The sequence below is a fragment of the Sus scrofa genome, chromosome 1 (assembly GCF_054392235.1).
Source record: "Sus scrofa isolate SSC_HxYL_T2T_F1_AM1 chromosome 1, Sscrofa_HxYL_maternal_Yorkshire_Landrace_v2.0, whole genome shotgun sequence".
Taxonomy (NCBI): domain Eukaryota; kingdom Metazoa; phylum Chordata; class Mammalia; order Artiodactyla; family Suidae; genus Sus; species Sus scrofa.
The window spans coordinates 128,448,272-129,024,987 of record NC_139383.1 but is presented as its reverse complement, the minus strand read 5'-3'; the positions used below and the strand labels follow the sequence as shown (position 1 = coordinate 129,024,987).

General features: G+C 40.8%; 5 protein-coding genes, 1 long non-coding RNA gene and 2 pseudogenes across 15 annotated transcripts; 2 read left to right on the top strand and 6 right to left on the bottom strand.

Annotated features, from left to right (window-relative positions):
• Window positions 1–68,534: 68,534 nt before the first annotated feature.
• LOC146406359 (uncharacterized) lies at window positions 68,535–107,504 on the top strand. Of its 2 annotated transcripts, none has more exons than XR_014811247.1 (2): window positions 68,535–68,644; window positions 104,906–107,504. It is a non-coding gene; the product is annotated as an uncharacterized LOC146406359 (long non-coding RNA). The 2 variants fall into 2 exon arrangements; XR_014811256.1 differs by lacking the exon at window positions 68,535–68,644 and adding an exon at window positions 104,222–104,812.
• Window positions 97,120–101,255, bottom strand: LOC146406360 (T-complex protein 1 subunit delta-like; annotated as a pseudogene).
• On the bottom strand, window positions 102,063–105,233 carry BCL2L10 (BCL2 like 10). The gene is made up of 2 exons (XM_084969960.1): window positions 104,788–105,233; window positions 102,063–102,747 (listed from the first exon to the last, which is right to left on the bottom strand). Exons 1-2 carry the CDS (start codon window positions 105,217–105,219, stop codon window positions 102,625–102,627), a joined length of 555 nt encoding a protein of 184 aa, XP_084826086.1. The 5' UTR covers window positions 105,220–105,233; the 3' UTR covers window positions 102,063–102,624.
• A 4,898-nt stretch (window positions 107,505–112,402) lies between the features above and the next one.
• On the bottom strand, window positions 112,403–156,058 carry GNB5 (G protein subunit beta 5). The gene is made up of 11 exons (XM_001924730.5): window positions 155,816–156,058; window positions 143,233–143,369; window positions 138,930–138,971; window positions 136,827–136,903; window positions 131,249–131,381; window positions 124,880–125,023; window positions 122,883–122,974; window positions 120,180–120,228; window positions 117,471–117,567; window positions 116,288–116,454; window positions 112,403–114,865 (listed from the first exon to the last, which is right to left on the bottom strand). The coding sequence occupies exons 1-11, from the start codon at window positions 155,925–155,927 to the stop codon at window positions 114,854–114,856; spliced, it is 1,062 nt and encodes a 353-aa protein (XP_001924765.1). The 5' UTR covers window positions 155,928–156,058; the 3' UTR covers window positions 112,403–114,853.
• Window positions 156,059–165,357: 9,299 nt separating this feature from the next.
• MYO5C (myosin VC) lies at window positions 165,358–294,500 on the bottom strand. Of its 2 annotated transcripts, none has more exons than XM_005659597.4 (41): window positions 294,316–294,500; window positions 277,128–277,238; window positions 273,273–273,438; window positions 272,259–272,403; window positions 268,380–268,536; window positions 252,397–252,540; window positions 251,139–251,220; window positions 249,616–249,723; window positions 236,144–236,250; window positions 232,854–233,119; window positions 229,875–229,956; window positions 227,638–227,778; window positions 225,968–226,093; window positions 222,471–222,554; window positions 219,894–220,028; window positions 219,364–219,461; window positions 218,431–218,517; window positions 217,851–217,962; window positions 216,904–217,115; window positions 214,838–215,003; window positions 214,101–214,247; window positions 211,889–212,053; window positions 210,272–210,365; window positions 206,843–206,906; window positions 203,784–203,964; window positions 201,773–201,866; window positions 201,402–201,465; window positions 201,237–201,317; window positions 199,889–200,069; window positions 196,230–196,323; window positions 195,688–195,751; window positions 193,697–193,865; window positions 189,927–190,014; window positions 185,539–185,637; window positions 183,883–184,037; window positions 181,815–181,904; window positions 177,314–177,464; window positions 176,389–176,671; window positions 168,736–168,910; window positions 168,150–168,230; window positions 165,358–166,941 (listed from the first exon to the last, which is right to left on the bottom strand). In XM_005659597.4, exons 1-41 carry the CDS (start codon window positions 294,340–294,342, stop codon window positions 166,789–166,791), a joined length of 5,229 nt encoding a protein of 1,742 aa, XP_005659654.2. In that variant the 5' UTR covers window positions 294,343–294,500; the 3' UTR covers window positions 165,358–166,788. The 2 variants fall into 2 exon arrangements, with proteins under 2 accessions (XP_005659654.2, XP_020950942.2); XM_021095283.2 differs by having other exon boundaries at window positions 236,150–236,250.
• An 8,753-nt stretch (window positions 294,501–303,253) lies between these two features.
• Window positions 303,254–535,957, bottom strand: MYO5A (myosin VA). 5 transcript variants are annotated; one of them, XM_013992979.3, is made up of 41 exons: window positions 535,903–535,957; window positions 455,587–455,697; window positions 450,917–451,088; window positions 448,899–449,043; window positions 431,627–431,783; window positions 426,535–426,678; window positions 424,171–424,252; window positions 423,176–423,283; window positions 420,829–420,935; window positions 414,613–414,878; window positions 413,917–413,998; window positions 407,436–407,576; window positions 404,624–404,749; window positions 403,223–403,306; window positions 390,239–390,400; window positions 389,011–389,108; window positions 385,604–385,690; window positions 385,405–385,513; window positions 382,721–382,932; window positions 381,678–381,834; window positions 377,433–377,672; window positions 376,188–376,436; window positions 373,429–373,522; window positions 370,573–370,721; window positions 365,352–365,465; window positions 355,534–355,677; window positions 355,222–355,275; window positions 349,865–350,092; window positions 345,207–345,307; window positions 342,029–342,109; window positions 339,846–340,044; window positions 337,214–337,288; window positions 335,356–335,449; window positions 328,973–329,119; window positions 325,977–326,131; window positions 323,401–323,490; window positions 321,433–321,583; window positions 318,804–319,086; window positions 317,121–317,295; window positions 309,612–309,692; window positions 303,254–309,308 (listed from the first exon to the last, which is right to left on the bottom strand). In XM_013992979.3, the coding sequence occupies exons 1-41, from the start codon at window positions 535,927–535,929 to the stop codon at window positions 309,156–309,158; spliced, it is 5,634 nt and encodes a 1,877-aa protein (XP_013848433.1). In that variant the 5' UTR covers window positions 535,930–535,957; the 3' UTR covers window positions 303,254–309,155. The 5 variants fall into 5 exon arrangements, 4 of the variants coding, with proteins under 4 accessions (XP_013848433.1, XP_013848436.1, XP_020950916.1 ...); XM_013992982.3 differs by lacking the exon at window positions 337,214–337,288; XM_021095257.2 differs by lacking the exon at window positions 342,029–342,109.
• On the top strand, window positions 489,983–495,916 carry LOC106508991 (large ribosomal subunit protein P1 pseudogene; annotated as a pseudogene).
• Window positions 535,958–546,640: 10,683 nt separating the features above from the next.
• On the bottom strand, window positions 546,641–567,037 carry ARPP19 (cAMP regulated phosphoprotein 19). Of its 4 annotated transcripts, none has more exons than XM_005659588.4 (4): window positions 566,986–567,037; window positions 566,689–566,743; window positions 552,547–552,669; window positions 546,641–549,542 (listed from the first exon to the last, which is right to left on the bottom strand). In XM_005659588.4, exons 2-4 carry the CDS (start codon window positions 566,731–566,733, stop codon window positions 549,372–549,374), a joined length of 339 nt encoding a protein of 112 aa, XP_005659645.1. In that variant the 5' UTR covers window positions 566,734–566,743; window positions 566,986–567,037; the 3' UTR covers window positions 546,641–549,371.
• Window positions 567,038–576,716: the final 9,679 nt, after the last annotated feature.

Genomic DNA, 576,716 nt, shown 5'->3' with positions numbered 1-576,716 from the left:
TAGGCCGGTGGCTACAGCTCCAATTGGACCCCTAGCCTGGGAACCTCCATATGCCGATGGAGCGGCCCCAGAAAAGGCAAAAAGACACACACACCAAAAAAAAAAAAAAAAAAAAAAAGAGATTCTTTACTAATTGCGCACCTAAAGCCTAAATTTCTTTGTCATGTCAATTCCTCACAAACTTACTGTTTCTTTGTCTAAAAAGTATAAAAGCTGCCTGCTTTGGTCACTTCTTGGGTACCATTTCTAAGAGACTGTTAACTGAAAAACTGGGTTTGCCTATTCATGTGTGTTGAGCCAGAAGACACAACCAAGCCAAAGATCTGGGGAAGGAAGGATTTATTATTACTTTCAGTAAATAAGGAGAATACCTGGGGATCTTTCCCAAGGCAGTATTTCCTCAACAGCAAAACTAGGGAAATTTTAAGGTAAGGGTATATTGACTGGAAAAAAAAAAAAAAAGCACAACCTAAAAGTTGAAAATCTGGTTTTATTTGGTGGACAAACCTGAGGACTCTTAGGTTTGCTGAGGGAGGAACACACAAGGCCTGTTGGTAAAGCAAAAGAGATTTATTAAGGCATCAGAGGGGCACGGGCTGAGCTTAAGATGGCCCCAGCTCTGACTGTGAGGAGGTGCTAAGCTTATAAAGGATCTGTGGTGGGAATCTGTGGCTGGATTTCATGGCAGAAAGGTTTGGCAGGAACAACGAAGAAGGAGGAGGGGAAGGTCAAGGGAGGGGTAGGTGGAGTCCCCCTGTGGCAGAAGGTTAATCTATGCTCCACATTCTGGGAAAGGATATAGCTCTTGTGCTGGGCTGTACCCTTGTCTGCATCAGGTCTCCAAGGTCAACAGTCACATTGGTGGGGGGGGGTCGTCTGTCTCCATTGTCCTGGGAACCTATCAAGGACTTAAGCCTGGGACTCTGAGAGACTGTTCCAAAGAGGCAAGGGGGAAGCCAAGATCTATAGGTGTGTTTTTGCAACAAAGACCAGTACATCAAAGGATTACTGTTGATTAAAGAAAATCAGATATTTCAGGCTAAGGAATTTAGCACTTTTCCATGTATGGGAAGATCTAAGAGTCTGGGCTCACTGACATTCCTTTGATACACACCTCAGCTGTCTGGGGCCAGTGTCCCATGTTTTCTCATCCTCGGTCTCCGAAGGGTACACTCCTGGGGGTGGCTGCAGCAGCTGAGTGCTACACAGGGCAGGCATCCTGTTTCCATACTGAGTCTCTTCAGGGCTCACTGAAGGGGCTTGATGGCTACAACATCCTTTGTTTACTGATATGGCAAACAATATTGTTTGTTCACAGACCCATGTGTATTCATGAACCGGCTTGAGTAGAGGAGAATTCAGCATAGAATTAGGGCAAACGTTGACAGAGTTCAAACTTTAGTTGATTGAAATTAGAAAAAGTCAACATTGGTGTTCCCTGGTGGCTCAGTGGTTAAGGATCCAGTGTTGTCACTGCTGTGACTCTGGTCACTGCTGTGGTGTGGGTTCAACCCCTGTGTGCTTTGGGCCTGGCCAAAAAAAAAAGAAAAAGAAAATAAGAGAGAAAAATTGAACATCACCATTTCATCCTCCACCTGGGTGGAGATCTTATTTCCTCCAGAACTCAAAGTATCAGATTGTTATGTACCTCCCTTGAAGAGGAACTGGAAGCTGGTTTATGGTTTGGCACTCTGAGCTATTCTTTCTTGACTGCTTTTCCTTTTTCTTGCATTCCCTCACTTAATTACAGTCACTAATTACTGACACTTGTTCAAGAACAAGTCCTGTGGCCAAACTTAGATCACAAAATGGCTTAGACCAAAAATGGTTTCTCAGGAGTTCCCTTTGTGGCTCAGTGGGTTTCAAATAAGATCCTACATTGCTATAAGCTGCAGTATAGTTTACGGACATTGCTCGGATTCTGTGTGGCTCTGGCTGGCAGCTGCGGCTCCAATTCGACTCCTAGCCTGGGAATTCCATATACTGCAGTTGCGACCCTAAAAAGCAAAAAAAAAAAGCTTCTCTTGTGTTGAGAAAGCCATGCCTGGTTCTTTCCCTGGGGACTCCCTAACCTATCTGCTTATACAACCTCCTTGAGCATGAATTAAAATTTGTTTCTTTTTCTTGTGTTTATCTTTCTTGCGTTAACTATATTATTACTGGTCCTGCCACAAAACTCATAAGAGGTAGAGGCGAAGCTTTCCCTTTAACATTAGAACTCTCTGGAGATTTGGCTTTGCAACCATGAAATTGTTTGTATAAAACAAATTAAAAAAATAAATCCCTAACAATTAAAACAACATGAACTTTGTATCAAGTTATAGCTCCGTAGGGGAGGAAACCTTGCCACCTAAAATATGTCTCTGGCATGTTAAGTTAGTTATTTATGTGAGACAACAGACGTGGAAAAGGCTCTGAAAAATAGAGTAGGAATTGCCCTTATGTAAGAAATATTTGCATTTGTAAGGGGAATCTCCATTTGTAAAGGTGTTACTCTTGCCATACCAGATCTGTAGAAATCTTATCAGTGGAGAAGGACCGGACTTAAATGTCTATGCCGGAGTTCCCGTTGTGGCTCAGTGCTTAATGAATTGGACTAGGAACCGTGAGGTTGAGGGTTCGATCCCTGGCCTCGCTCAGTGGGTTGAGAATCCGGCGTTGCCATGAGCTGTGGTGTGGATCGCAGAAGAGGCTCCAATCCCGAGTTGCTGTGGCTCTGGCGTAGACTGGCGTCTACAGCTCCGATTCGACCCTTAGCCTGGGAAACTCCATATGCCTCCAGAAGCCGCCCTAGAAAAGGCAAAAAGACAAAAAAAAAAGAAAAAGAAAAAGAAAAAGAAAGTCTATGCCAATTACCCTTATTTACTGTGCTCTTCCCGGTAACCTCCCATATCTTAGTCTTTGGCTGAGAATGGTATTTAAGGTGTGGGTTTCAGTCATTTTGCTGAGCTACTCAGTTTTCCTCTTTTTTTAATCCCCATGCATACATGTGAATAAGTTTTGATTTTCTCTTATTAATCTTTCTCATGTCAGTTTAATTCTTAGACCAGCCAGAAGAAACTTAGAAGGGTAGAGGAAAATTTCTTCCTTCAAGACAGTTCTTTATAACTATGTACAAATACTTCCTAGTGACTTTATTTATTTATTTATTTGTTTTTGTCTTTTTGCTCTTTCTTGGGCCACTCCCGCGGCATATGAAGGTTCCCAGGCTAGGGGTCCAATCGAAGCTGTAGCCACCAGCCTATGCCACAGCCACAGCAACGTGGGATCCGAGCCGTGTCTGCAACCTACACCACAGCTCACGGCAACGCCGGATCGTTAACCCACTGAGCAAGGGCAGTGATGGAACCCGAAACCTCATGGTTCCTAGTCAGATTCGTTAACCACTGCGCCACGACGGGAACTCCCCCTAGTGACTTTAAAATGGAGTTATTTGATTGTACATCCCTAGAGACAACAAGAACTGCAAAAATAACCTAAACTGTTCTGATAATCATATCATTAATGACAGCATCAATATTCTTTTTTTTTTGGCCACACCATGGCATATGGAGCTCCTGGGCCAGGGATCAGTTTCCTGAGAACTAAGCCACAGCAACTCAGGTCCACTATGCTGGGCCAGGGAATGAACCCACATCCCTGCACTCCCAAACCACTGCCAACCCTGTTGTGCCACAGACAGACTCCATATTCTTTTTTTTCTTTCTTCTTTTTTTGGCCAGTCCCACATGTGCCAGTTCCCTGGCTAGGGATCGAACCGCACCACAGCAGCCACCCCAGCTGCTGCAGTGGCAACATTGTATGCGTAACCTGCTGCACCACAGGAGAACTCCCATAGCACTGATATTTTATTCTCATGTCTGTTGGATGTGTGTTGTGGGAAAAAGTAAATGAGTGTGTGTTGAGAATGGGATTTTCAGCATAGAAGAAAGGAGATAGAGATGAAGATCAATAAAGTTAAAGACAGGAGTTCCCATCATGGCTCAGTGGTTAGCGACTCCGACTAGAAACCATGAGGTTTGCGGGTTCTATCCCTGGCCTTGCTCAGTGGGTTAAGGATTCGGCATTGCCGTGAGCTGTGGTGTAGGCTGCAGATGCGTCTCGGATCCCGCATTGCTGTGGCTCTGGCTTAGGCCGGCGGCTGCAGCTCTGATTGGACCCCTAGCCTGGGAACCTCCATGTGCCGCGGGAGTGGCCCTAGAAATGGCAAAAAGACAAAAAGAAAAAAATTGTAATAATAAAGACAAACCTTATGATACTGCATTGAAATTGGAAGTAACAGTATGAACTCATAATGCGTTTCATTTATTTATGGCTATCAGTCTCTATATGAATCATATCTATCCATATATCTATTTATCTATGATATTGTGACTTATAACCAAAAATATGTATTTGGTCTTCATCTCTGTTTCTGGCACAAGCTCTTAGGACCCCTGAAATTTCCTAAGTGATGAGAGCAGTAAGGATGTCTTTTGATATGTTAATGAGTTGACTTTTTGCACTGCACCTAAGGATGGGGGCTGGTAGCCAGGAGAGTCAGCCACACCCTTTGCCCCAGAGAGAGGAGAGGGGCTGGCAGTTGAATCAATTACCAGTGGGCAATGATTCAATCAATCATGCCTCTAATCAAAGATGCCTCCATACAACCTGAAAACAGCAGGATTCTGAGCGCTTCCTGGTTGGTGAACATGTGGAAAGGTGGGGAAAGTGGTGTGCTCAGACAGCATGGAAGCTCTGGGCCCCTTCCTTGTGCACCTCTTCCATCTGGCTGTTCTGAGTTATATCCTTTATAATAAACCAGTGATCTAATAAGTAAAATATTACTTTGAGTTCTATGAGCTGCTCTAGCAAATTAACTGAATCCAAGGAGGAGATCATTGAAACCTCTGATCTATAACTCGTTGGTCAGAAGCACAGGTGATATAACCTGGACTAGCCCATGGCATCTGAAGGTGTGTGTGTTTTGGGGGAGGGAGGGTTAATTTTGTAGTCTGAGTTCTTAACCTGTTGGATTGTTGTTGAACCCAAGTTTGTGTGCCTAATGCACAGTGAGGCCAAACAAACTGAAAAGTCAGAGTTTGGGGCAGAGAAAGATTTGCTGCAACAGTCAAGTAAGGAGTGTTACAGGTAGCTTGTGCTCCAAAGATCCAAATTCCCTGATGGTCTTCGGGGAAGAGTTTTTATTTTATTTTTAATTAATTAATCAATTAATTTGCTTTTTAGGGCTGCAACTGTGGCCTATGGAAGTTCCCAGGCTGCGGGTTGAATCAGATCTGCAGCTGCTGGCTTACACTGCCGCCACAGCAAAGGGGATCCAAGTCACATCTGTGACCTACATTGAAGCACACAGCAATGCTGGATCCCTAACCCACTGAGCAGGGCCAGGGATTGAACCTGCATTCTCATGGATACTAGTTGGGTGCCTTACTGCTGGGCCACAACAGTAACTCCCAGGGGAGAGTTTGTAAAGAAAAATTTGTGGGATGGGCAGCACGATACATGACTTTCTTCATGATGGTTTGGTGGTGAGGTAATAGGTGGTGTTTCAGGAATCTCAGTCATCAACCTTCTGGTTCCAACCAGTCTGGGGTCTATGTGCTTATGCTCAGCCTGACATTACCATCTTCTACTTGTGTGGCAGCTTTAGTTCCTGTAGAAGAATTCGAAGGTAAGTATCAGCTTGTTACCTGTAGCCCATGAGGAGGAACTAGGACTCTGCTTTATTGCTGCACTATGGTTTCTTGACTGCTTTTCCTTTGTTTCTGCATTCTCTCACTCCCTAATTAGTAACTCTTTGAATATGCCCTTTGGAACTCAGGGAAGATCTAGGGAACTGAAGCCTTTTTCTTTCTTTTTTTTTTTCTTTTCCTTTCTCTTTTTTTGGCTACTGATGGCATATGTATTCCTGGGCCAGGGATCAGATCCAAGCCACAGTTGCGACTTTTGCCACAGCTGCAACAATGCCCAGATCCTTTAACCCACAGTGTGGGGGATTGAACCTGCATCCTGGGGCTGCAGAGATGCCACCCATCCTGTTGCCAGAGTGGGAACTCCTGAAGCCCTTTCTTACAAACAAAAAATGGGGGACACAAAAAGGCTTTTGTACCTGGGAGGGCCCCACAGGGTTCTGCTTGGTTTCAGGATCAGACAATATTTTCAGGTAGACAGTGTTAGAGTTAAGTTGAATCGTAGGACACTCATTTGGTGTGGTAGAGAATTGCTTGGTGTGAGGAGAAACCCCATGTATTTGGTGACCAAAATTGTCAAAAGTGAAGTGTTTTTTTTTTTTTTTTTTTTTTTTTTTGTTTTGTGAGCAGTGAAGACACACAGGAAAGACAGACATAGTAAGGAAGCACTGAGTTTTTCCCTCCTCAGGTGGAAAACTGTTTTTCCTTTATCATCTATCATCTGTCTTTCCTGGCTCTGACCACTGAAAAGGCCTCTCTATATAAAGGACTTCAAAAAAAATCATCTCTCGTTCTCCTTGGAGTTTACTTTTTATAGCTCTTTTCTGAAAATCTGATGAAGGTGGAATGTCAGCTGGGTTACTAGGCAACATTGCTTGTGGTAAAAATGACCCACTGCATCTGGACAGCGAGGACAGTGAATGGATTAGAAAGACCTGGTGGAAAGCTGTGGTTTCCTGAGAATTATGACTCTTGGAATGGGACATGTCCCTTGAGGGGACATGGAAGCAAGCTAGTCCCATAAAGATATTACTAATATTGGGATATTTGTTTCTAACTGGGATACGAGGCTTATATGCATCATTTTTCTGAAATTCAGGTTTAACTGGTCATCCTGTAGTTTATCTGGCAACACACAGGGGGAGGTGGTGTCGGCTTGCAAACTGGTGCTCCATACGTGGAGGGCAAGGAGAAACCAAAGAAAGAGGCAGACCACTCCCAATTAGTAGGCAGTGGGTTTTAATAAATAAGGAAATTTATTTATTCACACCGGGCTTGTCTTGGGATGTTGAAAGATGAATAGATCTCTGTACCGCCTGCCAGAAACTTAAAACTTTATACAGTTGTCCCTCAGTATCAGTGGGATTAGTTCCAGATCCATATTGATTCTGATACCAAAATCCTAGGATGCTCGAGTCCCTAATACATAACTGCATAGTACTTGCATTTAATGTGTGTGCAGAGCCTCCCTTATGCTTTCAATCAATTTTAGATTACTTAAAGTACCTAATACAATGCAAATGCCATGTAAGTGGTCATAAATACAATGCGAGTGCTATGTAAATAGTTGCTGGCCCAGCAGCAAATACAGGTTTTGCTTTTTGGAATTTCCTGAATTTTTTTTTTCCTGAATATTTTCAATCTGAGGTTGGTTGAATCCAAGGATGTGGAACTTGCAGATACAGAGGGCTGACTGCCCTAACTGTGTTCAGTCATGCATACTGTTCAGATGGTCTCAACATCAATCTTACTTTCTCAAGGCTGTGTCCTTGGAACACCTCCCACTATGGGAAAAGTAGGAAGAGCATACATTCCAAGGACAGGGAGGGGATGCGGAACCTCTGATTGCCTGGGTCTTTTTTTTTTTTTTTTTTTTTAAGGCCGCGCCCACAAATGGAAGTTTTCAGGCCGGGGGTTGAGTCAGAGCTGCAGCTGCCTACCTATGCCATAGCAACTCAGGATCTAAACCATGCCTGAGATCTGCACTGCAGCTCACAGTAACACCAGATTCTTAACCCGCTGATCGAGGCCAAGGATTGAACCCACGTCTTCATGGATATTAGTTGGGTTTGTCACCAGTGAGCCACCACAGAAACTCCTCAGTCCTGTTCTTCTGATGACCTCCAAGGGCTAGGGGGTGGGGCTGCCTAGAGAAATGGCCTCCACAGCCCCACCGGGGTGGGGGTGGGGGGTTTCCTGTCCTTGTATCCTTATTCTAGGTGAGGTCAGTGCCAAGTATGGCCTTTGTAGTTGTGTGAGTCCACAGGTTTTCTAAAGCCTACAGAGAATGCCAAGGTGGGCATTGTATCCTAGAAACGGTGATCAGCTCAGATGCAACAGCACTCTGAGAACTCAGACTGTGTTCTCTAAAAACAATTTCTTATTTAAAGGAAATGGCTGATCCACTGAGACAGCAAAGGTACAGGAAGAACCTGGAACATCCTGTTATACTGGAAAGCAGGACCACTTGAAGACCATTATGTGCAAGCTAAGGAACTCAGGACTTTGCATGGAGTGGCTGGGATTTGCTTATATGAAGCAATGGGTTGTAAGGGAGGGTACACATAAAAAAAGACTGGTTGTGAGTTGATCACTGTTCAAGCTGGATTTTGGATAAGTGAGAATTCATTATGTTTTTTCCTCTAAATTTGTATTTTTGAAATTGTTCACAGTGGAAATATAAAAATCACAAAGTAAAAAGTGGCCATGCCACACAAAAAGGACCAAATTGTAAAACAGTTGCAAGGGCCTAATTGTACATAAAGTTAAATGAATACATAATTTAAAAGTCTAGCTTCTGGGAATTCCCATTGCGGTTCAGCAGTAACGAACCTGACTAGTAACCATGAGGACACAGGTTCGATCCCTGGCCTTGCTCATTGGGTTAAGGATCCAGTATTGCCATGAGCTGTGATGTGGCTTGGATCTGGCCTTGCTGTGGCTGTGGTGTGCTGAAGTTATAGCTCTGATTCGACCCCTTGCTTGGGAACTTCCATATGCCAAGGGTGCAGCCCTAAAAAGACTAAATAAATAAAGTTTAGCTTCTGGAAGTTCCCTTGTGGCACAGCGGCTTAAGGATCTGGTGTTGCTGCAGCTGTGGTTCTGGTTAGGGCTATGACACGGGTTTGACTCCCTGGTGTGGGAATTTCTACATACCATGGGTATGACCAAAAAAATAAAATCTAGCTTCAAAAGGTGAAGAGCTAAGGTTGAGGGAGAATTTCATTCTCTGCAAAAGAAGATAAACTACAGCAAGCACACTGGCAGCTGTGGGATGCATGAGTCCCAGGAGGTTAGAGGCAAAAGCAACCTTCCTGGTTCTGCATATCTGGGGCCCAAGACATCATAGGGTGAGTTAACCTATGCCCAAGTAAGAAAGGGCCCATGGTTAGTAAACATTACTGTTCAAGGACCTCTTTTCATCCCTCCAGTGCCCACGAACGAAGTCATGTGGGGAGACGAGCAGACAGCAAGGCTGTATCCAAATGCCCCCACAGGCAGTGTCGATGCTGGCTCGCCCCACCCTGTGGCTCAGTCATCTTGAGGTCACCCGCTGCCCTTAGCCCACCACATGCCCTCTCCCTCCCTCACTACAATGCCATTTGCTATCTTCTGGCCCCTTCTTTTGTAAGCACCCCCCACCCCCACTTCCATCTCCTTATAGAGCAAGCCCTGGGCCTCAGCAAAAGGGTCTCTGCGGTCACTGGCCTCCCAGGACAGTTGCCAACCCTGAGGGTTACTCACAGTTACTGGAAAGCAGCTTTAAAAATAGCTGTGGTAAAGACCAGTCAGAAGTGTCAAACCACAGTAAATCCAACTTCTCTTTCCTGAAAACTAATTTCTGAGAAGTAGTCCTCTCCTTTTGGATAGCTAATTTATCTCCAGCTGTGGGGGAAACTCCAATTCCCAGAAGCACACGGGATCCTGTGGTGGATGATGGTCCTGGATCCCCTTTATCTGACCCTGCCTGACATCTCAATTGTCAATTTTATAGCCAAACGGAGCCGTTTCTGGCTGTGCAGTTGGTGTTTAACACATATCTTTCAAGTCAGATTTACTCTTGCTTCAGCAGCTTGGCTTTTTTAGGTGATAGAAACATACAATTACAAGTAGGCCTAAATGCAGTTGTTTCTAAAAAGCTTCAAGATCTGGTTTTTAGAATGAAAAAATCTTTATTTCTTATGGCATTCTTATGCTCCTGTTAATTGATTCTAGGATGGTCTACCTTGGGAGCACAGATTACAGTGTAATTATTATTTTGGTTCAATATATATAACAGGCAAGAAGCACAAATGGATGTGCCAGTGTATTAGAGAAAAACCTAGTGTTCCTTTGCCAGAGCTTTTAGGTCATTTTCCTCTCTTGCTACTTTAAGAAATGCGGGGCGTTCCCATTGTGGCTCAGTGGGTTAAGGACCCAACACAGTGTCTGTGAGGATGCAGGTTTGATCCCTGGCCTTTTGGGTTAAGGATCCCGCATTGCTGCAAGCTGCGGTGTAAGTCACAGATGAGGCTTGGGTGCAGTGTTGCTGTGACTGTGGTGTAGGCTGGCAGCTGCAGCTCCCATTGGACCACTAGCCTGGGAACTAATATATACCATGGATGCAGCTATAAAAAGAAAAAAAAGAAATGCCACCCCTACTGCCCAAATATTTTAGTTCTCTAAGCTTGTGAAGTGAGTGCAGTGGAGTTTTATATGCTTTCTCATAGCCACGACAATGAACTCTTCTTGCTTCCCCCAAGCACCTTCAGTATATTTGCCTACTTTGATCAAGTTCCTCTTTTCTACAGAGGTTTTTGAAGACACCAAGACAGATGTGGGCACTTTTTTTTTTTTCTCTTGGAGAAGACGCAATTTCACGTGTGACATCTGTGAGCTCAAATTTTTCATCCCCTAGTAGATCAACTATACTTTAATACAATTTTTAAAAAACTGATTATATGTTGAAATGGTAATATATTGGCTATAAATTTAAATATAATTAAATTTTAAAAAATCTTTCATCCCCTCTGTAGAATTCAGCCAAACAAATATTTACCAAGCATCTACTGTCAGTAGGAATCTATCAGTTAGGAATAAATTTGGCTTCAAGTAACAGCAAAACCAGCCTGCAGAGTTTAAAAAAATAGAGGTTCATTTTTCTCATGTAACAAAAATTCAGAAGACATGCAGCTCCTGGTATTGGTTCAATGGTTAAAAAAAAAAGATCAGGGCTAACATCTGTGATTATTTTGCCTTTCCCTCATGGGTTTGCGATAACCATTACAGCTCAGTTATCCATATGGATCCATATTCAAGGCAAGGAGAAGGAAGAAGGAGCCATGCTAGCACCATCTGTGCCTCAAGATTAGAAAAGCAAAAGATTTCGCAGAACCTCCTGAGAGACTTTTGCTAATACCTTTTTGGTCAGACCATGTCACATGAACACTGCTAGCTGCAAAGCAAGCTGAGAAAGCAACTTCCAGGACTGAAGGACCCAAGTTTCCAGATTGAAAGGGCTCACCTAAGTGCCCAGCACAATGGATGAAAATACATCCATGTGTCAATGTGATATTTTAGGACCTCAGGGCCATAGAGAAGATCCTCCAGGCTTCTGGGGAGAAAAAAATGGGCCACCAAAAAAGGATTAGGAATCAACACTGCAAGCTAAAGGAACATAGAAGAATGCCTTTAACACTGGAAGCTACAAGAAAATGGAGAAATGCCTCTAAAATTCTGAGGGAAAATAATTTACAATCTGGAATACTATACCCAAAGTATGAATCAACTGTGAAGGTAGAACTAAGACATCTTCAGATATGCATGGCTTCAACTTTTTTTAACCTCTCATATGCTCTTTCTCAGAAAGTTACTGGGGTATGTATTTCAGCAAAAGAAGGGAGTAAACCAAGAAAGAGAAAAGGCAGGGATCCAGAAAAAGGAGCTCTAACAGGTGAGAAAAGCTAAGGGAATCCCAACATGATGACACTGAAGGGAGATTGCAAGGTGACAGTTGTGCACCCAGTACAGAGGACAACCAGCCCAGATTTGAGCAGGTGAGAAAGCTCTGGGAGACAGAGTTCCTTTCATCTTCAGGAAGGTGAAATTTACAAAGTACCTGATGTGAATAAATGTCTTGTGAAGATATTTTAACAACTGGTAGAGACTTTAAAGATGGATTCCTGAAAAGTTCATAGAAAGCCAATAAAAAACTAATCAAGCTAATGGAGTTTCTGCTGTAGCGGAATGGGATGGATGGTGTCTTGGGAGTGCTGGTATGAAGGTTTGATCCCTAGCCTGGCACAGTGGGTTAAAGGACCTGGCATTGCCATAGTGCAGTGTAGGTTGCAACTGGGGCTCAGATCTGATCCCTGGCCTAGGAACTCTATATGCTACAAAAGAAGAAAAAAGGAAAAAAAAAACTAATCAAGTGAAAAATTAAGGCAAATATTAACTCGAGGAAATAAAATAAATGTACAGGAAATAACTAATCATAGTTGTTATATGCCTCAGCTCTGAATGGCATACAAAAATTATAAAATATGAATATTGATTTAAGCAAAATTATTATACAACTATATTGGGTAGGGGTAGGGGGACAAGAATCTGTATGTGGCAGGAGATGTGGGGAATGAAAGAGACGAATCACTTCATTATCATGGTGTGAAGATAATGGATAATATTCCAAACTGAAAATCAAGAAATAGTAATCCAAGATTTCTGTTTAAAGCTATAGAGGCAAATTCCAAGAGAATTAGCTAGAAGAGTCAAAAGGAGTTGTCTCTGGGGCTGGGAATGTCAGGAGGGGGCACTAGGAACTGCAGTTTTTCTGAACAGATCCACTAAACTATTAGATTCTTTCAGTTATAACTAAGTATAACATCAAAGAAAAGTTAAAAAAAAAGAAAAGTGGACACTAATCAAGTAGACATCCTTATTTTAAGTATCTTAAGATTTAATTGAAATCTTAACTTGGTCAATTAACTTGATTGAACTCAAATGGAACAGACTATCACGAAAGGTTAACCATGAGGTCCTCGCTTAATGAGGTGGTTCTCAATCCTGGCTGTACAACTCTGGTTACACATTAGAGTCACCTGGGAGAGAGTTTCCTTGTGGCACAGCAAGTTAAGGATCTGGAGTGACTGCCATGGTTACTGCTGTGGTGAGGGTTCTATCCCTGGCCTGGGAACTTTTACAGGCTGGCAGGCACAGCAAAAAAAAAGAATCACCTGGGAAATTTTTGGACTTGCTCAAGCCGTGCCCCACCTAAGTCAATCAAATCCAGTCTCCAGAGCTGACAGAAGCATCCCTAGGGTTGTTTTTTGTTTTTGTTTTTGTTTTTGTTTTGTCTCTGTCCACAGCATGTGAAAGTTCTTGGGTCAGGGATCAAACTCCATAGCAGTGACAATGCTGGGTCCTTGGATCCTTAATCTTCTGAGCCAACAGAGAACTCTGAGGCATCCCAGAGTTTTAAGAGTGCTTTAGGGGATTCTGATGTGTATCAAGATCGAGACCCACTGGTCTAATAACAATTTGAGAAACATAGTTAAAATTTTACTCTATTTTCCTTAAATGCAGCTCATTGGATACTTAATTGGCGGTGCAGAATCGAATCAGGAGTTTGGCCCTATTTCCAGAAGCAGGAAGTTATGTGGAAGATGTAAGTGAAGGCTGACATACAGACCCAGCATAGAGGCGGGCCCGGACCAGGGTATCTAAGCTGTGTGGAGAAGTCAAGGTCAGTGTCACTATAATCCTACATTCAGGAAAGCAGTGACCTCCATGGTCCCAACAGGATAAAGATGCAGATCACAGATTTATTTACTTTATCCTTTCTTTTTGAATTTTCAACTCCTGAAAACCAAATGCTGAAAGTTTTCCTCTTCATCAGGTGATCAGAACTCAAGTCAGCCAGTGACTGCTGAAAACACACATAAAATCAAGCTCTCAAAAGGAGTATTTTTGGAGTTCCCGTCGTGGCGCAGTGGTTAACGAATCCGACTAGGAACCATGAGGTTTCGGGTTCGGTCCCTGCCCTTGCTCAGTGGGTTAACGATCCGGCATTGCCGTGAGCTGTGGTGTAGGTTGCAGACGCGGCTCGGATCCCGAGTTGCTGTGGCTCTGGCGTAGGCCGGTGGCTACAGCTCCGATTCGACCCCTAGCCTGGGAACCTCCATATGCTGCGGGAGTGGTCCTAGAAATAGCAAAAAGACAAAAAGAAAAAAATTGTAATAATAAAGACAAACCTTATGATACTGCATTGAAATTGGAAGTAACAGTATGAACTCATAATGCGGCCCAAGAAATAGCAACAACAACAAAAGACAAAAAAAAAAAAAAAAAAAAAAAAAAAAAGGAGTATTTTTAGCAGATGTTAAGTGCAAACTGATGACCCCTTTATGATCCTGCACCTCCCTTTGGGCTGCCAGACCATCTTTTCTTTGTTTTGAGGCAGGATGACATCAATTCCTTGGGTATGCATACTATTTTTAAAAACACATTTTATGGAGTTCCTGTTGTGGCTCAGCAGGTTACAAATCTGACTAGTATTCATGCGGATGCAGGTTCGATCCCTGGCCTTGCACAGTGGATTAAGGATCCAGTGTTGCAGTGAGCTGTGGGGTAGGTTGCAGATGAGGCTCGGATCAGGCGTGACTGTGGCTGTGGCTCTGGCGTAGGCCAGCAGCATACTCTGATTCCGCCCCTAGCCTGGGAACCTCCATATGCCATGGGTGTGGCTCTAGAAAGCAAAAAAAATCCCCATATTTTATGGACAAGCTTGAGGTCAGCAGAAACGTCCTCCCCACTTGGCAGTCTTTATAAACAGAATGCAGAAAACACTTGGAAACAAGCCTGTGCCAGGACATCCAGGACCCTATCAGGAAATCAAGGTCACCATCATTACAATCCAAGTATAGAGCAATGGCCTCACTGTGTCTTACCTCTTAGGATGTAGTTTCGGCTGTTCCAGAGTTCCCTTATCTGATCCCTGAAGCATAACCTCCCACTCCTTCTCCAATTCCCTCTAGGCATTGTTAGACCTCTCTGAGGCTGGCTGGATCACGAATGAAGATATAATAGCAGTGTTCTAAGTGCTTTGTGCATATTATCATTGCTGAGGTGTTTGTGTGAAGGACTTTAGGTAGTTACAAGTAGGAATCGGAATTCAAGGTAGAAGGCTCAAGTTTGGGTTAAATAGCCTCAGGGCAAGAGGTACTTCAGAAAAGCCAGGAGGGTTGCTGGGAGGCGGCAGCAGGTAGAGATGATGCTGCTGCCAAATGGGCCCCGCTTCATGGCTTCTCTTTCCTTCTTCATTTAACCCTCCCATCCCAGCTCATGTCTCCTGCTCACCCTCTCATTCTCTCCTTGGAGAAAACGCGGGGCCAAGTAGGGCCTGTAGTGCTCCAGCGTGAGCACATACCTCTGGCCTGACATGTTTGGCTGTCTCAGTAGCAGGAGGCACATGCTGCCCACCTGGTGCTGAGGGCCATAGGGCAGCTGACTGGAAAGAAGAGCATGCCTGGGTTGGAGGCAAAGCACATGCATTGAGGTGCACCCATGGTGGTTGCTTTGCAAAGCCTTTGGCCTGCATGGGAACTCGGGAAGGATGTGAAAATGCACCAGTGTTGTAGAGGAAGGCACTGGATCTGTGTGTTCAAACTCGGGGTACCTTATTGATGACCCAACTTGGATAGCTGTAGCCAGTAAATCATAAGCATATCCCTGAGGGTGTGCCTAGAGAAATGGGGGCAGCAGTGCCTTGCCTCAGGGCTGGAATCAACTATGGTTGCTTGCATTCTCAGCTCCTTTGAATTTCAAATGATATTAGGAGAAATAGGGCTGTGAAATGTAACTGACACACTTTGATAGCTCTTTGAGCAGAACTTAGAACAACAGTTGAATGGCAGACAAATTGGGATGGAGGGATAGGAGTGGAAGTGGGTGAGTGTTACAGGTTAACAGAAATAGCTTTTGCTCTGCACAGGGCAGAGGGAGGATTCAGTGGCTGACCTCTGACCTTGTCTATGAGAGGTGCCTTGTCCTTGGGGTTGGCGAGTCAGGATAGGTGGCTGTGTGGCACTGGAAAAGTCAGGGGGCTGGGGGCACAGGACGTTGGTCCTCTTTGTATTTTAAATGCACAAGCTGCATTTTCCTTGGATTGTCCCCAGGCAGCTCTTTCCCTTTCCCCTTAGAAATCTTGAGGTTTAAAAGCTAAAGAAGTTGGAACTCTGATATGCTGCTGATGGAAATGTTTAATAGTACGACGGCCAACATTGGCAGATGCTCACAATGTTAAACTTATGACCCAGTAATTCCACTCTTAGGAATATACCTTGAAAATATATGTCCACACAAATGCCTTGCAGAAGAATGTTCATAGCATATTATTCATAACATCCCACAAGTGCAAACAACGCAAATGTCCATCAGTGATGAACGGATAAACAAAGTGTGGTATGGCCACACAATGGAGGATTACTCAGCCATTAAAAAGGAATACATGCTGATAAATGATACATAAACCTTGATAAACCTTTAAAACATCATGCTGAATGAAAGAAGTCAGACTCTAAAAGTCACCTGTTATATGATTCCGTTTATTTGAAATGTCAAGAATAAGCAAATCCATAGAGACAAAAAAAAAAAGCAAATCCATTATTAGTTGCCAGTGGCTGAAGGAGGGAGAATTGGGAGTGTCTGCTTAGTGGATATGGGGTTTCTTTTTGAGGAAATGGAAATGTCTGGAATTAGATAATGGTGGTGATTTCACAACATTGTAAATACACTGAATTGTACACTTTACAATGTTTAAAATGGTGGATTTTCTCTAAAAATTGCAAAAAAAAAGTGGAAGTAATGTTGGCAAATTTATGTCAGTAAATATTTTTAATTTCCAAGAAATTTTACTGCAGGGAGATTTTTTAAATGGCTCCTAAATCTAAGATATTATTGTTTACTTCAGTGTTGTATTCTATGTTCTGCTTTGCTGTTGCTCCCTTGGGAATATTCTTTCTGCCCTGTTTGTTACTCCTGCCATGTAGTTGGAATTTTCTTTCAATGTTTGGTGAAACTTGGGGGTTAGTTAATAATTACTGATGCGGGTCTAGATGGAGTCTAATGCTGGCTGCTGATTAGAATCACTTGGGGCTGCGGTGGTTGACATATAGACCAACCACATCAGAATTTCGGGGCAGGAGGGAGATGCCCTGGGCATTGGTGTAAAGCTCCCTCAAATGATTCTATGTGGGCCTGGAGTTGAGAGTTACTGTTCTAGATTAACTGATGTGTTGGCTCCAGCCAGCTCTGAGCCCCTCTTTCCTGGTAGAAACTTTTACCTTAGGTAATAGGTTTTCCCGGCCCAGGAAGCTCTGCCTAAATTGATTGTGGGGGCGGGGGCATGAAAACTCTCATCACAGGTGAGTGTGGGTGAAGACATCCGTAATTTATGTGATTGTTGAGGAGCTGGGAATCTATCTCGACTGTGAGGCCAGATTCCTCTACAATAGATTACTGTTGGGGCCCAGGTAACTCTGCAATAGGTGATTGTGGTCCCAGGAAAATGGGCCTTAGGTGATTTTGAGGGCCAGGGAAACTACTTTAGGTGATTATGGTTCCAAGGAAAGTACCTTGGCTAATTGTACCTTAGCTAGAAAACCTAGGGGGGCCATGGAAGTCTAACTTGGGTGACTGTGGAGCTTGGAGGACTGTACCTTAAATGATTGTGGGAGATTAGGTAATCTACTCAGTTCACTGTCAGGGACATAATTCTATGTTAGTGTCATAGGGGTCCAGAAAATTCTACCTTAGATTATTTCAGGGGCCCAGGAAACTCTGAAGTAGGTCACTGTGGCCCCAACTCTACCTGGATGTGGTGGGCTACTGGGCTCTCCCTTAGGTGATTGTTAGGGCCCAAGAACTTGCAGCTTAGGTGATTGTAGGGGCTTATGAAACAACCTTGAGTGATTGTGAGTCCAAGAAACCCTACCTTAGGGGATTTGGGGGCCTGTGAACTCTACCTTAGGTGGTTTTGATACCCAGAAAACCTACCTTAGAATATTTTTGGGGTCCAGGAAACTCTACATAAGGGGATAAGTGGTTTTTAGGCACCAGGAAATGCAACCTTAGGCAATTGCAGGGAGACAGGAAAATGTAGTTTGTGATTGTGAGGGCTAGGAAAATCTACCTTATGTGGTTTGACTCTAGGAAACTCTACCTCAGTTGATCATGGAACCAGAAAACTTGAACTTAGGGGATCGTAGGTGCCCAGGAATCTACCTTAGTTCCTTGTTGGGGACATGATACTAAACTCTAGAGATTTGGGGTCCCAGGAAATTCTACCTGAGGTAATATTTATGACCTTGAAAGTGCTACCTTAGGTGATTTTTGGGACTTGGGACCCCAAGAAAACTCAGGGATTTGGAAGGAGCAGGAAACAATAACTTAGTTCATTGTAGGCACCAGGAAACTATATACTAGTGACTGGGGTCCCCCAAACCTACTTTAGGTGATTTTTGAGGCAAGGAAACTCTAGACATTAGTTGATTTTGGGGGGTGGGTACAGGAAATCCTACCCAGGAAACACTACAGTAGGTCATCATGGCCCAGAACTCCACATTATATAATTGTCATGGGCCATAAATCTCTACCTTAGGTGATGTTAGGTCTAGGAAACCCTGCCTGAGGTGATTTTGCAGGGGCGGGGGGTGGGGGTGTCTTAAAAACTGTAGGAGATTATGGACACCCAGTAAACTCTCTTAGGTTATTGTGGGCCCAGGAAACTCAACCTTAAGTGATTCTAGGAACAGGACATTCTGCTTTAGTTCATTGTGGGGACCATGAAACTGTACTCATGATTTTGGTGCCCCAAGAAATTTTATCTCAGGTGGTCAAGGAAACCTAGCTTATGTGCTTGCAGGGGGCTCATGATACCACATGTTTGGCAATTGTGGGGGCTCAGGAAACCTTAGTTGAGGTGATTGTGGAAATTCTAGCTTAGGTGAGAGTGGGAGGCCTCAGAAACTTGAGTTTAGGTGACAGTGGGTAACCTCCCTGGAAGCTCTACCTTAAGTGATTGTGGGGAAAGAATAGCTACCTTTGTTGATTTGGGGCCCAGGAAAATCTACTTTAAGGTGATTGTGAGGGCCTAAGAATCTCTATTTTAGGTGACTTTGGGGGCCCAGGAATCTCTAGCTTAAGTGCTTTTGGCCTCAGGAAACTCTACCTTTGGTGATTGTGGGGGTCCAGGAAAGCCTACCTTAAGTGATGTTGATGGCCCTGGAACTTCTACCATAAGTGATGGTGGGGATCCAGAAATCTCTACCTTAGGTAACTGTGGGGCCAAAAGCTCTGACTTAGGTGATGGTGGGCTCAGGAGACACTATTTTAGGTGATTCTGGGGCTCCAGGGGACTGAAGCTTAGGTGTGTGATCCAAGCAAACTATGCTGTAATTAATGTGAAGATCCAGGAAACTCTAAGGTGATTGGGGGGGGGGGGGCAGAAAAATCCAGCTTAAGTGATGTGGTGGCCCAGGAACTCTTCTTTTGGTAGGGGGGAGGGGTGGGCAGGAAACTCTAGCTTAGGTGATTGTGGGTACTGAGGAAAATCAACCTTAGTTCATTGTGGGGCCCAAAAATCTTACCTTAGTGATTGTAGGGGCCCAGAAAGTTCTACCTGAGGTTTTTGTGGGGGCTCTGGAAATGCTGAAGTAGGTGATTATGGCCCAAACCCTGCCTAGATGGATGTGGTAGGCCAAAAACCTACTTTAGGTGGTCGTAGTCCTGAGAATCTCTAGCTTAAAGGAGCCTCTACCTAGGTGATTGTGGGGCCAGGTAACTTTACCATGGGTGATAGTGAGTGCCCAGGAAACTATGCCTCAGGTGAAAGTGGTCCCTGGAAACTCTTACCTCAGGTGATTTCAAAGGGGGCAGGGGCAGGAATCTTTACCTTCAGTGACTGTGAGCCTAGGAAACTCTGGCTCCGGCAGTTGTGGACCTAGGAAATTCTACTTTTGATCCTGAGGACAAGGACAGGTGACTGTGGGAACCCTAGAAAATCTACTGTGGTGGTCCAGGAACCTTGACCATAAGTGATGTGAGTACATAGGAATCCCTACTTTATGTGATTGTGGGGGCCAGAGACTATTACTTTAGGTAATTGTGAGGGGGCCCAGGAACTCTACCTTTTAGTGATGATGGGGCCAGAGCACTCTTTCTTAGGTGATTGTCAGTACCCAAGAAACTCTACCTTATGTGAGTGTGGAGGGCCAGGAAATCCTACGTTAAGTGATTGTGGGGGACCAGGATATCATGTAATTTTGTGGGGTCAAAAACTATTAACTTAAAAAAAAAAAGAAAAGAAACGAACAACAAAAATGATTAATTTAGGTCATTGTGGTCTCAGGAAAATCTAGCTATGGTGATTGGAAACTCTACCTAGGATATTTGGGGGCCTTGGAATTCTATGTAAATGATTGTGGGGGCCTAGTAAAATCTACCTTAGGGCATGGTGGGGCCCTGGAAACTCTACCTTAGAGGTGAGTTGACTTGAGTTCAGGAAACTCTACCTTAGGTGATGAGGATGGGTGAGGAAATTCTCTGTAGGTGGTTGTGGGGGACCAGGAGAAGTTAGCTGAGTTGATTGTGGAGCCAGGATACTCTGCCTATAGGTGATTGTGGGGGCTTAGAAAACTCTACCGTAGGTGTTGAGGACCTCAGAAGTTCTATAGCAGGTGATAGTGGGGTTTCAGGAAATCCTACCTTAGAGTTCCCAAGGAACTCTACATTTGGTCATGTTGGGAGCATAGGAACCCTAGATTAGAGTTTCTGTTTCTCCAAATCACCTATCTTAGGTGATTGTTAGAGCCTAGGAAACTAGTATGTGTTTGTGGGGGGCCAAGAGACTCCACTAGGTGATTTTTTTCAGACCCAGATCTCTAACTTAGGGAATTTTGGAGGCCCAAGAAATAAATCTTAGGTGGTTTTGGGGGCCTAGGTAACTACATTATGTGATTGTGGGTGCCAAATAAACTATACCATAGGTAATTATGGGGGCCCTGGACACTCTACCTTCAGTGTTTGTAGAGGTTCAGGAAATTGTCTTAGTTGAACTGGGGGGCCTAGGAATCTCTACTTTAAATGATTATGGTGTTTGCCTTAGGAGATTTGGGGGCCCATGAAACTATTGTGGGTCCAGAAAACTCTGCCTTAGGTGAATGTTGGGGCCCATGAAACTCTAATTTAGGTGATTGTAAGGGGGTAAGGAAACTACCTTAGGTGGTTTTGAGGCCAGAAAACTCTATAGAAGTGATGTGGTGTTCCAATAAACTCTACCTTAGTTGATCATGGGTCAGGGAAACTGCATTAGATAATTATAGGTGCCTAGGAAACTCAACTGTAGGTAGTTGTGAGACCCAAGAAACTTGGCTTCACTTGATTGTGGGGGCCTGGATTACTCAACCTTAGGTATTTTTCAGTCCAGGGAATGCTAACTTAGGTGATTGTGGGGGCCCTGAAAAGTCCGTTAGGTGATTGTGGGGTTCAGAAAACTCCACATTAGGTGTTTTGTGGGGGAGCATGCATACTGACTGTGAGAGGCCAGGATGTCTATTTTAGTTAATTTTAAGGGGGTCAGAAAAATCTGTCATAGATGATTATGGGGCCCAGAATTCTCGACTTTATGTAACTGTGGAGCAGAGAATGGCTAGAAAATTCTATCTTGGTGTTTGTGAAGGTATAGGAAACACTATCTTTAAGTGACTGTGGGGCTCAAGAAACTCTACTTTACATGACTGTGGGGGTCCATGAAATCAAGCTTAGAAGATGGTGGGAGCTTGAGAAAATCTACCCAGATTGTGAGGTCCTGGGAAATTCAAACTTAAGTGATTGTGGGACCCATGAAACTCAACTTTTAGTGATGGAGGCGGTCCAGGAGACTCTTCCTTGGTGATTGTGGGGATGCTGAACATTTGACTATAGGTGATTGTGAGAATCCAGGGATCTCTACTTAGGAGATTGTTAGCCTGGGAAACTATCTTACATGTTTATGGGTTCCTCAGAAACTTGACCTTAGGTCAATATGAGCCTGGGAAACTCTGTCTTAGGAGAATGTGGTAGCCTAAGAGATTGTGGAGGCCCAGAAACTCTTTCTTGGTGATTATGGGGACCCTGGAAACTTGACTTTGGGTAATTGTAGGGAAATAGGTATTTATTTTAGGTTATTGTTGGAGGACAGGAAACCTGAGCTTAGTTTATTGTGGGGCACCAGTAAGTTCTGCCATAGGTGATGTGAGACCCGTGAATCTTGACCTTAGAGATTGTGGGGACCCAGGACACAGGACCTTAGATGATTGTCCAGGATAGTGTAACTTTGTTGATTTGTGGTGGCATTGAATTCTACCTTAGTTGATTTTGGGGATCCAGGAAACTCTAGGTGATGGGAATCCAGAAAAATTTAACTTACTATGGGGGCCCAAGAAACACTAGCTAGGTGATAGTGCTTCTTTGTACAACCTGTCTTAATTCATTGTGGGGTGCCTAGAAATTCTTACCTATGAGAATTTTGGGGGCCCCAAACCATTACTTTAGGTGATTGTAAACCCAGGAATACTCATCTTAGGTGATTGTGGCCCTATGGCACTCAACCTCATGTGATTGTGTGGGCCCACGAAGGCCACCTTAGATGACTGTAGGGAGCCCATGAAACTGTACCTTAGATGACTGTGGGGTTTCAGGAACTTTAGCTTAGGCGATTGTGGGGACAGGAAATTCTACCTTAATTGCTTGTGATGTCCCAGGAAACTCTCTTTTAATTGATTGAGGGTGCCCATGAACCATCTGCTATCCTAGATGATTATCAGGGGAAGCATACTCTACCTTTTGTGATTGTGGGCTTAGGTAATCTACCTTAGATGATTGTAAGGGTGCAAGAAATTCTACTTTAGAAGATTATGGGTGGCAAGGGAATTCTTCCTTATGTGATTCTGGATGGCCCCAAATTATTACTTTACATGATGGTGAGCCCATGAACATCTACCTAAGATGATTGTAGGGGCCCATGGAATTTTAACTTTAGGGATTTGGTCGGGGGGCAGGAAACTCTACTTTAGTTGATTTGGTAGGGGGGGCATGAAAATCTATATAAGTGATTGTGGGAGCCCAATACACTCTATCTTAGGTGATGGTAGATGCCCAGGAAACCTATCTTAGGAGACTTTGGGGATGCAAGCAACTCTATTTAGGTGAATATTGGGGGACAGGAAACCCTACTTTTCAGACAATTGTAGGGGTCCAGGAACTATGTTAGGTAATGTGGGAGGCCCAGAAAATTCTACTCATGTGATTATAGGGGATCAGGAAACTCTAGCTGAGGTATTGTGAGGCCTGGAAGGCAGTTAGGTGATCATGGAGGGCCATGATATTCTACCTTAGGTGACTGTGGAGCCTTAGAATATTCTGTGCTGGGTGATTTTGGGGGGCTGGAAATTCTACTTTGGGAGACTATGAGTCCAGGGATTCTACATTAGATGAATGCTGGGGTTCAGGAAACTCTAGCTTAAATGAACATGTGTTCAAACACACTATCTCAAGTAGTTGTGGTGGGCATGGAGATAGATTGCTTCCTTATTTGATTTTGGAGGTCAAGATGATTACTTTAGTTGATTGTAAGCCCAGGAAATCTATTTCACATGATTGAGGACTCATGCACTATTACCTTGGGCAACACTCAAAAGACTGGCTTTGGTGATTCTAGGGCCCCAGGAAACTGTTTTGGTTATTGTTGGGGGCCTGTGAAACAGTACCCCAGATGATTATGGGGGCAGTTGAGAACTCTACATTAGAAGATTGTGGGGGCCCAGGATACTCTGGCAATAGGGGTAGGAAGTAGGGGGCCAGGCAACTCATAGAGATTGTGGGGGGCAGAGAGACCCTGGCTTAGTGATGTGGGAGTCTGGAAAGTTCTTCCTAAGATGATTGAGGGGCCAGGAAAGTCTACCTTAGATAATTGTGGGAGCCCAGGAAATTCTAGGAGAGTGCAGAGACCCTAAAACTCTAATTTAGGTGGTGGTGGTTAGTCAGGAACTATATCCTATTTGATCTCAGGGCCAAGACACCTAACTTAGGTGATTTTGGGGGTTTCCGAAAACTCAGGCTCGGCTCACTAGAGGGGAACCAGTGAATTGTCCTTACGATATTTTGGAGGACCTAAAACTATTACTTAAGGCTATTGTGGGCCAAGGGAAAAATCTATCTTTGGTGACTGTAGGCCCAGGAAATTCACCTTTAGGTGATTGTGGGGCCCTAGGAAACTCTACCTTAGGTGATTATTGCTGTCCAGGCAATTGTACCTTTTGGTAATTACTGGGTACTGGGAAACTCTAGATGATTGTGTGGGTCCAGGAAAGCCCTGCTTAGGTGATGGTGATGCCAGGAAACTCATCCTCAGGTGATTGTGGATGTTAAGGAAATCCTACCTTAGGTAGCTGTGTGTTTTATCACAATCTAACTTAATTTTGGGTGGCCTGAAATTCTTCCTTATTTAATTTTGGGGGTTTGAAAATTATATTTTAGGTTATTGTGAGCCCAGAAAATCTCTTTTAGGTAGTTGTGGCCTCATGGAAAACTACCTTAGGTAATGTGGGGGACCCAGCAAAATGTAGCTTAGGTGATTGCAAGGGCCCAGGAAACTATGCCTGAGGAAATTTGGGGCCCTAGGAAATTCTACCTCTGGTGATTGGGGGGCACATGAAACTATACCTTATGTGATTTTTGAGGCCTATGAAACTACTGTAGGATATTTTGGGGACCCAGCAAACTGCTAGGGGATTGTGGGGTTCAAAGAAATTCTGCCTTTGATGGTTGTGGGGGCCTGAGAAATTTTCCTTATGTGATTCTGAGGGACCCTAGAACTTTTACTTTAGGTGATGGGCGCCCAGGAAGATCTACCTAAGGTGATTGTTGGGGACCAGGAAAATCTAGCTTAAGTCATTGCTGGAGTCCTGGAGACATTAGCTTAAGTGATGGTGGAGGGCTGGAAAAGCATCCTTAGGTGACTGTGGAGGTCCAGGGAACACACTTTATGGTATTTTGAGAGCTGAAGAAACTATACTAAGAGGATTATGGGGGCCCAGGATATTCTTAGTTGATTGTAGGTCCCAGAAGCTCTATTGTAGGTGATTGTGGGGGCACTGGAAACTTAAAGAGATTTGGGGCCCCAGGAAACTGGCTTCTGTGAATGTTGTGGGGCCCTTGAAACTCTTATTCTTGGGGGGACCCTTGAAACTCTAGCTTAGGTGACTGTGGATGCCTAGGAACCTCTAGCCGAGATGATTGGGTAGGCCCAGGAATAGCTATGTGATTGTCGGAGCCAGTAAACTCTAGTTTACCTGACTGGCAGTGGCAGGGTGGGAATGGGCAGAAAACTCTTATCTTGGGGAAATGTGGTAGCCCAGCAAAATCTGCCTTAGGTGATTATGGGGGGCCCAGAATTGTCTATTGTGTGTCATTATTGGGACCCAGGAAATTATACCTTGGGTGATTGTGAGAGGCCAGAAAACATAATCTTAGGTGTTTGTGGGGTTCCAGGAGATGCTTCTTTGGGTGACTGAGTTCCCAGGAAACTCTGCCTTATATCATTGTGGAGGCCAAGAAACTATACTTTAGCGAATTCAGGGGGCCCCAGGAAATTGTACCTGAGGTGATTGAGGGCTGTACATTATGTGATTTTTTGAGGCCTGGGAAATTTTATCTAAGGATCTTTTGGGGCCCAGGAAACTGTTAGGTGATTGTGGGAGGTCAAAGTAACTCTATGTTAGCTGATGGGGGGGGATCAGGAAATTTTTTCTTAAGTGATTCTGGGAAGCCCAAAACTACTACTTGAGGTGATGTGGGCCCAAAAATTTACCCAAGGTGATTATGGAGGCCCTGGAAGTGACCTTGGTGTATTGTGAGGGCGAGGGAAACTCTACATGATTGTGTGTCCAGGGAAATATCTTAGGTTACTGCAGGTGCCCAGGAAACAATGCAGTAGGTGACTGTGGTCCAAACTCTACCTCAGGTGATTGTGACTATGAAGGCCTGGGATCTATATCTTAATGAGTTTTGGATCCCCCCAAAATTCTGTCTTAGAAGTTTCTGCCATGGCAGAGTGGGTTAACAGTCTGACTGCAGTGGCTGGGGTCGCTGTGGAGGTGGGGGTTAGATCCCTGGTCCAGCTCAGTGGGTTAAAGGATCTCGGGTAGCCAGAGCTGTGGCTTAGGTCACAGCTGCAGCTTAGATTCAGTCCCTGGCTCAGGTATTTCCATATGCTGCTGATGTGGCCATAAAAAGAAAAAAAAAATTCTATCTTAAGTTTTGCTGAGGTCAGAAAACTCTACCTTAAGTGATTTTGGGGCCCTAGTAAACTTAGTCTACCTTATGTGATTTCGGGGGCCCAGGAAAATCTAGCTTAGGTGATGTTAGGAAGCAGAAAAATCTACGTTACATGATTATGGGTCCAGGAAAATTTAGCTTAGGTAATCATAGAGTGGCAGGAAGCTCTTCCTTAAAAGATTGTGGAGAAATTCTACCTAGTAATTGTTGGTGCCAAGGAAAATGTATCTTAGGTGATGGAGTGTGGGGGGCTCTAGAACTGTATGTTAGGTGATTTAGGTCTAGGAAACTCTACCATAGTTCATTGTGGGGGACAGGAATCTAACCTTTAGTGATTTGGGGGCCCCTGGAAAATCTACCTTAAGGAATGACTGGGGGCCCCAGAAACTCTACATTAGGTTATTTTGGGGGCCTAGGTAACTTGCTATTGGGCAATTTGGGGCTCGGGAAACTACCTTAGGTGAGTGGAGGGGTCTGTTGAAGAAATTCCAATAGGTTAATGTGGGGGGCTAGGAAAATTTTCCACATGTGATTCTGAGGGGCCCCAAACTATTACTTTAGATGAGTTTGTTTCCAAGAAAGTCTACCTAAGGTGATTGTGGGGGCCCAAGAAACTACCTTAGTTGACCAGAGGGCCAGAAAACTATATGGTAATTGCTGGGGCCCAGGAAATCAGGCTAATCATGAGGGGACTAGGAAAGTCTACCTTAGTGATGGGGGTGAGGAGGCAGGAAATTGCATCCTGGGTTATTGTGGGGGTCCACAAACTCTACATTTTGGTAATATAGAACTAAAATGGACTCAGTTATTTCTTCGGCAGAGGATAGGTTTATTGGGGATTTTCAGAGAATTAAAACTCGGGGTCTGCAAACCACATGGAGCTACTTGCATGTCCCCACACAGCAAGGCAAGGAGAACTATAGAGAAAAGGAAGCTGGGAGGGCTCCAGTAAACAGAGCCCATGGCTTTTCATTGGCTAAGTTTTTGCCAGGGAAGAAGAGGAGTCTGTTTTTCTCTGTTGCTCTCTGCTGTCATCACAGGACCTGAGAGCTCTCCCTTCCAATTTCCCCACTTTATTTGAGGTTTCTCTTGATTTTTTCAGTATTGACAGGGCCAGGATACTCAGCCTTAGGTGAGGCGTGGGTCTAGGAAACTCCACCTTAGGGGGCTGTGGGGCCCCAAGAAATTCCTCCTTGGTGATTGTTGGGGCCCTAGAAACTCAAGCTTTGGTGAATGTAGGGGCACTGGAAACTCCACCTTAGGAGATTGTGGGGGCCAGGAAACTCTACCTTAGGTCATTTCAGGGTCCAGGTAATTACATCTTAGGTGTTGGGGAGGGTGGTGTTGAGAGAGCAACCACATGAGGGGGTCAGGTGGCCATCTGCACATGTAGGTGGGACCCCAGCTCTGCTGCTTCTCTGGCTTCAGTTCTCACTGTGGGTGGCTCCCTTGCCAGAACTTTATTTCAGGAAGCTTTAAGTGTGCTTTTATGGACTGAAGAATAAGCTAGAGCCAGGTGTTGGGTGTTGGAGACTGGTCATAGTGCTTCATTCTTCAATGCTCAGCCAGCTGCCAGGTACTACTCTCTCTTTTGCTGCCTTTCCTATTTCTCCTCTTGTTATTATTCCATAGTTTTATGAGGGAAAAATTTCACATTTTGGAGATCACCTTTATTGCCTGAAGCAGGCCAAAAATCTCTCAGCTTGGAGTTCCCTTGTGGCTCAGTGGGTTAAGGACCCAGTGTTGTCACTGTTGTGGCTTCGTCTTTGATTCCTGGCCCAGGAACTTCCACATGCCACAGGCATGGCATCCCCACCCCCACACCAAATTTCTCAGCTCAGTTGTGTTCTACCGTCAATTTGTTCCCGTTGACATTAATCAGGAAATTCCATACTGCTGATGACACCCTCCCAATTTTCTAATGCTTTTTTAAAAAATTAATTTTATTGGAGTATAGTTGACTTAAAATGTTGTGTTAGTTTCAGATGTACAGTAAAGTGATTCAGTTTTATATGTGTGTGTGTGTATACATACATATTCTTTATCAGATTCTTTCCCTATATAGGCTATCACAGAGTATTGAATAGATTTCCCTGTGCTATACAGTAGGTCCTTGTTACTTACTGATTTCGTATATAGTAATGTGTGTATGTCAATCCCATTGTCCCAATTTATCCCTCCCTTGGCAACATTTCCCATTAGGTAACCATAAGTTTGGTTTTGAAATATTTGATTTTGTTTCTGTTTTGTGAATGAGTTCTTTTGTATTTTTTTTTTAATTGGAGTCCATCCATGTTGTTGCAAATGGCATTATTTCATTTTTTTTTTTAGCTGAGTAATATTCCATTGCATACATACACCACATTTTTTTTATCTACTCATCTGCTGATGGACATTTAGGCTGCTTCCATGTCTTGGCTATTGTAAATAATGCTGCAGTGAACATGGGGAAACTACCTTAGGAGAGTGGGGAGTGAAGAAATTCCACTAGGTTAATGTGGGGGGCTAGGAAAATTTTCCGTATGTGATTCTGAGCGGCCCCAAACTATTGGGGGGCATATATATGTATGTATGTGTGTGTGTGTGTATGTATGTATGTGTGTGTGTGTGTATATATATATACATTTTTTTTTCTTTTTTGATCCCCACCTCCTGCCCCGGCATATGAGGTATTATCTCACACTAGACAGAATGGCCAACAAAAAGTCTACCAACAATAAATGCTGGAGAGGGTGTGGAGAAAAGAGAAACCTCCTATACCATTGGTGAGAATGTAAGTTTGTGCAACCACTGTGGTGAACAATATGGAGGTTCCTATAAAAAACTAAAAATAAAACTACCATATGATCCAGCAACCCCATGCCTAGGCATATACCCAGAGAAAACTATAATTCCAAAATAAACAGGAGTTCTCATTATGGCACAACAGGATTGGCAGTGCCTTGGGAGTACTGGGACACGGATTCAAACCCTGGCTTGGCACAGTGGGTTAAGAATCCAGCATTTCTACAGCTGCAATCTGGATCACAACTCTGGCTCGGATCTGATTCCTGGCCCAGGAACTCCATATGCTGGGGGATATCTATTTCCCATTGTATATTCATGATTCCTTTGTTATAGATTATTTGACCATAGGTGTGTAGGAATATTTCTGGGATTCTCATTCTGTTCCATTGATCTATGTTTCTGTTTTTTGTGCCAGTACCATACTATTTTGATTATCTTTGTAGTACAGTCTGAAGTCAGGGAGCCTGATTCCTCCAGCTTCATTTTTCTTTCTTAAGATTGCTTTGGCTACTCAGGGTCTTTTGTGTTTTCAAATTAAAACCTTTTCTTAGTTCCATGAAAAATGCCATTGGTAGTATGATAGGGATTGCACTAAATCTGTAAAGTACCTTGGGTAGTAGAGTCATTTTGACAATGCTGATTCTTCCAATCCAAGAGCATATTTCTTTCCATGTGTTTGTGTCATCTTTGATTTCATTCATCAGTGTCTTGTAGTTTTCTGAGTACAGGTCTTTTGCCTCTTTAGGAAGGTTTATTCCTTGGTATTTTATTCTCTTTGATCTAATGGTAAATACAACTATTTCCTTAATTTCTCTTTCTGATCTTTTATTGTTAGTGTATAGAAATGCAACAGCTTTCTGTGTATTAATTTTGTATCCTTCAACTTTACCTAATTCATTGATGAACTTTAGGATTTTCTGGTAGAATCTTTAGGATCTTATGTGTATAATATCCTGCCACCTGCAAACAATGACAATTTTACATCTTTTCCAGTTTGGGTTCCTTTTATCTCTCTTCTGATTGCCATGGCTATGTCTTCCAAAATTACGTTTAATAAAGTGATGAGGGTGAACATCCTTGCCTTGTTCCTGATGTTAGAGGAAATGCTTTCAGCTTTTCACCCCTGAGTATGATGTTAGCTGTGGGTTGCTATATATGGCTTTGGTTATGTTTAGGTAGGTTCCCTGTATTCCTACTTTCTGGAGAGATTTTTTTTTTTTAATAAAAAATGGGTGGTGAATTTTGTCAAAAGCTTTTTCTGCATCTATTGAGATGAACATATGGTTTTTATTCTTCAGTTTGTTAATGTGGTATATCACACTGATTGATTTGCAGTTATTGAAGAATCCTTGCAACCCTGGGATAAATCACACTTGATCATGATGTATGATCCTTTTAAGGTAACGTTGGTTTCAGCTTGCTAATACTTTGTTGAGGACTATATTCATTAATGTTACTGGTCTGAAATTATCTCTTTTTTATGGTATTTTGTCTAGTTTGGTGTCAAGGTGAAGGCGGTCTCATAGAATGAGCTTGGGAGTATCGCTTCTCAATAGTTTTTTGAAGTTTCAGAAGGACAGGTGTTTGATAGAATTCACCTGTGAAACCATCTAGTCCTGGACCTTTTTTCTTTGAAAGTTTTAAAATCACATTTTCGACTTTAGAACTTGTGATTTGTCTATTCATATTTTCTATTTCCTCATGGTTCAGTCTTGCAAGGTTGTACCTGTCTAAGAATTTGTCCATTTTGTCTATATTGTCCATTTTAAGGCATACAGTTGTTTGTAGTAGTCTCTTGTGATCCTTTGTATTTCTGTGGTGTCAATTGTAATTTGTCATTTTTTATTTCTAGTTATTTAGATTTAAGCCATCTCCTTTTTGTTCTTGATGAGTCTGGCTAATGGTTTAACAATTTTGTTGATCTTTTCAAAGAACCAGCTTTTAGTTTCATTGGTCTTTTCTATTGTTTTCTTCATCTCTATCTCATTTATTTCTGCCTTGAACTTTATGATTTCCTTCCTTCTATTAACTTTGGGTTTGTTATTTCCTTCCTTCTACTAACTTTGGGTTGGTATGTTCTTTCTCTAGTTGCTTTAGGTGTAAAGTTAGAATCTTTATTTAAAAATTTTCCTTTTTCCACGAGTTCCTGTTGTGGCTCAGGGGAAATGAATCTGACTAGTATTCACAAGGATGCAGGTTTGATCCCTGGCCTCACTCAGTGGGTTAAGGATCCAGTGTTGCAGTGAGCTGTAGTGTAGGTTGCAGACATGGCTCACATCTGGTTTTGATGTGGCTGTGGCTAGGGGAACCTCCATATGCCCTGGGTATGGCCCTAAAAAGACAAGAAAAAATTTTTTTTCCTTTTCCTGAAGTGTGATTGCATTGTCGTAAACTTCCCTCTTAGAACACAAGTTTTGGATCATCATGTCTTCATTGTCATTTGTCTCTGGGTACTTGTTGATTTTTCTCTTTGATTTCTTCAGTGATCCATTTGTTGTTTGGTAGCATATTGCTTAACCTACATATGTTGCTGGTTTTTTGAAGTTGTTTTCTTGTGCTTGATTTCTAGTCTCGTAGTGTTGTGGTTAGGAAAAATACTTGATATGACCTCAATATTCTTAAATTTACTGAGGCTTGATTTGTGGCCCAAGATGGGATTGATCCTGGATAATGAATGTTCCACTTTGGTATTCTGCTACTTTCAGATGAAATACTCTATACATAACAATTAAGTCTATCTTATATAATGTGTCCTTTAAGACCTGTGTTTCTTTATTGATTTTCTGTGTGGATGATCTGTCCATTGCTGAAAGCGGGGTGTTAAGTTCCTCATTATTACTATGTTATTGTCAATTACTCCCTTTATGGCTGTTACCAGTTGTCTTATATATTGAGGTGCTCCTCTTCTGGGATATATATGTGTGTGTATGTATGTGTATATATATATATTTACATATATTTATTTATATTTATATATATATTTACAATTGTTATATTTTCTTCTTGAATTGATCCCTTGATCATTAGGTAGTGCCTTTCTTTGTCCCTTGTAACATTCTTTATTTTAAAGTGTATTATGTCTGATGTAAATATTGCTACTCCAGCTTTCTTTTGATTTCCATTTCCTTTTTCCATCCCCTCACTTTCAGTATGTGTATGTCTCTTGTAGACAGCCTGTATATAGGTCTTGTTTTTGTATCCATTCAGCCAGTTTGTCTTTTGGAGCGTGTAATCCATATTTAAAGTAATTATCAATGTGTATGTACTTAGTGCCATTTTCTTAATTGATTTGGATTTGTTATTGTTAGACTTTTTCTCCCCTTCCTCTTGAGTTCTATTGTGATTCAATGACTATTTTTGGTGTTATATTTGAATTATGTTTTCTTTTTTATTAGTGTGTCTATTGTAGTTTTTTTTTTTTTTTTTGCTATTTCTTGGGCTGCTCCCGCGGCATATGGAGGTTCCCAGGCTAGGGGTCGAATGGGAGCTGCAACCACCCGCCTACACCAGAGCCACAGCAATGTGGGATCCGAGCCACGTCTGCAACCTACACCACAGCTCACGGCAACGCCGGATCGTTAACCCACTGAGCAAGGGCAGGGACCGAACCCACAACCTCATGGTTTCTAGTTGGATTCGTTAACTACTGTGCCACGATGGGAACTCCCTCTATTGTAGTTTTTTGGTTTGTTGTTCCCACAAAGTTTTGATACAGCGTTCTATTTATATACAAAATTGTTTTAAGTTGCTGGTCTCTTAATTTTCAATATTCTGTATTCATCCTCTCCTCACAATTGCTGGGTTTGATAGCATATTTACTTTTCTGTGGATGATTTCCTTCTTTTAGTTTATGTTAGACCTTACTGGTGAGCTTTCTCGTTTATAATTTTCTTGTTTCTAGTCATGGCCTTTTCTTTACAACCTAGAGAAATTCCTTTAGCATATGTTGTAAAGCTGGTTTGGTAGTGTTGAATTCTTTTAACTTTTGCTTGTCAGTAAATTTTTTGATTTCTCCAACAATTCTGAATGAGAGCCTTGCTGGGTAGAGTGTTCTTGGTTGAAAGTTTTCCTTTTCATCACTTTATGTCATGCTACTCCTTTCTGTCCTGTAGAGTTTCTGCTAAAAAAAAAAAAAAAAAAAATCAGCTGACCATTTTATGGGGGTTCCCTTGTATTATTTGTTGTTTTTTTCTTTGTTGCTTTTAATGTTTATGCTTTTTATTTAATTTTGTCAATTTGATTAGTATTTCGCAATATTTCTCCTTGGGTTTATCTTGTATGTGATTTTCTGTGCATCCTCAATTTTAGTGAATGTTTTCTTCATATTAGAAAAGTTTTTGGCCATAAACTTCAAATATTTGCTCAGGCCCTTTCTGTCTCCTCCCTCTGGGACCTCTATGATGCTAATGTTGGTATATTTAATGTTGTCCCAGAGGTCTCTTAGTCTGTTCTCATTTCTTATTTATTTATTTATATATATATTTATTTATTTATTTTTGCCATTTTTTGGGCCGTTCCTGCGGCATATGGGATGTTCCCAGGCTAGGGGTCGAATCAGAGCTGTAGCTGCCAGCCTATGCCAGAGCCACAGCAACGCAGGATCCGAGCCGCATCTGCAACCTACACCACAGCTCACGGCAACGCCAGATCCTTAACCCACTGAGCAAGGGCAGGGACCGAACCCGCAACCTCATGGTTCCTAGTTGGATTCGTTAACCACTGCGCCACGACAGGAACTCCTGTTCTCATTTCTTTTCATACTTATGTGGTAGTGATTTCCACTACTATGTCTTCCACCTCACTTCTTCATTTTTTTCTGCTGTTGATTTTTTTTTTCTGGTGTATTTTTCATTTCAAATAATGTATTGTTCATCTTTGTTTGCTTGCTCTTTAAATCTTTGAGCTCTTTGTTAAATATTTCTTATAACTTTATCTGTGCATCCATTCTTCTTCGGAGATCTTGGATCATCCTTACTGTCGTTTCTGTGAATTCTTCTTTTCAGATATACTGTCTATCTCCTCTTCCTTTGGTTGTTTTTGTGGGTTTTTACTTTTGTTCTTTTGTCTGAAACATATTTCTCTGTCATCTCATTTTATCTAACTCTCTATGTTTGTGGTCTCTTTCTACAGGACGCAGTTTTTAATTTCCTCTTGATTCTGGTGTCTGCCCTCTGGTGGGTAAGGTTGGCCCAGGGGTTTGTGCAGGTTTCCTGGTTGACAGGACTGGAGTCTTTCCACTGGTATGTGGAGCTGGGTCTTATCATTCTGGTGGTCAAGGCCATGTCAAGGGGTGTATGTAAAGGTGGCTATCAATTGAGTATTATTATTTTTTACACCAAGGGCTGTTTGAATACTTGCCACCTTTTCCCTTAGCATGTGCCAGCCTTTATCCCCCTGAAAGGAGGTATGATTGATGTTGTGGTGACTTGAGCCTGTGGTGGATATTGACTGGGGCTTCCTGTTTGCTCTGTGGTTGTCACTGCCCTGTGAGGGGCAGGGTCTACTCCCTACTTGATGGAGTAGGAGCCCCCAGATATGTTTCTGAACTGTAATTCTGATCTGAAGTGTGAGGTAGGTGGGTCTGTAGCACTCCCACTGGGAGGGGAGCCACTAAGTATTCCTTTTCTGGAGCTGTTCACCTGTGAATGCACTCTGTTGTGTCACCTTTTCATCATGGTGTGGGCTCACAGAGTACCCTGTTGTTGGTTCTGCTCCTTGCCCTACCTTAACCATGGATATGTCTATAATTGGCCCTGAGGTCTTTCAGGTGTTTGTTTTCACTAGGTCACCAGTGCAGATCCATTGAAAGCAGGACTCAAGATTGCAGTGTTCTTGTGCCTGGGCCCACTGTGGGATCTATGGAGGCAGCTCAGACTCTGGCTTGGTCCAACCCTTGCATGTACATGCTCACAAGCCCACAGCTGCTATAGACAGAACCAGTTCAGGTGTTAGAGCATGCGTTATCTGTTTGGATGTTCCATCAGCACTGAATTTATAAGGCTTGCAGCAGAGGTGTAAATTGGAGATTTGAACATTTGGGAGGAGAGATCTTAGCCATGCACTTGGAGTAATATGTCCGGAACACTACTGATGCTTTAAAATAAAACTTAAGTACACAGTCAATTAAATGCTAATACTTTTTAAAAACCTTGCAGGTTGAGTTTCTATCCTCAAAGTTTACACTAAATTAATTTGTGATAAAAATGATAGTAGAGGAGTTCCCTTTGTGGTTCCATGGTAATGAAACCAACTAGCATCCATGAGGATGAGGGTTTGATCCCTGGCCTTGCTTAGTGGGTTAAGGATCTGGCATTGCTGTGAGCTGTGGTGCAGGCATGGCTCAAATCTGGCATAGCTGTGATAGTGGCATAGGCTGGTGGCTACAGCTCTGATTTGACTCCCAGCCTGGGAACTTCCATAGTCCATAGGCTAAGCCCTTAAAAAAAAAAAAGATAGAAGAACATAAAAAGATAAAAAGATAAGTTTCAGCCCATCAAACCTAGTCTTGCTACCAAATAAAATTTTTTTCCTTGTCTTTTTAGGGCCATCCCTGTGGTATAGGGAAGTTCCTGGACTAGGGGTTGACTTAGAGCTGCAGTTGCCAGCCTATGCCACAGCCACAGCAACAATGGATCCGAGCCACATCTTTGACCTACAGTGCAGCTGGTGGCAACACCAGATCCTTAACCTACTGAGCAAGGCCAGGGGTCATGGACACTATGTCAGGTTCTTAACCCACTGAGCCATATCAGGAATTCCTTGTAGACTTTTTTAATGATGGCCATTCTGACTGGTGTGAGGTAGTATCTCATCGTAGTTTTGATTTGCATTTCTCTAATAATTAGCAATGTTAAGCAAATTTTCATGTGCCTATTGGCAGCTATATGTCTTTGAAGAAATGTCTATTTAGGTAATCTGCCCATTTTTTTGGTTGGGTTGTTTGTTTTCTTTGTTGTTGTGTTGTATGAGCTGTTGGTATATTTTGGAAATTAAGCCCTAGTCAGTCACATCATTTGCAAATATTTTCTCTCATTCTGTAGGATGTCTTTTCATTTTGTTTGTGTTTTCCTTTGCTTTGGAAAAGTTCGTAAGTTTGGTTAGGTCCCATTTGTTTGTTTTTGTTTGTTTCTTTTTGGCCACATCCCTGGCATGTGGACATTCCCAGGCCAGGGATTGAACACCAGCCACAGCAGTGACAATGATGGATGCTTAACCACTGGTCACCAGGGAACTCCTGCTTATTTTTGTTTTTATTTCTATTGCCTTGGGAGACTAACCTAAGAAAATATTGGTACAATTTATGTCAGAGAATGTTTTCCCTATCATGTCTTCTAGGATTTGTATGGTGTGACATCTTAAATTTAAGTCTTTAAGTCATTTTGAGTTTATTTAAGTGCATGGTGTGAGGGTGTGTTCAAAGTTCATTGATTTAAATGCAGCTATCTAATTTTCCCAGCACCACTTGAAGAGACTGTCTTCTTCCCACTGTATATTCTGGCTTCCTTTGTTGAAGATTAATTGACCACAGGTATGTTGGTTTATCTCTGGGCTCTCTATTCTGTTGCATTGATCCATGTCTGTTTTAATGCCAATACCACACCTTTTTGATTACTATAGTTTGGTAGTATTTTCTGAAGTCTGGGAGGGTTATGCCTCCTGCTTTGTTCTTTTTCCTCAGCATTTCTGTGGCAATTCTGAGTCTTTTATGGTTCCACATACATTTTAGGATTATTTGTTTTAGTACGGTGAAAAATCATTGGTAATTTGATAGGGATAGCACCAAAGCTGCAGATTGCTTTGGGTAGTATGGCCATTTCAACATTAATTCTTCTAATGCAAGAGCATGGGATATTTTTCCATTTCTTTGAATCAGCTTTAACTTCATTTATTAATGTTTCATAGTTCTCAGCATATAAAAATTTCCCCTCCTTGGTCAGATTTATCCCTAAGTTTTATTTTTGTGTGTGCAGTTTTAAAAGTTTTCTTTTTTTTTTTTTAACAGTCCTTTTTGATACTTGAATTTCTGGGGAGTTCCCATTGTGGCTCAGTGGTTAACGAACCCAACTAGCATCCATGAAGATGTGGGTTTGATCCCTGGCTTGCTCAGTGGGTTAAGGATCTGAAATTGCTGTGAGCTGTGGTGTAGGTCGCAGACCTGGCTCAGATCCCGAGTTGCTGTGGCTCTGCCTTGGGCGTAGGCTGGCAGCCACAGCTCTGATTGGACCCCTAGCTTGGGAACCCCCATATTTCAAGGGGGCAGCCCTAAAAAAAAAGACAAATAAAAAAAAAGAAATGCAACCAATTTCTGTATGTTAATCTTGTATCCTGCTACCCTGATAAATTCATATTTCAGTTCCAGTAGTTTTTGCATAGAGTCTTTAGGGTTATCTATATCTAGTATCATAACATCTGCATATAGTGACAATTTTACCTCTTCCCTTACATTTTGGATATCATTTATTTCTTAACTGCTGTGGCTTGGAATTCCAGTACTATGTTGAATAAAAGTGGTGAAATGGACATCCTCGTTTTGTTTGAGATATTAGCAGGAATGCTTTCAGCTTTTCACTATTGAGTATTATATTTGCTGTGGGTTCCCTGTATACCCACTATGGTAAGTGTTTTTATCATGAAGTTCCTGTTGTGGCTCATTGGTAATGAACCCAACTAGTATCCATTAGGATGTGGCTTTAATCCCTGGCCTCCATCAGTGGGTTAAAGGATACAGTGTTGCCATGAGCTTTGGTGTCGATCACAGACTAGGCTTGGATCCTGTGTGGCTGTGGCATAGGCCAGCAGCTGCAGCTCCGATTCTACCCCTAGCCTGGGAACTTTCATATGCCACAGGTGTGGCCCTAAAAAGGAAAAAACAACAACAAAAAGACTCAGGCTAAGAAACAGATGCTTTTTCTGCATGTGGTTTTTGTCTTTTCTTTGTTGATGTGGTGTATCACATTGATTTGTGTATGCTGAACCATCCTTGTGATCTTGGGCTGAATACTACTTGGTCATGGTGTATGATTTTTTTTTTAATGTATTGCTGAATTCAGCTTGCTAATATTTTGTTTAAGACCTTTGCATCTGTATTCATCAAAGTCATTGGTCTGTAATTTTCTTTTTGGCAGTATCTTTCTCTGGTTTTAGGATCAGTGATGGTTTTCTCTGATGGAAGCTTCATAGAATGTCTTGGGGAGTGTTGCTTCCTTTTGAAACTTTTGGAAGAATTTGAGAAGGACTGGTAAAATGTTTTCTTTGTATGTTTGGTAGAATTTGTCTATGAAGCCATCTGGTCCTGGATTTTTGTTTGTAGGGAGTTTGGCTTTGTTTACAGATTCTATTTCACCTCTACTGATCAGTCTTTATTTGATCAAGAATAAATTATTTATTCTTGATCAAATTTTGGTGGGCTCTATGTTTCTGGAAAGTTGTCCATATCTTTTAGGTTGTGGAATTTGTTGGCATATAATTGTTCATAGAGCTTTGGTGGTGTTGTTGTTGCTGTTGCTGTTTTTTGGATTTCAATAGTACTGGTTATTTCTACTTTTTCTTTTCTTTTAATTTTATTGAAAAAAATTTTTGGCTATATGCTTAGCATGTGGACTTTCCCAGGCCAGGGAATGAACCTATGCCACAGGACTGACCTGAGCCAGAAGAGTAATAAGTGATAACACTAGCTCCTTAACTGCTTAACTGCCTCTCCTTTTTCACTTATTTTGTTATTTGGGTTCTCTATTTTGTTGTTGTTGAGACTGGCCAAAAGTTTTGTCAATTTTGTTTACCCTTTCAAAGAACCAGCTCTTGGTTTTATTTATTGATTTATTGGCCACACCTGTGGCATGCAGAGGTTGAACCTAAGCCACAGCAATTACTCAAACTGCAGCAGTTACTCAAGCTACAGAGGTGACAACACCAGAACCTTAACCCACTGAGGCACAAGGGGAATTTATTGTTTTTAAATCACTATTTCCTCTTCTGATCTTTATCATTTCCTTTCTGCTGCTGACTTTGTTTTGTTTGTTCTTCTTTTTCTAATTCTTTTAGGTGGTAGGATAGGTTATTTCTTTTTCTTTTTTCTTTTTTTTCTTTTTGGTCTTTTTGGCATTTTTTGGGCTGCTCCCGAGGCATATGGAGGTTCCCAGGCTAGGGGTCTAATCAGAGCCGCAGCTGCCAGCCTACACCGAAGCCACAGCAACGCAGGATCCGAGCTGCGTCTGCAACCTACACCACAGCTCACGGCAACGCCAGATGGTTAACCCACTGAGCAAGGGCAGGGATCGAACCCTCAACCTCATGGTTCCTAGTCAGATTCGTTAACCACTGTGCCATGACGGGCACAGGATAGGTTATTTCTAAAAATATTTGTAATTTAAAAATATTTTTTTTATTTTCGTGTGGTCCACAGTCGGAAATGAGCACTGACAAAAATAGAATACCATGCTGCAGTCCCAAATAAATAGGCAGATAACATCTCCCTAAAAAAATGCAGTCACTGAAAGGAAGGAGAAACGACTTTCTTTTTTTTTTTTAATTTTTATAATGTTTTTTATTTTTTCCATTATAGCTGGTTTTCAATGTTCTGCCAATTTTCTACTGTACAGCAAGGTGACCCAGTCACACACACACATATACATTCTTTTTTCTCACATAATCATGCTCCATCAAAAGTGACTATATAGAGTTCCCAGTGCTATACAGCAGGATCTCATTGCTTATCACTCCAAATGCATCTACTAACCCCAGACTCCCAGTCCATCCCACTTCCTCCCCCTCCCCCTTCTCCATGTCCATGATTTTCTTTTCTGTGGAAAGGTTCATTTGTGCTATATATTAGATTCTGGATATGTGATATCATATGGTATTTGTCTTTCTGACTTACTTCACTCAGTATGAGAGTCTATAGTTCCATCCATGTTGCTGAAAATGGCATTATTTTGTTCTTTTTATGGCTGAGTAGTATTCCATTGTGTATATATACCACATACCACATCTTCTTAATCCAATCATCTGTCAATAGACATTTAGGTTGTTTCCATGTTTTGGCTATTGTGAACAGTGATGCAATGAATGTGCGGGTGCATGTGTCTTTTTCAAGGAAAGTTTTGTCCAGATAGATGTCCAAGAGTGGGGTTGCTGGGTCATATGGTAGTTCTATGTTTAGTTTTCTCAGGTACCTCCATACTGATTTCCATAGTGGCTGTACCAGTTTACATTCCCACCAACAGTGCAGGAGGGTTCGCTTTTCTCCACACCCCCTCCAGCACTTGCTATTTATGGGCTTATTAATGATGGCCATTCTGACTGATGTGAGGTGGAACCTCATAGTAGTTTTGATTTGTATTTCTCTAATAATCAGGGATGTTGAGCATTTTTTCATGTGCTTGTTGGCCATCTGTATATCTTCTTTGGAGAAATGTCTATTCAGGTCTTTTGCCCATTTTTCAATTGGGTTTTTGTTTGTTTTTTGCTGTTGAGTTGTGTGTGTTGTGTGTATATTTCAGAGATTAAGCCCTTGTCAGTTGCATTATTTGAAACTATTTTCTCCCATTCTGTAAGCTGTCTTTTTGTTTTCTGTTTGGTTTCCTTTGCTGTGCAAAAGCTCATCAGTTTGATTAGGTCTCATTGGTTTATTTTTGCTTTTATTTCTGTTGCTTTGGGAGACTGACCTGAGAAAACGGTTAATATTAGAGAATGTTTTGCCTATCTTCTCTGGGAGGAGTTTGATGGTGTCTTAAGTTTAAGCCTGTAAGCCATTTTGAGTTTATTGTGCATGGTGTGAGGGTGTGTTCTAATTTCACTGATTTGCATGCAGCTGTCCATTTTTCTCAGCACTATGTCTTGAAAAGACTTTTTCTCATTTTATATTCTTGCCTCCTTTGTCAAAGATTAATTGGCTGTAGGTGTCTGGGTTTATTTCTGGGTTCTCTATTCTGTTCCATTGCTCTGTATGTCTGTTTTGGTACCAGTGCCACACTGTCTTGATTACTGTGACTCTGTAATATTGCCTGAAGTCTTGGAGAGTTATGCCTTCTGCTTGGTTTTTGTTCCTCAGAATTGCTTTGGCAATTCTGGGCCTTTTGTGGTTCCATATAAATTTTTGAATGGTTCGTTCTAGTCTGTGAAAAATGTCATGGGTAATTTGATAGGGATTGCATTGAATCTGTCGATTGCTTTGGGTAGTATGGCCATTTTTACAATATTAATTTTTCCAAGCCAGGAGCATGGAATATCTTTCCATTTCTTTGAATACTCTTTAATTTCCTTGATTAATGTTTTATAGTTCTCAGCATATGTCTTTCACCTCCTTGGTCAGGTTTAATCCCAGTTTTAAAATATAATGTATTTTTGTATTCCTTTTTTAATATTTCATTGTCAGTATACAGAAATGCAACTGATTTCTGAATGTTAATCATATATCCTGCTACTTTGCTGAATTCGTTGATCAGTTCAAGTAGTTTTTGTGTGGAGTGCTTATGGGGTTCTATATATAGTATCATGTTATCTGCATAGAGTGACAGTTTTACCTGTTCTCTTCCAATTTGGATACATTTTATTTCTTCTGTTTGTCTGATTGCTGTGGCTAGGACTTCCAGTACTATGTTGAATAACAGTGGTGAGAGTGGGCATCCCTGTCTTGTTCCAGATTTTAGTGGAAAGGCTTTCAGCTTTTCTTCACTGAGTATTGTATTTGCTGTGGGTCTGTCATAATTGGCTTTTATTATGTTAAGGTATGTTCCCTCTGTACCCACTTTGGTAAGAGTTTTGATCATGAATGGATGTTGGACTTTGTCAAATGCTTTTTCTGTGTCTATTGAGGTGATCATGTGGTTTTTGATTTTTCTTTTGTTAATGTGGTGTATAATGTTGATTGATTTGCATATGTTGTACCATCCTTGTGAACCTGGGATGAATCCCACTTGGTCGTGGTATATGATCTTTTTTATATGACGTTGGATTCAGTTGGCTAAAATTTTGTTGAGAATTTTTGAGTGTATGTTGATTAAAGATACTGGTCTATAGTTTTCTTTTTTTGGTGGTATCTTTGTCTTTGGGAGTGTTCCTTCTTCAACCTTTTGGAAAAGTTTAAGAAGGATGGGTATAAGTTCCTCTTTGTATGTTTGTTAGAATCTGCCTGTGAAGCCATCTGGTCCTAGACTTTTATTTGTAAGGAGTGTTTTTATGACATATTCAATTTCATTTCTAGTGATTGGTCTGTTCAGTTGATCTATTTCTTCTGGATTCAGTTTTAGCAGGCTGTAAGTCTCTAGAAAGTTGTCTGTTACTTCTAGGTTATCAAATTTGTTGGCATACAATTGTTCATAGAATTCTCTTATGTGGTTTTTTTTTTGTATTTCTGCAGTATCCATTGTGATTTATCCTTTTTAATTTCTTCTTTTGTTTATATGGGTTTTTCCTCTCCTCTTCTTGGTGACTCTGGCCAGAGGTTTGTCAATTTTATTTACCTTTTCAAAGAACCAGCTCTCAGTTTTATTGATTTTTCTTCTGCTGTTTTTTGAATCTCTATTTTATTCCTTTCTGATCTTCAAAATTTCCTTCCTTCTGTTGACTTTAGGTTTTGTTTGTTCTTCTTTTTCTAATTTATTTAGATGATGGGTTACATTGTCAATTTGAGACTTTTCTTCTTTTTTGAGGAGGGCCTGTATCACTATGAATTTCCCTCTGAGCACTGCTTTTACAGGATCCCATAGATTTTTGAGTGGTTGTGTCTTCATTATCATTTGTCTGAAGGTATTTTTAAATTTCCCTTTTGAGTTCCTCATTGACCCATTGGTTTATTAGTAGCATGTTTTTTTTTTTTTTTTTTTTTTTTTTGTCTTTTTGCTATTTCTTGGGTCGCTCCCACGGCATATGGAGGTTCCCAGGCTAGGGGTCCAATCGGAGCTGTAGACACCGGCTTACACCAGAGCCACAGCAACGCGGGATCCGAGCCACATCTGCAATCTACACCACAGCTCATGGCAACGCCGGATCGTTAACCCACTGAGCAAGGGCAGGGACCGAACCCGCAACCTCATGGTTCCTAGTCGGATTCGTTAACCACTGCACCACGACGGGAACTCCAGTAGCATGTTGTTTAGTCTCCATGTAGTCAGTTTTTTCTCATTTCTTTTCCTGTGGTTGATTTCTACTTTTCATGTCATTGTGGTCAGAGAAGATACTTGAAATAATTTCTATACTTTTAAAGTTGTTGAGGTTAGCTTTGTGCCCCAGTATGTGATTGATTCTTGAGAATATTCCATGTGCACTTGAGAAGAATGTATATTCTGATTTTTTTGGATGCAATGTCCTGAAAATGTCGATTAAGTCTAACCTTTCTGTTGTGCCATTTAGGATCTCTGTTGCCTAATTGATTTACTGTCTAGAGGATCTGTCTATGGATGTGAGTGGGGTTTTAAAGTCTCCTACTATTATTGTATTCTCATCAATTTCTCCCTTTATGTCTGTTAGTCTTTGTTGTATGTATCTAGGTGCTCCTATATAGGGACATATGTATTGATGATTGTTATATCCTCTTTTTGAACAGATCCTTTTACCATTAAATAGTGTCCTTCTTTTTCTCTATGGCCTTTATTTTAAAGTCTATTTTGTCTGATATGAGTATAGAAACTTCTGCTTTCCTGTCTTGCCCACTGGCATGAAATATCTTTTCCTATCCCCTCACTTTGAATCTATATGTGTCCTTTGCCCTAAGGTGAGTCTCTTGTGGACAGCAGATGCTATGTTTTTGCTTTTTTATCCAATCTGCCACTCTGTGTCTTTTGATTGAAGCATTCATTCCATTGACATTTAAGGTAATTGTTGATAAATATGTATTTATTGCCTTTTTTTTTTTTGTCTTTTTTTTTGTCGTTGTTGCTATTTCTTGGGCCGCTTCCGTGGCATATGGAGGTTCCCAGGCTAGGGGTTGAATCGGAGCTGTAGCCACCAGCCTACGCCAGAGCCACAGCAACGCGGGATCCGAGCCGCGTCTGCAACCTACACCACAGCTCACGGCAACGCCGGATCGTTAACCCACTGAGCAAGGGCAGGGACCGAACCCGCAACCTCATGGTTCCTAGTCGGATTCGTTAACCACTGCGCCACGACGGGAACTCCTTATTGCCATTTTAAACCTTGTTTTCCAGGTGGCTGTATGTTTCTCCTTTCAGTTTTTTGGTTTGATGATTGCCATTTATTTTATGCTTGAGTTCTTTTCCTTTTAGTTTATGTGAATGTAATATTTGGTTTTGATTTGTGGTCACCCTGTTTTTTAAGTATGTTAACCCCTTTCTGTATCTGCTTGCTTTAGCCTTATAGTCATATAGGCTCAAACACATTAAAAAAAAAAAGCTATATTTTCTTACTTTCCTTCCCCACATTCTATGATTTTTGAAGTCCTGGTTAAACATATTTATGTTTGTTCTTTTGCTGTTCCTTGTGTTTATCATTGCTTCTACAGTAGGTGTTTTTTTTTTGTTTTGTTTTGTTTTTTCTCTTTTGATCTGTATGCTGGCTTATTTAAGTGATTGCTTTCCATTTGTGGTTTACTACATCCTATTTCTTTTTACTTCTTTTTTAAAGAAGCCCTTTCAGTATTTCTTTTAAAATGGGTTTTGTATTGCTGTACTCTTCTAAGTTTTGTTTGTTGGAGAAATTCTTTATTTTCCCTTCTATTTTAAATGATATTCTTACTGGATAGAGTATTCTAGGTTGCAAATATTTTCCTGTCAGAACTTTTTTTATTATTATTTTTGATTATTATTATTATTATTATTTTTTGTCTTTTGGCCTTTTCTAGGGCTAATCCCGAGACATATGGAGGTTCCCAGACTAGGGGTCTATCATCAGAACTGTAGCCACTGGCCTACGCCACAGCCACAGCAATGCCAGATCTGAGCCGTGTCTGCAACCTACACACACAGCTCACAGCAATGCCAGATCCTTAACCCACCGAGCAAGGCCAAGGACTGAACCCGCAACCTCATGGTTCCTAGTTGGATTTGTTAACCACTGAGCCACAACAGGAACTCTGCTGTCAGAACTTATCTTGCCACTCACTTCTGGCCTGTAGTGTTTCTGTAGAGAAATCAGCTAATAGCCTTTTGGGGGTTCCCTTATAATTCTTTGTTTTTCTCTTGCTGCCTTTAGAGTCCTCTCTTTATCTTTAATTTTTCCATTTTTATTATGGTGTGGTCCTATTTGGGTTCAGTTTGGGCCCCTCTGTGCTTCCTGTATCTTGATAGCAGTTTCCTTCAGATTTGGAAAGTTTTCAGACATAATTTCTTCAGATATATTTTCAATGCCCTTTGCTATTTCTTCTCCTTCTGGAATTCCTATTATTTGTAGATTGGCCCACTTTATATTATCCCATAGATCTGTTATATTGTCTTTGTGTTTTTCATTTGGTTTTCTGTCTGCTGTCCTGATTGGGTGATTTCCATTATTCTAGTTTCCAATTCACTAATTCATTCCTCTGCATTATTCATTCTACTCTTTAGTGCCTTTAGCTCAGTTTGCATCTCTGCAAATGAATTTTCTAATTTTTCTATTTTCCTCCTTATATTTTCTAGTTCCTTTCTAAAGGAAACTGCATTACTGTTCATATCTGCTCTTAATTCTTTGCTATTTGGCTTTAAATCCTTCAGTATTTTCACTATCTCCCTTTTGAACTCAATGTCTGTCAGACTGCAGAGGTCTGTTTCTTTGTTTGCTGCTTCATGTGAATTCTATTCCTTTAACTGGGAATGGTTTCTGAGCTTCTTTGCTTCTTCATCTTGCTTATGTTTTTCTTTTGCTGTGAGTTTAGGGAAGGCGAACTGTAGTCTTGGAGGGCTACTCCTCTGCAAGAGCACCTGTTTGTATTTTATGGAGGGTTACTATTTATTTTTGTCATGGTGGTTTGCATATTTGTTGCCTCTTTCTTCTGTTTGAGCAGGCCGTTATCCCCAGGGTGCTGAGTGTGTTTTCAGGGAGAAGGAGGCAATGGGTAGGGCTAGTAGTCAGTGCCTGGTTGCTGAGATCTTAACAGTAGCAAGGACATGCAGGAAGGTGGCACTGGCTGCTCCTGGTTCCAGGGCCATGGGAAGTGATAATGAGTCTTTGGCAGATTTACAAGGTGCCCAGAGCATTTGGCAGTTGCAGCAGCAGGGTGTATGAGTTCCCAGGGGAGTGAGAGCAATAATAGCTTGTGTTCGATTGCAATGGCCTCCTCTGAGGTGATTGGAACCGCAGGTGGTGCCTGTTCAGGAAACCCTAGTGGTAGCAGGCCACACCCACCTCTGGAGTCAGAGATAACTGCAGTGGTTTGCCCCTGCCACCTCGAGATGATGAAAGCACCCCATCTCATTTAACCCACACAGGAGGTGCTGCATATGCTGCTCTTAGTTGCGGGATCTTGGAAAGTGACAGAGATCAAGTGTGTGGGCACTGCCCGGAGTGTTTGGCAGTGGAAGCATCAGGGCCCGTGTGCTCCCAGGGGTGCGAGAATACCAACAGGTGGTGTTTGGTCACAGTGCCCCCCTCTGTGGTGCCCTTGAGGTGATTGGGGCCACAAGTGGTGCCTGTTCACAGACCCCTAGTGGTGGCAGGCCATGCCCACCTCTGGAGTCAGAGATGACTGCAGTGGTTTGCCCCCGCCAAGTGCAAGCCATGCAAGAAGCACCCGCTCCTGATTAGCCCATGCAGGAGGTACTGCACCAGCTGCTCCTAGTTGTAGGGTCTTGGAAAGGACAGTGATCAAATGTCCAGGTGCTGCCCAGAGCATTTAGCAGTGGCAGCTCCAGGGTGGGTGTGTTCCCTGGGGGTGTGAGAGCAATAATGTGTAGTGCGTGGTTGCCGGGCCCTTTTTTTTTTTTTTTCTGACTTCTGAGATGACTGGGGTCTCAGTGGAGCCCACTCACAGGCCCCCAGTGGTGGCAGGCCATGTCTCCCTCTGGCCTCCAAGGCGACTGCTATGGTCCATCCCTGCCTCCTGCAGATCATGAAAGAGGCACCATATTGCATTTAGCCCCCCGACTGCCCTTAGCCCACACAAGAGGTGCCTGGCCACCTATAGCTTGCACAAGAAGCACCCAGTCTCCCCGTAGCCCGAGCAAGTGACTTCTTACCACCTGTAGCCTGCACCAGAGGCACCCTGCCCTCTGAGAGCCCAAGCGTGTGTGTGAGGGCAGATTCCTATCACTGTTCACCCCTCCTACTCTCCTCTCCCCAATAATGGCATCTTGCTTTTCCTGCGGTGCTGGGGTCCAGCCCCAGCAGCCAGGAGATGACAAACAGGAAGAGGGGCTACAAACAGGCACGGAAAGAATTGGAGCCAACTCCCTCAGCAAGTGCTGCAGATGACCCAATTTATTAAATGAAAAGCATCAGTTTTTATACCCTATCACAATCAGGTTTCATGTAAGATTTGACGTTAACATTTGATTTAAAGCCCTTTTGTTCCCTCCACCTGAGATACAAAAAAAAAAAAAAGGTTAGTTAAAACATGTTCCTTTCAACTTTAGATTTTCCTTCAAGATTACAAACTTAAAGTTTCACACCATATTTTTCTTAAAAGGTCAACAACAGTAGCTATTCTATTCTATATTAAGAACAAAGCTTTAATAAGTAATAAACTATGATACCTAACATTCTTTAACTAAAGGTGTATGTAGTTAACAAAACGCATGAAAGCCTTGGGCTCATGACATTCTTAAAACTACGATTTATTTGGCGCCAGCAAGCTAAGCATTTAACCTATTGTGCTGATTTACGTAAGTTCCAAACCACCAATTTCAATAGAAAGGAGTATTATACCCAAAAATTAACAAATGCCCCCACAAGGGATGAAAGTTACAGGTGACACTGTTATTTGATAAAAAATATATCTATTATAGAAAATAGCAATTTATAGGCCAAACAACATTTTTCCCAGCCCCAAACTTCTTTTTAAGTAAAGGGACTGAAATCATAAGTTTCCCCTGTATACTCTCACAAAATAGGTGCCATAAATTGTTACTCCAAAACAAAGGCTTTTTCCATTACATTGTTTAAATAACTTCACTCTGTTTTGGTTCAAGTGTTTTACGTACCCAGGGCAAATCTTTAGCAGTAAGAAAGCTGTGAATAGGAGATAGAAAAAGAAGGATAAACACAGAAAAATAGATTAACATATTTTTTAGGGGATATCATTTTTATTTTCCTGGAGCCAATGTCTTTCAAGGGATTGATTGCTCTGCAATCCTTCTTCTTTCTTCAGCTTGTCTGTAGCTCTGCTAACCAGACAAGCCTCATGCAGGTGCCGACTGTGGCTTTGCTTTCTTTACTGGAGCAGCCTTATGGCTCCCGACACTGCGGGCCCACACCTTCTCCCTGGTTCCATCTGCCATGGCATTCCACTCCCCAGCCTGTAGCACACTGCTCCCCTGCCCATGGCACACCTCTCCTTAACCCCTCAGGCTGTCCCCACACAGCCAACCCCAGTCTTCTCCCCAGGATTGACCTCTGGAACCTAAGTCTCAGTGCCCAGCCACCAGCCCTGCCTGAGCATCTCAGGCTGTGGTGTCCGAGGAGGTGGTGCAGATGGTCTGCATGGCTCTCTACTTTGCCCTCCTCAGTCCAGCTGCTGGGCTTTTCTTGGCAACTTTGAGGTCCCTCCATTTCAGCTGATCTCCCCATCAGTTAGGTGACTTCCCATGATGTAGGTTCCTTTTCCCCTTCACAGCTCCCTCTTGGGAATGCTAGTCCCATCCTGATTCCTTCTCTCTCTCTCTTTTGTTCTACCCAGTTATGTCAAGAGTTTCTTGCCCTTTTTGCAGGTTTAAGTTCTTCTGCCAGCATTCAGTAGATGTTCTGTGTGAGTCATTTTACATGCAGATTTTTTTTTTTTAAATGTGTTTGTGGGAGGTGAGCACGACATCTTACTTCTCTACCATCTGGATCCACCACTTTTTTTTTTAATTTTTATTTTTTGTCTTTTTAGTACTGCACCCATGGCATATGGAGGTTCCCAGGGTAGGGGTTGAATCAGAACTACAGCTGCCAGCCTATACCACAGCCACAGCAATGTAGGTTCCAAGCTGCGTCTGTAACCTACACCACAGCTCATGGCAAGGCCGGATCCTTAACCCACTGAGCAAGGCAAGGGATGGAACCTGCATCTCATGGATGCTAGTCAGATTTCTTTCCATGAAGCCATGATGGGAACTCCAGAAATGACTTTTATAAGATGGTCAGAAAAAAGGGAACTTGAGTGTTCTCATAATTGATCATTCTAACAGGGCAAAACCAGGAACATGATCATCCAGGGTATACCTTACTTTGTACATTGATTCCCAAAGCTCTTTCAAAGCTGTTTAGGGGAGTGAAAAATGATATTCACAGGTGTGAAGTCATTTGCCCAAAGCTGATGAGTGATGAGAACAATATTTTAAAGTAACAGTTAATCCTTCTGTGCCAGGCTCTGTGTTGAGTATCTTAAATATTTCATATTATTAAATCCTCAAAACATTATGTTGTAAATCTATTAATAGGTATTTTTCTCCGCAAATGAGGTAGCAGCTATTATGAAGCTAAATAATGTGCCCAATTTCATGTAATTAAAAAGTAGAGCTGGAGATCTCAGGTGGGGGGCTCAATAGTTAAGGATCCAGTGTTGTCACTGCCGTAACTTGATCCCTGGCCCAGAAACTGCTGCATGCCACAGGTGCAGCCAAAAAAAAAAAAAAAAAAAAAAAAAAGGCAGAGCTGAGATTAGAGCAAGCAGAGAGGGTCGGGAATCTAGCACAGCATGTCAGTGTGCTAACAACTGTGGGGGAACCTCTGGGTGATAACCAGGTGGGTGTAGAATTGCGGCTGACACAGATGTCTTGGAAGTCACATTATTTTTGTTCAAAAATCGGTTCCTTATCAGTTATGTGTCTTCATGCAAGTCATTCAACCTCTCAAAGTCTGTTTCCTCAAATGGGCACAAAGCATAGAGTTAATGCTGAATAAATGTTAAGTAACCATTATAATTCCAGACAGCTGTGAAAGGAGGCATCCGTGAGTATATAAAGGAGAGCTTAGATAAAGGAAACATCATAATATACTTTAAATAATTTTTTAAAATGGAAGGTGGGGACAACACCAGTTTCTTTTTCTTGCTCAGAATTCTTTGAGTTCTATAATGACCACCTCATTAGGCCTTGAAATGGATCACTCATTGAGTCTTCAAAACTAGAATGTCCAGTGACCTGGCATTCAGATTTCTTTGGACAGAAAAATAAATTCCTCAACCTGGAAATGAAGTTTTGCTTTTGCACCAGTTATTTCAGATGTTCCATTTTGTCAATGAAAAATGAGTCAGTCAATCTAAGAAAGAATTGCAAAATTTTATTTGGGCCAAATTTGAGGATTATAACCTGGGAAAAAAATGCAGAAAGCTCTGAGAACTCTTCTGCTGGTTAGAAATCAAGCCACAGTCATGTAAGTTTTTTGAGACAGAGGGCTGTACATCAAATAACCTATTATTGAAGTTTATAGAATTCAGATCCAAGCATCATCGTGGTGAGTCATATGACCCCTACAAGATCAAGACAAAATGTTTATCTTTTAAGGAGTTATCTTGTTGATGCTTGGAGAATGTTGCTACTTAAGGTGGAGCAGGTGCTCCTGCTAATGGGGGAGGACTGGTGGAGGCATAATGCAGATACACAATGCACAGTGCGGGGAGAGGGGACGTCAAAGGGCAGATTTTTAAATGAAATTTTTGTCTTGCATAAAACTGGGATTTTACTTCACAATGACCCTCTATTGATCATTAATATTTCAATAGAAAGCATGAAGTGATCAAATATTTGGTCCCTTGAAGGTAGTTTGTCTAGCCCAGTGTCTATCAGGTCCCTCAATGCTGGGTCAAGTCCTCTCTTTTTGGGGATTATACTAACAAAATGCTTGGCAAGAACTGACAGCCAATTCTAGGTTTCCCAATAAGGGACTTAAACCAATTTCCCTCATGTGTGCATTGTGTATGACTATTATTTTATAGAGAACTATAGAAGTGATCGATAGTTTCAAGTCATTACACATCATTAGTTTAGTAAAAGGTGAGACAGCACGAAACAGAAAACTATCACCCCTTATATGTTCCACAAATTTATTTTTGGGTATTTAAAATTTTTTCCTTGCTTTATTTTTAAATTTTTTTTGTTGAAGTATAGTTGAATTATGATGTTAGTTTCACATGTACAGCAAAGTGACTCATTTATACTTTTTTTTTTTTTTTTTTTTTTTGCTTTTTGCTTTTTAGGACCACACTCATGGCATATGGAGGTTCCCAGGCTAGGGGTCCAATCAGAGCTACAGCTGCTGGCCTACACCACAGCCACATCAGATCTGAGCCATATCTACACCACAGCTCATGGCAATGCTGGATCCTTAACCCACAAAGCAAGGCCAGGGATCGAACCTGCGACCTCATGGTTCCTAGTCAGATTCGTTTCCACTGCGCAATGATGGGAACTCCCATGTACATATTCTTTTTCAGATTATTTTCCATTATTCTTACTGAATATTGAGTAGTATTTCCTGTGCTATACAGTATGTCCTTTGTGATTAAAATAGATAATCTTAAACTCCTAATTTATTCCTCCTCTTCTCTCCCCATTGGTAACCTTTTTTTCTATGTGGTTCTATTTCTGTTTTGTATATAAGTTCATTTGTATAATTTTTTTTAGATTCCACATATAAGTGATGTCATGTGATATTTGTCTTTCTCAGTCTGACCTCATTGAGTATATGATAATCTCTAGTTGCATCCATGTTGCTGCGAATGGCATTATTTCATTCTTTATGGCTGAGCATTATTCCACTATATATATACATCACATCTTTTTTAATCCATTCATCTGTTGATGGACATTTAGGTTGCTTCCATATCTTGTGAATAGTGCTGCAGTGAACATTGGGGTACATGTGTCTTTCTGAATTGTTTTTTTCTGAATAGATGCCCAGCAGTGGGATTGAAAGATCATATACCAGCTCTATTTCTAGTTTTTTTTAAGGAATGTACATAGTGGCTGTACCATTTTACATTCCCGCCAACAGTTTATGGGGAGCTCCCTTTTCCCCACACCCTCTCTAGTATTTATTTGTAGACATTTTGATATGGCCATTCTGATACAAAGTGATACCTCACTATAGTTTTGATAGGCATTTCTTTAATAATTAGCAATGCTGAGCATTTTTTCATGTGTTTTTTGGCCCTCTATATGTCTTCTTTGGAGAAAGGTCTATTTAGTCTCTGCCCATTTTTTGATTTTTTTTTATGTATTTTTTTCCACTGTACAGCAAGGGGAACAAGTTATCCTTACATGTATACATTTTTTTCCCCACCCTTTGTTCTGTTGCAATATGAGTATCTAGACATAGTTCTTATTTTTTTTTATGTTTGTCTTTTTCCTTGGTGAGGTACTAACTAAACTTTTATTTTTTATTTTTTTGTTTTTTTATTATTTTTTTTGTCTTTTTGCCATTTCTTGGGCCACTCCCGCGGCATATGGAGGTTCCCAGGCTAGGGATCGAATCGGAACTATAGCTGCCAGCCTACGCCAGAGCCACAGCAACGTGGGATCCAAGCCGCATCTGCGACCTACACCACAGCTCACGGCAATGCCGGATCGTTAACCCACTGAGCAAGGGCAGGGACTGAACCCGCAACCTCATGGTTCCTAGTCGGATTCCTTAACCACTGCACCACTATGGGAACTCCTAGACATAGTTCTCAATGCTACTCAGCAGGATCTCCTTGTAAATCTATTCTAAGGTGTATCTGATAACCCCAAGCTCCAGATTCCTCCCATTCCCTCCCTCTCCCATCAGGCAGCCACAAGTCTATTCTCCAAGTCCATGATTTTCTTTTCTGTGGAGATGTTCATTTGTGCTGGATATAAGATTCCAGTTATAAGTGATATCATGTGGTATTTGTCTTTTTCTGACTCATTTCACTCAATATGAGATTCTCTAGTTCCATCCATGTTGCTGCAAATGGCATTATTTTGTTCTTTTTTATGGCTGAGTAGTGTTCCATTGTGTATATATACCATATCTTCCTAATCCAATCATCTGTTGATGGACATTTGGGTTGTTTCCATGTCCTGGCTATTGTGAATAGTGCTGCAATGAACATGCGGGTGCATGTGTCTCTTTTAAGTAGAGTTTTGTCCAGATAGATGCCCAAGAGTGGGATTGCGAGGTCATATGGAAGTTCTATGTATAGATTTCTAAGGTATCTCCATAGTGGCTGTACCAGTTTACATTCCCACCAACAGTGCAGGAGGGTTCCCTTTTCTCCATAACCCCTCTGGCACTTGTTATTTGTGGACTTATTAATGAGGGCCATTCTGACTGGTGTGAGGTGGTATCTCATGGTAGTTTTGATTTGCATTTCTCTTATAATCAGTGATGTTGAGCATTTTTTCATGTGTTTGCTGGCCATTTGTACATCTTCCTTGGAGAAATGTCTATTCAGGTCTTTTGCCCATTTTTCCATTGGTTGATAGGCTTTTTTGCTGTTGAGTTGTTTAAGTTGCTTATATATTCTAGAGATTAAGCCCTTGTCGGTTGCATCATTTGAAACTGTTTTCTCCCATTCTGAAAGTTGTCTTTTTGTTTTCTTTTGGGTTTCCTTTGCTGTGCAAAAGCTTTTCAGTTTGATTAGGTCCCATGGGTTTATTTTTGCTCTAATTTCTATTGCTTTGGGAGACTGACCTGAGAAAATATTCATGATGTTGATGTCAGAGAGTGTTTTGCCTATGTTCTCTTTTAGGAGTTTGATGGTGTCTTGTCGTATATTTAAGTCTTTCAGCCATTTTGAGTTTATTTTTGTGCATGGTGTGAGGGTGTGTTCTGGTTTCATTGCTTTGCATGCAGCTGTCCAGGTTTCCCAGCAATGCTTGCTGAATAGACTTTGTTTTTTCCATATTATGCTCTTGCCTCCTTTGTCAAAGATTAATTGCCCATAGGTGTCAGGGTTTATTTCCGGATTCTCTATTCTGTTCCATTGGTCTGTCTGTCTGTTTTGATACCAGTACCACACTGTTTTGATGACTGTGGCTTTGTAGTATTTCTTGAAGTCTGGGAGAGTTATGCCTCCTGCTTGGTTTTTGTTTCTCAGGATTGCTTTGGCAATTCTGGGTCTTTTGTGGTTCCATATAAATGTTTGGATTGTTTGTTCTAGTTCTGTGAAAAATGTCATGGGTCATTTGATAGGGATTGCATTGAATCTGTAGATTGCTTTGGGTAGTATGGCCATTTTCACAATATTGATTTTTCCAATCCAGGAACATGGAATATCTTTCCATTTCTTTACATCTTCTTTGATTTCTTTGATTAAGGTTTTATAGTTCTCGGCATATAGGTCCTTTACCTCCTTGGTCAGGTGTATTCCGAGGTATTTGATTTTGTGAGGTGCAATTTTAAAAGGTATTGTATTTTTGTATTCCTTTTCTAATATTTCATTGTTGGTATACAGATATGCAACTGACTTCTGAATGTTAATCTTATATCCTGCTACTCTGCTGGATTTATTAATCAGTTCAAGTAGTTTTTGGGTTGAGTCGTTAGGGTTTTCTATGTATAGTATCATGTCATCTGCATACAGTGACAGTTTGATCTCTTCTCTTCCTATATGGATGCCTTTTATTTCTTTTGTTTGCCTAATTGCTGTGGCTAGGACTTCTAAAACTATGTTGAATAGTGGTGGTGAGAGAGGGCATCCCTGTCTTGTTCCAGATTTGAGTGAGAAGGCTTTCAGTTTTTCCCCATTGAGTATTATATTTGCCGTGGGTTTATCATAAATGGCTTTGATTATGTTCAGGAATGTTCCCTCTGTACCCACTTTGGCGAGGGTCTTGATCATGAATGGATGTTGAACTTTGTCAAATGCTTTTTCTGCGTCTATTGATATGATCATATGATTTTTGACGTTTCTTTTGTTAATGTGGTGTATGACGTTGATTGATTTGCATATGTTGAACCATCCTTGTGAACCTGGGATGAACCCTACCTGGTCATGGTGTATGATTTTTTTGATATGTTGTTGGATTCGGTTGGCTAAGATTTTGTTGAGAATTTTTGCATCTATATTCATCAAAGATATTGGCCGATAGTTTTCTTTTTTGGTGTTATCTCTGTCTGGTTTTGGAATGAGGGTGATGGTGGCATCATAGAATGTCTTTGGGAGTATTCCTTCTTCTTCAACCTTTTGAAAGAGTTTAAGGAGGATGGGCACCAGTTCCTCTTTATATGTTTGATAGAATTCGCCTGTGAAGCCATCTGGTCCTGGACTTTTATTTGTAGGGAGTGTTTTTATGACATTCAATTTCATTTCTAGTGATTGGTCTGTTCAGTTGGTCTGTTTCTTCTTGATTCAGTTTTGGCAGGCTGTAAGATTCTAGAAAATTATCCATTTCTTTAAGATTGTCAAACTTGTTGCCATATAGTTGTTCATAGTATTCTCTTATGGTTTTTTGTATTTCTGCAGTATCCTTTGAGATTTCTCCTTTTTCATTTATAATTTTGGTTATTTGAGTTCTTTCTCTCCTCTTTTTAGTGAGTCTGGCCAGGGGTTTGTCAATTTTGTTCACCTTTTTAAAGAACCAGCTCTTAGTTTTGTTAATTTTCTCTATTGTTTTTTGAGTCTCTATTTTATTGATTTCTTCTTTGATCTTTATAATTTCCTTCCTTCTGCTGACTTTAGGTCTTTTTTCTTCTTCTTTTTCCAATTCGTTTAGGTGGAGGGTTGAGTTGTCTATTTGGGATCTTTCTGCTTTTTTGAGAAAGGCCTGTATTGCTATAAATTTCCCTCTGAGCACTGCTTTTGCAGCATCCCATAGATTTTGAGGGGTTGTGTCTTCATTATCATTTGTTTCAAGGTAGTTTTTAATTTCCTCATTGACCCATTGGTTTTTTAGTAGCATGTTGTTTAGTAGTAGGTTTTTTCTCATTTCTTTTCCTGCAGTTGATTTCTACTTTAATGTCATTGTGGTCAGAGAAGATACTTGAGATAATTTCTATGCTCCTAAATTTGTTGAGGTTAGCCTTGTGTCCCAATATGTGGTCAATTCTTGAGAATGTTCCATGTACATTTGAGAAGAATGTGTATTCTGATTTTTTTGGATGTAGTGTCCTGAAGATATCAATTAAGTCTAACTTTTCTATTGTTTCCTTAAAGATCTCTGTTGCTTTATTGGTTTTCTGTCTAGAGGCTCTGTCCATTGGTGTGAGTGGGGTATTAAAGTCTCCTACTATGATTGTATTCCCATCAATTTCTCCCTTTATGTCTGTCAATATTTGTTGTATGTATCTGGGTGCTCCTGTATTTGGGGCATATATGTTGATGATAGTAACACCCTCTCTCCTTGGCTGGATCCCTTAAAAATTAAATAGTGTCCTTCTTTGTCTTTCTTTATGTCTTTTGTTTTAAAGTCTATTTTGTCTGATAGGAGTATTGCAACTCCTGCTTTCCTGTCATGTCTATTGGCATGAAATATTTTTTCCCACCCCTTCACTTTCAATCTATATGTGTCCTTTGTCCTGAGGTGGGTTTCTTGTAGGCAGCAGATTGAAGGTTTTTTCTTTTTTATCCACTCAGCCACTCTGTGTCGTTTGATTGGAGCATTCAGTCCATTGACATTTAAGGTGATAATTGATAGATAATTATTTATGGCCATTTTAAACCTCATTTTCCAGTTTATTCTATGGTTCTCCATTCTTCCTTTGTTTTTTTGGTTGGATGGTCTCTGGTTATTTTCTGCTTGAGTGTTAATTAAAAAATACCTAGAAGCAAATGACAACAAAGATACGACACTCCAAGACCTATGGGATGCAGCAAAAGCTGTTCTAAGAGGAATGTTTATAGCAATACAAGCCCACCTCTGGAAATAAGAAAAAGCTCAAATAAACAAGCTAACTTTACCTCTAAAGCAGCTAGAGAGAGAAGAACAGACAAGATCTAAAGTAAGTAGAAGGAAAGAAATCATAAAGATCAGAGCAAAAATCAATGAAATAGAAATGAAGAAAACCATAAAAAAGATCCACGAAACAAAAATCTGGTTCTTTGAAAAGATCAACAAAATTGATAAACTCTTAGGCAGACTTACCAAGAAAAAAAGAGAGAAGACTCAAATCAATAAAATTAGAAATGAAAAAGGAGAAGTAACAACGGACATCACAGAAATACAAAGGATCTTAAGAGACTACTTCATGCAACTATATGCCAATAAAATGGAAAACCTAGAAGAAATGGACAAAGTCTTAGGTACAATCTTCCAAGACTAAACCAAGATGACATAGAAAAGATGAACGGACCAATCACAAATACTGAAATTGAAATAGTGATTAAAAAACTTCCAACAAACAAAAGTCCAGGATCAGATGGCTTCACAGGCGAATTCCATCAATCATTTAGAGAAGAGCTAACACATCTCCTTCTGAAACTATTTCAAAAAATTGCAGAGGAAGGGATACTCCCAAATTCATTCTATGAGGCCACCATCTCCCTAATACCAAAACCAGACAAAGATACCACAAAAAAAACCACAGGCCAATTTAACTGATGAACATTGATGCAAAAATCCTCAACCAACTACTAGCAAACCACATCCAACAATACATTAAAAGGATTGTACATCATGATCAAGTGGGATTTATCCCAGGCATGTAAGAATTCTTCAATATCCACAAATCCATCAGTGTGATACACCACATTAACAAACTGAAGAATAAAAACCATTTGATTCTCTCAATAGATGGAGAAAAAGCCTTTGACAAAATCCAACACCCATTTCTGATAAAAACCCTTCAAAAGTGGGCACAGAGGGAACCTACCTCAACATAATAAAAGCCACATAAGACAAACCCATAGCTAACCATCATTCTCAATGGTGAAAAGCTGAAAGAATTCCTGCTGAGATCAGGAACAAGCCAAGGATGTCCCCTCTCACCACTACTATTCAACATAGTTTTGAAGTCCTAGCTATAGCAATCATCAAAGTAAAAGAAATAAAAGGAATCCAAATTGGAAAGGAAGAAGTAAAACTATTACTATTTGCAGATGCATGATACTATACCTAGAGAATCCCAAAGACTCTACCAGAAAACTGTTAGAGGTCATCCATGAATTTGGCAATGTCACGGGATACAAAATTAATACATAGAAATCAATGGCATTTCTATACACTAACAATGAAAGATCAGAAAGAGAAATTAGGGAAGCAATCCCATTTACCATCGCATCCAAAAGACTAAAATACCTAGGAGTATACCTACCTAAAAAGATGAAAGACCTGTACTCTGAAAACTCTAAGACACTGATGAAAGAAATGAAAGATGACACAAATACATGGAAAGACATACCATGTTCTTGGATTGGAAGAGTCAATATTATCAAAATGACTGTACTATACAAAGTAATCTACAGATTCCATGCAATCCCTATCAAATTACCAAGGACATTTTTCACAGAACTTGAACAAAATATTTTAAAATTTGTTTGGAAGCACAACAGACCCAGAATAGCCAAAGACATCCTGAAAAAGAAAAATGGAGCTGAGGAATCAGGCTCCCTGGCTTCAGACTATACTACAAAGCAACAATCATCAAAACCATATAGTACTGGCACAAAGACAGACATATAAATCAATGGAACAGGATAGAAAGCCCAGAATTGAACTCATGCACCTACAGTCAACTAATCTATGACAAAGGAGGCAAGAATATACAATGGAGAAAAGATAGCCTCTTCAATAAGTGGTGCTGGGTAAACTTGATAGTCACATGGAAAAGAATGAAATTAGAATACTCCCTAACACCATACACAAAAGTAAACTTGAAATGGATTAAAGACCTAGATATAAGGCCAGATGCTATAAAACTCTTAGAGGAAAACATAGGCCAAACACTCTCTGACATAAACGACAGCAACATCTTCTCAGATCCACCTCTTAGAGTCATGACAGTAAAAACAAAAATAAGCAAATGAGACCTAATTAAACTTCAGAGTTTCTGCTCAGCAAATGAAACCCTAAACAATACGAAAAGACAGCCCACAGAATGGGAGAAAATCTTTGTAAATGAATCTACTGACAAAGGAATAATCTCCAAAATTTATAAACACCTCCTACTGCTCAATACCAAAAAAATAAAGAACCCCATCAAAAAATGGGCAGAAGATCTAAATAGATGATTCTCCAAAAAAGACATACAGATGGCCAAAAAACACATGAAAAGATGTTCAACATCACTCATTATTAGAGAAATGCAAATCAAAACCACTGTGAGGTACCACCATACACCGGCCAGAATGACCATCATCCAAAAGTCTACAAACAATAAGTGCTGGAGAGAGTGTGGAGAAAGGGTAACCCTATCACACTGTTGGTGGGATTGTAAATTGGTGCAACCACTGTGGAAAACAGTATGGAGATATCTCAGAAAACTAAAAACAGAATTACCATTTGATCCAGCAATCCCACTCTTGGGCATCTATCCAGAGAAAACCATGCCTCGCAAAGGCACATGTAGTCCGATGTTCATTGCAGCACTATTTGCAATAGCCACAATGTCCATCGACAGAGAGGTGGATCCAGAAGATGTGGTACATATGCACAATAGAGTATTACTCAGCCATTAAAAGGAACAAAATACCGGCATTTTTAAGCAACATGGATGGACCTAGAAATTATCATGCTAAGTGAAGTCAGCCACACAATGAGACACCATCAAATGCTTTCACTGACATGTGGAATCTGAGAAAAGGACAGAATGAACTTCTTTGCAGAACAGATACTGACACACATACTTGAAAAACTTATGGTTTCCAAAAGAGACAGTTCGGGGGTTGGGGGCATGCTTTAGGGTAGTGGGATGGAAATCCTATACAATTGGATTGTGATGATCATTGTACAACTACCAATGTAATAAATTTATTGTGTAATAAAAATTTTTTTAAATGTGAAAAAAGCTAAAAAAAATAAAAATGTTACATACTTAAATTATCAGAGGTGAAATAGTAATTCTTTAAAATACTTCCATCTGGGAGTTCCTGTCATGGCTCAGTGGTTATCAAATCCAACTAGGAACCATGAGGTTGCAGGTTCAACCCCTGGCCTTGCTCAGTGGGTTAGAGATCTGGCATTGCTGTGAGCTGTGGTGTAGGTTGCAGACACAGCTCAGATCTGGCATTTCTGTGGATGTGGCATAGGCTGGTGGCTACATCTCCAATGAGACCCCTAGACTAGGAGTCTCCATATGCTGTGGGTGCAGCCCCAGAAGAGACAAAAAATAAAAATAAAAAAATAAAAAAATAAAAAAATACTTTCATCAAAAATGGGTATGGTTATAGATGAGACAAGATTGTCAAAATATCAATAGTTGGTGAGACTGGATAACGAGTAGATATAGGTCCATTTCACTTTTCTCTCTATTCTTATGTATGCTTGAAAATATACATAGATAGGATAAATTAAAAAATCATCTCAATTCCACTTCCTCTCCAGCTAGTACATTATTTCCCTTTATGGCAATACTCTTTCAAACAGTATATGCCCTGTCTCACTGACTGTGACTTTTTTCCCTCCTATTCTCTCTTTAAACTTCTTCATTCAGGCTTTTTTCCCCTTACCATTTCAGCAGTTTTTTTTTTCTTTTTGGCCATGCCCACAGAGTGCAGAAGTTTCTAGGGCCAGGGATCAAACCCATGTCACAGCAGTAACCAGAGCCACAGCACCAACACCACCAGAAACTTATCCCATTGAGCCACTAGGGAATGCCCCAAAATTCCTTTTATTTCGACCACTAATTACCTCTACATTGTTAAATCCAATGGTCATTTCTCAGTCTTCATCCTACATGACCCATTAAGCACAATTTGACAATTAATCACTCCCTCCTCCTCGAAACATTTTCTCCATCTTATTTCCAAGGCTGCAGCCTGTGAAGAAATACAATACTCAATAGTACTGATATTCTTACCTTTTTAACTCCACCGAGTAAAAACAACTTCTGAAATACATTTGATTTCCATCTCATGTTAATTATATACAAGGAAACGATGTGTTCCCAGGCACAATGCCAATGTTGGCAGTTGGTCCCAGGAGTGCAGCTGGGAGTGAAAGCAGTATCATGGTGGTAGGAGTTGTTCCTTTTTTCTCTCCCATTCCACTTAAAACTAATTAGGCATCTGTAACAAAAGTGCCTCTACACACACACCAAGACGCCTGGGAGATCCATCCATCCATCAGTGCATCTGAAAGTAGGTGGACTGGATCCTGGAGGAGGCCACAGATTCAAGGGAGTTGGGGTGGTGGTGGCAGCAGCAGTGGCAGCAGTCTCTCTGGCAGAGGAGGTGGAAAGTGAAAAGGGTAAGTGAAAATCTTCCAGGTGATGTGGATGGCAGCTGGAGGGTTCACTTGTTCCTCAGCAATACCCCGCTTCCTAAAAAGAGATCTATGTAACTGGAGGGATGGAAAGGAAAGAAGGGTAACTTAAGGTATGAGTTTTCTGCTGTTTCAGAATTCCATCAAGAAGTACCCCCACAGACTGCTGCAGCCCCCCAATGGAGGATCCCTTACTGGACCATAGGCACACCCAAAGTGCTTAGTCACCCCTACTCTATCACTAGACTTTTTTTTTTTTTTTAACATTGGCTTTTTAAAATGCACATGCTCCCCATAGCTCCAATAAGAGAGAGAGAGAGAAAAACAAACAAACAAAAAAAGTATGCTATGATGCCACCTTCTGGAAAGCAATAGAAAACTTCTTATTGCCAGCCTGTTGAATTGTTAAAATCAATGTAAACAAGGCCTTACCTAAGGAAGGAGGGTGTTTGTAACTTCAAATGAAAATATGCAGAAATACATTTCATCAAACATGAAAAATCATGGCAATATAGTATTCCCAAAAGAAGGTGACAATTTTTAGCAACTAAACACAAAGACATAAATGCCATGATCTACCTGATAAAGAATTCAAGAGTCATCATAAAGTCCAGTGAGCTGTAAGAAAACTTGGGCAATTTAATGAACTGAGGCATGAAATCAATAAACAGAAGAAATACTTTCCAAGAGATTGAAATTCTAAAGAACCAAACAAATTCTTGATCTGAAGAACTCAAGAAATGAGATGAAGTATGCATTTGAAACATTGGAAGTAGAGCAGATCAGATGGAAGAGAGAATTAGCAAGCTGGAGGAAAGGAATTTAGAAATGATTCAAGTGAGAGGCTTGGTCAAGATAGCAGAGTAAAAAGACTCTGAGCTCACCTCTCTGTAGAGGCACACCAAAATCACAACTATTTGCAGAGCAACCCCTGGTGAAAAAGACCAGAAAACCTACTAGAAAAGATCTTCTACAACTAAAGATATAAAGAAGGAATCAAAACAGGTAGGAAGAGCAAAGTTGCACTACAGTCAAATCCCATACCTTTGGGTGGGCAATGCTGAAGTGGAGAATAATTGTAATTGCAGAGGTTCTCCCAAATCAGTGAGAGGTCTGAGCCCCATGTTGGTCTCCCTGGCCTGGTGGTTCTGCACCAGGAATATGAGCCCTCAGAGTATTTGGCTTTAAAGGCCAGCAGTGATTACTTTCAGGAGTCCAAGAGGGCTGGAGAAAAGAGACATCAGTCTTAAGGGATGAACACAAAATATCATATACTCTATGACCTAAAGAGAAGCTGTAACATGATAGGATTGGACCTACCTGCTGACCTTGGAGAGTCTCCTGCAGAGGCAGGAAGCAACTGCAACTCATCCTGTAGACACTGATGTAAACCATTTTGGGGAGTTCTTTCCACTATGTGGACACTGTTGCTGGCAAGTATGAATCTGGAATCCCCCGTTTAGCTTATTAGCCCCAGGACCCTGCCTTGACCTGGCCCCAGTGGTCTATAGGCACCTGTTCTGGAATGCCTCAGACAAACTAACTGGGTACAACACAGCACCACTCACTATGTGACAGACTGCCTTAAGGCCATTTGATCCTACAGCTACTTCTGGACACAGCCCTGCCCACCAGATGGCCCAGAACCTAGCCCTCCACACCAGTGCCCAGGTACCAGACCCAAGAATCTCAGGGATCTCTGGTCAGAGACCCCAACACCCAGCCTTACTCACCAGGGAGTATACATCAGATGCAAGAAAACCACAGCCCTATAGCCTGCAGACCTGGCCCACCCACCAACAGGACAGATCCTGCCCTGGAACCAGCTGGGCCCTAGCACCACCCACTAGCAGGCTAATACGTGCTTCAAAGTGCCCTAGGCCCCACAGCAAATTGAATCACAAACTAGCCATACCCACCAGAGATCTTTAACAGCTCTGGGAAATCAAGGCCCTGCAATGAGACCCCAGGACACAGCTTTGCCAGCCAGGAGGCCAGCTTTAGCCCTAGATCATGGCTTCATGCATGTGGGTAGACAAGAACCTTGTCTCTTCTGGACTTTTAACTCTGCCCACCAGTAACCCAGCACTATCTTAGGGAACCCTCAGGGCTCCACAGTTAGCCACCCTGTGACACAGTCCTTGCAAGCAGCAGTTGGCGGCCTCTACACAAGGTGGAACCTGTCATCCAACCAGACAAGGGGGACAACCAGGCCTACCAGACCACCCACATAGCCCTGATGCAGAAACCCCTAGAGCATATAGCTCTGGTGACAAGATGGGAGTGTGCTGCTGGGATTCAGAGGCTATCTCCTACAAAAGGCCACTTCTGTAAGGCCACAAAATGTAAATAACCTACCAGATCCATAAAAATAAAAACAGCAAATTAGGCAAAATAAGGTGACAGAGAAATATGTTTCAAAACAAAAGAACAAGAAAAAAAAAATTCCAGAAGAACTAAGTGAAGTGGAGATAGGCAATCTACCTTAGAAAAAGTTCAAGGCTGTGATTGTAAAGATGATCAAAGAACTTGGGAGAAGAATGGATGCACAAAACAAGAAATAAATTTTAAACAAAAAGCAGATATAAAGAAGAACCACAGAGATGAAGAATACAATAACTGAAGTGAAAAATACACTAGAAGGACTAAACAGTAGATGAAATGATACAGAGGAACTTATCAGTGAGCTGGAAGACAGTAGTAGAAATACTGAAACTTAAATACTGAAAAACAGAATGAAAAGAAAGACAGTTTAAGAGACCACTGGGACAACTTAAGGGCACTAATGTTCACATTATAGGGGTCCTGTGGAGAGAAGAATGAAAAAGGGGCTGAGACCATAGCTGAAGGCATATTAGCTGAAAACTTCTTTAACCTGGCAAAGGAAACATACATCTAAGTCCAGGAAGCTCACAGAGTCTCATACAGGGGCACATGACCCAACGAGGAACACGTCAAGACACACAGTAATTACAATGGCAAAAATTAAAGATAAAAGAATATTAAAAGCAACAAGGGGAAAACAATAGGTTACATACAAGGGAACTCCCATAAAGAGTTTCTGACTCTTCAGCATAAACTCTGCAGGTCAGAAGGAAATGGCATATATATTTAAATTGATGAAATGAAAAAACCTACACCCAAGAATATTCTACCCAGCAAGGCTCTTGTTCAGATTTGACAGAGAGCTCAAAAGCTTTAATGACATGTAACAGCTAAAACCGGCTTTAGAAGAAACGTTGAAGTAACTTCTCTAAAAGAAAAGGCCACAACTAGAAACATGAAAATTATGAAAGGTAAAAGCTTATCAATAAAGGCAAACATATAGTGAAGTTAGGAAATCAGCCACACACCAACTAGTAGGGAGGTTAGAAGACAATAGTAGTAAAATCATTTATATTCACAATAAGTTAAGGGATACAAAAAAAAAATCAGATTTAAAAGTATGGTATCAAAAAAGTGATTATGAGGGGAGGAGAATACAAGTGCAAGATTGCTAAAATTCATGTGAAATCAAGAAATCAGCAACTTAATCATCCAGAGATAAGATAGCTAGATTGGTATATGTGTACCTCATAATAACCACAAATAAAAAAATCTATAATAGATATACACAAAAAAAAGAAAAGGTAATCACATAACACTAAAGATAGTCATCAGATCACAAGGGAAGATAACAAGAGAAGATGCAAAAAAGATCTATAAAAACAACCCTGAAACAATTAACAAAATGTCAGTAAGAACATACATATACGGGAGTTTCCCTGGTGGTCTAGTGGTTAGGATTTGGCACTTTCACCATTGAGGCCCAGTTTCATTCCCTGGTCTGGGAACTGAGATCTGACATCAAGCTGGCTACATGCTGTGGTTGAAATGCAAAAAACAAAACAATACAACAAAAATAGAACATACATATCAATAATCATTTTCAAATGTAAATGGACTAAATCCAATACAAAGACACATAGTGGCTGAATGATACAAAAACAAGATCCTGAACTATAAGAAACTCACTTTAGATATAAAGACACACACATACAAAGCAACAGGATAGAAAAAAGTATTCCTCACAAATGGAAATCAAAAGAAAGCTTGGTGTCAATACTTTTTTCATACAAAATACATCTTAAAATAAAAACTGTTATAAAAAACAAAGAAGGGTATTACATAATGACCAAGGGATCAATGCAAGAAAAGATATAACAATTGTAAATATGCACCCAACAAAGGAGCACCTAAATACATAAAGGAAATATTAACAGACATAAAAGGAGAAATCAGCAATAACATAATAATAGTGGGGGAGTTTAATGATCTACTTACATCAATGGACAAACCATGCAGATAGAAAATCAATAAGGAAACACAGACTTTAAAAGACACATTAGGTCAGGTGGATTTAATAGAGATACATGGAACATTCCATCCCAAAGCAGCAGAATACACATTCTTTTCAAGAGTATATGGAACATTCTCCAGGATAGATCACATCCTATGCCACAAAACAAGCCTCAGTAAATTTAAGAAAATTGAAATCCTACCAAGCATCTTTTCTGACCACAAAACAATGAGACTAGAAATCAACTATAATTTTTTAAAAAACTACAAAAACACTAATACGTGGAGGCTGAACAATATGCTACCACACAATCAATGGCTCACTGAACAAATCAAAGAGAAAATTAAAAAATACTTGGAGACAAATGAAAACAAAACCACAATGATCTATAAGCTATGGGACACAGCAAAAACAGTTCTAAGAATGACATTTATAGCAATACAAGCCCTCCTCAGGAAATAAGAAAAATCTCAAAGAAACAACTTAATTTGATAACCAAAGGATCTAGAAAAAGAAAAACAAACCAAACTCAATGTTAGCAGAAGGAAAGAAATAAAGATCAGAGCAGAAATAAATGAAATAAAGACAAAAAACAGAAAAAGTCAATGAAACTAAGAGCTGTTTTTTTAAAAAAAAATTTGAAAAATTGATAAGCCTTTAGCTAGATTCATCAAGAAAAAGAGAGATGGACCAAATAAAATTATAAATAAAAAAATGAGACAACAGACACTACAGAAACACAAAGGATCATAAGAGATTACTATGAGTAACTGCATGCCAATAAAGTGGACAACCTAGAAAAATGGGCAAACTCTAGAAATGTATAATCTCCCAAGATTGAACCAGGAAGAAAAAGAAAATGTGAAAAGACTAATTACCAGAAATAAAATTGAATCAGTAATTAAAAACACTTTTTTTTTCTTTTTAGGGCCACACCTGAGGCATATGGAAGTTCCCAGGGTAGGGACCAAATCAGAGCTGCAGGGACAGACCTACACCACAGCCACAGCAACTCCAGATCCAAGCCACATTTGTGACCTACACAGATGTGCGTATGCCAGATCTGGAACCCACTGAGCGAGAACAGTGACTAAATCCAAACTCATGGATGCTAGTTGGGTTCTTAACCTGCTGAGCTACAAAAGGAACTCTCAGTAATTAAAAACACTCTTAACAAAAGTCCAGGAACAGATGGCTTCACAGGTGAAGTCTACCGAACATTTAAAGAGTTAACACCTATCCTTTTCAAACCAGTCCAAAAAACTTGCAGAGAATGAATAATTCTAAACTCATTCTACATAGCCAGCATTACTGTGATACCAAAACCAGACAAAGATGTCACAGAAAAAAGAAAATTACAAGCCAATATCATTGAATGAACATAGATGCAAAAATGCTCAACAAAATATGAGCACACTGAATCCAATACATCCAAAGGATCACACAGCATGGTCAAGTGGGATTTATCCCAGGGATGCGAGGAATTTTTAATATCTGCAAATTGATCAATGTGATATACCATATTAACAAAATGAAGAATACAAACCATATCATCCTCTCAATAGATGCACAAAAAACTTTTGAGAAAATTCAACATCCATTTGCAGTAAAAACTCTCCAGAATGTGAGCATATGGAGTTCCCGTCGTGGTGCAGTGGTTAAGGAATCCGACTAGGAACCATGAGGTTGCGGGTTTGGTCCCTGCCCTTGCTCAGTGGGTTAATGATCCGGCGTTGCCGTGAGCTGTGGTGTAGGTTGCAGACGCGGCTCGGATCCCGCGTTGCTGTGGCTCTGGCGTAGGCCAGTAGCTACAGCTCCGATTAGACCCCTAGCCTGGGAACCTCCATATGCCGCGGGAGCGGCCCAAAGAAATAGCAAAAAGACAAAAAAAAAAAAAAAAAGAATGTGAGCATAGAAGGAAAATATCTCAATATAATAAAGGTCAGATATGACAAACCCAGAGGTAACATCACACTCAACAATGAAAAGTGGAAAGCATTTCCTTTAAGATCAGGAACAAGACATGGATGCCCACTCTTGCCACTTTACTCAACATAGTATTGGAAGTCCTAACTACAGCCATCAGACAAGAAAAAGAAATAAAAGGAATCCATATTGAAAAGAAAGAAGTAAAACCACCACTGTTTGCCAATGACATGTAAATCCTAAAGATGCCACCAGAAAACTATTAAAGCTCATCAATGAATTTGGTAAAATTGCAGGATACAAAATTAAAATACAAAAATCTGTTGCATTTCTATACATTATAAATAGACTCTCAGAAAGAGAAATTAAAGAAACAACCCCATTTATAATTGCATCAAAAAAATACCTAGGAATAAAACTAAGGAAGTAAAAGATCTGTACTTGGAAAACAATAATTCACTGATGAAAGAAATTGAAGACAACAACAGATGGCAAGATATACTATGTTTATGGATTGGAAGAATTAGTACTGTTAAAATGACCAAGATTATCTATAGAGTAAATGTAATCCCTATCAAAATACTAGAACAAATAATTTTAAAATTCATATGGAAACATAAAAGACACTGAATAGTCAAAACAACCTTGAAAAAGAAGAAAACAACTTGAGGAATCATAGTCCCTGACTTCAGACCTTACCACAAAGCAACAATCATTAAAACAGTATGATACTGGCACAAAAAGAGACACATAGATCAATGGAACAGAATACAGTCCACGAACAAGCACATGCACTTATGGTCAATCTACAACAAAGGAAGTAAGAATATACAGTGGAGAAAAGACAGTCTTCAATAAGTGGTGCTGGGAAAGCTGAACAGTTACATGTAAAAGAATGAAATTAGAACATTTTCTAAAACCATATAAAAATAAATTCAAAACAGGTTAAAGGCCTAAATGTAAGAACTGAAACCATTCAACTTCTAGGAGAAAACATAGGTGGATTGCTATTTGACATAAATCATAGCAATATTTTTTGACTCTGTCTTCTACAGCAAAGAAAATGAGAGTAAAAACAAGCATGTGGGACCACATTGACAGACTTACAAGCTTTGGCACGGCAAAGGAAACAATCAACAAAATGAAAAAACAGCCTACCGAAGGTGAGAAAATATTTGCAAATAATATGACCGATATGGGGTTTATATACAAAATATATAAGTAGCTCATATGACACAACATTAAATAAAAGCAACACAATTTAAAAAATGGGCAGGGAGTTCCTATTGTGGCTCAATAGGTTAAGGACCTGACATGGTCTCCATAAGGATGTGGGTTCAATCCCTGGCCTCACTTAGTGGGTTAAGGATCTGGCATTGTTGTAAGCTGCAGTGTAGTTTGCAGATGTGGCTCAGATCTGGTGTTGCTGTGGCTGTGGTGTAGGCCTGCCTCTGTAGCTTTGATTTGGCCCCTAGCCCAGGAATTTCCATATGCTGCAGATGCGGCCATAAAAAAAAGAAAAGAAAAAAAAATGGGCAGAAAACCTGAACAGATATTCTTCCAAAGAAGTCACACAGATGGCAAACAGGCATATGAAAAGCTGCTCAACATCATTAATCATCAGAGAAATGTGAATTAAAATCACAGGAGCTATCACCTCACACATGTCAAAATGGCTATTATTAAAAAGAACACTAATAACAAATGTTAGTGAGGATGTGGAGTAAAGGGAAAATTCGCACATTGCTGGTGGGACTGTAAACTGGTATAGCTATTCTAGAAAACAGTACACAGTTACAGTATACAAATAACTAAAAACAGAACTACTCTATGATGAGCAGTTCCACTCCTGGGTATATATCTGAAGAAAAAACCCCACTAATCAGATATATACATGCAATGTTCATAGCAGCATTATTTATAATTGCCATAGATGGAAGCAACCTAAGTGTCCATCAACAGGTGAAAGGATAAATTATAATTAGACATTGTTTATATACATAATGGAATACTAACTCAGCCATACAAAGAAAATTTTGCAATTTGCAACAACATGGATGGACTTGGAGGGTATTATGCTAAGTGAAATAAGTCAGACAGAAAGACAGATAATGTATGTTATTTGTTTGTGGAATCCAAAAAAATAAAACAAACTAGTGAATATAATAAAAAAGGAAGAGACTCATAGATTACAGATAACAAACTAGTTGTTCCGGTGGGGACAGGGAAGGGACAAGATATGGGTAGGTGATTAAGAGATACAAACTCCTATGTATAAGACAAATAGGCTACAAGGATACACTGGGATATAGAAAGTATTTTATAATAATTATAAATGAAATTAACCTTTAAAAATTGTGAATCAAGGAGTTTCCATTGTGGCACAGCAGGTTAAGAATCTTACTAATATCCGTGAGAATGCGAGTTTGATACCTGGCCTCACTGGGTTAAGGATCCAGCATTGCCATGAGCTGTGGTGTAGGTTGCAGATATGGCTTGGATCTCGAGTTGCTGTGGCTGTGGTGTAGGCCAGCAGCTGCAGCTCTGATCTGACTGCTAGCCTGGGAACTTACATATGTCACAGAGGCAGCCATATAAAAGGAAAAAAAATTGTGAATCAATATATTGTACACCCAAAACTTGTATAATGTTATACATTAACTATATGTCAAAAAACTCATGGAAATAAATGCCCAGTGGAGTTCCCGTCATGGCTCAGTGGTTAATGAATCCAACTAGGAACCATGAGGTTGCGGGTTCTATCCCTAGCCTTGCTCAGTGGGTTAAGGATCCGGCGTTGCCATGAGCTGTGGTGTAGATTGCAGATGCAGCTCGGATCCCGCGTTGCTGTGGCTCTGGCGTAGGCCGGTGGCTACAGCTCTAATTAGACCCCTAGCCTAGGAACCTCCATATGCCACGGGAGCGGCCCAAGAAATGGCAAAAAGACAATAAACAAACAAACAAATAAATAAATAAATACCCAGCAATATTGAAATGGTTAAAGAAAATGTGATACACACTCACACATACACACACACACACAAGAAATGATTTAGATGAAAGAGGGGAGAGAACTAAGGTTTTTTAAAAGTGTGAATTATGAGTTCCCTCATGGCTTAGCAAGTTAAGGATTCAGTGTTATCATTACTATGGCTCTGGTTACAGCTGTGGCATGGGTTCGATACCTGGCCCAGGAACTTCCACATGCCATGGTTGTGACCAAAAACAGTGTGAACAATGAGAATTATCAGATTCCATTAGAAAAGCCAACATAAGATGAATGGGTAACCAGAAAAAGAAGAGAGGGGCAGAGAGTTTATTTAAAGAGATAATAGCTGAGGAAAACAATATAGAGGTTGGACAAAAAAATTAAAAATAGAACTACCATATGATCCAGCAAATCCTCTCCTGTGTGTTTAACTTAAGAAAACAAAACCATTCATTAGGAAAGATATTTGCACCCCTATGTTCACTGTAGCATTATGAATAATAGCCAATATATGTAAGCAACCAAAAGGTCCATCAATAGATGAACAGATAAAGATATGGTATACAGACACACACAGAGTGGAATATTAACCTGCCAAAAAAGAATGAAATCTTGTCTTATGCAACAACATGAATGGACCTGGATGGTATTGTGCTAAGTGAATAAGTCAGAAAGACAAACATTGTATGATTTCACTCATAAGTGGAATCTAAAATGCAAATGAACAAACCTAACATAACAGATACAGAGAACAAACATGTAGTCACTCAAGGGGCAGGAGAGGAAAAAATAGATGATGGAGATTAAGAGGTACACATTCCCAGTTACAAAATAAATGAGTCACAGGGATGAAATATACAGTGTGGGGGATATAGTCTATAATTATGTAATATCTATATATGGTGATGTATTGTAACTAGACTTGTGGTCATTATGAAATGTATAGAAACACTAAACCATTATGTTGTGTAAAAGGAACATAGTGTTTTAGGTCAATTCTACTTTAAAACCAAGCAAACTCAAAGAGAGATCAAATGTATGTTTACCACTTAACTTGCAGGGGATAAGTGGAAGGGAAAATAAGAGAAGGCAGTCAAACATTTGTAAGATAAATAAGCACTAGAGATGGAATGTACAACATGATAAATAACACTGCCATGTGTTATATGTGAAAGTTGAGTAAATCCTGGAATTCTTTTGTGGCTTGGGTTTGATCCCTGCCCTAGGAACTTTCACATGCTGTGGGTGCAGCCAAAAAAAAAAAGAGAGAGAGAGAACATCTTAAAATTTCTTACCACAAGGAAGATTTTTAAAAAATTCCTTTTATTTTGTAGTTATATGAGATGATGAATATTCACTAAACTTACTGTGATAATCATTTCATGATTTATATAAGCCAAATCATTATGCTATATACCTTAAACTTATAGAGTGCCTTATGTAAATTATATCTCAATAAAACCAGAAGAGGCAAAAAATTTGAAATAATAGCTGAGAACTTCCTAAAATCTGGGAAAGAAACTGGATACACGTGTCCACAAAGCTAACTGTCTCAATGTAAAAAGACCTTTAAGGAGTTTCCGTCATGGCTCAGTGGTAACAAACCCAACTAGTATCCATGAGGACACAGGTTTGATCTCTGGCTTCACTTGGTGGATTTTGGATCTAGCATTGCTGTGGCTGTGGCATAGGCTGGTAGCTGCAGCTGCAGTTCAACTCCTAGCTTGGGAACTTCCATATGCTGCAGGTATGGCCCTAAAAAGACAAAAACAAATAAAAAAACCCCCAAACCTTTAGGGTAGATTATAATGAAACTGTCAAAAGTCAATGATGAATTTTAAATGCAAGCAGGGAGAAAAAAGTGATAGTAATATATAAAAAAACTTCCACCAAACCTCCAACCCATTACTATCAGCAAATTTCCCAACAGAAACTGTACAGACCCAGAGAGAGTACAATGACATATTTAACTAGTGAAGGATAAAAATTGCTAGCCAGGAATATTTTATCTGACAAAATTATCCTTTAGATTTGAAGGTGAAATAAAGGCTTTCCTAGATAAAGAAAGGCTGAGGGCATTTCACCATCACTACTCCTGCCTTACAAGAAAAGTTGAAAGAAACTGAAACAAAAAGAAGAAAGTATGCAAAACTCTAATTAAGGTGATACATAGAATTAGAAAAGTGTAACACTATTTTAAAATTGAAAACAATTATAGCACAAATATTAGATGAAAAAAGCATTGAAAGTAACTATAGGAGTTCCCGTTGTGGCTCAGTGGTTAACGAATCCAACTAGGAACCATGAGGTTGCGGGTTCGATCCCTGGCCTTGCTCAGTGGGTTAACCATCTGGCGTTGCCGTGAGCTGTGGTGTAGGTTGCAGACGCAGCTCAGATCCCGAGTTGCTGTGACTCTGGTGTAGGCCGGTGGCTACAGTTCCGATTGGACCCCTAGCCTGGGAACCTCCATATGCCGTGGGAGCAGCCCAAGAAACGGCAAAAAGACAAAAAAAGAAAAAAAAAAAAAAAGAAAGAAAAAGAAAGTAACTATAGATACTACAATTTGGTAACAGATCCACAGCATAAAAAGATAAATTGTGACAACAAAAATGTAATATGGGAAGAGTAAAAGAATGGAACCTTTTATAAGCCAATGAAGATAAAATAGTCCATTTTCTGCTAATAACAATGCATCTATGATATGTTCTATATATACTTCCCAGTGATCATTAAGCAAAAATCTAGGTCAGAGACATGAAGCATAAAAAAGTGGAAAATGAGTAAATCACCATGAAAAACCAGTAAGTTAACAAAGGTAGACAGAAACAGAAGGAAAAAAAGAAAACAATTGAGAGACAAAATAACCAGAAGGCAAAAGATAAAATGGCAGTAGTAAGTTACTACATATCAGTAGTCACCCTAAATATAAATGGACTGAACTCACAAAACAAAAGGCGCAGAGTGGTTGGATGGATTAAAAAAAAAAATACCCAAATATATGCTGCCTAAGGAGACTCATTTCAGCTCTAACAGTCTGAGACTGAAAGTAAAGGGGCAGAAGGTAATATTCCAAGCAAGCAGAAGCAAAAAGAAAGTGGGTGTAGCCATCTATTTATATCAAAATAGACTTCAAAGAAAAAATGGTAACAAGAAAAAATAAAAAAAGGAGTTCCCTTATGACTCAGTGGGTTAAGGATCTGGCACTGTCACTGCTGTGGCTTGGATGGCTGCTGTGGCATAGGTTCGATCCCTGGCCTGGGAACTTCTACATGCCACAGTCATGGCCAAAAAGTTTTTAAAAATTAAAAAAATAGGAGTTCCAATACGTAAAGTAAGCCAGAAAGAGAAAGACAAACACCATATGATATCACTTATATCTGTAATCTAATATATGGCACAAATGAAACTGTCCACAGAAAAGGAAATCATGGACTTGGAGAACAGACTTGTGGTTGCCGAGGGAGAGGGAGAGGGAGTGGGAGGGACTGAGAATTTGGGGTTAATAGATGCAAACTATTGCCTTTGGAATGAATAAGCAATGAGATCCTGCTGTTTAGCACTGAGAACTGTATCTAGTCACTTATGATGGAGCATGATAATGTGAAAAAAAGAATGTATATATGTATGTGTGACCGGGTCACCTTGCTATACAGTAGAAAACTACAGAGCACTGTAAACCAGCTATGATGGAAAAAATAAAAATCATTAAAAAAAAAAGATCCAAGGAAAACAGAAAAAAAAAATAGGAGTTTCCATTGTGGCTCAGCAGAAATGAATCTGACTAGCATCCATGAGGACACTAGTTCGATCCCTGGCCTTACTCAGTGGGTTAAGGATTTGGCATTGTCATGAGCTGTGGTAGAGGTCACAGGTATGGCTTGGATCCCACACTGCTGTGGCAGAGGCCAGCAGCAACAACTCTGATTTGGCCCCTAGCCTGGGAACCTCCATATTCTATGGGTGAGGCCCTAAAAAGACAAAAAAAAAAAAAAAAAATTTAAAAATAAAAATGGTAACCAGAGAAAAAGAAAGTCATTATATAATGACAAAGGAGTCTATTCCAAGATGATATAAAAATTGTAAATATATACGCACCCAAGCTAGGAACACCTAAATACATAAAAGAAATGTTAACAGATATAAAGGGAGAGAGTGACAGTAACACAGTAATAGTAGGGGACTGTAATACCCCCATTTACATCAATAGACAGATCATCCAGACAGAAAATCAACAAGGAAACACTGGCTTTAAAAAAACATTAGATAAGATGGACATAATAAATATATATAGAATGTCCCATCCAAAAGCAGCTAAATACACATCCTTTTTTTTTTTATTAGTGCCAAACACACAGCATATGGAAGTTCCCAGACTAGGGGTCTAATCATAGCTATGACTGCCGGCCTACACCACAGCCACCACATCACCATATCCGAGCTGCATCTGCAACCTACAGCATAGCTCACAGCAACGCTGGATCCTTAACCCACTGAGCAAGGCCAAGGATTGAACCTGCAACCTCATGGTTCCTAGTCAGATTCACTTCCACTGTGCCATGATGGGAACTCCTGAATACACATTCTAAGTGCACATGGAACATTCTCCAGTATATATCATAGGACAGGACACAAAACAAATCTTAGCAAATCTAAAAAGATTAAAATCACACTAGCTATCTTTTCTGACCACAATAGTGCAAAACTAGCAATCTAGATCTAGAGGAAAAGATATACAAGCATGTGGAAATTAAACAATACACTGCTAAACAATGGGTCAAGAAAGAAACTGCAACTGAAATAAAAAATTATTAAAATAAAAATGTAAATACAACATATCAGATCATGTGGGATACAGCCAAAGAAGTTCTGAGAGAAAAGTTTATAGCAGCAAATATATATATATATATTTGGTCTAGTTATCTTTATAAGAACCAGTTCTTTATTTTATTTTTTTTCACACCTGCAGGCCTCATCAAAGCTGTAGCTGCTGGTCTAGAGCTACAGCAATGCCAGATCTGAGCCATGTCTGTGAACCACATACCACAGCTTACAGCAACATTGGATTCTTAACCCACAGATTGAGGCCAGGGATTGAACATGCATCCTAATGGATACTAGTAGGGTTCATTACCCCTAAGCCATGATGGGAACTCCCATAAGAACTAGTTCTTAGTTTTGTCGATCTTTTTTCTATTTTTCTCTGGTCTCCATTTCTTTCACTATGATCTTTATTTCCTTCCTTCAGCTAACTATGGGCTTAATTTGTTTTTTTCTAGTTCTTTTTGAGGTGACCATTAGCAAAACAGAATGAGACTATCATGGAGTTCCCGTCGTGGCGCAGTGGTTAACGAATCCGACCAGGAACCATGAGGTTGTGGGTTCAGTCCCTGCCCTTGCTCAGTGGGTTAACGATCCAGCGTTGCCGTGAGCTGTGGTGTAGGTTGCAGACGCGGCTCGGATCCTGAGTTGCTGTGGCTCTGGCGTAGGCCGGGGGCTACAGCTCCGATTCGACCCCTAGCCTGGGAACCTCCATATGCCGTGGGAGCAGCCCAAAGAAATAGCAAAAAAGACAAAAAAAAAAAAAAAGAATGAGACTATCTGATTCATATGAAATTAGTTCCATAGATTTCTTCATCTATGTCATTCCAGGCACTGTGTGAGGTGCTGGGAATACAAATGGAATAAATAGGACACGGTCCCTGCCTTCAAGGAAGTTATGGGTCAGATGGGGTGAAACAAGCTAAGAACAACTACCATATATATGCACACAAGATAAGATGTTGTACAGAAGAGGAGACAGTTGAGCTGAGTCCTAAACAGCAAGTAAGATTCAGCTGCAAAAAGGATATAGATAGGAGAGCAGATGGAAGCCTACAGGATAAAACCTGAAGTTGGCAAGTTATAATCACATAAAGAAGGAACACAGTGGAGAATGGGAGGAAAACGCAGAGCATGGGGGTGGGATGGTTTGTACATAGCAGGATTTAAGGCCAGAGAGTTGAGCAAGATGCCAATGGCTTAGAGTCTTATGGATTAATTTAGACAGTCTAAACTGTACCTGAAAGCTGGGAATCTTAACACTGGTAGGCTGGCTTTTTAAGAAAGAGCTTTCTGGATGTCACATGGCAGACTGTTAGAAGGGTTGAGAGGCTAGGGTTGTACTTCAAAGGGGATGAGGAATTGACAATTGTTATGGACTAAATTGTGTGGCTCCCACAAAATTGGTATGTTGAAATCCTAACACCCGATGTAACTGTATTTAAGGTAGGACCTTTAAAGAGGTAATTGGTGGTAAATGAGGTAATAAGACTGGGGCTTTAATCCAATAAGACTGGTGTCATTATAAGAAGAGAGATACCAGAGATGTCTGTGCAGAGAGAAGTCCATATGAGAACATGAGGAGATGGCCATCTCTAAGCTGAGGAGAGAAGCTTCAGGAGAAACCAATGCTGTCAACACATTGATCATGGATTCATAGCCTCCAGAACTGTGAGAAATCAATTTCTGTTGTTTAAACCACTCAGTCTATAGTAGTTTGTTATGGTAGCCCAAGAAGACTGATACAAATGTTCACTCTAAGTTTTAAAGGTTGTAAACAGTGGTCATGGACATAGCCCACAGTCCATGAAGGCTGAGCATACTAATCTATGAGTATTAGATAACTGACACATTGAAAACATGTACAATCAGTCATATGTAGGGGCATCAATGAAGATGGTGGAGTAAAAAAGATGTGGACTTCACCTCTCACAAACACATCAAATTTATACCTGCATATGGAAAAATTCTCACTGAAAATTCACTGTAAACTGGCAGAAAGACTCCTATACAACCAAGGATGTAAGACAGATACATGTAACTAGGTAGGAAGGGAAGAAAAACAATTGTATAGGAATATATGTCCCTGGGAGGGGACTCAGAAGAAAAGGGAGATTCAATGGGAGGACACTTACCCTGGGAAGTGAGTGGTGAGAATCACAGTTTGAAAATTCTACATGGGGGAGAAGAGCCACCTTGGCTGGCTGGAGGACCACTGAGACTAACAGAAGGGCTGTGGGAAACCTGGACTGAACCTGAGAAGAGCACACTTGTGTTGGCTTGCCCTTAAGGCAGGGCTGAGAGGTATGCTCTAGCAGTTGCTGGACTTCCCATAACCATGGGGCTGTGCACCCCAGACTGAGCCAAGTGAACAGTCAGATTCTGCTCACTCCATGCCGTAGTGCAGCATTGAATCTGGGATGGGCATCACCAGGGAGAAGACTTGACTGTGGGATACAGAGATGACTTGATCCTAGGGTGGTGCCTGGGTAGGGCAGCAGTGTCCCATTGTTGATGCTTACTCAAGAAGTATACTAGATGCAGCGCAGATATTTTGTTTTGTTTTGTTTTTTGTTCTTTGCTTTTTAGGGCTGCACCTGTGGCAGGTAGAAGTTCCCCAGCTAGGGGTTGAATCGGAGCTGCAGCTGCAGGCCCACACCACAGCCACAGCAATGTAGGATCTGAGCTGTGTCTGTGACCTATACCACAGCTCACAGCAATGCCAGATCCTTAACCTACTGAGCAAGACCAGGGATTAAACCCACATCCTCATGGATACTAGTCAGGTTTATAACCCACTGAACCACAACAGGAAATCCCAGCTCAGATTTTTCTTTCTTTTCTTTTTTTCTTTTTTTTTTTTTTTTTTTTTTGCCACACCTGCAGCTTGCAGAAGTTCTTGGGCCAAAGATTAAAGGCACATCACAGCAGTGACCCAAGCCTCAGCAGTGACAATGCCAGATTTTTAACCCACTATTCCACAAGGGAACTCTAAGCCTAGATTTTTGATGGTGCTGCTTCTCCACAGCTAACCGCCCTACACATGCTCAGAGTCCATGTGGGCCCCTCCTGCCCTGTGGTGTGTCTCCACAACAGGGCATGGATGGCGGAGGCTGGGGGTAGTGATTGGCTGTGAGGGACAAAGGAGACTTGTATCTGAGGCTACATCTGAGTGGAGTGAAGGAAAAAAACTGCAGGTGCGTACACAGACAGCTCAGTAGAGACGGCTTGGGCCTCTGTCTATATCTGACACAAGCTGAAAGTCCACATGGGCCCCACTTGCTTCAGGACTCCCTTGATCTGGTGCAAGAGTCCAGGTCTGGGGAGAAGGGAAAACATACTTAAAAGGAATAGACCCAACTCAGCCCAACCCTCAGGGCTTCTGCAACAGCAACCTGGGATCAGACACTGCCCTGATACAGTGATGATGGTCACTGAACAGAGCAGGGCAGGGGCGGGGGGTCCAGCCTCACATTCAGCTCCAGCTCTAGTCCCTCCATCTCCAGCCCCAGTCCTTATCAAGGTGATGGCTGCCAGCAACCCTGAAGAAAGACGTGGCATGCATCCATGTCAAAGCCAGCTCTCCCATCAAAGGCATTGGACACACACACAGTCTGTATTGGAACACTCTCACATAACACCCCATTCGAGTTCACAATATGTAACTTTCACCTAAATTCATAGATGCATTGAAAATTTCTTTTGGTCATGCCTGTGGCACGTGGAAGTCCCCAAGCCAGGGACTGAACCCACAACACAGCAGTGACCCAGGCCACTGCAGAGACAATGCTGGATCTTTAACCCACTGTGCCACAAGAGAATTCCATAGATTCATTGAAATTTAAATAAAATGGAAGGGCAGTGGAACTGCTCTTAATTGAAAGAGCAAAAGAAAAACCCTGAAAAAATAAATAACGAAACAGAAATAAACTATTTACCAGACAAAGAAGTCAAAGCATTGGTAATAAAAATATAACTTAATTAGGGAAAAGAATAGTATACACAGTGAAAATTTTAACAAAGAACAAGAAATGTAAAAAACGCCCAATCAGAAATGAAGAATTCAATAACTGAAATAAAAAACATACTAGAAGGAATGGATAGCAGACTAAGTCATACAGAAGTATGCATAAGTGATCTAGAAGAGAGAATAATGGAAGTCACCCAATCAGAACAACATAAAGAACATTTTTTTTTGGTCTTTTTGCCTTTTCTAGGGCCACACCCATGGCATATGGAGGTTCCCAGGCTAGGGGTCTAATTGGAGCTGTAGCTGCCAGCCTACACCACAGCCACAGCAATGTGGGATCTGAGCCACATCTGTGACCTACACCACAGCTCATGGCAAAACCAGAGACTTAACCCACTGAGTGACGCCAGGGATCAAACCCACATCCTCATGGATGCCAGTCAGGTTCATTAACCACTAAGCCATAATGGGAACTCCCATTGTTTTTCCATTTTTTTAAACACTTGTTAACAGTATCAAACAAAAAATATTACAAGATTTAGATCCTTAACCCACTGAGCAAGGTCAGGGATCAAACCCACAGCCTCATGGTTCCTAGTAGGATTCGTTAACCACTGAGGCACAACGGGAACTCCAAAATTTTTTTAAAAAGATAAAAAACTGAAGTGAACACAATAAAAAAAAAAACCAAGAAAACAGGGGTAGAAATACTTATATCAGACAAAATAGATTTTAAAACAAAGGGCATTATATAATGATAAAGAGATCAATACAAGAAGAGGACATTGCATTCATGAATATATATGCACCCAATACAGGAGCACCTAAATATATATAGCAAATACTAACAGACATAAAAAGAGAAATTGACAATAATACAATAATAGCAGAAGACTTTAACCTCTCATTAACATCAATAGACACACCACCCAGAGAGAAAACCATGAAGGCAATAGTGGTCTTAAATGACACAACAGACCAGTTGGACTTAATAGATATCTATAAGACATTCCATCCCAAACAAGAGAATACACATTCTTTTCAAGTACAGATGGAATATTCTCCAGGATAGAGCACATGCTAGGCCACCAAACAATTCCCAACAAATATTAGAGGCTAGAAATTATATCAACTAATTTTGGGGGAAACAAAAGCGTATGAAATTAGAAATAAATTACAGAAAGGAAAGTTGGGAAAGAACAAACACAAGGAGACTAAACAACATGCTACTAAAAAAGCCAATGTATCAATGAAGAAGTCAAAGAGGAAATCAGAAAAATACCTCGAGATAAAGGAAAATGAAAAACAACACTCCAAATCTAAGGGATGCAGTAAAAACAGTTCTAATAAGGAAGTTTATAGTGATACAAGTCTTCCTCAAGAAGTGAACAACAAAAACAACAACCAAAAAAACCCTCAAATAAACAAGCTAACCTACCACCTAAAGGAATTAGAAAAAGAACAAAACCCAAAAGCAATAGAAGGAAGGACATAATAAAAACGAGAAAAGAAATTAAAAAATTGAGACAAAAGACAATAAAGGAGTTCCCATGTGGCTTAGTGGGTTAAGGATCCAGTGTTGTCACTGTAGTTGCTCAAGTTGCTGCTGTGGCTTGGGTTTGATCTCTGGCCTGGGAAGTTCTGCATGTGACAGGTGTGGCAAAAAAAAAAAAACAATAGAAAAAATTGTGAAACCAAGAGTTGGTTTATTGAAAAAATATACAAAATTGATAAATCTTTAGCCACGCTTACCAAGAAGAAAAGACAGAGGGCCTAAATAAATAAAATAAGAAATGAAAAAGGAGAAATAACCAATACCACAGAGACAAAAATCATAAGCAAATACTATGAACAACTATATTCCAACAAATTGGACAACCTAGGAGAAATGGACAAATTTCTAGAAACATACAACCTGCCAAGACTGAATCAAAAAGAAACATAACACTCTGAACAGACCAATCACTAACTGAAGTTGAATTTGTAATTAAAAACAAACTCCCAGTAAATAAAATTTCAGTACCAGATGGAATCACAGGGGAATTCTACCAAACATATAAGGAATAACTAATATCTACCCTTCTCAAATGATTCCAAAAAATTGAAGAAGACAGAATTCTCTCAAATTCATTCTATGAGGACACCATTACCCTGATACCAAAACCAAACACAGACACTACAAAAAAAAAAAAAAAGAGAAAATTGCAGGCCAGTATCTTCAATGAATATAGATGCAAAAATTCTCAACAAAGTATTAGCAAACTGAATCCAACGGTATATCAAAAAGATCATATGTCAAAGCTGGATTTATTCCAGGGGTGCAAGGATAGTTCAATATTTGTAAATCAACCAATGGATACTCATATTAACAAAAGGATAAAATCACTTGATCCTCTCAATATACACAGAAAAAGCATTTGACAAAAGTCAACATCCATTCATGATAAAAACTCACCAAAGCAGACTATAGAGGGAACATATCACAGCATAATCAAGTCCACTTATGACGAACACACAGATAACATTATATTCAACAGTGAATAGCTGAAAGTCTTTGCTCTAATTTCAGGAACAAGACAATGATGCCAACTCTCACCACTTTTATTTAATATAGTATCAGAAGTCCTAGCCATAGCAATCAGACAAGAAAAAGAAATTAATTGTATCCAAATCTCAAGGGAAGAAGTTAAAATGTTATATTTGCAGATAACATGATACTTTGTATAGAAAACCCTGAAGTATCCAGCCCCAAACTATTAGAATAAATGAATTCAGCAAAGTTGCAGGGTACAAGATTAATATACAGAAATCTATTGCTTTCCTGTACATTAATAAAGAACCAACAGAAAGTTTAAAAAAAATCCCACTTAAAATTGTATCAGAAATAATAATATACCTAGGAATAAACAATCAAGGAGGCGCAAGAACTGTACTTTGAAAATTATGAAACACTGATGAAGGAAACTGAAGATGATACAAAGAAATGGAAAGTTATCCCACACTCTTTGATTGGAAGAATGAATATATATATATATAATTTTTTTTTGGTCTTTTTGCCATTTCTTGGGCTGCTCCTGCAGCATATGGAGGTTCCCAGGCTAGGGGCTGAATCAGAGCTGAAGCTGCCGGCCTACGCCAGAGCCACAGCAACGCAGGATCTAAGCCGCATCTGCAACCTACACCACAGCTCACGGCAATGCCAGATCCTTAACCCACCGAGCAAGGGCAGGGATCAAACCCACAACCTCATGGTTCCTAGTCGGATTTGTTAACCACTGTGCCACAACGGGAACTCCAAGAATTAATATTGTTAAAATGGCCATGCTACACAAAGCAATCTACAGATTTAATGCAACCCCTATCAAAATACCCACGACATTCTTCACAGAACTAGAACAAATAATCCTAAATTTTATATGGACCCATAAGACCCCAAATTGCCATTGAAGTAATCTTGAGAACAAAGCTTGAGATTGCAACCTCCCAGACTTCAGACTATACTACAGAGCTATAGTAATTGAAACAGCATGGTACTGGCACAAAACAGGAACACTGACCAATGGAACAGAATAGAGAACCCAGAAACACACCCACATACTTATGGTCAATTAAATTTTTTTTTTGTTTTTTTGTCTTTTTGTCTTTTCTAGGGCTGCTCCTGCAGCATATGGAGGTTCCCAGGCTAGGGGTCAAATCAGAGCCATAGCCGTCAGCCTACGTCAGAGCCATAGCAACACGAGACCCAAGCTGTGTCTGTGACCCACAGCTCACGGCAACACCAGATCCTTAACCCACTGAGCAAGGCCAGGGATTGAACCTGCAACCTCACGGTTCCCAGTCAGATTCATTAACCACTGTGCCACGACAGGAACTCCTGGTCAATTAATTTAAAGCAAAGGAAACAAGAATACACAATAGAGAAAATATAGTCTCTTCAATAAATGGTACTGGGAAAACTGGACAGTCACATGAAAAAACAATGGGATTAGAACATTTCGTTATAACTTATACAAAAATGGTCATCAAAAAGACAAGAGATAACAGAAAAGAGGATATGGAAAAAAGGGACCCCTTGTGCACTGTTGGTATAGCCACTGTAGAAAACAGTAAGGAGAATCCTCAAAAATTAACATCCTGGCACTCAGCATGCTAAGGATCCAGCATTGTCATTGCTGTGGTACAGGTTCCATCCCTGGCCTAGGAACTTCCACATGCCTCAGGTATGGCTTAAAAAAAAAGAATGTAACTATCATACAATTTAGCAATTTGACTTCTAGGAATATATCCAAAGGAAATGAAAACACTGACTCAAAAAAGTATATGTACTCCCATATTAACAGCAGCATTATTTGCAATACCCAAGACATAGAAACAACCTAAGTGTTTGTCAATGAATAAATTTAAAAAGTGGTGTAGGTATGTTAGTTCATTATTAGTATATAGAAAAGCAACAGATTTCTGTATATTAATCTTGTATCCTGCAACTTTGCTGAATTCATTTATTAGTTCTAGTAGTTTTTGAATGGAGACTTCAGGGCCTTCTACACACACACACACACACACACACACACACACACACACACACACACACAAATATTATTCAGCCATAAAAAAAAACAATGAAGGAATCCTGACATTGGCAACAACATGGATGGGACTTGAAGACATTATATGAAGTAAAACAAATCATACAAAGACATACAGTATGATCTCACATACATGTGAAACCTAAAAAACAGAATAAACAAACAAACCCATAAAAAAGAGACCTTATTTATGGAAACCAGAGGTACGGGTTGGATGAGGAAGAATTGGATCAAGGTAGTCAAAAGGTACAAAATCCCAGTTACAAGATAAATAAGTGCTAGGGATATAATGTACATGATGGCTATAGTTAACACTGCTGTAGGATATATGCAGGGAGCCGAGAAAATACAAGGAGCTGAGGAAGGGCGCTTGCCTGAATGGTACAGCTCCAAGGGCTAGCTCCTGATCAGGATAAAGGCCTGTCTGAATGCTGCAATTCCGAGGGCAGGTTCCTGAACAAGGAAAATGCCTGCCTGTATGGAGCAATTCCAAGGACAGGCCCTAGAAGACAATAAGGCTCACCTGCTGACCTAACAACAACAAAACGAAGGGGCTGCTTAGCAGCGCAAGAATGGAAACTATTTCTTGGATAATTCAGTCTTTCCTGTTATTTGTTGGTTATTTTTATTTTCCTACATTGATTTGTGACTCAATAAACTGGAACAATGAAGAATAGTAAGAATTTCACCCTGGTAGAATTCCCATTCAAATCTAATTTAGTTAAAGTAAGAAATTATGTTCATTAGTTTGTTATAAGTAACAATAGGTCTTAGAGTTAGGTATTTTGGAGTACACAGTAGGTCAAAAATAGGTTAGGTATGTATTATTCATGGTAAAAAACATAATAATAATAAATCTTGTTTTTAATTTCCTGGGAAGCTTTTTAAGTTTTAATAAATTGGTTGATTTAGAAATAAAAATAATTTCTTATTCTGTCCCCTTGCCATAATACTTTGAAGTTTTTACCCTAGGTTTTAATCTAAAAATGAACTTTGTTAATGTCAGATTCTTATGTCTGTCACATTTCTGACTGTTAATGATTAACTTAACATAATAATAGGTAGTAACCACAAGATGCTTTGCACCAAATCTCCTTGTTTTCACATGATGTTTTTTCCACATAATGTTTTGTATGCATTTACACATGATGTTTTGTGCCCATTAATTTTGGTTTGTTAAAAAATTTTTAGAACATAATGTATATCTATTGTACCATAAAATCTGGAAACTATGATGTAATCTACAACTAAACTGTATAAATAATCACCTATGCCAATAAAATTCGAGCAGTTCAGTGCCCCGAAAGAAGGGACAAAGAGGCTGTCTCCATGTGCATCTGCCAGCACCGTCCATCCCCGACAGGGTGTGCACTCCCTGGCTGCTGGAGCTGGACTCTGGCAGATATATAGGAAAGTTGTTAAGAGAGCAGACCCTGAGTTCTCATTATAGGAATTTTTTTTCTTTTTCTTTTTATTGTAGTAACAATTTAATAATATATGTAGGTCAAATCATTATGCTGTATACCTTAAATTTATACAGTGATGTATATCAACTATCTCTGAAAAAATAAAATACTGTGACCTTCTCCTCCACCCTCATCCTCCCAAAAATCCAGAGGTAGAAGAATGATGACCTCCAATCCAGGCAGGAGCCATGTGGGTCAATCAGAAAGCAATGTGCTACAGGTCTGTCATGTTAGGTTAGGAGTCCTGACTTCTTTAAGTGCCACCTCCTCTTGATTTCTGTCGCATCCCTAGTTTCCTCCTTTTCTCTCTATTCTCTCGCCTTTCCTCAGTGTTCTCCACTATTTCCGGGATTTAAAGACCACCTACACAGGTCTTTCTGGAATCCTCATTCTAAGTCACGACACTCAGAGTATGGCATTTTTGTAGTTTTAAGCGCTTACAAAAGGAAAAGTTTGGGAAAGATCAAAGAGCTAGATGTTTATAATGTGTGGATTTGTTTGTGCTTCTTATTTCATGAAAAATAAGCAGTCCATGCAGACATGGATCAATTATGAGTATGTCATGAACTAATGATTATGACTGATGTGATTCTGTGCACCTGAGGGCCATTTAAAAAAAACTAATGAAGGGCCACTATTAAGTATTTTGAACTCTTTATGTGTTTAGCTTTCTACTGATAATAAATTGAGGGTAGTAGAAGTCAGAGATTTATGCTTTTGTTAGTAACTTACAGCCCATTTGATGGAGGTGAAACTCCATCAAATGGGCTGTAAATTACTAAAGAAAGGAAGGGGTGTGATAAGGCTGCAAGAAGGGAAGGGGAGTGGTAAGAAAGGTAAGTAAGAATGAAAATATCAAAGTGGCAATTTAAGCCAAAGAGGACTCAACAGTAAGAGGGAGACATTCCTTGAAACTTCACTGAAGAGATAAAGTTTAATATGAGTACTGAAGAATTTCAGGAAGTAATGGATGGGAAAGAGTGCTATGGTTGAGGAAATGGCATGGACACAAATTGGTTCAAAGACAGGACAAACAACACGAATCCAGGAGACAGCAGGACAGACTGGCAGGAATATGAGGCAGGAACAAAGGGAAAGCTGGTCTCAGGGATCTGCACTGTTTCCACCATAGGTCACGAGGAACTAATAAAGATCTTTGAGTAAGGATGTATCTTTGAGAAGTGTTTAACTGGTTGTTCTAGGCAGCAGAGTTGCAGAAGGATGTGTTGTATATAAGGATGAAAATTGGTTAAAGAGAGCTGGAAAGAAGGTTCTTAGGATATAATAGAATGTGGGGATAGGGAAGGGCTTCTAGAGGAAGACTAGAGAACATCTGATTAATAGAGAGAAAGAAAACAAACATCCTGAAGATAAGAAAACTTTTAGTTTTGCAAGTTTGCAAGACAAGGTTAACTGAAAAAAATGGGTGAATTTGAATCTGAAATAAACAGAATTTACCTAGAAGTACCCAATTAGAAGCCAGAAATACAGGAAGAACTTGCAAGAAGATAATATCAAACAGATTATCCTTCCAAGTGTACAAGGGATAGGGTATCAGACAAAACAGAGGGACCTAATGCTTACAGGCTGATGGGTAAGAATTGCTAGGAAATGCACTCCAATCTGGCACCCCAAGAGTACTTTGAACTGTCACATTAATCAGTGCAGCATCATGCTCATCATATTCCTCCTATGAGCTCAGAATACTTAGCTTGTGGAACAAGCATCTACATGCTAAGAAAAGTGACAATATTACTACATGGAAAAAATATTTCTTCCTCTTGTGGCTAGATATTCCAGTCAAAAACCCTTCTGAAAACTGGAATGCTTCATCATTCAGCACTATCATAGCTGTTAAATAAGATATGCTTTTGCTTTGTTTTGTTTTGTTTTACCATAGAGAACTGAGATCATAGGTTAAATTATGGTCTAAACAATGACTCTAAAACTCCTCCCTCCTAAAATGGAAAAAAATAAATGCTGGAAAAAAAGAAGCCATCAATAGACCAGAAATCAAGGGAATTTTTGCTACGTAGAAATCAACTATCATCATCACTCACTAATTTATTAACTAAGAAAAAGAAAGTGAGGTATAAATTAGGTAGAACTAATGAGAGTTTAAAATAGCCAGATTTAGAACCCACGCTGTTTCTTTTTATGACAGCCATAACTAAATAACAAATGTTAACAGGGAAAAATTGATTCAGTGACTCAACAATGAATTGAGTTTTCACTTGCAACAAAAATCAGCTTAAACAGAAAAAGAAGAGAGCATGATAAAGATGGCAGAGTAGGAGTTCCTGTCGTGGTGTAGTGGGGTTAACAAATCTGGCTAGGAACCATGAGGTTGCAGGTTCGATCCTTGGCCTTGCTCAGTGGGTTAAGGATCCGGCGTTGCCGTGAGCTGTGGTGTAGGTTGCAGACGTGGCTCAGATCCCGAGTTGCTGTGGCTGTGGTGTAGGCTGGCAGCTACAGCTCTGATTCAACCCCTAGCCTGGGAACCTCTATATGCTGTGGGAGCAGCCCTAGAAAAGGCAAAAAGACAAAAAAAAAAAGAAAAGAAAAGAAAAAAGACGGCAGAGTAGAAGATAGTAGAGTTCAACTCCTCCTATAAATACATCGAAAATATATCTACATGTGGATAAATTATTACAGAATACCTACTGAATGGTACAGAAGATCTGACTTCTGAAAGGGCAAGAAGAATCTCCACATAATCAAGTGGGACAAAAGAAAAAAGGGGGGGGGGTAATTGGGATAGGACCTACACCCCTGGGAAGGAGCTGTGAAAGAGGAAATGTTCCCACACCCTGGGGAGCCCCCTCACTCGCAGGGAGATGAGCCAGGATGGAGGATAGCATAGCAGCTGGTTTGCAGAATGGAGAGAGACTTGCACAGACAGTCTGTGCTGCTGCTCTGCACTTCCCAGACTGACATATGTGTCTACTGATTCAGGCAGGGGTTGGGTCTGAAGCTTGGGCTTTAGAAGTCAGACCCAGGCAGAGAACTGGGGTTGATTGCATCGAGACAGCCTGAAGGGGCTGGAGTGTGGTGCAGCTACAACTGGGGAGAGGTGACGTTGGAGGGCACATGATGGGAGGGGTGAGGCCACAGTAACAGCCTCTTGCTCTGCGCACATGATCTCAGCCAACAGAGTACCACCTCCATGGGTGCTGTGAGCTGGTGCAAGCAACTACTGCTGCCACTGCCATGAGTTCTGACAACAGGTATAAGCAGCCAGTGCTACCACTGCCACCATGGTTCCAGCAGCTAGCACCAGCCTCCTCGTCTGCACTCTCCCTATCAAGCGGATGGTGGCCAGCACATGCTAAAGAAAGTGGCGGCAGGCATCCATACTAAAAACAGCCCTTGTACCGAAAATATTAAACCCACACAAGCTATACAGGGATGCTGTCACATAAAAATAGCCCTCCAAGACCACAGTAGATAATCATTTCTTCTGAACTAGAAGCAAAAAGAAGAAGCATGGAAACCATTCCCAGTTAAAAGACCAAGAGAATTCCCCTGAAAGAACAAAAAATAAAACAGACGTCTTCAGCCTAATTAATAGACACCACATTCAAAAAGTAGATAATGAAAACACTGAAGGAATTAAGAAAGGCTATCAATATAAATGCAGATTATTGTAAAAAGGAACTAAAAATTACAAGGAAGAGCTAAGAAAAACTAGAAAATTCATTTGCAGAGATGAAAGCTGAGCAAAGGCAATGGATAGCAGAATAAATAATACAGAAGAATAAATAAGCAGTGTAGAAGACAGAATAATGGAAATCACCCAATTAGAATAGCAGACAGCCATGTACGTGTTTTCTAGACAGAGAATCAATAAGGTGACAGAGATCGTAAATAATACAATAGAATAGTTAGACTTAATTGATATTTTTAGGACATTACATCCAAAAAGAAATGCACATTCTTTTCAAGTGCACATGGAATATTCTCTAGACATGACCACTACTTGGGCACAGAGCAAGCCTTAACAAATGTAAGAGTATAGAAACTATTTCAAGCATATTTTCTGACTATAATAGTATGAAACTAGAAGTCCACAACAGAAAAAGAAATGAGAAAAACTGAATACATGGAGACTAAACAACATGCTACTAAAAAACCAGTGGGTCAATGATGAAATCAAAAAACACCTTGAGGGAGTTCCTGTCATGGCTCAGCAAAAACAAATCCAACTAGGAACCATGAGGTTGTGGGTTCGATCCCTGGCCTCACTCAGTTGGTTAAGGATCTGGCATTGCTGTGAGCTGTGGAGTAGGTCACAAATGCAGCTCAGATCTGGCATTGCTGTGGCTCTGGCATTGCTGTGGCTCTGGCGTAGGCCGGTGGCAACAGCTCCAATTTAGACTCCTAACCTTGGAAACTTCATATGCCATGGGTGCAGCTCTAAAAAGACAAAAAACAAACAAACAAACAAACAAAAACAACAACAACAACAAAAAAACAAAACTGAAAACCAAAACAAACAAACAACAACAACAACAAAAAACCACCTTGAGAGTACGGCAGTACTAAACACATTCTAAACAAAATGTGAAAGGGCTCCTCCAAGTAAAAAATAAGCAAGAAGAAATGGAATAAAGAAAATTCACAATTGGAAAGAAATCACTTAAATAAGCCAGTATATATATCTAAGAGGAAAAAAATAAAACCTATTATAAAAGTGACAATAAACACAAGGAACAGCAAAAGGACAAATATGAAGATGCTAAAAAAAGACTTCAAAATCATATAATGTGGGAAAACAAAGTAAGAAAATCTAGACTCTTTTTTAGAATGTGCTTGAGCCTGTATGACTACCAGGCCCAAGAAAGCAGATATAGGAAGGGGTTAACATACTGGAAAAACAGGGAAACCACAAATCAAAAACAAACAGTACATTCACAAAAACTAAAAAGAAGAGGACATAAACATAAAATAAAATGAAATCATCCAATCAAAAAAAGAAAGGAACAAAGGAGAAACATAGAATCAACTGGAAAACAAGGTTTAAAATGGCAATAAATACACATTTATCAGAAATTACCTTAAATGCTAAGGGACTGAATGCTCCAATCAAAACACATAGAGTGGCAGATTGGATAAAAAGGCAAGAGCCTACAATATGCTGTCTACAATAGACTCACCTTAGAGCAAGGACACATATAAATTAAAAGTGAGGGGACAGAAAAAGATATTTTGTGTGAATGGAAAAGACAGGAAAGCAGAAGTTGCAATACTCTTATCAGACAAAATAGACTTTAAAATGAAGGCCATAAAGAAAGACAAAGAAGGACACTCTTAAATGATAAAAGGATCCATTCAAGAAGAGGATATTACAATCATCAATATATATGCCCCTAATATAGGAGCACCCAGATACATGCAACAAATACTAACAGACATAAAAGGAGAAATTGATGGGAATATAATAATAGTAGGAGACTTTAACTCCCCACTTACATCAATGGACAGATCCTCCAGACAGAAAATCAATAAAGAAGCAGAGATCCTAAATGACATAATAGAAAAGTTAGACTTCATTGATATTTTCAGGACATTACATCTAAAAAAAATCAGAATATATATTCTTTGCAAGTGTACATGGAACATTCTCAAGGATTGATCATATTACACTGGGGTTACAAAACTAACCTCAACAAATTTAACAGTATAGAAATTATTTCAAGCATCTTCTCTGACCACAATGGCATAAAACTAGAAATCAACCACAGGAAAAGAAATGAGAAAAAACTGACTGCATGGAGACTAAAGAAAAAAACCAATGGGTCAATGAGGAAATCAAAAGGGAAATTAAAAAATACCTCAAGACAAATGATAATGAAAACACAACCATTCAAAATCCATGGGATGCCACAAAAGCAGTGCTTAGAGGGAAGTTCATAGCAATAGAGGCCTTCCTCAAAAAAGAAGACAAATCTCAAATCAACAACTTAACCCACCCATTAGGAGTTTTCTAATTTCTAAAAGAATTAGAAATAGAAGAGCAAACCTAAAGTCAGCGGAAGGAAGGAAATCATAAGGATCATAAAGGAAATCAATACAATAGAGATTCAAAAAACAATAGAAAAAGTCAATAAAACCAAAGTTCTTTGAAAGGGTAAACAAAATTGACAAACTTCTGGCCAGACACACCAAGAAGAGGAAAGAACTCAAATAAACAAAACAAGAAATGAAAAAGAGAAATCTTAACAGATACTGCAGAAATACAAAAAAAAAAAAAAAACAAAAAACAAAAAACAAAAAAAACAAACCCCATAACAGAATACTATGAACAATTATATGCTGACAAATTTGACAACCTAGAAGAAATGGACAACATTCTAGAGACTTACAGCCTGCCAAAACTGAATCCAGAAGAAGTAGATCAATTGAAGAGACCAATCACTAGAAATGAAACTGAGTATGTAACAAAAACACTCCCTACGAACAAAAGTCCAGGACCAAATGGCTTCACAGGCAAATTCTAACAAACATACAAAGAAGAACTTAAACCCATCCTCCTTAAACTTTCCAAAAGGTTGAAGAAGAAGAAACACTCCCAAAGACAGCCTAATACCAAAACAAGACAAAGATACTACCAAAAAGGAAAATTAAAGGCCAATATCTTCGATGAATACAGATGCAAAAATTCTCAATAAAATTTTAGCCAACTGAATCCAGCAACATATAAAAAAGATCATATACTACAACCAAGTGGGATTCATCCCAGGTTCACCAGGATTGTTCAACATCTGCAAATCAATCAACATCATATACCACATTAACAAAAGGAAATTCAAAAACCACATGATCATCTCAATAGATGCAGAAAAAGCATTTGACAAAGTCCAACATCCATTCATGACAAAAACTCTTACCAAAGTGGGTATAGAGGGAACATACCTTAACATAATAAGAGCCATTTATGACAAACCCACAGCCAATATAATACTCAATGGAGAAAAGCTGAAAACCTTCCTGCTAAAATCTGGAACAAGACAAGGATGCCCAATCTCACCACTTTTATTCAACAAAGTATTGGAAGTCCTAGCCACAGCAATCAGACAAACAAAAGAAATAAAAGGTATCCAAATTGGAAGAGGTTAAATTGTCACTCTATGCAGATGACATGATACTATATATAGAACACACTAAGGACTCCACACAAAAACTACTCGAACTGATCAATGAATTCAGCAAAGTAGGAGGATACAAGTTCCAGTATACTAACAATGAAATATTAGAAAAGGAACATAAAAATACAATACCTTTTAAAACTACACCCCAAAAAAATCAAATACCTAGGAATAAACCTGACCAAATAGGTGAAAGATTTATGAGAACTATAAAGCATTAATCAAAGAAATTAATAAGTATTCAAAGAAATGGAAAGATATTCCATACTCCTGGATTGGAAGAATCAATATTGTTAAAATGGCCATACTACCCAAAGCAATCTATGATTCAATGCAATCCCTATCAAATTACCCCCAACGGGAGTTCCCATTGTGGCTCAATAGTTAGTGAACCTGACTAGAATCCATGAGAACACAGATTCAATCCCTGGCCTCACTCAGTGGGTTAAGGATCCAGCATTGATGTGAGCTGTGGTGTAGGTCACAGATGTGGCTCAGATTCTGCATTTCTGTGGCTCTGGCATAGGCCGGAAGCTAAAGCTCCAATTGGACCCCTGGCCTGGGAACCTCCATATGCCGCAGGTGTGGCCCTAAAAAAAAAAAAAAGACAAAAAGATCAAAAAAAAAAATTCAAATTACCCACAACATTTTTCACAGAACTAGAACAAATAATCTGAAAATTTATATGGAACCATAAAAGACCCGGAATTGCCAAAGCAATCCTAAGGAAAAAAAAAAAAAAAAAAACAAGAAGGCGGCATAACTCTCCCAGACTTCAGACAATATTACAGAGCCTCAGTAATCAAGACAGTATGGTACTGGTACAAAAACAGACAGATAGACCAACGGAATAGAATAGAGAACTCAGAAATAAACCCAGACACCTATGGTTAATTAATATTCAACAAAGGAGGCAAGAATATAAAATGGGGAAAAGACAGTCTCTTCAGCAAGTGATGCTGGGAAAAATGGACAGCTGCACATAAATCAACGAAACTAGAACATACCCTTACGCCACACACAAAAACAAACCCCAAATGGCTTAAAGACTTAGATGTAGGACAAGACACCATCAAACTCCTAGAGGAGAACCGCGGCAAAACATACTCTAACATCAACCATACAAATGTTTTCTTAAATCAGTCTCCCAAGGCAATGGAAATAAAAGCAGAAATAAACAAATAGGACCTAATCAAACTTACAAGCTTTTGCACAGCAAAGGAAACCATAAACAAACCGAAAAGACAACCTCCAGAATGGGAGAAAATATTTGCAAATGATGCATCTGACAAGGGCTTAATCTCCAAAATATACCAACAGTTCATACAAGTCAACAAAAAAGCCAAACAGCCCAATCAAAAAATGGGCAGGAGAACTAGCTAGACATTTCTCCAAAGAAGATATACCGATGGATAACAGGTACATGCAAAGATGCTCAACATCACTAATTATAGGGAAGTGAAAATCAAAACTACAATGATGTGCCATTTCACACCAGCCAGAATGGCCATCATCAAAAAAATCTAGAAACAATAAAGCTGGAGAAGGTATGCAGGAAAGCAAATACTCCTGCATTGTTGGTGCAGCCGCTATGGAAAACAGTATGGAAGTTCCCCAAAAAGCTAAAAATAGAATTGTCACATGACCCAGCAATCCCACTCCTGGGCAAATATCCAGAGACAACTCTAGTTTGAAAAGATACATGCACCCCTATATTCACAGCAGCACTATTCACAATAGCCAAGACATGGAACAACCTAAATATCCATCAACAGATGAATGGATAAAGAAGTTAGACAGTGAAAAACAAACATCATATGCTATCACTTAAATGCAGAATCTAAAATATGGTACAAATGAACCTATCTACAAAACAGAAATAGATTCACAGACATAGAGAACAGACTTGTGGTTGCCGAGGGGGATGAGAGTGGTATGAATTAAGACACCGGGGTTGGCAGATGCAAGCTATTATATATAGAATGGACAACAACAAAATTCTGCTGCATAGAACAGGGAACTATATTCAATATCCTGTGATAAACCATAATGGAAAAGAATATTTTAACAGATGAATTGTGTATATAACTGAATCATTTTTGCTATAAAGCAGTAATTAAAACAACACTGTAAATCAACTATACTTCAATTAAAAAAAAACAGAAAATTTATTGAGTCCCAAGTAGCTTTAGGCACAGCCACACTGTGAGATTTCAGTCATACCATCAGAACTGTTTCTCCACATTCCACTCATCTCAAATCTGACTCAGTCCTTCTGTGAGCTCTTCTCTTCTGGGCAGGCTCTCTCTGGGAAGGCAAAACATCCTCTCCAGATTCTATTCTCAAAGTAACAGAACCCAAAGAGTTGGAATACACCTGGCAAGAACATAGGACCTGAAAAAAATAAGACCATAGGAAACCTAAATAAGTGGAAGAAGAATTCATGTTCTTAGAAGGGAAGACACAATATTGTAAAGTACTACTTATTTCCAAATTGATGTATAATCCAATGCCATTCTATTCAAAATTGTATAGCCATATCTTAACGAAATCTTTACATACAGGATTTATCTTAATTTACAAAAATAGCCAAGGATTTAAAAAGGCAGTAGGGTTGGAGTTCCCATCATGGCTCAGTGGTTAACGAATCCGACTAGGAACCATGAGGTTGCAGGTTCGATCCCTGGCCTTGCTCAGTGGGTTAAGGATCTGGCGTTGAGGTGAGCTGTGGTGTAGGTGGCAGACGCAGCTCGGATCCCATGTTGCTGTGGCTCTGGCGCAGGCCTGCGGCTACAGCTCCGATTCAACCCCTAGCCTGGGAACCTCCATGTGCCGCAGGAGCAGCCCAAGAAATGGCAAAAAGACAAAAAATAAAAAAAATTAAAAAATAAAAAAAAAAGGCAGTGGGGGGTGGATGGAGTTCTCTGGTAGTGATCCAGTGTTACCACTGCTGTGGCTTGCGTTGGATCCCTGGCCTGGGAACTTCTACATGCCACAGGTCAGGCCAAAAAAAAAAAAAAAAGCCAAGAATTAAAAAAAAAAAAAAATAGAATGGTGGGAGGAGGAAATTAGATTACAACACACATGTGTAAACATGCCATAAACATACAGTAATTAGGATGGAGTGTTATTAGTAGAGGAAAATATAAATCAACATAATAGAGAATACATTCAAAGCGGCTGAGGAAAAAATAGACCATCTATAAACAATGCTAAAATACCCACCCTAACCCTTCTTTTCGACGAAGTGAGTCCTACTTCATAGTACTTTAAAAGAATTCTAGAATGGATCAGTGACTGAGGACATAGAATACTTTCCTCATGATCTTGGGACAAGGGTGACCTTCCTAGGGAAGACTGAAACACCGTAAGCCATAAAGGCAAAATTGTAGGACGATTTAACACTGGCAAGAGAGTTAAGAGGTAGGCATTCTCTACCTTGGTATAAGTTTGGACAGTAGAACCTATTTTGAATAGTAATTTGGTAGTAGCCAAATTTTAACACATATAAACTCTGACTCAGAATTTCTTTCTAGGATTCTTCCCTCAGACATAATCATGCAGGGCTATGCACAAAAAAATTCCATGCAACATTGTTTCCAATAGCCCATGTGAGGAGAAACACCCTAAAACACACTTAATTGAAGGTTAAATCAGCTTATCCTGCCATACTGCAGAATGCACTGTAACAGAACAGCAAGCATGTTTTAAAGAGTGAAGTTTCATAAAGATGACAAAAAGCAGGTTCAGCTGTTTACAAAATACAAGTATAGTAATGGCCAGGAAGGTGTAGAGGGACATTGCATTTTAAATTTTGCAACCAAATATTTAATATTGTCATTGTGTCAATACAATTTCAAGCAAATGCCAAATGGAAGACCAAGCCCAGAAATTTAAAGATGAAACAATCTTATAAACAAAAAGTGACACCAAGGCAGTCTTCCACTCCAGCCACACTATCAGTGGCCGTGATGGTGCCAGCTAGCCAATGTCATATATATCACCCAGCATTTATCACATCATCAATTTGCAGAATGCTCCAGATGTTTCAGTTGCTAGAGTCAGGACACTGACTGAAACCAACAAAGAAATAACCAGTTCCTCCTAAAAGTTCTAATACCTCCCTTTTGGACGTTAATCCCTACAGTTTTTCTCCTTGGGCTTCTTCTGAGTTCTGTTACTATAGAAATAAGATTCAGGCCAGCAGTTTCAGCTAGTGTAGGAGGAATGACCTCCATAACATCTACCTCGGCCAGAAGGCAGTAGGATTTCATACATTCAATGTTTGTGAATATCCAGTTAACCACAGGGCCCACTCTATTAGCTCTACCTTAATAGAGCGTGAATAACACACAGGGCATCATGAACCAAGTTCTCAGCTTCTTCAATCACTAATTTGTTAGCACCAGGAACAATAATTTTAACTTTTTCCTGGGTTTATTTGACCTGTAATCTTTTTTTTTTTTTTCTCATTTTAAGGCAGCACCCACAGCATATGACAGTTCCCAGGCTAGAAGTCGAATCAGAGCTACAGCAGCTGGCCTATGCCACAGCCATACGGTACCTGGGCTGTGTTTGCGAACTACACCACAGCTCACAGCAACGCCAGATCCTTAACCCACTGAACGAGGCCAGGGATCGAACCTGCATCCTCATGAATATTAGTCCGATTCATTTTCACTGCGCCACAATGGGAACCAGTCTATAATCTTGAGCAGTTTGCCAGAACCATAGAAATTGACCTCCCTCAGCTCACTCAGCCAAACCCAGCAAGTCAGCAGTGAATTGCTCAATATTAGCAAGTGGCTTGATTCTGGTATCTTTTCTTTCAGTATCCTTAACCACCACAATCTTTGTTTTGTTCAGGAAATTGAGTACAAGATCACTAGGGGCATGTCTTAAGGATAGACTTCTGAATGAGAAGGACATTGATCGGTTTTTAAAATTTGCTTTGCTAGATTTAGAATATAGGCAGTCCTCTCTCAGGGCTAGGTACAGCAGAAGCTACTGTTTCATTATCCTGATCTGTTTTGGGATCAGATAAGCAAAACTGAATGAGCCCAATCTGAGCCATTTCAACTTCTGGTGATGTCAAAATTTGCTACCTTTTGAATGAGAACCAGCCCTCCTACCTCACAGTCATCAATTGTCCCACAACGTTTCCTTTTTCTGTTTTTTTTTTTTTTTAATGACAGTTTAAACCAAAAACAAAAATAAACAAGAACTGTTTACCCATTTTTCCCACCCTCCACCATCCACCTCTGGCAACCACCAATCTGTTTTATCTATGGGCTTACGTTTTTTGCTTGTTTGTTTAAGATTCTACCTGTAAGAGATCACAGAGTTTTGACTTTCTGTCCAGCTTATTTCACTTAGCATTATACACTTGAGGGCATTAGCAAGTTTCTTAACTATTCTAACATCTCTAAGATCTATACCAGTCCCTGTAGCTTGGTCAATCACTTTCCTCACTGCATTTATACTCATATAAGGAAAGCAGAGTTGATTACTGAGAGACGACCGTTGAGTTCAATGAAGTGGTTGCACTGCTTAACAAATTTTCTCTGTCAATCAGTTCACAAGTCAAGACATGCCAAGATTTCAATACTCAGAGCTCTTGTTGTGGCTCAGTGGTAATGAACCCAACTAGTATCCATGAGGATGGAGGTTTGATCCCTGGCCTCACTCAGTGGGTTAAGGATCCAGTGTTGCCATGAGCTGTGGTACAGTTCGTAGATGTGGCTCAGATCCACATTGCTGTGGCTGTGGCATAGGCTGACAGCTGTAGCTCCGATTTGACCCCTAGTCAGGGAACTTCCAGAACTTCCATATGCTGAAGGCGTGGCCCTAAAAAGAAAAAAAAAAAATCTCAATACTCTTTTCTTTTCTAAATCTTTCTAGAATAACTTGGAAATGATGACTCCCTTTCTGAAAAAACTTGGTATAGGAGTGTAAGAGAGAACCAGCAACTATGACCACTAATGTGGTACAACTTCCTACTTCCTTATCTTCAGCATTTTGGCTGTTGGATGTCACACTTGCACTTGTCTCAGAATGAGAGCACTATTAAAGCCATTTATGATAAACCCACAGCAAATATAATACTCAATGGAGAAAAACTGAAAGCCTTCTCACTCAAATCTGGAACAAGACAGGGATGCCCACTCTCACCACTGCTCTTCAACATCGTTTTGGAAGTCTTAGCCACAGCAATTAGACAAACAAAAGAAATAAAAGGCATCCATATAGGAAGAGAAGAGATCAAACTGTCACTGTATGCAGATGACATGATTCTACACCTAGAAAACCCTAAAGACTCAACCCCAAAACTCCTTGAACTGATTAATAAATTCAGCAAAGTGGCAGGATATAAGATTAACATTCAGAAGTCAGTTGCATTTCTGTATACCAGCAATGAAACATTAGAAAAGGAATACAAAAATACGATACCTTTTAAAATTGTACCACACAAAATCAAATACCTCGGAATACACCTGACCAAGGAGGTAAAGGACCTATATGCCGAGAACTATAAAACCTTAATCAAAGAAATCAAAGAAGATGTAAAGAAATGGAAAGATATTCCATGTTCCTGGATTGGAAAAATCAATATTGTGAAAATGGCCATACTACCCAAAGCAATCTACAGATTCAATGCAATCCCTATCAAATGACCCATGACATTTTTCACAGAACTAGAACAAACAATCCAAACATTTATATGGAACCACAAAAGACCCAGAATCGCCAAAGCAATCCTGAGAAACAAAAACCAAGCAGGAGGCATAACTCTCCCAGACTTCAAGAAATACTACAAAGCCACAGTCATCAAAACAGTGTGGTACTGGTATCAAAACAGACAGACAGACCAATGGAACAGAATAGAGAACCTGGAAATAAACCCTGACACCTATGGTCAATTAATCTTTGACAAGGGAGGCAAGAACATAAAATGGGAAAAGGAAAGTCTATTCAGCAAGCATTGCTGGGAAACCTGGACAGCTGCATGCAAAGCAATGAGACTAGAACACACCCTCACACCATGCACAAAAATAAACTCAAAATGGCTGAAAGACCTAAATATACAACAGGACACCATCAAACTCCTAGAAGAAAACATAGGCAAAACACTCTCTGACATCAACATCATGAATATTTTCTCAGGTCAGTCTCCCAAAGCAATAGAAATTAGAGCAAAAATAAACCCATGGGACCTCATCAAACTGAAAAGCTTCTGCACAGAAAAGGAAACCAAAAAGAAAACAAAAAGACAACTTACAGAATGGGAGAAAATAGTTTCAAATGATGCAACTGACAAGGGCTTAATCTCTAGAATATATAAACAACTTATACAACTCAACAGCAAAAAAACCAATCAATCAATGGAAAAATGGGCAAAAGACCTGAATAGACATTTCTCCAAAGAAGATATACAGATGGCCAACAAACACATGAAAAAATGCTCAACATCGCTGATCATAAGAGAAATGCAAATCAAAACTACCATGAGATATCACCTCACACCAGTCAGAATGGCCATCATTAATAAATCCACAAATGGCAAGTGCTGGAGGGGCTGTGGAGAAAAGGGAACCCTCCTGCACTGCTGGTGGGAATGTAAACTGGTACAGCCACTATGGAGAACAGTTTGGAGATACCTTAGAAATCTATACATAGAACTTCCATATGACCTCGCAATCCCACTCTTGGGCATCTATCCGGACAAAACTCTACTTAAAAGAGACACATGCACCCGCATGTTCATTGCAGCACTATTCACAAGAGCCAGGATGTGGAAACAATCCAAATGTCCATCAACAGATGATTGGATTCGGAAGAGGTGGTATATATACACAATGGAATACTACTCAGCCATAAAAAAGGATGACATAATGCCATTTGCAGCAACATGGATGGAACTAGAGAATGTCATACTGAGTGAAATGAGCCAGAAAGACAAAGACAAATACCATCTGATATCACTTATAACTGGAATCTAATATCCAGCACAAATGAACATCTCCTCAGAAAAGAAAATCATGGACTTGGAGAAGAGACTTGTGGCTGCCTGATGGGAGAGGGAGGGAGTGGGAGGGATCGGGAGCTTGGGCTTATCAGGCACAACCTAGAATAGATTTACAAGGAGATCCCGCTGAATAGCATTAAGAACTATGTCTAGATACTCATGTTGCAACAGAAGAAAGGGTGGGGGAAAAACTGTAATTGCAATGTATACATGTAAGGATAACCTGACCCCCTTGCTGTACAGTGGGAAAATAAAAAAAAAAAAAAAAAAAAAAAAAAAGAATGAGAGCACTATTTATAATGGTCACATTGCTTCTTCCATCTTTTTTTGTCTTTTGCCTTTTTAGGGCTGCACCCACAGCATATGGAGGTTCCCAGGCTAGAAGTTGATTTGGAGCTACAGCTGCCTGCCTATGCCACAGACATAGCAATACAGGATGCAAGCCATGTCTGTGACCTCCACCACAGCTCACAACAACAGTGGATCCTTAACCCACTGAGCAAGTCCAGGGATTGAACCTTCATGTTCATGGATACTAGTCGAGTTCGTTAACCACTGGGCCACAGTGGGAACTACTGCTCTTCCATCTTGAATCATTTTATTCATTCCTTTTGGTCCAAGGCTTGTTCTAGTAGCATCAGCAACAACTTTGGCCATGAAGATGTTGCTGAAGCAGATCTGGGCCGGTTTGTCGTCCTCATGGACGCTTTTTCCACAGCTGCTGGCAAGCTTGGCTGGGTCTGTGTGGGCTCCAAAAGGATAGACGGACATTGATTCTAGCAGGCAGCAGATAACCGGTGTTCACTGTTAGGCACTGAAGAGGATCAGAACATGTTACCCCCCAATATTCCACTTTGGCATATTGATTATTTTGAGCTGGAGGCAACTCAGAAATAACATATAGGAAGAGTTTTCTGGCCTCCTCCCTTTTCGCTGAAAACAGGCCATAAATTTCCTGTGAGAAAGGTGCCTTCTTGTACCAGGAAGGGGTGAACACTCATTGCCGGTGAAGAGAGTTAACACCAGTATGAATCTGCATAAAAATTTTACCAAAAAATTCCTCATCTTCCATTAGCTCCTCACATGTATTTTCTAGTCACTGTCCCATAATATACCACCCCTAAAAGCACAAACCCCTTTTCTTTGTTTAGTCAGTTGGCCACAATTTATCACCCTTTATTAAAATGGTATATAAACCCTGAGTCTAACTGCTTGAGTTTCACTTTTTTTCTAGAAATGAAGTCCCCTGTAAAAAAAAAAAGTAACATCAAATAGAACTTGTATATTTTTTTCCTGTTTATCTTTTGTCTTCTAAATTCACAGGCCTTGGGTACAGAATATAAGAGTGTAAAGTTTTCTCTCTCCATCAACTTCAAGTGATGGGCTGACTGCAGGACGAAGAGCGAAAGAGAAGGACTTTTTATATGTTTGTGAATTAGTTAAGTGTTTAAAATAATTATATGTGTTGTATTTAAAGAGACAGTAAAAAGGAAATTATTATTAATCAAGTTACTCCTACAAATAAAGTCTTAGTGAATACCAAGGAAAATCAACTACTTTTTAAAAAAAGATGCATAATTTATTAAAACTTTAAAGACATAATAATTTATTGAGGTCAGAAAAATAAAAATTTAATATATTAACTCTAGAAACCTTTAAGTCCCAGAAATTCGATTTCAAAGGATTTAGAAAGAATTCCTTATAAAAAGACTTAATATTACACTCTTTGTTAAACTGTGACTCAATGGACTTTAGTATCATTTTACACCCCTAACATATTGCCTTAATAAATTACTCAGCAGCAGCATATGAAATCATGAGATGAGAAGCACATATTCACTCTTATCCAAATGTAGCAAATAGCACCATTTTCTATTTAACGGGAGGTAGTTTCTTCCATAATTCTTTAGAGCAATAAGCATTTAGGACCCCGTGTCCCTCATTTAAAGTCATTTGTGTATTTGTCCTTATACCTCTGAGCACTTGTCAGGAGTTAAAATGCTGGCTGAATTACTGTAGGACTCATATGAATGCAGATAAAAAAGGTCTCAGAAGGTGGTTTACTCTTGTCTGTTCCTTCACACCTCAAATTCACTTGGCTGGTCACAGGCAGGTAGAAATCAGTTAAGAATTTTAGAACTCACAATAATTTTCTCCACAAGTAGAGTAAGACCACTGCTGTACAGTATGACACAAAAACCCAGACCATGTGTCTTGTCCAAGTTTGTTGCAATGAGCCTTGGAAGAAGAGACAAAATCCATCCTATGAAGGGGGAGGGAGAAGAGAATTAGATTGTGTCCCCAAACTCAAAACCTGACTTCAAAAAAACACACAAGAGGTTCTAGATTAAACAGTAAGACAAATATGGGATTTAAAAAGTTAAAAAAAAAAAAAAAGGAAATCCTAACCAATAAGCCATTTGTAATGAGGAACCTTTGAGTTATACTTTTTAAGAAGTAATCTAACAGGATAGAAGGACATAGGAGACACTTGGTCACTTAAAGCAGGAGTACTCATCTTTTCACCCCTTTCAAAAGTTGAGAGGAAGGTAGAATACTCTATCATGTTCTTTTCTGAGCAAAGAACAAATGCCATTTGGGAAACCATCAAATCACTAAATTGAAATTTATTGCCTGAGACAATAAAGCAAGCAGTTCCATTCAGAAAAATGGGTAAGAAGCGTTTTTTGTTTTTTGTTTTTTTTTCTTTTGTCTTTTTAGGCCTGCACCCTTGGCAAATGGAAGTTCCCAGGCTAGAGGTTGAACTGGAGCTACAGCTGCCAACCTTCACCATAGCAACACCAGATCCAAGCCTCGTCTGCAACCTACACCACAGCTCACAGCAAAGCCGGATCCTTAACCCACCAGGGAGGCCAAGGATTGAACCCTCCTTCTCATGGATACTTGTGGGGTTCGTTACTGCTTGGCCACAATGGGAACTCCAGAAAGAAGAGACTTGAAATCCTGACTGCTGTATTTTAACTGCAAGTGAGAGGGGTATAGGCATGCCCTGTTTATTCAATTGGAGAATTTCTGCTTCTTGATGTTAAAGATTATTCCTTAGTGATGACTGGACAACAGACGAAAACAAAACCAATAGTTCCCTCCCATCCCCTGCCATCAATCTCCTGTTTAGTGTGGAGGGCCCTTTGGGGCTAAAGGCCTTGTTAAGACAAATGGCACAGGTGAGGTTTTGAGAGTTCACAAGCCTGGGTAGTTGAAGACCTTGTCCCCTCCCCCCGCCCTACCCATTCCCCAATACACACACCCACACCACTGCACCCACAAGAATGGAGTTAACGCTAACACCTCAAACTGTTTAAGGTCAAGGTTCTGATTCAGATACTACCTTGCCTCCATAAATGGAACCCAATTCATCACTATAGGTCTTCAAGAAACAGTGAAACTGAAGGCTAAATTTCCTAAGGTCAGTCTTTCCTAGATTTGCAGTTTTTTTTTTTTGTTTGTTTTGTTTTGTTTTTTAAATGCTGGTTTAAATAGTTTGGCTATATTTCTTCTCTAACCTGGGTCACAATGCTCATTGATTCAACTCCAGTAAGGAAGAGTAGAAAGAAGCAGGGGTCTAGCTCAGAACCCAAAAGGCATTCTCCTCTCTTCCTGAGTTTGGCCAGACTCTCCTTGGTCATCAGCTGGGTTTAGGACCTGCAGTGCAGGGGCCTGCCAATCTAGCCTAGACCACTGAGATCAATGATTTACAGCTGAGAGGGAAGGCACCTGGCCATCCCAGTTGAGGGCTGGGTGCAAATGATTAGAAGTTAAGGAACCTGGGGTCTGTACCACCACTAGTTGTGGGGGTACACCCCTTAATAGCTCTACTTCAGCCCTTTCTTAGAGATGTGGAGCAGGACAAGGGCTGCCTTTTCATCCTAAAGTTTTTAGGCTGGTGTGCTCCAACCTGCAGAGCTGCGGAGTCAAGTGGAAAGGTGTACCTAATAGCATTGAAGAAAGAATCCACCTGGCTCAGGCCACCCTGCTGCTGACTTCACCATTTTGGGAATCTCTGCCTGAGCAAAGCATCCAGACCTAACATGGGCACATCCTAAAACACCAGGGCCGGTCAAGGGCAAGGCCAAAGTGTGCAAACCGTTCATTGCTGCAACTTCATGCATTGCTCTTTCAAAGGGTTTGTATGAGAGCCGTCTAGTTAGGCCGGTTTTGACAACTGACTGCCAGGAGAAGAGAAAGCTGGACCTCACACCGAATACCCCCACGGGGTCCCTCCAGGTACCAGCCACGTCGGTGCGTCCTGAGCTGCCCACCAGCCCCCAGTCCCCACGCTCACCCAGCCGCCGTTCGCCAATAGCCAGGTGCGATGCTGCCCTGAGAGCTGAGCGCACAGCAAAGCCACCAGGAGTCGGCAGTCCCTGCTAACGTTGCCCTCCTTCTTCTTCCGCCCACAGGCCTCCCGAGGATGTCTTTCCAGCAGCATCCCTGCGAAGGTCAAGAGTGATGCCACGCGGTACCAGTTGGGGCCACGTGGGCTTGCGAGTTTTTTCTGTGCCATCCAGGCCACCAATTCGACACGGTTCCAGCGGAAGCCGCGGTAGACAGACAAGGTGCGCACGTTGTACTCCCGTATCTGGGCAGCCACGCAACGCAGCACTGCGGCCTCGGGCGAGGACGGCTGCCGCGCGGCGGTGCCGGGCTCCCGGGCGCAGTACTCCAGGTAGTCGGTCAGAAGCCGGGCTGTGCGCTCCCTGAACGCGTCCGCCATAGCTCGACCTCTGCGGTGGGTCAGACTCGGGCGGGTTTTCTAAGCCCGCCCTGCCCCGCCCTACCTCGCCCCGCCTCACCTCGGCTAGTCTGAGCCTGGTCCCACCCGGCCTGTTCCCTGGCAGATGCTTTGTCAGGTCAGGAGAGTAGTCTTTGCTGGGAATCCCGCCTACACCTGTTATTGGCGGGGCCCAGCGGGGCCCAGCGGTGTGCACGTATTCACGTAGCAATCAGGACAGAGTGAGACTCTTTTTTTGGGGGGTGTGTGTTTAGCTCTTACCTTGGGGACTAAGAACTTAGAGGCAGTCTGGGAAGTTGGGCTAGACTTTTGCCTCTTCTTGAGGCATACACCCCTCCACTGGCGGCTCCTTTGAAAGGATTACCAGCATCTTCTCATTGGACCGAAGCATCCAGGTGTGTGTTGGAGACACCTTTCTTTGGGTCTGGCTTATGTGGCAGGAAAGAGGACAATTCTCTTGCAGGCTGCTAGAGTGCCAATATTGGCTGCATTCATTCATTCATTTGTTAACTTGTTTACTCCTAGTCTTTGGGGTGCTAAGTGTCCCCCTTAGCTCTGGAGATATAATGGGAGACAAGGCATGTGGTCCCTACTCGCAAGGACCTTACAGTCCAGTGATGGTACAAAGACACAGTCACAGTAGAGTTGAATTATTACTATAACAGAAGTGGAGAGAGTACCCAACTCTCAGCTGCTGCAGATAGCTACCATCTCTATATTGCTTAGAATTCTCCACTTTTTATTGGCCAATCCCTCATTACTCCAATCTCCTATTATAGTTACTATTTCTTCTGCTCATCTTTCTCTGTTCCTGTTACTTTATGGCCTCTTCCTCCTGATTGGAAGCATCACAGAATTAGTACCAACAGTGAAATCTAGGAGCATTTTGAAATACTCCTCCCCACCACCACCATGCAGGGTGAAAGACGAATTGCTACATCTTGTATGGCCTGCAAGAAGAAAGACACAACTCCTAGTAGGTCACTTTGGAAGCAACATACATATTTGCGGGTGCAACCTCGACCCATCTATAGGCTGGTAGATTGGGGAGCAGAACAAGAGAAGGCACTACAGCTGCTTAGGGTCTGTTAAGCCAATTAAGAACACTTGAGTCTTATGATCCAACAGATCCAATGACGCTTGAAGTGTCAAATAAGGAAGCTGTATGGAGCCTCTAGCAAGCACCAGTAGCACTACAGTGCAGTCCTCTAGGATTGTGAAGCAAATCTATGTCCTCTTCTGCAGATAACTATTCTCCTTTGGAGAAGCAGTTTCTGGCTTGCTACTACTAGGTATTGGTAGAGGCTGAATGAGATGTCCATGCAGCTTGAGCTCTCTCCATAATATAGATGTTATCTGACTTACTTACCTTGTTACAAGGTTAGGTGTGCACAGCAGCAGTCTGTTATCAAGTGGTGTATGGGAGACTGAACTCAGGCAGGTCCATTAGGTACAAGTAAATTGCATGAGCAGATGGTTCAAACTCCTGCAACAAGTCCTTGAGCTTCCATGCCTATGGCCTCCAGGGGATTGCTGGTGACTAGTTGACTGAGGGAGAAAACCTCAGCCATGGATTACAGATGGGACTGTATGATATGCTGGTACCACATGAAAGTGGACAGAAGGAGCATTACAGGTCCACTCTGGGGAGATTGTGAAGACAGTGATGAAGGAAAATCCTCCTCCTGGGAAGAAATTCAAGCAGGATATTTAACTATATACTACGTCTGGGGTGAGAGATGGCTAGAGTACAGATCCCCACTGATTCATGGGCAGTTGTTGATGGTTTGGCTGGATGGTAAGGGCCTTGAAAGGAATAGGACTGGAAGACTGGTGACAAGGAAACCTTGGAAAAGACATATGTGGCTGGATCCCTCTGAACAGGTATATACTGAAGATATTTGTGTCCTGTGTCACTGCCTTCAAAGGGCAGCCACTGCAGAGGAGACTCTTAATAATCAAGTAGACAAAATTCTGTGCTCTGTGATGTCAAATGAGCTTCTTTACACAGCAGCACAGTGCTTGCTCTATGGGCCCATGAATGAAGAGGCCATGTACCAGGGAGAGAGGATGAGGCAACAGAATTCCCCCTACAAAGGCTGAGCTGGCTAACCTGTTTGCTACTGGCCAGTGCCGGTGATTCCTCTATGGTGAGCCAAACGAATTCTGTCAGAAGGGAATATAAATCTCTGTACATCAAACTGAGCTGGTAGTAAATCTTATGAGTTCCCTTACTAATAACTTAAATAAACATTTTGATATATGTTCATGTTTTATCTTCAAGGGAGTCATGATTTTATCTTTCTGAACGTTACATTTCAGCAGCAGGCAAGCAGGTTTTGTTTTCTTAGATTTGGAGTAGCTTAGAGGTTAGTGGTAAATTCTCTGACCCTGCCATTGGTTACCTCTAATAATTGTCAGCTGAAATTAAACAACAAATGAATAAATTATTCTTCACACAGAACTTCCTATGCAGTTTGCAGTCAGACTTGGTTACAATTCTGGCTCTGCCACTTAGAAGCTGTGTGACCGTGAGCAAGTTATTCAGCTCTCTCAGCCTTAATTTCCCCACCTAAGAAATAGAGGTGAAGTTCCCATTGTGGCTTAGCAGTTGGAGAACCCAGCTGGTATCCATGAGGATGCGAGTTTGATCCCTGGCCTTGCTCAGTGGGTTAAGGACCTGTGGTATATATAGTTCATAGACATGACTCCAGCTTTGCTGTGGTTTTGGTGTTGGCTGGCAGCTATGGTTCTGATTTGACCCCTAGACTGGAAACAGCCATGTGCCACATGTGCAACCCTAAAAAGAAAAAAAAAAAAGAAGAAGAAAGAAAATAGAGATAAGAAGCCATCCACATCATAGCCTGTTACAAGGGTTACATGAGTTCTATGTGCAAAGGCCTTAGCATAGTGCCTGGAACAGAGTAAAACCTCTTTACAGAGGAGGTTTTATTATTTTATGAACTGACCAAGGTTATTAGGCTCAAACCACTTTTAACCAAAAAACCAAGATGTGACATTTTGGTGAGCTGTACCTATGTGGTTTGTGGGGTTTTGTGTGTGTGTGTGTGTGTGTGTGTGTGTGTGTGTGTGTGTTTAATACTGTAAACAACTAGAAACCACCTACTATTTTTCCGTATACATTTTAAAAAGCTTTGTTGTATGGAGTTCCTATTGTGGCTGAATGGGTTAAGAACCCCACTAGTATCCATGAGGATGTGGGTTTGATCCCTGGCCTTGGTCAGTGGGTTAAGGATCTGACACTGCCATGCGCTATGGTGTAGGTTGCACATGCAGCTCAGATCTGGCATTGCTGTGGCTGTGGTGTAGGCTGGCAACTGCAGCTCAGATTGACCCCTAGTCTGGGAACTTGCATATGCTGCAGGTGTGGCCCTAAAAAGAAAAATAAATAAATAAAGCTTTATTGTGAAATAATTCATAACACCATAAAACTCATTCTTAAAGTATCTATTTCAGTGGATTTTAGTATATTCAAAGTAGTGCAACCATCACAGCTATTTAATTTCATTATCTCAAAGGAAATCCAATCCCCTACCCCTAAGTAAACACCAATCTACTTTGTGATGCTATGGATCTGCCTATTCTGGACATTTCATGAAATGGAATCATATACTGTGTGGCCCTTTGTACCTGGCTTCTTTCACTTGGTATAATGTTTTCAAGGTTTATCCATGTTGTAGCATGAATCAGTACTTCATTCATTTTTAAAAATTTATTTTTATTAAATGATAGTTGATTTACAATGTTGTACCAGTTTCTGCTGTACAACAAAGTGACCCAGTCATACATATTTGTACGTATTTCCTTTCTTATATTCTCTTCATCATAATCTATCCCAAGAGACTGGATATAGTCCCTGTGCTGTACAGTAGGACCTCACTGCTTATCCACTGCAAATTTAATAGCTTGAATATACTAACCCCAAACTCCCAGTCCATCCTAACCTCCCCCAACTTGGCAACCACAAGTCTGTTCTCCATGTCTAAGAGCCTATTTCTGTTCTGTAGGTAGGTTCTTTTATACCATATTTTACATTCCACATATAAGCATTATCATATGGTATGTCTTTCTTCTTCTGACTTACTCCACTTAGTATGAGAATCTCTAGTTGCATCCATGTTGCTGCAGATGGCATTATTTTGTTCTTTTTATGGTGGAGTAGTATTCCATTGTATATATGTACCACATCTTCTTAATTCACTCATCTGTCAATGGACATTTAGGTTGCTTCCTTGTTTTGGCTATTACGAGTAGTGCTGCAATGAACACAGGGGTATACGTATCTTTTTGAATCATAGTTTTGTCTGGATATATGCCCAGAAGTGGGATTGCTGGATCACCTGAGGAAACTCCATACTGATTTCCATAGTGGTTGTACCAATTTACATTCCCACCAACAATGTAGAAGGGTCCCCTTTTCTCTACACCCTTTCCAGCATTTGTTATTTAGTACTCCATTCCTTTTTACTGCCAAGTAATATTCCACTTCATGGATATACCACATTTGTTCATCCATTCATCAGCTGTTAGACACTGGAGTTGTTTCACTTTGAGCTGCTATCAACAGTTGTGTTCAAGTTTGTGTGTGGACATGTCTTCATTTCTCTTGGTACAGACCTAGGAATGGGAGGCCACCTATTACTGGGAAGAACAGATAGGTTTGAAACATTGACTTCTGGTTCCTGGTTTATTTTATTTTGTCTTTTTGCCTTTTCTAGGGCCTCTCCCTCAGCACATGGAAGTTCCCAGGCTAGGGGTCCAATCAGAGCTGCAGATGCCAGCCCACGCCAGAGCCACAGCAATGCCAGATCCGAGCCACATCTGCAACCTACACCACAGCCCATGGCAATGCCTGATCCCCAACCCACTGAGTGAGGCCAGGGATCGAACCCGCAACCCCATGGTTCCCAGTCAGACTTGTTAACCACTGCACCACGATGGGAACTCCTGGTTCCTGGTTTATGACAAAGTTAAATGTTCCCTAGAGGTGTGTTAGTTAGATAACCTTGGGTTCAAAAGTAGGCATTTCCTGTTGTCACAGTCTTTGCATAATGTTCATATCATACATACATTTAGTTTTTCTTACTTACGTGATTAAATTAACCAGCACATTGTTTCTGAAGGCATCTCCTCACCAGAGGGTCTCCATCCTTTTTACAATGACAGAAACATATTAATTTCATTTTGTTCACCAGAATACTGTGAGTCAGTCCACTGTGGAGACTATCCTGAAGGCCAGCCTAGCTCCAGCCAAGTCCAGGCTGGAGAATGAGGGGTCTGTGGATGCCCTGCAGAGTGACCTGATTCTCTTCTCTTATCCATGAGGGAGGGAGTGGTTTAGCCTCACGTACCCTCAAAGGATCCACAGAGATAGGAAGGTTCACTGAGAGCTCTCTCCAACTTTCTGAGTCCCCTCCTCAGAATTCCTGGCCCACCTCAGGCCTGCCCCATCTCAATGTCCAGGGGAGAGACCTTAGTATTTTTAACCTGCTTTTGAGCCAGCAGGCAAGTTTGGGAAAAGCAGATTTACAAATCCCTGTTCGGTCAGTGCTCTTGGGCTTATAGAGCTCTGGCCCCAACCCCAGTACCAGATAATATAACTTGTTACCTGAGCTTATCCCCAGAACCCCCAGAGGCTTCCTATGAAAAGACTGTCAATGGTTCACAAGCTCCTATTGGTTTATAGCCTCTTCCACTGCCTCTCTTGGACCTGTGGTCACCCCAAAGCCTCTCCTGAGGGCCTCTCCTAGAAGCCCCCACCTCAGTTACCCTGGCTTCCTCCCCCTTTCTGGGGATCCTACAGTACAAGGGCCTGATGGGCCAGGGGAGGTCTCCCATAGAGGGGCTGGAAAAGGGCTCGGTAGCCCAGAGAAGCTGTTTCCAAAGTAGGTCTGACCCTGGGAGTCCTTAACAGGAGTTCTCCAGGTCAAAAATATTTTCATAATAACACTATCTCTTTTTCATATGTGTGGCTTTTAAAACCCTTTCGCAGGAGTTTTCCAGAGACTACTGTTGTGGGGTGAAAGCATCACCACTGGAATGTATGCTTCTGTATTGGGACAGAAGAGAGAGGAGAGGCAGTTCCCATCGTGGCTCCGTGGAAACAAACCCAACAAGTATCTGTGAGGATGCAGGTTTGATCCCTGGCCTTGCTCAGTGGGTTAAGGATCCAGCATTGCCATGAGCTGTGGTGTACGTTGCAGACTTGACTCACATCCCGCCTTGCTGTGGCTGTGGTGTACGCTGGCAGCTATAGCTCCGATTTGACCCCTAGACTGGGAACTTCCACATGCTGAGGATGTGGCCCTAAAACAAAACAAAAAAAAGACAAAAAAAAAAAAAAAAAGAGAGAGAGAGAGAGAGAGAGGAGGAAGGATATGGGGGCAGGGGAGAAGGAGAGAGAAGGGAGAGGAGGAGTGGGAAGGGAGAGAAAGGGAACAGGAAAGGGAGGAAGAAGGGAACTAACCCTTGTTGAATATGCACCAAAGGCTGAGGTGGGTCCTTTACATACTTTACAGCCGTCCCATTTCCTAGATGAGGAAACTAAGGCTGAGTGAAACTTCGGTATGATATAGCCTGTAAAGGTGGTAGAGCTGGGTCTGAACCTAGGTCTCCATCCTTTGTCCCCTGCTGTCCCCTCCTACAGATGAGTGTCAGCAGGACCACCTTCCAGCCAGAGGGCCAAGCAACTTCAGGAGCCCACGATACAAAGGCCTTTTATAGCATGTGCTCCCCTTAAGCCACTTATAATCCAAGGAAGGATGTGGAGGAGGTCAGGGGTGGGAAGAAGGAAGTGGATATGGAGAGCTGCTCTGGCTTCCAGCTTATTCCAGAACAGGACTGGCAGCCAGGCCCCACTTCTGGGAGGCTGACCATCCACTCCTTCTAAAGCCTCTGTCTTGGTTTTCCGCCCACAGGTATTTCCCACAAACACTCATCGCCACACACCTCCTTGTCTGACCACCCGCTTCCTGCTTGACCCTTTTCTGGCTGGGAGGGGGGTCCAAACATCTGTTTGGCCCCTTCACTGCAACTGGTTTGGTAGGTTTGCCACCAGGTCCTCTAAAAAGGAAAAAAAAAAAAAAAAAAACAAAAAAAAACCAGAAAGAAAAAAAAACTGATTCAAAAACTCCACTCAGTATTATTTTCAATATGCAAAATACAATTTATTACCTGGGAGTTTACCCTTGAGTTTCCACATGGTACAGTACATTCCCAACCAAGTAGTTCATCAATAAATACTAAACAGCACCCACTGCGAGATTAAATACTTACAGGGGAGGTGGCTTACTGCCCAAGGAGGGTGAGTACAGGAGAGGGCACTTTCACGGGGCCCTTAAAGTCACTGTTTGGATTGGAAAGTGAGGGGTGATTTTGCGTGTACACTGCAGATGCCCCCACCTGTCCAAACATAGAAACTTGAATTTGCTTCACCTGAGTCTGTATGACTTTTCCTTGGCCCTGTCTTTCTCCTCTTCTGGGAGGCCCAGGTCAGAGTGCAGATACACAAAAAGGTATGTGAAGGCGGGGGAAGGGGATGCCATAACTAGGAGCTCAGGAACAAACTCTGGAACATTCTGGGAGCAGAGCTTGGGAATTTCATGGGCCTGTCCCTTCAGCAGCTGGCAGTAGACCCTGTGCCCACTTCCTTGAGCCCCTGCCCAGGCTAGAACCCACTAGGGAGAGAAGGTGGCTGACAAGTTGTTCTGGACTATGTTCCCTGTCCCCTTACCCTCTGGGCTCTCAAGGTGTGTGTGGGTGGGTGGCAGGGGTGTATGTGTGAGCGAGCAGGAGCCTTTCATATTTTTCTGTCTCTACCCCAGGCCCTGTTGTAGAGTCTTGTAGTGTTGTATAACCACTATGTTTATTTTAAAAGAGTTGATGGCAAAGCTGGCCTGGGTGATTTTTGACTGACTGGCCCATTACGATACCTCAACAAGTAGTTTTGCCTGGCACACCCTCTGAGGTTTACAAGAGCTCCAGCTCTGGAAGGACCTCTTCAAGCAACAGAGCCTGGGGCTGGGCCTGCAAAGCCAGAACTACCACTAGGAGAAGGTCCAGGCTGGAGAAGGAACAAGAGAGGGGACTGAGGACCCAGGGGACTCAGCACACACAGCCCTCGGGCAGCACTGGGACCTGGCCCATCAGACCCCAGATCACCTACAGGAATGGTTTTTTTTCCTCACCCAGGAATGGTTTTTGGCCTGAGGTGATGACCTTTTATTTCCCTAAGTGATGCATGCCATCTTTATGAACAAGGAGTTTTCTAAAGCAAAGAATAAGTCTCTACACCTTGAAACCAAACAGAAAATAAAGGATCCTGTAACTAAAGCACTAGTTATCTTCCAGAAGGAACAGGTGAATTTCAAATGACCAGATTTTTTTTTTTTTTCACTTTTTAGGGCTACACCCGTGGCATATGGAGGTTCCTGGGCTAGGGGTACAACTGGAGCTACAGCTGCCTGCCTACACCACAGCAGATCAGAGCTGCATCCGTCACCTACACCACAGCTCATGGCAACACTGGATCCTTAACCCACTGAGTGAGGCCAGGGATTGAACCCGCAACCTCATGGTTCCTAGTTGGATTGTTTCCACTGTGCTACAACGGGAACTCCAAGATATTTTTTTACATTACTTTTTCTCAATATAAGTGAAGCCAAGACATTATCATCTGAGACCTATCAATTAATTTGTATGTAATTACACTTGCAATGCAATAAATATGAGTGTAATTGGTACAGACAAGATTCACTTTAGCCTGGTGGGATGCTACTTACTGATCCTGATACATCTAACACTACAAATAGGTTTTAAAATAAGTTTACTGTCTTCTGTGTCACAAGCAGCACTCAGCTCTTCCTTCAAATGAAAGAAATTGTCCTGTCCACGTGATACAATGATCACTCACACCATCATAAGATTCACAAATCAAACCTTCTGTCCATTTTACCATTTTATACACATCTCTGCTTAATTTATAACTGTTCACATACATGGAAAAAAATGTTTTATCTGAAAAAAAGACAACTGGATGCAAGGCTGAAAAAGATACTTTCACAATAAAAACACATTTAAAAAGGTGATGTTGTCTAATTACATTTGGAATTGGAATTTTCTTCTCTCAAAGACCAAGTAACACAGTCCCTCTCACACAGTCCATTAAAATCAACCCTTCCAGTGGAAGGTTCCAAAAATCACAGTGCACACTGAGAAAAAAATCAGCTTTTAAAGTGCTCTGAAAAATAAATCTGATTCAAGGAAACAATATGGAATATAGTAAATGCTGAATTCTACTGGTAAGAGAATGAGTTGAGAATAGTATACTTCAGAATAACCTTAAAAACATACATTTTAAAAAGTGTTCAAAATGAAAAACACTGTACTTGAAGGTGTTCTCGGAGTGCTGAAGACTCACACTGGGATCTTTCTAGGATGGTGGTTTTAATGGTAATATTGGAGACACGTGGTGAACTTTCAGATATGGAGCTGCTCCCTTAAGCTAAGTTGCATTCAACTCTCAGACCCTCTAAAAGCAAGATTTACACATGATGATTTCAAATTCTATCCTCAGGTACCTATGAGTTCACTGTGATTAAGCCCAGACCTGCAAAGACATAAACAGAGAATTTTTAATCTGTTTCCAGTTAATGACCTGTAAAACCTGAATTTAAGAGAGAAAATCAGTCTGCTACACACAAACATACGCCCTACATCCAAAACAGCACTCACGAGTCTTGGAAGGATAGCCCTTACTCCTAGCAACTCAAAGGTGCTTCCGTGGCCCTGGCTCCCCATCTCCTACTCGTCTGAAGGTCATCAGTGGCCTCCTTTCTAGGGAAGGTAACTCTTAGACTGACAACTGGAACCCTCTGTACCCACTCTGCTCACTGGGGACACAGACACTTTACAAATTTAGGAAACTCTTGCCCAGGACAATGAAGTCACAACAAACTTTATTGTTTGTTTCAGGAACTTTGCAAAAATCCTTTTATGTATTTACCCTAAGATTAGACCACTCAATTACCCTCTTGAAAAAAGGCACTCAGCTCTAAGGACAATAGAGAGCATCAGATGACTGGCTACTTTTTTTTCTTTTTATGGTTGCACCCAGGGCATATGGAAGTTCCCAGGCTAGGGGTCCATTGGAGCTGCAGCTGCTGGCCTACGCCAGAGCCACAGCAATGCCAGATCCAAGTCACATCTGCAACTTAAACTACACTCATGGACTGAGTGAGTCCAGGGATCAAACCTGCATTCTCATGGATATTAGTCGGGTTCTTAACCTGCTGAGCCATAATGGCAACTCCAAGATGTGTTTTTCAAGTAATTTTTAAAGACGGTCTTTGAAATTCTCTCTCTCCCCCAACTCTATGTCTATCAATCTTAAAATATGCCATAAATTTGTCCAGTCCTAATGAAGTCCCTCCATCAAAAGACTTGCCTTAAACCAGACCCCTAAAAACCTCATAAATATCTGCCTTTGCTCTCCCCTTCTGAAGTGCTAATAAGACTGTCAAGTGTGCCATCTGCTATAGCGAGGTAAGCTTTGTTTGATGAACAGGTTATCTTGGTATTATTTCTGAGTAGTCAACATCTGACAAAGTCCTGGAGCTCTTTGAGAATGTAATGAAAGCCATGAAGACATTTTTTTTTTTGAAAAATGCACACACATACACAATTTGGCATATGACTACAAGGGCTTCATAGGTCTCTGAAAGCCCCTCTGTGGGCTTCACAGTGGTCTGTGACCACAGAATAAGAACCCTGCACCACTGGGAGGTGAGAATGATAATCTAATTTGTCAAAGGTGAGAATCAGTCTTATGGGGTATCTATGCTTAAATACCTGCATTGATGGGGAACTCACTACCCACCCAGTCAAATCATTCCTCTGGGGCTATCAGAGTTGAAATCAGAGCTCTATTTGGCTGCCTAGGTCAAACAGACCTCTCTGCTTTCAGGAAGGCCAATCCTGCTTTCACTCCTGCTTTCACACACAGGGTAAAGTAGTAAAACATGTCTCTTACCCTGAGTGTATGATCCCATGATCCTGAGCAAAAAGCAGTCCCATCAGGGGAAACTCGTAGAGTACTAACACGGTTTTCATGTCCGAACAGGATGGAGACTCGGGATCCCTTGAGGACATCCCAGACATTGATGGTATAATCATTGTATCCAGCAAACAGCAGGCGACCTTAAAGCAGGAGGATATGATGGTTATGAAGCCAGTTCCCTCTTGTTTTTCTTTTCATGACTCTCACTCATGTGCTCGCTCATTCATTCATTCACTATTCAGTAAATAGTGATTTAGTGCCTACTATGTACCAGGCATTGTGCTTCACCCTGGGAATTCAAAGAGGAGAAAGGAGACCTGCTGGCCCCTGTGGAGGATGGTGATGGCCCAGGCTCACTCATAAATCATTGCAGCAGCAGGTAGTCAGGGCTGTAGTGGAAGTGCTCAGCTGTATGTAAAGTGCTATGTGATCACAGAGGAAGAGGAGGGATCTAGGAGGGCACTGCAGGGGAAGTGACATCTGAGCTGGCCTTTGAGGGCTGAATAAAAGTTTGCCATGCAGAGAAGGGAGGGAAAAGATGTTCCAGACAGTGGTCACAGCATGCATGCACAAAGGCATGGTTGCACAACAGGAGGGTATCCAGGAGAACTGAATGGTCCAGTGACCTAGCGTATCAGTGTGGCCCTAACTTTCATTGGCAGCCACCCCAGCTATAAAGGCAGAGGTACCATGAGCTTCAGGGCATTAAGAAACTAGCACAATACTATAATTCAAGAATTGTTTAATGAATAAAATTTTTAAAAAAGAGAGACAAAGGGACTCTTGCTTCACCCCTGCCACCTCTGAAAAAAATCCTTTTTCAGGTGTGAAGGGAAAAATGGAAGGCTGGGCAGGAAAAGCCTAAAGGTCCTGCAGATGGAGTTTTGATGCATCATTGTATCAAAAGAAGATACAATCAGTCTTCAAAAGAAGTTTGTCTTGAAGAAGAGCATCAGATGGGCCCAGCCTTCATTTCCTGGGGTTGTGAACTGGGCTGGGGAAGCTACTTCAGGCAGGGTGAAGCAGGGCATCAAAAATGCAGTGGAGGAAAACCGGCACAAAAGACTCTTTGGCACATGGCCAAAGAGGTCTAGCTGAGGGGAAACTTGAGAGAGCCTGGTTTCACTGAGGGAAAATTTCTGAGGCAAAATCTTACCGCTGAGGGAGAAGTCCACACTGGAAGCTCCAAAGATGATACTCTCCTTGGAATAGATGGCAACCTCCCTGTCTGCCCGGAGGTCGTAGAGGCGACACTGGGATGACAAAGAAGACAAAGAAGCACCTGTTTCTGGATCCTGTTTGGTGCACCAATGACCAGAGAGCTACAGACAGGTGCTGGAGGCTTGTGTGGTTTGAGGGATAAGTAGAACATCACTTTCATTTTTTCTCCTGGTGTTTTCTCCCTCAAACCAGATTCCTATTAATTTCTATGGATCATTAGAGATTCAAAGGAATAGCAAATACAGATTGCTCTGTGTACAAAAACAAAAATGAAAGCCCTCTTTTTCTTTTTTCTGATAAAGAATATGTGTTCACTGTAAAAAAAAAAATTCAAAAAAACTCAGAAATGCATTAAAGGAAATAAAAGTTACCTTAAATCCTAGAGGTATTTATTACTACCTGGGCTATTTTCTTCAGTCTTCTCCTATTTTTTTTGGTGTATTTTTCAGTGAGGTGGATGTTTCCTTATTGCTTCCATTAGCATTACATTATGAGCATTTTCTCATATCATTAAATAATCTTCAAAAAACCAAAATTACTGCTCAGCATGAAGCGGCTACAGAAGATGAGACCTTCACCCAAATGCCAAAGATGTGGCATTGTCCATCTGTTGGGGATAATGTGGGAGCCATTCTAAATAACAAAAGCCTCTTTGGTAACCTCCAATTGACCAATAAGCAGCCCAAACAGCCATGTTTTAATCCCTTATTTGCCTGGTAGGAATGGAGAGAGAGCTGTCTGAAGCCAGTTCTCTTACAAAAAGAGCCCAAACCACTACCCCAGGGCAGATGAATTCTCTCGTCCTGCCTTCCCACAGCTTCCCTTAGCAGTGTATTCAATAAATCTCTTCTAATCTAAAACAAAACCAAACCAAACCATGATTAACATGGTTGTTCCATTCCCATGTGGATATATCAGAATCTAGACAGCCGTACCCTGCTAAGTGTTTTGACTGTGTCTAATTTTTCTCTTTAATAAATAAAACTATGGGGAAGCCATGATCATTCTTCTATAAAAATCTTTATCTGCATTGCTTATATTTTCCTTATAATACCTAAGGAATAGAATCCTTAGAATAGAAATGTTTCCAAGGAAAAGCATGGTCAGATCAAAGGATAGGGAAGTTTTGAAAGCTCCTGATCCCCATCACAAAACTGCCCTGCAGAAGGCAGTTACCCAGGGGCCTTACCGAGGCTCACCCAAGGCTCCTTCACTGCCCCACCTCCACCCCTGAGCATTTCTCAGCTAATCCAAGGGGCAAGTAAGCATCTGATCACTTAAACTTGCATTTCTGGAGTTCCTATTGTGGCTCAGCGGTAATGAACTCAACTAGTACCCGTGAGGACACGGTTTGATCCTTGGCCTCACTCAGTGGGTTAAGGATCTGGCGTTGCTGTGAGCTGTGGTGTAGGTTGCAGATGCGACTCAGATCTGGCACTGCTCTGGCTGTGGTGTAGGCCGGTGGCTGCAGCTCCAATTTGACCCCTAGCCTGGAAATTCCATATGCTGCAGGTACAGCCCTAAAGAGACAAAGAAAACAAAACAAAAACCCTTGCATTTCTTGGATTACAAGTAACTTTGGAAACATTTTCAGATGTTAACCATTGATTTACTGCTTTGTAAACAGTCTGCATTTTATCTTCTTTTTAATGGGAGTGTTTATCTTATTGAGTATGCAACCCCATTCATATCTAAAGAGTTCCAACTCAGTCTGTCATATATATATATATATATATATATATATATATATATATATGAGATGAATTTTCCCAAAATGTGATGCCCTTATATTTTGTTATATATATTCTGACATACAGAAATTTAAAATTTTCATTATTATCAAAGCTCTCAATTTATTCCTTTGTAATTTCTTCCTTAGTAGCAAATTAGGAAGAAACTCATCTTTTAATAAGATATTTGATATTTTGAGGGCACAGAAGGTATTTTTTTCTTTTGAAAAGTAGGTCAACACAATTAGATAATTAGTATTAAAAGCCTTAAAACCAAACTGAGTTTTGAGTCAGCAAGTTCATGTCTGAGAATTAATTCTAAGGAAATAGTAAGAGAGATACTCAAAACATTTGCTTATAGTAGTGTTTTTAACAGGAAATAAAAATGAAAAAAACCCTAAATATCCAAAAATTGAAGAGTGGTTAAGTGAATGATGGCAGGTCCATAACAAGGAAAACTATTCAATCATTAAGAACATGTAATGCAGGAAAATATTTATTGACATGAGAAAATGTTCACCATCTATTGCTAAATGAAAACAGCAAATTATAAAGCATTTTGTTTAAAAAGTAAAAACACATGTTCTCTTGTGGCACAGTGGGTTGAGGATCTGGCATTGTCACTGCAGCGGCTTAGGTTGCTGCTGTGGAATGAGTTTGATCCCGACCCAAGAACTTCCACATGCTGCAGGAATGGCCAAAAAAGTAAAAAGTAAAAAGACAGAAAGGAATTCATCGAAATGTAACTTTTCTTGAGTAGAAAGGTTAAGGTAATTTAGTTTTCTCCCCCAAGTTTTCTTTACTGAAGTCATAGCATTTCCGTAATTCAGAGAAAAGGTATTTTTGAAAAATAAAACTAAGTTTGAACATCTCTCCTTTGAATAGGAAAAGCTCTCAGTAACTCAGAAACATACCGTAGCATCATCTGATCCCGAAGCAAAGGCATCTCCACTCGGATAGTATCTGCAGAGAGAAAGCATGAGGACAAAGTGCTTTTACTTAGAGTGGGGATTCCTGATCCCTGGATGCCCACTGGAGCTGTCTCTGCTCCAATGTCCTGTGCTGGGCCCTCGGAATCACAGGCTCCTCTTCCAGGGCCCAAGGACCACCGTTACAGAGGCCAGGAAGGGAGGCTCAACTGGAGTGCCCACTGGCCTCTAGTTTTCTTCTCTGTAAACAGAGGACAGTGACATTGGCCTTGCAGAGTTATGGTGAGGAGTAAATGAGATAATATGTATATTTCATAAGACACTGAGCACAGGGCAGGTCCCCTGTTTCTTTAGTTTTCCTTGATCACATACGCCATTGGCAAGACCTGGCTAGAGTTCAGGGTCATAAACACAGACCCTGCAATCAGAGACACAGAGCAACTGGCAGCTCTCTGCACTGACCACTCAATTACACACGATACCTTTGGCCAGTGACGTCACTTTGCCCAGGCTGGGTTTTCTCATCTGAAAAGTGAGGAGGACAATGCACATGCCTTGTTGGAAAGACTGAATAAGACAGTATATACAGAGAGTATGGAATGGCGCCAAATAAAAAGCAGGCAATAAATGATGACTATTACTGTTACAGCCACTCTCTCCCTAATAATCAGGCTGTCTTGAGAGAAGGAAGCCTCAGGTGAGACCTGACGGACATGAAAAGAAGGATCTGGGTTGAGGGAACAGCATAGGTGAGAGAATGTGCATTGTAAGCTGTTATTTCATGAATATGTACGGGTTTAATTTATTTTTGTGGCTTTATATTCTAGCCTGTATCTTAATAACTTCATTTACTATCTGTAGTAATTCTTTGATTTCCTTGGATTTTATAGGTAATTACTGTGCATTTGCAAAAAGTGAGTTTCCTTTTTCCTTCCTTACATTTGAGCTCAGAGAGGTAGAAAATTCTCATCAACATTACTTAATACTAAAGTAAGTATTCTTACTATGTTCTGGCTTTTAAGGGGAAAAAGTCTAGTGCTTTCCTTGATGTAGAAATGAAGATTCTTGGAGTTCCCTTCGTGGCTCAGTGGTTAACGAATCCGACTAGGAACTGTGAGGTTGTGGGTTCGATCCCTGGCCTTGCTCAGTGAGTTAAGGATCTGGCATTGCCATGAGCTGTGGTGTAGGTCGCAGAAGTGGCTGGGATCCCGCGTTGCTGTGGCTCTGGTGTAGGCGGATAGCTACAGCTCCTATTAGACCCCTAGCCTGGGAACCTCCATATGTGGTAGGAGCAGCTCTAGAAAAGGCAAAAAGACAAAAAAGATTCTCAAGTGATTACACTTTAAATACTCTCCTGCCAGTGTTATCTTCCAACTTTACCTGTCAAGGCCCAACCTCTCTCTTGAGATCCAGGTCACAGATCCTGCTACCTACTTGTCATCTCCCCTTGGGTGTATAATAGGCATCTCAAACTTAACTAGTCCAAAACAGAGCTCCAGAATCCATGTGCAACCACGAACTCCTCCCTGCACTGCCTCCAACCCTCCCTGTCTTAGCAAATGGATCAGTACTTACTGTCCCTTATAAAAGATTCGAGTTCCCTGAGCTCAGGGCTTTTCTCTTGTAATGCAACTCTTTTCATGCGCAGGTGTCATTTGGCCCTTTTCATGTCATCCTGTGGAACTGGGGCTTAGGTAACCAGCACAAAAATGCTGATTCCCTGGCTACCACCATTGCTAAGAGTAATCCACTGTCCTTCATCTCTAACCCGGGAGTCTCATGTCTTCGACCAGCATCCACACATTGGGGCTGTTGTTTGTTCCCTGAGTAGAGTTTAACTTTGCAGAATGCACCTCCCAGAAGCTAGTTTTGTGCCGTTTCTGAGATTGGCAGCCTTACTCGATGGCTTGTAAAATCTCAAATCCTTCCTAATTTTGGACATTTCTGTCCTCACTGTGTCTTCTTTAGTTTCCACCACCATCATTTCTTTCCTGAACTCACACAACAACCTTCTAACTGGCTGCCATACCTCCACCCTTGTTCCCCTAAAATCTACTTTGCATACAGAAGCCAGGCAAAACACGGACCATGGTAGCCACCTCTCCAGCTCAGGACTCTCCAATGGCCACCTGGCCTTTTGTCGGGTCCCTGAACATCTCACCTCCCTGTTCTTGTCCCCAGTTTTTTGTGAGATTGGCTCCTTCATTATCCTGGTGTCAATTTTAACATCAGTTTCTCAGAGAGGCCTGAACACTCAAAGAAACAACCCATCTCATCACAGTTCCATATTTTCTTTTTAAATAGCACTTATCAATATCTTAAGCTGCACATTTATTTGTGCTTTGTCTTGTCTGTCTCCTAAGAGAGTGGGGACCTTGTTTACCTTGTTCAGAACTGCATTACTAGTTCCTGGAATAACATTAGTGTGTACGTGCTTAATAAATATCTGCTGAATGAATGAATGAGAAATATTGGCTTGATGAAGACAGGATAATATCCATCGCTCCTAGTGCAATTATATTAAAATTCTCCGAGAAATCTAGAGTGCCATTCAATCCCACCACAAATTAGTCACTTTTGCTGGAAAGGCCTTTCTCAGTCAAGTAACTGAGCTTGGAGGCTAAGCACTAGCCCAGGGTGGGGAATACCGGAGAAGAGAGAAGCAACATGAACATTCTACTCACTGACCGGACACTGTTGATGTCAGATTCGTGTGTTTCAAAGGCCTGAATGCACTGGCCGGAGCGCATGTCCCACACCATGGCTTTCTTGTCACATCCCTACAAAAGCAAAGTTACCCAGAGTTATGGCCATGGCAAGGACTGTCTACAGATAGGCCTGGGTCCTGGTTATGTCACAGAGATTGTTTAGTCCCCAATAGTAAATGGCTGACAACATGCTCTTCTGAGATTAACCTTACCCAGAGCCACTTTCCCCAGCTGGTAAGCCCTGAGAAGACCAGAGCTAGGTCCTGGGGGGGGGGAAGCAAGGGAAGGCATCCAGCTGCCTTTTGCAGCATGTTTTCTTCTCTCCCACCTTTCTAAATGGGTACAAACTCTCCAGGGCTCCTTCTCACCTTTATCCTGGGCATTTCCCTTCAAGCTTCCCTTTCTCTCCTGCCCCTGACCTATCCCTCCGCTTCTATAAGCCCAGAGGGGAAGGCAGGTGGGTGGTGGCTGCAGCGGGGGCTCCCAGCTTTGCCTCAGGTGTATGGGGCAGCCTGAGCACAGGTGAGCACCCCAGCAGCCCAGTCAGGGTACTGCCAGCAGTCAGCTGCATGGCTCAGGCAAGTCACCTCCCTGGGTTTCCACCTCGACACCTGTAAAGTGAACCCTCTCCGGGTTGTTAACATGACCCAGAGAATCATAAACACAAGGCTTTCACATACTCTACTGCTTCTAAGAGCATTTTGCTAAATTCCTACAGAGCAGTCCCATGATCAAGCATGGGCAGCATAATTAGACCTTCAAAGGTCAAACGGAAGAAGTAATGGGTTAATGTTCATGTCTAAGTTTTTGGTTTCAACTCAGAGGACAGACTGGAAGAGGTACCATAATTGAGGTCTCAGAAAGACCTGCTGTGGGGGGGTCAGCACTCCAAGCATCTTTACTAGAACGTGGACAAAGGAATCAGAGGTGTTCTTTAAATCTTTAAAGAGGACGCTACATCAGATTTTTAAATATTCTGAAAGAGACAATGTAATCTACAACAATATCAACAATTTGGAAAAACAGCGTAGCTGAGCAGTGATAAATACAGTTATACAAAGACACAGGAATAAAACATACACAGATGGGGCTAAATATCCAAGAAGAAAATTAAGTATCCTGCCAATTAGAGGCTTCACAGCCCTCACCTAAGAGCCAGGACTACGAGGTGGGCAGCTCAGAGCAAAGGGCCTTTATGTCTTCCAGCTGCAAAAGTCACTGAATGGCGTTTGTACCTTTGTCCTCTCTCACCATCTCCTGACCAAGGAGAGATAGGACCAGGGGTGGGGTTAGCCAGCTCATCTCATTCTTATTCCTGGGTGTCCACAGAAACATTTTCCTCTTCTGCTTATATAACACACTGCAAACTCTTCCCTCTACTGCTCATAATGTCCTAGGGATGGTGGGAGAATAAATGTTACAGTGCCTTATGCCCCATGTGCAGAGGATGAAATGCAGAGTCAGGTAGCAAAGGTGGGCCCAGGTGATCCAACTCCTCGTCTGGTGCTGCTCTGCCAGGGTGGCCTATCTGCTGCCTCAGAGCCTTCGAATACACTGTTCCCTGGGAGAGGGTGGGGACTGGAGGGGGTGGGGCAGGAGAGTGTCCCACTGGTGCCAAAGCCCTGATCACACCAGGGCTGCCTCACCTCAGCTGCCACCTGAGCTGCCTGGCACCCTTGGAGCTGTTTCTCATGCTCACAGACACAAACTCTCTGCTATTTATGAAGACCGATAGGTTTAAATGTGGCAGCAATCACACTGGGAGAACATTCCCGACCCTTTGGTTGACCACTGCATGCCAGTGGCAGAACAGGAGCCCCTCACACCTCAGTGCTGTGATGCCCACCAAGCACAGCCACCATGGCAGGAACTGAGGGTGCAGCAGAGGCTGCCAGTTTCTCAGCCCCGTCTAGGGAATTGCAGGAACACCCCCATAAGCCTCCCAAGTGGACCAAGAGCTCTTCCTTGGGTCCTTACCCCAGACACAAAGGTGTTCCCGGTCTCTGAGGGGGCCAGGTCCAAGCAAAGCACGTCGGCCCCGTGGCCATGGAAGCTCTGCAGCAGCTGCCCACTCTCCACGTCCCACAGGGCGCATGTGCCATCGCCGCTGGCCGTCAGGATCTGCCGCAGGAAGGGTGTGGCTGTCATTAGCGCTGTCAGGGGAGGTGAGCCAGAGGCTTACAGCTCCACAGGGGACAAAGCTCCACACACATACATGCACCATGCACACCTGCTAAATCTAGACCCAAGCACAGAACTCCTTCTCCCATGGTGAGAAAGAAATAGTCCCTTGTTGTCCCCCTCGCTGTCCCTGAGCTGTGTGTTTATGTGCCTGTCCTTCTGCCAAGTACAGCATCCAGAGGCCTCCCTGTGGTACACACCGGCCTGGCACATAGGAAGTGCTCTGTGAACGTTTGCTAAACAGAACCTCGAGTGGCTCCCACAAGCAGTCAAACCCACTGTTGTGCTTCCCAGACATTAAGCTGCACTCCCTTCCCCCCGTTACTTGTTTTTCTAGAGTCTGTTTTGCGGTCTGAGATTCTGTATTTTACAGACTTCCAGGTGATGCCGGCCCTGCCCGCTGGGCCTCACCTGGAGCAGCATTTTTCTAAACACATTCTCCTAGTGCTGCATCCCACAGAGGCTCCCTGGGCCACCGAGCGGTGCTGACACGCACATGCAGGGTCAGCAGCATCTGCTGACTAAGTCCAGGTGCTCTGCTAGGCATCAGGGTTTGCAGAAAGACCATCTTGGAGCTCAGTTAACAGGATTGGCAGGAAAAACTGAAACCCACCTTCCTCCCTACATTCATCAGATCCAGGACCAGGTACACTGGCCTGGTGCTGTGTTAGACAACACTGAGACCAAGGAAAAATAACCTGGCTGCCTGCTCCAGGAAATACCTGCTCCTGCAAAATCAGACTGTGAACCCATTAAACAACTCACTTATCAAGACTAATAGCTTTGTAAAAAATTAATGAAACAGACACCTCAATTAAATAGAGTTAGAGACCAGAAGGGAGAGCTCTCACATCCTGTGATGACAGTAGAGCCCAACAGAAAGAAGACTCCTATTCTTTCCTTGCAAGGGCTCAGCCAATGAAAAGCCGGGGACTCTTGAGGACCCCCCCCCACTTCCTTTTCCCCTCTATAAAAGAGTTCTCCTCCTATTGCTGTGTGAGGACTTGCACATGCCCTGCTGTGGCTGCAGACCCTGAACTGCAGTTCTTCCCTGATCCTGAAAAAACCCATCTTTGCCACATAAATATCCACCAGTCTATTTATTTCAAGTCAGGAGCTTACTCACCAAGACTTGCTTTAAGATCCTTATCTCGCTGAGCTCACCATTCCAAAGCTATTATGTCATAACCCAGTTCCCACCTTGAAAGACCCACCTTAAAATTACTCACCCTAGACCCCGGAACCCTCTAAGGACCCTTCTCTAATTTCTCCATTCTGAGACACTACAATAATTCCATCAAGCTGGGCTTCTCCCTTGCTGCAGTGGGTAGAATAAACATAGCATTGCTGGTTGGCAGGTGTTGCTGATGGTCTGGGCAAACAAGACAATGATCACTTATGACAGATAAAGTACAAAGATCCAGACAGGCCTGTGCGAGGGGCATCAAACCTACTCTGGCTACATCTGAGCTTATCTAAGAAGAAGAGAGAGAGCTGGCCAGGGGAGGGGAAGCGAGGGCGGGGGAGGGTGCTGCAGGTGAACAGCCTACCTCTGCCCTGAATGAAAGGTGTGCCTGGGGATAGAGTGAGGACTTTATCCTGCTGGGGGGTGGGAACCATGGAAAGCTTCTGAGCAGAATGATAAAATGAAGGTTCTATTTTAGGAAAATCTGAGGTCGGTGCAGCTGCCCCTCAAGCAGCCTCTGTATAGCTTCCAAGCACAAAGGCTGGCCCATGCACGGAGAAGAACGCTGGGGTGCCTGGGGAAAGGCATGGAAGGCAGAACTAAGAACTAGGGTTTTAGATTCTGTCGCTGCCCGTGTGTGTGAGGCTTGGGCTCTGGTTCATCTGGGAGAAAGGCAGTGGCGTCCAGGACTCATGGCCTCACAGACCCAGCTGACAGCGTCACAGAGTTCTGGTACCAGCTTGATTCTGAGCAGCCATGGGGGGAGTCATAGGGTTAAACCCTGGATAGCAGAGCATCCCTACACCCCATTTTCCTGTTGCTCACAGGGACTGGATGCTGTGATAAGACAGACCAAGAAGTGGCTCTTGCAGTAAGTGCCCACCACAGAGCCCTCTGTGGGTGCAGATTACATGGCTGAGGAAGGAACACAGGAAGTGGGTCTTAAAGGACTGCTGAAATTCAGTGCACCCACGGACCACGCTGCACCTCCAATTCCATGTCCATCCTCTCCCTCCTTCCCCTTCTCTTCCCTTCTCTCTCACATGGTAGGCCTAGCACTTACACAACAATCTCTTTTTTTCTGCAGGGAGGGAACACCTTGCCACCCTGGCCTTGTACACGCTGGCTGCACCACCTTAGAGCAGGTTCCTACCAGCAGTCTAGGAGGCCTAGGATCTCCGTGCAGCCAGGAGAGGCCCCTCTGAGGAGAAAGAGCTGGTACATTCTGCAGCTCTCAGGCTTCTTGGGTGTGGCCCCCAAGGCCTTCCTCAAAGCCCCCACTTGCAGGCAGCTCTCAAATTTGGTAGGACTCCTTCCTACCTCGACTTCTTTTTTTTTTGTCTTTTTAGGGCTACACTTATATATATGGAAGGTCCAAGGCTAGGGGCTGAATTGGAGCTGTAGCTGCCAGCCTATGCCACAGCCACAGCAATGCCAGACTGGAGCCATGTCTGCAACCTACACCACAGTTCATGGCAACGCTGGATCCCCAGCCCACTAAGGGAGGCCAGGGATTAAACCTGTGTCCTCATGGATACTAGTCGGGTTCCTTACCGCTGAGCCAGCAATTTCTTTTAAGATGCCTGTGTACATCTGACGAGATGACCCAGGCTGGGAGAAGTAGCTTAGGAACACACAAGACTTGGACTCTGTCTTAATTTGGGTACTTGTATTTCGTAAGATGCTACAATTCCCTCCAGTCTCTGTTGGCCCACACCCACTAGCAGAGGCAGCACCCCACTGCTGTCCTAACACTTGCAAAGAAAGGGGCAAGTGATCTCCAATCTTTTTGGGGACATCAGGTCCAAACAAATGACTGCCTTAAATGATTCCCTCATTCTAGTCCTTTAACGGGAATTTTCCATACCATACTCTTCAATCAAAGAAATGAATAGTTTTTAAAAGTTAAATGTAAATTCTTAATATTTAAAAAAATATTTTAAAGGCATATGAAAAAATGCCCAACATCGCTAATTATTAGAGAAATGCAAATCAAAACTACAATGAGGTACCACCTCACACCAGTCAGAATGGCTATCATTAACAAGTCTACAAATAACAAATGCCAGAGAGGGTGGAGAGAAAAGGGACCCCCCCCTACACTGTTCATGGGAATAAACTGGCACAACTACTATGGAAAACAGTATGGCGGTTCCTTAGAAAACTAAAAATACAACTACCATATGACCCAACAAAAAATTCCCACTTTTGGGAATATATCTGGACAAAACTCTAATTCAAAAAGATACATGCACCCCTATGCTTATAGCAACACTATTCATAATAGCCAAAACATAGAAATAACCTAAATGCCCATTGACAGATGAATGGATTAGGAAGATGTGGTACATATATACAATGGAATATTATTCAGCCATAAAAAAGAATGAAATAATGCCAGTTGTAGCAACATGGATGGACCCAGAGATTATCATACTAAGACAGAAAAAGACAAAAACCATATGGTATCACTTATATGTAGAATCTAAAATAAGGCACAAATGAACCTATCTATGAAACAGAAACAGACTCATAGACATAGGGAACAGACTTGTGGATACCAAGGGGGAGGGTCAGGGGAGAGGGATGAACTGGGAGTTTGGGGTTAGTAGATGCAAGATATTACATCTGGCATAGGATAAACAACAAGATCCTACTATATACCACAGGGAACTATACCAAATCAATGATGGAAAAGAATATAAAATAAGAGAGTGTATATATATATATGTGTGACTGGGTCACTTTGCTATACATAAGAAATTGGCACAACATTGTAAATCAACTATACTTCAACAAAAAATTTAATATTTTGTGATCTTCATTACAATGTAAATACATTTGGGGGGGGGCGGTGACTGCACCCACAGCATATGGAAGTTCCTAGGCTAGGGGCTGAATAGGAGCTGTGGCTGCCGGCTTACGCCACACCCACAGCAACACCAAATCCAAGCTGCATCTGTGACCTACACTGCAGCTCATGGCCATGCCAGATCCTTAACCCACTGAGCAAGCCCAGGGATCGAACTGGAGTCCTCATGGATCCTAGATGGGTTTGTTAGTGCTGAGCCGCAATGGGAAATCCCAATAAAAATAAATTTTAAAACCAAACATTTATTACAATAAATGCACTAAACTAAACTAAATAAATGCTCTAGCTCATTGTCTCTTATTCTGGAATGTAGAGCATCTGTAGGTCTTATAACCAGCCTCTTCAGGTTTCCATTTTTTATTTTTATTTTTTTATTTACTCATTTGGCTTTTTTGTCTTTTTAGAGCTGCACCTGCAACATATGGAGGTTCCCAGGCTAGGAGTCTAACCAGAGCTGTAGCCACTGGCCTACAACACAGCCACATCAGCGTGGCATCTGAGCCACATCAATGTGGCATCTGAGCCACATCTGCAACCTACAACACAATTCACGGCAACGCCGGATCCTTAACCCACTGAGCAAGACCAGGGATAGAATCCACAACCTCATGGTTCCTAGTTGGATTTGTTTCCACTGAGCCATGACAGGAACTCCCATTTTTCATTTTTAGATTGCAGAGGTAGGAGGAAACTTAAGGTTCATGAGTTCAGGGATACCCAAACCGGGCGATGCATCTGGATCACCCATGAAACTTTGTATTAATATTAATAGTAATAAAATAATAAGAGCTAATATTTATTGATATACAGCAGGGACTACATTAAGTATTTTAATAGGATTCTTCTAATCCTCAGAAGTTAATCCAATAAGGACACATTCAATCCGCAGAAAATCTTCTAAGGAAGCAATTTACTACCCTCCACACATGCAAGTGAGAAAAACAAAACACAGAGAATAACAAAACCTTGTTTAGGATGGGCCAGCTAGAACACCAGGCTAATCATCCTCTGTTGCTTCGCCTGCTCCTCAGGCCCAAGGACATCTGGTGTGGTCCCTGCAGCAGCCAGGGCCATAGCGCTCCCTAATGCTCAGGCCTGCAAGAGCCCTGGACCCAACAGGTGTAAGCACTGCCCTCCAAAATCTGAACAGCCCCTGGATCAGCAACGCAACAACTATCCATCACCGGGTCTCCCTGCCGCTACCCTTGCCTCTCCTCCCGATGTTAGTCAGCTGAAGCCGGTGTAGGCTTTAATCTGACTTGCTCTCCTCCTTCAAGCAAGCCAATCTGCCCAGCCCCTGCCATGGCTCTCTGCCATCTGTAGGGTCAGCCCGGCCATTCAGGGCACCCTGTGATCTGGCCCTGCCCATCTTTCAGGCTGCCTGCCTCCCACAGTGCTCCCATCACATGACTGGCAACACACTTGTCCTCCAAGGCAGCTTCTCAAAGAGAGTTTGCAACCCCCGACTCCTGCTCCAAGCTCCCAGCCTCTCCACTGTTCAGTCACCCCTGGTATCTGGCAATGTGGGTGGTGGCACCTATGAAGGTTTGCTGGAGAGATGTGACCAAGAAACTACAGGACGCTTTATGACTTGTGAAAGAAAACATAGCCAATATGTTGAAACTGTATTATCTTCACTTTGTGGTTTATTCAAAATAAGGCACAGATTTTGCATGTGTTAAACCAGGAATATAACAGAGGTACAATGAAGTGTGTCAAGGGCACAACTCCGGAACTCAGGACCCATTGAAGTTTTACATACAGAAGCACCTTGGCACCACTTCTCAAACCTGGACAGGAATCCCCACCACCCCAGTAAGGTCCCTGAGCCACTCGCACCCCCACCAAGTCAATTAGAGGAGGATGTTCAATATGGCACGGAATTCATCTCAACACGACAAACAGTCAACCGCCCTGACTTTCCCCATTTCTGACTTTAATAATAATACAACCAATGAGACACCACAGGAGCTTCCTCCTAGAGCCCAGGGCCAGAGCGCCACAGCTTCCTACAAAGAGAGATCTCCCTGCAGGCCCGCTTTAGTTCTCTACCACTGACCCTGCTCTCCGGCAGGCTGGCCCATCATCTCGCAGGCCCCTTATTTACCTGCATGTCAGAGTTGGTGAAGCTGCAGGCTGACAGGTAGTTGGTGTGCATAGCAACGGACTTCTTTTTGGCGGCCATGTTTTCATTTTTGTCAAACGTCAGTGGGTACACAGAACACTTGTTATCCAAACCACTAGCATGGGAAGACAGAAGTGTCAAATGTTAATACCAGGCAACAGACTACGTGGACACTTTCTCATTCACACAAACTTTTCAAAATGTTTTCCTCTGGAATTTTCATATGTTGGAATCTTTCTCCCAATTTTTACTTTGAAGATTTTCAAACGAATACCCAGATCCCTTCACAAAAGTCCACTAACTTAACATTCTGCCATATTTGTGGGAGCAAATTCTGAACCATTTGAATTCAAGTTGCAGACCTATTACATTTAAATACGTCAATCTGCAAATCTGCATCTCCAAAAAATAACATTCTTCTATTATCACTAACTCATGATCACATCTGAGAAAACTAACAAATATTCCATAACACCATGTAATAAACCATCCATATTCAATCTTTCCCAACTGTCTCCAGGATCCAGGGCCCAATTAGATCCACACACTGCAGTTTTTACATCTTTTAAATATCTTCTTTTGGAGAAGAGACACTTACGTTTGTTGTTCTTGATGAGAGATCTTAGATGGGCTGTCTTTTAGAATGTCACACACTCTGGATTTGTCACATGGTTTCTTAATGTTTATATTCAAGTATAACATTTTTAGCAATGATACAAATGTGATATATACAGGTGATATTGTGTACTTCTTTCTTACTGCTTTACTTTAGGAGGCTTGTAATGCCTCTTGTCCCAAGACTGGTGATGCCAACTTTGATGGCTTTGAAGGGGTTCAAGACTTCAGTGGAGGAAGGAATGGCCGATGTGGCAAAAATGGCAAGAGAACTAACTAGAATTGAAGTCGAGTCTGAAGATGTGACCGAACTGCTGCAATGTCATGATAAAACTAATAGATGAGGAGTTGCTTCTTATGGATGAGCAAAGAAAGTGGTTTCCTAAGATGGAATCTACTCTTGCTAAAGATGCTGTGAAAGTGGCTGAAATGACAACAAAGGATTTAGAACATGATATAGACTTAGCTGATAGAGCAGTGACAGATTTTGAGAGGATGGATGCTGATTTTGAAAGAAGTTCTACTGTAGCTAAAACGCTCAGAAATAGTACTGCACGTGACAGAAATTGTGAAAGGAAGAGTCAATCAATCGATATGACAAACTTCATTGTTGTCTTACGTTAAGAAATATCCACAGCCACCCCAGCCTCTAGCAACCACCACCCTGATTGGTCAGTAGCCAACACTGAGGCAAGACCCTCCACCAGCAAAATGACTATGACTTGCTAAAGACTCTGATGATGGTCTTTTAGCAATAAAGTATTTTTAAATTAAGGTATGTATATTGGTTTTTTAGACATAATGCTATCACATACTTAACAGAATATAGTGTAGTGTAAACATAACTTTTATGTGCACTGGGAAACCAAAAAATTTGTGTGAATCACGTTACCCTGATACTCACTTTATTGCATGGTCTGGAACCAAACCCACAGTATTTCCAAGGTATGCCTGTTGTAATAACCTGTGATGTGACACTTTTAGGTCACGTGAATATCTTGTTCCCAATAACCATCATACAATGGCTTTAGCATGACTATCCTTGTTTGAATAAAATATTACTTCATAGGTATAAGGTAGTGACCTTCTAATATAATAATTCCTTCTGTGTTTATTAGCTAACACTTTTCTGTAAAGACAAATTCCTCCCTGCCCCCCACAGTGTCACCAAACACCCATGGATCCTATTATTTTCCTCTTCAATTGTGTTATGATCAATTACTCTCATTACTCCATGTGATGCTGAAATTGTCCCAAATTTGGACAGTAGGGACCTCTTCAAGTAGCTCTTGTTTCCAGTTGATATGACTCTGCTGATTTGACTTGAAGGTTTCCATACTTTCTGGCACAAGAAAATAGGCTCACTTTATTCTTTTCCTGTCCTAGACTGACAAGCAGTCTGACCACAAGGAGCCCTGCTTCCATTTAGTGTGGAACAACATTTAGGGAGGGCCTGGGGGAGCTGGGGGATCCCTTTGCTTGGAGGTGCAAGTGCAGATGTGGTTATCTATTATCCATAATTAGCTTTGGCAAGCTTGTTTATAGGTCGTGTGGGTGAGCATGGTTTGCACTTGGCTGTGATAATGAACTAGCAGGTTTCAGACTGTCAGCTTCCTTAACCCTCGAGATGAAACATACTCTCCTACTGCGAAGCTTCAGAGTGAATTCTCAGTCAGTTGGACACTCACACTTGGGGTTTGCATTTCTACAAGAAGCAGGAAAGTACTGTGATGTGATGCATTTGGAATTGAATCTTTGTTTTAGTACCTAACTCATCCTGTGATCCTGGTTACGTTTTTAAGCATTCCTGAGCCTCAATGTCCTTAACTATAAAATGGAGTGGATCCCACCCCCCTATCATAAGGGGCTGCTGTGAAGATTACAGAGTTCAGAATGGATCTTGACACATGAAAAGGCTCAGTAAGTGGTCATTATTATTCTTACGTCTTGCTTTGGAGGCAGGTACTATGTTATATTCACCTTTGAATTCCCCTAGGGTACTCAGGCCAGTGCCTTGCACACAGGGGCTTGCTCATAATAAATGCATAACCTGAAGGAAGGCTTCTTGGGAATATGTCTTCCAATAAAAAATACATATGTATATAAAATCAACTGATACATTTTTTGAGAAGGAGATTATGTGAATAAATACTGGTGGAGTTTTATTCTTTCAAGTTTGGAACCAACTAAGATATGGACTCAGCAGTCAGGCAGATAAAAATAAAAATACCCCTGTCGTTACCTTTAAAGACATTTGGGGAACGTGGCACGGGTGTGGGTCTGTGTAGTTACAAAGATGTCACAAAGCCACAGCTGGGAAACACTACGATAGATTATCATAAGAAACTCAAACTAATCACAGATGCTCTTAGCAGTTCTAGGAAAGGTCTGAGTAGGGCAGGTGGTGCTATTATCTAAGGTCAGGGTTCAGTCTTTCTCAGTTTAGTGTTTGGTGCTCTCTCCTCATCTACTGGACTCCCCATATTTTAAAAAGGGCTTTCACAAATTTTCACACCTTGAACTTCTACTACGGTTTTAAAAATCAACCCACAAGGCAGCCAGTGCAGGTTTCGACCATCGGCCACATGGCAGGGCCTGGGAAGAAGAGATGACGGAAATTAAGGCACCAGCCACCCCTCCACTATGAGCTCTCTCTACCCCAGGGTGTCACCAGAAAGCTATCTACCTGGGCTTGGTAAAATTATTCTCATCCCTGACCATCCCCTGCCTTCACGGAAATTCTTCCACTGCATTTCATTTAGTGAGGTTTAAAATAAGACACTGCTTATGGGATCATTTTCTAAACTAGTGTGGAAGACACTGTGCATGATGTTATCATATTCACTGAATACAGCAGAAGGCTCTAACCAATATGTTCTTTTTTAGTTTGGAAGTAGAGAGCTGATATCTTAATATCAAATACCGAGAAACCTCTATAGCCCATCCAACTCTTTGTATTTGCTAGAATTAATGCCCAATGAGAAACATACTACCCTAGGGTTTTTGTTTTTCAAATGTAGAGTACTTATCATTCTTACTGAGTAGTGAAGAACTTACTTAATGAGAGGCCTGGCCTTTGCCCTTGGCTATTGGGACCTCTAAACCCCTGGAAGGTCTCATCTGTTGGGAGTGTCTTTGTTTGCCTGGGGCTTTGATCCCTAGACAGTCTAACATTGTAATCTGTGATGGGAGCTTTGGGACACGTTCTGAGTTGTGACCCCGCCCGAGAAAGGAGACTAAAAGTATTAGCCTGACCTAAAGGTATTGGAGACCGAAGGTCAGCCCTATGGGCGGTATGTGATTGAGCCCCAGGAAAAACCCTGGACCCCAAGGGCTCTGGTGAGTTTCCCCCATTGGCAATACTCTGAGCTTGGCCAGGAGGAAGTAATGCCATCTGTGACTTCACAGTGAGGGGACGACTGGGCTCTCCACATTCAGACCCCGCCAGACCCCTCCTGGACTCTGCCCCGTGCAATCTCTTCCTTTGGCTGCCTCTAATTTATACCCTTTCACTGTAATAAAACTGTGAGCATTAAGTACAGCACTCTCCTGAGTTCTGTGTGCTGCTCTAGTTAATTCCTGAGCCTGATGGTGACTGCGGGCTTGCCACGCAAACTGTGGCCAGTGTCTGAAGGGAGGGACATCTTGTGCGGGCTGTGCTCTGTACCCGTACAGGTGGCCAAACTCCTTTACACTACCTTCTAACTCGGCATATGTAAATAAATGTGTCACGCGAGTGTGCATTCACACCCACATCTGTATGTATATCTATATCCGGGTCTTTTATTGTGGTCAGGTCATATCCCTTTAGGAAGTAGATGGAGATAAACTTTATATAAATATTGCCATTCAAAGATAATCTACTTTCAAGTTTTTTTAAAAATTTGAAAATATGAAATACATGTATGTAAGTGGGGTCTCCAAAGGGACACAGGATCTCAGCAAGTGGAGAGAATGGGAAATTTCCCCCAAAGCAGCCATTCAAAGGGAGTGGACACCAGGGATGATGGTTGGTGTGACTCTAGCTAAAGAAGGCTTTTGCTTGGAGGCCCAAGGTTTTCATATTTGAAATAAAACTCATTTCTCATGATTATAAAAATAATATATGCTTCTTTTAAAAACTGAAAATAGACAAGCTTATGACAAAGCGAAAAACACCCACAATCCCATCATCCAGAAGGAACCACTGCTGCATTTTTGGTATAGTTCATCACAGCCTTTCTACTGATGCCTCTTCTCTAAACATGGCTGAGGTTCTACCAGAGCAGTATTTTGAATGGTCCCAGAATTGTTTAACATGAGGACAGGGAATTATGGTGGCTGCATTTCACACTGCCAATTCTGTTAAACTGAGCTCCAGGAGAACAGAGATGAAGGCATAATCTTCCTAGTAATCTCGATGCTCTTTTCACTTATGTAATTAAGAATTTCCCTTTTTAATGGCCATATGATATTCCACTCAGTTCATGTACCACAATTCCCTTAACAATTTCCTTCAATGGACATATTGTTTCCCTTTATTCCTTTACTTTAAATACCGGTACAATAAATGTTATTGTTTATATGATTTTTCTATATTTTGGATCACTGCTTTCAAATAAGTTCTTAGATGTGGAATCACCAGATCAAAGGTTGCAAATGTTTTAGGGCTCTTGATACACATTTACCAACATGCTTTCCAAAGTGTTTGCTTGAATTTACAGTCCCCACCAATAGCATTTAAAGTGGAGGGGATAGGTTCGAGATTTACACTAATGTCAGACTGTAATGAAAAAGATTTGGGACGTTTTTGTAGCTTTTCCTTTGATAAAGTTTAGGGAGGAATACACACTGCTTACATAAACAACAAAAATCATAGATCCCTATCTGTTAGCTTGTTCTGGCCCACAGTACAGTATTTTAAGGCTAATAGGACATGTGAACCACTGCCATCACCCTGACTTACCCACATGCAATGGCACATCCTGATGGAGCGTACGCACATGCCATCACCCACGTGCAGGGCATGGTGACCGCGTGTTCCTGCAACACAGCACACACCATGCACTGAATGTACGACGTCATGTTTTACAAAGAAAAGCACTGGAGTGTCCACTAAATTACGGTCTAGTGTCAAAGGGCAGTGGCATGGAGTCAAGATCAGCTTGATGAGGGAACTCAGCCCCCCTACAATCAACCAAACTTTATCATATATTCTGAAAGTTAAAAATCTTAACTGGCAAGACATACCCTCAATGTTTTACTTCTTTCTTAACCTTATACTCCTCTCATTGTTCTGAATGAATATTGGGGGTTGTTTTCTTGGAAAGATCTGTCCAAATTTCATTCTAGATACATATATACTTTACCTTATTTACTCAGATTCCCTCCATTCACAAAACATATTCTTTTTGTTTTCGGCCTTGCCCATGGCATGTGAAAGTTCCTGGGCCAGGGATCGAACCCAAGCTGCTGCGGTGACAAGGTCAGATCCTTAACCCATCGTACCACCGGAGAACGCCTCAAAACATATTCTTGAAGGACTTTTTACACATATATAGTAACTCTGTTTCCTTGTGAGTGAGTATACAGAGCCTCTGTCCCCCATGGGTCCTAAATCACTCTTGGGCAGGGAGGGGAGGGTGACCGGAATTGTGCTTAGGGATAAAAAGGATTCCCTAAAATGGAAGCATTAAGAGAGAGGTGGCTGCTGGCTAAGGTCTGAGTCACCTGTAATCTCCTGCATGCATACAAGCAAACAGCAAAAGCACAATTCAAAAACAGTTCTGTGTGTGTGGCCTTATCTCCATGGGAGACTTGGGCCCTGGTCCTGGTCCCAACACCAGTGAGATGTGCAGCCTCACACAGACTGACCGTTTGTCCTACCTCAGTCCCCTTCTCCATCAGGGAAGGGAGGGGGTGGGACGAGATGGTTCCTAAAGTACATTCAGGTGCTGATCTTTCCTGTTATGATTCTCTGCGGTTTTTATGTGGAAACATGGGTCCTGATACCACCTGTCAAAATTATGCTGTCACTCATTGTTTAGCAGCCCTTCAGACACCATGAATAACCTACTGGCATGAATGGGTTGAGGTGGCCACTCTTGGCACAAGTCATCCTGGCTCCTCTGATTACAAGTAATGACTATGTTCCCTGTCAGGGCCCTCCCGAGAAATCAGGCAGTGTGTGCTCTATGCCAGGCTAAGGCGTAAACAGAAGCAATGACACCTCCCCACCTACCCTGGCCTTGGTGAAGATGCCAAGGAGTGATGGGAAAACCACAGTGACTCTAGGAAAGCCCTCTGAAAACTGTCACTTTTGTTAACTGCCAGAGGTCTGACCATTGGGGACTCTGCTCTACTAGGCTACTCTGGGCCCCCCGATCAGGTGTCTGCTATGGCATTGAAAACACTCAATGTGGAATAAGGATGCTGTTCAACTTAAGACATATATAGGTTTCCTTTTATATACATAGTGAAAAGGAAGACTTTCTAAGCCAATACTGGAGTCCACATTTAACACATAGTACCTGTTATTGTAAATGCCAATACGATGCAGGCAGCAAGTGCACCTTCACAGATCCTGGCTTCTATGTTTACTTAAGAGTCTAAATTTAGGTCTAAGTTGGAGCTGTGCACGTCCACACCAGACCTGCAAGGGGCTCAGATCCCACCTACCGTTTGCTCAAGTCCATGTACTATGGTGTCGAGGGGAGGACAGAGAAAAGAGAGAAACCTGGGGATTTAGCAGCTCTTATCATCAGAAGAAAAGTCATAAATGCAGAGGCAAGTGTGAGTATGACAAGTGTCCAAGCCATACCCTTTCCCATTTTTGTGTCAGTGCCCTCTAGGTTAGCCCTACGTGTTCTCTGGGCGAGGGGTTCAGCCTGAGACAGGAACAAACGCTGCTGCGGGCTCCGGAGCCGTCGGAACATGCACGGGCTTTCATGGGGTTTTCACCCTGAGACAGGCTCCTAAAGGGTAAGGTGGCCATAAGAGGGGGTTGGGGGGGTGGGGAAAGCAGGGCTGGGTTCTGAGGTGCCTCAGGCCACCAGGGACAAGGCCTTACCTTGTTGGTGGTGAAGGAATCCCACACGATCACCTTCCCATCCTGGAGGGAGAAGAGTAAACAGTTCAACAAATGAAGAGTTACACTGGGGAGAGGGAAGGGGGAGGGGCAATATGGGGGGAGGGGATTAAGCGGAACAAACTGTTGGGTATAAGACAGGCTACAGGGATATATCTTCTAACACAGGGAATACAGCCCATATTTTATAATAACCACAAACGGAGGATAACCTTTAAAAAATATGCATCACTATAATGTATGCCTGTAACTTAAATAATATTGTTACATTAACTATACTTCAATTTTTAAAAGAAGGGGAAAAAAAGAGTAAACAGTTGAAGAATTGTCAACAAGTCCTAACAGGTAATGGCTAAACACTGTTCGGAAGCGATGTCCAGCTGGGCAGTGCCAGGTGGAAAGCCAGACCAGGTATCTGGACAGTGAAGACCATCCAACCTGTCCTTGAAGAGACGGGAGTAGTGGGAACAGCAAGTCCCAGTCTGATGCAAGGCTCAGTTCTCAACCTTGAATCCCTTGTATGGACACAACAACAGAAAGCAATGCTCAGACACTTCTTTTATCCCATTTATAAACCAAGCACAAATGGGTGGTAAATGGGCATCACACCCATATCTCAGAGGTCAGTAAGTTATAGAGCAAGTTATAAGATAAACTGAAGTTATCTTCTGATGCCCGATGGTAACTAATGCTCTCTTCTTCCTCACCATCCCCACCAGCCAGTCCTCTCTACCATTCGCCTTTTGAGTCCATCTTTCCTGCAGAGCCGTGTAAGAGCCTCATCCCCTTCCTGGCCCCCCTCTTTGTGTGGAAGCTGTGGAGGGGGTCGGGTGGGCCTGAGATCAGTCTGTAGGTGCTCAAGGACATCGAAGCCCCCACCCTGACATTTCACACCTCCCACATCGATGCTGCAGACATGGGACTCACACCTCTGTTGGTGGGACCCCCATGGACAGCTGTTCAGGAAACAAAGAGCACATGCCCTGTTGAGGGTGAGCTCTGGGCTGGCGATGCCAGAGACAATGCTGCCACTTTCACTGCAACCTTGGCTACAGCAGCCATAAGGAGCATGGGGAAGGGCTCTGAGGTCTTCTACTTGCAATACCAACCCACCAGAGAGAAACCCACATGAGCCCCAGTCCCTATAGTGTAGCCATCTGCCCAGAATGTGGTGTTTGAATTGTCTGGGGCCCTAGGCTCTGGCCGGCAGTGGAAGAGGATGGCTAAGCTGATTTCCATTAGCATGGGAGTACCCCACCACCACCCTCCCCGACCCCACACACACCCTTAGAGAGGAAGAATCCAAAGTCTCTGTGGCAGGCTTGATTTTTTCATCACTTAAGCCATTTGGAGCCAGATCTGGTGAGTGAGGTAGATGAGGTAGGGGCAACAGCAAGGTCTGTTTATCTAAAGTGACATAGCTGCTGCTGCCCCTAATCTGATGGAAGATGTCCATATTCATACAGTGTGGGGCTGAGAGGCCATGATCAAGGTCAGAGCTGGCAGTCTGAGGCCTTTTCAAGACTCCCTAAGTGCATTGGTTCTTCTAATTTCTCTGACTAAACAGGCAAACACAATGTGGGGGTGGATTAGATAACAGAACAGAGAAGAGAGCTGGGGCAGTGAAGGGCACAGACTTAGCACATCGCCCAGGTCAGCGTTCCCATCAGAGGCTTCCTCCACTGCACAGCCTGCCTGCCTGGCCCTGCTGCCCACTCACTGTGCACTCTGGAGAGAAAAAGGTACCCAGGAGGCTCAAGTCAGTCCCATAACTAAATGTGGTCCTTCCATGAGCACAGACATATACACCAGGGACCCGTGTACCTGGAGAGACTATGCCTCCACCCCGAACACTAACCCACACTGTTAGGTGGATTATTCTCCTGCCTTTTAAGGGAGAAAGGTTGCTCTGAGTTAAAATCTGTTCCAGAACCCTTCTGCTGTTTTCCACCTTCCTCCACACCCCACCCACCTCTCTGATTCTCTCTGCAGGAGAGGTGGATGGAGTGAGTCAGCAGTGCTGAAGCAAACCTTCCCCCTCCCTACCCCCACCCCCAGTAAGAGCAGTACATGAGTGACAGAAAAATCCAACATATAGTGGTCTTTGAGCGATAAAACGAGTCTAAAAGGCTTGGCAGGGAGTTCTCCCTATAGCACAGAGGGTTAAGGATTTGGCATTGCTGCAGCTCTGGTGTAGGTTGCAGCTGTGGCTCGGATTTGAACCCTGGCCCGGGAACCTCCATATGCTGTAGGGGTGGCCAAAAAAGAAAAAAAAAAAAAAAAAAAGGCCTGGCAGTAGCAGGTACATCTCAATTACCACTTTGTAAAAATGAGCATTTGAAAAAAAAAAAGTCTAGAAAGAAATGCCCTAAAATGATGGTGACAGAGTGGTAGGCGTAAAAGCCTTTTCTTTGTTCCCTTTTCCAGTAAAACATGTCACTAATAAATTTTTTATGAATATATATAAAAAAAGCGAGTACAATGTGACCCACCAGATTTGTAGGTAATACAGGAGACTAATAAGACTTTCCTATCGAACAGTGCTGACACAGACATTAGAATTTATGGATTATTTAGACTATATACAGTTTTTATACTTAAAACAGTTATACATGAAAAACGAATTTTCTTTTGAAAAAACAGGACTAAAGGCAGAGGCAGGGTCTAGGGCTAAAGTGATCATAAAAGTATATGACTTCAGTTTTTGGTTTTATGTTCAATGCATGTAACATCAAAATGGACACAAAAAGCACAAAGCAGTGTGGTAACCAGCCTCCTGACATACATGTTCTTGTCCAGACCCCTTCCTCATTATGTCAGGGTTGGTCTGTGTGACCTGTGGAGCAATAGCAGAAGGGAGGGCATGTCACTTGAGGCCAGGTCACCACAGAGAGCACAGCTTCTGCCTCTTTCTTCCTCTTTTGCTCTGGGGGAGGCCAGCCACCATGTTTTGAGCAGCCTGGTGTAAAGGTCCACAGGGGACGAGCTAAGGCTCCAGCCAAGAGCCATGTGAGTGAGCCATGCCGGAAGTGCATTTCCTCCTTAGCCAAGCTGTCAGATGACTGCATCCCCGACCATCATCTTGACTGCAACCTTGTAAAGAACCCTAAGCCAGAACCTCCAGCTGAGCTGCTCCAATGCCTGACTCTCAGAAACCATGTAAGATATTAAATATTCGTTGTTTTAAGTTGCTAAATTTGCAGGTAATTTGTTATGCAGCTGTAGACGACTAATACATGAATGTTAAACAATGTCAACCATATAAAATGGATGAAAAAATTATACTTCACAAAATAACTATCTTAAATTTGTTCTTTAAGGCATAAAAACTGCTGAACTCTTACAATGAAAGAAGCCACAATGGCATTTCAACAACTTATGCTCTCAATTTTGGGGGGAAAACCCCTGCTATTTATTTTACTTTCTATTGATTTATTTCTTGGTTGCACTATGGCATATGGAAGTTCCCCAGCCAGAGACTGAATCTGAGCCACAGCTGCCACCTACACCACAGATGCAGCAAGGCTGGACTCTAAGCATTGTGCCACAGTGGGAACTCCTAAAATCCTGCTATTTTATTTTATTGTCTTTTTGTCTTTTCTAGGGCCGCACCCACGGCATATGGAGGTTCCCAGGCTAGGGGTCTAATTGGAGCTGTAGCAGCAGCCTACACCACAGCCACAGCAACGTGGGATCCGAGCCGCGTCTGCAACCTACACCACAGCTCACGGCAATGCCAGATCCTTAACCCACTGAGCAAGGCCAGGGATTGAACCCGCAACCTCATGGTTCCTAGTGGGATTGGTTTCTATTGCGCCACGACGGGAACTACAAGTATTCCAGAGAATTCTTGATGAGGCTAACTCGTGTCCTTTGGAGACTAGGCAGAGTCATAACGTTCAGAGAAGGGTTTTTTGTTTTGTTTTTTGGGTTTTGTTTTTTTGTTTTTTGTTTTTGTCTTTTAGGGCTGCATCCATGACAAATGGAAGTTCCCAGGCTAGGGGTCGAATCAGAGCTGTAGCCACTGGCCTACACCACAGCCAAAGCAACAGAAAAGCAGGATCCAAGCCGCATCTGAGACCTAACCACAACTCACAGCAATGCCAGATCCTTAACCCTCTGAGCAAGGCCAGGGATCGCTCCCACGCCTTCGTGGATACTAGTTGGGTTTGTTACCTCTGAGCTACAACAGGAAGTCCAAATTTTTTTTTTTTTTAAGATGGCTCCTTCCCCTCAGCTTTATGACCAGAAAGGTGTCCCCCATCACCCAACAGGTGTGCCATACCTGCGAGGAGCTCACGATCCTCCTCTTATCCTTGCACCAGTCCATGCACAGAACCTTGTTCCCGTGGCCTTTGAGGGTCCTCCTGGTCTTCATGACAAACTGCCCCAGGGCCTCCACACGCTCTGCCACCTGGTGCACTGGAAGGACAAGCACATCAATCCCATGCCAAGGACCAGGTCTTGAGCCACAAGCTGGCCCAGGTGAGACATCGCTGCTTCATTCTCCTGTGTGCCACCCTATGTCCTTGCAGCACTCTCTCTTCCAAGTTCATACTGTCACTCTCTCAGTGTTTAAGACCCTAATGTAAAACTTATATGATATTGCATATCAACTATACTTCAATAAAAAAAAGGCACTATGGTTTTTTTTTTTTGTTGTTGTTGTTGTTGTTTGTCTTTTTGCCTTTTCTAGGGCTGTTCCCGCAGCATATGGAGGTTCCCAGGCTAGGGGTTGAATCAGAGCTGTAGCCGCCGGCCTACACCACAGCCACAGCAACGCGGGATCTGAGCCGCGTCTGCAACCTACACCGCAGCTCATGGCAATGCCGGATCCTTTAACCCACTGAGCAAGGCCAAGGATTGAACCCGCAACCTCATGGTTCCTAGTCGTATTCGTTAACCACTGTGCCACAACGGGAACCCCTCTGAAAAAGGCACTATGTTTTGCAGAGCACTTCCATACATGCATGCTGAGGGACTAAGGGCAGGACGGCCTGATATCTGTAAAGCTCTATGCAGAATTCTCCCACCAAAGGCCCAGGGCTCTATGAGCGGGGTGGTAGATGAGATGGTCATTCCCACTGAATGGGCAACAAGCCTGGGGCTCACACAAGTCCATACAACTAACTGGGAGCAAAGTGGGGCTTCTGGGTTTTTTACCTACTTCTTTTCAGTTACAAGAAAAAGTGACTTTACAGAAACTGCCCCATCAGATGCCAGGATGAGCAACCATATGCTCAACAGCAGGTCCTGAGTGTGCTCACTGTGCCCCCCACACACTGTGCCTGGCACAGGCTTGGGCCATGGCAGGTGCCCCAGCTACATGCTGCAGGAAAAAAACAGATGCGTGACCCACCCAACAGCATCCTGTGGATTTACTGAAAACTTAGTGTCAGTAGAGATCAATGCCACATTCCTGTCTGAACACGTGGTCTGCAGAAGGTATCTATAGCAGGAAGGTTCTCCCAAGTCACTCTCTCGGGGGCTGGGACCACAACCTCTTTCCTGGGGCTGAGAGAACTTACAAGGGGCTTTTAGAGAGGTTCCACCAATGAGTCTCAGAAGGGAACAAGTTCACCCCAAGCAGCAGAAAGGCCCCTAGAAACTAATCCATCTTGTCATTGAGCAGGTGAGGAAACTGAGGTAGCGGATCCCCCTGTGCAGCGCCACCTTCTCTCAGGTTAGAGGCTGTGCCCCAGCTCCTAACCCCACCTCTGCTCTTTCTTCCACCAACCTCTCAGCTGGGCCTTTGTTTGGGAGTTAAGGCAAACGGAAGGGGACATTCTAGACAAGGGGACAGCCCCAGGAAAGGTGTGGTGTCCTGGTACAGGCTGAGCATCAAGGTGGAGAGAAGCAAGGCACCGGCCCTGCCTTTCCCTCTCTCATTTCAAGCCTGGGCTGAGGGGCTGACTCTGTGCTTTAAGCCTTGTGACAATAATGCCCCTTCTCAGAAATCCTTCCTTCCTTCTTCCCTTCCCTCCTCCTTTCCTTCTCTCTAAACATTTCAGTGTGTGTTTTCTAAAAACAAGGAACTGTCTTCCATAACCACAGTATAATGATCAAAGTCAGAGAGCAGACACTGAAACAATGCTGTGTCTGGTCTCTAGACCTTGTTGAGACACCCTCCATCATCCCAACAATACCTTTAGAGCAAAACAAAATCCAAGATGACACATTGTGTTCAGTGGTCATTTTCTTTCATCTCCAGTTATTTTGTTCCCCAATCCTGGCTTGTCTGCTGCTTCCTTCAGATTATCTTTGGGTAACACTCGTTTGGCAGAAACACCAGACTAGTACTGAGGTCCTGCCCCACACACCTGTCCTTTCAGGAGGCTCCTGCTGTCTGCTAGTCCCATCACTAGCAATGTTGACTCTGATCATTCGGTTCAGGTGGTGCCTGCCAGCGCACTCCACTGCACAGTTACCATTCTGCTTTGTGTCATGAAAAAGTATTTTGTGGGGCTGTACTTTGAGAGTACATATGTATCTTGTTACTCCTCAATCTTGAATAGCCTACTTTTAATATCCATTCCTGATTCTTGCCTGAAACGATAATGATGATAGTTGGCAAGTCGTGACTATTTTTTTTTTAGGTTTTTATTTTTTCTATTACATTTGGCTTATACTGTTCTGTCAACCCCTCCTAAGTGGTGACTGTTCTAACTCCATCACTCCTTCTGCAGTTTTTAGTTGGCTTTCTCATATAAAGAGAAATATCCCCTCTTCCCTAACATATTTACTCATTCATTTACATAAGTAGGGAATCACAGATTCTCTCTTTATTCAAGAAGTTATAAATAACTTATAAGTTATAATAACTATAATAACTTTAAATAACTTATAAGTTATTAATAACTAATAACTTATAGTAATTTATGATTAACTTATAAATATAAGTAAATAATATTTACCATTATTTATTTTGATGCCCAACTCATCGCTGATTTGCTCAGTTGGGAGCCCCATCAGGCAGGCTCTTGAGACCTCCCGACACGTGCCCATCATCCTTTGAGCACTTCTTACTGAGAGCTTATGTTCCCTCCCTGCCCTAGCCCTGGAAGCAGCCACTTCTCCAAGAAGTCTCAGTTTCTTTGTGTGTGTGTGTGTGGGGGGGGGGTTGCTTTTTAGGACCACACCCACAGCATGGAAGTTCCCAGGCGAGGGGTTGAATCAGAGCTATGGCTGCTGGCCTACACCATAGCCACGGCAACACAGGATCTGAGCTGCATCTGTGACCTACACCACAGCTACATCAATGCCGGATCCCTAATCCACTGAGTGAGGCCAGGGACCAAACTTGCGTCCTCGTGGCTACTGGTCATTTCCATTGCACCACAACAGGAACTCCCTACTTGCCCCATTTCTTTGTGATAAAAGAACAAATGAGTAAACAGGATAAAAGTATTTGTGGAAACCCAAGCTGTAAAAAAGTACTTGCTAAACTCTATGTGCTACGTGAATGTGCAATTATTATACCATTGCTTCTGCTAAAACACTGTGTTCTTTATTGCCACAAATAGCACATTTCTTTTACAGATATGTTCTTCACAAAAACATATTGAATCAAATTTAAAAACATACTGAACTTTTCTAATTTCTTCTTTCTTTTTTTTTCTTTTTTTCTTTTTCGTTTCTTAGGGCTGCACCCACAGTATATGGAGGTTCCCAGGCTAGGGGGTCAAATCCGAGCTATAACTGCCAGCCTACACCACAGCCACAGCCATGCAGAATCCGAGCCGCATCTAAAACCTACGCCACAGCTCATGGCAATGCCAGATCCTTAACCCACTGAGCAAGGCCAGGGATCGAACCTGCAACCTCATGGTTCCTAGTTGGATTCGTTTCCACTGTGCCATGATGGGAACTCCCAAACTTTTCTAATTTCTTAGGGGCCTTTTAGACAAGCCTATATTAGTCTAGAGCTGTGAGCATATTCTAGCCATTGTTTTACTTTGAAACTTCATATTAATATTAGCGTTGTTTCTGCCAATTGAGTAGTAGGATAGTTATAGCCATTTAATATCTCTCTTACAAAGAAAAAAAAAAGAGATGATTCACTAACCAAAATAGAGCCTCTTTATGTAATGTGAATTTGAACACATTCCAACTATCAATTATTTTTTCTCACTGCACTGTTTCTTCCCACATACAGACTTACTTCTAACCCACTCTCTCCTACTTCTATCTGCCAAATCTCACATCACTTAATTAAAGAGTTTTTTAAAAAATTTAAATACCAGGAAGTAAAAACAAAAACAAAAACCTGGAAACAAGCTGATGATGTTCTGTAAGCCATCTGTGGGAGCTTGGTTCAGGGCAGATGTGGTTTCTCCTTTGCTTTCTGATGAAACGCCCCTGAGGGCTTAGCTTTTTCTTATTTTAAAAAGGCAATGATGAACACAACCAGCTGATTTCTATAATAAGAACTTCCTAGAATATAATGATAACCTCTTAAGAAATTCCCCTAGAAGGTAAGTGGCAGGAGGACAGGGTGCTGTCTTGCTGGATCTCCTTGGAGCATCCACAGGAGAGAGGAGAGGGTCAGGAGCCTGGGCTGGGGACACAGCTGCACAGCCGCACTCCAGTGGTGCATCCCCTTCCTGCTGCCTCGCTTCCCTCATGGGGCTGTCGGGACCCCTATCTATCTGAACCTGGCGCAAAGGGAGCCTTTGATGAGTGTTAGCTATTCTTCTCCAGCTTGGCACACAGTGGGTACCCGGTAAATACTTGAAGGATAAAGGAAATGCTCAGTGATTATTAAATTTCAGTCAACTGCAGCAACTGACTGAAGCAGCAGGGTTTGGTGGGCTATCGTAACCTAAGAAGCCCTTTTCCCTTCTTTTTTCTCTACCTCTTCCTACTCTCAACCCACCATCTCTGATTCAGCTGCCAATTAATTCCTAAATTCATCAGTGCTAACTTGCTAGCACTGACAGTGAGAGCCTCGCCTGTTTCCTGAACCAAGGAGTCAGAATCCGTGGGGTGGTGCGAGGATGCTGCATTTCCACAAGCTCCACAGGTGAGTTACACCCACTAAAGGTGGAGGTGGGGCGGCACTGAGAAAGTTCAGAAAGGCAGCTTCTTGGACAAGGAGCGGTGGGCCAGAGAAGGGGGGAGTTCTGGAGTCTGCAGTCGAAAACACAGAAATGTCCCAAATCTAAACAGACAATTCACAAAGGAGCTGGCTGGGAATTAAGATGCTAAGTGCTCCTTCTGAAGAATGATGTGCAGGTGGGCTAGTTGGTAGAAACTGAAGGCCATGGCTGGAACTCAAGAGGAGGGACAGAACTGGAAGTATAGGCCAGTAACTATCTACTGCTCGAATGATGTTTCCAGAACCTCTCCTATGTGCCAGAAACTTGGGGACAGAAAAGACAAAAGTGGGCCCCGATCTTACTGGGCTCACAGTCTGCAGGGGACAGGTGGGCCAGCACATAGGTAACTACTGAGTGAAGGTAGCTATCAGAGGTGTGGGCAAGCTGAGGGCAACATGGCTAACTCTGCTGCAGGTGTGGCCATGGGAGACAATGTCACACAAACCAGGTTTTGAAGGATGCATAGAAGTTGGAGGTAGGGAGAGAAGAGGCAGGAAACTAGCTTCTTACTGTCATCCTTTGTTTGCTATTCAGTAAAATGGAAGACATGACCTAATCCACGGGGTGTTCTATGGTTTAATCTGGCAGGCAAATTAGAATGCCGAATGATATTTGGTAGGTCAGGAATAAAAAATGAACAGATGGGGACTAGGGGCTGAGGACTAAAACAGTGGAAACAACATGACTTGGAGGAAAGAGGACTGGTGAAATGGAAGAGCTGTAAGAACTGAAGATTGCGTTTAGGATTAGAGAATGGGAGGGTGAAAGAGGAGGTTACGGAAGAGGGTTGGTTCTTGATTTCTTTCACATAATTATATAAGTAAATGCATGTGCACTGAAAATAATCAGAAAATAGAAACATATGATTTATGTTTATAATTTATAATTCTGTGTAGCCGACCATTCTTAACATGTGATATATTCACTTAGACCATTTGTGAATGTGTGCACATGTGTATCTGTGTGTCAGCAGATTACACTCCACACACAATTTGGGGGATCTTTTTTTTCCCCCCTGATATATTTATGGATGCCTTTCCATGACACATGTCATCATCTGTCATTTTTAATGACTGCAGAACATTCCACTGTATGGATGTATCATTATCTAAAAATTCCCTACCATGGACACTTTGCTCCAGGGTTCCTGTGTTACCCTTGTATTGCATTACTCCTTAGATAAATTCATATTCATGGCATGGCATTGCTGAGTCAAAGAGAAAGCATACTTTTTAAGGCTTTCAATGCATATTGCCACTATCCACCATTTACTAGATGTTTCCCGGGTGACAGGCCTTGGGCTGAGAGCTTCACACGCAGCCTCAGATCACAGGCTTTATCTCCATTTCTACAGAAAAGGAAACAAGCTCAGAGAGGCTAAGGACCTTATGCACACACACCCAGGCCCCTAAGAACAGATAAACACCTCCATTGGTGGAATAGACTCTGGGCAGGTGGAAGTGATTCTTTAGAAAATTAAGGACTAGGTGAGGCAGTGACAATGGACTCCTGATTTAGAAGACACCTCAACCTTGGATCCCCCACACTTCCTGCTGCAGCCAGAGTCATGGGTCAACCAGACTAGGAATCAAGCAACCTGAACTTGACCTGGCTTGGCCACCACTGGATTAGAGACGGGTGCAAGGTTAGAGCCAGAAGAGACCTTAGTGACTCAACAAGCAGGGCCGTCTGGGCACCCTATGTGGGGCTGAACCCCCATGCTCAGGGCCTGGGGTCAAGCAGTCATGTGGAGCAGTGGTTTTTAAACTTCTATTTGAGTTGTACAAGTCCCCTCCCCTGCCCTCTTCCACTTTGTCTCACAGGTAAAATCTTACTAGAAGCTCAATCTAAAGCCAGACAGAGAACAGCCAAGCTGGTGAAGGGTTGAGAGAGGGGCTGGGTCAGAAGCGAATATGCTCAGCATGCCTGGCACCCAGGGGCCCCCACAGTCCAAAGAGCAAGTGCACAGGCCAGCACAGGGCACCAGCCCCATCATGTCTCAGAAAAGGACAATGAGGCCTGATGGGAGGGTATGACATAAATTAGTAGGAAACAAATGTCTCCTCTGATCCTGTGCCCTCCTTTGTAAAACAAGAGTGTGAAGTTCACCTATTGGTCCTTGGAAACACTCTATTTCTGGCTTTAAGCAAAGATGAACTTTTCGTCAAGATGTGGCTTCCTCTCAACTTTCAAGGAATAGTGTTGCTATTTATTTTATAATCAATGCACACAGGAATCTGAAGTAAAATGTAGAATGTACAGGTCAACACAAGAATTTAAGCCATGCAAATTCATAAAATGAAAATAAGCAATAGCATTGTTCCTGTTGCTCTACAGGGCCGTGGAAAAATGACCCGAACATGAACATGCTCTTGAATTTCCCTGAAAATGAACTTCGTGAAATCGACTGTAAACACAGAACACAAGTTCAAAGACCAAGTGAGAGGTCTTGAATAAGAAAATAGAACTATTATTTATTTATTTTTTAGAACTATTTTTTAAATGATCCTGAATAACTTCCTAAATTTTGCACCACTATACAGTCTTGTGATGGTCACTATTTGGTAGAAGATCAAAGGCATCAAAGAGGAAAAATTATCCAAAGCTAATTTTTAAAAAATTATTCTGATTCTACCTGCAGACAGAACAGGTGGGATGTATGCAAAAGTCTCCAGCACTTGCCTGGGAAACATTTTCAATCACATACCTCGCTTGTACTTGTCAGAAATTTTTGAACTGCCCCAAATCATACATTAGCTGTAAACAAAAATCCTACCCTGATTTCTCCAATTAGAAGTTGGAAGGGGACGCTGCATAATCTCAACAGATGCAGAAAAAGTGGAGTAAATTTCAACTCTATTCATGACAAAAACTCTTAGACACCTAGAAGGAGAAGAAATATTTATTTCACCTAAGAAGTAGTAGCTATAGAAACCCTACTGCAAATGTCATAAGGTGTGAGGAGTGATTTAAAAACATTCCCTTTAAAATCAAATGTAAGACAAAGATGCCTGCTAATGCCACTCCTTGTCAGTATTGTATTGGAAGTCCCAGGTAGCATGGTAAGAAGACAATATAAATTTTTCTTAGAAGTTTTCATTGTGGCTCAGTGGAAACAAATCCAACTAGGAACCATGAGGTTGTGGGTTTGATCCCTGGCCTCGCTCATGGGGTTAAGGATCTAGCGTTGCCATGAGCTATGATGTAGGTCGCAGAAGCTGCTCAGATCCTGCATTGCTATGGCTCTGGCATAGGCCAGCAGCTGTAGCTCTGACAGACCCCTAGCCTGGGAACCTCCATGTGCTGTGGGTGTGGCCCTAAAAAGCATAAAAAAATTTTTTTTAAAAGATTAAAGGATATAAATATTGGAAAGAAAAAATAATAACAACTTGCAAATGATGTGACTGTTTCATGGACAACACCAAAAATTCATGAATATAGTATTAGGCTTAACAAGAGAACTTAGCAAGGCTGCCAGATATAAAATCAAGACAGAAAAGATTCCATCATGCTCAGAGTTCCCATCATGGCTCAGTGGTTATTGAATCCGACTAGGAACCACGAGGTTGTGGGTTTGATCCCTGGCCTTGCTCAGTGGGTTAAGGATCCGGTGTTGCCAGGAGGTGTGGTATAGGTTTCGGACGCTCTGATTAGACCCCTAGCCTGTGAACCTCTGTATGCCGCGGGAGCAGCCCTAGAAAAGGCAAAAAAAAAAAAAGAAAAAAAAATACACAGATGGGTATAAAGTGAGAAGTCCCTCTATATCCACCCTATTCTGCTCCCCAGAGATGACAAGTTTCCTGTGTATCCTGTAGCAAACACGTATACAAGCATTTCTTGCTTAAGCTAATGAGATCAAGTTAGGCACACCACTGGGCACCTTTTGGGTTTTTTTTTTGTTAAAACTTAATATTAACACCTTTTCACACACACACAGAGTTAGTTTGAGAGAGAGAGATCTAGGATTTTTTTCTTTTCAATGTGAATCTCAGCTTTCTGAGAGATAGCCCAGCATGGTGAGACAGAGAGCTGTCCTAGGAGGCTGGCATCTACTCGTTGACTCGTTGCATAACCTTTGGGAAGTCCCTTAACCCTTCCCTGGATCTCAGCTGCTTCCTCATCCATAAGGAAAAGAGATGGAACTGTAGGGAAGAGAAGAAAAACTCTGTGCCTGAAGACTGGGGCTGAAGCAGGTGACTCCTCTAGTTTTAAGAGATGTGTGACAGGCCCCCATGATGTCCACATCCTAATTGCCAGAACCTGTGAATATGTTACCTTATGTGGTAAAAGGGGCTTTGCAGATGTGGTGAAGTTAGGCATCTTGAGAGGGAAGGAGTGTCCTGGATTGTACAGGTGGGCCTGGTATAATTCATTACAAGAGTCCTTTTAAGAGGGAGGCAAGGGGATCAAAGTCAAAGAAAGAGATATGATGACAGAGATGAGGTTGGAGTGATGTGGGGCCATGAGCCAAGGAAAGCAGGCAACCGCTAGAAGCTGGAAAAGGCAAGGAATGGACTCTCCCATGAAGCCTCCAGGAAGAAGGCAGCCCTCCCGACCCACTTTAGATTTCTGCCCTCCAGAAGTGTCACAGAATAAATTTACGTTATTTTAAGCCACCACGTTTGTGGAGATTTGTACAACAGCAATAGGAAACTAATATGATCTGTCACCTCACAGTTCTAAAATGCCCGAGAAGCAAGCAGGGAGCACCTACTCATGGTGGAAGGTTAGCAGAAGGTGATGAGGAGAAACATGGGAAGAAGGAAGCCCTGGAGAAGGAAAGGGAAAGGCAGGGAAGCGGCACAGGGCTGGGAGTCTGATGTGGGCTGGCTTCCCCTTAGGCCACCCATAAAAGCCACTTCCTAATGTTGACCCAGAAACTGACTAGGGGATTAGGGTCCAGCAGAATGGACACTGGTCTGAGGATCCAAAGGGTTAGGCACTGAAGACATGAGAGTCCAGAGTTCAGTTAACTTCACTTTCCTCCAAGTTCATGCTCTGTAATTTTGTCATGGTGACTTTAAGGCAAGAATCTGGGCAAGTCAGAGCCAAGAGAAGGCTAACCAACCGCCTAGGATGGAGGGACCCAGCAATGCAAGGCTTTTAAGACTGAGAGTCCCAGGTGCACCAGGATGACTTGGTCACCTTAGCTTATAGCCTACAGAGGTTTGTCCAACCAGGATAGGAGCTACACCTGTGACATAACACCACCAAAATGTAAAAAGGCACGCACTCAGGAAGAGGCTGAGAGGCTGGAAGAGAGACAAGCCCCGTGATCCGAGATGGTGGAGGTCCCCATGGGAGACTTCGGTCAGAGGATAAGGAGCAGTGCTGAGTGCTGGCCAGATCCCAGGGCTGTGATGGAGCCACAGGCCAGGGTCTTAAGAAGCTCACCCTTTTGGACCATGAAGACATCAGAGATGGGACAGGGCTTAGGGTCAAAAGGAAGGCTCAGGCCGTGTGCCCAAGTCCTTAAGAAATGAGGGAGCCTGGCTAGGGAGTCAGAAGTCAGCAGCGTGGAGGGGAGAGGAGGGAGGTCAGTTGAATGGTCAGAGCCTCAAAGGAGCAAGGGCTTTACAAGGGAGTGGAAGAGAAGCAGTCTGGAAGATGAAGAGGGAATAAAGAGGACCATGATCACATGACTTCTGATCTTTCCAAATGAAAAAATTCTGGCATATGCAGGTGGGGATAAATCCTTTCACTGTGGGTTCAAATTTTGGCCCTGGCCTCTGAGGTCCCTGCACTCTCGGCAGGACAAGTGTTCCCTGTTGAAAAGCTGTGCCTTGACTATCTTTCTGCCTTAAGACAATTTACCAATTCACAGAGAAGACTGAAAAATATCCTAATGGGCAGCCTATACTGTTGAGTAAGAGATTTTTCTGGAGAAGGCCCTCTGCCTTGAGCACTAAGGGGTTTGGCAAAAAAGGTGAAGTGAGGCTGGGCTGGAGCTCTGGCTGGCGGGGCTGGAATCCTTGTTCCACTACTTCCTAGCTGGGATCCTTCACCAAGTCCTTTCACCTCTGTTGCTTCAGTTTCCTCATCTGTAAAATGGACAAATCAGAGAAGCTACCTCAAGACCATGCTTGCAGTATAGGCATTATTGTCTTCAGAGGGTAGGGGTTTGCAAAGGGAAATGGGGCAGACCCATTATCCATTCCCTACTACTCCCTACTTTGTTGGGTGCCCAGCTCACTTCTCCCTTTCTCAGCCTCTTCTGCTGTAGCCATGTGACCTAGTTTTGGCCAGTGGAGTGCAAACAAATCTGTTAGGGAGAAAGGAGGTTAATGGGGGGGGGGGGGGTTCTGAACAGGAGAAACAGGCAGGTGCTCACATTCCCTCTTCTTACAGTCCTGGAGGCAGAGGTAATATTTGGCGCTGTGGCAGTTATACTATAATCATGGGGCAAATGCCAGTGCTCTCAGGCAGTGGAGAAAAGAGAAGTTCCTCATGGCACACTGGGTAACTGAACCAAAGCTGGTGATGGCTAACCCTTGTTTCTTGTTAAGCAAGCTGGGAAATTTTTTTCCTAACTACTTTACTTGGGGGTTATAACTAATTGTAGCTGAACACATTTCTAAGTGATATAGGGGTTGAATCTGCCTCCTATTTAAAGGAGTCTCCTATAAAAGCACAGCACACTTGAGATTCAGGTCACCTGCTTCTATTAAGTGATTTTTCAAAGAAAGGAATCAGGTGCTAAAGGACCTAGCATGAACCCCATTTTTCTTTCCAAAACAGAATATAGAGGGGTGGTACCAAACAGGAAAGCAAAAAACATAATGTATAAGTGTGACTGAGGGCACCACAGGGAGGCCATGCTCAGTAAAGGGGATCTGCCTCTTTCAGGGCTGAAAAGGAAGCAGATAAAGCCACCCCCTCCCCAAACCTGGCCTAAGCCAGAGCTCTGCTGAGGATGAACCATCCCCACACAGTACAAGGAAGCTGATCCCACCGAGTCATGTAACCTGGCTATTTAATTGCTCACTCATAAAAAAATCACAGAGCCTGTTCTGAATTACGGTCTTGGTCAGTAATGCACATTTATTTAAGATTGCTACTGCTTTTTTATGCCAACCACACCACATCCATCCATCCAAAAGCTTTTTAAACAGCCTTAAACGAACTAAATGTTTCTCTTTCCCTATCTGGCCCTCCATTCTCAAGGAGAGGGAGCAGATTGAAAAAGTGAGCTTTTAAATCAGAGTCTGGTTTCTTGCAAAAGCAAAACTGAGAAATGACGGAGAAAGCCAAATGATTATAAAACAAAACAGTAGTTGACCCTAGGCCGCGTCCGCAAGGGCTCACTGTGCATGCCTCCAATGAAAACCCCCTCCACCCTGTTCCGCTTGAGAAGGGCATGAATGCAACCAGTTTTCATCTTCCAGGCAGGTGATGACGGAAACTGGTCCTACGATCCTTGGCAGGAGGGCAGCGGCCAGAGGCTGCTGCCACCCGGCTCCCCCTGCCCACAGGCGGGCTGGTCTCCGCTAGCGGTCTGGGGCTCTAGGAGGTGCCCAGGGCCTGCGAGGGTCGGGCTCGAGCCCCCTACCGGCGCGTCCCAGCGCTGGGCCGCTACCCAAGCCTATTCTGATGCTCCGGCACTGGGGCCCTCATCCAGGCCATGGCGCGGGCCTGGCTCCAGCCCGGGGCCCAGGCCGCCACCCTCCATCCTCTTCCTCACCAACTCCCCATCCCCCGAGGGAGCCGGAGCCAGTCTTGTTTCCTCCGCCCGCCCCTCGGCGCGCAGCCCCCGCCCCGGCCCGCACTCACGCTCCACGTCGTGCAGCTTGGCCCGCTCCTCCTCCAGTTTGCCCTTGAGGCTCTCGGCCTCGCTCTTGAGCGACGCCAGCGTCTCGTTCTCATGCAGCCCGTCGGTTGCCATCTTCGCGCGGGGACGCGGCGGGCAGGGAAACCGGGATGCGAGTTAGCGGGCGACGGAGGCCCGTGCGGCGAGCGGGCGCCGAGCCGCCAGCGGCGCAGCTCCAGCCGCCTCCCGGAGCGCGCCCCGCCCTCCCGCGCTGACGCTGGCAGCTGCGAGCCGGGCGGCGGCGGCGGCAGGTCGCCCTCCCGCCTCACCTTCGCCTGCCGCGCTAGCGGGCCCTTGTGCTCCCTCCGCGCCCCGGGTCCCCGGCCGCGCGCCCCTGCGCGTTGCCCCGGAGAGGCTCGCTTGATGCGCACTTAGGGCCAAGCTGGGATTTAAACCAGGGACTGCCCGGCCTTTGGGAGTTTGGCGAAGTCGCAGGAACACAGCCCTTCCAACACCCCTTTCCCTCACTCGCCGCCCAGATCTCCTCTCCTTGGGACTTTAGACGCTGCCCAGTGGCTTCGTATGGCAGAGAGCGGACGGGAGAGGAGAGGACGAGGGGCCCTGGCTCTCACCATTGGTACCCTGTCTGAACCTCGGTAGCTCTGATGCTCCCCCTACAACAAACCGTAAACTTTCCTTTTTTGTTGGCTTAAATATACAAAGATAAAGCTAATTCTGGCTTCTGAGAAGCTCTGGAGTCTTTGCCCCTTCTTGCTTTTGCTTTTCCTTTTTTCACCCGTGAATTAAGTCCCTGGCCTGGGGGCTCATGAGGACGTGGTGTTGGGGGCAGGGACACACAGGGCCCAGACTCAAGGCTTCTGAGCACCGTGTCCAGTGATCTCAGGTCACTTCTGAGGCAGCACCTCACCTTACAATGAAGGGTTGCTACGATTCCCTCGAGGAAGTAAATGAGTGACTTTGTGGCAAAAAGAGTATGTGCTCTTTCCAATTCCTTATAATAGCAGGCACTGTTCAGGTGCTTTACGTGAATAACTCACAATAGCCACCCTGAATGGGCACTATTATCACCCCCATTTTATAAATGAAAAAGATTAAATGATTTGCCTGCCTCACACTCTTAGAAACAGTTTCAGAGTTCTTAGAAAAAGTTAAACACACAGGCTTTGTCTAGATCAGACTGCCTGTGAGTAAATCCTGGTTGTGCTGTGTGGCCTTGAGCGGCTTACTTGACTTTTCTGTGTCTCAGGCTCCTCCTCTGTAAATCGGGATAACATCTTCCTCAGAGGGTTTTCATTCAGAGGGGATGCATGGCACACAGTATATGCTCCTGGTTATTAAGGCTGCCTGGTACACTTGAGCAATTTCACAGGAAGTAATTTAAATGAGACACTAGGTCATGGGGGACACTTCTCACAAGGGTCATCTCAAAAGGCCTGGGAAAAGCAGCATCCTCTCATCACCTCCTCAGGCTGGTGCTCCGTGGACCACCATGGTATGTGTGTGCCTTGCCTGAGGGTCTGCCTGTTTATGAGGACCTGGGGTGGGTGGAGCTTCATACTGGTGTGTGCCATCCTCTGAAGAGTCTCTGTTTAAGATAACCCCCAAATATCCTCCAACCTGGAGAGTTTGCCATCCAGAGACAAGGCCATGTAACTTTTTTTAATGGCTGGCAAAGCTTGTGAAGTGCCTTTCTGTACTTTGGTGTTCACTGTTTTTACAAGTGAGACAGCTGAAAGTCAGAAAAGTTGAATCTACATATCAGTAGTGGTGGAGTTATAGGGTTGCCACCATGCATAAAAAGTGTCCACTGGGGGCTGTCTACAAAACTCCAAACACCTGGATTAAAAATTTAGCTGCCAGCCATTTGGATGTTTCTGCAGCCAGAGGAATCTGTCCAAGTATTTGGGAGCATCAAGTGCTTGCAGTGGTGCAGCATCAAGTGCTGGCAACAGTCTCAAAGGAACATCTCCATCCAGGGTTCTGACCTGGAAAGAATCTGTGAAGCTGCAGAGGACCTGACATCTGGGAATCTGGGCTTCTTCTGTCCATAGAGGAAGTTGTTTAAAAAGAGAAGAGCTGGATTAATAAATAACATTGCTCTAGGATGGCAGAGCCATTACAAAGCAGGTTTATTTTAAGAACTGGATGTCCTCAGTTTGCAATTTGCAGATCCAAGTTTAGAACATATGTAGATGCCTGTTACACTGAGCCTGAATCCTGTGACATCAGGATTTCTAGGCTGTACCAAAATCTGTGTACTACCTGAAGCTGCTTACTTGCCATTTGCTTTACAGGAATAATCTTTTTTTTAATGTGATCACTGTCTGGGGTTAGAGTGGAACCAGAAGGATGAATATGGTCATTCCTCTTCAGTTGGATAAGATATAAATGTTACCTTTCCTCCCTTTGGTTTGTGATTTTTTTGTTTTTTAATTGTGTTGATAATGACAAATATCTGGATGAGCTTGTTGGAAAGAGTGCTCTACCACTTGTGACCAGGTGGGGGCTCCTCTCAGACATACCACTGCTCACAGATTTGCAAATCCTCTGAGACAGGATTCCTTCCTAGAGCCTCAGCCATGCTGTGGACATTTCTACTGTAAGATCTGAAGCCTGTGCAAAGCCATCTCTGGTGAGGACTGATTTGTGTTCAGTCCCTACTCTCGCTTAAGGCTTAGGTCCAAGGAGCACTCTTCCTTGAGCTTGATTTTGCTCACGACTGAGTCCTGTATGGTTCTGTCTTTGACAAAGCTGTTCCCTTTGGGAAGGTGCTCCCAGGCTATTTGTTTATTTAACAGAGTCCCTTTTAGTTTGGTTTCTTGCCAAACAGACTAGGAGAAGACAGAAGAAAAAAGCAGTAGCTCTAAAAAAAAATAATAAGCCAAAACATTTATCGAGTACTTCCTCTGCTGTGACTTTATCAAGTAACACTTTACCAAATAAACTTATTTTTGTTCCTCCCCAAACCCTGAGATAGATGCCGTTATTGTTTTATGTTTTGTTTTGCTTTGTTTTTACAGATGGGAAGACAGACCTCTTGGGAGAGGTGAGATCCATTGTCACAAGGCCCCCCGAGGAACATAACTGGGAGTTGAACCCAGGATGTCAGAGTCCAGAGTCCATATCCTAAACCTCCACACTATACTTTCTCACTCAGCCTGGGTGTGCTGCAAATGTCTGTGTATGTTAACTGATTCTATGGTAACTTATCTGTCACAAAATCCATACATTAGACATTGTTTAAAGATAGGTAACAACTTAAATTTTTAAAAAGTAGTACTTACAATTTCTGCACATACTGAACAATAGCTGAGCTGTTGAGATTTCTTGAAAACTGGTCTTAGAGCCCGTTGTTTGAAACATTTGTCACAGGAGCCAAATACATTAACTAGAAAGGTCTGATCACACATCTTTTACTTAGGGTGAAGCTGAAAAAGAGAGCAAAAAGGGATGTATGTGTGTGTGTTTATGAGAAAAACCAAGAGAAATAGCTTAAAAAAAAAAACCCTCATCTCCCTTTTATTATGGTTGTTGCTCAGACCTCTACATGCAGAATAAAGTCTATGCAGTTAATTTGTAACTTTTGATTTATTACAACATGATGGGTCAACACCAGCTGATTATTTAATCAGTAAGAAAATGTCAAACAGTAGGTTTTCTGAATTGGCATGTAGTTTAACCATTTCACCGTAGTTTGCAGATATGGACACAATTAATCTTTGTAGCACAGTATTAATCCCATGGGGCCTCAAAATGAAAACGTAGTTGTAATGTATTCTATAATTAAAAACTTCAGGAGTTCCCCTTGTGGCTCAGAGGTAACAAACCTGACTAGCATTCTTTTGGGTTCAATCCCTGGCCTTGCTCAGTGGGTTAAGGATCTGGTGTTGCTGTAAGTTGTGGTGTACGTTGCAGACATGGCTCGGATCCCACGTTGCTGTGGGGTAGGCTGGCAGCTGCAGCTCCAATTCGACCGCTAGTCTGGGCATATGCTACAGGTGTGGCCCTAAAAAGACAAAAAAATATCCAACCGCAGCAGTCAGGGTTGCTGCAGAGGCATGGACTTGATCCCCAGCCTGGTGGCATAGGTCACAGCTGCACCTTGGATTCAATTCCTGACCTGGGAACTTCCATACTCCAAGAGTGGGGCCATAAAAAATTCCTCCTCTTGGGGTGAACTTTTGGAGCAAAGGCAAAAATCAGAAAATGGCAGAGCCTGACCCCAATCAATGCCATGAGGCCAATCAAGTGTGGTGTTGGTTCCCTGCAAGGAACACATCTCACCTATGAAATATTTGACAGTCACAGACCTAGCAGTCACTACATGTCCACCCGGAAGTCAACAGACAGGCCCAGACCACTGAAGGGAGAGCAACCTTGAGGAAACAAAATCATCCAGTGCTAAGGGTGGGGCTCTGGCTGATGGGATGCTGCCCCCCACTACTTAGGCAAGTTACTTGACCTCTGTGAATCTTTGTTAGCCAATCTGTCAAATGTGGATCTTAAAATCTCCTATTGTAGGATGGTAGGGAATTAGGAGAGTTGTATAGGAAGCATTTCCCTCAAAGCTGGAATATAGTGAGTGCTCTTCCTCAGAAGTTATGCTGCCCTGAGAGTGGCTGCAATAGCTGTAGCAGCAGGGGGAGGGAGAGGGTACTGAGGCTAGAGATGAGGAAAGTACAGAGAGGAGCTTATGGCCACAGTTTAGATGCAAGGAAGGCCTGAACTAAGTAATGCTGTGGGATGGATTTGGACCATGCTTACAAAAGTGGAGCAGGACTTTGTGACATGTGGGGATAAGGAGAGGGAGATGTCCCAGATGTCTCCTAGGTTTCTGTTTGGGAGGCTGAGAGCTCATGGTAGCACTGCTGGAAGACAAGGATCTGAAGGTGTGTGCAGGGGGAAACAGACATCATAGCCATGCCACTTGGATAGGTGTTCCAAAGCATGGGCCACGTCAGGTTTCAAGAAGTCCCCCCCCCCCCCCCCAGCATAAAGATATTTTGGCACACTGATCTGAACATTTGAGCAGAGCCAAAATTGAGCTCTGTGGTGTAGGTGGTAATGGAGACACCCCTGAGGGGGGCTGTCTACCATGTAGATGTCATCATGGGGCTGGGGAGAGAAAGGAGAACTCAGAGTTGGGTTGTGCTCCTATAGCCAAGGGGCGGCTGGCATAGTTCTTGAGATCTCTAAGTAGCAAAGGACTAAAGGGCAGTCCCCTAAGGATGAGAGATCAGGAGGGAACCAACTACCAGAGACTACTGGCCTCTCACAGCTATCCTGGGAGGGAGGTAGGACATCTGTGTGACTGCTGAGGAAATACTAAAGAATTATATGAGGTCAAGGTCAGTGATGGAGCCTGAATATGTATGTAGTGGGACTCCACAACACTTAGCATGGATCAAGCTGCTCAGCCTTGTCATGGAAAGCAAGTTAAAGAATGCAAAAGGGCCCACCCATTAGATACTGGCCCGTGGTGAGGGCCCAGTAATGTCACCCCCATGGGCAAGCCTGCCAAGGCGGCCAGTCACAAGGTCATGCTGAGGACTCCAAGTAATAGCATTAGGAGGGTGAGCCACGGGTTTTTCAGCAAGGGAGTGATGTCATCAAGTGGATTATTCCAGCATTTGTGCTTCCAGAAGTAGGTCAGAGAGAGAATGTACAGCAGCAAAGTCAACTAGGTTAAGAGACTGTTATCATGCTCTGGGGAAGAGGAAAAGAGCTCTGGACAGAACAGCAGCTGCAAGAATGGAAAGCAAGAGAAACCCTAGGGACCAAGTGGAGAAAGAATAGAGGATGGCTAGGAATTATGGGAGATCAACTCCCACAAAAAGAGAAGTAGAAAAAATTGCCAGTATTCCAAATCTAGATAATGTTTTTCTTCAAATTATAAGAGCTATACATGTTCATTATAAATAATTGGAAACAGAAGGACATGAAGAATGAAAATCAATCACCTACATTTCCTGTCCTAACAAATTACTGACCTCTACTAGCATTTTGTTTTTCTGTAGTATCTTCATAAGCATCTATGTGTATACATTTTTTAAAAATTGGATTTATATGCCATAAGCAATTTTGAACTTTAATTTTTTGTTTACTAGTGTTTTAGTCTTCACATGTCATTGCATATTCTTGGAAAGCACCAATTTTTAAATGAAGACCACAAGCTTTGAGTCATCAACTTTAAATCATATTACATTTTAGATCTGCCTGGTTGAACATGGGCAAGCTATAAACTAAACTTCAAAGGTTACAGTATTTTAAAACTATAAATATTATACATGGTCATTGTAGAAAGTCTGGAAAAATCAAAACGGTGTAAGGAAGAAAACAATCACCTATAATCCTACTGCCCAGAGAGACTCCTTTTCACATTTTGGTGAAACATTTGGTGTATACCCAAATGTGAAAAGGAATCCCCAAGGGACTCATTGAGGAGTTTTAGGAGTTCTCCAGGGACTCACTGAGTTAAGGATCTGGCATTGTCACTGCTGTGTTGGGGGTTCGATCCCTGGCCCGGGAACTCCACATGCCATGGATATGGCCCCAAAAAAAAAACCCCACAAAATAACCAACCAACAAACGGATTTTTAGGACCATTGGGGTTATACTGCTCATGCATACTGTCTCTATTTTTACATCTTGATGTTTTTCATTTAGTATTTATAGTAAGAGCTAAATAATTTTAGAACATTCTGTGGTACTTACATCAACAACCTTTTTTTTTATGATGAGGGAACTTTTTACAGCTAGAGCAAATGCTTCAATGGGTATTTTGACCAAAAAAAAAAAAAAAAAAAAAGACAAAAATGCCCCATTTTATCAAGTTTTGATGTGAATTTGCTCGTAGTAGGAGTTGCCTAGTCCTAAACAAAGAACAAAATTTCTCTGAAAAATTTCACTTAAATGTATGGTTCAAAAATCACTAAAATCCTCACTAGTCCATTATTATTTTTAAGAGTCAGTGCCAAAGATGGAAAGTCAAAGGGAAAGTCCCCATTACCTGCCTTACACTCAATCCCCTGAGTTTGGTGCATATTCTTCCAGACTTTTCTGACGCCTGAGATAAAGCTTTGTTAGTTATAAAAGAGGCTGTTAGCTACTTGCTTTTAGAATTTAAAAAATGCAAGTAAAAACCACACTGTGAATCCACTATTCACCCACCGGAATACCTAATATTAAAAAGATCGACGTTGTAGTGTCGCTAAGAGTGTAGAGAGCTGGACCTCTTTTGTTAGTAGGAGGATAAAATGCTACAACCGCAATGGAAAACTGGTGGATAGGACCTACTAAAGCTATCCTACTCCTGGATATATACTCAACAGAAATGAATACGTATATCCTCAAAAATAAAACATAAGTGCCACAGCAGCTTTATTCATAATAGCCCTAAACTGGAAAAATCCATATGTTTATCAATGCAGACTAGATACATTAATTGGGATATGTCCATGTGATAAAAAGGAATAAACTGCTGATACACATGACAGTGTGGATATATCTCACAGATTTATGAAAACCATGTCATGTTTAGTGTCAAAAGCCTCTATTAAGCTGCACTCTGAGGTTTATGTTGATATGTGAAGTGTTACCTGGATCAATTTTTAAAACAGATTGAATGACTGTAAAGATGCTTAGTTTTTTTCCCTGATACCAATACTAAATATATTTTGAAAAGAGCACGCCTATTTCAAAAGAAATGCATGTGAACTGTGGAAAGATGAAAACATATAGATTAACTACCACCACCCCTCACTTGTGCTCCCACCACACAGAAAGACCAGTCAACATCTTGGTACATACACACCTGGATGCTTTTCTGAGCATTTAAGAAAGCTTGAGTATTCTGGAGTTCCCGTCGTGGCACAGTGGAAACGAATCCGACTAGGAACCATGAGGTTGTGGATTTGATCCCTGCCCTTGCTCAGTGGGTTAATGATCCGGCATTGCCATGAGCTGTGGTGTGGGTCGCAGACGTGGCTCGGATCCCGCATTGCTGTGGCTCTGACGTAGGCCGGTGGCTACAGCTCCGATTAGACCCCTAGCCTGGGAACCTCCATATGCCTCAGGAGTAGCCCAAGAAATGGCAAAAAGACAAAAAAAAAAAAAAAAAAAAAAAGCTTGAGTATTCTAACTTAATGTTAACACATACATACCTTCCAGAGAGTCAACACTTGGAGCGGATGAGCAGAAAGGAAAGAAGTTAGGGCTGCAGCTCCAAGGGGCTTAAATAACTGCAGCCCATCTGACTAATCTCCTTATCCAGGCCTTAGAGCTCAGCTGCTCCCTTCCTTCCCACCTGCAGCTCAATGTTCAGGGCTGGGGTACTCACTGCAGTTTGCATTCCTCCCTCACCCCTGAATCTTCTGACCATCCATGCTGTCAGGTGCTCTCAGCCCCGTTGACCAGTTCTCCATCCTCTGCAGGAAGCAGAGTTCAGCAGGTTTGACTCCTGTGGATTCAGATCCTGTTTCACTGAGCAACCCTGACATTCACCTGCTGAAGGTTATCAGCAGCTCCTACATCCTCACAGTCTCACCCCATGGGCACCTTATTCTTTTGGCCATCCTTCCCACCTTGGGCTTTGCAGAACTTATCAGGATTGTGGTGCAAGCACTCCCCTGCCCCTTTCTCCAAGCCTGCACTTCTCAGCCTCTGCAGGGCCCCTCATTTTGTCTCCGAGCAAGAGCTACTTCCCAAGGCTGACTCCCCATAAACCCTGCCACTTCTGGGAGAACTCTGCTCCTGCAGTTCTGCTCACTGGCATCAGAATGACACAGAGATGAGCAAGATGTGGACCTGCTCTCTAGAAGCTCACAGGGCAGCAGAGGGAATGGCCAACATTCCTGGCTTTTAGCCCAGGGTACATGCTGTTAAAACGGGAAGGAGGAGTTCCCATCGTGGCGCAGTGGTCAACGAATCTGACTAGGAACCATGAGGTTGCGGGTTCAGTCCCTGCCCTTGCTCAGTGGGTTAACGATCCAGCATTGCCGTGAGCTGTGGTGTAGGTCGCAGACTCGGCTTGGATCCCGTGTTACTGTGGCTCTGGCGTAGGCTGGTGGCTATGGCTCCGATTCGACCCCTAGCCTGGGAACCTCCATATGCCACAGGGGCGGCCCAAGAAATAGCAAAAAGACAAAAAAAAAAAAAACAACAAACCCAAAAAACAAAAAAGCAAAACAAAACAAAAAAAACAGGAAGGAACCCTGAGCCATGGAAGCCGAAAAGGAAGAGTTATGGGTTCTTCATGATGCAAGGGAGACTTTGGAGTGGCACAGAGAAGGCCATGATTTTGAAGCAAAACCCAGCCAACTCTCCACCAAGTAGCCCCTCATTCTGGCACAGTCTCGGAGCTTCAGACACAGCCTGAGCCAACATTTACAGCATATTTACTTCCTGTCTAAAAATTTTTATGTTTTATGAAGTATTATGAATCTATAAAGATTCCAGCATCTCTAAGTGACTCTTAAAGTAAGGCATAAAACTTAGGCACTTGAGAAAAATGTTATGTCCTAGCAATTAAAAGAATCTGACCCAATTCATTTGATAATTTATTTTATTGGTTAAATGTTACAGGGACACACAGTTTTTGAAGGCACGAGCCTGCTGTGGTACCCTTTGACTGGCAAAGCAATAAAGCTATTCTTTTCTCCTTCACCCCCACCCCCCTCTAAAGAGAGCAGTTCTCCAGTGTTCCCTGACCCTGCTGCTCTCTGCCCAAGCACCCCTTCCCAATGAAGTCTTTTGCTTTGTCAAAAAAAGAATGTTACAAAGTTCTATTTCTCTTTTCTTCATATACAATGTATCTAAATGAACTAAATTAAACATTTATAATAGAAAAGACATTATTACATATTAGTAGGACAATGTTGCTTCTTCATAATCATGTATTATTTCCACCCCTGAGATATATGTCCATGTAACAGAATCACAACTATGGCCTATGACTTTGGGATGAAGCAGAACAGCGCTGGGTCCACAGGCCATGGGGTCAGAAGTGCTTATCAAATGATGTTTTATGCTCTGAAAGGAAGAAAGGAGAACGCTTATGGGAACAAGGAATAATCAATCCCCACAAAACTTGAGAAACAGGTTTCTCAAAGGGAGCAACTGACATAATTCATTTATTTTTATGAGAAAAATTTTAAACATATTTAAGTGCTGATAAGGTAGAGAAAATCATTTAGGTTGCCTTTTAAACTTAGGTTTTTAAGTTATTGTATGAAAGATGTTAAACATGAAAAATTATGGCAAATATATTGACAGATAAAATTTAAAGAAATGTTGTATTGGAGGATGAGAGGATAAATGGTGTGGCAATTAAGCTCGAATGATATATTAGTTTTAAATAGATGTATACATAAAAATACTTCATATGATTCATTTTAGATTGAACATTCTCCTAAAAATTAGAGGGGTCTGAAATAAATATTTTTAATGCAAGAGCATTTTGAGTAAAATGACTTAGTGAAACCCCTCATGGCCCTCAAACAGGCATGAGGTGAGAGGATCCCATGGTCAAATGGGATTATCTGGAAGATTCAGCCCTGGAACCCATTTGTGGCTTCATAAGTGTATCTGGGCTTCATATGAACCTTAGAAAACTTGGGAAAAATTGTGTCCCCAGGTCTCACTCCCTCTGGGTGGACTCCTGTCACAAGACAGATCAGTCAAGAGGCATCTGGCAGAAAACATGAGCCTTGCAGGAATTTTAGGAAAAGGTGGCTGAGATTTCATAGCTAGACATGTCCTTTCCAACCTCAGTTGGTGTGTGTTCATGGTTATAAGAGGACAGCAGCAGCACCATCACCACGAGCAAGAGAAGATGCAGCCTATTTGGAAGAACTCTAATTTTCTTCCTTCAGTCACATTCCCAGGCATTTCCAGTTCCAATTAAAATAAGCCACATCCCTCATATTTGACCTTCAGTTAGCTTTTGAGGGAAAACTATTTATTCTCTTGTCTCCTGCTATAATCTATTGAGAAAGCCTAGCTTGAAACTGCTGGGGATCTGGATCATTTCCAGAGCATGTGGAGAGGGGGTAAAAGGAAATGTGACTTGAAAGAGATATTTGGTATCCAACATCAGGTGTGATGAATCCTCTCTGCTATTTAGGAGAGCCTGAAATGAGAAGCAGAGGAAAAAATGAATAAGGAAACCAGTGCACTCTGCTTTATTGTTGTCTAAAAGTCACGAGTAAGGAAAACACAACAACCCTATATCCAGTGAAAAACTTCTTTCAAAATCACATGAGATCACACACAAAAGGGCTTTTTAACAGCACAGCTCCAAGGTGAAATGGTCTATCCAGGTCTTGCATATCAGCTCTCATGAATACTTACTTGCTCTGTTTCACTTCACAAGTTAATTTCCCACAGGATGGACTAACTGTAAATCGAGCTGTTTTCTATTCTTACCTATTCTCATGGCATAATTCTAAGCCCAAACATGAGCAGATCTCAGTATTACATTTTCTTTGCATTCATATTTCTTTTTAGCTCAGTGGTTTGCAAACTTTTTCTTGGTCCCAGGACTCCTTTGTACTCTTAAATTATGAGGACCCCAAACAGCTTTTGTGTGGGGGGTATACCTATTGATAACTATCATATTAGTAATTATAATAATTTTAAATATTAGTTCATTAAAATAACAAGAACAAACCCAATACATGTTAACATATTTTTTTTGAAAAATCACTATATTTTTGAAAACAAACTAGTGGAAAGCAGTACTGTTTTATAGTTTTGTGAATCTTTTTAATGTCTGACTTAATATGATAGGTGGCATCTCCTATTTGCTTTTGCATTTACCTACTGTGATATGCTATTTTGGTTAAAGTGTATAAAGAAAAATCTGCCTCACATAGGTAAGTATTTGGAAAAAGGAAGACTTTGTGGACTTCATGAAATCAGCTCCAGCATCTGTCCAAGGTCCTTGAACCAGACTTTGAGAACTGCTGCCTTAGTTCATTGAAGAAGAAACTTCAGGGATTAAAATACGAAAAAAAAAAAAAAATGGGTACACAGGTTCTCTGTTTCCCTTCAGCCTTTGCTCCCTTGTATATGCTCAAAGACTGATGAGATACAAGACGTGCTGAAGGAGCATAGCATGGGAGTCACCATTTTGGTGTTTTCATTCCCCTCTGGCTAGAGCTAAAATGAGTTCTGAAAATAGGAGGTGAGGTGGATTGGACCGGGGAAATCCCTGCTTCTTTTGCTGGGTGCCTTTTGTTTGTATATTTGGTACATGTACTTTAACCCTGAATTTCTACAATGTTAATTAAATATCACTTACACTAAAAATTAAAAGATACACCCTTAAGATCTCACCTGTACTTTGCGCACGAAGGATGGAGTCACTCTTTTCTCAAAGTCATCTATAGGTGTGTATGAATTAAGGATCTTTATGATCTGCAAATAGTACATAAGATATGGTTGTTACACCACGAGAAAGGACAACTCTGTCCCATGAAATAATGGTTCTGGTGGTAGGGGAACAGTCAGGAACCCCAGGTGGCCCTTTTAAACTGTAATTTGGTTCTAAGAACTATATGTTGTTTTTCTCAAAGAAAAGAGAAAACAAGCTGAGAAGAGCACAGAAGTGAGCAAAGACATCATAGAATTAGATGACAGTAAGAGAATTCCCCATTTCTAGCCTTTTTCCCCATTCCCTCTACCCCAAACATACACATTCCCCTGAGGGAATGTGTAACATGCACTTTTCTGTTTTTAAGGTCTAGAGTTAGTATTTAATAAATGTTTGTTAGGTAAGGGGGTGGGCCATGGGAGATACGTATGCTCCCCAAAGAACACACAGAGATGCATATGCGCCCCACGGCTGGCTAAGCCAGGAGAGGTGATGCCAACTACATGAACTATTGGCAAGGTTTGGAAGACACTCAGCAAGTCTGGTCACCTGCACAGCAGACAGGGAGGTGCAGCGCTCATAGATCTCCTTGGCATCACTGTCTGTGGTCTTCTTGACCTGAAGCAACCAGGCTGCCTGAGAGAGAGGTTCCAAAGTTTCCTTGGCCAAGCTGTTCTGCAAGTTCTTATCTTTAAGCCATTCTTCTAAGTAGCTGATGTTGCACCTGGAGTAAAAGCCAGAGGATCAGAGAGCAGTGGGCCATCCCTGTAGAACACTTCAGGAGAGGTTGCCGAATCCCCTAATAGGTCCCAACATGGTACTGGAGTTCACTGAGAGACTTAGGACCACAGTCAAGCAGTTTCTTCATTTATAACAAGACAGGGTTGGACCAGATGATCAGCTCTCATAATTGATGGTTCTAAGGATCATGATGGTCTATGGTGAGGGGTCATAACAGCAATAAACTTCAGTGAAAACCAGAGCAAAGAACAGCAGCTACCATCATTTATAAAGTAATCTATTGAAGTACCCTTAATAATAGACTTGAAAAGATATTAAAGGAAAAACATAATGATATTTGAAGAGAAGGCTTATTTTGGTATAAAAATTGTTTGATTTCTTCAATTGGCATAAAGTTTTTAATTGGTAGAAAGATTTCTTTCAGTCCACTGAAGTTTTGATTCTAGTTTTTGTCACTGATTATCATAGGATTATGAGTTAAAGAGACATGGGTTTTAGTCCCACCAATCTATGGAGTGAGGCTGGAAAGTTACTCAACCTCTCTGGGTAAATCAGAGTGTTGGGAACACTTGTACATGGCTAGTGGGAATGGAAGAGGTATAGTAGCTAAGGAAAATATTGGGCAGTTCCTCAAAATGTTGAACACAGAACTAGCATCTGACCCAGCAATTCACTTCTAGATACTTAACTAACAAGAATTGAAAACATGTCCACACATAAAAATCATGAACACAAATGTTTATAGCAGTATTCATTAGAGTCAAAAAACAAAAAGCCAAATGTCCACCAGCTGAAGGAACTGTGGTATAGTCATGCAATGGGATCTTAGTCAGCAATAAAATGGAATGAGGTACTGACACATGCCACCACATGGATACACTATGAAAACATTATGCTAAGTGAAAGAAGTCAGTCACAAAAGACAACATATTTTATGATTCCATTTATTTTAAAAATGGAGTAGGCAAATCTATAGAGAAAGAAAACATACTTGTTGCTGTTTAGGCTGTAAGGTACTCCCCAGTGGGATGTGGGTAGGGGATAAGAGTGGCTGCTACTGGGTGTAAGGTTTCTTTTCTTTTTTTTTTAAAGGCCACACCCGCAGCATATGGAGGTTCCCAGGTTAGCAGTTGAATAGGAGCTGTAGCCACCAGCCTAGACCACAGCAACGCCAGACCAAGCCATGTCTGTGACCTACACCACAGTTCATGACAATGCCAGATCCTTAACCCACTGAGTGAGGCCAGAAATCGAACCTGAGTCCTCATGGATGCTAGTCAGATTCATTTCCGCTGAGCCACAACGGGAACTACAGTTTCTTTTCAGAGTGATGAAAATGTTCTAAGATAACATCATGGTGATAGCTGCATAACTCTGTCAATACACCAAACTCCACTGAACTATATACTTCAAACAAGTGAACTGTATGGCATATAAATTACATATTAATGAAATCGTTTTTAAAAACTGAATGTTGAACGAGGTGACATCTAAGGTCAATTCTAGCTCTGACCTTCCAGATTAGCAATTCCCCATGGGAGGGGAGGGGGTCCTCTCTTTGGTTATAACTTTGGGACAATAATGCCAAATTAATGTGTAATGAATGTGAAATAACATCTCTTGCACTGGTACCCCTCTTTTTTTGCATTGTCAGTTTTGTCCCACTAATTTAAATTCTTATTACAGTAGATTCCTAATGGGGCTCCCATCTCACCCCTTTTAATCTATCCTATTCAAATTCTGCCACAGTCTTTCTAAATCTGAATTTTGAGCATGTTAATCCTCCCACTCAAAAATCTGTGAGTCCTGGTGCTTGGTAAGATGTAGTGAGCACTGTTTTTTCTCTCTCCCACTGAAAGAAGCTAAAAAACCTGGATGGAATGCCTAGAACAGCTATTTGAGGACTCTACAAAGCAAATAGTAACAGATGGATTAGGGAAGATGACCAAAATTTGAAGTATTTCCAAATCAATAGTGAATTTACCAGTATCTTTCCCTATGCTTTTCATTGGCCTGAGCTCAAAGCAGCCTGAAACTCAATAGGAGGAGCCCTCTGGTTCTGGCTTGAGGTGCTGCAAAGGAGTGTCCTAATGCTCTGAGAGAGGGTGGAAGTTATCTTTTTCTTTTTTCCCCTCTTTCCTTTCTTTGTCTTTATCCTCTCATGTGCAAGCCTCAAACAATCCTATAGTAGTGGCAACAGGGTCTGGTAGGAAGCTAAAACTCTAAAAGAGGGTAACTTTCTTCAACTGGAGCTGTGGCTCAAGAAAGCGAGGTGAACTCTCCTGACTTTACTTCCCACTACTTGGCCCTGGATGGGGACATGTGCAGGAAGTATGCCACATAGAAAGTTAAAGCTCCAATATTCTGTCCAGAGGACCAAAGAGGGGATCCCCATGGGTCTGAAAAGTAGCAGAGGTATTATGGAAAGTGTCCCTTAAAGTTGTTTATGAACTCCTAGGCACACCTGTGAATCCATGCATGGATCTGACCTTCAACAGCACGCATAAATTTTGAAGAGTAAACTATGGAACTGAGCACCACTAAAGTTTCAGACTGGCCAAGTTTCAGCCACAAGACAGGATGAAATTGCATTATAAAGGTTTCGAAAACTGAACTGACACAGGAACCACAACCCCTAGAGGATGGTCAGAACTTGCAGCCTGAACCCAAGTAGGTTGATTATCTGATAAAAATATCAACATTCTCCATAGAATTTAAAAACTCAGTGTCTCATAATATAATAATAAAAGTGTCCAGAATACAATTCAAATTTACTTGGCATATGAAAACCAAGAAGGAGTTCCCGTTATGGCTCAGCAGAAAAGAATCTGACTAGCATCCATGAGGATGCAGGTTCAGTCGCTGCTCTCATTCAATGGGTTAAGGATCTGGTGTTGCCAGCTATGATGTAGGCTGTAGATGTGGCTCGGATATGGCATTGCTGTGGCTGTGGCATAGGCCAGTGGCTACAGCTCTGATTTGATCCCCTAGCCTGGGAACTTGCATATATGGCAGATTTGGCCCTAGAAAGACAAAAAAAGAAAAAGAAAAGAAAAGCAAGAAAATCTTAAGTCACACTAAACAAGACAATCAACAGAAGTCAACTGAGATGACACAGATGTTGAAATCATCTAACAAAGATGTTAAAGAAGCTATCACAAAAATGCTCCAAAAATTAAAGACAAACTATCTTGAAATAAATGGAAAGAAAGTCTCAGAAAAGAATTAGAAGATGTTAAAAAAAAAAGGAAATTTTAGAACTTAAAAATACAATAACCTCACTGAATGGGCTCAGTAGCAGAATAGAGATGGCAGAGAAAAGAGCCAGTGAACTTCAAGGTAGCAATAGAGATTATCCAATCTAAAAAATAGGGAGAGAAAAAAAGAAAAAAAAAAAGAGCGTTGGGAGCATTAGGGGTAACAAAATAGTGAGAGGTCTAACATTTGAGTCATTAAAGTTCCAGAGGAAAGGAAAAAGTATGATGCAGACAAAATATTTGAAGAAATGGCTGAAAATGTCCCAAATTTGGTGAGATCCACAAACCAACAGATTTAAGAAGTTCAGGGAATGCCAAAGAGGTTATACCCAGAGAAATTCACATCCAGACACATCATAATCAAATTGTGGTAAACCAAACACACACAAAAAATCTGGAAGTCAATCAGAGAAAAACTATGCATTATTTGTTGGGAAATAATAATTCAAGTAACCGTGCATTTCTCATCAGAAACTGTGGAAGCCAGAAAGAGTGAAACATTTTTAAACTGATGAAAAAAAGGACTGTCAACCAAGATATTGGTATCTTACAAAAATATACTATAGGATTAAAGGTGAAATGATGAAAGAAAGCTAAGAGAATTTATTGCCACTGAACCTGCTCTAAAAAGTCTATTAGGAGTCCTCACGTAGCTTAGCAGGTTAAGGACATGGCATTGTCACTGCAGTGGCTCGCGTCACTGCTATGGCCTGGGATCAGTCCCTGGCCTGAGAACTTCCACATATTGTGGGCATGGCCAAATCAATCAATAAGGCCTACTGAAATGATTTCCTCAGGCAGAAGGGAAATGATACCAAAATGAGATGTAAGGGAAAATGAGACTTGAAACATTAGAAATGAGAGAATAATAGAAATGGTAAATATCTGGGTAAATATAGTAGACTATTCTTTTTATATAAGTTCTTTAAAATACGTTGGATGTTTAAAACAAAAATTATAACATTGTCTGGTAGAGTTTTTGATGTATGTAGGTGTAATACACGAGATAACCACAACCTAAGCAGAGAGGAGAAAGGGGCCTTTGTGATGGTAAAGTTTCCACATTCCACTTAATGTGATAAGATCCTGATTCTAAAAAGAATGAAAAAGCTAAGTATGTATACTGTAATTCCAAGAGCAATCATTTAAAAAGATACAAAGAGATATAGTGAAAACAGTAGATAAATTTTAAAAAGGTACCAAATGAGTTCCCATTGTGGCTCAGTGGTACTGAACTTGACTAGTATCCATGAGGACACGGGTTCAATCCCTGGTCTCGTTCAGTGGGTTAAGGATCTGGTACTTCTGTGAGCTGCAGTGTAGGTCACAGATGGGGCTCGGATCTGGCGTTGCTATTGCTGTGGCATGGGCTGGCAGTTGCAGCTCTGATTCAACCCCTAGTCTGTGAACTAGGCTATGCCACAGGTGTGGCCCTAAAAAGACAAATAAAATAAAAATAAATAAAAAGGTACCAAAAATGTTGAAAGAACTAAAAAGAAGACAGGAACAGAAAATGAGAGAAATAAAAATCAGAAAGGACAAATAGAAAATAACAAAATGGAGTTCCCGTCGTGGCGCAGTGGTTAACGAATCCAACTAGGAACCATGAGGTTGCAAGTTCGATCCCTGCCCTTGCTCAGTGGGTTAACGATTCGGCATTGCCGTGAGCTGTGGTGTAGGTTGCAGACTCGGCTCGGATCCCGCATTGCTGTGGCTCTGGCATAGGCTGGCAGCTATAGCTCCGATTAGACCCCTAGCCTGGGAACCTCCATATGCCATGGGAGCAGCCCAAGAATTGGCAAAAAGACAAAAAAAAAAAAAAAAAAAAAGAAAAAAGAAAATAACAAAATGGTAGACTTAAATGTAAATATATCAGTAATTATATTAAAATAGGCTAAACACCCCAATTAAGAAGCGTAGATCATCAGACTGGATGAGAAAAAAACAAAAAGGACCCAAATATATGCTGTCTACAAGAAACTCACTTCAAATGTGATACAGGTAAGTTAAAAGTAAAAGTTAAAAATATGAATGAAAAAAGATATACTAAGAAAACACTGATCCAAACAGAAAGAAGACTTTTCAGACAAAGTAGACTCTTTAAAGCAGAGAAAATTACAAGGGAAGGATAAAGAGAGACCCTACATGGTGTTAGGAGGGTCAACTCACCAAAAAGACATAGTAATTTTTAATGTGCATGCACCTAAAAACAGAGCTTCAAATATATAAGCAAAACCTGACAGACTGAAAGAAGAAACAGATAAATCCATAATTATAGTTGGAAATTTCCACACTCCTCTCAGTGGTCAATTTAACTGAAAGAAAATCAGCAAGGCTGCAGAACTGAAAAACATCATCAGTAAACTGGTTCTAACTGACATTTATAGAACATTCTACCCAACAACCACAGAATATACATTCTTTTCAACTGTATGTGGAACATTCACACAAATAGACCATATTCTGGGTCACAAATGCAAATATCAACACACTTAAAAATAATTGAGGTCACACAAAATTTGTTTTTTTACATGTAAAAACATTTATAAGTTTGTATTTTAAAAATAAACCTGGGAAAGTCCTCATGCAAAGCAGGGTGGGTGGTATCTCTAGTATCATAATGTATGGGATATTTTAACCTGTATGTACTTTGAAATTTTTAAAAAATTGTGGCAGAAAACACATAAAATTACCATCTTAACCACTTAAAGTGTACAGTATAGTGGAGTTAACTATATGTACCAAATTTGTAAAACAGAGTCCCAGAATATTTTCACTTTGTAAAACTGAAACTCTATATCCACTGAACAAACAATAACTCCCCTTTTCTCTCTTTCCTTAGCCCCAGGCAACCACCCTTCTACCTTCTAAGTTTGACTGACATAGTATGTTCTTTGACTACGATGAAATTAAACTAAAAATCAATGACAGAAGGGTAACAAGAAAATCTCTGAACACTTGGAAATTAAACAACATACTTCTAAATAATCCATAGGTCAAGAGTAAGACTCAAGGGAAATCAGAAAATATTTTCAACATAACAAAAAATGAAAATACAACATATCGAAATTTGCGGAATAGAGTTAAAGCAGTGCTTAGAGAGAAATGTATAGCATTAAATGCTTATGTTAGAAAAGAAAGGTCTGAGTCAATAATCCAAGGCTCTATTTTAGGAAACTAGAAGAAGAGAAAAATAAACACAAAGTAGGCAGAAGAAATGAAATCATGAAGACAGCAACAGAAATCAATTTAAAAAATAAGACAATGGAACTAAAAACTGCTTCTTTGAAAAGAACATAAAATTGATACAGCTCTAGCAAGACTGACCAAGGAAAAGAGAAGACATATCTTACCCACAGAAGAGTGGAGGAGGGGGGTATTACTATAAATTCTGCAGAAATGACAATAATAAGGAAATATTCCAAAGCGCTCTACATACAGAAACTTAACTTTGATTAACTGGACAAATTCAATGAAAGCCAAAAACTACCAAATTTCACCTAAGATGAAATCTATAACCAGAACAGTCCTACAACTATTAAAGAATTTGAGGAGTTCCTGTTGTGGTGCAGCGAAAATGAATCCAACTAGGAACCATGAGGTAGAGGGTTTGATCTCTGGCCTTGCTCAGTGGGTTAAGGATCTGGTATTGCCGTGAGCTGTGGTATAGGTTGCAGACCCGGCTCGGATCTTGCATTCCTCTGTTTATGATGTAGGCCGGCAGATGTAGCTCCCATTTGACCCCTAGCCTGGGAACCTCCATATTCCATGGTTGTGGCCTTAAAAAAAAAAAAAAAATTAGAGCAGAAATAAATGAAATACAAATGAAGAAAACCAATCTCAATGTCAGGGATTAAATTGCCCTCTCCTTTGTTTTCTGCGTCACCCACCAGCAGTGCTAGTCAGAGATGGTGGTCAATACACACTGGCTGAGTATATGATAACCACCACAGAACGTTAAGATACACATTTTTTAGTTGTTAATGGAAGCCACTCTGCTGGAGCATCAAGTTAGCACTGCAGAGAGTGCTGGGAGGCGGGGCCGGCATCAGAGCTCCAGCATCTCCAAGGTTCTCAAAGTTATCTCACACACCCTCCAGCAGTGCAGCTCTTGTGGAGGGAAGGGCAGACTGTATGGCTTCAGACTCCAAGAGCATCCCTTCTGGCCAGCCTCTTGGGGCTAGTGGTGGTTTATGGGTCTTACCTTATCTGCATCCCTTTCCTGCAGGAGCACATGTCCTTGCGCAGGAAGAGGCTGTTCAGGGTAACCGCCCCGATCAAGAAGAAGAGCTGCTTCACTGCCTGCCTCACGATTTCGGGGTCAAGGCCATTCTGGCACATGGTGCTGTAGAAGTAGCTCAGCTGCTGCAGGATGGAGGTCATTGTGTAGGCATCCGTGTCATCTATGCTGGACGACCGCTTCCGGAAGCCCGTGGGCTTCAGGCCAGAAATGCCCTGCAGACTCTCATACTCCAGCATGCCCGGCACTACATAGACAAACGGAAGCTTTTCTTGCATGCAGTGGGGACACCCAGAGAACATTTCCACTGCTCCTGTGTGTGTTTCAGGAGATGGGACATTTTCTACAGGAATTAGTGTGTATGGAGTTGTGGTACAGAAAGCTGAAGAGTGGAGGGTTGGGGAGCCCAAGAGTGTAAGGAATGGAGGTGCACGGCTGTCTGCTGCAGAGCAGCACCTCCTCCTCTTTCAATTTCACAGGAGAGAGCAGGTTAGCATGACAACTCATGGTCTGGAAATAGTTAAAGCCTACTATATTTAAATTTCAGGAAATTTAAGAAAGAATACAAGAATTGAGTGGAGCTTTCAGATTTAAAAAGTACTTGGCTAAGAGCCAGAATGGATTAGCCACATAAATAATTGGCAGTTCTCCAAAGTCTTTCCCTTCAGGATGAAGCCCCCCACCCCCACGCCATTACAGAAGGAAAACTGTGACCCATATACTTTACATACATAATCATATGTAAGCAATCACAGAATTAAAAAGTGGACATTTTTACCACTAAAGCTTGTTTTAAAATTATGTTCTTTGTAATCGCACATTCCAGTACATCAGATTTATTAAGTATCAATGTTAATAAATATTTCTTGGTCATCAATTCTTTTCTTACCTATTATTGGTTGAATGTTATTTTCCATTACAATAATGAACTGATGATATATTCGTATAGCCACATCACTAAGAATCTGTCTGTATTCTGAAAGGTCAAAATTGTTCAAGCAGTTTTTATTCTGATGTGGACTATTATGCTTCATGAATTCCTGAAAGTAAAGTTGAACATACAAATATTAGAATAAAATTAATATATTAAAGATATCATAATCAGCTACTACTATAACTGCTATACTTTGAAATTTGATGTCTGGTTTGTATTAAATGAGTTCTGAATGTTGGGGTAGTGTTTATTTTCTACAACTAACTACAGTTAACCCTTGAATGACCCAGGTTTGAACTGCATGGATCCACTTTTTTTTTTTTTTTTGGCTGCACCCTCAGCATATGTAAGTTCCTACGCCAGGATTTGAACCTGTGCCACAGCAGTGACCTGAGCCATATCAGTGACAACACGAGATCCTTAACCTGCTAGGCTACCAAGGAATTCCTGCATGGATTCACTTACATGTGGATTTTTTTTCACAATACATACTACAGTATAACAAATCTATAATTGGTTGAAGCTGAGGGTATGGATCTGTGGATATGGAGAACTGAAAGTAAAGTCATACATTGAGGGCAGTTGCCCCTAACCTCCACATTGTTCAAGGGTCAACTGAATATTACTATGCTGTTTACTTTTACATTGGAAACCTATTCTCATGGAGTCTCACAGAAAAAACTGCAAAGCACCCAAGAAAACAAACTGGTCTAAGAAGTCAGTAGATGCGGAGTTCCTGTTGTAGCTCAGCAGTAATGAACCTGACTAGTATCCATGAGGACTCAGGTTCTATCCATGTCACTCAGTGGGATAAGGATCTGGTGTTGCTGTGAGCTGTGCTGTGGGTTGCAGATGCAGCTCAGATCCCAGGTTGCTATGGCTGTGCTGTCGGCTGGCAGGTACAGCTCTGATTCCACCCCTAGCCTAGGAACTTCCATATGCTGCAGGTGCAGCCCCCCAAAAAAGTCAGTAGATGCAATAAATGAGATTTATAAATTTATAATTACAGAGTATAGACCAGTCTGAAATATTATTTTTTTTCTGCTATTTCTTGGGCCGCTCCCGCGGAATATGGAGATTCCCAGGCTAGGGGTTGAATCGGAGCTGTAGCCACCAACCTAGGCCAGAGCCACAGCAACGTTGGATCCGAGCCACGTCTGCAACCTACACCACAGCTCATGGCAACGCCAGATCCTTAACCCACTGAGCAAGGGCAGGGACCGAACCCACAACCTCATGGTTCCTAGTCGGATTCGTTAACCACTGCGCCATGACGGGAACTCCTGAAATATTTTTATTTTTATTTTTTATTTTTTTGTCTTTTGTCTTTTGTTGTTGTTGTTGTTGTTGCTATTTCTTGGGCCGCTCCCGCGGCATATGGAGATTCCCAGGCTAGGGGTTGAATCGGAGCTGTAGCCACCGGCCTACGCCAGAGCCACAGCAACGCGGGATCCAAGCCGCGTCTGCAACCTACACCACAGCTCACGGCAACGCCGGATCGTTAACCCACTGAGCAAGGGCAGGGACCGAACCTGCAACCTCATGGTTCCTAGTGGGATTCGTTAACCACTGCGCCACGACGGGAACTCCCCTGAAATATTGTTAAATGTGTGCTATGGACTGGGTATTTGTGTCCTCCACTCCCCTGCAAGTGTGTCTGTTGAATCCTTACCCTCCAGTTTGGCTATAATTTGGGGATGGGGCCTCCAAGGAAGTAATTAAAGTTAAGCAGGGTCATAAGAGTAGGGTCCTGATCTGATAGGATTAGTGTCCTTATAAAAGGAGATACTAGGGAGCTCAATCTCTTTCTTTCTATACCATGCACTGAGGAAAGGCCATATGAGGGCCGCAGTGAGAAGGTGGCCGAAAGCCAAGAAATGAGCTCTCACCAGGGACACAACCATGGTGGTATCTTGAACTTCTGTTGTTTAGGCCACCCAGTCTGTGCTATTTTTGATACAGCATCCCAAGCAGATACAATAGGTTGAACATGTTTGAAGAGAGAAAAGAAAAAGAAAACTGATAGGTTCCCAGGAGAATGGAGACAGACCCCCCCCCCCAAAAATGTGGCTGTTCACCTTGGAGACCTGCTTGGGACATGGGTAGGGCCCAGCACAAGATCTATACCCTCTCCCAGAATGTGGAGGCTCCAGTTGGGCAGAAGAAACAATGGCCTGCAGAAAACAACTGCCCACATAGATTAACCACCTATAAGGATTAACTGCCCTCAGTCAAGGGAATGACCCCCATCCCTTCCTTTACCTTCCCCTCCTCCTTCTTCATTGTTCCTGCCACAAGTTCCTGCCATGAACTCCAGACACAGATTCCGGCCACAGATCTTTTAAAAGCCTGGCACCTCCTCACACTCAGAGCTGGTGCCATCTTGAGCTCAGCCCATCCCCCTCTGATGCCTTAATAAATCTCTCTTGCTTTACCAACTTGGCCTTGTGTGTTCCTCTACTGGCAAACCTAACAACAACATTATGACATTATAATAGGAGGCAGAGGTGAAACAAGAACTGTTCAGTTTTAGAAATTAAAATATAATGATTGAAAAAAACACATAGGGACAAAGGCCAAAGGGGGCAAAGCAAAGATAAAAGAAATAAATGGTGTTGAATAGTATTCTGTTCCATGAATGCCCCACAAATGCCAGTTTGTCTTCAATGGATTGGCCTGTGCCCCCACTTCGGTATTTCTTCTAGTGAGAGGTTAGATTTTCTTTACTTACTTCTCTTTTTGTTCTATGAGCTGGAGTAGGATTACTTTTGTATTTTATTTTACTTTCTCTCCATTAGGACAATTGGCTACCCATGTGGAAGGAGATATAGGATCCTTACTTCACACCTCCATTGGGGATAGGTAAATAATCACACCAATTTTGAATAAAAGCATAACTGTGAACTCTAGATTTGAATAATAAGTTTAGGTGAAAGAGAATAATTTCCTGAACTCAGGGCAGGGAAAAATTTGAGTAAGACACTAACCCACAGATGGTAAAAGGACAGAACTGATAGATTTTAGTACATCAAAATGCAAAAATTGTGTATGACGAAGGACTCCATGAAGAGAATTAGAAGCCACAATCTATCCATAACATGTAAAGATATCCTACAAATCAACGAGAAAAATAATCATCCCTGAGAAAAATGAAGACTAGATACTGAATACACAATTTAAAAGAATAGTAATCAAATGAAATGATGCTTGACCGCACTAGTGGCCAACTAAATGCAATTTAAGTCAACAAAGTATTGTTTTATGTCCATGAGATTGATAATAACAAAATGTCTGTCAATACCTAGTGTTGGTAAGGGTCTGAGACACAAGCCGTTGTATACTGTTGGTGGGAATATTAAATGGTATAAGCATTTTAGGGATCAGTGAAAACCATAAAAACCATTTGCTATTTTAGGCCAGTGAAATTTTGCTCTGTGAGTACTTGAAGGCGGAGAACTTCTTTATAACATCAGTCTCTTGAAAGCAGAGTCAGGATGGCAAAGGATTTACAGATTATGGAGGAACAATCAGAATCTTGCAGGGAGAATAGCTATGAGGAAACAGGCATGTTGAACTAAAGGCTGTATTTGAGAGTCCTAATATTAAAAACTTTAGAATTCTACAACCAGAAGAAAACTTAAATGGTTGTTGAATCTGGAGTTCCCATTATGGCTCAGTGGAAACGAATCCAACTAGGAACCATAAGGAAGCAGGTTTGATTCCTGCCCTCGCTAAGCAGCTTAAGGATCCAGCGTTGCCATGAGCTGTGTAGTTCACAGATGCAGCTCGGATCTGGAATTGCTGTGCTGTGGTGTAGGCCAGCGGCTACAGCTCCGATTTGACCCCCTAGCCTGGGAACTTCCATATGCTTAGGGTGTGGCCCTAAAAAGACAAAAAAAAAAAAATGTATTTTAAATCAAGGAAACTGAGGCCTAGTACCATGCCCAAGGGTTAAGCATCCTCCCACCCTCCTCCCTTATTTCCTTCTGCTCTTTCTTTTTTGCTGTTATTATCATTATCTTTATTGTTATACTCTTGGGTATGTTACAGAAGACCTCTGCTTTCCAGATTTCTCTTCTCTCAAATGGGCTGACAACACCATCCATACTCCAGGATGATTTAAAGTCAAATAAAACAGGTGGCACAGTTTCTAAGGCATTAGCCTGCTGTGACTCTCCTTTACCTGGCAAAATGATAAAGCTGTTTATTTTCCTTCGTCTCCCACCCCCTAAAAAGTCAAATAAAATAGTTCTAAAATAATTTCAGAATTTAAGTGTCTTTCTTGAAGTCTTTTGCCTGTGACTTCTATCTAGCCAACTATATGGATGTGGCCTCCTGGGTGGGGAGGAAGCCTGAGGGCCAGTTGAAGCAGAGGCTGTCCTTCGAACTGGGGAGCTCCATTCTTAACCCCTATGATGAGAGTGGCAGTCAGCACAGAGCAGGGAAGCATCCCTACCTCTTCTCCACTGTACTGCTTCAGGCAATTGAGGAAATGACAGGTATTGGAAAGCCAAAAGGACAGCAGCTCAAAGTCTTCTAAATGTTCCTTAAAAAAAAAAAGAAAAAGAAAAAGAAAAGATAAAGTTGGATTTGGTACTTACCGATGACTCTGAACCAAGAACATACATATTTTACCTATTTGGTTAGCTAGTAGCTTTTGGTCAAAATGAATGCCTCTTTCATTCACTAGAGCCTTTATTGAATTTATACTGTCTGTATGTGTGTGTGTTTGTGTGTGTGTGTGTGTGTGTGCATATATATATATATATATATATATACATATATATAAGCTCTTATGTTTATTTAGAAGCTTACAGTTTGCAAAGTATTTCTGTACAGGTTATGTCACTTGCTCCGATGCTTGAAACAGGCACTGCAGGAATGCCTGAGAAATGTCTTGGTCCTGCCAAGACATTCTGACAGAAGTTCACATTCTGACTGGAAAGACAGACATGACATATACATAGGACACAGTTAAATACTGCCTCCATGACTGGGAACCAGGGCACCTCAGAAAACCTCAGCAGAGAAGCAGGAAGAAACAGAGGCTGTCCTTAGAGCTTCCTTCTTGAAGGAAAGGGGTAGACAGACAAGAGCTCAGGATCAAGGATTCTGTTACCCAAAACACCTTCACGTAGGTGGGAAGGAGGAAAAGGAACGAGCAAAGGAAGCAAGGGTACAGTGACCACAGAGGGAAGAGGAAAACTAGGAAAATTATGGGATTTGAAAAACAAGGTCAGAGGGTTTCAAAGAAATGGTGCTACTGCTTCAATCCATTTAAAGAGAATAAAACTTAAAAAAATACCATTGGATTTACCAAGAGGAATTACTGGTGAGCCTTCTGTGGAGCGATAGGGGTAGAAGCCAGATTGTAAGGAGTGAAAAATAATTGGTGGAGATGATAATTTTAAGCATATTGGCAGCCAGGGCGGGTAGGGCAAAAAGGTAGAGTGGCCAAGGTTGTATGTGGGCCAAGTGAGGGTTATTTTAATGTGGAGGGAGGCGGGCAGGGAGCCACTGAAGAAGTTGAGATGGAAGATGATAGCAAGAAAAGATTTATGTTCCTATGCCATGTATCATTGATTCAGCAGCAAGATGGTACAAATACTGTGCATCTATAACCTGGAAAACAATACAAGTGTATCATGAGAAAATCCAATTTATGAAAATATGGACAGGGAAAACATCAATTTATGGAAGTCTGTCCTAAGAACATGCTGGTAGCTCTTGTGAAGACAGTGCCTGTAAAGCAGCCAGCATCAAATCAATGCTAGTTTTCTATTCCTAACTCCTAATGAACAATGAATTCTTGGCATAAAAATTTGGGGGAGGTGAGGGGGAAAGAATTACCCATACCCTGACTTATCATGAACTCACTGTTTTTGTTTTTCCCTTTTCCTAGAATATTTAAAATATAATTAACTCATGACTCTTTTTGCACAAATTATTTTACTAAAAGTGAAATAGGACTTCCCCAACTAAAAAATTCAAATATGTATCAAAATAGAAAATAATGCTTCTCATTTGGAAGGGGAATGAAAAATAATGGATCTGCATTTTACTGCTCCCTTACAGCTTATTTTCATTTCTGGGCTAGGAATTAAAGTGCATACTATGGTTTTATAAGGAGAATTATAGAAGTGTCAAGAAGAGATGAATAATTTTCAGTCCTTCCCATTCTTTCGCATTCACACGTTGTTAGATAGACACATACTCCTTGCAGCCAGAAATCTCATACCCTAAGGGGACAGAAGTGATGGGGTAGTGGCTACCAGGCTGTAATCTTGCAAGTAAGGATTTGAGGTACATTGGAAGATCCCTACCCTTTGGGCTCTCTGGCCTAAATTGTCTTTTCCTAACAGCTTGGCTTCTTTCACAGATTGGGGCTCAGATGGGTTTGAGGAATCACATGGTTGACCAAAGACTGGAAATGAAGGGTCGGAAAAACATGGGCATGTGGGCATTTCTGCAAGTAGTCCTAAAGTAGCCATAATACCAAGGGCAACATCAAAAGTAGTTCCTACCTTAACCACCTGCTTGATGCCATTAATTGCACTGTTCATGAGAGATTTGAGCATGTTGGCATCATTTAGAGAGTCTGCATAGCGAACACACATGAACAGGATGTGAGCCGGCAGCCCGGGGATCATGTTCACCACCACACCGCGGGGCTTCAGGTCTGGAGCAGAGAGAGTCAGTGAGAATTACAGCTGATGGTCAGCTCTCCCATTAAGCAATCTGTGATGATGGGGCAGGGGTTGTCTGCTTTTCTATACTTGATGCAGTGTCTGAATGCACAGGGATATCTTTTCTCTTTGAGGAATTCAGTCTGGCTCTTTTCTCGGCAAAAAATATACATACAGGGGCCACCTTTACCTCTTACTTCTCATTTGCAAAATACTTTCTCTTTTTGTAAGATTGAATAAAACACAGAATTTGTACTTCTCCCAGGTGTGAAGATCCTGGATTTCAGATCTCTAAGGTAAGAGAGGGTGTTCCATGCAGTCCCACGTCACCTCTCTGATGAGGATGGAATACGATCTCAGTGATCACATGCACCTGCCTTGGAATAGTACACAACAGTCCTGCAGAGAAGGACCAGCTGGCCTTGAGGAGAAGGGAATGGCTGGGAGACAAGAGTAGGGATGAAGGGAAGAGAGAAACTTTATAGAACAAGCAAAGATAAGCAAACAAGGACCTCCCAATGTCTGCATTAAGACAGGTGAACAAAGAGGCCCCACAGTACCAGTGAGGGTGGAAAGGCAAGGGTGGGGGTGCTTGTGTGCTCTGAGGGGGTCACTCAGGGGAAGAGGAATAAGGCTACACATGGGCTCTCTGCTCTGACATATTGGAATCAGCTGATAGGGAGGCAGCTTTTCTCCTTCTCCCTGGAAAATCTTGAGCTTTTCATGGTGAAGACAGTCTAGAGAGATTGTTTTGAAGTCTACCAACCCTAGGGCATGCACACTAGGAAATTCCTGTAACTGAGCAAGGGAGCCACAATTACTCCTCCCATGGCTCCTGTGCCAAGACACAAAGAGAAGATGTGTCTTCTACCCTCGCCATGTGATTAGTCTTGGGAAGAGGTTAGGGCAGTGCTTCTCAACTGAAGGCAAGGTACCCCCAGAGGGCATTTGGCAATGTCTGGAGGCCTTTTTTTCTTTCTTTCTTTCTTTCTTTTTTTTTTTTTTTTTGCTTTTTAGGGCTGCGCCTGTGGAAGTTCCCAGGCTAGGGATAGAATCAGAGCTGCAGCTGCTGGCCTACACCACAGCCACAGGAACTCTGAATCTGAGCCACATCAGCAACCTACACCAGAGCTCAAGGCAACGTCAGATCCTTAACCCACTGAGCATGGCCAGGGACTGAACCCACATCCTCATGGATACTAGTTGGGTTTGTAACCTGCTGAGCCACAAGGGGAACTCCCTGGAGGCATTTTTTTATTGTCATGACTAACAATTGCTACTGGCTTCTAGAGAACAGAAGCCAATGATGCAGCACACTATCCTATAGTGCAGAGCTCCCAAACAAAGAATTATCTGGTCAACAGTGCTGAGGCTGAGAAGCTCTGCCCAAGCAGTGGAGGAAGAAGAGGGACAACCCCACCCAGGACTGTGGCAATGACTGATACTCAAGTTCTCAAAGATAAAGCAAAAATTCAGAGTTCTGGGTTTCAGTACCAAGAATGAGGTTTTGGATGAGCTTGGCTTCATCTTCTCTTTTGTATTCCAGCATTCCTAGGTATTCCTTGGGTCCTGATGACAAGCGCACATCATTGGCTGTAGACAGAGGCAAACAATTAGCTAAACACAGCTTGCATAGACTTTATCATGAGACTACTCTGTCTTGCCACCCCATTCTGGCTGATTTGCATATGAACTCCTGTGGCTTTCTGATAAATGCAAATTTTATTGAACCCTGAAAAACTTGTTCTGGTAGTGATTCTTATCTGTGAGTATAGCAATGAGTATAGCTGCTGCTAACAAGGCTGAGTTACCCTTGACAGAATCCTTATGAGCACCTGGTATCTACAGAGCAGTGGGGATAAGAAAGCAATCTAAGATGCTGCTCTTGCCTTCAGGATGCTGACGCTTGCCTTCAGGATGCTGATGCTACAGAAATGAGGTTCACGAAACATCTGGTGTGAAATGCACCAAACTGCATGATCCCAAGGGGGTTGGACTTGGTTCCCAAGTGCTATAACAAGGTGCCATAAACTCGGCGGCATAGAACACAATTTTTTTTAAACTTACATCTTGGGAAGTCATAAGAGTGATAGAGATCTCACAGCACTAAAAATATCAAAGTATCAGTAGAGCTGTCTTTCTTTTGGAGGCTCATGGGGAGAACTAATTTCTTGCCTCTAGCTTTTAGCAGCTGCTCACATCTCTTGGCTTGTGGCCATTAGCTCTGACCTCTGCTTCTATCACCACACCTTTCTCTCTGCTTCCACTTTCACACCACCTTGTCTCATTCTGTCATTCCTGGCTCTTTCTTATAAGAGCTCTTGTCATTACATTGGATCTACCTGGATAATCCAGGATACTCTCCCCATCTCAAGAGCCTTCACTTAAACCCATCTGCAACCCCTTTGGCCACATAAGGTAACATATTCACAGATTCTGGGGGTTGGGATGTGGACATCTTTGGGTGGGCCACAGCCTGCCCTCTAGTCACCAGAGATTCATGTCCATACCGCAAGAAGGAGATGTGATAACAGAAGCATAGGTTAGAGAGGCAAAGATATTGAAGATGCTATGCTGCTGAATTTGAAAATGGTGGAAGATGTCCACAAGTCATCTCGTGGATTAGTGGATAGCCCCTATAAGTTGGAAAAGGCAAGGGAACAGAAACCGCCCCCCCCCCCGAAGCCTCCAGAAGCCCTGCTGACATGTTGATTTTAATCCAGTGAAAACCATTCTGAACTTCTGACCTCCAGAATTGTAAGATATACTAAGTCACTAATTTTATGGTGATCTGTTAGGCAGCCATAGGAAATTAATATAAGGGACATAAGAATTTATAAAGGGGTAGGTTGGAACTGTTGAGAAAATGGTTTCTGAAGGAAGAAGCACTCCAGCTGGGCCAAGAAAACTGAAGGGTGAAAAAGAAGATACTGCAGGTAAAGAGTTAACAGAACTCTCTTCTATAGCATCAGAGTTCGTTCTGTTGATTTACTAGCTCTGTTTCCTTGGAGACTGATAAAGGCAGAATGTTAGCTGTTTTACTAAGCAACCTGTTTATGATAAGAATGACCTCTGACTGGCAAACTGCATCTGGACCAGGAAGAACAATAAATGAAGCAGAAACACCTGATAAGAATATCATACTTTGGGTATTCCTAAGTGTGGCGACTTGTATCTGATCATGTTCTTTGGGAGCTAGTGCCACCTACTGAGTGTCCAGGAGGCACTGGCTGCCTGACAAGAGCCTCGTGAATGAGCCTGGAAACAGGCATTCCAGCCCCAGGGAAGCTTTCAGATAATGGCATCCCTGTGATGAATGATTTGACTGCAACTCCAGCCAGAACCACCCAGCTAAGCCACTTCTGGATTCCTGACCTTCAGAAACTGTGTTGTTAAGTGTGTGTGTTTTAAGTTGCTAAATTTGTGGGCAGTTTGTTGTATGACAATAGGTGACTAATACAGGAAGGGAAGCTGATGTGTTCCCCTTTAGACACATTAGGTTGGAGGTAATGATAGAAAGGTGAAGGAGTAGTCTTCGGGGCAAAAGGGGACTGGGAGTCAGGAAAAGTGAGGATGGCAGGTGGATTTTAGAAGTCCTTATGTAGAGATGGCAGTTCATTCATCCATTCCAACAATGAGGACATCACGGGGCAACTGGAAGGAAAGACATGGTCTCTGCCTTCATGACTGACCTTAATCATTAATTACTAAAGGGGAAATATCCTCGTTTTGGTTTTGGACATTTTAAATGTGAGGTCAGAGTTGAATAAATAACAAGAAAGGAACTCTTCAAAGAAATGAACATAGAAAAAGCAAGAGAGTTGAAAATAGAGACTTACATCAAAACAGTGTGGTACTGGTATCAAAACAGACAGACAGACCAATGGAACAGAATAGAGAATCCGGAAATAAACCCTGACACCTATGGGCAATTAATCTTTGACAAGGGAGGCAAGAACATAAAATGGGAAAAGGAAAGTCTATTCAGCAAGCATTGCTGGGAACCCTGGACAGCAACATGCAAAGCAATGAAACTAGAACACACCCTCACACCATGCACAAAAATAAACTCAAAATGGCTGAAAGAATTAAATATACGACAGGACACCATCAAACTCCTAGAAGAAAACATAGGCAAAACACTCTCTGACATCAACATCATGAATATTTTCTCAGGTCAGTCTCCCAAAGCAATAGAAATTAGAGCAAAAATAAACCCATAGGACCTCATCAAACTGAAAAGCTTCTGCACAGAAAAGGAAACCAAAAATAAAACAAAAAGACAACTTACAGAATGGGAGAAAATAGTTTCAAATGATGCAACTGACAAGGGCTTAATCTCTAGAATATATAAGCAACTTATACAACTCAACAGCAAAAAAACCAATCAATCAATGGAAAAATGGGCAAAAGACCTGAATAGACATTTCTCCAAAGAAGATATACAGATGGCCAACAAACACATGAAAAAATGCTCAACATCGCTGATTATAAGAGAAATGCAAATCAAAACTACCATGAGATACCACCTCACACCAGTCAGAATGGCCATCATTAATAAATCCACAAATAACAAGTGCTGGAGGGGCTGTGGAGAAAAGGGAACCCTCCTGCACTGCTGGTGGGAATGTCAACTGGTACAGCCACTATGGAGAACAGTTTGGAGATACCTTAGAAATCTATACATAGAACTTCCATATGACCCTGCAATCCCACTCTTGGGCATCTATCCAGACAAAGCTCTACTTAAAAGAGACACATGCACCCGCATGTTCATTGCAGCACTATTCACAAGAGCCAGGACATGGAAACAACCCAAATGTCCATCGACAGATGACTGGATTCGGAAGAGGTGGTATATATACACAATGGAATACTACTCAGCCATAAAAAGGATGACATAATGCCATTTGTAGCAACATGGATGGAACTAGAGAATCTTATACTGAGTGAAATGAGCCAGAAAGACAAAGACAAATACCATCTGATATCACTTATAACTGGAATCTAATATCCAGCACAAATGAACATCTCCTCAGAAAAGAAAATCATGGACTTGGAGATGAGACTTGTGGTTGCCTGATGGGAGGGGGAGGGAGTGGGAGGGATCGGGAGCTTGGGCTTATCAGACACAAGTTAGAATAGATTTACAAGGAGATCCTGCTGAATAGCATTGAGAACTTTGTCTAGATACTCATGTTGCAACAGAAGAAAGGGTGGGGGAAAAAACTGTAATTGCAATGTATACATCTAAGGATAACCTGACCCCCTTGCTGTACAGTGGGAAACTAAAAAAAAAAAAAAAGAAAATAGAGACTTAGTGATAAAGGTTGGGGGGAAGAAACACTATTGAACAAAAGAGTAAAGAGAATTAGAAGGCAGAAGTCATTGAAGTCCAATGATACAGAAGCAGGCAAAGGAAAGATAGGTGCATGGTCTTTTTCCCAGGAGCTCCTGATGATGCTCAGTGTAAAGTTCAGTCTGTCTTCAAGACTACTGTCTGGTCTCTTAGTTGTGTACTTATTTTTTTCCAAGAGAAACTAGGATATTGACCCCACATACTGAGAGAGGAAGTAAATTTTAAAGCAATTAAATTTGAAACTTTTTCACAGTATCATTTTTGCAAGGAGAGAACTAATAGAGAAAGGGTTAAAAGTATTCATTACCAGAACATATCTGATATTATCTGAAAAACAGTGATTATCACCCTGTCTTGAAAGGTCTTTCCATTAGCCCATCACTAAGCCCCAAACCTGCCAGCTGAGACTCATTCCTTTGGTTTTCAAAGAATTTAGATCACATCAGAGAGTAACAGTATCAATACATTTTGACTTTAGCTGAAAGTTTGAAAAAATAGAAAAGTGAATTGCTATTTTTCCTACTTTTTTCAATCGTCTTGGTTAGAGTCTTCACTTGATCTTGCAACTTTTTAATCACTCTGTCCTTCATGTCCAACTCTTCTTCAAGATCCTACAGAAATCAAAAGAAATGAGAACATTAGAAGCATCTTAATTTTTTTTTTTTTTTTTTTGTCTTTTGTCTTTTTGTCTTTTGTTGTTGTTGTTGTTGCTATTTCTTGGGCCGCTCCTGCGGCATATGGAGGTTCCCAGGCTAGGGGTTGAATCAGAGCTGTAGCCACCGGCCTACGCCAGAGCCACAGCAACGCAGGATCCAAGCCGCGTCTGCAACCTACACCACAGCTCACGGCAACGCCGGATCGTTAACCCACTGAGCAAGGGCAGGGACCGAACCCGCAACCTCATGGTTCCTAGTCGGATTCGTTAACCACTGTGCCACGACGGGAACTCCAGTATTTTTTGTAATAGTTTTATTGAGCTATAATTCACATACCACACAGTTCACCCATTTAAATTATACAATCAATGATTTCTTAGTATAGTCAGTTGTACAATCACCACCACTATCTAATTCCAAAATATTATCATCACATCAAAAAGATACATACAACTTTTAATTAACACCCCTTTGTTACCCTATTCCCTTCCAGCCCTTGGCAACTACTAATCTACTTTTTATCTCTACATATTTTCCTATTCTGGACATTTCATATAAGTGGAATCACATAATATGTGGCCTTTTATGTCTAGCTTCTTCCACTGAATGTGGTATTTTCAAGTACATCCATGCTGTAGCTTGTAACTTCATTCTTTTTGTGGCTAATATCCTATGATGTGGATATACCACATTTATCTTGATCTAATTTTCCCTTAATAAGGTAATGCCCATTGTATAAAATTTTAAAATATGCAGGTGTGAAAATAGGTTCTCTGAATGTCAGAAGCTGGAGGTAGAGAAACTGCAAAGATTTGGGTCCTAACTTTGTCTCTCTTTTCCGATAAGGGGGTGGCCCTGCCCATGCTGATTTGGCTCAATAACCAGAAGAGTCCTAACTATCTATAAGTATTTCTTATAAAGGGCAGAGAGTGTTTGGGTACTTCCTGAATTTAAGGGCTTTGACATAGAAAGGATTCAGGCTATTCCAATCCATCAATGCCCACCATGTAGTCAGTCCCTGAAGCCGTGGGCCCTCGTGGACTCTCGGGGCCAAGGGAAGTGGCACTATTTCTACTCAGTGGTCATCTCTCTCTGCAACAGTTAAAGACATTAGGAACTTTATCTGGCCTTACAAGTGGGGATGTGGGTACAGTTTCTTCCCTCCTATTTGAGCCTATTTTATGATACATCCAGTAATAATAATTAAAAAAGGCACCCATGAATCCAGAACCTAGAGGAAATTACTGCTTACATTTTGATTTATTTCATTTTATTTCTAATACGGCACATATGTATTTTACAAAACTGGGTCATACTGCACGCAAAATTTTAAACTATCTAATTCCCCATTATATTGTATTGCAGGTACTCATTATATTGCAGGTACTTTCCCCCTGTCATTGGTAATATACCCAGCTGTCATTGTAATGGCTAAGTCATATGATATATAATAATTTAAATCTACCCACTATTGCTGAAATCTTTTTTTTTTTCTGTGACTAATAACACTTGGCTGACCACTCTGAAAAATGGTCAAAAAATACTTGTCCACATATCTGATGGCTTACTTAGAACAGAAGTTGCTTTACTCAGTCAAAGGGAATGCACCTCCAGATGTTCCTGATGATTTACCTCCAAACCATCCCTGACAAAGTTGCCACAAGTGTCTATCCCTGGAAACCGCATGTGAAAGGCCTCAGGGTGTTCTCACTAGCACCATAAGATCTCTATTATTTGAGAGGGGAAAAATGCCTGGTTTTAATTTTGAATCTCTTTTATAGACAGTAAAACAATCACTTAAAGTGTTTTTTCTTTTTTTTTAATAGAGATTTTCTTTGACTCAAAGGATAGCAAAGCGGGTTAAACAGTGTCCCCTCAAAATCATGTCCATTTAGAACTCCAGAATGTGACCTTAATTGTAAATAAGGTCTTTGCAGTCACAATAAAACTAAGGATTAATGTGAGATCATACTGGATCAGAAAGGGTCCTAAATCCAATGAGATATATAACAGTCAAAAAAGGACATACATATGAAGAAATAGGCAGAGAGTGGAATTGTGCTGCCACAAACCAAGGAATGCCAGGAGCTCTAAGAAGCTCTAAGAAGTGAGATAAAATTCTTTAGAGACCATGGAGGAGTGCAGCCCTCCGGACACCCTGAATTTGGACTTCTGGCCTCCACACTGTGAGAGAACAGTGTTTGTTGTTTTAAACCACCTGGTTTGGGGTATTTCGTTGCAGTAGTTCTAGAAGACTAACACTGTCTCATTTGTGCATAAAATCACCACCTAAGATGTAGAAATTATATCCTTTTGTGGCATATTCACTATTCATTTGTAACACACTGAGGCAATTGGTTCAGGAACTGTGAACAGGTAGCTATGATTGGCCCCAAGCTCAGTGCCCTGCAGAAGAAGCAGGCCTGGCCCTTTCCTTCCTGGGAGCAGCACCACACACATGGGGGAGAGGGGTTTTGAGAAGGGACACTAAGTGGGACCTCACTGCTCCCAAAGCATCAGAAACAAACTCACACATACCCCACCCACCTCAGGGATTGACAACACCCAGAGCTACATGCACTTATCTGGGACTGAAGGCTCCCACAGGACAGGAAGTGAAACACACACGACCACTCGCCCATCCTCTCCCTCACCACAGGCTCCAGATGAGATCCCAGGGACACATCGCAGTTCATAGCAGCAGAAGGCAGGGGCAGCCTCTCACACACATTCAGTGTACTGTTGCTTATCTGGTGTAATGTGAGAAATCTATTCTCTCAGAACGTTATACCCCCCATAAGAAAAGATGGCTATCATCCAGATGCCCCGATGGGAATCTGTTAGTTCCTGTTAAGTGTTAAACTCTCTGGATTCCTCTTTTAATATATAATGATTCTTCAAAGTTAAATCCTGGCACTGCAACTACAGGATTTACTCTATCGTGTTCTTCCTGTGAGATAGGAAATAGGGGCACTGATGATGGGGAGCAGGGCCTGTGGGCATGTCTAGGCTGGCCACTACCCTGAGGAGCACACCCTAGTCACAGTTTTGGAGGCTGTCAGGAAGGGGCCTGAGACTGTCCACTTCCCAGGAAATCACCCTACCTACTACTTTGTTGCTTGTCCTCCTTGTGGGCTTCACAAATCAGTAAACATTCCAAAGGAATTTCTGAGAGCTGACAAAGTTGCCCAATCTTATTCTGACAAGGGCATTGAGAATTTGAGGAAGACCTTCACAGTTTAAAAGTTAGCCATCTACTATCACGATCATTTCATAGAAGAATATTTTGACTCTGAAAACTGTAGGCAGCACACACACTCCAGAAGCAAGCATGGGCCTTTAATGGGGTCAGCCTGCAATCCTCAATGTGCTCTGGGCCAGGGCACGCCATCGCAGACAGGTAACACCCATGGGACAGTGCTCAGGACTTTGCCCCCTCTCCTCTCTCAGCGTATGTAAATCACCAGTCTCCTCTGCAGTGGCTCTAACCTCAGAGACCACTCATCTTTGGAGATAAGGAAACAGATTGCTCTGACAGAGGATGGAGCTGCTCAGGGATGCTTTAGGTGGTGTGTCCCTCCTTTCAGTGATACCTACACACAGGCAATCATTTATCAACAAATGAGAAACTTCTCACCCTGTTTTCCATAGTGAGACGAGATGCTTCCTGCCGGAAACTACTCTTCACTTCACTTTCAGTCTCAAATTGTTTCTTCAAGTGCTCGCTGGCCTCCTGCATTTCTTGAATCTTATCCATCAGCTTCTCTCTCTCTTTGGTATGTATTTCATTTTGGGCTTCTATGGTCCTGAGAAAAGGTTTGAGGAAATGTCAGTATCAGTTTGACCATCATGGAGAAGTCAAGCATCATTAAAGCAAATGCTGATATTTCCAAAGATGGAAAAATACTTTAGCCAATTTATGTGTGAAGCAAATAGTAGCTGAATAGGGGAGTGCTTGAAGTGTGGGGACAAGACCAGGGTTAGCTGGGACATAAACCTATCCATGGCTGCTCCAGTCTCCTTAGCCTGATGAGATGTTCTTGTCTCCACCTGCCTACACCCCTTGACTTCTCTCACAGGACATCCCTACCCATTCACACCCTTATGACCAAAAGCCCAGTGATCATCTCCTCTGGGAATCAGATACTCAAAAAGCCAGGGATCATACAAAAAAAGGGAACCCATCCAAAAAGTTTCCAAATGATGCCCATCACTTTCCTACTGTTTTGGGCCCTCCTTTATCCCAATTCTGCCAATGAAGTCACATGACAAAAAAATGTTCTCTGGGAAATGGAATGTCCATTTATTGTTCTTGAAAATTAAGTACCTCGAGGATTTTTCAATTGGAATGGAATACTGATAAGTTTGACTTCTATTCCTCTGATGATTTAAATAATAAATGGGTGGAGTTCCCGTCATGGCTCAATGGTTAACGAATCCGACTAGGAGCCATGAGGTTGTGGGTTCGATCCCTGCCCTTGCTCAGTGGGTTAAGACTCTGATGTTGCTGTGAGCTGTGGTATAGGTTGCAGACACGGCTCAGATCCCGCATTGCTGTGGCTCTCGCATAGGCCGGCGGCTACAGCTCCGATTCAACCCCTAGCCTGAGAACCTCCATATGCCGCAGGAGCGGCCCAAGAAATGGCAAAAAGACAAAAATAAATAAATAAATAGGAATCAAACTTAATGTAATTAGGATCACTTAGAAATGGTTGTGCATAAAATTCACAGTGAAGAAGTCAGGGTAACTGGCTTTCCTGAAAATTATAAAGTTTTACAAAATATTTTTAACATGCAAAAGCACAATCTAATTTATAAAAAAATATTATTTGATATGAGTGATGTTTTTTGATATGGGGAAACACTAGGATACAAAATGATACCTTATTAATGAATGTGAAATTCTAAAATTGTAATTCTAATTTGAGTTATGTATAAATAACTAAATCTATATTTTATTACAAAAGAATTGAAAGCTTCAAAAACATTTTTTTAAAAAAGTATCTCAACAAGTTGGCAGCAAACATTTTCTTTATGAAGCTCCACCAGGGCCTCTATTGGTTAGGATGTAATTTGGGGCGATTGTCAATGAAGACTTTTTTTCTTTTTTTGGCTGGGCCCATGGCATGTGGAGGTTTCTGGGCCAGGGATCAAACCCAAACCACAGCAGTGATAAGGCTGGGTCCCTAACCTGCTGAGCCACAGAGGAATTCCTAAAGATTCTTCTTCAACAGCGATTTTAAGCCTTACCCTAGGTGGTCTGCTGAGAGCAAAACTGTTCTCTCTCATACAATCTTACCAGTTTTTTTGAAGAATTATCAATTATTTTTTGATAATTCCTGCATATGACATAGCATCTTAAGAGAATAAAGGGGGTACATGAAAAGTAAGTCTCCACCCTGTGCACCAGCCATCCAGTTGCTCTCCTTGCAGGCAACCAGTGTTGTCTGTTTTGTTTCTCATATATATTCCCAGAGAAGGGTATGTATGTATACACAAGTATTTCTCCACATTTGAATGCTAACACCTTTCTTTTTTAACTTAGTAACTATCTTGGTATCTGGCAGTTTCAGAAAAGAAAAGCATTATATGAGCATAGACTTGAGATACATACATGTTAACACTTACTTTCTTTGTGTTCCTTCCTCTTCTCGATTGCGATTCAATTGATTAGACAATTCTTCTAGTTTTCCTATGATGATGAAACAACTGTCACTACTTTGGGGGCCATATCACTGCATTCTGATTTGGGTTTTGTTATATTTTCATATTTTCAGTTATCAGGAATGATGTAAGCTGTATCCAGCTAGAGATTAGTTTTTTTTGTTCTGAACAACACTTTAAAACTTTTCAAGCCATTATTTTTAAATTGTGATATTTTACATAAAAATTTGAATTTCTTGTTTTTCTTTAAAAAATAGGAATACCAAGCAATACTGGGGCCCAAATTCCTATTTGGCAACAATTAATGGAACGTGGAGGTTGTTGCCACCTTGAAATATCCATGCACCACACTGTACCATCCACCTAGCTGACTCCTCACATTTATTATACCTGTTTGGCCACAGGAAGAATCGGAGTTTAAGACTCCTGGGTACAATGACTTTTCTATCATTCCCTGGGTACAGAAAACCATTTTCTAGAAGCAGGTTCATAAGGGTTCCAATTACCTTTCATGTTTTCAGTTTGTTCATTCAGGCGGATTTCAAGATCTTGCTTCTGTTTCTCCAGTTCTGAAATTTGCTGTTTAAAGTCTGGTATCATCTTTAGAGGAGGAGTAGAGATATTAGAATATAAAATACTTTCATGTATAAACTTTAAAATCCCAGAGTGACTCAGAAGCAAACTAGCTGTTTAACCCCATGGAGCCTGTGCTTAATGCAGTTGTATAAGAGGGCTAGCCAAAGCATTGGACTGGATGGATGTCATTGTTTTTATCTCAGGACCTATCTAGTCACAACAAATACCAGCATGCTCAGAGTGAGTGGCTCTCACACAGCTATGACCCTCCACATCACTGAGGTCTCCTGGAGAGAAGGAGGTATCCTATCTGGGAGCGCATACAGGAACACCCTGCCAAGTGGAGGGAGGATGATGTGTAGAAATGGCAGCCAGTCTCTTTGGTCCAGGCCTAGAGACATAATCTCATCTAGAAACAGGAGCATCTTCTCAAAAGGGTCCCCCTGTGCCCTTTGAATTCCAGGCTGTGCACTGTTCTGTTAGCCAAGGTCTGGAATGATCCATCATGTTACATAATTCTCTTTGTCTAGCTATATATATATCTACAAATGTTCATCATTTCTAATCCTCAGTCCGCTATGGAGTTTATAAAAACACCCATGCCTCTGAAGTCCAAATGAAGAATACTTGTTTGGGAGTTCCTATCGTGGCTCAGTGGTTAATGAACCTGACTAGTATCCATGAGGCCATGGGCTCGATCCCTGGCCTTGCTCAGTGGGTTAAGGATCTGGCGTTGCTATGAGCTATGGTATAGGTCGCAGATGTGGCTCAGATTCCACATTGCTGTGGCTATGGCATAGGCTGGCAGCTACAGCTCCGATTTGACCCCTAGCCTGGGTACCTCCATATGCTGCAGGTGCAGCCCTAAAAAGATTAAAAAAAAAAAAAACACACTTGTTTGATGGTGCAGTTGGATCTCACTGCAAATTTCTCATTAAAGTCTCACCCAAGGACAATAAAGATGTGCAATCATTAACTGTGCTGCAGGTCTGCTATGCCTGGGGTAACATCTCTTCACGTGCTGACACAGCCCTGACATTTCCTAAAGTTTCCAGGCTAGGCACAGGAGGACATGCCAGTAAAGAAGTTGAGAAGGAGCAGCCATTGAGGCAGGATGAGAAGCCTGTGAGTGTGTGGTGTCCTGGAAGCCAACAGAACAGTAAGAAGGGAGAGGGATGCCTGCTCTCACCACTTTTATTCAACATAGGTTTTGGAAGTCCTAGTCAGAGCAATCAGACAAACAAAAGAAATAAAAGGCATCTAAAATGGAAGAGAAGAGGTAAAATTGTCACTGTATGCAGATGACATGATGCAATATATAGATAACCCTAAGGACTCCACATGAAAACTACTCAAACTGATCAACAAATTCAGCAAAATAGTAGGATATAAGATTAACATTCAGAAATCAGTCACATTTCTGTATACTAACAATGAAATATTAGAAAAGGGATACAAAAATACAATACCTTTTAAAATCTCACCCCCCAAAATTAAATACCTGGGAATAAACCCAATCAAGGAGGTGAAAGACTTATATGCTGAGAACCATAAAGCATTAATCAGGGAAATTAAAGAGGATGCAAAGAAATGGAAAGATATTCCATGCTTCTAGCTTGGAAAAATTAATACCTTAAAAATGGCCATAATACCCAAAGCAATCCACAGATTCAATGCAATCCCTGTCAAATTACCCATGATATTTTTCACATAACTTGAACAAACTATCCAAAAATATATATGGAACCATAAGAGACCCAGAATTGCCAAAGCAATCCTGAGGAACACAAACCAAGCAGGGGGCATACCTCTCTCAGACTTCAGACAATATTACAAAGCCACAGTCATCAAGACAGTGTGGTACTGGTACCAAAAGAGAAATACAGACCAATGGAACAGAATAGAGAACCCAGAAATAAACCCAGACACCTATGGTCAATCTTCGACAAAGGAGGAAAGAATACAAAATGGGAAAAAGACAAGTCTTTTCAGCAAGTGGTGCTAGGAAAACTGGACAACCGCATGTAAATCAATGAAACTGAAACACACCCTCACAGCATACATGAAAATAAACTCAAAATGGTTTAAAGACTTAAACGTAAGACAAGATACCACTAAACTCCTAGAGAGAACATACGCAAAGCATGTTGATATCAACCTTACAAATGTTTTCTTAGGTCAGTCTCCCAAGGCAACAGAAATAAAAGCAAAAATAAACCAATGTGACCTAATTAAACTGACAGGCTCTTGCACAGCAAAGGAAACCATTAAAAAAAAAAATAGAAAGACAACCTATGGAATGGGAGAAAGTAGTTTCAAATGATGCAACTGACAAGAGCTTAATCTCTAAAAACTACAAACAACTTATACATCTCAACAGCAAAAAAAGCCAACAACCCAATTGAAAAATTGGCAAAAGAACTGAATAGACATTTCTCTTAAGAAGATAAACAGATGGCCAATGAGGACATGAAAAAATGCTCAACATCACTGATTATTAGAGAAATGCAAATCAAAGCTACTATGAGGTACCACCTCACACATGTCAGAATGGCCATCATTAACAAGTCCACAAATAACAAATGCTGGACAGGGTGTGGAGAAAAGGGAGCCCTCCTACACTGTTGGTGGGAATGTAAATTGATACAACCACTATGGCAAACAGTATGGAGGGATCTCAGAAAACGAAATATAGAACTACCATGTGACCCAGCAATCCCACTCTTGGACATATGTCTGGACAAAACCCTCCTTGAAAAAGACACATGCACCCATATTTTCATTGCAGCACCATTCCCAATAGCCAAGACATGGAAACAACTTAAATGTCCATCGACAGATGAATGGATTAAGATGTGGTACATAAACACAATGGAATACTACTCAACCATAAAAAAGAACAAAATAATGCCATTATTTTGGATGGAACTAGCAACTCTCATACTAAGTGAAGTCAGAAAGAGAAAGACAAATATGATATGATAGGATATCACTTACATCTGGGATCTAATATATATAGCACAATTGAAACTTTCCACAGAAAAGAAACCCACGGACTTGGAGAACTGACTTGTAGTTGCCAAGGGTGGAGGGAGAGGGAGTGGGATGGAACTGGGAGTTTGGGGTTAATAGATGCAAGGGGTGGATAACTAATGAGATCCTGTTGTATGGCACAGGCAACTATATCTAGTCACTTGTGATGGAACACGATGAAGGATAGTGTGAGAAAAAGGAGATATATATATATATATATATATATATATATATATATATATATATATATATATATATATATGACTGGGTCATTTTGCTGTAGAGTAGAAATTGACAGAACACTGTAAATCAACTATAATAGAAAAAATTTAAAAAAAGAAAACACACACACAGAGAATTTGGACCCTTCCTATGGTAAACACTCCTAAAATGCTTTCCAGCCTGGAGTTATAGTATGGTTTTATCTTCTGAACCAGTTACTTCTATCCTGGAAAATGTAATTCATGTTACACCTTGAGCAACTCAATTGCACTCAACTAATGCATAACATCTCTAGAATAATGGCCACGACTAGGGCCCACGGCTGAGACTATACCATGTTTTCTGACGTTAGCCTGGTAACTTCATGACGGATACTTTCATTGATGTCATTCTCCTCTCTAAATAATTTCTGCAGGTGGTTGATTTCTTGACTTAGATGCACCACTTTGAAGTTCAGAGCTTCAATCTCCTTTTCATAGCAGTCCTTCTGGGACTGGAAATGGCTCTCCAAAACACTGTTAGAGGAAGGATCAAGAAGTTAACCACACGGTCTTTATCCTGCTGTGCTGATGACTCTGAGCCTGTACTGGTACAGCAGTGATAAAAACCCACAATTAGAGTGAGGCACTAAGCACAGAGTTTACTTATACATGCGTGGCTACAGGCTATGGAATTAGGAATATACAACCTTCTAGAGAGTTAGGAAGTGTTATGTGGTGTTAATATGCAGTTAATGATAAGAAATTTTATCTTAGATATTATTAAAATTACATTTTTAATATTTAAAAAACATGTTCTGTATGATACAACGATGATAAAGATATACATTATTACACATTTTTCAAAAGCCATAGAATATATAACCCCAGTGTGAACACTGACCCTAGGTGATAACGACATCAATGTAGGTTCATCAGTTTTAACAGATGTACCCTCTGGTGAGAGATGTTGATCACGGCTGTGTGTGTGTGCCTGGGGGTAGGGAATATGTGAGAGATCTTTGTACTTTCCACTCGATTTTGCTGTGAACCTAAAACTGTTCCAAAAAAGTTTATAAATTTAAAAAGAAAACACCTAAAATGTAAACATAGCTATATAACTATAGCAACACTGACTAACTTATTTGATATAATCACTCTTCAGATGTACAGATTATGGGTTTTATTACTTGGCCATTTATCCCACAAAGAGACTGTTCTTTATTTTTATTTTATTTTATTTTATTTTTTGTCTTTTGTCTTTTGTTGTTGTTGTTGTTGTTGCTATTTCTTGGGCCGCTGCCGCGGCATATGGAGGTTCCCAGGCTAGGGGTCCAATCGGAGCTGTAGCCACCGGCCTACGCCAGAGCCACAGCAACGCGGGATCCGAGCCGCATCTGCAACCTACACCACAGCTCACGGCAACGCCGGATCGTTAACCCACTGAGCAAGGGCAGGGACCGAACCCACAACCTCATGGTTCCTAGTCGGATTCGTTAACCACTGCGCCACGACGGGAACTCCGAGACTGTTCTTCATATTAAAGTAATGACTCAATCCTTGAAGAAATATTTCTAGGAATTATCAGACCATTCTAATGTAAGGAATTTACTTTGTCTATCAAATCTGTGTAAAATAAACCTAATTATCCAGTAGTACATTATCTTGGAAAAATCACAAAGAACGCTGAGAGAAGTTTCTTACCGTGTTGCTTTCTTTAGTCCTTCATAAGCAAACCAAAGTTCTCCATCCTCATTTAAATGTTCCAAATCTTCCACAGAGAGCCTGCAACATGAGGAGGGTAAGAAAATCATCTTGCTCATGTGTTACATCTTTCTAAATGCTTGGTAACACACACAAAAAAATTACCTGCTTCTTACATCTTCAACATCATAGCTCTCAAGAAGCTGTTTGGTGATTTCTGACATCTTTTCTGAGAGGAAAAGGCAGAGCTGGTATAAATTACATTTTTGCATAACTTTTTTCTCATTTCCTTTTTTGGGCCCACTTGCCTAGCTCCACAGACTCTCCAGCTAACTATCCCATCAGCTGACCAATTTATCAGCTATCCAACCAACCTACCAGCTATGAAACAAACCAGCTATTCAACCTACCTTATTTTCAACTAGCCGGCTAACCAACCAACCTCAGACCAGTCAAAGGACACGTTGCCTTAGCGCTAACACCTATGATAAATTCAGCCTGCACCCCATGGACTCAATGACTCATATTTTTGTTACCTCTCATTTCTCGTTTCTGGGACTGCACATGTTTTTCCACGTCTATCTTCTGTGTCTGAAGTAGCTCTATCTCCTTTTCAAACTCAGAGATTGTCTGGATTCCAGCAATCATGGAACCAAGTGAAGAGAAAAACAGCTATTATGACTTATATCAGACAAAGAGAACACTACTATAGTATTTTGTTTCTGTGCCAGTTATTTTTATGGCAGTTTCTTAGTTAAAATCTTGTTAAGTCATCATTGCCCATAAAACTTGGCCTCAAAACAATAACGTCTCAAAATACTGTTATTTCCCCAGATATACTTGACTGTCTGAGTAGAATTAGCTTCCTTATGCTATAAAGGGAAAAAATAAGTACTTACCACAAGCTTTAGGTGGGGAGGGGGCGGTGAGGGAGCTGAGAGAAGTAGTCACAGGGCCTAAGTTCTTTCACTGTATCATGAAAACTTGGATGCAAGCAAGTGGGCAAAGTCACCACCTTTGTAACTGTGGATTTGGGTCCTGGCTGCGTTTCTATGTGGCCCAGTGGCAAGGCCAGGGTACACCTTGGAGGTCTGGGAGTTGGTGGTGGTGGCATGACTGGGGTCCACCTCGGGCAGCTCTGGTTGTGGGGAAGAGGCTGTATTCTGCCTATATTCACCTGTGAGCTCAGTAGGTACCCCAGGTTTGTGCTTATGTATCTGTGGGAGCTATGCAGAAGTGAACAACAACCCCTCCTGCGTATTTTCTCAGTTAGCCTAAGTGTTTAAAGGTCACAGCTCTTGTTTCCACAGGGGATAAGAAGGGAGATCAAACTAACATTTACTGATCATTTTACACACACGACCTTATCCTTGTAATGGGCCTATAAGGTGAGTTGAATGATCTTTTTTAGGTTAGAAAACTGAAGCTGCACAAAGGCAAATGGCATGTTCAGGGTCACATGAAGAGCTGACAGGGACCCAGGACTGTCCATCCTCAAGCCCTGCTCTTTGTAATGTTTCAGTAAATGTTTCAAGTCACGCTTGTATTTACTTGAGAGGCTGATTATAACATGTGTAATGATGATAATGGGTTTATTTTCTTTAAAAGTCAGACCATTGTCCTTAATGTTCCACACTAGACAGTCTAGGCCATAGTTTTAGGTACCAGAGAGGAAGTGAGGGATTAATTTTGTGTCTCACTCCAGGGGCCACAGCATGACTTCTCAAGATACAGACTGTAGCCAGACGACATGACATCACAGACTGACCTCAGTTTTACACGTCAGTTAAGAATGCAGCACTCGTAGGCATACGTGGTCCTTCCTGATTCCACAGTCCAATCTACTATTTTTAAACAAGAGGCCAGGGCCCAGGGAATACAGACAGTTCTGCTAAGAAATTCAGAAGCGACCCAGGTGTGATTCCGTGACACACCTTCCAAACCATGCATGGCTATTCCATGGTGCTAACACAAGATAGCTGTGTGATCTTAATTCTCCTACTAACTTGTGTTTCATGCATTTGGAGGCTTAAAAGCTTTCCAAACTTACACTGAAATGGTTTGCACTGAAGAACAGAGGGACACACAGGTGCGTGTTTTCTGGCAGGGAGGGAATTCAGTTAAGCCTTGATTGTCCAAGTATGGAACATTGCTTATGTGGATTTTCTAATAACCCTTTAAAATAGAAGATTCTGATAAGGTAATTTAATTTTTATACAGTTATTTACAGATACATAACAACAGGATTGATTATCTAATGGGGGGGTCACATCAATCTATCATTTCACTTGCAATTATTCTCTAGGTCTACATATTTGAACGATTTTATGTAAATGTAATTTTTAAAAAGTTAGAAAGCTAACTTTTAAAACATGAAAATCAGCATTGTTAAGTCAAAGGCACCGGAGGTGGGGGAGGAGGTCCACATTTGGAAGAACTGAAGGGATCCAGGTCCTCTGGCCTTTCCCCGGCACTTGGGCACTTCCTCTCATTTAAGTCAGAGGAGCCAGCCAAAGAGCTCATGGAAAAGTCAGGAACAGCTCCCACCTTTGCCTGCTTGCTCAGCCGGGCCACCTCTCCCTTGAGGCCCTCAGACATGGCCTGTTCTTCCTCCAGCTGATGCTGCAGGTGCAGTTTTTCATCCTTGAGAACTTTAATTTCTTCTTTCAAGGTCTGGATCTGCTCCTCATAGTCTCGTGTTTTCAGTTCAAAACTTTTTTCAAGAAGTCTGAGCAGCAAGAGAAAATGTTGGATTGTTTCTCAAGTTTTTACCTTGAACTAGAACAACATATCATTTTGAAAATAAGAGAAGACTCAGATAGGAGGAGCTAAGTTAAGACCCGTAGGGAGGATAATGGTCTTATTTTTAGCACACTGATTTCTGTCCCCTTAGGTTAAGGTATTTTTTTACCTTACCTAAACAGAGAAGTGTGGCTCTGTGTGATCACATACTACAAACACAAGAGAGGGAGACTGAACTTAAAAAACTCTGTGGTTGTTGGGGTCCTATATCCCCTAAGCCATCCTGATTCCATGAGGTCCCCTACAGGGACCACTTCCCTCAGCAAAGACCTTCACACATCCTGCCAAGTCCTGTCCCCTGTCCAGAGCCAAGGATCCTAGAGTGGTTTGACTTAATCCTAAATAAGTTAATGTAGCCATTTAATATGTCACAGGGTCCAGCCCATTAATCGTTTAGTTTTATTTATTTAGTCTTTTCAGGGCTGCACTGTGGCATATGGAGGTTCCCAGGCTAGGGGTCCAATCAGAGCTGTAGCCACTGGCCACAGCCATGGCAATGCCAGATGTAAGCTGCATCTGCAATACTCCACAGCTCATGGCAAGTTAAGTGGATCCTTAACCCACTGAGCGAGGCCAGGGATTGAAACCATGCCCCTGGTCGGATTCATTTCCACCGAGCCATGAGGGAACTCCTGGTCAAACATTTAGAACAAACTTCAGCAAACGGTGCCCCAAAGGCCACAGAAAGCTAATTCCTTATGATTGCTTAATTAAATATGAGATAACTGACCAAGAAAATAACCGAAGGGAGATACAGAACCTAGACCAGCCCAGCAGGGCCCACAGGGCCCAGTCAGAACTGAAGCCATTCTAGGAGCTTTGTGAGTTAATTAAGTCATCTTTCCACTTGCTGGGCTGTCAACTTAGTCTATTTTATGACTTGCTTTTATAGCACAAAGGGGAAAACCAAGCAAGAGCATCATCTTCCCAATAGGTTTTTGTCTCATTTCTTTTTATAGGTTTTAACAAACTTTGAAACTTTCTTCTCAAGTTTTTATAGAAGCTACAGTGCTCCTAAGAGACTAGGAAAAATACATCTAAAGAAGCCAATTGCAACCAGAAATCTTATGTAAAGAGAATCTTAAGCGTGTAGCCTAAACTGACCAGGAGTGTGCCCACTGCTTGCGAGATCTTTGAGCCTCTCAAGGGTTGCAATAGGGCCCAGTAGTCCCCAGTCAGATGACCAGGATCAGCCTGAGCTTGGGCGAGTGCTGATGAGGACTGCAAAGAACTCAAAGTGACCTGGCCTCAGGCTGGCTCTCCAAGGCCCTGCTGGAAATGATCACTCCTTAGTGGCCCTCACTCCTAAGTGGCCCCAGAATATCATGAAATATCAACAACTGAGCCCTTCTCCTAGAGTTAAGAGTTCACAGAAAAACACACTTTTCAAGGTTAAAAGTTAACTATCTCTATTTAAAAACTGACGTAGGTATGATCCAGAAATTCCACTGCTGGATTATGTATCTGAAGAAAATTAAAACACTAATTAAAAAAGATACATGCACCCCAGTGCTCAGAGCAGCACTATTTACAGTAGTCAAAACATGGACGCAACCCAAGTGTCCATCAAAGGTGAATGGATAAAGAAGATGTGGCATATATATGCAATGGAATATTACTTAGCCATAAAAATGAATGAAGTTTTTCCATCAGCAACAACATGGATCAAAGTGGGATGGTGGGTATTATGCTCAGTGAAGTAAGTCAGAGAAAGACAAATGCTGTCTTAACACTTATATGTGGAATCTTAAAAATAAAATGAATGAACAAAACAAAAACAGACTCATAGAGAACAAATTAGTGGTTACCAGTGGGAAGGAGGGACAAAACAGGGGTAGGGGATTAAGAGGTACAAACTGCTATGTATAAAACAAATAAGCTACAAGGATATATTATAAAACATAGCAAATATAGCTAACATTTCATAATAACTATAAATGGAGTATAACATATAAAATTTTTGAATTACTATGCTGTAAACCTGAAACTAATATAATATTCTAAATCAACTACACATTAAAAAACTAATATAAAATCATGAAACACTTTACTTGTTGGTTAACACTTAGAGCTCTTTAGTGACACTCCCTCTAACTTCCTGGCATCCTACCCCTCCTCACCCAGACCCAGGCTCTCCTGCTAACTAACTTCACAGGGAAGTTGTATACCCTGCCACTTTAAGCATTCCTGTGCCTTCTAGCCCCTGATAGAGACACACCAAGAATGTTCCATCTCTCCCCAGCATCTTGCCATGCATCCCAACCTGGAAATCTAAAAACCTATGAGTTGACTTCTTAAGAGCGGGGAGTGCAGGCTGGAGCCCTCGGCCCTTAACAAAAGGTTTGATATTGAGACAGGAAAGGTGGGGCTGGTTCAGTACAAGGTCGTGGGGACCTGCCTTAATTTCTGTGAGGTAGGTTATGTCCCTTAGTGTCTAGGACAAGGTTCAAGTTTACAGATACAACAGTGGGCTGGGGAAAGGGAGAGGTGTATTTAAGACGCAATAATCTTCATTCATGGACTTGAAAGAAGCTGAAAGAAGTGGCAGTCTCTGAACTTCTGCTTGGCAATAATGGGAAAGCAAGAAATTCCCAGTGGTCCACTGTGCCCATGACTCCAGAATCTGTGCAGAGTCTGAAAGGTACACAATGGGGGCTAAGCTCTCCAAAGGTGTCTCTCACTTTCTAAAAATATTCACACCCTGCTCTCCTGTCTGTGATCTGCTACCTGCAAGCTGAGAGGCAAAAGAGAAAACAGCAGAGAGAGAAGGGAGCAGTAGCTTTGAGACAAACTAGATTTCATACATTCTTTGTCGTTCTTCTTTCTGCACATCTTCGAAGAGCTGCTTGGTGAGGTCATCCAGTTTTTCTGGGAAAAGAGAATGTTCTTTGAAATATGTCTACAAAGCACTAATCTTGATTGTTTCACACTACATTTAAGAAAGCAAGAATGTCAAATGAACCTTTCCACAGGAAAGAAAATCATGGACATGGAGAACAGACTTGTGGTTGCCGAGGGGGAGGGGGAGGGAGTGGGGTGGATTGGGAGTTTCAGGTTAATGGATGCAAACTATTGCCTCTGGAATGGATTAGCAATGAGATCCTGCTATGTAGCACTGGGAACTATGTCTAGTCACTTATGATGGAGCATGATAATGTGAGAAAAAAGAATGTATACATGTATGTGTGACTGGGTCACCTTGCTGTACAGGAGGAAATTGACAGAACATTGTAAACCAGCTATAATGGAAAAAAATAACACCATTATAAAAACAAAACAAACAACAACAACAAAAAGAAAGTGAGAATGTAAGAACTATCGTTTGTTATTTATTATTAATGGAACTTATGAGAGTGTAACTGTCATTTTTTTACAAATTAGAAAAGATAAGGAGTTTTCAAAATAATAATTCTTACAAATTTGTTGTGTTGGAGTCTATAGTTTCATTGGTCTAAATAAATTTTTTTTAATTAAAATAAGGATGATGGCTTTGAGGCAAGAAATATTATTATTAAAAGTAAACAGAAAGCCTTTGGAAGAAAATGATACATTTATGATAGAGGTTCTCAATCTCAGCACTACTAGCACTTCGGGCTAGATGATTGGTGGCTGTGGAGGGGGGATGTCCTGTACATTGTAGGATACTGAACAGCATCCCTGGCTTCTACCCACGGGAAGCCAGTAGCCCTCTGCTCTTGTTATGACACCACACTAAAAATGTCTCCAGCACTGCTAAATGTCCCCTGGAGGGGGAGGGGAGGGGAAACAAAAGTGCCTTAGTGGAGAACCTCGAATTCATGACAACCAAGAGAGAAATGAAGTGTCTGTCTTCAGCTGGGGAAGGGAAAGTATAAAAAGTTGCTGTTGCATTTGAATACAAGAATCTAACAAGAAGTATAGGTGGAGTGGGCACTTGACCACCAGGAAACAACCACTGAGCTGCAGGACAGTCTGTGGTTGGAACAGCTCCATGTGCCCAGTGTGTCCACACACAACAGGTGCCCTTCAGTACAGGAGCAGAATGACAGATGCAGGCCATTAAAGCTTAGCTGACACCTCATCCTTGAACTCGTCCTCATTTACGAGTCCTTCCCCAGAGAGGAGTCCAGGATGACGTGACAATAACAATCCTCCAAATTGCTTTAAAAAAAAAAAAAGCCCCCCAAAATTTGTCTAATATGAGTTCCCTTGTGGCACAGCAGGCTAAGGATCCTGTATCATCATTGCTGTGGCTCCAGTCACTGCTGTGGCAGGGGTTCGATCTGGCCTGGAAACTGCCACATGCCATGGGCATGGCCAAAAGAAAAAAAAAAGAAAAAAAGTTTAATAGCTTGTCTAATGCAAACAAAATGTCCCTGAATCAAAATGATTGCTTCAGAACATCAGGGTCAGCCAGAAAACACCAGGGAAAATGCTTAAACTTTAACTTAGAAGCCACCATATTTGATATACTTTCAAATTTCAATTCTTTCACAGAATTGACTTAAATTCTGGTGTTTACCATCTTGGGCCGTTTGCAAATGGACTAAAGAGGCTGTCCAAATGGAAATTTCTTTGCCAAAGCAATGAGACTTTGGCCAAATTGGAATCTGAAGAAGGGGAAACAGCATTTGTTAACATCCCTTAGTCACATGTCACAAGGCTAAGTGGAGGTTGGTGCTTTCATAAAACTGCTTGCCATGTGTAGGGAACCCAGAGGATATACAGTTTATAAACATGGGCTATGAAGGTTCTCAGGCACTTTTTTTTTTCTCTTTTGGCTGCACTTGCAGCCCATGGAGGTTCCTGGGTCAGGGACTGAATCTGAGCCAGAGCTGTGACCTATACCACAGCTGCAGTGATGCAGGATCTTTAACCCACTGCACCAGGCTGGGGATCAAACTGGTGCCTCTGCAAAGACAAGCCAGATCATTAACGTACTGTGCCACAGAGGGAACACTTTTCAGGCACTTTTTAGGAGATATAAAATTATCCATGGCAACATGTCAATGCTATCAAATAGATAATGTTTAGGACATACTTGTGGAAATTTAAAATTTTTTGTGAGAAATTCCAATTAAGGTAGAAAAAAGTTACAATACATTCAAGAGGAATGTATTGAAATAAAAAGGTAGAGGTGGGTGAGCCCTTCCCTAATTCGGATTCAAGGTTTACTCACAGATTCTGGCCTCCTCCTGCCCTTCACTGCTAAGTACACAGATGCCAGCGCTTATATCGTCAGCCCTTAGAGAGAGGGTACAGGGCACGCAGTACCTGGTGCAGGAGTCACGCCCTTCCTTAGCATAACCTGAATGCCCTTCCTGCTTGACTGGCCTGGACTCAGGATATATATTTCCTCCTCTGACAGGTGCTTCTCCAGCACTCTGACCTGTACTCTGTGCTGCACCAGATCCTGACCCATCTAACCCATGGTTGGGCCTGAGGAGTGTGCTCCTGCTGCCCACATTGGAGCTTAAGGAACAGATCCTGGACAAGATAGATAATCCAATGAGGTGATCTAAATTATCTGGTTGGAAACCAACAGGCTCATGTTCCTGCTGCCTTTTCCAAATTTAGCAAATGCCTGAAATAGAATTTGAGTTGGACAAGTGCAGATGGACAGAGCTAAGTCAAGGGTGACCGCTCCCCACTCCAAGGCAAAGTGATTCTCCTGCTCCCAAGGGTCTGCATCTGACAGACCAGGGCTGATATGGCTCAGGGCTAAGCAGGGCCCTTTGTTCAAGGCCAGGACAGTGGCAGAGGGCCTGGGTACTACCTAGAATAAGTAACTTGGACAGAGTTGAAATTTGAGTGCAAATCCTTGGCAAGCCACAAACATTACCCCAACCTTGCCTTGACAATGCATCAGGATGACTACAACATTTTTAAAAAATACCAAGGGGTGGTCTGAACAACCCCTGCCACCACTGCCTACAGATGCACATCCCATTTTCTGATATAACAGCTCCAGGCTTATGGCCACCCATAGGTACTTTGCAAATGGCCCAGGAGGTTCTGAGGCACAGACAGGGATTGCTGTGCTCTGTCAAAAGAAAGATGGAAATAAACGAGGTGAATGTGTAGTGTACAGATGCCACAATTTAAATAAAGTTATTCTCTGTAGAGAAGAAGTTTTCTCATCATACCAGACTTCCTGGTTCAGTCTGAAACTCAGTTCCCACCCAGTACCTATTTCCCAAATGGCTGGACTCGTGAACAGATGAATGTACATGTCAGGTCAGCTTGGGCTTTACCTTTCAACTCTTCAGTCTTCTCCTGGAGCTTCAGCTGTATTTGCTCCTTTTGCATTTCCAATTCTGAATTATGCTTCTGAAGCTTTGCCAATTTCTATCAAAGGGAAAAAAAATGCTTTTTCGAAAAACTTGCTTTGAGTTTTATCATCGTCTTTCTTAGAGAAGAGCTGTATATTTTTCAACTAGCATTTTTTGGTCTTAGCTCCTATCCATAGGTAACAGCTGGCACCAGCCCACTGCAAAACACAGTGTTTAATTCTACATGTAAGGTCTCCGTGTGACTTCAACGGACACTAGTTCTCAACCTGGCACACCAACGGCTGAAATCAAGAGGAAAAGAACCAAATTTGAGGCCACCCCAAGGTCAAAGAAATTCCTTTGTCTTTTTCTTGGCTATAAATAGAGTATTTATATATTTAATACAAGTAATTTATGATATAAATTGGATTCAGACCTTGAAAGTGTCTGCCTCAGAGAACATGATAGAAGTTCTTTTAGTAAAATGCCTGCTGGGCTGGCAGCTGGGGGCTCTTTGGTGCAGATGGCTGGTGACTGGCAATGCAGGAAATCCTGGCAGCTCTGTTGGTACAGCTGGGCACCTGGTTGTGGGGAAGGTAAAAGAATGCCTGGGGCTCCAGACTGCACAACCCTAGGACTTTAGAAGGTGCAAAACAGATGGTAATAAAGACCACCTGCTTAGAAAATATTAGTTCATGCTTGTGCAGGGCTCCATGACAGCCACTTACCTAAATTATTTCATCTGACAATTTATCCTCCTAACAACTCTCTTGATCCCTTTTTGTTAGTCCTGTTTTACATATGAGGAAACCGAAATTCAGAGAGGGGAAGTGACTTGTCCAAGGTTGCCCAGAGAGGTGGCAGCAAAGACAGGATTTGAACTTGGGGCATCTGGGCATCTGATTTTTATGCCTACTGTTCTTTTTACTACACCACAGAGATGAAAATCTGCCCATGCTCTGCACTGCTGCTCTGGGGAAGATGCTTCCAGGCCACACCAGATGAACAAGTTGACAGGGGACAAAGATCATGCTGGAAGAGAGGAAAGCATCTGGATAGAGCTCCTCTCAGGCCTTTCAGCACTTTACAGAAGTTGAAAGGAAAAGGAAACCTTATGCTGTACTTCTTGAAGCATTAGCTTTATCGTCTTCCCCAGACTCTAGGCTTCAGATCTTCCCTCCCCTGAAATGCAGGCATTTTTTGCTAATGGAAGCCAAGAGTAAAATCTGACTTGCTCTGCAGATTTTTTTTGTGTGTGTGTGTGTCTTTTTTAGGGCCACACTCGTGGCATATGCAGGTTTCCAGGCTAGGGGTCTAATTGGAGCTGTTGCCACTGGCCTACGCCACAACCACAGCAACGTCAGATCTGAGCCATGTCTGTGACCTACACCACAGCTCACAGCAGCACTGGATCCTTAACCCACTGTGTGAGGCCAGGGATCGAACCCAAAACCTCATGGTTTCTAGTCGGATTCATTTCCTCTGTGCCATGACGGGAACTCCGCTCTGCAGAAATTTACATTGTGGGGGAAAGCTGTGCTATGTTGTCTCCCACAGGAAGACTCACAACCTAGGTCCATCGTCACACCCAGCACAGACCTCTTCCATGGAAGCTTTGTATCTCTTCCCCTTCTCCTCATAATTCTGCCTGTGGGTGGCTGCTCTGTCTAGTTCTGATTCCAGTTTCTGAATCTTCTCCATGTCACTGGCCCGAAGAGCAGCCAGGCTGGTCAGCTTCTCCACCAGCCCATGGTTCTCTTTGTTCTAGGGGAAAGAAATACCAGATACTTAGGGGTTCATCCAAAATAAAGAATCTATTCCATTTGCTTCCCTCAACCTCTAGCCTAATCTATCAGAGGTGTATTTATATGGATTACACTGATTATTATAACGGCATGTATGAGCATCTTTACCCCACTGAAACAAGGGAGGCAGAGTTGGTCCGGCAAATGCCTTCCTGAGCTGAAGGCTCATTTAGTCCAATCCTGGAACTCCAGGATGACCCTAATGTTATGGGATGAACTGTGTCTCCCACCATCCCCCAAAATTCACATGTTGAAGTCCTAATCCTCAGTACCTCAGAATACTAGAAATTGGGTCTTTAAAGATGTAATTAATGTAAAACAAGGTCACACAGGTAGACCCTAATCCAGTAGGACTGGTGCCCTTAGAAAAAGAGGTTAGGACCCAGACACACACAGAGGGAAGATGATGTGAAGACGGAGGGAGAAGAAGGCCATGTGCAAGCAAAGAAAGACACCTCAGAAGAAACCAATGTTGCTAACACCTTGATCTTGGACTTTCAGCCTCCAGAACTATGAGAAGATATATGTCTGTTATTTAAGCCTCCCTTTCTGTGCTGGCTTGTTATGCCAGCACTAGCACATGAAGACCTAGAATGGACCTCAGGGAAAGTGGGGACCTCCACGGGACCTGGCGTCCCTTGGCCATGGTTGTTTTTCAGTACTGTTCTACACATGCTACCTAACATGCAGGCTTGTTGCACAACATCACAAGAGGGGAACTGCAGCCAAACCTCAAGCTTCTTGTTGCACATTCATCTATTCACCAAGGACCTCTATAGTATAGCTTAGGGCTGTTTAAAGTCTGTTGTAGGAGAATCTCAGTATTATTTGAGACAGATGCTGGAGCGAGCATTATAGATCTGGACACTGCATGTTCCTTGCCCTCCCCCACTGACTGAGGATATGGGAGTTGCTTTCTACCCATGGGAATGGTATGGGGAGTCTTCCCAAACTTGGCAGGGCTGCAGCTAGACCACAAAGATCTTGGGGAAAATTAGAAAATGGCAACTCCACTGGGCTAACACAGCTCTGAGGGAGCATGGCTTGGCAGGGAGTTAGCATAGTTGTGCAAGTTAGAAAAAGGCACCTATGACTCCAGGCAGTACAGCTTTATGCCATGACACATGGGCTGGCAAATGAAGTCAAACTGGATTTCAGCTTCATTTGCTTTCTTGGGCAGGTGCCCTTGTGCAGTATGCAACCTACACAACCATAGGTATTAGTCCTTTAGAGTGTGCTCCTGTCTCATAGCTCAGGTGGTCCATGTAAGCTGTTTGAACCTCCTAACATGGCCATAAATCTTAACAATGTTAATGAAAAAATTAATCAATGGTCAATCTGAAAAAGAGAATTTTATTCAAGCCAACCTGAGGAATATTACCTAAGAGACAGTCTTTCAAAAAGCTGAGGATTGTTCTACCAGTCAGAGGTCAAAGCACAGCTGCATAAGTTTTTGAGACAGAGTGCTACATCAAAGTAATATATTGACAGTTTACGTAGTTCAACAAGGCAAGTAGTGGGTCACCGTGACCTCTCATAGGATCAAGGAAGGAATGTAATCTCTTAAAGAGCAACCTTTACTGGCACCGTGAGGAAATTGCTTTTTTCTTGGGTAGGAGGTGGGATGAGTAGATATTCCTGCGTCTTCTAAGGGGATTTAGTTTATGTACAATGTGGATGCACAATGCACACCAAAGGGGTTAGGGTTGTGGCTTAAATAGCAGAGAAAATTTCATGTTAAGTTTTTCTGGTCCTCCCTTAAAATTATTTTTATTTATTTATTTATGGCCACACCCATGGCATGTGGAAGTTCCTGGGCCAGGGATTGAACCCATGCCACAACAGCAACCAAAGCTGCTGCAATGACAACATTGAACCCTTAACCTGCTGTGCCTCAAAGGAACTCCTGAAATAATTTTCTTTCATCAACAGCATAGCTAAGGAACTGACCCAAAACAAGACAAATCTGTTAGAAAAAATATGAAAGATGCGCTATGAACACCTACCTGATCTTCTAGTTTTTTCTGCAAACGCTGGACTCTATAAGTAAGCTGAATGTTGAGCACAAATCGTCGTATATTCTGGAATCTGCGTCTGGCCAGCCACGCACGGGCATATTTCTGAAGGATCACAGCCTTGTGTTCCTCCAGTATCTTTAAAACAAAAGTTTGTGAAATGCAAACTGGACCTTTCTCATCAACTCCTCCAATGTTGGGAGATGCAGCTACTAAAATATTCCTGGAGTTCCCGTCGTGGCGCAGTGGTTAACGAATCCGACTAGGAACCATGAGGTTGCGGGTTGGGTCCCTGCCCTTGCTCAGTGGGTTAACGATCTGGCGTTGCCGTGAGCTGTGGTGTAGGTTGCAGACGCGGCTCGGATCCCGCGTTGCTGTGGCTCTGGCGTAGGCCGGTGGCTACAGCTCCGATTGGACCCCTAGCCTGGGAACCTCCATATGCCGCAGGAGCGGCCCAAGAAATAGCAAAAAGACAAAAAAAATGAAAAAATAAAATATTCCTACAAGGTAAAATATGAATTTCTTGTAATCAACCCACAGAGCCCTATTACCTAGACTGGAAACAATAAGCACATCTCACCCAGAGCAGACATGTACGAACAGACATTCACATCCCAGAGGATGAATCCCTGTTCTCTAGGAAAGTCTTCATGCAGAAAAACCATCAGAACTACTATTGGCAAAAAATAACATGAGCCCTGGGAAACCTGCGTCCAGGAAAGCCGCACCTTTCGATACCTCCTCCTTGCTAGGAATCCTCGGGTGTAGGCCTGGATGGTGATGGTGGCCACACGAATCAGCTGGTACAGATTGCGAACAAGGTACCCACGACAGTGCTTTTGGATGATTATGGCTGCCCACGCTTCTTTTAAGGCTGTGGCCGTCACAGCTTTCCTTGGTTAAAAAGAACATAGAGTCAATCTGTTATCCACGGGGCACTGACTTCTACTCCAGAGAGGAAAGCTCATGTCACACTTCTTAATTCAGACACAATCAAATGTTTTGCAAATCTATACCTGAAATGCTGTAGGTGGCATATGCTTATTTCTACTCAAGATTAGTGACATTACCTCTCCTTTCCATCCTGATCAGGACAGGGACCTGCTCCAAGCACAAGACAACACATGGGAACATACACTCTCTTCACCTTTGGTCAATCAACCCATCATCACTACCCCCAGAGAAGGTGACAATGCAGCTGTGCTTTGACAGTGCACTTGCTCATTCACCTAGTCATTCATTCTTGTGAGAAATCATGCTGGAGGCTCTTGATCAGGGGTTGGAAAACCACAGCGTGGGGACCAAATCTGCAGCCTCCTACTTATTCTTGTCCAGTTTTATAGGAATACAGGTGTGCCTACTATTTGCATATGGCCCACGGCTGACTTCATGCTACAAAGGCAAAGCTGAACACTTGTGAGAGCAACTGCATGATCCCCCGCACCGGCTCCAAACTCAAAGTAGTTGGTCTTTAGAGAAAAAGTCTGTCAACTCCTATTTAAAGGACTGGAGATGAAGACAAAGTTCTTACTTTCAGAGTGTATAACTATGAAACCAACAGACTTGGAAATGGCCAAGTGGGATAAGAGGAAAAATATAAAATCTGTAAGAAAAAACTCACTGAACTATAATTCTGCTTGGGAAGGGCTGACATGTCAACCAGCCTTAATGGAAAAGTGGGATTTCTGTAGAAATTTTCCAGTGAAGGCTGATAAATTTCAGGCTGAGGGACCAGGGAAGGCATTGAGGCCTTGCAGTCTTGAGATGCTCAGAAAAAGAGAATTTGTCTGGAATTGTTAGACTATAAGACACATAGAGAAAACTCATCCAGGGCAGGGGTGCAGGAACCTAACAAATGAGACAAGACCCAAGGGGCCAGCAGGGAGCAGACTGCCAAGCCATGGTGATTCCCAAATAGAAAGGGAGCATGAGTTTGGGGAAGAGGACTGGATTCTGCTGCTATTAATGCAAACCAGAGGCACAGGAGGACAAGGCTGGCTGTGTGTGTATGTCAGACAGTCTCCTGGGGAAGTCAGGGGTGTGGGGGTAGAATGGCCAGTCCAGTTTGGGACATGCTGAGATGGTGCATCAGAGCCATGGAGAAGCCCGGATGCTGGTGGAGGGCGGGTTCAAGCTCAGGAAGAGGGATGCTGATCAACACAGCCTGACCCTTAAGTACTCTCATAGCTAGTGAAGGAGGGAGGCAGGGCAGACCCAGAAAGGCACATAGTGCTACCCAGGAAGGATTCCCGTTGTGCTGGCCAGCCCAGCATGGCCTCTTGGGAGCCCCAGGGAGGGTGGGATGGGTATGGCCAGTGAAATTGCCCGCCACCCATGCAGTCCCCTCTCTCAGGGGGTCAGTGAGTGCGAGCAGACAGAGCCTTGTCATGGGCCCCTTGGGCAAGGTCTGCCCCCCCCATCACTGCCATCTGCAGGTTAGGCTGGTCGATGGTATCTTTTCTTTATGCAGAGGCTTAACTAGGACCCTGATCATCTTAGGTGTTTTCAGTTCCCATGAAACAGCAGCCTAGCCCCTCCACTTGGCCTTACCAGGAACTTTGACCCTCTTCAGCAGCACCCTGATTGGTGCTTCCTCTCCTCAAAGTCCTGGTTATCACCTCTGCCACATGTGGACAGCAGGCAGAGTCAGCACCACCTGCCCCCATCTCACCTTGAGGCTCAGGGCCATCTTGGGGGTCCCATGCACATGTCTGAGCCAGAGTTTGGGGAGAAAGGAGCCCCGCCCCTGGAGGTGATCAGAATACAAAGCCCTAAATCCTTGGTTCCAACCTACCTCACAGTTTGCTGACCCCGGAAGTACTGCTGAATGATCAGAGCTGCTCGTCTCTCTCGGAGGAATTTTTTTCTCTGGAGCCAGCCTCGGATGTGCTTTTGTATCACAACACAACCCTGCCTTAATTTATCCAACCGGAGTTTCTCTAAATAAGCCACTTGCCCTGCTCTGAAGAAAATTTTGGTTTTACCAAACTGGTACTGATTAGAATCCTGAAAGAGAAAGATGACACAATCAGAAACAAAATATTTCAGATTTTCTATAGTATTTGGAAAAGATGTTTAGAGATCAAAATATGCTGACACTGCTATTTTCATGTATCTGTTCTTTGACATAAAGCAGAGAAGTTCTGATCATGACCTAGGAGTTGATGTTTTGCCTTGTTTCCTTAAAGCCTCTTTGGGGGAGGAAATGGACTTGAGGGTGAGGTGTCCTCTGTGGAGTGGGAAGGGGCATGTACATTGTTGGTGATTCTCTTCTGGGCTACTAGAGAGCTCTAGCCTCTTGAAGGTGGTTTCCAAGGAGCATAGGAGCCTGGAAAGGCTTGGTTTCTGCCTTCATTTGGCTTCTCCTAGCCAGCCCTTTCCCAGCCATCATAACTGTTTCCGCACCTCCTTTCTGACAAAATTCATGGCTTGAACAATACTCTAAATCCACACTGAGGGCCATGTCTGGAAGCCCTGGCTTAGTGACCATCTAGCCGACTATGTAACATAAGCCAGGCGCACGGAAACTCCCTAGGTTGTGGGAGAACACAGCAGAATCCAAGGTCTGAATTTGGGTCCCTCAAGTGAACTCCTGTCAGGAAATGATGCTCCAGGGGGGAGTCTGCTCTGATTCTCTGACACTCAATCACACGGGGCATGTTTCTGGCCTCCCAGGCACTCAGAAGGGAAGCTGAGGAAAGTATTTGAGAGCCCATGATTCCAGGAGGGAGCACGACTGACCTGGATGAGCCTGTGTAAAACCACTTTGCACACCTCCTTTTTATCACTGAATGAGAGCTCCTGCTTGGTCATGAGGATCCCGTAGCGACTGTAAAACTCGATGTATGTCCACCTGGAAAGTCAAGGCAACCCTCAAGAGGTGGGCTGGAGGACACGCATGCTGTCTGCAGACCTTGGGGCTTACCTGCACTGTGGTGGTGGGGGGTCTGTTTTGGGGGCAGTGGCCCTAACCTTTGGCCCACTGCCTACCCCAGGATGCCACCCAAGCCTCACCTGAGCATACTTGTGTGCTCCCTGGACAGATTTTGTTACCACTTGGCTCCAATAGTTGTCTGCCCTTCCCCTACCCTCTCCCCCAGCTCCCAGGAGCACTGGAGAGGGAACATGCGACCTTTTTAGTGCAGAGATGGGGGTGGGACGGTGGCCTCTGTTCCACACACTGCTTGTTTACCACCCTCTCTGGCCTTCCCACAGCACAGTGGGACAATGTATGAAAGTACTGGACAGAAAGCAAGGCAGCCCTCCCTTGGCTCTCAGCATAGACCTCAAGTTGGGCCCAAAGCAAGGACTGAAAACATACCTAGAAGGATAGCTCTGGGCACTAATGCGAATCGTTTCCAAAACTCCGCAGGCTCGCAGCTGCTGAACAATTCTTTTGGAGTCAAATCTTGAAGGCAATTTAATGACATGTTAAGCCATCACAGTTGATAAATAGGCTCATAAACAGTGTAGCAGACCTGCCCCAACTGTGAGCTCCCGGGGTACAGAATCCACTGTGTAATTACAACACCTGGCAAATACTTAATAAATAGGCATGAGGTGTCGAATGGAGACAGCACCCCTGTGAATGGATTCAGAAAACTACACTGAAGACACAAGGAAAGAAGCAGCTGATGCTGATCAAGGCAGCAGAGAGAAAGAATCCTTGTGGGGAAATGGTCTTTGGGGTGAGCTTTGAAAGAGTGGGAGAAATGTCCAAGCTCACACGTCCCAGCGCCCACTTGATACCAAGTCCCCCTTACAAGACACCCTACAGGTGGCGCTATGGCTTAGGTCTGACCCTCTGAGGACCCACAGACACAGTCACCACCCCCAGGACAGAGCATCCCCTTAGACACCTCTCAGCTGAGAGACTCTCTGTAACTTCCACTTCCTTGGGTCCCCAAAGAACAAGTCTAAGGCCTCATGCCATGTTTGAGGGCAAAACTTTTGGCCTCTCTACAGCTTTCCTCCTACAAACACAGACAAATTCTCACCAAGAAAATGTTCTGGCTTTCTCTGTTTGCACAAGATTTAACTGTAGAATAATTCTTTCAAACCTAGCCCCTTCGCTTAACTCTGGAGATAAGATGGTTTAGCCAGAGGGGTTAATGATATAGAGGGCAGGATTGTTTTGAATCATTAAAATACCCAAGAATGGTAAAGTTCAAGACCATGATAAACAAATTCTCCAACATCACACCAGAAATGGCTCCCTCAGGGTGTCCCCTCTCTGCTGCAGAAGAACACTTACTCAAAGGGCAATTTCTCATCATTTGGCTTGATGCACCGAACATAGTGGGGCGTGGTGGCATTGAGGGTCTCCATGAGCAAGTACAGAGAGCTGCGAAACTAGAAAACAAAGTCAGGTAATAAATGTCGTGCTGAAATGTAATGCTTAGATCAAGGTTAAAAGGGGAAAAAAGGTCCAACCTGGATAAGTTGCTCAAGAGGAAAAACTAACTTCATGCATAAACATCTATTACGAAAGGTTTTAGTCTGTGACTAGGTTTACCAGCATGACCTGCTGGTGTGGACAGAGCAGTTCTCCGTCCAGTGCTCCCAAATGGCAAAGGACTTAGTGAATCAGGTTACTATTAAAATACATGGTTTGCTCAGCCTCATAGGTTAAAGCACTATGATGATGAACTACCACTTTTCTTTACATGTGCATTTATATTAATCTGAAGAAGCCCAGTGCCTATGTCCCACCCAGAATGGGTCCCACCCGTGCCTGGCTCCCCACCCTCAGCCTAGCTGAGCCCTCTGACATTTTCTCAGTACCTTGCTCCCCACTGTGCTCCGGAAATGCTTATTGTTTGGCTTGATGACTGGCTTTGCAGATTTAACTGTGATTGCTGAACCAAAAGGGGAAGAAAGAACCGGATTTTCTTGAAAAAAGTTGGCACAGAGATGAAACTGGAAAGAACAGAAAGGATTTTAATGTCAAAAGTATTCGCCCACAGCCCTAAGCTGGTGCAATCAAGGAGACTGTCACAACCACCCCTCCCCCCATCTAAATCAATGGGGGGAAAAGCGATGATCTTGGCCAAATCTCAGTTCCATGAGGGGGTCCTCCTCACTTGAGATGGCTCCTGGCTTCTTTCCCAGGAATGGGAGAAGGAAACCATTGAATGTCTGCATGTAAGTATTACCTCAAGTGTCAGAAAAGTAGAAACATTTACTCCCACTTCTATGCCTTTGCTCATGTTGCTTTTGCAATTGCAATGCCCACCCTCCTAACCCCACATTCTTATCCTCAAAGATTCAAAGCCTACCCATTATTCAAGGTTCTACTATAATACTTTCCAGACCTCCCTTCACAATACCTTCCCTATGTCCCAGCATGAATTAATCCCAACTTCTTCTGAATTATCTTTTTTTTTTTTTTTTTTTTTTTTGTGCTATTTCTTTGGGCCGCTCCCACGGCATATGGAGATTCCCAGGCTAGGGGTCAAATCGGAGCTGTAGCCACTGGCCTACACTAGAGCCACAGCAACGCTGGATCCAAGCCGCATCTGCAACCTACACCACAGCTCACGGCAACGCCGGATCGTTAACCCACTGAGCAAGGGCAGGGACCGAACCTGCAACCTCAGGGTTCCTAGTTGGATTCGCTAACCACTGTGCCACGACGGGAACTCCTGAATTATCTTAATCTTGAATTTGCACCTCTTTTAAGACACTCATTACTTTCCATCTTGCATCAGTTATTTCTTTATTTTTTTTATTTTTCTTTTTTCTTTTTATGGCCGCACATGGCGTATGGAAGTTAGCTGCCAGCCTGCACCACAGCTACTGCAAGGGAGGATCCAAGCTGCATCTGTGACCTACACCACAGCTCATGGCAACACCAGATCCTTAACCCACAGAGCGAGGCCAGGGATCAAACGTACAACCTCATGGATACTAGTTGGGTTTGTTACCACTGAGCCACAACGGGAACTCCATCAGTTATTTCTTTAAATGTCCTATCCTCTCTTCTGGAGAAGCCCTCGTATTTTCTTCTTTTAAATCAGACATTGAGAATCTCCTTCAGGGGAGAATTCCTGCCTGATGCATCCTGTATCACCTGCGGAACAAGTGAACCTGAAATCCCCAGGCCTCTGACAGCCTGTGGGCTCAGTGGCCTCACCAGCAACTGTGTTCCTCCTCCATACTGAACCCCAGGTAAGCCCGGGGTGAGTCAGCAATTGGTGAGTTAACTCACTAATTTTGTCTGAAAAATACAGGCCATTTTTACATTGACTTCTCTGTTATAAATGAACTTTAATAATTGAAGTTGCCATTGCCTGTGCTTTATTTATTTATTCCATTAGTGGAAGTGTTCAGGTACATGTGGGAAGGGGTCAAAATACTTGACCATCAGGAAAGGATTTGGGGGGAGTACCCATTGTGGCTCATTGAGATAAGAACTCAACATAGTATCCATGAGGATGCAGGTTCGATCCCTGGCCTTGCTCAATAAGTTAAGGATCCATAAGCTACAGCATAGGTTGTGGATGCAGCTCAGATGTGGCCTTGCTGTGGCTGTGGAGCAGGCCAGAAGCTGTAGCTCTGATTCGACCCCTAGCCCACCGGTGTGGCCCTGAAGACAAAAACAACAACAACAAAAAATAAACACACACACACACACAAAATGACTGGGGATCTTTTAAAAGTAAGAAAATAAAGAGGATAACCCAGTCTGCACAAAAATGAAAGTTTGTGTGTGAACTGTTCTTATTTTCAAATTTTAAGAGTTTGAATTCTTAAAATTCTAAAATTGAAAGAAATGCTTAAAAAGGAAAAGAAAAAGTCAGTAATCACTCTTACGGTGATACCTCATCACAGAACCGTAGATTTTTGGAGCTCACGCACCCAGAGTGGCACTTCCTCTTCCTTTGGTTTTCCTTGAGCACTTGCTTAGCGCTACCTACCACTGCTGGCTTGCATGTTTAAGGTCTGTCACTCCCTCTGGGAATGTGAGCTCCATGAGGGCAGGAACCTTGTCTGCCTTATTCACTGCTGTATCCCCAGGATCTAGGACAGTACTTGGCACGTGCTAGGTGTTGTATAAGCATTTGAGAGTGAATGAATAAAATGTGAATTCTGATTCTTTAAAGATCATACTAGCTGTCCTTCCTCTCATCTGCACATTTGGTCTCTGATTTTGCACATAGTGAACATTGGCATGCTTTCAGAAGCCAGAAACATTTTAGTGCCAAGTCTAAAACAGTCATATTTTTGTATGTAGCAGCTATAATTTGCTACTACAAGACATTTAACATGCACACACTTCTCCCTCTTTCCTGATACATGTGTAGCTCCATGTCAAGTACATAAAGGATAAACTTAATTACCCCTTAGGACTTTACAAACCTTGCTTGCTCTCAGGATTTCAACCAACATGTCATAGACAGTGTCTCTGTTTTTCTCAAGGAAACCTTCACATTTATACTCTACCTATGCAAAGAAAAGAATTAATTATTTACAAAGAGACAAAAGCAGACAGCATCTAAATACCATGAATTTCTTTTCTTTTTAAAGAAAGAATATTGAAGGGGCTACACAGGCAATGTTTTAAAGAGATCAGGTTTCTGTTTACCAAAGCAACCTCATTATAGAAAAAGCTGGGAATATGTCATATGCTGGAAAATGCCAGGCTCTTCCATTGCTTGGACTTTTCACTGGATACTGACAACACTGCACATACCTGTTAGTTCCCTCTGGCCACAAGTGACTGGTCATTCCCCGTAACATGTGCAATTAATACAAGAAGACCTGGCTTAGGGCTTCCTTTGCCTTGGAAGCCCAGTGGTCACCTTTGGGTTTAAACAGAAATGTCTTCCTAAATTGGCATGAATGAGGTAGAAAGGAAAGGAAAACTGACTAGCTGACCACAAAACTTTCCAAGGCCATAAAACCCTTACAATCAGGTTGAGAGTGGGGCACTGTTTGAATCTGGCTTAGGAAAACCCTCAAGGCAGCCCTTTCTGATTCGTAAGACTCCTTGAATCCCTCAGAAAACAACACATCCAGGGTGGCTGCTTAAACATTCAAATCTCAGGTTAGGTACAAAGCTACAGTCATCAAAACAGTATGGCACTGGCACAAAACAGACACATAGATCAACGGAACAGGTTAGAGAGCCCAGAAATGAACCTATACTTTTGTGACAATTAATCTCTGAAAAAGGAGGTAAGAGCATACTTCCCGTGTTTTCTTAAAATTTCTAAAAGAAAACATAGGTAGTATGCTCGTTGATATCAGTCTTAATAATACCTTTTCAGATATGTCTCTCAGGCAAGGGGAACAAAAGCAAAAATAAACAAATGGCACTACATCAAACCAAAAAGCTTTTGCATAGTGAAGCAAACTATCAACAGAACAAAAAGGCCACCTACTGAATGGAAGAAGTTATTTGCAAGTGACATATCTTATCAGATTAATATCCAGAATATATTAAGAACTCATACAACTCAATCTCAAACAAATAATCCTATTAAAAACTGGGCAGAGGATCTGAATAGACATTTTTCTGAAGAAGACACACAGATGGCCAACATGCATGTGCAAAGATGCTCAACATCACAGTCATCAGGGAAAGGCAAATCAAAACCTCAGTGAGGTATCACCTCACACCTGTCAGAATAGCTATCATCAAGAAGACAACCAATTAAAAGTGTTGGCAAGGATGTGGAGAAAAGGGACCTCTCTTACACTGTTGGTGGGAATATAAAGTGATGCAGCCACTATGAAAAACAATACAGAGATTCCTCAAAAAATTAAAAATAGAACTACCATGTGATGGAGCAATGGTACTCCTGGGTATATATCTGAAGAAAACAAAAACATTAATTTAAAAATATTTATGTACTTTTATGTTCATTGAAGCTTTCTTTGTAATAGCCAGGTCTCTGGAGTATATATTTCAATATGTGATATATAGTCTTCATAAATAAAACAATAAAAATTTAAAAACAGGCTTTCACGGGTGCTGGAACCTGGAGGCAGAGAGGGTATGCAGGGACCCTGGGCAAAGACTCTGCTTTGTCCCCTGCATAGGAAAGTGTCCTTACTGGTGCAGAGTTCAGGTTAAGAACCAGGAACACTAGCTGTCTGTAAACACACCCTTGTGAATCAAACACATGGATGGTGGTATAAACTCTTCTGGGCTAGTGTGTGAACCACTAGTATAAATGAGCAAAGGCATAACAAACACAGAACTGGGAGACTATTTGCAGGAGCAGTGTCACAGGCAGCTGAGTGCTTCTCTTGGAGGCTATGGAGATCTAGGCAAAGTGCACTGATTTGCTGAATCTAAGTGAAGCTGCCTTGATTTCAGAACAATTTTATTTCCTTGGCTAATTAAATTGAGAACTTAAGCTAACCTTATAGCATGTGTGGTTTCTTCCCACCAATCCACGATCCACACAAAACGCTGCATTGTTTGTTCTTTTAAGAGGGTCTTCTTACAAGTACCAAATGACAAGAATTAAATATAAAGAAACCATGTACTATTGAGACCATCTCTTAAAGTAAATCCCATATGTGCTTTACATGAAGTCTGATCCCCACCCACCACCATGGGATCAGAACTGTGAAATTACAAAGGACAACTAGGAAACATAACTTGATATAACATGATTCATTTCATGTGAATCTTTTCAAGAACCTATCTGCAAGTCTCTAAGCACTAAAAGGCAATCAGGTTTAATAGAGTTCCTCCAGATCTCCAAGGTTATTACAGATATCCCCTCTCTTGCTCCCTGGGCACCAGGTATGACGACCAGCAGACGACCCACAGCACTGGCCTCTAGGACAGGGAAGCACAGACTGTCCCCACAATCCCCAGGTACCAGCCAGGCCACTGGAGTAACACCCAACTGGGCACTAACAGAGAGGGCAGGAGAATCCTTAAGGAAGGAAAGCAAGATAAGAAAGCATGCTTAGGACAGGTGGTTTTGGAGAATTTTCTTTTTTCCTTCCGTTTCCTAAGTTTTCTGTAATTTACTTTTAAAATAATTTTTTATTAAAATAACTTTTTTTTTCATAAGAAATAGGAGACATATAAAGTAGAAAATAGGATTTCCCGTTGTGGCTCAGTGGTAATGAACCCAACTAATATCCATGAAGACACTGGTTCAGTCCCTGGCCTCACTCAGTGGGTTAAGGATCTGGCATTGCCTTGAGCTGTGGCGTAGGTCACAGTCATGGCTCGGATCTGGCATTGCTGTGGCTGTGGTGTAGGCTGGCAGCTACCGCTCTCATTTGACCCCTAGCCTGGGAAATTCCATATGCTGTGGGTGTGGCCCTAAAAAGACAATAAAGAAATTAATTAATTAATGTATAAAATAAAGATCACATAGAAAATCCATCATCTTGAGTCAATAAAAAAGGAGAGCGTTGAAAAAAGACATAGCTTTCAATGTAGGAAACAACCATGCTGTCTTTTTTTTTTTTCTGGTCATGGAGCATGGGGAAATTCCTGGGCCAGGGACTGACCTTAAGCCACAGCAGTGGCAATATCAGATCCTTTAACCACTAGGCCACTGAGGAAGGCCAACTATGCTGTCTTGATTATAACAATTTCATAAAGAAAATAAACTGATAAAAGGTTAATGAATTCATAATAAGCCCAAATCATAAGTGAGATCCAATGGAAACATGTTTATCTTTCAAGTAAAACAATCAAACTTTATATATTTTGAGGTAAAGACAAATTCAGAATTGTTACACACATGTACACACAGGTATCCTGCATCAAAGCTACATGCTAAGTGTGATGGATCCAGTCATTAAAGTCCCTGGCCTGCCTGTCCCCCAGGAGACAGGGTGGGCTGGGGGCAGACAGCACTGTCAGACTATCACTGTACCTTATCAGCAAAGTGTTGGATGATGAAAGATGTGTTTGACATTCTCGGTTTTTCAAACAAAGAGTTCTTGTTGATAAAATTATTATACAGCTTTTGAAGCCAGTTTTCATCAGTCCCATGTGGTAACTGGAAGAGAAAAGCAAGCCAACTAGTAAGTAAGAACACTAGAGATGAAAGGTTAACAGAGGTACAGAAAAGTGCTAACTCGAAGACACCAAGATGAGTTAGCACCTCAGAGTGACCTACTCCAGATCCAAGATTCCTATTTCAAATGCAACTCCAGGCAGAAATCTATCCTTGATCTTAACATTCTTTAGAGTGATATTTAAAGGGACACATCAATGCCCTTTTAGAAGAACAAAGTGTTATCGACAAAAAGGAAATGGTCCTATAATGACATAAGAATGAAGGATTTTATTTCTGCAAAATTGGCAGTATTTTAGTATTTTTTTTTTTTCCTCAAAGATTTCCAAAGGTCCAGGAAAAAGCACCATGGGTTCCATTAGGTGAGCGTGATTTTTATTTTTAGTTGAAAGGGAGAAGTTCCTCACCCCAAAGTAATCCTCCCCGTCTCCTGCTTCAGGAAGAGTCTTTCTTTTGTTTTACTGCTTAGTTAGTCCTTTTAGTTAGTTCTTTTGTTTTACTGCTTAGTCAGTCCTCCAACTAAGCTCTTACCTACTCAAACTAAGCTAGTTGCAAAACTTGTTCCTGATACTGGTGATTTTGAAGCCATCCATTATACTTACGCTGAATCTAATACCCCATCATGTCAAAATGACTCCTTCATGCTTCTTTGACATTGTCACCTAGGGAGTGTCTCTGTAGAGTGGGCAAAATATTTCCTAGAGACTACCTTGACCTATGCACCCTGCCCCCAGTAGATTATTCCAGAATGTTTGGCCTTGATGCGTGCTTTTTAATCTCACATCACTGCTGGGGTTAAAGCACAAGTTGTACCAGAAAGGATCATCTGTGAGAAGAACCACGGAATTGGGAATTCCAGGGAGAAAATACCAGTAAGTCTTTAACAATATACTCATTTGGCGGAGCACAAATAAACCTTTGGAAAAGAAACAGACGTATGTTTAAACATCAAACTACAACATTTAAACCCAAACATGAATACTGTCCTGTAGATTATTTTTTCTATGGCTCCATGAGGAACAATGCTAGGCTGACTCACTATCAACATGTTCCTCCCAGAGGGTAATAATAATAATAATAGGAAAATTCCCAGAGACTCTTCCCTCAATTGTATGATGTTGATTTTTCAGTTGCACCTCCCAATGGGTGACTCATAGAATCAGGAAGTAAAAGAAAACTCAATTCTTGTAGTCATTAACAACTGGTGTGTGGTCACTTGCTGTGTCCATGTCCACTGGATATATATACCCAGGGACAGCTTCAGAGGGCTCCTCCCTAATGGACATGACCTAGAGGTTGTGTTACCCAAGGGTGGGCTACACATATTGAGGGTGGGAAGTCCTCCCTGCCCTCTGGGATTCCTGCTCTTGACTGCTGTCCCAGCAGTAACATCCAACCAGTTGTTAATACATCAGGAATGAAATACATACATGTGAATGAAAACACACACACACACACACCCAATTTTGCAATATGCTCATCTATTACTACTCAGAAGTTGAAAACAAGTTATTTTTAAAAGTTACCAAGCATTCTTCATCCAGTAACTCCAAAATGCCCATTTTTGCTTCAATCAGGTCGATAACTGGTTGGTTGTCATAAAAATCTATCAGAGTCCAAGGAATATCTTCCTTCATATATTCTTCTTGTTCAAGTTTAAAGACATGCTGGGAATCCAGAAGTTAATACAGAAAGTAAAAGAGAATATCACGATGTGTGTCTGAAGAACAGGAGGTAAACATGTGCAAAATGTAGATTCATGACAGATTGGTAACGTTTATGGAAGACCCTGAGATTTATGCAGCTCCCCATATCTATGCTCAATGCTGCTGAAGTCCTATCATGGGCTAGCTGTCATCTTCCCTCCCAGTCTAAGTGGGTCCCCACATCCTGGGGTGTAAGGCCTGGGCCCGCCTGCCACTTTCAGCACTCAGGGTGGTCCTGGAGCCCCTTCCCTCTCACAGCCACTGCTGCTGTCCAAGGCAGACCCAGCCTCTTTGGCTGGGTGGAAGCCAGCCTACCCAAAAATGCTGGCTGTGGGGCCAGTGTGAGAAGCCAACAACTTAGAGAGCTTTGTTCATTATTTGTTTGGGCTATGAGGATATCAAGAAGGCCCCCCAGAGGGCTGGCTCAGGCTCATCCTGGCTGCAGGAGGAGGAAGGGGGAGAGGCTATGAGGAGCAAGGCCCCCTCAGGAGAATCCCACTGGGAACTGCACAGAAGCCCAACAGGTGGTTGAGAAGCAGACAGGCCACAAGGGCCAGACAGGGCAACAATGAAAGTGCCAGGGGGCAGATGGGGTGGGACTGCAAAGGACAGCAGAGGGGAGAACATACCAGCCCCCTGTGAACTGCCCCCAGAGAATCTCAGTCCTGTGACATTTTCCTAGAGGCAGTGAGGACTCACAGTTCATGATGAGCTCTACATTCTGGAAAGACACCTCAGTTTAGGGGTAGGGATGGCTTTGAAGAAGACAGGACTGGAGGCAGAGAGCCCAGTCAGGACCCAGCCCAGGTTCTGTGGAGGCTGGTCACTGGGAGGAAAGTGAGGGAGAAGGAAGGAGTTGGGATGAACATGAAGCTCAGGATACTGGAGCTTTAACCACAAAAGGGAGCATGGAGGGTGAGGAGGCCAAGAGAGGAAGGTGGCAGGTTCATTTTTTCACTGCTGAGCTCCCTGAGGCCACCCATGTGCAGCAGTCAAACAGTGGGCAGATTTATGGGACATGAGCTAGGGGGCTCACTAGCGTTTTTATGCTGATATTTAAAGTATTACCTCTCCCAGGAGGATCTGCCCATTGGTAGATGATGCTACAACAACAACAACAACAGCAACAACAAAAGGAGGACAAAATAGAAGAGGAGGAAAAGTAGAATAAAAAAGGAAAAAATGGAATTGCAGCCTCTGATTGCTATTTTCAGGGGATGTCTTGTACATGCATCATTCTGGGGTTGGGGCAAATGTGTGTGTTGGGAATAAGGTGGCACTGGAGTTTTGGGAGAGACAGGATCTGTTTTGTCTTCAGGTGAGCTGTGCTGCACATTCACTTGGAATAAACATGAGTTCAGTCACTAAATGCTAAACTTCCAGAGAATCTTTGAGAATGCTAACAGAATACAAATTTGCAATGGGTTGAAATCTAATGCATATACCTGGACTAATTCTGGGGCAAGGAATAGGAAAACAAAGAAATGTTTACCAAATATGAGTCAATGTAGGGTCTTTGCACAAGAACATCAGAGAGCCCAAGGTCCCAGAGGAAGGAGGTGGTAGAGGTGAGATTCAAACCCAGTTTAGTTTGAGCAAAAGCCCATGCCCTCCATGATGTCACACATGATGTCTTCTCAGGGGTTGTCAGGGAGAAGCTGAATTTCAAAAGAAAAGCAAGAGTTCTCCAGGTAAAGAAGAAGGGATGGGGAAAGAACAGGAGTAGGTGGATTGTGGCAGAGAGAGCAGCAGGTGCACAAGGGCTGGAGCCTTCAGGAAACTAGGTTGTTTTGCCTGGCTACAGGGGAATCTGGCCAAGAAAGGCTGCTCCAAAAAAGATGAAGTAGGATGGGAAGGTGCAGCTTTAAGATATGGCCACAAGATGGGGCAGTGACACAGCATGTGACCCCTTTAACAATAGGAAGATTTGAAGCAGGAAGGAGCCAGAGGGAGTTTCTGTGTTTTCTCCCTCCCTCTCACGCCTGCTTTTTCTCTCTCCTTCCCCCCACCCCACACAAATGCATGCCTGCACACATGCATGCACGAAAATCACCTACCAGGTTAAACTGCTGTTGCAGCTTTTCGTTAGCATAATTGATGCAAAACTGTTCAAAGCTGTTCACATCAAAGGTTTCAAAACTGAAATAAAGTTTAAACAAGTTAAGATGTAACTTGAAAGACATACACATTCATTCATAGGTTTTTTTTTTTTTGTCAAACTTTATAGCTGAAAAGTTGTCTGTGTTTTCGGCAAGTTTTAAATATGCTTCAAAGCTTCTGGTTTAAACATCCTGGCAGTCAGTTTATAAATCATCTTTTTCTAGGCTGCCCCAGGAAAGAATCTGGTCTGTTACAAAACACCTACCTGAGGCTGGCATTAAAACACTCACATCACATGACGTATGGCGTATCATTTAATCCACATAACAACACTGACATCAGCCTTATTATCCTCACTTTATGATAAGGAAATAAGACTGAGAAGCTAGGGAACTTGCCTTAGGTCACACAGCCAGGGTCAGACCCAGCTGGGTGCCCACTCAACTGTAACACCTTTGCTTTCAGTGAAAAAGCAATAGTTTCCTGTTGCCACACTCTGTGTTGAAGGAAGAGGCAGCACAGTTTTGCTTTCCCAAGGTATAATTTCACAGTCCTTGGAGGAAAAGAGCAAGGGCATCTAATATCCAGAGACCAGTAGACCCATCAGGTCCAAGGCAGACACAGCCCCACCTCCATCTTCAGACCCTGAGTGGCTGTCTCTGGAGCTGCAACTCATCATGAGGTCAGCAAGAAACAGAATGGGGAGCAGGCTGGAACTGTGCAGGGGCTGTGATAACCAGGACTGCCCTGCATGGCAGCTGCTACTCAGCACCAGCCAGCTGTGGCTATGGATGAATACAGGTCAGGACATCAGGTCGCCTGATTCTCAAGAGAATCGAGAAACCTGGACTCCTATGCGCATTATCCTGCTCTATGAAACATGATGTGGGCTGAACAAAACTGGGGCACCAGTTTCACCATATGGCCAGATGAGCGCCCGTGCCAGGAAGAAGCTGAGTGCTTATAGCTATTAGCACTGTCGCTCGTCACCTCACTTAAGACCGCTCTTGGTGGAGGGCTGCCGTGACCCGACCGTTACACAAGAGGGTCAGAAAAGACGGTGACCATCACAGAGTGGTGACGGACACACAATTTGACCCCAGCTCTTGGTGCCTCTAAAGCTTTGGTTCTTTCTTTTTTTTTCTTTTTTGGCTGCCCATGCATGTCCATCCACTTACTCCATTCCCAGGAATCACCCTGATCTCAAGTTATCTGCCTGCCTCCTTCACTAAAATTTAGGTCTCAAGAGGGCAGGGGCCATATGCCTATTCTGTTAACTGATCGCACCCAATAGTTCCTGGCACATGAGTATTTGTTCCTGAATGAAATAATATCTTAAAACAAAGGGCTACATATTTCAAAGGCATTTTAAAAACACAGGAAAGAATAGAGAATAATACAACAATCATTTATTTTCACCACAATGAAAGAGACTATTGTCTAGCAAGACTATTCCCTTTTAAGTGATTACAGGGTACTCAAATCCGTTTTTTAGAAGAGACAAGGTCAATAATTCACTTGACTACTCCAGCGATGTATCACTATTTTATAACCATTGACATATGCTATTAACTGGAAGTCATAGGTATTAACTTAGAACCTAAGTTAAACAAAATAACTCCCTTGAGGCACAGTCCCACATTCAATAGCTATGGAAAGGCTGATTCTCTGTAAAATTTCAAGGCCCCTTCCATCTGACCCCTCTCCAGCAGGCAGCAGCAGGCCAGTAGAGCAGCTTTTCTCACTGTCTGGGGAGGTGAGGGTGAGCTGGCCTTCCCAGGATGTTGGGGATCGTCCCCATCCAGGTGGATACTCTGTGATGCCTCCCCTGGGACAAGCTGACCCTCCTCCCCCTCTCCCAGGGCTGGTCCTGGGAGAGGGAAGGGTTGGGCACCTGTGGCCAGTGGCTATCAAACAAGACCTATCTCCTGTCAAGGCCCGCCTCCACTCAGGTCTGGCCTCAGGCACTCTCTCTGGCTCTTTTTTTTTTTTTTTTTTTAATTTTGTTCTTTTTATAGCTACACCTGGAACATATGGAAGTTCCCAGGCCAGGAGTCAAACTGGAGCTGCAGCTGCCAGCCTACACCACAGCCACAGCAACAGGGGATACTTAACCCACTGAGTGAGGGCCAGAATTGAATTCACATCCTCACAGAGTCATCAGGTTCTGAACCTACTGAGCCACAATGGGAACCCCCTCTCTGGCTGTTCTGCAAGTGTCTTTAGCATGAGTCTGACCCTGGATTTAGAAAAGCAGGACTGGGCAAAGAAGCAAGGAAAAAATTCCAATGTGGGAATGTGGTCTCCCAAGTATATTAGAGTTCTTGGAGAATGGGGCAAACACACAACCCTTATTGTCCAAGAATGGAAGAGGATTAGGTATGAGGAGGCTGGTTGGTAAAAGCTCTGAGTTTGAGTCCACTCCGGCCCTGGGAGTGTGGACAAGTTGCAGGACTGCTGTGATTTCCTCCCTATGAAACGGGAGAGGTATGTTAAAGCTCCACACCTCACAGGGCCTCTGTAGGGAAGCTGAAGTTGGTGAGATCCTCATACAGTGCTGGCTTCTAGCATCAGCAGAGCAACCGTGAATGAGTCTTCCTGCATCTTAGTTGTTTCATCTATAAAACGTGGGTAATTATAAGGTTGTCTAACAAAGTGCACAGAAACCACGTAGCACAGTAGCTGGCATATGGCTCTTGATGTTGGTCATTATCAAATTAGAATTTATTTAATACAGCCTTTTATCTGGGTAAAGAGGATATTAAATAAAGCACAGCCTAGGGGACTGTACTTAGCACCCATATGTTAAAAAAACAAAGAACATCATCTTTCTGATCATATGAAACATCAAAGCACAACCAGAATAAAATAATCTAAAAATAACAGGCATTTGACATTTAAATGAGGAAAGACAGGTTCACTGAAGAGAATCTTACCCATAAATGTCCAAAACACCAATAAAAGTGTGCTGCTTGCCTGAAAACTGCAAGGCTTGATTAATTCTCTCCACTATGAAGTCAAACAGGTGCGCATAGATCTTTTTGGCCAGTGCATCCCTGGCATTGGTGGCCTGGGGCCTGGTCATGGGCTTCACCACCGTCTCAGAGGTCGTGATGATCTTGCGATTGCATAGCCACTGAGCCACTTTGCCGCTCTCCAGGCCCAGGAGCTCACAGAACACCTTCAAGTGACTGTCGTCCTCCTTCAAAAGTGAAAAGCCCAAGCCCTGTCAGGTCATCTAAACCAGCACCAGCCCACCCAGCCAGGCCCCTGGGTCTCTGCTCAGGCCTGCCAGAAAGAGGAGGATGAGCTGGGCTGAGAAGGACCATGCCCATTAGGCAGAGCCCCGTCTGGGGGTGAAGCAGAAGAGCCTGAAGTGGCACTGAGCCTGCACCTGACCTTTGGCAGGGCACCACTGTGGTAATGCCAGGTGGTCCTGGGCTGTGTTCTACCTGGATGTTATTTCTGGCCAAAGAATGTCAGTAGTGATTAGGCTACAGAAGCAATGCTTCCCCCTCTCCTGTGCACTGTGCATGTTTGAGGCCTCTCTTCCCTCTGCCTCACACCCAGGCCCCCTGTCAGAGCCTGAACTTGCCCTGTCCTTCCATGTGTGTGGTCAGGTTTTGCCAGAGGAGTGGGTAGGAGGATGTGTCTGGCCCAGGAGGTACCTAGGTGTCATTGTCAGAGAGAACATGGGGGCTCTCTGGACTAAAGCAGCTTTCCAGCCAAGATAAGACTAGTGGCGGAGGACTCCTGGATGTACAAAGTGAACCTTGTTTCTCTCGCAAGCCTGGGCATGAGAGCTGCCCCACTGGCCAGCAGACAAGGAGTGGTCTGCTCCCATTTGTCTTTAGACCACACGGACAAGGGTTCCTTGTCACTAAGCAAGGCGATATGACCCCGTGTGACTGAGTACTACCCGTCTCCTTGGGCAGGGGAACTTGCAGAGGCAGGTTAATCTGTTGACACCATCTCAGCCAACTGGGAAAACCATGACTGTAATTAAAAACCATCAGATTACAGAGAGTCCTGCCACCTCTCCACTACCCACCCACATGGCTTCTGACCAAGTTCACAATGATGTGAGTGTGTCTTTGATGTTCCTGACCCCTTCACTGGGGAGAGGACAGGCAGGCCCATTGGTTTCCTTCCAACTAAGCAGGAACCAAAACTTCCGAGTCACAAACCTTCAGCTGTAGGGGAAATGCAAAGGGGCAGCAATTTTTAAAAAATACAGTGGCTTCATCCATATTGAATTTGGCCAATATTTGATGCAAATAAATGAAAATTATAGGACTAGTAATTTTCTGCAATGATTTGACTTTTTTTTAAAATAAAATCTGTCTCCTAAAATTGTGAGACAAAGGATTTCTAGTCTACCAATTTTAACTATTTAAAATACTATCTTCACAACAAATTTCAGAGGATGGAGTTCAAAGCAAGGGCATTTGCTGGGTGGACATCTTATTTTTACTCTATGGGAGTTTGAGAAGGAAAAGTGCAGAAGCTCATCTCTGGCAAAGAACTAGAGGGAGAACTATAGACACTCCATGCTCCTATCCAAGGTCAGGAGCCCTCACCAAACTTCCCAGTCCTTTGTGAAATTACTGACCCTAGGAGGGCTGGATATAGGGGGAGGGGGATGCTTATTGTAAGAATTTGAAGAGAGGAAGGAGAATTACTTCTTGGTCATAGGGCAACAGGATTGAAGCACTAGGTCAAGAAAAGTATATGCTCCACTCTTGGTGTTCTTTCCCCTTAAATGGCAGGTGCCAGAGATGAGAAACTGCCGTATATATAAAATAACAACTGTTCCCATCACATGTTATGGGGACATGAAAATAGACATAGTTATAGACTGAATGTTTGTTTCAGTTATATGAAAAATTCATACGTTGAACCCCTAACCCCTGATGTGATGGTATTTGGAAGTGGGGCCTTTGGGAGGTTTATATGAGATCCTGTGGATGGAGCCCCTAGATGGGATTACTGTCCTTCTAAGAAAATAAACTAGAGCTTGCTTTCTCTCTGCCATGTGAGGACAGAGCTAGAAGGCAGCTGTATGCAAGCCAGGAAGAAGGCCCTCACCCAGAAATCAACCAGGCAATCACCGTGACCTTAGACCGCCAGCCTCCAGGTCTGTGAGAAAATAAATTTCTATTGCTAAGCCACCCTGCATGTGGTACTTTGTTATGGCAACCAGAGTTGACTAAGACACATGTGTTAATACAAAGCTTTAATAGTAAGGGGATGTTGCATTTCACAGAAACTTTTTAAAACTGTGTAATAGTTCTCTTTACATGGATATTGTTGAGAATAACCCAACACACACCTCATTCTAAGAATCACCACTCCTGACATCTGTTGCCAAAGAGACACACATAAGCTTATCTTGTGTCCAATAAGTAATGATATCTGTCACAAAACTTACATGGGAATCTATTTCTAGAGAGGAAGGCAGAAACACTGGTGTTTGATTAAGAGAGTGTCAGGAGGTAGGAGGCATCCTTTCTGCTTAAAACTGTCCAATGCTCTTAAGGCCATCCATGATCTGTACCACCCCCTCCACCCTCAACATTTTCTGGCCTGGTCTACCACCCCTCCTTTCATGTGTTTTCTTTTTCGCATTTACCAACCTTATGGCTATTTTTGCAATAATACTTCCTGCCTGCCTGAGGGCCTTGCACTCACTGTTCCCTCTACTTCAAACACTCTTCCCCCAGATATAGGCACAAATCACATCTTTACCAAATCGGAAAGGCTTTCTCTGAATACGCTGTACAAAAGGCATAGCCCACCCCTTCTCTGCTTTATTTTCCTTTTTAATGGCCATCCCCAGCTGCCAGAGCCTATAAATGTTTGTCATGTCTCATCCCCTCCACCTTCCTCTGCCAGATCATATGCTTCGTGAAGACCTGCTGATTTTGGTTTGTTCGTTGCTGTTTCTCCAGAGCCTGCAACAGTGTCCGGCACACTGTAAGCACTCAGTCAAAATGTGTTGAATAAAAGAAGAACAGAGAATGCATTCCCTGCCCCCGTCCCTACTGTTGCAAGGGAAAGAAGCTTTACACTTTGAAAGCAATCCATGGAAAGTCCTGCTTCCTTGTTCCTGTTAAACTGGTCTCCCCAGTAGTGCCTGGTGTTAAAATCTAAAACTGAATTACAGTGAGAGGTTCTACTGATGATCCTTCCAATACAGGAAGGTTAAAAGGAACACATATCTTACACTGACCGCCGATCTCTCGTTGCCCACTGCTATGATCTCCACGTTGCCCAGATGTAGGATGGCTGCAAGGATTTTAAAAACATCCATCTGAAAATCTTCTTTGAAACCTGAAAACAAAAATTTCCCCAAATTAGGAATACTGCATTTCTTCTCTTGCTTAATCACTAGTAAGATAAGCAGCTGAATTCATTTAGGACACTCTGGTACCATCAGTGCCAAGAGCTGGAACAGGGAACAGGGAGTGGGCCCCATTTTCTGTCTTTCTAGTTTGATATGTGCAGGCACACAGCACGACCTCTACAACCCACCAGGTTTCCCTTTTGCAGTGGCTTCTAGGAATTTCAACACAAAAACTAGTATCTGAGTGACTATTTCACATCAGGCTCCTGGGAGAATCAGTTCTCATTCATTCTGTATGCTGTGCTTTCTTGATTGTTAATTTTTTTTTTTCTTTTTTGCTCATAAATTCCCTTTTTTCTTTTTATGGAGGGTGCCGGAAGGATTGCATTTGCCCTTCCAGCTCTGCACCCTGCTCTCTGCCCCAGGAAACTTGCCTGTTTGGACCAAGGCAATGGGCTCTCATGCCCTCTGGCCAGTGGAGACCCTGGCAGGGATCAGAGAGCAGGAGACAGGTGCTGAGATGTCTCCCCATCTCTTCCCCTGCAAAGGTGCCTCAGGCAGGCTGTTTTGCCAACTGACAGAAAAGGTCACTGTTCCTGGTCTAGCACTGACTTTCCCTGACCCTCCTCCTTTCAGGATCCAATAACACCCCTATTCTTGAACAGAAAGACCTGTTAACAATTCTGGTGCTGGCCCTTAGTCTCTACTGTTCCTTGTAGCCCCCCAAGCTCCATCCATACTTTTGTAGTTACTCCCTTTCTAAATATACCCTCCTTCTTGTATCTCATTTGAAATATCTATATTTCTCTCTGGGATCCTGATTGATGGATGTGGAATATCATTTATGAATATATAATATGTGGTCACCATGAGGGGATTAGCACATTGCCTAAAGGCAAAAATAAACCAAACCAGCTACTACAAAAGACTTGGTGTCTGACCCCCATATATCACCATGGAGAATCTGCTAGTTGGGAGCAAGGCTTTGCTAAATCTGGAGCCCAGTACAGAAGCAGGGTGGATGGGGGCCAACACCAAGTGGTGATAATGACACTGTTCTTTCATTCTTTCTTTTTCTTTCCTTTCTGCCTTCTTTCCTTCTTTCTCCCTCCCCCTGCCACTTCCTCTCTTATTTCTTCCTTTCTTTTTCTTTCTCTCTCTCTCTCTCCCTCCCTCTCTTTCTTGTCTTCTGCCACACTTGCAGCATATGGAACTTCTCAGGCCAGGGATCAAATCCAAGCTGTGATTGAGACCTATGTCACAGCTGTGACAACACCGGATGCTTAACCCACTGTGCCAGGACAGGGATTGAACCTGTGCCTCAGCAGTGATCTGAGCTGCTGCAGAGAAAACGCCAGATTCTTAATTCACTGTACCACAGTGGGAACTCCAGAGATACAATTTCTAAGTGTAGGGAGGTGGGGCAGGTTTATTCCCGATCATCTTCCCTGGTCCACAGTGAGGTAGAAACTGGAATGGAGACTCTCAAATCCCCCAGAAAAAGATCAGCAGACCCCAAATGCCCAGTAAGAGTCACCGTGGCCACCCACTACTTCTCACATGAGAATGCCTGGAATATTTCAATAGCAGCTAGGTCAGTCTCTTAAATACTTCCAAAACATAGACAGTCTTTTCTACTTCAAAGATCACACAAAACCAAGTCACAAAAAATTTCAAACCAAAATTACATGGAAGCCTCCAGCTCAATCTGAGTCCAGGCATTTGTATGCAACTGTTCCATTTGGAGCTAAATACCTCCATTTGAAGGACAGGCAATTCTAACAGAGATAAACTCCCAGGCACCACCATGATAAATGATGAGTAAGTGATGAGGAAAAACAACTAAAAAATACAAAGTCTGGGAATCTGCTCTGGCACTCCCACTCTGCATGATTCATCACCAGCTCCATGCCTTCCAGAACTGACACAAGAGAAACAACTCCAAAGCAATGACCCCAAAGAACTTAAGACCTTAAGTAATTATCTTTAATGAGATAAAATCACTGCAAGAGTGAACTGCAACAGCGAACTGAGTTAGATTTCATCAAGAAACACAATGGTCAAATCCCTTGAGCCTGAGGTCCAGGATAGTTCTGACTGTTTCTAGTGCTCTTTTTGTCAGAAAACTTAATGGTCAGGCAAAGATCAAAGGAAGAATTAAATATGAGTCAGCAGAAGAACAAAGGAAACAAGCTCTTGATCAAAATGCACCACATTATGCTTCCTCAGGGGGTAACTTGCGGCTAGTTAAGGTACCTGTGATATTGTGATTTATGCTAAGAAATATATACTTGGCTTTCATCTAGTTTCTAGCATAGCACTTCTAAAACCCTGAGAACTTCCTAAGTGGTGAAAGAGCTTAAGATGTCTTCTGTTAATGAGGCGATTTTAGAATGCCCTAAGATCATGTGAGGATGGGGGCTGGTTGCCAGGGGAAACAAACCTATGATTGAGAGTTGGAACTTTTGGTTTTGTTTTGTTTTTTGCTTTTTAGGGCTGCACCCACAGCATATGGAATTTCTCAGGCCAGGGGTCAAATTGGAGCTGCCACTGCCACTGCCAGCCACAGCCACAGCCATAGGAATGCCTAATTCTTAACCCACTGAGTGAAGCCAGGGATCAAACCCATATCCTCATGGATACTAATCAGGTTTGTTACTGCTGAGCCTTAACAGAAACTCTGAGAGTCAGAACTTTCAATCTCATCCCTGGACCTCTGGGAAGCAGAGAGGGGGTAGAAGTTAAACTAATTGCTAATGGCCAATGATTTAGTCAGTCGTGTCAGTGCAATGAAGACTCTATAAAAATCCAAAAGGACAAAGTAGATTTTTGTCCCCACACATGAACACATGGGGACTGGGGAGAGTGACACTCAGACAGCATGGGATCTCTGCGCCCCTTCTGACATACCTTGTCCCTATGTATCCCCATGCCTGGGGATCTGGCAGTGGGAGAAGGAGTCCCCAGAGCATTTGGCCTTGAGAGCCAGAGAGGCTTGTGCACAGGAGCTCCATGGGACTGGGGGAAGTGGAGACCACTCTTGAAAGGTGTGCACAGGCTTGCGTATACACTAGGTCCCAGGGCAAAGTAGAGACTGCATAGGAATCTGGGTCAGACCTGGCTGAGCTTCTTGGAGCATCTCCAGGGAAAACAGGGGGTGACTGTGGCTTGCTGTGGGAGAAAGACATTGCAGGCAAAGGTCTCAGGAATAACCATCAGCATGAACTCCTCTAGAGGCAGCCATACTGGAAAAATGTGGCTCCACCCAAAAGCGCTGAGAAGCCCCAGGCCAAACAACAAATCAAGTGGGAACACAGTCCCACCCATCAGTAACAGGCTGCCTAAAGACACTGCCCCCCCCCCACCAGGCACAGAGTCATCTCTAATCATACTCAGAGACAAAGTCCTACCCACTGGACGGATAAGAATCAGCTCCACCTACCAGTGGACAGGCACCAGTCCCTCCCATCAGGAAGCCTACAGCAAGTCCCTAGACGAACTTCAGCCACCCACAGGGGGCAGACATCAGAAGCAAGAGAGGCTACACCCTATTGTCTGCAAAAAGGAGACCAGACTAAAAATCTATACAAAATGAAAAGGCAGAAAATTGTGACTCAGATAAAGGAACAAGAAAATTTATGATTGAGATAAAGTAACAAGAAAACCACCTAGACAAAAACAGCTAAGTGATTTGGAGATTATCAACCTCCATGAAAAAGACTTTATTTAGTCTAATGATAATAAAGATGATTCAAGATATTAGAAATAAACTGGAGGCAAAGATCAATAAATTACAAGAAACATTGAACAAAGAAATAAAAGATTTAAGGATTAAGCAAGCAGAGATGCAAACTAACTGAAATAAAAAATTCACTAGAAGGAATCAACAGCAGAGTACAGAAGGCAGAAGAACAAGTAAGTGAGGTGGAAGACAGACTGGAGGAAATCACCAAAACTGAACAGAAAAGAGAAAAAAGATTGAAAAGAAATTAAGACAGTCTAAGAGAATTCTGGCACAACTTTAAATGCACCAACCCATCCATATTATAGGAGTGTCAGGAGAAAGGGCCAGAGAAAATATTTGAAGAGATAATAGCCAAAAACTTCCCTAACATGGGAAAGGAATCACTCACTCAAATCCAGGAAGTACAATGAGTATATAAATTAAACCTAAGGAGGAATCCCCCGAGACACATATTAATCAAATTGACCAAAACTAAAGACAAACAGAAAATATTGAAAGCAGATAGGGAAAAGAAAGAACATACAAGGGAACCCTGATAAGGTTAGCAGATGATTTTTCAGCAGAAACTCTGCAGGCCAGAAGGGAGTGGAGATGAAAGGAAAAAGCCTCCAACCAAGATTACTCTAACCAGCAAGGCTCTCATTCAGATTTGAAGGGGAAATCAAAAGCTTTACAGACAAACAAAAGCTAAGAGAATTTAGAAACCATAAACAAGCTTTACAAGAAATACTAACAGAACTTCTCTAGGTGGAAAAGAAAAGACTACAACTAGAAACAAAACTATTATAAGTGACGAGGCTCACAAGTAAAGGCAAACATAAAGTAAAGATAGGAAATCATCCACACACAAATAAGCTCCCAAAACCAGAAATTGTAAGAGGAGGAGGGTACAAATGCAAGGATTCTGGAGATACATTTGAAATTAAGAGATCAACAACTTAAAGCAATCTTGTATATATATATATATATATATATATATATATATATAGACTGCTATATCAAAACTTCATGGTAGCTGCAAATCAAAAAGATAGACACGTAAATAAGAAAGAGCAATCCAAACAAAGCACTAAAGACAGTCATCAAACCACAAGAGAAGAGAACAAAAGAAGGGAAGAAAAAAGACCAACAAAAACAAATCCAAAACAATTAATAAAATGGCAATAAGAACACACATATCAATTATTACCTTAAATATAAACGGACTAAATGCCCCAACCAAGACATAGACTGGTTGAATGATACAAAAATAAGACCCTGGCTGTCTTTAAGAGACCCACTTCAGTTCTAGGGACACATACAAATTGAAAGTGAGAGAATGGAAGAAAATATTCCTTGCAAATGGGTATCAAAATAAAGCTTGAGTAGCAATATTCCTATCAGAAAAAAATAGACCTTAAAATAAAGAATACTGTAAGAAACAAAGAAGGACATTACTTTGATCAAAGGATTAATCCAAGAAGATAAAACAATTATAAATATATCTGCACCCAATATAGAATCACCTCAATATATAAGGCAACCACTAACAACCTTAAAAGGAGAAATTGACAAAAATATAATAATAGTTGGGGACTTTAACACCCCATTTACAGCAATGGACAGATTATCCAGACAGAAAATCAACGAGGAAACACATGCCTTAAATAATGCTTTAGACCAGATGGACTTAATAGATACTTATAGAATATTCCATCCAAAAGCAGCAGAATACACATTCTTCTCAAGTGCACATGGAACATTCTCTAGGATAGATCACATTCTGGGCCACAAACCAAGAGTTGGTAAATTTAAGAAAATTTAAATCATATCAAGCATCTTTTCTGACATTAACCCTATGAGACTAAAAATCAACTACAAGAACAAAAAACACAAAAAAAATACAAACACGTGGAGACTAAGCAATATGCTACTAAACAACCAATGGATCACTGAAGAAATCAATGAGGAAATTAAAAAATACCTAGAAGTAAATGACAATGAACCAAAACCTATGGGATGCAGCAAAAGCAGTTCTAAGAGGGAAGTTTATAGCAGTAGAAGCCTACTTCAGGAAATAATAAAAACTCAAATAAACAATCTAACTTTACACCTAAAGCAACTAGGTGACAAAATCCAAAGTTAGCAGAAGGAAAGAAATCATAAAAACCCAAGCAGAAATCAATGAAATAGAAACAAAGAAAACCACAGAAGAGATCAATGAAACTAAATGCTGGTCCTTTGAAAAGATCAACAAAATTGATAAACCCTTAGCCAGACTTATCAAGAAAAAAAGAGAGAGGACTCATATCAATAAAATTAGAAATGAAAAAGAAGTTATAATGGACATTGCAGAAATACAAATGATCATAAGGGACTACTACAAGTAACTACATGCCAATAAAATGGAAAACATAAAAGAAATGGACAAATTCTTACAAAAGTATAATCTTTTAAGATTAAATCAAGAAAAAATAGAAAAGATGAATGGACATATCACAAGTACTGAAATTGAAACTGTGTTTAAAAAACTTCCAACAAACAAAAGTCCAGGACCAGATGGCTTCACAGGCGAATTCTAGGAAACATTTAGAGAAGAAATAACACCTATCCTTCTGAAACTATTCCAAAAAATTGCAGAGGAAGGAACACTCCCAAACTCATTCTATGAGCTCACCATCACCCTGATACCAAAAGCAGACAAAGATACCACAAAAAAAGAAAACTACAGGCCAATTTCACTGATGAACATAGATGCAAAAATCCTCAACAAAATACTAGCAAACTGAATCAAGCAATACATTAAAAGGATCATACACCATGGTCAAGTGGGATTTATCCTAGGGATGCAAGGATTTTTCAATATCTGCAAATCAATCAGTGTGATATACTACATTAACTGAAGAATAAAAACCATATGATCCTCTCAATAAATGCAGAAAAAGCTTTTGACAGAATCCCACACCCATTTATGGTCAAAACCTTCCAGAAAGTAGGAAGAGAGGGAACCTACCTCAACATAATAAAGGCCATATATGACAAACCCACAGCTAACATCATTCTCAGTGGTGAAAAGCTGAAAGAATTCCTTGCTAAGACTGGAACAAGAGAAGGATGTCCGATATCACCACTGCAATTCAACATAGCTTTGGAAGTCTTTGCCAAGGCAATCAGAGAAGAAAAAGAAATAAAAGGAATCCAAATTGGAAAGGATGAAGTAAAACAAACTATCACTGTTTGCAGATGACATGATACTCTACCTAGAAAATCCTAAAGATGCTACCAGAAAACTGTTAAAGCTCATCAGTGAATTTGGTAAAGTTGGAGGATATGAAATTAATACACAGAAATCAATGGCATTTCTATATAATAACAATGAAAGATCAGAAAGAGAAATGAGGGAAAGAATCCCATTTACCACCACATCACAAAGAATAAAATACCTAGGAATAAACCTACCTAAAGAGACAAAAAGACCTGTACTCTGAAAACTGTAAAATGCTGATGAAAGAAATCAAAGATGACACAAACAGATGGAAAGATATACCATGCTCTTGGATTGGAAGAATCAATATTATCAAAATGACTATACTACCCAAAGCAACTTACAGATTCAATGCAATCCCTACCAAATTACCAATGGCATTTTTCACAGAACTAAAGCAAAATATTTTAAAGTTTGTTTGGAAATACAAAATACTGAGAATAGCCAAAGCCATCCTGAGGAAGAAAAATGGAGCTAGAGGAATCAGGGTTCCTGACTTCAGACTATACTACCAAGCTAGAGTCATCAAAACAGTATGATACTGGCACAAAGACAAAACTCTTGATCAGTGAAACAGGATAGAAAGCCCAGAATTAAACCCATGTACCTATAGTCAACTAATCTATCACAAAGGAGGCAAGAAAATACAGTGGAGAAAAAACAGTCCCTTCAATAAGTGGTGCTGGGAAAACGGACAGCTACATGTAAAAAATGAAATTGGAACACTTCCTAACACCATACACAAAAATAAACTCAAAATGGATTAAAGACCTAAATATAAGACCAGATACTATAAAACTCTTAGAAGTGGGGGGGTTCCTGTCATGGCTCAGTGGTTAACGAATATGACTAGGAACCATAAGGTTTCAGGTTCACTCCCTGGCCTTACTCAGTGGGTTAAGGATCTGGCGTTGCTGTGAGCTGTGGTGTAGGTCACAGATGCAGCTTGGATCCTGAGTTGCTGTGGCTGTGGTGTAGGCTGGCGGCTACAGCTCTGATTAGACCCCTAGCCTGTGAACCTCCATATGCTGTGGGTACAGCCCTAGAAAAAGACAAAAACAAAAACAAATTTAAAAAAAAAACACTCTTAGAAGGAAAACGTAGACCAAACCCTCTCTGATATAAACCACAGCAATATCTTCTCACATCCACCTCCCAGAGTAATGACAATAAAAACAAAAATAAACAAATGGGACCTAATTAAACTTAAAAGTGTTTTCACAGCAAAGGAAGCCCTAAACAAAACCAAAAGACAACCCATAGAATGGGTGGAAACATTTGCAAATAAAGTGGCTGACAAGGGATTAATCTCCAAAGATATAAATACCCTCTACAGCTCAACACACACACACACACACCCAAAAAGAAACCATCAAAAAATGGGCAGAAGATCTAAGCAGACAGTTCCCCAAAGAAGACATACAGATAGTCAAAAAAATATGGAAAGCTGTTCAACATCACCAATTACTAGAGAAATGCAAATCAAAACTACTATGAGGTACCACCTCACACCAGCCAGAATGCCCATCATCAAAAATTCTACAAACAATAAATGCTGGAGAGGGTGTGAAGAAAAGGGAACCCTCTTACACTATTGGTGGGAATGTAAACTGGTGCAACCATTATGGAAAACAGCATGGATATTCCTCAAAAAACTAAAAATAGAATTACCATTTGATCCAGAAATCCCACTCCTGGGCATCTATCCAGAGAAAACCATGACTCGAAAAGATACGTGTACCTAATGTTCATTGCAGCATTATATACAGTAGTACAGACATGGAAGCAACCTAAATGTACACTGACAGAGGAGTGGATAAAGAAGATGTGGTATATGTACACAATGGAATTTTACTCAGCCATAAAAAGGAAGGAATAATGGTATTTGCAGCAACATGGATGGACCTAGAGATTATCATGCTAACTGAAGTTAGACAGTGAGACACAAACATCACCTGCTATCACTTACATGTGGAATCTAAAAGGATATAATGAACTTATTTGCACAAAGAAACTGACTTCACAGACTTTGAAAAATTTATGGTTACCAAAGGAGACAGGTTGGGGGAGGGGAGGTATGGGCTGGGGTTTGAGATGGAAATGTTGTAAAATTATGTTGTGATGATGGTTGAACAACTATAAATATAATGAAATTCACTGAACTATAAAAAAGGTAAGATCACACAGTAAAAAACAAAACAACAAAAACCAAGTAACACAATGGTCAAATCAACCAAAAAGCACTTATTTAGCAATTACATCTTTTTAAAAAGTATCTGCCCAGGAGTGTTACATGCCTATGTGTAATTCACACTGGGCAATGTGCCCTTGAGGAGATCTCCATCTAAGATAGATAACACTGAGACACAAACAGGAGGACACTGGCAATAGGACAAGCAGCATAAACAAGGCATTCACATTGTTTGAGACATGTTGCTTGGATAGACCTTTCCTTGGAGATGGAAATACTCTTTATTTGTGCTGTATCTATCAGCTACATATGGCTATGAGCACTTGAAACATGCTCCACTGCAACTGAGGAAGTGAATTTTTACATTTATTTCATTTTAATTAAACCGTCACTTGTGGCTGAAGGGTATTGTGTAGACAATGCAGGTTTAGAGACCAAGAAATCAACACACAGCATGAGATTATTGGTTGTGGGGGGTCACGAGATGATGCCAATCTCAAAGTTACAGGGAGTTCTATGCATGAATCCACTGCATAGCAGTAAACAGACCTCTGAAGCCTGCTCAAACTTCTTTGCCTGGCCAGGGTAACCAGCACCCCTACCCCTGCCCCTGTTTAGACACACTGGGGTGAAGCAGAGTTTCATGACATCGCTCTTGAGTCTTTTCACAAATGGCAAGGAAACTCTAAGGAACCCATCAACTATGCTCATCTATCACCTAGGATAAGAGTTAGTGAACATTTTCCTATCAGGCTTTGCAGGCTATAGAGTCCATGTCACAAGTACTCAACTCTGAGCATGAAAACAGCCACATATTATACCTAAACAAATGAATGTCTGTGTGCCAATAAAACTTTATTTACAAAAACAAGCTGCAATCTGCAAACCTCCGATTAGGACATTTTTGAGTGATTTGTGCACTTAAGTCATGCTTTCATTAAATGTGCACTGATCTCTCACACTGAAAGTGCATGTCACAGTTCATAAACCACTTTAGACATTAACTCTTAATGCTCACAACATCTCTAACAGCTTCTGTGGTGGCTACTCTGAAGACGGCCCCCACGGCACCACCCTCCCATCATTCACACCCTGTGCTGTTCCCTCCCTGAGTGTCATGCGTCTGAACGGCCCTATGCCTTGCTTCGGATTATTAGCACACAGTAGTAGTGATGCTTCACTGCTTCTTGAGGCTGGTTCATAAAAAGACCTGCAGAGTCAACCTGAGCCTGTTAGAACTGGCTGTGGGAGAAGCTAGCCACAGGTGCAGTCCATCTCACTGAGATGAGCCTGCTGTGAGGAAGTCTATGTGGAGAGAGAAATGCCCACTTCTCCTTTGTTCCTGCATTCCCTCACTTTCCTTAAGGTCATTAATTACTGAGACCCGTTCAAGGACAAGTACTAGGGCTAGGCTTAGGCCACAAAATGGCTTAGGCCAAAAATGGTTTCTCAGGAGTCCCCATTGTGGCTCAGAGGGTTATGAACCCAACTAGTATCCATGAGGATGCAGTTCAATCCCTGGCTGGCTCAGTGGATTAGGATCTGGCATTGCCATGAGCTTCAGTGTAGGTCACAGAGGCAGCTCAGATCTGGCGTTGCGGTAGCTGTGGTGTAGGACAGCAGCTGCAGTTCCAATTTGACCCCTAGCCTGGTAACTTCCATATGCCCTGGGTGTGCACCCACCCCCCAAAAAAAGAAATGCTGGTCCAGTCCCCAGTATCTCTAGTTAATCCAGGCCATGTGACAGAAGACTTTGGCTGATTCAGTTTCTGCCACCATCACATGGGAGTGTCCCAGTGAGAAGTGCCCAGCTGAGTGCAGTCAGCCAGAATCACAAGAGATAATAATAAATTGTCATTTTAAACCACTAAGATTTGGGGAACAGCAATAGGTAATTACAACTGAGTATTTTCATTATTGCCACAGGGTACAGTGGAGGATACTGATGTCCAGGGATAATAACCAACCTGTATAAGGCCACAGACTTCTCTTATGACACATGAAAAAAACTGGTGCAAATTCATGACAACAGATAATTAAGTACTCAGTTGTGAGGTCTAATGGCCAAGCACAGGGATCAGAGGAGAGAGAGAGATCATCAAGTGAGCATCTTTAAATAACAACCTTGGTGGAGAGTAAGCAAGTGTAGATTCTATCATCATCCTGGCACTCTGCCAGCCACACCCAGTCACTTGCTGAGACAGCTCCCTGGAAGGAGTGGGGCACTTCACATAGCGCAGCCGGCAGCCATCACCTTTATCAGCCATGGGAATAGCAGACTGTTGTACTCTATGTCTCCATGAAATCTGGGGTCCTTTGTCTAAAACATCTAGGCCTGGTGTGGATGGTTGGGTCCCAGGTGAGGCAAGCTAGGTGCCCAGGGCCAGTCCTGCATTTGCACCATCCTGCGAGCTATAGCAGCCCTTCCACTTTGCGCCCTGGTTGCCTCTCTTGCCTCATCCTAGTCCTGGCTCTGCTGGCGTGGACATTTGTAAAATAATCTGTGTGATTAAGTGGAAAAAAAACTATTGCTGCAAATCTCCAATCATGAGGGAGGGTTTGATGGAGGAGGGAATGTTTTGCTCAAAGGATTTGGTTAGGACTTGGACAGGACTTGGACAACAGGGAACAAAGAGACAGAAGCAGACAGTAATATTTAGCAAGTATTCTCTATGTGCTCAGCCTGGTGCCAGAGGCTTTCACATACATTTCCTCACCAGTTGTCATGAATATCCTGTGGGTAAGGAGTTCAGGCATTCTGCAGATCAGGACACCCAGTCTCAGAGAGGGCAACCTCTGTAGAGGCCTGCCAACTAAGCTTTGAATATATTTGACTTCAAAACCTCTTCTTTTCTCCTATAAAATTTCATGAAGAAGTGAAACATTACAGAGGTGGGAGGGAGTGCCCAGAAGGGCAGAGGTGGGTGGGAAGGACAGGTCCTCAGGGAGCCCTGCCTGAGCTGGGCTGCCAGTCCCCTCCCCATGCTCCCTCTCAATGGAGCATGTTAAACAGAGACTGAAATTATGACGATTATTATTTAAGGCAATGTTAATCAGTACCAAAGAGCTCATCACAGTGTTAGAAACCATTTAAATTGCCCTTCTTCTTACAGCATTTTTTGAAGGAGCAGAGCTGGATGGAAATTTTGCTTAGGAAACCATCTTGTTTTCATTCTCAATAATGCAACAGTGCTCATCTTGCCTATTGCTCGGAAATACTTAACCTCAAGTTCTTTGCCTTTTGCATTCAAACACAGTCAACTAGGCCACAATGGAAAAAAAAAAAAAAACAACAACAACAAAAAAAACAACAACTAGGTCTAAAAAGAGACCACTATTTTCTGTAAGATGTAAAAATGGTCTATGGTCCCACACGGTCTCACACTTATCAGAAGATTTGACTTGCAGTTATGTATGGATGTCTAGACTAATAAAAGATGGGAAAGCAGATGGTTATTTTTATAAATGCCTCTTGTAGACAGCCCAAACTTGAGTTCCACATGGGCAGATTGAGAAGAGTACCTACTTTACCTGTGTTGACATCCTAGCAATCAAAGACTAAGTAAGTATTCTGTATAAAAAAGAGATGTTTTAACACCCTGAATGTGAATTCCAATTCGGCTCTATATTAGCCACCCGATCTGGGGTAAATTCACTCACCATCTCCATACCTCAGTTCCCCTACTGTAAAATGGGGGAAATACCAGCATCTACCTCTTATGGGGTTGAGAGATTTAAATGAAATAATACAGGTAACAAAGTGCTTAGAATGGTGTCTAGCACACAGTGAACTCCATGTAGGTGTCCATTATTTTACCATCATAATCAGGATACCTGTGAAGGCCAAGTAGGGTCAACATTACACATCTGAACTGATCTGGACCTTTGCTTTCACCTGTCCTCTCTGTAGTGAGCCTGGAAGAGCTTAGGAGCAAGCACAGGACTTACAGCCTCGCTTTTCTCAGTAAGACAGTGAACCTGAGGGCAAAGGACTTGATTTCTAGATCTTTTCAGGCAAAAGCCCAGTCTTGGCCACTTGGCCTCCAAATATAGTTTGATTGGCTCATCTTGAAACTAAAATGCAATAAGTGTCTGCAGAACACATTCATGCTGGGCATTTTAGCCTTTTCAGAGAAAATGGCTAACTCCTTGGATACGCCACTGTCACTTACCCAGTAGTGAGAAGGTCTTCTGAGTCTCTATCATGTCAGCTCTGTCATTCACACCCTCAATGACGGTACTGCCTCCCATTCGTGTATAATTAAATTCTTCTGCACTTGCTGAAATCAAAAGTGAGATTGTGATGTGATGTCTGTGACACAGAAATTTGGACATACGCAGTTACCAGAAGAAAGAGAAGTTCACACTTCATGTGCTATATCAAACACTTTACAAAAGTTTTCCCACTTATTCCTTAGAATTCCACATTGCTTACTTGGAAGTTGAGGTTCAGAAAAGTGCTGTGAATTGCTCACGGTCCCACAGATGATGGCAGGGCAAGAATCAAAACACAGGCCTGGAGTTCCCGTGTGGCTCAATAGCTTAAGGATCCAGTGTTGTCACTTCAGTGGCTTGGGTTGCTGCTGTGTTGTGGATTCAGTCCCTGGCCAGGAACTTCCACATGACTTGGGCATGGCCAAAAAAAAAAAAAAAAAAAAAAACCTCAAAAACTCAAAAACTCCAGAGACCTGACTCTAAAGCTCATGGTTTTATTGTTATACCTAACAATTTCACACAGCTTTAATAAGGTTTATTGAATGTATAATGAACTGGAGAAAACTTGATGAATTTTGATATATATATGTAAATAAAAGCCATCACCATGGTCAAGATAATAACTATAAGTACATCTAATAATTGAACAATAGGTGACCCTTCAGAAAACTCTTCCATGTTCACCATTTACATTCTGTTTGGCAGACAAGGCACAGATATTATCATTATAGGAAATCTGAAGCAACTTAGATTCCATGAGTGCAAGCAACTTCTTCAGGATTAGGGAGTGTGCATCCAACTCCAACACACTAGAAACTCCATCTACCAACCCAGCACAAATGACCAAGACAGGAGAGCTGAGATGCCACAGGAGCTGGGCTGTTTGCACTAAAAGACAAACAGCTCATTAGTTGACTACAAATAACGATTTTGAGTCATCAAGGTAGTTCAAATTATGGCAGACTTACTCTGTCTCAGAAGACAGGGAAATATGTCATACATGTTAGAAAAACAACCATCAAAAGGTTCAGATAAAAAGGAAAATATGGGGCTTGGATCACTAAGTCCCAGTGGTCAGGAGGTTTTCTTCTGATGGTTTTAAGCTAAATGACTGCAATTATTACAAAGCTTTTAAAAGAACCCTAGGGTTGAAGGGTCTCCTCTTCCTGGACCCACCTTGCCTCTAATTGATCTTCTTAGTTAAATGAATCAATTCCATCCCTGGAACCCAAGGATCTTATGCCTTTAGACAGAATACTTTTTTTTTTTTCCACACCCATGACATGTGGAAATTCCTGGGCCAGGGATTGAACCCATGTCATAGCATCACAAGCCACTACAGTGACAACATTAGGCCCTTAACCTGCTGTACCACAAGAGAACTCCCAGAATACTTTTTTTAAATGATGTTATTATAAGAAGAAGAAATTAACCTAGAATTTAAATTCCATGGCTCTTCCACACACCATGCATTACATACCCAATTTAAGATGTTTAAATTCCGACTGTTGTGCTGATGCACAAAGCTGATAGAAAATGTGGTAATTTCGTTCATTTTCCGACTGCAAAATAGAAAAAAGTCCTGAAATTTCACCAAATCTTTACAAGGGAAAATGTAAAAACCAGGGTCCCTGCTGGCGTATAGGCAAGCCCCTCCTCAAGCAGACGGAGAACTTGGTAGCTCAAGAGCACCTTCCAAATAACCAGAGAAAACATTATTAAATGGAAACATTCTATGAAATAAGAATAATGTAATTTTTTCTCTTTTTTCTCTTTATAGCTGCACCTGCAGCATATGGAAATTCCCAGGCTAGGGGCTGAGTTAGAGCTACAGCTGCAGGCCTACACCATAGCCACAGTCATAGCAAGGCCAGATCTGAGCTGCAACTACGGTCTATATTGCAGCTTATGGCAACGCCAGATCCTTAACCCACTGAGCGAGGCCAGGGATCAAACCCACCTCCTCATGGATACTATATTGGGTTCTTAACTTGCTGAGCCACAATAAGTACTAGAATAATGTAATTTGTACTGGCTGAAATTTTAAAGAAATTCCCCACAATACAAGACTTACTGTTATTCTTCACCTGGGCCAAGATGAGACTATTCTCCATTTTACAGACAGAAGAGTCTTTCTCTTAAACTCCACCTCACTAGCACTGATTCCATTCCTTTCCTGACACAAAAGCCACTCTAACAGCTTTGTCTATTTCAAGTCTTTTTTTTTTTTTTTTGTCTTTTTGTCTTTTCAGGGCCACATCTGCTGCATAAGGAGGTTCCCAGGCTAAGGGTCTAATCAGAACTGTTGCTGCTGGCCTACACCACAGCTCACAGCAATGCTGGATCCTTAACCCACTGAGGGAGGCCAGGGATCGAACCCAAAACCTCATGGTTCCTAGTCGGATGTGTTTCTGCTGTGCCACAATGGGAACTCCTCATTTTTGTGTTCTAGAAAGATAAACTTGATTTTTAAATGCTAAAAGTTTTTAAGCAACTAAAACTAAATGTCGTAACCATTCCCCTCAACCATACAACTCCACTGATACTGCACTTATTCATCAACTTTCATTTTTAAGAAACACACACACACATATATATAACCCAAACTGCAAATGAAAGACAGGAAAACCCTTTTCTTCAAGTCACAGAGCAGTGTAGGTTGTCTGATGAATATGTAAATGTGAACCATACTTTAAAAATTGGGGAAAAAGAAATTGAACTAGTATTTTTATCCTTACTTGAAAGACAACTCTGGATTTCTCCAGCAAGTATGTTCTCATATTGGCTCCTATAATTTGATTTCTCTCATCAAAACTGATTTCTGTGTATTTCCCAAACCGACTGCTATTGTCATTGCGAGTGGTCTTGGCATTTCCAACAGCCTATAAAACATAACAACAATATTAGAACTCTGCATTAAGACTCTTTGGGCAATTATAGTAGAATCCAGTCCTGCACGGTGTGGGAAGGTCTGACCAGAGAGGGAGCTGGGCGGCAGGAGCAGCAGGGAATAAGACACACACTCACGCTACCATCAAAGTCTCTCCTCTATCTTGCTGATCGACATTAAGCAGGATCAGAAAAAGGATGGGTTCTGATGTTTCATGGCCCTAGGTTCATTTTTTCACTATCTGTGTGATGCCAGAAGAGTTATCTCATCTTTCCAAGTGTCAATTGCTCTGTGATACGAGGAAACATGCATCTTACAGGGTTGGGAGGCTTAAATAAGATCGTATAAAGGGCCCCTTTTATCTATGCCTGAAATACTAGAGATGCTCAGTTCAAAGTCCATATCCAACTTTTATTTCTGTCCTTATCCCTTACCACCTCCCTCCTCAAACTAGCTACTCAACCAAAAAAAAAAACTGTCCTCTCCCATCCCTTGCACACTGAGCATGATATTTGCTTTTTACTTCCACTCTTGAATTCTGTCTCTCCTCTTGCCCACCCCTATCCCTTTCTGGACACCCTCCATCTATAAGTATCCTTCCTATGCACACACCCTGCACTCTTGCCCAGGCCATCACACCTTCAGACAACATATATTTACTGAGCACCTGCCATGGGCTACCTGCTCAGTAGGTGAATGTGAACCAAGTAGACACCTGCCTTCATGGAGCTTACAATAGCAGGTAAGACCCACCCTAAACAAAAACCACACAAAATTATCCATTGGGCATTTAACAGGGTAGTGCTTCTTGACAACCTTTTTTTGCTATCTTGGATTGTGACTTATATTTCTATTTAACTCTAAAATATGCCATGTTAGAGGAGTCTTAAAACTTTGGGGGAGTGGGTCTTATTATTTCCTGTATTATCTGGCACAGTGGCTTAAACAAAATAGGTGGTCTGATAAATATTCATTGAGGATTTTGAGAAAAGAGGGAGAAAAGGTTTAGGAATCCAACATTCTTAATTTCTGCTACACTTCCAAATAAATCCAAATCAATCCTCTTCTCATTTTGCAAGGCAGTCAGAGCTGGCCTGTGGGTCCTCCCCTGAGTTGGCAGATGCCCCTTCTTCCTTAAGGGCTTATGGTACTCCTGGCCCAGAGCTCGGTGCCACTCAGTGGTGTGCTGATGAATCGCTCTCAGGGAGGGGAAGAGGAAGAGCCTTGATATGTGGCATTTGCTAATTTGTAAGATGTAAATACCTCGAAACTACCAGAGGTTTAACAATAATTTGCAAAAAAAAAGTCCTGAATATTTAACAGTCAGCTTGTGAAAGTTGGTGCCAGTTGGCTGAAGAAAACCACTGGTCTCTGAAGAACACAGGGGACCAATTACGTCTTTGGATAAGGGCACTTCCTCTGGGATAGAAATGGAAGTAGGGTATTCCTGATGGTAGAATTTCTAGCAGAGCAGATAAAGGAGGGAAGCCTTGGAAGCAGCAATCTCTGCTCCGATCTCTTTCAAATCCCACCAGAGAACAGATTTCCTGGCTCTTTTCTGCCCTCATTTTTTGGTCCTTAAAGGAAAGGAGCTCAGGTTAGCAAGGACAACATATGGGTATACCTCGAAGACATTGTGGGTTTGGTTCTAGACCAAAAGTGAATGTCAGGTGGGCGGAGCAAGATGGAGGAGAAGTAAAACATCACACTCACCTTCTCCCACAAACACATCAAAAAAACACACCTACATGTAAAATGACTCACACAGGACATCAACTGAATGCTGGCAGGAGAACTTAAACCTTCAAAAAGGGCAAGAAACTCCTGACATAACTGGGTAGAATGAAAGAAAAAAGAGAGAGAGAGAAAAGGAATCAGGACAGGACTAACATTTCCGAGAGAGAGCTGTGAAGGAGAAAAAGAACCCACGTCCTGGGAAGCCACCTAACTGACAGAAAGATCAGCTGAGATGGAGGGACCTCAAAGTCACTGAGAAAAGCACAGCAGCTGGACTGAGGACAGCAAAGCAGAGTGAGAGCTGCACAGATCATCTGAAACACTGGCCTGGACATTTTAGCCTGAGATGCTCAGGTGGGGGCTGGTCACTGAGACTTAGGCTCCGGAGGTCAGTTCTGGGAAGAGGACTGGGGCTGGCGGTGTGGAGACAGCCTAAGGGGCTAAGGAGCAGTGTGCCACAGGTGGGGGAAAGGTACGCCATGGAGTGGGGGGTGTGGGGGGGAAACGCCACGGCAGAGGGAACCCAGGAGAAGGTCCGGACCATAGGAGAGGCAAGGCACCATTGTTGGGGAGTGTGAAAGGAGGAGAGGTGGACAGCAGGGCGTGCGCATGCCTGAGGGCTCGCAGAGGGTGTGGCAGCTCTGGCACAGGCTATGGGTGGTGAGAAGCCTCTTGCTCGTTTAGGGGAGACTGGGTGCTTCTTGTGCAGGCTACCAGTAGCCAGGCACCTCTCGTGTGGGCTAAGAGCATCAGGGGGCTAAGTGCAACATGTTGCCTCTTGCGTAATCTACAGGTGGCAGGGACAGACCACAGAAGTCATCTCAAAGGTCAGAGGGAAGCATGGCTTGCCACCACTGGGGGCCTGTGAGTAGGCTCCACCTGTGACCCCAGTCACCTCAGGGGTTGGCAAAAAAGAAAAGAAAAGGACATTGCAACCAAGCACCATACGCTGTTGCACTCCCCTGGGAAAACATCTGCCCTGCAGCTGCCATTACCAAATGCTCTGCGTGGTGCCCAGACACTTCGTCACTGTCCCTTCCCAAGACCCTACAACTAGGAGCAGCTGGTGCAGCACCTCCTGTGTGGGATAAATGGGACAGGGTGCTTCTTTGCATGGTCTGCAGGTGGTGGGAGCAAACTGCTGCAGTTGCCTCTGACTCCAGAGGTGGGCTTGGCCCACCACCACTGGGGGTACCTGAACGAAAATCACTTGAAGCCCCAACCACCTCAGAGAGCACCACGGAGAAGGACATTGTGACAGAACACCAACTGTTGGTGTTCTCGCACCACCAGGAACACACCCGCCCTGCTGCTGCCACTGCCAAATGCTCCGGGCAATACCCGTGCACCTGATCTCTGTCACTTCCCAAGATCCTGCAACTAGGAGCAGCCTGTGCAGCACCTCCTATGTGAACTAAGTGAGATGAGTTGCTTCATGCAAGGTCTACAGGTGGTGGGGGCAAACCACCAAAGTTATCACTGACTCCAGAGGCGGTCATGGCCTGCCCCCACAAGGGGTCCCTGAACAGGCACCACCTGTGGTTCCAATCACCTCAGAGGCCATTGCAATCGAACACCAGCTGTTGTTGCTCTCACTCCCCTGGGAATTCACACACCCTGCTGCTGCTACTGCCAAATGCTCTGGTCACCTTGTAGATATGCCTAGAGCTCATTATCACTTCCCAGAGCCCTGCAAAAGGAAGTAGCCTGTGCAACCTTCCTGTAGGTCCTTGCTGCTGTTGAGAGCCCAATAACCAGGCACTGACTGCTGACCCTATCCATTGCCTCCTTCTCCCTGAAAACACACTGAGCATCCTGGGGATAACAGCCTGCTCACACCAAAGAAAGAGACAGCAAATATTCAAACTCCCACATCAAAAATAAATAGTAACCCCCCCAAAAAAAATACAAAGGGGTACTCTTGCATAGAAGTAGCCTTACAAGACTGCAGTTTGGCTTCTCCAATATCACAGAAAAAGAAAAACACAAGCAAGATGAAGAAGCTCAGAAACCATTCTCAGTTAAAGCAACAAAAGAATTCACCTAAAAGAGCCAATGATGAAACAGACCTCTGCAGTCTGACAGACGTTGAGTTCGGAAGGAAGACAGTGAAAATACTGAAGGAATTAAGAGAGGATATGAACAGTAATGCAGATACCTTTAGAAAGGAACTAGAAAATATAAGGAGTCAAGAAAAACTAGAAAATTAATTTTCAGAGATGCAAACTGAGCTAAAGGCAATAATGAGCAGAATGAATAATGCAGAGGAATGAATTAGTGATGTGGAAGATAGAATAATGGAAATCACCCAATCATGACAGCAGACGTAAAGCCAAATGAAAAAACATGAAAGCAATATAAGAGACCTATGAGACAATATAAAGTGGGCCAATATGTGATAGGAATTCCAGAAGGAGAAGAAAAAGAAAAGAGGATTGAAAATATATTTGAAGAAATTCTGGCTGAAAACTTGCCAAATCGAAAGGATACTGATATCAAGATCAGGAAGCACAGAGGTCCCCAAACAAACTGAACCCAAACAGGCCCACACCAACACATACTGCAATAAAAATGGCAAAATTAAAGATAAAGAGAGGATTCTAAAGGCAGCAAGAGAAAAGAAAAGTATTGATTATAAGGGCACCCCTATAAGGCTATTAGCTGATTTCTCTACAGAAACACTGCAGGCCATAACGGAGTGGCAAGATATATTTAAAGTACAGAAAGGAAAATATTTGCAACATAGAATACTCTATCCAGCAAGAATATCATTTAAAATAGAAGCAGGAGAAGATGGGAATAAGATGGTGGAAGACAAGGACTGGAGCTCAACTTCTCTCCTAAAAATAACAAAATTTACAACCAAATGCTGAGCAATCTTCAGCCAAATGGACTGGAAACTTTCGAAAAGATATCCTACTCCAGAAGGCAAAGAGGAGGCCCCATCAAGAGGTGGGAGGGGTGATTACATGATATAAGCAACCCCTTAATTCCTGGGTGGGAAAATCCACAGAGGGAAAGGTAACTGGTTCACAGAGACTCACCACAGGAGTGAGAGTTCTGAGCCCTACATCAAACCCCATGTGTGGGGATCTGGCACTGGGACAAAGCCCCTGGAGCAACTGGCATTGAGGGCCAGTGGGGCTTGGGTGCACAGGAGCTCCATGGAACTGGGGGAAGTGGACATCCCATTCTTGGAGGGAGCACACAGACTTTCACGTGCACTAGATCTGAAGGCAAAGGAGGGTCTCCATGGGATCTGGGTCAGACCTGGCTGCTGTTCTTGGAAGACCTCCTGGGAAAACAGGGGTGAATGTGGCTTGTTGTGGGGGAAGGACATTGGAAGCAAAGCTCTCGGTAATATTCAGCAGGATGCCCTTCTCTGGAGGTGGCCATTTTGGGAAAATCTGGCCCACCCATCAACACTGAGAAGCCCCAAACCAAACAACAATCCAGGTGGGATCACAACCCCACCCATCAGTAAATAGGCTTCCTAAAGAACCCCCAGGCACACAGCCACCTCTAACCTCACCCAGAGACAAAGCCCCACACACCAGAGGGATAGGAATCAGCCTCATCTATCAGTGGGCAGGCATCAGTCCCTCCCATCAGGAAGCCTACAGCAAGCCCCCATACCAACTTCAACCACAAGGGAGACAGATGCCAGAAGTAAGAGAAGCTACAACTCTATTGTCTGTAAAAAGTTCACCACAGCAAAAACCTGTAAAAATGAAAAGACAGAGAACTATAACTCAGATGAAGGAGAAGAAAAAAACCCAGAAAAACAGCTAAGTGATCTAGAGATTATCAGCCTCCAGGAAAAAGACAACAAGCTAATGACACTGAAGATGATACAAGACACTGGAAATAAACTGGAGGCAAAGATGGATAATTTACAGGAACCACTGAGCAAAGAGATGCAAGATATAAAACTTAAACAAGAAGGGATGCAAAATACAATAACGGAAATAAAAAATTCACTAGAAGCAACCAATAGAAGAATAAGGAGGCAGAAGAATGAATAAGAGAGATGGAGGGCAGATCAGTGGAAATCATGGATGTGGAACAGAAAAGAGAAAAAGATTGAAAACAAATGAAGAGAGTCTCAGAGAACTCTGGGACAACATTAAATGCACCAACATCCGTATTATAGGGGTGTCAGAAGGAGAAGAGAGAAAGGGACAGAAAAAGTATTCCAAGAGATAATAGCTGAAAACTTGCCTAACATGGGAAATGAACCACTCACTCAAATCCAGGAAGGGCAACGAGTACCATATAAAATAAACCCAAGGAGGAACACCCCAAGACACATATTAATCAAACTGACCAAAGTTAAAGAAAAAGAGAAAATACTGAAAGAAGCTAGGGAAAAGAAACAAATGACATACAAGGGAACCCCAATAAGGTTACTGGCAGATTTTTCAGCAGAAACTCTGCAGGCCAGAAGGGAGTGGCATAATATACTTAACAGAATGAAAGGAAAAAACCTCCAACCAAGATTCCTTTACCCAGCAAGGCTCTCATTCAGATTTCAAGGAGAAATCAAAAGCTTCACAGATAAGAAAAAGCTAAGAGAATTCAGCAACACTAAACCATCCTTACAGCAAATACTAAAGGAACTGCTCTAGACTGAAAAGAAAAGGCAGCAACCGGAAACAAAAATACCGCAAATGACAAGGCTCACCAGTAAAGGTATATATACAGCAAAGATAAAAAATCATCCGCACACAATTATGCTACCAAGATCAGAAATCATGAGAAGAGGAGGGTATAATGCAGGACGCTGGAGATGCACTTGCAATTAAGAGCCCAACAACTTAAAACAATCTCGTATATATATAAACCCTTATCTAAACTTCAGAGTAACTAACTATAAACCAAAAATCTACAATTGATACACAAACAAATAAGAAAAATCAAGTCAAATACAACACTAAAGAGTGTCATCAAACCACACGAGGAGAGAACAAGAGAAGGGAAGAAAAAAGAGCAACAAAAACAAATCCAAAGCAGTTAATAAAATGGCAATAAGAACATACATATCAATAATTACCTTAAATGTTGATGGATTAAGTGCCCCAACCAAAAGACATAGACTGGCTGAATGGATACAAAAACAAGATCCATATATATGCTGTCTTCAAGAGACCCACTTCACTTCTAGGGACGCATACAAATCAAAAGTGAGTGGATGGCAGAAACTATTCCATGCAAACAGGAATCAAAAGAAAGCTGGAGTAGCAATACTCATATCACACAAAATAGACTATAAAATGAAGAATATTTTAAGGGACAAGGAAGGTCACTACATAATAATCAAAGGATCAAGCCAAGAAGAAGAGAGAACAATTTTAAATATCTACGCACCCAATATCGGTTCACCACAATATATGAGGCAACTGCTAACAACCCGAAGAGGAGAAATCAACAATAGCACAGTCATAGTGGGGAACTTTAACACTCCCCTTACAGCAATAGACAGATGATTCTGACAGAAAATCAACAAGGAAACACAGGCCCTGAATGAAGCATTAGACCAGATGGACTTAATAGATATTTATAGGACATTCCATCCAAAACCAACAGAGTACACATTCTTCTCAAGTGCACATGGAACATTCTCTATGATTGAGCACATCCTGGGCTACAAATCAAACCTTGATAACTTTAAGAAAATTGAAATTATATCAAGCATCTTTTCCAACACAATGCTATATGACTGGAAAGCAACAAGAAAAAAATGCAAAAAACACAAACATGTGGACACTCAACATGCTACTAAACAACAAATGGATCACTGAAGAAATAAAAGAGGAAATTTAAAAATACCTAGAAGCAAATGACAACAAAGATATGACACTCCAAAATCTACGGATGCAGCAAAAGCCATTCTAAGAGGAAAGTTTATAGTAATACAATCCCACCTCTGGAAACAAGAAAAAGCTCAAATGAAGAACCTAACTTTACATCTAAAGCAGCTAGAGAGAGAATGGCCAAGACCTAAAGTTAGCAGAAGGAAAGAAATCATAAAGATCAGAACAGAAATCAATGAAATAGAAACGAAGAAAACAATAGAAGAGATCAACGAAACAAAAAGCTGGTTCTTTGAAAAGATCAACAAAATTGATAAACCCTTAGCCAGACTTATCACGAAAAAAAGAGGACTCAAATCAATAAAATTAGAAATGAAAAAGGAGAAGTAACAATGGACATCACAGAAATACAGAGGATCATAAGAGACTACTTCATGCAACTATATGCCAATAAAATGGAAAACCTAGAAGAAATGGACAAAGTCTTAGGTACAATCTTCCAAGACTAAACCAAGATGACATAGAAAAGATGAACGGACCAATCACAAATACTGAAATTCAAATAGTGATTAAAAAACTTCCAACAAACAAAAGTCCAGGATCAGATGGCTTCACAGGCGAATTCCATCAATCATTTAGAGAAGAGCTAACACGTCTCCTTCTGAAACTATTTCAAAAAATTGCAGAGGAAGGGATACTCCCAAACTCATTCTATGAGGCCACCACCACCCTAATACCAAAACCAGACAAAGATACCACAAAAAAAAACCACAGGCCAATTTAACTGATGAACATTGATGCAAAAATCCTCAATAAACTACTAGCAAACCACATCCAACAATACATTAAAAGGATTGTACATCATGATCAAGTGGGATTTATCCCAGGGATGCAAGGATTTTTCAATATCTGCAAATCAATCAGTGTGATGTACCACATTAACAAACTGAAGAATAAAAACCATTTGATCCTCTCAATAGATGCAGAAAAAGCCTTTGAAAAAATCCAACACCATTTCTGATAAAAACCCTTCAGAAAGTGGGCACAGAGGGAACCTACCTCAACATAATAAAGGCCATATGTGCCAAACCCACAGCGAACATCATTCTCAATGGTGAAAAGCTGAAAGAATTCCTGCTGAGATCAGGAACAGGACAAGGATGTCTGCTCTCACCACTACAACTCAGCATAGTTTTGGAAGTCCTAGCCACAGTAATCAGAGAAGTAAAAGAGATAAAAGGAATCCAAAGTGGATAGGAAGAAGTAAAACTATCACTATTTGCAGATGACATGGTACTTTACCTAGAGAATCCTAAAGACTCTACCAGAAAACTGTTAGAGTTCATCCAGGAATTCGGCCAAGTCACAGGATACAAAATTAATACACAGAAATTGACAGCATTTCTACATACTAACAATGAAAGATCAGAAAGAGAAATTAGGGAAGCAATCCCATTTACCATCACATCCAAAGGAATAAAATACCTAGGAGTAAACCTACCTAAAGCGACAAAAGCCCTGTACTCTGAAAACTCTAAGACACTGATGAAAGAAATGAAAGATGACACAAATACATGGAAAGACATACCATGTTATTGGATTGGAAAAGTCAATATTATCAAAAGGATTATACTATGGAAGGCAATATACAGATTCCATGCAATCCCTATCAAATTACCAAGGACATTTTTCACAGAACTCAAGCAAAATATTTTAAAGTTTGTTTGGAAGCACAACAGACCCAGAATAGCCAAAGACATCCTGAAAAAGAAAAATGGAGCAGGAGGAATCAGGCTCCTGGACTTCAGACTATACTACAAAGCAACAGTTATCAAATCCGTATGGTACTGGCACAAAGATAGAAACATAGATCAGTCTAATAGGATAGAAAGTCCAGAATTAAACCCATGTACCTACAGCCAACTAATCTATGACAAAGGAGGCAAGAATATACAATGGAAAAAAGACAGCCTCTTCAATAAGTGGTGCTGGGAAAACTCGATAGCTACACGGAAAAGAATGAAATTAGAACACTCCCTAATACCATACTGAAAAATAAACTCAAAATGGATTAAAGATCTAGATATAAGACCAGACACTATAAAACTCTTAGAGGAAAACATAGGCCAAACACTCTCTGACATAAACCACAGCAACATCTTCTCAGATCCACCTCTTAGAGTAATGACAGTAAAAACAAAAATAAACAAAGTGGACCTGATCAAACTTAAAAGTTTCTGCACAGCAAAGGAAACCTTAAACAAAACTAAAAGACAAGCCACAGAATGGAAGAAAATATTTGCAAATGAATCAACTGACAAAGGATTAATCTCCAAAATTCATAAACACCTCCTACCGTTCAATACCAAAAAAACAAATAACCTCATCCAAAAATGGGCAGATGATCTAAACAGACAGTTCTCCAAAGACATACAGATGGCCAAAAAACACAAGAAAAGATGTTCAACATCACTCATCATTAGAGAAATGCAAATCAAAACCACCATGAGGTACCACTTTGCACCAGCCAGAATGGTCATCATCAAAAAGTCTACAAACAATATGTGCTGGAGAGTGTGTGGAGAAAAAGGAACCCTAGTACACTGTTGGTGGGATTGTAGATTGGTTTAACCACTGTGGAAAACAGAATGGAGATACCTCAGAAAAATAAAAATGGAACTACCATTTGATCCAGCAATCCCACACCTGGGCATCTATCCAGAGAAAACCATGACTCACAAAGACACATGTACTCCGATGTTCATTGCAGCACTATTTCCAATAGCCAAGACATGGAAACAACCACAATGTCCATCAACAGAGGAGTGGATCCAGAAGATGTGGTACATATACACAATGGAATATTACTCAGCCATTAAAAGTAACGAAATACAGCATTTTTATAAACATGGATGGACCTAGAAATTATCATGCTAGGTGAAGTCAGTCAAACAATGAGACACCAACATCAAATGCTTTCACTGACATGTGGAACCTGAAAAAAGCACACAATGAATTTCTTTGCAGAAGAGATAATGACACACATACTTTGAAAAAACTTATGGTTTCCAAAGGAGACAGTTTGGGCCGGGGGGGATGCGCTGGGGGTGTGGGATGGAAATCCTATAAAATTGGACTGTGATGATCACTGTACAACTATAAGTGTAATAAAATCATTGAGCATTAGTAATAAAAAATAAAAATAAATAAATTAGAAGGGGAAATACAGAATTTCTCCAACAAACAAAAGCTTAAATAGTATAGCAATATGAAACCCATTCTAAAAGAAATACTGAAAGGGCTTCTCTAAATTACAAAACAAAAATTAAGAATAATTACGATGGAAAAACCACAATTGGAAAGCAATCACTTAAATAAGCAAGCATACAGGTCTGAACATGATGATGTTAAAAAAAATACACATCAAAATCATACAGTGTGAGGAAGGAAAGTAAGAAAGTATAGATTTTTTTATTTTAATGATGTTTTTGGGCCTATATGACTATCAGGCTAAAGTAAGCAGGTATAGGAAGGGGTTAACATACTTAAAAAACAGGGCAACCACAAATCAAAACTGAACATTACATTCACAAAATCTGAAACGCACTCAAGCATTAAATTAATGGAAATCTTCCAACCAAAAAAAAAGAAGAAAAGAGAAACAAAGAATCAACTGGAAAACAAGGTTTAAAATGGCAATAAATACATATCTATCAACAATCACCTTAAATGTCAATGGACTGAACGCTCCAATCCAAAGACATAGAGTGGCAGATTGGATGAAAATTCAAAAACTTTCAATAGGCTGCCTATAAGAAACTCACCTTAGATCAAAGGATACATATAGATTGAAAGTGAGGGGATGGGAAAAGATATTTCATGCCAGTGGTCAAGACAGGAAAGCAGGAGTTGCAATACTCATATCAGACAAAATAGACTTTAAAATGAAGGCCATAAAGAAAGACAAAGAAGGACACTATTTCATGGTTAAAGGATCCATTCAAGAAGAGGATATTACAAAGTCAATATCTATGCCCCTAATATAGGAGCACCCAGATACCTACAACAAATACTAACAGATATAAAAGGAGAAATTGATGGGAATACAATCATAGTAGGAGACTTTAAAACCCCACTCACATCACTGGACAGATCCTCTAGACAGAAAATAAATAAGGCAACAGACATCCTAAGTGACACAACAGAAAAATTAGACTTAATAGACATTTTCAGGACATTACATCCTAAAAAATCAGAATAAACATTCTTCTCAAATGCACATGGAACATTCTCAAGAATTGATCACATACTGGGGTACAAAACTAACCTCAACAAATTTAAAAGTATAGAAATTAATTCAAGTATCTTCCCTGCCCACAGTGACATGAAAGTAGAAATCTACCACAAGAAAAGAAATGAGAAAAAACTTACAACATGGAGACTAAACAACATGCTACTAAAAAACCGATGAGTCAATGAGGAAATCAAGAAGGAAATTAAAAATACCTTCAGACAAATGATAATGAAGACAGAACCACTCAGAATCTATGGGATGACACAAAAGCAGTGCTCAGAGGGAAATTCACAGCAATACAGGCCTTCCTCAAAAAAGATGAAAAATCTCAAATTGACAACTTAACTCATTACCTAAATGAATTAGAAAAAGAAGAACAAGAAATACCTAACATCAGCAGAAGGAAGGAAATCATAAAGATCAAAGAGGAAATCAATAAAATAGAGATTCAAAAAAGAGAAAAAATCAATAAAACGAAGAGCTGGTTCTTTGAAAAGCTAAAATAAATTGGCAAGCCTCTGGCCAGACTCACCAAGAAAAGAAAAGAAAAAACCCAATAAACAAAATAAGAAATGAAAAAGGACAAGTCAAAACGGATACTACAGAAATACAAAAAAACATGAGAGAATACTATGAACAATTGTATGCCAACAAATTTGACAACCTAGAAGAAATGGACAACTTTCTAGAGACTTACAGCCTGCCAAAACTGAATCAAGAACAAACAGATCAACTGAACAGACCAATCACTAGAAATGAAATTGAATATGTCATAAAAACACTCCCTACAAATAAAAGTCCAAGACCAGATGGCTTCACAGGAGAAATCTACCAAACATACAAGGAGGAACTTATACCCATCCTCCTTAAACTTTTTCAAAAGGTTGAAGAAGAAGGACCACTCCCAAAGACATTCTATGATGTCACCAGCACCCTAATTCCAAAACCAGACAAAGACACCACCAAAAAAGAAGACTCTAGGCCAGTATCTTTGATGAACAGAGATGCAAAAATTCTCAACGAAAGTTTAGCTAATTGAATCCAACAGCCTATCAAAAAGATCACACACCACGACCAGGTGGGATTCATCCCAGGTGCACAAGGATGGTTCAACATACGCAAATCAATCAACGTCATACACCACATTAACAAAAGAAAAGTCAAAAAAACACATGATCATCTCAATAGATACAGAAAAAGCATTTGACAAAGTCCAACATCTATTCATGATTAAAAACTCTTACCAAAGTGGGTATAGAGGAAACATTCCTTAACATAATAAAAGCCATTTATGACAAACCCACAGCAAATATAATATTCAATGGAGAAAAACTGAAAGCCTTCCCACTACAACCTGGAACAAGACAGGGATTCCCACTCTCACCACTGCTATTCAACATAGTATTGGAAGTCCTAGCCACAGCAATCAGACAAAAGAAATAAAAGGCATCTAAAATGGAAGAGAAGAAGTAAAACTGTCAATGTATGCAGATGACATGATACTATATATAGAAAACCCTAAGGATTCAACCCAAAAACTACTTGAACTGATCAACAATTTCAGCAAAGTAGCAGGATATATGATCAACATTCAGAAATCAGTCACATTTCTGTATACTGACAATGAAATATTGGAATAGGAATATATGAAAGTATAATACCTTTTAAAATTGCACCCCAAAAAATTAAATACCTGGGAATATACCTGACCAAGGAGGTGAAAGACTTATATGCCAAGAACTATAAAACATACATCAAGGAAATTAAAGAAGATGTAAAGAAATGGAAAGATTAATATTGTAAAAACGGCCATACTACCCAAAGCAATCTACAGATTCAATGCAATCCCTATCAGATTACCCATAACATTTTTCACAGAACTAGAACAAACAATCCAAAAATTTATGTGGAACCACAGAGGACCCAGAATTGCCAAAGCAATTCTGAGGAACAAAAACCAAGCAGGAGGCATACCTCTCCCAGACTTTAGGCAATATTACAAAGCCACAGTAATCAAGACAGTGTGGAACGGTTACCAAAACAGACAGACAGACCATTGGAACAGAAGAGAGAACCCAGAAATAAACCCAGACACCTAGGGTCAATTAATCTTGGACAAAGGAGGCAAGAACATAAAATGCGAAAAAGACAGTCTTTTCAGCAACTGGTGCTGGGAAACCTGGACAGCTGCATGCAAATCAATGAAACTAGAACAAACCCTCCCACCATGCACAAAAATAAACTTAAAATGGCTGAAAGAATTAAACTTAAGACAAGACACCATCAAACTCCTGGAAGAGAACATAGGCAAAACATTCTAAACCTTACAAATGTTTTCTCAGGTCAGTCTCCCAAAGCAATAGCAATAAAAGCCAAAATAAACCCATGGGACCTAATCAAACTGAAAAGCTTTTGCACAACAAAGGAAACTAAAAAGAAAACAAAAAGACAACTCACAGAATGTGAGAAAATAGTTTCAAATGAGGCAATGGACAAGGGCTTAATCTCTAAAATATACAAACAATTTATACAACTCAACAGCAAAAAAAGCCAACAACCCAATAGAAAAATGGGCAAAAGACCTAAATAGACATTTCTCCAAGGAAGATGTACAGATGGCTGTTTACAAGCACATGAAAAAATGCTCAACATCCCTGATTATTAGAGAAATGCAAATCAAAATTACCACGAGATACTACCTCACACCAGTCAGAATGGCCATCATTAATAAGTCCACAAATAACAAATGCTGGAGGGGGTGTGGAGGAAAGGGAATCCTCCTGCACTGTTGATGGGAATGTAAGCTGGTACAACCACTATGGAGACCAGTATGGAGGTACCTTAGAAATCTATACATAGAACTACCATATGACCCAGCAATTCCACTCTTGGGCATACATCTGAACAAAACTTTCCTCAAAAAAGACACATGCACCCACATGTTCATTGCATCACTCTTCACAATAGCCAAGATATGGAAACAACCTAAATGTCCATCAGATGACTGGATTAAGATGTGATATATATACACAATGGAATACTACTCAGTCATAAAAAAGAACAAAATAATTACACTTGCAGCAACATGGATGGAACTAGAGACTCTCATCCTGAGTGAAGTAAGTCAGAAAGAGAAAGACAAATACCATATGATATTCCACTTATATCTGGAATCTAATACACGACACAAATGAACCTTTCCACAGAAAAGAAAATCATGGACATGGAGAATAGACTGTGGTTGCCAAAGGGGAGGAGGAGGGATTGGGATGGATGGGGTGCTTGGGGTTAATAGATGCAGACTATTGCCTTTGGAATGGATTAGCAATGAGATTCTGCTGTGTAGCACTGGGAACTATGTGTGATCACTTATGATGGGGCATGATAATGTGAGAGAAAAGAATGTATACATGTATGTGTAACTGGGTCACCATGCTATACAGTGGAAAATTGACAGAACAGTGTAAACCACCTATAATGGGAAAAAAAATCATTATATAAATAAAAATAAAAATAAAAATAAAGTGAATGTCACAATAAAGCAAATCACATGAATTTTTTTGATTCCCAGTTCATATAAAAGTTATGTTTACACTATACTGTAGTCTAGCAAGTGTGAAATAGCATTATTCTAAAAAATCAATGTACACACCTTTACCAAAAAATAATTCATTGCTAAAATATTCTATCATCTGGCCCCTCAGTGAGTCATACCTTTTTCCTGGTGGCAGGTTTGAAATATCGCAGGAGTTACCAAAACCTGACACAGACATAAAGTCTTTTGGAAAAAAAATGCACTGATAGACTTGCTCAATGCGGGGTTGCCGTAAATCTTATATTTGTTAAAAAAAAAAAAAAGCAATCTCTGTGAGGCACAATAAAGCAAAGAGTAATGAAACAAGGTATGCCTGTACACACAAATCAGCCCACTTATTTTTACATATGCTGTTGCCTCTGACCCCACCCCCACCCTCATGGGGTACACACCTCAGTTATGGGGTTTGATGCCAGAACCTTGTCTTCCACATGAGCATTACTGCTGGACTTGCTGACGGTGGCAAAGTATCTCATGGCATAGCGAGCAGATACTGTCTTTCCAGCTCCTGACTCCCCGCTTACAATTATTGACTGATTTTTATTGTTTCTAAAGCAAATAAATACAAAGATTTTTTTAAAATATTGTTTTCTTCCTATTAAAAAGGCAAATTACATTCATTACAAAAAATGCAGATAAGTCAGAAGAAGGGACTTTGTTTCATCACTCTAGAGTAACTATTTTTAAACATACCAGTGAATTTCCTTCCAGTCTTTTTCTCTGTGACCCTGCTGAACACACAACTTTGTTTCCTGCAATATCTCCTGTATTAAGAGTCTGCCAGACCAGTACCAAATCAATCACTGATCCACAAGGAGGACTCACAGGACTCAGCGCATATTTCTACTCATGGCTAAGACTGATTATACCAAGAGGGTACAAAGCAAATCAGCAAAGGGAAAAGGCACGTGGGATCAAGTCCAGAGGAAGCCAGGTGTAAACTTCCAAGAGTCCTCGCCCAGTGGAGCCACACATTTACTTTCTATAACAATGGATTATAACAATACACAGGAAACACTGTCTACCAGGGGAGCTAAAAGAGACTCACAGTCCAGGGTTTTTACTAGGATCTGGTCACATAGGCATCCTCTGCTATCACACATCCAAATTCCAGACGCCCAGAAGGAAAGCAAGTGTTCAGCATGAACGACACTGTTCACACAAACCGTTTAGGTGCAATGGACCCCTCTCATCAATTAGGAAAACGTGAGAACCTCCCAGAAATCCAAGGTCCCAGAGGCTCTTCACAGGCCAAAGCTGCAAGCAGATCTCTTAAGCACAAGAGTCTCAGGCCTATGTCAATGCCTTTCTGCATATCCCCACTTAAATATAAAAACACTTTAAAGACATTATTTGGAGAGAAATTACTTGAAATATGCTTGGGAACATGTGTGCTCCATAAGCCAACATGCTCTGTTACAAAATTTAGATATCCTAAAAAATGCATTTAACTTTTCATGTCATAAGATTATGATTGTAGAAGCTTATTATAGTGCCATCCTAGCACCACTTATGTGGCGGGTACTCAGTGAATACAAGGATTCTCATTTAAGCCTCAGAAAAATCCTATGTCACATACTATATATCCATTTTACAGATGAGTCAAACTGACTCAGTGAGGCACAGAACACACAGCCTCCTTATGAACACTGAGAAGACCTGGTCCTAGAAGGGAAGCAAAGATGCTGAGGGGGTGAATAATCCTCCAGGGTCTCTCAGCCACGTAGAGCAGGACTGGGGTTATTAAAGAGAGGCTCTCCTGAATTCCAGTCCAGCCTCAGCAAGTCCAACAAAGACCTGCCTTATGTTTGGTTCTAATACAGTTAGACATATCTCCAGAGAAAACTGGCTCTTCGACCTTGAACCTGGCTCAGCCCCACATCTCCAATGAGCTCATACTGCGGCAGCAGCCCTGGCCTATCAGGCTCTGAGTCACACCCTAATCTTGCAGATGTCCTGGAGACCTGCAGGGGCCAGGGAAATACTAGAACCATGGATGTTTTGGCGTTGTAAGGAATCTTGCTGTGGCAGAAGCCAAAATAATTGGCAATTTTTTTTTTCCTTTTAGAACTGCACCTGTGTGATATGAAAGTCCCCAGGCTAGGGGCTGATTGGAGCTGTAGCTACAGGCCTACACCACAGCTCATGGCAATGCCAGATCCTTAACCCACTGAATGAGGCCAGGGATCAAAACCGTGTCTTCATGGGTACCAGTCAAGCTGCAATGGGAACCACAAAGTGGCAATTTTTTTTTCAGAAGCTCCAAAACCTTTTATTTTCTGGCATGATGAGGCTTGACTGCCCTCTGCTCATAAGCCTCTACACTACCACCAGGGCTCAGGAAAGGGAGATTTTACAACATTTGTCACAGGCACAGGGCAGATCCAGGTCCAGCTGGTGTTCTCAAGAGCAGAACCTGGCTTGGCTCCCAGCCTCTAATGCATTTATTTGTAAAGGAGAGGGAGTCAGAGTCCCTTGTGGCCTAACCCATTGAGGCATGAAGGGCACCTGCTAAGCTTGAGGACGTGGGGCTCCTGGTGTCCCAGGTTACTAGTTATTAATTAATAATTTTATACCCAACATCTATTCTTTCCTTGCTTCTTAGGAACTAAGCTCCAATTGTTAATGGGCATGTTGCTACCCATATGAAAGACTACATATCCCAGCCTTCCTGGCAGCTAGGCATGGTCATATGAGGAGGTCCTGGCCAATGAGCTGGGAGCAGAAGTGTTCTGTGGGGCTTCTGGGAGGTCTCCTCAACCAGCAGTGTTCCTTCCTTTGGAATACTCTGCAGTCTAGAAAAGAGAGAAGAGGGCTGAGCACTAGCTTTGTCCTAAGGATGAGGGTCCTGCCCCAAGGATCGGGAAGCTGAAAGACATTGATATCTGAGGACATGGTAGAAATGCTGTGTTAGCTCTGGACTGCCCATCAGAATTCTCTGTAGGAGAGAAATCATGCATTTCTTCTTATTTAAACCACTATTATTTTTTCCTGGTTATGAGCAGTAGAACTTGTAATAGATACTCTCTGAGCACATAGCTCACAGATTAGGACTCTGAGGCTGAGGAAGATCAGAGGCTATGTCCAGGGTTACGCAGTAAACAGTGAGCAAGACCCTGAAGTTGAGGGAGTTCAGGTAGGGCTGTGTCCAGGGTTATGCAATAAATAGTAGCAGGAGTTCCTGTCATGGCACAGTGGAAACAAATCCAACTGGGAACCATGAGGTTGCGGGTTTGATCCCTGGCCTTGCTTAGTGGGTTAAGGATCCGGAGTTGCCATGAGCTGTGGTGTAGGCTGCAGACATGGCTTGGATCTGGCATTGCTGTGGCTCTGGCGTAGGCCAGCAGCAACAGCTCCGACTGGACCCCTAGCCTGGGAACCTCCATGTGCCATGGGTATGGCCTTAAAAAGGACAAAAAAGACTAAATAAATAAAATAAATAAATAATAAATAGTAGCAGATTTAGTTCCTGTGTCTCAGGTCTTGATCTGTGAAGTAAGGGTAATGAAGGTGGCTCCATCAATTTCACAGAGGTGTTGCAAGACTAAAGGAGACCACAGTGAAAATTCTTTTGCAAGCTGTAAGGATCTACAAAGATCATTTCACAGATGAGGATGTTGAAGCCAAAATAAGATAGTTATGGGGAAAACAAATTACATATGGAGTCAAAAAATCTGAGCACAAATCCCAGCTCTGCCTTTCTCTTGCTGGGTTACCTTGGATGGATGGCTTCAAATCTGTCATCTGACTGCCTCATCACAGGCTCTTCTGAGGGCATTCAAGATGATGTGTGGGAGGGTGTGCATGGTGCCTGGCCCACAGGAATCTAGTAAAAAGTGTTTGCTAGCTAAACAAGAACTCCACAGGCCATATAAAAAACAAGTGGAAAAATTAGAATGAAGTCCAAGATCTCCTACAGATGAAACCTGTCTTCATATATCATTAGAGTCTGCTGCCTTGGATGGGTGAAAAAACTTAAATATCTCACAGTGGAGAATAAATCAATTTTCTTCCAACCAAACACACTGCAAGAGAAGCATCTGCTATTCCCAGATTGGCAAGACAGACTTGATTACCTAGAAGGGGCAAAACTAGGAAACTTGGCTTAGACAGGGCAGTTTTATATAACAGTCATTTGCTACTTGGTAAAGCAGTCTGCTCTACCACACACCCGCTCTGGTCTGATTGATGGTCTCCCTACCACTGTGAGGGCCCAAAAGAGGTAGTAGTGTGGGGTGAATAAGAGGAAGCCCCGCCTGGCAGGAGGCTACCTGGCCATCTGCTTGTAGGCCTCTTCTGCCACAGCAAATATGTGTGGGTCCATATCACCCATATTCTGCCCACTGTAGGCATGGATGATGGCATCTCCATATATCGGCAACTGCTTGTAAGGATTCATGGCCACCAAGATGATTCCTGGGGAAAGACGGTAAACAAAATGGTGAGATTCTGGAGTTCCCATCGTGGCTCAGCGGTTAACGAATCCGGCTAGGAACCATGAGGTTGTGGGCTCTATCCTTGGCCTTGCTCAGTGGGTTAAAGATCCAATGTTGCTGTGAGCTGTGGTGTAGGTCGCAGACATGGCTTGGATCTGGCATTGCTGTGGCTCTGCAGTAGGCCAGCAGCTGCAGCTCCTATTTGACCCCTAGCCTAGGAACCTCCATATGCCATGGGTGCAGCCCTAGAAAAAGCAAATAAATAAATAAATAAAAATAAATAAATAGATGTGATTCTTACTGTCACCTCTTTCTCCAGGTTCTTTGGAGAAGCCTCAGCTCTGCCACTTATTAAACCTTCTGTATGCCATTGGGCAGTTCACTTAGTGCTTTAAATCTCAGCTCCCAGATCATGTCACCTACATTTCTAGGCTACTCTGAGGATTAGAGGACATGATACGTGGCAATGCCCTAAAACTGAGAGACTCTCACAATTCTCAATGTAAACGTAATGATAATATCATTGCCCAAAATAAGTAATAAACTTATCAAATCCAATGAGAAACTCAAATACGAGCTTTTTTCATGTATGTTTGTCTTGGTAGTCAAATTTCAATTTTTGTTGAAGATTCTCCCTGCCTAGATAGTTCCTTTTATAACAAACCCTCTAAGATCAAATGTCTGGACCTTTTAGATAGAAATCTGGGCAAATGTTTAGGTGTGATTATACATTTTGATAGAAGTCAACATTACTAATATAAACACAATATAAAATGTAATCAGAAAGCTCTAGAGAGCAAGCATGAAGTTTCAGGGTCATTCCTTCTTTCTTAGAATTGCTCTCCTTACCACTGTAGGTGTAAATGAGTTTGGATTCTGCAAATCGGATTCTGAGATTGTGAAGCACTGCAGGCTCGTGGAGATAGCTGAGGGCTGTGAGGTCATTCTCACCCACCAGGATGTCAGGATTACGAAGTGGAGGCAAAGATTCTGGATCAACAGAATAATCCAGCTCCTGTGGATAAAGATGAATTTAAAGTTCTGGAAATAAAAGATTTTTGGTGCTTCTGCTGAATCACTGTCCTTTCTTTTCTACCCCTCTTTGGAGTGATCCCTGACACTCTGAAAAACAAATTTATGTACATCAATGAGAAAATCATCTTTATGGCTGACTTTTGGGAGCCACACCATCAGATATTTGGCTGTGTGCCTTAGGGTTTGTCACTTGCCCTCTCTGGACCTCCCTTCTCTCATCTGTGAAAAGACTGGCTGGACCAGATCAGGGGTCCTCAGAGTTGCAGAGGCCTCAAACAGGGCTGACAGGGAAGCTACCTGGTCAGGGACCCAGGCACCCCAACTCAATTATACCACAGGGGCTCTACTTAAATGTGGTTTAGAAGTTGGGTGCCATCAAAGTTTCCATTTGGAAATAGAATTCTGTTGCTAAAATGACACAATGATTGAAGACCCCTTGAAGTTCTAAGGTTGCTGAATCTCTGTTCAAAGCTGACATACTTGGAGTTCCGGTCATGGCTCAGCAGAAACAAATCTGACTAGCATCCATGAGGATGTGGGTTCAAACCCTGGCCTCACTCAGCAGGTTAAGGATCTGGCGTTGCTGCAAGCTGTGGTGTAGGTCACAGATGCAGCTCAGATGTAGTATTGCTGTGGCTGTGGTGTAGGCCAGGGGCTACAGCTCTGATTTGACCCTTAGCCTGGGAACCTCCATATGCCAAAAAAAAAGAAAAGAGAAGAAAGTTGACATATTTGGTGAGAAGTGTCTAAAGGAGACCATGTGGGTGATGGTCTCTCTAAGACAGGCCTCCTATGCAGCTGACTCCTGTCTGCAGCCTCCAGTGTTCCCAAGGGCTCACATTCCCTACTGCAGGGCTGCCTACTTCTATTATCCTCAGCCTGGGCTAAGGAACTGGCCCAGGATGGCCTCTCTTCTGCTCAATTTCACCAGTGTGTATTCCTAAAGTAGCTGCCTGAGAAGAATGAAGGCAAAGTCAGCATGCCTTGCGGGCCTTTCAAATGTCAGAGCATTAAGGGACTTTATTACCACCTGTTCTATGTACCTTCACTTTCATTTCATAGCTTGGGAAAATGACTTGAGCAAGGTCACCCAGCAGGCTTGTTTCTTTTCCATCTTCCCAGGCTGCCTTCCTTTTCATACCTGGTCCTGGACCAGCAACACAACATGACCCAGCCATCCCTTATCAAGAACCCACTCTGGGAGTTCCCATTGTGGAGCGGTTGTTAACAAATCCGACTAGGAACCATGAGGTTGCGGGTTTGATCCCTGGCCTTGCTCAGTGGGTTAAGGATCTGGCCTTGCTGTGAGCTGTGATGTAGGGCTCAGACGCGGCTTGGATCCCACGTTGCTGTGGCTCTGGTGTAGGCCGGTGGCTACAGCTCCAATTGGACCCCTAGCCTGGGAATCTCCATATGCTGCAGGAGCAGCCCTAGAAAAGGCAAAAAGACCGAAAAAAAAAAAAAAAAAAAAAAAAAAACCCACTCTGCAGGCCCTATGCCAAGTACTCAGCACTGTTTTTTCATTCAATCCTTGAAAATGGTTTCTAAGGAGGGCATGACATACCCTAACAGTTAATAAGCCAGGTTCAAAGAGGTTAAGCTCCTTGTGCAAAGTCACACAGTTATTATGTGTCTGGCTGACTCTGAAGCTTGCATGGTGATGCCTCTGGTTAACAGTAACAGCGGTTTGGTTTGTTGGTAGGTCTGTTTTCCATTAAGAGAGCAGCTCAGGGCCATCCAGAACAACTGGGCATGGCTCCTCATAGCAGCTGCCTGCTCTTTACCAATGCAATTATATTTACTGACCTGCCCCAAGCAGGATATTCTTAAGCTACACACTTTTGAGAATAAGGAAAAGTACTATTCACATGTAAGTTTAACTTTCCCTGAGTTTTTCTATTATCTGTTTTAAATCAACAACTTTTTTTTTCCAGTTTAGCCATTATGTGCATGAGTGTGTGTTGTGTGTGTTATGTGTGATATGTGGGAGAAACAGAGGGAGAGAGAAAGACAAACAAAATGAACAGTTGTTGGGGAAGGGGGAGAAAGTGTGAATGTAAAGAACATAAGATTGACAGTTGGAGACAGAGGTGACATTTTTTCCACACAAAGCAGGCTTTGTCCTTGGAGGTATAGACAGAGGGTTAAGTTAAAGAGCAGGCTGGCTGCCTGCCATCTTACCTGCCTCTCCTCTTCCTCCTCCGGGCAGCTGGTTCAGGGCCAGGAATGTGGCCACCTGAAGCACTGCTCATATTACAAAAGCAGCTAACTGCCACTGCAGCTGCTGCCTTGAGATTTTTCTCCCCAAAGCCATCTGATCCATAATCAGAACATTGACTATGCAAAGGAGATATTCAACTAGTGCTCCAAGGAGTTTCTGATGGGAAAGGAAAGGCTTAAGTGGAAACAGCAGCTCCTCTGCTTCTTATATTTGCACCCCTCTCTCCCCAGGAATGATCTCATCTGATCTTTGGCAGCCCTGTGATATGGGACTGTTACTAAACTCACCTCATGTGGGAGAGGTCAAGGGTCGCTCACAGACTTAGTGAGCAGCTGTGGCAGGATTTGAATCCAGATAGTCTCATTCTATGGGATGTGCCCTTAACAGCTGTGTTTGTCTTCCCTCTCAAGATCTCAGGAAATGGCTCCTGAATCCAGGACACTATGTCCTGTCTTTACGGAGATCACTTCCATGCCTTGGAGATTCCAGCATTTTTATATTCATGTGATATTCCCCAGACTAATTCTAACATCCATATTGATCACAAAGCCTTTGTCCAGCTCTGTACCAAGATACTGGATTCTAAAAACCTAAGGTCAGCCTAGTGATGGATCCAGTGGGATGTCATTACAGCTATGGTGGTAAAGGACAACTCATGATTGATACCTAAAGCAAAGGTGAAATCTGTAGAAACTGGTAATCAAAAGCCATGACTGGCCTTTGAGAGCAACTCCTCATGGGCCTGCTCCACCATGGGGACAACCACCCATGGTCCCACTCATCCCTTGCCTCTCCCTCACCATGCTGGCACTGCAGAGCCTCTTCACAATGTCTACGAAGCAGGGCCCTCTTGTCCCCTGTCCCATCTCCCACGGTTCCTCCAATTGCCTTTTATGCTCCCTCCAGGATGTCCCAATTCTTACTTGTTTCTATCCATCCACAGACTAACTTTCTCTCCCTCTATTCTCCACACACCTCCCTCTCCTTTCCTTTCCTATCTCCCTCTTCTGTGTCTCTTCCCCTTCCCATCTTGATGTTTTTTGTCTTGGGCTTAAACTACTTCCTGCCCAAGTTTCTCATCTTCATCTAGTCTCTGCACTGAGACTCATGAAACCAAAATGGAAATAATTTTCCAGCATTCTCCCCACAATGCTGAACCCCTGAAAGGTAACACAGAGCAGAGCCCTGTCTGCAGCATTTCATTTGAGAGAGTGGCCCAGTTGACACAGGCTACTTTATGGTGTCATTAGGGTGGGGTGGGGGCAGGGCAGATGGGGAGGGGTACACACACCTGGGTGGAGCCACAGCACCAGCTGACCATTGCAGGTGCTTGCTCATGTGCCCTCCTCTGGGATGTTCCCACACCAACCATCTGCCTGTTCCCCTGCCCCACACACACCCCAGTTACTCCTTTATCCATCATGGTGGCTATGACTGAAGATCCTCACCGTGCCATCCTCCAGCAGGAGTTGTAGGACTTTGTCGCCAATTTTATAGTCCTTTGCTATTTCAGCAGACTTCCACACTTCTTCAGGATCCGGAATCCAAACCCTGTTGTACTGACCACAGAATAAGACAGGCTTAATTTCAGCACTTTAAAAACAAAACACAGGAGTTCCCATCATGGCACAGCACAAGCGAGTCCGACTAGGAACCATGAGGTTGCGGGTTCGATCCCTGGTCTCGCTCAGTGGGTTAAGGATCTGGCATTGCCGTGAGCTGTGGTGTAGGTTGCAGATGTGGCTCGGATCTGGCGTTGCTGTGGCTGTAGTGTAGGCTGGCAGCTACAGCTCCGATTCAACCCCTAGCCTGGGAACCTCCATATGCCACTGGCGTGGCCCTAAAAAAAAAGGACAAAAGAATAAAAATAAAAAAATAAAAAATAAAAACAAAACACAAATCATTAGTTGATTAGACTCAGGGAGATTTCTTTCTGTCTGCTAGATCATTAAATGCATTAGGAATACCTTAACTTAATTTTTGCCTAGGAGGTAAGCTTTAGTGTCTTTTCAATGCACCAGGCCTAGCTGCTTCATTTTGTAAGTAACAGAATTCCCAAAGCCCCCCCTAAATACATCTTGAACATGTAAAGCCTGAGAGTGGAAAGGAAATAGGTGAAATCAGAAATCTTCATGGGAAGATCTAATCATTGTCTGCAGGAGTTGAGCAGTGGAATTTGGTTCACCACTGGTGGGCTGTGGAGCTCTGGGCCAGAGACTTAATTTCTTATGCCTCATTTTTTTTTCCTCATCCTTAAAATGAGTACAACAATACCGACTTCCCAGGTTTGCTAGGAGCTTAAACTAGACTGTGCAGTTGACAGCACTTTGCAAAGTGCTATGGAAATATCGTTATCACAGTCTTATCACACTGGTCAGCCTCCAAGGATTCCCTCTGTGGGAAATGTGGAAGTTCCCACCGGGCTCAGTGCTTACGTACAAGTCCTTAGGCAGAACCATTCTGCTATGTGCTGGATTGTCCCTCCAGATTCATATGTTGAAGCCTTAACCTCGAAATGTGAGTGTATTTAGAGGTAACATCTTTGAGAAGTAATGAAAGTTAAATGAGGTAATAAGGTCCTGATCCAATAGGATTAATGTCCATATAAGAAGAGATACCAGGGAGTTTACACATACTCTCTCCACTGTGTGCACAGAAAATAGGCCTTTGGAGTTCATGGCGAGAAGACAGCTGTCTGCACCAAAGGGAGAAGCCCCTACTAGACACCAGTCCTGCCAACACTTCTCAGCCTCCAGAACTGTGAGAAAATAAGCATCTATTGTCTAAGCACCCAGTCTGTGGTATATTGTCATGGCAGCCCAAGCCAACTAACATACACATCTAATATTCACACCCTGGGAAGGGGACAGGTTCTCTCCAGAATTCACCATTGGCACCTGAATGTTGCTTAAGATAAACACAAGGTAATTGCCACGTCCTTACACCACAGATGTCATAGAGGCCCATGATTCATTCCTCTCGATCCTCCACCCACGCTGTCAGCATCATGCACTGATGATGTATCACTCTCACCTAGACCCCACATCTCACCTTCTGTGGTCACCTCTTGGTTCACTTGTTCATACAGTCGTTAATTCATTTCTTCATTCATTCAAAACCTAGGCGTCTATTATGTGTATGTCTGACACAATGCTGGGTTACCAAGAAGGAAAGATCTCTCCTCTTAGTCATCATGGTCTTCCTACTAATTCAGGCAGTCTCTAACCTGAAGCTGCAGGTACATCTGTGTATGTTTGTATCTCTCCGCTCACATATTGGTGGTTTCTATCAGTGGGGCACCCCTACAGGATATCCCAAAGTCCTAGGACATAACCAGGCCAAAAGGAAAAAGATTGGGAAGCACTCATGTAGAGACATTAAGCAGCACCTAGGAAAGCTCCTGAATCCCAAAGGCTCAATAGCTCACAATCCCCATCAGCATCTAACCCTCATTTCCCGGAAAAAAACTGGCTTCAGGGCCTCTGGGTTCTCAGCTCCGCTGCAGAGCTGAGATGAGCACCCAGTCCAGTCCTGCACCTATAGTGGTACCTCCTTTCCACCTCCTTACACTCACAGGCCAAAGGAATACTGATTCTTTGGCAGTGTCCCTCACTGGGAAAATGGACTTTCTGAAGGAAACTGTCAAGTGTGTAAACTCTTCTAACAGGGGACATTGTACCTTTAGAAGACAAAGCAGCACTTTTGCCAAAGTGCCATCCAAGTACAATCCCTGGGCACTGAATTGGCACCAGGCACCGTCCTTCACTCTGGGGAAAGTCATAAACAAGACACTATCCTTTGTGAATCTCTGCTTCTTCACAGCTGAGAGGGCAAACCCCATGACCTAATGGTGACCTAGACATGGTCTGCTGGTACCTTTCCACCATGAGGGAATATTCCTTTGGGGTGAGAGGTCATACCTTCAGGAGTTTTCACTTACAAAAAAATTCTGGGAGTTCCTGTGGTAGCTCAGCAGGTTAAGAACCCAACACAGTCTCTGTGAGGATGTGGGTTCTCTCCCTGGGACCCAGTGGGTTAAGGATCCATCTTTGCCATGAGCTGTGGCACAGGTCACAGATGCAGCTCAGATCTGGCACTGCTGTGGCTATGGTGTAGGCTGGCAGCTGCAGCTCTGACTTGACCCCTTGCCCAGGAACTTCCATATGTCCCAGGTACTGCCATAAAAAGAAAACAAAAAAGTTCTGGGCAGTAATTACGACATTTTACTTTCTTCACTATAGTTTTATTTATTTCCTATAAATTGCATGTTTTACTTTTATAATCAGAATATATAATCTTTAGAGGCAAATATCAAAATATATGTTCACAAAAAGACTTGTACACAAATGGTCATAGTAAATTTATTCATCATGGTTAACAACTAGAAACAGACTCTATGTCCACTAATATGAGAATGAATAAATATTCATACAATGGAATATTACCTACCAATAAAAAGAAAAAATTACTGATACAAGCAAGAACATGAATGAATCTCCAAAGTATTAGGCTGAGTCAAAAAAGCTGTACACAAATGAGTACATCCTTTATGAGTCCTTTAAATGAAGTAAGAGCAGGTAAAAGAAATATACATCACGTGAGGGAAAAATCAGAACAGCTGTCTCTGGGGGTATGAGGGGCCAGAAAGGGAATCTTGTGGGGTGATGGCAACATTCAATACCTTGAAGGGGTTTGGGTTACATAGGTGCACTTTTCTTTATTATCCTTCCTTCCCTCCCTCCCTCTTTCTTGCTTCCTTCCTTCCTTTTTCTTTTTCTGGCCACACCTGCAGCATATGGAAGTTCCAGGGCCAGGGGTCAAATCAGAGCTGCAGCTGCCAGCCTTCACCACAGCCACAGCAACACCAGATCCAAACTGCATCTGCACCTATGTCTCAACTTGCAGCAACACCAGACCTTTAACCCACTGAGTGAGGCCAGGGACCAAACCTGCATCCTCATGGGTACTAGTCAGGTTCTTAACCTGATCAGCCACAATGGGAACTCCAGATACACTTTACAGACCTAAGATTTGTGCATTTCACTGTCTAGAAATTTTACACAAAGGACCAAACAAATATGGAGCTCTTAACACGCTAAAATAAGCATACTAAAATATTTAGGAGGAAATGTACTGCTGCAATTACCCTAAATGCTTCAAAAAAGAAGATCAGCTGAGGACTGGACAGAAGGATAGAAAGATGGATAGACCTGTGATAAAACAAAAATGTTAAGGTATTTGCCAGAATATAGGTGGTAAGATAGATGCTCACTGTAAAATTTCTTCAATTTTTTTGAATACCTTAAATTTTCATAATAAGAAGTTAAAGGAAATAAAGAATAAGTATACAACAAAGTTTGGGGAATTCCCGCTGTGACTCAGCTGGTTAAGAACCTGACTAGTCCCCATGAGGATGTGGGTTTGATCCCTGGCTTCACTCACTGGGTTAAGAGGATGGAGTATTGCTGTGAGTTGTGGTGTAGGTCGAAGACACAGTTCAGATCTGGTGTTGCTGAGGCTATGGTGTAGGCTGGCAGCTGTAGCTCCGTTTCAACACCTACCCTGGGAACTTCCATATGCCATAGGTGCAGCCTTAAAAAGAAAAAGAAAAAAAAATTCTTGTTCCAGGACTAGACTAGGACAAAGTTTGTTGGGGAGCACATCTATTAATCTATGAGCTAATTAATAAAGATGCCTCACTTAAACAAAACATATATGTATATCACTGGCTGCATATCAATCAAGACTACCAAAGCTATTTGGGTTGCTTTAATTCTTGACAGATAGGTAAGAGTAGGAGCTTACTGAAATGAGTCATAACTTGTGAGAAGAGAAGGAGGGAAAGGGGGAAAGGAAAATGGAAGAATGACCTGGCAGGTGATAACACATACTCAGAGATACACACCTATGCAAATAGGTGGACAGATGCCTCACAAACAGACACACCCCCACACTCCACACATACTTGTTGCCATGGGCTACTATATTCCACATAAGGTTTGCTATTAAAAGCATATATCACTAACCTCATAAAGCTGATACCGTTAATACTTTTTTATTAGATATTTTTATGATAATTTGGAATATCCCATTTATCAGAACTTGGCAACTATAGAATTTTACAGCTGAAAGAGTACCAGGATATTATCTACTCCAAGTTGTCTGTCAAAGTTCTTCTTCTTTTTTTTTTTCTTTTTTTTCTTTTTAGGGCTATACTGAGGCATATGGAAGTTCCTAGGCTAGGGGTTGAATTGGAGCTGCAGCTGCCAGCCTACGCAGCCACAGCCAACACTGGATCCCAGCCGCATCTGCGACCTACACCACAGCTTGCAGCAATTCTTAATCCTTAACCCACTGAGCAAGGCCAGGGATAGAACCTTCATCCTCAAGGATGTCAGGTTCTTAACCCGCTGAGCCATGACAGGAACACTTCAAAAGTTCTTTTTAAAGCTGCCGAAAGCTTGCTTCAAATGAAATGGTAGGAGTTCCCATTGTGGCGCAATGGTTAACGAATCTGACTAGGAACCATGAGGTTGAGGGTTCAGTCCCTGCCCTTGCTCAGTGGGTTAACGATCCGGCGTTGCCATGAACTGTGGTGTAGGTCGCAGATGTGGCTCAGATCCCGCGTTGCTGTGGCTCTGGCATAGGCTGGCGGCTACAGCTCCGATTGGACCCCTAGCCTGGGAACCTCCATATGCCACGGGAGTGGCCCAAAGAAATAGCAAAAAAAAAAAAAAAAAAAGGCAAATGAAATGGTAGAAGCCCACCATGTCTTGCTGTGGTCCCTCAGGCACTTCCATGGAAGCCTGGAGCTCTGAGAACTGATGCAAAAGTCACTAAGCCAACCCAAGGCCTTTGTTTCATTGATCCCCATACTCAAGCCCAGAGAGGTCGATAACTCACCCAATACCACACAGAAAATCTCAAGGGCCAGGACTCCATGGAGTCAGGCCCTAAGATTTCTTCTCTGAACTACTTGTTAATTAAATGAGTCTAGCCCTGAAAATAATCCTGAACCCTCAACTGCAACTATCTACTGAATAGTGCACAGGCTGGTTTGTTTCAGCTAAAAGTAGCATTAAATGTTTCAGGATATGCGGAACTAAAAGTCTGCTTCTCTTCTGGTGTGAACACAAATGGCCTCCCCAGCCCTGGATTCCCCAGGTCGCCTTCACCCACCAGGCCTGGTGCCTCTGCCAGCAAGGCTGCACACTGTTTAGGGCCCCGCAGCTGAGACCCAGCCTGGTAAGTAAACATGCCCAAGTTTACTCGGTTCCACCTCAGTTACACCCATTCGGTCTCCCCCTCCTGCCTCACATTCCTCAACCCATGAGGCAACACTACATCCAGAGGGAGAGTGAACTTTACAGCATTTGGACAAACAGTGTGACTGGCTCTCATGTGACCTCCTCAGGATGGCTCCTCCCATTGGGGCAAGAGCCTCCAGATTCAGGCCAACTGCCAAGCTCGCCAGGGGCCACCGGCAGCAGGGCCAGGAGAGAAGAGCGGTCTGCCTCCCACACCTTTCCTGAGGAGGGAAATGCAGGTCCAGGGAGGCTTGGGAATGAGACACAGGCATCAGAAGCACTGACCCTCAGAAGTGGTACATCCTCAGGAACAAGTGGAATCTGCCTACCCCACATGCTCAGATGAGATGAACATGACATCTTCTCTTGTCATCTGCCTATCTAAGAGGTCTACTGGCATCAGCCACCTTAACTGCCTAAAGACTTTACATGGTGTACAGATGATGGGGGTTTTCTTCCTAGCTACTCCCTGGACTGGAAGGGGGTCTCCGCATTCTTGGTCAGCCAGGTGGGAGCGGCAACACTATACTCCCTCTCTTCCTCCTCCTCTTTACTCATTCCTCTGCTCCCCAGCCTCCTCCCCTGTCCCTCCAGGTCCTTCCCAGCCTCTCCTCATGACAGGCTGTTTCTGGAGAGTTTCATCCATTTCTAGAGCTTCCACGACTGCCCTGGGGTCTGTGCACCATTGGGCCTCCAGCCCAACCTCTCAGTGGATCTAGACTATGTTTCCAACTGTCTCCCAGAGGTCAGCCCCTACATGTCCTAGGACACTCAGAGATTCCAAGCTCGAGTGATCATGATGTCAAATCCAAACTGGCTCCCTCTCCTCAGTTCTCTTGCTCCTCTATTCAGGAACCTGGGACAGTGCTGGACACCCCCTACCTGATTTTCTCCACCCACAACAACCAAATCAAATGGTCATCAGGTTCTAGAAAGCCTACATCTTAAAGAGGTCTCATCTGTCTGCCCTATCTACCCCCAATGCCTTGGCCATCAATCAGTACCCCCTATGCTGACCCCATCAATCGTCTCTTGACAGGTACCACTGAGTGCTTCCTTAACCTGGCTGAGCACTGGTATCTGTGGACATACAGATTCCTTTACCCATACCTAAATCAGAATTTCCATGGATGAGGCCCAGCAAGATGAAAGCTCTAAAAGAGTCTCCCCTTAGGGATTTTGATGAATGTCCTTGCCTGAGAGTCACTGTCCTAAAAGTTTTCCTACTCAGGTCTCACATTCTTTTCAGTCCAGCCTCTGCTTGCTGCCATCCAAACCACTAGCAGTTTCTAGAGCATACCAAGCTCTTCCTTGCTCTTTGCTATGCATTTCTGTTCCTCCAACCCCTGGCACCACCTCTCTCTCCCACCACTGAGCAAACTACTCTGAGCTGTCAAGAACCAGTTCAAGACTCCCATCTGCAGTACTTTCCTCACTTCCCTCCATCCCAGGCAGGAATGGATGCTTCCTCTTGAGAGCTTTCTCTGTCCCTTCCCCAGGTTTCAGGTAACTTCCCATCTCCACCACTGGCGTGTGAACTTCAAGAGTGTTATTTTAGTGCCCTAGAACCCAGTAAAATGATTTCTCCATGGTTATCACACCATAAATATCCACTGAACAAAAATGAAAATTCCCAATAGTTCAGTTGCACTAATTAAAGACTAAACTTGGTATTTTAGTCTTTTTTTTTATTTTATTTTATTACAGTTGGAGTTCCCATTGTGTCTCAGCAGGTTAAGAACCTGACACAGATTCCCTGAGGATGTGGGTTTGATCCCTGGCATCACTCAGTGAATTAAGGATCCAGCATTGCTACAACCTTTGGCGTAGGTCACAAACATGGCTTGGATCTGGCATTGCTGTGGTTGTGGCAGCTCCCATTTGACCCCTAGTTTGAGAACTTCCATATGCTGCATGTGTGGCTGTAAAAAGAATGAAACAAAGCAAAACAAACAAAAAATTGTATTATAGTTGATTTATAATGTTCTGTCAATTTCTGCTGTATAGCAAAGTAACACAGTTATTTATTTATATATATATTTATTTATACACACACACACACTCTTTTTATCATATTATCTTCTATCATATTCCATTACAAGTGATTGGATATACTTCCCTGTGCTATAAAGCAGGACCTCATTGCTTAGTATTTTAGTCTTTATATCCCCTTTTTTACTCTTTTGAAATACCATATATAATACAATGGATAAATCTAATTTTCCAGGGTGGTTAATGACATACAGAACTTGAAAAGTTGTTTAGAGGAGCCAAATGTAAAGTTATTAAACTGAATTTTCACCTTATTTTATACAAAGACCCTGGACTGCATTTCTCTTGACCTTGCACATCTGAGTTCTGACCAGCAGAACTTCCATGAAGATATCTTGCAAGTTCCTTAAGCACAAGGGAGAGAAAAAGATGGGTGAAGGATAATATAATTTATGACTATGTGGCTAAAACTAGTCATAGCCTGCGTCCTGATTAAGTAGAAAAAGCAATTTAAGAAAGGTCTTTAGAAGCATGCTACAGAGCTTTAACATCTTACAAACCATTTATCACTTTCACCGATATATTAGATAAAAACCAGAACACGTGTGTCAAATATGCAGCTGAAATGATTAGCTAAAGACGATCATGATTTTAAAAGGCTTCAGCAAGCTGTAGAACATCAAACATGATGGAAATTTTAATAGGAGTAAATGTAAATCCAACATTTAGATGCCAAAAATTAATTGTATTTACAATAGCATCAGCATAAAAAAAACCTAATTTTTTTAAGCATTAGGTGTCAGGTTTTATGCTAAGGACTTTACACAGGTTATTTAATCTTTGCAATGACTGGTAAGACTTAAATCCATTCTCTGGGTGTGGAAACTCAGAGAGGTTAAGGAACTTGCTCAGTGTCATCCAGTTAGTAAGCAGTTAGGAACAAGACTTAACCCTGGCCACCATGAATGTATGTTCCAGGGCCAGCATGTAGCATCTCTCCTTAAAACAACAGAACGTTGACTTCATGCTAGCCTGCATTGAGGACAGCTGACAGGAGGCTGAAGTCCCATAAGTTCCATGGTACTCGTAGCTGAGCAGACCAGATCTAGAGAACAAGTACCACTAAGATGGTTATCAAGGAATTGAGATTCACCCAGAGGAAGGTGGCCTTGATGGTGAAGGGTCTGGAATGATGCTATAAGAGAAAAATTAGTGGTACTCTCACTTTCCTCAAGCTTTCAGTGGTGTCCATATCTAAGTATCTCCATATCTTGATACAATTCCTGGTACCCAAAATCCGGTCCCCAACTCCTTTCTGAAGCTATCCCATGCTTGGTGCCTTTCTTATATCTTCAGATTCCAGTCCTCTACTGGTTCTGTCATTTCAGTCTGTGATCATGCCCATGTATCCCCTCTCTCCCTCACAGTCCTACTGAAAGAGAAGCAATGTCAAGGACCTCCTAGTGGCCAAATCCAATGACGTTTCCTCAGTCTTCATCCTCCTTGACGTCTCTGCAGCTAGAGAACTGCCTGCTGAATTGTTAGTCATTGATACACATGGTCTTTGTTTGCATATTTCATGTTTATGGTCACAGAGCAGATACATCTTTGTGCCCTCGTTTTTCACATAACGTTAACATTTTCTCATGTTGTTATGAATTCTTCATAAGCAGCATTTTTAATGGCTTCATACTATTCTACTTTCTATAATTCGCTTAACTCTAGCCCTCTTGTTAGACACTAGGGTTGGTTCCATTCTAGTTACTGGTAAGAAAAAATCTAATAAATAACCAGATGTTAGGGGAGGCAGCTAAAAAGTGGATGGACTTTCCAAAAATCTATGTAGGGGGGAATGATCAGATCCTTTTAAGAGAAGGAAGATGATAAGGGTGGTTGAATAAGGTGGTGATAGTAGGAGTTATTAAGAATACAGGCTTTTATCAAACTCTTAGAAGAGAACATAGGCAAAACACTCTCTGACATCAACATCATGAATATTTTCTCAGGTCAGTCTCCCAAAGCAATAGAAATTAGAGCAAAAATAAACCCATGGGACCTCATCAAACTGAAAAGCTTTTGCACAGCAAAGGAAACCAAAAAGAAAACTTATAGAATGGGAGAAAATAGTTTCAAATGATGCAACTGACAAGGGCTTAATCTCTAGAATATATAAGCAACTGAAACAACTCAACAGCAAAAAAAGCCTATCAACCAATGGAAAAATGGGCAAAAGACCTGAATAGACTGTTCTCCAAGGAAGATATACAGATGGCCAACAAACACATGAAAAAATGCTCAACATCCCTGATTATAAGAGAAATGCATATCAAAACTACCATGAGATACCACCTCACACCAGTCAGAATGGCCATGATTAATAAGTCCACAAATAACAGGTGCTGGAGGGGTTGTGGAGAAAAGGGAACCCTCCTGCACTGTTGGTGGGAATGTAAACTGGTACAGCCACTATGGAGAACAGTTTGGAGATACCTTAGAAATCTATACATAGAACTTCCATATGACCCCACAATCCCACTCTTGGGCATCTATCCGGACAAAACTCTACTTAAAAGAGACACATGCACCCGCATGTTCATTGCAGCACTATTCACAATAGCCAGGATGTGGAAACAACCTAAATGTCCATCAACAGATGATTGGATTCGGAAGATGTGGTATATATACACAATGGAATACTACTCAGTCATAAAAAAGGATGACATAATGCCATTTGCAGCAACATGGATGGAACTAGAGAGTCTCATACTGAGTGAAATGAGTCAGAAAAGACAAAGACAAATACCATATGATATCACTTATAACTGGAATCTAATATCCAGCACAAATGAACATCTCCACAGAAAAGAAAATCATGGACTTGGAGAATAGACTTGTGGCTGCCTGACTGGAGAGGGAGGGAATGGGAGGGATCTGGAGCTTGGGCTTATCAGACACAACTTAGAATAGATTTACAAGGAGATCCTGCTGAGTAGCATTGAGAACTATGTCTAGATACTCATATTGCAACAGAACAAAGGGTGGGGGAAAAATGTATACATGTAAGAATAACTTGATCCCCATGCTGTACAGCGGGAAAAAATTTTTTTAATTATATATAAAAAAAAAGAATACAGGCTTTTAATCTTAGCTCTGTCACTTCTATGTAACTTTAGGCAACTTACTTAATTTGAGCCACTTGTAAAAATGGGATAGCAATATCTAACACATGGCTTTGTTTATTTAGATTAGATGAAAGACATTCTGAGAATAAATTTCACAAAGTTCTGAGGATTGCATCGGGCACATAGGTACTCAGTGACTATAAGATAACGGTGACTGTCATCAACATCACTATCTTCATGGCCATAGCTCTTTCTGAAAGCTGAAAAACTCTTTCATTCAAGCATGCACATATCGTTTGTTGAACCCCTACTACCTCCTGTACTCTAGAAACTCTTGTTCAACAGGGGAGACAGAGTTAAGGAGCTATTTTAAGTCATCATGAAAGTGCTCAGATGGAGAGGCTAACTGCAAAGATTTCTCAGAAGAGGCACTGCTCCATGATGTGACTGACAAGGGGTTAATCTCCAAAGTATACAAACAGCTCATACAACTCAATACATATTAAAAACAAAACAAAACAAAAAAAGCAGAAGAGCTCAAAAAAGAGCTAAAGAGACATTTCTCTGAACATGACATACAGATGGCCAAAAGGCATATGAAAAGATGCTCAATATCGCTAATTATTAGAGAAACACAAATCAAAACTACAATGAGGTATCACTTCATACTAGTCAGAATGACTACCATCAAAAAGTCTACAACTAATAAATGCTGGAGAGGGTGTGGAGAAAAGGGAACTCGCCTACAATGATTCTGGGAATGTTATTTGACGCAGCTACTATGAAAAACAGTATGGAGCTTCCTTAAGAAACTAAAAATAGAACTACCATATGATCCAGCAATCCCACTCCTGGGCATATATTTGGAAAAGATGAACACTCTAATTCAAAAAGATACATGCACCCCAATGTTCACTGCAGCACTATTTATAACAGCCAAGACATGGAAGCAACCCAAGTGCCCATCAACAGATGAATGACTTAAGAAAATGTGGTGTGTATATACATATATATATATATATATCATTAGCCATAAAAAAGCAGAAAATATGCCATTTATAGCAATATGAATGGACTGGTATGATAGGACCTTAACATCATATTAAGTGAAGTCATAAAAAGACAAGTATTATGTGACATCGCTTATATATGGAGTCTAAAAGGGAATATAGGAGTTCCCGTCGTGACTCAGTGGTTAACAAATCCAACTAGGGACCATGAGGTTGCGGGTTCAATCCCTGGCCCTGCTCAGCGGGTTAAGGATCCGGCATTGCCGTGAGCTGTGGTGTAGGTTGCAGACACGGCTCAGATCCTGCGTTGCTATGGCTCTGGCATAAGCTGGTGGCTACAGCTCCGATTCGACCCCTAGCCTGGGAAACTCCAAATGCCATGGGAGCGGCCCAAGAAATGGCAAAAAGACAAAAAAATAAATAAATAAAATAAATAAATAAAAGGTAATGTAAATTATTGCAGGATCATATGGTAGCTCTACTTTTAGTTTTTTTTTAATTTTTTAAAAATTAAAAAAAAATTTTTTTTTTTGGCTTTTAGGGCCACACCCACGGCATATGGAAGTTCCCAGGCTAGGAGTTGAATCAGAGCTATAGCTGCCAGCCTACATCACAGCCACAGCAACGCAGTATCTGAGCCACATCTGTGACCTCACGGTGATGTTGGAGCCTCAACCCACTGAGAGAGAGCAGGGATTTAACCAGCAACCTCATGGTCACTAGTCGGATAGGTTTCCACTGAGCCACTAGGGGAACTCCTATTTTTAGTTTTTAAAGGAAACTCCATACTCTTCTCCACAGTGGCTGTACCAATTTACATCCATTCCTGGGCATATATCTAGAGAAAAACATAATTTGAAAAGATACATGCAACCCAATATTCACAGCAGTGCTATTTATAAAAGCCAAGACATGGAAGCAACCTAAGTGTTCACTGATGGATGAATGGATAAAGATGTGGGAGATTTTCTATTTCACACAATAGAATATTACTCAGCCATAAAAAGAATGAAATAATGCCATTTACAGCAACATGGATGGACCTAGAGATTATCATACTAAGCAAAGTCAGACAGAGAAGGACAATTATCATGTGGAATCTAAAAAATACTAATACAAATGAACTTATTTATAAAACAGACAGACTCACAGACATAAAAACAAATTTATGGTTACCAAAGATGGTTGGGGGGGAATAAATTAGGAGTTTGGGATTAAGACATACACAGTACTATATATAAAACAGATAATCAGAAAGAATCCACTGTATGGAAACTATATTCAATGTCTTGTAATATAATATACCTATAATGGAAGAGGATGTAAAAATAGTATATTATATATATAAGTATATACATATAACTGAATCAGCTTGTTATATACCTGAAACTAACACAATATTGTAAATCGACTATATTTTGATAAAATTTAAATAATACAAATGAATGTATATACAAAGCAGAAACAGATTCAGACACATAGAAAACAAACTTATGGTTACAAAGGAGGGGGATGGGAAGGATAAATTAGGGGTATGGGATTAAGAGATACAAACTATTATATAGAGAATAGATAAGCAACAAGGATTTACTGTGTAACATAGGAAAATATATTCAATATCTTATAATAACTTATAATGGAAAATAATCTGAAAAAATATATATAACTGAATAACTTTGTTGTACATCTAAAATGAAACACAATATTGTAAATCAGCTATACTTCAATTAAAAAAAAAAAAAAGAATAGGCATTGCTTAAATTGAATTTGGAAGGTGCAGGTTGCCGGTGAGCAGAGCAGACAGATACTGTGCCAAGGCAGTGAGCAGCGAAACTGCTGGAAAGCATTGCAGGAAGGCAAGAAGTCTGGCAGAGCATGAGCCAAGGTAGGAGCTGGCAGGCAGCAGAGATGATGCAGAGGTAGGGCCTTGTGGCTTGTCAGTAAGTCTGAAAGTGACAGGAGCTTCCGGAGGGGCTCAAGTAGAGAATGGCCTGACCGGTTTTTCTCAGAGAACTTTCAAAGAGTGAAAGTGCTGAGTATCAAATGCTCTGAACATTTCTAAGGCATGTTGTCAAATAGCTTTTGAAAAGGGATGGGTCATTTTATACTTCAACTGGCAGCAACGACTCAACACACTTCCTCCTAGGAGTCCCCTTTCTCAGAACCTCTCTTCTTGTGGGTCCCATGCAGGCTCTCCTGTGTCCTCCTCCCGGTGATGGCTCTGGGGTCCCTCTACCTCCTCTCCCTCCCTGTACAGATGCATCCCCACCATCCAGTCTTGGCCCTGTTCCCTCTCTTGACGAGGCCCTCACTGCCTGGGCTTCGACGGCTACCTCTGGGCAGAAACTCCTGGCCCATCTTCCACACCAACCTCCAATCACCCAGAGCCCTGCCCCCTGGGAGATCCCTCACCACCTCAAGCTTTGCAGGTACAAACTTTGCCTCACGACTGACTTCCCTCATATCTCCTCCTCATGTCCCCATGACAACAGCACCACCTGCTTCCATCATCCGATTCTAACCTCATGTCTAACCTCATCCTTGGCTCATCCCTCTTCCTCACATGCCCCAGTCCAGTGCCTCATTCTCACCTACCTCTACATGCTCTCTGGGCTCTGCTTCCATCCGCCATTTCTAATACTGCAGCCTTCATTCTTCCCCAGACACTTAGGATAACCTCAGAATTCAGCTACCTGACTCCAGCCTCTCTCTCAGGGCACAGAGCCTCATGGGCACTGCTGACATATCCACCTGCCTAAAACACTGCCCTTGATCCTGTCATCCCCACTCAAAATATTCACTGGAGTATAAAGCCCTGACCTAACTGGCTTCCATGACTCTCCCCTTCTCACCCTTATCTCCCAGCAGACTCTTCGAGGCCTTTCAGCCCTCAGTAGATTGAATTACTTGGTATTTCTCATTTCTCACTAAGAAAACTCCTTGAGGCAAGACTACCACTTTAAAATTTTTTTCTCACCTCCCTCAAGCATAATGTTTTATATACAGAAAGTGCTAAACAATATTTTATGGAAGATAAGTGCCTGTGTTTAGTGCAGGAAGGGAGATTAGACAGGGGCCAGACAAGTAATAGCAATGTAAAGGTGAGGGGGCAGCCTGCAGATCATGGAGTAGGTGTGGATGCCACATAGGAACTGGCTGCCACACAGGGATCCCTGAATGAACAGCCCACCTGTCACCCTTCTGCAGGGTCACTACTCGCCTCTGAGTGCAGAAATAAGTTTCAGGTTATTTTAAAACAGTGTGTGGCTATGGCTATGCAGGGAAACAGAGCACTCCAGGGGGTTCAATATGGCCAAGGGTCCCCAGGTGCAAACTATGACTTAGGCCAATTAGCTAGATCTGCAGACTTGGGAAGGTGGGAGGGAGTGGTAGGGAAGCAAGGGAGGGAGTTTAAGATTTTGTCTCAACTTAAGGAAGAACTCTTTAACAAAGCTAGTTCTCTAAAACCTAAACAGCCAGTTTCACAAATGGGGGAACTTCCCACCTCTGGAAGTGACAAAGGGGCAGCTGGCCACCTGAAAAGGAGGTGGCAGCCAATGGACACAGGCACTTACTTGGACACAAAGGAGATAGAGACAGCCATCAAGGCTCCTTCTTGGGAGTTCCCTGGTGGCTCAACGGATTAAGGATCCAGTGTTTCCACTGCTGTAGCATGAGTTAGATCCCTGGCCTGGGAACCTCTGCATGCCACAGGAGAAAAAAGTGTGCCTCTGGCTCTGGGATTCTCAGAATCTGTGTCCACCCAAGTTCACCTCTAGAAAACTCTTCCATATTTCTTTTCCTACACTGTGCTTGGTACCCAGTTGGTATCTAATAAATATTTGTGACATGAGGCTCTTGATGGCAGGAGTGCTCACATCTGTGTATTTTTTGCTTCAGGAAAAATTGTTATCTTAAAATGAATGAATCAACATTTTTCTCTGTCCTCCGACATACCTTCCAAGAATAGTTCTGTCCAAGAATTTTCTTTTACCTCCGGTAAGTTGAAAACCTAAGAAGCTCTGTTGGATACCTGGTGGCTTGCAAGGGTAAAACTATTCAAACACGATCTAGTTAGAACTTTAGTGAATGGAACGCACCAGAGGGGGAAATAGCCTTTGGTTAATTTTTATTTGTACTGTTACTAATTAAGCAAAATCGAAGAAAAAGCCTTGCTGAAAGCACTGAAACAAACTATTTACAACCACCTTTTACATCTTTTTAAATGTGTAAAGTGTCTTTTTAAATGTAAATCTAGGGTATGCGTCCAGGGAAATGGATGAATTCTAGACTCATCCACCTGAATAATGAGGACCATAGATTTTCCCCACAGGAGGATCTAGCTTTATGGCTATTTCAAAAGGGCCAACACTTTCACATTTTTTTTATCCAAATCATTAACCAAGCTCATCTCAGAAGGTTCTGGGCACCCTGTGGGAATGCTGGCCATCCTAGATAAGGGGTTGAGCCCTAGGATGGGGGAAGAGGAGGTTTCAGAGGAATCCGAGAGTGATTCCCTGAGTCAAGTGTATGTGAAAGATTGTTTTGTTTTTTAACAAACTGTAAAGCGCCCTATCAATGTGGGTAAAGAGCCTGTGACTGCACGTCAGGTCTGCGGGGTTCCCAGGAGCCCTCAACTTCTATGGATGAGGCCTGGGCCATATGCCCAGGCAGCTGCAGCTTCCGGCGCCAGAGGAACGAAAGTGTGCGTGCAGGTATTCTGAAGACCCAGGAACTCTAGACAGCGTCCTGACTACTGCGGTCCGAGCGTCTGTGCTGGGTTGTTCAAGGGGCTCCCAAGGGGGAAGATTACGGATGGTATTATTCGCCACTGTCTGAGGTTTTCTACGTCTCCGTGGGCAACTCTGATCCCCCCTGTGGCTCAGGAAGAGGGGCCGGGAGGCGCGGGGGACCCGGACAGACACGCGGCCCCCACACACTGGGAAGCTCGGGCCGGGAGAAGCAGCGCCTCGCATTCGGTCTTCCCATCCCGAAGGGACCCAGGTTCCCAGGGGGCGCCTTCCCGGCGAACACGGACCTAAGCCCTGGGACAGGACGCGGGGGATGCGGGGGCACGCCGCTCCCCAAACCTCCAGTCCCTAGGCGGCCCATCCCCGCCGCGAGGCGCCAAGTGCACAGGTGCGCCTGGGCGCCAAGTACAGTCAGCACGATCTTCCCTCCCGCAGGTCGGGGCACCCTGCCTACCTGCGTGTACAGCTCGGCCACAGCCATGGGCGGGAGAGGGCAGTTCGAGGGCCGCGGAGGTGCGATGCTCGGGGGTTGGGCCGGTATCTCCGAGGCACGGGGTCAGGCAACCATCAGCGTGGGCCCCACAAATCAACGCTGAGCCATCTTGCAGGGGAAGTTTTCCAGAACCAACTAACTTTCCTGAGGGCTGGAGGCCCCGGCGGAGAGTCGCGGATTGGTCCGTCCCGGCCCACCTGGCGAGGCTTTGCTGCGATTGGCGGGGCGGGGGCGGCGGGGGCGGCGGGGGTGGGTGGGGGGAGCTCTCCTCTGGCAGGTGTCCGCGGTAAAATGGGTCCACCTGGCGGGAGACGGAGAGCTCGGCCAGAACCAGCAGGACTGAGAATTCGCTGACTCCCAAGGCAGGAAACAGGTGTGTTCTGAGGTGTTCCCAGCCCAAGTTCTAGCTCCCCAAGGAGCAGAGACTATAACTATTTGCATAGAAAACCTAAGAACATCAACTATTAGAACTTGTTAAAAAGTTCGGCCAGGTGACCATATTCAAAATCAGATATTAAAAGGAATAATTTTCCTTTATATGAGCAATAGCTATTTAGTAAATACTGCAGAAAGTAAGACAGAAAATAAGATATTTGCAATATCAACGAAAATATAAAGTACCCACTAACAATGCCCTTGGCTTTTGTGGAGAAATTGTTTAAATTTCTCTTCAAAGGCATAAAAGAAGGCCCGAATAAGTGGGGAAGACATGTTGTTTTCATGGATGGGAGTATTCAATATTGTACAGGTATCAATTGTACCCAAGTTAATATGCAAGCCTAATAATATTGGAATCAAAATCCTAGCAGAGCTTTTGGAGGATTGTAAAGTTATTTTATATTTTATATGGAATGGAAGTCCACATATAACTAAAACAGTTCTCGAAACAAAGAATAAAGAGGAGCGATTAGTCCTACCATATATTAAGTGATATCACAGAGTCATGGTCATTAAAACAGTGATATCACACGGGTCATGGTCATTAAAACAGATACTGGCATGAGAATGGATAAGTGAACAATGGAACAGAATGGAGTGCACCAACATGATCCTGCATTGTCTAGTGGTGTGGAGAAGATTATTGAATAGAAGGGCCCATTATGTGGAAAAAAACAAAAGCAAGTTGGCAGCAAACACTGCATCCAAAAATAAATTCCAGATTAAAACTTAAAAGTAAAATCAGGAAATTATTTTCAACACTGTAATACCTTTACAATTAGGAAAAGAAAATTTTTCCTAATTGAAAAGAAAAAAGGGAAGAATGAGTTAAGAAAGAATGAGTTAAGATACAAAGTATCACAGCCATAAAGGAAAAAAAAGATGGATCGAGGTCATCCAAATAAGATTGCTGTTCAGTGAAGAAAACCATTCACAAAGTCAACAAACTAGGAAATATATTTGAAATTTAAACAACAAATGACTAGGGTTCCTTGATGGCCTAATGGTTAAGGATTTGCCTTTGTCATTGCTGTGGCTCAGGTTCAATCCCTAGCCTGGGAACTTCTGAATGCCATGGCGAAAAAAAAAAAAAAAAAAAAAAGACTCTAAACAACAAATGATTAATATCTAGAATATTAATCTAGGAGATGTAAGAAACTATTGTAAATTAAAGATAAGTCCAGATTTAAATATTGGACATTTGACAGAGGAAAAGAGAAGGTATTTTGCACATGGGGACACTCAAATGGCTAATTAGCATATAAAGAGATGTCAACTTTGTTATTAGAGAAATACAAATGGAAACAACAAGATATCACTTCATGACCACAAGACTGGCAACAACATTTGGGTTGGACAACATCATATGCTACCTAGGATGTAAGAAATAAGAACTTTTTTGCTCACACAACTGGTGAGAATTATAAAGTCATCCCTCAGATACAGAGGGAAGACTGGTCCCAGGACCACCAAGGATACCAAACTCCTTGGATGCTCAACTCTCGTATAAAATGGCATAGTATTTGCATATAACCTATGCAATCCTCCTGTATATTTTAAATCATCTCTAGATTTCCTATACTATCTAATACAATGTAAATTCTATGTGAATATTTTCTGGAGCACACAAATTCAAGTTTGCTTTTTTTTTGAACTTTCTGGAATGAATATATATGTATATTTTATCTGATGGTGGTTGAATCCATGGAAGCAGAGCCTGTAGGTATGGAAGGCTGGCTGTAATGATCCTCTCATTCTAGAGAGCAATTTGAGACTATTTAGCAAAAATAAGATTAGGCAGAAAAATTCTTACGTAGTCACCCAAAGAGACAGTTAAGTAAATGTTCATACAACATGGTTATATACCAAAGAGTTGGAAACATTAACTATCCATCAAAAGAGCAATAAATAAGTAAAATAGTGTATACATACTATGTAAAACTGTATAGCTACTAGTAGGAATGGACATAATCTGCCTATATCACTCTGAGAGATAAAAACAATGCTGAATAGATGTCTAGTACAAGTCTTGCATATATTTTAAAACTCACAAAAACTGCAATACTATACATTGTTCATGGATACCAGTGTGTGTAAATGAAAGTGTGGGTGATAAATAACAAAGGCATCCACTAAACATACAGACATGGATATTTATGAGGTTGAGGGAAATGGGATTGGGGATAAAGAAAAAAGGGAAATCAAAAGTATTAAAAAGGGCTTGATGTGGACCAATCACGATAGATGCTAGAAAAAGAGAATTATGGTAAATTCAATTTTGTGCAACTTATTGTCCAAAATAATAACATAAAGAAAAAGAAAAGGCATAAAGTGAGTAGACACAGCTGTCCATTCCTCAGAGTTAAGAAAGGAATCCAGGAGTTCCCGTCGTGGCGCAGTGGTTAACGAATCCGACTAGGAACCATGAGGTTGCGGATTCAATCCCTGGCCTTGCTCAGTGGGTTAAGGATCTGGTGTTGCTGTGAGCTGTGGTGTAGGTCGCAGACGAGGCTCGGATCCCGCGTTGCTGTGGCTGTGGCGTAGGCCGGTGGCCACAGCTCCGATTCGACCCCTAGCCTGGGAACCTCCATATGCTGTGGGTTTGGCCCTGAAAAGACACCCCCCCCCAAAAAAAAGGAATCCAAAGGTCTAAGTGCTTTTTTCTTTACAAAAATTTTTTATTGAATAAAGTTATACACAAAAAAAGTGCACATGTAACAAGTGTATAGCTCCATTATTCGAATAGATGGAACACAGCAACACACCCAAGTTAACAACCACTCAGCCCAGACATAGAACACTTCCAACATACCCAAACCTTTCATGTCCCCTTCAAGCCATTACCCCTCAAAGATAACCACTGTCATGACTTCTATCACCATGGGTTTGTTTTACCTATTTTGTATGTTTTTATAAATGAAATTGTGTTTATAAGTTTTTGCATCTGGCTTTTTACATGGCATTTATCCATGCTGTTGCATGTGGCTCTACTTTGCTATTTTTCGTTCCTATATAGTATTCCACTGTATAAATACACTACATTTTATTCATTCTCCTCTTGATAAGTATTTGGGTTGTTTTAGCATGTGGTGATAGATTTAGGGCATTCCACCCCAAGATGTGCTTCTCTGGCATATGAATTATTTTGAGCTGAAAATAAGCAGGGTCCAAAAGACTAAGGAAGAATCTTTGAACTCTCCTCTTACTGCTGGAAATAATTTCAGATAGGAGGCCTGCCCCAGGAAGGCTCTATCACCATAGATAATTACAGTAAAATGTGAATTACGGGTGGTAGACAAGAAGGAACCTTGAAACGTCTGTTTGCTCAAAGTCCTCTCTGTCTTATTGCCTTTAGATGGGCCAGCAACCATTTGTTACCAAGTATTAATCCGTTTTATATTCCTGAAATTAGTTTTCTTCCCTGTGAAGTCTCAGATTCCCCCCATCTATTTCTCCTTAGTCCAGAATATGTGTGTGTGTGTGTTTGTGTATACACACCTCATCTTACCTTGTCTTTAGAAGTCTTCATGCTCATGTAGATTCTTTATGCACATGGATTAACTTAGATTTTCTCCTGTTAATCAGCCTTATTTCCTTTTAGTTGCCAGCCAAAAGAACTAAAGGGGGAAACTCTCCTCCCCAAAGGGGCTATTATAAGTAATTCTGCTATGAACATGTTTATGCAGGTTTTTTGATTCACAGATACATACTTTTCTGTATGTACATAAAGGAATGGGGTTGATGGATCACAAGGTATTCAATGCTCAACTTTAGTAAATTTTGCAAGAAAAACTTGCAAACTTTTAAAACTTTTATCAATTTCTGCCCCCATCAACAGTATATGAGGAGTTCGCTGGTAACACAGTGAGTTAAGGATCCAGCATTGTCACTGCTGTGGCTTAGCTACAGAATAGTTGATTTATAATATTGTGTTAGTTTCAAGTTTAGAGCAAAGTGGCTCAGTTATATATATACTTTCCAGATGATTCTCCATTACACATTACAAGTTATTGAATACAGTTTCCTGTGTTATATAGTAAATCCTGTTGCTAATCTATTTTATGTACAGTAGTTTGTATCTGTTAATCCCACACTCCTATTTACCCCTCCCCCTTTCCCTTCCCCTTTAGTAAACATAAATTTGTTTTCTGTGTCTGTAAGCCTGTTTCTGTTTTTTCATATAGATGTATTTTTTTTGTTAAAAAAATTTTTTTTTTCATTTCCAGCGCCACACCTGTGTCATAAGGAAGTTCCCCGCCTAGGGGATGAATCGGAGCTGCTGCTGCTGGCCTACACCACAGTCACAGCAATGAGGGATCTGAACCACATCTGTGACCTACACCAGAGCTCACAGTAACGCTGGATCCTTAACCCACTGAGTGAGGCTAGGGATCGAACCCGCATCCTCAAGGTTACCAGTCAGATTCATAACCCACTGAACCACAACAGGAACTCCCTAATGTGTATTGTTTTTTGATTCCACATGTAAGTGACATCACATGATACTTGCCTTTCTCTGACTTCACCAAGTAGAGTATTCTAGGTCCATCCATGTTGCTGCAAATGGCATATTTCATGCTTTTTTTTAAAATAATGATTTTAATTTTTTCCATTATAGCTGGTTTACAGTGTTCTGTCAATTTTCTACTGTACAGGAAGGTGACCCAGGCACACATACATTCTTTTTTCTCACATTATCATGCTCCATCATGAGTGACTAGATATCGTTCCCAGTGCTATATAGCAGGATCTCATTGCTTATCCATTCCAAAGGCAATAGTTTGCATCTATTAACGTTTATCCATCATGCTCCCTCCTCCTTCCCCTTGGCAAACACAAGTCTGTTCTCCATGTCCATAATTTTCTTTTCTGTGGAAAGGTTTATTTGTGCCATATATTAGATTCTGGGCATGTGATATCATATGTATTTGTCTTTCTCTTTCTGACTCACAGAATGGGAGAGAATAATTTCAAATAAAGCAACTGACAAGGGCTTAATCTCTAAAATATACAAACGACTTACACAACTCAACAGCAAAAGAGCCAACAACCCAGTTGAAAAATGGGCAAAAGACCTGAACAGACATTTCTTCAAGGAAGATATACAGATTGCCAATAAGCACATGAAAAAATGCTCAACATCCCTGATTATTAGAGAAATGCAAATCAAAACTACTATGAGGTACCATTTCACACCAGTCAGAATGGCCATCATTAGTAGTAGCTTCATACCAATCAGAATGGCCATCCAAATAACAAATGCTGGAGAGAGTTTGGAGAAAAGGGAACCCTCCTGTACTGTTGGTGGGAATGTAAATTGGTATAACCACTATGGAGAACAGTATGGAGGTACCTTAGAAATCTATACATAGAACTACCATATGACCCAGCAATCCCACTCTTGGACATATATCTGGACAAAACTTTCCTTGAAAAAGACACATGCACATGCACCTGCATGTTCATTGCAGCACTATTCACAATAGCCAAGACATGGAGACAACCTAAATGTCCATTGACATATGATTGGATTAAGATGTGTATATATACACAATGGAATACTACTCAACCATAAAAAAGAACAAATAATGCCACTTGCAGCAATATGGATGGAACTAGATACTCTCATACTAAGTGAAGTATCATGCTTTTTTAATGGCTGAGTAATATTTCATTGTGTAGAGATACCACATCTTCTTAAGCCAGTCTTTTCTTGGTGGCACTTGGGCTGTTTCTATGTGTTGGCTATTCAAAACAATGCTGCAATGAACATGTGTGCATGGGTGCATGTGCTTTTTGAATTAGTGTTTTTGTCTTTTCTGGACATATGCCCAGCGTGGGATTGATGGATTATATAGTAACTCTATTTTTAGTTTTTTAAGGATATTCCATTCTGTTTTCCATAGTGGCTGCACCAATTTACCTTCCCAGCAAGAGTGAAAGAAGATTCTCTATTCTCCACATTCTCTCCAGCACTTACTAGTTGCAGACTTTTTGATGACCAGTATGAAGTGATCACTCACTGTAGATTTGACTTTCATTTCTCTAATAATTAGGAATGTTAAGCATGTTTTCATGTGCCTAATGGCCATCTATAAGTCTTCTTTGAAGAAATTCTATTCAGATCCTCTGCCCATTTTTGAATGGGTTGTTTTTCAATACTGAGTTGTATGAGCTGCTTGTATATTTTGGATATTAACCCCTTGTTGGTCACACCATTTGTACATATTTTCCCTCATTCTGCAAGTTGTCTTTTCATTTTTATGATGGTTTCCTTTGCTGTGAAAAAGCTCTTAAGTTTAATTAGTCCCACTTGTTCATTTTTGATTTTCTTTCTTTTGCTTTGAGAAACTGATCTAAGATAATAATTGCTACAATTTATGTCCAAGGATGTTTTGCCTATATTCTCTTCTGGTTTTATGCTGTTATGTCTTATATTTAGGTCTTTAAACCACTTTGAGTTTATTTTTGTATATAGTGTGAGGGAGTATTCTAATTTCATTGATTTACAGGTAGCCGTCCAGCTTTCCCAATACCACTTATTGAAGAGATTCTTTTCTCCGTTGTATATTCTTGCCTCCTTTGTTGTAGATTAATCAACTATAGGTATGCAGGTGTATTTCTGGGCTCTCTATTCTGTCCCATTGATCTATATATCTGTTTTTATGCCAGTGCCACAAGGTTTTACTTACTGTAGCTTTGTAGCATTGTCTGAAGTCTAGAAGTGTTATGCCTCCAGCTTTGTTCTTTTTCTTCAGGACTGCTCCAGCAATTCGGGGGTCTTTCATAGTTTCTTATAAATTTTAGGATTTTTTGCTCTACTGTGAAAAATGTCATGAAGATTTTGAAAGGAATATTGCCTATAGATTGCTTTGGGTAGTAGGGCAATTTTAACAATATTAACTCTTCCAATCCAAGAGCATGGAGTATCTTTCCATTTCTTTGAATTATCTTCAATTTTCTTTATCAATGTCTTGTAGTTTTTAGCATATAAAAACTCTTTCATCTTCTTGGTTAAGTTTATTCCTAGGTATTTTATATTATTTTTTGGTGCAATTTTAAGTGGGATTTTAAAAAAACTTTCTTTCTGATAGTTCACTGTTAAAGAAATGCAGATTTCTCTATATTAATCTTGTACCTTGATACCTTGCTGAATTCATTTATTAGTTTGAATAGTTTTTGTGTGGAGACTTTAGAGTCCTATATATATAGAGTATCATGTCATCTAACATTCCCACTGTTTTTACTCAGAGTTCAGTGGTTTTTCATGGAAAACCACTACTAATTTGTTGTATGCTGTTGGTCAGCTTATAAAGCCCTGAAGTTCTTATTTTTGACACTTTTGTCCAGTGTTGCTTTTTTGGACAAAGAGCTGAGAGCTCCTCAGTCTCCCATACCAGAGGTCAAAAGTGTACTCAAAGTAGATTTATTGAGATAAAATTGTCACAGCATACACTTCACCCATTTAAAGTATACAACTCAGTGGTTTTTAGTGCAGTCATTTTAAAACATTTTCATCATCTCAAAAAGAAATTCTTTGCTCTTTAGTTATTGCTCCCTATTCCCTGACTTCACTCCTCCTCCCAGCCCTAAGCAAGCACCAATCTACTACATGTCATCTCTTTCTCTTAGCCTGGGTAGAGGCTTATCAAGTTTATTGATCTTTAAAAAGAACTGGCTTTTGGTTTCACTTATTTTCTCCATTAATTTCCTGCCTCAATTTCACTGATTTCTGCTCTATTTTTTTTTTTTTTTTTTGTCTTTTTTTGCCATTTCTTGGGCCGCTCCCGCGGCATATGGAGGTTCCCAGGCTAGGAGTCTAATTGGAGCTGTAGCTGCCAGCCTGCGCCAGAGCCACAGCAACGCAGGATCCGAGCCACGTCTGCAACCTACACCACAGCTCACGGCAACACCGGATCGTCAACCCACTGAGCAAGGGCAGGGATCGAACCCGCAACCTCATGGTTCCTAGTCGGATTCGTCAACCACTGCGCCACGACGGGAACTCCTCTATTTTTTATTATTTCTTTTCATCTGCTTACTTTTATATAATCGTTCTCTTTCTTAACACCAAAAATTAGATGACTGATTTTAGGTCTTTCTTTTTTCTACTACAGGCATCCAGTGCTATGGATGTTCCTGCAAGTACTGCTTTCACTGCATCCCAGGAATTTTAGGTTGTACTTTTATTTTAGTTCAAAGTATTTTAAAATTTCTCTAGATTTCTTTTTGACTCGTGTGTTATAAGTGTGTTGTTTAGTCTCTAAGTATTTAGGGATTTTTCAGCTATTTTTCCATCATTGATTTCTAGTTTGTTTGTTGTCACCTGAGATCATACATTGTATGATTTCTATTTTTTTATTTTTTAAAACTTTTAAAAACTTTAAAGGTGTTTTATAGCCCTAAATGTCATCTATGTTGGTGTATGTGCTGTGGGTTTATTTATAAGACACTAGCAAAATCTTTTATATCCATCTTTATTTGAACAATTTTCTATAATAACTAGGAGAATACAGCATTAACGACACACATTTACTAAGTACATTAGACAACTACAGATTTAGAGCATAAATGTCCATCTGATATTGTTTTGGTTTTCATCTTAGCACTAGGTGATATCTAGTGAAAACCCATGTTTCAAAGGCTTTTGTTGATATGAGGTGTATTATTAACTTATTTTTTTTTAATTCCATGTGAGATATGCTGGGGTGGGTTCAGTTTAAAACTAGTATTGGTTGATAACGTCTTTCACTTCTCATTACCTTGGCTTCCTTTTTAATGGATGGTTATTTTACCTAAGAATTTTTTGAAGATTAACTATATATCATGTTTTTCTGTGTAGATCAAGGTGGAATTCATTCTCTAGATCCATCTGAAAAGCTGCAGTGTTCAACGTCATTATAATTAAAAGGCATATCCATTTCACCATAAATTAACAAAGTTAGTAACTAAAATGCAATATATTAAATGTCATAAGCTCATTTCTGTGCAACATTGTGAGAGCAATTTAAAATTTCCAAGTACACAAGAAAGTCAATATTACTCCAGGGTTCCACAAAAATACATAGCTATGAATCATAAATTATAACACACATATCCACATTTAAAGGAAGAATTCACCATTTGGTGGAAAAAATTAAATGGCTCAGGTGATGTAGAAAGCCTGAAATGTAGGCTAAACTTTTATAACATATAGTAGCAATAAGATATTTGAAACTATTGACTCTGAATGTCATGAAAATGTAATGACCTACCAAGCAATGAATTTTACATACCAGCTGCAACCCCCCAAACATTTTTTCTTTCAAATATTTCAAGCAACATTATGATAATAAGAAAATGGTAGTCATTTTCAGACATCTTGTGAATATAAATACACCCATTAAATTGTGCTAATAAAATTTTAGCTAGACCAAATTGTAAAATAAAAAAAATGTACAAAATTCATTTTGGCAGATATTTTACATAGTTCCTGATCTATTGAGAAATCTACTGTAATCCCACATTGATTTAATTTAGGTTAGTACAATGAATTGGAATGTATAGCACTCTTTCCTGTTTTCACTTCATCTTTGATATATTCTTATTCTCAAAAAAACTTTTAATTAATATCCATGAAAGGTCTTATAATTTTACTTTGGAATAAAACTTTACTTAGAAAAAGTCAGTGGAAAACAATCCATTTAAATATTGCCAAGACTCTAACTTATCTCTATTTCTTCCATATGTTCATTTGCTTACTTTTATCAGAGAGTCCCCCAAACTCAGGAAACACTCTCTAAGCCCACATTTCATTGGCTCTGAGATTGTTGCTGCCTCAGAGTTCTAATACCTGTTTGGAAATAGGAGAAAAGAAAGGAAGGAGAAGGAACTGGAGAGGAGGGTCATGCAGAGAAGGAAGAAAGGACGAAAAGGAGGCCACACCCACCCAAACCCTCACAACACCTTGAGAAACAGGGCAAGATATCTTTTCCAGGCAAGACATCCCTTTTGAGAGAAGTTCCAGAGAACTTAAGGCAGCTCTAAGAGGGAAGGGATCAGGGGTTAAGGCGGCCCTCACAGCACAGCCTGAGAAGAAACCACAATGCACTTATCCACACACAGCACCTCTCTAACAAGCATGCCAGCAGCACACCCCTTGACTTCAAAGTCAACACTGATAGTCGTGTTCAAACCACACATGGACTTGTACATGGCCAGCCCAAGAGACAGCCCTCGGAAGGGACCTAGGGCTTGGCCTGGTGGCTCTAACAGAGACTCTGAGGGCCATGTCTTGTGAGTGACCTTCCTCTTAACTTTTGGGAGGCTGTCACTGTTTCCAGTCAGGCTGGAGAGTATTGCACCCTCCAGGTGGGCACTAATTCATGACAGGAGTCAAACCTAGTTATAGCAGGTAACTATGACAAAAAGGAAACCACTAGGCATGCCATCTGATTAGGACCAAGAACTTGGTACTTAATATTTACTCAGCTCCCACATACCAGTTGCCAACTCTGATGAGGAAAAAGAGCACTTCTTGCTGGGCGGGGGCACCTACAGGGACCAGGAGGAACAGAAAGGAGGCTCACAAATTTAAAGTCTCCTGCCCCACATGTGCCCTCACTGCCACAGCTGCTGCACATGGGAAAACTACACGACCGGAGGGCTGTGTGACCTCAGGCAAGTCACTGACCTTATCCCTCTTCCAAGTTATCATCAACAACTGATCAGCAGCTACCCTTTCACCTTCTAGTGCCACTGCGGGGACACAATGAGGTAACAGAGAAAGTGCACCCAAGTAAAGCACAGCCAGACACAAGTGCTGTGTCTGCATGACCTTTCCCCGGGGAACCGAAGGGCCACACATGAAATTCTGATGTTTTATTCTAAACATTTGAAGTTACTGAAGCCTCTTTGTGCATGTGCAGAAGAGAAAGAGAGGGAGAGAGAAAGAAGGGGAGGGGGGGAGAATATGAGGAAATCTCAGGATGGTGGAGGGTGCCCCTTTATCTAGGGTTACCAGGAAAGCAATTTCTCACAACACTATACTGAAATTAAAATAAAATACTTTTATGGCCTCCACCACTGTGTTATTAAAAGATCTTATCTACGTTATACATAATTACTTACCCAGAAAAAGGCAACTCTCAATTATCCATTGAAATGAAGGAAATAATAAAGCAAATGATACTGACTGACCCAAATCCCCAAATCTCCTATCAGTTGGCTGTGGAATATATACTTTTATACTTTTGCAATTGATGAATTAACACTAAACTTCATGAATTTTACCCCATATTCACCTTCCCCCTTCATTATAGTTACTCTCAGTCAGAGCAAAGCCTTAACTTAAGAAAAGCAGCAAGAAGGGAAACTGCTTCTAATTTTTCAGCTTTACTTTCTAAGGTGTGAGCTGAGACCCTGTGTAGGGTGAGTGGGGAGGAAAAGGGGCTAGTGAGACAATGAACTGCTGTTTACTCAAGAGCTTCCTTTGAATTCCTATTTTTTTGTGTGTGAGAAAGGAATTGTGAAAGAGCAAATTGTGATAATGCTAAAGAGTGGACCACAGGGAAGTGAGAACAACAGGGACTTGTGCCAAGACTGGCCTGAAGGGAAGCGCCCAGGTAGGCCAGTGGGCACCAAGAACTGACTATCCACTGCCCTCAACACAGGCTGGTGATGGGATACGTGATTTTGTTTGAAGGAAGGGAAAGAATAAACAGATACATGGGTGGGTGGACAGAGTGGAGGGCTGCTGGAGGTATGTTTGAAGCTGGGTGAGCAAGTATGGATGGACAGAGGAAAGAGAGAGCAGTCCTCTAAGCAGCCAAAAGACAGCCACAGTCAGCAGAATACTGCTGTATCCTCAAGAAGGTAGTCCACAGAGTGACTTACTAGGACTTGGGGTTTCCTGTTGGGGGTATTTTTGTTATGACTAAAGTGCTTCAGGCCACTAAGAGAAATTAATTCTGATTCCCACTTGGGGTTCCGGGTAGGTGGTGGGGAAGGTGGAGTCCTGACATATCATAATCTTTGTGTGGCCAGCCCTGGACAGGAGTAACACTGGCCCAGGTGTGAAAGAGAGGCTGTAGCACTTCGCAGCAGAAAGACAGGAGACAGGAGAGAGAGAAAGGCCCAGACTGGACGTGCTTCAGGGTAGCAGCTGCTTGGGGGAAAGACAAAGGACTGCAGTGGCAGTGGAACCTAGAGCGTGATCCTGAAGACCCAACAAGACTCAGGGTGTGCATGGGACATGCTACCCAGGACTGGGAAAAGGCCAGGGAAGATTTCCAGGTCTGAAGGGTAGAGCCTACAATCATGGTGGCATTTTTTTTTTTTTTTTTTTCAGCATCTCCCTCACCCAAGTTCTATCTATGCTCTTAGATGCTGGAACATTCAGTAATAGCCAAATGGTTTCAACAGTTCATTGTGCACTGAAAACCACACTGACAGCTAGGGAAAACTAAGAGAATCTGGATTAGTATTTTTGGTTGGTTTTGCAAATGAAAAATAAAAGTATCCAAACTGAATACAGCAGTACGCGATTGAATAAAAATTACCTAAACTAGTTAACTCTCTAAAAGCAACGTACATAAATCATGTACATTTAAGAAAGATATAGCTACACAAACCTGTGATTTTACATTTTTTAATCTCTCAGAATTAATAGGCATCAAATACAGTCTTTCCATTAGAGAGTAACCTTACTGAGTAACTGCAACTCACTTCTCTATGGTCTGAGTAGTGAGAGCAGAGAACTTCAGATGTGGAACGGACCTCAGGAATCACCTAACACTCTTACTGTATAAATGAGGAATCTGAGGGCCAGATAAGTTAACAGACAGTATTTTAATAACAATCTTTATTACTTACTTGAAAATGTTTTACTTCCATCAGTAATATTGCACATACTTTAATGTCATTTTTATAGATCTAACAGTTAAATTATATAAATCTATGATTATAATTCAGAACCAGGGTTTCTAATGAAAGCTAAGAATTTGCTTTTGCACAACTGGAAACATTTACTGTATAAGATTTGTAGGAAAAATGGAGAATACGTTTAATTGGAATTTCAGAATGTAAACTTACAGAATCTGGGTCTTATTAAACTAAATCCTCTGTAAAATTCAGCAATCATATTTTTATATAGGTCAAAGTATTTCTAATATGATGCTCTTTAAAGTATCTAGTGATACTGAGAACATTCATAGCACTTGCAAAGCCTTAAAAACTGAATCATAATTATTTATTATATACCTTCTTTTGCATAATTTATAAAATAATCAAGATTTCAAGACCAGAATCATGAATATTTTGACAATCCTCTCTAGTGACTGAGATTAATTCTTAATAAATTAAGAAGAAAGAAAACCTATCAAGGTTGAAAATATGCACTGTGGGAATCAGATGTGGTAACTAAAAATAAGTCACTTCACAGAACACTGTACCCTGCTGTGATATCCACCCAGGGAAAATTAATAAGCACATCAATGTAACACGTCCTGAAAAAATGACATCAACAATAGCCACTCTGCCTATTCTTATCCCTAAATGTCAAACATTTTGTCATATTACTACATGACTTCCCAGGGTCTGCTACTTGTGCAGGTTAATCTGTAGATATGTGCACTTAATCCAGTTAAAACTGTAATCTGATTGAATTGTAAACAGAGCTGATAAAAGAGAAGCTTTTGTTGTAGTGCCTAATAAGAACATCTCCTACCTTTTAAAGAACATAGTATGTAGCAGCAATTTAAAATGCTTAGTAAACTACAGTACAAACAGACTTTCATGCTCTAGAGCAATCCAACATTCTCTTAATATCTCTACATCATAGTGACACACAGAAGGGAGCTAAGTGACCAGTTACTTTACATATTGCCAGTTTATTTTTGTTCCAGTTTGACAGTATCAACGTAATTGATTCCTAAACTAATATGATATGTACTCAAGGGTGAATTTTCTTTCAATTCTTCTTGTCAGCACCGAGGAGGTTCCTTGTTGGTGCCTTCCTAACAACAGCTCATATCTGGAATTCATGCTTTTGATATCATTTAGATGCAGTGATAAGGATTTAAAATAAATGCTGGTAGCCGAAGACACATTTTTCTTCCTTTCTTCTGTCATTCACCTGCACATCAGTTGTGGATGCCTAACTGATCAGGGATGAGTGTTGTTATAAAGGTAACACAGCACAAAGGAGCCTATCTTTCTTTTCAAGGTGAGGGAAAGTATTCTAGGAAGAGTTCGAGTCCATAATCCTTTGTTTGGCGATGATCAGTACTATCTCTTTAAAAATATGTTTTCAGTAGCTCACTTGAAATAATGGGTTCTTATTTCAGGCAAGACATGTATTGTCAGTGTTTGCCTTGATATCATTTTCAGACCCGTGATATGAATCCCAGGCCCAGGCTGGCTGGAATCTGGATGGTTTCTAGCGCTAGGGAGGATGGGTTGAAAGGAAAAGTGACGGGAAAGATGTGTTTAGCATCCATGAGCAGTTGAGGAGAGTCTTTCCTGTCTCGTAAACGCATCTGAGAAGATTTTAAAAAGAAAAAAAAAAAAAGAAAGAACATCAATTCATTAAATCCCATAAAGATTTTTTTTGGCCAAAATTCTACCCCAAATCCTCAACTAATGAAGAATGTCTGTATTTGTTAATTTAAAGATCACTTTATTTTTCCAATAAACTCTTATCAAAAAAGTTAATGCTTTTTCGATACTATAAAAATAAGGTAAAAACAATATAAAAAACCTATATTATCCTTCAATAAATTGTAAGATTTCCATTCAAATGACTGTTGGTGATTCAAAGAAAAAAGATTGGGAGATCTTACCTGTATAGTACGAATAAATGATACAGAGACTCTTTCTTCAAACTCATTAACTGGAGTATACAAATTCAACACTTTGACAATCTGTGAGAAATGAAATGATCAATGTTTTCAACATCTTATCAAATATATACATGCTGGGTACCTGTAATCTGGAAAACCAAAAAGATCTCTACATACACTTTTCAGCTCTTCTCAGGGTTTGGTTAGGACAAGAGGGGAGAGGGAGCTGGTCTGAAGTCACATTTACCTTTGTGATTTGAATTTTTACGACAAGAATGTATTACCATAATATTTGTCCATTTTAAGAAGCAATACAAATTTGAGAAAACATGAAAAGTCAAAGTGTGCCATGTTCTCAGTCTCACAAAGCAACAATGGTTAATAATGTCCTGAGTGTTCAGCTAGTTACTTACTATATGTATTCTATATATAATATATGTAAGATTTCTGTTTTGAGATATGCAATGAACATTAAAAAATCCAAGAGCTGGAGTTCCTGCTGTGGCTCAGCAGTAATGAACCCAATGAGTATCCACTTAGTAGGTTAAGGCTCTGGCATTGCTGTGACCTGCAGTATAGACTGCAGATGCGGCTTTTATCTGGCTTTGCTGGGGCTGTGGTGTAGGCCTACTGTTGCAGCTCTAATTTGACCCCATGTGCCACAGGTACAGCCATAAAAAGAAAAAAAAAAAAAAAAAAAAAAAAGAAAGAAAGAAAGAACCACTAAAAAATCCAAGAGTCAGCACAGAAATAATCGGGCAGAAGTGGACATGTTTATACCTATACCTTGCCTCATGCTGTTGTCACTGTCCTCAAATGCCCTTCCCATATTTCACTTCCTTAAATTCAATGCCCAGCTAAATGAGAGATTCCCTGAACTGTCACTCACTGCCTCTTAGCACTTTCTTTAGATCTCTTACTGTAGAATTTGCTAGAAACTCTTGTAGAATCAGCTAGCTGGGTGTATCTGTCTTCCCTACTACACTGTAAGATCATTTTAGACAGGTATCATTCCTTATTTATTGAAGCATCTCCTCTTAGCAGCAAGTATGGTGTCTTGAGATAGGAGCTCAACTTGACATTTATCGAACTGAAGGAACAATATTATCTGTCTTGAGATAGGAGTGGCCAGCAGGGTGGAATAGGAAGACCCTGAGCTCTCCTGCTCCCATGGACACACCAAATAAAAACAGAGAAGTGGGAGTTCCTGTCATGGCTCAGTGGTTAACGAACCCAACTAACATCCATGAGGATGTGGGCTCAATCCCTGGCCTCACTCAGTGGGTTAAGGATCTGGCATTGCCATGAGCTGTGGTGTAGGTCACGGACATGGCTCAGATCTCGCGCTGCTGTAGCTCTGGCAGAGGCTAGTAGCTATAGCTCCGATTCAACCTCTAGCCTGGGAACCTCCATATGCCGCCAGTGCGGCCCCCAAAAAGACAAAAAAATTAAAACAAAACAAAACAAACAAACAAACAAAAAAACCCCAAAACCAGAGCAGTTACCTATGAGAATGACCTGAAAACTTGCAAAGATTTCCCCAACTAAAGACATCAACTAGTAACCACAATAAAATGGGTAGGATTTTTAGGATGCAGTATACTCAGGACACACACTCCAGGATAGGTGACCCACAAATGGGAAGAGTAGTGCTATTATAGAGGTTGTCCCTATGGAGTAAGGGTCTGAGTCCCACACTGGGCTCCCTAGTCTGGGGATCCTGTAATAAGAATACCCCCACTGAATGTCTGGTTTTAAAAATAGTGGGATTTATGTTTGAGAGAGTTGAAGGGCTGTAGGAAACAGACTCTGCTCTTAAAGGCTGTGTGCAAAATCTCGCATATTCTGAGACCCAGTACACAGGCTGTAATTTGAAAGGGTTCTGGGTCAGTCCTACTTGCTGATTGTGGAGAGCCTCCTGGAGAGACAGGAGGCAAGTAGGACTCCCACTGGGGACAAAGATGCTGGTGGCACCTGTTTATGCGAGCTCATTCTACCATAAAGACACTAGTGCTGGCAAGTACCACTATGGAACCCTCCCTCTAGCTTATCAGTGCTGTGGGATCACCCTCCCACCAATGGCCAGCACTAGCCCTGGGCTCTCCTGAACCCTATGGCTACCTGCACTAGGACCTGGCTCCTCCCCAAAACAGGGCACCAAAACCCACAGGAAGCAGGGAAGGACTGCTAACTGAGCCAGGGCAGTGGTTAGCCCTGCCTGCCAGTGAGCCCACAGCCCTGCCACAACAGAAGAGCCTACACAGCTCACATAGGGGGCATCCCTAGACATAGAGCTCTGATGACTAGAGAGGAACAAGCTTCTCAGCCCCATGGCATATTTCCTACAAAAGGCCACTTCTTCAAGATCAGGAAATGTAACTGAACTACTTAATACATAGAAAAAAAGATAGTGAATTGGGCAAAATGAGAAGACAGAGGAAAATGTTTCAAACACAGGAATGAGCTATAACCTTAGAAAAAGTACTAAATGAAGTGGAGATGAGCAATCTACCTGATAATGATCATAAAGATGCTCACTGAACTGAGAAGACGGAATGAACACAGTGAGCATCTCAACACAGAGAAACTATACAGAAGAACCAAACAGAGCTGAAGAATACAACAACTAAGATAAAAATATACTAGAAGGAATCAACTGTAGATTAGATGATACAGAGGAACAGATCAGTGAACTGGAAAACACAATAGTGGGAATCATTCAAGCTGAACAGAAAAAAGAAAAATTAAAAAAAATGAGTATAGTTTAAGAGAGACCCCTGGGACAACTTCAAACATACAACATTCATATTATAGAGGACCCAGAAGGAGAAGAGAAAGATAAAGGAGCAAAGAACTTACTGAAATAATACCTGAAAACTTCTCTAACTTGGGAAAGGAAACAGACATTCAGGTCCCAGAAGCACAAAGAGTCTCAAGTAATGTCAATTCAATGAGATCCACACCAAGACAGATTATAATTAAAATGGCAAAAATTAAAGACATAAAGAGAGAAACTTAAAAACAGCAAGAGAAAAGCAACTAGTTATATAAAAGGGAACTCCCATAGCACCATCAGCAGACATTTTAGCAGAAACTTTAGAAGCCATAAGGGAGTAAGGTAATATAGTCAAAGTGATTTATAACTAAGAATACTCTACCTAGTAAGGTTATCATTAATATTTCAAGGATAAAGGGTTTTATAGACAAGCAAAAGCTGAAAGAATTCACCATCAAACCAGCTTTACAGAAATGCTAATGGGACTTCTCTAAGTGGAAAAAAAAAGGCCACAACTAAAAATATGAAAATTATGAAATGAAAAAACTCAACTGAAAAGGCAAACATAAAGAAAAGGTAGTAGATCAACTACTTATAAAGTTAGTAGGAAGGTTAAAAGATAAAAGCAATAAAATAATCTATATCAACAATGAGTAGTTATGGGATATGAAAAACAAAAAATGTAAAATATGATGCCAGAAATATTAAACATGGGAAAGGGAGGAGCAAAAATGCAGGGTGGTTAGAATGTACTGGAACTCAAAAGATCATCAACCTAAAATAATCATATTTATGTTGTTATATATGAACCTCATTATAACCACAAGTCAAAACCTTTAGTAGATACATACAACCAAAAAAGAAAGGAATCCAAACGTAACACTAAACACAAGTCATCAAATCACAAGGGAAAAGAGCAAAAAAAGAAAGGCACAAAAATGAACTACAATAACCAGAAAACAACTAATGAAATAGCAATAAGTACATACCTATAAATAATTACTTTAAATGTAAATGGACTAAGTGTTACTTAATTTATTTTTTTTTAGGGCTGTACCCACAGCACATGGAGGTTCCCAGGCTAGGGGTCCAATCAGAGCTACAGCTGCTGACCTATACCACAGCCACAGCAACACAGGATCCAAGCCACATCTGTGACCCACACCACAGCCCACAGCAACACCAGATCCTTAACCCACTAAGCGAGGTGCAGGATCGAACCTGCAACCTCATGGTTACTAGTAGGATTAGTTTCCACTGAGCCACAATGGGGACTCCCTAAGTGTTACTTTAAATGTAAGTGGACTAAGTATTCCAGTCAAAACACACAGAGTGGCTGAATGGATTAAAAAAAAAAAAAAGATATATATATGTTGGTGGCAAGAGACTCAGTTCAGATCTGAAGATGCACACAGATTGAAAGTGAGGGGATGGAAAAAGGTATCTATGCAAATGAAAAAAAAGCTGAGACAGTAACATTTATATCAGTAAGATACAGAATATTTATATCAATAAAACTTAATTAAAATAGACTTTAAAACAAAGACTGTAACAAGAGATAAAGAAGGACATTATGTAATGACAAAGGGATCAATTCAACAAGAAGATATAACAATTGTTAATATATATATATGCACCCAACACAGGACTACCTAAATCCATAAAGCAGATACTAAAAGACATAAAGGGAGAAACTGAGCAATTGAGAGTTACAATAATAATGGGAGATTTTAACATCTCATTTAAATTAATGGACCATCCAAACAAAAGACAAAAGACAAAAAAATAAATAAATAACCCAAGAAATAGCAACAACAACAACAACAACAAAAGACAAAAGACAAAAAAAATAAATAAATAAATAAATAATTAAGGAGTTCCCGTTGTGGCGCAGTGGTTAACGAATCCGACTAGGAACCATGAGGTTGCGGGTTCGGTCCCTGCCCTTGCTCAGTGGGTTAACGATCCGGCGTTGCCATGAGCTGTGGTGTAGGTTGCAGACGCGGCTTGGATCCAGCGTTGCTGTGGCTCTGGAGTAGGCCGGTGGCTACAGCTCCGATTTAACCCCTAGCCTGGGAACCTCCATATTCCGCGGGAGCGGCCCAAGAAATAGCAACAACAACAACAACAACAAAAGACAAAAGACAAAAAAATAAATAAATAAATAAATGGACCATCCAGATAAAAATCAATAAGGAAACACTGGACTTAAGTGACACCTCAAACCAGGTATACTTAATAGATACATATAGAACCTTCCATTAAAAAGCAGCAGAATAAATGTTGTTCTCAGGTGCACATGGAACATTCTTCAGAAGAGATCACATGGTAAGGCACAAAACAAGTCTCAATAAACAATTTAACCTTCTATCTAAAGGAACCAGAAAAGAAGACCAAACAAAACCCACTGTTACTAGATGGAAAAGAAAATAAAGATCAGAGTGAGAATAAATAAAATAGGGACTACAAAAAAAAAAAAAAATCCATGAAACTAAGAGCTGGTCCCTTGACAAAGTAAACAAAATTGATAAACTATTAGCCAGACTCATCCAGACAAAAAGAGAAAGGGCCCAAAGAAATAAAATCAGAAATGAAGGAGAGAACTCATAACTTACACCACAGAAATACAAAGGATCTTAAGCAACTACTATGAATAATTATATGTGAATAAAATAGACAACCTAGATGAAATGAATATTTTCCTAAAAAAGTACAATCTCCCAAGAATGAAACAAGAAGAAATGGCAAATATGAACAGACCAATTACTAGCAATTAAATTGAATTAGTAATCAAAAAACTCCCAACAAACAATAGTCTAGGGGATGGCTTCACAGGTTAATTCTATCAAACATAAGCAGTAATACCTAAATCTACCCTCTTCAAGCTATTCCAAAAGAATTAAAGAGGAACACTTCTGAACTCCTTCTATGAGTACAGCAAAAAATAAAAGAAAGAAAATTACAGGCCAATATCACTGATGAACACTGTTGCAGAAATCCTCAACAAAATATCTACAAATTGAATTCAATAGTACATTAAAAGAACCATATACCACGATCAATTGGGATTTATCTCAGAGGTGCAAAATATTGTCCAATATCCATAAATTAATCAATTTGATACTATATTAACAAAAATAAAAATCATATAATCTCAGTAGATAGAGAAAAAGCTTTTGACAGAATTCAACATTTATGATAAAAAAATTCTCAACAAAGTGGACACAGAGGGAACATAACATAAAAAAGATCATATATGACAAACCCACAGCCAACATTGTACTCAACGATAAAAGGTAAGAACATTTCCTCTAGATCAGGAACAAGACAAGAATGCCCACTCTCACCATTTTTATTCAACATGGTTTTGAAAGTCTTAGTCATGGTAACCATACAAGAAAAAAAGTAAAAGGAATCCAAATTGAAAGGGAAAGAAGTAAAACTGTCACTGTTTCCAGATGATGTATTATACAGAGAAAATTCTAAAGATGCCACCAAAACACTTTTATAAATAAATTCAGTAAAACTGCAGGATACAAAATATACAGACAAATACTGCATTTCTACACATTAATAATAAACTATCAGAGAATTAAAAAATGGGCAGAAGACCTGAATAGACATTTCTCCAAAGAAGATATACAGATGGCCCACAAGCCCATGAAGAAAATGCTCAACATCACTAATTATTAGAGAAATGCATATCAAAACTCCAATGAAGTACCACCTCACACCGGTCAGAACAGCCATCATTAATAAGTCAACAAATAACAAATGCTGGAGAGGGTGTGGAGAAAATAGAACCCTCCTACGCTATTAGTGGGAATGTATATTGGTACAAATACTATGGAAAACAGTATGGAGGTACCTCAGAAGACTAAATTAGAACTACCATATGATCCAGCAATCCCACTCATAGGCATCCATCCAGACAAAACTTTCATTGAAAAAGATACACGTACCCCTATGGTCACTGCAGCACTATTCACAATAGCCAAGACATGGAAACATAAATCGACAGATGAATGAATTAAGAAGATAGGGTACATATACACAATGGAATATTACCCATAAAAAGAACAAAATAATGCCATTTGTAGCAACTAGAGACTCTCATACTAAGTGAAGTAAGTCAGAAAGAGAAAGATAAATAGCATATAATATCACTTATATCTGGAATCTAATCTACAACATCTGAACAAATGAACCTTTCTACACAAAAGAAACAAACTCATGGACTTGGAGAACAGAATTATGGTTGCCAAGAGGGAGGAGAAGGGAGTAGGAGGGACTGGGAGTTTGGGGTTAGTAGATACAAACTATTGCATTTGGAGTGGATAAGCAATGAGATCCTGCTGCATAGCACAGGGAACTATATGTAGTCACTTGTGATGTAACATGATGGAGGATAATGTGAGAAAAAGAATGTGTGTGTTTGTGTATATACACACACATATATATGTATGACTGGGTCACTTTGCTATAGAGCAGAAATCGACAGAACAAGGTGAATCAACTATAACAGGAAAAAAAACCTAAAAAAAGTATATCTATCTATCTATCTATCTATCTATCTATCTATCTATCTATATACAGTATAGAGATATATACCCTCTCTGACACAGATGAAATCAGCTCAGAGATAAAAGCAATAGCTAGAGGCCTTCTTTACGTCCCTAAATATCACCCTTGATAAATATTAAATTATTCTAAAATCAGGAAGGTTGCTTTACCTGGGCAGTAGTTAAAGCATTGCACATGGAACAAATGGCTTCTGCATCATCGTCTGTTTTCTTTTTCACTTGCAAAAGCTGAGCAGCCTGAATGAGAGGTTCCAGAGTTTCCTTTGCCCCACTGTTCATTAGATTCTTGTCACGCAGCCATTCTTCTAGTTGACTGACATTGTACCTATGCCAAAAAAGCCAGGGGTGGGGGGAGATACAAATTTACTGAATGTTATCATAAATGTCTTCATTTTTCTGTGTGTTGCTTGTCAGGAATTTCAATTAAAATGACCGGTAGTATTTTTGCTCAGTTTTCTTAAATCATAAGCTTGCTGAAATGTTTATTTACCATTATAAACAATCATGAGGTGTTTTTATTGTTGTTCTGTTTTTGTTTTTCTTTTTTTGCTTTTTAGGGCTGCACTTGTGGCATATGGAAGTTCCCAGGCTAGGGGTCCAATGGGAGCTACAGCTGCCAGCCACAGCCACAGCAAAGCGGGATCTGAGCTGCGTCTGCAACCTACACCACAGCTCATGGCAACACTGGATCCTTAACCCACTGAGTGAGGCCAGGGATCAAACCCGCATCCTCATGGATCTTAGTCGGGTTTGTTAACTGCTGAGTCACAATGGGAACCCCAATCATGAGGTTTATAATCATAAATACATAAGAGTAAGCATAATTCTAGAGACTATCTAGCCATTATAGCAAGTTACAAAGTAAGATGTGCTGAAAGATAAAATAGAACGTATAATAGGGCTGTGTCCTTATTAAATAGCCAAGCAGAAAACACCTTCTAGCCTGTCTTACAACTTGCGAGGTGCAGATTGATGATCCTTTAAGTATTTTCTTTATGTCCAACTCCAAGCTAGTAGACTGAAATAACATGATCCCTACACAGACCCTGTGCTCCAGCCTCTACAGGGGCTTCATAGGTATAAACAGAGCTTGTAGAGAATTAAATTCTATGATCTGAGTGCAAGGCATTATCTTCTTACTGCTGTCTGCAATGGATGTGGGTCAGAATGGAAAATTTGAAAAAAAAAAAAAGCCATTTCCTTAAATTGAGTAACTACAGGTTTTTGTAGGAGAAATCCTTTGTTGTCCTCTTGGTGAATTTTCTACCTGTTTTAAAATTAATTATTTGCAAAAACAAAGAATTTGATTATGCTCATAAAGTTATGCTGAGGAACAGTTGGATATATAATTAATTGAGGGCAGCTTTTCTTAAAATAGAGACAGGCATATTTCAAGCATGAGTAAAAGATCTATTAGACATGTCCTGTTGCCATAGGTACAAAAAGGTATTTCCTCAAAATAAATTTCTAAAAGCAATCTAACATTAGAAATTTCACTATAGTTTGATATTTGTTGTTGTACAATTAAGAGTCATAGAAGGAGAAGAAGCAGCCCTCTCATCTTTATGCAGTTTTCACCACTCTCTGCTACCTGAAACAAGTGAGCTTTACGTGGAGCTGGGTTCCTAACAAGCAGTGGGTTGAAATGCATAGCCAGGAGCCAGCATGAGTGAGGGTGGAGGAATCCAACCAGGCAAGAGGCAGCGGCTCTGTGCCTGGTCTTCCCTTGCTGACCAGCTGGGGTGGCAGACTTCATGAGCACTGACCACACACAAGCCCTGGCAGGCAGTTGAGTAGCATAAGAAGGCCAAGGCAGGGTTGGCATCCACTCACCTGATCTGCATGCCTTTACTCCAGGAGCACATGTCCTTCCGCAGGAGCAGGTTGTTCAGTGTGACAGCCCCCACGATGTAGAACATCTGCTTGACTACCTGCTTGATGAGTTCGGGGTCCATGCCATGCTGACACATGACCGAGTGGAAGGAGTTGAGCTGCCGCAGGATGGAGTCCAGTGTGTAGGTGCCCTCATCGGCGATGCTGGAGGTTCGCTTTCTTAGCCCTGTGGGCTTCACCCCGGACACACCCTGAATGGTTTCATGCTCCAGCATTCCGGAGACTGCAGGAGAAGTTCAATTGTCAGAAAAGAAGATTCGGAAGGGAATGCGTGCACCAAAATAGAGAGAAAAGGAACTTCAAATAAAAGGGCTTCTGGATTTTAAACTTTAATAAAGAAATGAGTGATTCTTGGCGTTCCTGTCATGGCTCAGTGGTTAACAAATCTGACTAGGAACGATGAGGTTGCGGGTTCGATCCCTGCCCTTGCTCAGTGGATTAAGGATCCGGTGTTGCCATGAGCTGTGGTGTAGGTCGCAGACACGGCTCGGATCCTGCGTTGCTGTGGCTGTGGCGTCAGCTGGCAGCTACAGCTCCAACTAGACCCCTAGCCTGGGAATTTCCATATGCCACGGGAAGCGGCCCTAGAAAAGGTAAAAAGACACAAAAAAAAAAAAAAAAGAGAGAAATGAGTAATTCTTAAATGCAAGAATTTACCATGAAATTAAGAACTCTTAATGGGAGTTCCCGTCGTGGCGCAGTGGTTAACGAATCCGACTAGGAACCATGAGGTTGCGGGTTCGGTCCCTGCCCTTGCTCAGTGGGCTAACGATCCGGCGTTGCCGTGAGCTGTGGTGTAGGTTGCAGACGCGGCTCGGATCCCGCATTGCTGTGGCTCTGGCGTAGGCCTGTGGCTACAGCTCCAATTCAACCCCTAGCCTGGGAACCTCCATATGCCGCGGGAGCGGCCCAAGAAATAGCAACAACAACAAAAAAGACCAAAAAAAAAAAAAAAAAAGAACTCTTAATGGCCTATTTTCTAAAATATGAGGCAGTAGCCTTGTGATAGCATATATGTGGTATCTTCGGAGGGTTTTTGAAAAGAGAGAGAGGAAAAGGTAGGGAGAAGATAAGAATTCTCCAGTAATACCCAAGCACCAAAGGCAAACAAATCAAGTAGCAAGAAAGGCAGGAGACCAGGCAGTAGTCTTGGAGAAGACTTGAGAGAAGGCAGTTGTCTGGGGCTAGAGAGCTGGGCCCTTCCTTGCCCTTCCTTACCACAAAAGCAGGGAGACTTTAGGCTGGCCCCAGCCCCCCAGGACTGCTGCTCCCTCTGTCACCCCTCATAGCATTTGGTTTATGCCCCCTCTAAGATAGTTTTGGGTGCCCACTCCCTGGACTGGGAGCTGACTGATTCACTGTTACATGTCCTAGAGCTAAATGCAGCTTCCATAGAACCTCATATTGACTCAAAACATGTGTTATAAAATCATTGGGATATGGGCGGAGTTGTTTAAAGTGGCACACCTAAAGCTAAATCTCTCATACAGCCAATAAAATCAGACAAAAAGTGGAAGAGAACTGGCTGAAGCTGACCTTCTCTGCATCTGTGCTGCGTTTTAGCTATCAGAGGATGCTTTAATTTCACCATCTTTTAGAGACAAATGAAATCACTGCCATCTCCCATGGTTTCCTCAGCCTTCTATGTTTCTAGTTGGTTAACTGTGGCCTTATGATAGAAAATGGAATACTAGGTAAAATGAAGTTATAGAAATGTGGAAAACACATAGATGGGGAAAGAAAAGGTGGCTGGGAGTAGCCTTAAGAGGCTGCTGATAATTTACCTGAAGATAACATAGTTTGGTAACTTAAAAATAATTTTTTTAATTCAATGCATTTAAAATTAGTAACTTGCAATCTATACATGCCTTCTAATTCCTATTTCATACTTGATACACATTCCAAAGGAACACTGGTTGCATGATATGTAAATACATACTCAGAGTGAGTGCACACATAGAGAAAGAGGTACATGAAATCATATATATGTAGAAACACACACATACACACACCAGTTGTTCACCCAATAAGAAACTGCTACTTTAAACCAAATTGCCTTTAACAATTCCATACTGGCCATATTATGTACAACTTAGCATGCAGTGTCTTAGACCTTTTCTTGCTGGTTACTGTGACCTTGCCAGCCCTCTTACTTTACCCTAATAGGAAGAAATCAAACCCTCCCCAGCCTCTTTAGTTTTAGATGGGTCCCTAGGAAGCTCTGTATAGTAGTGCACTAAAGTTAAAAGTGTTTTAGAAAACTGGACAAGGTATGAGATCTACTGCTGTGTATAAAGCATAACCCAATCTTAAGAGAGAGAGGCAGTGCACATTAGGGAGGAAAACTAGACACTAGTATGGTATTTTCATCATGTAGAAGCATTGTTTTTGACGTACCTCAGTCAGTCATGGCTGGGGTTCTGAGATTACTCAGCTAATTTTGAGACTGAATCTTACTACTTTCTGTTCACCACATGAATACAGGCTCTTAAACATTTGTTCCTGGTGGTCAGCTACTGGTGGCACCTGAGACAGACAGACTTCAACATCAGCAGTGTCCTGGCCTTACCAATCATTGGCTGAAGGATGTTCTCTAATACCCGCACAAGCTGCTGGTAGATCTGAATGGCCAAGTCACTTAGCACCTGCCGGTACTCAGCCAGGTCAAAATTGGTGAGGCAGTGTTCATTCTGGCGAGACGTGTTGTGTTTCATAAAGCCCTAGAGCCATAATGCAGAGTTAACAATACACATGAAATAAAATGTCTCCAGTCTGTTCAGCTCTCTCATTTGATTAGCATCCTCATGTCTTTTTCCCTTTCTTCAAAGAATTTTCACCCATCCTACACATAAATGCCAGGACAATCCTCAAATGCTGTGTTTGTTTTTATCATATTTCCCCCCCTTCAACTTCTTACTAGCATTTGAGTAATATATAAACTTGGCAACTTAGCATTTAAGCCTTTTTACTAGCAAGGTCAATGAAACAAGATGGGGGACTTAATTTGAAAAAAAAAACCCAGGAGTTTCTGTTGTGGAGCAGCAGAAACGAATCCAACTAGGAACCATGGGGTTGCGGGTTCGATCCCTGGCCTCGCTCAGTGGGTTAAGGATCGGCATTGTTATGAGCTGTGATGTAGGTTACAGACACGGCTCAGATCTGGCATTGCTGTGGCTATGGCATAGTCTAGCAGATGTAGCTCTGATTGCACCCCTAGCCTGGGAACCTCCATAGGCCGTGGGTGTGGCCCTAAAAAGACAAAAAATAAAAAAATAAACTAATGAACGTTTTCACTTACGAAACAGCTGGTTTACTGCCAAACACTATAATTATCTGAAGCACTAAACTCTTAACTTCAGTTCATTAAATATGGTCCTATTTATAAATACTTACAAATGTACCTAAGGATATACATAATCTTAAAATTTCTATAGAGTGGTGAATAAATAAAAAATTTCCTTTTACTATATTTCATGGTATCCAGACACGATTCTTAGTCTGAGCTAAGAACAGAATCTTTTGGCGGTATCTGTTAAAATGCGCAGCCATCTGTATAGGCAGGTACTTCTGTCAGGCATTGACTGACAAAGACAATTACCTACTTAATAGATTCTGCCCATTGCTTCCTTACAACCTACTTAACAACATGGTCTAGAAGTGGGGACTGACAGAACGGTTAATATACCTCCTGGGGGATTCTGGCCAGCCAGTCTCACCTGCTCAGGGACCACATCTTACTCATATTTCTATTTGCCACTGTCTCCCAGAAAAGTTCTCTGCCCTTAACCTCTGCGTGCTCAGGAAGTGCTGTTGCTCAGCTTCTCTGCCTGCCCTCCCAGCAAAGGATGGGGAGCCATGGAGGGCAGTGGCTATGGGCACAGGTTTGCAGAGATGGGCAGAACTTATGGCTAAGAGGTCTTGGGCAAAGTGATCAACTTCACTGAGCTTCAGTTTCCTCATCTATAAAACTGAGTTATACATAATTCCTACCTCACTGAGGTGTTGTAAGATTTAAATGACAATGTATAGTAAGTGCTGTCTGATACATACTAAGCAGCTCTTAATAAATAATACATGGTTTTCAAATATGAAGTCTATCAACCAACTAATGAACATATTACTATAAGCAAAAGCATAACAGATTTTTGGACAATCTAAAGATACATGGCTTAAATTCATCATCTCTAATATATTATGGCAAGCCAGAATTGATTGATTTTTTTAATAGCTCAATATTCTTGTATCAGCCCTTGAAATGCCCACTTTCGCATCTTAAAAAAAATTTCAGTGCTGAAAATTATTCAATGACCAATGTTTATTTTATTTCTGCTGTGCTTTCTCATAATAAAACTCTCAGAGGGAAGAAAGATGTCACTTGTCATAAATAATGAACATCAAAGCTATGATCCTCCAAGCCAGCTCTGAATTCTGGTTTCTAAATTAACAAATGCTTAAACATTTTGTGCTTTAAATTTTTTTTCCTTAAAAAAGTCAGTGAAAGTATAGCATTCTGGTTTCATAATCAAAGTTTTCTCACCTCTTCTCCACTGTACTGCTTCAGACAGTGCAAAAATCGGCATGTGTTGGAGAGCCAGAAGGAGACAGTTTCAAAATCATCACCTCTTTTCTGAAAGAAAGAATAAGCCTAAATTAGCTTTTTCCTTAAAGAAATAACAGCCTGAAAAACAACAACAACAAAAAAAAAAACAAAACAGTTACCAGAAGCCCCACTCCCTTCATCTATAATTAACAACAATTATAAAAATAAATTACACTGTAATTGTAAATCCTCATATCTCTGCTAGAGAATTTCAACCACTGGGTTCACTGGTTGTGTGTTTGTGTGGCATCTGTTTTCTTGCCATCAGTTCATATTAGCTTAACAGTATCTTTAAGAAGAAAACAATTCAGGGAGTTCCCGTCATGGCTCAGTGGTTAAGGACTCCGCCTAGGAAGCATGAGGTTGCGGGTTTGATCCCTTGCCTCGCTCAGTGGGTTAAGGACCCAGCATTGCCGTGAGCTGTGTGTAGGTCGCAGACCTGGCTCAGATCTGGCACTGTTGGGGCTCTGGCGTAGGCCAGTGGCTACAACTCCCATTAGAGCCCGAGCCTGGGAACCTCCATATGCTGTGGGTGCGGCCTTAGAGAAAGGCCAAAAAAAAGAAAGAAAGAAAACAATTCACTAAGCCACAGCTTACCCAAAATCACTTTTCTGGGGTTTATTAGAGGGGATCAGAAAGGACTAAAGGCACAAAAGGGAATCATAAAATTTGTGCACCAAAACCCAGATTAGGTTAAAAATCTTTTCAATGATAAGATACAATTTCTGAGGAGCAAAGCAGAAACGGTGGAGGCGGTCCTGTTCAGAGCAGTAGAGAGTTTGCTCTTCATCAGGACTGGGTCACCTGTCAGAGAACCTCTGCCACATCCAAATGGGCATGCAAGGCAAACATGTTTCAATTCAAAACTGGGAAGTGAAGCAAATGCACATCCATTTTATGTATGTATGTATGTATGTATGTATTTAGTCTTTTTAGGGCCAACGGCAAATGGAAGTTCCCAGGCTAGGGGTCTAATTGGAGCTGCAGCTGCCAGCCTATGCCACAGCCACAGCAATGTGACCTATACCACAGCTCATGGCAACGCCGGATCCTTAACACACTGAGCAAGGATTGGGATCAAACCTGCATCCTTACGGATACTAGATGGGTATGTTACTGCTAAGCCACAATGGCATGGCATCAAAAGGGTGTTATGTTCACCCTTTTTAATCTTTAAACAATTTGGTACAATAATTAGTCAAATTAGATTATGTCTCTTGCAATTAAGATAAGAGGGATAAAACTTTATGATTTGGTTTTGTTGTCTTTGTAGGAGTTGACTTAAGAAGTAGTAAAACTTGTCATCTGCCTAAACATTGGGAGTTCTTGTAGTGGCTCAGCAGTAATGAGCCTGACTAGTATCCACAAGGATGCAGGTTCGATCCCTAGCCTTGCTCAGTGGGTCAGGGATCCGGCATTGCTGTTTGCTGTGGTGTAGGTCACAGACATGGCTCAGATCCCATGCTGCTGAGGCTGTGGGGTAGGCTGGCAGCTGCAGTTCTAATTTGACCCTTAGTCTGGGAACTTCCATATGCTGCAAGTGTGGCCCTAAAGAGAGAAAAAAAAAAGGTAATGTAGCATCAATATGTCAACCATTACATGAGTTACATTCAGAAGACGTTTGTCATTTTTTGAATGTCAGAAATTCCACACTTTAGTAGAATGTAACCACATAACATATCTGTGCAATAGGGACTAGGAACCAGCATTAAAAATTATGACAAGGGGCTGGTGGAGAGTATGTTTAATGGTAGAGAGTTTCAGCTGGGGAAGATGCAAAAGTTCTGGAGATGAATGGTGGTGATGGTTATACAACAATATGAATGTACTTAATGCCACAGAACTACTCACTGAAAAATGGTTAAAACTAAGAATAATGTTCATTGTTTTTCTAGATTGTCAGGAGGATGATTATGCAGCGTGACTCAGTGATTACTGAGTTATGTAGGGCTTTCTGTTCTATTATGTAATTTTGCTGCCTTTTTCAAATCTTTGCTTTCTAATTAGTATTTGTGTGTTGCTTATCAAATGGAACCAGGCATTTCACATAACGAGGAAAATTACGGGGTGAATAATAGCAAGAAAAGTCCGAAGAGAATTTTTAATGTTTTTTCAGACATGTTTTTATACGAATGAGCTATTACTAAACTTATTTAATACCTATTTTAACTGCAGCATCATATTCCCTGAATATATGAATATCACTAAGTATTTTAAATTTAGTTCTAAGACCTCAGAGAAAACTATTTCTATGAAGAGACTTAATTTGCTATACAATTAAATGCAAATATATTAAATTAATTTTGACCTCTGTTCAATCCGAGCCCTGTTTTGAAAGAAGGCATATAGACACATTATGGAATGAATGTTTCCTACAATGGAAGATACCAGTTAAGACTGGAAATTGGTCATAACTGGCAACTTAGCTCATGTCTAAGGAAGGAAAACTCCCTCTGTGCAGACTTTGCCATTATTAATATTCAATAGGAGAATTTTGTTGACCATGTACTGACCTTTAATACTTTTTTGATGCTGTTAATTGTTGATGTTAGCAATGACCTTACTTTCTGATCATCATTCAGGTAGTCAGCGTGTCGAACACACATAAACAGGATATATGCTGGTAACCCTGGAATCAAATTGACTGCTACACCACGTGGCTTCAGTTCTAAAAGAGAAAAGAGAAAAATAACCTTATATAACACTGGAAAGCTTCATAAGGAACACTTTTTGAGATATAAAAGCACAGTTCTCATGGAAGAGTTCATCACAGGGTAAATAGGTCGTATTTAAAAAGCATATTTTCATAGCTAAATAGAGAAATTCTTGAGGGCAGGGACATGTGACTCTTACTTGTCTCCACAATGAAAACCCCCAAATTCACACCTCCTGCCATAACTTTTCCTTTGAATCTAGTCTCATACACTGACTGCCTTTGAAGTCTCTGCTCAGGCAGTGAAAAGCCCATCCCAAGTCCAAGCCTTGATTCCCTATGGAACCTGCTTTTCCAGGAGCTGTCCCATCTCAGGAAATGGTGGTTTCGGTCTTCTAGCTTCTCAAAGTCATCATCTTTAACTTTTCTCTCCTTTTCTAGCATCACACACCTAATCCATCAACAAATCCTGTTGGCTCTGCCTATAAAACAAATCCAGAATCCAAGTACCTCTCTATGAGCTACCCTACTCAAGGCCGCAATCATGTTCTCCTGGATCACGGTGAAAACTTCCAGACTGGTCTCTCTAATTCATCCCTTGTTCCCCAGCAGTACATTTCCACACACAACCTGAGTGAGTTTATTTAAAAAAAAAAAAAATGAAGGTCAGATCATGTCACTCCTGTTCTGAAAATCTTCCAAGTAGCTTTTTATCTCACACATTTACAAAATCCAAAAAACTCACCATGGCTGGGTGATCCAGCCCTGCTTCCCTTCCCAGCTGACTGTGCTCTAGTTAAATGGGTCTTACAGCTGATTTAATATGCTAAGCAAGCTCCCACCCTGAGGCCTATTTACTTGCTGTTTTCTGGCTGGAATGTTCTTTCCTCAGATATCAGCAGGACCTGCTTCCTTCCTTTGGTCTCTGTCCTTATCAAAGATGCCCTTCATAACAACTTTATGTAAACTAGAACACCCACTTTCACTGTTTATCCTTTTACCCCATTATTTATCTCTTTTCTTCTTCTCACCGCCCCTCAATGGAATATAAACTCTAAGAATTCAAAATCTACTTTGTGCATTACCCAGTGAGAGAATGCTTAGCATATGGTAGGAGCTCACTAAACAATTATTAAATTGATGAATTAAAAAAATTGAGGAGTTCATATCATGGCTTACTGGAAATGAATCTGACAAGTATCCATCAGGACGCAGGTTCAATCCCTGGCCTCGCTCAGAGAGTTAAGAATCTGGTGTTGCTGTGAGCTGTGGTGTAGGTCGCAGAAGAGGCTCGGATCCCACGTTGCTGTGGCTGTGGCACAGGCTTGTGGCTACAGCTCTGATTCAACCCCTAGCCTGGGAATCTCCACATGCCGCACTTGCAGCCCTAAAAAGACAAAACAAAAACAAAAACAAAAACGAACAAACAAAAATTTTACTGAAATACATTTGATTTACAATGTTGTATTAGTTTCGGGAGTTCGGTAAAGTTATTGTTATACACATATATTTTCTTTCTTTTATATTCTTTTAAATTTTAGGTTATTACAAGATATTGAATATAGTCACCTGTGCTATACAGTAGGTCCTTGTTGTATATCTATTTTATATATAGTAGTATGTATATGTTACCCCCAAACTCCTAATTTACCCTCTTCCCCTCTCCCCTTTGGTAACCATAAGTTTATTTTCTATGCCTGTGAGTCTATTTCTGTTTTATAAACAAGTTCATTTGTAATCTTTTTTAAGATTCCACATATAAGCAATATCATATGTTTTTCTTTCTCTGACTTATTTCACTTAGTATGATAATCTCTAGGTCCATCCATGAATCAATGAATCTTTGTTAACTCTATGCTTAAAAAACAGTGGCTCCTTAACGTTTTTGCCAAATGAAGATTACACTGAAACTTAAGCGCCTCTGCACCTATATATAGTACTAAGTTTAATGCCATGAACCCTAGGAACATTAAATTAGGCATAACTGCCGATCACATTGCTGTCACCCTGGCACCTGGGGGAAGGAATGCCATTAATGGCTGAAAGGAGAGGCTTGTTGCTTTTTCAGTTCACAACCCACAGGCTGTGTGCACCCCCAACCTCCCTTAAAAAGTCTTCTTAAGAGCCTGTGGGCTCACATCCAAACTCAAAGGTCTTATGCTCTTCTGGTGCTTCTTCTATTCTCATTTCCTCTGTCAAGTCCCTCCTTTCATTGTTGGTATTTTTTCCTTAATTATTATTTTGTTTCTTCCCTTTTACTGAACTATTGTTCCTGACATATTTAGTCATATACTTTTTTAGGGAAATAGGGAAAAAGAGATAGCAGTAATGTAAATGGCCTAGAGTAGCGCTGTTCAGCTGTGGCTACATGTCAAAATCTCTTGACAGATTAAAACACACACACATATGTATACGTATGTTTACACACACACACACACACACACACACACACACACACACACACACACACACACACACACACACACACCAGGTACATGGCCAGACTATTTCCTCTAGAGGTTCTGATAAAATCAGTCTGCAGCGGGGACCAGAAATACACCAACACTTTTTGAAAGCTTCCCAAGTTATTCTAATGAGCAGCTGAGCCGAGAAGGTTTAGTTGAGAAGGTCTAGTCTTCTCAAATAGATCCTTATAGGTGGGCCCAAGGCAAGTGTCCCTGCAGTTTGACCCATAACCATGATGTGGTCAGGATGCTGCTGCAGCACTATCTGCTGCATAGCACGCAACAACGACTAAAGAAACTGGTGTTGAATATTTAATGAATGAGTGACTAGTCTTTCCTACCACCAAACATGTACCAGGAAGACCTTTTATCTCATGTAGAAAGTACTTGCCCAGAATCAGGTTCTTAACAAGTTTTTGCTCATCTTCCTTCTTGTACTCCAGCATTCCTTGGAAATCCTTTTCTTTCCTGGGAATGTTGACAGGACGGATGGGTTCATCAATAATCTGTCCTGGGGATATGTTCTCCATTTGTCCCACTTCATGAGAAACAAAAAGAAGAAAAATGATTTCCAGGTAGAAAAGATGAGACGGTTCCATGTTTCAATGATTTTAAGTGAACTTTATAACTACAGAAACTTGCCATATTTGCCACTTAATTGTCCCTTCTCTAACTATGATTTCTGGTAAAACTGAGTGGCATAGACGGCAAAATCATATGGTAATGTCACTCTGACAATCACTAGTGCTTGACTCCTATCAACATCAAAGAAACTTACTTGATTCAAAAGTTTATTTATTCATTCATTTATTCACTTATTTATTTATTGTCTTTTTAGGGCTACATCTGTGGTATATGGAAGTTCCCAGGCCAGGGGTCAAACTGGAGCTGTAGCTGCTACAGCTATAGCAATACCAGATCCCAGCTGCATCTGCAAACTACACTGCAGCTCACAGCAATGCCAGATCCTGAACCCACTGAGCAAGGCCAGGGATCGAACCCACATCCTCATGGATACTAGTCAGGTTCGTTACTGCTGAGCCACAACTGAAACTCTAAAAGCATCTTTTAAATTAATTACAGTTGATTTATGATGTTGTGCCATTTTCTGCTGTACAGCAAAGTGACTCAGTCACACACATATATATACATTATTCTTTTAAAATACTATTTTCTACCATGGTCTATCCTCGGAGACTAGATATAGTTCCCTGTGCTATACAATAGGACCTTATTGCTTGCATATACTAACCCCAGACTCTCGATCCCTCCTACTCGCTTCCCCTTTGGCAACCACAAGTCTGTTCTCCAGATCTGTGAATCTGTTTCTGTTTTGCAAAATCATTTTTTTGTAATAAGGTTTACTTTGTAATAAGACTAAATGTCCCCAAAGTAAGTGGTTTAACTTCTTGGTTAACTAATCAGTAGCAATCATAAATGTCTAAATATATTTAGACTTTACTTCATAGAAGAAAAAAACAATATTCTACAAAGAGGCAGTCAGAGTATACAAAATTCACTTTCATCTTTAGCTCTATGAATCTAGCCATTAAAGAAAAAGAACATTTTCTTTAAATGTATCATTGCAATCAATTCAAGCCATATCAAGATAGCTGGCAGAAGAGGGTTTCTTCACACTGTAAAATGTATTATTTTTCACGAAAGTTTCATAAGGAAAAGACAACTTTCTCTTGTCACTCCTCATTCCCAAAGAAATCATGAACAGATAAGACAACTTCTTTCTAATATGATTCCCTAAATACTATTCAGTTTTTTGTTTGTTTTTAGTAGTACTAAAAGTCCTCCACAAAGTTGCAACCATTAAAGGACAGCCACTAGTTAACCCTTTCACAGATGTTAAAAAACTATCATCACTGTCAATGGTAGCAGCTAAAGAACTATGCTAAGTGTTAAAACAAAAACAAAAACTCTCCAATTTCATCTCAAAATTGAGAACTGAATGGGAAATGCAAGAGAAGGAAAGGGAACACAGGAGTTATGATGATGTTTGTAGAGATATATGCTAGTAAGCAGATTTTTAATTCTTTACCTACAAGGAAGCAGGGTGGGGGGGGCAAGTTAAGAAACCTATTAAGGTACAGATTAAGTTTGAGGTCAGCAATTGCTGGCAAACAAATAAATGCAGATCAGATGCATTAGGAAGTTTAAGCTTGCTGACTCCACAAGGTATCAGTAGTGCTTCTCCTGTCACTCTGGGCCATTTCCTGTGTTAGTTCTGGGAAGCCAGTTCCACAGGAGGAGGTAATCAGAGAGAACACCAATACCTGCCAGTGCTCTTGCTTATGTGCAGAGAGCCTGGTGACACCTCGTCCACCTCATGCCGCAGCATCACATACCGGGACTATCCGCGCTGAAAATCACCACCGTCCACCAACATTATGATATCTAAGGAGTGATCATACTGTGACTGGACAAGTCAGGGCTGTGGCCACCTCTCATAACCTAGTGTTTCATATGTAATGATGTAACCTGGAACCACAGGACTAACTGCCTCTCTACAAGAGATAGGAGATTCAAACTATTTAGTTTGCCATACATTATTTCTGAAGTCAGTTTAAACACAATACCATGAGGATCTCAGAATAAGCACACAGTGGCCTTCACAGTTCATGTATATGTGCTGCATGTAAAACACACAATAATAAAATCCCTGCCATCTACGTTACTAGTTGCTTTAAACCACAGAAACAATCCTACGAAGAAAAACTATGAGGAAGCAGATCCAACATATTAAGTTTGTAAATAACTGCACATATTTGGACTCTGTATAACTTGAAGAGAACCTTTTAAACCTACTGCTTTTACCATATCTAAGATGCCACTGATTATGCAATATAGTATTATTTTATATAACAGTAAAGAAGGAAAAATATTGCCAATTAACTACAATTCATCAACTGCTGTAAGACACATTGTACTTTCAGAGATGTTAAAATGTGAAAAAATTGTACACTTCAGAATTTACTAAATATGGTGAATATTTTAACTAAGAGATATTATGTGGGTTTTTTTTTTGTTTTTTGTTTTTGTGTCTTTTTAGGGCTACATCCATGGCATATGGAAGTTCCAGGTTGAATTGGAGCTGTAGCTGCTAGCCTACACAGCCACAGCAACATGATATTATGTGGGGTTTTTTGTTTTTGTTTTGTTTTGTTTTGTTTTTTGTTTTTTGGAGGGGGGCTGTGCTCATGGCATGTGGAAGTTCCCAGGCCAGGAATTGAACCGACGCCAGAGCGGTGACTCAGGCTGCCGCAGTGACGGCACTGGATCCTTAACACTCTGCACCACAGGGGAACTCCTGAGAGATATTATGCTTTAAAAGAAAGCTTCACTTTCCTTTTGCAAAATCTCTAACTAATGATATTTTTAGTTCTGTACAAAAATGTCAGAGATAAAATTTGTCATACTTGTATCAAAAATTTTCTCTGTCTTTGAATTCTTCCCAGAGATTAGAATCTTTACACAAATTCAGAGAGAAAATATAGATATCAGCTCAATATAACCTTGACTTATTTAACAAATCATATACTAATTAAAATAAAATGGGGATCATTTAGTCTAATGTTCCAGCTAATACAGACACCCTTCTAGAAAGATTTGAACCAATATCTATTTCCATTCTCTAGATTCATTATAATAGAGAGAAAAACATTCCTGAACATTTTTGTCCTAGAAGAAGAAACTGGAAGATTTTCTTTTTTAAAAAAATTTTCCAGAGTTCCTGTCATGGCTCAGCAGTTAATGAATCCAACTAGCATCCATGAGTATGCTGGTTCGATCCCTGGCCTCGCTCAGTGGGTTAAGGATCTGGTGTTGCTGAGAGCTGTGGTGTAGGTCGCAGACACGGCTTGAATCCTGCATTGCTGTGGCTGTGGTGTAGGCTGGCAGCTACAGCTCCTATTCAACCCCTAGCCTGGGAACCTCCACATGTCACGGGTGCAACCCTAAAAAGACAAAAAAAGAATTTTTTTTTCCTCGCTTTTGTACAGGAAAGATCTTGAGCTCAGATGAGCCTAAAACAGTCAAATGAATTATTATAAGTAGAGAGAGTCTTTTGGAAAATATGACACAAAGGAGAGAAGTCCGTGGTCCTCAGAAGACTTGCGTTCTATTCCCAGTTTGGACACTAAGTAGCTGAGACTCTGAAATCACTTAGGTTTCTGGGCCTCAGTTTTTTTTTTTTTTCCTCCAATGAAATAATTAGCTGATTTCTAGAATTCTTTTAGGTCTATATTCCATGACTCTATGAAAATTGAGATGGAACACCCACTCCTAGATCAAAATATAGCACAAAGCAAATCAAATTTTTAAACACTCTTTAGTTAGCTATATAATTTATGCTAAAAATTATATATGTTGGCATGAAAAAAGGCTTCATTGGCTTCTAAAAATGCCTCCATAATTAAGTGTAGCCCATAGGAGGAGGCAAGAGTCTTCCTATTTGAAATCGGAAGAATTTAAGTATATTAAAATATATTTAGAAAAATATAAGAAAACTTCTAGATATTAGAAGGTGCTTTGCTGTACAAGGTTATCACTGCTTTCCATACACTGAGGGGATGGGGGACAGGAGAAAGGTGTCGGAAGAGCTCGTTACCTTTATCCTCTACCCTGGGGAGGGAGGTACACTGTACTCAGCAAATGCTCAAGTCACAGAAATCTATTTCATTTTCTTCTTTAGACATGTAGCATTTAATTCAACTTGTCTTAAGAATACAATCATATCTTTTTTGTTTAATCTATGAATTGCCTTCTCAAATGTATTTATAGATTTAAGGATCCATCTGTCAGGATAGTTTAACTCATGAGATTGATTTCTGACTGATAATGGCTTAAAACTGCTAACATCATAAAATAGTCTAAGCTATATACTTAAGTAAAAATACACATATCAAGGAAATCTGAATAAAAATGTAAAATAATAAATTGTTTTTCTATCAGAAGTTACCAATATATGGCAAAGAAACCATTAGGAGTTTAACAAATAATCTCACAAGTTAATACCCTTAAAATCAGTTTCTTTCAAGCAAATACTCTGCTAATTATCATCTCATGATATAATTAATTCAGAGTGAAATGCAGAAAGTTCTCTGAATAAAGGTTTTTAAGTTCTGCCAATAGATATTACAGCCTATGTGTGATTCAGAGGTTCAAAATTTTAACATATGAATCACATAATGCTAAATGATTATATAATAAAATGACTGCAAAGTAATCTGTCTGATTTCTAAACAAATATTTCAATATTTGTATGTCCAAGGGAATATTAACCTCTTCAAAGTAAACATTCATATTGTTATTATGAATACTTTAGAAACTTACCACACATTCAACAAACATGAATGGAATGATTATGATAGGTCAGAGCAGACACTATACTAGGTGCTGTGAAAAAAAGGTGAAATAAGTGGTCCCCATGCTCAGGAATTTCATAGTCCACTGAAGAAGCCAGTAATTCAAACAGAAAAACTGCTAAAAATATAACAGGGAAAACCATAAAAGATGGGAGACAATTTGTGGTAGACAGAGGGTAGAGCCGTAGGGTCTGTCTGCATGATCAGAAAAAGGCTGCTTTTGAGCATGTGACATATAACTCTGGGCTCAAAGGATAAGCAAGATTTGAAGAGGAGAAGCAGGATGATAAAACAGAAGGAACAGTTCTAACAGGCCAGGCATGGGGAATGAAAGCCACACAATTAATCATGGTAGATTCTTTTGAACATTCTCAGTGATGGGGAATCTTCACCCTTTGAGTACAGAAATTATTCAGAGTGACAATGAGAGAACAGAACAGTAGTCAGACTGTACAGTATCATTTTTTGGTCAAAATGATAATAGCTTGCATAGGTCTGAAGGTGATTCTAAATAGGGTCGCAAAATTTTTTAAACAATGAGACCATTGTTGGAATAAGCTTAGAATGTGGCTTTAGCCCTGTTTACTGCTGTATCCCTGGCACCTACTTATTGAACAAACATTAATCTACAATACAAGAATCATTTGGATATTAAAATAACAACTGATATTTGATTACTTCTCAAGGTGTTTTCCCAACATCATTATAAATAAATAATGAGATTTTTAAAAAAAACCTTATTTCTTTATAATCATAATTCATTTTTTCTTATTTAATTTTCTTTTTGTTCTCCATTAGATGGTAAGTTCTTTGAGGAAACACTTTGTCTTAGCTTAGCATCTTAGTATCCCTACTACTAAGAATAATAGTAATAAAAATAATGTTTAATGTAGCATTTACTATGTATAAGGAACTATAAATGTATCAGGAACTAGTAAATACATTCTACATATTAATTAATATAATCCTTACAAGGCATGTCAGGTAGATACCATTATCATTCCCCTTTAACAGGTGAGGACACAGAGGCTTAAAGAGGATCAGTAACTTGCAACTTGCTCAGTATCAGATGACTAAATGTGAAAGAGCCAGGATTTAAACCCAAGAAGCCTGGCTACAGATTCCATGCTCTTAATCTCTACTGCCTAACACAGTGCCTGGAATAGAGAAGACAGTCATTAGATGTTTGTTGAATGAATTCTCTCTCTTTGTAAATTATTAATTCCATGAAAATAACATTTTCCCCTACCCAGCGATGGCAATTTCCACTCCAAAGGTGAGGTTTGCTGAAAGTCATTTGTGTTATCATCCCTAATATTAGTATGCAAACCTATTTTAACTACCAGGATAGCATACAAAACCAATATTCAGCAATTTTCATAAAAACGTGTTTAAATACCTTCTAGTTCACCAATTTTTTTGGCAAAAACTTTCAGTTGTTTTTTCAGTTTCCGGACAGTCTTATCTTGTTTTTCAAGTTGTTCCATCAAATCCTAAAAATCAAGATGAGAAATATAACAGAAAGAGAAAAATAAGCCTTCTAAAAGGCACAGAAGGAGAGGAGACACAAAATTACAGAAACAGCACTTGTTAGTTTTACATAAAAGCTCTCAAAAGTTCATTGGTGGAGCCCCACCAGGCTAAAACTGGCAGGCAATACAAAACACAGCTACAGTAAAAGCCAAATATTAAAATATACAATGCAGTAAACTCCTTTACAGTGTGATGGATAGAAGGCTCACTGGGGAGTATTTTCCAGTAGACCCCAGGGAGGCAAAACAGTTAAATACTTGTAAAATGTACTGCTATTTCAGTGGAAAGTTTTTCCTTTTAAAGGGGGAATAGGCAAAGTAAGTTTTGATGAATGCATGTAGTTTTCTGGGAAGTTGAACTTTGGGGCTTCTGAATGACACTTATGCGTGTTAAGCACTGTCTATATGAGATTCACTCTTGGGAGAGGCTAAAAGTAGTCCTGTGACTTTAGGAAAGTTAGGAAATTTGAGGAATTAAAAGGTAAGTTAGAAAATAACCACAAGATAGAGTTCACTGCAGACTAAGTGGCAGGTTGGATAAAATCTCACAGGTGATATAATTTTGCTTATGGAGAAAAAAGGGGATAATTTCAAGTGCTTTATGCACAAAGATAAAACAAAAGCAGTACACTCAAGGTAGGAGATAAGAAAGTGTGTGATCAGAATTCCCACTGTGGCTTAGTGGGTTAAGAACCCATCTAGTATCGATGAGAATACAGGTTCAATCCCTGGCCATGTTCAGGGTGGTTAAGCATCTGGCATTGCTGCAAGCTGTGGTATAGGTCACAGACACCGCCCAGATCCCATGTTGCTGTGGCTGTGGTGTAGGCCAGGAGCTGCAGCTCCAATTCTATCCCTAGCCTGGGAACTTCTGTATGCTGTGGGTGCGGCCCTAAAAAGAAAAAAAAAGTAGAAACTGTTGTAACTGTCTCTCTAATTGAGAAGTCTTCCAAATGACAGGCCTAATTAAAGACTGAGGGAGTTCCTGCTGTGGCTCAGTGGTAACAAAACTGGCTAGCATCTATGAGGATGTGGGTTTGATCCCTGGCCTCGCTCAGTGGGTTAAGGATCTGGCATTGCTGTGGCTGTGGGGTAGGCCAGAAGCTGCAGCTCCGATTCGACTCCTAGCGTGGGAACTTCCATGTGCTGCAGGTGTGGCCCTAAAAAGAAACAGACAAAAGCAGACCTAGAACTTAGAAGGGAAATGAATCAGTGCTGTCTGTGATTATTATTCAGGTTATAGAGGGAAAAAAAAAGCTTTTAAATACAAATATTCATTCATTCTCCAGTTTAGGTAGAGCTGATTTAGATACTAGATCAATAATCCAAAAGGAATAGTTGCTAACATTTCAAAGTGTTCAGTGCACTTCTTGGATTTTGCTTTATCTTTTTTTTTTGGTAAGATTTTAATTTTTTTTCTATTATAGTTGATTTACAATGTTCTGTCAATTTCTGCTGTATAGCAAAGTGACCCATACTTTAACTTTCAAATCACACTTTGCTTCCATCACACTGTAAGCCTAATGTTAATAACAAACCAAAGGTGACAATGGACACAGGACACTGATAGAGGTGACACCAGTGGCTAAGACAGCTGTGGGGAGAAAGAAGTTTTGTAAAAGTTTCTGAAGACGTCCTGGGGTGGGACAGGCAGCAGTGTGCTCTCCCGTTATAAAGGGCTAGAAGTAGCAAGGAAGACAACAGAGAAGCACTCAGTTTACATACAATCATCCGTTTGTAAAGTGAAATCCGATATGACTGATACTTCTCAGGGTCATCTGCATATAATTCCTCAAAATACTGAAAAAACAGGTACAATGGACATTTGTTTTTCCTCTGTCTTTGAGGGGAAGGCTAGCTCTCAGCAAAACCAATTTTTAAATATTTTAAAACACAAAAATAAAAGTATATATTCAAGAGGCTCTGATCTGCCATCTGCCACTGCCCTCTGATTTTTCTAGTACAGATAATTCTGATTATATATACCATCAATTCTCACATGCTCAGAGGAAAAAGGCTGTGTTGGCAGGTAAACAGAGCAGTGGTCCATAATCCCCACAGTAGGCTATTTCATTCCTCAGACCTGCTCACAAGCTGCTGCACTTTTTTTTGCTGCCAGTAGCAGTGGCAGGAGTAGGGAAGGCAAATAAAATGAAAGTGAAAATAATGGCAAAGCTGAAAAGACTAATGAGGAACTAGCTACATGCCCTCCTTCCCTGAGAGGCAGCTTGGGGGCGGCCTGGGAAGCATGTTCACTGGAAAAGAGAGAACAACCTCTTCTGTTGGTGTTGAGGGAGGAGGGGATTGGGGGTGGGATTTGCAGGGTAGAGTTTCCAAGACCTCTAAGCCTAGGCCCACTGCTGCTTTAATATTCTATCCAAGTGTTTCCTCAAGAAATGCACAATTAAGACTGAGAAACTATTTGAAAAGTACATCACTCCCTGAAGTTTGAATCCATTCGCCTGAACTAGCGGTCACTGAGGCAGGAGAAGCAGCTGAGCCATAAAGGGATTTCCCAAAATTCAAACTAGATTTCACCAGCTTAGTATGCAGGGGCTCTGTTTATTTTTGTACTAGTCATAAAAAAAAAAAAATTGAGAAGAAAATTAATACTGTGCAAGGGTGCAAGGGAAATGCTTAACCAACTTAGTGGAAAAAACTCTGGGCATCTGCCACCCAGAAGCATCTTTATCCCAAGGTTTCACTTTGTTTTTTAAGACAATCATTTAAAATTAAGCACAGAATTTATATGCTAATCAATCATTATTATATTACTCAGTATATTTATCAATTCTTAGTCATTAAAGCAACAATATACCTGAGAGTATAAAACATCTCAAAAATATTCCATGATTCAGGAGATTTTCTCCCATAAATAAGTGATATTTCAGTCACTTTGAAAAGAGTCCAAACCCTGCCCTTAGCCACTTCTCCCATAATGCAGTGTCCTCAGAAGGACAAACAGACTGGGAAAAGAATACTTTTAGGTTTTGCTTCAATTAATATAAAAGATGGTTGAAGAGATAACCCAGAAAACTATTTGTAATGTAAATGATCACGAATAGAATAATGGAGGAATAATTCAGATTGGTAAATCTTCAGAGAAAATTCAAACTATTTCATTACATGTCATTAAAACCCTGAATTAAAAAACAAAAGCAAAAACAAATGACCACTAGTCCTAAAGAGCTTCTATCAAAACTAGTCTGAGGAGTTCCCGTCGTGGCGCAGTGGTTAACGAATCCGACTAGGAACCATGAGGTTGCGGGTTGGGTCCCTGCCCTTGCTCAGTGGGTTAAGGATCCGGCGTTGCCGTGAGCTGTGGTGTAGGTTGCAGACGCGGCTCGGATCCCGCGTTGCTGTGGCTCTGGCGTAGGCCGGTGGCTACAGCTCCGATTCAACCCCTAGCCTGGGAACCTCCATATGCCGCGGGAGCGGCCCAAGAAATAGCAACAACAACAACAACAACAACAAAAAAAAGACAAAAAAAACCAAAAAAAAACTAGTCTGACATCACAGCATAGACCTTATATAGGAATGTGAATAACTTTTCAATGATGTTTAATTTAATAAATGTTTATTAAACTTAAGTAGAAATGTATAAATCTGTAATAAAAGTTATTTTGTGACTAAGAAAGAAAAATTTTAGAAAATATTTTCTGCAAAAGAAAGGTTAAAAAGAGTAGCAAAGAAAGAGAAAACCTGGACGCTGTGTTGACTCTGTGCCAGCATTCAGAATCTGGCAAGACAAAAATCTCCTCATTCACTACCAAAGTTCGGTTCAGAAGAATCAAGAATATATAAACTTGAATCCTGACATCTCTCCTCCCTGACCTGGGAGCTCCACCCAAGGTCAATCTACAGCCCCATGATGATGGTTCTGCCAACCGCCTTCCCTGAAAATAACTCTAACCCCGCAGTCTGCTAGAGATGGAGGGTGGGGTGGTCTTGGTGATGCTTGGAAACCAGCGGTCAACAAACCATGTCCCCAGTCTCTGTTGTGATAACCACACGACCTCCTCGAATGGCAGAGGATCTGCAGCTGAAGGGGAGGAAGTGGGTCAGCTGAGTTCTCAGAAGTACCAAAAGCCTAGCACACAGTCAGGTGACATCTTCCAGATCCTCCAAGTGAGAGCTGTGATGTTTAGATGGGCTAGACCCTTCAGTGAGAAACATCCTGAGGACCTGCCTTTTTCACTCCTACCACAGAATCAGATTTCCCTCTGTCCCTGCTAGATGAGGAGGGTTACAAGGGCAGGGCAATGAGTATTTCCCAGCCAAAAGATGTTTTGTTCAAACAGAAAGAAAGGGATGGGCTGGCGCCTGCTGAGGACCGTAGCCCAGGCACTTCCCTTACCAGGTTCTCGTTGGTGAGCCGGGTGATCTCATGCTGCAGGCTGGCCTCGATGCGGGCCTCAGGGGGCAGCTGCAGGTTCTGGGCCAGCAGTTGCTGCTGCCGGTTGTTCTCCTCCTTCAGGCTCTGGATCTCCCCTCGGAGGGCTTCGGCCTCATTCTCGTGGCTCCTCTTCTGCGACTGTAACTGGGATTCCAGGAGCCTGCAGTGAAGCCACAGGGGTAGGAAAGGGAGGTGACAAGCAAGTCCCTGCCTGGTCGGTGAGAGGCTTCATGCTCACTTGCAAAGGCAGGAAAAGTGGGGAGGAGTGGCTGTGTAGCTTCTGACTGATTAAAGTCTAGAAACTCAAACAAGAGCTGGAAATGGAAATGAATGCTCTCACATTTGTGTCCTTCCAAATTGTGGGCCCTGCTATGAATGTACAGTTCTTAAAAGCCTGAGAAAACAGGAGAGTTTTAGTTTGAAAGGTTCATAGGAAATGTAAGTAAAACAATCAATTAAAAGACATAGCTTTAACTTGGCATACCACATTTACAAACCAGCATTTAAGTAGCAAAGATAGTACCTTTCCCACAAAATAACTGCACTCAGGAGGGCAAGATTACAATTGCCCAGACTTATTAGATATGCCTTGAAGATTTTCAGCTTTACTAATTCCAGGCAGAGGGTGTGACCAGAGTCCCATTTTTACTTCCTACTTTATCTCTGAAGGTCAGAAAGGCTGGAGTGCTACTCTGAAATACAGATTTACTCATCCAGACAGATAGTTGTGAAATTTTGCATATATATTTTAAATTTGGTATCTTCTCTTTCCCCATAAACTTCCTTATCAGTAACAGACATGGTTTTAGAACATCAATATCAGTAGGACCAACAAAGTGGCTACTGCTTCTCTGAGTCAACATACATGTCAGCTGTGCCATGAGTATACTAGGATACCGGCAGCAGAATACCAGAACTAACTGACATCCTCCCTTTACCAGGCACCTCCACTTCTACATTCACCCCCTTTTCCAAAGACCAGGCCAAGTTATGGATAGGAATTAACTAACATGCAGAATGAAAGATATTCTTTTATTCTAGTCCCCTTAGTTACCAAGTGCTGGGCCAAAAATACATACATACATACATACATACATATATATATATACACACACACATATATATATATATATATATATACTTTTTTTTTTGGCCATGCCTGTAGCATGTGGAAGCTCCCTCAGGCCAGGGACTGAATCCGAGCCATAGTAGTGACCCAAGTCACTGCAGTGGCAAGATGGGCCCCTCAACCCCCTGCACCACTGGGGAACTCTGAGGAAAAAAATGATGCCATTGTAAGCATACAGTTAATAGCAGACTGAAGTATTTTTAGTGATTATAAAATTTCAAAAGGATTTGAACTGATAACAGCACTAAGTTAATGACAATGGTTGTAATTAGAACAAAGCATAATAAGTAGGAAGCCCCTTTAGGTATTAAATATTTTAAAAATGTAATCACTAAAATGGTATTTTTATGAGATTTTTAAGAAGCAAATATCACTATAGCAGATGAGTATCTGTTAAAAAGGAGTTGCCATTTCAATTTTTTTTTTTTGCTTTCCCCTGAACATATTTAACATGTTGAGTTTGGGTAATTACTTTGAACTGCAGCAATGCAGGAAACCCTCTTGGTTTCACAAATTTGAATTTCACAATAACCACAGAGAATGCCAAATCATGTACTTAACAGTGCTGTTAGGCAGCATGATTATAATGAATTAAAATGTAGCCACACTGCCCAGGCACATATATCCTTTAGATTGATCATTATTCCAACAAGAAACTGCTAAATAATAGGTACTAATCTCTCCCACTGTAGTCTGGGCTTTAGTTAAAAGGTTTGGGTTTTCCTCCACCACTCATGAAATATTCACAAATTTTAGTGCCTGAAGGGAACTCTAGACAGCATCCCAGTTATGGGCATTAAGTCCTCTATTCATCATCAACCCATTTCAGCTTTAACAGCATCCCTTAGTGGAGAAGATTTTAAAGAAGGTGTTTGGCATGATGTTCTAAGTTTTATTGAAATTTACCCAGGAAGATAATTAATAAAAGAAATATAGAAGTTAAAGTTAGGAGGCCACTGTTAGTAAGAAAAACAACGAATTAATAACATTCCATTCATTTTGAGACAAATATAACCTGTTGGCTTGTTTTAACCCTTCATAAACCAGCCACAGCTCTCCATCCTCATTCAATTCATGGCAATCCATAGCAGGTGATCTTCCATGCAAAAGGAACAACAATGCAAAACACAAAGGGATACAGGATGGTAATGAGATGATGATGGTCAAGAGTAGCACATGGTATTTCAATATTTTACTAAGGCAGTAAGACTTTTTATTAATCACAGATGACTTTAAGACATTACCACAAAATTATTTTTGGTTAATTTTTCTTTAAATGGGTAACATGTAACACCACATATAAACGGGTAGAAATTAAAACAAAATAATCAAGGATCTAGATCTACTTTTCCTCCAAAATAATAAGTGACCAAAAACGTAAGAAAGAGGTTTCTGTTTTTAACATTTTGTTCAGCTAGCAGAGTGATTGTCTGGGTCACATATTATGTTACAGAGACTAACCCCAATAGCCACACACATATAGAATGAAGACCCACTGCAACAGTCATGTGGCAATCTAATAATTCATTTCAAAAATGAAGTTTTAGATCTTTTGAGTAGGAATTTGTTTTGGCTTAATAAAATCTGATTTTTTTATTTTTAAAATTGTTTAAAAAAATTTTAAAAGAGGTGTTCCCATCGTGGCTCAGTGGAAACGAATCTGACTAGTCTCCATGGGGACGTGGGTTCAATCCCTGGCATCGCTCAGAGGGTTAAACATCAGGGGCTGCCATGAGCTGTGGTGTAGGTCACAGACGCGGCTCAGATCTGGCATTGCTGTGGCTGTGGTGTAGGCCGGCAGCAACAGCTCCAATTAGACTCCTAGCCTGGGAACCTCCATTATGCCACGGGTGTGGCCCTAAAAAGACAAAAAAAAAAAAAAGAATATGTCCTAAGTTCTCATTTTTTAAGAAGCAATTTAAAAAAATTTTTTACATCAAAAATTAATTTTAATAGCTGGGGGAAATTGCTTTTATATTAGAGGTGTGACAATGGTGATTACAGGTTTTTACTACCTAGGGTATAAAAATAGTATTTTTGAGCATTTGCCAAGTGTCAGACATTATTCTACATCCTTCCTATGCATTACCTCATTTAATTCTCTTAGTAACCTAATAAATATCATTTGCCACATTGCAGAAGACGGCACTGAAGCTTAGAAGTAAGACACAAATGGAGATGACATGGTTGGTAAGTAGTGGAGGCCTGGGCTATCTAACTCCAGAGGTCAAGTTCTTACTCCTACTACATTTTTGTTGTTGATATGATGTTTACATTAAACAAATTTCAGAGAATATGCTTCTATTTTCCATCACCATCTCTCCCTGGAGGGTGCAGCTATTTGTATGGTCTCAAGTATATTATCATATGCTGATGATTTCAGTATTTATATTTCAGTCCACACATCTCTCCTGTTACAGATCTATATTTTCAACTGCCTAATGACTCTCTCTCCTTGGATATCTTCCTAACTCCTCAAATTAAATGCCTATAATTCTACTTGATCATTCCCTGCACTTTCCCACATCACTATATCCAATCAAATATCCATAGCAGACACTGCAAAGTCACCCTTCATAACTCACCATCCCTCAACCAAACAGCACATTAACTGCAAGGCTACTCACTTCATCTTATGTATCTTTCAAACTGTCCCAGTTCTCTCAATACCAACGGTCACCAACTAAGTCAAAGTCACTATAATCAGTCATCCAATTATGGTAATAACCTCTTAACTGGTCTTTATGCTTTCCATCTTGTTTCATTACAATCTATTCTCTAATATAAAATTCCAATCTCATCATATCATTTTCCTACTTAAAATCTTTCAATAGCTTTCATTGTTATTGGAAGGAATTCCAAATTCTCTTGGCTGTGTCCACAACAGCCTTTTATAAACTCTGTGAAAGGAAGGACTGCATTCACCTTGCTCGCTGGTACACTTCCAGTGTGTGCATGGAGCCTGGGATGAAACAAGCGTGCAATACCTATCTGGTGATTGAATAGCTGAGTGAATGGATGGACAATGTAATACAGCTCTTTCTAAATTAACACATTCTTAGATATAAGATATGCTTATAATTTCCATTCATAAGTTAAATTTTAAGTTTAAGCAAATACTTTTATAAGTATTCTCCACTCTTGCGCATAAAAGAAAGTAATAAGTACCTCCCATTTTGCATGGCAATTATTCTTTAGTTTCTGTTTACCAATCCTGATATCATATATCAGGAGGCCTGGATGTGCACTGATAACCTCTGCTGTCATCACTGGCCATGTTTTTTTAAGCATGTAGTCTTTTAAGTTCACAGTTCTATACCATGAAGGCTCTGTTGGGAAGCAGGAATGATAGGAAGGCTAAGGAATTCCAGAAGTGAGCCTTTGTGCTGTGATGATCTTAGCTATAGGGAAAACTTTGGGGAAAGTTCAGTCATTCAGTGACTGCACAAATCCTTCAGTCAGTCTACCCAAGGCTCTTAAAACTGAACTAAGTGCCATCTACAAATTCATTCATGTTTAGAGTAAATGAGATGAAACCAGAGTTAAGATTTTCTCAGAACAACTTAGGAAATGTAACAAAAATGCAGTCTCAAATAGTCCCTGGGATATTGGTAAGGACTCAGCGCTTTTACCCCTGTGGCCCCTGGTTCAATTTCCAGTACGGGAACTGAGATTCCACACCAAGCCATTGCACACCATGGCCAAAAAAAAAAAAAAAATCTGGGTCCCATTCTAGAAGTCATGGTACCCTTCTAGAATTACATGGCCAACAATGATGGCCAGCTACTTTATCACTTCTCTTCACACTAAATGTTCATTACTGAAAGCTGCAGCTGCCCCTACAAACCTTCACAAATAACCATCCTGAATAACAAATGAGAGTGATGACTTAATACAGTCCAACAGTGAGCAACCGGTTTTCTACTCTAGGCAGTATCTCAAGGCTAAGACCCTAAATATACAGAAATACAGATGTAAAGAACATTTTCCTTTCCAACTCTCATCAATAATGTTACCTTACATTACAAATGCAATTTTAATTGGGAATATATTGGAAACTTTGGATTCCCTTTGATTAGCGGATGTCTAATAAAGCAATGCATATAAACACTTGGACTTAGTCTACAAGCAGCTGGCTTGAAGATGAATGATCCCTGGGATTAAACCAAAATGAATAAAAGAAAGATACCTACCTGTTTGTTTCTTTCAAACCTATATATGCTTGTGCTATTTCGCCTTTATCTTTCATTTTTTGTACGTCTTCTAAAAGTATTGTGGAATCTGTCATTGTATTCTGAAGGAGGAAAAGACACATTTTCACATTAAGAGGTAACTAAGAAGCTTTGGACCAAATGTAACATTTTACTTTTCTCCAAAACAGGGGTTTCTATGTGTCCCACCAAGGGTCTGCCCTTAGACACAGGCACTTAAGAAAAGGGGCACCTTTAGTGCCTTTTGCGAGAATCTCAAACACTCTACACTACAAAGGCAGTGTGATTCTAGAGTAAATAAAAATCATTGACAGGCCATGTGTGTTTTACACTATGTGAAATATATATATATACATATATTTTCAGTGTCCTTGCCTAGTTATTATTCTAATGCTGTATACATATATATTTAAATATAAAAATATAAACAGCATTATAACAATAACAAGAACAAGAACACCAAGCACGTATTCAATGGATTGTATAAGCTGTTCTTTCTTCTACTTCCAGACCAGTTATAACAAAACAAATGCTCTAGTAAATATGAAAAGTTTGACATAAAGCTCATTTTTCCATTAAAAACTCAGTCTAAAATAAGTGGTGTTCAGATCATGTTTTAGCAAAATTAAAAGTTTCTTTCCTTACATCTTTAGTTATACATAAATGGGAAGGATTTAGCTCCTTGGAAATATCTACCATGTGCTGTTGCTCAATTCTTTTTCCTCTGTTACAGTATAATGTGGAACATAAGCTTTTGAAATAAACACCTGGCAGATCAGAATGATTAACAATTTTGCATAGAAAGTATTTTTCTGCTACCATTTTTATTTTTTTATTTTTTCCATTTTGGTCTAATCTATCTGACAACCAATGTAATTTCAAAATCTTGCTTCTACTTGGCCACTCTATCTCTCTTGAACTGGGGCAAGAATAGATACAATAAGAACAATCGCTCTATAGCCTCTAGAGAGTAATACACTTCAGAACCCGAGTCTTTTCATTGGTCTAAATAGTATAAGTTTGATCCTTTAGTCAATATTTGCTCTAAAGCCAGTTCTCACAGTGAGTGGAGGTAATAGAACACACTTCAAGCCATAATCTTAGAGACCAAGATAACTTTAATGCCAGCTAGAAGCCTACAGATACTTGCTTTTGAATTCCAGTGTTTATAAAAAAAATTTTTTTTTAAATCCCACTTTTATTCTAATGCTATCCTTTTGTGAGCTTATAAACGCACACTTAAAGAAGGTCAAATATACTCTAATAAAAGCTATATTAACAAGAGCTTATATTTTACTGAATTTTAAAAATCTCATAAAAGCCACATATAGCATCTTTATAAATATTTTAGCTATGTTTTATAAATATTTTAGTACAGATTTCATAGAAAATTTCTTTTTTCTCTTTTATTTAAAGGCAGAAAATCCTCTCTTCTCTAAAGGGCCATACTTAGATTTTTAAGTGATAACTCAAAGAATCAGTTTCTATATTAAACAATACTATATTAATCCTCTGACATCTGGGAATTTCCATTGTGGCTCAGCATATTAGGAACTCGATATAGTGTCTGTGAGGATGCTGGTTTGATCCCTGGCCTTGCTCAGTGGGTTAAGGATCCGACGTTGCCACAAACAGTGGTGTAGGCCACAGATCAGCTCAAATACCACATTGCTGTGGCTGTGGTGTAGCCAGCAGCTGCAGCTCTTATTTGACCCCTAGCCCAGGAACTTTCACGTGCTGCAGGTGTGGCTGTAAAAAAACAAACAAACGAACAAACAAAAAACTTCTGACATCTGAAGATCTACATGATGTGGTTTTGAACTTTTGGGTAACCTGATCTAATGAACTAATCCAAAGGAAAGATGGTAGAAAGTAGCCAGTTCTTCCCTTATCCAGCCTCCCTTGGCTAAGTAGTGGTTGGCATGGGGTCAGGCTTGACTGTCAGCACTGGGAAGCCTGACTCACTGCTCAAAGTGTCCCCACCAACACAGTGACCAGAAGTTCTGAAAAGGTTGTGCCATGCAGGAAAATCCCACCCTTCCCAGGAAGGGTGTGTTCAGCTTCCCAGGTTCCTCCTCACCCTTGGCCAGCAAACCCACAGCTGGTAGAAAGGCGAGCATGGGAGAGCCTGTGCTTCTGAGTGTGCTCCCAGTGAAGGGCTTCCGTCCCCGGCCTGTGGATGGCCCACCACCACCACCACCACTGTGAGCCACAGAGCTGACAAAGAATGAAAGTCACAGAGGCCTCTGTATGACCCAGACCAGAGCCTATGACTTCCATTATTTTCCCACTGACTTCTCAGACAGGAAGGGGTCAGATGGAAATTAATCTGCAAATATAAAAATCAGCTTGGTGGCCAGACATCAATTGCATATATTGAGGGATACTTACAAACTGAAAATTAGGATTAAATAGAAGTATTTACTAAAAACTTTAAAAAATTATAATTACCTTGTCATCCTGAAAATCATAAGTCAGCAAGCACAAAAAACAAATGGAGAAAATGACAAACCTTAGATCCATAAATAAATTCCATCAATGAGTCCCCATCAAAACAGACAAATGCTAACTGTGAAAACAACCATGACTTGTTTCTCCTAAACTAAATCTGTATCTCAATTAGTGTCCATGGAACTGGCATGAGGTGGACATAAACACATATATAAACACAATGGCAACTCAATTCTCAGGGACAGGCTCTTAAAATTCTTTTTGAGTTGTTCTGATTTTTCTAATTATAAAGTATTTGTGAGGATATGAGAAAATGACCTTCCTGTTAATGTATTTGGGTGAGATTCCCATCTTAGGTCTGTGAGAGTTACAGTGATGCCATGACAGGAGGTCAACTGTCCAAGTGAAGCCTCCCAGAAAAGTTGTGCAGGTGGAACAGGAAAACTAGATTGGCTGGGCTGGGCTATGACCAGGCTCACAGGGTGTCACTCACCACTGCCCTGCAAAGGCATGAAATGATACATCTCTTGACTAGAAACAGAGTGTGACAAATAGCCCTGGGTTTGAAAGGTCTTAGTCAGTGTCCTGGGTAATTTTCCTAGGGAAGAATGAACTGATGCTAATGTGAAGGCTGGGAGCTTTGAGAGCAGGGACTGGGTTAGACAGGGCCAGCCCACTAGGGGCTGGAGGGAAGCCAGCACATGCAATATGTAAGCTGGGTAGGGGAGAGCATGTGATACCAGAACTACGTGCTCTGTTAGCTGGATTGTTTTTATGCCCCTTGGTTCATTGTTCTTTTTCTTTCTGTTAACTTTTACTAAAGTTTCTTGTTGGAATGCTGGTTAGTCACAGGGAATCAGAGAAAGGAATCGTCATTTTGGACTCTGCTCCAGCTAGCATGCAGAGGGGAGCCTTGTTAGTGGAGGCCAATCCTAGATGTAAGTTGTCGTTATCAAATACAGATGTTATGTGCCAGGTTCGATATCTTAACCACATGCAGAACTAAGAGAAGTGTGCTCAGATCTTGCAGACATCCCATCCATAATATAGGCTTTTAAAAACTGAATTACATTGATATAAAATATTATATTAGCTTTGCTAGTACAAAATAGTGATTTGCTATTTTTATAACAATATGAAATGATAACCAGGATAAGTCTAGTTACCATCTATCACAATACAGTTATTAAAATATTATTGACTATTTTTCCTATATTTTACATTACATTCTTTATTTTATAACTGGAAGTTTGTACCTCTTAATCTACTTCACCTATTTCACTCAACCCCCCATCCCTCCTCCTCTCTGACAACCATTAGTTTCTTCTCTCTTATCTACTTGTCTGTTCCTATTTGTTTTTCAGATTTCACATATAAGTGAAACCACATGGTATGTTTCTCTGTCTGACTTCTAGTCATTTTTTTATGTGGCATGTCACATGGTTGGGATACCTGGTTGCCTAATTCTTAGTATGTTTTGCTGCATGAACATAGGCAGCAACACAGACCAGGTTTTAAGATGATTACTCAATTTCCTCTGAAGTCAAATGACAAAGAGGCCCAGTTCTCACTAACACATGGCAGTTAGAGCTCAGGTTACCTGAGGGCAGAGAAGGACTTTTAAAGGGCCATCTACATCCTCCAGTATGGATCCCTCCTGTGGAATCACTAGGCACAGTCCCTCGCAGCTGGAAAAACTCCCCCATTAAACAGAACTCCCTGAAATGCGTGGAAATCATCTTCATGTCTCTTCTATTCAGTGATCTCATGTCTAACCTTTTCAATGTGCTACATTTCCAGTTAAACAGGCAATTTTCAACAAATAATTTAAAAAATTGCATTTAATACCTTCCCACGGCAAGACAGTTGATGGGTTTTTGTACTTAATAGTATTTTATTTTTGATCAAAATTTATTGTATCCAGATTACTACAAAAAGATTAATGTCAAAAAGCCCTTTAATCATGAATGAGAGGTGAAACTTTGAAGAATACTTGGGATTTCACTTGCTTTTTGCTCACACCAACTGGTTGTAAAACAACATTGAGATTTTTTAAAAAAAAAATAACGATATCCACAATTAGACTAAAAATGCTCTTGAGTGTTTCCTTCCTTATAAATTAGATGGAAAGGATAGGAAGAAAGAGGCCAGTCCCCAAACACCCACCACAGCCACCTGCTCACACATACCTTGGGTTGGATGGCCTCTTTCTGGCTCACCAGCTGAGACCTCAAGATGAGGACTTCCTCCTTGCGGACGTCAAGCTCCTCGCTCACAGAGGTTAGCTGCTCCATGAGGACACGATAGGCTGGTGCACCTGGAGCAGTCATCTCTGGGGCACTTTTCTCACTAAGAGCCTTGCGTAACTCATTCAGTTCATTTTTCAGCTTTTTGTTTTCTGATTCTAGTTCCTGACGCTGTATCAAGAGACAAAGAATAGCTCGTAACTGTCATCCTCAACTTTACACTGGGATACTTATCTTTCCCCAAGACAGTAGAAGAATTCTGTAGGAAAAGACTGCCAGAGCTACCCTAGTGAATAGCTCCCCTGGTTCCTGGGAACTCCGTCCTACAAATTAAAGTCAACACCAAATGGAATTGAGCAAGCTAAATGGTAGTCTGCTTCATCAACCCAAATTCCAGAATCGAATTTATTCCAGGCCTGCCCATGATGTGTTATAGGCCTGGAGAGATTGCTGAGTCCCAAGAGGTGAGCTTTAGCCCAGTCTTAAGAAGCCCAGGCTTTCTTTATGGGGAAATAATAAGGGCAAGTATGAGGGTCCAGTTGATCTGGTTATTTCCAACAAAGGGTTCAGATGGTAGATCCCTGCTCTTATTTCCTTTATAAAGCAGAAGGGAAAGTCCACTGAAATTTCAGGCTTTTAACTTCTAGTAAAAATACCTATTTAAACTAAGAAAATTCTCTTTAGTGTGTTTTGTTTTATTTTGTTTTTTTGTCTTTTGAGGTCTGCACCCATGGCATATGGAGGTTCCCAGGCTAGGGGTCGAATCAGAGCTGCAGCTGCCAGACTATGACAAAGCCACAGCAACTCAGGATCCAAGCTCTGTCTGTGACCTACACCACAGCTCACAGCAACGCCAGATCCCTAATCCACTGATCGAGGCCAGAGATGAAACCTGTGTCCTCAGGGATTATAGTCAGATTCGTTTCCCCTGAGCCACGATGGGAACTCCCTCTTCAGTATTTTGATAGGAAGAAATGATGCATTTTTGAAACTTCTTTCCTGTGTGGCATGCATGTGAAGCAGCTGGCAGAAGCCTTGGGAGGAGAGGATGGGCCACTTTGGCCTCCAGCCGTTTAGATGGACATATACATCCTGTACCAGCTCCATACTTTCACATACTACCAGCCTTCCTCAAGTCACCCATCAGTGATAACCTTTCTACACTATGCTCAAACAATGGCAATAGGAAGAGAGAAGAAAGTTCTGACACTAAACTCTATTTACTGACACTAAAATACATACGTCACAAGATACTGGTTGGAAAATAATGAAGCAGACAGGCATTTAAGAACACCATGCTCTGTATAGCAGATATTGGCCCAACATTGTAAATCAATTATGCTTTAATAAAATTTTAAAAAAAGCACCATGCTGATTTACTTAACACATGGCATTAAGGCTTTATGAGAATGGAAGATACTTCCATATAAAGATAAAACAATATACTGTTTCTTCCAGAGAAGCAATCTTAGGTTTGTAGCACCGTGTAAGGCTTTCAACATGTTACATAGTAAGACTATTTGAAGTATTTTTTCTAGTTTATGAATATATAACTCTTTCATGAATTAATCCATTTTCATGTGAAAATGAATGTTCCTTCCTATCCCCAGTCTCTGACCAACTGGTAATCAGATTTTTATTGCTCATTTCTACAAGAGAAAACACAAATGTCTTTACTTTGATACCTAAGCTCTGATGTAGTATTTCCCAAACTTTAGTGTGCATCACAATCACTTGGAGGACAAACTGCTTGGCCCCACCCCAAGGGTTTCTGATTCAACAGGTTTCGTGTGAGGCCCATAAATCTGCATTTCCATCAAATTACCAGGTGATGTTGATGCAAATGGTCTAGGGACCAGATTTTTAGAAACACTGAGCTAATACTTAGACACTTTGTGATCTGAGCTTCATTTTTTTTTTTTTAATACACTATAAAGAATGTCCACCTTGTGTGGGGCAGACAGAAGGAGAAGATCTGGAGATCAGATTGCTACCCTCATTCCTCCAGCCTGTCCCATCCCATCCCATCTGATTCTTGTCTTATATGGCTCATATCACGATTTGGTCTTCTAGACAAAGAGGATAAAAGTCACTGGAGAGCAAGAATAACAGAGATGGGAGTTCCCTGGTGGTCTGGTGGTTAAGACTTGGGGCTTTCACTGTTGTAGCCTAGGTTCAATCCCAGGTCTTGGGAATTGAGATACCACATCAGGCCACTGCATGCCACGGAAAAAAAAAAAAAAAAAGAATAGCAGAGATGACTCTTTGCTGCCAGCCTTTTCTTTTTCCACAAACATAAATATTACCCAAGTAGTATTTTCACTGGAGAAGCAAAAGATTTATTCATGGCATAACTTAGAAAGGGTAAAAGGGTCCTTTGGGGTATTTTAAAAGCAAATACTATGTTTTTTTGGTAAAAATTACTTTTCAAACAAATAATGATAGGAACCTAGAGTGTTTAGAAAATTGTCTCGAGATCTGGATCTAAGATTAGACTTTACCAATTGATAGTAAATCTCTTACCTACTCTAAGCTCTAGTTTATTCATCATTAAAAAGGAAACAGGAGGAGTTCCTCTTGTGGCTCAGTAGGTTAAGGACTCAGGCTGTCTCTGTGAGGGGGCGGGTTCAATCCCCGGCCTCGCTCAGTGGGTTAAGAACTCAGCATTGCTGTAAGCTGTGGTGTAGGTCTCAGATGCAGCTCCAATTTGACCCCTGGATTGGGAACGTACATATGCTGCAGGTGCAGGTGCAAAAAGAAAAAAAAAAAAAGAAACAGGAGTTCTTGCTATGGTGTAGTGGGTTAAGAATCCAACTGCAGTGGCTTGGGTCTCTGCAGAGGTGCTGGTTCTATTCCTGGCCTGGCGCAGTGAGCTAGAGGATCTGGTGTTGCCTCAGCTGAGGCTTGGATTCAATCCCTGGCCAGGGAACTTCTATATGGTGAGGGTGCAGTCATTAAAAAAGGGGGGGGGGACAAAAAACTTATCTTAGAAGTTATGACAATGACTAAATAAGGCATGGCATGAGAAGAACTTCTCAAATTGTAAGGTAAATACAAGGTATTAGTAATCAAATGTTTATTAAACATTGGTGGAAGCATTTCAGCTACTGTCAGGGGAGGGAACTGATCGAAGAACTGTCGGTTTCGGCAGAGTAGAAGATAGGCATTGTCTGTATAAACCTAGATGCCATACAGCTTGGAAAGGAAGCACTAATCAGCAGCTCTGGACCATGGGAAATGGCAAATCCATAGAGGATACAGTCTTATCAGGAACTAATAATGCTCCATAGAGGATGTGAGTAAATTACATTCCAAATCACAGTATTAGGAAATAATATCTCAGGACTAGACCTGAAGTAATATTACTGAAAACAAAATAAAACGTCCTGACAGTTTAGAAAAACACCAGGAATTCTCAAATATATATAAAAGCTTTAAAATAATGAGTTTCCTTATGCTATTTTTCTGGATTTATTTTTATTTTTATTTTAAAAAAATATATTTTTTTAATCTTCTGTCCCCTTTTTTAGGGCCGCACATGAGGCATATGGAGGTTCCCAGGCTAGGGGTCTAATTGGAGCTGTAGCTACCAGCCTACACCACAGCCACAGCAACGCCAGATCACAGCCTCATCTGCGACCTACACCACAGCTCACAGCAATGCCGGATCCTTAACCCACTGAGCGAGGCCAGGGATCGAACTGGCAACCCCATGGTTCCTAGTTGGATTTGTTTCCACTGCGCCATGATGGGAATTCCTTTTTGTGGATTTTTTAAACTTCAGCTTTGTTTGGTTATAATCATAAATCTTAACATAATTTTCCAGCTATTCTAGACTATAATTTGCAACAGCAGAAAAAAGCAAAATTTTTTATTTTATTTTATTTTTTATTTTTTGTCTTTTTTTGCCATTTCTTGGGCCGCTTCCACGGCATATGGAGGTTCCCAGGCTAGGGGTCTAATCAGAGCTGCAGCCACCGGCCCACGCCAGAGCCACAGCAATGCAGGATCTGAGCCGTGTCTGCAACCTACATCACAGCTCACGGCAACGCCGGATCATCAACCCACTGAGCAAGGGCAGGGACAGAACCCGCAACCCCATGGTTCCTAGTCGGATTCGTTAACCACTGCGCCACGACGGGAACATCCCCAAAAAATTTTTTGATATAAGCAGAATGGACCTGAGAAAAATAGATTTAAGACTAATAAATAAAAATAATAACCTAGGAAACTTTTGAAGCTGGAGATGACTTGATAGCTGACAGCTTGATAGCTCAGACTTCAAGGGGCTCAAAGCTTTGATTTGGAAAGCAAAGGAAGGGGCAGGTGGGGCCCATTCTGCTCCAAATCAAGGGATGGGATCTTTTTTTTTTTCCCTTAAGCTTCATTTCTTGTGTTAGACAACATGCTTTGTATTTCAGGAACTAATAATGCTCCTAACTGGTGCCTCTCCCCATGTTCGAATGCCCTGGGCACACAGGGCAGCTCCTCCCTGACTAGTAAGACACACCATTCTTCACCTCCATCCCCCTTCCTCCAGCTATTTTTTACAAATATGTCAGAGTATGTTTCTACTCTGCAGACTAATACCTAGCTGTCTATCTCTACAAACATGCAGTGTCAGTGGCTTTGATGGTTAGAGCAAGGGGTTTGGAGCCAGAGATATTCATATTCTGTTCCTATCAGTTTCTAGTAGAGTCATCTTGGGGAAGTTACCTATACTTCTTAGTGTCAATTTCTTCACCTATAAAATGAGAATTAAAAGGCTTACTTTCAGGATTGTTGTTAAAAGTTAAAACTGATATACAAAGTGTCTGTATTTTAAAATGATGAAGATAATGAGAACAACCAATATCTGCTGGGTACTTACTATGTGCTGGGCACTGTTCTAAGCAATTTACAGGAATTGTTTCATATAATCCTTATGAAAGTTCTCTATAACAAATATTATGATTATCCCTATTTTACAGATGAGAAAACTGAGGCACAGAAAGGATATATAACTTGCATACAGCCACAGAGTGGGGGATCTAGTGCTTGAATCCACACAGTCTGACACCAGGATCCACGCCCTTTATTACCTTCTACAGCCTCCAGGGGCAGCTACTGCTCCTGCTTCTGCTTAGACTGAACTATAGCTTACATGAGAATGTTTAAAAGGAAACAATACAAGGCCAGAAGTAATGTCTGAAGAAGGCTTAAGCTAGGGCCTTAAGGATGTCCTCTGAGAAAAAGATGCTCTGAGTGGGTTTCTTGCCAAAACAATACCTTCAAAGTCGTGGGTAGAAACTTCCCCTTACCTTGAGTGACTCATATTCTAGTTCTGCCCCTCTAATCTGTGGTCTTTCTTCTTCCTAGGGAAAAACACAAAGTTAAAAACTTTATAAATAAGTAGTTATATTTTAATTGTCACATTTTTGTTCTTTGAATATTTCCTTGCTCCGCAAAAAACAGTGCTGAGAGTTTAGCCCTCACAAATTGAACCAAATGCTGTCTGGTTAAAGCACTTCTGGGTTGACTTCCCATTAAAGAATAGTCTACAGCACTGGATATACAGTTCCAGTCTCCAAGTTCAGTCTTCCATGGTCCTCGAAGGGGAAAACATCACGCACCTTTGCCTTACTTCGGAGCACCTGCTCCTCCTTTCGGTCCAGCTCATCCTGCATCACCTGCTTCTCCTGCTCCAGCTCTGTGACGCGCTTCTGGAGCTTCAGGAACAATGACATATCCAGAGGCACCTTCTTCTCACTTGGCTCCTAAACTCCGGAAAACATAAGACGGTCAAACAACTCAGAAGATATACAGGCCAATGAGAAAAATTAACAGAGCAACAGAAAAATAGGCAAACATAGGAGAAATATAAATGGCCAGATAATACAGAACATGTCCAACCAGCTAGTAAATGGAGAAATGCAAATTAAACAACACTGAGGTACTACTTTTCCCTTATCAAAGTGGCAAAACTGAAAAGATTAATAAGGCCATGTTTTAGGAACAGTGTCGTATATGATACTGGTGGAAGTATGAATAGGTCCTTAAAAAGGACAAGTTAGGAGTTCCCGTCATGGCTCAGCAGTTAAAGAACCCAACTAGTATCCATGAGGAATTCAGGTTTGTTTCCTGGCCTCGCTCAGTGGGTCAGATTCCAGTGTTGCCATGAGCTGTGATGTATGTCTCAGACGCAGCTTGGATCCTGAGTTGCTGTGGTTGTGCCATAAGCTGTGAGCTGTAGCTCCAATTCAACCCTTAGCCCGGGAACTTCCATATGCTGTGGGTACAGCCCTAAAAAAATAAAATAAAATAAAAAAATAAAAACCAATAAATAAATAAATAAAAGGACAAGTTAGCTGCTCTTATTAAAATTTATTTATTTATTTATTTTTTAATAGTAGATCAAATTAATTTTCATCTCTCATATGCCAGATACCCCCATATGTCATCAATCCCATATAATCATCACAGTACCACTCTCAAGGTAGCTACTATTATTATCCCTATTGAACAAAATGAAGAAATGGAGGATCAGAGATTATACAGGTTGGTAACTGCCCCTTCAAGATGCCACAGAAGAATAGAGAATTTAAAATACAATCTCACTTTATAGAACACGATTATTTTTTTTACTAAGAATTAAATGTCAACTACCAAAACTAGTTCTGTGAACAAGCGTAAAAGTTGCCTGCTTAAACAGTATAATCTGAGGAACATTAAAACACTGTCCTGGAGTTCCCGTCATGGCGCAGTGGTTAACGAATCCGACTAGGAACCATGAGGTTGCGGGTTCGGTCCCTGCCCTTGCTCAGTGGGTTAACGATCCGGCGTTGCCATGAGCTGTGGTGTAGGTTGCAGACGCGGCTCGGATCCCGCGTTGCTGTGGCTCTGGCGTAGGCCGGTGGCTACAGCTCCAATTTGACCCCTAGCCTGGGAACCTCCATATGCTGAGGGAGCGGCCCAAGAAATAGCAACAACAACAACAACAACAACAACAAACAACAACAACAACAACAACAACAAAAAAAAACCACTGTCCTGACCTCAAAACTTTACCTATCACTGTATCCTGCCAAAGAGCGTGGATTTGCCATATGAACTTACTTTTTGAGGTTATGGTCTTGCCTCCAGATAGTCCTTGTGAAAGAGAACCAAGAATACCATAGTTGGGCCAGTATATGAAGCTACTTCCATCCACTGGCATGTCAACCCAAGTCAGACTGTCAGATTAGCTGGCATGTGGTTCTCAACCCTAGCTACACATTATAATGATTATTTATGGATAGCCTGAAAATATACAGCTGCCTAGACCTCACCTGTCCCGCTTGAAATTCTGATTTAACCAAGCTGAGGTGACACATGGGCTTGAGAATCCCTGAGGCAGCTGGGTAATATTTAAGTGTGTATATCCTTAAACTAGAAATCTATGTTTAAGAATTAATCCTACAGAAATACTTACACAACTACACAAAAACATATGGGAAAAGATGTTCAATGCAGTATTTTTTGTAACTGCAAAAACACTGAAAAGAACCCTAATGTCAGTCAATAGGAGAGTTACTTAAATAAATTATGATATAGCCAAACTATGAAATATTTTGTAGCTGTTAAAAAGAATGAAGTGGCTCTACATGAGTAGATAAACATGTTCTAGGTAAAAGTATTAAGTGAAACACATAAGTTGCAGGATAGTATCTATATTATGATCTTATTTTTGTTTAAAAAAAACCCCAATACATATGACTTTTAAATACACCAAGTACATGGCACATGAAAATCTAAAAGGCCACCAAGGCCATCTTAGGGAATGGGCGGTACCATGGGAAAGTTGCATTTCCTACTTAATACATTTCTATATTTAAATTATTTACAGGAGTTCCTGTCCTGGCTCAGTGGTTAACGAACCCAACTAGCATCCATGAGGATGTAGGTTCAATCCCTGGCCTCACTCAGTGGGTAAGGATAAGGTGTTGCCATGAGCTGTGGTGTAGGCCAGTGGCTACAGCTCCTACTTGACCTCTAACCTCAGAACCTCCATATGCCGCAAGTGCAGCCCTAAAGAGACAATAAACAAATAAATAAATAGTTTACGATGAACATGCACTACTTTCATAAATAGGAAAAATCATTTTTGAAAAGGTGAAATGCTAGAATAAATATGTTGAGATCAGAGAGAAAACTAAAAAACCAAAATATACATTGCCCTTAATAAACCAAAAGATGACCTAGTAGCACTTAAAGGTACATGAAAAAGTTCTAAAAACAGAATCACAGTGATAGTATAAAGACATACGAATTAAAGCTAAACAAAAATGGGAGGATGGGACTGGCACATACACACTACTACATATGGAACAGATAACTAACAAGGACCTACTAAATAGTACAGGGAGGTGTACTCAATGTTCTATGATAAACTTATATTGGGGGAAAAAGAGTGGATATATGTATATGTATAGATGATTTACTTTGCTATAAACCTGAAGCTAATATAATATTGTAAAAATCAACTATATCCTTGAAAAATTTTTTTAAAAAAAGCTTAGTGGGAGTTCCTGCTGTGGCACAACAGGATTGAAAGTATCTTGGGAGCACTGGGATGCAGGTTCAATCCCCAGCCCAGCACAGTGGGTTAAGGATCCAGCATTGCCATATCTGCAGCTTAGGTTGTAACTGTAGCTCAGATCTGATCCCTGGCCTGGGAAATCCAGATGCCATGGGGCAGTCTTAAAAAAAAAAAAGCTTTACTACTTATTAGAGAAATGCAAATCAAAACTACCAGTCAGAATGGCCATCATTATTAAGTAAGTATACAAAAAACAAATGTTAGAGAGGGTGTGGAGAAAAGGGAATCCTCCTATTCTATTGGTGGGAATGTAAATTGGTACAACCACTATGGAAAACAGCATGGAGGAACCTCAGAAAACAACATATATAGAACTACCATACAATCCAGCAATCCAACATACATAGAACTACCATACAATCCAGCATTCACTGAAAAAGATACATGCACCCCTCTGTTCCTTGCAGCACTATTCACAATAGTCAAGACATGGAAACAACCTAAATGTCCAATGACAGATAAATGGATTAAGAAGATAGAGTACATATACACAATGGAATACTACTCAGCCATAAAAAAGAACAAAATAATGGCATTTGCCACAACATGGATGCAACTAGAGATTCTCATACTAGGTGAAGTAAGTCAGAAGGAGAAGACAAACACCATATGATATCACTTATATCTGGAATCTAATACATGACACAAACAAACCTATCTACTGAAAAGAAACAAAATCATGGACATGAAGAACAGACTTGTGGTTGCCAAGAGGGAAGGGAAGGGAGTGGGAGGGACTGGGAGATTGGGGTTAGTAGATGCAAACTATTGCATTTGGCATGGATAAGCAATGAGATTCTGCTGTATAGCCCAAGGAACTATATCTGATCACTTGTGATGGACCACGATGAAGGATAATATGAGAAAAAGAATGTATATATATATACATATATATACAAAACCAGGTCACTTTGCTGTATATCAGGAATTGGCAGAAATTAACTATATCAATTATAATTAAAATTTTTTAAAAAATAAATTAAAAATTGGCTCAGCTGATAGACCAATAGTTGTATTTCATTATTGTTTTAATTTACATACCTTTGAGGTTGAATAATTTTTATATTCATTGGCAATTTTTGGTCTTTTGTGAATCCTTAAGAGTGTCTAGTTCAGTATTAACTCAATTCTTAAAAAAACATCTAAGAAGAATCAACTAAACTAAGAAGTGGGGCATTTATCTACAAACTAATTAGATCTAGACTTTTTCTAACTGTCCATTTTTATAATGCTCAGATTAATAAAAAGTTTAGGTATATGATCTTTACCATAAAGTATGTCCTAACTTAGCAGAACAGAGATAACACTCTGTCCTAACTTAGTAGAAAAGAACTGAACACGAAATTACTGCTAAATTTCATTCATATAAAAACTCATTTCTATACATCCCATAAATACTTATATTTTAGCATTCCATCTTATGTATTTTAATGTTTGTTATTTATTAATGATATGTGTCCCTGAAACTGTTAACTATTTAATCCTTTTTTCATGCTCTAAAATAAGCCTTCATCCTATGATTGAACATAGTATTTCATTCATTGTACCTAAAATGTCATCATTTGGGAATCATTCCTGTTAGCCTTGATGGGACATTTTTGTTGAAAAGGAATCTCTTATTAAAAGAGGGAGAAGGGAATTCCTATAGTGGCTCAGCAGTTAATGAACCCGACTAGCATCCATGAGGACGCAGGTTTGACCACTGGCCTCACTCGATGGGTTAAAGATCTGGCATTGCTGTGAGCTGTGGTGTAGTTCACAGATGTGGCTCAGATTCTGCATTGCTGTGGCTCTGGTGTAGGCCAGTGGTTAGCTCAGATTGGACCCCTAGCCTGGGAACCTCCATGTGCCGCGGATGCGGCCCTAAAAAGCCAAAATAAATAAATAATAAAATAGGGAGGGGTAATTCTTTAGATATCAGCTTATTCTACATAAAGATTAGTTAACTGCTATAGACAAGAACAAAATTCTGCAGACAGGAATATTAAAACAGGAGATGGAAGAACACAAAAATGTAACATCTGACAATTGGAAAATTGTTTGAGGCATAACAATGACTAGTAATTATTTAAGAGTCCTCCAAATGGTGCCCATTCTCATCCCTAATGACACGTATAATTAGAGAGATACTGTTCTCTCTAAATCACATGAGCAAGAAGGAAGATTGGGCCATCGGGCTCAGAGAGGTATCTGGGGTTTTGTTTTGCTTTCCCTCCTCCCCTGGTAAGGACTTTGTCATTCAGGGCTTCTCCAAGAAAGTAAAGTATTAAAACTGATCTAAAAAATAACGACAGTCCTTGATTTGAGGAAAATCAGGAGGAAAACAGAACTTATTCACAAGATTACTATAACAGGCCTGGCAATCAGTCTTTAATTATTGCTAACTATAGCTTAGAAAGTTATGGTGACACTCATTGGATTTGATAGGTGTAAGGAAGCTCAAGAGCAGAAGCTCAAGAGCAGAACTGGGGTAATTAGTCAATGACCAGGAAAGCTGTGTGACACAGCAGGGAGAAGCAATGGTTCCAAAAATATATAACCCCAGACCATGAAGATGCTGGAAGTAAGGGAGAGCTGCAAAGCAAGCAGAGCTGGCAGGTGGATTCTCCAGAGAGAAAGAGCGATGGATGTGCCATTGCGACTTGTGAACAACAAATCACAGGTCTGGCAAAACTGGAGAGATGTTAATTCTTTTTTTTTTCCCTTCCTTAAATCAAATTTTGCTGTTATCACATGACTGAGGTTGAAATTCTGTGTTACAAAACAGTCTATCTACTTTAATTTTTTTAAAAATTAATTCATAAATATGAGTGATTCTATTATTTTCCTGACACTGGATTCTTTTTTTTTTTTTTGTCTTTTTGCTATTTCTTTGGGCCGCTCCCCCGGCATATGGAGGTTCTCTGGCTAGGGGTCAAATTGGAGCTGTAGCCATTGGCCTACGCCAGAGCCACAGCAATGCAGGATCTGAGACGCGTCTGCAACCTACACCACAGCTCACGGCAAAGCCGGATCCTTAACCCACCGCAAGGGCAGAGACCGAACCCGCAACCTCATGGTTCCTAGTCAGATTTGTTAACCACTGCACCACGACAGGAACTCCCCTGACACTGGATTCTTAAAGAGCTACTTGGGAATACTACACATGGGAGTTGAATGTTTTCCTTTAGTTTGTAAGGGGCAATTTGTAAGCTTGGCCTTTACAGAGGTAGTTGCAGGAAGAAATGCAAACCTGGAAGTCTTAAGTAATTAGAAGTATAAAACACTGGAGTTCCCATTGTGTTTCAGCGGTAACAAACTCAACTAGTATCCATGAGGACATGGGTTTGATCCCTGGCCCTGTTCAGTGGGTTAAGGATCTGGTATTACCATGAGCTGTAGTGTAGGACGCAGACATGGCTCAGATCTGGTGTTGCTGTGGCTGTGGCATAGGCTGGCAGCTGCAGCTCCAATTCAACCCCTAGCTTGGGAACTTTACCCCAAAAAGATTTTTTTAAAAAAGTATAAAGCACAGTCATAGTCTTAGTCTGATATGTCTCTCCTGCCCAACCTCATTTCTGATAATCTCTATTTTTCTATTACCAGCTATATAGATTTCCACCTTTCTGATCCTGACCACACCCACTCAGAATTGTAGGGTGGTCACAGGAAGCCTGTTTATTAGAGAGAAAAACTTTATTTATTGAACACTTACTATGTATCAAACACTATTGCAAGTGTTTTATAAAAAATTAACTCATTTATCTTCAAAACATGACCATAAAGTAATATAACAGCATTAAAACTTCCACAGATAAGCAGTTCCCGTCGTGGCGCAGTGGTTAACGAATCCAACTAGGAACCATGAGATTGCGGGTTCGATCCCTGGGCGTTGCTGTGAGCTGTGGTGTAGGTTGCAGACGCGGCTGGGATCCCGCGTTGCTGTGGCTCTGGCATAGGCTGGTGGCTACAGCTCCGATTAGACATCTATGCTGGGAACCTCCATATGCCGCGGGAGCGGCCCCAAAAAAATAGCAAAAAGACAAAAAAAAAAAAAAAAAACTTCCACAGATAAGGCACAGACAGACTGAGGCTAAGCTTATGGACTCGGTCCCAAGGAGAGTTAGTGTTGTCTGCCACATGGTAAAGACAGAACTCCTAACCAAAACCAGCCACAACCAGCCACATTTCAGACGCATGCACTTAGTCACAAGGAACAAGCATGACTTGTTCAGTCAACAGTTTTCCTCATTATTGAGATAAGACTTCCGGTACACGACCTACTGCTGGTGGTCAGGGCATGTGATGGACACTAAACAGTATTGTGATTTCTGGAACACAAGGCATATTTCATAATTCAAAAAAAGATGAAAAATGTCTTAAACCCTGCTCTCATCTATCTCTTTTTTTAATGATTTTTATTTTTTCCGTTACAGTTGATTTGGGATGTTCTGTCAAATTTCTACTTATAGCAAAGTGACCCAGTCATACATATATATATATACTTTTTCTCCCATTATCCTCCATCATGTTCCATCACAAGTTAGTAGATATAGTTCCCTGTGCTTTATAGCAGGATCTCATTGCTTATCCATTCCAAATGCAATAATTTGCATCTATTAACCCCAAATTCCGATCCATCCCATTCCCTCCCACTCCCTCTTGGCAACCACAAGTCTGGTCTCGAAGTCCATGAGTTTCTTTTCTGTGGAAAGGTTCATTTTTCTTAACTTGAGAAAAGTCTTGACAGAAAGCAAGTGAGACAAAAAGGTTACTGCCCCCGCCCCCTCAAATCTGTAAGAATCTGGAGAAAACGCAAAAAGAATAGACACCCTGACAAAAACCATTATTAGTAAAATATAAGGTAAATAATATAAGAGTTTTTTAGTTTAAAAATGTAATGTGCTCAATCAAAACTACCAACAAGAGGCCTCTTTTGGTTTAAAACAGAATAATTTGCAGCAAACACACCCTTTTGTCCTGGCTTTCCCCTTCCCATGTAGGAGATGCTCAAGTGGTGTTATTAAAATATTAAATATTTAATTAAAATATTAAAATAGACAGTCTATAAGTACACTTCTCTCTGACTTGTGGGGGTGAGTACTTCCATGAAGACAAAGACGATGCAATCCTAAAACCTTCATATCCACTAGGGGCTCAGAAGCTGTGATTTTGAAATCTTCAAAGTCCAACTTTGTGGTAGTCTCCAAAGATGGCCACCAACAATTCCTCCTAAGGATTCTTTCCTCCTATTAAGAGATAGAATCTGTTCTCCTCTCCTGAATCTAGAATAGCCTTGTAATTTGCTGTGACAGTAGCAGAATTGACACTGTGCCAGTTCTGGGCCCAGTCCTAACAGGTCTGACATCTTTTGCCCTTGCAATATAGAACCCACTCACATGGAAGGAAAAGTCACATGGAGAGACCCAAAGAAGAGAACCTCACACACCAACTGAAAGCAGGGAGATACCCCAATCAAAACCAAAGACTGTGAGCAATAATAAACTGCTGTAGTTTGAAATCACTAAAGTTTAGGAATGGTTTGTTGCACAGTAATAGATAAGCTAAACAACCTCTGTCCTGCTACCTACTGGCCGTACTGCTGTATCAATGGTCCCCAGCCTACTGTTAGCTGTAGACAGAAACAGAACTGGAGAATTGTGTAGAAGCCTTGAGGGGGAGGAGGCAAAGTGTGGAGCTCTAAATAGGCCTCAGAATCCTGGCTTTGCCACTTACAAGCTGTGAGCCCTCTTACATGTATGATTCCAATTACAAGACATTACAACTATATGACACTTTTCTTTAAAATGAACAGAATGAGATGGAGGAACTTCTCATTCCTAAGGAGAACTAAGAAGAGAAAGGAAAGAGTCATTCCATTTTCTTCAGCTGCTCTGCCAGAAGCAGTCTTTTTCTGACTTGGCTGTTTTCTCAGAATATGACATAAAAATAGAAGAGTTGTCCTGAATTACCCATTATAGAAACTAATATTTGAAAAGAAGGTCTGAGAATTGGTTTGAGAACAATCAAACTTAAAGCCACTGTATTCTTGGAGGTACAGTAATATGTCATTTCTATTTCATACCATGTAACAAAAACCAGTCAGATTTACAAGCTGTTTTTCATGCATTTTTGTGGGACAGAATTACATTGGTATGAACTGTCATCAAATAGGTGGCAGTTCTGCATTGGTATTTATAATACTGTAGGACAAAAGGACTTACTTTTAAAATAATTTACCTCACTCTGAAATAAATTCACAACAGGCTTTTTTTTTTTTTTTTTTTTTGCACATAGAATGTGAAGGTGTACAAGGGAATTACAAAAGGGAAAATCTGGTCCTCAAAGTTACATTAAAAATTAAAATTAAGGGAGTTCCCATTGTGGCTCAGCGGGTTATGAACACAATTAGTATCCATGAGGATGTGGGTACGATCCCTGGCCATGCTTAGTGGGTTAAGGATCAAGCATTGCAGTAAGCTGTGGTGAAGGTCACAGATGCAGCTTGGATCTGGCATTGCTGCGGTTGTGGAATAAGCCACCATCGGCTCCCATTTGAGCTCTAGCACGGGAACTTCTATATGTTGCGGGTGTGGCCATAAAAAGCAAATATAAAATAAAACAAAATTAGATTGTTTTATTGACAAAAAATATATGCAGTAAATATGTGTGTACACGGATAACTATGTACCTTTAAGTCACTTAAAAAGAATAAATAGTATTAAACAACTATTACATTTATGTACAAATGGGGTCCTCTCTGCAATGGAAATGTTCTCTGTTAATAATGACATGGACACATCTAACTTTTATTGATAGTTATCTAAAACGTACCTCTGTCCTCGATGGAATGTCTTCAGTTTCTGCAATTTCAGAGCTAAAGGTGTATTCAGACTCATTGCTGCTATGAGTGGAATCTGTTCTCTTGTGTCCAGGCTTGGGCACATTCTGCAAGACAAATAAGCTGGTTATACTTAACACAAGATAATTCAATAATTCAACTAAGCACAGTTTAGACAGTATCTATCTTAACTCGGTTCTAATCCTCACTCACTGATAAAATGTTCTCATGCCCAAACAATCTGTTCCACATCTTAGCAAACCCTTATAAAAGGGCCACCTGAGCGCCTCCAAGAAAGAAAAAGAAGCACCAGGAGGGCATGACAAGCACAGTCACAAAACCAAATACTCACACAAAAGTCATCTGCGATTATTAGCAAAGTCCCCTTTGGACTTTTCAAATTGTTACTGTCAATCTCTCCCTTTACATGTTTGTTAATACTTTCTATATGTATTCAGGCGCTCCTATAATGCTCCTATGTTGAGTGAACATACATTTACAACTGTTACATCTAAATTTGGATTGATCCTTTTGTCATTATGTAATATCCTTTTGTCTCTTGTTATAGTCATTGTCTTAAAGTCTATTTTGTCTGACTCCTGACACCCTACCTCTCTTTCCATTTCCATGGAATGCCTTTTTCTATTGCCCCGACTTTCAGTCTGTGTGTGTCTTTAGAATGGAAGTGAGTCTCTTGCATATATATCTATGTCTTGTTTCTATTATCCATTCTGCCACTCTGTAACTTTCGATTATAACACTCAGTCTATTTATATTTAAAGTAGTTATTTAGAGTTATATATAGTTATTTATGTACTTTTTGCCATTCTGTTAGTTGTTTTCTGGTTGTTGCAGTTCTTTTTTGTTCCTTTCTTCTTTTGCTTTCTTCCCTCATGATGTGATGACTACCTTTAGTGTTATGTTTAGATTACTTGCTTTGCTTTGTGTGTGTGTGTGTGTGTGTGTACATATGTACATGTGTTCAGGTGTGTATCTTTTATATGTTTGTAGTTACAATGAAGTTCATATAAACAACAAATAAGGTTCAATTATATACAATCATTATTTAAAAATAATGCTCCCAAATTCAAATGCATTGCAACAACCACACATTTTTAGTTTCCCCTCCCATAATCAATGTCTTTGCCATCATATATCTTTTTGCTTTGTGCATCCCTTAACTACTTCCTGTGGCTATAGATCATTTTACAAGTTTTGTCTTTTAACCTTTCTACTAGCTTTACACATGGTTGATCTATTACCAATACTGTATGTTTACCTTTGTCAATAATATTTTTCCTTTCATAATTTTCACATTTCTAGTTGTGGCCTTTTCTGCTTAGAGAAGTCCTTTTAACATTTCTTGTAAAGCTGGTTTAATGGTCCTGAATTCTTTAGCTTTTGCCTGTCTGTAAAACTCTTTTTATCTTTCCTTCAAATCTGAATGATAGCTTTGCTGGGTGGAACATTCTTGATGTAGATTTATTCCTTTTATCACTTTGAATATATCCTGCCACTTCCTTCTGGTCTGCAGTTGCTGCTGAAAAGTCAGCTTATGGTTGCTTTTCTCTTGCTGCTTTTATATTTCTCTATTTTTGTTGTTGTTTTTTTGCTTTTTAGGGCCACACCCACAGCATATGGAAGTTCCCAGGCTAGAGGCTAATTCAGAGCTGTAGCCACCAAATTACACCACAGCCCATGGCAAGGCTGGATCCTTAACCCACTGTGCAAAACCAGAGATCAAATCTGCATCCTCATGGATACTAGTCGAGTTTGTCACCACAGAGCCATGATGGGAACTCCTTATCTTTTTTTATTAAATATTTTTATTTGATAAAAAATTATTTTTTATTTTAAGTTATTTTATTTTTTATTTTAGAAATAATATAAAATTATATAATTAATCATTACAGAAAGATTATAATGTAGCAAGTGAACTTATCTCATATTCCTGCCTCTTAGAATCACTATCAATAGTCTAGAGTGTATTATTCTAACTTTTTACCTATAGGATTTGTGTGTGTGTTTGTGTGTTTTGTTTGTTTGTTGTTTCTTTCTTTTTTTTTTTTTTTTTTTTTTTTGCTTTTTAGGGCTGCACCTGTGGCAAATGGAGGTTCCAATTGGAGCTACAGAGGCTGGCCTATGCCACAGCCACAGCAATGTCAGATCTGAGCTGCATCTGTGACCTACACCACAGTTCATGGCAACACCAGATCCTTAACCCACTGAGCAAGGCCAGGGATCGAACCTGTAACCTCATGGTTCCTAGTCGGATTCATTTCTGCTGCACCACAATGGGAACTCCTTGTTTCTTTTTTTTTAATGATTTTTATTTTTTCCATTATAGTTGGTTTATATCCTCTTTAATTTTTACCATTTTAATTACAATGTGCCTTATAATTAAAGGTGTATGGACCTCATTGGGCTGTGGATCATTGGGGTGACCTTGTTTGGAACTCTCTGTACATCCTGGACCTGGATGTCTGCTTCCTTAGTCAGAGACATTTTCAGCTATTATTTCTTCAAATACGTTCCCTGACCTTTTCTCTTTCTCTTCCCCTTCTGGGACTCCTACAATGTGAATGTTATTATGATTGACGTTGTCCCAGAGGTCTATCTTAATCTGCCCTCATTTTTTAAAAATTCTTCTTTCTTTTAGATGTTCTAAATTGGTTATTTCCAATACTCTGTCTTCCAGTTCACTAATCCATTCCTCTGTATCATATAAGCTGTTTTTGATTCCTTCCAGTACATTTTTTATTTCAGTTAACGTATTCTTCTGCTCTGTTTGGTTCTTCTTTATATCTTCTAATTCTGCTAAGCTTCTCACTGTGTTCATCCTTTCTTCTAAGTTCATTGAGCATCTTTTTTTTGTTCTTTTTTCTTTTTAGGGCTGCACCCAAGGCCTATGTAGGTTCCTAGGCTAGGGGTCTAATTGGAGCTACAGATACTGGCCTAGGCCAGAGCCATAGCAATGCCAGATCGGAGCCGCATCTGCAACCTATACCACAGCTCATGGCAACACCAGATCCTTAACCCACTAAGCAAGACCAAGGATCAAACCCGCAACCTCATGGTCCCTAGTCAGATTCATTTCTGCTGTGCCACAATGGGATCTTCCTATAGAGCATCTTATGATCACTACCTCAAACTCTTTTTTGGGTAGACTGAGTATCTCCATTTCATTTAGCTCTTCTTTGAGGGCTCTGTCTTGTTCCTATGTCTGCAATCTATTCCTCTATTTCCTCATATTGCCTATTATTTGTGTTTCTTCCTATGTATTAGGTAGGTTGTTTACAGTTCCCAACCTTGGAGAAGTGGCCTTATAATGGAGACAGACTACAGGTCCACTCTTTTTGGTCACCAGATCTAAATGATCTACGGCTGCCCCCTATGTGGGGTGCAGGGGCCCTTCTCTTGTGGAAAGGATGACTACTTGGATGTACTGGTAGGTTGGGCTGGCCCTCAGCCTGCTTGGCTGCCAGCTCCTGTCTCGTGCAGTGATGGCCAGCCAGCTGGTGAGTGGGTTTAGGTTCTGGTGTGACAGGCAACATGGCCTGGGGTGTATTTCAAGGCTGGTCCCAGCATCCTGATGGGTGGTCAGTTCCCAGGGTGGCTTGATAGGGGTGCTCAAAAGGACCTGGGGCTTGTGCTAGCCCACTATGAGCTGGTAAGCCTCTGGCACTTAGAGGCTAGAGGAAGGACTCCAAAAAGGTGCTTGTCAGCAGCAGTGTCCTCATGGCTAGAGCTCCCCAAAATGGTTGCAGTAGTGTCTGTGTCCCCAGGATGAGCTCCAGTGGCTTCGTGCCCTCTGGAAGGCTCTGCAAGATTAGCCAGTGGGTTTGAACCAGGCTCCTTTCAAATTATGGCCTCTGCACTGGATCTTAAAATGTGTGAGATTTGTATGAGGCCTTTAAGAGTGGAGTTTCTGTTTCCTAGATCTCTCTGTACACAAGGCCCCACTGCCTTCAAAATCAGACATCTGGGGACTCATATTCCTGGTGCAGGAACTCCAGGCTGGGGAGCCTGATGTGGGACATGGAACCCTCGTTCCTTGCAGAGAACCTCTGCAATTATGTTTATCCTCTGGTCTATGGGTCACCTACCTGAGGTGTGGATCTTGATTATCCTATGTCTCCACTCTTCCTACCTATATTGTTGTGGTACCTTTTTTTATTTCTCTAGTTGTGCAAAGTAGTTTCCACTCATCTTCAGGTCATTCTTATATATTGCTTTGTAAATAGCTGTAATTTTGGTTGCCCATGGGAGGAGCTGAACTCAGGATCTTCCTATTCTGCATCTTGGCCACTCCCCTCCAAATTATTTTCTGCTTAAAAACACATATTTCAGGGCATTTTTGGCCATTTGTGTCATTAGGATATGTTTAAGGCCAGTAGTTGGAAGAACAAGATTGCTGGGGAACTCTTTGTTTCCTGATAGCAGGAGAAGTAGAACAGGAAGGATGTGCAGAACTATTAAAAGTACAAAAAGCATTTTGCAGATGCAAAAGTATACTTGAAATAGATAAAATAATTTATTACAAATAGGGGCCAAATTTTATTTTTCTAGGAATGTCTTTGAAATATAAAAACTAGTAGAGAAATACTTGACTATATAAAACATTTGTTTTATAGGCAAATTTTACATTGCCATTCAATACATAAAACAAAGTTCAGCAACGTTGACTTTTGACTATCTTATAGTCCAGTCTTCAAACTGTTTGACTTTACAAAATGTTTATGAACAAAGTGATATGATTTTTGGGATATGCTTTAAAACAATGTGACCCACTGGATGGGGTGGGATGGAGAGACAAAAGGGAACAGAAGCATATTGACTATTTTGGAATTGAGTGATGGATACATGAATCACATGGGGGTTCATTCTGCTATTCTACCTAGTGTTGTATATGTTTAAAATTTTCATTAAAAAAAAAAAAAAAGTAGGCGTTTCCATTGTGGCACAGTGCTTAACGAACCCAACTAGGAACCATGAGGATTCGGGTTCGATCCCTGGCCTCACTCAGTGGGTTAAGGATCTGGTGTTGCTGTGAGCTGTGGTGTAGGTTGCAGATGCAGCTTGGATCCCGTGTTGCTGTGGCTGTGGTGTAGGCCAGCGGCTACAGCTCCAATTAGACCCCTAGCGTGGGAACCTCCATATGCCCCGGTTGCGGCCCTAGAAAAGACAAAAAAAAAAAAAGTAAAAGTGACTCACCACCATCAGGGTCATCTCTTCCTTAAGGTCATCATATCGTTCCTCTAAGCGACTGAACTCATTCAGAAGGTTCTGATATCTCAGCCTTTCATCATTAAGATCTAGTTCCAGTTGTTTTGTTTCTTCTACTAACTTCTTCTCCATAGTCTCTGAAAGAGGGAAGAGCATACCAAAGATGGCTCCACAGAATGCAAGAATACAGGGGAGTTCCCGTCGTGGCGCAGTGGTTAACGAATCCGACTAGGAACGATGAGGTTGCGGGTTCGGTCCCTGCCCTTGCTCAGTGGGCTAACGATCCGGCGTTGCCGTGAGCTGTGGTGTAGGTTGCAGACGCGGCTCGGATCCCACATTGCTGTGGCTCTGGCGTAGGCTGGTGGCTACAGCTCCGATTCGACCCCTAGCCTGGGAACCTCTATATGCCTCGGGAGCGGCCCAAAGAAATAGCAAAAGACAAAAAAAAAAAAGAATGCAAGAATACAAACATGGACCCCGACTTCTAGTTTCTCTGCAAAGGGTTCTACTTTTAGGGCCACTATGATCTCTGAAGAGTATCTTAGAAGAGGCAGAGAAAGAGAAAATATCATGACCAAAAAATAAAACACTGTATTAATTCCAACAATCCCTTAATGAGTTTTCCCATGTACTACAGAACTAGTTCTTTCACTGGTTATAGCACATCCTTGATAAACTTCCACTAGTTATCACCTAGTAACTAAAGAATACATTTTTCATTCCAGAAGTATTCTGTTTCAGGTTACTCATAAAATTCTTTTGTCTGAATTAGTGTACTCTGTTAACAAGCCAGTGATACTCCTCACGTCTCCGAGGGAACGGCGACTTCTCAGTGGACCTAGCTGTCCTGCTCTACATAGTCTTTCCACTCATCTCAGTGCCTGGGTTCTATCTTATAATTTTCCAACACTGTGAACTCCCTCACTGTCCTAGTATTCCCTTGATTCCAAACAGGAAGGACCCCAAGCTGGTCATCTGTGCTGTGACTTCCCCTCTGTGCTGCAAGGGAACCTGACCTTTCCATTTACTTGCCTACTCTCTCTGCAGCCAGTGGATGGTACTTAGATAGGACATCATCTGGATATTGGAGATTAGCCTCTGAGTGCACATCAAGCAAAGCAAAAAAGCCTTAAATCACAGCTGTATGTTTAATCTCAATAAGCTGACCCAGCCACATTTATAAATATTAAGCTTCCTACCATTATGGCCCATTTTACCCTCCTATTTTGTGGCGAACTCCTAATCGGCCCTGCCTGCTTCTACTGCTTCATCATTTCTTTCTCCATCAGCTCCGTGAGGGCAAGGTTGCCAAGTGTCTTGTCACAACTGCCTCCTGGTACCCACCAGCATCTCCCTATTCTAGGGCTTTAATAATATGTAAATAAATGAATGAAAGACTGTTTTCTCTGTAACATTCTACACATTGCCTTTTATTCTCACCAGTTTGCGGAAGCTGCCCAAGGCTATCAACAAATTCTCCCTAGGCAAATCCATCGTTATTTTCCTTGTTTTTATCATTCTGTATCAAATAACATTTTCTACTATCCTAGAAGAAGTCTCATCATTCTGGCTTTTCCCATTACATTCTGCATCCTAATGTAGTGTTTTTTTCCATATTTTCCATGACTATTCTCTCCTTCCCTCTTAATTTGCTTTTCTGGCTCATTTTCTTTGCTTATCCCTTACACATGGTCATTCTATAAGACTTAATTTCATATTTTCTTCTTTTTACTCTATAGTATTCCTTTTTTTGGGAGGCAGGGGATTTTTATACTATCTCTATCTGGAAATCCTAGCTGATATCCAAATTTTTACAGTCTAACAACTGATCTGATTAATTTGACTTATAAACAGAGACTTGTTTCCCTCAATTTCCTCATTACTAATAACATTATTATTTTGATAAATTATCCCAAAACTTCAGAAAATTTTTACTCCTTCTTTGAATACCATATCAAAAGTTACAACCTGTTGATTCTTTTTCGTTTTTTTTTTTTTTTTTTTTTTTGCCATTTCTTGGGCCGCTCCCACGGCATATGGAGGTTCCCAGGCTAGGGGTCGAATCGGAGCTGTAGCCACCGGCCTACGCCAGAGCCACAGCAACGCGGGATCCGAGCAGCGTCTGCAACCTACACCACAGCTCACGGCAACACCGGATCGTTAACCCACTGAGCAAGGGCAGGGACCGAACCCGCCACCTCATGGTTCCTAGTTGGATTCGTTAACCGCTGCGCCACCACGGGAACTCCACAACCTGTTGATTCTAATCCATCACTTGCACCAAGCACTATAGTTTAGATATATGTCTTCTTATCCTATGCTTATGTATATGTGGATTCCTTGCAAATTTTCATCATTTTAATTGATCTTACCAGGAGCAAATAAAATAAATTTCCCCATCTAGCGTGTCTTTTTTTTTTTTTTTAAGGTGGCAAAGAGTGGTTGATCTTAGAAAAATAATACTCATTGTTGTAGCAAAATAAATAATATACAAGATATATTTACTCATATACATTTACGTATTAATTCAAGAATTTGTCCTAAATCAACAGGACTCCTACAAACCATAACTGACAAATCATATACCTACAGAACAATTAACTTTTTTAAGTTATATACAATATTGACTAAAGAATTCACACTGTACTATAAAAAGATCAGATTTACAAGTTTACCAACTAATTCAACCAAATATTTAGAGTGCTTGCCTCCTGGAACTCTGAAAATTTACTGATGAAAGCCTCAACTTTTAGAAATATTTAAGTCCTAAGCAAAGTTGTAACTTATAAACCTTTGGTCTGGGGTTGGCTGGAGAGCAGTAGGTTGGGCCCATGTGAGTCTTACCTGTCATCTCCTTAGCCTGCTCCACAATAAGATGATTGAGGGCCTCTTTTTCCTGCTTCAGCAAAGAATTTTCTTCCTTCAGATCTGATACCAGCTATAAAATGAAACAATAAACTGAGATGGCTGCAACAGACAGAGGAGGCCCGATACTGAATGCAAAGACCACACAGCAGTCATTCCTTACTTCACATCTCAGGGTCCCACTTCTTTGCTGGGTTATATCTAGTCATCCTTCAAACCTGGCTCAAGCATTACCCCCTCCAGAAAGCTTTCTTGGAAACCCCCTCCAACTGTATGTCTCTCTATCTCTCTTTCTCTCTCCTTTGGGTAGTACAGGACCCTGTATATGCCTCTTTATAGCCCTTATAAATGATTTACTTTTACTTCCGTGATTGACTAGAAATTCCTGGAGGACAAGATGACTGCTGTTGTTGTTTTACTTTGTACTGTGAATATTCAGCAACTGCCAGGCACCTAGTAAGAATTTGCTCTTAAAGCAATGATAATGCCTTCTCACCTCAACAGCAAAGTTTATATGTACCCATGATTCAAGCAGAGAGATTACAAAAGTTAAGTAAAATATTAAAGGCATTTGGTTATGGAAATTCATTGAAGACCTTCTGAAGTTCCCTGTTCTCTGTCTCAAGAAAGAGAATTTCACTTTCATCTCCTTTTAAGAGCTTTGTAAGATTGTAAACTTATCCTTTATTTCATATTGGAGCATTAACCATATAAGTATGTAAAAATTACTTAATGCCACAGAACTTAAAAATGATTAAATGGTAAATTTTTTGTTATATGTAAGCATATTTTGCCACAATAAGAAATATTTACCTTTAATTTTTCAGTTCCTGGTTGGATAAGGATTCTCAGGAAGCAAAAACCAAACCAAAGGCAACTTTGCAAAATTCATAATTTATATAGTTTGCCTTTGGAGTATAATGTGTACTTGTTGTAAGTGAAATCTGAATTCCTTTCTCTAAGCATAAGCTCAAGGAACTCTTAAAGCAATAATAATAAAGAGAAAGTATATGGAGTTCAGAGGCAGAGAAAGTGGGCTCTGTGACTAAGGATCCCTGAAGAAAGGGGAACTTAGATTATAGCTGTGGCACAGTGCTGAAGTCAGGAGTCAGGTCAGAAGATGTTCTTTCTGAGGTGCAGCCTCTTGCTTCTGTACTGATAACAGTCTTAATGTTAGAAAGGCTCTCAGTAGAAAGGATGAGTTCTTTCTCCATGTGCTCCTGCTCTTTGTCAGAGGTATGCAATCAATCACCTGTGGTTCTTTTCCAAATAAGTGTCCCTAGCCCCCACTCCCAGAGCTTGGGCAGGTATCTTTTAAAAACCTTTCCAGCAGGTTCTGATATACACTCCTGGTTAAGAACCATGGTTCTAGTGGGCCTTCCAGGCTCTCTGAACAGGGTGACTGGCAATGTAGCTTTCCTGACCATAAAGCTAGCTCTCCCAGTGAAATTTTTTCATTCTTCCTATTATTACACTCCATCTAAAAGAATTAATGTTACTTCCTATATACCTACTCCACTGAAAGCAGAAGAGAACAAAATAAAAAGGGGAAATCTTATTTATGTTTACCATTCTATCAGATTAGAAAGGTATGAACTTGACTTTGAAGAGGAGAGCCAAATAATACTCCTACCAAGCTTAAATACTCTATAGTTTCAGAGGAATCCGGAAAGCTTCAGAGACTCATGAAACGTGGGGAAAAAAGAGAGAGAAAGATCTCAAACCTCAAGAATATCTTGTTGGATAGATTATTTGAATTCTGATAGAATGATCTTGCCATATCAAAATTATATATATTAATAGCACTGCTGCTTTCATACACAGAGCCCAGATCTGCTAGAGATAGAGGAAAGATTTTTTTTATCAGGATCCTGAATACCATGGAAGGATTCCAATTTTATTAGTGACACTATCCTACCTGAGCTATGTCTAAGCTCCTTCAGAGGTTCTCACTGTAGATGCTGCTGTCAAGATTCAAAAGTCAGTACAGAAAAAGCACTTTGGGATTCTTGCCAGTAGTTATAGCCAACAGACTCAACTCTGTTTTCATCAGAGATGGTAATACTAGTGGAATCTCTGAAAATCTACTACTTTTTTCCAGGAAACCTTATGTTGAGGTACATTTAGTGTTTAAACGCTACATCACATTACTGCTGAAGGACTTTAGTGTTTTCTCCATTTAGTAAAGTTTTGATATAAGTTAATAAAAATGCACAGTGTGGAAGCACTGATCCATATGAAGCGCTTTGTTGTTTTTCTATCTGCACAGCAGCTCTTGGCTACAACCAGTGTGCAGATACTTGGATTTCTTCCTCTTGAACTTGAAACAGCCTCAATGCAAGTTCCCATAAAGATCCCTACTATCACTCCTGACAGTTCACTGTTTGATTTACTTCTTGACCACATGAAACCCACTGAAACCTGCTGCAGAGAAAGGAGTCTACGATCCACCCAGACCTATGCATTCAAAGGAAAAGCATGTATGGAAGGTACTTGGCATCAATTCTCCTCTTATAATACTCTTTTTCCCTTGTGCTTATTAGAGCCAAAAGGTTCTGCTAAAAAAACCTATAGTCAAAGACATGCTTGGGGGGAACACTAATAATGAGCAGTAAACCAGTGGAAATTTGCAGTTTACCTTGGATGGAAATTGACATTGAGTCACATGGGCCACATCAAGATGACAGCACATTTCCTTTGTGAAAGGGGTAGATGGGGATATGAACGTTAGCTCTTACCTGCTCAGTTTCTTGTTTGTATCTATCAGCACGTTCCTCGATGGACTTTTTCTCAGACTGTGTTTGTTCTAGGTCTTTCCGGAGCTTGGCAATTTCTTCCTGCAGACTGAGGACCCGTCCAGTGGCAATCCTTGCTTCTTCTTCACTTAGTTGAAGACGTTCTAAATCACTTCGTAGTTTCTCAGTCTCAGTGTTGTATATTCCTTCCAGATTGGTCAGTTTCTCCATGAGGCATTTGTAGTCTTTGTTCTTTAAATACACATACAAGTAACAATAAGTAAATATACACATCATCAAATCTATTTAGGGAGAAAACCATGCTCATGCATCAGTCACATTCATGCTATATCATTATGCCATTGATATTTTATCTAATCAAAACACTAATCCCATTTATGATAATACAAATAATACCCTCTTAGTGATGCAAAGAGAGAGGAGAACAGGATACAATTACTTTTGTTTTACATGATGAGCAACATAGACCTGATTTTCTCATAGTCAAGGGTAGTTGCCATGGTAAATTTTTTCTCCTGATTCTTATCCAGAAATAGAAAAGTCTACACTAGTTTTTGAAAACAAATTGGTGTGCTCCTGAAAGCCGTATGCTGGCCAGTATGCCTAAGAATAAAATGGCCTCAAAATCACAAGTTTCTTACAAATCTCTGTGTTTACCATCTCAAAACTCCTCCTTCCACTCAAAAAATCTTTCCAATGAATCCTATTTTATGTTCTCTGTTTTTCTTTGTCGTCCTTAGTATTTATGTATTGCTAATTACCTTTATATCATTTGCATGTGTTAAAGTATAACTTGATAACTATCTCTAAGAAATTAAACTTTTATTTTTGCAGACTGTAGATTCCTCCAAAGCATGGATATCTTCCTGCTTATTTTGTTGTCTCAGTGCTAAACGACTCATCTGCAAAAGGAACATTACACTATACATACATGAATGATAATAATGAGAGAGCTTTGTTAAAATATGAAGTACAATACAACTCTTGATCCTAACAGTTTGGAGTGCTACTAAACCAGTCTTGTTCTCAAAAATAATTTCCTGCCTTAGTTCTTGCAATTATAATCTTACCTATGAGCTTGTTACTATTTCCACACTTGTCACTGTCATCATTATTTTACTTTTTTTGCTAAGACTGAAAGGGAAAGTCAAGAGATCAATGTTGAGGATGATCCCAGTGGATTTCACGAGCCATGCTGCACCTTCGGGGCTCCTGCTTAAAACACACCTGCTCATCAACTTTGCGCTGCAGCTGCATGATCTTGTTCTCCATGCCAATGTGCAGCTTCTTATAGCGCTCCACTGAACGGGCTTCGATCTTGAGCTTCTTCAGCTCACGCTTGGCCATCATCCGCCGGAAGCAGCACTGAAGGTAGATGATGGCATGCATGCTCCTCTTGTAGTAGGTGCGAGCCAGCCAGCCTCGGACCCACTTCTGAATGATGACTGCTTTGTGCTCACGGAGTATCTGCAGAGAAGGGTGAGTGCAAGTAACGTCAGATCCTGGACTAGACTCAGCATTCAACTCTATCTACCTATGGATGCCAGGCTGAGAACCCACAAGTTACCTAAAGGGAAAGACACAAAAGCTGAAGCAATAACGTGTTATGTGGATTGTACTCAACACAAATATATGGAGGCACAAAATTATTTTAAAAAGTGATTGAAAAGTAGTAGTCTTGGGTCATTTTGATGTACAGTAGAAATTGATAGAATATTGCAAATTGACTATAATTTAAAAAGTAGTCTTTAAAAGGCAATTTAAGAAACATATACAGGAGTTCCCATGTGGTGCAGCAGAAATGAATCTGACTAGGAGTTATGACATTGTTGGTTCGAACCCTGGCCTTGCTCAATGGGTTAAGGATCCAGAGTTGCCATGAGCTGTGGTGTAGGTCACAGAAGTGGCTCAGATCTGGTGTTGCTGTGGCTCTGGCATAGGCCAGCAGCAACAGCTCTGATTGGACCCCTAGCCTGGGAACCTCCATACGCCGCAGGTGCGGCCCTAAAAAGACAAAAGATGAAAGAAACGTATACAAAAATATGTATTATATTCACACTATATGTATGATTACATGTCTATGTATGATGATAAGCAGAGTATACACAGAGAAGCAGTCTAAATAAAAGGCAACGGATTACTAAAACTAGTCTAAAAAGAAAGAAAAAATGTATTAGATTTCTTATTGCTATACTATTTCTGTTAGCAACAGGTGATCCTTTATGAAATAAACATAACTTGGTACCCTGTGCACTACGGGTAAAATAGTAAAATAGAAGACTTACCCACCTGCCCTATTACTGACACCACCTCGCTATGCATTAGATCTGCGTTTGAGGACATGGCATATGGCTGGTAGGTTGGCTGTAAAAGCCAACACTTGGGGTATTGAAAAGTTTATTCCTGACTTTTTTACCCAGAAACAAACAAAAAATGATATTCTTGTTTGCCACATTTGAGGAATACCATTCTAGTGAGGACTTCCCATTACTGTTTCAAATGTAGCAGAAAGCCACTTCTGTGATGCAAAGGTAGTAGGAATGGAACTTTAAAAAGAAAGCTAAAAGTAAGATAAAGTAAACAAACCTTAATTCTATATTGTATTTTCTTTAAACAAACAAAAAAAAAAGACAGATATTCTCCTAAACTTATAAAAAACTTACAGAAATAAGATTGTCTTATGGATCAATTTCTTGTCACTAATAACCACCAAGCAGTGATTGCATAAACAATTTCCAGGAGTGGTGGAGAAGATATTCTTAAATTTTAAGAAAGTTTGAAACAACAAAACTCTGAGGTCCTTCCAAGTCTATGATTTTATGAAATAACTCTTGTATGATATAAATGTTTAAATGTATGCACTTGATTAAGTAATTATTAATGATTATTGCAAATGGGCACAACATATCATTTATGAAACATTATTTACTTTTTTTGCCTCATTTTAGAAATTTTATTATTTATTTATTTATTTATTTATTTATTTTGCCTTTTTAAGGCTGCACTCACAGCATATGGAAGTTCCCAGGCTAGGGGTCAAATCAGAGTTGTAGCTGCCAGCCTACGTCACAGCCGCAGCAACACTAGATCTGAGCCGTGTCTGCAAGCTACACCACAGCTCATGGCAATGCTGGATCCCCAACCCCTGAGCAAGGCCAGGGATTGAATCCAAACCCTCATGGATATTAGCAGGATTTGTTTCCACTGCACCATATTAGGAACCCCTCTTTTATGAAACTTTAAATGCAAAAAAAAAAAAAAAATTCTCAAAAACCATCTATTCAGACTGAGAGAAATTTAGTAAGATCATTAAAAGAATAGTTTCTATTTTTAGGTTATGGACCTGAGAAAAACAAGTCCCATCCTAGACTATACAGTTAAGAAATAAGTGGTTATGCTTAAAACCATCAAATACAAAAATTATAGGTGTTTAGGAGAACTTAATAGTATCCTCAGCCAACTCAAGGCTGCCTTTTGGGCTGTTTTCCTAATGCTAAGGTGGCCTGCAGTTCTCACTCAGTGTAGTCACTGTGCTTGTGCTTCATGCTACAGTAAGACAGGCTTCCTGAGCTCTCACTGAACATCACAGTCCCAAGGGAGCCTCTTGTCTCATCTGGTTGACTAGTGACAAACTGAGTAAGACTCAATGATGGCAAATTGAAGGTCTTTAGACTTTAAAACTTAAGCATTACACTGTGGTAAAGCTACCAATGCCTATTTTCCTGTTCTTCAGACATTGGTCCATTTCTATAATTTCAGTCAAATGTTAACAGTATAATTAGAGCATCCATTCTCAATCTCATTTCCACTGGTGAGTCAGAGACATTAAGTTAACATCTGCTCTCACTTTGAGACCCCCAAACCCCGTGAAGTGGGAGCTTGGATTGGTATTACAACTAGAAGGAGCACTATTAGCCTACACATGAGCTAGCCTCTAACCTGCCACCCCACCATGTCCAGTCACAGTGGGAGCTGAGCTGCTCAGAGACTGCTACTGCTAAAACAATGGTCTCAAACTCCAGTTCAGATGTTCCTGAGGAGAGCAGTGAGGAAACAGGAGAGTAACTGGTTTGGTGTATCTAAAAGGTCAAGTTTAGTAAGGCTTTTCCCTCCCTTTGAAAGTTCATGCTCAAAAAGAGGGAACACCTGACTATAAAGCAGGTGTAGGCAGAGAAAGACCTGGAGTAGCTATCTTCAAATTTTTGTCAAAACACAGCTATCAAATATGCTCATCGAAGCCTCATTAGATTTCCATTTTTCTTTGTGGTCTAAAATTACTTCAGAATAAGAAAGTAAAAGAAATACATGAATAGGGCCCAGGGCAAATTCACATACTGCCTGTGATTAGAGAAATGTCCCTCAAATCACTCTACCGATGCTCCTTCTAACAATGATGCCCAGAGAGCTCCAAGATCTAGACTGTATTTCTGGTTTACTAGGAACATACTAAAAAACAGACTCAAAACCTTGCTGACATGAAAGAGAGAAAAACCTTTCATCAGCTAGATCATACATTGTTAGAGGTGATGATTAAGATTAATCTGGTGATCCACTATCTACAGCTACTGCTGGACATAAAGATTATTTGTCAAAAACTTCTAGAGTATCATACTCCAGCAAATACAACTTTAAGCACATTAATGTCATACTTTATTTCATTTTTTTCCACGATAAATTATCTCAAGGTTGTTTCACTCTTAAACAATCTTCTGTTCATCTTACCCTAAGCTCACCATAGTCAGAGGCTTCCAATACTAAGAATCTATAAATGTTACTTTATTTGGGAAGAGGGTCTTTGCAGACACATTCAGGATCTTGAGATGAGATTATCCTGGATTATCTGGGTGGGCTCTAAATTCATCACAAGTGTTCTCATAAGAGACAGACAAGAGCAGGAAAGTTAGACAAAGATGATGGAGGCAGAGATTGGAATGATATGGCCACCATTATAAGGAATATTAGTTGCCACAAGCACTAGAAGAGGCAAGGGAGTGCTGCATTGACACCTTGACCTTGACCCAGTGATAATAATTTTGGCCTTCAGAACTGTGAGAAAAAACTGGTGGTAATTTTACAGCAGTCACAGGAAACTAATATACTCACTTTTCTCCCAAATTACATATAAAATGGAAAGAAAAAGGTTAAGTTTTCTTTTCCATGTCTTGTTAATAAATATTAACATTCAGTACTTATTTGCCATTTAAAACTATATTTCCCTAGTGGCTCAGCAGGACAAGGATCTACTGGCACTGTGGCACAGATCTGATCCCAGGCCAGGGAAATTCCTCATGTCGTAGGCACAGCCAAAATAATTAATTAATTAATATAAACACATATATACTATATGTTTCAACTGTTGGTTGTCCTCATATGACTCCTACATTTTACAGGAGCCCTGTGATACTTTGCACATACATGGAACCTGATTAATATTAATGGAATGAATAAAACAAATTGAAAATAATGTCTCACCTTGCGATACCTATTTCTGGCCAAGTAGCCTCGCAAATAAGACTGAAGAACGATTGTGGCAGTCCGCCTGATCTTGTACCTCCTGCGGACTGTGTACATGCGCCAGTACTTCTGAATGATGGTTGCTGCTTTGGTTCTGCGCAGGAACTTAGCATAGCTGTCCAGAGAAAAGAGTGGTATGTTGTCAAGGATCAGAAAAACAGAAGAACACATTGTAGAGACTTAATGCACCAATATCTTTGGCATGAGCAGTACCTCCACTGTATTACTCTAATACGGTAATATTAAATTGATATTTATATTTCTTATATTTGTATAGTTATTTAATAATCCCCCAAAGATCTATGCATTCATTATCTCATTCGAGCCTCCCCTAACCCTGAAAAGTGAGACATCTCATACTATTTGATTTTATACTAAGAAAGTGAAGCTCAGAAAGGTTTATTCTTTCTAGGACTGTGGTCATCATCCCAGGCTCTGTCCCCTCTTTATAGCAGACCAGTTTACACAATAATCCCATGCCACCAGCTTTCTTAGATCTATCCACTGCTAATGTATGATATTTTCCCTTAATCTATCCATTTGGGCATAAGTTCTTTACCATTAATTCATGCCTTCTAAATTAAAATCATCTTCATATGTAATCAAACGTACGTGTAATTCTCTTCTACAGCTACTTAGCTAATTGCTCTGGAAAACTCCTCAATGGAGTCAATGTAAACTAACTCATATCCATGACTGTTTCAATTTACAAATGATTTCTTCAAGCCCATATAGACATATAAAAAATAACAATACTGAGGATGTGAGTAGGCAGTAATCTGTAAATTTTTTTGAGGTTGAATCTGAACCATTCATAAGAATAACTGAAATTTTATTCTATTTACTATTTTATGAGTTAATCCCTTGTAATTAAAAAGTAAGTGTTGTCTTCTCAGGAAGGGTAACCACTCAAAACTATCCTAGTTTGAACAATTAATCAGATGAGGGCTCCAATCTTTGCAGCTCATGAGCCAGAACGGACCCACCACCCGGAGACCTACCATCGGGCCTGATGGCCCCGCACGTATCTCTGCACCGTGATGGCAGCTTTGCGCATGCGCAGGTACTTCTTCCGCAGCAGCCACCCTCGGATGGTCTTCTGGATCCGGATGCAGGCGGCCCTCAGCTTGTCTGCCCTTAATTTTTCTAGATAGGCCACCTGACCCGCGCGGAAAAAGATCTTTGTCTTCCCAAACTGGTATTTGTCCTTGTCCTATTTTGGAAGAAATTGTATATTCAGAAATATAAATGGTGACTATATACATGAAATTTTAAAGAGAAAAAATATGTCTAAAAGCAGAATCAGTAAAGGGCTGAAACTATTGACTAAAACTTGGGCTACATCACAATTAACTAATGGAGCTAGCTTCTTGATCCTAAGCAAGTTGAGCAAATAGCAGGGACTTAAAGGAAAAACCACAGTTTAAGAGTCATTTTCCAGAATTATTCTACCTGGAATAATTATCTGAGGCCAAAAACTTGGTTGTGGGTTATAGGCAGCTATTATTTGCTTGTTTTTATTTTAAATATCTCAAGGAAATGGAGATGCTGAAACTCCCTCTGACTGACCCAAGCTGTAAGGATTACATCAGGCTGTGTGTTCCATGAGAAGGCTGAAGGGACAAAAACACCAGTATGAAGAAAAAGGCAGGAAGTAATGCACATGAAATGAAAATTAAAAGATAAAAAATCTTGCATATTCATGTTAAGAGTTTAAGTTTCTCAACAGTTATCTCTTGACTTTGTCATCAGTAAATCCTACAGATTTCAAAACTCCTTTTACAGGAATGTAATCATTTGTAGTGATCACTAACTTCTGATTATAAGCAAAGTTGAGCAGTAAACACAAACATATATATATATATATATATATGCATGCTATTTTGGTCCATTATAGTCTGATTTACCTTATCTAGAAGCATGCATATTATTAGCCATCCCATACAAAAAGAGTGAAACTTATTTATAATAATCAATACTGAGGTCTGAAATTCTAAGTGAAAACATACTTCTCATTATAAGCAAATATTTCCTACCTTGTATGTGAAAACAGAAAATCATAAATCTCCACATATATCTAAAACTACTTCAGCTTAAATCAATGGAGTTTACAAAGGAAGCTAGCTGAAAGAGCTAGAAAGAGTTTCCCTGCCCCACCTCCACTCTCCTTCTATCCCCAATAGCAAGACTTTATTCCTCTACTTTGTGGCCCCAAGCCCAGCCTGAAGTGGTCTGGGCGAGGAGGCTGGTGCTGGGAGGAAACTGTCCCTACTTTCTGCTCTCCATTCCCTACAAAGGACTTGGGCCAAACTCAAAATGCACCAGGCTCTTTTACAAGTTACCAAGAAAGTGGCCTAAGCATCTGACATGGGGAAAAAAGTTACTACTAAAGAAGAGATATTACATTTAGTTAATAGCTAGTAATTATGACTAATTACTTCAAAGCGAGTTCATCCATCTAACCTAGTGTTAAATAAGCAAAAATATTCTTTTAAAAACTCTTCATGAATCTTAAATTCTCCATAACCTGCATCAGTGGCTCTCAAAGTATAGTCCTCACACCAGGATCAACATCACCTAGAAACCTGTTTGAAATGCAAATTATTGGGCCCATCCCACTACAGAATCAGAAGTACTTGGGGGGTGGGACAAAGCAATCTGTATTTAAACAAGCTCTTGGAGTTCCCATCATGGCGCAGTGGAAACGAATCCATCTAGGAACCATGAGGTTGCAGGTACTATCCCTGGCCTCTCTCAGTGGGTTAAGGATCCAGTGTTGCTGTGAGCTGTGGTGTAGGTTGCAGATGCGGCTCAGATCTTGGCATTGCTGTGGCTGTGGTGTAGGCTGGAAGCAACAGCTCTGATTAGAACCCCTAGCCTGGGAACCTCCATATGCCACAGATGTGGCCCTAAAAAGACAAAAAAGACAAAAAAAAAACCAAAAAAACAAAAAAAAAAACCCACAAGCTCTCTAGGTGACTCTGATGCATTCTAAAGAACACATTAGTGTGGCATGCAAGACTCTCCAAACACCAACCCACATCTCCTAACCAATTCCCTACTGTCCCATCCACCAATTTTTTTTACTGCAAAAAACTCCCACTTTACTATTTTCTGACAAAACTCTATGTTTTTCTACTTCTACACACATTGCTCCATATTAAGATAATCTCCTTCCACTTTTATACAATATTATCCACTCTTCAGGGCCTGACTCAAAATACACCTTTTCCATGAAATTGTTCCTCCATGGCAGATGGGGCTTTGTCTCCTGATTTTTTGTCTCACTCACTCAGCATTTGATAGGGACTAAGGTATATTATACTTATCTTTAAAATGCATTAATTTCCAATACACCCTATGTTACCTGACAACAAAACTTGTTTTTTCTTAATCACATAGCATCTGGCCTGGTGTCTTTTATAAGTAAGTACTCAGTATATTTTTATTGATCATGACCAAACTCTAAAAAGAATGTTTCCTGAGTCCAGATCCAGGCCTCACCATCCTGTTTCTTGATACTGGACCACGATCCTCACTAGTCCCACCATTGTAAAGACACTGTGCTTCTCCACCTTCCCGCCCCCAAATATCCTGGATTAGCAGTACTTGGATATTCAAAGGTTCCAAACAAGGCCTTTGGCAAATATCTGTTCAGGCAAAGGTAAGTGAAAGTCTTCCTTACCAGTATAAGTTTCTCTAAAACATTTTTACATGTTTGTTTTCTGTCACTTAGCACATCTTTTTGCTTCATTAGGACACGGTAGCGGCTGAAAAATTCTTGGTAAGTCCACCTATAAAAAGAAAAACATGTCAGCTTATCTAAAGAAGCAGGAACCTCCCCCATTAGGATCCATATTATATTTGGAAAATGCCAAGCCCACCGAGAGGGGAAACCTGCTGCGCTGATTCGGATGGTTTCCAAGACACCGCACGCTCTCAGCTGCTGCACTGCCCTCTTCTCATCAAACCTACGTGTAAAAGTAGAAATTGTTAACACACACAAAGATGCCTAGCTATCACCACAAACTACTCTCCTCATTCTAGAGTTCAAATTCTTTGACAAAGAGACAAATGGATTAATTAGGGAAGAAAAAAAGCATTTAAAAGTTGGAGCAGTGATCAAAACGGAAAACTCCATGTGAGAGAGAGAGACCGATAGCAGTAAAAATACATACCACAGGAGTTTGTGCCATGGCCCCATTCAGTTATCTTTTTAAAAAATTATTGGTGTTGGGTTAAGAATCTGACTGCAGCACCTCAGGTCGCTGCAGAGGTGTGGGTTCAATCCTTCGCCCAGTGAAGTGGGTTAAAGGATGCATCATCGGAGATCCCATTGTGGCTCAGCCGGTTAAGAACCCAACTAGTATCCATGACAATGTGGGTTCGATCCTTGGCCTCATTCAGTGGATTAGGATGGCATAGCTACAGTGGAAGTTGCAGATGTGGCTTGAATCTGGTGGTGTTGTGGCTGTGCTATAGGCCAGCAGCTGTAGCTCTGATTTGACCCCTAGCCTGGGAACTTCCATATGCCACAAGTGTGGCACTAAAAAGAGAAAAACCAAACCAAAACAAAACAATGATACCGAAACAATAAAAGATCTGGCCTAGGCCAAAGATCAGATTCAGTCCTTGGCCCAAGAACTTCCAAAAACTGCAGGTGCAGCCATAAAAAAAAAAAAAGGTGTGCATGTGTGTGTATATGTGTTTGTATATACATACATATATATATCACAAACTCATAAGAAATACCATTGAGTATATTTTTAGAAGCCCAAATTCCTCTGTACTGTGCCATGCTCATAAAATGGCTTGGTCTAACTAGCTCTTCCCATAATTCTGTAGCTCACCATTCAGAGCTCCCCTGGAATAAAGATTAGCCAGCTCTGGAGATTTCTCTAAGAAGAAAACCAAATTAAATATGCCCCATTCAATTATTTTTCTAAAAGATTAGTGGTGTTGTAAAAGCTATTCAACTCAGTGCACACATACTAAGCATTAATACTGTCCACATCAGTGAAAAACATTTTATATTGTACATACTTTATGTGTATTTCACTCTAGATAAATGGCACCTTAATGTCAAACTGACACTAATAAAGGAAGTAGCAAGTCCTGCCTCACAGAATAGTCACTCCTCTTACTCCCAGTTAAGTCATGAGCGACCAATCTGTGGCTTCTGACTGCAATCTTCCCATGTGTCTCCTGGTGATGGGAGATGAGGTTGGCTGATGGAGGGTAACAGCCCTAGGGCTGTCCAGGAGAGTGGCCCAGGGCATGGCAGCTTCTTCAGGCTTCTCATTTCCTCCAGAAAGGGCTTCTTGGCAATGAGAACATGACAGTCTTTGAGAGGTGCCCTGCAGTCTAAGGCAGAATCTCCAGAGGGCAAGACTGGCAGGGGTGTGGCTGAATAAGCACTCATACTGTGGAGTTTCTACAGCCTTTAGTGAATGTGCCTAAGCTCTGATTCACAAACTGCACTTCCAGAAATACATTATTCTAAGGAGATTATCAGGCAAATATACAAAAATGTTTGGTAAGAGATGTGTCTCATAGCCATAGGAATAATGCAAATGGCTATCAGTAGGGAATAATTTAAATGAATGATGGTATGTCTATATAATGGGATACAATGTCCCCAGTAAAATGACATTGTGGATTTGCATTTACTAACATGGAAAACACTCATAATTTATTCAATTAAAAACAGATACAGGAGTTCCCGTCGTGGCGCAGTGGTTAACGAACCCGACTAGGAACCATGAGGTTGCGGGTTCGGTCCCTGCCCTTGCTCAGTGGGTTAAGGATCCGGCGTTGCCGTGAGCTGTGGTGTAGGTTGCAGACGCGGCTCGGATCCCGTGTTGCTGTGGCTCTGACGTAGGCCGGTGGCTACAGCTCCGATTCAGCCCCTAGCCTGGGAACCTCCATAGGCCGTGGGAGCGGCCCAAGAAATAGCAACAACAACAACAACAACAACAACAAAAGACAAAAAAAAAAAAAAAAAAAAGACCAAAAAAAAAAAAACCAGATACAAAAGAGCAATTATAGCATAGTCTCTTCCCTTTATTAATGTCTCTCTCTCTCATACAAACACACACACACACACACCTGGACACACACACCTGCACACACAGGGCAGGGAAGAATTGATCAAAAAGGATCTATGCCAGTTAATACTTATTATTTCTTCAGGTATAAGGTAATGCTTTTTCATTTATTTTTATACTATTTTATATTTCCTGAAAATTGTTTTTACAATGTACATACAGTACTTCAAAATTAGAAAAATATTTCCATTTTGAAAAAAGTCTTATCATGCATGCTATTTGAGATGTTTGGTAAAAATAGACATTGTCTGATGGTTTCAACAGTTGAAAAGTAGCCAGGGTAACTGTGAGCATCTGCCAAAGCAACCTTATCTTGGCCAACTGTGGTTTTAATCGAAGCCCAAATTAACCAAAAAGATCTTGAACTGAAGTAAATTCAAAATAGAAGGTAAAACTAGAAATGTGTGGTTGACCTCAACTTTTAAAATTGTCAGAAGGCCAACTGCTAATTTGTTCTCACATTCTCAAAAAGGAACAAAAACTGGAAAAAATTCTATTAACTAGTAGTTTCCCTCTAAAAGACATGAAGATTTACCTAAGTATTTTTTCCCTTCTGCTGGTTTGGCAATCCTTATAAGAAATAGACACTTTATTTTTTTTTCTTTGTTTTTAGTGCTGCACCCACAGCATACGGAGGTTCCCAGGTTAGGGGTCGAATTAGAGCTGCAGCTGCCCACCTACACCACAGCCACAGCAATGCCAGATCTGAGCTGCATCTGCGACCTACGCCATAGCTCATGGCAACGCCAGATCTTTAACTCACTGAACGAAGCCATGGATCGAACCCTCATTCTCATGGATGCTAGTGGGGTTCATTACGGCTGAACCATGATGGGAACTCCAGAAATAGACACTTTTATTTTTATTTATTTATTTAGCCTTTTTTTTTTTTTTTTTTTTTTTGCCATTTCTTGGGCTGCTTCCACGGCATATGGAGGTTCCCAGGCTAGGGGTCCAATTGGAGCTGTAGCCACCAGCCACAGCCACAGCCACAGCAACTCGGGGATCTGAGCCGCGTCTGCAACCTACACCACAACTCATGGCAACGCCGGATCCCTAACCCACTGAGCAAGGCCAGGGATCCAACCCAAAACCTTATGGTTCCTAGTCGGATTTGTTAACCATTGAGCCACGACGGGAACTCCAGAAATAGACACTTTTAAATTCAACAGAGAAATACTTACGTGAATGGGAACTTAAAATCATTAGGTTTAATACAGCGCACATAGTGAGGGGTAGTGGCATTCAGGGTCTCCATTAGCAGGTGAAGGGAGTTTCGGAACTACATGAAAAAGAACAGAAAGAGGTATCAAGGATTCATCAAAGTCAAAGATGGTGTAAAAAACCTTGAAATCTAATGACACTAGTGGAGATGACTTTTCTACCTATGAATCTGACCAGCCTTCAATAGGGGAGCTGCTATTTACTAAACAAGAATGCTTGGGCTTTCAGTTCAAGTTTGCTTAAACCCTACCATTATATCTTATCCACTAAATACACATTCTTGTTCCTCACGACCCCCAACCTCTATACCCCTTTAATTTAGACTTTATTTTCTTAGAGTGGTTTTAGGTTCACAGCAAAATCGGACAGAAGATACAGAGATGTCTCACATTCCCCCACCCTGACAGCCATGGCCTCCCCCATTATCAATTTTCCCCACCACAGGGTACATTTGTTGCAGTTGATGTGCCTATTCTAACACATCATTATCATCATTACATTAGAGTTCACTCTTCCATACATGCACCATATTCAGATTTCTGAAATATTGAGCACTCAAAATTTTGACTAAAAATATAAACTTGCTTTAAGGATATTAAGGTATCATATCTGGTGGGAATTCTGCTCTATGACAGAGAAAAAAGTAGAAGATGATTTAAAAGGGTATAGGAAATGAAGAGAGAATGGAGTACAGCAGGGTGGGGTTAACCTCAGGAACAAGGGATCGGACTAGGGTTTGTGGACCCATGTCAGGTCCCACCTCCTATCTGCACTGGGTACAAGGTCCCATGCATAGGAAGACAAGCTGGCTAGCAGGCAGCCTCCAGCCCAAAGCTCACAGCCCCTGCTCAAGCACGGAGCACATGTGACAGGTTTCCCACTTCCCACAGAGCATAAAACATCAAAGAAAGGAGAGGGAGCTGTACAAATCCAGAGAGGAAACAACCAGAGAACAAAAAAAGGCAGCAGTGGTCTCTGAGGGAAGAATACACTAGAACAATGAAAATGTAGAGAAAATTTTTCTTGGAAGGGCTTAAGCAGAGTCACAGGTCTACAGTTAGGTGGGGAAGTATGAATGGACAGTGTTTCATGTTCGCACAGTGAAAGCTCTAGTCTTTCCTCACCTTTGGACCCCAGCTCCAGCTGAGCCAGAATGGAAGCAGTAAAGCAGTAGCTCCCTGAACTCACCTGGTGCCCCACCGTTTTCTTGTGCTCCTTAGCCATCTGGCCTGGTCTGCCTTTGGTAGGTTTTGAAGGAGTGCGGGTGAGGGGCGTGCGCCCTGAAGAGGTGGCTGAGGTTGGACTGATGGCCTTTTCGTCATCTTGAAATAATTCTGGTAACATCTTAAACTGAATCAGAAACAGTAAAAAGGAAATTACACTCTAAACACAAACTCAAATGGGAATCTTCACTAAAACATGATGATGACTTGCAATCCATAGTGATTCTCTTCCTAAATAAGCCCTTTCAAGGTCATATTCCAGAAATAATGGTCATATCTGTGTTAGAAGCCAAAAATAGTGGCGTCTATATAAAGGTGACATAAAGTTTTCAAAAATGAAGGTGGAAAAATGCAATAATTCTACAAACTTGTTTGGGGGAAACAAAATCAAAACGACTCCACTGGGATTGAAATCTTAATCCACAGGAAATGGCCACTGTAAAAATTTTACTAGTTTTAAATTATAATTATTTCATGAGCAAAATGCTAATTGAAAGTCCCATCTTATTACCTCACTTCCAAAAAGTGTTTTGTCATCATGTTTCATTTATGCACCCCCAATTCAAATGATGACTTCCAGCTAAAGACTGTCACTGAAAGTCTCATCAGGAAAGTTGTTGTGAACTAGTTTTACAATGTTGTAAGACTTAAACATGAATTGGAGTTCTGGTGGTGGTTCAGTGGTAATGAATCCAATTAGTATCCATGAGGATGTGGGTTTGATCCCTGGTCTTCCTCAGTGGGTTAAGGATCCAGCGTTGCTGTGGCTGTGGTGTAGGCCAGAAGCTGCAGCTCTGATTCGATCCCTAACCTGGAACTTCCATATGCTGCGAGTGCAGCCCTAAAAAAAAAAAAAAAAAAAGTAATTTTTAGGAAATAATCTTGATTATAGGAAAACAGGTAAAAAGACACCTGCCCTTATACTGTAAACTTTCTGTTTAAAGGATTTATAACTTGATCATATCATTCCTATAATCAATTTTGTGTTCAACCAGGTTAGCAAAAAGACTGTTAAAAAGATCTGATGGTTAATAAATGAGTGGATAATATAAGTTAATATGGTCGGAAGAAATTTCATGGAACGAAAGAGACTTCAAACTAATCTTGATATATTTACTTAGCTTTACAATAACTACACGTTCCACAAAAATAAAATAAATCCTTCTTATAGGTCAAAGTGTAACTCTAACAACCAATCATTTACCTAAATACCTCAAAGTATATGCAGAAGAAATAATTTTCTTTTTTTTTTTTTTAAAGATTGCAATTTTGGCTTTATTTTTCTAAACATGTCCCTTCTGGAGCTGAGCAAATAGAATACAAAAGATGACGAAGTCTTGCTTACACAGTACAATGTTTTTCTAAAACATAGTTCAAACATGAAGATAATCTAATATTCTTTTTTTTCTTTCTATAATGATTTTTATTTTTTCCATTATAGCTGATTTATAGTGCTGTCAATTTTCTACTGCACAGCGAGGTGACCCAGTCACACATACATGTATACAATTCATTTTTCTCACATTATCATGCTCCATCATAAGTGACTAGATATAGTTCGCAGTGCTATACAGAAGGATCTCATTGCCTATCCATTCCAAAGGCAATAGTTTGCATCTATTCACCCCAAATTCCCAGTCCATCCCCCTCCCTGTCCCTCCCTATTGGCAACCACAAGTCTGTTCTCCATCTCCATGATTTTCTGTTCTGTGGAAAGGTTCATTTGTGCCCTATATTAGATTCCAGATATAAGTGATATCAGATGGTATTTGTCTTTTTCTTTCTTAGTTCACACAGTATGAGAGTCTCTAGTTCCATCCATGTTGCTGCAAATGGCATTATTTTGTTCTTTTTTATGGTTGAGTAGTATTCCATTGTATATATATACCACTTCTTAAACCAGTCATCTGTTGATGGACATTTAGGTTGTTTCCATGTCTTAGCTATTGTGAAGAGTGCTGCAATGAACATGCAGGTGCATGCATCTTTTTTGAGGAAAGTTTTGTCTGGATATATGCCCAAGAGTGGGATTGCTGGGTCATATGGTAGTTCTGTGTATAGTTTTCTAAGGAACCTCCATACTGATCTCCAGAGTGGTTGTACCAATTTAAAACTCTCACCAAAAGTGCAGGAGGCTTCCCTTTTCTCCACACCCTCTCCAAGCACTTATTTGTGGACTCATTCATGATGGCCATTCTGACATGTGTGAGGTGGTACCTCATGGTAGTTTTGATTTGCATTTCTCTAATAATCAGGGATGTTGAGCATTTTTTCATGTGTTTGTTGGCCATCTGTACATCTTTCCTGGAGAAATGTCTTTTCAGGTCTTTTGCCCATTTTTCAATTGGGTTGTTGGCTTTTTTGCTGTTGAGTTGTATAAGTTGGTTGTATATTTTAGAGATTAAGCCCTTGTCCACTGCATCATTTGAAACTATTTTCTCCCATTCTGTAAGTTGTTTTTTTGTTTTCTTTTTGGTTTCCTTTGCTGTGCAAAAGCTTGTCAGTTTGATTATGTCCCATTGGTTTATTTTTGCTTTTATTTCTGTTGCTTTGGGAGACTGACCTGAGAAAATATATATAAGGTTGATATCAGAGAATGTTTTGCCTATGTTCTCTTCTAGGAGTTTGATGGTGTCTTGTCTTACATTTAAGTCTTTAAGACATTTTGAGTTTATTTTTGTGCATGCTGTGAAGGTATGTTCCACTTTCACTGATTTACGTGCGGTTGTGCAGTTTTGCCAGCATCATTTGCTGAAAAGACTTTTTCCCATTTTATATTCTTGCCTCCTTTGTAGATTAATTGACTGTAGGTGTCTGGGTTTATTTCTGGGTTCTCTATTCTGTTCCATTGGTCTGTCTGTCTGTTTTGGTACCAGTACCACACTGTCTTGATGACTATGGCTTTGTGATATTGTCTGAGGTCTAGGAGAGTTATACCTCCTGCTTGCTTTGGCAATTCTGGGTCTTTTGTGGTTCCACATAAATTTTTGGATTGTTTTTTCTAATTCTGTGAAAAATGTCATGGGTAATCTGATAGAGATTGCACTGAATCTGTAGACTGCTTTGGGTAGTATGGCCATTTTTACAATATTAATTTTTCCAACCCAGAAGCATGGAATATCTTTCCATTTCTTTACATCTTCTTTAATTTCCTTGATGAATGTTTTATAGTTCTCAGCATATAAGTCTTTCACCTCCTTGGTCAGGTTTATTCATAGGTATTTGATTCTTTTGGATGCAATTTTAATAGGTATTATATTTTTCTGTATTCCTTTTTTAATATTTCATTGTTAGTATACAGAAATGCGATTGATTTCTTAATATTAATCTTATATCCTGCTACTCTGTTGGTCAGTTCAAGTAGTTTTGGGGTTGAGTCCTTAGGGTTTTCTATATATAGTATCATATAGTATCATCTGCATACAGTGACAGTTTTACCTATTCCTGTCCAATTTGGATACCTTTTATTTCTTTCATTTGTCTGATTGCTGTGGCTAGGACTTCCAATACTACATTGAATAACAGTGATGAGAGTGGGCATCCCTGTCTTGTTCCAGATTTTAGTGGGAAGGCTTTCAGCTTTTCTCCATTGAGTATTATATTTGCTGTGAGTTTGTCATAAATGGCTTTTATTATGGTAAGGAATGTTCCCTCTATACTCACTTTGGTAAGAGTTTTGATCATGAAATAGTCATGATCAAACCGTTGACTTTGTCAAATGCATTGTCAAATGCTTTTTCTGCATCTCTTGACATGATCATGTGGTTTTTTATTTTTCTTTTGTTTATGTGGTTTATGACATTGATCGATTTGCATATGTTGAACCTTTCTTGTGAACCTGGGATGAATTCCACCTGGTCGTGGTGTATGATCTTTTTTATATGTTGTTGGATTCGGCTGGCTAAAATTTTGTTGAGAATTCTTGCATCTGTATTCATCAGATATTGGCCTAGAGTTTTCTTTTTTCATGTTATCTTTGCCTGGTTTTGGTAGTAGGGTGATGGTGGCATCACAGAATATCTCTGGGAGTAGTCCTTCTTCTTCAACCTTTTGGAAAAGTTTAAGGAGGATGAGTATAAGTTCCTCTTCGTATGTTTGGTAGAATTCACTTGTGAAGCCAACTTGTCCTGGACTTTTATTTGTAGGGAGTGGTTTTTATGACATACTCAATTTCATTTCTAGTGATCAGTCTTTTCAGTTGATCTATTACTTCTTGATTCAGTTTTGGCAGGCTGTCTCTACAGAGTTATCCATTTCTTTTAGGTTGTCAAATTTGTTGGCATACAATTGTTCATAGTATTCTCTCATGGTTTTTTGTATTTCTGCAGAATCTGTTGTGATTTCTCCTTTTTTCATTTCTGATTTTATTTGGGTTTTTTCTCTCCTTGGTGAGTCTGGTGAGAGGTCTGCCAGTTTAGTTTACCTTTTCAGAGAACCAGCTCTTGGTTTTATTGATTTTTTTCTATTGTTTTTTTAATCTCTATTTTATTGACTTCCTCTCTGACCTTTATGATTTCCTTTCTTCTGCTGACTCTAAGTTTCACTTGTTCTTCTTTTTCTAATTCATTTAGGTGATGGGTTAAGTTGTCAATTTGAGATTTTTCATCTTTTTTTTTTTTTTTTTTGTCTTTTTGCTATTTCTTTGGGCCGCTTCCGCGGCATATGGAGGTTCCCAGGCTCGGAGTTGAATCGGAGCTGTAGCCCCTGGCCTATGCCAGAGCCACAGCAACGCGGGATCTGAGCCATGTCTGCAACCTACACCACAGCTCACAGCAACGCCGGATCGTTAACCCACTGAGCAAGGGCAGGGACCGAACCCGCAACCTCATGGTTCCTAGTCGGATTCATTAACCACTGCGCCACGACGGGAACTCCATTTTTCATCTTTTTTGAGGAAGGCTATGAACTTTCCTCTGAGCACTGCTTTTGTGTCATCCTATAGATTTTGAGTGGTTGTGTCTTCATTATCATTTGTCTTGAGGTACTTTTAAATTTCTTTCTTGATTTCCTCACTGACCCATTGGTTTTTTAGTAGCATGTTCTGTAGTCTCCATGTAGTTACTTTTTCTCTTTTCTTTTCCTGTGGTTGATTTCTACTTTCATGTCACTGTGGTCAGAGAAGATACTTGAAATAATTTCTATACTCTTAAATTTGTTGAGGTTAGTTTTGTACCCCAGTATGTGATCAATTCTTGAGAATGTTCCATGTGCATTTGAGAAGAATGTTTATTCTGATTTTTTAGGATGTAATGTCCTGAAAATGTCTATTAAGTCTAATTTTTCTGTTGTGTCACTTAGGATGTCTGTTGCCTTATTTATTTTCTGTCTAGAGGATCTGTCCATTGATGTGAGTAGGGTGTTAAAGTCTCCTACTATGATTGTATTCCCATCAATTTCTCCTTTTATGTCTGTTAGTATTTGTTGTAGGTATCTGGGTGCTCCTATATTAGGGGCATAGATATTGACTTTGTAATATCCTCTTCTTGAATGGCTCCTTTAACCATTAAATAGTGTCCTTCTTTGTCTTTCTTTATGGCCATCATTTTAAAGTCTATTTTGTCTGATATGAGTATTGCAACTCCTGCTTTCCTGTCTTGTCCACTGGCATGAAATCATCTTTTCCCATCCCCTCTTTTCAATCTATATGTGTCCTTTGCCCAAAGGCAAGTCTCTTGAAGACACCAGATTGTAGGTTTTTGCTTTTTTATCCAATCTGCCACTCTGTGTCTTTGGATTGGAACATTCAGTCCACTGACATTTAGGGTAATTATTTATAGATATGCATTTATTACCATTTTATACCTTGTTTTCCAGTTGATTTTGTGTTTTTCCTTTCTTCCTTTCTTTTTTGGTTGGATGATTTTCATTTATTTTATGCTTGAGTACTTTTCTTTTTAGATTTTGTGAATGTAATGTTCAGGTTTGATTTGTGGTTGCCCTGTTTTTTAAGTACGTTAGCTTCTTCCTGTATCTGCTTGTTTTAGCCTGATAATCATATAGGCTCAAACACATTATTTTAAAAAAAAGAAAAAAAATGAATCTATATTTTATTACTTTCCTTCCCCATATTCTATGATTTTGTAGTCCTTTTTTAACATCTTTTTTTGTTGTTGTTGGTTTTGCTTCACAGTAGTTTAAATTTTATATACAAAAAAGTCATGTGGATAGTCACTAAGTTTACAAATTACATTAGGACTTCACAAACAAACAAAACAAATCAAAAACCAGAGCATAAGAACTATCTTCAAGAAGAATGATGTTAATCTTAGTGGGGATTGTACAATGGAATAAGTTCCAATTCTCCAAAGGGTCTGCTTTTAGAAAGACTCAATGGCATTATTTTACCGCATTGTGTATAACTTGATAGCAGATTTATGAATTTTGGCTTCTAAGGATTCTCTGAATAATGATAGTTACTCTTTTTCATCTCCACAGATGGTACTAGTCTAGCTATTCTAAGAAAGAGATTAAAATAAGATAGGTCTAGTTTATCTATCCTTCTATGTATGGTGAATCCTCTGCTCTAGCTAGGAAGATTAATTAATTTTACTTTTTTCTATAGCTTGGTCATACATTTTCCTTTTGTTCTTACCTCCATCATCAATGTCTTTTTTTCTCCCTAATCTAAATTCTACTTCTCTCTTTCAATTTTAGCTTAAATTCTACTTGTATAAAAATTTCACTGACTACCCAGCTTTCTCTTAATCTTTCCCTTTAAAGAAAAGTTTGGCCTGAATTGGCTAATCAGTTCTGATTCTAGGTTTATATTGTCTTGATTTGTCAGATGACTATTTTAGGAGTACATGAACTTTAACATTGTTCAATAAAGCCCAAGGTACTTGATAAATATATGTTAAAGTGAGCAAAGACTATAAACACTATTTTTAGCAAAATGTTAGGTCAAAACTTTTTTAACATCTTCATGTTTGTCCTTTTGCTGTTCCTTGTGTTTATCATCGCTTTTACAGTAGGTTGTTTTTGTTTGTTTGTTTGTTTGCTCTTTTAGATCTATATTGTGGCTTATTTAAGTGACTGCTTTACAATTGTGGTTTCCTCCATCCTATTTCTTCTTACTTCTTTTTTATTTAGAGAAGCCCTTTCAGTATTTCTTTTAGAATGGGTTTAGTATTGCTGTACTGTTTTAGCTTTTATTTGTTAGAGAAAGTATTTCCCCTTCTGTTTTATTTTATTTTATTGTCTTTTCTAGAGTCGCACTGGTGGCATATGGAGGTTCCCAGGCTAGGGGTCTAACAGGAGCTTCAGCCACCAGCCTACACCACAGCCACAGCAACGCAGGATCCTTAACCCACTGAGCAAGGCCAGGGATCGAACCTGCAACCTCATGGTTCCTAGTCAGATTCGCCAACAACTGAGCCACAACAGGAACTCCAATTTTCTCTTCTATTTTAAATGATATTCTTGCTAGATAGAGTATTCTAGGCTGCAAATTTTTTCCTTTCAGAACTTTAAATCTATCTTGCCACTTCCTTCTGGCATGTAGTGTTTCAGTAGAGAAATCAGCTGATAGCCTTTGGGGGTTCCCTTATAATTAATGCTTAGTTTTTCTCTTGCTGCCTTTAGAATCCTCTCTTTATCTTTAACTTTTGCCATTTTTATTATAATGTCTTGGTGTGGGGATATTTAGGTTCAACTTGTTTGGGGCCCTCTGTGCTTCCTATATCTTGATATCACTTTCCTTTAGATTTGGAAAGTTTTCAGCCATAATTCAAAAGAAATAATTTTCTTAGGATAGTTCTTTCATAAAAAAAAAAAAAAATCAGTTAACGTCATTTGCTATAATGTGTATATTAATTACAAGGGTAATTTAGATGTATATAACAAATTGTTATACATGTCATACTAGTAATGGTTACTTGCTACACAAATGAATGTATCCCTTGCTTTACAGAATACATACTATACTCGTCTGGTTATAAGGGGAGGAAAATGTTTTATCATTATCTTGTATTACGAAGGAAAAAATAAGAGATCCTAATAGATTTTTATTTGAAAACTCAGCACAGATTTGTCAGGCTATTTGATAATAGGCCAAATACTCTAGAATATATCTACACAATTCTGTCATCTCCGTATAAATTATTAGCTCCATATTGGTACTGCTTAATTACATAAACTCTGTTTTTTCCTCTTCTGTGTGAAATATTTAATAGAGCTGGGCTGAAATATCATATTCACCACTAGGTGCTACAATTTAACTAAATCGCTACAATATCTCCCAGAAAACTACTCAGTATTTAGAGTTCAAAATAAATACACAGATCTATGCATATAAATCTTCCTCTTCATACAAATAAATTTAAAATTCTCTACATTGGGTTTTCTTTCTTTTTTTTTTTTTTGGCCACCCTGCAGCATATGGAGTCCCTGGGCCAGGGATCAGATCTGAGACACAGTTGTGACCTAAGCCACAGCCAGGGCAAACCGGATCCTTAACCCACTGTGCCATATCAGGGATCGAACCTGTGTCCCAGTGCTCCCAAGATGCTGCCAATCTTGATGTGCCACAGTGGGAACTCCAAGTTTTCTTTTTTTTTTAAAAAACATACTCTTTACATTGTTATATTAGAAATTACTCTACAAAGTACTTAGCTTTACAATAGCGACATGTTCCACATAAAAAAAAAATAAATCCTTCTTATAAGTCAAAGAGTAACTATAACAATGAAGAAAATGATTTATTCTGGGTATACTTTGAGATTATTCGGTAAATGACTGGTTGTTATAACAACACTACAATTTCTCCTTCAGGCAGTGTTCCTGCTTCCTTGTGGGCCATTTTTCTTCACTTCTTTCCTATCTTCCTTAGGACAGTCTGTAGAAATTTGGAATGCCTTATTCTCTCTTCCTTTTTTTTTTTTTTTTTTTTTTACCCACTGGTTCTCCTTAAGTAATCTCATCCAGTTCCATTGCTTTAAATGCCCTCTAGGTCTAAATACTACCAAATTTATGTCACCTACTCTGACTTTCCCTCTGGCCTGTTGACTTTCATTTACAACTTCCTATATGACATGTCCACTTGACTTTCTAATTGCCATCTCAGGCAAAACATGTCTAAGACAGAACTCTTAATTCTTTCTTTTGAAGCCTGATCATTCACCAGTCCTCACCTCAGAAAGTGACACCCTCATTCATCCAGTATCTCAGGCCCAAAACAGAAGTCATCTTCAATTTCTCCCCCTTCCTCACTTGCCATACTCAAGTCATCAATAAGACCTATCAACTCTATCCACAAACCATAAGCCATCTCCACCACTATAATCTCAGTATCTCAGACCAGTCTCACCCCTGGATTACTAAAGCCTGGTCTCCACCCACCCCACAATCTTCATACAGCAGCACAGCATTCCCCATAAGAAAACTATCCAGACTTTCCACAGCAATAGGATGAAATCCATACCCTTTACCACACTTCCTTCCAAAAAGTGGTCCCAGGCTACCTATCCATTAATGTTCAGAGTTCAAAATAAACACACACAATTATGCACAAGTGTATGTGACACATCCTGCTCACCTACCATGCTCCAGCCACACTGGTCATCTTTACGGACTACAAACACAACCAGCTCAAAGGTCTCAGCACTTCTCACTGCTCCTCCACTGACACAGGTGTCTCCCATTATTCAGGGTACAGCCCAAATGTCATATCCTCATAGAAGCCTTTCCACACCACTGCAGTTAGTGTAGCACCTCACCTCTGCCCAAGCTCCATCTCTTTGGCTTTGTACTATTTTACTTTCTTTACAGCACTTATTACTTTATAACATGGTATCATCTAAATATTCGATTAGTTATTACCACCTCCTCTTCTTATCTCATTTACCTGCTTACCCTGCTAGGTTCCCAATTTTCTTAAATCATTTATTGAAAAATTTATTCATCCCCCAGTGACTGAGAGGATGCCAACTTTATTTGGAGAGAGAAAGGCAGATAAACAGATAGTCAGATATATAAATAGGTAGATATGCCTGGACATTCCATTTTTGATCTGTCTGTGCTTATGACAGGGCTCTGAATTGCTTAAGACTAAACTTATTTATATGTCTAAGAAATAATGTTAAAGAGAACAGAAGAAACCAAGTAACTGCTTCATAAAGATGTGGGAAATCATCTCAGTAACAACAATGACATTATTCACTAAGAGCTTTTTAGACATGAAGCACTGTTCTAAGAGCTAGATACAACCTTAATCCTCATAACAACCCCCTAAAGTAGATACTATCATGACTCTATTTTATAGATGAGAGATCTGAGGCACAAGCTCAGTAGATGAATTATGCTTGCCCTCATCAATTAACAACATGCAAAGTAGGGGTTACAACTCTTTTTTAATGATATTTGGTAGAGTAGCAATTTAGCAGTAGTGAGTGGAGTTTCAATTCATTTATGTGCTTCCTAATATTTGATACGGCAACAGAAGATTTCTTTTCTTTTCTTTTGTCTTTTTGTCATTTCTTGGGCCGCTCCCACGGCATATGTAGGTTCTCAGGCTAGGGGTCGAATCAGAGCTGTAGCTGCTGGCCTACGCCAGAATAGCAATGCGGGATCTGAGCAGCATCTGCGACCTACACCACAGCTCACGGCAACACCGTATCCTTAACCCACTGAGCAAGGCCAGGGATCGAACCCGCAACCTTATGGTTCCTAGTCGGATTCATTAACCACTGAGCCATGACGGGAACTCCCAGAAGATTTCTTTATGGTGGGAAAACATAAATTAGGACACCTTCTGTTAAGTTTTTATAGCTTAATTCCTTTTCAACTTGTCGATTTGATTAGAGGCTGCAAAATTAAGGGGAAAAAAAAGCACATACACACGAACAGAACCCTACACTGTATTACTACAAAAATAATTCTGTTGAAAACTCTTTGATCTTCTAAAATTAATACTTCTAGGAGAACAAATCTAGGTTACACTTGCTTCCTATCAGGTGCAGACAAATTAAAATATAAAGTTCATAACCCACCAGTTGGGTTTCTGCTGACTGGGAGAAGTGGAACCCTTTAAGCTACGTAAATCACACACCACCTCCACTCCAACTGCAACAATGCTATATAGACTAGCAGTCACTCCAAATGATTCATCAGAATGCATAGCTACTTTCCGGAAAGTAAGGATCCACTAGCCTGTCAGAAAAGTTAAGTCAAAATAAAAATACAACAGATTATAGGTGCCTGGGGAATAAGAAACTGTGAATGTTCTGTGTAAGCTACATTATTTAGAGTAGTAACACTAGAATGCCATGGTTTTCATCACCATTCATAAATCAAAATGATTTATAATCTTTAACTGACTAATACTCAGGGACTGGCACTGTGAGAGAATTTTATACAACATTCCTATAAGCTATAAAGTATTAGTGCCCAGTACTTATGAGGATAAGTGGAAACTGATGTTTTCCAGATACACTTCGACTATAGACTCATTATTTTCTGAGGGATAAAATGGGATGAACTTACATGGTCCTTCTATTATCAAAATAATTGAAAGTAAAAGATTTTATTCCAAAAACAAGAGTCAAAATGTTCACATAATATTCCACTGACATTAAAAGTATTTTCTTAGAATAAACCAGAAAAAGTGCCAGTCAGAAATCCAAAAGAATTCACATGAATATTTTTAGTTTTTTGCTGAATATCTGAATATTTACTTAGTTAAACTGGCTCCCTAGGATAAAAGTGAGCTGTGTTCCCCTCCCCAACCTTTCCTGATGAGGCTCAAAGGGTAGAGGTTGGGATCAACCTCATGGTCAACTTTAGATAGCCAGCATGGTTCTTTGCAATCTGGAATGTTATTTACCTGCTAGAATGTACTATTTCTGGTATCTATGCCTAAGAAGAGTAATTTCAAAGTGCTTTGGACCACACCTGAAATTTGTACTCAGTGATCCAGAGGTTAATCTCTATCTGGATGGAGTGCTTAAGGCCATGGTTCTAGTGCAATGACACAGCAAAAAACAAAAGCAAAACAAAAAAACAAAATTTTCTCTCATAGTCTCTCACAAAGGTGCAAGAGAGCCTAGAACTGTTGCGGAGGCAATTTCACATAAAACACCGCTGCATAGGAGTTCCCATCATGGCTCAGCGAAAATGAATCTGACTAGCATCCATGAGGATGCAGGTTTGGTTCCTGGCCTCACTCAGTGGGTTAAGGATCCAGCATTGCTGTGAGCTGTGGTGTAGGTCACAGATGTAGCTTGGATCTGGCGTTGCTATGGCTGTGGCATAGGCCAGCAGCTGCAGCTCCAGTTTGACCCCTGGCCTGGGAACCTCCATATGCCATGGGTGTGGCCCTAAAAAGACAAAACAAACAAACAAACAAACAAAAAAACCACCACTGCATAGTGGTTCAAAGCACAGACTGAGTTCAACAACTTGGGTTTTAATTTGGCTTGGAAACTATCTATGAAGTCTCTGTGCCTCAGTTCCCTCATCGGTAAAACGGGAACAATGATAATGTCACCTTATTATGAGGATTAGATGAGTTAACATTTGCAAGTAATTTAAAACAGGATCTGGAGTTCCTGTTGTAGCTCACTGGTTAACGCACCTGACTAGGATCCATGAGGATACAGGTTCGATCCCTGGACCCGCTCAGTGAGTTAAGGATCTGGCATTGCCATGAACTGAGGTATAGGTCACAGATGTGGCTCAGACCTGGCATTGCTGTGACTGTGGCAGATGCAGCTCTGATTCGACCCCTAGCCTGGGAACTTCAATATGCTGTAGGTGTGGCCCTAAAAAGCAAAAACAAAAAAATAAAAAATAAAACAGGATTTAACACACAGTAAGTATTATGTGTTTGATAAATTAAAAACTAACAGTAAATGTGATTTTGTTAGAAAAATCATTATTATTATTAAAAAGCTAATGCTTAAGTAATTAACATTTTAATAAAAATCCTGATTGCAGAAAGCTTATACATGGTTACCTTGCTTGACTTGAGAACTTTAATTTGTTCTTCAAAAACGGTGTCTTTATTCTTTTCCAGAAAGCCTTCACACTGATATTCCACCTGCAAACACACGGGAAAATCTCCTTATTCAAAACTTTTGAATAGATATTATCATCAACCACAAAAGTATTTATTAGGCTCAGGTTATATATATGATGGGCTCTCAGTGAAGTATTATCATTAGTTTTATTCTGAGACACTAGTATCATTCTTGGTAAGAAATATGCTAACTCTAGAGTAAAACTCCCCAAATACTACTCTTCCTAGGGAACAGTGGTAGTGCCGATTAACTGTGATCTAAAAGATTCTGCCAGTTCATGAGTAAGCAGACTCCTAAGTTGTTCACTTCTCTCAGGTTGGACAATGAGAGCTCCTCCAAGGCTGACCCACTGTATCTCCTTCTAACCTATCATCCCATAGGGGTAAGTCTCCTGAGAGAGAAGAGATTAAGGCAGGAGAGAGGATCAGAAGGAACAACTGAAGAAAAAGCTGAAGAGCCAAGGAGGGATGGAGGTGGCACTGAGTAAATACCTATGACCTGGTAAGTGGAACTACTGGAGAATGGCCCCTTTCTGCTTCTAAAACTCCAGTGACTTCAGCCATCTACCACTCAAGGGGCTCCCAGCCTGTACCACAAAGCTTTTAGGTGGCTCTGGAGCCATTCCAAGGTCTCTGGTCTCCAGTTAGCAGTAGGACAGACTCAGAAAACCCTCAATTCCTGAAACGGACCACAAGAAGCTCACCCCGAAGCCTATCCCACAACCTCCTTGAAATATAAGGTTGTGGCTCTGGATTTTCTGGGTAGACTATAGAACTCATGAAGCAGCAAGTGTGCAAGCCTTGTTTCTAGGGACCCAGTAAATCCATCACAGTGGGTGACGCATGTACACAATTCCTATTCTGAAAGCCTTGGGACTGCTATGCTTTAGAACTCCATCTTTTAGCAGAATCTGAGGAAGCAACCAGTAATCAAACACTGATTTAATTAATCAAACTAATCAAAATTACCATTTCCACATTGAAATATATCAATATCCAGCCTAACTGGAATAAATGAAGACTATAAATAACCTCATGTTAGTTCAGGTCAGAGATCAGGTTTAGCCACTAAATGATGAAAAGAGTTATGGTTTTCAGAGTTTCTTGGATTTCAGAGTTATAGATAGAAGACTGTAGACCCATATTTATTTCATAATATAATTCCATTTAGATTAAAGGAAGAGACAAACAACATGCCAACAACGAGGCTTACTTTTGCTGTAAGTCCCTAAAGAATGCAAGCTCAGCAAAGAAAAAAAATGCTGTATCTTGACTTGATTTTTTTTCCTCTTCGAATTTAAGTATTCAAAAAGAAAAGAGACAGGAAAGCTTCCTTACTTTGTCAGCAAAATGCTGGATGATGAAAGCTTTGTTTGATAGACGGGGCTTCTCAAAGAGTGCACATTTGTTCAAATGTGTGTTGTACAATTTTTGGGCCCAAGTATCATCTGTACCTTTAGGCATCTTCACTCAGGGGACAAAAAAGAAAGGAAACAAGATGAATATTGTCATGAAACTCTTCTCATGCATCAACCAAGAGACCATGTTTTGGCTTCGCCTAACAACTTTTACATTCAGTTTAGGAACTCATTCCTTCCACATTTCTTTCTTAGAGGCCCCAAACCAATGACTAACCAAAAGCAATAACTGAGACCCTCCTGTGGGCGACTCAGACCAAGCTTTGGGCAGCTCAATCTGCCTATACCAGGGGTCATCAAATTCATATTCTATATGCTTTTAAAACAGAAGTCTTAAAAATAAAAGATGAAATATGACTATCGAGTATTTTTAAAAATTGTTAAATAAAAGTAACACTTGCACACGTGAACTAGCTATACAATTCAGAAAAGTATAAAAGAGAGAATTGTCTCCTTTCACCATTTCCACCAACTTCTTCATCCTTCTGTCTTCTGTCTTGTGACAGACACAAATAGGATCATTCTACAATCTTCTTAATAATAGCTTTCTTGTATTTATGGACACTAGGTTTCTGATTTTTTTTTTTTTTTGTTATTATGAAAACTGCCACAACAACTCCTTTTGCATGTATACCCTGGATACTTTCGCAAGTATATTCATAGGGTCAACTCCTAGCAGTTCCATGCTGAGTCAAAAGTTATGTGTATTTAAAATCTTGATAAATATTGCCAAACGTCCTCTAAAGTATGTTGTACTAACTCATGCCCTTCACCAAGAAAATATATGCAATAAATATCCACTTGGTATTATCAAATGAATGGTATTATCAAATTTAAACTTGATAGGTAAAAAGCAGTATCCAGTTTGTTTTTGTTTTCTTTTTACGGTCGCATCTGTGGCATGTTTAAGTTCCCAGGCTGCGGGTCAAGTCAGAGCTGGAGCTGAGGCTTATGCCACAGCCACAGTAACACTGATCCAAGCTGCATCTGCAACCTGTGCCATAGCTTGAAACAATACCGGATCCTTAACCCACTGAACGAGGCCAGGGATAGAACCTGCATCCTCATGGAGATTATGTCAGATTCTTAACCCGCTGAGCCACAATGGGAACTCCTCATTTGTTTTGATTTACATTTTATTTAATCTCAAGCAAGCCTGAGCATCTTTACATGCATTCTTTTTTTTAAATATAAGTATAGTTGACTTACAATATTATATTAGTTTCAGTATAACATAGCAATTCAATATTTTTATAGATTACACTTCATGTAAAGTTATTATAAAATATTAACTATATTCCCTGTGCTATACATTAATCCTTGTATCTTGTTTATTTTTATACCTAGTATTTTGTTCCTCTTTTTTGGGGAGCCACACCTACAGCATGCAGAAGTTTCCAGGCCAGGGATTGAACCCCCTACCATAGCTATAGCCAGAGCCACAGCACTAACAACACCAGATCCTTAAACTGCTGAGCCAAGAGAGGACTGCAGTTTTTTCCTCTTAATCCCACTTTCACCCATCTTGCCCCTCCCCCCAACCATCCCTGTGATGGTAACCACCAGTTTGTTCTCTGTATCTGAGAGGGTGTTTCTGTTTTGTTAAATTCATTCACCTAGTTTATTTTTTGGATTCTAAGTATTTTAAGTGAAAACATTCAGTATTTGTCTTTGCATTCTTAATGTTGTAGGAAACCTGGATGCTTAGGAGGATCAACCTATGTTAAGTTGTAACTAATGACATATAAACTAGAGAGCAACTAAGAGAAAGGATAGGTTATTTAAGATCACTTAGCAGTAGGGAATGTCTGTCGTGGCTCAGCAGATAAAGAATCTGACTGGCATCTATGAGGATGGAGATTTGATCCCTGGCCTTGCTCAGGGGGTTGAAGTGGCTGGTGCAGGCTGGCAGCTACAGCTTGGATTTGACCCCTAGCCTGGGAACTTCCATATGCCGTGGGTGTGGCCCTAACCACCCCCCCCCCCAAAAAAAAAGAAAAAAAATCACTTAGCAGTAAAGGTAGGAATCTTCTCTTTTATGTCTTTTTTTTTTTTTTTTTTTTTTTTAATCAGGGCCACACACATGGCATATGGAGGTTCCCAGCCTAGGGGTCCAATCAGAGCTACAACTGCCAGCCACAGCCACAGCAACACCAGATCTGAGCCATGTCTGCGACCCATACCACAGCTCATGGCAACACTGAATCCTTAACCCACTGAACAAGGGCAGGGATCAAACCTGCAACCTCATGGTTCCTAGTCAGATTCGTTTCTGCTGCGCCATGACGGGAACTCCGGAATCTTCTCTTTTACATACTATATCTTCAAATATTAAAGTTAAAACTCCCTCCCAACCATGTATATCAGTAATAAGGAACAACTAGTCAATTTTAAAATTATGGATATTTAGAAAATATCTTTTGTACAAGGTCTTACATTTCTTTAACCATGTCATACCACTGAACAAAAAGTACCAAATATAAATATCAATAACAAAAGTGGCTAAAATTGGTAGTGCTTGCATCTAAAATCAGTTGAAAACAGAAGGGAAATTCATTTAGATTCTATTATATTTTGAACTCTTTGGGTCTAGTGACCCTCCATAATACAAGTTAGGATAACCCCCACTTGTTGCCACTACAGGACCTCATGGTATACTAGCAAATCTCTGCTTAAAGCTATTTACCTTCTGACCTTGGTAATACTAAGTATATCAGAAAAATCATACATACCTTGCATTCCTCATCCAACAAATCTAAAATACCTAGTTTAGATTCTATAAGATTAATGCAAGGCTGATTATCATAAAAATCTATGAGTGTCCATGGAATTTGTTCTTTCATATATTCCTCTTGTTCTAATTTGAAGACATGCTGAAATGAAAAAGAAAAAACTAATCAACCATACTTCAATAAATTTTTTTTTAAAAACTGGCATTTACTGCATCATTGTCATAAATAATGTCAGTCAAAAAACAAAATTTATAAAGGGATACCAACATAATTTGAGATATTCGATGGCTTCTGGCAATAATCTTATGGGAAAAATATGACTAATACACAGAGAACAATAAAATAAAGCAAATATAAACCACAGACAGTAAAATCTCAGCTATATAGGATTTTTGGCAAACGAGAAAATTTGTGTACGTATTTAAGTTGCTGACAAACGTGGAAGTCTTTTTGATATGTATATATCTAAAACTGCACTATATAGTTTTTGGTCCTCTAAATTATTGCAGTGTTGCTAACCACATGGGTGCGAAATACCTTAGCTGGCCTTGAACAACTATGCAGAGGAGATGCCCTCCAGACTACTGAAACATTCTGGGCGATGCTTACAGCATAACAAAGTGTTCTCTCAAGGGACTGTGGTGTTGAAGTTCATGTGCCTCAGAATTAGAGAACAGTTGGTCTTTTGTGTCTGCCTTGATTATCCTCTACAGGGAATCTATGGCTCATTTTGGATTTTACATTCAATTTTGCAAGCAGCTGCAACCACTACCAATCCATTGCCATTTCTGCTAAATGCTTCAGCTACTGCTTCCTTCTTCACTCGCTTAAGCATAAATGTGTATTGACTGTCTACGTTGTACTAGTCACTGCACACCATTAGCAAAATAGTCATGGGCTCTGCCCTCATGGACTTTGAAGACTAGTGGGAGACACAGACAGAAATCAAATAATCACAAGAAGTATAATTACAAACTGTACTAGTGTTACAGAGGAAAATAATGGCGAGCTAGGAATGAAAGCAGGAGTCCCCAGGCAGTTTGGCTACAGCATGGTGAGGGAAGGCTTTCCTGAGGAAGGGCTGTGTGATCTGAGTTCTGCACCTGAAAGGTAGTTTAGTTGGTCCAGGAGGAAAGGGCAATCCAACCACTGCTCAGCTCCCTGCTCGCAACTGTCCAGCCAAAACAGCCAACCCAGAAATGCTAATCTCTACAGATGCCAGTGACCTCAACTCATTCATTCTTGGAGGGTTCTGCTTTCCTGTCTTGTCTCCCTTGGCTCTCTCACACATCTTCAGAGAAGATTAGCTCTCTGTGTCTATTAGCAGACACATTTATTTTCTAGGACCCCAAATCCCATGAAACTTAGGGGTTACCAAGATTTCTGATACTTACCTTCTTCATGCACCTGGAACTTTTCCACTTTATTCTACATTTATTATAATGCTGCTCTTGGCTCATTTGCAGCATTTATAGTCTAACCAGCTGCAAAAAGCTTTAGTCAAAAAAAAAAAAAAAAATCCCAAAACGAAACAAAAAACCCCAACCATCATCTGCATGAATATTTATGTCATGTTAATTAGAAAGTAAATTTCTTCTGTTCTTTTGATTAATGAGAAGGCAAATAGGGCACCATGTGTCAGCAAGATGCCCTGAATGATGGTAACAATAATTTCCAAAACAATGAACCCCATCTTTTCTAAATTAAATAATTATATGCAGTCTCCACCCTGACAAGAGAAACACTGTTCCAAACTTTAGAGCTTGTTTCCCTCACTACTTTCTATGTCTGGTTTGGAAAAATCCATAGGGCCTCAAAAATTTTCTATGCTTAACTGTCCAAATGACATGTGGGTGTGGAGTTCAATATGGCAAGGAATCCTTGGTCAATGTGGTAATGTTTCTAAACAGAAAACATACCAGTCACCATTTTTCTCTTGCCCACTGCCTGCCCCCACTGCCTGCCCCTGCCTCCTGCCACCACCCCAAGCCCCAAATTCTTGCCCCATGCTCTTAGCCACAGGTAATCAAATGCCAGACATCTCTGATAAACAAAGGAAATGGGTTAATCACATCTCTTTCTCAAGTATAAGAACTGAGAAACAGGCAATTAACAGTGGAAGCTGACATTGAAAGAAGTTGAACTGGAGCTAAACAAGTTAAGGGGTGGGAGGATGGGAGCATTCCAACCACTGCTGGGTTCACAGAAAGTGTGAAGCAGTGAGGACTCAGAAACCTTGAGAAAAATACATACAGAATAGGAAGAAAGAATATGCCATCTGATAGTAAGAGTGAGTGGAGCTGTGGTACCGTGAGAGGCTTAGATCAATATGGGGTGTGTGTGTGTGTGTGTGTGTATGTGTGTCAGAGAAAGAGAAAAAAAAAAAAAACAAACAGATGGATAGAGACAGAAAGAAGGAAAGAGAAACAAGAGAGTCAAAAACACACATAAGCCCTTGAGAAACAGACAAGTTAGCCAGTCCCCAAGGAGACTAGCATTGGTTCTTTATACTTCCAGTCATCACGTGCCAGAATACACTGGGAAAGAGCAGAAGGCTGTACCACTGATTTAAGCATTAAGAACTCAGGAAAACCATAAGAAAATGTAATGCTCAATTTAGTCCCTGATTGGTCTTCTGTTTTTGTTGGGGTTTTTTTGGCCACACCCAAGGCATGTAGAAGTTCCTGGGCCAGGGATTGAACCTACGCCACAGCTTCAACCAGAGCCACTGCAATGACAATGCTGGAGCCTTAATCCACTGCACCACTTAAGGGAACTCCAGTCTCTGATAGGTTTTGTGGGGTTTTTTGGCTTTTTTTTTTTTTTTTTAGGGCCGCACCTGCAGCATATGGAAGTTGCCAGGCTAGGGGCTGAATTGGAGATGTAGCTGCCAGCCTACACCACAGCCACAGCAACAGGGGCTCTGAGCCACATCTGCAACCTACACTGCAGCTCACGGCAACACCAGATCCTTAACCCACCGACTGAGGCCAGGGATCAAACCTGCATCCTCATGGATACCAGTCAGGTTCATTACTTCTGAGCCATAGCAGGAACTCCTCTGTTAGTTTTTATTAATGTTCCTTATGCAGAGATGCAAAATGCACCAGTCATATTCTTGTGGACAGAGTCATAAGCCTAAGATTCTAAGATCACTTCCACATTATTTACCTGTGCTAAATAGCTTGATTTGCTAAATAAAGGTAGTCCAAATTTTTATCAAAGTACATGCAATATTTTTTGAAAATTAGATAGCCTAGTAGTTTTATGATGGCAAGTAACAATCCCGTGAAATCTCACTCCACCCCCCCCAACTCCAGTCTCATTGTCTGGAAGTGACCATTTTTAACTTCCTTAGCTATTTTATCTGATATTTACCTCTAGAGAACATGCTTATTAATTATTTTTTTAATTTAGTTGTTTGAAACTATCTATTGATTTCTCGACAAGATAGATGAGGCTAAATTCATGTATACCACCCCTCCACTGCTCTTCCTCTAACCTCTCAATATTACTACTTATAGATTTTTTTAGATTCTTTTGGCATCTTGGCAAATAGCATCTTGGAGTTTCTGTCATGGCTCAGCAGTAACAAACCGGATTAGTATCCACAAGGATGCAGGTTCAATCCCTGACCTCGTTCAGTGGGTTAGGGATCCAACATTGCTGTGAGCTGTGGGTGTAGGTCATAGATGCAACTTGGATCTGGCATTGCTGTAGCTGTGGTGTAGGCAGGCAGCTATGGCTCCAATTCAACCCCTAGCCTGGGAACATCCATATGCTGTGGGTGTGGCCCCTAAAAGCAAAAAATTTAAAAATTAAAAATTAAAAAAAATAAGATAGTATCTTTAAGCTTCTATTTTTCATTCATCAGTTACATATTATACCATTCAACCTCTCTCTTTATAAGATGAGGATAGTAAGGGCTCTTTCCTGTCCTTCAGCTCTATTCTCTTCTATCTTCCCATTCCTGTGGGTGACTCATTTTTATTTATTATTTTTTTTTTGGAGTAAACACTTAACAATACTATTTTATTTAAAAGTAGGCAGGGACTAGTCTAAACACTTTATAAATATTCAATTATTTACTCTAGTTGACTAATCTACTACTATTATTATGATTATTCCCATTTTACGGAAGAGGAAACTGAAGTCAGAAATGGTAAGTAACTTGTGGGTGACTCATTTTAATATCCTCTTACATCAATACTAATAACCACCCCTAATCTTGCACTTAAAATAGTAACTAGCATATGGGGAACGCTTTACATATCCCAACTCATTTAATTCGTATAACTATACACAACAGGCACTATTATCATCTCTATTATACAGATGAGTTGACTAAGGCCCAACAAGGTCAGCTAACTTTCCCAAGGTTCCCTGGATAATCAGTGCAGAGTTGGATTCTAACCCAAGCATTTTACCTTGGGGGGCCTGGGCTGTCCCCTATTACAATCATTTTTGAGCTTCTCCAAATCTCCCAACATGATGATAATGCTCTAAGATATTTGCTATTACTACTTCACAAAAGCCACTCTAAATATACCCACTGCCAAAACATTCTCTGACATCAACCTTACAAATATTTTCTCAGGTCAGTCTTCCAAAGCAACAGAAATAAAAGCAAAAATAAACCCATGGGACCTAAACAAACTGAAAAGCTTTTGCACAAAAAAGGAAACCAAAAAGAAAACAAAAAAACAACTTACAGAATGGGAGAAAATAGTTTCAAATGATGCAATGGACAAGGGCTTAATCTCTAAATTATACAAACTTATACAACTCAACAGCAAAAAAGCCAACAACCCAATGGATGGAAAAATGGGCAAAAGACCTAAACAGACATTTCTCCAAGGAAGATATATAGATGGCTGTTTACAAGCACATGAAAAAATGCTCAACATCCCTGATTATTAGAGAAATGTAAATCAAAACTACCATGAGGTACCACCTCACACCTGTCAGAATGGCCATCATGAATGAGTCCACAAATAACAAATGTTGGAGCGGGTGTGGAGAAAGGGGAACCCTCCTGTACTGTTGGTGGGAATGTAAGCTGGTACAATCACTATGGAGGTACCTTAGAAAACTATACATAGAACTACCATATGACCCAGCATTCCCACTCTTTGGCATATATCCGGATAAAACTTTCCTTAAAAAAGATACATGCACCCACATGTTCAGTGCATCACTCTTCACAATAGCCAAGACATGGAAACAACCTAAATGTCCATCGACAGAGGACTGGATTCGGAAGATGTGGTATATATACACAATGGAATACTACTCAGCCATAAAAAAAGAACAAAATAATTACACTTGCAGCAACACGGACGGAACTAGACACTCTCATCCTGAGTGAAGTAAGTCAGAAAGAGAAAGACAGAAGTTCCCGTCGTGGCGCAGTGGTTAACGAATCCGACTAGGAACCATGAGGTGGCGGGTTCGGTCCCTGCCCTTGCTCAGTGGGTTAATGATCCGGCGTTGCCGTGAGCTGTGGTGTAGGTTGCAGATGCGGCTCGGATCCCGCGCTGCTGTGGCTCTGGTGTAGGCCGGTGGCTGCAGCTCTGATTGGACCCCCTAGCCTGGGAATCTCCATATGCCGCGGGAGCGGCCCAAGAAATAGCAAAAAGACAAAAAAAAAAAAGAAAGAGAAAGACAAATACCATATGATATCACTTATATCTGGAATCTAATATAGGGCACAAATGAACCTTTCCACAGAAAAGAAAATCATGGACTTGGAGAATAGACTTGTGGTTGCCAAGGGGGAGGGGGAGGGAGTGGGATGGATTGGGAGCTTGGGGTTAAGAGATGCAAACTATTGCTTTTGGAATGGATTAGCAATGAGATCCTACTGTGTAGCACTGAGAACTATGTGTGATCACTTATGACGGAGCGTGATAATGTGAGAAAAAAGAATGTATGCACGTATGTATAACTGGGTCACCATGCTGTACAGTAGGAAAAAAAATTGTATTGGGGAAATAATAATTTTAAAAAATTAAAAATTAAATTAAAAATAAATAAATAAATAAACCCATTGCCATCATCTGGGATCGTTGAAAAAAGAATATGTAAAATAGAACACGTAAAAAATATGTAGAAAAGAGAATACGGTGTGATTTTTTTGTTATTGTTCTGATGTCTTAATGATACAAGTAAGAGTTAAGACAGTCATAACTCCACACATAATTAGCCTCAGGAAAAACCAACTGAAGGAAATCCCTGGGCTCAAAGTATCATACCCCCTATGTTACTACATGACACACTTTCTACTTCCCTCTCTCAATGTGTTCAGCCTGAAAAACAAACAAACAAACAAAAAGACATAAGTTCCTCAGAATCTTAACTGTTTTAAACCATAGATAATAACTGTAATTCACATCATTTCAGGAACCAGACCTAAAACACAGACTAGGAATTTAAGAGAATACTTTTGGGCAGAATATTATTCAAGCAAGAAAATTCTTACCATATTGAATTGTTGCTGTAGTTTTTCATTTGCATAATTTATGCAAAACTGTTCAAAACTATTTATCTCAAATGTTTCAAATCTGTAAAACCAAAAACGACATGGGAAGAAGAGAAAAAGGTACAAATAGCTTTTAAAAAATATTCAAAACATCCATATTAGAAAGAAATGGGAAATTCCCCAACACTGTGAAACTTTCCACATCAGTGAAGATACGGGTTTATGGGTCAGTAACATGAAATATGTATCCAGCAGATAGGCATCAGCCAAGTGGCAGAGAGATGTTTTTTAAAGGCTTCAGCTTGCAGACAATTTGAGTTTTTGAAGGCATATTCATCCCCAGGTGAGGAACAATCAGAATTATGATAAAGCCATTGCTCTTGTCAAGTCACAGATTCACAGTGTCTAAATACACACAGAAAGGAACAGGGAATAGAAATTTTCTAGGTTCTTTTGAAAACTAAGCAAGATAATGAAAAATGAGGTATCAAAAAGCACAAATGTATAGGAAGGGTTTTATTATCAAAGAAAAGTACCCAGAGAAGGCAAACTAGCAAATGAAATTAAAGTTTTTAAAATTCTCTTCTTTCTCTTCGCCTCACCAGTAGGAGACATAATCAAATACTCACTTAGAGTTACTATATAATCTCTATAGAGAAATGCTCTCTGGCAGAACACTAAGCCAAATATACTTACCCATAAATGTCCAGCACGCCAATAAAAGAGTGTTGTTTGACAGCAGAATGGAGAGCCTGATTGACATGATCTACAATCCAGTTAAAGAGCTTGGCGTAGATGTGCTTGGCCAATGCATCACGGGCATTGGTGGCTTGCAGCTTGGAGATGGGCTTGATGTATGTCTCTGTGGCAGTAGCCAACTTCCGATGGCAAAGCCAGTGACACATCTCATCATAGTCCACACCCATGAGGTCACAGAAGATGCTGAGAGGTTCATGCTTGGGCTGCCAAAAGAGGATGGGTTATTTCCTAAGACCAGATCAATCAAGTAAGAATTTACTAAAATACACTAACAAAGAGGTAATAAAACCCAGCAATCTCTGTTATAACAAACACCAAGATCACTTGAAGTTGATCAGTGATAATCATAATCATCCATCGAACCAGCATCCAGGAAGCATTTGTAATCTCTTCTAGCTCATTTCAGAAATCACCTTTTCCTTTGTTCCTTGAGAGTATTTATGTGGATCTTTCTTCACATACATTCACTCAAGTCAGTCAGAAAATGAGTTAGCCTGTCAACAGATATTTGCTGAGTGCCTACTATATGCCAATAAACAAAAACAGACATGTTCCCCATCCTCCTAGAACTTACAGGAACTTCTCCACGCTGCAGGCACAGCCAAAATAAGTAAATAAACAAACAAATACATAAGATAAAATGTAAAACTCCTCCTCCTCTCTCTCTCTCTGATAGACTTCCATTGCTCTCAGGATAAAATGCAAGCTCCTTCCAGGAGCTCTCTGTGATCTGGCCCCTGTCTGCCCCCTCAACTTCCTCTCTTACCCTATCCCTTCACTGCACTTTAAAAAAAAAAAGAAAGGCAGCTTATTATATTCACTGATATATATGAATGGTATGACATCATTTAGAAGTGGATTGGCACTCTCTAAACACTCTATTTGTATGGTGTTAGCATATTGTTCTTTTAGATTAACATAATTAACTGTTTTGTTCAAATATTCTATAACAACTAATTTTTGGACTTATCAATAATTGAGAGAAGTCAGTAATATCTCACCCACTATGATAGATTTGCCTTTTTATTCTTATTGTTCCTGCTGATTTTTGCTTTAAATATTTTGAGGCCACACCATTAAGTACATGCACGTTTGCATCTTCTTGGTGAATAAAATCTCTATCAATACAGAGTGACTCTATCTCCAATATTACACCTGGCCTCAAAGTCTATTTTTTTCCTAGCAATTGTGGTGTGTCTTCTCTAAACGTTTTATTTTTGAGCTCTCTATACCTTTATGTTTTAAAAATACTTCTTTCAGGAGTTCCCGTCGTGGCGCAGTGGTTAATGAATCCGACTAGGAACCATGAGGTTGCGGGTTCGGTCCATGCCCTTGCTCAGTGGGTTAACGATCCGGCGTTGCCTTGAGCTGTGGTGTAGGTTGCAGATGCGGCTCGGATCCCGCGTTGCTGTGGCTCTGGTGTAGGCCGGAGACTACAGCTCCGATTCAACCCCTAGCCTGGGAACCTCCATATGCCGCGGGAGCGGCCCAAGAAATAGCAACAACAACAACAAAAGACAAAAAATAAAAAATAAATAAATAAATAAATAAATAAATAAATAAATAAATAAAAATACTTCTTTCAAAAGTATATACCTGAATTCTAAAACCAGTCTCACAATCCATATTAACTCAAACATTGGCTCATGTGTAATTATTTCTACCTTATTTTACGTCTTTATTTCCAAAATTCTCTCCCTTTCTTGCTATATTTGGTTTTTTTTCCAATTCATTTTCCTCTCTATTAGTTTGAAAGATTTATTTTCTGTTTCTATTTTTCTAATAGAAGCATTAAGTTACATTAGTTACTGTAATTAAATAACCTGAACTCCAAACACTCCATCCCAATCTATAAGCTTTTGTTATCCAGCACTTTAATTCTACCTTTTTGCAGGGGAAAGAGGGGCTGGTGATTCACCTTATTTTTTAAAAAATTTTTTCCTTTGAGGACTTCCCTTGTGGCACAGTGGGTTAAGGATCCCGCACTGTCACAGCAGCAGCTAAGGTTGCTACTGTGGCGTGCGTTAGATCCCTGGCCTGGGAACTTCCATGTGCCACAAGCATGGCCAAAAAAAACCTTTTATTTTGAACTAGTTTTTAGACTAACAGAAAAGTTGTAAGAAGAGTACAAAGAATTTCCTTCACCAAGGTTCCTAAATATTAACATTTTACTGAGTTTGCTTGTATCATTCTCTCTCTTTCCTATATACATACATATTACTTTTTCAGAAACTTTTGAGAGCTTGTTGCAAACATAATGCCCTTTTGGTCTGAAATATTCCACTGTGCATTTCCTAAAAACCACAGACATTATCTTATATAACTATAGCATAATGAATAAAATCAGGAAATTAGCAATGTTACAACCCTATTATCTAATTTGTAGTTCTAATTCAAATTTTTCTGATTGACCTAATAACATCCCTTGGTGGGAGAAGACATTTCTCTGTTCCCAGATCCAATAAAGGTTTATATACTGAATTTAGTTCTCATGTTTTATTAATCTCCGTTAATTTGAACAGTTTGCCACCATTTTTTGGGGGGGTGTTTTTCATGAGCTTGACATTTTAGAAGAGTAGTGTGTCCCTCAGTTTGGGTCTGTCTGATGTTGCCCCCTGATTAGATCTGGGCCATCCCTTTTTGGCAGGAATACTGAAGAAGCCATATGGCACTCTCCCCAGTGCTTCACATCAGGATTCACATGGTGCTGACTTGTAATGGCAATTACAGTTGCTTGGTTAAGGAAGTGTCTGCCAGGCTTCTCCAGCACATTTTCCTTTGTAATGAGTAAATATTTTGTGGGCAGTTCTAGGTTTTCCAGCCCAATACACCATTCATTATTATTATTCTTTAAATTAATAAAATTTTATCTAAATTTGTCCATAATTTACTAGTTTATTGATTCATCATTTCTTCTTGAATTTTAGATCTCATATCTAGGACCACCTTCCTTCTACCTATACTAAGTCTTTTAATATTTCCTTCAGCGAGAGCCTATTGGTGACAAATTCTCACATGTTTCTATTTGTCATAAAACACTTCATTTCTTCCTCATTTTAGAAAGATATTTTTACTGGATATATAATTCTAAGTTAATATTTATTTACTCTTGAACACAGAAGACAGTCCACTGTTTCTTAGCTCCTATTACTGTAGCTGGAGAGTGAGCTATCAGTTCAATTGTGATTTCTTCAAGAATAACAAAAAAAAAAAAAAAAAAAAAAAATGGGGAGTTCCCGTCGTGGCGCAGTGGTTAACGAATCCGACTAGGAACCATGAGGTGGCGGGTTCGGTCCCTGCCCCTTGCTCAGTGGGTTAACGATCCGGTGTTGCCGTGAGCTGTGGCTCGGATCCCGCGTTGCTGTGGCTCTGGCGTAGGCCGGTGGCTACAGCTCCGATTCAACCCCTAGCCTGGGAACCTCCATATGCCACGGGAGCGGCCCAAGAAATAGCAACAACAACAACAACAACAACAACAACAACAACAAATTAAAAAAAAAAATTAAAAAAAAAAAAAAGAATAATATGTCTTACCTCTCTTTCTGTTTTAAGATTTTTCTCTCCACCTGTGGTAACACTGTGGTGTGCCTGGGGTAGATTTTTTTTATTTATTCTAACTGGGGTTTTTGGTCCTTCCAAATCTCTGGTAAAGCATAATTTTCACAAATTCCAGGAGTTCCTGTCATGGCTTAGCGGAAACGAATCTGACTAGCATCCATGAGGATACAGGTTCACCCCCTGGCCTTGCTCAGTGGGTTAAGGATCCAGTGTTGCCATGAGCTGTGGCATAGGTCACAGACACAGCTCAGATCTGGCATTTCTGTGGCTGTGGTGTAGGCCAGCAACTATAGCTCTGATTTGACCCCTTAGCCTGGGAACCTCCGTATGTCATGGGTGTGGCCCTAAAAAGCAAAAAAAAAATTCTAAAATTTGCTAGTAATTATCGCTTCAAACATTACGTCTGTCTCATTCTCTTCTTTCTCTCCTTTAGGAACTCTCATTAGATTAAAATCAGATTTTATTACTCCATCCTTCATTTCTTTTAACTATTGTTAAGGGCTCCATCTCTGGGTCCCATCTTGTCTTCTGTATCATTTCTTCACTTCTATCTTCTAGCTCATCACTTCCCTCTTCAGCTGTGTCAAATCTGCTATTAATCTCTTTCAGCATTCTTAGTAGGTTTGACTCTGCTATCTGTTGTTTCACCTTACTCCTTCTATTTTATTTTATCATGAGAGTTGAGCTTCTTGACTGTGGGCCAAAATTTCTTGTAACTTTTCTTATGAGACTGTGCTGAGGCCTGGATTGAAGGTGAATCCTCCAAGGTAGATTTGCATTTACTTCTGTCAGGCATCCAGGGCACAACCAATCCAGGATCAATTTAAGCTCATTTTTCTGTGTGTAGCTTTTGGGGGCCACCTAGAAACTATGAAATCAGGCTGGGAAGTATATGTGAGGCTCAGTTCACTGTTATAAATTTTTAGGGAACTGTTTTTTTCCCCCTCTTCTTAGCTCAGAGACTTTTCTTTGTACTTTTGTAGGGTTGGTGAGCAAGTTCCCCATTTAGGATCTCAGCTTCAGGAAGAAGTTTTCCTTTCTGTTCCCCTGTTTACTGGTGGTCCTAGGCTTTCTCTTTTGCACCCCACTTGGCTATGAAAACCAAAGCTCAAGGTCACTGGGTTCAGCAAACACTCTCCAGGTGAGTCCTGGCTTTGGGGTTCTGCTTTGTTCTCTCAGTCCCTGTTTTCACTTAGTTTTTGGCCTCAGAGACGTTCTTGTACATTTATAAAAATATTTTTTAGAATATAATTTATCCAGCATGAAGCTCAATCAGAGCAACCAGTCCAAACTGCTGGAAAAGAAAATCTCTTTGTACAGATGAAGAATCTGAGGTTCAGAGATGCTGAGCAATTCACTCCAAAACTTAGAATGAGTTAAAGAGTAAAGTTGGGATTGAACCCAGGCAGCAGCACTGAAACATATATTTCAAAACTAAAGTCTAACTTACCCAATTTAAGTCATATGAATTAACCTACACATAGATTTGCAAGTATCATCTTGGGTGTCTAAAGAGTAAAACATAAATCTGAAGATTGTTTCCTGTTATAATCCTTGAGGAATCAGAATGAAAAAAGAATTAATTATATCAAAATTTCCTCCATTTCAATTAAGGTTAAAAATACCTAATAAGTGTGTGTGTGTGTGTGTGTGTGTGTGTGTGTGTGTGATTTTTGATGGCGATGATCAGAAAACACTGCAAATCACAAATGTCCAAAGAAAACAGACTGAGATGGTCAGGTTTTGTTAGAGTTTAAATAAATGAATTAGATTTTAATTCTCAGTGTGCAGTTATCACTACATGCAAAAGGGCATGTACATCATACTGAAGACACCCTATGTTTCCAACCATCTAATTCCTCTTCCGAGGAGTAACCAATGCTAACAGTTTCTTCAAAAACTTTTTTTTCTCTTCAAACACTTTTAAACCATATTACATTTCCACAGCTGAAGACACAAATAATGTTATCAATTTCTGATACATGTGCTAAGGGCTAAATGAGCCCTTCTCTCTAGACTCACCAATGCAACGTGCACATCTAATATTTCCCACCTCTGGTTTTTTTTTTTTTTTTCCTTGTCTTTTTGCCTTTTCATGAGCCGTTCCCGCAGCATATGGAGGTTCCCAGGCTAGGGGTCTAATCTGAGCTGTAGCCACCATCCTACATCAGAGCACAGCAACACGGGATCCAAGCCATGTCTGCGACCCACACCACAGCTCACGGCAACGCCAGATCCTTAACCCACTGAGCAAGGCCAGGGATCGAACCCACAACCTCATGGTTCCTAGTAAGGTTGTTAACCACTGAGCCATGATGGGAACTCGTCCCACCTCTGTTGATACAGTTCAGACATATATCCACATGAACCCCACCTCCTCCACCAATACACACAATTAACTAGGCACCAGGGATCTTGAATTCATCCTTTGTTTATATTTCAAGATTCTACTTTGGTAGTATATCTGACAATTATCCATTTGATAATTACTGACATGAATTAATAGAGAGACTTCAAACATACTGTTTCCATAAAGAATCAACAAAACTAAAATAGAAATCAACTGCCATCACACTAAGCTTGTTCTGAACTTACAGGTATTGTGCAGCTGTCTGAATCTCGAGATGTAAATCCAACATTGCCTAAGTGAAGGATGCCAGCAAGTATTCGGAAAATTCCCATCTGATAAGAGTCACTAATTCCTGAAATAACGGAGTAAATGAACATGTGATTATTTTCAGAACAGGAAATAAACAACTGTCGCAGACTTTTTTGTTTTTTGGCTTTTTAGGGCCATACCTGCGGGATATGGAAGTTCCCAGGCTAGGGGCTGAACTGGAGCTGGAGCTGCCAGCCTACACCACAGCCACTGCAATGTTTGATCCGAGCCCCATCTGTGACCTACACCACAGCTCATGGCAACGCTGGATCCTTAACCCAGTGAGCAAGGCCAGGGATTGAACCTGCACCCTCATAGATACTAACTCATGTTCGAAACCCACTGAACCACACTGGGAACTCTGTGTCACAGGCAATTTTAAGCCCATTTTTAACTTGTGAATAGTGTCAGATGTTTCACATGTTATGACTTTCATCTTTGTTGACATTAACACAGTGCGGTTTAGCATTATGGTTGAGAGCATGGGCTGTGGAGTGAGAACAACCTCGGCTGGAGGCCTGGCTCTGCGCCTGACCACCACCACACAACGACAGGTAACTTCACCTTCTATTCTTCTGTTTTCTCATTTGAGGTACAGGGACAATAGGGACTATCTCAGAGGGTGTTTGTGAACATTCAATGAGAAAATGCACATAGTCAACTTAACACTGTTACTCTATGTGACACCTGGTAAGTGCTAAACAAACCACCATCATCATGGCCATACACTGAATTTAAATATTTTATTATATTTATCTTTACTTCAATGCAAATTGCAGCCCAATAAGGCTGTTTTAAATCAGATTACTTTAACTACTTCTCCTAACTACAGACCAAGTATAAGTCAAACAGACCTGAAGATTCCTAATGTTCAGGCTGGTGTTGTACCCCTGCCCGATGAGGGACCTGAAGGATCAGGCAGGATGAGGAGATCTGAATAGCCCTTGGTGTTTTATCAGCTCTGGCTTCATTTTTCAATAAGGTAAGATGTTTCCAGAATATTAGATATAAATTATATTCAGGTTGAAATAGTAAATTATTTCCAAATATCTAATCATATACAGAGTAACTGAGAGTTGATCTTACAAGGACTGTTTCTGCCATCTTCTGTGTGAGGGCTTTTTCAAACTTGCCATTTTTTATTTACAAACAGTTCACTCTGGAACTAAAGCGGTGTTTCTCAAAGTGTAATATGCCTATGAATCACCAATACATCTTATTAAAATGTAGATTCTGGTTTAGTAGGTCTCAGTTGGGGTCTGAGATTCTAAATTTTTGCAAAGTCCACAGTGGTCCTAGATCATACTCTGATTAGCAAAGATTTTAAATTAAATTAACTCACCTCAGGTTACTCCTCAAAATACAAATCTATGACTCTAGACTGACTCATATTCCGAAGCTTTTAAACAAATAATTCCGTACTAAAAGTCATACACTACATTTCTAAAGGTCAATTTATTTATATGTTGAACCCAATATTTTCTTAAATTCCAGAAATGAGAGGTGACATCTGAGCCAATTCAAAAACAGAATAAACTACATGTAATACACTGTTTTGTCACCAACCAAGCTCAGTCACATTTCCAGGCAACAAAAACAAACAAACAAAATACACCCAAAACAAACAAAAAACCCACAAGAAACCCTAGAAAACATGAGTTTTTGCACTGGAACCCATTTTATTTAGCTCTAGGTTTCAGATTTTGTAAAAGTTTAAGTAAACAGTCCCAATTCTCCTGATGCTCTGAATGTATTTTAAATAGCCTTACTGAGGAATAATTTTCATACCATAAAATTCATCTATTTTAAGTATGCTATTCAATGATTTTTAGGAAATTTACAAAGTTGTGCAACCATTACCATAACCTAATTTCAGGTCAGGTTCCCATCATCCCCAAGAGAAACGATGTGCCCAAGTGCTGTCCAAATATGTTTTAGAAAGAATGTGGGAATTCCCATAATAGCTCAGCAGTAACAAATCTGACTAGTATTCATGAGGATGTAGGTTTGATCCCTGGCCTCTCGCAGTGGACTAAGGATCCTGCGTTGCTATGAGCTGTGGTGTAGGTTGCAGATGCAGCTTGGATCTGGCCTTGCTATGGCTGTGGCAAGGCCAGTGGTTACACCTCTGATTCAACCCCTAGCCTGGGAACCTCCATGTGCTGCGGCTGTAGCCCTAAAAAAGGCCAAAAAAAAAAAAAAAAAAAAAAAAAAAAAAGTGAATAAAACTTGCCTTCCCCCAAAATAAAATAGTAATGATAATAAAAGAATAAGATTACATACCTAGTAAAGTGCAGGCCTGCCTGGTATGTGCCATCTCCTTGGCATCATCAACTCCTTCAATCATAGGGCTGCCACCTTGTTTCGTATAATTAAAGTTATTTGCATTTCCTACAAAAAAGGGGGAAAAATTAAATTTTGTTTTATTTTATTTTTTACTTTTTTCTTTAGGGCTGCACCCACAGCATACGGAGGTTCCCAGGCTAGGGGTCAAACTGGAACCGTAGTTGCTAGCCTACAAGGGATCCGAGCTGCATCTGTGACCTATACCACAGTACCACAGCTCACGGCAATGCCAGATCCTTGACCCACTGAGCAAGGCCAGGGATTGAACCCACAAGCTCATGGTTTCTAGTCGGATTCATTTCCGCTGCACCATGACGGGAACTCCTACTTCCTTCTTTATCAGAAACCTCATAGGGTTCCACCACATAAACGCCTTTAAATATTTTTTCTTTTTTAATCAAGGCAAATTTCAAACATATAAAAAGTAGTATAAAAAAACCCTTCTGTACTCATCACTCATCTTGAACAAGTATCCACTAGAGGCCAATCTTGTTCCAATTAAACAGCTGATCACCCCTCCCGCATCCCATGGGTTATCTTGAAGCCAATTATAGACCTCTTATCATTTCATCCAGAAATATTTCAGTATGAGATACCCCCCTCCTTTTGTCTCTTTTTTAGGGCAGTACCCACAGCTTATGGAGGTTTCCAGGCTAGGGGTCAAGTTAGAGCTGTAGCCACCAGCTTATGTCACAGCCACAGCAATGTGGGATCCTAACCATGTCAGTGACCTACACCACAGCTCATGGCAACACCAGATCCTTAACCCATTGAGAGAGGCCAGGGATAGAACCTGCATCCTCATGTATGCTAGTCAGGTTTGTTTCTGCTGAAAAATGACAGGAATTCCAACTTTTTAAGAGATAAATTTATGAACTCAAAAATGAACAGAAAACAATGCCAGCACAATAAATCTAATGCCATGTTCATACCTAATCGCAGCATGTTAAATTCAGGTAGCTTTGCAGAGGCACAAAGCTGATAGAAGATGTGATAATTTCTCTCCTCTTCTGCCTTTGAAATAAGAAGAGTTTTCAATTATAGCATTTTCATCTAAAATTCAAAAAGTCAATCATAAAATTTTAATTTTTAATTATTTCAGATGGTAAAACAAATTATCCTCTCCCAAATGTCTGAATGCACATCTATGATTATTAAACCTTATTATTTATTAGCTTTGTACACCTGTGTGAGTGTATTTGTTGGGGGTCACATTCAACATAAACTATCTGACAGGACTGCTTTTTGAACTAGTGAATAAGCCTGCTGTATGGAATTGTTGTTAAGAGATCAGTGCCTTTGTGGGAAGCTAAAACCAACTTAAAAAAAAAATTTTTTTTTTTTTGCATTATCAGTATTTTCTAACAGTACATCTTGGATTCACAGTCTACTTCTTAACACTTTGAAAAAAAATCCTATCTTTGCATATTTTTAGACTAGACCATCTACTGTAGTTGTCTGTAAGAAATCCACAAACACACATCACCTAACTCATTTTACTTTATATATTCAAAATCAATAAAATACTTTATAAAATACAAAGTAAATCATGTACAATTCTAAGATCATTTCTCAGTATTTTTGAGTCTTTTCTCACATGTATACTTTAAAAATACAGTTATAATAATATTGTTCATGCTAAACTAAATCCTCATCTATCATCATATTCTTGAATTCTTCAGTGTATTCAGTTATTGAAGAATAGTGCAAGTAAGGCCAAGATCAGGTTTGATGCCCAACAGAGGCTGGTGTCTTACAAAGAAAATTTATTAGAGAGATAGAATACACTAAACAAATGAACAATATACCAATGACCACAAGATGATTAGGCAAGGGAGCAGGTGGTTCAATACACAAACAACTAAAAAAGCAAGTGGATCTGCAGAAATATACATGAAGGAAAATATCAAATATGTTCTTTCTGACTGTATGACTCACTTTAACATATCAAACAGCTTCAATGTCGTATAGCCTTGGACTGGGGAATGGCTAGAATTGCTTCAGTGTTTCCAGATGAGATAATAATTATGAGGCCTCAATGTTTTGTCTTAAGCACTTCTAGCCTCTGTTCATCATAACCATTTCACCTTTAATCATTTACCTATCAATCAAATCTGTACTATTAAGATTCAATCTTCTCTTAGAACTACATATATTTCCCCCATTCTTTCTTCTGGCCATTAAACTTTTTTTTAACCTATTCAAGTATACATATGTAGGCAGTAACATTGCTTTGTGTGTACCTAGATACTAGAACAATGAAGAAGGGTAAATACCACTTTACTATACAAACCAAGTATTATATTTAGGTAGCCAGAAATCAGGCACACCCCCAAAGTCAAAACCAGGATAGGTCTAGGCTGCCCAAACTCATGTCCCTCAGTGTGTCCCAGATACTTTCAAAGCCTTAACAGACATGTACAATGGAAACTGTAGACTCCGCTACATGGGCAGTGCCAGGGCTATTTGAACTTCAATGCGGGGGGCATGCAGTTAAGGGACTACAGAAACCCACCTCACAGCATGCAGTGGGTCAGCAGGAGCCCTGTACTGGGAGTTTTATACATTCCCTTAGTATACCTGTAAATATGTAAATTCATGCCTGCCAGTGTTATAATGTAAGGTATTTTCCACTTACAAACAAAAAAGGAATATGAGCATGTGTGTGAATGTAAGTCTTGCACAGATACATAGACTTGAATGCTCTTTGACAGTAGTTCACAACTGAGTTGTGAAGATTTTTTTAATCCTCATTATTCTATCAAAACTGTATCATATGCTAGGAGGAGAAGGAAGGAAAGAGGACAAGGATAATTTATTTTTTCTTTAACTGTAACTCATTGAAGCATAGACCAATATCTTCTCTATCAGTTGGGAAATATGACAGACAATGCTAAACTAAGAGAACCCTCTTCTTAATGCAGCTTTTCCTATATGGGAATATACATTTAGAAAGGATAAGCAATGAGGTCCTGCTATATATATAACACAAGGAACTATTTCCATCACTTGTGATAGAACATGATAGAAGATAATATGATGAAAAGAATGTATGTGTGTATACATACATATATATATATATATATATATACACACACATATATACACATGTGACAATATGAGCAAAAAAATAACAGGGGTCACTATGCTGTACAGCAGAAATTGGCAGAACATTGTAAATTAACTACGATAAAAAATTTTTTAAATATGGAAATAAAATGCATACCAATAAGCATAAGCTCTGGAATTAAAAGGTAACCTAACATAAAGTATATGTGTGTACATGCCCAGCTTACCTGGAATACCACTCTGGATTTCTCTAAGAGGTAAGTTCTCATATTGGCACCAATGATTCGATATCTCTTATCAAAACCAATCTCAATGTACTTCCCAAAACGGCTGCTATTATCATTCCTGGTAGTTTTAGCATTTCCAATTGACTAAGAAACAAGTGGGAAGAAATCAGATTTTAGAAGTGCAATTCATGTATGACATTTACAGAGTCTGTTCAGGGAGAGAAAGAGCAGAGTAGAACACAACTCTTTAACATTGATTGTTTTAAGAATCAGAACCAATTTTACGCCTGCAGACACCCTAGTATGTTTGCCCACTACACAACCACCCAAGTACACACAAAGAGTTTCTATCTGCCTTGTTATTCTCACACAAGTTATTTTGTGGCAGGAAGGTCTTCCTCCACCACTGTGGTACTGGAACACACACATCCATGTCAGCAAAGGAAGGGAATGGATGGGACTGGGGGCTGCTCAAGTACAAGCCCTCTTAATTAAATATCAGACTTTTGGTTTCTTGAAAAACTTAGTCTGTTTTTTTTGTTTGTTTGTTTTTGTCTTTTTGCCTTTTCTAGGGCCGTTCCCGTGGCACATGGAGGTTCCCAGGCTAGGGGTCTAATCAGAGCCGTAGCCACCAGCCTATGCCACAGCCACAGCAACACAGGATCTGAGCCACGTCTGCGACCTACACCGCTGCTCATGGCAACGCCGGGTCCTTAATGCACTGAGCAAGGCCAGGGATAGAACCCGCAACCTCATGGTTCCTAGTCGGATTTGTTAGCCACTGCGCCACAACGGGAACTCCCAAAAACTTAGTCTGTTTTATGTAAACAAGCTGGTTAAGACACATAAATATTTTCCTGGAATTCTGCTCTGGTTTTCTGGGTCGCTTTAGCCAGAAGTTTCGATCATTTTATCCTGTGACAACAAAGACCCAGCTGGACTGCTCATTAATGGAGTATTAGTAATCATCCACTCAATTCAAGGCCATTTTCAGAAACCAGAAACAGTAGAATTTGGTTTTGGATTTTTGTTTGTTTGTTTTTTTGTCTTTTCTAGGCCCCCACTCACGGCATATGGAGGTTCCCAGGCTAGGGGTCCAATCAGAGCGGTAGCCGCCAGCCTACACCACACCCACAGCAACGCAGGATCCAAGCAGCATCTGTGACTTACACCACAGCTCACGGCAACGCCAGATCCTTAACCCACTGAGCAAGGACAGAGACCGAACCCGCAACCTCATGGTTCCTAGTCGGCTTCGTTAACCAGTGCGCCATGACAGGAACTCCGGCTTTGGATTTTGATAGTTTTATCTAACTTGCAAAACATCTGCTACAGAATGCAGAGAATGTAACTCCCTGATAAATTTTTTATATAATCTTAAAAATTTAAATGGTATATGCACTGTTTTCCGATTTAGGTAACATGTTTCTACAAATTTTTCTTTCAAGGCAAACTAAAACACATGCTGTAGTTAGAAAAGCAAACATCCACATAATGCATATATGAAATGTTTAATAAAAAATAATTTCATATAAGATTAATACCTTTCACTGTGCAAAGCCTGTGACTATCACTATTAGTATATTGAAACCACAGCAGAGAAAAAGATATGAAAATGCTCTGGAGCATTAAAAAAGCAATACAAACACAAGTGATGAAAACGGCAGTAACACAAGCACAAAAGTCAACACAGTAGATTCTCTGATCAATCAAAAAAAACATTTTACTATCTGAAATCCAAGGCAGGTATTGTCTTATTTTGTTCTGGCAGTGAGAATACTGCTAAATTTCAGATTAACCATTATAAGTGGGACAAATGGCTGGAAGCTATCTTTCCAGCAAAACAGCTGTGAGATCTAACATAGCTCAAGATAATTTAACAATTTATTACATATACATTTACTTAGATATCCCTCTTCTTGGCATTACAAAAAGCACAACAAAAAGTCTCCATATATTCCCATTATTTTTATTTTGTTTAGAAAATGATGAATGCAAAATTTTCTTTCAACATAATATATTCAACCGAAGATCAGATGAAAGGCTACATGCAGTAGCAGTGGCAGCAGCACTAATAGTTACTGAGGGCTTACCAGGCACTGTCCTAAGCACCTTCCCCAGCAACTAAGCAAGTTGGGGAGGGTGGTCTGCAGCTTCTCCTCCCTCCCAGACTTGTATCCCAGCCTCCACACACTATTAACTCCAAGTGGGGTCAGAACAGCCAAAACAATACTATACTCTGAGAAGGAGCAGTGAGTAGGCCAGGGTTGAAACAGATCCCTATTTCTTTGAGTATAAGGGATACAAACACAGAGCAAAGACTGGTAGAAGGAGTAAATGAAATCTGGGCATCAGACCAGGCCCTACTACAAACTTACCATCATTTAATCCTATGAGAAGCATTAGTGTCCCCAAGTGTAAATTGACTAGAATAGATGAGCTCTAGGGTCCTTTTCAAAAATAAAAGTATATGATCCTAAGCCTCTAACTTTGTATGAAAAGAAGTTTCTGTATACAAACAGTACCTTTTGTCCATTCCCTCTAATGGCTCCCTCTGCCTTATAAGTACTATATTTACAATGGCCTCCCTAATACCATTTTCATCTCAATCAGCAAGAAATTGCTAAAGGAAAGCGGTTTTGTGGTCTTGATTTTACTCCTGATTTCAATGCAATGCTGAGTGAGTTGTTCTTTATTAAATGGAGATGAAAATCTTAAACTACAGTCACTGAAAATGAAAAAGAATTATTAAGACCAGTGGGCCTCCCCCTTCCCCCCATTGTCCCTATCCCCACTGTAGGATGAAATTTTGGGGGGGGGGAGTGAAAAAGAAAATTTCATAAAACAGAGCAACAAAGAATCATTTAGTTTTCTGTATAGCATCTGTATTTTGCAAAAGAAGTTTGTGCTGAGGATGAGGAGCTTGCTTTCTAAAGGAGAATGTGCAAATCCCATTAGCTGCTGGACTGTGATGTTAAAGGGGTAGGATGCTTGCGATCCAATGAGGAGCTTCAGCAAATCACTGGAGACCCACACATGCTTTTCTTGACATCACAGTAAAGGGACATGACCTTGAGGCAGGTTTACAAGCCACAAATTTTCTAGGCCACATATTCAATAGTTTACCTATATTTTCTTCCTGTAACTGTAAACCTTTGGCATCATTCTTCAGGCCTATATTCCATTTTAATCTTTCAAATTGGGGTGCCCTCATTTGTAGTTGTTGAAAATTAGTTCTCTCTTTACCAAACTTTCTTAATCCGAATTCCTGCAGAGAAACTAAACAATATACACAAGGAAGTAGCTAAGTATAACTGATGTCTTTATCCTCTTTTTGTGTGTTCATCCTAGCAAGCAGGGTAAATTCCTTATAATTGTATATTAAAAAGTAGTATCTGTAGCCATTTCAAAATTTTAATATCACTCGTAACACAAATCTATGTTGGAGAAAAAATGGTGTAGGTGTTTTTTTTTTGAAAGAGAATATAACTAGGTCATAAAATCTTTCATTCAACTTGACGTATTCTATAAGCTTCATTCCAGGTTTAAATTAGTACATGGTGTAGGACTAGAAGAGATGGGATTCCCTGATGCCATCATAATCAAGACACTGGGATCTTCAAACATTAGGGACTAAGAATGGGCTAAACTACTGCCAAATACCAAGAATTTGTTGTTCTGATCTAAACCAGTCAAAGTAATGGTAGAAGGCAAAGTTCTGTTGTTTTCTGAACCAAAATCAAAAACTGGCTATACAAACTGTATTTCCCCAATATTAACATCAGTGGCATCCACCAGTATATCTGTGGCTTAAGTTCATTCAAAATCATAATATTTGTTTAAAATCTTTACTACTCTCTTTTGGCATAAACATTTGTTTTCTCCCGCCCATACTATCTCAGAAAACATCTCCAGTTCTCTTTCCATAGCTCACCCTGCCCAGGAGGCTCTTAACTTCCCCAGTTCTCCCAGTCCCCAAAACAGAAGCCCTGCAGCTCTAGAGGGCAGCCCTGTAGGCAAGGGGTCACAGCACTCTGTTGTGAAGTGTCACACACAGCACGGCACACCAGGCACAATTACCTCTGGACTCATTAGTGCAAAAACCACTTGTACCACAGCACCAGGCCAGTTCTAAACACCATCAGTGTTTGGGTGACAAATAAGGCTTGACAAAGAGAAAAAACAGAAATAAAGAATGCTGACTTGGATTCTTAATAAGAAAGGTTTGTTTCTGCATGTCCAAAGTGATTTCTCTCCATTTAATGAGACTTACTTTCTCCATTTAATGGAGCTACTTACAAAAACGTAACTTTCCTAAAATCATATTAATAGACAAATAATCCTCTAGTTACAAATCCTAAAATACTCAAATTCTCACAGAAAAAGGTCCATTTTCTTTGGCATATGCATGTCTACTTTGTACCATTGCCCTCTTTTGAAAGGACATCCTTTCGCAGCTCTTCCTTTCTTAAGAGTTTACATTATTAAATTTATTTTTCTAGCATAAAGCTGTGTGATATGCTTGAAAGAAGCTAGCAGAAAAATGTTTACAAGATCATAATTTAAGTTTATAACTCATATCTGGAAAAAAATAAAAACATATAGCTAAACAAGTTAGACTAAGTACAAAAAATGAAAAGTGGGCAAAGGAATAATGAAACATTCATGCTTGAGCACTGTGAATCCTGTGTTTTAGAAGGAGCTTAATTAAGAGTTTAGGATTGGGGGGAAAAGACTGGCTTATACTTCCAGTACGAGGAGCAACAGATGTGAGTCAATTAACTGGGAGAAAAGAAACATTAGGAAATGAAGTGTCATTGCTGTTACCTGCAGGCAACAATTTAATGGTGGGTACAAAAATGCAAGTTTATGGAATAAAGTAGATTGATTCCTTTATAAAAACTTTACTCAACATATCTACTTTACTAAATGTTTACTTTTCCTAGATTTCTTACTAACATCTGGAAAAATATTTTCCTACCATCAGTGGGTGGGAGATACAGACTTTGACATGTGCTGTATCAATCAATTTTGTGAGCACATTTCTTAACAAGAGAATATAGTAAGAAGGCCATGGTTGTTGCTGTCTTACCTCCATGATGGGGTTGGATGCCAATACCTTTTCCTCTACATTGGCTTCACTGGCAGAACCACTTACAGTTGCAAAGTATCGCATAGCATACTTAGCTGAGACTGTTTTTCCTGCCCCAGATTCTCCACTTACAATGATGGACTGATTTCGTTCATCTCTGTAAAACAAAGAAGAGTAACTGACAGTGTTGCCCACTTCTGCGTGTGATTAACACTACTTTCTCTGTGTTCTCATCAATGAGCCATGGTGAGTTTCTGCTGGTTCACACATGCAAAAATGTGGGAAGGAACCTAAGAATGGCATTTCCTAATAAAAATAACTACTTACGAACTTATAAACTACAATGAACACAGAGGGAGAAGAAGATATTAAGTATTAAATTACAGAGTATCACATCATAGGATGAATCTGTAATAGTCTCTGACTTTTGTGTGTATATCTCTCAAACATATTATTTCATCCCTAGGGAATTATTTTATTATATTACAGTAGTGTTGTCAACCATTTTCAGAGAGAAAGGAGTTATAGCAAAGGAATTTAGAAGGAAAAAAGTTAAAATTACAAATTGTCTACTAGCTAACAACCCATAAACTAGTGTCTTCTGCAAACTCCAGCTCCTACTAAAGTACCTCATTACCAGAGAAATGATTCATTTGTTCGCTGACTCATTCAAATATGTCAGAACTCAAAAGACTATCTACCATTACATTTTAAATTCATTTATACAATGACTCAAAACTCAAAAGACTATCATTTCTTTGAGGATAAAGACTTATGTCACCATGTCATTAATATCTAGCATTTAGTCCAGAATCTGACACATTGCAAATACTCAGTAAATGTGTATTGATTATAAGTAAATAAAACTTCAATGAGCAATCTAGCAAATGTGCTTTGGCTATGGTTTTGACTGGGACAGAAGTAAGAAACTTCTACTTCCTGAGATGAAATTGGCAGTCAGTTTAAACTCATCAAATTAACTGAATAAGTACATAAAGGTAGCATCATTTGTGCCCTTAATTTACAGACAGACAAAGCGACTTTAACATTGTGCTAACTGCTAGGTATACATGTTTTAAAAGCCATGATCTGCATCCTCAAGTGTTTAATGGTCTAATAGGAAAGACAGAATACTAATTAAAGGTTATAATATATGTGATGGGGTACTAAGACGAAGAAGAGGTCATCGGGGAAGGCTCCCTGGAGATGATAATACCTCAGCAAAGTCTACAAAGATGAGTAAGAGAAAGCAAGTAACAGAAGAGAAAGTTAGGAAGGCCACATTCCAGGGAAAGGAAATAACATAAATGAAGGCTCAGATACATGAGGAGCTAGGAAAGATCAGATCATTTAATTTCGCTAGAATATGGTGGGATGAAGGATAAGGTTGCAGAGGTTAGCAAGAACTGGGTCATAAAGATCTTACATGAGATGTTAAGGAGTCTGAAGTTAACCTAAAGGTCATAGAGTGCCACTGCAGGGTTTTAAACTGAAAATAAGCACTCCAATTAGTAAAATCACTCTGGCAGTAATGTGAATATGGGTGGTAGGGGGTCCAGATAAAAATCTGGACAAAGGTTGTGGTGGTCATGACTGAGAGAGGCAGACAGGTTTAAGGGATACCAAAGTGGTAGACTCAAACGTACTTGCAATAAATTTCCAAAGTGGAAAGATTTTTCTAAGATAAAGGTTGTTTTTTCACTGAGAATTGGAAGTCAACTGCATTATTTTACAAACCTTGAAAAATACAATGGGAGTACTCAATTCAGGCCTGATTGAGTACATTTACCTCTCACTACCAAGGCCTGTAAGCAGCCTGTACTGATGCTGTGACTCTCAACTGCAGGAAAAATCAGGAGGATTTAAGGAATGCTTAATACTTACAGTAAAAGCTTGAAATGTAATCCTCATTGTTATAAAACATCCTTGACCCTCATACTCACCAACTCATTTCCTTTTTATTTGAATTTCTAGACTCAATTAGATAATCCCATTTCCTCTGTTCATACATGCCTGATTTCAAGATAAATAATTTTAAAAAACAAACAACAACAACAAAAAAATAGGAGTTCTCGTTGTGGCTCAGCAGAAATGAACCTGACTAGTACCTATGATGATGCGAGTTCGATCCCTGGCCCTGCTAAGTGAATTAAGGATCCAGCGTTGGTTCAAGCTGTGGTGTAGGTCTCAGACGCGACTCAGATCTAGTGTTGCTAGGGCTGTGGTATATGCCAGCAACTGTAGCTCTGATTCATCTAGCCTGGCAACCTCTGTCATGCCGCAGGTTTGGCCTTAAAAAGCAAAAAACAACAAAAAACCAAAAACACCAGTTTTGGTGCCAACATGGTGCCAACATCCCTTTTTCTAAGTCATTTAGAACATTTTAATGTTCTCAGAATTGATCTTTTTGATACATTAATCAAAGGACAGTGTCAGCAGTTTTTGGATGCCCTTCTACAATATAATTAGATAAATTATCTCTTTCTAATTCCTGGATGATCAGTTCTGTCAACTGCACCCTTGTGATAGCTAACCTGAAAAAATTCTCCCAGTATTCCTTGCAATAATAAACAGGGTGAAGAAGCTTCCACTAGTCTAATGAAAAGGAAATATTAGTGGGAACTGCTATCCTAAACTGTGCTGACTTTGAAATAGTATTTCAAGTCTTTTCTTTTTTTTTTTTTTTTTTTTCCTTTTTGGGGCTGCACCTGCAGCATACGGAAGTTCCCAGGCTAGTGGTCAGATCAGAACTGCAGCTGCCAGCCTACACCAGACCCACAGCAACTCAGGATCTGAGCTGTGGCTGTGACCTACACCATAGTTCACAAGCAACATTGGATCCTTAACCAACTGAGTGAGGCCAAGGATCGGACCCACATCCTCATGGATACCAGTCAGGTTCATTACCACTAAGCCACAACAGGAACTCCAGTATTTCAAATCTTAATGACAAAATGTTAACATCAAAAAAAAAAATCTAAAAATTAATTATATAATAATCTTTTCCTATACTATGAGTAAAGAGAGAAATATTAAATAAGGCTAAGGATTGTTCAAATGAATCACACAGATTTGTACAAATGTACACATACACACTGATGTCGAGCACACACCAAGATATATTTTCTTTTTCAGGAGTCAGGATCCTGGATCTACATGAGCAACAATTTTTAAGGGCCTTTACTATTTATTACTTTTCCTGACTTTTTAGTAGAGGCTTCTCTTCTTCCTGGGGCCTGGTAGAGCATTTTGGTGTATAAATAAGTACCACTCTTTCATCATAGAAACTTCTCTGAATTGGGGTCTTTTATCTTAATTGGTCTTAGATCTGCAATTTACCAACTTCATGACTTTGGGCAATCGCAGGCCGTCTTTGCCCACAGTTTGCGTCATCTTTAATATTAAATAGCACCTAAAGTCTTTCTTAATTCTAAAGTAATATAAACTAAAAGTCAAACTCTGGAGTTGATTTTTTAGATTTTGAATGGGCCACAGCTTGCACTCTAAGCCAGGTAAACTCTTGAGATTAAGCACAATTAGAACAGGACAGGCCTACAGATATTCAGATGGTATTGAGTGACTATATTTGAAATAGGTAAACATTTCTTCTCTGTAGGACCTTTGAATCTGAGATGGCCAAAGTCAATTAAGGGCTACAAAGAGAAAAATTAAAGCAATCCTTTCACCTGCTTTTAAATTAAGGCCAGGAAATACAAATCTTTATAAAAACAAGTACAGTAGAATCTTTAAAATGTTTTTCAGTTACAAGTGGTCATAGGAAGAAATGCCAAAGAGACAAGAGTAGAGACAGGTAGAAGAGGGGAGTCATGCGAGTTCCCGTTGTGGCTCAGTGGTTAACGAATCCAACTAAGAACGATAAGGCTGCGGGTTCCATCCCTGGCCTTGCTCAGTGGGTTAAGGATCCGGAGTTGCCGTGAGCTGTGGTGTAGGTTGCAGACGCGGCTTGGATCCTGTGCTGCTGTGGCTGTGGCATAGGCTGGCGGCTACAGCCCCAAATCGACCCCTAGCCTGGGAACCTCCATAGGCCACCGGAGCAGTCCAAGAAATGGCAAAAAGACAAAAAAAAAAAAAAAAAAAAAAAAAGGCATGCAAAGGGGAAAACAAGAAAAGTAGGATAGAGATGGGGAGAAAATACAGAAAAGCATCAAAGATAAAAATTTTATGGTTTTAAGGTCAATAGCAGAGTCTACCCTATTCTAGTCATTTGAGCTGTAAGCTTTACATTGTTACATATATGTAAATAATAATTTATTGGTCTTTGAAATTTTGATTAACTGATCAGCCACTACTCAAAATCCTTGAGGTGTTCTTGCCCTTACATTATAAGAACCTTCTTATATTACAGCAGCTACCCAGCAGCCCTGCGCTGCAGCATATCAGCTCTGGTGACAGCCCTGTGGCTGTCGTGTACTAGCTCCAGCAGCTCTGTGGCTTCAGTGGATCAGCTCTTTTACCCAGCGAGAAACCAAGCGAGCACTCAGAGAGTTGGAGAACTCAGGTTTATTACGCCGGCAGGCTCAGAGGAGATCAATCTCCAGAGTCTGAACTGGGAAGAAGGGTTTCACAAGACTTTTATGGGCTACTTCTTCCAGGTCCATGCTTGGCTAGTTGTACTGGAGTGACGTCAGGCAAGGTAGTAGATGCAGAAACAAATTTACAGAAGCAGGTGTGTGGGGGAGGGGTGGTTGGGGCAGTTGGATGGACTTTGCTTAGTCATCATGGTCGGGGTGTCTCTCCTTTCTACATTTTTATTGGGACATTTTCTCCTACACTTATACCTTTGGTATGCAGATATCATTTCAAGGGCCTCATAAAGCCAAGTTAAGGAACAGCAGAACACCACTCTTCATCAAGGACAGATCAATCTGAAGTATCCTAAGGATGCATGAACTGAAAATATATCATTTCTGGCTTGTCCAGTCTTCTCAAGGGCCTCTACAATGATCCTAAACAGCCTGGGTTCCAGGTGCCTTAGAGTAGAGATGAATTCTGTGAACTATTTCAGTCAACGGTGCTTCCAGAGGCTATAATGTGAACTAAAAGCCACCACCTAAAAATACTTCTTCGTTCATTCATTCAAAAAGCATGTAATGAGTAGCCACAATATGCCAAACCTTTTATGAAGATTAAAGACGCCAGGGTCATAGCCTATTGAGAGAGACTGAAAAGCACATTTAAAATACAGTGGAGTAATTACCACAAGAGAGATCTGTCCAGTATAGTACGAAAGCATGGATAAGGGGTGTGGATCTAGTGGGAGATGTGAGCAGAGGATGTCAGGAAATACATTCTAGAGAGGTGATGGCTGAATTAACTCATATGACAATTAGGAGAAAACTAGGTTGTATGGGGAAAGGCAATGGGAATTAAACTATGGAGAGGCACCTGAATCCCCAAGAAATAAATTATTCAAATAAATCCTCAAGACAGAATACCTTCCATGCATTGAAGAAAGAGAGGTTACACTTTAGTCTGTTTTCCTTTTATGTATCTATATCTATTTGGTCTGTTGTCTCGAGACATGTTTCTACAGTATTTTCTTAGCCTCTTTGCTGAAAACTCCGTCTTGTCCTGCTTTACTCTACCATCTTCCTGCTTAAAAAACAGTCTCAGTGCTGGTAAATGACTTAAACTTAAGAACAAAGACCTAAAGGCATAAGTTATTCGTAGGATCAGCTGAATGAGAATATAATGCGTTGATGCATTCGTCTAGGCACGCGGGACTTGTGCAGATTGGCACGCCGTTTGCACAAGCATGATACGTCCTCTAAAGAATAAGAGAAAGAGGATCCTTATGGCCCCAAGGGGTTTATAAGCAGAATATGCATCAGCAAAGACAAACAAGGTGCAAACCTAGGCACGCTGGGTTGCCAAAAATAGGTATGCCCTTTGAAGAAGCACAGTGAGGATTCTCTGAAATGCTATGCATAGATAGCTAACTCAAATGCTAATGATTGTTAAATGCCTAAAAGTCAGAGTAAAAGCTTAACCATCTACCAGCTAAGTGACTTTTAAAATAATAAAAGAACTTATTAAAAAAAAAAAAAAACCTATATCCTCCACCTATAGCCCCCTCCTCACTCAATGTAATCCTAAAGAGCACAATAAAAGCAGTGTGAGTGTGGTTTCTTGAGGCGGTGCTCTTGGTCCCTGAGACCTTGAGTCCCCCAGTTCCCACCTTTACTTAAGATAAATGTCTCTGTGTTTTGATTTTTTTTTTTTTTTTGTCTTTTTGCTATTTTTTTTTGGGCCACTCCCGCGGCATATGGAGGTTCCCAGGTTAGGGGTCTAATCGGAGCTGTAGCCGCCGGGCCTATGCCAGAGCCACAGCAACGATGGATCCGAGCCACGTCTGCAACCTACACCACAGCTCACGGCAACGCCAGATCGTTAACCCACTGAACAGGGGCAGGGATCGAACCCGCAACCTCATGGTTCCTAGTCGGATTCATTAACCGCTGCGCCACGACGGGAACTCCTGTGTTTTGTTTTATGTTAACATTTTTCCTTAGGTTTCACAGCACCCGTTCTTCAGCCCCATCCTGCTGAGCTGGTCTCAGCAGTCTGTCCAGCCATTCCTTAGATTATACCTATTTAAATTTCATTTTGATTCAGATATATTGTTTTATACATGTTTCTTTTGAACTTTACCCTTTAAAAATGTAATCTCTCTAGTTTATCATGCTCATATTGCATACTATTCATGTCTTCCAAGAACATCATCTTGTCCTCTGCAAACTTAGCATACTTTCCGTTCACCTTCAGGTCATTAATAAGGAAACTAAGGAATGCTGGCCTCAGACTGGACTCATGCAGAACGCAATTTACTATATCCACCCACCTTGATGCTGATTCTCTGATAACCACCCACCAGGTGTTGCCATGCACCTTGGTTAAGTGTACAAACACCTGGGTCTAATTTTTAGCTTATAAGCAAACATGTTCTCACTTGTCAAACATGAAGCTGTTCTGCTCTGTTTCTCCAAGATTTCTACTTTTGATCAACTCCAAGAAGAAAAGATTTAAACTATAAAACTGATACTAGACAATGCATTCACAATGACAATATTTAGTATGATTTTTAAAGTTTAAATATTCACTATAAGAGTAGCAGGGGCAGGGATTGAACCCGCAACCTCATGGTTCCTGGCACACTGGTGAAAGCAGAGACCTCTACTCAATATTCTGTGATAATCTATACGGGAAAAGAATCTGAAAAAGTATAGATGCATGTACATGTATAACCAAATCACGTTGTTGTAAAGCTGAAAATTATCACAATACTGTATTTCAATAAAACTTAAAAAATGAAAAAAGAAGAAGTTAATTCACCTTTATACAACATTCATAAAATTCTTTATCAGGCAGCAGGTACCACTTCAAGTCAATTTGCCTAAGTAGGATACTTGGTACCACATGGCTGGTCACAGCTGGTAACAGGAAAGATTTTATAACAGGCAGCATCCATTTAGCCAATGAACCTTAGGACAGTAAAGCATTCAGAGACTGCCTAAGCAAATGCAATAAGGGGCCCCTAAGAAAAGTCCTGGCATAGAGTCAGGAGGGATAAAAGCCAATGACAGGCTAAAGTGGATGGAAAGAGAATGTAGACAGGAGATTCCACGGTCACCAAGACTGTGGTGACAGTGACGGCTTATATTTAAATAGCATTTTTCAAAGTGCTTTTGTGTTCACTGCTATGGCTGTGGTGTAGGCTGGCAGCTGTAGCTCTGATTCAACCCCTGGCCTGGGAACCTCCATATGCCACAGGTGTTGCCCTAAAAAAAAAAAGAATATGAGAAGAAAACCAGAGTAGCCCACTGAGTTTTTCTCCCCTGTTAGCTAACAGGACTATTAAAATTAAGAGGCTAGTCAGTGAAGGTTTTCTGTGAGGGTGCTGTTCTCTGCAAGGGGCCTGTCAGAAAGGAGTCATGAGTCAAGGATCCTGGTTATTGTTACAATTTCTTACCATCTCTGATTATATTCTACTCAATTAGATTATCATCAGCTCCTGCTTGGATCAATGCAAAATCCTTCTAACCAGTCTCCTGGATTCTACACTCATTGAATTACATTCTGTGCTTTTGTTCTGGTTCTTATTTTCTAACTTTATTTTTGATATGATTTCAAACGTATAAAAAATTGCAAAAATAGTAAAATGAACTAGATATGCTTTATTCACATTCACCAATTGTTCAGGTTTTGCTCATTTGTTTCATAAATATCTCTGTTTCTCTTATTCTGATATTTTACGAAACATTTGAGAGACATGTTTATAGACATAATGACTCCTACATATTTTGGACTATATTTCCTAAGAACAATGACATTGCTTTTACATATCTACTGTCATCAAAATCAGAAAATACAACATTGACATAATAGCATTATTTAATCCATAATCCATATTCCAAATTTATTACTAATCCAGCAACGACCACTGCAAAGTTACCTTCCCTTCCTCATCATCAAGGATTCAATTCTGAATATTCATTGCATTTAATTGGAATGTATCCTCCATCTCCTTTAATCAAGAACAGTTCTGTAGGGAGTTCCCACTGTGCTACAATGGGACTGGCAGCATCTCTGCAGCACCAGGACACAGGTTCACAACTGCAGCTCGAATCTAATCCCTGGCCCGGGAACTCCATGTGCTACGGGATGGCCAAAAAAAAAAAAAATGTTCTTGGAGTTCCTGTTATGGCTCAGTGGATAACAAATCCCACTAAAAACCATGAGGTTATGTGTTCGATCCCTGGTTATGGCCTTGCTCAGTGGTTTAAGGATCCGGCATTGCCATGAGTTGTGGTGTAAGTCACAGACGTGGCTTGGATCCCGCATTGCTGTGGCTCTGGTGCAGGCTGGCAGCACCAGCTCCAATTAGACCCCTGGCCTGGGAACCTCCATATGCCGCAGGTGCAGCCCTAGAAAAGGCAAAAAGACAAAAAAAAAAAAGTTCTTTCTTTGACTTTTTGGATCTTGATAATTTTGAAGAGTATATACAGTTATTTTGTAGTGTGCTCCTCATTTTCAGTTTTTCTGATGTTTCTCATGATTAGATTCAGGGTACACATTTTTGTAGGAGTCTACTGCCAATTTTTAACATAGCTGCCAGATCATGCCATTCTTCTGCTCAAGACCCACACTAAGAGAAAAAGTCAATTTTGCTACAATAGTCCTCAAGGCTTTGTATGATCCTGGCAATTGCTGATCTCTCTGTTTGGAATATCCTTCCCCTAGATTTCTGAATGCTTTCTTCTTTCATTCCTGTTATTACTCAAAAGACAGTTTTATTTTTTATGGAGTTGGATAATACCAATATATGTAAAAATAAACATCCAAGGAAAATAGCCAGAAAAATAATGAAAAAGACAAACTATGAGGGGCTTTCAGATGTTAAAATATACTATAAAGCCACTATAACCAAAGAAGTGTAGTACTGGGACATGAATAAAGGGAGGTGAAAGAATACAGTCAAGAAAGTGACCCAGGGAGTTCCTGTCATGGCTCAGTGGCTAATGAATCTAACTAGGAACCACGAGGTTTCAGGTTCGATCCCTGCTCAGTGGGTTAAGGCTCCGTCATTGCTGTGAGCTGTGGTATAGGTTGCAGATGCGGCTCAGACCCACGTTGCTGTGGCTTTCTGGTGTCGGCCGGCAGCTATAGCTCTGATTAGACCCCTAGCCTGGGAACTCCCATGTGCCACGGGAGCGGCCCTAGAAAAGGCAAAAAGCCAAAAAGCCAAAAAGCCAAAAAAAAAAAAAGAAAAAAAAAGGACATAAGAAAATTTATGATAGTATAAATTTTAGGTGGCATCTCATATAACTGGGGTAAAGAGGGGTTTCTTAATAAATGATGCTGGGGTAACTGGGTACCATTGAGAAAAAAAGAAAAATTCAGATCCATCTCTCTCATCATACAAAAATATAAACTTCAATGGATCAGTGATGTAAAGGTAAATTATAAAACAATACAAGGACTAGAAGAAAAAGAGGATTAATCCCTCTTTTACTTTGGTGGAGGGAAAGTTTTCTAACAATGCATCAAAATCCAGAGCAATAAAAGAAAGGACTAATAAATTTGCAAGGGAATAAAACACTATAAATGAAATCAAAAGAAAACTGATAAATAAACACCATAAATAAAATCAAAAGGAAACTGATATATATAGCACAGGTAAAGAGCTAATATATATATAATGTACTTTTTAAAAACATTTAAAAAAAATTTTAAAAAGATTGAGGACCAAAGAACCAAAAACAATAGAAAAAAATGGGAAAAAAAAGACATGAGTAGACAATTCAGCTCATAAGCAAAGAAACAAATAAAAAATGAAATTGCTTTTGAACATATGAAAAGATGTTCAAACTTACTCATCATGTTTAAAGAAATGCGGATGAAAACAACATTGAGATACCATTAGATTTGCAAGAACTAAAAAGAAAGATTACACGTTCTGTTAATAAGGCTGTGAGGAAACAGGTACTATTAAACATTTTTGGCAGGAATGAAAACCAGCACAACTCCTCTAGAGGAAACTTGGCACTGTATTTATACCTACATTTTGACCTACCAATGCCACAATTACCTGACCTACACCTCTAAAAATACAAAAATGTGCTCCACTTCAAATCTGTCTTCTTAGAGGCCCCAGTTAAGTTTATGGCAATAGCACTGAACACTGTGTAATGGCAATACATGCAAATTAGCCTGTGGGGATTAGACTGTGTACACTGTGAAGCCATATTTCAAGAACCACAACCTCACTGTGTACTAGCTAAGAGGCCCCAAATCCAGCAACACCTCCATCTGCTTATATATAATGACTTGGATTCTCAAGCCATGGGGTCACAAGTAGCCAAGGCACGGTGTTCAGCTCAAAAGCATTGTGCTGGATGGAGTTCCCATTGTGGCACAGTGGTTAACGAATCCGACTAGGAACCATGAGGTTTCACGTTCGATCCCTGGCCTTGCTCAGTGGGTTAAGGATCCGGTGTTGCCATGAGCTGTGGTGTAGGTTGCAGACGCGGCTCAGATCCCAGGTTGCTGTGGCTCTGGCATAGGCCAGTGCTACAGCTCCGATTCGACCCCTAGCCTGGGAACCTCCATATGCCACAGGAGCAGCCCTAGAAAGGACAAAAAGACAAAAGAAAAAAAGAAAAGAAAAAAAAAAGCATTGTGCTGGACATTAAGAGTGGGGAAGGGAAATGGATTCCAAGAACAGTGGGGTCCTGGCTTGGAGCAACAGCACTGATTTTGGATGTAAGACACCTTCAACCAGACCCATCCAGTTCAGAAATTCTTTGTTGGTAGAGAAAGGCTCTGAAACAGATAGGAACCTAAACTTGCAAAATCTGTCAGTGATCAGGTTGTACATCCTCCTCCCGAAAGTGGCTGAGTTTAACCAGCTCACAACACTATGGCTGTGGTACAAATGAGGTCGCAAAGAATGTGAAAGTCTGGGCTCCTCGCCCCTCCAGGCCCTCTTCAAGCAGAGGTGCACTCTCTGCCCTTGTGGATAAAAAGTCTCCCTCCATCTCGCTGGCAACACCAACTGGATCATACCAAATATTTGTGATCAAAAGTGCTGAATAGCTGCCCAACACTGCTGCCACCCATTCTGTTCCTTCATCGCAGCTTGTCACCACCAGACTTTCCCGGAAAAGAGGGACTGCTGCAGCTTCTCCTGGAGAAACTCTCTACCTACCTCCCCCGATCCCTGTCCCTGAGCTTGCCTCTGATGTCCCACTGGATGATGGATCCTCAGTGGGTTCTCTTGGGCTCTAGCTCCTGTAGATGTTGTGAGAATTTATATTTTTAAAATAGTGTTCATAAAAAATATATCTATTACTCTTTTTCCCAAGATGTGGGGAAAACTGCCTCATTATCTAGGCCGTGCTCCACTGTGTAGCTGATTCATGTTATATGTTTTGCTCCTATGGTTTCATTAACAGAAATTTGGAAGAGTAATATATAAACAAATAAATAAATACAAAAATGTACATGCACAAGGTTATTTATTATAGCACTTCTTGCAACTTCAAAATGTTGAAAACAATCAACATTAAATAAATAAACTAATAAGGTGGGTGGGAAAGAAAGGAACTAACCTAAGAAACTTTGGAAACTGTTACTTTATATTATATAAAGCTGAAGACAAAATGAACTGAACACAAATGTTGTACTTGAGTGGTAAATTTGCTTTTCACAGGGGTAGTAAGTTAGCATTTTGGAACTATGAGTATTCTAGGACTGAGCAAACAAATAAATATATTGCGGATAATGAGAGCCAGGTTTCTCAAGATCAAAGAAAGAAGTTACAAGAGGAAAAAGAGAAAGCAAGAATAAAAATTGCAGTGTTGGACTGGTACTGAAGGTATTAGTGTGACCTTATGGTTTTTAATATACATAGAGAAATAAAGGAATGTGTGTGCATGTATGTGAGTGTGTGTATAAAGATGTGCAAACTCTTTCGTACTTAGAGAAAGGTAAATTAAAACAACACTAAGACATCATTTCTCACTTGTCAATTTTTTAAAAGTATGACAACACATTCATTTGCTGAGGCTGTGGGGGAAACATACATTACTTAGCTCTGCCCACTCAGAGAACTTAGAGCCAATGATACCCCAGGAGTAGAGAACACATCTAGCATCTTGATCTTGGGTTTCTAAGTACCATTTTCCAATACAGTGAGCCAGGGCTCCTTGAAGAAATTGCTGAATCCAGCACTGGGGTAAGAAAATTAAAAAATGAGCCAGGTGGTACAAGAAAGTAAGGAAATGCTCAACGAATGATGGAAGGATATTGAAAGGACACTTGAAAGAGCTCACAATGGCCAAATCTGAGACAGTTTGATCAAAATAAATAATGACAGGAATGCAGAATAATCCATAGTATGAAATAACTATCCATGAGTCTGTACTGATTACAAATAAAAATGAATAAATAATTATAAGTTCCTTAGAGTAGAATTCCTATTCATGCATGTAGAAGGAATGCTGGAAATAGCAAACAACCACTTGACAAACACCACAGTAGTAAGTGTTTCAGGTAAGAACCATGGATGGATATTAAAATTAGTGAGTGAAAGTAAAATGACAAAGGATGTTTGCATAGTCTCAAAATATCTTCCTACAAGATACTTACTATTAATTTCAGGATTAAAAACAGTAACTTTATAGTACAGATACCACCTTAACCAAACGATCAAGCTAACATCCCCAATAACTGGCATCTTGCATCTCTTCATATGATGAAGGGCACAGCATCACTTCTGTGGTGTTCCTGCTCAGAATGCATAACATCAATCTAATCAGGAGAAAATGTTAAACTTTTCTGAGAGTAAGATTTTTCTTTTGGTCTATTCTGTCTAATTTTTCCACTGCTACGTCCTTGGGACTTACAAGATAACCAACTGGCAAGATAACCAACTGGCAAGCACTACTCAAAAGCATCCAAGTCATGAAAGCAAAACAAAGACCAAAGGATGGTCCTAGATTGGAGGAAACTAAGGAAATAGAACAGAGGGCAATGTATGATTCTACATTGGATTCCAAACCAGAAAAAGGACATGGGAAGGGAAACAATAAACTGTGTACAAGATTTTTAGGTTATTTAATAGTATTACATCAATGTGAATTTCCTTTCAATAATTTACTCTGGGTATATAACATGTTAACATTTGGGGAAACTAGAGGTAGGGTATCTGGTATCTCAGTGCACTATTTTCCAAACTTTTTTAAAATCTAAAATTATTGCTATATAAGGTTTTTTTTTTGTTTTTTTGTTTTTGTTTTGGCTTTATTTTGTTTTAAAAGAAAGGTCGCTTTACAGTGAGGCTTTCCTGAGCCTAGTACACATACCCTCTGGTCCACCAGCACTCCTTATCTCCTCTTCTGACTTCACTTTTCAGGATAGTACTTATTAATATGTGACAAACTGTGTGTCCTATCTACGTTATTGTTTACCATGCCTCATTTCATAAGGGTAAGAATTTTTGTCTATTTTGTGTATTGTGCTCGCTGCTGTGTCCCCAGTGCCCAGAACGGTAAGTTTTAGGGAACGAGTGATAAACCGTCTTCCCTAAAGGTGTGGGGGCCTCTAGGAACACAGGGATGGAAAACACCAGGATGCACATGTGGTAAAGATGGGACATCTTCATTTGGTAACAAAAGGATGGCAAGAAATGATCCTGCAACATCAATTCCCTGCTGTACACCTAAGCAGACATTGTCTATTTTAGGCATAGGTTGGGATGCAATTTATGGGTGTAGATTAATTCATATAAATGGTAAACATAATACCATAACTGATTGAAGCATATTTTAAAACTGCCTAAAAAACAAAAGTGAGCAAAGGAAAAACAAACAAATGTGCTGTTAAGAAATTAAGTTGGAGGAGTTCCCGTCGTGGCTCAGTGGTTAACGAATCTTAGGAACCATGAGGCTGCGGGTTCGATCCCTGGCCTTGCTCAGTGGGTCAAGTATCCGGCGTTGCCGTGGGCTGTGGTGTAGGTCGCAGACGCGGCACGGATCCCCGCGTTGCTGTGGTTCTGGCGTAGGCCGGCGGCTACAGCTCCGATTGGACCCCTAGCCTGGGAACCTCCATATGCCGCAGGAGCAGCCCAAGAAATGGCAAAAAAAAAAAAGGCCAGGAAGAGAGCCTCCCCCCTCCCCAAAAAAGAAATTATGTTGGAGTACAGGATAATAATGAGGCGGTAGGGTTAAGAAACCAAGTAAACCTAAGGGTAAAAAATGCCAGAAATATTCATATAAATCTAACACTATTTGTGGATTAACAGTAACAAAGATGGTGAGAACCAAGCTTCCACATTTAAAAATAGTATTTTTAGGAGTTCCTGCTGCGGCACAGCAGAAACGAATCCAGTTAGGAACCATGAGGTTGCGGGTTTGATCCCTGGCCTTACTCAGTGGGTTAAGGATCCAGTGTTGCTGTGAGCTGTGGTGTAGGTTACAGACTCGGCTCAGATCTGGCATTGCTGTGGCTCTGGCGAAAGCCGGCAGCAACAGCTCTGATTAGACTCTTAGCCTGGGAACCTCCATATGCCTCAGGTGAGGCCCTAAAAGGACAAAAAGACAAAAAAAAAAAAAAATAGTATTTTCAAAGAAGACACATAATTCTCTATGAGCAGCATAAAATTTTTCAGAGATTATTTTTAGGGTCCAGCAGTCTATGACTTCTCTCTCTGGCTAGTAGCTCTCAGGATGAACTTGTGTGGTGCTAAGGTTGTACTGCAATGCTCAACACTGTACAAATCAAATAGTGTACTTTCCTAATTTTCAGGAAAAATTATACTGATAAATGGAATTTTCTCAATTCTTTTTCAGTTTTCTTTTTTTTTTTTCATTTATTCATAATGATTTTAATTTTTTCCATTATAGCTGGTTTACAGTGTTCTGTCAATTTTCAACCATACAGCAAGGTGACCCAGTTACACATACATGTATGCATTCTTTTTTCTCACAGTATCATGCTAAGTGACTAGACATAGTTCCCAGTGCTATACAGCAAATTTTCTCAATTTTAAATTAAAAAATAATGTTTCTTAAACTTTTGACACTATTTACTACTCTGTACAGAATCTGGTATACTATGGCAGGTAGAACAGAACTATATTTACTCATTTTATATTTAATATGTTAATAATCACAGTGTTAGGCAAACGAAAATTGAAAACTAGTTTCCTGGTCACATGTCCTTGGGAAGTTACAATTTCTCAGTGCTTTAGTTTTCTCTAAAATAAAGATTAATAATAATAATACCAATCTTGGGTTCTGTGAGGATAAAATTAGTTAATAAATGGGAAGCAATCAGTGTCTTTCACAGAGAGAATACTAAATGAATGCTAGCTGTTATTAGAAGTATTATTAGATAATTTAGAAATTCTTATTAATAAAAGGGCATAATGAAGTCTATGGACTCTCTCATTGGAATAATTCTAAAATTCTTTCACACACTGGTCCAATTATGTACAAACATTCCCCCTGGTTGGAAAGAAGAAGATAAAAGCCTCTGCAGCATTAGTTTTCTCCCCATAAATTGCTTGAGGGTTTCCCATACCATTTTTATAACATGCCAAGTTCTTACCTATAGACTGGAGAAATAAGTTAAAAATAGATTATCCTTCTATACAAGCACAGTTCCTCATTACATTATATTATCAACGGTATAATTTAGTCTTGAAAGTAGCTTTTTTCTCCCATTCTCCACTCTCAAAATTAAAATTACTGATGTCTTAGCATAGGCTAACTTTAAAATTCATACTTTTCTTGAAATTTCATTCTCCCAGATACAAACAGATTTCTTTTAGCACTTAGACCTTTTAGTTCTAGTCTGCTACTCACTAGCTGAAAGACACGGGGCAAGTCATTTAATATTTCCAAATCTTGATCCACTCATCTGTAAAATGTAACATCTGCCCTTACTCAGTCACAGAATTACGATGTGATTCCAAAGGCAGTTTTTAAAAACTATATGTCCTTTTACACTTTTTTTTTTTTTTGTCTTTTTGCTATTTCTTGGGCCGCTCCCGCGGCATATGGAGGTTCCCAGGCTAGGGGTCCAATCGGAGCTGTAGCCACCGGCCTACGCCAGAGCCACAGCAACGCGGGATCCAAGCTGCGTCTGCGACCTACACCACAGCTCACGGCAACGCCGGATCCTTAACCCACTGAGCAAGGGCAGGGACCGAACCTGCAACCTCATGGTTCCTAGTCGGATTCGTTAACCACTGCGCCACGACGGGAACTCCCTATATGTCCTTTTACAAATGTGATGTTATTATAATATTGCAGACCATCTGAGACAAATTAATCAAGGCTTTTATTTAACAACCTACAAGTTGTTATTCATTGTTTTGGGTTTGTTTTTTGTTTGTTTCTTGGGGTTTTTTGGCCTTTTTTAGGGCCACACCCATGGCATATAGAGGTCCCCAGGCTAGGGGTCGAATCAGAGCTACAGCTACCGGCCTACACCACACCACAGCAATGCAGGATCCTTGCCAAGTCTTCAATCCAGATCACAGCTCACAGCAACGCCAGATCCTTAACCCACTGAGCAAGGCCAGCGATCGAACCTGCATCCTCATGGATGCTAGTCATATTCATTTCTACTGAGCCACGACAGGAACTCCATTATTCACTGTTTTTTAAAATGTCTGTGACTCAGCAAAGAAGAAATTATCACATCTAATAAGAGTCATGAAATAATAAATAGAGATTCCACCAACCTGGCCATTTGCTTATAAGCTTCTTCAGCTACTGCAAAGATATGTGGATCCATATCACCCATGTTCTGACCACTATATGCATTAATAATATCTTCTCCATAAATAGGCAGCTGTTCATAAGGATTTATAGCTACTAGGACTATACCTGGGGGGAAAGGTAAAAAAGCAAAAGAAGTCAGTGATATGCTACTGGGCACATCAAAATTTGTAAAGTGAGAATCACATTTAACACAAATTCAATTTCAGTTAATACTGAACTAAAAAATTGTTAAGGATCAAAATACATCATAGCCTTTGCCTCTGAACCCATTATACCTAGTCCTAACTAAAATATCATTTAAAAACTGGACTAGGTTGTTTAAAATAAGGAAAATTGTAGCAATGTTGAAAGAACTGTAAATATTTTCATAATATTTAAAACAAAGAAATTCACTTCTAGAAAAGTATCCAAATCAAAGACTCACATAAAGAGTTTTTTTTAAAAAAAAGATGTTTATTATGATGCTATTCATAACAGTGAAAAGCAGAGACAAACTACATAATAAAGGGAGGGTGGTTAAATACATTTTGTTATCCATAAACAGACTACTGTGCTAACACCACAAATCATGTTTACAAAGAATACTAAATATCATAGGAAAACATGATACAAAACTATATACAGACCCATTCCAATTTTGTATCTATTTATACCTTCTTGCATATACACACAGGATATAAGACAACAAGAAACTGGTTATTTTTCAGTGGTGAATTAAATGTAATTCTTTTTCCTTTTTTATACTTTTTGTGTATCTCATTAAATTTTCCAGAGATGTATATTAACTTAATAGTCATTCATTGAACAAATACTTCTTTTGCTCCAACTATGTCTCACTTTTCTAAGTGCTAGGTTTATAACAGTTAAACCAAAAAAGAAAGGCAAATCTTGACCCTCATGAATTTCGACTTCTAGGGGGAAGTTCAGACAATTAACAAGATAAGAAAAAAATATATATCACAGGTTAGAAAGTAATAAAAAGGTGAAAATTCAACAGAGAGGAAGATAGAAACTAAGAAGAAACGACAGTGTGGGCAAGAAAAGCTCCACTGAGAAAGTAACATATGTGCAAGAAGAAAAACAAATTAAACAAAAATGAAAATTGAGAAAAAAAAATATTCAGTTAAAAGTCAGGAAGAAAAAGAGCAAATACCAAGCATACGAAAGATATAAGAGCTTTTGAGAAGGAAAGACAGCTGTCCCTGTCCAAAGCAGGCAGGTAATGAAGAAACGCTCTAAACAATGAGTTGGGTAATCTTACCAGGCAGAGACTTAGAAGGAAACAAACAGCAATGTCAGCATGAGTCTCAGAAGACAATGATTTGTCAAAGAAGGATAAGAAGTTAATACAGAAAAAAAGAGCTGGGGGGGACAAGGGAGAAAATAAAGAATAAGAAGAAAACAGAGAAAGAGAAAAAAGAAGGAAAGAGGGAAAAGAACCAAATGTACAGACATGTGCATGCTTAACTGCTTGGAGAGAAAAAGAATCCTGAGCTGGATCACTACAGTTTATACTAAAACAAGCAGGGGCCCAAGTGAGCAGATCAAGCAAGAATGGTTACTTCAACCCAAGCCAGTCCTGCATTTTAAGCAACCGAGAAAAAAAGAGAACACTAAACTTTTTGAACCCACACCAAAGGTAAGTATTTGGACATCAACTCTTCGTGTAATGGTTTCTGATGAAAGTAAGTGGCAAATCAGTATTGAATTTGGTATATGACCTCTGTGGGGGAAAGATATCCAAAAGATGGGCTCAGTTCTTTTTATTCTGAGCAAAATAATAAGTTTATAAGAGTTTATTTAGCATAAAAAGCAACTTACTAATGAACACTATTATAAATCTTATTGATAACTATGAAGTGATATTGTTTCTAAGAGAAGATCCAACCACAGTCTTCTTTCCCTATGCACAATATTTTCATGGCTATGTCCATTAGAGAAAAAAATTCACAATCCACAGACAGCAAAGTACACTTACCACAATATGTATAAATAAGTTTGGAATCAATAAAGCGGACTCTGAGATTGTGGAGCACAGCAGGCTCATGAAGATAGCTGAGGGCCGTGAGGTCATTTTCACCCACAAGTATGTCAGGGTTTCTTAAGTGAGGCAGTTCCTTGGTCTTTGGATCCAGACGATATTCCAAATCCTGAAAATGCACAAGACACCTGATAAATCATGGCAATAAACCCAAAACGGGCACATGCATTTTGTTTATTTTCTACTCCTGATTTGCTTCTCAGCTATTAAATGCATTCTTTTCCAGGCACCTTCCAAAACCACAGAAACCAGTGAAAATGGCAAAGGGAAAAAAAAAGGGAAATCAAGAGTTTATGTTGTGGCTCAGTGGAAACGAATCTGACTAGTATCCATGAGGACACAGGTTCAATCTCTGGCCTCACTCAGTGGGTTAAAAGGATCTGGCATTGCTGTGAGCTATGGTGTAGGTCATAGACGCCACCCAAATTTGGTGTGGCTGTTGCCGTGGTATAAGTCAGCAGTTACAGCTCTGATTCAACCCCTAGCCTGGGAATCCCCATATGCTGTGGGTGTGGACCTAAAAAGACAAAAAAAAATAATAATAGTAATAATAAGGGAAGTCTTTATTTTCACTAGATATATTAACTCATACTTATTATTAACTCATACATGTATTAAGTCAAAGCCCAGAATTGTTTCTTTTTATTTTTTTATTTTTTTTATTTTTTGCCTTTTCTAGGACTGCGTCCGAGGCATGTGGAGGCTCCCAGGCTAGGAGTCTAATCAGAGCTGTAGCTGCCAGCCTATGCCAGAGCCACAGGAACACACGATCCGAGCCACGTCTCTGACCTGAATCACAGCTCATGGCAATGTCGAATCCTTAACCCACTGAGCAGTGTCAGGGTCTCATGGTTCCTAGTCAGATTTTGTTAACCACTGCACCACAACAGGAACTACCCAAAATTGTTTTTTTACCTAGTTACTGGACCATAGATTTTAATCTTTAGTGAAATAAGCTTTTTTTTTTTTTTTTTTTTTTTTTAATTTTCCTCTTCATCTGTTGTGACAGTCAGTATAACAGAGTGGTCAAAAGCTTGGCTTGAGAGTCAAATCAACCCAGATTCAAATCCTAAAACTGGTACTTACTCCCTTAGTGGTCTTGGGTATCTTATTTAACCTAAATCCTTCATTTGTATAAAAAGGGCATAACACAGCTCACAGCAATGTGGTAAAATTAAATAGGACAATGCCTGGTTGATAAGTAGCTAGGAACTCTGAAACTCCAAGTGGTCCAAGAATTCCATAAAATTAAATGTAACATTTTTTGTGTGTAAATACCTATGTGTAAATATATACACATACGTGTACTTTAAAAAAAAAAAAAACAGTCCATAGTTCTTATTCAGTTTTTAAGGAGGTGCTTGGCCCCCCAGATTAAGAAATACTACGCACATTAAAGCCAAGGGAATATAGCTTTATGGCAAAGACAAGCATGGAGATTGTCACTCAACTATACATGCAGGGCAAACAACATACAATTACATGAAAAGGAAAAAAATTGCAATACAATTGCAGAGAGAGACAAGGTGGTTTTGTAAAAAGCCACTGAATACTATAGTTATTACTGAAGAGAGATAGTTTGAGGTCAAATATTCAAATCCGGTTAGAATGAACTATGCTAAATGGAGAAAAATATTTACAATCTACCCTTCGACTTCCCTCTTGACTGGTCTGCTAGGGTATAATGTCCTTCTCCAAACCCGAGTGGGCCTTGCATTAGTTCCTGCCATACACCAAAGCTACTTCTGGCCCTGTGATCGCAAGCAGAACTGCTTAATGTCTCTGAGCCGCGGCCTCTTTATTTGGAAAATAGTTATAATAACACCTACCAATCTACAGAATTGCACTGAAAATTAACGTAAGAAAATACAGCCTAGGAGTTCCCGTCATGGCGCAGTGGTTAACGAATCCGACTAGGAACCATGAGGTTGCGGGTTCGATCCCTGGCCTTGCTCAGTGGGTTAAGGATCCGGCATTGCCGTGAGCTGTGGTGTAGGTTGCAGACGCGGCTCAGATCCCACGTTGCTGTGGCTCTGGCGTAGGCTGGTGGCTACGGCTCCGTTGGACCCCTAGCCTGGGAACCTCCATATGCCGCGGGAGCGGCCCTAGAAAAGGCAAAAAGACAAAAAAAAAAAAAAAAGAAGAAGATACAGCCTAAAAGTGTCCAATTTGTGCCTAACAGAGTGGATCAATGAATGCTGAATAAATTAATTTCTACTTGGTAGACATGGCCCTTGTACTCTGACCTAATTCTTTCCTGCCTTCTCTCAGAATAACCTCCTTCCCTCTGTTCTGCTCCCTGAAATTCATCCTCCATGCGGCCACCAATGAGTCCTGTCTAAAATACAAGCCTGGGAATTCCTGTCATGGTGCAGTGGAAACGAATCCAACTAGGAACCATGAGGTTGCGGGTTCTATCCCTGGTCTCACTCAGTGGGTTAAGGATCCAGTGTTGCCGTGAGCTGTGGTGTAGGTCACAGACAAGGCTCGGATCTAGCATTACTGTGGCTCTGGCCTAGGCTGGCAGCTGTAACTCCGATTAGACCCCTAGCCTGGGAACCTCCATATATCGAAGGTGTGGCTCTAAAAAAAGGACAAAAGACAAAAAAAAAAAAAAAAAAAAAAAAAACCACATTTCAAAATCTCTGTTCCAGTCAACTTGTTATATTCACTGTCTCCAAAATATATTTCAATCCCCACAAGGTCTACCCCCTTTCTCTCTGTTAACTCAAATTCTTTTTTTTTTTAATCTTTTATTTATGTGTATATTTTTTTCTACTGTACAGCATGGTGACTCAGTTACACATACATGTATACATTCTTTTTTCTTACATTACATGTTCCATCATAGGTGACTAGACAGAGTTCTCAGTGCTACACAGCAGGATCCCATTGCTTATCCATCCTAAAGGCCACATTCTGCATCTATTTACCCCAAGCTCCTGGTCCCTCCCACTCCCTCCCCTTCCCTCTTGGCAACCACAAGTCTATTCTCCAAGACCATGATTTTCTTTTCTGTAGAAAGGTTCCTTTGTGCCGTATATTATATTCCAGATATAAGTGATATCATATGGTATTTGTCTTTCTCTTTCTGACTTACTTCACTCAGGATGAGAGTCTCTAGTTCCATCCATGTTCTATTTACCATTTCAGACCCAGTCAAAATCCTTCTCTTTGAAGTCTTCCTTGACAAAGTAGCCCACAGTGATATTTCCCTCTACTGGGATCCTGAAGTCCTCACTGCCTTTACAGGACAACAGAGTGGTCATGTACATGGACCATAAAGGCAATCTCCTGGCTTTAAGTCCCAGCTTCATCCCTTAATTACCTAAATAACCCTGACCAAGTCCCAAACTGTGAGCCTCACAGTCTTCATCAATAGGTGATAACAGTCCCAACTCACAGGAATGTTGTGAGATTAAGTGAGTTGTAGCACATAAAACAATTGGAACTATGCCTGGCACATAGTAAGTGCTAATACATATTAACTGACAGGATAGCATTACTCGCTTGGCAGTTCATTATAAGCTTACCTTTTGACATCTTTAGTATTGTGATGTTGAACTACCTTTAAATGTTATATGTTTCTGGCTAGATTATATTTTGTTTAGAGGAAATTAATATCATAATAGTTTTTAAGAAAAAAGTGTGACATGCTCTGTCAAATGCAGTAGAGAGGTTAAAAGTGGAGACACCTAAGATGAGTCCACTCATACAGTGAATGCAGAAGGGAAAGCATAGAGATACAATTGGTTTTAAGTGTTTCTGGTCACTATCAAAATGTTTTATACATAATAGCTTCTAAGTAAATATTTTTCAAATGACTTAGTTCCAGCAAGTACCAAATATCAGACTGGCTCCAAGGTAATGTTTTCTTAGTTAATATGAATAATTTTTTTCTTTTTTTTTTTTTTCTTTTTGGGGCCACGCCCACACATATGGAAGTTCCCAGGCCAAGGGTTGAATTGGAGCCACAACTGCCAGCCTATGCCATAGCCACAGCAACACCAGATCTGAGCCTAGTCTGAAACCTATACCACAGCTTACGGCAATGCCAGATCCTTAACCCACTGAGCGAGGTCAGGATCAAACCCAGATCCTCGAAGATCCAAGTCAGGTTCATTACCGCTGAGCCATGACAGTTATTCCTAATATGAATAATTTCAATGGTATCCTAAACAAAACACAGATAAACAGGAATATTTTTAGGAGCATTAGATGTGAACCTAAACCTAGTCATTACAAAGTCATAAACCAAAATAACGGATTTTTTAAAGTATCTGCTATTTTCACTAACCCAAGAGAAACTGAGTTTGTCATTTTTATCAATTAAGTGAAAATATTAGATTAATTCAAAATTTAACTTCCAAATGAAATCAAATATCTCACAGCAAATTTGTACTTTTGAACTTTCTGCACTTTAAGCCAATGATAAAAAAATAAGAGTAAGATTCTTGGAGTTCTCTTGTGGCACACTGGGTTAAGGATCTGGTGTTGTCACTGCTGTGGCTTGGGTCACTGCTCTGGTGTGGGTTTAATCCCTGGCCTGGGAACTTCAACATGCTGCAGGTGCAACCAGAAAAAAAAAAAAAAAGTAAAATTCTTACCTTTCCATCCTCAAGGTGAAGCAGGAGGACTTTATCTCCTGGCTTATAATCCTTGAGCAGCTCTGCTGACTTCCAAACTTCCTCAGGATCAGGTATCCAAACCCTGGCAAACTAGAAGACAAAAAATTTTTTAAAGTTTTTAACTAGAAAATAAATTACTTTATAATGATATATAAAACATATGGCTTTATTTCTTAATTTTTTTTTCTTTAGGACCACATCTGTGGCATGGGGAGGTTCCTAGGCTAGGGACTGAATCGGAGCTGCAGCTGCCAGCCTATGCCACAGCAACACTGGATCTGAGCCTTGTCCATGACCCACACAGCAGCTCACGGCAACACCAGATCCTTAACCCACAGAGGGAGGCCAGAGATCAAACCCAAATCCTCATGGATACTAGTCTGGTTTGTTACTGCTGAGCCACAATGGGAACTACCCATTTTGCTTTCTTTATAATTAAACAATTCATGAAAAAAATCTTGGCCAATATGAAATTTAACTTTTAAATTAGTAGATGAAAAGAATCTCTGCCCCCATAGCATCACATGCCCACATTATAAAAAGCGTGATCTGTACTATGGTAATGATTTCACAATATATATGTCATTACGTTGTACACCTTAAACTCATACAGTGCAGTATGTCAATCGTATCACAATAAAACTGAGGGCAAAAAAGCATGCTCTGAGGAAATAGCTTCAATTAATTAAATTTGACTTAGCCTTATATAAAAATGTGATCTGAAAAAGTATAGTTTTAGATTAAAAGGTACATATAAATCTATTTTCTCACAGAATGTGGACTTTCATGAATTTCACAACATGGTTTTGAAGCCCTGGTGTGGTGGCTGTACCACTTTCAGCAACACAGATATCTTTTTTTTGATTTTTGTCTTTTTAAGGCCTCACCCGCAGCATATGGAGGTTCCCAGGATAGGGGTTGAATAGGAGCTATAGCTGCCAGCCTACACCAAAGCCACAGCAATGTGGGATCCGAGCCACATCTTTGACCTACACCACAGCTCACAGCAATGTTAGATCCTTAACCCACAGAGCAAGGCCAGGGATCAAACCTACATCCTCATGGATGCTAGTCAGGTTCATTAACCATTGAGCCATGATGGGAACTCCAACAGAGTTATCTTTTTACGGCAAGATTTACAATTTGAATTTCTTATGGTGGTCTTCATCTTGTGTTCTGCAAAGCCTTCGTGATTTCTCAGGTGTTCTTTGGAGGTCATTACGGTGTGGAGAAGTCGACCCACAGCTGCTTTACACACTGGGCATCTCGAATTTTCTTTGAAAAAAGCTCTGTTGCTAATTTTTTTAAAAAATGAGAAAGCATAGTTGTCTAGTATTTTTTCTTCATTATTTTATTGAGATGAGTGAAAATGATAAAAATGGTATATTTGGCCAGTAGTAAGTCTGGCTCTTATAGCTCACTATCATGAAAGAAGTATCAAGAGAAGTTCCTGAAACAGTAAATCTTTAATCTCAACTAGATAATCTCTGGACTTAGGCCAATTTTGGGCTTCAGATCAATTTTAAAGAAAAAGAACAAAATGTATGAATATGAATGAATCATCTAAACACCAAAACAAAGACATGGTTTATGATTGCTTGCATTATTCAGAAAGGAATCTCCCTTTAAAACATATGTACACTAAACCTTGCCCATTTTCAGGAGTATATCATATATGAAAATAGCACCACCAGTAGCCTTTCTCTTTTCTTCAGAGCTCTTATTACTACCTGAACTTTGTTGTTGTTGCTGTTATTTCATCATTTTAAGGCCACATCCTGCAGCATATGGAAGTTCCCAGGCTAGGGGTTAAATTGGAGCTGTAGCTGCCGGCCTACACCACAACCACAAGCAACTCCACATACAACACATCTGCAACCTACACCACAGCCCACAGCACAGTGGGATCCTTTAACCCACTGAGAGAGGCCAGGGACTGAACCACATTCTCATGGGTACTAGTCGGGTTCGTTACTGCTGAGCCACAATGGGAACTCCTGAATTTATTTATTGTTATATTATTATTTGTTCCTTAATTTATTTCTCTTCCTTAGAACATAAGCTCCATATCTGTCTTATTCAACACTATAACAAATGCCTGTGTACCTGGTACACAGCTGGGAACTTGGTATTTGTTGAAAGAATCTCAGAATAAAAGATGTCCGGAAATTCAATAAACCTAAGTATGGTGAAAACATCACCCATTGCTTTACTTATCTCTCTCTCTCTCTCTCTTTTTTTTTTTTTTTTCCTCTTCTATTTGCTCTATTTTTTAAAATTTTTTATTACTCAATGCATTTACTACATTTATAGTTGTACATTGATCATCACAATCCAATTTTATAGAATTTCCATCCCATACCCCCAGCGCATCCCCCCACCTCTCAAACTGTTTCCTTGGGAAACAGTAAGTTTTTCAAAGTCTGTGAGTCAGTATCTGTTCGGCAAAGAAGTTCACTGTGCCCTTTTTTCAGATTCCACATGTAAGTGATAGCATTTGATGTTGGTGTCTCATTGTATGACTGACTTCACTTAGCATGATAATTTCTAGGTCCAGCCATGTTGCTAAAAATGCCAGTATTTCATTTCTTTTAATGGCTGAGTAATATACCATTGTATATTACTGGTTTTTTTTTTGTTTGTTTGTTTGTTTGGTCTTTTTGCCTTTTCAAGAGCCGATCCCAGGGCATATGGAGGTTCCCAGGCTAGGGGTCTAATCGAAGCTGTAGGTGCTGGCCTATGCTAGAGCCACAGCAACTCAGGATCTGAGCCGCATCTGTGACCTACATCACAGCTCACGGCAACCTCAGATCCTTAACAGACTGAGCAAGGCCAGGGATCGAACCCGCAACCTCATGGTTCCTAGTCGGATTCATAAACCACTGAGCCACTACGGGAACTCCAACACCACCTCTTCTTGATCCACTCCTCTGTCGATGGACATTGTCATTGTTTCCATCTCTTGGCTATTGAAAATAGTGCTGCAATAAACATTGGAGAACATGTACATTTTTGAGTCATGGTTTTCTCTGGATAGATGCCCAGGAGTGGGATTGCTGGATCAAATGGTAGTTCTATTTGTAGTTTTCTAAGGCATCTCCATACTGTTTTCCACAGTGGTTAAACCAATCTACAATCCCACCAACAGTGTAATAGGGTTCCTTTTCCTCCACACCCTCTCCAGCACTTATTGTTTGTAGACTTTTTGATGATGGCCATTCTGGCTGGTATAAGGTGGTACCTCAGAGTGGTTTTGATTTGCATTTCTCTAATGATGAGTGACGTTGAACATCTTTTCATGTGTTTTTTGGCCATCTGTATGTCTTCTTCGGAGAATTGTCTGCTTAGATCTTCTGTCCATTTTTTGATGGTTTTTTTTTTTGGAATTGAGTGGTAGGAGGTGTTTATAAATTTTGGAGATGAATCCCTTGTCGGTTGATTCATTTGCAAATATTTTCTCCCATTCTGTGGGTTGCCTTTTTGATTTGTTTAGGGTATCCTTTGCTGTGCAGAAACTTTGAAGTTTGATTAGGTCCCCTTTGTTTATTTTTGTTTTTACTATCATTACTCTAAGAGGTGGATCTGAGAAGATGTTGCTGTGGTTTATGTCAGAGAGTGTTTGGCCTATGTTCTCCTCCAAGAGTTTTATAGTGTCTGGTCTTATATCTAGGTCTTTAATCCATTTGGAGTTTCTTTTTGTGTGTGGTATTATGGAGTGTTCTAATTTCATTCTTTTCTATGTGGCTGTCCATTTTTCCCAGCACCACTTATTGAACAAGCTGTCTTTTTCCCATTGTATATTCTTGCCTCCTTTGTCATTAATTACTTGACTGTAGGTATGTGGGTTTAATTCCAGATCTATATTTCTGTCTTTGTGCCAGTACCATACAGTTTTGATGATTGTTGCTTTGTAGTATAGTCTGAAGTCAGGGAGCCTGATTCCTCCAGCTCCATTTTTCTTTTTCAGGATGTCTTTGGCTATTCTGGGTCTGTTGTGCTTCCAAACAAACTTTAAAATATTATGTTTGAGTTTTGTGAAAAATGTCCTTGGTAATTTGATAGGGATTGCATGGGATCTGTATATTGCCTTGCGTAGTATAGTCATTTTGATAATACTGACTCTTCCAATCCAAGAGCATGTTATGTCTTTCCATATATTTGTGTCATCTTTGATTTCTTTCATCAGTGTCTTAGAGTTTTCAGAGTACAGGTCTTTCATCTCTTTAGGTAGGCTGACTCCTAGATATTTTATTCTTTTGGATGTGATGGTAAATGGGATTGCTTCCCTTATTTCTCTTTCTGATCTTTCATTGTTAGTGTATAGAAATGCTGTCAATTTCTGTGTATTAATTTTATATCCTGCGACTTTGCCAAATTCGTGGATGAGCTCTAACAGTTTTCTGGTAGAGTCTTTAGGATTCTCTAGGTACAGTACCACATCATTTGCAAATAGTGATTGTTTTATTTCTTCCTTTCCAATTTGGATTCCTTTTATTTCTTTTACTTCTCTGATTGCTGTGGCTAGGACTTCCAAACCTATGCTGAATAGTAGTGATGAGAATGGACATCCTTCTCTTGTTCCTGATCTCAGCAGGAATTCTTTCAGCTTTTCACCATTGAGAATGATGGGTAGCTGTGGGTTTGTCATATATGGCCTTTATTATGTTGAGGTAGGTTCCCTCTATGCCCAGTTTCTGAAGGGTTTTTATGAGAAATGGGTGTTGGATTTCTGTCAAATGCTTTGTCTGAGTCTATTGACAGGCTCATATGGTTCTTATTCTTCAGTTTTTAATGTGGTGTATCATGCCTACTGATTTGCAGATATTGAAGAATCCTTGCATCCCTGGGATAAATCCCACTTGATCATGATGTACAATCCTTTTTTTTGTTGTTGTGTCTTTTTGCCATTTTCTTGGGATGCTCTCACGGCATATGGAGGTTCCCAAGCTAGGGGTCAAATCAGAGCTGTAGCTGCCAGCCTACACCAGAGTCACAGCAACACAGGATCCGAGCCACGTCTGTGACCAACACCACAGCTCACGGCAATGCCGGATCATTAACCCACTGAGCAAGGCCAGGGACTGAACCCGCAACCTCATGGTCCCTAGTTGGATTCATCAACCACTGCACCACGACAGGAACTCCTACAATCCTTTAAATATATTGTTGGATTCGGTTTGCTAGTATTTTGATTAGGATTTTTGCATCGATGTTCATCAGTGAAATTGGCCTGTAGGTTTCTTTTTTGTGGTATCTTTGTCTGGTTTTGGTATCAGGGTGATGGTGGCCACATAGAATGAGTTGGGGAGTGTCCCTTCCTCTGCAATTTTCTGGAATAGTTTCAGAAGGATAGGTGTTAGCTCATCTCTAAATATTTGATAGAATTTGCCTGTGAAGGCATGTAGTCCTGGACTTTTGTTTGTTGGAAGTTTTTTAATCACAGTTTCAATTTCAGTACTTGTGATTGGTCCGTTCATCTTTTCTATTTCATCTTGGTTTAGTCTTGGAAGATTATACTTTTCTAGGAGTTTGTCCATTTCTTCTGGGTTTTCCATTTTATTGCCATGTAGTTGCATATAGTAGTCTCCTATGATCCTTCATATTTCTGTGATGTCTGCTGTAACTTCTTCATTTCTAATTTTATTGATTTGAGTCATCTTTTTTTCTTGATAAGTCTGGCTAGGGGTTTATCAATTTTGTTGATCTTTTCAAAGAACCAGCTTTTCATTTCATTGATCTTTTCTATGGTTTTCTTCATTTCTATTTCATTGATTTCTGTTCTGATCTTTACAATTTCTTTCCTTCTACTAACTTTAGGTCTTGTCTGTTCTTCTCTCCCGAGCTGCTTTCGACGTAAAGTTAGCTTGTTCATATTTGTTTCTGTATCCATTTTCTGAGGTGGGCTTGTATTGCTATAAACTTTCCTTTTAGAATGACTTTTGCTGCATCCCATAGGTTTATGGAGCGTCGTGTCTTTGTTGTCATTTGCTTCTAGGTATTTTTTAATTTCCTATGATTTCTTCAGTGATCCATTGGTTGTTTAGTAGCATGTTATTGAGTCTCCACATGTTTGTGTTTTTTGCAGTTTTTTTCTTGCTGTTGATGTCCAGTCGTATAGTGCTGGGGTCATACAAGACGTTTGATATGATTTCAATTTTCTTAAAGTTACCAAGGTTGGATTTGTAGCCCAGGATGTGATCAATCTTAGAGAATGTTCCATGTGCACTTGAGAAGAATAGGTATTCTGTTGCTTTTGGATGGAATGTCCTATAAATATCTATTAAGTCCATCTAGTCTAATGCTTCATTCAGGGCCTGTGTTTCCTTATTGATTTTCTGTCTGGATGATCTTTCATTGTTCTAAGTGGGATGTTAAAGTCCCCCACAATTATTGTGTTATTGCCATTTTCTCCTTTAAAGGTTGTTACAGTTGCATTACATATTGTGGTGAACCTATGTTGGGTGCATAGATATTTAAAATTGTTCTCTCTTCTTCTTGGCTTGATCCTTTGATCATTATGTAGTGACCTTCCTTGTCCCTTAAAATATTCTTTATTTTAAAATCTATTTTGTCTGATATGAGTATTGCTACTCCAGCTTTCTTTTGATTCCTGTGTGCATGGAATAGTTTCTTCCATCCTCTCACTTTCGATTTGTATGTGTCCCTAGAAGTGAAGTGGGTCTCTTGGAAGACAGCATATATATGGATCTTGTTTTTGTATCCACTCAGCCAGTCTATGTCTTTTGGTTAGGGCGTTTAGTCCATTAACAGTTAAAGTAATTATTGATATGTATGTTCTCATTGCCATTTTATTAACTGCTTTGAATTTGGTTTTGTTGCTCTTTTTTCTTCCCTTCTTCTCTTGTTCTCTCCTCTTGTGGTTTGATAACTATCTTTAGTGTTGTATTTGAGTTGATTTTTCTTATTTGTTTGTGTATCAATTGTAGATTTTTGGTTTGCAGTTACTCTGAAGTTTAGATATAAGAGTCTATAATATATATATATATGAGATTGTTTTAAGTGGTTGATCTCTTAATTGCAAGTGCATCTCCAGTATTCTGCATTGTACCCTCCTCTTCTCACCATTTCTGATTTTGTGGCATAATTGTGTGTGGATGATTTCCTACCTTTACTTTATATATGCCTTTACTGTTGAGCCTTGTCATTTGTGGTATTTTTGTTTCTGGTGGCGGCCTTTTCTTTTCTGCCTAGAGAAGTTCCTTTAGTATTTGTTGTAAAGATGGTTTAGTGTTGCTGAATTCTCTTAGCTTTTGCTTATCTGTGAAGGTTTTGATTTCTCCTTGAAATCTGAATGAGAGCCTTGCTGGGTAAAGGAATCTTGGTTGGAGGTTTTATCCTTTCATCCTGTTAAGTATATCATGCCACTCCCTTCTGACCTGCAGAGTTTCTGCTGAAAAATCTGCTGATAACCTTATCAGGGTTCCCTTGTATGTCATTTGTTTCTTTTCCCTAGCTGCTTTCAGTATTTTCTCTTTTTCTTTAACTTTGGTCAGTTTGATTAATATGTGTCTTGGGGTGTTCCTCCTTGGGTTTATTTTATATGGTACTCGTTGCCCTTCCTGGATTTGAGTGAGTGGTTCCTTTCCCATGTTAGGCAAGTTTCTGGCTATTATTTCTTCAAATATTTTTTCTGTCCCCTTCTCTCTCTCCTTCTTCTGGCACCCCTATAATATAGATGCGTTCAACATTGTCCCAGAGTTCTCTGAAACTCTCTTCATTTGTTTTCAATCTTTTTCTCTTTTCTACTCTACATCCATGATTTCTGCTGATCTGCCCTCCATCTTTCTTATTCGTTCTTCTGCATCCTTATTCTGCTATTGGTTGATTCTAGTGAATTTTTAATTTCTGTTACTGTATTTTGCATCTCTTCTTAAGTTTTATATCTTGTATCTCTTTGCTCAGTAGTTTCTGTAAATTATCCATCTTTGCCTCCAGTTTATTTTCAATGTCTTGTATCATCTTCAGCATCATTAGTTTGAAGTCTTTTTCCTGGAGGCTGATAATCTCTAGATCACTCAGCTGTTTTTCTGGGTTTTTTTCTTTCTCCCTTATCTGTGTTATAGTTCTCTGTCTTTTCATTTTTACAGGCTTTTGCTGTGGTGACCTTTTTACAGATAATAGAGTTGTAGCCTCTCTTACTTCTGGCATCTGCCCCCCTTGTGGTTGAAGTTAGTATGGGGGCTTGCTGTAGACTTCCTGATGGGAGGGACTGGTGCCTGCCCACTGGTAGGTGGAGCTGATTTCTATCCCTCTGGTGGGTGGGGCTTTGGGTCTGGGTGAGATTAGAGGTGGCTGTGTGCCTGGGGGTTCTTTAGGCAGCCTGTTTACTGATGGGCAGGCCTGTGATCCCACCTGGATTGTTGTTTGGCCTAGGGCTTCTCAGTACTGATGGGTGGGGCTAGATTTTCCCAAAATGGCCACCCCCAGAGAAAGGAATGCTGGCTACTGAATATTACCGAGAGCTTTGCTTCCAATGCCCTTCCCCCACAACAAGCCACATTCACCCCTGCTTTCCCAGGAGGTCCTCCAAGAACCAGAGCCAGGACCAACTCAGATTCCCATGGAGACTCTGCTTTGCCCTGGGACCCAGTGCATGCGAAAGTCTGTGTGCGCCCTCCAAGAATGGGGTATCTGTTTCCCCTAGACCCGTAGAGCTCCTGCACACAAGCTCCACTAGCCTTCAATGCCAGGTGCTCCAGGGGCTCTTTCTCCCAGTGCCAGATCCCCATGCTTGAGGGTTTGATGTGGGGCTCAGAACTCTCACTCCTGTAGGTGAGTCTCTGTGATAGTTACTTTCCAGTCTGTGAGGCTTCCCATCTGGAGGTATGGGGTTGCTTATATCATGTAATTGCCCCTCCTACCTCTTGTTGTGGCCTCCTCTTTGTCTTCTGGAGTAGGACATCTTTTTGAAAGTTTCCGGTCCATTTGGTTGAAGATTGTTCAACATTTGATTGTAAATTTTGCTGTTTTTAGGACAGAAGTTGAGTTCCAGTCCTTCTGTTCCACCATCTTAATCCCATCCCTGCTTTACTTATCTCGTAATGTCACAGACCCATACAAACTTTTTGTCTGAATAGTTTTCAGAGGAGAGAGTACTAAACTAGGTTATGGGTTCTAACCCCAGAACTACCAGACTGGCCTTTTAGCCTTTATTTCAGGTATCTATAAAATAGGGATGACAACAGTTTTCATCTAGTTTATTTCTAGGGCTTAACCACATAGAAACCTTGTGAAAAGTATAAACCAATATTTATGTACAGGTTGAGATTGTTTTGTTTGTTTGTTTGTTTGTTTTTTGTCTTTTTGCCTTTTCAAGGGCCGCTCCCGTGGTATATAGAGGTTCCCAGGCTAGGGGTTGAATTGGAGCTGTAGCTGCCGGCCTATGCCACAGCCACAGCAATGTGGGATCTGAGCCGCGTCTGCAACCTACACCACAGCTCACGGCAACGCCAGATCTTTAACCCACTGAGCAAGGTCAGGGATCGATCCCACAACCTCATGGTTCCTAGTTGGATTCGTTAACCACTGTGCCACGACGGGAATGCCAGAGATTGCTACTAATTGTTTTTTCCATAAGAAGTGATTGTTCCTTAAACTGAGTAATATCTGTACACATTACTAAAATCTTACTCATTCAATAAACATTTCCTGGAGTTCCCATTGTGGCTCAGCAGAACCTAATCTGACTAGCATCCATGAGGATGCAGATTTGATCCCTGGCCTTGCTCAGTGGGTTAAGGATTTGGCATTGCCATGAGGTATGGTGTAGGTCACAGATGCAGCTTGGATCTGGTGGTGTTGTGGCTGTGGTATAGGCCAGTGCCTGCAGCTCTAATTCGACCCCTAGCCTGGGAACCTCCATATGCCACAGCTGCAGCTCTAAATAAATTAATTAAATAAATGAAGAAACAAACATTTCTGTGTACTAACTGCTTCCACTCTGAAGCTTACTTTAGAAAGGCATTATTTGAAAGTCAATATTTCGGTAACTTTCCCTGGAAGGATTTACTGGCTTCAGAAAAGATATGCAATACATGAGATTCAGAGTCATGAAAAGACCTATTACCCTGACTGATGAAAACACAAAAAGCAAAATAGGTCCAAATGAGTTTGTAGAAGCATGACCTGATCTACACAAGAGGAGATTTTCAACTAAATCTAGAAAGAAGTACCTTTGTGTTTTTTTTGTCAATAGCAAGCTCTAGCTCAGATTTCCACAAATATTTTGCAAACAATTACAGTAGGTACTTTGCCAGAAGGCTAGATTTCCAAGAGCTAGGTGTTGACAACACTTACAGATAGTAGCAACATCACTCTGGCAGCCAACTTCCCCTTTATCTTATCTCTATCTCTTAGGAAAGTTTCCAAAAAGAAATAGGTCAAAAGTCATTGTCTTTTTATGATTCTTTACCATCTTAACCAATGAGATGGGTGACTCTGCAGAAACAGCTATACCAGAACTGGGCCAATTTAGAAGGTATATATATACCTTAGTTGCTAAACAGAGAGGAATCTCAACTTGACAATGACCCTTCCTATTGCTTGTCACCTCCAATCCTACTTTCCACTCTTCACCTAGGCCCCCAGTGAAAATACACATAGCAACCACGAGGAAGAGAACCAAGCTTGTCCAGTCATGTCATGTGTAAAGACTTGGGAAGGAATGGAGTTCCTGTTGTGGTATAGAAGAAACAAATCTAACTAGTAACCATGAGGTTCCAGGTTCGATCCCTGGCCTCACTCAGTGGGTTAAGGATCAGGCATTGCTGTGAGCTGTGGTGTAGGTCAAAGATGCAGCTTGGATCCTGCATTGCTGTGCCTGTGGTGTAGGCTGGCAACTGTAGCTTTGATTTGACCCATAGCCTGGGAACCTCCATATGCCACCAGTGTGGCCCTAAAAAGCAAAAAAAAAAAAAAAAAAAAAAAAAAAAAAAAGACTTGGGAAGGAAGACAAGAGGGGAAGGAAGATAAGACAAGGTCCCAAGATCACATGAGAAACCTAGAAATGGGATGTGACAGCAAGAGTCAGGGAGGAATCAGAAATAGGGGTGGAGGGGGAGTTCCCATCGGGGCGCAGTGGTTAACAAATCTGACTAGGAACCATGGGGTTGCGGGTTTGGTCCCTGTCCTTGCTCAGCGGGTTAAGGATCCGGCGTTGCCATGAGCTGTGGTGTAGGCTGCAGACACGGCTCAGATCCCACGTTGCTGTGGCTCTGGCATAGGCTGGTGGCTACAGCTTCGATTCAACCCCTAGCCTGGGAACCTCCATATGCTGTGGGAGTGGCCCTAGAAATGGCAAAAAGACAAAAAAAAAAAAAAAAAAAGAAAGAAAGAAAAAGAAAGAAAAGAAGAAATAGGGGTGGACACACCTACCCACTAAGTCAGCTCAGGGACCTGCTGAAACAGAAGCAGCTAGCAAAAGACAAACCCAGCCAATGTGAATCAACCTGGACAGATCTTCTAGCAAAACAACCGAGGGTCCAATGTCATGAAGCTCAGCTCAGTGGTTAACAGAGGCTGAGGCTTTCCTGCAATGCCTCTCATTCCCTTTTTCACTCATGCTACTCTAGTTTTATCCCTCATTACCTTCTGAGTCCTTTAAATATCTCACTTATGATATATCAGACCTTATTTTAGTTATTTATGGATCTATCCATCTCTCACACTAGACTGTATGTTCCTTAAGCCATCTTTGAACCCCCTCTAAGTTGGTTCAGCTCCTTGCCCACACTTAGTGAGACATTTGTGTTGATTTTATTTAAGACAGCGGTTGGGCAAGGGAAGGACAAAAGCTAGAAGTGGGGAGAACAGAGGCAAACTTCACAGACCCAGCTCAGGATTTTCTTGAAGCCAAAAAGCACAGTTGGGATGGGGTAGGAGTCAGAAACTCAGAGAAGAGATTTGTGGAGTAGACGGCAAAGAAGGAATAAACACTGATGTAGGAATTGTAGGAAAAGAAAAAGTAAGGATTTGGGGGCTGAGGTACTGTGACTAAAGCCTCAAAAACTGTAGAAAATGACAAAAAAAGAAAAAGGCTTTAAAACATATAACACTAAAATATAAACAGACATCAAAGAAGATTTATGAGAATTCAAAGGAATACCTGATTAGAAAGGAGAATAAGGACAAAACGGAGATGGGCTAAATTTTAAAATAATTAGTCAAGATCTGAGAAAATAATGCTAGCACAGATTTAAGCTGCATAGTAGCTAGCAAGGAAAATAAAAACCATCTGTCCTTCTACAATACAATTTAATGAAGCCTGCCTGGCATCGATGAGGTGATTCTGACAGTCTAATAGGAGAGCACTGGAAAGGCAGGTTTGGGGACATGCTTGCACTGGTACTTGCAGAGAGGGGCACCAAGCAGTGCTTAAGGAGGTAGCAGTCATCTACTTACTGTACCCTATCACAATGACAATACTCAAGAGGTCCTTGATTAATGCAGATGACTCAGTGAAGTTTTGCTAACCTGCATTTTCTCAGTCAGGGAAGCCTAAAGTATGGACACCAGGAGTAACTGTTTCTGATGTCTCAGACACTTTGGAAGCAAGACTGACACCAGCAACACAGTAAATGACCAGTCTCCGAATCCCAAAAAAATGACCCATGTGATTCTCTCTCCTTCCTCAAACCACCACATACATTATTCATTTTTCATATGGCGTATGTGCACATTTTACTAGCTCCCCTATTAAACTGGAATCTGCTTGGTTCATTTTTGATATCCCATTGTGAATGTTCGTAAAAATGAATGCTTTACGCAACAATTCAAACAACTCTTACCTAAAAACCCTCTAGGCTGGGAACTGAAGCAGGAGAGAAATTCAGAATCAACACTTCCTCTGAACTCTGACATTAACACTGATACTCCATACAGTTACTAAGTAATTCATATAGCCCTTGAGGCATGTTTGTGATACAAAAAAAATTCTGGAACTTTTACACTAAAGCACATAAAGGGCTTTCCAGAATTATACATACACACACACCCACACCCAAATATTTGCCACATTAAAGTGTGATATAACGAACTCCCATATACCTGCACTTAGGTTCAGAAATAGAACATTTCCTTTCAATGGAATATATTAAATATTTCATTTCCCCCCATTTTTACCCACCTGCATTCAATCATCACCATAACCCCATTAGTAACCCAATTTAACAAACACAAGCATACCTCATTTTATTATGGTCTGCAGATATGGCTTTTTTTTTTTTTTTCAAATTGAAATTTTGAGGCAATCCAGTATCAAGCAAGTCTATTTACACCATTTTTTCCAATAGGATTTGCTCTCTGTGGTACATTTTGGTAATTCTCTCAATATTTGAAACTTTTTCACTACTGTTACATTTGTTATGATGATCTGTAATCTTTGATATTATTATTATAATTGTTTTGAGGTGTGATGAACCATGCCCACATAAGATGATGAACTTGCTAAATGTGTAGGTTCTGACTGTTCCACCAACTACTGGCTGTTTGCTTGTCTCTCCTCCTCAGGCCTCCCTAGCCCCTGAGACTCAGCCAAATTAATATTAGCCAAATTAATAACCTTACAGTGGCCTCTAAGTGTTCAAGTAAAAGAAGAATCACAGGTCTCTCACTTTACATCAAAAGCTGAAAATGATTAGACTTAGTGAGGATGGTACGCTGAAAGCCGAGAAGGCCAAAAGCACTTGCACCAAATAGCCAAGTTGTGAATGCAAAGAAAAAGTTCTTAAAGGAAATTAAAAGTGCTACTCCAGTGAAAACACAAACGTTAAGGCAGTGGAAGAGCCTTATTGCTCATGTGGAAAAAGTTGTAGTGGTCTAGATGAAAGGTCAAATCAGCCACAACATTCCCTTAAGACAAAGCCTAATTCAGAGTAAGGCCCTAACTCTATTCAACTCAATAAAGGCTGAGAGAGGTGAGGAAGCTACAGAAGAAAAGTCTGAAGGTAGCAGGGGTTGGTTCATGAGGTTGAAGGAAAGAAGGCATTTACATAACATGAGTGCAAGGTGAAGCAGTAAAGCAGTAAGTGCTGATATAGAAGCTGCAGCAAACTGCCCAGAAGATCTAGCTAAAATAATGAAGGTGGCTACACTAAACAACAGATTTTCAAAATAGACAAAACAGCCTTATTTTAGAAGATGCCATCTAGGACTTTCATAGCTGGAGAGGAGAAGTCAGTGTCTGCATTCAAAGCTTCAAGGACAAGCTGACTCTCTTGTTAAAGGCTAATAATGCAGCTGGTGACATTAAGTTGAAGCCAATGCTCGTTTACTATTCCGAAAATCCTAGGGCCCTTAAGAATTATGCTAAATCTACTCTGCCTGTGCTCTATAAATGGAATAACAAAGCTTGGATGACAGCACATCTGCTGTTAGTGTAACTTACCAATTATTTTAAGACCACTGTTGAGATCAGCCGCTTAGGAAAAAAGCTTTCAAGATATTACTGCTCATCAACACTGCACCTGGTCACCCCAGCGCTCTAAATGGAGATGTACGAGATTACTGTTTTCATGCCTATTAAGGCAACATCCATTCTGCAGCTGACAGATAAGGAGTCATTTTGACTTTCAAGTCTTATTCTTTTTTTTCTTTACATTTTATTTTTCTAATTGAAATATAGTTGATTTACAATGTTGCATTAATTTCTGCTATACAGAAAAGTTCATGTCTTATTAAGAAATACTTTTCATCAGACTATAGTTGCCATAGGCAGTGATTCTTCTGATGGAACTGGGCAAAGAAATTAAACCATTCTGGAAAGAATTCAATATTGTGGATGCCATTAAGAATATGTGTGGAGTTCCCGTCGTGGCGCAGTGGTTAACGAATCTGACTAGGAACCATGAGGTTGCGGGTTTGGTCCCTGCCCTTGCTCAGTGGGTTAACGATCCGGCGTTGCCGTGAGCTGTGGTGTAGGTTGCAGACGCGGCTCGGATCCCGCGTTGCTGTGGCTCTGGTGTAGGCCAGTGGCTACAGCTCCGATTCAACCCCTTGCCTGGGAACCTCCATATGCCGCGGGAGCGGCCCAAGAAATAGAAACAACAACCAAAAAAAAAAAGAATATGTGTGATTCATGGGAAGAGATCAAATATCAACATTTAGAAGTTGATTAGTACCCTCAGGGATGACAGGAAGTTAACTGCAGATGTGGTAGAAAACAGCAAGAGAACCAGCTTTAGAAGTGGAGTCTGAAAATGTGACTGAATTCGGCAATCTCATGACAAAACTTTAATAGGTGAGGAGTTGCTTCTTATAGAGGAGCAAAGAAAGTGGGTTTGTTTGGTTGGTTGGTTGGTTGTTTTGAGATGGGATCTACTCCTGGTGAAGGTGGTTGAACTGACAACAAAGGATTTAGAATACCACCCTAAATGTAGCTGATAAGGCAGCAGGGTTTGAGAGGACCGACTCCAATTTTGAAAGAAGTTCTACTGTGGGTAAAATACTATCAAACAGCACTGCATACTACAAAGAAATCATTCGTGAAAGGAAGAATCAATGGACGCAGCAAATTTCACTGTTGTCTTATTTTAAGAAATTGACACAGCAACCTCAGCCTTCAATAACCATTACGCTGATCAGGCAGCAACTATCAACATGAAGGCAGGACCCTCCACCAGAAAAAAGATTATGATTTCCTGAAGGCTCAGATGATGGTTAGCATTTTTTAGCAATAAAGTATTTTAAAATTAAAGTATGTACATTATTTTTTTGGACATGATGCTATCACACACTTAGTAGACTACAGTATAAACTGTTATATGCACTGGAAAACCAGTGACTTACTTTATTGTGATATCCATTTTATTGAGGGGGGTCTGGAACTGAACCCCCAATATCAGAGGTATGCCTGTATCAAGGCTTAGGCCTTAAAAATGGTAGAGCTGCGATCCAAATCTACATCTACTCTAAAAGCTGAACATTCCTTCCACTCCACCTGGCTTATCCCTAGTTAAAACAGCAGATTGCAGCAAGAAGAAATTCCCCTCCCCCACTCCAAAACTGTTACTCTTTGTGTTGTAATGGAAACTGTTATTAAACTAGTCTGTTTTCATAGGGTGAAAAGTAAAGATGTCTCATCTAAGACAGTCTGTCAAAGACACAGTAATCAGTCTGGCATCCATCCTGAGAATTTCAAATTGGCGCTGACCATAAAGGCAACGAGTTTAGGGAACAGCAGCAAAAAAAAAAAATAATCTACCAAGGCAAGGACTACAGTTTTAATAAATGATTCATTTCAGGTTCATTTACTTCTTCTATAAGTGAACGAAATGATAGGGTTGATTTAAGATTTTTAATTTTTTTGTAACTCTTGAAATTTCCCTGCATGTACTGTGAAGTTGGCTTCAGGAAGGCAATGAAATTATTTGAATTTCATGAAAAAAACAAGAACCTAGAAAGTTAGTGACTATATTTTGTCACTATCAAGTAGCAAAAATTAAATAATCTTATTCCTCTAGAATTTTATGTGATATCTTAGAGCTTTGAATGAATCTTTTTCAACACTGCAGTTCTTTAATATTCCTGTAAAGATTAGTTTGGGAACTAGGTCTCACTTTATAAGCATAGTCTTAAAATGCACACTAAGAAAAAATTACTATGTCTATTTACAATTAGCTAGTGTATTTGAGGATAAATTACAAAATTCTAAACAGGCAAAATAATCAAAGGTAAGACAGAACCACTGTTCAATTAGGATGAAGAAAACTCCTAACTTTTCTTTCCTTTACTCATTTCTTCCAATATGCTTTATAATTGTTATTATAAAAGAAGACCCTCATTCAACTCACAGCCTGAAAAGGTTTAATAACTGGCCCCAAAGTCACTAAGCTAATAAATAAAAAAGGCAGGATTCAAATCCAGACAATCTCTGACTTCAAAAATGTTTGAGGAGTTCCCATCGTGGCACAGAGGAAACGCATCTGACTAGGAACCATGAGGTTGCTGGTTGGATGCCTGGCCTCGCTCAGTGGGTTAAGCGTTGCTGTGGCTGTGGCACAGGCCAGCAGCAATAGCTCTGACTGGACTCCTAGCCTGGGAACCTCCATATGTCTTGGGTGCAGCCTTAAAAAGAAAAAAAAAAAAAAAAAAAAAAAAGCTTGGGATATACAACAAAGAATAAGACAAACAATCCCAATCAATCCCAATGAATCACTTTCTCCTGATTTTGACCAAAATTGCCCAATTAAGCAAAACAACTCACACTTTCCTACCATTTTCAACACTTGCTCCCAATTTAGAGAGAAGTACAAAAAATAGCCATGTTAAACATGGACCTCTGTATATAGAAGTCTTCCTCCTATGCAGGGTATCTATCACTCTGATAAAAGAAGTCACGGATAATTTTTAAAAATCTGAAATAAAGTGTCTCAATGTGGTAAGTTTTCTTCTTCCAGTTTTATTGCAATATAACTGACATACAGTGCTATACAAGTTCAAGGTGTAAAGCATAATGATTTGACTTACGTGCATCATAAAAACGATTACTACAGTAAGTTTTGGGAACATCCATCATCTCATATAGGTGCAAAATAAAAGAAAATTTTTTTTTAATATTTTTTCCTTGTGATGGGAATTCTTAGGATTTACTCTTTTAACAATTTCATAAATAACATACAATGGTGTTAAACAGAAACACATTGTACATTATATCTCTAGTACTAATTTACCTTATAACTAGAAGTTTGTACCTTTTGACTACCTTCATCCAGTCCTCTCCCTCCTCACCCCCTGCCTCTGGTAACCACAAATCTGATCTTTTTATGACTTTGTTTTTGAAGTATAGTTGACCTACAACACTGCAGTAGTTCCTGGTGCCAACAAAGTGATTCAGTATTTCTACACATTGCAAAATGATCACCACTCAACATGGTAAATCTGGAAGGAATCTGACAACAAAGGCATTATATGAGACAACGAACTTAAGTACTCCCCCCTCATCCCCCAGTTTATAACATGTGGCTCCCTTTGCTTTGCCCCCAGCTTTGGGGACAGACACTTCTGGCTGAGATCACCCTAACTTAGGGCACACTGCAGGTCCTTCATGACCTGGTCCCTGCCAACTTCTCATCTCATCTCTCATCGTTTCTGCTTGTGCCAGAATTCTAACAACAAATGACACCTGGTTCTACTACACCTGTCTCTTTTACTCACGTTACCCACCAAGCCTGGCAAAACTTTTCCCCATCCTCATTATCCATTTCATGCCTATGTATCCTTTAGATGCCCACCTCTCAGCAGCATGTGGCCACTGGCCTTCACAACCTACCTGGAATGCTGTGCCTGGCTTCTGAGATGGTCATTCTCATGGTTCCTTCCTACCTCTCAAGTCACTCCTTTTCATTTTCTTATGCCAGGTCTGCCTTCTCTATCCAACCTCTAAATACTGGAATTGCCCTGATCTCTGAGCTGAGTCTCTGTCTTCTAATGTAGTATAAAGAGTTCAGGTTTCAGGACCAGACTAGGTTTTATTGTTTCCTAGCACTGTGGCTTCTCTGTGCCTCATCTACAATGAGCATAATAATAATGCCTACAATGTAGCATTACCATGAGGATTAAATCAGGACAAGCTATACCCATTAATATGATTATTATGATTAGATATCACTATTATTATACTTACACTGTATCCTACCCACCCTCATGAGTTTAAACACCAATTTTTCCCAAATTTCTACCTCTAGTCCAGACCTTTCTATTCAACTCCAGGCCCACAGACTCACGTAACTTCCTAAGATCTCTATTTAGGTGTCCCTTAGGCCTCTTAAATTTAACAAACAGAACTCTTCTTCAACCTCCCTTTAAATCTTTTCTTTCTGCATTATATCCATCTCAGGAACAGACAGGCATCTCTACTCAATTAACTGCTCTTGGGAGAAAACGGATACTTAACACCACACTCTCCTGCATCCCTATATCAAATCTATCACTAGGTCCTACCTCAAAAACAGCTAGCTTCAGTCCAACTTTCTCCACCTCCATGACCACTACCCAAGTCCTGGTACCATCATCTTTCATCCCGATGCTGAAAAAAGCTCTCTCAAGCTTTCACCCTGATGCTGAAAAAAGCTCTCTATCAAGCTTTCCCTTCCCCATTCTCTAATCAGCAGCCTGATTGATTTTTTTGCAATGGAAAAACCTTATGATTTTTGATTTACATAAAATCATCCTTGGGAGTTCCTGTCGTGGCTCAATGATAACAAACCCAATCAGTGTCCATGAGGACATGGGTTTGATCCCTGGCCTTGCTCAGTGGATTAAGAATCTGGCATTGCTGTGGCTGTGGTGCAGGCTGGCAGCTAGAGCTCCAATTCAACGCCTAGCCTGGAAACTTTCATATGTTGTAGGAGCAGCCCTAAAAAAGCGAAAAAAAAAAAATTCACTCTTAAAAAACTTGGGATTAAAGCATTCATATAATTCTTAAAATCCTTAACAACTTGAAATAAAACACTCACATAACCCCCTAGAGCCGTGCCTTAATTGGCACCTCCAGAAGGTTTTGGAGAATCAGCCTTATCTCAGGACAGTCCCCACTACCCCACTGCTTATGCCCGTGTCTCCACCCAACCAAGGACCATCTGCACTGGAGTTCCTTCAGCCACTTAATCCATGCTACCTAAAGACTCAAGACCTATTCTCATGCTTTCCTTGGCCTGGAACCCTTACCTTCACTGGTTGTGTGATTGATTCTTACTTAATCTTTCACATCTCAGCTTGAGTATCTGTTATTGAAAAGAACCTCCCTGACATATCCATCTAAATTAAGCCCTTCTGTTATACTTTCTCACAGAATCCTATGCTTTTTCTTTACTAAAGACCATGCCAACAAGGACAGGGTCTATTTTGCTCAAAACTGATGTCCAGGGCTAAACATACTGTCTGATCTATATTAGCTGTCTGATAACTACTTACTGAATAAACAAATATCCTATTTCATCACATCTAAGACACTGTCAATAAGATTCATTCCTAATGTGAAAAACCAATGTACATGTTAGAAATGAATAAATACAGATTAATACTATACATTGTTCTTACCCACACCTCTGACTCTATTTTATGACTCTGCATTTTTCCCCTTTTCTTCTCCTTGTTCAACTTCTATCTAAAAGAAATGTACAGCCTTTCTTGAATTTTAAAAAATAAAACAAGTCATTTTAAAAAACCTAGTTTAAGTGTTATAACCTCCAGAAAGCCTTCCTTGGCCATCAAGTAAGGTAGGGGCTCCTACTTGGACCTTTCATAACATCTGGGTTTTGTCTCTATATACTTGCCACCGTCCACTGTAGTTATCTTCTCACAGGTCTGTCTCTTTAACTAGATTGTGACCTCAGGATCTAGATTTATCCATGGGCATCATCCCCATACCCATCCCAGTATTTTATCCATGGGCATCATCATTTATCCATGAGCATCATCCCCATACCTATCCTAAGCAAAGTAGGTGCTTAGGATATGTCAGCTGAATGAGTGAATGAATGAACATATGAGTTGGGAGCCTCCACGGATTTGAAATGTGAAGAAACACCATACTAAAAGAGAAAGCCAGCCATGTCAGAAGTCATAGAAGAGAATCAAAGATAATTTCATTTGCTACCGTACAAGCATGAGTGGAAAGAGTGACCTAGTCACTTACACTTAGCTAGCTTGCCCAAATGAAACAGCATTTCTCAACAGGAGGTTACTTTAAAGATAACAGAAAGTCTCTAAAGTAGTAAAATATATTTATATCTTAAGTCCTACCTATCCTTCTGCCCATAGCCTGAGTAGACCTCTGATTACCAGAATTTACATTAAAAACTGAACAAAACTCACAAATTCTTCTTTGTAGCATTAATATTTTTAATTGCATATACAACCGGTTAGGCTAATAATATACGGTTACAATGTTCATTTGATATATTGAAGGTTCAACCAGGTGTATGATGAATACCAAAGAGGTAGGTGCCCCAGGAGATATCTGGAAGAGAGGAGAACCACAGAAGTGGTGTTGGATGCAGGCCAGCTGCTGGCCACGCTTGTACCTTGATCGTGGTGAGACAATTACTAGAGAGCCAAGAAGCAGAAATAGATATTGAGGTTATGAAACTCTGACTCAACAATTCCCAAACTTCCAGAGAAACCAAAAGTCCTTAAGTGCTAAGTGATATTAGTGAACTGACAAAGAGCATCTGAATTGAGGAGCTGGGGGTTCTCAACAGGACTGACAGGAATTGACAAGATAATGGGGATAAGAGAGAGCTCAAATTCACTGTCACTCTATTTTACTTTAGCCTGTAAAAATCTCCTAGTTCATGAAAGAAAGGAATTTGTTCTTGAGCAATAGTTACTCCAATTGCATACGATGAGAAAATATTCTTTTTTTTGTTTTTTTTTTTTGTTTGTTTGTTTGTCTTTTTAGGACCGCACCCACAGCATATGGAGGTTCCCAGGCCAGAGGTTGAATTGGAGCTATAGCTGCTGGCCTACACCACAGCTCATGGCAATGCCAGATCCTTAACCCACTGAGCAAGGCCAGGGATCAAACCTGAGTCCTCATGGATGCTAGTCAGATTCGTTTCCACTGAGCCACGATGGGAATGTCAATGAGAAAATAATCTGAAAGACAAATGCAACACAAGCAACCAGAGGTTCTGAAAGAAGTGGGGCCTTAGCTTTTTCCTCAGATGTCAAGCTGGAGTCTTGGCACTGCTGGGACCACACCCCTCCAGCCAATCAAAATGAATTTCCCTGGAAATAAGAATTTTATTCTGTGTGACTAAAGAGAACATTCTTTCTATCCCTTTATAGTGGCTTCCCACTTTTTAAAAATTCTATAAATTTATGTATTTCTTCTTAAAACACAAAAACTGAAATTTTTAAATACTGCGAAATTACCCCACCTAAAATTGCTTTCATTTTTTATTATTTTACATAGAGTTAGTTTTCCCTTATTCGTTTTTTTCCTAATTTTCTCATTTAAGCTATTACAGATGATTTCATCAGTTATCTTAGTATGCTTCATACAAAAAAGGTTCTGCTTTGCTAAGTCACTCTACAACTTTCATAAAAGGACTCTAAATTTATTACCTTTTTTTTTTTGTCTTTTTGCCATTTCTAGGGCCGCTCCCGCGGCATACGGAGGTGCCCAGGCTAGGGGTCCAATCGGAGCTGTAGCTGCCGGCCTATGCCACAGTCACAGCAACGCGGGATCTGAGCCACGTCTTCAACCTACACCACAGCTCACAGCAACGCCAGATCCTTAACCCACTGAGCAAGGCCAGGGATCGAACCTGAAACCTCGTGGTTCCTAGTCGGATTCGTTAACCACTGAGCCATGACGGGAACTCCTAAATTTATTACTTTCAATCTGTATCTGGGATCATCAGCTTCTACTTACTACCCACTGAATAGAGGATTTCCTTTCATTTGACCAATAATTACTTATTTGAGGCTTCAAATAATTACTTATTTGAGGCTACTGAGTTCTTTTGCATACAAGTGAATAAGTCCACGTTGCCTCTTCTTGTGCTTCATAGCTCTGTGAACTTCTACCAGATGAAAAGTTCATTCTTTATCCTTTCAGATTGAAGAGTCCAATTTAGGGGGGAATAGTGCATTATTCTTGCTTATTTTTAATTTCTCTGAATTTCAATTTTCTCACTTATAAAGCAATTTAACAGTAGAGAAAGGAGAGTCAAGGTTAAGTCAAGCTTAACAAATGGGCTTTGGAGGCAGACTGAGTGGCTCAATACCTTCCAACTGTAAAGAAGACTTGAGCAAATTACCCACTTCCTTCCTCAAGGACCTCATCCATAAAACTGGCTACTAATAATACCTACTCAGAAGGTGACTGACAGATAAAGTTTAAAGATCATTGCATTATATTGTCACCACTACTATTCCACCCTAACCCCAGATTTAAGCACCTAATTGTGCTTAATCTGAATTTCATTACCATATTCTACAATGCATGGTGCAATTTGGCCCCTGCTCTTGGGTTTAACATCACCTCATTTGGATCTTCTTCCTTCCTCTGGGCTCTGGCTGTGCCAGCCTTCTCTTGTTCAGAGAACACGCCAAACTCTTTCTGACTTCAAGGCTGCTACTCTGTCCTCTGCTTTGAGAATTGCCCACTCAACCCCCAACTCTTCTTACAGCTGTACCTTTTTACTCTTCAGGTCTCAGTTCATATGTCTCCTTTTCAGAAAGGTTCTCCCTGGCCACCCTAGAAATTGTTTTGCTTATTTGGGATTATCTGTCTCCCCAACTAGTTTGAAAGCCCAACTAGTTTGTAACAGGAGGAACCACCATAATTCTAGAACTTAGAAGCACACCTGTAAGTACTCAATAAATATGTGTGGATGAAAGAGGTTAGCATATTATTTATACGGCTGAAAAAACAGGTTAGAACCAGAAGTAAAAGACCTCATCATCCCATGTTAAGCAGTTTGGCCTGTAATACTGCAAAAGATAGAGATTCATCAAAGGCTTTTAAACAGGGTATTGAGTGACCAGATGTTTCTAATAGCCTAGTTCTAACTGGCAGCTCTTATCATAGTCAAAAGCATACTTTATACAACTTCTGTTTCTGCCAAGTAGTTTTCCCCCAAGTTGTGTATGCACTACTGCACTCAGATTTTGAATATAGCCAGGATTTATCTAATACACAATTTTTTGAAAATGTCATTCATATTAGGCAAACGGGCCTTGCATTGGAGGGACTGGGAGTCATCTTTGCTAAGGGCAGGGGCTGGGAGGGCAGTTCAGTTTGTGTTACCTCATGAATGACATAGGAGGTAGAGGGGAGATTCTACCCTGGAAACAAGAGCCTTAAGATAAGTTCAAAGGTGGGGGCAAGGGGAGGACAGGTTAATGAACTAGCTCTGCTATAGCAAGTGAGCAGGACACCTCGCAGGCTGGTTAAGCTACCTAAGGAAAAGAACCCTGCTGGCCTGCTTCTGAGGGGAAGAACCTACACCAGGACTCCAGGCTGTTTCCTTATCCCACCCACTTCTCTTCAAAAAAAAAAAAGTCCTTTTAGATGAATTTTAGCTAGGAAATCAGCAAAAACATTGCCCTAGGCTTTATATTTGGAAAAAAGGTCTGGTTAAAAAGATGTTTAAGAAAAATTTAAACTGCTGGGTGGCAAAATACTTCATAAACAAAGCAAAAATACAAATTGGCCACAAGAAATTTTGTAGCAGACTAATTCCCATAATGTATAAAGAGTTTTTATAAATTAATAAGAAAAGACAAGCAACCCTGTAGCAAAATAGGCAAAAGAACATAACAGGCAACTCACAGAAGCACAACTAAAAAAACATTAAACATAAGAACTAAGAGTTAAAGAAATGCAAATTTAAAGCACAATTTACAGTACTGGATTTGAAAATATTTTAAGGGTTGATAATAATTTGTGTTGAGAAGAAAATGGACAATCAGGCATTTTTACATACTAGTGATAGAATAAACAGGCACAACTTTTAAGACAGCAATTCGGTAATTTCTCTTATAATGTAAAGTGTATATTTCAGGGATATATACCAAATGGGGAAGAGGGCAGACTTTTGACTTTGTATTTCATGGATTTCTATATTTTATTATTATTTTATTTTTATTTTTATTTTTGCTTTTAGGGCCATACCCATAGCATATGGAAGTTCCCAGGCTAGGGGTCTGCAACCTACACCACAGCTTATGGCAACGCCGTATCCTTAACCCACTGAGCAAGGTCAGGGATTGAACCCGCATCCTCATGCATATTAGGTTCATAACATGCTGAGCTACAAAGGGAATGCTCTATATTTTACATTTCTTGATAAGTATTAATTTTATGGTATAACTAAAAGTTTTTAAAATATGCATATCCTTGACTCAGAAAGCCTTCATCTAGGAACTTCCCCCACTCAATTTGCTATGGACCCTCACCTGCTCTAAAAAAAAAAGTCTTAAAAAAAGGATTACTGACCTTCAAATTTGCATTTTATATAAACGAGGTCTGTCTTTTATCAGTCACAGTGTTTGGTTCTAAGAATTAATAGTAATTGTGACAGGAAGAGAAACTGGTTCATTTAATTGTCTACAGCTTGCCTATTTTATTTTCCATGTGAGGAGGAAGAAATAAGAACTAAATACTAATCACCATGGAAACTATATTGTGAAACAACTGCAGACTCTTTAGCTAAAACTCAAAGAACCTCCACTTACATCATCTACAATTTGATCTATTTATATTTACCTTAACCCACCCAGGAAACATCTGCAGAATTTAGGAAAACCTTTATTTCGAACCTCATAGAGAGTGTGAAATTTCAGAAGCAGAAAAGAAATTAAAGATGATTTGGTTCATATATCTCACTCACAAGTATATCTAAAGTTCCAAGGGCAATTCATATAGACTGAAAAGCTGGTTCAAACCAGACCCAGCATCAAACCCAGGATGCCCTAAACCCCAAGTCCTAAGGCTCTTTCTGGATCTCTCTGCCTCTCTTTGCTCCCCTCCCCTCAACGGCTTCTCTGGGTCAGAGCCAATAGATCTGTAGGAAATTATTCAGCAGTACAGATGGCAAGAAGAAAGCAAAATCAAGACTCAACTAAAATTCTTTCATTATTGCACAATTTGGTTTCCTACACTCTTTTCCCCTAGTAAACAGAGTTATTGGAGACTGTGGTATAAGAAATTCCACAATAAAACCTTTCCTCAGCATCATCTCTCCTTAGCTGCACCTCTAGCACAATCAAAATCTACAAAGTGACAAAGCATAGCTTCCTTCACCTAGAACTAAATCTATTTAGCCAAAAGTATTCATTCATTCAACAAGTACACACTCAGTACCAACTCTATACCAGGCATGGATCTAGGTCCTGGCATTTAGCATCTGTGCTGGTAGCTGGTCTTATGCTTAGGTTGCCTTATACCCATCCACCAGGGGTAATGGAAGCATGGCATCTGGTTGCATGCACACTGTACATACTCTTTGCATTAAGAGTCTTCATAATCATGTCCATGGACGGGCTTTGGAGGTTGAGGTCAGCTTTAGATAAAGAACACTTATCCATAGAGCCAAAATTCAGGTCAGCTCTTATAGAGTAAAAATCAGGTGGTGTTCCTATAGTTCATGACTGGCATATTGCTGCAATGGATGGTTGTCCCTGCTGGGGATTTCGGTAAATAATCTCTAGCAATAAAAAATAATGCTAAATACAATCATGGATTGCCTAGAGATTCTACAAGATGTTTTGTTTGACATTATATCATGATTGATTCTGTTTGGTTCCACAAATGTTTATTATGTGTACATTCTATTCCTTGCACTGTTCTGAGAACCACACAGATACAAAAATGAGTAAGACACTGGCCTTCCTCTCAAGGGTCTACTGATGAGATGAACACTCTGACAACAGATATAGTCACTCTGATGTGGTAAGGCTGGTGATGGGGGTATGCACAAGGTGACATGTGAGCCCAGTGGAGGCAAACCACACCCATTTTGGGCAAAATAATGTAACACACAGTGGCCTCCTGAAGAAGGGGGCACCTAAACAGGAACTAAAAGGATGAAAAGGAGTTAGCCAGGGAAAGGGGGGGAAGCGTGTTCCGGACAGAGACAACATGAGTAAAGACATGAAGATGTGAAATAGAATGAAATACGTATGAGGAATAATGAGCAGTTTAGAATCACTGTGACAAGAAATGAGAGGAAACCAGAGATACACTCAGAGCTTAGGCTTGGCACATAGTAGGTATTCAACAAATACCTGTTGATGAAAGAAGAATTGGCTAGATCTCTATCAAGGGAAAGGTATGATTACATGGTAATGCATGTTGGGCAAATTTTACATATTCATTTTGTTACTAGATAGAGAATATAATGCATCGGTAGAATTACAATAACATGAGGCAGTCAGTAAGAACATGGCTCACTCAGCATGATACTTGGAGATGCAGGCATAATAAAGGGGAAGTGGCTGGGCAGTTCTGATATTCTTGTGACCACAAGAGAGGAAAGAGCTGGGGTGGCATCTGTACAGAAGATACAGGCTGAGATCACATGGAGAACTGTAATAAGAGGGAGATGCTCAGGGTCTGTGAGCTTGAACACTTCCTGGATACAGCACCTGTGTCTCTTTTCTCCCAGTGACCTAGATACAGCCCACACAAATAAATCAAGTGCCTGTAATGCTGCCCTGTTTCTCCTCACGGCGTCACATGGAGGAAACTCTGAATTGGGAAGGAGCAGAACTCATATTCCTGATGGTTGGTTTTTGAGTGGGCTTGAGTCCTTTGCTGCTGCTGAAGAGGCAAGAGAATACCCAGAACTGGGAGAAAGGGAAGTTAACACAACCTATACTGTAATAATTCCACACTGAAACACATGGGCACTCTGGGCCAGAATATATTTTCTGTAAGTATAAATAAAACAGAAGCAATGAGGTTAACAAGGGAAGCAGACACTGTAACTACTGGTCATAAAACTCTTTCAACACAAAACAAAAACAACTCAACAGGGAGTTCCCATTGTACCTCAGCAAAAAAGAACCCGACTAGTATCCATGAGGGTATGGGTTCAATCCCTGGCCTCACTCTGTGGGTTAAGGATACGGTGCTGCCATGAGCTGTGGTGTAGGCCAGCAGCAGCACCTCAGATTAGACCCCCAGCCTGGGAACTTCCATATGCCACAGGTATGGCCCTAAAAAGCAAAAAAAAAAAAAACAAATTAATAAGCAACTCAACAAGGTGACATTTAGTCTTTTGATATCTCTAATATTGATTTTCTGTTCACAGTGTATTTTTTTTCTTAATTAAAAAAGGAGCTGTGCATCTTTGGGGGCAGGGGTATGTAGAAACTGCACTTTCTGTTTAATTTTTTTGTGAATCTAAAATATAAAATCTATTGTTTTCTTTTTTTTTTTTTTTTGTATTGTTTTGTTTTGTTTTGTTTCTTTTTATGGCTGAAACTGTGGCCTGTGGAACTGCCTGGGCTGGGAGTCAAATCAGAGCTGCAGCTGCTAGCCTACCCCACAGCCACAGCAATGCCAGATGCAAGCCACATCTGCGACCTAAGCCACAGCTTATGGGAACACCAGATTCTTAACCCGCTGAGCAAGACCAGGGATCGAACTTGCATCCTCATGAACACTATATCGGGTTCTTAACCCACTGAGCCATAACAAGATCTCCTATAAAATTTTTTTTTTTTTTTTTAAATATGGCATAGTCCATTAGAATAGAAGTTGAAGCAGCTCAAGGCCAGGAACCTGAAACCCAGATTCCTAACCCTGGCCCTGAATTGTGACTCTGACCCCTGACACGCCTAGATCTAGACCACCTACCTGATTTTACTCCTCCAGGTATGTAAGGGCCAAAGACTGGGCTCCGATGACTATAAAAAGCTGACTCACTTAAGCTCTTCAAGTGAAGTACAGGAAGGGCACACAGTATTAAGAACACAGGGGAAACAAAAGGATAAGGAACTAGAGAAGGGCTGAGTCTCAGAGAGGCCAAAACTGACACATAGTGTCGATTCTAAGGCAGATTCAAGAAGCCAGTGGTAGGGATTTGTGGCCTTTCCAATGTACCACTGTTACTGGTGTCATTATTGCCCATGTGCCTACATTGCTCTTCTCTAGTTTATCTTTTTTATCCTCCTCAGTTGCAATTCTCAAAACAGAACATCTGACCCACAAAATGGGAGAAAATCTTTGCAAGTGAATCGACGGACATGGGATTAATCTCCAAAATTTATAAACAACTTCTGCAGCTCTATACCCAAAAAAAAACAAGCCTATCAAAAAATGGGCAGAAGATCTAAATAGATGATTCTCCAAAGAAGACATACAGATGGCCAAGAAACACATGAAAAGATATTCAATGTCACTCATTATTACAGAGATGCAAATCAAAACCACTCTGAGGTACCACCTTACACCAGCCAGAATGGTCATCACCAAAAAGACTACAAACAATAAGTGCTAGAGAGGGTGTGGAAAAAAAGGAACCCTAGTACACTGTTGGTGGGATTGTAAATTGGTGCAACCACTGTGGAAAGCAGTATGGAGATTCCTCAGAAAACTAAACATAGAACTACCATTTGATCCAGCAATCCCACTCCTGGGCATCTCTCCAGAGAAAACCATGACTCGCAAAGACACATGTACTCCGATGTTCATTGTAGCACTATTTCCAATAGCCAAGACATGGAAACAACCACAATGCCCATCGACAGAGGAGTGGATCCAGAAGATGTGGTACATATACACAATGGGATATTACTCAGCCATTAAAAAGAACGAAATACCAGCATTTTTTGCAACATGGATGGACCTAGAAACTATCATGCTAAGTGAAGTCAGCATACAATGAGACACCAACATCAAATGCTTTCATGGACATGTGGAATCTGAAAAAAGGACAGACTGAACTTCTTTGCAGAACAGATGCTGAATCACAGACATTGAAAAACTTATGGCATCCAGAGGAGAGAGTTTGGGGGGTGGGGGGATGTGCCTGGGCTGTGGGATGGAAATCCTGTGAAATCAGATTGTTATGATCATTATACAAGTACAGATGGGAGTTCCCGTCGTGGCGCAGTGGTTAACGAATCCGACTAGGAACCATGAGGTTGCGGGTTCGGTCCCTGCCCTTGCTCAGTGGGTTAACGATCCGGCGTTGCCGTGAGCTGTGGTGTAGGTTGCAGACGCAGCTCGGATCCCGCGTTGCTGTGGCTCTGGCGTAGGCCGGTGGCTACAGCTCCGATTCGACCCCTAGCCTGGGAACCTCCATATGCCGCAGGGGCGGCCCAAGAAATAGCAAAAAAAAAAAAAAAAAAAAGAAGACAAGTACAGATGTGATAAATTCATTTGAGTAATAAAAAAAAAAAAATGGAAACAAAAAAACAAACCAAAACAAAAAGTTACAGCAGAAATTAAAAAAAAAAAAAAAAACAGATGCATAGCTGCTATACCATTTAATAGTTAACCAATGTACTTTTAACACTGTAATGTAATCTGTAGTGAAAAACTGTCTATTTAATCAACCACTGTTGCCAATAAAGTTTGAGCAGTCCAGTGCCCTGAAAGAAGGGACAAAAAAAAAAAAAAAAAAAAAAAAAACAAAAAAAAAAAACAGAACATCTGAGGGGCTTGGTTAAATACTACCGCCTCTATTTAGACTGAATTTTTAAGACCAGACCACATTATAAGACCCTGGTTGGCCTATGAGTCAGCTATCCTTGGGTCAGGTCCTCCCCAGTCGTCAGCTTGGCCAGAGAGGCTGGGTCATGTGTTTCTTCAGCAGGAGTGCTAGAAGGTGAAGACAGTTACCCTTAGAAGGAACTGTGGGTATGGAAAGCACTGGGAATTCATAACGACAGACACACAGATGATGACAAGGCCTTGGTAGAAGCCCAAGGCTAGGGAATGGAAAAAGTAACATCTGGGTAGTAGTAGAAACTTCACAATAAAAAAGTATGTGTGTGAGGCTTTTAGCAGTCAAGACACATCTAGACATTCCTGAAAAATCCATTCCCAGTGCTAACATTCCTTCCCTACCCACTACAATCCCATGATTTAGAAAATCATCTTCCCCCATTCTCCAGTATCCTAGGTTCTGAAGGCATTTTAATTGAGCAAATGACCTTAAAAGACAAAACAGCAAGGATTTGAAGGTCCACTCCTAAACTAGATGAACTTTCCTTAGTTTATGGCAGCATCCACACTACCATCCACACTTCAACTTTTATCATTATAATACAGTAATTTGGAAAAACATTCTGGTCTATTTGGCTCATGTCACACAATAGAAATGAGTAGTTGTGACCAAAAGCCTTGCTCCTGGAGGTACTGATCCCTTCTTAAAACAACTGGAAGCAGCCCTTCCCCAGTCACGACCTCTGGAAGTCTCACTAGGAAATCAGTCACAACTAGAGGGACCACTTTCTTTATCTCTGCTCAAAGATTTGTTAGTATACACAGGAATTTCCAGCTCCATACACTCAAGCAAGTGGGCCAGGGGGAGGCAGCTAGACTTTGAAGTTCCATTTTAAGGAAAAATAAATTGATTAGATTCATTAAATGAACAAATAATCATACAAGCAGGACGAAAAATACTCTATGACAATGGGATATAAAATTGAACATTTTAGGAAGTTCCCGTTGTGGCTCAGCGGTAATGAGACTGAGTAGTATCCATGAGGATGTGGGTCCTATCCCAGGCCTTGCTCAGTGGGTTAAGGATCCAGCTTTGCTATGAGCTGTGGTGCAGGTCACAGATGTGGTGTGGAACCTGAGTTGCTGTGCCTGTTGTGTAGGCTGGCAGCTGTAGCTCCGATTCAACCTCTAGCCTGGGAACTTCCATATGCCACAGGTGAGGCCCTAAAAAGCAAGAAGAAAAAAAATTTTTTAAAAAAAGTTGAACATTTTATGTGTGCCTTGCTTTTGCACATTATATTTTTCTCAAACTATAGTTGAATTAGATGCAAAGAACTGGAACACAAGAGGTCCTGGCTATTTGGGTAGCTACAATAAAACACATACACAGGTACCCCTTAAAAAAAAATAATGTAAACCTGTTCCAATACCTGGGGAGGGAGGAGACAGATATTTGGGGGGGGGGGGAATACTGTACCCTTCTAATTCTTTTCATTACTAGAAAGACAGGACAGGAGATGAACTTTAACCCTGAACACTTTTTGAGTTTTCATAGGCTTTGCAGATGTAAATATTCCAAAGTGATCACTATAGGATATGCCAGAGAATACGCAGTGCATTTTTATGCTCTTAAAGTTAATAAAACACTTTTGCAGACAATTAAAAAATTGCAGGTATGGAGTTCCCATCATGGTTCAATGGTTAGCGAATATGACTAGGAACCATTAGGTTTCGGGTTCGATCCCTGCCCTTGCTCAGTGGGTTAAGGATCTGGTGTTGCCGTGAGCTGTGGTGTAGGTTGCAGACGCGGCTTGGATCCCACGTTGATGTGGTTCTGGTGTAGGCCGGCAGCTACAGCTCCGATTCGACCCCTAGCCTGGGAACCTCCATATGCCGCGGGAGCGGCCCAAGAAATGGCAAAAATAAAGACCAGGAAAAAAAAAAAAAAGCAGGTATTTCTTTACCCCTAATATTTTCTGATTTTAATGTTATTTCTTTTAAGTTGAATAAACTGCTCTTTTGAATGACCATAATAAAGGGAAAGACTGAGGTGAATAATTACAGAACTTTTCACACCTAAGTACCTAAGTCATTAAAAATGATTAGAAATCTTCATTTCTAATCAGTCTTCAACTGACATGGAAGTTCCTAATACTCTAATCACTGCTTCTCCACTAATGTTCTGTAGATGGCAGGACACTAATCTTTAAAAGAGAATAAAATATACGAGTCTGTCATGTGAAAAAAAGACTGTCAGCTGAGCTGATAAATTATTTCAATGTCAAATGTTTTGGGTATTGAAATGGAACAAAGCATAACACACTCACAAATACTACTGAAATTAAGAGGACCCCTGGAGAGGTCAAGTTTTCTGTCACATGAGTTAAACAGCCTGTTTAAAAGAAGTCAGTTGATCTCTTCATGAAACCTCTGATTAGATCATGAGATTCTCAAATAACAAAGTCTCTTTTTAGAAATTCTTAGCCTAGGTTATACTGGCCAATGCTACTGAAATGAAATTAAAAGAAAAACATAAATTGGCATAATGTTTAATCAAGTAACCTCTTCCATGGATACTAATTAGACACATTTCTACTATACAAATGCAATTTTAACACACTATAGCCAAGAAGTGAAGTGGGTAGACCATTTTAAAACAACAATAACAAAAAAACATGTTTGGTAGAAAAAGTTTTTAAGAGAAGACAAACATAAAGATTATTGCCCCTGGAGTTCCCATTGTGGCACAGTGGTTAACGAATCCAACTAGGAACCATGAGGTTGTGGATTCGATCCCTGCCCTTTCTCAGTGGATTAAGGATCCTGCGTTGCTGTGGCTGTGGCGTAGGCCGGCAGCTACAGCTCTGATTAGACCCCTAGCCTGGGACCCTCCGTATGCCATGGGTGCGGCCCAAGAAAAGGCAAAAAGACAAAAAAAAAAAAAAAAAACTGAGAAGACAAGCATGAAGATTATTGCCCCTGGAGTTCCCATTGTGGCGCAGTGATTAATGAATCCAACTAGGAACCATGAGGTTTCGGGTTCGATCCCTGGCCTTGCTCAGTGGGTTAAGGATCCAACGTTGCTGTGAGCTGTGGTGTAGGTCACAGACAAGGCTCGGATCCTGAGTTGCTGTGGCTGTGGCGCAGGCCGTCGGCTATGGCTCCGATTGGACACCTAGCCTGGGAACCTCCATATGCCACAGGAGTGGCCCTAGAAAAGGCAAAAAGACAAAAATAAATAAATAAGTAAACTTGCAGTCAGGATGTCCATGGTAAATTGTTTTTCATTTTTATGAATTATTTAAATCACATTCCTCTTCTGCATTTTTCCTATTAATTTTTCTTTTCTTTTTTCTTTTTACAGCCATACCTACTGCGTATGGAAGTTCACCACCAGCCAGGGGTTGAATCAGTTGCAGCTGTGGCCTACACCACAGCCACAGCAACACTGGATCCTTAACCCAGAGTGAGGACAGGGATCGAACCTGCATCCTCACAGAAACAATGTTGGGTCCTTAACCCACTGAGCCACAATGGGAATTCCCTCCTATTCATTTTCAAATGAAATTTCTATTAAATATATATCCATTGAGTCCCTCTTATGAACAAGGCTCTGGGTTAAAAGGAAGTGTGGTGGTGTGTGCAATGGCATAGTCTGTTCTCTGCTGGCCATGTCCAGTCCTCTCCTCCTGATCAAATGTCAAAAGGAGGTCAAAGAACCATGGTCCATTCTAACCCACACAGTCCCATCATTGGGCATTATCATCCCTGTTTTACAGATGAAAAAACGGAGGTTGGGTGAGGTAAGGTAGCTTGATCAAATTGACAGGGTTAGTTTATCGGTGGAGCCAGATTTGAGCCAAAAATGTCTAGCCCCAACTTTCATTTTCTCTATATTACACTATCAGGAGCTTTCTTTTCAAACCTTACCTCAAATGTCACCATTTCAGAAAGGTCATCCTTGTATATCTGTAATGTTAGTTTCTTCACATTTTTAAAGAGACTGGACCCATTAATAAATTGTGAGAGGATTTCCCAGTTGAAAAAGTCTTGCATACATATATTTTTTGAAATAGTAACTTAGGTAAAATTCTTCTAAAACACGAGAAAAAAAAGACATGAAACAGAATTACACTTTCTCCCTGTCATTCACTGAAAGGCTAAGAGGAGTGGGGTGGGGGCTAATTCTAAAGGCCAACTGGGCACACCTGACCACCATCAGGCCCCATGGAGTCGTCAGATGCTCACAATCAAGTCTCTGTGGAAGATTCCCCACAAATATACACCCCTTTAGGCACGTGGGTAGAGTAGAGTTTCAGAGTTTGAAATATCAGCATGGGAATGCGCAGTTTCTTAAGAAAGTAATGAACTAGTATTTGTATTATGCATGAATACTTCTTAAATATCTTTTCAGAAGACTCTGATAGGAATTTTTTTTTTTTTTTTTGTCTTTTTGCCATTTCTTGGGCCACTCTCGTGGCATATGGAGGTGCCCAGGCCAGGGGTCTAATCGGAGCTGTAGCCACCCACCTCTGCCAGAGCCACAGCAACGCAGGATCCAAGCCATGTCTGCAACCTACACCACAGCTCACGGCAACGCCAGATCCTTAACCCACTGAGCAAGGGCAGGGATCGAACCCGCAACCTCATGGTTCCTAGTCAGATTCGTTAACCACTGAGCTACCACAGGAACTCCAGGAATTTTTACCTCAGTATTTAAAATGTTGGGGCTCTCAGAGAGAGAAATATGTTATGTGACAAAAAACTACTTATCTGAAGCATGTATAAAAAAGCATGCTAAAATGGGTTTTACACCATGGCTTTCCCTTGTTTCAATTTTGCATTCTTCTTTTTCTTTTTTCTTTTCTAGGGCTGCACCTGCAGCATATGGAAGCTCCTAGGCTGGAGATCAAATTGGAGCTGTAGCTTTGGCCTATACCACAGCCACAGTAACACGGGATCTGAGCCGAGTCTGCGACCTACACCATAGCCCACAGCAACACCGGATCCTTAACCCACTGAGCGAGGCCAGGGATGGAACGCACGTCCTCATGGACACTAGTTGAATTTGTTACTGATGAGCCACGAAAGGAACTCCAATTTTGCATTATTCTTGACCATCATTCTTGGGTTTCAGGATCCTATATACAGTCTTTATTCCTCTCTGATTAAAGGAATTAACTAGTACTGCAAGAGCTCTTAACACCACTGATTCCCCTGACTCCGCCCTCCAATTAATTACCAAATAGCTATTAGTTACCAAGTAGCCCTACTTCAAACAGCCTGCTGAGATGACCTATCTGATCCCATCTTTGGGTTCCAGTAGCAATGGATAATCAGGCAATACAAAGACTAAGAAAACTTCCTAATCTTGGAAGAGTCCTTGGATTATCTTTCAGTTCAATGGTCATGTGTTTCTGAATTATTAACTTCCAGGTAGTACTTCTTCTAGAGCAAAAATTTTCCCACTTTATTGAATTTTATTAAATTCTCCAGTTAAAAAGTAAGGAGTTGAGGGAGTTCCCGTCGTGGCGCAGTGGTTAACGAATCCGACTAGGAACCATGAGGTTGCGGGTTCGGTCCCTGCCCTTGCTCAGTGGGTTAACGATCCGGCGTTGCCGTGAGCTGTGGTGTAGGTTGCAGACGCGGCTCGGATCCCAAGTTGCTGAGGCTCTGGCGTAGGCCGGTGGCTACAGCTCCGATTCAACCCCTAGCCTGGGAACCTCCATATGTCGCGGGAGCGGCCCAAGAAATAGCAACAACAACAACAACAACAATAACAACAACAACAAAAAAGAGACAAAAAAAAAAAAAAAAAAAAAAAGTAAGGAGTTGAGGAATTCCCGCTGTGGCACTCTGGGTTAATGCTCCAGCTTGTCTCTGTGACTCTACCAGTTCAATCCCTGGCCCGGCACAGTGGGTTAGGAGCCAGCATTGTCACAGTTGCGGTGTAGGTCACAGATGTGGCTCAGATTTGATCCCTGGCCCAGGAATTTCCATATGCCATGGATGAGGCCGAAAAGCGGGGGGACGGGGGGTGGGGAGAGTAAAGAGTTGAAAGAATAATGGTCTTATTACATAATATCCACTAGGACTCAGAACATCAAGGGAGAAAATTTAGAAAAAAAAGCATAATTTTGTAATCTTTTCTGTGACTTCTCATTATAGCAGTTTATAAATATATACAGCTACCAATAAGAACCTACTGTATAGCACAGGGAACTATACTTAATATTTTGTAATAATCTATAAGGGAAAAGATACTGAAAAGAATATATGTATATATACACAAACACACCTATAATTGAATCACTGTGCAACATGCCTGAAACCAACATGATATTGTAAATCCACTATACTTCAATAAAAATTTTTAAAATAAAAAATTTTAAATAAAACAAATATATGTAGCTGATAATCATAAATAATGATTTCCTAGAAATCACATTCTAACGTGGAGAGCAGTTCATATTTTTCCAAAAGAGCTATGTTACAACTGAGGTTTGGGTTCCTGAGGCTTAGGAAGCATATTAGTTATAGGTATAATCAAAGAAATACCATAAAGCAATATGCAAAATTACAAAACTATGAAGCAATTTCAAATATCAAAATTATGCTGCTGGTCCTAGTCCCAGGATTTAGAACAATACTAATTGATTATATAAGTATTCTACTATAAAGTACATAGAAAAGCACATTCTGATAAAATACATATTTGATCAGAAATCTATATGTTTACATTAAACATCTACATGTTTACATAAATATGAGCAAAATGATAAAATGATTGGGATTTGCCCTAAAATACTCCAGAAAGAAAAAAATCTTGGAAGAGGGAAGAGAAGAAGCAATATATGCAAAATGCTGACATCTGATGAAGCTGTGTGCTTGTGGGTTTGTTTTACTATTCTCTTTGCTTTGCATCTAAAAACTCTTCATAGGAGTTCCATCATGATGCAGCAGAAACGAATCCAGAAACCATGAGGTTTGGGGTTCAATCCCTGGCCTCGCTCAGTGGGTTAGGGATTTGGCATTGCCATGAGCTGTGGTGTAAGTCACAGACGTGGCTCGGATCTGGCTATTGCCATGGCTGTGGCATAGGCCGGCAGCTGTAGCTCCAATTCAATTCCTAGCCTGGCAACCTCCATATGCCACAGGTGTGACCCTAAAAATAAAAAAATTAAAAATAAAATAAATAAATAAAAACTCTTCATTATAAAAAGTGTAAGAACCTAAGCCAAGAGTTATAAATTACTACTTAAAATTAGTAAATATTATTTACCAATTTGTCTTATTAAAACTCATTTGAGGCGTTCCTGTCGTGGCTCAGTGGTTAACAAATCCAACTAGGAACCATGAGGTTGCGGGTTTGACCCCTGGCCTTGCTCAGCGGGTTAAGGATCCAGTGTTGCCATGAGTTGTGGTATAGGTTACAGACTCGGCTCAGATCCCGTGTTGCTGTGGCTCTGGCATAGGCCGGAGGCTACAGCTCCGATTAGACCCCTAGCCTGGGAATCTCCATGTGCCTCAGCAGCAGCCCAAGAAATGGCAAAAAGACCGGGGGGGGGGGGGGGGGACTCTTTTGAGGAAAAATGAGATAAATCAGTCAATAGCACAACTGACTTGAGAGCCCTACCCTGACCTTTAAGATGGTGTGTTCATGTTTGGTTTTTATTTGTTTGTTTGTTTTTGCTTTTTAGGGCTGCATCCAAGGCATATGGAGGTTCCCAGGCTAGGGGGTCAAATCAGAGCCACAGCTGCTGGCCTACACCATACCACAGCTATGCCAGATCTGACCTGCACCTGTGACCTACACCACAGTGCACAGCAACACCGGATCCTTAACACACTGAGAAAGGCCAGGGATCCAACCTACGTCTTCATGGATACTAGCAGGGTACATTACTGCTGAGCCACGATGAGAACTCCTACTTATGCACTATTAAACCAAAGTATATGAGTGTAACTGCAGGGAATAAAGTCAGACTCTAACCTTACACCACATATAAAAATTGACTCAAGACAGATCAAAGATCAAAATGTAAAAGCAAAGGACTTTTCTCCAAAGAAGATATACACATGGCCAACAAGTATATGGAAGATCCTCAATGTCATTAATCATTAGGGAAATGCAAATAAAAAATCACAATGAGATATTACCTCATGCTCATTAAGACACCAACTCTCAAAAAAAAAAAAAAAAAAAAAAACCCAGAAAATAACAACTGTTAAAGAGAATGTGAAGAAATTGGAATCCTTGTGCACTATTGTTGGAAATTAAAATGGTTCAGTTGCTGTGGAAAACAGTATGGCAGTTCTTGAAAAAATAAAACAGAATTCCACTTCTTGGTATATATCCCAAAGAATTGAAAGTAGGCTTAGAGATATTTTTATACCCATGTTCTCAGCGGCATTCTACACAATATCCAAAAGGTAGAAGCAATCCAAAAGGTAGAAGCAATCCAAATTACCACCAACAGATGAATGAGTAAACAAAACATAGTAGAGTAGTTCGCTCCCATTGTTTCAGGCATCCACTAGGGAATTCATTGCAAGGCCCTTAGTGGATGCCCAAAACTGTGAATAGTAACAAAATCTTATATATACTGCTTTTTCCTATATGTACATACCTATAATAAAGCTATTTATAAATTAGGCACAGTTGGAGTTCCCGTCGTGGCTCAGTGGTTAACGAATTTGACTAGGAACCATGAGGGTGCAGGTTTGATCCCTGGCCTTGCTCAGTGGGTTAAGGATCCGGCATTGCCGTGAGCTGTGGTGTAGGTCTCAGACTTGGCTCAGATCCCCTGTTGCTGTAGCTCTGGTGTAGGCTGGTGGCTACAGCTCTGTTGGACCCCTAGCCTGGGAACCGCCATATGCCACGGGAGTGGCTCTAGAAAAGGCAAAAAGACCAAAAAAAAAAAAAAAAAAAATTAAAAAATTGGGCATAGTGAAAGACTAACTGAACTGCCAGCATCACTACTCTTGTGCTTTGGGCCATTATTAAGTAAAATAAGGGTTACTTGAACACAAGCACTGCAATGCCAGAACAGCTGATCTGAACCAAGAGGGCTACTAAGTCGCTAACAGACAGAAAATGCTGGACAAAAGAATGATTCATGTCCTGGGCAGGAAGTGGTGGAATGGTGCAAGATTTCATCAAGCTATTCAGAGTGGCACACAATTTAAAACTTATGAAAACTTGTCATATTCAAGAAACCACTGCCAAATCTAAAGTCTGGAATTTTCCATTTAATATTTTCGGACAGTGACTGACCACAGGTAACTGTGAAACTACTGATAACTGTATATGTCTATGACTGAAATATTATTCAGTTTTGACAAGGAAAGAAATTCTGATACATGCTACAATAAGGATGAAACATAAGGACATTCTGCTAAGTGAAATAAGCTGGTCACAAAAAAGACAAATACAGTATGATTCTACTCATATGAGATACCTAGAGTAGCCAAGCTCATAGACAAAAAGTAGAAAAGTGGTTGCCACTGGGCTGGTGGGAGGAAGAAATGGGGAGCTGTTGTTTAATGTGTAGAGTTTTAGTTTAGCAAGATGAAAATTATCCCAAAGATTAATTACACAACATGAATGTACCTATCACTATTGAACTATATACGTACAAATGGTTAGGATGGGAAATTTTACGTGTATTTTATTAAAAATTTAAGAAATTTAGCCTTTCCTCAGCCTCCACTAATGTGCTTGGTCCTTCCGGGGATGCTAAGGCCATGCTGGGATGAGGACCTCATTTCATCTGACAACTAGCACCGCACCCAGCAGGTCCTGCCTAGCATTCTCCTGCATCCTGGCCTCTCTGTCTCACAGTCTGCCTGCATCTACTCTGTCCTCATTCTGCAGGACAATGAGGTAATGGAGGGTAAAATTTATGCCCTCATTAAAGCAGACCATGTAAATGTTGAACCTTTCTAGCCAGGCTTGTTTGCAAAGGCTCTGGCTAATGTCAAATTCAGGAGCCTCATCTACAATGCAGGGGCTGGTGGACCTGCCCCCACAGCTTATGCTGCACCAGCAGGAGGTCCTGCCCCCTATATCACTGCTGTCCCAACTGAGGAGAAGAACTTGGAAGCAAAGAAGAATATGAGGAATCTGATGATGACATGGGCTTTGGTCTTTTTGAATAAACCTCTTTAGTTACATGTTCAAAAAAACACTGAATTTAAAAAAAAAAAAATTTTTTCTTTTTATGGCCACACACACAACATATGAAAGTTTCCGGGCTAGAGGTCAAATTGGAGCTGCCGCTGCTGGCCTACACCACAACCATAGCAATGTAGGATCCAAGCTGCATCTGGGACCTACACCACAGCTCACAACAACATTGGATCCTTAACACACTGAGCGAGGCCAGGGATCAAACCCACACCGTCACAGATACTAGGTGGGTTCTTAACCCAATGAGCCACAAAGGGAACTCCAAAACAATTTTTTTTTTTAATTTAAAGTGCACATCTATACTCTAAATGTTTGTTAAATGCCCAAATACATGGTATTTCAAAGACACATCACCAAAGATGACCTATGATAATTACATTGGATCCTTGCTGTCAAACTATTCCTACAGAGTTGAAATAGGAGGAACTTAGTAGCATTAATTAGAATTTAGTTGCTGAGATTCTGAAGGATTATGTTGCATAGCAAATTAATACATTAATGATAGGGTTTACTGATTTTAGTAGGGTTCTAATGTTTTCTATTTCTCAGGTTTTAGAGTTTTAAAAAAATAGTAAGATAGACTTAAAAAAAAACTATATTTCCATCTACATCATAATATCTGGTTTCCATAGCACTATACCAACCCTAAATAATTAAAGCCAGCTTTAGCTCAGGGAACTCTGCCAGGGCTAGTACCTGAAAGACAGGTAGTGAACACTAAGCTATGCACTTTTAACTCAATTCTCAAAAGTGCAATGAGTCAGACTCCAAGTGTCAGAAGATCAAGTCTCATGCTAATAAAAACAAAGGTATTTACTGTTAGAACCCCTTTTATCCAAGTACCTCAAAGTGCTTGGCAAATATTAAACAGAAGTTAAGGCATAGCCTCAGGACATATGAAGCACACGGCTTTCAAAAACTCACACAAAAAGCCTCTAGATTCACTACCAATTCACAGAGAAACACATTAAACTACACCATGGCAATATAATAAAAAATCAGACTGTAGGAAATTCCACGGGAAAAATGACCCAGTTTCGCCAACAAATAAATTTCAAGGAAAAAAGAAAGAGAAGGAGAGGGAATATATAGATTAAGAGAGGCTTAAAGCAATACCAGAAGCTCCCGTCTTAACACAACGGAAACGAATCCAACTAGGAACCATGAGGTTGCAGGTTCAATCCCTGGCCTCACTCAGTGTGTTAAGGATCCGGTGTTGCTGTGAGCTGTGGTGTAGGTCGCAGATTCGGCTTGAATCTGGCATTGCTATGGCTCTGGCGTAGGCCAGCAGCAACAACTCCGATCCGACCCCTAGCCTGAGGGCGGGTGTAGCCCTAAAGAGACGAAAGAAAGAAAAAGAAAAGAAAAGAAAAGAAAAGAAAAGAAAAGAAAAGAAAAGAAAAGAAAAGGAAGGAAGAAAGAAAGAAAGAAAGGAAGGAAGGAAGAAAGGAAGAAAGAAAGAAAGAAAGAAAGGAAGAAAGGAAGGAAGAAAGGAAGAAAGAAAGGAAAGGAAGGAAGGAAGGAAGGAAGGAAAGAAATACCAACCAGAGTTTACACTGTGGCAAAACAGGATCGACAGTGTCTCTGAAACCCTGGGACCCATCCCTGGCCTGGCACAGTGGGTTAAGGATCCGTCATTGCCACAGCTGTGATGTAAGTCCCAACTGCAGCTCAGATCTAATCCCTGGCCTGATAACTCCACATGCAGCAGGGGAGCCAAAAAAAACAAACAAAAATAACCACCTGTAACATCAGAACCTTGATTCACTTTATGACACAACTGGAAATGCAAATACTGATTTGACATGTGATGACATTAAAAAATGTCATTAAGGGGGATTTATGAATATTTTAATGTATAATGATAGTATTGTGGTGAATGTATATATGTGTTTGTATATGTGTACTTGTGTTAGAGATACTGTGTCAGGGATCCCCAAGACCACTCCTGGTTCAGTGATATACTAGGAAGGTTCACAGGACTCAGTATATATCATACCGCTAAGATTTATCACAGCAAAAGGATACCAAGCAAAAGGAAAAGGTACACAGGGTGATACCCAGAAGAAACCAAATTCAAGCTTCCAAGAATCTTCCCCCAGTGGAGTCACACAGGATGTGCTTAACTCTCCCAGCAACAAGTTGTGACAATGCTGTCTACCAGAGAAGCTCATCAGAGACTCAGCACCCAAGGTTCTATTGGGACCGGTTACAAAGGCCCATTCTGTCTAGCATATTCCAAGATTTCAGGCTGCCAGAAGGAAAAGCAGGTGTTCAGCATCAACTATATTGTTTGTACACAAAGCTTAGGCACAGAGAGCTACTGTCAGTTAAGATGGTGAGAACCATGCCCTCCCCCAAATCCAAGTTTCCAGATGCAAACCAAAAGCCCAACCTGTAGGCAAGTCTTTCAAAGAGTAACAGTCAGCCTAATATGATAACTCTTTTCTACATAGATACATGTTGAAATATTTGGGATGAAATGACAGTACATCTGGGATTTTCTTCAAAATAATGTGGAAGTGCAGAAGTTGGTGAGGATAGAAGACTAGCCATGAGTCGATACTGTTGAAGATGAGGGAAGGGTACAAGGGAACTGGTACTATTTTTCCTACTTTAGTACATGTTTTAGATTCTTCCATAATGAAATGTTTCATTTGTTTTTAACCACAGGAGAAAACTCAGAACCAGTGCTTAGGCTGTGAATCAACAGGGCTGTGGGCTCGTAGGGATGAGAACTAAAGCTTGTAGAACCCTTAGGCTGCTGCCAAGGTCCAAGGGAAGAGAGCTGTCCCTGGCCATGTGTGAACAGGCTGTGAACCTTGGCACTCTAGAGTCAGGTAACATGTTCTGGAAGAAAGGGACAGGAAGAGTAGCTGCTTATCCAAGGCAAACCTATATCTGAGAGCCAAAAGATTGAGAGTGATTTAATTGTAGCCACAGATTAAGTAGCTAACAAATTGTTTTAATTTATAGTTTTGTAAATCAGATTTATTCTACTTTGAGTCATTAATTGCTGAACCATAAAATAAGTATGTGGCCACTCTTTCCCACAGTACATAACAAAGAATGAAGAATGTTTCTTCCATTTCAAAAATGTGGTCTTTAGCACTAAAACATGCTACTTACACAACAATGTACTCAGGAAAACAAACTGAGAGTGACTACAACCTTGGCAACAAGTTCCAAACACTAGACACACTGAGTATTCTGACTTCACTGTCACACAGCCTCCATAGATGCCATTATATTTGGTCTATTTAGGTAGGTATACAGGAGGTAGGGGGAAATATGGGTAAAAGTATGTCCTTTTTCTTCTGAAATTTCAAATAATCTATATTTAATAATAAATTATTTGTAACAAACTATAACAAAACCATGGTTTAACTTGTATTACATAAGAGTGTGGAAAAACTAAAAGCCCAAGGGTGAAGTAACAGCAGAAGTTTCCCTATTTAGCCTCTTGCTCTAACACCCCACACTATGACAGCTCGACCTGCAACAGAAAAGAATGGGGCATGGAGGACCAGTCCAAACCAGGAATACAGACTCATACATTTTTCCTCTCTTATATTAAGAAAACATGTCTTCATCACTGAATGATGCCACCTTTGGTTTCCCAACAAAGAGCATTTTTGACTCATCATCAATAATACGTTCCCTATTAATCAAGGTGGCCTTTCACTAATCCATCTACACATTACACAACTGCCAACATGACCAAAAACATAAGTTGAAATCTCTGGGTTGGGGACCAGAATAAAGACTACAGATGGACAAGGGGCCAAGGGTCTCACTGATTCTGTTCTAAAACTCACAGATCTTTCCTGCCAATAGAAAAGCGTTTCAACTCCATAAAGCACATTACCTTCATTCAGCAGTGGATTACAAATATATCACAGTATTTAGTCAGTGTTCCCTCCAGATACTTGTTATCAAAACACAAGTCATTCTGACTAAATATAAGGTAGAATGTACTTCTTATAATCTATTACCTAAATGCCAAGGTCTGGGCATATACTAATGATTCTGCTGAACTAATCTACCTGAGCACTTCAACATTAAGGAAACCAAGTATTGCAGAGACTTTTAAATAAATGTTCAAGGTTGACAATCACACGGTTCTTAACAGTGTCCAACTGGCAATTAGTTTTCCTTATGATATTTACAAAAACCGAAGGTTAGCCAATAACCAGTCACTCTGGAGATCCATGATGAAAAATACATTTCAGCCTAAAGTACGAAAAAAACTAAACTGACTTACAAGTGGCTAAAATTCAACTATCCAGACCAGTATTAAGAATAAAAGGTAAAAATGGCCTCTGAGTGTTCAAAAGAGAAGACATAAAGCCCTTGTATGCACTAATGCTTTACTTGAAGGAGAATCCCTCAAGTTTTCATTCTAAGACTCCTCCTCTAGTCTTACTTTATAATTTTATCTGTTCCAAGGTCATTTCAGTTTAAAGACAGAAAAGTAATGTTGTTCTAACAAACAAACTTGAGTTAACTTAGGCAGGTAAGGAGGACTTCAAGGATATGGGGCTCTTCATGAAGCCTACAAACAGGAACAGGGCTTCACAGAGAATTGGAAGTAGGGCTTGGAAAGCTATTCGGTCCTTCTCAATTCCTCATCTCTGCTCCTTTGTGCCTTCTGCAACTCCTGTTTTCTGGGCCCCAGGCCTGGTGAAAGACACCCAGCACAGAGATCCTGAGGATCCCAGTCTATAGGTCTAACCACAGGGAGTGAGCATCCCTCCTCTGAGAGAGTCCCAGGAGATGGGACATGGAATGGCCAGCACAGGACAGGTTGCCACCCTGACCACATGTGGCTGAAGTGAGAGTGGATGCTGAGCTAAACAAAATGGATGGGAATTAAAGAAGGTTCATCACAATCAAGGAAGACCCTCAAAAGAGTATCCAGTGCAGAGAAGAGAGCTGCAAAAATTTGGGGAACCAGAGAATAGATAAGGATTTTTTGGCCTCACAATGAAGAAAGCAGGCCCTCTAAATTTTTTGACCTGAGGTAATTTAGTATATGGGCAAATATCCCAAATGCCTTAGCAAACCACAAGAGCTTCACTGTACTATTGCCCTACTAGTCACCTTTATTAATGATGGCCCATCACTCAAAAAAGTTTAAATTGTATTCAATATCCTCTCTTTAGAAAGGAAAAGTAATGCATATGCAAATAGGACATTTGGTGAAGGACATTAATACATTGCTAATGAAAATGTAAACTGCTTTCTGGAAAGCAATTTAGCATTAAATACAAAGTACGTTAAAAATATTCAGTAATTTTATCTTTAGGAATCAATTCTATGAAAATAGTCCAAAATACATATAAAAATTGTATTTTACAAATATTCACAGCAGCATGATTTATAATACCCAAACTATGGAAATAAATGTCCAGCAACAGAGTTAAGATTATAAATAAACTATATCCAATCCATATAGTAGTCTTAAAAAACATATATTTTAAATAACAAGGAAAACTGCTCATGTCATAAATAGGGAAAAGAGCTGCACAGAAATAGAGATGATATATATATATATATATTTAAAATAATCTTGACTATATAAAAAACATGAGATGAAAAAGCTATAAAGGGACTGCTGCAGTTTGAATTTCCCAGGAAGTACACTTTGAGATGGAGAATGGTATATGGGCAGCTTATTAGGAGTGCTCCTGGGATCTACAGCTATGAAGAAGTGAAGGGAACACTGGGCAGAGAAAGAAGCTGAACTACAACACAGGCCCAACAAAGACCTCAGTCAACCCCACATGGAGCTGCAATGACCCTTCTGAGTTGCCCTGAGCTGGCACAAAGGCCTTCATACCCCTGCATCAACCAGTCACTGGGCTGCCCTAGAAAAAAGTGTGACTTTGGGCAAAAGGGCTCTCTTTTTTTTTTTTTTTTTTGCTTTTTTTTTTAGGGCTGCATTCGTGGCATATGGAAGTTCTCAGGCTAGGGGTTGAATCAGAGCTTCAGCAGCCAGCCTACACCACAGCCACAGCAATGCTGGATCCTCAACCCACTGAGCAAGGCCAAGGATCCAACCCACATCCCCACAGATCCTAGTAGGGTTCACTACCACTGAGTCATGATGGGAACTCCAAAATGACTCTCTTAAACTGAAAAAATTCCCTCAAACCTCCACAGCAGCTTGGAAAAGGGAGTTGGGAAGTCCTCAAAGATAAGATCTGAGTGGGGCAGCACAGCATCTAAAACACAGACTGCATTCAAAAATTAGCATTAGTTGTCTTTGAGGAGTGGTCTTCGATACTTCATTGTTTTTTTTTTTTAATTTTCACAGGGTTTTCTGTATTTTCCAAGTAAAATACATAGTATACCCTATTTTTAATAACAGACTTTAGAAAGATTTATAACCAATATACTTAGAAAAATAAATTTGCTTGACAGGAGTAATTATAAGTATAGAGAAAATTTAGTTATAGAAAAATATATAGCAGTTCCCTTGTGGCACAGCAAGTCAAGAACCCAGCATTGTCACTGCAGTGGCACAGGTTTGATCCCTGGCCTGGAAAATTCCACATGCTTCTGGCATGACCAAAAAAAAAAAAAGAAAAAAAGAAAAAGATATATGTATAGCTAAAGGTTTCTATTGTTGTTTGGTTGTTTATTTTTTCTTTTTTTGCTTTTTAGGGCCACACTTTCGGCATATGGCGGTTCCAAGGCTAGGGGTCTAGGGGTCTAATTAGAGCTACAGCTTCTGGCCTACGCCACAGCCACAGCGACACAGGATCCGAGCCGAGTCTGCAACCTACATCACAGCTCACAGCAATGCCAGATCCTTAACCCACTAAGGGGGACACAGGGTCAAACCCGCAACGTTATGGTTCCTAGTCAGATTCATTTCCGCTGTACCACAACAGGAACTCCTGTTTGGTTACTTTTAACATACAAAACAATTCAAATTTATCTCTAAGAAACATTATCATAAAAAATATAAAAACAGCTTTTTCATAAATAGATCATAAACTGAATACTAGCCAAAATTAGGTTTTCACTTTGTATACCATACAACCAACAAAAGTGTGAAAATTCCAAAAATATTAGGAAAATGTAGTGTCTTTAAAAATGGAAAGCTATTTTAAGATTTACTTCACACCTACACATGCACATATGCTGGGTTATATACATCTTTGGAATGACTGATAAGATATGCAAAAGTTTTCATAAACTGTTACTTTACCTATTACAAGATTTTTTTTAATGACAAAAAATAGTTTATATTAAACCATCTGAAAAATTACTGCATCTGCATAAGAAAAGTGCTTACAACATACACTTATAAAATAGTTTAGCAAAGGACTTTTGGTTCTAGATATGATGGATAACTTAAGACTAAAAATCTCACTGAGAACAACTAAGAAAGCTGGATAAAATCCAAAACAAAAACAATAAACCCCAGCTGATCAAAGGTGTTGGAGAGCCACCAAAGAATCATGATTTGAGGGTCCAAGTTCCCAGAGTAAGGGACACATACTGAGGTGAACTCTCCATTTGCTACTACTTTTTCCTTCAGGTCATATGCCAGTTTACCTTATGGGTAACAGAAGCTAAACTGAGAGTACTGACTTAGAACTTGTGACAGTCTCACTAGTCTAAAAAGATAAACTAGGTGAACCAGTAGTTTTTGAACTCCATGGTTGGAGGGGGCAGGATATCAGAGAAAAACCAGTAGTCCCTGTTGCTCACAATTTCCCCTTGGGGCATTTTGTTAGTTTCTAAACTGTAGACGTGCAGGGAAAGTAGCGAAGAAACCAAGTAGAAAGCAACCATTAAAAAGCTAAATAGCTAAATGAAATTTTGGCAACTCAGGGGGTAAGGAAATAAAAATTGGAGCTAAGGCAGGATAAAAGTCTGGTGGATATATCCCAGCTTCTACTTAAAATCTTTAAAACATTACATGTAAGATTAGGGCCAAATTGGAAATTTACTGCCCTTAAAAAGTCTGAAACACAGTGAAACATCTCAGTCCCTAATTGGAAAAGGTTATCAGTCTGGCTGCCAGAAAAAAATTAAATCATTTTTGGAAGATATCACCCAGAGCCTCTATTATTTTTCATATAGGATGTGTTCCATTCAATAAAAAAATTAGCATGCTTGACAGGCAAAAAGACTAAATTACCAAAATCCAAGAGAGGAGACAATAGAAAAGGAGCCACAGGTGACCCAGATACTTGACTGAACAAGCCCATACTTTAAAAATTACGAACATTAAAAATCAAGCTCACAGATACAGAGAGCAGACTGGTGTTGCCAGAGAGGTGTAGGAAGTGGCCAAAATAGATGAAGGGTGTTGAAAGGTACAAACTTCCAGTTACAAAATAAGTAAGTCATGAGGATGTAATGTACAGCATGACTACAGTTAATAATACTGCATATTTGGAGTTCCCATTGTGGCGGAACAGAAACAAATCCAACTAATATCCAGCGGGTTGTTGTGAGCTGTAGTTTAGATTGCAGACATGGCTTGGATTCCGAGTTGCTGCGGCTGTGGCGTAGGCCAGCAGCTGTAACTCCAATTCAACCTCTAGCCTGCAAACTTCCATAACTTCCATATGCCATGGGTGCTGCCCTAGAAAGAAAATAATAATAATAATATTTGAAAGTTGCTAAAAGAGTGGATTTTAAAAGTCCTCATCATTGGAGTTCCCATCATGGTGCAGCAGAAACGAATCCGACTGGGAACCATGAGGTTTCGGGTTCAGTAATCCCTGGCCTCGATCAGTGAGTTAAGGATCCAGCATTGCCATGAGCCGTGGTGTAGGTTGCAGACACAGCTCGGATCTGGCATTGCTGTGGTTGTGCCTGTGGCATAGGCTGGCAGCTGTAGCTTGGATGAGACCCCTAGCCTGGGAACCTCCATATGCTGTGGATGTAGCCTTAAAAAGCAAAAAAAAAAAAAAAAAAAAAGTCCTCATCACAAGGAAAAAAATTGTAACTATGTATGGTGATAGATGTTAACAAGACTTATTGTAGTGATCATTTTGCAGTGCATAAAAATATCAAATCATTATGTTGTATACCTAAAACTAACAAAATGTTATTTGTCAATTACACCTCAATAAAAACAGTAAGTTAATATATTTAAAAATATGCAATAGTTTACTGGAGAGCTCAAATATTTTTTAAAAGGCAAGTAGAACCTTTAGAACTGAAAAAATACAATAATAAATATTAAGAATTCAGTGGATGGATTAGATGCAGCAGAAAAGAGGATTTGTGAAGTGAAAAATAGGTCCGTAGAAAATAACCATATGAAACACAAAGAAGAAAATATAAAATAGATAAGAGGACCAAAGACATGTGGAATGAAGTGAAACAGTCTAACATATGTAAAAGGTTAGAGAGAATGTGACAATTAAAATTTGAAGAGATACTGGCCAAATATTTGTTAAAATTGATGAAAAACATTATGCCACAGCAAAAAGCTCTAAGGACTTAGAATAAATGAAAAGAAAACCACATGTGTATATATCACAGTAAAACTGCTCAAAACTAAAAACAAAAAGCCTAAAAGCAGTTGGTAGAGTTTTCTTGTAGCATAGTGGGTTAAGGATCCAGCATTGTCACTCCAGTGGCTTAGATCACTGCTGAGTTGGAGGTTCAATCCCTGGCTCAGGTACTTCCACATGCTGCAAGCATGGTCAAAAAAAAAAAAAAAAGCAGCCAGTGACAGGTGGATTGGGATGGCAAGTCTCAACAAATTTTAAAGAAAATACATGGAAAACAGGATATGTTCTCTGTCCACAGTGGAATTATTCTACAAAGTAGCAAGATAACTAGAAAATTGCCACATTTTTAGAAATAAAGCAATATATTTCTAAATACCCATGAGTCAGAGAGGTGCTCTCAAGAGAAATAAAAACATGTTTTGAACTGAATGACAATAAAAAGTAATAATACAGCCAAAGCAGTGCTTTGAGTGAAATTTATGTTTTTAAATTATATGTTTTTAATATATAAGAAGGAAGGCTGAAAATCAATGTATATGCTAAAAAAAAGCTAAAAAAAAGAATAGTAAATTAAACTCAAAAAGAGTAGGAGAAAACATAAGATAAACATAAAAACAATCAACAAACCAGAAAATACTTTTGTAATAAAGAAAAACTAATAGAGTCAAAAGTTAATTTTAAAAAGTTTGAAAATACTAATGAATTTACTAGAAACTAGCTTTATGTGGACATAATCTATGTAAACAATTCCTGATTGTTGATACTTATATTGTCTCTAGTTGGATGCAATGAAGCAATGAAGTCACCATCCTTATATTTATTCGTACTTAATTCCTTAAAACAAATTCTTTTTTTTTCATTTTTTTATTACTCAAATGAATTTATCACATCTGTAGTTGTATAATGATCATAACAATCTGATTTCACAGGATTTCCATTCCACAGCCCAAGCACATCCCCCCACCCCCCAAACTGTCTCCTCCAGAGACCATAAGTTTTTCAATGTCTCTGAATCAGCATCTGTTCTGCAAAGAAGTTCCGTCTGTCCTTTTATAAGCATATTACTATTAGTTTAAAGAACATAAAAATTCTAAGGCTTTTGCTCCATATATTGCTAAAGTGCCTGAGAGAAAGACTGAAGCAATTTTATTGCTACTGGCAGGTTATTATAGTGGTTATGTCCCTAAATAACAAGTATAATTTTTTTTAAAGTATCAGTTTGGTAAAAAAAAATAATAATAATCTCATTGTCTTAATTTGCATTTCTTAGGTTACTTAAAAAACTACTTAAAACAGTTAAATAGTTCTCAATGTTTATAAGCTATCTAACTTTCATCTTTTGTGAATTATCTATTTGTGCTTCTACTTTTCTAGCAAGATATTAGTCTTTCTTAGATATTTCATTACTTTTTATACATTAAGGATATTAAGGACTTTATAAATGAATTGAAAATATTTTTCTGTTCTATCAGTTCCTACTAATATCATTTAGAGCACTTGTTTTCCTGTTGTAGAGAATTTTTAATTGTTAATTTTTCCCTTTATGGATTATCTTTCATTTGATGTTTGGAAATGCTAACCCTATACCAAGATTACTACCTTTTTTTTTTTTTGTCTTTTTAGGGCTGCACCTGAGGCATATGGAGGTTCCCAGGCTAGAGGTCAAATCAGAGTTATAGCTGCCGGCCAAAAGCTGCATCTGTGACCTACACCACAGCTCACGGCAATGCCGGATCCTTAACCCACTGAGCAAGGCCAGGGATCGAACTTCTTGGTTCCTAGTTGGATTCATTTCCCCTGTGCCAAGACGGGAAGTCCCAAGATTACTATTTAAAAAGAAAAAATCACACGTATTAACACCTAAAGGAAAAGCATGACATATCTGTCTTGCTGGCCCAAGAATGTAGTCTAAAGTTCTATAAAGCATATCAAAGGTAAAATATGTCAGATTCTTAGTAACAATGGAAATACTATTGGATTCGAGGCTTTGTAGGGCTGAGCCAGAGTAAGGCAAAATTGTGAAGTAAGTGAAATTTTTTTAGTGGCCCAAAATATCTCCAGTCTTTGCCCTTTTTACTATTAAAGCAGCTCTTCCTCCATCTCCAACTCCAGATATGTCCTCAAGCTACCAATCTCATTCTCACTGAAGAAGGGATTGATCCTTGCTCACCTTGCAGCATGTGGAAGTTTCCATTGCTGTGACCCAAGCCACGATAGTGACAACACCGGATCCTCAACCACAAGGCCACCAGGAAACTACTATCACCATTTTTAATTATGATAAAGTACACATAACATAAAGTTTACCATCATCACCATCTTAAAATATAAGCTCAGTAATAATAATTGCATTCACATTGTTGTGCTACCACCACCATCATCCATCCACAGAATGGTTTTCAGCTTCCAAAACTGAAACTCTGTGTCCATTAAACAATAACTCTCCATTCTTCCTTTCCCTCAGCTTCTGGCAACTGCTGTTTTACAGTCTGTCTCTATGAACTTGACTGCTCATACCTCATATAAGTGGAAACATAGTATTTATCATTTTGTGAATGGCTTACTTCACTTAGCCTAATGTCCTCAGAGTTCATCCATGTTGTAGTCGTTGTAGTTCGTGTGAGAACTTCCTTCCTTTCTAAGGCTGAACAATATTCTGTTGTGTATATATATATATATATATATATATATATATATATATAAAACATTCATCTGTTGCTGGACACTTACGTTACTTCCACCTTATAAGTACTGTGAATAATGCTGCCATGAACATGGGTGTACAAACATCTCTATGAGATCTTGCTTTCAATTTTTGGGGGTATATATCCATAAGTAGAATTGCTAGGTTGAATGCCAATTCTATGCTTAATTTTTTGAGGAACCATCTTATAATTTTCCATAATGGACACACCATTTTACATTCTCATCAACCGTGTACAAGGGTTCCAATTTCTCTACATCCTCTCCAACATGTGTTAGTTTTTGCCTTGGGGAGCTTTAACCCACTGAGCGAGGCCAGGGATCGAACCTGCAACCTCATGGTTCCTAGTCAGATTCATTAACCACTGCGCCACAACGGGAACTCCCCTTTGCCTACTTTTTAATCAAGTTGTTTGTTGCTGATTGTGGGAGTTCTTTAAGGATTTTTCTTTAACTTAGAGCATTTCTCAGTATCCTCCAAATCGCCTGCATATATAGGCAGGCTTCCTTTTTCTCCTGAACCCTGAAGAATGTTCTTAGTTCATGCCTGATCCAAGATGCTAACTCCAACACTAAAATCGTATCAGGAGTGAGGCATTTCAGTTCTGAAAGCATCAAACAACATTTTAGATACATTAGAAATTATTTTAGTATATTATATATATTATTCAGACACACATACACTGTCAAGGAACTTGAAAAAAATTTCTTTGAAACATCTTTGTTTACACTATTAAAGAAAGAAAAGATTTTTTTTTCTGCTCACTAAAAAAAGTACCCTTATTATATAAATCCAATTACTACAGATTTGTAAAAATTAGAAAGTTAAGGCCTCCCATAATCATATCTTAGAAATAACTGTTTTCAATAATCTAAACAGTCTAGTATGAATTCATAGGCATACAGATGCACACATATGTGCACACACGTACACATACTACACTTTGGGGGTTTTTTTACATAAGAATATATCCTGGACATCTATGAATATCAATACGAAATATATATAAGCTAAAAATGAATTTTTAAAAATTCATAAAACACAAGACAAAACAGATACTAATAAGATCAAAAGCACTTCAGAGTCTAAGACTGAACAACAGAGTGAGGTGGAAATTGAGTGTGGAGCCCGTGATTACCCTGTATCACTAAATCTAATAGTGCAACAGTTGCAGCCCTCCCATATCTGCCTACAGTGCTTTTACAAACTCCTTCTCATTCTGTACCAGAAGCAATGCTACATCTATAGAAATGTGTGATCAGTAAGGCTAGTCACAGTGAAACATACAGTGAGAGAAGAGAGAGGCTGTTAAGCTTGCTAATCGACAGATAGACATGTATAGGAGTTTGCATGTGCCAGTCTCCATTTAAAGTATAATTCTCTCTTTGTGCCATTGGTTAACAATATTTTGGTTTATTTCTTTAGTTACACACAAAAAAATAGTGTCTTCCTTAATAATTAACTTTTAAAAGATGCAAGAGGCTCTCCCTTGGGAATCTCAGCAAATGATAAAATTTAAGTAAGAGCAACTTCTCAGTGGAAAATGTTACTAACATATAACATTGGCCATGATGATCTCATGATGTGGTCAAATATTCTTAATTTTCTTTTTTTTTTTTTTTTTTTTGTCATTTTGCCATTTCTTGGGCCTTTCTCACGGCATATGGAGGTTCCCAGGCTAGGGATCTAATCGGAGCTGTAACCACCAGCCTACGCCAGGGCCACAGCAACGCAGAATCCAAGCCGCGTCTGCAACCTACACCACAGCTCACGGCAATGCCAACGCGGATCCTTAACCCACTGAGCGAGGCCAGGGATCGAACCCGCAACCTTATGGTTCGTAGTCGGATTCGTTCACCACTGCACCACAATGGGAACTTCAAATATTCTTAATTTTAACTACTTTTCCTCTAGAAGAGTTCTCTATTTTCTCACCTGTATTCTCTTCCTTGCCTCCCTCTTTTAAATTTTCAGACCAGGAGTTCCCTTCCTGAGGATTCAGGTTCGATCCCTGGCCTCATTCAATGGGTTAAGGATCTGGCGTTGCTGTGAGCTGCGGTGCAGGTCTCAGACTCGGCTTGGATCCTGAGTTGCTGTGGCTGTGGCGTAGGACAGCGCTACAGCTCCATTTGACCCCTAGCCTGGGAATCTCCATATGCTGCAGGTATGGCCCTCAAAAAGAGACAAAAAAAATTTTTTTTCACACCAAATGGACAAACTTACCAAACATCTTAACACCGTTAGACAATCTAAAATTTAACAGGACTGAATTAAGCATATGGTTGGTGTGGCTTCAACATAAACTTCACATGAGAGCTGAGAGATCAAGTGGAAATGAACCCCAAAGTGAAGGAGCTTTTAATGCTCACAAAGAATTCTTCTAGGCCATCAATGACTATTGCTTCTCTTTCTTCTTTGCCCTTCCCCCACCAGAATTCAAAAATATGGAGCTACAGGAAAGCCCTAGGGACAACCCTTGCTAGAAGACTGGTAAAGTTTCTACACACTCTTTTTTTTTTTTTTTTTTTTGCTTTTTAGAGCCGCACCCACTGCAACCTACACCACAGCTCACACCACAGCTCATGGCAAGGCCCACATCCTCATGGATCCTAGTCAGGTTCATTAACCACTAAGCCATGAAGGGAATTTGACACACTCATCTTTTCATTGATGTTTTCCACTCACTCACTTTCTCTCTCACCCAGCTTTTCCCTTATTATTGAAACTTCAGTCCTTGCCTTTGTCATGTTTAGGTGGCTAAGCCTGAGGAAGGCAAGAATTTTTTTTGTTTATGGCCACACCCATGGCATATGTAAATTCCTGGGCAAGGGATTGGATCCTAGTTGCAGCTGCAGCAACATGAGACCCTTTAACCCACTGTGCCAAGCCAGGGATGGAAACCAAACCTCTGCATCAACTAAGCCACTGAAGTCAGATTCTTAACCCACTGTGCCACAGCAGGTACTCGAAAAACAAGACTTCTAATAGACATGGATAATGTGGAAAAGGACTCATAAGGCAGGCAGAGAATCAGTAAATTACGACAAGGACTAGATTATTTGATCATTACTATCCATGTTCGAATATCAAAGGGTTGACTAGATTTCACATTTCATCTCTTAGACTCTGTCATGTTCCCATGTTATTTGTACATAAATAACACTGTAAAAATTAGAAAAGAAAACTCCCAAATTTATGTTAGTTTTATTCACATTAAAGCTGCTACATCTTGTTTTAAGTTGGGGATGCTGGGAGTTCCCGTCGTGGTGCAGTGGTTAACAAATCCGCCTAGGAACCATGAGCTTGAGGGTTCGATCCCTGCCCTTGCTCAATGGGTTAAGGACCTGGCGTTGCCATGAGCTGTGGTGTAGGTTGCAGACGAGGCTCGGATCCTGCGTTGCTGTGGCTCTGGCTGGCATAGGCCGGTGGCCACAGCTCCGATTCGACCCCTAGCCTGGGAACCTCCATATGCCGCGAAAAGTAAAAAAAAAAAAAAAAAATAAGTTAGGGATGCTTTCAGCTATAAGGAACAGCAAAATCTGACTAAATAGCTTAAACAATTAGGACTTTAATAATGTATAAAACAAGAAGTCCAGAGAGGGTTACCTCAGGGTTGTTCTGACAGCTCGGTAATATCACTAAGAACCCAGACTGTTTATCTTTCTGCTCTACCACCTCACTTGTTAGCTTTCCATTCTCTGGCTTTCCATTCTCTGGCTTGTTGTCTCACAACTGTAACTTTGCTGCCACAATTCCATACATCACATTCTATACTTACGAATGGAAGAAAAAAGATATACATCCAAACCATTCTCCTGCTTCTCTGTTTCTTTTATCAGAAAAGCAATTTTTGGAGATCCCGTCGTGGTGCAGTGGTTAACTAAACCGACTAGGAACCATGAGGTTGCGGGTTCAATTCCTGGCCTTGCTCAGTAGGTTAAGGATCCGGTGTTGCCGTGAGCTGTGGTGTGAGTTGCAGACATGGCTTGGATCCTGAGTTGCTGTGGCTCTGGCATAGGCCGGCAGCCACAGCTCAGATGAGACCCCTAGCCTGGGAACCTCCATATGCCGCGGGAAGCAGCCCTAGAAATGGCAAAAAGACCAAAAAAAAAAAAAAAAAAGGAAAAAGAAAAACAATTTTCTCCCCCTTCAGAAAGATTCAGACCCTTCAGAAGATTTCTAATTATATCATATTAACCAAAACTGAATCATACAACTAGCTCTAAATGTAATGAAAGTTAGGAAAAGGACTGTCTTTCAAGTCTCTATAGTGCTAAAAGAAGCACGGTTGGGACTGGCTTTTAAGATTCAACCAGTAGTTTATGACATATATTATGTCATAAATGATATATATTATTCATAAAGTGCTAGTGATGCTGGTTAATTACAACTGGGCACAGGACTTTTAAGAGCCCTGGTTTAGAGTAAGTTCCTCTTTCTGGCAGAAAAAAATGTCAAGAATGCTGATGGAGGAAACATTTAAAAAGGGCCTGGGATCAAAGCTACAGTTATATCACGTGGTGCTGACAATGCTGAGTTGCAGAGGGATTATAACTGAAAGAGTATCTCTAGTCAAACTCTATCTAGAGTGACATGAGAACTGTATTAGTGTACTTAATTCAGGTCCTGAAAATTTCTAGAAGATTTAAGAGGATGAGAAGGAGAGATCTATCTAAGACTATGGTTTTTCTTTTAAGGAAATGAATTTTTACAAATAAACAAGCCAATAATACCAACTAAGAGTTAACATTAATGAGCTCCTCTATGATCTGTCACATACTGAGCTAAGTGTTTTACACACATACATACATACATATAAACCTCCAAGCTGTCTGAAAAGGAGTACATCCACTAATGTGCCTATAGTCACACAGGAAGAAGCTCAACCTAACCAGAGACCATTCTTTTAACCAGGTCACATTACTGTCAGTTACCTTATTTGTTCTCAGTATTTCCCATTCCTTTTATGTTTGTGATCTAATTCATTCAGATTCATAGAGTTTAACTCTTGTTTATATATTGTAAATAGTCTTTTCTCTACTTCCTTTCCACAATGTATGAGTCACACAAATCCTATCGTGACAAAGCTGTTTTAATAACACTACATCTTTACAAAACCTAAAGTCAGATAATCCAAATGTTTTATAGCTAGTTTTAAAAAAGCTTAGATAAAAATTACAACCTAATAAAACAACCAATCAAAAAAAAAGACATCACAACATAATGTACAAACAAAAGCAGAAACATAACTATATATCTATATTAGTACTGTCTGTTCTAAACCCTCCTTTGTTTCATCTACTTTAAATTTGTCACCTCTGTAGCACAATGGCCAATATTATTTGTAAACAAGTTATTGGTTCCCTGAATTACTGGACTGTTTTCCTTCCTAGACATAACCCTGCTTGCTCCACATATACATCATAACACATATTTGGGCAATTATGCCCAAATCTCCCAATCTCAAACCATCCTATCCTCAGCCAGCTTTTCTGTCTTTTTTTTTTTTAAACATTTTTGTGCTATTTATGTATTTATCCTTACATCTTTATTATGATACTACCAGAAATGCAGCTCCAGAACACACATAAGATATTGAACATATTTTCAACAACACAAAATAATTCAGACCTTTTTATCTGCTAAAAAAAAACCTGCAGGAGTTCCCATTGTGGCACAGCAGAAACAAATCCGACTAGTATCCATGAGGATGGGGGTTTGATCCCTGGCCTCACTCAGTGGGTCTGGGATCCAGCATTTCTGTGAGCTGTAGTGTACGTCACAGATGCAACTCGGACCCGAGTTGCTGTGGCTATAGCTCCGTTTCAACCCCTAGCCTGGGAACTTCCCTATGCCACAGGTGCGGCCCTAAAAAGAAAAGAAAAAAAAATAAAAATAAAGAAAACAATGATGGGAACATACATAGCCTCTTCTTCCCTCCACAGTAGGCAACTCTGACCTGATATTTGCCATCCTCCTTGTACAGAGAAATGTCTGCTTCCTAGGTCAACTGTATTTAAACTAAAATATGACAGCTATAAATAAAATAATAAATAGAGGCCATTTTTAGATTCTGACAAAGCCTAAGTTCATGAACTGCTCCCTTGAAAACTGTCATCGAAGGCAAACAGAGAGCCCTAAGAGAACATAAGAGAAAATCACTACATGGCCTGAATGATTCATGTTGAAATCGGAACCACCAAATGAGGACTGTAGGATGGATCGATAGCTTAAAATGGTCTCAAGTGAACAATCTGTGCCATTCTCCTCTATTCCTTGGGGCGGGGCGGGGGGGGGGGGGGGAAAGACAGCAGAAAAAAAGTTCTAAGGACTTTTTTTTGCTTTTTAGGACCACACCCACAGCATATGGAGGTTCCCAGGCTAGGGGTCTAATCGGAGCTACAGCTGCCGGCCTACACCACAGCCATAGCAACACAGGATCCAAGCTGAGTCTGCGACCTGTACCACAGCCCACGGCAATGTCAGATCCTTAACCCACTGAGCTAGGCCAGGGATCAAACCTGCAACCTCCTGGTTCCTAGTCAGATTTGCTTCCCCTGCATCAGGACGGGAACTCCTCTAAGGACTTTAAATGAAACTGTATTCCATAAATTATTTGAGGAGGTTTTTGTTTCACTAGAATTAACTTGCCCATTCTTCTTCAAGCTCCAGCTACATCTGATGTCACTGGGCTATGGCAGTGAAGAATGAAAACCAAAAGACAACTGGCTACTTAAGGAATTAAGTTGACTAAAGTGGAAAGCATGCACTGAGGCAGTTCTGGTGTTCAGGCTGAGACTCTCTGTCCATTGACCACATATTGACTACATTTGAATAAACTTAATCTATATAATTTTGGATATAAAATCTTAACTCCTTCCCCAAAGAAGCAATCTGCAAGCTGGAATCATGTGTGGTGACTTTATTTCATCCTGTGTGTGTGTGTGTGTGTGTGTATTTTTTTCCATTTTTTGGGCCACACCCACAGCATATGGAATTCTTGGGCTAGGGGTGGAATCAGAGCTGCAGCTGCCAGCCTACAGCTGCAGCAAGGGGGGATTCTAGCAACAGCTGCAACCTAGGCCTCAGCTGGAGGCAACGCCGGATCCTTAACCCACTGAGCGAGGCCAGGGATTGAACCCACATCCTCACGGACACTGGTAGGGTTCTTAACCCACTGAGCCACAATGGGAATTCCCCTTCATATATATTTTAAGATAATTAGTCTTTTTCAGGATGTCTTTGGCCACTTTGGGTCTTTTGTGCTTCCAAATAAACTTTAAAATATTTTGTTCAAGTTCTGTGAAATATGTCCTTGGTAATTTGATAGGGATTGCATTGAATCTGTATATTGCCTTGCGTAGTATAATCATTTTGATAATATTGACTCTTCCAATCCAAAAGCATGTTATGTCTTTCCATATATTTGTGTCATCTTTGATTTCCTTCAACAGTGTCTTATAGTTTTCAGAGTACAGGTCTTTTGTCTCTTTAGGTAGGTTTATTCCTAGGCATTTTATTCTTTTGGATGCAATGGTAAACGGGATTGCTTCCCTGATTTCTCTTTCTGATCTTTCATTGTTAGAGTATAGAAATGCTGTCAATTTCTGTGTATTAATTTTGTAGCCTGCGACTTTGCCAAATTCGTGGATGAGCTCTAACAGTTTTCTGGTAGAGTCTTTAGGATTCTCTAGGTAGAGTATCACATCATCTGCAAACAGTGATAGTTTTACTTCTTCCTTTCCAATTTGGATTCCTTTTATTTCTTTTTCTTCTCTGACTGCTGTGGCTAGGACTTCCAAAACTATGTTGAATAGTAGCGGCGAGAGCGGACATCCTTGTCTTGTTCCTGATCTCAGCAGGAATTCTTTCAGCTTTTCACCACTGAGAATGATGTTCGCTGTGGGTTTGTCATATATGGCCTTTATTATGTGGAGGTAGGTTCCCTCTATGCCCACTTTCTGAAGGGTTTTTATGAGAAATGGGTGTTGGATTTTTTCAAAGGCTTTTTCCACGTCTATTGAGAGGATCATATGGTTTTTCTTCTTCAGTTTGTTAATGTGGTATATCACACTGATTGATTTGCAGATAGTGACGAACCCTTGCATCCCTAGGATAAATCCCACTTGATCATGATGTACAATCGTTTTAATGTATTGTTGGATGCTGTTTGCTAGTATTTTGTTAAGGATTTTTGCATCGATGTTCACTAGTGAAATTGGCCTGTAGGTTTCTTTTTTTGTGGTATCTTTGTCTGGTTTTGGTATCAGGGTGATGGTGGCCTCATAGAAGAGTTTGGGAGTATCCCTTCTTCTGCAATTGTTGAAATAGTTTCAGAAGGAGAGAGGTGTTAACTCTTCTCTAAATGTTTGATAGAATTCGCCTGTGAAGCCATCTGGTCCTGGACTTTGGTTTGTGGAAGTTTTTAAATCACAGTTTCAATTTCAGTTCTTGTGATTGGTCCATTCATCTTTTCAATTTCATCTTGGTTTAGTCGTAGAAGATTGTACTTTTCTAAGAATTTGTTCATTTCTTCTAGGTTTTCTGTTTTATTGGTATATAGTTGCATGAAGTAGTCTCTCATGATCCTTTATATTTCTGTGATGTCCATTGTTACTTCTCCTTTTTCATTTCTAATTTTATTGAGTCTTTTCTTTTTTTCTTGGTAAGTCTGGCTAAGGGTTTACCAATTATGTTGATCTTTTCAAAGAACCAGCTTTTTGTTTCATTGATCTTTTCTATGGTTTTCTTTATTTCTATTTCATTGATTTCTGCTCTGATCTTAAGTGGACAAGGATGACTGCTCCTGCCACTACTATTAAACATAGTTTTAGAAGTCATAGCTACAGCAGTCAGAGAAGAAAAAGAAATAAAAGGAATCCAAATTGGAAAGGAAGAAGTAAAACTATCACTGTTTGCAGATGATGTGATACTCTACCTAGAGAATCCTAAAGACTCTACCAGAAAACTGTTAGAGCTCATCCACGAATTTGGCAAAGTCGCAGGCTACAAAATTAATACACAGAAATTGACAGCATTTCTATACTCTAACAATGAAAGATCAGAAAGAGAAATCAGGGAAGCAATCCCGTTTACCATTGCATCCAAAAGAATAAAATGCCTAGGAATAAACCTACCTAAAGAGACAAAAGACCTGTACTCTGAAAACTATAAGACACTGTTGAAGGAAATCAAAGATGACACAAATATATGGAAAGACATAACATGCTTTTGGATTGGAAGAGTCAATATTATCAAAATGATTATACTACGCAAGGCAATATACAGATTCAATGCAATCCCTATCAAATTACCAAGGACATATTTCACAGAACTTGAACAAAATATTTTAAAGTTTATTTGGAAGCACAAAAGACCCAAAGTGGCCAAAGACATCCTGAAAAAGAAAAATGGAGCTAGAAGAATCAGGCTCCCGGACTTCAGACTATACTACAAAGCAACAATCATCAAAACCATATGGTACTGGAACAAAGAAAGAAAATATAGATCAGTGGAACAGGATAGAAAGTCCAGAATTATTTTATTTTATTTTATTTTTTTGTATTTTTGCCATTTCTTGGGCCACTAGGGGGTTCCCAGGCTAGGGGTCGAATTAGAGCTGTAGCAACCGGCCTACACCAGAGCCTCAGCAATGCGGGATCCAAGCCACATCTGCAACCTACACCACAGTTCGCAGCAACACCAGATCCTTAACCCACTGAGCAAGGCCGGGGATCAAACCCGCAACCTCATGATTCCTAGCCGGATTCGTTAACCACAGCGCCACTACGGGAACTCCATAAGTTTTATTTTTTTATTTTTTGTCTTTAAAAGCCCAGAATTAAACACCCGCACCTACAGTCAAGTAATCAATGACAAAGGAGGCAAGAATATACAATGGAAAAAAGACAGCCTCTTCAATAAGTGGTGCTGGGAAAACTGGACAGCCACATAGAAAAGAATGAAATTAGAACACTTCCTAACACCATACCCCAAAATAAACTCCAAATGGATTAAAGACCTAAATATAAGACCAGACACTATAAAACTCTTAGAGGAAAAACATAGGCCAAACACTCTCTGACATAAACCACAGCAACATCTTCTCAGATCCACCTCTTAGGGTAATGACAGTAAAAACAAAAATAAACAAAGCGGACCTGATCAAACTTAAAAGTTTCTGCACAGCAAAGGAAACCCTAAACAAAACTAAAAGACAACCCACAGAATGGAAGAAAATATCTGCAAATGAATCAACCGACAAGGGATTCATCTCCAAAATTTATAAACACCTCCTACCACTCAATTCCAAAAAAACAAACAACACCATCAAAAAATGGGCAGAAGATCTAGACAGACAATTCTCCGAAGAAGACATACAGATGGCCAAAAAACACATGAAGAGATGTTCAATGTCACTCATCATTAGAGAAATGCAAATCAAAACCACTCTGAGGTACCACCTTATACCAGCCAGAATGGCCATCACCAAAAAGACTACAAACAATAAGTGCTAGAGAGGGTGTGGAAAAAAAGGAACCCTAGTACACTGTTGGTGGGATTGTAAATTGGTGCAACCACTGTGGAAAGCAGTATGGAGATTCCTCAGAAAACTAAACATAGAACTACCATTTGATCCAGCAATCCCACTCCTGGGCATCTCTCCAGAGAAAACCATGACTCGCAAAGACACATGTACTCCGATGTTCATTGCAGCACTATTTCCAATAGCCAAGACATGGAAACAACCACAATGTCCATCGACAGAGGAGTGGATCCCGAAGATGTGGTACATATACACAATGGAATATTACTCAGCCATTAAAAGGAATGAAATACCAGCATTTTTAGCAACATGGCTGGACCTAGAAATTATCATGCTAAGTGAAGTCAGCCATACAACGAGACACCAACATCAAATGCTTTCACGGACATGTGGAATCTGAAAAAAGGACAGACTGAACTTCTTTGCAGAACAGATGCTGAATCACAGACATTGAAAAACTTATGGCATCCAGAGGAGATAGTTTGGGGGGCAGGGGGCTGTGCTTGGGTTGTGGGATGGAAATCCTGTGAAATTGGATTGTGATGATCATTATACAACTACAGTTGTGATAAATTCATTTGAGTAATAAAAAAAATAAAAAATAAAAAAAATAAAATAAAATAATTCATTTGGCCTCTACTCATTCAGACTTATTAAATTTCACCAATCTCTGACAGTAACCTTAGAATTCCTGAAAAATAACCAATAGATATACAGCCCAAATAAGAATACAGATGTTTAACCTTAAGGGAGCATTATTTTAAGAATCTAGGCTTGGGAATTCCCATTGTGGCTCAGCAGTAACAAACCAGACGAGTATCCATGAGGACACGGGTTCAATCCCTGACCTCCATCAGTGGGTTAAGGAGCCGGCATTGTCATCAGCTACAGCGAAGGTCACAGATGTGACTTAGATCCTGAGTTACTGTGGCTGTGGCATAGGCTGGCAGCTACAGTTTCAATTCGACTTCTAGCCTGGGAACTTCCATATGCCATGGGTGTGGCCCTAAAACAATAAAAAAACAAAAATAAATAAATAAATAGAATCTAAGCTTAATGTACAGAATGACACAGATTGCAACTGAGTCATATAGACTTGTGAAAGTGGTACTGCCTTTTCCATGACCCTGCCATGTAGATTTTCAAGACCTCCAATGAGACATCCCAGTCCTTATTCTAACCAGTTAAACTGCACTCCACGTTTTGTCCAAATTCCTGTTAAGTGTACTTCAGTGGAGGCTCCAGCTCCAAGAAACAAACTGCACCTCAATGACTCCAGCAGACAGTGACCAAGGAGGCAGCTTCACAAGGTCCAAAGATTACTCCAACTTTCCTGAGTCTAAGATACTGTTCCTAACACAGATTCAGAAAACTCCTGGAGCCAAAGAAGCATCATCTCTGCCCCAAGGGGCCTGAACATCTTCTGAAGAACCAAGCCCCTAAGGACTCATGGTCAGTTTCCCAGATACATTTCAGTTGGAAGTCCATTATAAGAAACATGTAATTACAGTATTTGTGAATCAGGGGAGCCTATTTCAAATACATTAACAAAAAGACTCCTTTTCAGAGTTCAAGATCTCATGTCTCAGAGGTTATTTCCCAAGTTTTTACCTCGAATAACTGCCTCAGCTAAATTTCTTTTCCCTTTAGCCTAAGTCAACCTTTTCATTTCTAAACTAGGCTAAATTGCCATTAAATATAGATGCAGGAGGTTGACAAATCCTAAATGGTTTTTATTAGTCAGAGACAGTCTCCTCGACTAACAAGAAAAGGCAGGTCTATTAATGTGCTGACAATTCATCCTACTGTATGGTTTCCAAAATACTGGAGAAGGAAGGGATCCACTGTCCTCTCAGGTTGTGGCTAACCTATAGCTTGATTCCCCTGACACACTGATTAATAATCTTGATCTATGTACCTCTCTAATCCGGGGAATTTCCTTCCAGTGGACATTGTGGCTGACACACTGAGATAACAAATATGTAATTATATTTAAGGATTTATTCGAGTGCTTTGATAGTTCTGTATTTTTTCTTTTTTGGTCCTTCTAAGCTCTAACTAGATTAATCTTCTTAACACTGATATAATAATCACCAAGTTTCTGTACCAACATTTTTATTGTAGGCAAATGTGATGTTTTGTAGTTACAGTCAAAAAGACAAAAAAAAAAAAAAAAGAATATCTAAGGATAGTGCGATTACATGCAATTTTTTCTTTTGTATTTCTGAATTTCCCATGGTTCTGCCCTAAACATTTATTTATTTTTATTTTATTTTTTTTTTTTGTCTTTTTGCTATTTCTTGGGCCGCTCCCGCGGCATATGGAGGTTCCCAGGCTAGGGGTCGAATCGGAGCTGTAGCCACCGGCCTACGCCAGAGCCACAGCAACGCGGGATCCGAGCAGCGTCTGCAACCTACACCACAGCTCACAGCAACGCCGGATCATTAACCCACTGAGCAAGGGCAGGGACCGAACCCGCAACCTCATGGGTCCTAGTCAGATTCGTTAACCACTGCGCCACAACGGGAACTCCGCCCTAAACATTTATTATTTTTACAAAGTTTTATTTTATTTAAACAAAATTTAAAAAGAAATAGTTCCGAAAGTAATTTTGCAAGTCATTTCTTATAATATTTCACACCTATTATTAGTAAAGGTAATGCAATATCTTTTACCATAGAAGACTCTCAATTAAGTTTTAATATAAGGACGACAGTTTTTCCAGTTGCTTTTAAAAAAGGCAAAAAAGATTTACTGGGTCACTACTATGCGCTAGGTCTTCTCACATACTCTATTAAAAGTAAAACATTAAGGATAGCCAGGAAAAAAAAAAAAAAAAAAGTGGCTGAAAATATGTCTAAAGAAATGTCCTCTTACAATTTTAAAAAGACTCACCACCACCATTCAACAAATAGTTCAATTCCACTCTTTTTTTCTTTCACTGAGAACTTTTTTCATTATTTAAAGTTTTAATGAAGTATATTTGATTTACAATGTTATGATACTTTCTGCTATACAACAAAGTGATTCAGTTGTACACATATCCATTCTCTTTCAGATTCCTTTCTCAAATATACTATCACAGAATACTGACTAGAGTTCTCTGAGCTATACTTCAGGTCTCCATTGGCCAATCATTCCATATACTACAGTGTACACAGGCCAGTCCCAAACACCCAGTCCATCCCTCCCCCAATTTCACTAACTCTCACTGAGCATTTACTAGGTGGGGGATTCTGGCAAGAGGGAAGCATGGTGAGCAAAGTCCAGAGTGAAGCAAAGCTGGAACACCACCAACAGCAGCAAAGTTTCTTCAATGTCTCAGAGTGGGCTTCCACAGACTATCTGCATCAGAATCCCTTACAGGCAAATTCCTGGGACTCCAAAAACTACTGGCTCAATTTTTGCAGACAACACCCAGGAATTTACATTTTAAAAAGCACTTCATGCTATAAAATCATGTTGTGATTATTGTTGAACAATTATAAATGTAATAAAATTCATTTAGTAATTAAGTAAAATCAATTAGACATAGAAAAATAAATAAATAAATAAATAATAAAAAGCATTTCAGATGATTTCTACACATAGTAAAGTCTGAGAACTCCCAGTGTTGCAAAAGATCAAGCCAAAAGAATAGGGTTAGAAAAAGATCACAAGACTTGAAGGTCAGGCTAAGGACTAAGTTAATTCTGAAGTAGATAATTAGGGGAGGGGGATTTGGGAACCAGTCAGGGGTTTTGAACTAGAGAGCAGTATGTTAAGATCCATGCTTTGGATCAGTACTGCTCATTACAGCATGGGTTGAAAAGGAGAACTAGAAGCCCTGGAGAATCAAGAAAAGTGATCTATAATGATGCATCAAAACTGACCAAGTTAAGAATAAAGTGGTTCCCATCCCTGCTGCCAAAAAGAGGGGTGGGAAGAGGAAGTTCATGAAGAGTTACCAAATAAGATAATGTTAAAGCCCAAAAATATAGATATGGAGAGGAAAATTTAGAGGAAACTTACCAATGGTACTTTAATATCATTTAATTAATGCATTCATTCAATCATGGACTTGTTACTTTTTATGTACCAAACCCCGATCTAGATATTGGCTCTAAAAGACAGAGGAGAACCACTGAATTACACACTTTAAGTGGACAGATTGTATGGTATGTAAATTATATCTCAATAAGGTTGTTATTACAACAAAACAAATGAGATATCTCCCCTCTCTTTAAGGAGCACAGAGAAGCACAGGGAGGATAATGCAATGTACTGTGGTGTCAGGACACAGGTGCGTCTTAGCCAGACTGGGATCTAGGGGAACTAATTCACAAGCCTGGAGTAGAGAAAGCCAAGCAAGGGGAATGCTGCAAAGAAGCAAGAAGGCACCTGGAGAGCTCTCAATTCAAAGTGAAGACCTAACTGCCAGGAGATGAGGCAGGCCCAGGGGGAAGGCAGGTCAGGAAGAGCCCTGTGCATTACAGTCTCACTACTAGAGATGTGGCCCTCAGCCCAGCAGCACAGGCATCATGAGAAATACAGAATCTTGAGGCCTCATCACAGATCTCCATTAGAATCTCTGTTTTAACAAGATTCCCAGATGATTCAGATGGACATAAAAGTTTTATTCTCAAGACAAAAATTCAATGGGGAATCACGGAGGAATTTCAAGCTAGAGTGACACGATCAGGTATGTGCTTTACATTAAAGATCACCCTGGTAGCAGAATGAAAAATTGATTATAGGAGGTGAGGTAAAAAACTGCTTAGGAAGTTGTTTTGGAATCCAGGAAAGAAATAATAAGGGCCAAAGCAGAGTTAAAAATAATGCCAGGAAATGGTAACTGATCAGTTAGGGTACAGGGGTGGGGGCTTCGAGTATAAATCAAGATAATTTCTAAGTTTGGGGGTTGGGTTAATGGATTAGATGCTGATGCTATTTATCAGACAGGGAATGTAATGCAAATAACAACATCTATAGTGGTTAATATGTCTTAAATATGTACCAGGCATTATTATAAATGTTTTGCATTAACTATGTCATTTAATCTTCAAAACAACCCCATGAAGTATGTATTAATATTGTCCCATCATAAAGAAGAGAAAACTAAGACACTCTAGGGTAGAATGGCATGAAAAGGGAGGAGATGACAAGTTCAATTTTAAATACTCTAGGTGTGAGCACTTGTAGGGATCTCAGTTCATAGGAAAAGAAAGTAGGTCAGAAACAGATTTGGAAGTCATCAGCACAGGACTGGTCCTGATTCATCAGGAGTGGATCAGGCCACAGTGGGAGGAACTGTAAGTCAAGGACAGAGCCTAGGAGCACCAGTCTCCAAGGGTCAATGGAAGGAGCTCATGAAGAAGACAAAGCAGCCAGACCAAAAGGACAATGAAAGATATAAATGATCAGCAACAATAATTACAGCTAACATTTATAACTGCATAGTACTACATATTTTTATATATTAAATAATTTAGTCATCATTAAAACCACATGAGGTAGATATTATTACCCTCATAAAAATGAGGAAACTGAGGCACAGTGAGCTTAAGAGGCTTGGTTAAGGTCACACAAAAAGTGAAGAGTGAATCCAGGATTCAAACCAGAATTCAAGCTCTAAGCGTCAAGTCCATGCCTTGACAGCTGTGATGAACTGCCTGACTTTCAGGCACTGAGAGAAGTGGAAGCCAAGGTAAGAAACATGAAGCCCTCAGAATAGTGTCTGATCTACAGCAAGACCTCAGTAAATATTAACAATTATTTTTTGATAATTATACATGCCATAGAGCCAGGTGTTTATGCAAGCCACAGTTGGTTTTTTTTTGTTTGGGGGATTTTTTTTTTTTTTTTTTTGGTTGCACCCATGGCATATGGAGGTTCCCAGTCCAGGGATCAAATCTGACCTGCAGCAACACCAGATCCTTTAACCACTGCTCCCAGACTTGAATCAAACCCACACCTCAGCAGCGATTCAACATGCTGCAGAGACAACACTGGATCCTCAATCCATTGCATCACAGCAGGAAGTCCAAGCCACAGTCTTTAGAAGAAAACAAATGAAAACTAAATAAGGTAAAAAATCAAACTTTTAGTGAGGAAGAAAAGAAACGTCCAAGGACGGTAAGGCTTTGGCTCAGTTTCCTATGCGTTCAATACCTAAGTTTCCACATAATCTTTTTTTTTTTGGCCGCACCCATGGATGGCATGTAGAAGTTCTCAGGTTAGGGGCTGAACCCATGCCCTGGCAATGACCAGAGCCACTGCAGTGACAATGCCTGATCCTTGACCTGCTGCACCACAAGGGAACTTCTCCACATAATCAACCACCATTGTGGATACTAGTCCTTAAGGAGGGCTGCTGTCCATAGCCATGCCTGGAGGCCTCACAAACCCCAAAGCACCTTTTGGGCACTAGGAAGATTCCATTCTATGATACTCTCTCTAGCACTGGTGTATTCTGCTCCATTCTAATTGTTTCAAAGTAGGCATTTGATGCTAAAAGTCTCTCAGGTACTTGACAGCTCACTGAGGGCAAACATCCTCTGACTACTCCAGACAAATAGTAGTTTGTTCTAATTAGAAGAACATGTTGTCTAAAATGAAATGGTAACATATTTTCAGGTAATTTCCAAGTTTAAATTATATTCTTTATACACTTAAGACAGTAGCTAAATGATACTTTTTCTCTTTTTAAAAATCTTTTAAATTCAACTATACTTTCTGGCCCAGATTTGCCCAAGATCAAGAAGAAACAGTAAATAAGAGTAAGACTGAGGAAAATTTCCAGAAAAAGGAAATAGTTTAGATTTCTAAAAGGTAAAGTTTTTAAAATAAACTTATACATTTCTACTCTGAGAGGATTTTTCAAGACAGAATAAATGGCAGAAAGCATCTCACAGAAGTGGGACATCTGGTCATCCTGGCCCTGGAGCAATGTACATAAAAACTGCTATTTTTAAAATGAAATAAATATGAATATCCTACCCTGCAAAATTGTAAATGCCAACCCTTGCCAAGGAGACTTGGAATCTAAAATTAACTAGGAGTTCCCATTGTGGCTCAGCATTAACAAACCTGACTAGCATCCATGAGGATGTGGGTTTGATCCTTGGCTCAATGGATTAAGGGTCCAGTGTTGCCATGAACTGAAGTGTACACTGCAGACACGGCTCAGATCCCGTGTTGCTCTGGCTGTGGCACAGGCTGGTGGCTACAGCTCTGATTCAACCCCTAGCCTGGAAACTCCCATATGCCATGGGTGAGGCCCTCAAAAAGTTTAAAAAAAAAAAAAAAAAAAAAAGGAAAAGGAAAAGAAAAGGAAAATTGAAAATACACATTCTGAATTGATGAAAGTTTAATCCAGGTTTTGACCCAAATTTCCTTTTTTTTTTTTGGTCTTTTTTTTTTTTTTTTTTTTTTTTTTTTGCCATTTCTTGGACCGCTCCCAAGGCATATGAAGATTCCCAGGCTAGGGGTTCAATTGGAGCTGTAGCCACTGGCCTATACCACAGTCACAAGAATTTGGGATCCGAGCCACATCTGCAACCTACACCACAGCTCACGGCAACGCCAGATCCTCAACTCACTAAGCAAGGCCAGGGATCAAACCCGCAACCTCATGGTTCCTAGTCGGATTCGTTAACCACTGAGCCACAACGGGAACTCCCCAAATTTCTTATTATTAAGACATACTTTGTGGGAGTTCCCATCGTGGCTCAGTGGTTAATGAGCCCAACTAGTATCCATGAGGACATTGGTTCCATCCCTGGACTTGATCAATGGGTTAAGGATCTGGTGCTACTGTGAGCTGTGGGGTAGGTCTCAGATGCAGCTTGGATCCTGAGTTGCTGTGGCTGTGGCATAGGACAGCAGCTGCAGCTCTGATTCAGCCCCAGCCTGGGAACCTCCATATGCCACAAGTTTGGCCCTAAAAGGAACAAAAGAAAAAAATATACACACTTTTCCTAATTTTATGGAAAATATTTCTAGCAGTTCTGCTCCTGACCTGAGCATGATTCTTGTCAAACTAGAAATAAGATTTTTTTCAGCTTGAGCAGAGAGACCAATTCTGTTGAAAGTTTAAGTACTGCTATAAAAATGTTTTAAAGTGAGATCATATCTTTAAGGAATAGCTGATTATCTTATTGTAAGCACTCCAGTATGATAAGATGGAAAACTAAGTTCTAACTAGTCTAGTCAAACTAGTCTAAAAACTAGTCTAACAAAAAAGTGCTTGCTTAAATCACATACATACACAGAAACTGATTTATGTAAGTTCATGGAAAAGTTCTTTCTAGGAGTTCCCATCATGGCTCAGCAGAAATGAATCTGACTAGCATCCATAAGGACACAAGTTCGGGTTAAGGATCAGGCATTACCATGAGCTGTGGTGTAGGTCACAGACATACCTCGGATCTTACGTTGCTGTGGCTGTAGTGTAGGCTGGCAGCTACAGCTCCAATGTGACCCCTAGCCTGGGAACCTGTATAAGCCGTAGGTGCAGCCCTAAAAAGACAAAAAAAAAAAAAAAAAAAAAAAAAAGTACTTCCTATTGTGACGTCAGATTCAGAGAATGGTAACAAAGCAAAAGGATCTCGATTTGAGGAAATGAAGTACCCTCACCAATCCAAGTTATTAAATAATTCACTCTATAAGAAATTACTTTATTCCATTTTAGGGTTATGTGTGTATGTATTTGTGTGTATGGTTACAACAAGGGACAGCAGAGCATTAGGTGTGGATAGATGAAAAACAGTAGTAACAAGATCAAGAAGTAGATGACAGGGTGGAAGGTAAGAGAGCAAAAAAAGAAAACTGGAAATGAATAAGGAATGATTCCAACAGTCAAAAGGGGGCAATAAGAAATTTTGCAACTCATCTTTGGTTGAAAATGCAGGAAGGAAATAATGCATGCATGCAAGAATGTGAAGAAAATAAGAAGAAATAAAATGCTAAGGAACTCTGGCAGAAAGATCAGAAGGAAAGGTGACAGAGTTCAGAGCCCCCAATTAAGACAATAAAAATATTTCTTAAATAATTTCTGACATGCTTTTGCTCTTTTTTTTAACTGTTCTTTTTTTGTTTTGTTTTGTTTTTTGTTTTTTGGTTTTTTTTTTTTAACGGCTGCAAAGGCAGCATACGGAAGTTCCCAGGATAGAGGCTGAATCAGAGCTGCAGCTGCCAGCCTATGCCACAGCCACAGCAACATGGGATCAAGCAGTGTGTGCGACCTACACCACGGCTCATGGTAACGCCATATCCTTAACCCACTAAGTGAGGTCAGGGATAGAACCTGCATCCTCATGGATACTAGGTGGATTCTTAATCCCCAAAGCCACAACATGAACTCTTGATATGCTTTTTCTTAAATTGAAGTATAGCTGATTTACAATATTGTGTTAGTTTCAGGTGTTACAGCAAAGTAATTCAGTTATGTATTTTTTTTCAGGTTCTTTTCCATTAGAGGTTATTGAGATACTGAATATAGTTCCCTGTGCTACACAGTAAATCCCTTGTTGCTTATCGATTTTACATATAGTGGTGTGTACGTGTTAATCCCATACTCTTAATTTATCCCTCCCTCCCCCACCCATATGCTTTTACTAACATTTGCTTCTATGGATTCTCCATGGCTTTTTTTTTTTTTTTAATTAGAAATGATTTTCTAGGGGAAAGATATCCAAAGTCCTCTTGGTCATTCAAAAGCCTCACATTCATCTGCTCAAAGATCAGAAAAGGAAGACTAGAACTCAGTCACTTTTGGTGACTGATACATAGTGGACACTGATTAAGGGTAGCTATTTCATTTTGTCTCCCTAGCACTATTCCTTCTGGGGAACAGGTTGCTGCCACCCCACCAGGTCTGAGTAGGACTATCAATCACAGTGCCCTTCCTCCCTGTGGCTTCTGGGATGAGAATGACTGGCCGACTCATGTTCCCCCTCAGCCACAACTACTCAGCACAGACATAGGAGAAGGCACAGGACCACAGGCAAGGACAACCAGAATTCCTCTACCACGGTCTCTTCTTCTGGGCCCAGAGCTGATAGTTCACATGGTCTGCAGGTACCACTGTCCATCTTTCTCAACCTTAAAAGAACTGTCCTAAGCAGGAAACCAACATCAAATAGCATAGTCTGATTGACATGAGCCAGTGACAGAGAGCCCCAGAGACCAGATCTGAGCCTTCAATCTAGCCATTGCCTGTGCTTTCAGGGCATCTAAGCAAATAAAATCTTTTTTGGCTTTGAGTGGGGTTTCTGTTACTTTCAACAAAAACAGCTCTGACTGGCAAACTTTTTAATACTGTCAAAGAGAGGTTTGGAAAGTAGGTTTGTCAGAAGTATAATCCATGAATTAGCCAGACCCTTTTTATCTAACACATCTTAGCTGATATCATAACTTGAGGTAATGAGTTTCATACATGTAAAACAATGTTTAAAGTAAAAAGTCACTGTAATGACATATTTTTTGTTTCAAGATCTAGCAAGTATCCCTCTTAAACTGGGATTTGATGTTATAAACTTCTAATCTTGTTAAATACTTCACCATTTTCCCAGCTTACCTTCATCTTTCTAAACTAATTTGTCTAGCCTCTTCACTGCCCTGATCATTTCACTTTTCCCATTCTGAAATTCCAGTATGTATTTAGCAAGAAGTAGAAACCCCAACCACATACACAGGATTCCTGGCCAAGACAATGCATATTTTTTTTGGCTTTTTTTTTTTTTGCACGGCATATGAAGGTTCCCAGGTTAGGGGTTGAATCAGAGCTATAGATGCTGGCCTACACCACAACCACAGCAATGCAGGATCCAAGCTGCATCTGCTACCTACACTACAGCTCACAGCAACACCAGATCCACAACCCACTGAGCAAGGCCAGGGATCAAACCTTCGTCCTCATGGATGCTAGTCAGATTCGTTTCCACTGAGCTACAACAGGAACTCCAACAATGCATATTTTTATATGAGTAACTAAAGAGAGACAAAACTTTTTGTGTGTCCCATCTCCCTCCAGTCCAGCACTATGCTCATATTTTTGGACACAGCAGCACATCAGGCCAAATGAGGTATATAGATAGTCTTCATGAACACTTAGGAGTGGATAACACACTTCTCTCTTGACTTCAATCAAGTTTGCAGCCATTATTTTGAAATCACCGCATAATTACATCATCCCTAAGTTATATAATTGGCAAAATGCCTCCAGGGTACACAGAGAGGTTTAAAGCAAATGGTAGCTACTCAGGAATTCCCCTTGTGGCTCAGCACATTAAGAATCCGACTAGTATCCATGAGGATGCAGGTTCAATCCCTGGCTTCACTCAGTGGGTTAAGGATCTGGTGTAGCCAAGAGTTGTGGTATAGGTGGCAGACATGGCTTAGGTCTAGCATTGCTGTGGCTAAAAAGGCCAGCAGCTGCAGCTCTGATTCCACCCTTAGCCTGGGAACTTTCATATGCGTGCAGCCCTAAAAGGAAAAAGAAAAAAAAAAAAAAAAAAGTAGTTGGTTAAAGAGACTTTCATCTGAGAAGGGCTTCAGAGAGAAGTGAAGACTGTCCAAGGCATGAAGAAGCCAGGGAAGTTTCTGCAAAGTTTAAAAATCTGCATCAGCACAAACCCAGACTGACATTACAACTAAGGCAGACGAGGCAGGAGAACTATTAAAGGGCAGAACTGACTGAAGGGCATTTTAGCACACTAAGGACCTAAGGAAACAAGGCCTCAAAGGCAGACACCATTAGTAAAGGTAAGGCAGTAAGTGTGTGAGGGAAAGATTAAATAAACCACCCAAGATTAAATAAACCACCCAAACTCCCTTGCTATCTACTCCCACCTCCCGCTATCAGTAAAACCCCAAGGAAATCACATCCAAGGTCAGGCCTCTATACTTAACATTAACATTGGTTGGGGTAAGGTGGGAACCATAACGGTTTTGAAAACAAACACTTTTGCCACAGTGGGCAAGACAACTTCAGTAAACTCTTTCAATAAGCTGGGGAAGAGAAGAAGCTAAGCACTAAGGAATTTCTGAAGGTGATAGAAATGCTCTTTATCTTGTTTGTGATGTGGTAACATGACAGAATATATTTATTAAAACTCATTAAACTGTGCACTTAAAATGAGTGGATTTTATTATAGGTAAATTATACCTCAATAAAGTTGATTAGAGAGAGAGTCACAGAGGCCCAAGCTGAAGGAAAGGGTGAGGACAACCTCCCCAGGCAGACAAATGGAAAAAGTCAGGGAAAACCACCGTGGGAAAGAGGGCATGGCCACTGGGGTGGAGCAGGCTTGCCCACAAGATATTTTACCTAGGGCCAGACCGTATTCCCTAGATCAGCCAGGAGTTCTGTGTTTCCAAAAAATACCTCATACTTCATTAGGAACTGCCTAAAGTGGAGGCAAGTGAATCCAAATCCATCTTCCAAGGGGCCGCATGCCTCTAGTTTCTCCCAATGGAGGCAAAATTCATCATAAAGTGAAAAACAGAAGCTCTCCAACACTGTCCTATAAAAAAGTTAGCCCCCTATTCTGCCTCAACCTTTGGGTGGATGAAATTAAATCTCTAGAACCTCATTCAGACCTTCCTTCAGTGTCCCTCTAACTCAAGGAGCTAAAAGCACCAGTAAAATTTAAACTATTAATCTGGAAGTAGCAACTTTCATTTAAAATTATAACTTTTTTGTAGTCTTTTAGCCACTGGGCAATACACCGAACTATCACACTTCAAGAAACAGTAACAAATCTGAAGAGGAAATCATGAGCATTCTGCTTTACTCAAGCTGTCTAAAGAAATATTTCTTTTCTAGTTGAGTGGGTTCGTTACCACTGAGCCACGATGGGAACTCCCTAAAGAAGTATTTCTCAGTAGCTTACGACTTCCACAGAGTCAGCAAAAATCATGATATAATGGAAATTAACTTCCAGTTTCCAAAGCTAGAGCCACTAGTGTTAACTTACACTATTCCCTCTCCGTCCCATCTTATATGTCTAATCCACAACAGAGACTGTCTCTCAGATTTGCCCCTTTCTTCCCTATACCTTCTGCCTGCACCTCAGTCTACCAGACTTTCATCACTTTTCATTTTGTTTCCTACAAGTTTCCTTGGTCTCTCTGGCTCCCAGCTCTCCTCTCTATTACTCATCCTGTTCAACATGCCTGAAAATGTGTTTACTTGTTTATAACCACTTCTTTATATCTTGCTTTATTCTTACAAGTGGACTAATGACTAATGATTATTTTCTGTTTCTCTACTGTTAAGCATTCTTTCATTCATATAACAAATATTTAATGAGCACCTACTATGTGGAAGGCATTGTGCTCAGCTCTACAGGAGGTAAACAAACCCTGATCAGCATCTCAGGTGGCTTATAGTATTGTGGTAGTGGCTTACATATACACAAATAACTGTAATAAGATAGGAATGTTTCCAAGTCATGAAGACAGAGAACTGTCAGCTAGATGACAAGTAAAATCAGAACTGGTACAAGAGAAGTAGAATATGAGAGAAAGAAAAGGCTGCAGAGGTTTCCAACCTTGGGGACAATGAAAATAGTAGAGCCATTAACAGGCCAAAGGACATCAGGAAGAAAAACATGGAAAGAACTTGACAGGAGACTTAAAAAAAGTGAATGTACTTGCCAAAGCCCAAATCAGGGCACATGATCAAAGATTTCTGTTCTGCCTTAAGATGTTGGAAGCAGTCTCAGATATGCAATTTCAACACCAAAATATTGGAATTTCCAGGATTGATAGTTTAAAGGGACAACAGCATAACATATAAAATTGGAACTATCCCAGAAATAAAATTACTATATGTGGCTTCAGTAGGTATAAGAAAATATATTGGGAAAGGAAGATTTCAAACATACAATCTACTGGTCTAATAGCTGTTTAATCTACACAAATTCTCCTTAGCTCCTGGAGCAGGGGTTTTAGACTGTTTTTGTACTGTTAGAAAAGTCAGCATCCTGACATACTATGGGACTCCTAATTAAACTGCAGGTAATCTTGGCCATTCTATAACATTTATATGCTACCCATAGTGTCTGGGAACCCCATGTGAGGAGGACTAGCATGCCCTTTTATTGCTGCTGGTGATCTAGCCAGACCTAATTAATAAACTCTGCTCCACAAAGGCTGAATCCTTTGAAATTGCTGAAAGCAGCTACAGGTGATATCATGATTCAGATATCCACTGGCAAGTCAAGACCAGCAAGTATTTTCAAACTATAAGTAATGAGATGTCACAGCCACCTTCATTTTTTTTAGGAACGAGTCAGGTGGATCTAAAAACAAATCAACACACAACTCTGTAGTTATACTAAAAACCTTTTAATTGTACATTTTAAATTAGTGAATTGTATAGTATGTGCATTACATCTCAATAAAGCTGTTATTTTAAAAATCAACAAACATGTTTTAACCAAAATGTTAGTATCCAGAAATGTTATATCCTAGGAACCAAGCTATTGCCCTTAAAATGTTTACACTGCTGGAAAAATTTACAAAAGGAAAGTCTTGCTAAATTGCTATGACAAAACCATCATCATTTTAGTTAAAAAGAATAAACTGAATGGTCTCTTGTCTTTCACTGTAATAGGAGCTGATTTGTATCACACATCAAAATCTGCCTTTAAGCTCTGGATGATGTTTTTTAAAGGGGCACTTTTCAGATTTAACCACGATGGGTGAATACTATAATTATAGCATGTCACTATTACAAATTTCTTTGTAGTCTAACCCCAGAACTTCCTTCTCTATAATCCTCTGTAAGGGATAAATCCTCATGTTTATCCACTGATGTTACCTCTAATGATTTCCTTCTTCCTCTAATAATCACTACCCAAGCTTTTATCTCTAGAATCATTCCAACCTCCAAGTCCCAACCCGTTTTCTAACTTCTACAAATAAATACCATGCCAGCTGTCTGCCTGCCGCTGAGGTAACAGCAGGTTATTTATGCCATTGGAGATTCAAAGTGGGCCAAGAATATATGAAGCAGGCTGAAAGCCCTTTGAGGGAAAGGACTGTGTTTTGTTCATATTAGAACCTCTCAACAGTAAGCAGAGTACCTGGCACTCAGGAGGTGCTCAATAAATATTTTTGCCCACCATTAAGATAAGGCCCATTCACAAAACGAATTTGCTAGCAAACAAACCAAGTGACTAGATTATTCTTAGGTATAAACATATTTCAGAGAAGGCAGTTTAAGCTCAATTTCTCCACTGATGTCTAAATCAATGTGTCTTTACAGTGACTAGAGGGTGAACTTTAAAACAGATTGTGGGGAAGCTATGACCAAAGCCCAAAACCTTAGTGAAGAATAAGGTCTATGCAAAGTAACTAAGGGATATTTACTCTTCTTGTGAAAGCGACTCTGATTTCTTAGTACCTACCTCATATGTTTATTATGCAGATTAAATGAGTTATTATGGAGTTCCCGTCGTGGCTCAGTGGTTAACGAATCCGACTAGGAATCATGACGTTGCGGGTTCGATCCCTGGCCTTGCTCAGTGGGTTAAGGATCTGGTGTTGATGTGAGCTGTGGTGTAGGTTGTAGACGCAGCGAGGATCCCCCGTTGCTGTGGCTCTGGCATAGGCCGGTGGCTACAGCTCCGATTGGACCCCTAGCCTGGGAACCTACATATGCCAAGGGAGCGGCCCACGAAATGGCAAAAAGACAAATAAATAAATAAAAAATAAATGAGTTATTACTTGTAAAGCACTTAAAACAGTACCTTGCACATAGTTTATATAAATGTTTGTTACAAAATTTCCAATTGCATTCTGTCGTACACTAAAGATCTAAAATGCCTTTGGAATAACCAGGTTTAGAGAGAAGTTCCAACTGTGCAGTCTTCAAATCTGCAGCTAGAAAGAAAGAAATCCTAGGAAATGTTTCAAGCAAACCCATTTCATAGTTGAAGAAATATACCTCATATTTGCACAGAAATTCACAGGTTAAACAAAGTATTCTCATCTATTATTAAAGTTTGATCCTCACAACAACAGCCTTGTAATAGATACAGAGCAGGTGTAATTAACCTCATTTACACATGGGGAACTCCACAGAGGTTAGGTGATTTGCTCAAGGTCACACAGAAACTCAAAAGGCCAGGGCTAGCATCCAGGGCTAGAATCCGGGTCTCTAAATGGCAGGTCTAGACCTCTTCCTTCAATAACATGCTGCAACTTGGGCCCAGGGCTTGCTTGGGTAATATTTGGATACAAGGATTCTTGGACCCTAAATGTAGACGCTGTTGCAAATGCCAACTTGAAAAGTTAAGGCAATTCTGTTAACCGGAATTAGAGGTAGTTAACAGCTGGCAAAACACCTACTACCTACAAGGGAGTGAAAGTGTAAAATGCCATGACAACACAGTCACAAAGGACATTACACTGTCTTGAAGGTATGGTTCTCCAAAACATGCCATTCAGATATTACCAGCCCCAGAGAATACTAGCGTCAGTATAAGAAAGAAAGGCTGCTACTTCCCTTAAACTAAACCCAGGAGGAGAAGGCTCGCCGCAGAGGTTGGTGAAGACATGGAGCCTAACAAGGCTCTAAGGGATTATACGCAGGTTGCAAACTCCCAGTGACAAATGAATGCCGACCATTCTATTCTAGTCCGTGAATCAGCTCGCGTTTGTTCCGCCGCCTGCTCCCCAAGGGCCCTCCACCCCAGGGTAAAAATCTGAAACCAGGCAACTAAAGGTGAAAACTGGCGAAAGATTCTAAATCTCACACAGAAAGGTTGGCTGGCGGTAGAAGTGGCACCGCATACCAACACAAGACGTTATTTTAAGCGCGTGTCCCCAAGGGAGGGACCGACCAGATCTAGCATCTCCCACAAGCCAGCATTTTTCCTAAAGCAAGACGGAAGGCTGAGCAATCTTGACCCAGGCCCGCCCTACTAAATCCACACGGGTTCCCTTAGAAATCCGCACTGCTCGAAGCCCAAGAAGCTTGGCAGGGGCCAGAGAGGCACCCGAGGCAGGCCTCCTCCGCCTTAATCATCAACGACTGAACGAGGAAGGCGCTTTCGCCGGCTGGCGGCCGGCGAGCAGGGCCAAGGGTTTTGAAATGCTCGGAAAGGGGTGGTACCGGCCCAGCAAAACCGGGTCCTCAAGCCCCATGCCCCTCCCCAGTATGACAGCTGGCGGCGTGGGTCCGCGGGGTCCCCTCCCCACAGCGCGACTCGCGGGGCGCCTTACCTTTGTGTAGAGCTCGGACGCGGCCATGGCGGGCCCCGCGGCGCCGACGCCCCCCAGTCCGTGCGGAGGCCGCACCTCGCCTGGGCGGCCGCCCGCGCCGACTAGGAAGCGCCCAGGCTGCCTCCGGCAGCGAGCAGGGCAGGGCCGGGGCGGGCCGCGCCGGGCGGGGCCGGGTGGGGCGGGGCGGGGCCCCTCAGACGCAGGCGGCCCGTGGGGGCCTCGCCATCACTCCCGGGCTCGCCGCGAGTAGTGCCGCGCGCTCGGCGCGCCCGGGGTCCTCGGGGTCGCCACCGCAGCCACCCTGGCGGACGGTGATGCTGCCGCCGCCGCCGCCGCCCTGTGCATTGTGGGAGCGGGAGGAGGCTGCGCTCCCGCGCTACCACCTCGGCTGCTCCGGGTTCTCTCCAGCTCACGCTGCCTCCCATCGGCTGCGGGCACCGAGCATCAGCAGCCTGCCACCCAGCGTCGTCGCCGCCGCCGCCTCCCGCGCTGCCGAGACCCAGAAGCCCGCCCTAGGACACCTGCCGGTTGCACACCCGTCCCGGGGGGCATGTCGTCCCCTGGACTCCCTCGATCCCAAGCGAGCCCTGGACTGTGACAGCTCAGCCCTGAGAAGGTTGGTGTCACTGAAGGAGTCCAGGGAAAAGGCTAGGAGTCTCCAGGCTGCTTCACCTGTGCTTCCAAACATTTCTAGGGAAATGATTTGGGGCGAGATTTCTTGGAAGGCCATAGAATAACTTAGAATTCCAGAAGAGCCTTGTTAGCAGTATAGAAGTCTAGGAGTGAGCAAGGAACGGGATAATGAGAGAATAACCAAGGTCACCCCAAAGATGACTGCACCCCTCGGCATCTGCAGTAGGGTCGTTTCTTGATGCAGGATCGTATGGGCCTGTTTTAAGCTGCAGAGATATAAGTGCGCCTTGTAACAAGATGCGCAAAGGAGGCAGCCCTGGAGCCTCTTTTGCTTCCAGGCCTGTGCCTAGTGGTGCCACTACCTTTCTGCCCCGGCCCTTTCTCTATCTAATCGTTGTTATCCTTGCACTTTGAGCACAAGAATGTGATCTTTCCGCCCCCCCCCCCGCCCATGCTGTCTTCACATATACCTGCTCCCAAGTCACACTTTCATTCTGGCTTGGCTAATGGTCATAATTTTTCAACCTCTTTTTAATGTGCTCATGTGATACCCAGTGCCATTCCTGGGAATCTGGCATGGTTTCTATCAAGACCACCTCTCAAGGCTAGCCCCCTTGGTAGTGTGTGTATCCTGCATGTGTATTTGAAGGGAGAGCACTGATGAGGGGGACACTTGGGTCAAGTGCTCCCTGGAACTCAGGTCTCGCCTCCCCTTACTCACTGCCCACAATCTTTTCAGAGATGCCAGAGGAATAGCTACAGAATCCTGCAGAATTCTTTGTACTTTCCATTCTAAAGCCATGTATCTTTCACGTTTTTACATCCTATCTTTTCTTTGCCCAGACATACAAAAGAGGAAACCATGCAGCTATGAGCAGTACACCAGAAAGGGCACTGGATTGAGATTTAAGAATTTTGAACTCTATCTCTTGAGTTTCTTCATGCTTTGTGTATTGACTATTTTTTTACCCTCCTGATAGTACCTACCTCCATGAACTGTTGAGAAATGCTGAGTATGCTGAGAAGGGGTTCAGGGCGTGTGTCACCATGGGGTATACTGCTTTGGCATATTGACTATTTTGAGTTGGGGGCACTTGAAAATATCAAGTACAAGAAAAACACTTCCTTCTTTTTCTTAAAAGCAGAAGATGAAATTCCTGTATGAAAGATGTTCTCCCTGGGTTTTTCTCATGGCACAGAGGGTTAAGGATCTGGCATGGTTACCACAGCAGCTCCAGTCACTGCTGTAGTAAGGGTTCAACCCCTGGTGTGGAAACTTCCGCATGCCATGGGCTCAGCCAAAAGAGATGTCCTCCCTAATACCAGAAGGAAAGTAACATTCTTATCATCAAGGACAAGAAGTTGAGACAAGAGAATTCTATACAAGCAGACCTTGTTAAAATAATTATCTTCCTTTAGCCTCCCCATGTTGTTAAGTCACTTTTCCAGTTGCTTCTCTTTGTTCAACCCAGTATAAAAGCTAGTAGGTGCTCAATCATATTGTCTGCGAATAAAGAAAATTCTACCACTTAAAAAATAAATAAATAAATAAATAAAAATAAAATAAAATAAAAGCTAGTGGGTTTTGCCATTTCTTTGGGTCTTCATTACCTTATGAAGACTCTCATATCATGTAAAACAATATAAATAAGTATGTTTTTCTCCTGTTAATCTGCTTTTGTCCATTAAATTTTCAGACCCAGCTACAGGCCCTGGGAGGGTGGAGGCAAACTTTTTCTTCCCCTAAACTGGGAAAAAAACTAAAAAAGCAAAAGGATGTTATAGGTGTGAGTGGGTTTTTTGGTTTATTTTGTTTTTCCCTAATGATGGGGGAAAAAAGAAACTGAAATTAGTGGATAAGCAATGAGATCCTGCTGTACAGCACAGGGTACTATATCTAGTCACTTGTGATGGAATATGATGGAGGATAATGTAAGAGAAAAAAATATATATATATGTATGACTGGGTCACTTTGCTGTACAGTAGAAATTGACAGAACACTGTAAATTAACTATTATGGAAAAAATAAGGGCATTTCCTTCAGGGTACTGTGGAAATGAATCCACCTAGAATCCACAAGGATGCAGGTTTGATCACTGGCCTTGCTCAGTGGGTTAAGGATCCATTGTCGCCGTGAGCTGTAGTGTAGGTTACAGAGGAGGCTCAGATCCTGAATTACTACGGCATGTGCCAGCAGCTGTAGTTCCGATTTGACCCCTAGACTGGGAACTTCCATGTGCTCCAGGTGTGGCTCTAAAAAGCAAAAAAAGAAAAAAGAAAAATCATTTTAAAAAAAAGAGAGAGAGACTGAAATCAGTGTCTTCTAATTCCTAAATGCATGCATTCAACCACTGAAATATTTGAGCCCATAGTAGAAGCCAGGTATTGAGATACCCTGGATCATTCAGAAGAGTGGACTTAAAAGCTGGAGGAAAGAGTTCCTGCTATGGTGCAACTGGATTGCCGTGTCTCTTCGGCGCCAGTCTGCATGTTCAATTCCCGGCCCACACAGTGGGTTAAGTGATCTAGTATTGCCTCATCTGTGGTTCAGGTTGCAGCTGCAGCTCTCAAATCTGATCCCTAACCCAGGAACTCCATATGCCAAGGGGGGCCAAAAAAGAAAAGGTGGAGGAAGCAATCTGGAGGCCTTGATGGCTGACCCACCTACTTTAACCATGCATATTCAGAGTCCCAAGCACTGACATTAGTGAACTAGGGAAACCAGCAATAGGAACAACTTCTGAGTGTTTAAGATTCCCCTCTTTCCAAAGGTAGCCAGAGGACATTTTTATTTTAAATTGATAAAATTTTCAATTACTTCTTTATAAGGGGAACATTTTCTTTCTTTTTTTGTCCTTTTAGGGCTGCACCTGTGGCATATGGAGGTTCCCAGGCTAGAGGTCAATCCAAGCTCAGATCCCTGCGCCAGAGCCACAGCAGTGCCAGATCCAAGCCGAGTCTGAGACTTACACCACAGCTCATGGCAATGTCGGATCCTTAACCCACTGAGTGAGACCAGGGATCAAACGTGCAACCTCATGGTTCCTAGTCGGATTGTTTCTGCTGCGCCACGATGGGAACTCCAAAGGGGGAGCATTTTCATATAGGTCGTTTTCAAATAAAAAGCATCCAAGTTCTTGTGAAAAATCCCTTTCTTCCAAAGAATATTACTCTTTTCAACAAATACTGAGAGCTGCATCATCCCACAAACTATTCTACATGTTGTGAATTCAGGAGTAAACAAAACAGATAAAATCCCTGACCCCCTGGAACTTACATTCTAGTCAGGAAGATAGACAGTTATAAAATTAGAAGGTAAAGGTTGTAAGTGTATTAGTTTGCCAGGACCATTATAAAGTACCACGAACTGGGTGTTTTAGACACTGTACGATCGCACTGTACAATCTGGAGGCTAGACATCCCAGATCAAGATATGGCAGGGTTAGTTCCTTTTGGGATCTGGGAGGGAAAATCTATTCCATACCTCTCTCCTACATCCTAAAGTTTTGCTAGCATCTTTGGTGATCCTTGACTTTTGCTATGTCACCCCAATCTGTCTTCATCTACACATGCTGTTATCCTTGTGTGCATGCCTGTTTCCATGTCCAAATCCCTCTACTTTTTTTGGGGGGGGGCAGGGTTTGCACTCGGTTCCCAGGCCAGGGACTGAACCTGCACCACAGCAGTAACCTGAGCTGCTACAGTGACAACACTGGATCCTTAACCCACTGAGCCACTCAGGAACTCCTAAATTCCCCTTTTTCTAAGGACATAATCATATTGGATTAGGGTCTACCCTAATGACTTCATCTTAACTTGATCATTTGCAAAGACCCTATTTCCAAATAAATTCTCACACAGGTAGTGGGGTTTGGAGTTTATCATCTTCTAGAGGAACACAATTCAACACATAACAGTGGCCAATGGAGTAAAACTAAGACAAAAAAAAACAAAAAAAAACTAAACACCAATTTTTAACAGAGTGGTCATTGCTTTATTCAAATTTTTAAAAATCTATTAAGAGATTATCATGTGACAGCAGTGAAGACAGTAAAATGGAAGATGAATGAAATATAGTCCCTGGCTTGGGGACGCTCACTACAAAGAGTGGCTGCAGAGGCAGGGAAAGAGCCAGTCCATCTACATGGGCATATAAAGTAGTAATTCTAATTCTAATTCTGTAAGACTTGCCCAATTCTAGAGCCAGAAGCAATGCACTGTTACTGGTTATAGTACATTAATTGGCATTTACATATCCTAATAGTTAATGTTTCAGAGGACTAGGTATGAGCAGAAGTGACATTTGGGTGGGAACCACATAAAACTTGTTAAAAGATCCAAATGGTGATGTATTGGAGGAGGGAGTCATTTATCATGGAAAGATATGTAAAGGAAGAGCCTGAGGGAACTAGACTAGGTATGCAGCACAAAAACCAAAGTTATATAGTAAGTTATATAGTAAGACTGACCTAAAAGACTTGAAAGATGGAAGACAGGCATCAGGATCCCCACCCCTTCCCTACCAGCCAGTTATCCTAGCTCCGTCTCACTTTAGGCCTAGCCACACTTTAAGTCTCCCCAGGCAAGGAGGATAAAAAGGACAGTACTTAACTCAAAAGGTACAATTATTTCTGTTCCCAGTACCTATTACTCTAATTCTAGATTCTAATCTTGTGTTTCCTAAAATATCTCTGATCTCTGGCCCTTTGTTCCCAGTTTTCTAGCCCATGTGCTGACCACCTGCTATTGGAGCCGCTGCTGCATCTCTCTATGGTCCTGGCTTTATGGTCTCTGATTCCTTCTTCTTTTTTTTTTTTTTTCTTTTTTTTCTTTTTAGGGCCATACCTGAGGGATATGGAAGATCCCATGCTAGGGGTGGAATCCAGATCTACAGCTGCTGGCCTACGCCACAGCCACAGCAATGTGGGATCTTAGCTGCCGTGTCTGCAACCTATACCACATCTCATGGCAACAGCAGATCCCCGACATACTGAGTGAGGCCAGGGATCAAACCTGCATCCTCATGGATACTAGTCAGATTCGTTACTGCTGAGCCACAGTGGGAAGTCCCTTGATTCCTTCTATCACCTGATCTAGATCTTGAAATACTTTCTGCCCAAATCCATAGCACTCACCTGCTTTATATTGCCTTGATTTTCGTGAATTACTTGATTTTAAGAAACTGGAGTTCCTTTGCCGCACAGCAGGTTAATGATCTGCCATTGTCACTGCAGTGGATCGGGTCACTGCTGCAGTGTTGTTGTTTTGTTTTTTGTCTTTTGTCTTTTGAGGGCTACACCCGCAGCATGTGGAGGTTTCCAGGCTAGGGGTCTAATTGGAGCTGTGCTGCCAGCCTACGACAGAGCCACAGCAACACCAGATCTGAGCTGGGTCTGTGACCTACATCACAGCTCACAGCAACACTGGATCCTTAACCCACTGAGCAAGGCCAGGGATTGAACCCGCAACCTCATGGTTCTTTGTTGGATTCATTTCTGCTGAGCCATGACAGGAACTCCATATAGTACGTATTTGATCCCTGGCCTGGGAGCTACCACATGGCACAGGCACAGCAAAATAAATTACTTATTAGCCGGTCATTCTGTACCTTCAGCAACCACTGGCACATACCTCCCTTCCATGTGGTAGTGACGGAAACTCCGCGGGGTGGGGGTGGGGGGAGAGGGGAATGGCTAGTTCCAGTTCTAACCCAAGGCAAGCCACTTAGCCGATGTGAGTCTTCTCTTTTGGTTTTGTTGTCTTGTCTATTTTTTGTTTTTTTCAGGGCCACGCTTGTGGCATATGGAAGTTCCCAGGCTCAGGGTTGAATCGGAGCTACAGCTGCCTGCCTACACCACAGCCACAGCAACATGGGAACTGAGCGGCGTCCGTGACCCACACCACAGCTCACAGCAACACTGGATCCTTAACCCACTGAGCGAGGCCAGGGATCAAACCAGCATCCTCATGGGTCCTAGTCGGGTTCGTTAACTGCTGAGGCTGAGCCAGGAAGGGAACTCCTGTTTGTCTTGTTTTTGTGGATGCACCTGAGACATTGTTCCCAGGCCAGGGATAGAACCCATCCGCAGGAGTGACCTGAGCTACTGCAGTGATGCCAAATCCTTAACCCACTGTGCCACAAGGGAAATCCCTCTTATGTTCTTTAATAACCTTTTTTTCTCTTAGAAGTTTTAGATTAATAGAAAAATAGCAAAGATAATAGAGTTCCCATATACTCCATGCAATGGACTGAATCTTTATGCCCCTTACCCCCAAATTCCTATGTTGAAATCCTAACCCTAAGGTATTAATAGTAGGAGGTGGGGGCCTTTGGGAGGTCATTAGGTCATGAGGGTAGAGCCAATTTAAAATATTTTTAGTCTTTTAGCAGGCACATCCATAGTGACTGGGGCTTCTCATAATAGTGATGTTAAAGCAGCTGTGAATTAAAGAAGATGTGAAAGGTTTGTGTTCTGTAACTTCTAAGTATGGCCTGCCAGAAAGTTGCCCACTGGTGTGGCTGCTTCTGATTTTTATCCTAAAAATACAGCTGCTCTGCAGTGATAATTTCTGCAGTTAAGTCAAACAACTTACATTTACTGACAGTCATTACTAGATTGTATAGTTGCAGGAAAGTGAAAGTCTACAAGATACTAATCAGCCCATTATTGGTAATGGGACAGGAGAGCCTCAGAAATGCAGAACGCTCGCAAGATTATGATCACAAGCAAGAGCAGAGAAGCATGAACACTTAATACATTCTTGCTATGGAAAATCAGAAACAACAGTTCCAGTGATGTGGGGCTTATGAGAACGCTCTTTTGACATTTCTCCTCAGAGAAACAAGAGTATAAAGGCCTACTGCAATGAAGGGGAGGCTAGACGTGACTGAGACAGAGAATTGAGCATCATCTCTCCGCTTCCATATCCTTAACATGGCTTCTCAATTTCCAACCCCATATTCTAATTCCATTTCACTTCATTCGTTCAACAAGCATTTGAGTATGTATAAGCTGTTTCTAGGTGCTAGGGATACAATCACAAATTACGACTTCCTCTAAGAAGTTAAATTTGAGCTGAGATCAGAATGAAAAAAAAAAAAAAAAAAAAAAGCCAGCCAAGCTAGGGACCAGGGGAAGTGTTTAATGAAAAAGAAATGTGTTGAACAAGGGCAAGAAGGATCTTGTATATATGATTTAAGAATGGAAGTGGGATGGGGCAAGGGGAATGGTTGAGGGTGCAGCATGCACAAGGGAGCAGGAGCAGAAAGTCGTGTTAGGAACTGAAGCAGTTGTTCAGGTAAGAAATATTGGCTCGGGGTAAGATGCCAACAGTGAAGAGGAATTCAGTATATTTTGGTGGATGTTGGTCAAGACTCTGAGTAATAAAGGAAAACTTCCAAGGTTGGTTTGAGTACTGGAGTGGGTAAGTAAATGCACAGTAGTTATCATTTACTGAGTTGAAGCCTGAAGGAAAGGACAGCGCTACAGAGAAAAATCAAGAGTTCCTTCACGTGCCATGATTTCCAACCAAACTTCCTTATACAGAGCCACATTTCCCCAACTCCTTGTCTATTTGAAGAGAACATTCTCTCTACCCAAAATGCTCTTCCTCCTCCCTTTCCCTCCACCTATGCCTACAGCAACCACTCTCAAAACTACCTTTACCTTTAAAATTTCCAGTTTACCACTCATTCCGTTTATCTCCTACATAGCATAATGCATTCCTCTATTTTCACTAAATATGAACTGCAATTCTACGTGATCCAAGGTTGGCTGAATCTGTGGATGTAGAACAGCAGATATGGGAGACAGGATATAAGTTACATGCAAATTTTTCAACTAGGGTTGGTGCCCCTAACCCCATGTTGTTCAAAGGTCAACTGTATATATATTTCTCAGAATATAAGCTTGTCTCATCCATTTCTGATAGTATTGTACTAGAGTGTTTTATACATAAGATGGAGAAGATTCACAATCTGCAAATATTTCATATTACTTTAATTACAAAGCCTTTACAAATATAATTTAGACTGCTAAAATCTCATAAACACATATTTAAATTAAAACAAAATTTAGACAACAGTCAGATTCTTTCTGCATGTGGTAGGTAAATCTAAAGGGATCAACACTGAAAAAAAAACTTAAATGAGACAAAAATTGCAAATATATCAATAAAAATTAAGTGGATCAATTTATTTTTGTGTGTATTTCACAAGTATAATTTTGGAAGGGCTATCTGACAAATTTCAGCGTTAACTGCCAAATCTATAGACATGTTCAACAAAAGAATGCATTTACTCATGGCCCTTTTAATACAGGTGAGTGTCCTATTGCACTACATTAAGAGATGCAGTTAACAGATTTGAGGGCATATCAAAGAACTTAGATTTTTCTTTCAAACGCTTCTGATAAGTAACATAATACAAATATAATTATTGGTTCACATGACCATCAGTGATTTGCAAAATAAAACCCATAGGACTACCTACTTTTAAAGGCAGAAATTAGTTAAACAGTATTAAAATCAGTGTTTTTACCCTTAGATTAACAATCCCAGAATGAGCCTTAATTCCAATTTTACAAGGTGTAGTGTGGTGTCGGGGCAAAAGGGATATGGGGGATGACTGGCAGTGCATGCTGAATTGCAGAGTGAGACAGTGGCTCAAATTTGTTACTATCCAGATTAGGACAGTGCTTTAGAAAATTTAAAATGGATCCTGAACTGTGGTATCTCAGGAACAATATTAAAGGGTTGGTAAATCATCAGCCCTAAATACCATTGGGAACTTAAGGAATAAGCAGGGATGCTGGGGGAGGGCATAAGTGAAGGTGAAAAAGATGAGGTGAAAAAGGAAAATGAAAAATGAAAGAAATGTGTCTGAATTAGGGGGAATGTGAAAAGGCCACCACAGAAACTGCTTTAGTTGCCACCCATCCATGCTCTTCCTATAGGCTACCTGCTCCTGGATCACCAAACACCAAGTTTAGAGCACAATTTAAGTAGAGATTATGTTTCAGCATTGATAAACCTTCACTAATTTGGACTGAGAAAGAATACATGTTTGATTTAGTAAAAAGTATCAACAAATATTCAGAGGTATGTTTTGTTACATCAAGTAAAAAAACGCAACAAACCCCAAGTGAAATAACAAGACCTTGATGAATAGTTAAGACTTATTTTTAGATGAGTAGCACAAGAAAAACCTGTAAATAAACTTCAAACATGCTCCTTCCAGGTCATCAAAGCAATCCAGCAATCCCTACTATTCCAACATGCCAATAACTATAAATCGTTTTAGTCAGATGTAGCCTTTAAAAATGAAATGTTTCTGCTAAAGAGATTCTAAAATAAACTCCTTTATGTATCTGACCATAATAAAACATGTAAATAAGCCTAGAAAAAAAATGTTTCTCAAAATTACTATCAAATAAGGGCTAATGGACATGAAACAGGTAATTTCACACTTTAGCTATCCTCAACTTCAGTTTACTCCAGCATTAATTTATAATAAAAAAGACAATGATTAAAATTGGCCATTTCTCAAACCACAATTCTCAAATAATAGAAATGTTTAAGCTCATCCAGTCAATCTTCATTCAAAAAATGGTGAAACAGCCTGCAAATATGACTTCAATAAACTGAGATTTTGAAGCAGAACAAAAATAAGAAAAATGTAAAACCTGGAGTTCCTGTCGAGGCACAGAAACAAATCTGACTAGAAAACATGAGATAGGTTTGATCCTTGTCCTTGCTCAGTGGGTTAAGAATCCGGCGTTGGCATTAACTGTGGTGAAGGTCGCAGTCGTGGCTTGGATCTGGCGTTGCTGTGGCTGTGGTGTAGACTGGCAACTGTAACTCTGATTAGACCTCTAGCCTGGAAAACCTCCATATGCCATGGGTGAAGCCCTAAAAAGCCAAAAGAAAAAAGAAAAAAAAGGAAAATGTAAAATGCCTATCCCAAGCACCAATAATGGAAGCTAAGCAATTACACCTACATGTTATACCTATGGCTAAATGGCAGGTCTTTCCTGATCAAAGATCCTGAGATTTTAACCACTGTGACATTACAGAAGGCAGGTTGGTTTAAAGAGGAAATTTGCCTTTAGTAAAAAGACAATCAACATTTTATTTTGGGCACTTAGTATTTCACAGATCCTCAACAAGTTTTGAGGTAGGTTAAATATTACATCATATTTTACAAACTAAAACTCAGGCAGAGATTACATCACTTCTTGCAAAACACTGTAGGAGTCCTACCATAATCAAGAATAACATGGTTTGATCTTTCACATTAATCATCTGAATTTATTTTTTTTTTTTTTTTTTTTTTTTTTTTTTTGTCTTTTGTCTTTTTGCTGTTGTTGTTGTTGTTGTTGCTATTTCTTGGGCCGCTCCCGCGGCATATGGAGGTTCCCAGGCTAGGGGTCTAATCGGAGCTGTAGCCACCTGCCTACGCCAGAGCCACAGCAACGCGGGATCCGAGCCGCGTCTGCAACCTACACCACAGCTCACGGCAACGCCGGATCGTTAACCCACTGAGCAAGGGCAGGGACCGAACCCGCAACCTCATGGTTCCTAGTCGGATTCGTTAACCACTGCGCCACGACGGGAACTCCTAATCATCTGAATTTAATGGTGATAGCTTGCAAACTGTCATTAAAGAAATTTGACTTTGGGTATTTCCTAAGTCAATTGTATAATGATTAAATATACTTTAGACTAACGAACTTACTCCCATTACAAATGTATTTATATATAACTAATCCATTTTATAATAACAAATTAACATTACTGATTTTGTTTTCTACCTTTCGGGATGGGTGGAGCAGGAAGATATTCAGCAAGCTTTTCTCAGAGTGTTAGGCAGCCTTTAAGTGCAGGTGCAATGCTCAAGGCACCCCCTAGTTATTTGGGGGCATAGAAAATCAGGTATACAAATGGAGCCAAGATTCAGAAAAGATGTCTAGATCTAAAAGAGGGGAGGCCCTGCACAAATCAAAGATGAAGAAAAAAGTACTATCATCTCAGGTTACGGATCCTCATCATCAGGCTACAGCATCACAACTTATGGAAAGGGCTCCTACAAGAGTAGTAAATCTGTCCCAGTAATGTCTGCTAATTACTAAGTTCTTACTAACTAGATGAACCACAAGTAAAATTAAATTATATTTTATTAAATGTCATGTATAGAGGCAAAATAACTAAATAATGAATATGTTCCACCTATCATGTAAATTACTCTGTCACAAGCCTAATCCACTCAGCTCATTATAATTACTTAAAATTCAGCTCATCCTGACATAGGTTCCTGGGCCAGTCTTCTCAAGTATTTGTTTCATTATGAAGTTCCTTTTATTTAAACAATTGTCAAATATTAGTAATAATATAGGATTAAGAGTGGTTAATTAACAGCTGAGAAATTGTAAGGAATATATCATTACTGTGTTAGAAAATACAGCACTCAGCAAATTTCAACAGTAAAGATATAGACGCCCCTATGCTCTGAATAGACTGAATAGCACAGCCCAACAAAATGTGAATCAAAGAAGCATGAAAAAAAGAAGGAAGGGGCCACAGGAGGCAAAGTATTTTATTCTAGTGTCCCCAAAATTGACTACGCAAATAAAGTTTCTACATTTAAAAAGTTTATATAAATTACATGAATTGTAATTTTCATAAAGGTCAAAAGAAATGTTCTGCATAGGACAAAAGATATGCTTAAGCAACATATCGTATTTGCACAAGGCCACCGAATGTGATGGATATTAATAATGAATCAAAAAGCTAAAGTCTATGGCAGAATGAGCAAAGATTTCAGTTTGGTAGTCCATAACCCAAAGATTGCAAACTATTCTTACTATACAAAAGCTCTAATGACATACAGTTTTGTGTAGGAACTCTTGTGCTTCTGGTTGGCACATCATCTACTTTTTTTTTTTTGGCTGTGCCCATGGCAGCTGGAAGTTCCAAGACCAGGAACTGAACCCGAGCCACTGCAGTGACAATGTCGGATCCTTAACCTGCTGCACCACAGGACTCCCTTCATCTACTTTTTAATATGTAAAATTAATACAGACATTTGTGAGAGGTTGTGCAAAATATTGTATTTACAAAAATGGCACACAAGTGAATTCAACAGTCGATGCACATGCACACTTCATTCACATCTTCAACAACAAAAGGTCTTCTAACACTACAGAACTGAGTAAGAATGCTAGCTTCAACAGCAGCTGTTAAGCTTGAGAATCACGTAAGTTACACCAGAATGGGCAAATATTGCCCAAGTAAAATTCTATTGTTAAAGCTGTAACAGATTTAAGGCCATTCAAGTTCAAGCAAAGGATACAAATCTTTTGGAGCCCCATCTATTTGTGTTTGAAATATGTGACCTTCTTCTAACTTGTGGTCTTAAACGTCTGTTTTACAAAATCCAAAAGGAAAATACAGAAGAAATCATACTACAGAGGTTATATTAAATAGAGTAACATACAAAGCTATACTTCAGATGAATTAAAGCCAAAACATTAAAACTGTAAAACTTGCTTGTTACTTGTTGGAACCAGCCTTACACTAAGAGTTAAGTAATATATACAATTATTTTCAAGTAGATTACTTTATGTTGCTCTAACATGTTCTTCTCATCAGTGCACTGTTAAACTAATCAAAACTCTACACATGTATATTCCTTTACAATAGTAGCACACACTACCGCTACCTGCAAAGCCGTCACTCTAAAATGACTTAGTGAATGAAAAGAAATAAAAAGCAGAGAAGTAACATATTAAGGAGAAGTAATGGGAATTAGAAGATTCATGCAGTTCAGCTCTTTTAATCAGCCAGCTAGCTTGCTAGCAACAAGAGATGGTTTCCGCTGAGGAAGGTCCTGTGGAGTGGGAATGTGGTCACCAGTGACCTCTGTCTTATCCGGGGCTGCAGTAGGAAGTTGCTTGTTCTTCATTTTTGCTTTAGCCATGTTATAATCCCCAGAATCAAAATATTTTTGCTACAGGAAAGAAAAAAAAAAAAAACAAAACACACAAGTTAGACTAGAGTTTAAAAGCTTTCATATGCAATTACACTGGTTTAAGATGTAGATGTGGGAGTTCCCGTCGTGGAGCAGTGGTCGTGGAGCAGTGGTTAACGAATCCGACTAGGAACCATGAGGTTGCGGGTTTGGTCCCTGCCCTTGCTCAGTGGGTTAACGATCCCGCGTTGCTGTGAGCTGTGGTGTAGGTTGCAGACGCGGCTCGGATCCGCGTTGCTGTGGCTCTGGCATGGGCCAGTGGCTACAGCTCCGATTAGACCCCTAGCCTGGGAACCTCCATATGCCGCGGGAGCAGGCCAAGAAATAGCTAAAAAGGCCAAAAAAAAAAAAAAAAAAAGATGTAGATGTGACCCTGTAATGTCAGTTAAGTCTTTTATTAGAAATTAAATTACCACTAAAATACACATCCCTACCCTGCACCACCATTTTTCACCTAAGACACATTTTTAAGTACAATTGCTTTTTTAGTTGGAAAGATTAACAAGGTAACAACCACATACTTTATCACTAAAACAAATTGTGGAGCTAAAGATCAGCCTTATATAGATATCTACACGAGCTAATCTGTTTCAGAGTAAAAACAGATGAATTTGCCTGAGTTCCACTTCCACCTCTCATGTCTAGTCTACCTTTACTGAGTGCAGGCTCTACTACACATGAGGCACTGTGTGAATTATAGAGGTACAGATAGACAACATCCAAGTAAATCCATTATTGTACTATTTTAAGTATACAAATGCTATAGTTACTCAAAGAAGGGGAACCTAACCTCTGCCTATAGTGCAGGCCAGAGAGAACAATCCAGATATAAGATGAGAGCCTTGACAAAGGACAAAAGGGAAAAAATGTATTTTCTTCAGGGATACTTCAAGTGGTTCAATCAAGTAGCCAGGAATTTACAACCTAGTTTAAGATTGTTGAGTGGCCTGGGAAAAGGTCTGACTGGCTGCCTCCCTTCAGGGACTATTCTTTGATAAGCATTTGGCCGAAAGCCAAAAGATCTAGTTAGAAAGTGCTTTTAATGTGTCATTATACATGTAACACATTGAGTAGGAAACTTGGACCAGGCCTTTCTCCCTGTTTTGTTTTGTTTTGTTTTTTAGGAGCTCAGCTTTTCATTATTGAATGTGTTATAGAAGTTCCTTTCTCCACATTTTAAAATCAGTGTAGTGGAAAAAAATCTCAGAACCTTCTGACATACTGTATTATATTAGAGAGCTACTGCTGAAGCTTAGTAGCCTCTAAAAGAGAAAGCGGCCTGCCAAATTTTTTAGAGTCAAAAGCACTAAGTGAGAAATTCAACACACAGTGCAAATTTTAGGCAGATTTTCTCCAATGTAATAAAGTCAGTTTCTAATGATACCTATTTTATAGCAACCAAAGGTTCATCATAAGGGGATCTGACTTAACTACAGATTAGGCTACTTTACTTGCAGAAAGGAATTAAATTTAGTTAGTGGGACTAGAGAAAAACCAATGCTTAATAATTACAACTGCTCTAGGGAGAGGAATGAACTAGATTAATGTTTCTCATATTAGAAAAGAAACAGTTCAAAAAGGCAATATTACGTGTCTTTAATAACTCTTAAATTGTGGGGTTTTAAGTGAAAAAAATTTAAAAACTAACAAACACATTCTGCATCATCTAGATGACTCTCTTGTAAAGTGCTTCTCCCACCTCAATTTAAGGGCCACACTTACATCAGTATTCACAATTGCACTGACACTAATTGATCATCAAAGTGACAGTATTTAATTTTAAGGTCATGTTTCTTGAAACTGGGCCCTCAGTTTTCTTGGGACTTCACAAATATGAAAAAATATGGGCCAGACTGCAGCTTGATATCCCACCACATATTATATTGTTAAAAACCTAAAAATAGGTATCCAAATAAATAACAAGTGCAACCAAACAGAAAGGGATCTAATATAAAAGGATATCTAACCAACCCTCCCAAATTAAGAAGAAACTGTTTAAAGATACTAACAAAATTTGCCAGTTTGCTGTTACAACAGAAAACTAAACCCCGTGATGCAGAAATTTTTAAAAAATCAAACTCTTTCAACATTGTAAGAAATTATATAGCTGAATATAAGACTTCATTTCCCCAATATAGAAGTGTTTTATCATTGACATTTGGGTAGAACAGAATTCTTCAAGAGTTCCTTTCTCAAATTCTATATAATTATTTCTTGATTCGAGTGACAATTTTTTAAAATTTCTTTTTTTCTTCTCTTTTTTCAAGTGGTATTTTTCTTATTGACAGCTATTTACATCTATAAGACCAACTCTAAGATACAATGTATATAAATTCTAACTTGAAGATACTAAAAAGTCATAAATAGTTGAAGCTAAAGAAAAATGAGACAACAGCCCAAACATTGAATTAGCAAAGGAAAAAAATTTTCCTAAACACTAATAATCAGTCAAATCCCAAATCCAAATAATTAAAGATTATGTAATTTATTTCATAGTAAAACCACTCCTGATGGGACCATTTAGAAATGAGACTTGGTACAACATGGTAATTACAGTTTAGAATACTGGATTGTATATTTGAAAACCGCTATGAGAATAGAGTCTTAAAGTACTCACCATAACAAGAAAATGGCAATCATGCAAGGTAAAAAATGTGCTAGCTAACCTTATTATGGTAAGCATTTAGCAATGTGTACATGTAACAAATCATCACACCCAACACTCTTAAACTTACATAATATGTCAATTTTAACTCAATAAAGCTAGAAAAAAAATCCTTTTGCAATTTGATTTGAGAAAATAATCTATGTAACTATAGCCAATGTATACACATATAAATGCACACATAAGCACACACACACACACATCTGGTGATAAGGCACAGAACTATATACAGAGACACTCATTCCATCCACTTCAACCTCTATAGGCACACTGAGTTCTTAGGGCTTAAGCATTTGAAGATTATACATAAGAACTTACCCCTTTCTGCAATCGTTTTCTTAAGAAATCTGAACCTCCAGGCTTTTGTCCCAGATGAGGATACCTCGCTTTTAATTTTGCTTCTTCAGCTTTCTCTGGACTAGTCACTTTATCTTCCATTTCCTAAAATAATTTTATATTAATCACTTTAAAATTATAATTCAGTTATTTTAGATAATTCCACCTTTTAAATATCTGGACTCTGACTTTAGTTGTCGAATGCCAAAAAATGCAGCATCTGACTAAGAAATCAAGCACAGAGGCTTTTAAGACATCTCTGCCTTGTTTTTCAAATGATCCATGTGATAGCTCTATTATAGCTATGATGCATGTGTAACACCCCACACACTGGATAAAAATATCAAGAGCTCAGCTCTGAAGTCTTGCTTGCCATTACTTTCCAGTCATGTATGATACATTTATAGTTAGTCACCTTCTATGGAACGCATCAGCTCTTTGCCTATATTTAGAGAACCATCATAAATTAATACTGTTAAAAATAAGAAATCTTTCTGACCTCCTGTTAACTTACCATCATATTTTCCTTGAATAACTAAATGAAGACCTTTTTATTTTTAAAGGAGAGGAATATTATCTTCATCCATCTTTACATCTGTATTTTACTGCCTAATTTCTCCCTATATTTAATAACGAACACTGTTCATGCCAAAGATTCTATTCTTTAATGTATCAAAAACATGCTTTCTGACCAAGGCCTGTCACTATCCTAAGCCCATTTACTTTTATTTTTTTATTTTTGTTTTGTTTTGTTTTTGTTTTTTGGTAGAAATGAATATTACAACTTACTACATCTTCATGATTACAGGTATTACAGGGCAGTGTGGGTAAACAAGGCAAATAAAGCAAACTTTTCTTCCTCCATTTAACCAGATGCAGCATTTTGGCATTTTTGATACACAGGTTGACTTAATACACAGATTTACAGATTTAAGTTGAAAGCTGTCAAGAGCAAAGCTTTGCAATTTAGGATCTCCCTCCATAGCTTCTCCAAGCATCTTAATTCCTGAACCATACCTTGGGCTCTGAAAATGGTGTTCACAGCAGCATTCTTGAAGCTTTCACATCTTAATAGGAGATCTGACACCTCTTATTAAGGCAGGGAACTGTTAAAAGCTGGCTTCTTTGATAACCCAGCCCACCAGCAATCTTCAGTTAAATTACTATACCAAAAATAAAACTGCTGAGAACCCTTTCCAGAGCATCAGCTCCCTGAGAGAAAAGAGATTATAACCAATTGCTTCCATGAAAAATTACCCCAGTACGGTGTACATATATAAAGTCCTTTACAGCCTAACTCAAGAGATAAGGCAACCATGATCGTCCAGACAATCTTAACTACATTTACATACAAGATATATTTAAAACTGATCCCAGACAGGTATTGCAACCATAATCCCAAATAATCCCATCATTTAGCACATGAGTTCCTGGTGAGATGCCAAAGCCAGAAATCTAAACAAAGAGTGATGATTCATCATCTTTTACAAGTGAAAGAAAAATATCAGGAAGGAAACTCCTCCCTCCTAAACTCATCAAATAGATCTCCTATCTTCACCACTTTAATTGACACAATCCAGGGTCTTCAATTTCCTGATTTGAGGAGTCCATTTTCAAGGTGACTGTCAAGGTCAAGAAGAGCTTTCAGGCTTTTCTTTGCCATGGCCCATGAACTCCAGTCCTTCAATGGGAATTTCCTTCTCCTTTATTGCTTTCTGAACACATTGCTGGTAGCATTTGAAGAGGTCAGTGCATGGGTCGTACTCGCACTTCATGTCAGTGCAACTCTCCCCTACGTTGTTCAAGGCGCGGGGCAACAGCGGCGATCTACTTTTAAAACCAGTCTTGATGGAGTCTACTTTCTTCCCAAGAGTGGTATTTTTATAAGGAAGCAGTGTTTATCACTTCATGCAAAGTAGTGCAGAATCAAGAAAAACAGAGCTGCCTAAAGAAGGGAGGCTTGGAAATGGCAAGGCATATTTTCTACCTAATGGACTCATTTCTGCAGAGAGCTCAGCAAAAATCACATACCTCTGCATAACTAAATTCTTTCTGATTACTTATGATAGGCAAAAAGCAGAAATGTTATCTATAAATGCCAAGTCTACTGCTATTATACAGCACCAAGTAATAACTGGAACTGAAGAAACAACTTCAGATAATTTTTGCGTATATCTTCTTCAAAAGTGTGTTCATATATGTTTTATAATTAACTTTATTTACCTTATGGATTGTTAACCTTTTATCTTGAACATCTTCCTTTTGTGTTATAATGTCTTCTCATTTTTTGCCTTGGAGGATTTTGAGAATAAAGCTGCTTCTGTCAAATACACTTTTCTATGGGGCTTCTTTTATGTGTATTCTCCCTTCTACTTCAGATGTCCTACTATCCTCTTTTAATGCTGCATTTCCATGTCTCTATATATTTCAATTTTCATCTTTTTTTTTTTGGTCTATTTTGGCATTTCTTGGGCCACTCCTGCGGCATATGGAGGTTCCCAGGCTAGGGGTCGAATCGGAGCTGTAGCCGCCGCCGGCCTACACCACAGCCACAGCAACTCGGGATCCGAGCTGTGTCTACAACCTACACCACAGCTCACGGCAACGCCAGATCCTTAACCCATTGAGTAAGGCCAGGGATTGAACCCGCAACCTCGTGGTTCCTAGTCACATTCGTTAACCACTGCGCCACGATGGGAACTCCTCAATTTTCACCTTTTTTACAGTGGTCACATCATTTTCTCACTTGATGTATAAGAAATTCAACTATGTATGCTCAGCCAAAGAGAGATTCTAAATAGTATCAGTGATTCTGCCAGTCATTCCATTCAAAAAGGGTATGCCCTCAGGAGGGGTCAAATGTCAGGTGTGTGCTGCAAATTCATCACATGGTGGTCTCAATCCCTGACTATGTACCTTTCAGAGTGTAAGTATAAACAGTATGATAAACATATTGCTTATCATTCCAGTGTTTAAAAACTCAGCCCCGGGAGTTCCCATTGTGGCGCAGTGGTTAACGAGTCCGACTAGGAACCATGAGGTTGCGGGTTCGGTCCCTGCCCTTGCTCAGTGGGTTAAGGATCCGGCGTTGCCGTGAGCTGTGGTGTAGGTCACAGACGCGGCTCGGATCCCGCGTTGCTGTTGCTGTGGTGTAGGCCGGCAGCTACAGCTCCAATTGGACCCCTAGCCTGGGAACTTCCATGTGCCTCGGGAAGCGGCCCTAGAAAAGGCAAAAAGACAAAAAAAAAAAGAAAAATAAATAAAGAAAAAAAAAATAACTCAGCCCCTACAACACAAGTCAACTATCTTAGCTGGTAATCAACTGCAGATTAGCCCAGCCATCTATTCTAACTAGACAAAAAAGTGACTACTACCTCACCTGCCAAGAATTGATAGGACAATCTCCATAGGAATCATGACTTCAGTGGGATTTTTCAAGCGTGATTTTAGTTATATGTGATTTTTGCCTTACTAATTTTAGAAGCTAACCACTTTATAAGATATGACTACAGTGTAGAAAAGCTAAAAAAATAATGTAAATTTTCCAGTTGTCTAAGTGGGCTGGGTCACCACAGCAGCTGTTCTTCCCTACCATACCCCCAGGGTATCTGTAATGCTATAATTGAAAAGTGGAATTGGGAGGGGTCTACTCTTGGGTTCCCCTGTACAGCTATTTTTTAAATTTGCTGATGTTAAACTTGGACATTGGTTGAAAAGGAATTCAATCTGATTACAGCCTCTCAGCTCCAGTACCTTCAAATTAAAGGATCTTAACAAAGTCCTACATTTCCACTAAGACCATCCAGCTTTCTTGGGGCTGGGAAGAGAACCCTCCATTTCTTTGTTTGACTTGAATGATCAGTTCTTTGTATCTAAGATTCACTCCTTAAAATCTCTAGTATGGGTTAGTAACTTTCACTAGTTCTACTATTTCTGCAGGTTTCCCCTATTTTTATTATTTATCTATTTATTTCTTTATTTAGGGCCACACCCACAGCATATGGAGGTTCCCAGGCCAGGGGGAAAATCAGAGCTGCAGCTGCCAGCCTACACCACAATCATGGCAACTCGGGATCAGAGCTGCGTCTGCGACCTACACCACAGCTCAGAGCAACACCGGATCGTTAACCCACTGAGCAAGGCCAGGGATCAAACCCTCGTCTTCACAGGTGCTAGTTGGGTTCACTAACTGCTGAGCCACGATGGGAACTCCATCCCCTATATTATGCATTTTATATATGAGGGGAAAAGTTGTACACAACACACCATCTTATCTTATTCCCTTATTTTCTTAATAAGGAATGTATTCATGCTTATATTTATATATAATATCCAATTAAATCAAACAGTTCAATTTTTTTTTGGTCACACTTGTGGCATGCATAATTTCCAGGGCCAGGGATCAAGCCTGTGCTACAGTGGGAACCAGAACAACAAGCAGTGACACCAGAACCTTAACCTGTTAGGCCGTCAGGGAACTCTGAATTGAAACTCAATTAATTGAACTCAATTAAATTGAAACAGTTTACTATGGAAAAATATTTTGGGCAAAGAAGCACCTACAGCTGAAAATATCATTTAGATTTACAATAAATTTATAATGTGTCCTAGAAAGACAAATTAATTCTTTAACTTTCTTGCCAAATACATAGCACAATGGCAAGTTCCTGTTAGTTGCAACTTTTAATTAGATTTAGAATTTCAGCTGCATTTAACATCAAAAGGGGAAAAAATATAACTAAGGCTGCATTTTTAAAATGTAGTCAATACCATTAAGACATCTACTGTACTTTTAATGGATCATAAAAAACATTCTTAGGGTGAATTAACCTTCAACAAAGGAAGCAAGAATATAAAATGTGAAAAAGTCTCTTCAGCAAGTGGTGCTGGGAAAACTGGATAGCTGCATGTAGATCAATGAAACTAGAACACACCCTCATTCTACATAAAAATAAACTCAAGATGGCTTAAAGACTTAAACTTATTAAGACAAACACCATCAAACTCCTAGAAGAGAACATAGGCAAAACATTCTCTGATATCAACCATACAAATGTTTTCTTAGGTCAGTCTTCCAAAGCAGAAGAAGATAAAAATAAATCAATGGCACCTAATCAAACTGGCACAGCAAAGGAAACCATTAAAAAAAAAAAAAAAGACAATTTAAGGAATGGGAGAAAATAGTTGCAAATGATGCAACTGACAAGAGCTTAATCTCCAAAATATACAAACAACCCACACAACTCAACAGAAACACACACACACTATTGAAAAAGAGGCAGAAGACTTAAATAGACATTTCTCCAAAGACATACAGATGACCAACAGGCACATGAAAAGATGCTCAATATCACTAATTATTAGAGAAATGCAAATCAAGGTACCACCTCACACCAGTCAGACTGTCTACAAATAACAACGCTGGAGAGGGTGTGGAGGAAAGGGAATCCTCCTACAATACTGTTGGTGGGAACGTAAATTGGTACAACCACTATGGAAAAAACAGTATGGAGGTACCTCAGAAAACTAAATATAGAACTAATATACAATCCAGCAATCCCACTCCTGGGCATATATCCAGACAAAGCATTCAATGAAAAAGATACATGCACCCCTCTGTTCATATTGCAGCACTGTTCACAATAGCCTTTGACCCTATAAGAATGACCACTATTCTGAGCACAGCATCCTCTCATGTAGCTGCTACAATAACCCTTGATCATGTGTTTAATACCCTTCTGCAGGAGCTCACAGGAGCTACTTTTGTCTGCACATTATTGGTGGCATCATCAGAAACAGAGTGGATTCTTTCTCCCATATTTTTTAATCTGGTGTCAGCGCCATTAGCAGAACCTTATAGGAATTCACTCTGGGAAATGTACTTTTAGGCTTCTAACTGTAGTGATTCAGAGAAATGTTTAGAGAAGGATAAATGTGAGCTGAATGTCTATGGAACACAGTCTACCACCCAATGAGTTGTTAATACTCCACAAGCAAATTTGTACTGGTATTAAAACGTTGGTGGACATCCAGGCTTTTGAGCTTATAGGGTCAAAGGCCTTTTGCAATTTCTCACCTCTGGAAACAAAATTTCCCCCTTTAGCTATCTATCCTTTTTAATAATTTATAACCTACAACAACAACAACAACAACAACAATAACAACAACAAAAGAGACAAAAAAAAAAAAAAAAAAGGAGTTCCCGTCGTGGCGCAGTGGTTAACGAATCCGACTAGGAACCATGAGGTTGCGGGTTCGGTCCCTGCCCTTGCTCAGTGGGTTAACGATCCGGCGTTGCCGTGAGCTGTGGTGTAGGTTGCAGACGCGGCTCGGATCCCGCGTTGCTGTGGCTCTGGCGTAGGCCAGTGGCTACAGCTCCGATTCAACCCCTAGCCTGGGAACCTCCATATGCCGCGGGAGCGGCCCAAGAAATAGCAACAACAACAACAACAACAACAATAACAACAACAAAAGAGACAAAAAAAAAAAAAAAAAAAATTTATAACCTAGTCCCCCAAATCCTACCCCTTTCTGTTTGAAATTATCCAAAGTGCTGATTCTCCAGAACAGGACACTAACTAATAAAATCAGATAAAATAAGGAGTTCCCATCGTGGCGCAGTGGTTAGTGAATCCGACTAGGAACCATAAGGTTGCGGGTTCGGTCCCTGCCCTTGCTCAGTGGGTTAAGGATCCGGTGTTGCTGTGAGCTGTGGTGTAGGTTGCAGACGCGGCTCAGATCCCACGTTGCTGTGGCTCTGGCGTAGGCCAGTGACTACAGCTCTGATTCGACCCCTAGCCTGGGAACCTCCATATGCCACTAGTGCGGCCCTAAAAAGACAAAAAGGCAAAAAAAATAAAAAATAGAAAATAAAATAAAATTTTATTTTTAAATTAAAGAAATAGCAAAAAAAAAAAGACAAAAAAAAATCAGATAAAATAAGCAATTTACCCCTATAGTCAATAAAAAAATACAAAGGAAGACACAAAATTTGGTGTGACTGCATATTTCTGATCATCCTTCAAAGGACTTCTTTTTTTTTTTTTTTTTGTCTCTTTGCCATTTCTTGGGCTGCTCCCACGGCATATGGAGGTTACCAGGTTAGGGATCTAATCAGAGCTGCAGCCACCGGCCCATGCCAGAGCCACAGCAATGCGGGATCGGAGCCGCGTCTGCAACCTACACCACAGCTCACAACGCCAGATCCTTAACCCACTGAGCAAGGCCAGGGATCAAACCCGCAACCTCAGCTCAGATCCCATGTTGCTGTGGCTGTGGGACAGGCCAGCAGCTGAAGCTCCAAATCGACCGCTAGCCTGGGAACCTCCATATGCTGCGGATGCAGCCCTGAAAAGATTAAAAAAAAAACCCTCAAATCTAGTTTCAAAACTTAACTCTCCAAGAAGCTTTTGTGTTACATAGAAATTTTATTTACTTTTTAGATATAGATGCTGGCTTCATTTAGCTAAATGGTTTCTAGGCTGATAATACCTTTGGGAAGAGGGGAGAAGTATCATTAGAATTTTGGACCTTTTACTCTAGGTTACCCATTAGGAAAGCAGAAACCCAGGATATCACAACAGAGACATATGCTTATGATGTACAACCTCCCCAACCACGAAACCCAAAAACTCAGAAACAATATTTTAAATGATAGTTATTCTCTTGACAAGTAACATATGCCCCCAAATAATCTTTGTTGTATAATCTACAATCAGCAAATGGCCTAATATTTATTAATGTGAGGCACTTGCATTTTTGAGAACTATTCTATTTAAATATATTAGCTATCCTTACTGTAAGTAGGTGGGATATAAGGTATAAAAACACACACACACACACACACACAGATGATATGCAAATAATTAAGGATTATTTCATAGTCTGTCATAGACTTGACAGTAAGTCTGAATGATTGCTACCACTTTTTGGCCTTCAGTAGGGAAGTTATACAGCAATACCAGCAATACAAAAATCTGACTACTCTAAGAAACCTCCTCTATTTGCTCAGCAACACGTTCACTGATGCATTGATTGATGAATATGTAGAAAAGAGTAACAAAAGCCAACAAATCCTTTGGGATATTGTCAGGAAGGTACTGCTATCAACCTCTATGGAAAAATTCTATAGTACTATTAAGTCCTTGTTGTTTGCCCAGCGTCTGGCATTTAATGTATATTCAATAAAAGTCTGCTGAATGAACAAATATATTCCAACTGTTTTTTTAAAAGTTCAGAAAAAACATTTGATAGCTTCACCATCAGCTGATCCTTGAAGTATTTTTTGTTACAGCAGACACAAGTACAGGAATAGAAGTTGTTAAGTATTAGAGTATTGCTCAATGAGAGGCAACTCTAAAACACTATAGTACAGGAAACTGCTGAGATAGCAAAAAGAGACATTTTAAAACTTTTCTGAAGTTTATCTCTAGATTCCTAAGAATCAATAGCTGCACAGAAACCAGACTACTAAATTGTACTCCAAAATGAAAATATCATGAGCTTTTTGGTTACCAAAGGTACTGTTAAAACAATCCTAGGAAATGCCAATGTTAACTGCAATTTTTTTAAAAACTGGGAAAATGGGAAACCATTTTTTATTCACTTTTTTTTCTTTTGTCTTTTTTAGGGCCACACCAGCAGCATATGGAGGTTCCCTGGCTATGGTCAAATCCCAAGCTGTAGGTGCTGGCCTACACCACAGCCATAATGCAGGATCCCAGTGGAGTCTTCAACCTACACCACAGCTTACTGGCAACGGGGGATCCTCAACCCACTGAGTAAGGCCAGGGATAGAATCTACATCCTCAAGGATACTAGTCAGATTGGTTTCCTCTGAACCTTGATGGGAACTCCCCTACTCATTCTTTACTGATGACATAATGAAGTAATTTAAATAACAGTTCTCTTCCTCTTCTACTACTCACAAAAGCACCAAGCCTATCTTCTAAACTGACAAAAATATTTACGTTGAGAGCTCTACTTGAGTTAGCCTCTCCCAAGACAACTTACTAACTTAATTTGATGAATCTTATAATAAAATCTCTAGAAAACCTTTTTCTGGCAGAGAAAAAATGCCTGTCTGCTTATGTCTCTCACTAGTGTCTTATCTTAATAAATCTATTTCTTGCCTATCACTTTATCTCTTGCTAAATTCCTTCTGTATGGAGAAATGAAGAACCTGAACTTCAGTGAGTCCAGACACAAGATGAGCCTCTCTTTCCAGTACGGCGCCACGGTAAGGAGGCCTGATGGAAACCAGGTCTGATGAATTTAGCAGGGTTGGCTGGTATCTTCAAGAAAGCTCTCAGGGAGTTCCCTCGTAGCTCCTGTTAAAGAGTCTTTCCTTGTTAATGCTTTGGCTGAGAACTAGAAGCCTCAACAATTGGAAGGTGTTAAAGAAACATTCTTTATTCCAGAAAGAAGATCATTAGACCACTGAACACCAGCTTTGAAAACAATGCAAGCTTGCTTCTACCTTGATCCTTATCTTCAGCTCCATTTTTCACACCCAAAAATATAAACCCACCTCCCAGTCTCTCCTAAAGGGAGCAGTCTTTAAGAGGTTAGCCTGCTCTAACCCTCCTTTGCCTGGCAAAGCAATAAAGCTATTTTTTTCTCTTCACGCTCCCCCAAAAGAAAACCTGTTTCTAAGATCTTTTTTTAAAAAAAAACTAAGACACTATACATACAAAACTAAATATATATAACTATATATATGTATGTGTGTTTATACACACACACACACACACACACACACACACACACACACACACACACACATATAAACATCCCATACTTTTATTCAGACTTAATAAGGGTCTAAGCTAAGGTTTTTAAGTTATTATCATGGACCACCTTTCTCTTTTTAAAAAGTTCAGTACTAGGAGTTCCCATCGTGGCGCAGTGGTTAACAAATCCAACTAGGACTAGGAACCATGAGGTTGCGGGTTCAATCCCTGGCCTTGCTCAGTGCGTTGAGGATCCGGCGTTGCTGTGAGCTGTGGTGTAGGTTGCAGATGCGGCTCGGATCCCGCGTTGCTGTGGCTCTGGCGTCTACATTTCCAATAAGACCCCTACCTGGGAACCTCCATATGCCGTGGGAGCAGCCCTAGAAAAGGCAAAAAGATAAAAAATAAATACAAACAAAAATAAAAAGTTCTGTACTAGCATTGCCATTTTTACCAAAATAGTGCTTTGGGAGTTCCCACTGTGGCTCAACAGTTAACGAACCCGACTAGCATCCATGAGGACACAGGTTCAATCCCTGGCCTTATTCAGTGGGTTAAGGATCCAGAGTTGCCGTGAGCCGTGGTTTAGGTCACAGATGTTGCTCATATCTGGCATTGCTGTGGCTCTGGTGTAGGCTGGCAGCTGTAGCTCCGAATGGACCCCTAGCCTGGAAACCTCCATATGCTAAAAAAAAATTAGTGCTTTGGCAATGGATTCAACCTACAAGTTTGGAGTAAAATTTATTCAACCAACATTTTCTGAATAATGCCAGGTACTATGTTAGATGCCATGAGAGAAAACATAAACAAAGGAGGTTTGTTGCTTAAGATGCTCACAGTGAAAACAGAACTATGTGTTTTGAGTCTTCCCAGGATCAGAATGCATGCATGTCTCAGCTTAGTGTTATTCAAAGTGGATGATGGATCCATGAGGTCTCTGTTAAAATGCTGTTTTTAATTCAGTGATAGTTTAAAAGAAAAACATAAGTATATTCTAGGGCATCTGAATTGCCATGTTATATCTAAACAGTGCTGTGGTACTTCTGCGCCTCTGAGCTCTCATTCATGACGATTAAGACAGGAGCACGACTCCGTTTATCCAGGATAAAAAGAAAAGAACAGAGCTGAATTTCAAATGTAAATGATGTACCTAAGATGCTAGAGTTAAATGACCAGAGGGTTCACTCTTAAAATGGGAGAACTAGGAGTTCCGGTGGTGGCTCAGTGATAAAGAACCCGACCAAGATCCATAAGGACACAAGTTCAATCCCCGGCCTCACTCAGTAGGTTAAGGATCCAGCACTGCTGTGAGCTGTGGTGAATGTTGCAGGCACCGCTTAGACCTGGCGTTGCTGTGGCGTAGCCTGGCAGCCACAGGTCTGATTAAATCCATAGCCTGGAACTTCCACATGCCCTGGGTGTGGCCCTAAAAGGACAAAAAAGTAAAAAATTAAAAAATTAAAAAATAAAAGGGAGAACTGAGTCATCATATGGCCTAGGGGAGTGTTAACTTGCTATACTCAAAAAGCTCTTGCACTTTAAAAATTGCTACTGTATTCTCAATACATTGGAAATCTAGTTTCAGCAAAATACCATGCCATAGTTTGTTTTTTTTGCTTTTTAGAGCGGCACTGCCACACATGGAAGTTCCCAGGATAGGGGTCGAGTCAGAGCCATAGCTGTTGGCCAATGCCACAGCCCAAGCCACAACAACTCCAGATCCAGGCGGTGTCTGCGACCTATACAGCAGCTCATGGATCCTGAACCCACTGAGCAAGGCTAGGGATCAAACCCACACCCTCATGGATAATAGTCAGATCTGCTGCACCACAATGGGAACTCCCAAATTAAAAAATTTAGACTGTTTTTTGTTTGTATTTAGTTTGATTTAGTTTTATGAGTTTAGGGTTTTGTTTTGTTTTGTTTGGCCATGCCTGCAGGAAGTTCCCAGAAGGGATCAAACCAGTGCCACGACACTGACAATGCCAGATCCTTAATCTACTAATCCACTAGGGAACTCCAGTTTGTTTTAATTTTAGAGTGGTCTAAGAAATAGGAGTTCATACTTATTTTTACATTGGCAATATCTAATAAAAAATTGTGGGCCTATACAGTTTTAAGGGTGCACACTAGGTAAATATAAACAGTGACTTAGCTCTTACTCCATTCTGGGCTCATCTCTTAACCTTACCTTTTCAGAGGCAATAGGCTAATGCACCATAAAACTATAAAAACATTTTAGCTGAATATTATGGCTTTAACTGAAAGGTCAATTGGGTACAGAGACAATAATCTAATTTTTTTTAGGTCATCTAACTATTCTTCCAAACAGAAGAAAACAGGTGATTTGGCCCACAGGAACAGAGAAGTGACTGTGCACATTTTCCTCATGTTTAGGGATGGGTATCTATGCTACAGGCATTTAACACCTACAGCCAATCCTTAATTCAAGAAGGGACATAATATTACTAACTCACTGTGGTATTGATGACAGCAGCCTTAAAATCAAAGTACTTGAAATAAATTTTTAATGTAGACACTCAGAGAAAACACTCCAGATAGACTTCATCTTGAGAAATAAAGTATTAGGCTGTCCCTAGTGAAAGCATTTACAATGCAGAAGTCAAGACTCTATGCTTTGGCAACATACTAACAAACCTTGTAAGGAAAAGTTACATAGCACATTATTGTACATCAGAAGTGAAAACTGAGATCCATTTTAGTGTTTAGGACAAGACACCACAGACCTGAATTTGTTGTTTTTCCTGGGTTCCTAAATCCTAAGGTATAATGAACCCTATGATAAATACTTTATAATACATAATACTTATTAGTTATGCCTGTAATCCTTAAATTACACACACGCACACACACACACACACTGCCCCCAAAGTTCGCTTTTCAGCAAAGTGCAAAAGATATCCAACATAGCTTCTATGGAATATTTCCAAATAATGTAGTGACTTGGCCTACTATTTATGCTATTGCTTTTTTCTCCAGAAACTTTACAAGTAATATCCTAATAGAACCATTCAATTCAGGAAAAGTTAACATGGTAAAGAACACATGGAGTGGATTTAGACCACTAACCAAATTTCCAGCCTAGTTAAGAACATGGGTGTAACCTTAACCAGAAACCCTTACAAAATCCAAGTATCAGAACAAATCTTATTTATGATAATAATTCTGATTCTTTAAGAAAGTGGACTACTACATATAAAGTGAATAACAAGGACCTACTGTATAACACAGGTAACTCTACTCAATATTCTATAATAACCTATACGGGTAAAGAATCTGAAAAATAATGGACATATAGATATGTATAGCCGATTCACTTTGCTATACACCTGAAACACAACATTGTAAATCAACTATAAATTAAAATTTCATTAAATTTCAGTAAAATTTCATTAAAAAATTTTTTTAAAGTGTTGGTGGTGAGTTCACCATAAACAATTTAGGAAAGACGATACAATGGACCTTTGGAGACCAGCCCCAAGTACCCAGGAAGGCAGGGCAGCAGAAATAATTACGGTGGAAGAGAACACTAGCCTAGACAATTATAAAGCCTTTATATTCGTAATATGACTCATGCTGATCCGTGGCCTATCTCCTTACATCAGCAAGTTATTATAAGTGAGTTTACAGTATGTTCCGCTGTCTCCACGAAAGACATGAACGGTTAGTAAAAAAAATTTTTAATTTCAACCTTTCGATTTTTTTTCCAAGTACCATAATGAGAACAGCTGTGGCTCACATTTCTGAGCACACGCTGCTCCAAAGCTCTAAGTTCCTCACCTCATTCAAGCCTCAAAACGACCCTATCAAACAAGGGCTATTTTTCTTACTTTACAAACGAAAGGGCTGAGGCCAGAAGAGCTTAGCAGCTGACCAGGGCTACACCGCCAACAATGAAAGACTGGACATGAAATTCCAACCCAGGTCTAACTCAGCGCCCAAACACGAGGTACCGCCTCAGGAGTTAAGAGCACGAAGACAATACAAGTAGTTGGAGAGTTAGTTCTTGGAGTAAAAAATAAGGTTCCTGACCCAAGTGCAGGCCGGAAAAACCTGGGCGCAGCGTTAAGGACCGAGTCCCGGGTGCTCACATTCAGTGGAGGGATTAAGGAAAAATGGGACACACCCCAGGAGAAAGGCACATTTCAGCCAGGACAAGGAGAACATTCCAACTCGCACCACGTCGGCGCTAACTACCAAAGCTCCTGCGGGCGCCGGGGCCGGGCGTGTCTGACCTTCCCAGACACGGGGGGTGGGCACACCGGCCGCGCCCCTCCGCTCATGGTCGGAGCAGGCCGCCGCCAGACCCGCCCTGGACATCGACCGCCTTGGGCCTTCTGGGCCCCAGGGTCCGCTCCCCGCGCACACTCACCTTCTGCTCCTCCGCGGAGGCTGCCTCGGGGACTTCCGCGGACATCCTGCTCCCTCTGCGGACGAGACACCGGGAAAAGAAGTGATTACCGGGTGGCCGAGGCCGCCCGGCCGCTGCGCCGCCTCAGGCCCGCCGGCCCCGTTCCCCAAGCGCCCACCCGGGCAGCCTCCGCCCGCAAAAATGGCCGCCACCTTATGACGACACGCAGCCCGGCTGCGCCTGCCGGGCAGCCACTGCGGCCCGCCACCCCGCCGCCCCGCCGCCCCTCCGCCCCTCCCGCACCGCTCCGGTGCCTACCTTACCCCGCTTCTCCGGCTCTGCGACTCCCAAGCACTTCCTTCTTTCCTTCAAAGGTCGCGGCTCGCGCCTCACCTCACTTCCGCCCGCCAACTGCTTCCAGGGAGTTGTAGTTCTTAAGTGGAGCCGCTTCTCACCGCCTTTGCCTGCCAGCTCTGTCTTTGGACTCCAGCTTTCCCGAACTAGTCTAGTACCGTTCTCCTCCTCGCTTTCCCGTTGCGGCTACACAGACTTTCTTCTGGGCGGCCCAAAGCTTTGTGCTCCCCAAGTCTCTCCCCACTCCGCTTCGCTTATTTAACCTTCTTTATCTTTCACATCCCCAGTCCTACGTCATCGTCTCAGGCGGTTCCTGAGCCCCTTTTCTAAGTAATACCCATCTTTTAAGTGTTCTCACATCTCTGTATAGTTCCTCAACAATCCACAGTGTTATCTATCATTAGACAGTATTTGTTGTGACTACTTTATTGATGTCACTTTTCCTGTCCGATAAGCCACCTTGGAACAGGGACCTCGTCCATATTTACTTATATTTTGTTCCAAGAGCCCAGCAATTCCTAACCAGTCAATAAATATCTGATGAAGGAATTCAGCTTCCATTCATTTGTCAACTCTCCGGGGTCCACTCCCACAACGTTACTGAAACGGCTGGCACCAGACTCTTCCAATGACTTTCTCAATTGCCAAATCCGTTGGCTTCACATTTAATCGTTATTCTGTTTGTCCTGTGAATAGCTACTGGCAATACATGGTGGTTCCAATTAAGTATATCTCAGAAACTTGGAGAAACTTGGATTGCCCTCTAAGAGTTAAACTAGTAAAAAGCAACAGATAGTGTGGATGCAATTCTGGGGAAATTTGGAAACCATCAAAATTCAACCAGGGTGTCCTGGGTAGAATCTCAGTCAGGAAGAATTGCAACTTAGAAAACAAAAAGTGCACTCCTTTTGGAGAAGGAAAAGAAGGCATTTGTCAGGCAACAAAATATTTAAAATACAAGAGTTCAAGAGACTGAGACTCTTTGACCAGGATATCCTTTCAGAGTGACTTAGGCTGGGCAGCAGAGAAATTTTTATAAGACCAATTAAATATTTGTTCTCATTTCATACAAAGTAACCTACTGAAAATTTGCCTTTCCTTTATGCAAACCTGCAGGGAGAAAGGAGAATGCCCTAGATAGACTAACTGAAGCATCTAACAGGTTTTTTTTGTTTTTTGTTTTGTCTTTTTTTAGGGCCGCACCCAAAGCATATGGAGGTTCCCAGGCTGGGGTTGAATCAGAGCTGCAGCTGCTGGCCTATGCCACAGCAACATGGGATCCAGGCCTCATCTGCAACCTATACCACAGCTCACGGCAACTCCCAATCCATAACCCACTGAGCAAGGCAGGGATCGATCCTGTGTCCTCATGGATGCTAGTCAGATTCGTTTCCACTGAGCCACAATGGGAACTCCCTAACAGTTTTATTTTTATTAATGAACTGACGTTCTGGCTTAAATCCTATATCATATATCTGTGAACTAAAATCTGATAGACACACATACAGTATATGTAACCTTAAAGAAAATCTATTCTTAAAAGATAGTCACACTCAGGAGTTCCTATTGTGGCTCAGTGGGTTAAGAACCTAACTAGTATCCATGAGGATTCGGGTTCGATCCCTGGCCTCGCTCAGTGGGTTAAGGATCTGGCGTTGCCATGAGCTGTGGTGTGGGTCACAGACACATCTTGGATATGACATTGCTGTAGCTGTGGCATAGGCCGGTAGCTACAGCTCTGATTCCACCCCAGCCTGGGAACCTCCATATGCCACAGGTATGGCCCTAAAAAGCAAAATAAAATAAATAAATAATAAAAGATAGTCACTCAAATGAGGGCATGTTTGAATTTCTGGGAGAAAGATTTTAATCAGTGGAGAACTCATAAAGACCAATGTCCCATTCTGGGGACTGTCTGAGAAGCCTTCTTTCTCAAGTAACATCAACCATGTACCTTAATGCTTGAAATTACGCAGTGATCACAAATGCTCTATTTCTCAAAACTTTCTTCCTTTGATGTCTAGGATACTACTCTGTCACTCTCTCCTGCTTCTCTGATCATTCCTTCTTAGTCTCCTTTGAGTCTTTACTTGCCTTTTAACGGGAGGGTTCTAACACTTCTTTAGATCCCCCTCCCTTCTGGTTTTATCCTCTCTTGAGAAATCATTTCTACTCTCATAGCTTCAGCTGCCATTTATGTATTCTGAACAGTGCTGTTCAATAGAACTTTCTGTGAGGATGGAAATATTCTCTATCAGTGCTTTCCAATGCAGTAGCCACTAGCCATATACAAATAATGAGCAATTGAAATGTTACTAGCACAACTGAGGAAGTGAATTTTAAAATTTATTTAATTTTAATTAATTAAACTAGCTACAGGGATTAGAATCACTGAGAAGAAACTCTAATGACAGATTCTCATTAAGACTGGGGCAAATTCTAGAAACTGATGTTTAACCAAAGCTCCCCCTGGTGATTCTAATGCATGTATGCACAAAATAGTTTTCAGATTTGGAACTTGGTAGGTATATAAAAGTTTTTCAAATAGCAGTGGTCTTTTTGAGGTTTAGGTGCCCTAGCTCAAGAGATTGTAGGAGAGAATAAAGGAAATGAGATGTCACCCATTCCTCAAAGAGCTGAGAGGAAATCTGCTTCCATCCTTGCTTATACTACAGGAAATACCAAGAACAGAATACATTCTGTTTTGTTTTATTTCAAGTATCATATTTTAGGTAGGTAAAAAGCTCTCATTTTAACAGATCATACAAATGGGAACACAAGACTTAAAATATCAGCTTGTAGAGGCACTTCCACTAACTACAAATATTATTTAGCACCAAGTTTTAGAACATAAATCACAACCAGACTGCAACATAGGCACCAAGTAAAACCGTGTGTTCCCATGCCTTTGCTAGTTTTTGCTTCGTAGGTGGGATCATAAAGAAGTTTTCTTTGGAGTTCCCGTCGTGGCGCAGTGGTTAACAAATCTGACTAGGAACCATGAGGTCGCAGGTTCGATCCCTGGCCTTGCTCAGTGGGTTAAGGATCCAGCGTGGCTGTGAGCTGTGGTGTAGGTTGCAGACATGGCTCGGATCCTGCGTTACTATGGCTCTGGCACAGGCCGGTGGCCACAACTCTGATTAGACCCCTAGCCTGGGAAACTCCATTTGCGGCAGGAGCGGCCCAAGAAATGGCAAAAAGACAAAAAAAAAAAAAAAAAAAAGTTTTCTTGGACAAACACAGAAGAATTCAAAGATGAAAATGCACAAAGGCATCACCTCAGTTATCTTCTGTCAGTTGTCCCTGCAGAATACACTTTTAAAAATTGAAAGGCATCACCTTCAAAGGCATCACCTCAGTTATCTTCTGTCAGTTGTTCCTTCAAAGGCATCACCTCAGTTATCTTCTGTCAGTTGTTCCTGCAGAATACACTTTTAAAAATTGAAATATAGTTGATTTACAATGTTATGTTAGTCTCAGTGTAGAGCAAAGTGATTCAGATTCATAATATACAAAGGCATCCCTTCAGAGGCATCACCTCAGTTATCTTCTGTCAGTTGTTGTCCCTTCAAAGGCATCACCTCAGTTATCTTCTGTCAGTTGTTCCTGCAGAATACACTTTTAAAAATTGAAATATAGTTGATTTACAATGTTATGTTAGTCTCAGTGTAGAGCAAAGTGATTCAGATTCATAATATACATATATATATATATTCTTTTTCAAATTCTTTTCCATTATAGGTTATTACAAGATAATGAATATAGTTCCCTGTGCCATTCAGTAGATCCTTGTTGTTTATCTATTTTATATATGGTAGTGTGTGTGTTGTTGTTTTTCTTTTTTTTTTTTTGGCTTTTTAGGGCCACACACATGGCATATGAAGTTCCCAGGCTATGGGTCCAATTGGAGCTGCAGCTGCCGCTCGACACCACAGCCACAGCAGTGCCAGATCTGAGCCGCATGTGCGGCCTACACTGCAGCTCACGGCATGCTGGACCCTTAACCCACTGAGTGACACCAAAGATCGAACCCGAATCCTTGCAGACACTATGTTGGGTTCTTAATACACTGAGCCACAATGGCAATTCCGTTAGTGTGTATTTTCTATTTTTTTTAAATTAATTTTTTTTTTCTGGGGCTATACCCGAGGCACATGGAAGTTCCCAGGCTAGTGGAGTAATTGGAGATGTAGCCGCCAGCTTACACCAGAGCCACAGCAAGGATGGATCTGAGCCATATCTGCAATGCACACTACAGGTCACGGTAACGCCACCGTATCCCTAACCTACTAGGCAAGGCCAGGGATAGAACCTGCAACCTCATGGTTCCTAGTCAGATTCGTTAACCACCAAGCCATGACGGAAACTCCCAGGTAGTGTGTATCTTTTAACCCCAAGCTCCTAATTTATCCCTCCTCCCCTTCCCCTTTGGCAAACATAAATTTGTTTTCTATGTCTGTGATTTTGTTAGTTTTGTAAATAAGATTCATTTACAAAACACATTGTATCATTTTTTTTTTTAGATTCCACATGTTAGTGAAGGACATATTTGTCTTTCTGAGAACAGAAAGCATTTTTAATGAAAAGCAGAAACTGGACGATCAACTCAGGGAAACCAAGTGAGATACAGTATGCCAAAAACTCTGAGTAAAAATGATGTCTGTGAACAAAATTCAGGGAATATTACCTGAATAAGGAGGTCAGATAACTGTAAAAAGTTTCAACAACTTGAGTGTTGGAAGTGGAACTTAGAAAGTGGAGGAATTCTCTAGGGATTAAGTGAGACAAGAGAATTTTTTATGAACTGGAAAGTTTTGAATAGAATTGTTTGTTTGTTTTGTTTTTTGTTTTTTTTGGGGGGGCCTCATCCATGGCATATGGAGGTTCCCAGGCTAGGGGTCAAATCGGAGCTGTGGCCTCCGGCCTATGCCACAGCCTCAGCAATGTGGGATCCGAGCTGCATGTGTGACCTACACCACAGCTCACAGCAACCCTGGATCCTTAATCCAGGAAGCAAGGTCAGGGATCGAAACTGCATCCTCATGGATGCGAGTCAGATTCGTTTCTGCTGAGTCATGACCAGAACTCCTGAATAGGAAATTTTTGAATGAATTAAAAAGAATGATAAACAGTGGGGTCTGAAAGAGATTTTCAATCCTTGAAACATTTAATCTCATCAAATATTTGCCACAACATATTTCTAAAACTCACCATAACTGTATTTACATGCCTCCTGACAGTATTTTAAGTCAAATGGCCTCTGAGTTGCTTAAGGACATTCCTTCCTAAATGTTTTATTTTATTCAAAATCTTCCCCTCCCCACCCCAATGATGAATAGACATTGTGCTTATATCTCATCACAAAACTTTTTTTGCCAAGAATATCGATGAAAAGTATATTTTAATGCCAGACCACAATTACTAGTAGAAGACAAAAAAGAAAAAAAGGGGCGAAATGCCACTATAGTAGAGTGGAAAAGACATAAATTTTGAGATTTGAATCTTTAATTCTAGCTCTTCAATTTACTGACCATGTGACCTTGGGCAAATACTTCAAGCTTCCTTTTTCTTTCATTGTAGACTGTACTTTCTGAGTTATGACTTTAGGTGTTAAATAACATAAATTGCTTCCAGTGCCTAGCACACCGTAGGCATTCACATGTTCCCTGCCTCCTCCTGGTGTTTAAGATGAAGATATACATCTCTTACAGACAACCCATGATGGAGTAGAATGGGCTAGTTCCAGTGCCACATAGAGATAGTCTTAGGGATTGAGAGTGATTTCCTACCATGATGAAAAACCTACTTCCTGGAGCTCCTGTCATGGCTCAGCAGAAACGAATCTGACTAGTATCCATAAGGACCCAGATTTGATCCCTGGCCTCGCTCAGTGGGTTAAGGATCTGGCATTGCCGTGAGCTGAGGTATAATTCACAGATGCAACTCAGATCCCACGTTGCTGTGGTGCAGGCCAGCAGCTACAGCTCTGATTTGACCCCTAGCCTGGGAACCACCATATGCCATGGGTGCGGCCCTAAAAAGACAAAGCAAAACAAAAAACAACCTAACTCCCAACTAGACTGATGCTGTGTTCCTAGGTCTTAGAAACCATATGGGGTGTCACATACTAAAATTTTATCTATTTCTTTTTTTTTTTTTTTTTTTTTGTCTTTTTGCTATTTCTTGGGCTGCTCCCGCGGCATATGGAGGTTCCCAGGCTAGGGGTCCAATCGGAGCTGTGGCCACCGGCCTACGCCAGAGCCACAGCAACGCCGGATCCGAGCCGCGTCTGCAATCTACACCACAGCTCATGGCAACGCCGGATCGTTAACCCACTGAGCAAGGGCAGGGATCGAACCTGCAACCTCATGGTTCCTAGTCGGATTCGTTAGCCACTGCGCCATGACGGGAACTCCTAAAATTTTATCTAAAAAAAGGACACAATGAACTTCTTTGCAGAAAAGACACTAACTCACAGACTTTGAAAAACTTATGGCTACCAAAGGAGATGGGTTGGGAGGTGGGGGGATGTACTAGGAGGGTTGGGGATAGAAATGCTATAAAATTTGGTTGTGATGATTGTTGTAAAACTATAAATGTAATAAAAGTCATTGAGTAATAAAAAAAAATTGAAGGTAAACTGTAATCTTCATTGTCCTAGATTTTGAAGTCTTTTCTTTCCCTACCCACATCCCTAAACAACAAACAGCAACAACATTAATCTGTATTAATATTGGCTATTTTTGAATGGGATCTTGCTTTTTTGTTTTTTAGGGCCGCATCCTTGGCATATGGAGGTTCCCAGGCTAGGGGTCAAGTCGGAGCTGTAGCCGCCAGCCTACACCACAGCCACAGCAATGCAGGATCCCAGCCACGTCTGTGACCTACACCACAGCTCACAGCAACGCTGGATCCTTAACCCACTGAGCTAGGTCAGGGATAGAACCTGCATCCTAGTCGGATTCGCTTCCACTGTGCCACAACAGGAACTCCCGGGATCTTGCTTTTATGTTGTGAGGGAAAATTGCTTCTGAAGAAAAAAAATTTTTTTAAATAAAAAAAAAAATAGAATTTTAACAGTCACCACCCCTGTAAAGTGAAAGCTAGAAGGACAGACAGAGGAAGGGACTTTCACATTTACTTTATATTATTATGTAGTATAAAATTTTTTATAGTAAACATGTAGTGCATAAATTAAAATTAAAAGCAAATCACTGCTGTAGTTGCAAAATTGACTAGAGAAAAGTGGAGATCACAAGGATGACGTTTTTGAAGGAGAAAATGCTTCCTTTCTTGAACCTCCAGAAATGAGAGAGACCAGATGGGATAAAATGTCAGAAGTAGGGAACTTTTTGTTGGGTGCCTTCCAGCCAGTCCCCACTGTTATCGCTTATAGTATTTTTCATTCTCATCTGATAAGAAAATCTCCAAAGACTTTTTGCAGATTATTTGTGTCCTAGAGTTCCTTTTTAAAGGAAGTCATCACTCATTTTGTTAGTCTGCAAAATTGCCAAGTAAGCCTGCAGAACATGAGGAGATCTCTATTATCTACCACGGGGAGCAGTGTTGGTTGTCTGCTGGATCTTTACCTGTATGCCAACTCTCAAAGTAATGACATAATCTGTGAGTACAAAGAGAAGTCACAAAGGAAGTGTGGTAATGTCTCGGCCTATGACAAAAGAAGGAAAAAGAACCATTATGATAGAGATAGTGCCAGGCCAAGTGAGAGCAGACAGGTGATGAGTGACCATACCTCACCGGGAAAAACAGCACCAACCAAAAAGGCCCTAAGAAGTAGAGGGACAAAATGTCAGCACTTGTTTCTCTTACACAAACTTGCTAAGAAGAGCACAAGATGCATCCAGATGCTTCAATCATTTTCTTGACATTTTCTTTAAAATGCCTAGAAAGGTAGAAAACCAGGTACTAGAAAAAAATCTGGAAAGACTGCAGTGTGGTATCCTTATAAAAAGACACCTGCGTACATGTACATCACTAATTTTGGGGTCACTAGAAAGGTTTAAACAGCAAAAACAATTTTTTTTTCTTTTTAGGGCCACACTTGTGGCATATGGAAGTTCCTGGGCTAGGGGTTGAATAGGAGATATAGCTGCTGGCCTACACCACAGTCACAGTCATGAGCAAAGCCAGGGGTTGAACCCGCATCCTCATGGATAATATCAGGTTCTTAACCTGCTGAGTCACAATGGGAACTCCCTATTTTTTTTTAACTAAAAAAAAGTGTATCTTGCTGTTTTAACTACTTGGTATTTTCCAAGTTTTATATAAAATTATCAATGTTGGGAGTTCCTGTCATGGCTCAGTGGTTAACAAACCCAACTGGCATCCATGAGGACACAGGTTTGATCCTAGGCCTCGATCAGTGGGTTAAGGATCCGGTGTCGTGAGCTGTGGTGTAGGTTGCAGACATGGCTTGGATCATATGTGGCTGTGACGTAGGACGGTGGCTGCAGCTCTGATTCAACCCCTAGCCTGGGAACCTTCATTTGCTGCAGGTGGCCCTAAAGAGATAAAAAGAAAAAAAAAAATATATATATATATATATATCAATGTAGACATTTGTCAAATGTATAAAAAGTCTGGATACATGTATTGAAATACTTTTCCCAATAATTAGATGATAGCATTTAAGAAGGGAAGTCGCATTAATGGTACACCCCATTTTCTCTTTTTTGGTCTTTTTTAGGGCCATACCTGTGGCACATGGAAGTTCCCAGGCTAGGGGTCGAATTGGAGCCATAGCTGCTAGCCTCTACCACAGTCACAGCAAAACAGGATCCGAGCTACACCACAGCTCACAGCAATGCCAGATCCTTAACCCACAGTGATGGATCCCGTGTCCTCATGGATACTAGTCAGATTCATTTCCGCTGAGCTACGATGGGAACTGCTCTCACCCCATTTTCTCAATCACACAGATGCAGAAAGGACTTCTAGAGTCAGTACCATCATATGTCATTAGATCTAGGACTATAATCCAAACCACTTGGGTCCTAATCCCATGTTGTTTCCACACACCTGAAGATTTAGAACAAACCTTTATAAATTTGTGCCACTGAAAATTTTTATATTTTTTAGTTTTTTTTTTTTTTTTGACTTTTTTGTCTTTTTTGTCTTTTGTTGTTGTTGTTGTTGGGGTTGAATTGGAGCTGTAGCCACGGGCCTACGCCAGAGCCACAGCAACGCGGGATCCGAGCCGCGTCTGCAACCTACACCACAGCTTATGGCAACACTGGATCCTTAACCCACTGAGCGAGGCCAGGGATTGAACCCGCAACCTCATGGATCCTAGTCGGATTCGGATTCGTTAACCACTGCGCCACGACGGGAACTCCTATTTTTTAGTTTTATGGAGGATAAATAGCTCTTTAAGCTGATATTTTAAAATGAAATTTATAATAGGCTTCTTACTGATCATCCCACAGCCTACAGCCACATAGTCATGTCCAGTCCAGATTCTCGTGTATAGGCTTATTCATTAGCTGAGCCCCCACATAAAGACCTTCTTATCTCCCAAATTCCAGACTGCTCGGCTGCTTCTAAACTCACAGGTCTCTGGGTCTGGCCTACTTGAATGTACATATTTTCTAACCTCCATTCCCAGCTTTGTCTGTGAAAGTACTTGTGCCTTGTTATCTGATCTGCTTTTGCCTACTGTCCCTGTACAAAGATCT

Bases quoted from the DNA above. Each gene is read 5' to 3' on its own strand.
- MYO5C (XM_005659597.4), bottom strand. From the start codon at position 294,342: ATGGCTGTGGCCGAGCTGTACACGCAG. The intron at 277,239-294,315 runs GTAGGCAGGGTG...TTCTGTGGTCAG, and splicing joins TGGCCGAGCTGTACACGCAG to TACAACAGGGTTTGGATTCC. The intron at 272,404-273,272 runs GTAAGGAGAGCA...GTCTTTCCCCAG, and splicing joins ACTCATTTACACCTACAGTG to GAATCATCTTGGTGGCCATG.
- GNB5 (XM_001924730.5), bottom strand. From the start codon at position 155,927: ATGGCAACCGACGGGCTGCATGAGAACGAGACGCTGGCGTCGCTCAAG. The intron at 136,904-138,929 runs GTAAGGCCTTGT...GCTGTGTTGCAG, and splicing joins ATTCCTTCACCACCAACAAG to GAACACGCGGTCACCATGCC. The intron at 117,568-120,179 runs GTATGTTTCTGA...TTGTCATCCCAG, and splicing joins CGGGATCAGATGATGCTACG to TGTCGCCTCTACGACCTCCG.
- ARPP19 (XM_005659588.4), bottom strand. From the start codon at position 566,733: ATGTCCGCGGAAGTCCCCGAGGCAGCCTCCGCGGAGGAGCAGAAG. The intron at 552,670-566,688 runs GTGAGTGTGCGC...AAATTATTTTAG, and splicing joins CCTCCGCGGAGGAGCAGAAG to GAAATGGAAGATAAAGTGAC. The intron at 549,543-552,546 runs GTAAGTTCTTAT...TCTTTCCTGTAG, and splicing joins GAAAACGATTGCAGAAAGGG to CAAAAATATTTTGATTCTGG.
- MYO5A (XM_013992979.3), bottom strand. From the start codon at position 535,929: ATGGCCGCGTCCGAGCTCTACACAAAG. The intron at 426,679-431,626 runs GTAAGACAGCAA...CTTGTTTCTTAG, and splicing joins CATCCAACCCCATCATGGAG to TCAATTGGAAATGCTAAAAC. The intron at 355,678-365,351 runs GTACGTTTTAGA...TCCGGAGTTTAG, and splicing joins ACATTCCATCGAGGACAGAG to GAGCCAAGTGAGAAGAAGGT.
- BCL2L10 (XM_084969960.1), bottom strand. From the start codon at position 105,219: ATGGCGGACGCGTTCAGGGAGCGCACAGCCCGGCTTCTGACCGACTAC. The intron at 102,748-104,787 runs GTGAGCGTGGGG...CCCCCTTCATAG, and splicing joins TATTGGCGAACGGCGGCTGG to GATGGATTTTGTCTCTTCTT.